Genomic DNA, 506,778 nt, shown 5'->3' with positions numbered 1-506,778 from the left:
GGGTAGAAATTGTCAGTGAGCATTAACCGTTACTGTCAGTTACTGTCAGTCTGCACTATGCAGACACGTATGCAGACACGTATGTGTACATCTTGTTCAGTGTGTCCCTCCAGCTGGTTGTAGAGACAGCGTGCCATAGCCTGGGATGATGACAGAGAATTTGGCTTCACGTGCCAAACAACATGTACTTAGCACATATTTGCAGCAAAAAGGGCAGCCATATAACTCAGTAAAAGAGTACTTGCTTAGCATGTGCCAAGCCCTGGATTTCATCCCCAGAACCAAGCTGAAGTGTGTGTGTGTGTGTGTGTGTGTGTGTGTGTGTGTGTGTGTGTGTTTAGGAATGGAATTGCTCTGGTTTGGATGACACTTGTGAGTTGACAGCGGGCCCGTGCCTGTGGTGTCCCTCACAGTGGAACCTTTAGGAGGTGGTGGGGCCTGCAGGGAGGGTCTTTGGGTTATTGGGAGCACGTGTTTGCAGGGAATGTAGGAGCCTGCCAAGCTCAGATTCGCCTCTCCTGCCAACCAGAGGTAAGGCTTTACTGCCCCTGTGACGCGCTTCAGCACGAGTCCAAAGCACAGGGGCCTCTAGAACCCAGCGCCTGATTCAACTGTAAGCTGGTTCTCTGAGCTTTCTGTCACAGCGCTGAAAAGCTGACTGACTGACAGGAGAAGGAAGGAGAGGCTGTTACCACAGGGCCTGTGGCTATGGGCAGGTCCATGCCTCTTGCACACCCCTGGAGCAGACTCCTCATGTCATCCTGGGTCCCTCTGGCCTAAGGCTCCTGAGTACCCCGCCCTGTGGCCCCTAGAGGCAAACCAGATGCCCTTCTTCCTGGTTCACAGCATTTCTTGGAAGAATAAGTGCAATGCGGGGCTACCTTCTGAGGACCAGGCTGCAGATCTGCAGCCCTGCTTGTGCTGGTTCTCAGGCTCGTCCATCCCCAGGCTGACTGAGCTCTGGGTGGTTTTGTGCGCCTCGCCCTCTCAGTTCCCACTCACCCCATCCCCACCTGCTTCCACAGTCCTGCTTGCTTCTTCTGATCTGCTCTTTCCCAAGCCTTGGGCCACCCAACTAAATGCCGGTGGCTTTCATAACCCTCTGTCCAGCTGCTAGAAAGCCAAGTTCCTGCAGGTTGCTCAGGAGAAGGACTGCCTTCACACCTAGTCTCTGCTGCCTGTACCTTTACTGGACACAAGCCGGCGTCATTTGGGGACAAGGGAGCTTCAGTTGAGATATCTCCAGCAGAATGCCCTATGGGCAAGCCTGCACATTTTCTTCATTTATGATTGATGTGGGAAGGTCCGGCCCACTGTCGGGCAGTGCTACCCCTGGGCTGGTGGTCGTGGGTTGAATAAGAAAGCAGGCTGAGCAAGCCATGGGGAGCAAGCCAGGAAGCTCTGTGGCTTTTGCTTCAGTTCCTGCCTTGAGTTCCTACTCCGGCTTCCCTCAGTGAAGGACTGTAAGCGGTAAGATGAAATACACTCTTTCCTCCCTAGTTGCATTTAGTGGAGGTGTTTACCAGAGCAACAGAAATGCAAACTAAGACAATGATGGTTCTGTGCCTTTGAACTGTGGCCTCATTGCTTTAGGCCCCATCTGTCAAATGGGTTCAGTTACTCTTCACCCCAGGGTAGCCTGAAGATGACAGCCCGTGGTTTGTTTCTGAAAAGGAAGAGGAGAGGGTCTGCAGTGTCCTCCTCTTGCTGATGGTCTTCAATGGCTCTTCTTTCCTACCAGAAAAACAAAACAAACAAAAAACAAAAAAATACTGTTGACCTTGACATCAAGTTCTCTTACCTTCTGATCATTTCACAATTCCTTTCTAAATCAAAGCTAATTTTCTCACATGCCAAAACCAATGTTTCTTCTTCTTCTTCTTCTTCTTCTTCTTCTTCTTCTTCTTCTTCTTCTTCTTCTTCTTCTTCTCCTTCTTCTCCTTCTCCTTCTTCTCCTTCTCCTTCTCCTTCTTCTTTCTAGTGATCACTAGCACTTTGTATAAAAGAACAGTTAAGGAAGGAATTCAACTCAAGAGTCCTTTCATCCAGCAGCACATGGTTACTGGCACTCAATCTGTTCTCTGGACAACAGCATCAAAAGTTAGAGATTTACTGCTGAGACTCCGTGGTGGAAGATGAGCTTGTTAGCCCAGAGCTCCCGGAAAGTGCCTTGGAAACTAAAGGAGTTGAACAGTTGACTTCTGGTGGAGTTCCTGTACTGTGTTCATGTACTGCAGCATCTCATCTGGGGAGTCTTAATGTTGCCCTAACTTAAACCTATGCTCACAGCTGCCTGCCTTGAGGACTGAGAATCCAGAATCCCTGGGAAGTGAGCAGGATTCAAAGCTGTGAAACCAAGAGCTACAGAGCCGGGATCAGAGAGAAGTGGCAGCAAAGACTCTAAAACCAGGGTGGCTTTCCTACACTCACGGACAGGATAGCCTGCATCAGAAGAAGCAGATGTGAACTCTGGGCTGTCATCAATGATGCACAGCTCCCCTGAGGTGACGTCTCAGCCCCAAGAGTCCAGGACAGAATTTCCCAAGCATGCAGTCTGAACTCACAGTTTTCTGCAAAACCCTGCTTCGCTGATACCAAGCATTAACAGCCCCAGTTTCTCTCCCTTTCCTGTAGCCATGGAATTTTCTATATGTCCTTGCAGAGGCCTCACAGCAGAAGGGTTCCATGATGGGCTTGTGTTGGCCCTGGTTCTAAGCGTCAGTGCCTTCAGTTTCTGTTAAAGCTGTGGGAACCTGTTTCCTCAGTCTGGCGTCTCAGGAGGAAAACATGCCCCACCCTAGCTGAGAGGGCCTATCCCACCACCACCCCAAACCTACAAGCAAACCCAGCTCATATTCCCACCAGCAGCATCCCAACCTGTCAGCCTTCAGCCCCATTACTCACAACTCTAGAATGGCCAGTGAGCTGCTCCGAGCCACCAAGTAGTAGCTTAGTCCATGTACTTTTTAGGAAGCCCCCCTTCACCCACAGGATACAAGTCGTCGTTGTAAGTCCAGTTTAACGTGCCCTTCTTCTCCGCATTGTAAAATTCTTGGTGCAGTCTCGGGGCTCAGGGCACCTTTCAGGAGGAAGCCGAACTCTGGAGACTTTATACATCACATTTTGGGAGTAACCTGCCTGGGTAACTAGGGAAGCCCTCGTTCCTTTGATGCTGTCTGTTCTGGCTCAGTGAGCCACCCTTAATACTGGACCAGAATAAATGTGGAAGGATGGGCAGGCTTTCTTGGTGATGCCTCCTTCCTTTGCCCCTTGGTAATCTAATCTGGATTTCATGTGCTTACCTTATGCCCCCTCACGTGGCCTTCTGGAAGGAGAATATGCTAAACATGACCTAGATTTCCAGTGGATAATTAAGTAATTACAATAACTATATGTTCGGGGTGATTCTGGTTTCGTAGTGAGTTAAATTGGTGGACTTCCCTCTTCACCTCTTCCTAACCTTGCTCCCCATCCTTGTTCTTGCTGTGGCCCCATGGTGGCACACTTCTCTGATTCTTTGCTTTAGCCTTGGTCAAAGTGGCCTTAGTGTGGTATCTGATGATGTTATCATGTAAAGAACTTGCCCTGATGCTCCAACCAAGGACCATTCATGGAGATAACCTAGAACCCCTGCACAGATGTAGCCCATGGCAGTTCAGTGTCCAGCTGGGCTCCATAGTAATGGGAACAGGGACTGTCTCTAACATGAACTGATTGGCCTGCTCTTTGATCACCTCCCTCTGAAGGGGGAGCAGCCTTACCAGGCCACAGAGAAAGACAATGCAACCACTCCTGATGAGCCCTGATAGAATAGAATCAGAAGGAAGGAGAGGAAGACTTCCCCTATCAGTGGACTAAGGGAGGGGCATGGGTAGAGAGGGGGGAGGGAGGGTTGGATTAAGAGGGTAGGTGGGAGGGAGCTACAGGGGGGATACAAAGTGAATAAACTGTAATTAATAAAAATAATTAATAAAAACACAAAAAAGCAAAAATAAAATTATAAGCAAACACACACACATACAGAACTTGGCCTTGTATCTGCTGCTCTCCAGCTTGGGTTCCAGGAGGAGGTCACAGAACAGACATACCTGAGCCAAACTTCAAGACCAAAGCCTGAAGACAGGCTGCCCAAGCAACAGAGTCACAAGGTGATGGACCCTGCTCATTATCATACACCAGTGTCACACAGCAAAAAGATGGCTAATACACAAGCTGTATGTGGATTGTCACATATGCCCCTGTGCTGCTGCACACGCCCCACTAAGGGATCATAAGCATGGCCATATTTTCTATGGATGCAGAAACTGCCTCGGAGAGGTTGAACGGCGTACTCAGAATCACACGACTCACCTCTCCAAAGTGTGCTTCCCAGTTTAAAGCCTCAGTCAGGTGCCTAGGCCATGAGGTTAGTCGTGTGAACTTGTTGTTACAGGCGGAAATGGTTGGGTGAGAAAGAGGCTGTTCACCGTCTTCCTCATCTAAGGAGAACAAGCCTGTTTGAGCTGGCTCAGAGCTCAGCCTTTGTGTCCCGGATGAAACCCCCATGTGGACCCTCTTTGTATGGATGCATGGTGTTTAAATTCCAAGCCTGTGTACTCTTGCCTATGAAAGCAAGCTTCCTGGAGCTGGCCAGCATCTGTGTGTATAAGCACACTCGTGTGCGCGCGCACACACACACACACACACAGAGTTCCTTCTTGACCGAGAATTTTCCAGCTGGCACCTGTATTGTTCCATGAGTGACACACTGGGAACATTTGCATTTACCTGAGGTAAGGCTTCTGAGAACACAGCACCCACCACAGAAGATGCACTGTCCTTCTGCAATGGCCCCTGAAGTTACACGACAGGATGACCCTGAGCCCCTTAGCACAGGTCACATCTAACCCCAGGCTTTAGTTCATAAAATGCCATGTTCCCTCTTGTCAAAAGTGTTCAAAATGTGCTTTCTGCTGATGACATCCTGTGGCCCCAGATGCACAGTGCCTTATAGCTGTGCTCTGTCCAGTGTCTGAAGCCACAGACAGGTTTGAAGCCTCCATGTAGTATTTTTCTTCCAAAACTCAAGTAAAGTTTAACTTATAAAGTAGGCCCAGAAAGAGATGGACAATAATAAAATAACAAAAATAAAATAATGAAATCAAAGTTAAAACTGCAAGAAAAAAAATATTTAAAACTTAGAATTTAAAAGCCAGGAGTGGCTGTGCACTGCATTAATCCCAGTACTCCGGTGGCAAAGTAGGTTCAAGGCCAAGCCTGGTCTACAGAGTGAGCCCCTATCTCAATAAATACGTGGATAAAATTTAGAACTTATTTCTGGTTGAATCAGACTGTGATTGACTACAGGTAACTAAAACAGTAGAAGCAATTGGACAATAAAAGGAATCCTGTGTATCCGGGTGCTCAAATATGTCTCTCTCAGAGAGCGATGTAGGTCAAGAATGGAATGACTGTTTAGTGACATGTGGCCTCAAACCATCCTCTGGTTCGCAGTTCAGAGGCAGTAAGTTCAAATGTGAACCCTTTATTGGGCCTGCCTGCACGGCATTACAAGGGAGCCAGGACATAAGTGGGTGGGTGTGCATTTCATCGCTGTAGTCCTTGAGGGGAAGAACGGATGCTTGGGGGCGTAGTGCTGCCTCTAAAAATCTTAGTGGTGTCCCCGAGACTACCTGTATGATCCAGACCTCATTCCTGCCTCTCTCCTGCCCCACCTGTGGCCAGGCTGTTTCCTGTCTCTGCTTCCCCTAAGTCAGCAGTAGGTGATGTTGATTGGTGAACATTAGCTCTCAGCCAGCCCTCAGGTGGGATACTAAAGTACAGCCTGAGGCTCAATCCAAGTCTGGGGGCAGGATCCTCCAAAGTAGTGTAGCAGGTCTCTTTGGGAGCCCTGGTTTTTCAGCCAACTGCCCTGAGGTTGAAAACACTTAACAATTCTCTGCCCTTGCAGCAGCTTATTCCTGGAGGCGAATTCCTCAGAGAGCAAGAAAACGGTAGCACTCCCTGGGGGCTTTTAGACTGGTTGATTGCCAATCTAGTGTTTTACAGATTTGTCCTTTCTAGCTCCTTAAGTATTTTTTAAATATTCATGTACCAACTGTAGTCTAGTCTTTTCCGAGTGTGTTTTATGGAAGCATTGTTACTGATTTTTATTCCACATGCTTTGCAGCCCATCTGTTTAAAGTGGACAATGTAGATGACCAGCCATGAGCATAAGCAGTTCCCAAACACCCCAACTTCTGTTCCCTCCTCATAAAAAAAAAAAAAATGCTGTCCTTTGAGCTGTCACTCCTCAAGCCTCCCTCCAGCCCTAGACTACTCTATCTTCTGTCTTTGTGGTTTCACTTATTCTGAGCATTTGCCTGACTAGAGCTGTAAAAGGTACAGGCTTTCCCACCCAACTCCTTTCCAGGAACAGTCCTTTTGAAATTAATCTACAGCCAATCCATTATCCTTCCCTTGGCTGCATAATACTCCACCAGATTTTATTTATTCATCAGTGGAAAGCTGAGTAGTTTGCAGGATGGGGCCATTTCCTCTCTGAGCATTCCTGTACAAATGGATGTGTGTTCCCACTTCTCTTGGAAGAAAATCACTAAATCATAGGTAATTGTTTGTTTAACTGTTGGGGGTGATGCTAGCCTTTATTTTGTTTTCTGAAGCTGACTCCCAGCTGTGCATGAAGGTTCCAGCTGCAGCACATCCTGGCCAAGGTCTGTTAGCATCTGTGATTAAGAAAAGAAAATGGTAACATTCTTATTGGCACCAAGTAGTTGACTGTGGCTTGGTCTCCTTTCTCCTTCCTCATTTTATAGGATTCAGTTTTGAGGCAGAGCTCTTCTTTGTAGCTCATGTTGACCTAGAATTGCTGTGTAGCCCAGGCTGACCTCAAACTTGGCATTCTCCTGCATCTGCCTTCCAAGCCCTGGGATTACAGATGAGATTTCCTATTTATTTTGAAATAAGACTTTGCCTCGTAACATGAAGCGGCAGCATTATTTGCTGTGATAATGGAAGCACAGGTTAGCCATCTAGGATGTAGAGGTTTAAACCCCACAATATTCCCTAATGCAAAGCTTGTCAGGAGCTGATATGATGCTGCAATAAGAGGCCATGCCCAAGAGAGCTCACTACAGAATCTCAGTGTGAGCATATGTCCACATGGGTATGATAAGTGCACGTGTGTGTGTGTGTGTATGTGTGGGTGTGGGTGTGTGTGTGTTGTGTGTATGCATGTATGTAGACCAAAAGTCAACCTCAGGTGTCATCTTCAGGATCCACCTACCTTGTTTTGCGAGGCAGAGTCTCTCATTGGCCTGGAGCTCACAAACTAGGCCACATAGTCTGTCTCAGCCTCTCCCAGCACTTCCATTACAAGTATGTCTCCTTGCCTGACTTTTTACATGGGTTCTGAGAATCAAATGAAAGTTTTCATGCTTACACATGCAAGTACTTTATTGCCTGAGTCATTTCTCCATACCAATTTTTCACACACACACACACACACACACACACACACACACACGAGAGAGAGAGAGAGAGAGAGAGAGAGAGAGAGAGGGGAAGGGAGAGAGAGAGAGAGAGAGAGATTGTGCTGGATAGTTTTTGTCAACTTGACACAAGCTAAAGTTATCGAAGAGAATGGAATCTCCATCAAGAAAATGCTTCCATAAAATGGGGATGTAGGCAAGCCTGTTAGGCATTTCCTTAATTAGTGATTGATAGGGGAGGGAGTCAGCCCGTTGTGGGTGGGGACAGCCCTGGGCTGGTGGTCCTGGGTTCTATAAGAAAGCAGACTGAGCAAGCCATGTGGAGCAAGCCAGGAAGCAGCACCCCTCCATGGCATCTGCCTCAGATCCTGCCTCCAGGTTCCTGCCCTGCTTGAATTCCTGTCCTGACTTCCTATGATGATCGTCTGTGATATGAAAGAATAAACTGAATAAACCCTTTCTTCCCCAGCTTGCTTTTGGTCATGGTGTTATCACAGCAATAATAGCCCTAACTAGATACACACACACACACACACACACACACACACGCACACACACACACGCTAAAATCCAAAACATCCCCAGCAGCAGGTGCTGCAGACTGTTGAGGTAACACCTGTCTGTGTGCAGCAAGCTCGGATTGATGTTTCCTATATATTGGAAAACAACAATCTAATCGATACAAGGATCTTAACAATGTGTGGCACACAGATGGTGCTTAATAAGTGCCAAGCTGTCATTTTTTATTTGTGACAAAAACATAAAAGCATGAGCTTGTCTTTAATTGGCCTGTCCTTGGAGAAAACCCAGTACAAGAAGAGATCAAGAAAATCCTTATTAAAGAAAGGGGTGCAGCGGGGTATGGTTCAGAGGGAGCAGGAGGTCCTGACTTACATCCCCAGCAGTTAGGGACAGGGAAGAAGGGGGAACCAGCTGGTTGAAAACGGACATCCATCCTGGTTGTTCTTTATCAAGTTGAAGCAAACCGATCTGGGAAGAGGGAATCTTAACTGAGAAAATGCCTCCTAAGGTTGTCCTGTAGGCTTCTATAGGGCATTTTCTTGATTAATGATTGATGTGGGAGGGTCAGCCCACTGTGGCTGGTGTTATCCCCTGGCCATGCAGCCCTGGGTGGTCGAAGAAAGCAGGCTGAGCAAGCCATGATTGTCAAGCCAGTAAGCACCTCTTTGCTATGGCCTCTGTTTCAGGTCTCCGGGTTCCTGCTTGATTGAGTTCCTGCCCTGACTTCCCGGGATTATCAGCTGCAGCTGTAAGCTAAAGTAAACCGTTTCCTCCCCAAGTAATTTACGTCATGGTGTTTGATCCCAGCAGTAGAAACCCCAAGACACCATCTTAGAGAAATGAAAGCTGTCAGTGTGTGCACAACAGAATTCACCAAGTAGGGATTAAACACAAAATTTGAGGTCAGTGTTCTGGTGGCAGATGTTGTGCCTGGCCCTTAAGTCTTTCTTCATTTTCATGTGCAAAGTCCTCAAGCTTATCCGAGGCTGTGATATGCAGGCTGCCCTTTGTTGCTGCCCTTCCCTCCCCTTCCCCAAGGCTCTTGCTGCAGCAGCTCACACACTAAGAGGGCAGCACAGGAAAGGACTCATGACCTTGCAGCTGGCATCAGAGCTGGGAGAGGGACAGAAACCTCTCAGTGATCACCAGCTCCTAGGGGACACATGTCACCTCTTTGCACAGGTGCCCACAAGATCTCCCTCTTGTAGACTGGTTAACTAGTTGAAATGGGGTCCACAGCACCAGGAGCAACAAAGGGCTCATTAGAGATGCAAAATCTGGGGCCCCACTCCAGGCTTACTCAGCTAAGATCAGCATCTCGATAGGCTCAGATATTTCAAGCACATGCTAGCATCTTAGAAAAGCAGAGACTGCCATGGGTTTATTCATCCAAAGTCCCAGCATGAGCAACTCTCTTGCCCAGGTTCTAAGTGCTGAGCATATACAACTGAGAACCAACCTCCCCACATCTGCCATCAAGAAGGTTCTGTGCAGCCAGGGAGACAGATGAGAAACCAAAGATTCCAGACCTTCCACTGACCTTGGGATTTTTTTTTTTTTTCTGATTGAGAAAGTAATAGCTTTATTGATTTTTCTAAAAAATGAGTTGCTTTGGGAGCCATGGTAGGTTGCCATGGGTATCGGGGTCTGACGAGTGTGCCCTCCTTTTCCTGTTTGTTGTCTTCACTTGTTGTCCTTTGGGAAACATCTCTCCCACTCACTTTTAAAGCTTCCTCACTGGGGTATGGCAGACAATCAATATATACTTCTGTATGTATTGATGAGTTTAGAAAAAAAGTATACACCTATGAGTCCTCACCACAAACATGGCACCACCACTTGCCTGATGATGGTAATGGCAGCAATGATGGCAGTGGTGATGAATGATAAAGGTAGTGGTGGTGATAATGATGGTAAGGATAGTGGTAGTGATGATGATGATGACAGCGGTGATTAGAGACATTCAGTGTAACATTCACCATCTTAACAGATTTCTGAGTCTTATGTTCCAATGCACAGTGCATTGGTCTGGCTGCGTGCTCTGTGCTGTGTGTCTTGCAGAACTAAAGCTACATCTTTCACTAACACTTGTCTCACCACTGTGACAAAATACCTGGCAGAAACAGCATGAGAGAGGAAGGATTTATTTTGGTCATGGTTCCAGAAGTTGAGTCCATTGTAGCAGGGAAGGCTTGATGGGACTGGCAAGGAAGGGAAGGCACAGCATGGATATCCAGGTGCGGGTACTGTGGTGGGAAAGGCCCTATAGGACGGACACAGTGGGGATGACACAACAGGGATGGCATGGTGAGGTTGGGCCACTGGGGAAGGCCCAGTGGGGATAGCATGGTAGAAATGTCCTGGTGGGGCAGCTCCATGGTAGCAGAATGTTAGGGTGGGTTCTCACTTGACAGTAAAAGACTGTCGAGTTTGGGGTCAGGCTGTGACCCTGAAGGTTTCCCCCACAGTTTCACCAGTTGATGCTTCCTGCCCCAAAGCCTCCAGTCCCCCTAAGCATTGCTAGCTAGGGACCAGGTATCACCCACGTGAGGTACAGTTCACATTGTAACTTGGTACCTGCTCTTTCTTCCTCCCCAGCCTACTCGATTCTGCTTCTGTTTAGGTTCCTCACGTACATATCATTTCATGTTTGCCCCCATGCGTCTGGTCTATTTCATGTTATATGATATTCCCCAGGTTCATTCATATTGTCACAAATAGCAGGACATCTTTCTTTCTTTCTGTCTTTCTTTCTTTCGTTTTCTTTCTTTCTTTCTTTCTTTCTTTCTTTCTTTCTTTCTTTCTTTCTTTCTTTCAAAGGTGGGGTGATAGTCCATTTCATGAATATACCACATTTTCCTTATCCTTTTGGTCACTGATAGATATTTGCTTTGTTTTTATGTCTCAGCTGTCGTGAGCAATGCTGTGGTAAGAGTGTAGATAAATTGTCAAGTTACTGGTTTCACTTCCTCGGATCTGATCCAAAATAAGGTTGCCAGGTGACATGGTAGGCTGTAGTTTTAGAGACGCTCCTGGATTGTTTTCTAGAGCAGCAGTCCGGTTCCCATCCCCTTACACGGCGCTCACAGCTCTGCTTCCATGTCCTTGCCAACACACATCACTCTCTGCTAACGATTATCTTAATTGGGTTTGCTTTGTATTTCTCCAAAGATTAGTCATGGTGAACTCCTTTGTGTCTGTTGGTTTCTTTAGATAAATGTCTATTCTGTTCCTCTGCTTATTTTTTTTAAGCTAGGTTGGGTTAGTTTGGTTTTAATGGCTAAGTTGTCGGAGACTTTTGAGACAGGAGCTTCTATTTTGAGACAAGCTCTCTCTCTCTCTCAAGCCCTGGCTGGTCTTGAATGTGCTGTGTAGACCAGGCTGGCTTTTGTCTCCCAACTCTTGGAATTCTAGGCCTGTACTACCTTGCCTGGTTGATGCATCTGTGTATCTCGATTAGAAACATTTTATTAAATGTGGGATGCGGGGGGGACTGTAATTTATTTTGTTCCATGCATTGGTTTTCTATTTGCCAATGGTTTTCTTTGCTGTACTGTAGGGCTCTGACGAGATGCAAATTATATTCCACATATAGCCCTTTGCCCTAGAGAGTGGCTTTTGGGTGGGTCTGCTTTCCCCAACAGGCTAAACCCACAATGGGGCCTAAAAGGAACATACCTTTACCTACAATGCACTGGTCTCTTATTACTGTTTATTGTTCACACATAGAAGAAAGTTAGTCTTGACTCTGCCCTTTCACAGACCTTTTGCTATGCACTACCAAGATCTAGAAGGACCAAGATCTCATGGGTCCTTACTGAAGGTGCTAGCTTGGCATGGTGGGCATGGGAAACGAGTGAGGAGCAGACTTCTGCTCAGCAGCTCCACAATGCCAGTTACCACACCCCTGTGATGTGGGTGTGGCTTTATCCTCACATTCCATAAGAGTAACAAGAAGCCCAGAGAATCTAAGCAAGGTGCCCAGGATAACACAGAATAAGCAGATCAGATAAAACTGAAAGCAGCCTGGCTCCAGGGACTAAACTCTCATGCCTTTAACATGGGATGAGGACATGGCCCAGACTGTAAAAGGTTTTCTGTGCAAGTGCAGAGACCTGGGTTCAAGTCCTAGAACTTACATTAAAAAGCCCATTGTGATGGCACCAATGTATAATCCTAGTACTGGGAAGGCAGAGACAGGCGGTTCCCTGGGGCTCACTGGCCGACCGCCTAACTTGCTCATTGTTCTTCTGGCCACCTCTCCTGAGGAAACAGCACTCAAGCTTTTCCTCTGGCCTCCATATGTGTGCATGCAAACACGCACACCTTCACAGACATACTCACATTCACACATACACATATTCACACACAAACACACACACAAATAATGAAAATGTCTCTTAAAACCTTTTATTCCCCAATGTATCACACAAGATTTTTTTTTTGCTGGTCTATAAAAATCTAATTATTTTAAATTATTTTTTAAAATTTGTATGTATCTATATGTGGATACACAACATATGTGTACAGGTACCTGTAAAGGGAGGAAGAAGGCAGCAGATCCCCTGGACCTGGAATTAGATGGTTAGAAGCCTCCTGACGTAGGCACTGGGGTTCAAACCCAGACCCCCTCCAAGATCAGCAAGCACTTTAACTGCTGAGCCATGTCTCCAGCTCCTAGTATTCTTGTATATTAACTTTGTATCCTGTAAACTTTCTAAATTCACTTATTAGTTCCAGGGTGTGTGTGTGTGTTTGTGTGTGTACATAACAGACACATACACACACATTATGTATATATATGTATATATATATTTAGTTGTAACTATTTTAAAATTTTTCTATGTAGACTAATGCTGCCTGCTGATAAAGACAGTTCTTAAATCCTGTGCTCCCTTTCAGGCTATCTGCCTCTTATTTCTTTTCCTGGCTTTATCTTTGGGGGAAAGCAATTTAGCCTTTCTCCCTTGACTGCCACAATGACTGTGGGTTTTTAAAGGTGTGTAGCCAATTTGTCCACAGTTTCTGCCATGAATGGCAATGGATTCTGCAAATGCTTCTTTCAGCGTGAGTGTATGTATTGATGGGGTCATGTGTGTTTACTCTTTTTGATCTACAGACATAGTTAATTTAAAGATTTTTTTTTCTAGATGTAGAACTGATCTTGTGTTTCTGGAACAGGTTCTACCTGATTCCATTTTTTTAATATAAGGTCACTATGAATTACTAAAAATGTTTATTTTTATATCAATGCTTATGTCCTCACTGCTTTTCAAAATACCTTTGATTTTGTGTTTAGGTTAATGCTTGTCTTATAGAATTAGTTGAGAGGTACCTGCTCTTCTTAGGTTTCTGAATTTTGTGTAAAATTGGTATAATCTTTCTTAATTTGTTATTAGATTTTTCCAGTAAAGACATCTGAGCTAAGGGTCCTGTTCATGGGGAAGATTTTGGCTACAAATTCAGTGTAGTTGCTTTATAACTCTTACGGGCACATAGTTATTGTTGCATAATCTTTGATAATTTATGTCTTTCAAAGAATAGTTTTCATTACCCCTGTTTTGAATTTATCATTATATTATTATTGTTTGTTGCCTGTTAACTGCATATAAACTCTGTCTGCCAGCCATTCTCATATTCATATTGATAAACTACATCCTTTTGTTTGTTTTTCCAATTAGTCTGGCTTGAGGTTATTGATTTATTGATCATCTTTAAGGATCCAGCATGAAGTTTTCATCATTTTTACCCCTGTTTTATTCTCTCTTTTTTTTTTTTTTCAATGCAGTTTATTCAGGAACCTTGAACAATCATCTGACCCTGGGGAAAGCCAGCCCACAGCTTAAATAGCCTCTGGGTAGCCAACCCCAGCGTGCCACGTGGGCAATGCAGATAGGTCCACATACATGGAAGCAAGCCAGATCCTCGGCCTTAGCCAAATGTGGAGTTGTTCGTGACAGAGAGCACTCACCATCGGGAAGGTGGAAGGCGGAAACCAGCTCCATCTTTAAGGTGCAGCATTACACAGCTCTCTACAGTTCCCCCTTTTTGTTTTAGACGCATCAGGCAAGAGTAGAGGTCTGATCTCTGATATTAGAAATAAATTGGGACTTTGTACTGATGTTCATTTAGGTGTCATCCACCCAAAGAGCATCAGACCCATCCGATACCTTATTCTCAGAGGCGGGACCTGGGGCATCCAACATGAGAATTTTCCCTGTGCTGCAAATCTGTCTAAACAATTGTCTAGCTATATTTTAGGTAATTGGACTGGAGAATTCGATACTACGATGGAGCAGCTGAGAGTGGCCATTATCACAGTAAATTCTACCAGAGTGGACACAGGACTAGCCACAGGATTATCATCATGGATTGCTGCAGCCATGAATCATCTGAAGGAATGGGCGGACATGGGAGCGTTAGCAGGCCTTCTGGTGTTGGTCTCCTTGGTTTGCCTGTGGTATATATGCAAGATTAGAGTCTCACAACAGCGTAATGCAGCCATGACCATTCAGGCCTTTACAGCCATTGAAGCAGGACAGTCTCCCCAAGCATGGTTGGCTACCATAAAAAGCTAAAATGTTACGCTCAGGATGCGAGGCTAAGCACTGCACTCAGGGTCAGCCGCTTTGGACCCAGAGAAGAGCATGTCTGATTGCATGCGGGTCGTTTTATTCTCTTACTGATTTTTCTGTTTATTATTACTTGTTTAAGTTTTCTGTTCTTTTTCTAGGTTTTGAAGTTTAAAATCCAGGACATAAAACTTTCATTTTTTTAGTATTAGAGAGAGTCAGAGGATACGTGTAACTGGTTGTTTTTGTTTGTTTGTTTGTTTGTTCCTCCTTCCATGTGAATTCTGGGGATCAAACTCAGGTTGTCAGCATTATCATCAAACGCCTTTGCCCAGTGAGTCACATTACTGGCCATTTATTTACTTGTTTTTATTTATGTGTATATGTATGTGCTTGTGTGAGTATATGCCACATGTACGCAGGTATCTGTGGAGCAGAGAGGGGGGTGTCGGATCCTCCAAAGCTGGAGTTACAGGTGGTCTGTTAGCCACCTGATGCGGGCCCCAGGAATGGAGCTCAGGTCCTCTGGAAGAGCAGCACGTGTTCCTAACCCTTGAGCCATCTCACTGGCGCTTTAGTGTTTTCTAATATCAGCTTTTTAAAAAAAAGCCAGTGTTTGCTCTCGTGTAAAAGCTGCTGCTCATAGATTCTGACATGCTGGGTTTTCATTTCCGTCCAGTTCATATTTGCCTCTTACCTTTATAATCTCTCCTTTGATCTGCAAGTTAAATATAGACCCACTCTTTCATTTCCTAATTAATATTTGAGAATTCCCAAACATCTCACTGTGATTAACGTAATTTAAGGACGTACTTCATTTTACTTTAACGTGTTTATATTTGTTGACTTTCTCTTGGTGCTGATCCTGTAATTGAGTGACCTGACTCTCCTGTATTGATTTTCATTGTTTGTTTTGGCTCTTAGGTTGGGAGTGAGGTTGGGAACACTGTATTTCGTCCCCTTGGGGCTAGAGTGTCATATCACATGAACTGTGCTGTTTGCTATGGATTCTTAACTGTCTGCCTAAAGACGTTCCTTATATTATTTTGGGTTTTTTATTTTTTATTAATTACACTTTATTCACTTTGTATCCCCCCATAAGCCCCACCCTCCTCCCCTCCCGATCCCATCCTTCCTCTCCCTTCTTCACGCATGCCCCTCCCCAAGTCCACTGATAGGGGAGGTCCTCTTCTCCTTCCTTCTGATCTTAGTTGGGGAAGTGAGACTAAGACAGAGAGTCTCACTATGTAATCCAAACTGCCCTGGAACTTGCTATATGAACCAGAAGAGGCTTGAACTCACAGTGATCCTCCTGCATCTATCTCCACAGTGCTGGGATCAAAGGTACCTATTGTCATGTTTGACTTTGTGCAGAGCTGGAATGGAACCCAGGGCTTCCTCATGCATGCTAGGCAAGTTCCCACCAACTGAACCACACCCCCAGCCAAACCACACCCCCAGCCCCAAGGAGTTCCTTTTAGTCTCAATGCTGATTTTTAAAATTATGACTAAATAATATTGGTTGTATTGAATTTTTTCTCTATTCATATATTGAGGTTTTTTTTTTTCTTTTCTGTTCCCATAGTCAATTGTATTGGTTGATTTTTTTTTTTTTGGATGTTGAATGGCACATTTTGAAATTAAACCTTACTTAGTTACTCATTTTACAGTCCGCTAACGTTTTGTTTGGTATTTTTGTGTCTGTTTCCATGAGTGTTACTAGTTTTTCATGTTCTTTGCTTGTAACATTTCTGTCAGTTTGCAGTTTCAGGTTCCATTGTTCTCATCACAAACAGGGAGCATCTCTTTCAGATATCTTTAACCAACAAATTATCACCATACCCATTGATGGAGTAATGTGTGGTATTTTGCTAGATTTACACACTGTAGAAGGGTGGGGTCAACCTGGTTAGTGCATGTTAATTTGTATCTTGTGGCTCCCCTGCCATTTTCATCATGCAATAACTGCAAAGTAACTCTCAGTTGCTTTGAAAGGTGTCAACACCTGGGGTTGCTCTAGACTGTCTCTCAGTGGTCCAGCAGATACTCAAATGCAGTCTGTCCGAAACTTCGTATTCGTTGACTGACAATTCTCCACTCCCTCCCTTCTTATGTCCACCCTCTCTCCAACTTCTACTTCACCATTCCTCTAAGCCAGCACTGTTCCCAACCTGTGGACCGGAACCCCATTGGTCAAACAACCCTTTCACAGGGGTCTTAAATCAGCTACCTGCAGATCAGATAGTTACATTATAATTTATAACAGTAGCAAAATTACACTTATGAAGTAGCAACACAAATAATTTTATGGTTGGGGGTCACCACAACATGAGGAACTATATTAAAGGGTCGCAGCATCGAGAGGGTTGAGAACCATAGCTAAGCTCTACTTCTGTGAGAAAACACATTTGTAAGTGAGAGCATTAGCATTTCTCTTTCCATGCCAGGTGGATTTCATTTAGCATAATGTCCTCCAGGCCAGCCATGTTTTTCAGGAATGACATATTTCCTTCTTTGTTAAATACTATTCCGTGTGTGTGTGTGTGTGTGTGTGTGAATGTTTTAAATATTAATTCATCTCTTGGTAGGGGTAAAGTTGAGTCCTTATCTTGGGTGTTGTGAATGGCGGTACAGGAGCTCAGATGTCCTGACATGTTGGTTTTGGTTCCTCTGGATAATTACCTAGAAGTAGTTCATATGGCCTTTTTTTTTTTTTCTTTTTGACACACAGAACTTAATTGCTTTTAAAAACTATAGGACTGTTCAGGTTTTCTATTTCATTTTTACTTCAGCTTTGTCACATTGGGTTTTTATAGGAATGGGGGAACCTAAATTCCTGGTTCAGGATGACAGTACGTGGCAGCCGAAATGCTGAGCTTGTTTCAGCCTACCAGCATCCTCTCTGTGGCCATGACGCCAGGCCAGAAAGTCATCTCGATGCTTTAGGGGGGAAATATTACCAATATCTGTGTCAGCCTTTTACTTGCCATGCATGTATGCTGTTAACACTGGTGGCTATGTGTGAGGTGGGGACTGTGCTAGAGAGCCTGCCTGCCTCATTCTTTGGCTAAAATCCCATCCATCCTTGGGTTAAATCAGGATAGAAATAAAGTTTGTCCAAAAATCTCCCAGCAGCCAGGGGAAGCTGCCATGCATATTGTCACTACTAGATCCAGAGTGCTGGGACTGACCTTCAGTTAAGATATTTCTTTGGAAATAACTGTGATCCTCCCCCCCCAAAAAAAAAAACAAAAAAAACAAACAAACAAAAAAAAAAAACACAGACCAAGAACTTTCTGGAAGCTGAGGTTGGTAAAATTAAAGTATGACTCAGAACTCAGAGGATTTCTCTAGAATCTAGCAAATCAAACGTAAAGAAGGCAAGACCCTGAGTCCCTGAGCTAAAGCCATCTCCTGAGGGAGGAGGCTCTGCGCCCTGAGCAGCACACTCTCTGGCTTTTTCTCTAAGGGGCCAACCAGAGCAGACCTAGCTGGCCAGTAGGTGAGTCACCTCTGGCTGGGGTGGGACAAGCTTGGGTACTAACTCTAGACTTTTGCTGGTCTTGGGCCGCTACCAAAGTCTTGGGTTCCATGCGTGACTCCTAGCCTAAGGGATACAGGCCATGTCCTTTCTACCCACCACTTCTCCACCTCATCTAGCACCTATTTCCTTTTTAATTCCTCTCTATTACAGCTTCCGCTGCCCTTTTTTCCCACCGTCCCCCCTCCCCGGTCTCTCTTCTACCCTTCCTTCCCCTCCCTCCAACTCTCTTCCGTACTCTCCCTCATGCCTATTCTTTTCCCCGGCAGCTCCAGAGCCCCCTCCCCACTCCTCTAGTTTCTTTTCTTGTCAGACAGCAGAACCTTGGAGGAGGTTGCCAGGATACTGGGGTAAAACAGTCACAGAAATGCGAATCCTGAGTTCTGGAAGCAGGGACGGATATGAAACAGATTCAGATCAGTAGATGCCAAACCAGACCCTTCAGCTGTAGGCAGCTCTCTCAGTGTTGGAAGAAATGGCTGTGTCCATGCAACTTAAACACGAATAGTCCTGAAATTGCCTTCTTGCTTAATAAACTTACCAGGTACCTTTGCCAAGGGCAATCTATGCCTGCAGTTACAGAGATGGCCACTGGGGGAGGCAGTGCATTTGGAGTAGCCAAAAACAAAAATGTGTGTGTGTATGTGTGTGTGTGTGTGTGTTATGTATGTATAGGTAGGTAGGTAGGTAGGTAGGTAGGTAGGTAGGTAGGTAGGTAGATGGAAGGATGATAGATATTTTTTTCTTTTAGAAACACTTCACTAAAGCAATAGAAACTATCATTCAGCTATTCCAAAAGCCCTTGCCTCCAGATTCAGAGTAGAAAAATGGAGATCCCTGTCTACCTTACATCTTCCCTCAGATTAAGATTTTGCTAGGCTCTATCCTACACACCAGGCTTGCGTCTCTAGTAATGATAGGAGGAAACCATGGCCTTCACAGCCTCCTGGGCTCTTGGCTCAACTGCTTGCTTCTTTGAGCAGGGACTTCAAACTGGTTACTTTTAGAGCTTTTTCACTCATTGGCTGTTAGCACACAAAATGAAATAACTAAACCCCCCCCTTTCGGACCTCTTAGGTTTAGCGACTTCCCCTGCTAACAACCTCTCTCACCACATTTCTTTCCCGTTCAAATACAAGAACCTGAGCTGTCTCGTGGAGGCACAGTCCTGGATTCCCAGCTCCCCAGAGGGGAAGGATTATGAGCCAGCTGGAGCTACAGACACTGTCTTCCAAACAGTGTGTGTGTGGGTGTGTATGTGTGTGTGTGTGTAGCTGTGTGCATGGGAAGAGGAACAACTCCTAGAGGTTGTCGTCTGACCATCACACCTACACTGTACCACAGCATGTCCACACACACACACACACACACAAATAAATAAAACGTAATTTTTTAAAGTTGTGGAATGACACCCAAGGTTGACTTCTGGCTTCCACACATGCACAAGCTTTTCTGCCTTGCTGGCAAGTGCCTTTACTTTAAAAAACAAAACAAAAAAAAAAAAAACAAAACAAAACAACAACAAAAAAAACTATCATACTGGCACCACTTGAATTTAAAGAAAATACTTTTATTAATTCCTTGAGCCTTTAACACAATGTAATTACATTGTCTATGCAAAAACCATATTTCCAATCTTAAAAGGAATAAGACATAGTCTATTCTGCAGTCATTTTGACCATGAATTGGGAACCCAGACTTAGGTTACTCCTAGTCCCATGGTCCAACTCGGAAGCAGTTTTGTGAAGTTATATAGTTTTATGTAACAAAGAAAGGCACAAATCAAGGCAAGTTTAAAATACATTGGCGGGGGGGCCTGGAGAGATGGCTCAGAGGTTAAGAGCACTGGCTGTTCTTCCTAAGGTCCTGAGTTCAGTTCCCAGCAACCACATGGTGGGTGGCTCACAACCATCTACAACTGTCTGTAGCTCCAATTCCAGGGGATCTGGCACCTTCGTACACATGCAGGCAACATACCAATGCACATAAAATAAAAATAAATAAATCTTAAAAAAAAAAATACATTGGCGGGTACATCACGGAGGCCCTTACAGAAAGATGGCAGAAGCTTCTCTGTAGGCCTAAGATCTTACCTGATGTCGTTTTTAGTTTGGGGGGTGGTAGAAGCTCATGATCAGCTAAGTCAATAGATTTCTAAAGATTTCTATCAGTTAGTCACATAACGTTAGTTTCAGACACAGACACGGGCAGGCAATGGCTATTCCTGAGGGCTGGAACTAGCCCAAGATAAGGGAATTAGCTGTTGAACAAGCAGCATTCCAACCTGTCCACAGTACTGCAGTTTCAATCAGTCTCTTCCCTGGAGTTCTCATTTGTAGTACTCACGCTCCATTTCCCTCCCTAGCTTCTCCCATATAGACTCCCACCTCTCTGGCCTCCCCAGCTTCATGTCATCTTTATTTTTTAATAACCCACTGACTCCCTGGGTGCTTTCCATGTACTTTTAGGTCTGTGGCCATCATGGGAGCATGGTCAGCCTATCAAAAACCAACTCTCCCTCTCCCGGGGTATATTAATTGCCCTGAAGGTCCTCTGTCGGGGGCGGAGCTCATGAACCCCTTCTCACTCTGTGTTGGAATGTTAACTGGCTTGATTTCGCACAGGCAGCCACAGCTACTGTGCATCCTGTCACATCCAGAAGACACAGTTTTGTTCAGATCCTGCTCAGCCTCTGTCTCTCATGGTCTCTCCACCCACTCTCCTGTGATGATCTCTGAGCCTTGGGGATGGGAGATGATATAGATGTGTTATTTTCTTTAATGGTCTCACTCAGTAGCCCTGGTTGGCCTGGAACTCATTATGTAGACCAGGCTGGCCTCAAACTCACAGAGATAATCATACCTCTGCCTCTCCGGTGCTGGGATTAACGGCGTGTGCCACTGTTTCAACTGTTTTGTTTTTATAGCCTTCCTCCAGACATCAGACATCAGAATGCCCCTTTCTTCCTTTACTGGTTTTAAACTCCAGGCTCATGGTTGGTGTTACTCACTGCATAGAGGCAGATTGAATTAGTCATTAATTAAAGCTGTTATCAAAGGGGGATGGAGAGATGCCTCATTGGTTAAAAGCACTTAATTGCTCTTGCAAAGGACCTGGGTCCAGTCTCTGGTACCCACATACTAGCTCACAACTATTTATAACTCCAGTTCCAAGGAATATGATGCCCTCTTGGGACCTACATGGACACCAGGCACACATACAGTACACTTAAATACAGGCAAAACGCTTATGCACATAACAAAAAAAATAAATAAATGTTAAAAGAAAAAAATGGTATTCAAGAGCCAGTGAGCTAGCTCACTAGACAAAGAGGCTTGCCCACAAACGTGGTGACCTCAATCTGATGACTGTAGACCACCATAGAAGGAGACAAGTAAGTTCTGAAAGTTACCCTCTGAGCTCCACACACTTGTACTTACAAATATCATACACATGTACACTAACAAGGAAGAATTTTTCTTAATTCTATTATCAAGATCTTATACCTTAGGCTTAAGATTTTGTGTTTTCCTTCTGAATATTTAAAGTGTCAAGAGCACTTGGCTGGATGAAATTTTAATAAATGAGTCAAAAACAGTGAGTCTTCCCCAGTGACTGCAGATTTCTGGAAACAGGATTGCTGCAAAGCCACTAGGCAGCTCAGACCGGCTCTTCCTCTGAGCCAGCTTGTTTGTTTGCCGGGACACCAAACTGTCTCATCACGGCACACTGGGCTTGCTTTGTGATGCCGAAACTCCTTAAGTGTCCTTGGACACTGTCCAGACTCCCAAATGTTCATCATGCAGCCGATGCTCAGACAGTCCTCCCGAGTCTGCACTCTGAGACACCCCCTTTCCTATTTGCATGGAAATTAGATTTCACAAACCACCAAAATAAAAACAAGTCTCATAGCCCATGTCCACAAATGCCTCTCCACTGGTGAGTGGACTGTAAACTTTGCTTCCAAACATTGTCTTTCAATGCCATCAGTTTAAGATGCCCAAGAAGCCAAAGCAGGAACTGCAAGCTGGTGCCCACCACTGCCACAACTGAGACTTTTCCTTTGGCAGCAGCTGCTCTGTGTGTGGCTTTGCTTAGACCTGAATTGGGGTCTTTTACTTTTATATATATATATATATATATATATATATATATATATATATATATCAACAAAATTAAATTAACTTTGGATTTTTGACTCTGTAAGGTATTGCATGTAATTTGAAACACCAGCAGGTATGAAAACTCACACCATTGTTTGCAAGTGACAGAAAATCCATTGTCACCAACACAAGCATCAGGGATAGTCACAGTTCATAATTCTGTTCTGTCACTTTTTAATTAGCTTTCTAGTTCATGTTTGTCACCAGGTAACAAACATATGCTCCAAATGGGGAGTATTGAAGTCTGATGGTTTGCCTATGGAAAGGAGATGAAAGATGGGGGGGGGGGGTGTCTACAGGAAACTAGAATCAGGCCCAGGAAATGCAGGCCTTGGGAACAGAGTGACTGTTTTTGTCGAGGAGTGAAGGGCAGTTCCTCAGCTGCGGAGTCATTTGAACCAGGTCTTAGAAGAGGAAACAGGATCTTGGCATCCTAGCCAAATGTTGGGAATTGTGCGTGTAGAAAGGGAGTTTAATTCGTAGGAACTTGAAGTGACAGGATACATGAGAATGCTGCCTTCTTCATGTGTGTGTGTGGAAACATTGGTTTGTTGCTTCTTTCAGCTGAGCGGTCACCATGGGGCCATTAATGCACTAATCTGCCTAGGTCTTCCATTGACTCCTCCCTGCCCACCACTCTCCTCTGATTTACTCTGGGTCCAGAACACTAACCCTGTAGACTGGCTGTAGAGCTTCCTGACAGTGGAGGCCCCAGCAAAACTGAAGGCATGGGAGAGTCTGTCCTCATGACTAACAGAGACTGGGTCTCCATGCTCTCTTGGGGTTGAGGATATCACTTCCTCTGTCACACCTACCAAGCCAGGCCGGCTGTGCCTTCCACGCATGCTGGGCCTCTTTGTTGCCCCCTATGCTGCCTTGAGTGAGAATGACTCCCCTAGGCATGTACATATATATATATATATATATATATATATATATATATATATATATATGTAGTGCTCAGTCACCAGTTGGCACAGGGGTGGACTTGGAGGTTTCAAAAGTCTACATTAGGCCCAGTGTCTGGGTGTCTGCTTCCTGAGGATCGGGATATAAAGCTCTCAGCTACTGCTCAGTGCCATGCCTGATTGCTTCCCACCATGGTAACCATGAGCTGACCCTCTGAAACCAAAAGCGAGCCCCCAATTAAGTGCTTTTTAAAAGATAAAAGTTGCTTTGGTCATGGCATCTCTTAAGAGCAATGGAACAGTGACTAAGACAGCCTTGTTGAACTCCATGTGCCCCTCTGTTGCCAGTTCCTCTTACAAGGTCCTCCGTCCCCAAAGTGGCCTGCAAACCATCTGTCTCCTTCTACACTGCAACCCATGAGAACAGTAAGGTGGTTTCAGCTCTCCTGTGACCCACCCAGTCACCTTGAAGTTGAAGAAGCAGGAGAATGACTGAATTCACTTTTTAGAAGGTTTATTTATTTCTCTCTCTCTCTCTCTCTCTCTCTGTCTGTCTGTGTGTGTGAGAGAGAGAGAGAGAGAAAAAGAAAGAGAGAGAGAGAAAGAGAGAGAGAGAGAGAGAGAGAGTTTATGTGCCCCCCCCAGGTATGCAGGTGTCCTGAGAAGCCAGAGAGTTTCAGAAACCCTGGAATTGAATTTACAGGTGGTTATGAGTCTGTAGGTGTTCAGAACAGAACCCAGGTCCTCTGAAATAAAAGTCAGGGTTTTTAAACATTAAGCCATCTCTCTATGCCAAGATTTGGATAGAAGGAAGGGTACTGAGGAAAGGGTCTGCTGTTGTTTGTTGTCCTGGTAACAGGTGCAGGCGCAGTGAGAGGGTAGCTGGAGAACCACGTGAATGGGCAGACATGGTGAGTGGAAAAGAGCCATTCAGGTTGGTGTTCACATCCTGGTCATGATGCCTGAGCTAGGGACCCAGGAGAAAACCGACAATAAGGGGAAATACTGACTTAGATAATGACCACACCGGGTGTGCCCTTTGTGTGCGGCCTCTGGTGGGAGATAGCTAGGTGGTTCTGGGTATCTGGGTCAATGTCAGGGGAAAAAGCATAGGTGGGTCTTACTGGGGCCGACGTGAGCATGAAGCTGATCATGCAGTAGAGATAACTAATGGAAATGGTGCTACACTGAGCACCAAAGAAGTCTCCACTCGGTGAGAGACCACCAGAATAATGGCCCACGTACATGGTCCTGGATTACACTGGGGGGGAGGCTCATCCACTTATGCCCATCGTGAGCTGAAAACATCTAAGTACTTCGATGTGTTTAACATGACTAGCCTACTGGACAGGCCAGCTGAGTCCAGCTACCTTCAGCATTCTTAGGACACCGACTGCCATGCTGCTGGTTGAAGTTGTCTGACCAAGCGTGTTCCAAAGTAAACCCTGGGGAGATGGACAGTTTATGACCTGGTGGTGAAAAGCAGTGACCGTATGAACACACTTTTACCCCAGTGTGAAACTGTAATATCTTAATTTTGGAAGTGGGGTTTGTGTGCACATGGCATGCAGGAGGAGGGCCGAATAGATACTCCACACTCGGTGAGGCGTGCCCTCAGCTCAGCCAAAGGAAGCAGCTGACATTTTTTAAATAAAGATTGTTTTGTATGAATTATTTTATGTGTGTGGATGTATACCCTGCATGTGTCCATTCACCGTGTGTGTGCTTGGTGCCTTCAGAGGCCAGAAGAGGGCATCAGATCTCCAAGAACTGGAGTTACAGGAGGTTGTGAGTCGCCTTGTGGATGCTAGAACCAAACCCGGGTTCTCTGGACCAGCAGCCAGTTCTCTTAACAGCTGAGCCATTTCTCTAAGCCCGGCAGTAGGACTCTTATGCCACTTGCGTAGCCGAGAATCTCACTGAATCTGCCTCGTCATCTGTGTGTGTTCAGGAAGAGAGAGAGCCCACCAGCTATTCATTTCCAGTTAGTCGTTTTGATTCCACAGCTAAGCAGTGTTGCCTGGGAGTCAGTTAAAGGCCATGTAGAACTTGGGACACCAGAGGAGGCTCCAACTAGACCTCCCTCAGGACAGAGTCATCCCTCGCCTGTCATTACTCTGTCCTGTGTTCTCAGCTGTGACTCTCCTGTCCCCCTCTGCTCCCTCTATGTTGATTAGTTCTCCTGGCCTTGGTTCACAGATCACTCTATCACTCTCTCTGGTTCTCACTGAAACTGGTACTTTGAGATGCTAAGAGAAGGAGTGACTTTATGACTCTGTTTAACATCTGTGTTGCCATTTGTGATAGGGTGAGAAATGGATTGGCCCACCACACCTACGTCCTCTGCATCTGCCTTCAGTGACAGAGATTTTTCAGGCATCCCAGGTACCTACTGCAGCAAGACACAGAGCTGAGGGAGGACAGTGAATGTGAGTCTGACCTCACCCCTGACACATCTCCTCACGGTGACTTTAAAACTGCATAGTGTGTTTTGGTGAAGTAGCCAAGGCCACCCATCTGGTGTGTAATGGGGCTTGGAACTCAGTTTCTTTCTGCACTAAGGGAGCAGGGCAGAGCAGCAATTGGAAAGAGAGCCATGGGCAATTCAGAAAGATGTTACTGCTGAGCAAGAACACTGGGGAAGGCTGGCTTTGCACTGTGGACAGTCACAAGTGTCTTGGAAGAAGGTTGGAACTAAGGATACAGGGCCACTGTCTACTTCCTACTTCCTGAATTTCATTTTTACACTAAAAGAAGTAGCCTACAGGTTGAGATACTTACCATTCTCCTGAGCCCCCAATGCCACAGATCATTCATTCATTCATTCATTCATTCATTCATTCAAGAAAAGTGTTCAGTAGCTGGGAATAGAGCTCAGTGGCAGAGCATATGGGGGAAGGAGGCAGTGCTTGTGAATCCAAGGGGTGCTGCGAAGTTCGGTACCTTGCCCCGAGTCACAAACATCAGAGGTAAGGCTGGGACTCAAGCCCAGTCAGGTAGCTCTAGGGTTGCCATTGACCCTCTACCTTCCTCTGGGCTTAGCTCCCCTGCCCCCACCTCACAGCGTAACACAGAAGCTGAGACCTGCCTAGGAAAAGATTACCACATGACAGGCCATGTGACCTGGTTCACTTGTCCTAGGAACGGGTTTGGCTCTTGAAACACCTGCGCGAGCATCTTGTTGTCAAGAGGTCCATGGTGAGCACTGGCCTCTCTGAGCTGCCAGGGCAAAGACAGTCTTGTTTTAGCAAGTCATTACTGGTCTCGGTCACCCTGCATGGGCCCTGCTGGACATTTATGCCCCCCCCCCACAGATCTTGATCTTTATCCTCTCCAATTTTTATAGTTGCAACCTGCCAACCCCTCTCTTCTGCCCTGAGGTCTCCGCTTCTTCCTACTTTACCGCAGTACACCCAAGATGCACTTCTTCACATTTCTGAACCTTCAGGTCCAGTCAGACCCACTCACTGATCGGTCCATAAGACGACGTCAACACACAAGGCCTACAAAAGGCCCTCCGAGGGCAGCAGAACCCCAGGCTGTGATTGCATCCCGCACCCCTGCACTGAGGAGGCTCAAATGAGAGACAAGAATAAAACACGAATAACCCATGTGGCAGAAGCCAGCAGATCATGAAACAGCAGCGCCAGTCTGCGGAAGTTTCTGGTTCTCCCTGCATCTTGCTGGTGGTGGCGGGAGGTGGAGGTACCTGCTGACTTGTTAATTGAATGATGGAATCAGGAAACATCTAAAATAAATAGCTGCTCTTGGAGGAGGCTGAGGGGGCATGGTAGGGGGTGAGGGGCTCAGAACTGCCACAGGGACCCGACAGAGCTCACTCTTCTTAAACTTTGGAGCTTCCAACCTTGACTCTTGCTTCTTGCCTGGTGAAGTACCTTGGGGCCCACCCTCACTCACCTATGAACATTCGGTCACGAATCCTTGCATCAGGGCTGGCCACGTTGCCTTTATGAGAGTAAGACTGTTTAGGTCATGTTCCAAATGGGCAAACTCTCCCTTTAGTGGTCAGTATTGACAGGAGGGGAAACACATGATTGAGTGTACAAAGCGTTGACCCTCACGGGAATATGGAGGTTGCACTTGGCCTGTGTTTTTCCCTCTCCCATATTGGACTCTCGGGGGGAAGGCTCCCATCTCTCCCTATGCCTCCTCTGGTTGTCTAACCTTAAGTACAGAGGCAGCCTATTAACTTAACCTCACCAGCAACTCTTATTGAGGAGGACTTTGGAGACATCTAGGAGGCACACGCTGTGATGGCTGGGCTATGTCAGCCAGAAACAAAGGACTTGAGTGGTAACATTCGAGCCACATGCCCGACAACCCCATCAAGCCATGTTCACTGCCTACTAGAGTCTCAGGTTGACCTTGACCTTGTCCTACTTCTCGCCCACAGAGCTGGCCCTCCCCCGACACGGACCCTTGTCATATCAGGAGGCCGGTGCACCCCGATGGCTGTCCTCTGTTGGCCAGCACCCACCACCGTGTTGTTGACTAGCTTTTCTAGTGTCCACTATACTGTGGTCCCAGCTGCCTCTTGAGCAAATGAGCAAAGTCTCGACAGCATTTGCATGCTGTTGGCACTGTAACCTGAGTGGGTTTTAAAGCATGCCATCTCTTTTCCTTAGTCACTGATTGGCGGCTGTCCACTATGCTTACAGTGCTCTCTGTGGCATCTCCCCTTGTAGTCTTCTGCCCACCTGAGACTCAGGCACCAAGCCATCACTCCTTTCTCTCTTACAGGTGAAGAAACTGAGGCTGGAGGGGCCAGCCCTTTGGCCAATGTCAGACAACTTGTGAGTTGTCTGATGAACCAGGGGTTTGACTTGTCATATCTGGTCAGAGTTCAGTCTCTCGTCAGCATTTCCTGAAAGAAACACAAGCCCTTGTGACATTTTCCTGCAGCTTTCCAAGCTGACCCTCCAACTCAGTGTCCTTTTCCTCTTAGCCACTCTAGGCAGGCTAAGGGTCTTCAATTCTGCCACCCCTGGGTATCAGCCTGTACTTCCTGCCTATAGAACATCCCTTGTAAAAACTTTCTGGGTGTGTTTGTGCCAGGCCTGGGCCCGCTATCCTCTCCCACACCCACTAGCTCTGCAAAACTCTCAAGTCACAAATCTGGGTCCCTGAAAGCTGGCTGGACATACGGCTCTGCTCCCTAGTTATTTCCGGAGGAGAAATTACACTTCATTGCCTTTAAATGTATTTAATTGAGCATTTGTTCTGGCTGAGTCCACCACAGAGGCATGCAAAATAGAGAAGAAATGTCTGAGGGCCCCTGCTTGCCTTGAAAGGAGACAGCCTGGACACCTGACTGCCCTGCTCACCTACCCTGGTGGCTGCTGAGTTGAGGTAGGGGGAAGGCAGTGTGGATGGAGATGAGGGTGTCCCAGAGACTCAGAGGCAGCGTGGGTGAGTGAGTTCTGAAGGCAGGCACTTCAGGAGTGGATGGGCTCTTCAGGCCCCTCCCATCTCAGGACACATTGCCATGTTCCTTCTGCTACTGTAACCCTTAGCTGCTGCACCACCCCCACCCAGGATTACCCAGCCTTGAAGTCCACCCGGGACAGAATACAGAAGCAGCTGGCCACTGGTATCAGCCTTGCCCATATCTCTGAGCCCAGGGTAAGCAGAGGGTGAATGCTGTTAACCCTACTTCCTGGTCTGAACCTCTGCTCATCCTCCATGCTCTGTCCTGGTTTTTCCCAGGGGGAGAGCTACTACTGGCATTTTGGCCGGGGCTTTTTGCTCTCGGAGAGTCTTTGTTTTAGGTAACAGGGAATACCCTCCTAGCAAAGGGGTAAGGCAAGGCCAGACCTCTGGCGGGTGTATCTTTCCTGAGCCCTTCATGCGGTTTATGGCCCAACCCCTGATTACTGATATAGATGCTTCACCCTGATCACCATCCATGCATCCTCTGGTCCCTCCACTGTTGGAACCTGAAGTGAAACTCGCCATCCTGAGATTTCCTGAAGGCAACACATCCCCTTGTGACACTTTCCTGCAGCCTACAGGCCCCTGCTCCCCTTGAAGAGGCCTCCCTGAGGTCCCCCTGGGATGGCTTCTCGGCCCTTGGCTCTAGCCCAGCTTCCCCCGAGGCAATTTCTGGCCAGGCGGGTAATAGATTCTGTCTCCCTTTTGAGGGCCTTTTGTGTGCCCTTAAACTTGGAGCCAAATGCCCCCTACCTTCTGAAAAATAAAAAAAAAAAGCCGTATTTCTGGCCCCTGCGTGAGGAGACTTGGGGAGCTGGAGACCCTGGGGGCACGCTGGCCCAAGCTTGCCTTCTGGTAACTGCCCACCCTCTTCCCTGCGCCGCGCGGCACAAAGCTCACTTGTGGGGCACCAATGAAGCAGCTAATGTGGTGCACATCGGCTCAGGGGCACCCACCCTGCACTTCCTGGCCTGTGATTTATGAGGTAGGCTGGGCCGGCCTGCCTGCACCCAAGCCTTGTTCAGCAGCCACAAGGGACTGGAGTCCTCTCTGGAGGGCCTGGAACTGAGCACTAAGCCTCAGGTTCCAGAGGCTAACTGAAGCCATGATTTCCACTTTAGGTATAAAGAAATGGAAGCTTATTGGAATCGACAGACAAGGGTAACCTTTACGAAGCGTGTGTGGGCAGAAATAGCCTCGGCAGGAGCCCAGGGCTCCTCAGACCTTGACACATCAAAGTCTCCTAGGTGGTGTCTAAAAATACTGTTTGCCACTTGAAACCTCCCAACCCTCCCCCCTCTCTCTCTATGTTGCGTGTATGTATTTGTGTGAGTGTGCATGCACGCGTGCATGTGCAGAGGTCAGCAGTCATGTCTGAGGTCATCCTCCGTCACTCCTTCCCTTGCGTCACGTGACAGGGTCTCTCACTAAACTGGAGCTCGTTGTTTTGGCTGGGCTGATGGCCAGTGAGACCTGGAAACCCTCTTGTCTCTGCCTGCCCAGGACTGGGATTGCAGGCACGTGCTGCCACGCCCAGCTGTTTACAGTGGGTGCTGGTGGGCCCTCGTGCTTCCGAAGCAAGTAGGTTACTGACTGAGCCATCTCCCCTGTTCCCCAGTTACCACTCTGAAGCCTCCTTTCTAGTTGTTGTGAAACGAACACTACCACGGTCACTAAGACATACGAGGACACCCTGGCTTGACAAGAGCAATCTCTCCCAGAACCTCAGAGCACCACACTGTCTCATAGACATGCCCGGTTCTCATGAGCCAGTGAAAAACACTGGAAACCCAGGAGGTGTTCGCAGAGGACCCCGCCGAGACCCTTTTGATTGGAGTCTGTAGGAAGGGTCGGCCTCAGGAATCCCTCTGAGACCCAGAGAAGACATGGCCCCACCCTGCAACAGCCAGAGGGTGCCCCGTAGCTCCCAGTGGAGTCTGGGAAACTTTTGAATGTGAACACCAATGGGACTGTGAAGTTTTTCTAGACCGAACTTTCCATCTTCTGAATGAGACCAATGAGGTTCAGAGGGAAATGGGTTCACACAGAACGGCGGCGCAGTCTTTTAGGGAAAATGGGAGGAAAGAGGAAGTCAGGAGGTCCTAGGCACCTGGAGCCGGTTAGAGCAGGAGAAGGAAGGTCTCCAGTAACTTGAATACAGATGTGAACTGTCTAGAAATGAATGTACGCTGCAGCATATGTTTTGAGTCTGGATTCCGCCCTTTGTTGGGGTTTGTGGCTCTGATTGGCCTTGCCCTGTCCTGTAGTGAGCTTGAATCTCCCTGTCTAGATCTAGTGGTCATGGAGACATTGTCTCTGTGAAACACCCGTTAAGTCTGTCACCGAGGCTCCTATTGGGCTACCTCTCCTTTCACTGGTGTGTAGGTATCCTTGTGTGTAATGGGCACCCTGGGGAAGCTATTTTTGAAGACTCCACACCCCCTCACTCAGGCAGACCACCTTGAGTACTTTGGAAGCCCCGGATTTGATTGGAAACCCTGGACCTGATTGAAGCCCTCCACAGAGGAGCACATGAGAAACTCAATAGAAACTCCCAGGTTCTTAAACATAATAAGAGTGTGTGTGGCTCCTCTGGCATGAAGAACTTTGTCCCTGGCCCTGGCCCCTTTACAACTTCTTGTCACTTTAGACTCCCTCCCCTGTCTGAGTTCTCTTCCTAAGGTCCTTGCTTGCCACTGATTTTATATATATATATAAAATATCACTTTAAGTTACTTATTGAGCATGTGGTTCTGTTCTCTATGGCTTCTGGGATAGAGGGGAGTCTTGGGATAACAAGGTAAAAGTTGGAACCCAAAATGTAGGATTGTCACACATCTGTCATTGTACCAGGAAAGCTGTGGTCCTCCCCAAGGAACCAATACTACACTGATGTTGCTGCAGGTGTCAGTGTCCCCAAGGACACTGTGCACAGCCCTTAGCAGGTCTGTGACTCTCTCAGTCACACCCTCATCTTTGCCTGAGTTCAGAGGAACCCACGCTTGTTGACTTCCAAGGCTCACTTTCATCCCATAATACCACCCTTTACAATCCTCGAGCCTGAGGACAATCTCACATTTCTATTTCCGAGGCAGCAGGCCTCATGGATCTCTCTTTTCACCCTGGGGGAGGTTGTGGCAGAGGGCTCCAGGAGACAAGTCCAGTGGTGGGTTTGCAGGCATGGTGATGGCTGAAAGATGATGTTTTTCCCCAGGGGGTCAAAACAGGAAGTCCAGATGGCTTTCATGAACACGTGGCTGAAGACGGGCTCCGGCCATTGCTGAACACAGCTTCGGAGGCTGGACATACGTGATTCTGCTGCCTAATTGTCCCCAGAGTGGGGTTAAAAGGACCTCGTGGAAGTTATCACTTTGGCATTTTAACTGTGCTGTTTTGCCTCCAGGTAGGTGACCCAGAGCATGTGTGTGTTGGGCACAGACCAAAAATAACATGCACGGATGTTCGAGTCACGTCCCCCAAAGCATTTCCGTTGCTCATCCAAGTCCTGGGAAGATGGTTTAAAGGTTAGGTGTCTCCTCCAGGAAAGGCAGCTGTTTGTCTCGCCTGAGCAAAACTGAATGCGCTTACAGCTTCCGATGGGCCCTGCCAGCCAGAGCGGAAGGGAGAGCTCATGCGCAAAGGTCAAACTTAAAACATGCCTAAACGCTGCTGAAAAGAAAAGTGAAATGCAAGGGGGAAACAAAATCCAAATACAGATGGATAGCTCGAATCCACAACCTGGATGGGCCGCCTAGCAGTCTGTGGCACGGGCTTTACCGCCGGCAGCGTCAGTCAGCTGCTGAGTTGCGCCGAGGTAACAAGCACAGACTCTTCCTCGCCGAGTCTTGTTGTCGCTGTATGTCACTCTCTTCTTGTCATGTCACTCCGGGATCCAGGCCGTTGAGCAGGCTTGCGGATTGTTGTTGTCTCGTGCTAAAAAGAAAGCAGGCTGGTGGGATGGCTCAGCAAGCGAGTCACTTGCTGCCAAGCCTAATGACCGGAGTTTGGTCCTAGGGGTGCAGATGTTAGAAGGAAGGAACCAGCTCTCGGAAGCCATGCTCGGTGTGCCATGGCACACATGTACCCCATCAACATAGACACAAAAATAAATGGGTAGTGATTGAGGAAAACACCCAATGTCTACTTTGAGCTTCCACAAATACCTGTGAACATGTGCCCAATCACCCACACCCGTATGTGCACCTTCACACCAATAAACACGCATACATGAGTACCATGCATGCAAAAGAAGGAGAGGGCTATCTGGACTAGTTTCTTGAGCTTCTGGGTCAGCACTCATAATTTCAGCCAAGTATTAGAGTCATCCAGGAACCATTAAGATAAAATCCTGATTCCCAGGCTAGTAGGCACATAAGTTCTCAAGAACTGGCCCAGGCTTTTCTCTGCAGGGTCCTTGATGGGGTTTGGAAAGAATGGGAGAAGGCTCCTGACTGGATCCCTGGAAGAGGAGAGCCTGGTGGCTGTGTCGCTGGGTACAACAGCCCAGGTCATAGCTGTACCTGTTGTCTCCACTTACCAGAGAGGACAGAGAGATCTATAGCTCCATCTGTCCCCCAAAAGCTGGGTGCTGGTGCTCTGTCATCTCCGTGTCCCTGTGGTCCACTGCTGCAGCAGGCATGTGGCAGGTACTCAATGTCATAGAACAGAGTGTAGCTATGTCCCTGGTCACAGCCGACCTTAGTAGCCTCCAGGCTTCAGCTGCCCGTCCTGTTTGCCAGAGTGTTGCAAGCATTTGGACTCCCTTAACACACAAGATGGGGCTGGGGACACAGCCCTAGGTGTAACAAGTCTCTGCTTTACTCCGGATGCTGAAATAAGAGAAAATTAAAACTTACCTATTGGATTACAAAACAGAATTGGTTTCCTTTATGCCTCATGGCGGGAGAAGCATTTCCATTAACTCAATTTAGAGGATGCCATCTTGAGGCCAAGAAGAGATAAGTGAGTAATTTCAGAAATCCTCAGTTTGGTCAGTTTCTAAAATCTCCTGTGTCTGAAATTGGTGTAAATGACCTTCCCATAACCCTTGCCTTTTCTGGAGCCAGTTCTTCCTCAGAAATGATGGAGAAGCTCGTGGGAGCTATGGCCCAAGGGATGGGGAAAGGACAAAGACAGGGAAAGAAGAACACACAGTGTGGCAGAAACTTGAAAGCCCCTACATAGAGCCTGCTCCCTCTCCAAGGTCCCTGGTTCTAGCCCAAGACCCCTGGCTCTGTGTCAGGTCACTGGAGCTGTTTGCAAACAAGTTATCTGCAATGATCCTCTCCAGCGCTCTGCTGGCTTTTTGCTCAGTAGTTACAAAGCAATGGGGGATGCTGAGGCACAGTCAGGCAGAACTGGCCTGTGCTCCCCAGCGTCCCCATCAGGATGCAGTCAAAATTGCATGTAGGAGCTCCTCACTCAGCATGTTATTTAAGTGTAGATGTCAGCCCAACTGGACTAAGTGAGGATATCCACAGTTGCTAAAGACAACTGGGTGGTCTGTGAGCATGATTCCTAGGGAGACTGACATGTGACTCTATGGATGGGGAGCATCTCTACTCAAGACAGAAAGCACCAATCAATCAGCTGAGGCCCTAAGTGGAAGAGACTACGGAGGAAAGTAGGCTGAACCGTTTCCCTGAGCAGTCTGTTCTGCTCACAGACACCATAGCTCCAGGTTTTCCAGTTTTGAACTTCAGTGCTTACACCTGAACCTTTGGGTGCTGTGTTGCCCTACCTTGTACAGAGATGCTAGGGCTCAGGGCTAACGCTGGGCCATGGGCTATCATCCTAGGCTCTCCAGCATTCAGGCAGCCTCTGTGGTCACAGGAGCTGGTGCCCCCAGGAAACACCCTTTCCTGCGTCTCTCTGTTTTGGTAGCTGCCCACTGTGTCTCTGCATTCCGCTGACGACTATGCTCTAACATGCTTCAGGTGGGTCCAATCTCTTCCTTGGCTTACTGGCTACCTCTCTGAAGCTGTTTGACCTTGAACCTGTGTTTCAGTCTCTGCTTCTGGGAGGACCCAGGTCCAGCAATAGGTGAGTGAGAGCTTTGTGAACTTGGATAGGTATTTTTTGACCCTGAAAATCTGAGTTTTCTCATCTGATGTTGCTTGGGTTATAGACAGGAAGCCTGGGAATGAGGTATTGTCTGTACATAGGCATTACTGTCTTTACTTTTTTTTAATTTTTATTTGTCATCATCATCATCATAATTTGGTTTTTCAAGACAGGGTTCTCTGAGCAGCCCTGGCTGTCCTGGAACTTGCCCTATGGACCAACCTGGTCTCCAAATCACAGAGATCCTCCTGTCTCTGTCACCGGAGTGCAGGGATTAAAGGTGTGCACCGCCACTGCCCATCTTCACACCGTCTTGAAGTAATTTGTTATGGATTTCATTTTGTGCATTCCAGAGAGGAATGTATAATGTCCATGTAACACTTAGGATTATAGAGTAAATATCCACATGACCCTTCCAGCTGCGGCATGGTCACCCTCTATCTCTTACTGTGGACTCTTGTGCTCAGGAATCCTCCGAGGACTGTTCCAACGGGGTGATCCACAGGAGGCCCCTGCCTGGGAGCCTTGCATGTGATCAGGGCCCAGCAACCACTCTTTATTATTGATGCTCATGATATCTGCACCCCCACCCAAGGCTGCGGACTCGGCATCTAGGAGGCTGACAGGAGGCCACCGTGAGGCCAGGCCCTGCTCTGAGCGGCCATAGTCAGGACTGGCCTAGGCGCAGCACTAGGCCAATCCCTGAGCCTCAGCTGCAGGGAGCAGGAACTGCTACCCCAGTGGATCCTCGGTGTCCCTGCTATGTTCCATTCGTGCTGCCATCCAGCCCAGAACCACCTGTTTCCTACACAGCAACCCCCTTTCAGTCAGAGGCAGGGCAGGAACCAGCAAAGGGCAGGTGAGGGAGACCTTCCAGCAGGGGCTTCCGGAGGAGGGGAGAAAGGGATGGCCCAGAGTTCCACCCCCGGGGCAGACCCGTCCTCTCCTCTCCGGGGCGGTGGTGGACCTTGAGCCCATGAATCGTGGCCAGCGGATGAGGCTTTGTTCAACTTGCGCGTCCCCAGCCCAGGGCCCAGCCGAGAGAAGCTCTTTCCTGAGAGGCCGGACTTTCCCACAGGAACAAAGTGTGGCTTGTTTGCCGGGCATGAATCTTGGCGTGGGGCAGCCAGGCCAGGCTTGGCGCTGCCCGGCGGCGGCCCGGCGATATCAGTCAGGCACATTCCGCCTTCCCCACAGCTGGGGCTGACAGCAGGAAGCCGCGGGGAGCCTCAGGACAAAGGCGGAAAAATGGGCCACGTTTATTCATTCACTGACCAGCCTGGGCCTGGTTGGCCCATGGGCCTGTCTCCATGGCAATGGGCGGCCTTGGGGCTCTTGGTTGGCTCTCCTGTGACCACGGCCCCCTGTGACCACACCCCCAACACAGGCAAAGCATCATGGAGGGTAAAGCTGCCTGGAGCCTCTACCTCACGGCTGGGGAGCCTGGAGGAGATGCTTTGCCAACGTCTAGGGCTAGAGTTGAGTTCCAAAATCCAAATATTTGGCCACACCTGACATACTGAGGTGAAGGCAAGTGACTTGGCTTCTTCACATTAGCTGAGCACCTACAACGCGCTGGTTTATGGATGCATGTTATCCATAAACCAGCTTGCTCACACAAATTAAATTCCCATAGCTTTCCAAATGTACTCCTGGGGCGTTCGGTACCCCACGAGCCTTACTGCCAGTTGGAGAGATGATCTGGGCAAGGTGAAGAGTAAAGCTCAAGTTGACACCATCTTTGCAGGCACTGGGCCAAAACTTCCAGAGACTGACCTCATGGTTTACTCTTCTTACACATTTAAGAATAGTGACAATGATCACAACAAAGCTTTTAGGCATAGCTGCATAGAAACTCACTTGCAAAGTAGCAAAGCGCTGGTGACCTTTGCAATAAGAATGAGGGTTTTTTTTTAATTTATTTATTTATTTATTCATTCCAATTGTAGGCCCTTCCCTCCTCTCTTCCAGGTCCCATTCTTCTTCCCTCTTTCCCCATCCCCTTCCCTATTCCTCAGAAAAAGGGAACCCTCCCCCCAGCCCTTCCCCCACCCCAGCTCATCAAGAGGACTGAGTCCTCTTTCCCTGTGGTCTGGTGAGGCAGTCCCAGCAGGGGGAAGTGAATGAGTGTTATTGGCTGATAAACAGAGCTCAGGGCTACGGGCTAGAGGACGGATCTGTGATAAGGATAGATTTGTTGAAGAAGGATGCTAAGTACATGGGACCTCTTTCATAGGAGTGGGTTCTATTCACTGGGAGACAAAGCTCAGGATTAGGGGTGGGGAGGGATTCAGATGGAGGCTGGTTCCTAATAGCAGTGGGATCACCAAGTGATTGAACTTCTTTCACTCTGGCATTTCAGGTGACCAGGTGTCATTCATTTCTTTCCTTTGAAGAAAATAGGCCCCTGTGATTGACAATGCCAGGGTCTCTCCAATGCTTGCTCTGGCTGAGAGGAGGCCTGGCAGATGCAGCACTGAAGTCAAGTGTCCCCAAAAGGCTTGTGGCCAAAGCTGCATGTCTATATGCTGCCTTGATGCCTCAACTCCAGGTTCCTCCCATCCTTCAAGGCTGACTTTTAAATTCTGATTCTGCAATCTGTCCTGAGTCCACCTCACCTGGTTATGGCACCTAGAGAGAGAGAGGGGGAGAAGAGAGAGAAGAAGAAGAAGAAGAAGAAGAAGAAGAAGAAGAAGAAGAAGAAGAAACAAGGAGAAATTGATGGAGTGAGACTCACACTGAAGTCAGAGAGTAAAATGGGGGCAGGGCTCTATAGATGCAGTGACAGCCTGGAAAACAACTCAGAACCATTTGTAACATAAATGGCCAACACACAGTGTTAGGCAATCTTGGGTCCTTCACCCTCATAGCTGCAGCTAGTTAGCACACCAGCTCTTCTGGCGTCAGAGCCCTCAATGGATGAGGCAGACATCAGCCATCAGGGTTAGCGTCCACCTAGGCAGCACCCCGGCCTTGACTTCATGCTCTCTAAAGCCAGCTCTTGCAGGAGCCTCCTGTTCACTCCACTGACCAGGGCAGATGTGACTGTCTCGATTTTAAAAGTGAGAGACCCAGCATCAAATCTCACCACGATCAGCCACTTAATACCAGTAAGAAGGAGGCACCACTGTGAATCAGGTGCTGGCCTATGGGCACATTCCTCCTGTTTTGTTTTTTTTCTGTTTGTTTTCTTCCGCTACTATTTTCTGCTTCCTGGGTGAGAGAGAGCCATGACGTCATCTGCAGGCATCAGGCTTCACCAAATCTGGCCATTCCCTCCGCTCCCAGCCTCCCCTGTGGCTTCCTGAGGCACAAATGAATGCTGCTGTCACAAATGCACCCTGACAGCTGCTGACAAGGAGAGGCCAGTGATGTTCACTCAGCCCTGCTGGGCAGAGGGGCCTGCCGGAGAACCTGGGGGCCACTGTACCAGGAGATCCAGTAGAGCAGCGCAGGAGAGGGGCACCCCCCACCCCCGTGAGTTTGGGTTCCAGGGCACAGCTGACCCAACTCTCTGACCTTGCGTTTTCTTTGGCTGCTAAGGCACATGAAGCCTCGTTATCAGACTCAGACCTCTTCTAGATGCGTTCTCTCTCTCTCTCTCTCTCTCTCTCTCTCTCTCTCTCTCTCTCTCTCTCTGTGTGTGTGTGTGTGTGTGTGTGTGTGTGTGTGTGTGTGTGTGTGTTTTGCTAACCCCAAGCCCGGAATCCCCTGTTATACCTTTACCATCAGTGATTACCAATGGCCCACTACTGAGCTGCCTGGATCATTGCCTGGAGCCTCCTTCCAGACAGATATGTCCCTCATCCCCCTGGGCCTTCCTTGCACCTCACTGGTACCCTAAAAACCATCAGTAGTGGATTGCTGACATGCCACACACCTGTCAAAACCTGTATCAGTGACAGCCAATCCTCCTAGCTGGGCTCTTCCTCCCCATCACCGACAGACAGACAGACACTGCGCTAGAACACCTGGCCAGGAATTCTCTCCTGCCCTTCTCAGATTCCATCTGCTCTCCAGACCAAAAGTCAGTCAAGCATTTATCAGTCCAACTCTGTCCCAGGAAACTCCCTGCTTTGGTAACCAACCCCTACATCAGACACTGCAGAGCAACAAGGACTCAGCATGCACCTTGTGCCTCTTTTTCATCCAGTGTTAGGCTCCAGTGAAAGGCTCTGACCTTATTTCACAGGTTTGGTTCACATTATCCTATGCAGTGAACATGCTAATGTCACATGCTGAGCCAATCATCTGCTGTTGGTCAGACACTGTCTGGAACCTTCCCTGCACAGACTGAAGAAACCTCTGTGCGTCTCCCCTAAGAGACACGGCCTGCCAACCCTTTTCACAGATGAAGAAACTGAGCTCAGAAAAATCTGTTTGGGCCCAGGCTGAGTTATCTAACTAACACAGCCATGAACTCCATGAGAAAAGCTCAACAGTCCATTATTAATGTCTCTGCAGGGCACAGGAATGAGCAACAAAGGAACATGTGACATGAATTTTATCAATCTCTACATAGTAGAAAACATTATAGTAACTTCTTACCTATGTAAAAAGACAAGCCAGGAAGGGGACGGGCATGTTTGTAAGCAGCTGGGGAGGAAGAGGTAGGAGCCTCGTGAGGTTCACCCCACAGCCGGGGTCTGAGGCTTCTCAGGCCAGGGTCAGTTCTTCCAGTGTTCGCTTCATGCTGTGCCTTGTTTCCCTTCTTCAAAATGAACTGTGTCAAATTAAGATCTGGAAGGAAGCCAGGCGTAGTGGTTGGTGCACGCCTGTAATCCCAGCACTCGGGGAGGCAGAGGCAGGTTGATCTCTGTGAGTTCGAGGCCAGCCTGGTCTACAAAGCGAGTCCAGGACAGCCAAGGCTACACAATGAAACCCTGTCTCACAAAACAAACAACAACAGATGGAAGGCCCCACCTGACCTCAGCATTCCTAAATAGTGTCAAGGTGGAAATTCTCACCCTGCAGCCATTTCACAGGCTCCAGATGCAGCCATCTGAAAGATGGGTCCTGAGAGCTCACATGACCCCTTTTTAAAGTTTTCTTCTTGCTTTGTGTCAACCACAGCTAGGCAAGTGTTTCTTCCGCAAGCTGCATCCAACCCATTAAGGCTGCATCTTGTTCAGCACGTGCTCAGTCTTCAGCCTGGCCTGCGGGCCTCTTCTAGTTCCTGTCATTCTCCAATTGAGAAGTATATTCTCACATTTCCAATCCCGGAAATGCCAGGGAAGTTTCCAAAGCTCCTCAAGTGATTGCTGTAGTCAGTGAGGGTTAAGACGGTGGGTTAAAAAAAGAAGAAGAAAATTTACAACTGCATTCAGAAAGGAAACAGGCACAGAGAGACCAAGCAACTACCCAATAGACACACCGTTGGCTTGGGGATCAATTATTAATGTCTGTTTAGGGCAAAGGAGTGGGTAGTGAGAATGTTTCTCAAGGCAGCCCGGCTGTATGACTGTTACATCTGCTGTGCTTCAGGGATCTGCATATTTTATCACATTTCTTTTCCTCAACAGCTTTATCATTAAAAACGAAAAACAAAATGCCTGGGAACAAACCACAAACATTAAATAAATCAGCTTGATGTTCCTGAGCTAATCAGACAGTTAATAATATTTCCTATCTTGATTAATCTGGTAGCATGGTATCTGTTAAAAACTCATTTGGTGGCTCACTTAAGAGCTGTGGCTTTAATGGAAGGTCAGTTTTACCTTTCAAATGAATCTTGACATGGGGCAGAGCCATGGGGATGCCCACAGCTTACCAGGAGGTGTACAGAGAAGCAGGCTGGATGGGGAAGGAGCAGTAACGGAATAGCCTTGCTTAGAGTGGCCTGCAGCTAAAACATGAAATCAAGTGATGTGTGGGTGTGTGCTGCCCTCAGGTGGCCAACACTAGCATTGCACTGTAGGGATGAGCTCACATACCACCCACTGGGCTAGCTAGGTGCAGAGTATCTGTGTCCTGGGACCAGGAGCACCATCTGCATGATGTGTGACGTCCCCTCAGCCCCACAGCTGCCCTGAGATGCAGAAGTGATAGGCATGGATGGTGCCGATGCTTTTTACTCTGCGATTATGGAAGCAAGCATGTCAGGTGGAGGGCGTGATTCTCAGGTGAGAGAGCAGAAGGGTAAGAGTGTCCAGGTTACACAGAAAACCGGGGACCCCAGGTTTGGTGGAAAGGACATGCTCCTCATTCTGAGATGGAGGCTGAAGAAAGTGCTCCCCGAGCCCTCTCATAGTCAACAGGGCACCTTGGGATAGCGATCAGTCACCCTTTTTACATTCTTCCGGGTAGAGCTGTGTGACGCTGGGGAAGGTCACCCCATCTCCGAGCCCTGCCTCTGCCTGGCAAGGGGAATGACAGTCCTGTCGCCTTTGAGGGATGCTTTTTGCAGAGATCACCCCCCGATGACTATGTGTGCCGAGCATTTTCAGAGAAGCCAGCTCCCTCAAGGGAGCAGGGAATTGGGGGGGGGGGGGTGGCAGCATGAAATCTTAAGTCAGATTCCTGAGTCCGAGTCCTGGCCCTGCCTCTTCGGCTTAAGTGACTTTGAACAAGATATGTGACTCAGTTTCCTCACCTGGGAAATAGGCATAGGGACCACCTGCACCTTGGAGGCTGTGCTCATGGCAAACCCAGTAGATACGTAAATTGGTACCAGTAGGAGAACAGCTGCTTCAGGTGGGTGCTGGGCATCAAGTAATTATTGGTGTTCTGAGCACCAGTGACTCCTTTCACAATGGTATTAGACACAGATCTGACTTCCTGTGTTGGGCGGGAGAAGAAAGACAGTCAGAGGTGTGTCCTCTTGGTCCACTGGTGATGGGGGGGGACAAGGTCACACTGTTTTATGTGGTTTCGAACCTCCACTGAAGGGAACCTGACCATAGACCAATTTCCCTAAGGTGACTTTGCAGGCTTGAAGGCCGGGAACCCCAACGGGAAGACCCTTCCTCTTGGGCAGATGTGACTGTACAGGGCCAAATGGGATGTGGGAGGGAAGCGGCCTGCGTATGGTTACTTTAAGCCTGGGTACCGCATGCTCTGGGTGGTGAGCAGGTGGCTGCCTGGGTTCTGAAATGCAGCTTTTAGCTCTACGCTTCCAGGTCAAGCCTGGAGTTTCTGAAGCCCCGCCCCACAATGTCCTGATTTCAAATATGCGGGTATAACAGCAGAGGGTTGTGGTGACCCTACAGGCGTGCTGAAGGTTTGTAACCAAGGACTGGAGGCGGTTTGTCGTGGTCAGAGATGAAACCACACTGTACATACATGCATATTCACATTAGCACACACATAAGTGCATGCATAGGCAAGTATACAAGCATACGTGAAAGCGTGCACACACAAACACGCCCATTGGGGCAGAGGGTGCTGGTTTGTGATCACCGTGTTCCCAGGCAGGCTTTGGCTGGCTCGTGTCAACCCATCAGCCTTCTGTACAGATGATGGTGAGTCTGAGGACCTCCGCCTGAGCCATCCAACACTCTGCCCCAGGAGCTGGCTGTGCACAGAGTTTGCCTGCGTGGACAGCAGGTGTTACAGAACACCACTGTGTTCTCTGCGCTTCTGGGTCCTGCTATCACAAGCGTAGATAGTGATGGGGCTGCTTAGCTCTTGCCCCTGGGGACCTATCATGCTCACCCCCAGCTTCATGCTGTGCATACCTCTGTCTGTTTGCCACAGTAAACAGTGCCCTTCTCTCAGGAAAAGCTTCCTGTGGGCAGAACACTGGTCCGGAGGACAGCCTCTTCGCCACTGGGGCTGCAGCTCCCTACTTGTTACAGCGGCATCAGCTGGGAAGCTGCAGAAACTGCCGAGTCCCAGCTCTCTCTGAGATCCCAGTGAGATTCAGAGGTCTGGGCTTTGGCCTTGGCACTGCAATATGTAGGCCCTCCGCCCCTTTCTAATATGCATCCAAACGGACGGCAGAAACCACCCTGACAGACAATGACTACACGCTGCAACAGCACTAGAAGAAGAGGCTGAGGACAGTTAGAGGAGAGGCTGGGTGTGAGGCCGTGAAAGGAGAGACTTGTACCAACCTCAACCTCAGGAACAGCTGTGACCTACAGAATCTCCAGCTTTGGGAGCCCTAATGAGGACACAGAGAGGACTGCCCAAACCAAAAGCAAGCCTGTCACCAGCGAGGCTGGGGTTTCTGCCTTTACTGTGCTAGGAAGGGGCTGCTTACTGAGCGGAAGCCATGTTTTCATGCCTCTAGAACATCTTTAGGGTAAAACTCAAGCTTCATTCAGTCTAACAGGAAAGGGGCAGTGCTGTCTAGGGAACTCTCCAGGGTGCTGAATCTCTCCTGACTTCTCTCTGTCTCCTGGGAGTTCCATCCTGGTCCCAGCCCTGAATTTCCTGGAGCCAATTTCTGAGCAACATCCCTGGGGGAGGGGGCACTCAGGGAGCACCTAAGGGTCAGGACAGCTTCGAAAATACATTACCCTGGAAAGCACTTACAAATCTATTTTCAGTATATTTTGAAGCTAACTCTCCCCATACACACCCATGTTGTAGATGATTTATTGAACAAATGGCTTCAATCACATTTAGAAAATATCTTTCATTCAGTAACTGTTTTTATCTCTCAGGCCACATGTCCTCCATATTTTCTCATCTTTTTTTCCTCTTCCCCTTCTTTATTTTTTTCTCTCCCTCTTCCTCTGTTTCTTCCTCCAACGGATGATAGTCACTCGTCCTAATTATTATTATTTTTTTTGGAAACAATGATTTTCATTGACATCACTGTATTCACATTCTAAATTTGAGCTAGAGAAATCCCGCTGTTCTCTAGGGTAGAAAACGTTTTTTGTGCACAGTCTCCTACACTGTTGGCCATTTTTCTTGTGTGTTGAAGCAGAAAGTTTGACTTGAAGCCATTTCCTGTGTCAGTCAGCTGTTACTATAATAGACACCTGAGATAATCCACTTAAAAAAAACAGGCTGGGGGAGATGGTTCAGTGGGTAAAGGGGCTTTGCCACCAAGCCTGATGACCTGAGTTCAAACTCTGAAACCCATGTGGTAGAAGAAGAGAACCAACTCCCCAAAATTGTCCTCCCAAAAGTTGTACCCCCACACGTGCACCTTGGTACATAGGTGCACCCACCGACATAAGTACGTGAATTCGAAAAAATAAGCTGGTATTTGGAAAAGATAGAATTAGTTACTTTTCTGTTACTCTGATAAAGCATCAAGCCTGAAAGCAACTTCTAGAAGGCAGGGTTTATTGGGCTTATGGTTTCAGAAGGCGGGCGTCCATATGGCAGGAGAAAGATGGAGCAAGAGGCTGAGAGACCACATCTCCACCATCCACAGGCAGGAAGCAGAAAGAGGCAGGGAGAACTGGAAATGAGGGAAGCTATAAACTCCCTGGTCCCTTTCCCATGCTGTACTTCCTCCCACAAAGCCCCACATCCCAAAGGCCTACAACTTTTCCAAACAAGAACACCTACAGGAGAGCAAGTGTTCAAATACATGAGTCTATGTGGACATTCCAATCAAACTATGAGGAAGAGGGAGGGAAAAGGCAGAGGAAGAGGGAGAGAGAGGGGAAGAGGGAGGGGAAGGGGAGGGAGGAAGAGAGGGAAGGAGAAAAGAAGGGAGGATGGGAGGAAGGGAGGGAGAGCATTTTCACTCATACTGGTAGAGGATCTTGACTACTATGGGTTATCATGGCAGGGAGCAGAGAGAAGCCATGGCTAGCAAGCAAAGCGAGATCATTAAGGGCAACGACCCCACCATCCTCCTTTAAGGGCTCATCACCAGTCACCTATAGACACCCCTTAGGCTCTACATCTATTTAAGTTATGTAATTATATTATGTTTATGAGTGTTTTGCCTACATGTATGTTCGTGGGCTATATCCATGAAGTGCCTGTGGAATTGAAGGGGGCATCAGTTCTCCTAGAACTGGAGTCACAAAGGATTGTGAGCTGCCGTGTAGGTGCTAGGAATCAAAGGTAGGGTCTGTGCCCTTAACCACTGATCCACCTCTCCAGCCCTGGCTCCACCTTGTGTGTGTGTGTGTGTGTGTGTGTGTGTGTGTTCCCATGGGTAAAGTGGTGGGGATTTGTTGAAATGGTCAGTTGTTCAACAAACAAGTTCTGAGCCCTGGTGTACATTGGGCTTACGTTTTATCATTTATCTACTTATTTGCTGGGGGATGGGAGTTTGCACATGCCAGGCCGGCACTCTAACACCAGGCTACATTCCCAGCTCTCTTTTATTTTTATTTCAAGACATGATTTTGCTAAGTGGCCCAGCTTGGGTTCAAATTTTCAGTTCTCTCAAGTAGCCGAGATGCCGGCCATCTGCCGTCACATGCAGCCAGGATGCTGTTCTTGGTTCAAGAAAGGCAACTGTGAACAAGAGGACCAAAGCCATGCTGCAGGGAGCGGACCCACTCACGTTGGAGTTGGTGGTATGATGTCATTAGAGGCAAAGTCCACCAATAAAAATATTTGTGCACACTGGAGCTTCCCAGGGCAGAACTCTAAGCCAGATGCTCAACCCAGAGGGAGATCCTGTTTTCCTCTTCCACTTACACATATGTGTGAAGCCTCTGGCTGCTTAGTGAGACAATAAAGAGTATTGTATTTCCATGCTACCACCGCTTCCGATCTCCAGAGCTGGGTCCCAGGAAGTGTGTGCTCCGCTCTGGGCCCTGCTAACCCTTGTCAGGGGCATCATCCATGGAGGCTCAATATACAACACAGGATCTCAGTTCTATAGCCTGTGAGATCATGTAAAACTAGAAAGGGAGTACCATAGGGTGTGTCAAAGAGACCACAGAACCACCTTTAGTGGGATTGTGTGGGGGTGGATGGTGGGACCCTGGACCCTCTTTCTTATTTTCCATCATGGGATACTGGCTTCGATCCTTCATGAGTCCTCCACTGTGGTGCATGATTTACCATAGGGTCAGTCACAGAGGTAAGCGACCATGCACAGGAAGCTCTAGATGGTGAAAGAAAATAACCCCTTTCCTCTAGGAGTCAATATAGTTGCAGAATGTGTTATAGTTCCTGAAAGTGACTAGCACAGGGCCTTCACAGGGATGGCCCACATGTCATTCAGAAAATACATTTGCATTTGGGGGGCTGTGGTTTGGCGCTCTCAAGGAGCAAGGGGAAGGTGGAGAGGAGCTGGGACAGAGACATTTCACCTGGTGAGTGAAAATTTCATCACACTGCTATAGTTTAGATTTGATTCTGCAGTTATGTCTGGGTCTCAGCTGATCGCACAGATTTGTGACTTCTGATAGAATTGCAGGATTGATGATGGAGAGATGAGAAGTACATACATGATGGATGGATGGATTGATGAACATATGTAACAATGGATCGATATACAGATGATGCATGGAATAACAGACAAATGATGGATGGATTGAAGGATGGATGAATAGATAGATGATGGATGGACGGGTTGATGGATGGGTAGATGGATGAATAGACAGTGGATAGATAGATGGATGGATGGTGGATGGCTCTCTGTTAGAGGAGACACAAACCCAGGCTGCAGTTCTTTCTTTGCCTCAGATTTATTGATGTACAATTGATAACTAAAAGCATGTGTATTTAGGTGAACAACATGATGGCATAACACACGGAGGGTGTGAAAAGGTCACCATAATCGAGCTGTCAGCACAGCCATCACCCTGAGAGGTTCCTGAGTGAGGAATTTCAAATCTTCCTTTTTCACAGGGGATCAAGGACCTGACACATTGTTACCCAGAACACTGTTACTCACTGACTGAGGGGCAGCTACCCAGCTCAGGTGCAGCTGTCGCCCACTGGGAGAGGTGGAGCTGGGAATGTTCTTAGTGTCGGCGAACCTGGGTTTAAGCAAAGCTGTTGCTCTTTGGTTGAATCCAGAAAACTGTGCCAGGGAGAGAAGTTGTCTATACTCAGATTTTGATGATTTGAGACAGGGTCTCCCTGTGTAGCCCAGGCTAGCTTTGAACCCACATTAGTACCCCACTACTGGGATTATAGAGGTGTGCCATCACACCACACCACACTCTGTCTACACTCAGGCCGGTCTTGTAGGGCAGTTATGCTGGGTGGTTATTGCAGAATCAGCCATTTCATTGCCCTCCTTCAGTTCACAGCAACAGAGACTAATCCTGACAAGGGAAGTGTCTCGATCATGGTGGACGATGCCATGGCTGAGTCTGGAAGTGAGAATAGGTGTGAGTGAGTGAAGGAGGGGGAACCCCAGAAGAGGAAACCCAGGTAGGAATGGTGTGAACGAAGGTGCAGAGGTTCTGGGCTCTTCTGTTGGTTCTGGGAGCCCAGGACTGGGCTGAGGCTTGGGGAATGTGGGGGATGGATCAGTGAGTGGCCTTGTGTGCTGGGTAGAGGAATTGAGACGTGATCCTGTAATCTGTGGGAAGCTGGTGAGGAATTCAGAGCATCTGACCTGAACAGTAAAGGAAGAGTGAGTGTGAGAAAACACTCACATAGAAGTCTGAAGTGAGGACTCCAGAGCACACTACGTTTTCAAATCCGGCCTCAGACACGCACTGCTGCATGATCTCAGAAAAGTTCCATTACTCTCTGAGCCTTGTTTCCACCTGTGAACTTGTACCCCCCCGCAAAGGCTATTGCAATGATAGATGCTCCGTGATAGTTGAGACCCTCACTCAGGGAATGTTAAAGGCCATGTGTGGACACCACAGTTGTCATGCCTCGGTGATTAGCTACTGCCAAATGGATCAGGGCTGCATACTACTTTAACCTTTACTTTAAGAAGTTCTCTTTTGGGTGTCTGTATGGTCCACAGTGATGGGTTTCAGAAAGGTGGCTCTGTCGTGTGCAGCATGTACCTCCCAGGTCTACTCCTTCCTCTCTCCTCCTCCCAGTAGGCTCCGTTCTTCCCCAACTCCTCCTTCTGCATGTTTGCATGTGGGTACATGTGCACACACGAATGCATACAAATACATATGCAAGATACACAGACACACATGCAGTCACACGTAAACACACATTCATATACACACAAATATACATACACATGCACACAAATACATATACAGGAATACAAATGCATATTCTAACATGCATTCACACGTATACACAAATGCATAATAGGGTCATACACAGACACATATATCCACACATACACACATACATATACATAGACACATACCCATGGACACACACACACAAATGCATATATACATACAAACGGACACATAGACACACATACATTCACATATATACATATACACACAAATCCACTCATGCATTCATACACATAAACACAGCTACCCGTACACTCACACACATACACACATTCCCATACACACTGATACACATACACACATTCACAACTGTCTGCACATATACATACACAGACACACACATAATTCATACACATGCACACACATGCACACATACATTCATGTGTACATTATACACACATTATACACACATACACACATGAACACACACACATACATACGTACATACACAATGCACATATATACAAGTCCTTACACACATACACATGTGCGCATACATACATGTTTTTATCTATCGGTATACTCTAAGATCTACAAATGAGGGAGAACGTGTTCTCTGTCTGGCTTATTTCACTCAGTGTTATAATTTCCGCTCCATCAGTTTTCCTGAAAAGAATGGCAGAAATCATTCTTGGCTGCTGAATTGGCTGTTGCGTGCCTGCACCACACTGCCTGTTTCTGTGTTGACGGACATTCAGGCTGACGCTGTGACTTGGCTGTTTCCACTGGCGCTGCAGTAGCCATGGGCATTCGAGTGGCTCCTCACGGTGTGGATTTCCCAGTGTTCCGGGGAGAGGTGGTATCATAGTTCCATTTCCTTTGGGGGCGGAGCCTCTCTTCTGACTTCATGCTCTCTGCCATCAGTGAGCGAGGGTCCTTTCCCACACCCTCTTGGTGACAGCCACTCTCACCGGGAGAGGTAGAATCCCACTGTGGTTAGTTAGCACCCCCTAGAGACCTCAATCCCCTTTGTACATTTCTTAGCCCTTTGTTCTTCATCTTTGAGCACTGACTGCTTGATTCGTGAACGCATTTGTTGGACTGACTCATTCTCGGTGTTTGGCCTTCGGAGTTCATTATGGGCGCGCAGCAAGTGGAGTCTGCCTGCATTCTGCAGGTTCTGTCATTGCTGTTTACTGAGCTGGGCTTTTTGTTTATGTTTGGCTTCATGTAATCCTACTGTCAACTCTTGCTTTTATTTCCTGAGCTCTCGGGGTCTCCAGAAGGTCCTTGCCTCTGCCTACATCTTACAGCATCTTTTCCTTGCTTCCCTCTAACATTTCAGAGCTTCGGGTCTCACAGCCAGGCCTTTGATTCTTTGAACTGCTTTCGCACCAGGTGAGAGGTAGGGGTCTAGTTTTGTTCTTTTGCCCATGGATGCCCGGTTTCCCCAGCACAGTGGGCTGAAGAGTCTGCCTTTCCTTTGATGGATGTTTTAGACAGCTTTGTCTAAAATCATGTCTGTGGCTCGCCCCTCGGCTTTCCCAGATTCTCCTAAGAGCAGGTGTTTTCAGGGTGTGTCTGCAAATGGGAGTCCCAGATAGGAGCCAAAGGAGTCTTTTAGGAGGACTGAGGAAGCTGTGGCACCTTGTTTGTATCAAGTTTTGTTTGTGAAGGACCGAACCCCCTCATTTACGTACTGTCTGTCAACCAACAGCAACAGGAAAGAGCAGTTGGAGCAGACTGTTCACTCTTCAAACCTGTGCAGAAAACACTCAGCCAGGTCCAATGACAAGGACACTCTACTCTTGGCAGCGGGGCATGGCTCTTGCAGTCAAAGAAAGGACTACCTTCTCTCTGAAGCTCCAAGGCCTGTCTGACCCTGAATTTTCCCAGGGGACTCCTCTAGAACCCAGGAGTGAGGCCCGCCGCCCCTCCCACTCCAAGCTCTTCTGACTAGTTGCTATAAGGCCTTTATGAGTCTCTTGCAAAATAATTCTTGAATCTTCAAATCTGGTAGGGAAGCATTATCGAGAGCAACCGGTGACCTTTCTGATGGCTCTCGATGTCTCTCCTCTTCGTTTTTAGCTTCTGTTCCCCCTAGGACAGTGAGCGCCTAATTATTTCTTAACTAATCATGTCTCCAGGGTTCTGAGGAAATCTAGCCGCTTGTCCTCCATTACAGCTTCCAAATTAGTTTCTCTTTAGTTGGATGTGCTTTCTTTGTCTTTCTGTCTTAGTTTGGCCAAAAATAGTCTCCCAAACAGAGAGCTAAATTCTCTGAGATTTTGTTCACTTCAATTAACTTTTCTTGGGAGTCTGACTGTGTTAATGAGGTCTTTGCTCCTCAGAATCAGGGTCCTAGATTGCTGGGCTGACTTTTTTTTTTTTTAAATGCCAAGTCACAGCCTCACCTTTTTGTCCCCTCTCAGTATGGGGGAGGGGCAGATATAGAAAGTGACAGAGTCTGGTGAACCCAGACCCTGTAACTTAATAAACCAAGACCTTGGACATGTTCAGCTTCCATGAAAGCTGGTGTGTGTGTAAATATATGTGCACTACATGTATGTACAACATATGTCAATCTTGGGTTGTTTCTCAGGGATGCTGTCCGCCTTATTTTTGAAGTCAGAGCCTCTTACTGGCCTAGAACTTGATTAGGCTGGCTTCACAGCCAGCCGGGCCCAAGGATTGTCTGTCTCCTCTTCCCTATGCCTGGCTTTACATGAGTACTGAGGAATGACCTCAGGGCCTGGCTTTACTGACTGATCCATCTCCCCAGCCTGATAGTTTAATGAGTTGAGTACGGGACAGATGTGGGGGTATATTCCCTCTTCTCTGCTTCTGAGTCTCCAGGAAAGTTAGCTGTGGTTGGTACTGGTTTTGGTTGTCAAGTCCAGTGACAGAATGTTTAGCCTCCCTCACCTTAGGTCATGGTCCAGAGGCTCTTGGTCTGATTGTGTGCACATGCCTCAGGTTATTCCACGGCCTGCTGACGCCTTGCAAGACAGAAGCCTGTTTCACAAATGGGAAAACTGAAAGCCAGACCGATTTAGCCACAGGCCTGAGGTCACACAGCTGATCTGGGGCACACTGACTGCAAACACATCTCACTGTTTAAAAGGAAGTTCTTTGTGATCCCGGTCGATGGCTTTGTCGAGAAGCCAGGCTTGGCCCAGGCTGAGCCAGAAGTCTGGTTCCATGGGCCTCCTTGGACTTGAGTCTGGGGGCTGGGCATGTTCATCTGGCCTCCTCCAGGGACTGAGGGGGCACAGTGGGCTCCACGCAGGAAATCAAGTGTTTGAGCCCCTCCAAATCTTGGCTACGTCACTTTCTAGCTGGTTGGTGCAGGGTGAGTCCCTGTCACCTCATGCTTCAAGTCAGGGAAACTTCTGATTCAGCACAGGTGGTGCTGAGGGCCCCTGGTCAGGTGCTCCATGATTACCAGTTCCCTCCTCTCTCCTCCCACCCATCATTTTCCTCCTCCTCCTCTTCCTCTTCGTCCTGCCTCTTGGCAGGGTCCACCTGCCTGCAATCCTAGCATCGATGCCCAGAGCACCTTTCGATCCACCAACAGGGTCTTTCTATGAGTCACACTGAGGATGAGTGCACTGGGCCGTCACTCACCATGACAGGAGCTGAGATACTGACTTCTGAAGAAAAGCTTGTTCTGCTGGCCCAGGGTTGTGGGGTCTCAGTCAATGCTAGGTACTCCTGCCACGTTCAGGCCTCATTTGAGGATTCCATAGGGTGGCGATGGGAGTGTACAGGAAGTTAAATAGTTCTCGTCATGATTGGGAAGTAAAAGAGGCAGAGGAGTCAGGGCCCCCCCCCCGTCTCCTTCACAGGCACGTGCTCATGATCTGTTCTCCTCCTAGCCCCCACCTGTTAAGGATTCTACCTCCTTCTGGTAGGCCCACACTGGGAACCAGTCTTTAACACACAGGACTCTGGGAGACACTGCAGACCCAAACCAGGGCAATGAGAAGAGGATGCTGTGAGGGGGCAAAAGGATATCAGAGGTTTACAAATGAGAGAGTCAAAGGGGCTTGAGAGATAGTTCAGAGCCAGTCATGGTGGTGCACATTTTTAATCCCAGCACTCAGGAAGGCAGAGGCAGGAGGATCTCTCTGAGTTTGAGGTCAACCTGGTTTATAAAGCGAGTCCAGGACAGACAAGGCAACACAAAGAAACACTTTCTCAGAAAAAGAGAGAGAGAGAGAGAGTGGTTCAGTGGTTAAGAACTTAGAGGACCTGGGTTCAGTCTCCATCTCAGAACATACGTTTGGGGATTCACGCTCAACTATAACTCTGACTCCGGGGGATCTGACATGCTTTTCTGATCTCTGTGAGCACCTGCACACACATGGCACACACTCATCATTAAAAAAAAAAAAAGTTTTAAAGATGGGAGTCACCGATTCCCTGTGAACTGGCTGTGGTGGAGATGAAATCTACTTTCTCTTTTTAAATACAAAGTTCCTTATAAAGTATGACTACAGGGGAAGAACATGGAACTGTCTCCTGGTGACAGTGCTGATCCTCATTTCTCAGGACTCTTTCAGAGGCCTTCTGCAGATCGACAGGGTGCATCCATGACAGAGCAGCTTAGAAGCTCGGCCCAGGGGCTCCTATCTGTCTGGGACCTAAATGCAAATCTCAGCTCTGACTGGTCCAACTCTGACCCAAGACCATGAATGCCACCTCTGTGTGTCTCAGAAATGCCACCGGTGAAGTGGGGTAATGAGGATCCCTTGGCCATGGGCTGTGTGAAGATTTTTGTCTTCATCACAGTCACACGGCTTAGTGATGGTAATGAATACATTTTACGACATGCGTAATGAAAAATATCCTGGGAGATACGTGTGCAAACCAAAATGTGTATGACGTCATTAGGTGACGATACAATGTCATGGAGGTGCTGCCACGTGTGTGGTACCCTATATAGAAACATTCTTACCCAAGACATGGCCGTGCTTATCATATTTTTATGCTTAGGTTTTACTGTAGAATAAATATAAATAACATAAATAATATATTCATATGTATATGAATATGTATGTGTGTGTGCGTGTATATATGAATAAACCAGGCATAACTATAATCCCAAGGTAAAACAGAACTGTGAGTTAAGGCCTGCCTGCAATGTTTACCTGTCTCACCAACAAAAACAAAACAATACAAGAGCCTTAAGCAAAATGTATGTTATACAACATTCTAGAACAAACAGTAACCATAAGAATAACTCCTTAAAGCATGGTCGGGCACACCCCACCCAATGCAAATGCCACCTGCTACCAGGGGCGGAAGGACCAGGTTGACTGCCTTTCTCATTTAGGCTAGCTCTCGGTTGTTGGAGGGATGAACTGCTTTGGTGAGGCGAGGGGACATGCCCTGGGGAGGGGATGGCTGGTACCCCTAGGTCATCGCAGTCTTTATCCGTGCATGACTGCACTTCCGGGCCAGACACGGGGTGGCAACCACGCTGCAAGCTGCTGTGGTGATCCGGGACATCACTGGGTGGCAGGCTTGTCCTGGTTTTAAGGACGAGTCCCCGCAGTGTGGAGGAGGCACCGCTGGCCGTGTGCCTGTATCTTCCCACACCCTTCGCTGTCCCAGAGTGACCTCATGCAGCCTGAAATGAAGAATTACCGCCTATCCTCATCCCAGTCCTTGGGGCCCGCTAGAGTCAGAATGCCTGTGGCTTTCCAGAATGTTCTGCAGAATAGGCAGATGCATTCAGCCTCCTGGGTTTCTGCCGTGGCCACTCTTGCCCTGACCAGACACTAACCATCCAGTGGGCCTGCACTCTAGCCCAGCACATCTCTAGCCATTTCTTACTTTAGCCCTGACCATTCTGTCCCAGCAGCAGGACCAAGGCAGCCACCAGCCCCATAAATCCTGGTGGGGGGCTATTGAAGATGGTCCTTCCTGGACAGCTCTGTCCACAGGCTCTCAGTACCCCAACCCTCACCAACTCTAGAAACTAAGCATTTTCTTCTAGTCCATCCCCAAGGTCAGTCTAGGACCCTAAGACCATTGCTCAGACCCTTTATCTCCCTCTAGGAACACTGAGGTCTCTCTCAATAGACATCCCATATTGCCTGATTCCCAAGTCCAGCCTGCTTAGCATATTCCATTACCATAAATCATTTCTTCCCAGCACCCTGCTCTCTGCAGTGACATGGGTCTCAGTTGTCAGCAGATAACCTTCCCCCATAGGCCTGGATTCACACAGACCCATGGCCCAGACCCACCCACTGTCTGGCCTTGAACAAGATAGTCTCTCCCCTCTCTCTCCCAAGTAATCCTGACATAGAAAAATGGCTAGCGACCTCTGTCCTACAGGGGAACAGAGGATAGGTGCCAAAGTTCCCAGCTAGTTAACACTGTCTCTGCCATAAAGAGGAACACTCATTCATTCCTTCATTCCATATTGAGCATGTTCTATGAGCCCAAACCCTGGAGACACAATGTTGGCAAAGTGCAAGGCTGGACTGGCCTTCCTGGGAGAGCCATTCGAGATAATTCACATGCACAGCAAACATGTCAGGGCATTGGCTGACCCACAGTTTTAAAGTCTTATATGGGTGACCTAGTGTTGGTGTCAGTAATGGCTCTATTTGGCCACCAGAGATGCCTCATCTTGATTTCAGCAGGATACAGGCCTCGGTGTGTGGGAGGAGGGCCTGTATGCATCCGGAATGGGGCCTTTACACTGTGGGAAGGGAAAGCCAGCAGCTGAGAAAAATCCCCAGGAAGTTCATAAATGGAGAGCTTTCCCAGATTTTGACCTCAGGCCCCATCCCCTGCAGCCAAGCAGGACAACACAGATCCCACCATGGATCTGCAGAGAGAGTGGGAATGATGACAATCATGTCAGCAGACCAGAGTAGTAGTTACCAGTGCTGATGTTCCACTGTCACCATGCTTGGACTCCTGGAGCAACCCAGAATTAGCTGGGGAGCCCGGTTAAAGGGCAAGGTAGAATTTAAGTTTTAAATTGTTCACAGTGCTCCTGCTTGGGGGAAACTGTGTCAGAGCCCTTCCGGACCTGTCAGTATTAGCCGCCCACAACTTTTCAGAGTTGGGAACTGAGCGGTTCAGAGAAAAAAAAAAAAATGTCCCAGTTTTGTAATTGCCTCCCATGGCACTGCTCAACAGTTATTAAAATACGGACACAAAACCTCCCAGAGAAATCGCTCTGGGCCTCTATTTATCATGTGCGTCGTAAGACAAGCCGAGGGCATTCCGTGGAGTGTCAGCTACCGGATGCTTCAAGGTCAGATAATTAACTTTATCAGGAAGAGCCGAATTTGCAAAGTAAATGTGAACGAGGGCTCGGGAGGCCCCTCACTTGACGGAGCCCACTGCACCCAGCTGGCCTCAACATGGGCTGCTCTCACTCACATCCCTTCTGAGGTGACTGTCTCTCCCATTCCCAAAGCCTGCCAAGAGGTGGCAGGAGGTCAGCAACCTCCAGAGGCGACAGACCAAGTTCTCTTCGTGCCTGTGCTGTGTATTTTTCTAGGTCAGTGGTTCTTGAGGCGGCGAGGCCAATAGCGGTAGCCTGGCCTAGGAACATTCTAGAAATGCACATTAGGCCCCTTCCTCAGAGACAATTGCCCTGTATGTTTTTGCATGCACTCCATGGCCAAGCCTGATGCCCATGAAAGCCTTGCTCTCCAGAAGACAGAGCGACAGCTGGGGCTCCACTCTGACGAGGCTTCTGTCATGAACCCTTTAGGAGCTATGGAGCTGTAGGTGATGATTGTTGCAGATCTCAGGACCACAGTCACGGCCAACGTGACAGCACTTGGGAGGGTGAGGCAGGGGTGGGAAAGAGACAGGATAAGGTGAGTGGTCAGGGCCGGAGGTGAGCTAACTCACTCTGCAAACATTTGCCAAATTCCTGTTATGTGACCCGAATGTTTGTCCCTAGATTCCCACCTTGGAAGGCCACATACTCATGGTGTTTGGAGGTGAGGCCTCTGAGAGACTAATGGGTCCTGAGGGCTCGGCCCTTATGGAGTAGTAATAGGCTTGTGGGTCACACAGGAATGGCTTTGTCATGTGAGCCCTGTCAGGCATGCTTGCTGTCTCACCATGCAGGGCTCTGTCACCTCTAGACCTTACGTAAGGCCCCTATCACTTCCAGCCCCCTTTCCCTGGCCACCCCAGCCTCCTCCAAAACTACCAGGTTAAGGAGTTTTGATTTGTTTTGTTTTGTTTTTTAATAAATGAGTACACATTCTCAGGTACTCTGCTCTATTCTATTTTTAAATTAAATTAAAATTCTATTTATATGTGTGTATATATATGTATATGAGCGTCTGTGTGTGTGTGTGTGTGTGTGTGTGTGTGTGTGCCCTCTAAAGTCAAAGGATGATGTAAGAGCCTCTCGTTGTGAGCTACCCAGAGTGGACACTGGGAAATTTAGGTCCTCTGCCAGAGCAACATATGCTCTTAACCACTGAGCCATCTCTCCAGCACAGATTCTGTTCTGGACACTGGGAACATGGGCAACAGAGTCCCTGCCCTTAGGAAGGGTGTGTGCTGGCAGGATAAAGGGATAGAGGAGCCTTGCAGTGTTGAAGGCTGTGAAGGCAGTCAGGTGAGAAGGGGCCAGCTCAGAGGAAATGGCAGGGGCAACATGCAAGATGGGAGGAGCTAGCACTCAGCTGGTGTGAGGAAAGTGGGGCCGGAGAGCCAGTGAACTCTACTTCTCCAGGCCAGATTCCCCCCAACCCCCACCCCACTAAGATAAAGCTCACCACTGCCTCCAGGGGCAGCTCAGTGTCCCTTCGTGTAACAGGAAAGTCTTAGGCATACATCAGGACTAAAATAAGTCTGGAGGGCAGCTGGAGACATTATTGGACCAGGTATTGGGAAAGGAGGCGACATACGGCAGTTGAACATGAGCTAAGGATGTGGCCCTTGGGGGTTGGGGGTAATGGGATGAGCCTCATCTTTGGGACACAACAAGGTCTTGTTTGCCAGCTTCGTGGTTTAGGGAAGCCCTGGGTCCCAAACGCAGCCGCTGCCTCTAAAGGGAAGTGGGATGGCTCTGGTATCCCCAAACTCAGTTTGAAAATCAGTCGTCATAGGGGCAGGATCAAGAGGTAGGGTAGTGTCATTAAGAAGTGATGGCCCTGAGGGTTCTGCTCTATGACTAGACTGACACTGACAGCAGGTGTGACTTCCTGATGGCTTCGCTGCTTCACACCCTCACTTGGCTCTTTGCCTTCTCCCATGAGAAGATGCAGGACAGAACTCTCACCAGACTCCCAAACCATGCTCTGCAGGCTTCTCAGCCTCCAAAACGCATGAGCCAGATAAAGCTTTACTTTTATAAATTACCCAGTCTACAGTGTTCCATCACAAAAGTCGAGTGTGACCATGTCCATAGTAGAAGATGTTGATGGGGTCTAGCCTCTGGAACTAGCCTGGTGATAGTGTCCAGAGTTGACCTCCAGTAGAAGCTTAGATGAACAGTGGTGGTAGTGGGGATTTGTAGTGGCTCACAAGTAGCCATAGATGGAGTGATTGGCCACATTCTTTCCATCCTTACTTTACCAAGCCTTGGCTTTCTTCCCTGTACAATGGGTAGAATGGCCGTCCGTGTCTGAAGACAGATGTAAGGGTGAGGTGAGGTTCTTATATGGGTGCATATAATATGTCAATATCAGGTGTCTTCCTCAGTCAATGTCGATTTTATTCTGAGACAGGCTCGGCCACTGAACCAGGAGTTTACTGACGGTCTAGAATTGCTAGCCAGTGATCCTTGGAATGCTTCTCTCTTTTTCCCAGGTCTGAAATTACACACATGTGCCCCTCACCATGGGGCTGAGGATTCAGACTCGGGGTCCTGTGCTTGCTCAGAGAACACTTCACCAACTGAACCACCTCTCCAGCCCCTGCAATGTGTAGCTCTTAGCACAGTGTCTGGAAGAAGCTGAGCCATTGCTAAGTGGTTGCTGTCATGGTTGTCACCATCATCATCAATACTTGTGGGCAGGGAGTGAAGTCTCAGGACTGCCTGGGGGATGCCCTGAGTGGTGATACCTGTGTGGTCAGCTTCAGGGCCCTTTGATGTGACCCTTAGACAGAAGAGAAGCAGGAGGTTACAAGGCATCAGCCATAACCCGAGAGTAGCAAAGCCTTGGAGAATACTGGGTTGGGGCAGAAAGGAGATGAGTCATGGTCACCTCTTCCCGGAAGCCTCCCTAGATTTTTATGCAGGCTACTTGCACTAACTTTAGAGGCCACAAGTCCTGACTGTGGCATGATAGCCTGTCCCTCTGTCAGAGTGAATGCTCCTGGGTGCTGACGCCTGGGAATGATCCATCCTTACACTATCGGGGTCAATCTCAGGGTGCGCAGCAAGTGCTTAAATGAAGAAATGAGTGAAAAAAAAAAGGAATGCCTAAATGAATGACTGTTGATTCATTGGCTGGTCCAAGAAGAAATAAGCTCGGCTTGGAGGTACCCTAGACCCGAAGCCTCTTGGCAGCATCCAAACTGCACCTTCCATTTGGACACAAGGTGGCGCTATGACCACCATAAAGCTCTTATGCAAGGACTGCAGAAAAGGGGACCGGGTTCTTCCAGTGCACAGGCCTGTTTTCCTTGGCTCTAAGTTATCAGAGGAGCTTAGAGCTTGCGGGTGATGACAGTAGCTCACAGCAGCAGTACTGAGCTGAACCTTGCTGGGCTCTGGAACCCACTCGGGCCCTTTCCTGAGTTGCTCATGGTTCACCCTTGGTAGACGGAGCAGCAAAATCCTTTCTGCACAGTGAGAGCAGCCCCAGGGTCACAGCAGCCACCGCCTGGAAAAGGAAAAGCAAGCTCTGCTGTCCTCCTCCCTTCTCGCCCTACAGTAGATACTAGCTGGGAAAGCTGACCCAAACAAGACCCATCTTCCCCATTGGGGGGCCATTCTCCTTTCTTTTGAAGCATTCCAAGTTTGCAGAGCTGAAGCTGCTGTCCCACTTGAGAACTTAACATGCCTCATTGCCTCTTCCTATCTTGTATGTTTTTCATTTTTAAGATTCACTTTTTATTTATTTATTTATTTGTGTGTGTGTGTGTGTGTGTGTTTCTCTCTCTGTGTGTGTATCACACACTTCCTGCAGAAGTCAAAGAGAGCATCAGATTCTTTGGAGCTTTGTCAACCACCAGACACAGGTGCTCGGGCTCACTGGGGGTCTTCTGCAGGGACAACAAGTGTTCTTAACCGCTGAGCCATCGTTTCAGCCCTTGTATGTATCTCTTACAAACCCAGGAAGTCCAGTGCATAGCGTAAGCTCCCATGCTGGGAGGTAGTTACGTAGTTTCCGGAGCCTGGCCCTGTTTCATCAGCTTCCCCAGTGACGACCTCAGGGCCCTGCACCCTGTCCTGTTCCACACACTACCCTTAGCTTTCACGCCTCCTGGGGAGGTGTGTGAGGAGGCAAATGTTTCCAGGACAAAGGCAAATCTCCAGGCCCAAATCTCCTTTCCTTGGGCCAGCCAATTTGTAGAAGCCTTTGTTCAATCTTTATTGCATTCATTCATTCACTCCTTCATTTCTTCACTCGAGGGTCCTTTACTAGGGAACACCTTCATTCTCCAGAGAGCAACTCTTCTTCAGATTACAGGTCACATATGATATAGAATGTTCTTGAACGCTAGCTTGGCTCTTTATGCCTTACTAGATTTAGGTTGCTTGTTTTAGAATGTCACAAAAATGAATCAGGGATGGTAGGGCACACCTGTAGTCCCAACCCTTAGGAGGCTGAGACAAGAGGATTGTGAGTTCAAGGCCAGCCTGGACCCCAAAATGAGACCATACCCTTAAGCACAGCACGGTTTCTTTTTGCACACTTACTGGAAATAGGTGCCTGATTTGATACCTGAGGAAGCAATGGTTGTATGTATGTGTGCATGTGTGTGTGTGTGTGTGCATGCACATGTGTGAGCATGAGAGAGATAGAGAGAGGGAGAGAGAGAGAGAGAGGGCCTTTCCCCTCTGACTGATGTGGCTATCATCCATGCCAAGCTCTGAGGCTGAGGAGCTCTGCCCTCTATCCCTTTCCAGAGGTTCTTCCCTAAGCCTTGAGAAGCTGGCTAACATGCTATGCTCACCAGCAGCTGGCTCAGGATCTGGGTGTGACTATCTGGTCCTCTGGGTTTCTGCCTGCAGGTACTGCTAGCCTCCTTGAGAATTCCCCCTTCTGCCTCCTCATCTCCAGAGACTGAACCACCAATCTGCATTTTCTGTGGCCAAGACAGCTCCACCAGAAAGGAAGCCTGGCCTCAAGGAATGAGCCCTCATTCCCTCAGGATCACTATGCCATGATCCCGCTGTATCAGAGCCAAGAACCATTATTTCCTGTAGTTTTGTCTTTTCTTTTCTGGTCAATGGTGGTAGTACTGATGTTGTTTTGTGTATTGGTGTTGGTTGTCCTGGGGTTGTTGTTTTGGGTGCTGGTGCTGGTGCTGGTGTAGGGATGACAGTGGTGCTGGTGGTATCTGGGTGGAGGAGGTAGTCTTGTTGTTGTTGGCAATGGTGGTGGCGATGTTACCGTGTTTAGTCTAGTTGTTGTCACTAGGAGCAGAAATCTCTGTTATTTGAGTGTATCGGTAGGGAATTGGCTTCTTCTGGCTTTAAATTCTTAGTTTGTCACCTCACTACCAAGGTTAAAGTTTTCTTTTCCCCAAATACGTACAAAGCACCTGTGTCAACCACACTTCCTATCATTGTGACACGTCCCAGAGAAAAACAGCTGGAAGATGGAAGATTTCTTTCCGGGAAGCAGGGAGGAGGTTCAAAGTCACGCCCCAGGCGTTGATCCCCTTCCCGGTGAGGTATGCCCTCTGATGTTGCTACCAACCTGAAAAATGGTGCCACCAGCTCTACCAACCTTGTCTTGGCACTTACAATCATGCAACTGAGTCACTAGAGTCCACGAGAACAAAGGCTTGACAGGTCAGAGCCCTTGTTGTTATTCTACTCACTGATTCTCATACTTCCAATACAGAGACTGCCCTAGAGCAGCTCTTAGTGCTTGGTGAATGCCTGGATGGATGGGTGGGTGGATGGGTGGATGGGTGGGTGGGTGGGTGGGTGGATGGGTGGGTAGGTGGGTGGATGGGTGGATGGATGGGTGGGTGGGTGGGTGGATAGATGGACAGATGAATGGATGGACAGATGAGTGTGTGTGTGTGTGTGTGTGTGTGTGTGTGTGTGTGTCAGGGGTGTGTGTGTGTGTATGTGTGTGTGTGTATGTGCAGGAACATGTCTCAAGGTGCTCATCTTGAGGCAGTGGACAACTTTCAGGAATCTGTTCTCCCATCCACCATGGGATCTAATTCAGGCTGTCAAGCTTGCACAGAAAGGGCTTCTACCCACTGAGCTGACCCGATGGCTGAGTTCTTCACACAGGATCAAAAGTGGTTTCTTTTCTCTGCTCAGAATAAAACTGAAATGTGTGTTCTCCCTGAGAAGCGGTAACCAGGGCTTCCCTCTTTCTGCAGAGGGATTGCTGCCTAGTTTATCATCTGTTTCACTTCGCTGAGCTCTGTCAAAATCCGTGTGATCAATAAGGCAACTTGCAAAATTTTTTTCCAAAATAGAATGTGCACAGGAAAGTGGAGAAATCTGCTTGAAGCGGGGAGCTTCTGCAGAGGTTGCTGGGTAGTCCTCAGCCTCCAAAAGTGAGGCAGCCACGTTGCAGCCATTAGTCTTTATTAAACTTGCTAAGTTGGAACCAAGGACTTGTTTTTATGCATGTTCGTGGGAGGATGTATGCATATGTGTGCAGGTGTGCTCACCCACGCGTGCGTCTGCAGAAGCTGGGCATCTTTGCTGGCATCTTCTCTATCACTCTCCACCTTTTTGAGATAGACTTTCTTTTTGGTTGACCTACAGCCCAGGGATTTGTTTCAGAGGCTAGCCAGCAAGCCTGGGGGGGGGGTCTGCCTGTCCCCACCAACTCTGGGGCCACACTTAGCTTTTACATGAGCTCTGGGGATCTGAACCCTGATGTTGATGCTTACATGGCCAGCCCTTTATCCCTAAACCATCTCTCCATCCCCAAGAGATCTTGGGATTTTCCATTTTATTTTATTTTTATGTGCATGGGTGTTTTGCTCATATGTGTATCTTTGCACCATTTGTGTGCCTGGTGCCCACAGAGGCCAGGAGATGGAATCAAATTCTATGGATCTAGAGTTTAGAGATGGTTGTGTGTTGCCTCTAGGGTTCTGGGAATCGAATTCCAGTCCTCTGGAAGAGCAGCCAGTGCTTAAGAGCGAGCCACCTCTCCAGACTTGAGCCTTTGTTCTGTCTGTTTTAATTTGTTTCTCTCTCTCTCTCTCTCTCTCTCTCTCTCTCTCTCTCTTAAATAAAAATATAAGAGCTGGAGAGATGGCTAGGTAGATAAAGTGGTTGTCACACCTAGCCACGCGAGTGGCCTGAATTCAGATCCTCCACCTGGGCATGGTGGCACATGTTTGTAATCCCAAAGCTAGGAGTGGCAAGGTCAGAAACGGGAAGGTCTCTGGGGCTCACTGACTGGCTAATCATTCCAAACCTGAAAGCACCAGATTCGGAGAGAGAGACCCTCCAAAGGTAAGGTGGAGAGCTAGGGAAGAAGACACATTTACCTTTGGTCTCCCTCTCTATGCATGTGCCTACATGCACAGCCGTGCCCACATGCATGTGTGTTCATGCACATATGTGTGCACACGTACATACGTGGGCATATACATATGGCACACACAAAAACCAAAAAATAAAGCAATACAGTATATTCTTAGCTGTGAATCTATCGCCTGGAAACTCAGCCACTACACAGTGTGTGGCTTGGGGGGGAGCTGTCACTAGCTTTGCCACTATTAAAGACAAAAAATTAATTGCTCTCTAATTTTAGTGGCTTAAAATAGTAATTTTATTCTCTTGTGGTTTCAGTGGGTCAGGGACCTCACAAAAGCCACGGCTATGTGATTCTGTTACAGAGTAAGCCAGGGGCTGAGCAAGATAGGGGGTGGGGCTGGCAGGGCTTCCTGGATCTTCACATGTCCCCAGCCCTCTCCCCTCGGCCTCTCTGCATGGACTTGTTCGGGATTCCTCACAGCCAAGCAGCCTGAACACTGACTTCCATGGTGGCTTAGTGCTCTGAAGGAGAACGCCTAAAGATCCCCCAGGGAGACAAAATTGCCTTCTGTAATCTAGCCAGAAGAAATAAGATAATGTCTCCGCCACTGGTCCCTGTAGGCACACACAGAAGAGCCCACCTATTTCAAGGGGAGAAGGCATGGACATTGCCTCTCAGTGGGAGGAAGATACAGTCATACTAACAGCATGTGTAAGTGGGCTGGGGAGATGGGATGAAACAGCTTGCCCTCAAGCAGGAATGGAGACTGGAGTCTGGGTTCCTGGTACCCTCCTAAGAGCTGGGAAAAGGCTAGTGAGGCAGGTAGCTCAGCAGGAAAAGGCATCTGAGGGGGGAAGGCCAGGGCCCTGAATTCGATCCCCAGAACCCATCAGAGATGGAAGGAGAGAAGTAGCTCCACAAAGCTGCCCTTTGACCCCCACACATGCTCTATGGCATGTGAACTGCCCCCTTCAGTTATGCACATACACAGTAACAATTTTTTTTAATTTAAAGTAAAGCGGATATAGTAGCTTACCTGTAATCTCAGCACTTAGGAGGTGAAGCCAAGTTGGCAAGCCCTGCATTCAGTGAGAGACTCTGCCATTGCAACGAAGTGGAAGGTGATTGAATAAGACACTGGATGTCAGCCTCTGGGTTCCACATGCATGTACAAATGTGTACCCACACACTCAGGCATGCACGAACACACTTGGGCATGCTCCCACATATGTGAACACATGTACACATGACCATACACCATATACACATCAAGCAGAGGAGCGTCTGGGGTGAGGGGCTTTCTTTATCCCTCTTTGCAAACTGGCCTGTCCCTGCAAGCTTGGTGACGTGCTGAGGATGATTTGGGTTGTACCAAGGGGATCTATAGAGTAACGTGATAAACTATAACTGCAGAGGTTGGAAGAGGCAGATTGTCAGGAGCAGTGCCTGTGGACCAGGCCAGGAGGGCTGGGCACAGTGAGGGTTAGTGGCTCAGGGGTAAGGCGGATAAAGTTTGTTAGTGCTCGGGGAAAGGACACAGGGAAAAGGACCGCTTACGAAGGCCAAAGCCATCACACATTTGACATTGCTTGTGAGTGTCAGGGACCCTCAGGCTCTTTTTCTTTTATCTATGAGGTCTTTCCCATGTCTTTATCATCACAGTATTTACTGATACCAGATTTAATTGAAATTAATCAATGTCCCCATCTTGAAGAGTTTTGTGTAGCTTAAAAAACAAACAAGCCAACCGAGATCGTGATTTCCCCCCAGGTAGGAACATCATGATCATTCTCTTCCTTCCTCCCAAGTGCCAGCAGCAATGGCCCCTGATGCAGAAGCACGTGTGACATGTTGCCATTAACTGAAACTGTGAGATGTGTGCACAGATCTCTGTATTTTCCTGTGAGCATATAATTACTTCAAAGTACAAGCTTTCAAAAATCCATGATAATTTTACTTTCTGGAAGTTCTTGTGGCTATTTTTATCTTGTTTTCGATGTTGTTGTTGCTTCATTTCTGTGAAAAGAATTTAACTGACCCTGATGGATCTGATCTCTCAAGGTGTATTTGTGTGTGTGTGTGTGTGTGTGTGTGTGTGTGTGTGTGTGTGTGTGTGGCTGGCCTGTTAGTTTTTCTAGCTCTTGCTTGTGATAGTTGGTTTCTGGTATAGTTTGTGGTTTTTACGCTGAGGTATCTCTTTTCCTTATAACTTTGTCTCTGCTCATTCTTTGAAGTCTACGATAGATCCAGATTCTTCCAGAAAAGAAGTGTTTGCTTCTGCAGTCTGGCAGAACAGTGCCAGACCTGAGCTTTGTTAAGTCTGTTTTGCACTTGTGGTTTGGGGACTGTGCTAGCCTGAGTTCTTAGAGGCTGTGTCCCATCTCATCATCCGGTCCCAGGGTCAGGATGAGCAGATTTGCTTTCTGTCTGCTTCCATGTGGGCTGTGCTTTTGAGGAGCACATTCCAGGTCACTTTGCCTGCACTCTGAGCTGAGGAAGGGGGTGTCGGCTCTGCTCTCAGCAGGCTTGGTCTCATAGTGGGCTCTGAACAACTTCCTACCATTGAAGGCTGCCACGTGACCTGCTCAAATCACCACCTGTGGCTCACTTTCCTAGTGTAATGTAGAATCAGCCCCATTCCCATAGGCTTTGTTGAGGATTTAGCCATGCTAAGCCAAGAAATGGACTCAGGCCAGAAGCAGGTCTCAGATGGCCTCTTGGGGAGCCAGGACTCTGCTGTTACTAAGATCTGAAGAATGCCATCTGGTAAAGGATCAAAGGCCCCATATGGTGATGTAGAAAGAGTGCAGGCTTCTAGGCAGACCACAGCACAAGATCTGGCAGGGCCACTTGTTCTCCATATAGCTAGACAACATACATGCCTTCATGCATTCATCTACCAACCCACCCCTCACCTACCCTTATATCCATCCATCTACCTACTCACCTGTCTCTGCACTCATCCATGTATTACCCCCCACTCATCTGTCTAGCTGCACATCTCCCCATCCACCTATCTACCCATCCATTCATGTGCTACCCACCCACTCATCCATTTGTTAATTCATTTCTCCATCTACTCAACTACTCATCTATCTCTGCATCCATCTGTCCATTCATCCGTGGACCTATCCATCCATTCACGCACACAACTATCTGCCCACTCACTTATTCCATTTATCCATCCTTCCACTCATCCGGCCATTCATGTCCCTACTGACCCACTCTTCCACTAATGCAAGCACACACACACACACACACACACACACACACACACACAACCATCACTTATATCACCATCTGTCCATCCATTCTTCCACCCAGCAGCTGTTTTCTCCAGTGCTTTCTCTACCTAGAAGGTAATCAGTGTTGGGGACTGATTAGTAGATAAGGCAGATCGTTCACATACTGCACCATAAATGTGTAAAAATTGGGCTTGTCAATCGAAACACTTTATATATATGTGCATGTGTGTGTATATATATATATATATAGTGATTATATGTTAAATGTTTATATAATGAAATGTTTATATTAAGTATAATATCTATTACATATAAATATACATTAGGTGTTTTAATATATAGAAATATATATAGGTTTAAAATAGCATTCTGTGGTGGGGAGGGACAGATTATATCAGTAAATTTGGGTGTTGAAAATTGTCTGTGTCCTAGGGAATGTGATTTGGTTGAGCTCGCCTTGGGCTGGGAAAGGGCCCACACAGGCTAGCTCCCCTCCTACTCCCCACCCCTGCCATCCTTTTTTTTTTTTCCTGAGTCACTAATCATAAGAAAGGCCCATGGAGGTAATCTATAAGCTGATGGGTGAAGGCTCTGAACTGTGAACATGAGATCCTTGCTTAGCTCCTAGAATGAGCCCTTTGGGCTGCGTGCGATGCCTCCAGGAATCTATGCTTGGGTCCTAGCAGACAGGCATTGAGCAAGGAGTCCAGGCAGCACTGAGGGCTTTGGGCCAAGTCTGGACAACTGCATGTGATTCCAAGTTTGCCCTGACCCCTCTCTGAACTCAGTCACCTACATGATGACAGGTTTGACCTTTAGTCTATGCTTTAAGGTCAGAAGCTCTGGGGCTGACACAGAGGAGATGCTTAACAAACATGCCATGTTTCTATGCTCTTGCTTGGACTGGGCGTTACACGGTACACAGCTTCTGCATCTCGCTCAATCCCAGGCACCCCTCAGAGCAGCTCTGTTCCAGAACTTTCACTAGCTGCTGCCAATGGCGCTAATGTGACCCTCCATATTCAAAGCCCACCATCAGCCCACTGCTCACCTCTTATTGCCCCTCCTTCCCATCAGTCTTGTTCTGTCTCATTCAGTCCTGCAGGACCAGGAGAGATTTCTCAAGATAGGCTGGTATGTCCATCCCATCCCAAGCCTCACCCCCTACCCAGAGCAAAGGGGCAGGAAAACCTTGGTCTTACCACTGAGCTCGAGGAGAGCTGAGGGGGCACAGGTGCCAGGAAGATCAACCTGAAGGCCACAGCTGCATAAGGAGTCAGAGGCAGGAGCAGCGAGTGGGAGCCAAATGCTTGCCTGCCATTGCTCTGTGGCTGGGCCCCAGCTCTCCGAACCCTCAAGTGAGGCTAACGGGATCTTCACCTCCTAAGGCTGCAGGGTTTTTCTGCCTGCAGACGAGGGGCTTGAAGGAGCAGCACGGCCATCATGCACCCAGGACACGGTAGCCTACTACAGACATCACCATCCTGAGGGCTGTTCCTGGGGCAGAGGCTGCCGTTTCAGAATCTTGCCCTTCCTGCCGCTCTACCTAATGGCCTGCCCCGTGAGACTGGCTGCGTTTCCCATTTTGGCTCTGAGGCGAGCCCCAGTCTGGAGTGTGCTTTTCAAGGATGCATGAGTGGATGCCCAGCCACTCTGCCCACCGGCTCTCCACTCTAAATGATTCATGTGGCAGGTTACAAATAGTACCTTAGGCTCCAGTGTCCTGGGGAGATGTATGGCTTCCTTAGCCCTCTGGACCACAGTGATGGGGCAAGACGGGGTCCTGCGTGCTAAAGTTAGGTCTAACCACTTCGGGGTGGAGCAGGGCAGGGCACTTCCAGGCAGGGCACTTCCGGGCAGGGCAGAGCTCACCTTTCTCTCTCCCTTGGCTCTGAAGCTCTGCTAGCTTCCTGGTAGAGATCAAGCAAGGCTGGGTTGGGAGTGAGATAAGTGTCTGATTCATGGCATTCTCTCACACTGCTGGTGAGACCTTTGTCTTTTCCCTTCCCACTCATAAGACATGGATAGCAATCTCAAAAGCAAGTACCTGGGCAGGCCCAAAGCTCTGGATTTGCCACTGGGCTCTGTTGTGCAAAGAGATGTTACAGGAAGCCTGTAGTCAGTCACTTTAGGACATGCTGTGAGCCAAAATGTCTGTCATCATCAGACATCTTCTCTTTGCCCCTTAGCACCCTGGGGAGGTACCAGAAGCATGCTTGCTGGGGACACGAGGTCACCTCTAGAATAGCAAAGACCAGGTTAGCCCCACAAGGAAGATGAACTGAGGGGAAACAACCCCACATCCTATTTTGCCTGGTGGTAGTCACTTATTGTGGTCCACCAAAGCAGGGACAAGGGTCAGCAGTTTTATCACAGCGGCATGTTTAGACACCAACTTCTAAGTTGTGTCACCCGAGTTGTACCTACACAGAAACCTGTTAAGATCGCCAAGCCTATGATTTTTAACACACCAGTTAAAAGCCCTGGAGCTTTCTCTGCCACTACAAATACATGTGTCAACCAGAAGACTGTGAGCCACCTGAGCCCCAGGCACAGACTTTTCTCTCTGTTCATCTAGGTCCAGACCTGGTTGGATCCAAAGGTAACACCCACCATGCCTTGCTCACTTCTGAAGCACAGAGAGTCTTCAAGGGAAGGTGTGACCGCCTCAACCTGTCTCCCCCTACACCACAGCGCACCAGACTGTGTCACTGCTATGTCACCCAGGACAAAGTTGGGTGACCCTAAGTCACACACCACATCATGACACTCCTGTGATGGTCCTGAAAGATTGTAACAGAGCTGAGAAGTCCCTGTTTCCTAGTGACATCATAGCTGTCAGAGCCTCATGACAACATGTGACTGACATGTCTCCAGTGATGCTAAGCTCATAAATCCGTGCCAGTTGTGTGACAACGGGGCACATACAGTGATGTCAGGCACTGAGAGGGATGGGTGACAGCTGCGGGTTTATGTACATTGTGATTTCAGCATTTCCTCCCGACTACCAGAGTTGACTAAAGCGTGCAGTGCTCTGCTGCCTCTCATATCCCACGTTTGCTGCCTGTCTTAGATGCGTGTGCCACTTTTTCTTGTGCTCTATTTAATCTTGGGCTGTCTGGTCCATCAGTGCTCTAAGAATAGCGATAGAATGTGTTCTTGTGTGCACACACACATGCGTGTGAATGAGGTAAGATGGAGCATTCAGGATTGCGTAAATACATCGTCAGTGATGTTTGCACAGTGGGAGAACTGTCTGATGTGGCAGAAGATGCCCCTGTGTTTAGCGAAGCGTGACTGCACGTGCTGCCGCAGCTCTGTATGTGCTCCTGGCTTGGTTGGCCTGTTGTATTCGCTAATGGGGAAGACTAAGCTTTGACACTTTGACACTTTGTACTTAAAAGGCGTCTTTCTTGTTTTTACAAAGTCTCTTCTGTTTGGTGACTCGAGCACTTTCTGATTCTGCCATCTTCACTCAATGGAGGTGGCATGTTGGTTTTTCTCAGTGTTAGCTTGGAAGCAACACATACACACACCGTTGACCCACAGTCTGCAGGCTGGATCTAGTCAGATGACTAACTTGAGGCTAGATACACAGAGAGCTACATGTAGCTCCCTAAGAACTACCCTACCCATTTGGCTAGGACTTGACTAGGAGACAGCCCTATAGAGTCCATTGAGACCCACTGAGCATCCCCATGAACCAGGCAATGCCTGAGGACTTTGCAAGGTTCCCTCAGCTGTCTTTTCCTCTCAGAGAAGTGGAAATAGTAATTCTGGGACTAGGAAGAAGGTTCAGTTAGTAGAGTGCTTGCCTCACAGTCATGAGAACCTCAGTTTGACTCCCAAAACCCCCAAGAAAATTCCAGGCATGGTGGTGAACACTTAGAACCCCAGCCCTGGGGAGGCAGATAGGAGAATCCATGCTGCTCCTGGCCAGGCAGTCTAATCTGATTGGTGAGCTTCACACCAATGAGAGACCCTGTCTCAAATGAGGTAGAAGTGTTTCTGAGGATGATCCCCAAAGCTATCCTCCCACCACCACAGCAGGCTCACACTTGTGCACTTTCACACACATACAAACATACACATATACATCAATAACAAAATAAATAAAATCTCTAGGGACAAGTAAACCGAGACTCAGTGTGTGTGACCCCTTGTCTAAGTTCACATGGCCGGCAGCAGCAAAGGCAAACCTGAAGAGAAGGCTTGTTGTTTTCCTCTCCAACCCCCAGGCTCCCACAGAGCTCCAGAGAACTGAAGTTGCTTTTGTCAGGGAAGGGGTGAGACCTACACAGTACAGAGAAACTGGGATAGGGACAGAAGGGGAAAAAGGTCACAGGCTGACAGTAGCCAGAGGAAACCCTGTGCCCTGCCATCTTCAAAAGAAGCAATCACTGCGTTGGGAGAAACCATTTCCGAGGTGATCAGAGGTGAAGGGTGGAGATGAATAGGAAATGTGGCCCAGTCATAGCTCAGCAGCAAAAAGTATGCTTAGAACACGCCAGGCAGTGGGTTCACCCCCAGCAGTACAAATACACACATAGAAATATCCACACGTACATACAAACTACAAACATCCATGCACATATTTACAGCATGGCTTGATGTATTGGCTACTCACATGTATAAACATGTATAAACTCATGGACCCTCCATCAAGTCACCTGGGCTTCTTTTCTTCTTGGTGAGATGAGGACTTTTTTCCCTGAGTTCTCAGGTTATTTTTGAAATGAACATTCTCTCCACCCCATGGAGAACTCATTATTCAGAGCTCTTTTTTTTTTTTCTCCCATCATCTTCTTTTTTAGTTGAGTTGAATCCTAGAAAGGAAAATAAATATGTACATACCGTCAGGAGCCAAGCAGAAAGAAAGAGGTAAAAGCAGGCTGTCAACAAACCATCCCGGCTAACGGGTAAGGACTGGACAGTGGCCCTCGGGAGAACAGCTAGCCTTCACAAGGGCTGTAGGAGAGTTTGCCTGGATTGAGGGGGTCAAAGAGAGACATCAGCTCCCAGGATCCTTTGCCCATGAGAACATTCACTTCTGTGCACACTTCATGATTGACTGCCTGGCCCTGGCCCTGGCCCCCCTTTGCCCTAATTCTGCCCCATTTCCCTTCCCTGGGACGATCCACAGGGGCACTTGTTTGATCACATTTCTCACCCAGCACATGAAAAGTAGGTCACAGATTTGCCGCACAGAACCTGGAATGCTGAGTGTCAAAACTGCTGCATCAGGTCGTAGGTGGCAGCCACCTGGGGGAGGGGGGCGGGAGGGCGGGCTTGGGAACCTGAAGGACATGACTTTAGTCCTGCAGGACTGTGAGGCCCTGAGTCTGCCCTGCAGAGGGGTGCAGTATTGCCCAAGTTCTCTCAGAAAGGCGTCTCTGGGAGCACACCCATGGCTTCCCATCGCCTGCACAATGGACCCAGACACAGTGTGCACTCAGGAGCCTGCGGCATTCCGGCCTCTACAGCTCGGCCTGCATGTGCTTCGCATTCCAAAGACAGAGTTGCCTCTGTCCCCCTCGTGGCCCCGCCCTTCCCACCACACTGCACTTGCTCCTCTGTACCTGCTGCCAGGCTCACCTTCTCTCCCACTCCATTCACCAGGAACACATGTATGTACATGCACGTGTGTCCAACACACAGTGCTATAGGATATAGGACACATAGCAATGTCCTCAGATTCTTTACTAAAATCCCCACGCCCAAACTGAAGGCCCTGGGAGGTGAAGCTCTGAGGAGGTGACAAGTCATGAAGGAGGAACCCTCCCAAATGGGATTAGTACCCTTAGGACAGAAGCTGCAGAGGGTCCCCTCGCCTCTTCTGCCTTGTGAGAAAGCAGCCAAAAATTATAATCATGAACCAGGAAGTGGGGCATCCAGCCGAATCTGCAGATGCCTTGACCTTGGCATGCATGTGTGCACAGATTCCTACTCTTACACGCACAATCACAAATAGATGTGTGCATGTACCTGTAGACAGACATACACATGCAAATGCACACAAGCACAAAGGAACATACATGCATACCTACACATGGGCACAAACATCCACCAGCAAACACAAGCATAATAAACACAGAATAGGACATGCATGCACACGTGTACACACACAGATACACAACTGTACAGGCACCTGCACATGTGTAATACAAATTCATGTATGCACTCACATGTATACAAATATACATACATGTGTACACTCACCCCACACACACACACATACACATCACTGAATAGCTGCTCACACATGTGCCCGGTTTCTCAAAGTGATCCTAGATCCTGTTATGCCTGCAATAGAAGCCACCACCAGGGCTCAGAACAGTCCAGTCAATACACATGTAAGCAAAGTAACCTCAGGGAGAGGCAGAGTACTGAAAAAAATAATGTGGGAAAGATCGGAGGCGGCTCTAGAAAAGGCAGATGTGATCAGCCACGTGAGGACCAGGACAGGGCAGTCCATGCAAGTGCAAAGGTCCTGAGGCCAAGGCAAGCTTGGTGAAGTAGGAAGACAGGGGAGGCCGTGGTGGCAGGAGCTGGTAGGGCTGGGGAGCTAAGCGATGAGAATGGAGACTCAGCGTGTCCCCACGAGGACTAAATGCAGACATCCCGAGGGCTTGTCCCCACACACCACGAGCTGCTTTTTAGTTAGCTTCTAGTGGCTTCCGAACCTTGCCCTTGGGACCCCTTCACCCGTGTTTTGTCCAGACTCCAAGCTTTCCAAACTAGAACTGCTGAGTCACCCTGTGCTCTGCCCTCTTCCTCTGCACATCACAGCATCCTCATTCCCTTCCAAAACTGTCTCCAGCTGGTTCTTGGCAGCCCGGTGCCTCTCCTTTAAGTCCGCGCCCCTGTGTGACATTGCTGCTGTCACCTCTCCAGCTGTCTCATCCATCCTCCACAGAGCTCCTTAAACTGAAACCTGGCTGTGTCACTCCCACCTCTGGAACCTTCCGTAGCTCCCGATGGCCAGAGGGTGTTGCGCCAACCAACCAGTGCAGCAGCCCCTACCCACGCTTGGCTACTTAAAGGCAGATTGAGTGGCTGGAGAGGAGTTAAAACACCTTCATAAGCCACATCCAGAGGCCTCAGTAGACACTCGTGGCCTAAGCTACCCTACTGGACAACACAGGTCCAGAATATTCTTTTGCCATAGAAGTTTCTTAGGACTCTTAGGGGCACATCAAAGTTCCTTAGCCAGGTGTGCAAGGCCTCAAATTATCTGGCCTGTCCTGGCTCATTTTCCACCAGTCCTTCCCATGAACACTCAGTTCTGGTCGCTACACACATCTCACAATTCCCTAACATATGTGTCTCACGTTCCCTCATAGCCTCTTACACTGGCAGGTGTACAGATGAATGACTTTCTGCATATATGTCTATGTGAGTGCACAGGTGTTTCCTTGTGGCATTCTGTCCTTTTCTACAACCAAGCTTTCTTCGGGCAGGGTGAGAATATTACAGGATTGGGTGATGGTCACTTCAAATACCCTAAAAACTTTGATTTGTCATCCAGCGTAGGTAAGTATTCTATTCCTGGCGTAAAGTCATGTTTTAGTGAAGTCATTAAAACACAAGGCAGCAGGGATGGGCAAATGGATCAGCCATTAAGTTTTCAGCCCACAAGCATAAGGATTGGAGTTTGGATCACTGATCGTGAAGATCTGTAAATGCCAGGCTGGCATGGCAACCCTCCCACATTTGATGCCAGGGACAGGGCTCCCTAGAGCAAGCTGGCTGGCCATGGGGCAAGATCTGGATTTGACAGAAAGACCCTGCCTCAGTGTATAAGGCGGACAGTGACTGACAGCCACCTCAGGCGTGTGTACCCGCATGTGCAGGAAAGAGGCACAATCACACGTTCGAAACGGGGTGTGGGAAAGCGGGGAAAACGAGGCAGAGGCCCCACGTCTGCACTCAGTGTGGTTTCGTGCTCTGCTCCTCCGTTTCAGTCTAGCCTGTCTCACGATCTAGCCTGCTGCTCTTCTCCAGTCACCACTTCAGAGTCCTCGTCCTTTCTACAGCTCCAGAACATTCCAGTACATGAATCCACCAGCCTGGACCTACTGTGTTCACAGTCAGGGATGGTTTCCAGCCCCTGGCTGCTGCAGACAGTGGTATCTTAGCATAGACCTCTCCAGGAAGACCTTGCTCCGTGGCTGCGCTGGCTTCCATGCTCCCACAGCCGGAGTGGGGGGAGTGCGCTTCCCAGGCCCCACTGGTGTGTTAATGCAGCTTTAACTATGCTTCTCTCAACTGGGCATGGCGGTGCACACTGTGATCCCAAAACTTAAGAAGCTGAGGCAGGAGGATGGCTGCAAGCCTGAGGCTGTCCCAGGATGCACAGCAAGGCCCTTCACTAATTAACTAAAGCAACGACAGAATTTGAACCTGCAGCCATTACCAGTGAGGGGCAGTAGCTGCCATGTGGATCTGTATTTGGGAACCTGCCTGCTAGCGCCCTTTGGTCACTTTCTGTTAGGTGGCTCACATTTTCCATCTCGTCTTCAATCCATATCTCAAGGCTTAATTTATCTTGATTTTGTGTGTATGTGTGTTTTGCATGTATGTATGTATGTATATATTAGCACCAACATGCATGCCTATGTTAGAAGAAGGCATCCTAACCCATGGAACCTCGGGAGTTAGGAACTGAACCCGGACCCTTTAGGAGCAGCAAGTGCTCTTAACACGTCAGCCATCTCTCCAGCTCAGCATGGTTTATTAGCAAGTCCTTTGGGGACTCACTGGGCTGAGGCCTTGCCTTTATCCTATGCCAACTTCGTGTGAATTAGAACCCATATCTGCCTGTCTGCCTCTGTGTGCCCATGTATGTACTTTCTGATACCAACTGCTTTGGTTATTAAGCATCTACAGTGAAATCTTTCCAGTAGTCCCTAGACAGAAGGCCTTCCATCTCTCATCCCTAGGAAGGCGGCCTTCCTCCTCCGTCTGTCTCAGCGACTGATACGGCTCAGACCTGGAGGTGTCCCCCTAGGGAACGTGGGCATTTTGCCAGTGCTGGGGGGTGCTTTTGAGACCCAGTACCCTCGGGAGCCTCCAGGGACCACTGTTCCTGTGTCCCCGGGGTGCCTAAGCCCAGACCCAGGCAGCCCCTTCTGGCTCCACCAGGTTTGCTCTGCGGGAAATGAGGCTGGAGTCTGCTTGCTCTTTCTCCCATCACTGTGACAAGGGTGTCCAGTTCTGCGGAGGATGGCCATGCCTCACTGAAGACGCCACAGCGGAAAGGCTTTTCCACTGACCCCAGAGACGTCTTGGCAGACTGCGGCTTCCATTTCATCTAAACTTCACGGTGCTGCCTAAGGGCTGCACTGCAAGTGCCTGTTCCCTGACTCTGTCCCCTGTAGCACGTGACACCAAGATGTGTCCGATCCGCCCGTGGAGGACACCCTTTCCACTACGGGAAGAAAATGAAAACCCCACACTGTGGCAGTTCACACCATGAGGAATCGTTTCCAGGCCTCGCTAGGCTCCTGTTCTCCTTCTTAGCAGGGAGGGCTGCCCTGTGGCACCCTCCAGCAGGGTGACCTTAGCCTGGTGAGTCAACGCCCCCTGCCCATTTTCCCAGCTGCCACACTGACTCCTTGGAGGTCAAACTACCCCAGGGAGGCCAGCCTCTGTGCTTGGGGACCGGTGCCGGGGCCCCTGCTCTCCCACCAGCACACCTGTTGTCTCCTGCCCCCTCTCACTAATGGCCCATGCACCACCCTTGATGCTGAAGTTGCCAGAGCCCAGAATGGCATCTTCTCTCCCCCAAATAATTTCAGTGTCCCATCTGGTCCTCAGGAAAGCCCACGGGGTCATTTCAACTCTCCGAAGATCCCCGCTGGTCTTTTTCAAAACATTGCAGGCTTTGTTTTTGAAAGAACTCTAGATTAAGCGCTGTGTACACTTCTGACCCTCTTTTCCCCCAGCAGAAGCATTGTGAAGCATGGTTCTCTGTCACTTTCAAGATAAAGACAGAGGATTGTGTTATGGTTCTGACTTGGATCCAGAGATCCATGTTCAAATCCTACGTACAGTTCAAGAATCTTGGCAATTTATATTGCTTTTCAGAGCTCCAGTTTCTCTGAATGTAGAGTGTATACTAAAGGCACTTTCCTTGAAGCTTGTATGAGATAATGCAAAGTTCTCAAAAAAAAAAAAAAAAAAAAAAGAGATGGACATAGGAGTGGCATTCAAAACATAATAATGACTTGTAATGGTCTAACCTTGATCATCAGTGAATAATACTGATCTGGATGGTCTAGCCTTTGCCTGCCCTTCCCTGTCTGCAGACTTTTTTGCTCTCTCTGCACCAGTCACACTGACTTTCTTTCCAATTTTTCCTTGTAGTCCTCCCTTACCACAGGACCTTTGCACCTGATGGTCAGCCCCACCCTTTTCCTGGGAGCTTCTTATCTCCCAACCTTGTTACCTCTATTTACTATTTAGTCTTTAACCCACACATTGCTTTGTCTCCTTTATCAGAGAAGCCTCTGTCAGCTACACATGCACCGTAGGAGCTTCATCTCAGAGCCCTGTGTGTATTTTAGCTTTTCTTCATGGAGAATCATTTCAGGATACAAACGTCTAACATGGCTGTATCTTGGCTCTCCATGGACTGTGAAAAAGTGCACTTGCTTTGCCCACCAAAGTATCCCCAAAACCTGGCAAAGGGCTTGGCCTTGAGAAGAGACTGTTGAGTGCTTGTTAACTAAGTCAGTGAACCAATGGCAGAGAAGATGGTAGAGAGAAAGGGACAGTAATGAATACTGATCAGCAAAAGTTCATTGAGCACTTATTATGTACCTCATGTATATACGATCTCATTTGACTGGCTGACGACCTTCTTTATCCAGCTTTCTCCCAGCTTTTCATCACTGTTATCATGTGCTTCCTTTACGTCTGATTTCCCTATTCATGTAAATGCAGAAACTCAAAGCTTTTATCTTTTCTTCTTCTCTGTCTCTAGGGAGACAATTCCTGGAACATCATTACTGCTCAGTGGTGAGAGGAAGAAATACATAAATGGAAGAATTGTCACACGAAACAGGTGAGGTCGGTATAGCTGCTATGCAACTTCTTAAAATATTTATTTTACTTGAGAATTTCCTATGCGAGTTGTGTATTTACATCATTTCCTCCCTTCCTCTTCCCTTGCAATTCCTCCCACTCTCCTAGGCTCTCTTATACTATTGGTCTCACCTTTCATTATTATGTTGCTTCCGTATGCATGTATGTATGTATTATGTATGTATGTATGTATGTGTGTGTCATAGTTGTATGTAAGTGTCATTGCTGTGATGAAACACCATGACAAAAAGCAAGTTGGGGAAGAAAGGGTTATTTTACTTGTAATTCCCCATCGAAGTTCATCATCAAAAGCAATGAACTCAAACAGGGGAGGAGCCTGGAAGCAGGAGCTGATGCAGAGGGCATGGGGGAGTGCTATTTCCTAGCTTGCTCCCCTTGGTTTGCTCACCCTGCTTTCATATAGAACCCAGGACCACTATTTCAGGGGTGACGCTACCCACAACGGGCTGAGCCCTTCCCTATCGATCACTAATTAAGGAAACGCCCTACAGGCTTGCCCAAACCCTGGTCTTAGAGAGACATATCTCAACTGAGGCTCCTCTACAGTAACTCTAGCTTGTGTCAACCTGACATAAAACTAGCCAGCATAGTATGTATATATAAATGCAGCCTACTGAGTCCGTTTAGTATTGCTCATATGCACATGTTTTTAGGGCTTATTACTTCAGACTGGATAACCTATCAGCGGGATCATCCTTCTCTCAGCCGGCATTAATTGCCTATAGCTATTCATCTGTGGGTGGTGCCTCGTGAAATTTCCAGATCCATACTGGCTTGCTAACTGTTGTCGCCATCGGTCAGGTCTCCTTTAGGTGACCATATTGTTGAAATTCCATGGAGAAGCTTCTGTCATATATTAAAGATACGATCTTGCAGCAGATGTCCTGGACCTCTGGCTCACAGTCTTTCTGCCTACTCTTCCTCGGTGTTCCCTGAATCTTGTGTAGGAGTTGTATTGTAGATGCACCATTTGGGGTGTGGAACCTTATAACCATAGGTTATAACCATGTGTTCTCTACTTTTGAGCAGTTGTAGATTTCAGTGATGGTCTCTGTTTGGCTGCACAATAAAGCTTCTTTGATGAGGGCTGAAAGATGCATTTCTCTGCCATTAGAAGATTACAGGTAGAGATTATGCTGGTTTAGGAAAATGGTCGTAGTAGGTTCTCCTGTAAGATCTATGACCTCACTAGCCACTGAAGTTGTCTGGGTTTACAGTATGATTTTCCCCCCTACTGAATGGGCCTTCTTAAGTCCAATGAGACAGTATTGGTTTGATCCCAACATGTGACTGCCATTATCACACCCTTGGAGCATCTTGCCATGCTGGTCATTGTTGTGGTTTATAGGTTTTGCATCTGGGTAGGACTTTTAATTGCTTTCAACTTTGGCAGCTTGCATGGCTCCTTCAGACACTTGAGAGCCATTCCTCAGGGAAGAGGCTTCCATGTCAGTTCCAGCCTGATTCCTCCAAATCCTTTTTCTGAAGTGCATGCTGTCTTGAGCAATAGGGTCTTACACTTCAAGTCCTGGGGGGACACAGACCAGTTGAGAAGCAGAGAAAGAATAGCTGAGAATTACATGATATTTACAAAATGCTAAAAAGAAAAAGGGACATATGACTGGCACTCAATAAAAAAATAATGTCCTCAGATGGTCTAGCCTTGGCACTCAATAAACAATGACCTGGAATGGTCTATCCCTGCCTACATCTTCCTGTCCATAGTATATACTTGCTTCCTTAATGCCCTAACTTCTTCCTGAGAGGCCCCACCTCTGAAGGGCCCTGCCACCTCCCAGTAGCACCATAGTCTGAGGCCAAGTCTGCAATGCTGGACCTCAGAAGTGCTGCAGATGCAAGCCATAGTCAGTCAGAGGAAACTGAAAGTTGAAGCCACTGAGCCAAGGTTAGGGATGGACCTAGCCAAGGTTAGGAAGGTGGACTTGGACCTTCACCTCTAAGTCCAAGCTCTTAGCTGGGCTGATTTTCTGGATTAGATTTTCCTAGAAACAGACCGGAGATGAGATGCAGAGAGTTTATTTGGTGGATGATTTCCCAGAGATTCCACAGGAGAGGGGGACATGAGGCAGGGGCAGTCTCCAATGGGAACCAATGGATAACACTGTCTCAGTGTTGCTCTGCGGGGAAGAGGCTACAGCATGCAGACACCAGCTCCAGAGGTCACCATGAGGCTTGCTCATGGGGTAGCAACTCCCCAAAGGACTGCCTTGCCCTGCCCTCAGCATTTGGCTTGGGGATGAGCCACACCCAGACAAAAGGCCTCCAGTAAAAAGCTGTTGTACTTTATGCAAAGGGGACAAAGAAGGACCCCGGCAGTGCTGTTTTGGGATGCCACAGAGTCGCACTCCCAAAAGCTGCTGCCTCTTCACCAAGATGACATTTAAAGGCCATATACATGCTAGAGAGAAACCTTTTCCTCTTGGCAGCCCTCCACCTCCATACCCCACCCCTATCCTCACACTTCCTGCGACTTAAGATTCTTCAAGGCTCAACATAAGCCACATGTTAGCTCTGGCCTGGCCCAGGCTTGCCACAGCTCTATTGGGTTTAGTCTTCTCCAAGTGTGAATTTTTTAAACTAGTGGATGACATTTAAACATCAAAGTGTTCACACAGAACTCCAAATGTCCAGCCTCTCCCGACAACATAAAGAGTGACAATCTAGGCTTCTGTCCATGCTTGGCCATCACCACAATGAAAGGCATGGCTATCCTCAGTCAACAGGGCAGGTAGGTGACCCTAACCCCACCCTCCACCCCAACTCTTCTCCCTCATCCTTGTACTTCTCGGCTCAGAGCTTGGTCCCCACCTTCTCAGCCAGCAGAGCCAGTGAGGGTAAAGCCCTGACATAGCCATGCTCTTGGGGATGGGGGGAGCTGCAGGTTGCTCTTAGGTGGCCCTATTCAGCCTCCTCTTGCTCCCCTCCAGTCACAGCTGGCCCCTTAGTGACCGACGAACTGTGCCCAGCATTTTGTGTAGTCCCTGAAGTGACTGTATCTCCTACCATCAGCCTGGCAAACAGAGCCACAGCCTGAATCCCCAGCATTCCTTGACAAGGGTGTGGCTCTTGAGCTCCATGAGATTGCCCCATCTGAACCTGAGGGACTGCATCCTCAGACTTAGTGTGGGGTGGCCTTGTTAATCTTACCTTCATGCGTAGTCTCTCTAAAGAAAAGGTCTCCGAAGCCTGGAATCATTCTTCCACAGCTTGCTGGTCTACAGTCAGTGTACAGGTAATTCTCCCTCGTGGATATCTGTTCTATGCATGGTCCCCATTTCTGTCTTTCTTCCTCTGAATCTGCTTGTGTGGACCCTCTTGCTACAATGGCCTGGGCCTGCTTTCCTAAGTATTTGGCTTTGGTGCAACCCTGAGCCTTGTGGGGCTGTTCCTTTCTTTTCCCTTTCCAAGTCCCAGCTTGAGGGAACCACATTGGCCTACACATCTTTGAGTCCTGTCCACACACAAGGGCCCACTCACCATGGTGGTCATGCGTTCACAGAAAGCAAACAGATGGGTGAATCCTCAGCATGGGTCCCTCAGCTATGTCCACCTAGCCCCCTTCACCCTCACCCTCCATACCTTCTCCTCTATCACAGGTTGCCTCTGGTGGACACACTCTTTGTTCCTGCTACTTTGCCCTCTCAGAAAAACTGTTCTGGGGCAGCCAACATCCAGCTGGCTCGCTGTTTAGTGCAGAGACATTATCTGTAAAACTGTAAAATGGGGATGAATGATGATTAGTCATGTGGCTCTCTGGAAGCAAGGTCTGGTTTAGGAACTGGTTTATTTTCATTATGATAAGGATTGACATATTAATTGTAAAAATTAACAAGTTTCACGGTGGCATTTCCTTATCATGTATAACATGTTTTGATCATGCTTTCCCTACATGCTGTTGGCCTCTCTATCCCCTCCCATACTGAGCTCTTTCTCAGGCCTGACATTTCTTCCCCTATGCTCAGTTCTTTTCTACTTTCCCCTTCCTCCTCTTCCCCTCCACCCCCTCTCCCTCCTCCTCCCTTTCTTTCTCCTTCCCCTACTTTTCATCTTCTCCTTCAGCTTCATTTTTAACTTTTGTTGTTCTGTCTCTGTGTGTGTTTAATAAATGAAACAGGGTCTCACAGTATAGAATTTGACATCATGTTGGCTTTGAGCTCAGCAGGTATCCCAGGCCAGACTGGAGCTCATGGTGATCTTCCTGCCTCTGCATTGCAAGCTCAGAGATCACAAGTATGTGTCAGCCTCTTCATTATTTCATTTTTTTAATTGTCCACCTATGAGAGAAAACACATGGTCCTGTCTTTCTGCATCTGTCTTGTTTTGCTGAACATGATGACTTCCATTGCATGCCCTTTGCTGCAGAAAACAGAATGTCAATATTCTTTATGACTCAATAAACCATTACACACACGCACAGAGAGACAGAACAAAGAGAGAGAGAGAGAAAGATATTTTCCTCATCCATTTGATTTGTAGGTGGACACCTAGGCTGACCCAATATCTAGGCTGTTGTAAATCATACTATAATGAACATGCATGTGCAGATGTCTCCTTTGTAGGCTGACCTCATTTCCTTTAGTTATATTCCCGGGAGTGGCATGGCTATGTCATATGGTGGTTCTATTTTTGGTTTTTTGAGGAAGCTCCCTACTGACTTCCATGGAAGCTATGGCAATCTACATATCCACCAATAATCTGTAAGGGTTCACATTCTCCACAGACTCACAGCATTTGTTACTTGTCTCTTTCATCGTAACTTTTCTCATTGGATGAGGTAAAATTTCAGTGCCGTTTTGATTTGCCTTTCTCTGATGGCTTAAGGATACCATGTTTTCATGTAATTTTTTTTTTTTATCATTTTTACCCCTTTGTTTCAGCTGTAGCTGTTCAGTGTATCTGCCTACTTACTGATTGGATTATTAGAAGAATCTTGTTAAGTCTTTGAGTTCTTTCTTTACTGTGGTTACTAATCCTCTGTTAGATGAATAACTGGCAAAGGCCTTCTCCTGCTTCTCCCTGTCCCCTCTTGTATGTGAATTTTATGGGAGGAGTACTTTCCAGTGAAACCCATGGGGGAAAGGAGTTCTTTTTGGAGAGGGATAGAAGGTTGGAACAGCTACTGAGGTGTGTACAGACTATGGCGTACAGCCTTCAGTTCATTACCACCTACTGATTCCCATCAGCTGAAGCCGAGGAAAGAGTGCAGTCCAGAGATGCCAGTATCCCTGGGGCCGTGTCTGAGGGAGACTGACAAGCAGACAGCGGGCAGGTGAGACCTGCCTTGTGGAATTGCTGGGTGGATGAGATGGATCGATGTGCTTACACATGAAGGACAGGGCTGGGGACATAGTTTGGTGGTGCAGTGCTTGCCTGCCATGTTTGAGGCCCCAGAGTTCTGGGGGTAAAATACTCAGGGTCCTGCAGTGGGATCTGAACACTTGTCTCCAGTTGGTGCTTCTAGAGGGGAGGCTCAGAGGGGCAGCCTTGTTGGAGGAAGTCCATCACTTGGCCTGGGCAAGTCTTTCTTGTACACCTGCCTACTGGTCCACCTGAAGTCCTCCTCAGGGACATGAATTGTTCTTCAGAATTAACTGGCTTCCTCGCCACTTGATGTGTGTATATAGCCTTCCACTTTTTGTGTGCTACATGCACATACATGCACACACACACACACACACACACACACACACACACACACACGGGAACCAAGCAAATATCATGCCCATAAAATATCCTCCCAGTTCTGAAATGTACGGGGTGAAATGTCCCTCTCTCTGTTCCATCTTTGGTGGTGGCATTTGGTGCTGTGAATATGTCATCCTGCCTTATATTTGAGTGGCTTTTTTTCCTGCCCTCAAAAATCCCTTAAAGGGCAAGGCCTGTTTTGTAAATCCCTTTACCCCGACTCAACAAACGCACATTTAGCCCACAAGCCAGATTGTCTGGAGTTCTTCAAGACAGGGCGAGGTGTGGAGAGCACCTTTCCAGCCTCCCTACCCTCACCCCCTGAGTCCCAATCAGAGACCCAGCCACAGGCCTAGAACTTTAGTTACCTGTGTGTCCTGGTAGCAAGTTCTCCAGGTAAGTGAAGTAAAGAGTGTGCTGTGAAAGGTGAGCCCCATCCCCTGAGAACCTGACATCCATTCATTAGGGTACCTTGTGCTTTTTTGCTTAGTATTATTTTCATGTGTGTGTATGCGTGTGTTCATGTTTTGTGTATGTATATTTGTGTGTGTGTTCATGTTTGTGTTTGTATCTCTGTGTGTGCATATGCACAAGTGTGGAAGTCAGACAATCCCAGGTGTCTTTCTTTACCTTCCACATTGTTGAGTCTCTCTCTCTCTCTCTCTCTCTCTCTCTCTCTCTGCTCTTGTTCTCTCAGTTATCTGCATATGCCAGGCTAGCTGGTATCTGAGACACTCCCCCATTACAGATGTGCGCTACTGCACCTGGCTTAAAACGGGCTCTAGGATTTAAACTCAGGTTCTTGTGTTTGCATGGTAAGTGCTTTATCCATCAAGCCTTCTCCTCAGGCCCATAGTAGGGTTATTATTTTGTGCCTCTGCAGTTACTTATCTCATTCGACTAAAACAGTAACACGTGGGCATTGAGGGGAAACTTTAACGGCAGCTTTAATTCCGGCATAACAGAAGCACAAGGGGGAGCTTTCCCTCTTGGGAGCATATTTTTCTCCAGCACACAAGCACTGGGCCCATCTTCCTCTCCTTTTCAGGGAGCCAGGACGCTGGACACTCAGCTCACCCTGAGTGTGTCTACTCCTCTCTCTTCTTCCCGGTCCTGCAGACAGGAGCAGCCATTTCCCTCCTGCCTTCCAGCTCCATCTCCCAAGAACTCTCCAACTTTCAGGAGTCTGTCAGGGCCCTATTTTTAGTGGAGTGAGACTTCTGCGGGGCGTCCAGATTGGCGCACTTCCTCTTTACCAGATGGGCTGCGGCAACCGTGGAGCCTCCTTAGTCCTCAGTTCCCACCATGGTCACCTCAAGTAACCTTTGACAGCTCTGCACCCTCTCCCTGCCCAGTCCCCTCCCAGCTGAGAAAGCTGAGGCTCGGCAAGGACCACTGACTCCTTTCGATCCAGGTCTTCATGCAGTGGAAAAGGACCCAGCCCTGCCCAGGAGTCTCCCCCCAAGACCCTCAGCTGGTTGCCATCTATCAAAGAAGTGAGGTGTTTCCTTCCTGGCACTCACATGATCCCTTTGTGCCTCTGAAATGGGCAAGACCAGAGAGGAGAGAGTATATGTGTCTAGGATGTCAGTACCCAGCACTGATCTGCCTCCTGTCACAAGCTGCCGGCCTGAGGGCCCCACACTCACCACAGCTGTGTTCTTTGGTACCCTTAGAGTTACACATTTTGAAATTTGTTGATGGCATGTAAAGATCAAGAATGCTCATATAAAAAAAAATCAAGTGCCTGGCTTCTCTTGTGAACACGAAGCTCGCTGTCTGGGTTCCTGTCTGTGCTTGGCCATAGCCGAGTGGAGGTCCATGGTATGCAGCTCCAGATGCCACAGTCTTCAGTGAGCCTGATGGCCTTCCTGCAGCCAGCACCTGGTGCTGCTGTTCGCCTCGAAGGCAGCATGGCTTTCCCTCATAGGCAGAGTCCAGAACAGAGAGGAGTCACCCGGGGTCCTCACAGGCATTTGAGGCTGCCCTCCCTGTGTCCGTTGTACCTACCTGATCATCTTGGGAAATTCCAGCACCTTAGTACACACTCGGCACTCAGGAAGAGCTGTGGCCGAATGCTCGTCAAATGAAGCCAAGGAATGTGTCATTCTTTTAACAGACGAAGCCCTGGATTCAGAGGCTGAGATCTTGCCCCAGGCCTCATGGAACTGTAAGCCACCACTCTACCTCTTGCATCCTGACTTTGTTTCCTAAGACAAAGTATCACTACGTAGCCCAGGCTAGTATGAAACTTTGTAGCCCAGGCTGGCCTCCAACTCTTAGCAGTCCTTCTACCTCAGCCTCTCAAGTGCTGGGATCAGAGGCATGAGTTCCCTTTTTTGTCTCTTTCCGACTTGCCTGCTGGTTCCTGGAGATTGTATAAGAGATGGCTGCTAAGCCCATGCTTTGACACTCTGACTCAGGAGAGACTGCTCCAGAGAGGAAAAGATGTTTCAAAGAAGGACCGCATGGCAGAGAGCTGGATATACATGGAAAGGGGCATTGAGACCTAACAGAGAAGTGTGGGAAGGCATTGAGTGGAGTCCTGAGGCTCTGAGGCTTCTGGGCTTGGTTAAGATTACTGTAGCTGTGAATACCATGACCAAAAGCAACTGAGGGAGGAAAGGGTTTATTTGGCTTACACTTTTCATCATGGAAGGAAGTCAAGACAGTAACTCAAGCAGGACAGGAAGCAGGAGGCACAAGCCGATGCAGAAGCATGGAGGAATACTACTCACCGGCTTGCTCTTCATGACATGTGTCTCATGGCTTGCTCAGCCTGCCTTCTTACAGAGCTCAGGACCACCAGTTCAGGGCTGGCCCCACCCACAATGGGCTGGGCCCTCCCCCAGCAATCACTAATAAAGAAAATGCTCTGCAGGCTTGCCTAGAGCCAGATCTTTTCTCAGTTGAGATCCTCTGCTCTCTGATGACTCTAGCCTGTGTGAAGAAGTTGACATACAACTCACCAGCACGTAGGGAGCTACACAAGGCTTTGGAGCAGGATTAGCATGATCAATGTCTGGCTTCAAGTGATAGAACCGGCAAGAGCTAAGAGCAGATTCTGGGGAAGCCCCAGAGGGCTCTGCTAACTGGGGAGTGGGAACACCTGGGTTGCTCAGCCTGCCCACAGCGCCTTCAGCTGGGATGGATGCGTGTGGCATTGGTGAAGGGATGCCCTCCGGGCGTCCAACGATGGTGTAGATGATACAGGTGTCACCTGCCAAGCTGAGGGCGGATCAGTGAGAAGCCAGCCCTGAGCCAAGCTGAGCTTGGGACACACCTGTCACACCTAAGGGATCTCCACCTGGCTCCCAGCCCCCCCCCCTTCCCTCCTAGCTTAAGCCCTGCACACAAGTAACCACAGCTCCACCTCAAGGCAGCAGAGCTGAGGCCTGGCGAATCTGGGCCCACAGATGGTGTCAAGGTCCAGAGCGTCCCCTGGAAACAGGTGTCCAGACATGAGGACTGCAGGGTCTCCTCACAGTTACCCTCCCTCACCCTGGGAGGCGAGCCAGGGGAGGTCAGTTACCCTGCTGGGTCCGCCGAGTGGGGGCCCCTATCTTCTCTTCGCCTGCCTCCTGCGAGGAGCGCATTTGGCTTTTTATAAAGCCAATAAATAAATAAACAAGCGGGCATGATTAATTGATGGTGTGGCGAGGACCCAGGCGCTGGGAGTCAGTGGCCTGGCTTCTGCAGGAGCTCAGCTTTTCTGCGACTTGGGGCCTGCGCCAAGGAGGGGAAGCCTAGCTGGGGAGGTTGTTTCCCTGGTGCCTGGGGTTGTCAACTTGCTTCTAGGGCAGGGGCCCTTGTCCTGTACTCCTCCAGGCCCTAATGGAGCCACAAAGGAGGCTGAGGGCCAACCATTGTCCTTTCTAGGAGTGTCAGAGACCTCAGGACTAAAACCGCCAAGGTCGACCCAGACAATCCCCTCCAAAGCCGGCCTCCCCGCAGACCCTCTCCAGCCTGTGTCCCCCACATCACCCACGGGTTTCCTTGGGAGCTTTCTGACCGGCAAGCAGAGTGGGGGAAAGAGGAGTGTTTGGGGGCTCTCAGTGAGGGGTGTCTGGGTAAAAGGCTGCGGCAGGCAGACAGATAGAGCTGGTACTCCAGGAGAGGGACTCGTCTTCAATGGCCCACCCGCGTGAGTGGCCGGGCGCGAGAGGGCGGGGATGGGGAGGGGGGGCGCTGTCCGAGCCGAGTTCGGGGAGGGCCCGGAGGGAGCGGGAAGGGGGAGGAGGGAGCGGGAGGAGGGAGCGGCGGGCGGAGCGCAGTGCAGCGGCGGCGGCGGCGGCGGCGGGAGCTCGGGCGGGCGGGCGCGGGGCGCAGAGGAGGCGGCGGCGGCAGGGACGCAGGGCCGGGCCGGGCCGGGCGCGCAGCAGGGGCGGCGGCAGCGGCAGCGGCAGCGGCGGCGGCGGCAGCGGCGGCGGCGGTGGCATCGTCGCCCGGGAGCGGGCGCAGGTGAGGGGACCGGGCCAGGGCCTCTCTTCCCCGCTGCCCGCACGGGTCCTGCTTCCTTTCCCGCGGCTTCTTCCCTGTCGCCCGGAGGACCCCGCGGCCTCGGCTGCAGCTCGGCCCGGGGTGTCCGCGGTGTCAGCGGTGACCTTGAGCGGGCACTCGCCAACGGCGGGCGCGGCGCGGGGAGGGGGCGCGCAAACTTTCCGGAGCTGGGGGGCCTTCAGAGCGCGGGGACCCCCAACAGCCTGCTCCCCAGATATCTCCCGACTCCTGCACCTGCCTTACCCTCGGTGTCGTGGGAGTGGAGGGTGGGGGGCTGTGCTCCTGCAGCCGGGTGCCTTCGCGTGGGGATGCTTTCTGAGCTGTGGACAGGGACCGGGGCTGGGAGCTTCACTCCCCGAAAGTGGCTTCTCGGTGTACCAGAGGGCTCTCCGCCCTGTGCTCTCTGCATCTCCGGCCTCACCTTTTCTGGGCGCCCTCCATCTGCCCACTGCCCTTCCCCAAGCTTGCATGGGTCCCCTACCTGGTGAAAGGAGAGCTCCGAAGCTCCAAAGCTCCGAAGCCCCAGCCGTTTGTCGCTAGAGCCGCAGTGTGGGTTTTCAGCCCCAGTGCACACGCTGTTTGTGAAAGCCTTGGGCAGGTTTGCCTCAGGCCCTCAAGGAGGACCACTGTGTTTCCGGACACCTGGGTTCACCCCGGGCCTGGTCACCCCAGAGGGCCTGGTCACTGCAGAGGAAAGGCTATTTTGGCCATAGGGGGGCCGTTGCTCTAGAAACACAGCCTCCTAGATCATTACCCTTGGAAAAGGGACGTGAGGCCCAGAGAGGGTGAGCCAGCTTCAAGGTCACACAGCCAGGAGATGATGGGGAACTGGGCTTTCTTATCGGGATTCCTTTGGTTCCTACGAGAGAAGGTTCTGGATCCAGGATGCCCTGCTTCTTATTAGCCTTGCAACTCTGACAAATCACTGCCTTTCTCTCTGGCTCAGTTTCCTTCGGTGCAAAATGGTAATAGCTACCTCATTCGGGCCTTTTTGACAGTTAACTGAGCCAGTATTCTTCGCTTTTGCCACAAGGCTTAGTGCACGGTCTATGACAAACCAACCAACCAATCCACCCTTCCTATCTTTCCTTTCTGGGTACGGAATTGGGAGAGAAAACGCTGTCAGCCTGGTTCCCTCCTTCCACATCTGGCCTCTAGGTTGAGGTGGTCTCCCCCTGTGTCATTACGGACTGGTAGGAAGAGCGCCTGCTGGACCTGTGTCTCTATGTCTCCTGTTCGGTAGAAATGAAGCCCCAGCACCCTCAGGACCCTGCTGCACCCACTGGCCAGCTTAGCAGGGCTGTGGTTTCCTGCAGCCTCCAAGGGGAAATCAATACTGATTCTCAACTGGGACAGGAAGTTGGGTGCTACTGTGCTGGGGAAAACAGACCCCTGCTCCCCTCTAGGGGGCACAGGCTCAGTCCTTCATCTGACCTACTCTTTCTTACCTCAGTAAGAGAGGCTATCCCTTTCTCCCCAGTGGCAACAAAGGTTGGGGGGTGGGGACTAGGGCTCACTCACTTACTCAGTCATGTACTCCATCTTGATCCCTGCCTAAGACATATCCAAAGTCACTCACAGCTTCCAGCAAGGTAATTCCTGACAGGCACCAAGCATGTCTCAGACCTGGAGACATATTCACACATTTGATTTTATTAACTACCTGCTAAGCACTCCTTAGTGTGCCAGGGACACATTGGTAAGCAACATAGAGTTGGCCCTAGCCATCTGTGCTGGGTGTATAGCTTCTCATCCAAACTGAGACACTTGAGAGTAAGCCCTAACATCACCAGGGCCAGGCATAAACCAGGAAAACCCAGCCACACTGGGATATGGGTTGTCCATCCTACGGTATTCATATGCCAGTGTCCAGAGAGAGCTGTTAGTATTTTCCTCAACACTTGCCTTTTGCTCTGCTCTGTGCTAAAGACTTTGGGTCAGCATCCCATTTATCCCTCTCAAAGCCACAAGGCTGGTATTCCCATACATATGCAGCTAGTTAGAAGTGGAATTGGGACCTTTTCATTCTTTAACTGCTCCACTGTGTTATGCCCAAGAGACGAGGGACACCAGAACCTGGGCTGCTCTCATCCCTCTCCAAGACACTAGCAGGTGGATGCCAGCCAAGGGCACAAAGACTGTAAGAGTAAAAGCAAGCTGACCTGGGGTGGAGGGGAGGAATGAGGGGAGGAACACTACTTCTGCATAGAGAACTCAGAGGCAGCTTCCTGGAGGACAGGACCTTTGACCTGGACCTTGATGGGTGAGTTAGGAGCTTGAGACTTGTGGATGTTGGTGGGGAGTTCTTGGAGGAGGTATTTCAGACTCAGATTGCTAAGCAAAAACCTGGGCTATGCAGACTGTTTGGAGACAGACAGCACTCCTAAAGTAGGTCCAGGACAAGACCCAGATCTGGAAAAGCAGAAGTTGTTGGCGGCTCAATCTCAGCAGGGTGTGCAGTGGCTTGTGGCATGTTCTGAAATCCAGAAGGACCTGCAGTGGTCCTATTATATGCTGTATTTGGGAAACAAAGATGGGAGTGAAGATGATGTTTTCCTGGGGGAACAGAGAGAAAGTCGGTTCAGCAGGGTTTCCACGCAACAGGGCTTTGCTTTCATCTGATCTATACCATGGCCTGTCTGCAAGGTCACACAGTCAGTGGGTGACATAGGATCACTGCAGATGAAAAGGGCCTGTATCTGCAGCAGAGGCTTCCCCCAAGCAGACTGACCGCCAAGAAGAGAAATACTAAACTAGCAGAGGCCCAGGGCTTTTAGCAGTGTACTTTGGAAATGAGAAATATGAGCACTATAAATTAAGCATCGCCCATTTGTTAAATCCCATACAAACCACTTTAGCCCCTTTAGTCCCCTGCTTTCTGTTAACCTCAGTTGCCGTATGAATCTGAGATTAATAAAATGCATTTTAGTAATAACTTGTTTCCTGGAATCTTGGAGAATTCTGGTTTGCCTCTGCCCCCTGCTCTCCAGCTAAGTGAATATGGTCATCAAGAACCAAGCAAAGGGCTGGGGTCCTATGAGACCTTGGGACTAGAAAAGCAGAATAAAAAGGTTTGGGAGGTAGAAGAGAACCTGATGTAAAGGAAAAGAGGGCAGAGGTAGATGTGTGTGTGTGTGTGTGTGTGTGTGTGTGTGTGTGTGTGTGTTACCTGCTGAGCCATCTCACCAGTCCTACAGTTCTTACCAACTGCAGAGGCTCACTGTTTTGTTTTGAATTGGATCCAAAAATTATGTAGTCAATCCTGGGCAGGGGTCGGGGAGAAAGATCCCTGAGAAGCAGAAAGAAGGGGAAAGATAGATATGAGAAAGGAAAAAAAGGAATGTGTTTAAAGCAGTCTTGGAACGGAGGAGGCTGCTCAATGGTAGAACATGTGCTTAGCATGTATGAGTCCCTGGATTCCCACAAACACAACACACACACACACACCAAATATAAAAATAAAGCTCCTGCCAGGTGTCCACAACTGTATAATACATTTTCTCATGTTTATCTGTTATGCCTTCCCAGCAATACTATGGAGCAGGTGACACTTGCCCTGGCTAAATTCTATTTAGGTGTGATAAGTCGATAAGTAAGGAGAAGGCTGTTAGTGAAAGTAGCTAAAGGTCCCAAGAGGTGGGAGCCCTGTGCCAGGCAGAACCACCCAGAGAAGTATCACTGGCCAGGAAATGGAGCATGTCAGTGAGGAAAGAGCCAGCGCTTTGCTGTGGTCTGCTGGGAAGGCAAGGTGGGCTTAAGGATTATCCAGTTAGGGCCATTTCAGTCGGCTTGGGGGTATAAGGGCTGTTCCTAAGTTCCCTGGCACCTGGCCCCAGGCTGACTAGGGCAAGGGAATCCTGGCCCAGAGAGCAGAGTTCTCTGAAGGAGGTGGCTGGACATCCAGGCTGAACTGTTATGCTGTCTCTAGGAATTGGCCACCCCTGGCAGGGACTGCCTCTCCAGGTTCAACAAGGCCTCAAAGAGGTAGAAAGCATAATGTACAGAAATCAAAACCAGCTATGAGAATCCACAGTGACAGATGTGGAAGCTGAGACTCAGAAGAATTCATCAAGCACCCAGATTTCTCCAAAGGTGTGCTGGGTGGAAGGCCTGCTAGGTTCCTGGGTTCTAGGAAGTGGCAGGTATTTCGCCCTCATAAATATCGTTGCTTCGCCACTCTTACAACAATTTGGAGAGCGGCAGAAGACAGAAACAGCGCCTCCTAAGACCCCCTCCCAACCTCTCCCAACCTCTCCCAACACACACTCTAGGTCTACAGGTTAGCATTCATTCCTGGATTAAGCAAGCCTCAGATGAGAAATATTCAAGAAAAAAAATTACATCTGTACTGAACTTATACAGGTTTTTCTCTTTGTCATTATTCCCTAGACAATACAGAGTGACAACTATTTACATATTATTTGCATACCGGGAGCTATTACAGGTGGAGAAGGCTGAAGGGAACAGGAGGGTATGTGGGTAGGGGGTAGAGGGTCTGTGCAAATATGCGCTGTGTTATATAAGGTGGTTGGCATCCACGGCTTTTCCACATGGTGAACTGTCCTGGGTACCCAGGGACAACTGTACAAGTTTTCTTCCTGATGGCATAAAAGTGGAGTTAGAGGCCAGGGCTGGAACAGGCAAAGGGGAGACCAGGATGAGCTTTCTGAGACAGGTGCCTTCCCTCCTGACAGGAGAGACACCAGCCTCCTTCCCAAGGACCAATAAGGGAAATTCTGCCCCCATAGGGTGGACTTAGGGAAGGGGCAGGGAAGGTCAAAGGGAGCTTCAGAGTCTCCTAACAAAGAAGGGTTCCTGGGAGGTGACCAAGGAGCAGGTATGTTCTTGTTCGTCTGTGAACCCCATCTTTAGTTCAAACACGGTATCTTCCAGGCCAGGGATCTTGAGAAGTGTAAGGATAGGATGCCTGTAGCTTCCCTTAGAGTTTCCCAGAACTCTTGTCTCCAGAAACAGGAAGCAAAGGAAAAACAAGATGGCTTGAGGGACACTCTTCCCCCTTGCTCCAGCCCCAGCCCAGGTGTTATAACTATTGTAGCCTATCATTGAGGTGGGCTTCTAGAGACTCACCCTCTTCCTTATTCAGAAATCAAAAGTGGAACCAGAGGGGACTGGGGAGGTGGCTTCGTGCATAAAGTGCTTGTAATACAAGCCCAAGGGCCTGAGTTCAGGTCCCAGCCAGCATCCACATAAAAGTTAGCATGGTGGTGCATACCTGTAACCCCCAGTGCTGGGAAACAGAAACAGGTAGATGCCAACCTCCCTTTCAGTGTCAGCCGGTATAGTAGAGACAGTGAGCTCAGGCTCAGAGAAGAGACTGATTCAAACCCTAAGGTGCAGAGCAGTAGAAGAAAGCAGCAGGTGTTAACTGCTGGCTTCCTATGTGTGCACACATAGGAACACACACGGAAGGAAGGAAGGAAGGAAGGAAGGAAGGAAGGAAGGAAGGAAGGAAGGAAGGAAGGAAGAAAAGCATTTAAGAAATGCCCATCCTTTGTAGTAGGCTCAACTTGATAAAATAACTTTAAAAGTGGCTGGACGTGACCAAGGCAGAGCAGGTCAGGTTAGGTCTTCCACTTTCTTTGGGCTCCATCTGCATAATCTTACAGGCTTCTCACTCCAAGCTCCCTGCTCCAGCCCTCTGTTTAACCTCCAGATATTTGGCCTTTAGTTGCCTCGCTGCTGCTTCGGAGTTTACCAGACTGGAGAGTTGTAGGCAGAGGCAGAGGCAGAGTGGGTGGGGATCCAGGCTGAAAAGAGTACAGTAAACCCCAAATCTTGCCTCACGTGACTAGGGAACCATGCCCAAAGGAGGTGGATCCTGGCTGTGATTCTATATGTATTTTTTCCTCTTTTCAAAATAAAAGTAGTTCCTTCTCCCCCTGGCTATAGAGATGTTATGTAATGATTATGTAAAATTCAAATGGTATCAAAATATATAAAGAAGAAAGTAAAACTCAGATGATATGCGATGAAACAAAGCTTGCTCCTGCTAACATTCTGTCAAATGTCCTTCTAGAAGGTTTTCTGTGGATGATAAGTATGCAGATTGGATATCAATAGGTGCATCTCTATGTCATCTTCTCATCTTTTATGTCTTTCATGACTGGGTCAGCCGCCATTTGCTCACTGCATCTCTTCCTAGTGGGCACTTAGGTTATGTCGAAGATTTGCTATGAGGAGAAACACTCTGATGGGAATCTCATGGACCGTTGGGTGCAGGTCCAGGCATTCTAAGGATGCATTCACAGAGGTGGAGCCAGAAAATCTTCCAGAAGTGTTTAGGGCAAAAGAAGAGAAATAAGCCATGAGATGGCTGGGTAGAGAAAGTAGCTTAGATGCCATTCCTGAAGGTCTGTGGAAAGGGGGATAAAGGGAGATTGTGGCTGCCTATCGACAGTGGAGAGTGAAAAGGGCCAGACTCCCAATGCTGTTTCAGATGAGACATCCCGCAGGCAAAGATGGATGCCATGAGAGTTTTACTCTCTGGGCAACAGGCAATCATGCAAACTTCTTCATATGTGACCTCTTTTTAGCCTTCTGACACTCTGGAAGAAACGCCTCCTCCATTCCTGTTCTACAGAGGAGACAAAGGACAGAGGACATCTCCTCCTTTTGTCAAATCCTTTTATCATATCCTTTTTTTCCCCACACTATCAAGCCAATTCCTTCTTGAGTCTCAGTGACAGATAATGGGTCCCATGGCCATGCCTAAACCAGCCAACCCAAAGAGAATGGATTGGCAAGACATTAACAGAGCAGGCCCAGAGTCTGAGTCAGTAGCCACAGGACCACACTCTAAACACACAAGTGAAGAAACACTGCTGAGGGGGTGGTACCCAGAACTCTTCACTGTCCGCTCACTTGGCTAAGAGTGTGTGGGGACAGGGATTCTTGTGGTCTTCAAAGACTAGTACAGGGCCAGGGCACGTAAGTAAACTATGGATGCTGATCGGTTGCTTTGGTACTTAGTTGGTTGATTGACTGGTTAAAATCAGTACCTATTGCTCTTTCTAACTCTGATGTTCAGGAGTCTCCAGGTACCAGAAGTGCTCATGTCCTGCCAGCTGGGGAGGGTAGCTCAGGGTTTGCAGAGATTGTAGAGATAGTGTTGACCAGAGACACTATGATAACAAAGCCTCTGAAGTGCATGGCACCAGGCTTGACTCTAAAGCAGACAGGGCCTCTTGGGAAGAAGCCACTTCTGTGGGTGCCAGAGGCATGGGAGGTGGCCCACAGGTACCACAGCACAGTAGGGCTGTGCTGTGGATAAGGTCAACCAGAAGGGCTGTGAGGGTGACAGAGCCAGAGGGAGCTCTCTTCTCCTGAGGGCTTCCAGTGTTCAGGGCACCATTGCAGTCCTGCTGCCCCCTCAGCTTTCCCATGTCTGTACAATGGCATCTTGCATTGAGGAAGCTCTCCCTCAGAGAATGAGGTGACTTGGCCATCGACCAGAGCCAGGAAGAGGTGAGTTCTGGTTTAGAATAGGGCTCTGTTCTGGAAAGTTGTGGGAAATGATGAGCATGGTGGGCCCATTCAAGACCAGTGGGTGGTGGACTGTGAGTGGGCAAAGGGGAGCCTGGAAACTGTCAGGAAGGCCTAGAAAAGTTTGATGGGAGAGGAGTCTACAGCAGGATCCAAGGTGGGCCTGAAGAACTGTGGCCATTGGCACTGACCATCACTTCAAATCCCTTCTGTACCCATTAGCTATGTGATCCTGGACTGGATACTTCCTTCTCTGTGCCACAGTTTCATCATCTGTAGAAGCTTGAACATGTGCTCAGGGACCAGCACATTCTACAGATTTAATAAATGAAATAGTTGTCATCATCCAAGGCCGTGGTTTTAAAACTTAGCAATGGGAACTCCATGTGTTAGGGTCCTGGTCTCCCTTTCAGCCTTCGTTATCACCACCTTGGTTCCATTCCTCCCAGGCTGACTTTTCAGTCTCTACCTATGATAGGAGAGTTAGTGTCTGCTCTGGAATCATGCTGTGTCTGCTAGAAAAGGGAGGCTGCCGTGAGTGAGGGGCTCAGAATGGAATGTGTAGGACTGTATGTGGGCCATCTTTGGAGGAGCTAAATGTAAGGGCAGGGATAAGAGTGGATGGAAAAACAGCCAGGAGACAGCAAGCTGAGCTCTGGCCAAGACTAGGCAGTGATGACCTGGGCTGGAAAAGCCAGAGGAGTCCAGAGGTGACCAACAGAAACCAAACATAGTAGCAAGACTCAAGAACAGCAGCACCTGCTGAGAAAGGGAGAGGGAAAGAGAGAAAGAGAATGAAAGTCATGGCCCCTCAGAGGTGTTTGATGTCTGGGACAGGTAGGACTTTGAAGACAGTGTTCAAAGCCTGAAAGTGAATTTCCCAAAAGTTTTTCAGGAATGACGGAGGCTGTGCTGGAGCACATGCCTATGAAATTCCCTCTTGTTCTATATCTGGGGCCAAGGTTTTATAACCAGAGTCAGAAATCGTGTGGAAGTGTGTGGGTGGCTGACCCTGGACAGCTTCCACAGTGGAGAGGAGGAGAGGGTATTTTTATCTGCAAACACGAAGCCACAGAGGGTGAGGCCAGGAGGAGGCTGCTTCCCGCCCTGAGTGTCTCACCCACTGTTGTGTTAAGATGCAAACTGTTTTTGACAGAAGTTGCAGGAGCTCCTTGCGCAGAGTGGGTAGCCACATCCGAGGTGGATCCAGGGAGCACCTCCGGGGGTCTAATATGCTGGAACCCAACTGCAGACCCATACTGATAGCCTCCCTGGGTGTTCCCTCCTGGCTTAGCAACATAGATCAGCCATTAACATGCATCAGACCAGCTTGTATACATGTCCATTTCTTTTGAGTTTGTGGTCTATAGGTCTGAGATGGCTCCCTCACTGTTTTACGGTCCACTGGGGCTGTGAAGACCATTCTGCAGAGCCTGGTGGTTTCCTGTGTGGTAAGAGTGTGCTGACGCCAGGCCGGGCCAGGCCAGGCCATGGTGGCCTCAGCTGAGACCACTCTGCTCCACACAGAGCCACCTCCCTTATCAAGCCCGAGTTCACCTGTGAGGTGGTAGCAGAGTTGGGAGTGAACACTTCAGACTGTCAGGTACCAGACTCAGAATTAGCACCACAGCAAGTCTTAGTTCACCATCAGAAAGCTACACTTACCCGAACATCCAAGATAAAGGAAATAGAAGTCCCAAAGTCCCACTGCACAGGATGTGAATACTGAGGGCTGTGGATGCCTTCAGCCCCACAACTATCAGCATTGACTCTGGCCTCAGGAGAGGTTGGTAGAAGCCACCTCATTAAAGCCTTGGTTGTGCACACAGGTCTCTGGCTGCGCAGTATCATCCAGAAGAATCTAAAGAAAGACAACTGTTCTCTCTAGACTGGCAGATGTTTGGGATTTTGTTTTTGAGTGTGTGTGTGTGTGTGTGTGTGTGTGTGTGTGTGTGTGTGAGAAAGAGGGGGTGGAGAAAGACAGAACGGGCACTGATTGTGCACTTTGATGTGTTTTCATACTACTAATTATTATACAGGGGCAATTAGGCAATATCTACTTGGATTAACCCCAAATGTGAGTTAAACAACAGTGGCATGCCTATTTAATAGAATACTACCCAGTGATGAAAAGGAACAGACCACTGATACATGCACTAACCTACAAATCTCAAAGAGTAAAGGTACCCCAAACTGTTTCCTATTGCAAAATGTCATTTTTTATAGTGCTAGCCAGATGACATGAGAATAGATTTGAAGATTGCCAGGGCGGGCTACTGGCGACTGGGGAGAGGAACATTTGGCTCTAAGGACTGGCAGGAAGGAATCTCAAAAGCTAGTGTGGTTGCCTTGAGGGTTGTTACACACAGGTAGCATGATAACATGGCGTTAGGCTACACATCTGTGTGCTCCAGGGACACAGGGCAAGAGCCTGGGCAACAGTGACATCACCTTGTGGCCACACCCAGATTTTGACTTTGATGTTTCACCCTTAGCAAGGTGATGACTTTGGGAGAGGCCAGGGGAGAATGCATGGTCTTCTCTGTTCATTTCCTTACAGCCCCCATGAGCCTGTAATTATTGCCAAACAAAAGGTTAAAAATAAACGCCCACAGGCTCTGGCCCGCCAGGTGCGCTGGGTAGTGTCTGCGGCAGAGAACCGGGAGTCCTCATGGACTTTGGGCAGCACTGAGAAAAACCTGAACTCATTCATTCACCTAATGAGCACTTGCTGAGGACCTACTGTGTGTCGGCTGCTGTGCCAGGCTCAGGAAGCACAGCCACAGCACATCCCTGCCCTCAGTGTTTGCATCCTAATGACTGTAGCACAAGAGGGAGCTCTTTCTATCCAGTACCCCTCCCCCCCACCTGAGACATTCTTCAGGGCTGAGAAAGATAGGGACCAGTCTGTGTCTCACCACTAGCAGCGTTTCACCTGAAGGTCTTTTCCCCATGGGGAAAGGGAACCTGGCATCCAGCACATGATTCGATTAAAAACAAACAAAGGGTCAGAGTGAACTATAGGAAAGACCAAGCTTTGCCGGGTCCCTGGCCAGCCATTAAGTTGGCTCTCTTCATTAGGATGTTCCTCAGGATGAGAAGCATCATCCATTCTGTCCCTGTGTGCCCCCACAATGGAGCAAGGCAGACACTGGGAGATGGTTAGATGCGTGCTGGAGTAGGCTGCACTAACCCAGTTTATAACTGGCATGGACACTTTGCAGAAACATGGTTTGCCACTGTAAAAGACCACGAAACATGATTTGATTGCTCTTGTCCTTCAGGGTTCCACATACTGTCAGCTTTGCTGCCAGGAGCACACTTCCCATCCCAGATCCAGAAACTTTGTGTCTGGCGCTAGAGAGGTGGCTCAGCATTAAGAATGCTAAGTTACTAAAGAGGACTGCAGGTCAGTTTCCTGCCCAGCCTCTCCTGGAGGTCTGCAGCCACCCACTGATGGATGTCTGGGAGCCGGAGTCTGCTTGGGGTCACAGGGTCACAAATAAGGATCAGATAGAGGTAGCCACTCAGCCACCCTTGAAGAAACTCCCAGATACACAGGGAAGCCTTTGGAGGCTGGTAGGCGACTTCACTTCTCCCCACTTCTGCTGAGCCCATTCTCCCCCACCACGTGTCTTGCCCTTGAGCGAGGGTGGCTTCTGCCACTTTCTGTGGTGTCTAACACCCACACAATCTCACAGCCCAGGGCGGATGCTCAGACCCAGAGCAGCATTAGTGTGAGCAGACAGGGGTTTGCTTTGATTGTGTGTGTGTGGGCAAGCGTTGACTTCTCAGTCCTAAGAACACTCGTACAGCACTTGGCATTTGAGCTAGGAGGAGCAAGTGTGACTATCTCTATTAAACACCATAACTTTATTTTCTTTACAGGGTTGGTAACAAAATTTAACCAGTAAGGACATTAAGGCTGCAACTTGGTAACTCTGCTGTGAAAAACCCACACCTGTGCTCTGGGGGGTGCCTTACTTTCCCCCTCAACACCTCTGTTACTCCTACTCCTCCTGTTTGGGGGCAGGAAGGTACAAGGAAAGAAGGAAAGGTCTTTTAAAAATTTTATTTTGTGCGCATTAGCGTGAGGATGTCAGATCCCTTGGAACTGGCCTTACAGACAGTTGTGAGCTGCCTTGTGGGTGCAGGTCCTTTGGAAGAGTTGACAGTGCTCTTAACCACTGAGCCATCTCTCCAGCCGCAGAAGAGAAGACCTTATAGTTGTTAATAATATCTTTTAATTATCTGATGGTTGTTTAATTATTTGTTTTGTGTGTAGTGTGCACGTAAAGGTCAGAGGATAACTTGGGAAGAGTCAGTTCTCTTCCCACCATGTGGGTTCTAGGAAGAAACTCGAGTCTTCAGATCTTTGTCAGCTGAGCTGCCTTGTTACCCTTTTCTGATAAGCTCTGGGGCTGGAGAGATGGCTCAGCAGTTAAGAACACTCTCGGCTCTTGCAGAGGAACTGGGTTCGATTCCCAGCACCCACATATGATTTACAAGCATCTGTAACTCCAGTTCCATAGGTCAAATACCGTCTTCTGGCCCTCACACCACAGGCACACATGTAGCGCACAGACATACTTGCAGGCAAAACACCCATACATATCAAAGTAAATATGTTTTTAAAAGATTCAACATAGCTTATTCACTCATCTACTCATTCATTCATTCAATAATCATTGTTCTGGCTGATCCTGAGCACTTGATTCTTGTGAGCCTGTAGGTGGGTAAAGAGAGACATTTTCCCCGTGTGGCCTCAGAGGTCTCAGGAACTTGCATCCCAGGAGTCAGCCAAGCCAGCCAAGATGATGACACTGGAAGATGTTCAGGGGTTGTGAAGAGAATCATTGCATCCCTGGATCCCCCAGGGAGAACATGGCCAGTGGTTGACCTTGACATGCTCCCTCATCTATCTGTTTCTCACTGGGTCCTTGTGAACATCTTTTAGCCTGCTACAGAAAAGGCTGCAGGGCCAGACGACTTCTCGGCGGCAAGCGAGCCCAGCTCCCACAGAGCTGAAATTAATGAATGATGCCTGGGAAAGAGTCAGGGAATAAGGCAGCAACTATTTTCAGTGCTCTGCCGAGGTGGTGCCCAGCACCGGCATCTTTGAGGTGGCTCTGCTCACCCTTTGAGCAGGAGGCAGAATCGTGTTGGCCCGGGTTTTGTTTGCTCGCCAACTTGAGGCTTTGTGTCTTATAAAGATGTTCATATTTTGAATTAATAAAGACATAGAGTTCAATGCCCCCCACCTGTCAAAATAGGATATATCTATCTATGTCTTACTTCAGTGACATCAAATGGGGTTGGGAGAATTGGGTTCGAATCTTGGTCTTTCTCTTGGTTGACTATTAACTTCATCTCTTGGCTCCAGCTTTCTCAGCTGTAAAGCAAGGATTGGATGGTCGCAGCTCTAGGTTAAGAAGGGGTCTGTATAGAAAACATCCCACCCCTCTAGTTGATGTTAGGTCCTATCTACAGAGAAAGCCAACACAGACACACATGCACACATGCACACACACACACACACACACACACACACACACACACCAGTCTGAGAGTCTTTCTCATTTTTGAGCAGTGTCCACGCACAGAGATTCTGAGGTGAGTTATTGTGTGATCCTGAGGATTTTGCCTTCCCCAGCTTGCTGGTTTGAGGTGCAAGAGGGTGGAAATCACCATCCTCTAACTCAGTGTCCAAGCCCGGAGCAGAGAAACAAGACATTCTTTAGTTATCGGTTTTTCCTGGAAGCTCCCAACTATACGAATGTGGTGACCCTGGGGACTTCCGAGGGCCCTGGGGACCAAGCCCAAGGGGTGTGAACTTGGCCCATGTTCAATTTTCAGTGTGTCTAGAAAGCAACCATTTGTGAGCAGCCTGACCTTCGCCCATCCTAGGATGCCGTTGGAACAGCGGAGCTTATGTGGGGACAGTAGCAGGCTGAGGGAGACCCTGGGGGTACTACAGTGGAGCTGCTGGGTTCTGAGGACCACAGCTGGAACAGCTGCAGGGCTCAAGTCCTCTCCTAGACACACAGGCCTCCTGTCTTACTCCCCCGCCCCAGCTACTGGGCCACACAGTCAGAAGCCAGCAAAAAGAGAAGCCTACTGTGGTAGTCCTGGGGACCCACTAAGTGGGAATCTTTCTTTTGTGAAATGACCCTCTGTGTAGTTACTATGACCACCACTCTGTAAATAGGGGAGGTAGAACATTCCCTATCACATATTGCAAATGTTCAGGGTTCCAGAATGCTGAAAAACTCCTAGAAGCCACACAACCAGGAAATGGCTGGGTCACAGCTCCCCCAGTTGCCTGTATTGGCATTTGTATTCTAAAAGATGCATTCCCACTGGGTATGGCAGGCATGCCTGTAGAGGCAGAGGGATTGCTGTGGTCCGTAGGACCTGGGGAGATGGCTGAGTGGATAAAGTGTTTGCCACACTCATGCGAGGTCTCGAGTTCATATCCCCAGCACCCCCACAAAAGCTAAATGAACATGGCAGCCCTCCATAATCAGTGATGATCAGCAGAAGTGGGAGGGTCTCTGGGACAAGCTGGCCAGCTAGAGCAGCTGAATCCGCAAGTTCTGGACTTATCAAGAGACCCCGCCTCAGTAATAAAGTGGAGAACCATGAAGGAAGACACGTGACATCAGCTTTGGGTTCCCATGTGCACGTGTGTGCACATGCGTGCACACACACACAGACAGCATCCCACACACACGTGAGCCCTCCTACATGCACCCTTACCACGTGTCCCCACAGTATTCATCCCCCTACATATGTACACACATGCTACACAAGCGCACACATTTTAAGAAGGGAACTCTCTCCTGGCCTGTGCTAATCAGGCCTCACGTGTGGGCAAACAGCTCCATCAAGGCTCAGCGGATACTCGGGGGCCTTCTGCATGCCAGGCTCTCACTTCGGTATTTAGGGAGACAATGGCTGAACAGGAGGTTACGGGTTTGAGTTTTAAACACGTGGTTCAGACACTTTTTTGAAAATGGGTTTGGTGCCTTATACAGCTTGAGCATTCCTTATCCAAAAATGTGTGACAAATGATGTGTGGGCTTCTTTCAAATTTGGAAATCGTTGCAGAGATGTTATTGATTGAGCATCTCTAACCCAAAAGCCCCAAATCTAAAATGCTCTGAAATCCAAACCTTTTGAACATCATGTTGGCACCCAAGGACATTTGGTCATTCAGGCAGGCCCTGTACCTGCTAGAGCCACTTTTTATCTCCAGCAGTAAGTGACACCAACCTCACACCCTTTACTCGCCAAAGTGCAGAGAGTACCAAGCCACCACTGAGCTCCTGGGAGTGAGTGGCTAGGGCAAAGACAAGCTGCAGGAGCCTCAGTTCACCCTTCTGTGAAATGGATAGCTGCTTTTGCAGGGCACGATGGAGATGTGGAGAGCCATGAATGCATCTGCTTTCTCCCTCTGCCTCTCGCTCACTCAGGCCATCCAGCAGGCGCACATGCCGAGGAAGCAACAGCAGTGGGGGTGCTATGGTTGAATACTGTGTTCTTGATCTCGGAGACCACTTTTGAGATCCGGTGTGTCCATCTCAGTTTAGTGCCTCTTTATGGTTGACAGGGGCATAGTATTCTTTGATCTCAATGTTATTGTTGGGGTATCTTCATGTCTGCCCTGCCATTTAGATACAAAATTTTCTGGGGGCTAGGAGGTGGGCAAGACAGGGAGTGGCCTACCTTTTCCCTTCTGTTTTGATCTCTGCAAGACCTTCTTGGCTGCCTTCGCTTCATCTGGAGTGTTCTTCCTCCTCTGCCTTGTTCCCTCATTGAACACCTGCTGTGGGTTCTGCCCACAAAGCCCATGGCTGGGAACGTGTGTGCAGAGGCAAGCGGGGTAACAGATCAAAATCCACAAGCCTCTCCATGTGTCAAAAACAGCATCTTAGCGGTTGCTCAGCAACAAAGCCAGGCCAGTAAGGTGATGGCCCATGGCTGGAGAACTGATCCAAGCAGAGGAAGAGAAGGTGGAAAATGGTGGGGACTGTTCCATGAAGCTCAGATCAGAATCCCTTTCTCTTGTGTCTCCTCATTCCTGTTCTGTCTGTGTTAAAATTTAGTATCCTTCTCTGATACTAAAGCTAGAAGCTCCTTTTATTTAAAAAGTATTCCTATTTGACAGTGTCAGTTTGACTCACCCTGTGTTTTCTTCTGTTTGTTTTGTTTTGATTTTATTGAGCTTGCACATCTCTAAGTGTGAGTAAATGAAGTTATTGTATTGGGGGGGGAAGGGTTGCTTTATTTAATTAGACCAATGGTTCCATGAAGTAAACGTTATCATTCCCACGCCATGGCTGAGATAACTGAGTGCTGAAAGGATGTCAGTGCTCCCCAAAACCCCACAGGAGCAAAGGTGGGTCTCAAAACCTCTTTCCTAACTCTGGCTTAAGTCTTTGTCTGCCTTAGCCTCAGTCTTCTGACAGAGGTTCTGGGTGGCCTGTGGGGTGAACCGTCCAAAATACAACTGGGTTATGTCCCATCAGCTCAAGAATTTGTTTCACAAGAAGACCCAAGACCCTTTAGTTGCATTGAGGAAACCCACACATGTGGGTCACAACCTGCTCTCCCCAGATCCCCAGCCAGCAGCATAATCAACCTGTTGGTCCCCACATCAATATGGTGATGTAAAAGACCACAGCTGCTCTCTTTGCCCTTTGCAACTGCAGGCCACACTGATGCCTATGGGCAGTGCCCCCATCAGGTCTTCCCGGTATGTCCATCCATCCAGGAGTCTGTCCAGAAAGCCTGGTGCCAGGGGAGGTTAACAGCCCAGGATGTTGGTAGTTGGGGCTTTGTGAAGTGATTACTGGACTCAGGTAGCCAAAGGTGACTCACTGAGGGACAGGACACCCGCTGTGAAAGGCTGTTTTATGTTAACATCTCTGAGAGTGGGTTCTCTGTCTCTGATACCTGGATCTTTTGGCACAAACCCACGGAGACAGCCCATAGAACTAATACGGATAAAGCGCTCTCTCTCTTACATAGAGTTTCATGTATTCTAGGCTTGCTTTAAGTTCCTTATGTGGCCAAGAGATGATCTGGAACTCTGATCACCCTGCCTCTACCTCCCAAGTGTTGAGGTGACAGGCATGTGCTGCCATGCCTAGCTTATGTAGTTATGGAGAAATCAGATCCAGAGCTTTATGCATACTGGGCAAAGACTCCACCAGCTGAGCTGCATCCCTAGCTCTTTGAGTGGTAGGACTCTGAGATGAAGGGTTGTAAGGAAGACGTGCCTCTTTTGTTGGGTGTGGCTTGAGAGAGAGTGTGTTGGCAGAATCCATAGGGCCCAGACCTCTCCTAGGAATGGCCATCTCTACCCACTTGCACACTCTGTCTGTGTTTGAGGGGCAAGTCCACGTACATTGTCTTCACACATCATCTTCTGGGTATTCCTGAACCCACTAGGTCAGTAGGTATGGACTGGCCTCACTCACAATTGGAAAAACTGAGGCTAGAGGCAGGAAGGTGATGAACTGAGACAAACCCAATTCCCTTACCCACAAAATGGAAATGGCATTTAATACCTTCTTCTCAGGAGGCACGGTGAGAATTTAATGAATATATATATATGTGAATAAAAATTATGTCTCCATATAACATTAATTATTCAATGAACTATCTTAATTATGTGATGAATTTATTAAATATCAATTAATGTTTAATATATAATGCAATATAGTAATTATTTATTACTACTTAATGATATATATAGATATATATATATTAAAAAAGAAGTATTTGGTTTGTGAGAAGCATTCAGTAAGGGTTAGCTACTGACTGTGGTTATTCCTAACGTCACCCAAGTGATGACCATAGGCCTCTGTAAGCCCCAGTAGTCCTTTTTATTCCTGTTTTTATCACCAAATTCCTCCACCTGCTCTCAGCATCTGTGAAGAGTAACTCACTTAACCTTCAAAGCAACACTTTGAGAAAGGTGTTCCACCTTCCTGTGGGGGGAAAGCTGGGGTGCAGAAAGACTAGGTGGCTCCCCACAGCAGCAAGAGGAGGACTGATTCCAGACCCGTGCCTTTTCAGCCCCGAGATGAAGGGAATAGGGTTCTGTATGCATCTTTGAGCCATGGGCCTACCTCTCTAACATCCCCAGCTCCTCCTCTGGCCTCAGTATCCTCATTTGTGAAATGGGTGTGATAATTGCTGTGCTAAGCAGTTTCTCTCTCCCTCTCTCACACACTAAAAACAAAAAACAAACAAACAAACAAACAGACAAACAAACAAAAAACCCTGGATAGAATCAACTCTTCTAGTTAGCTTTACCTAGTTAACTTGACACAGCCCAATGGTATTGGGAGTCTCAAAGGGAGGGGAGGGGTTGCCTCAGTCAGACTGGCCTGTGAGCAAGTCTGTGAGGCATTTTCTTGATTGCTAATTGATGCAGGAGGACCCAGACTGTTGTGGGTGGTGCCATCCTTAGGCAGGTAGGCCTGGGCTGTGTGAGAAAGGTAGATGAGGAAGTCAGGGGAAGCAAGCCAATAATAAGCTTCCTTCATGAGCTTCCTCTGTTCCTACTTGAGTTCCTGCCCTGACCTCCCTCAAGGATGGACTGTGTAACCTGTAAACTGAAATAAACACTTTCCTCCCTCTTTGGTCATGGTGCTTCTCACAGCCACAAAGAGCAAAATAAAACATCAACCTAATGGAAAAAGATTGATTTTAGCTCCTGGTTTTGGAAGTGTCTGTCATGGTTGGCTGGCTTCACTTCAGTGGGCCTGTGGTGAGTTTCAGTGTCGTGACAGAGGGAGGATGAGAGGGATGAGACTGCCTCTGTCAGGGGCGACCTTGACCCCAACGGTGTGATCAGAATGGAGGGGTGGAAGACAAGGGCCGTGCTGCAGATGAGTTCCTTTAACTGAAGGCAGCTCCTCCACGCGGCATCCTGAAAGCAGCTGGAGTTTAGGAACGGGAAGCTTCTCATTGGGGCTTAAAGAAAAGGATTAGAGAGGGACTTGAAAATTCTGCACAGCGTCATGCGACATTGGGGCATGGGGTGTGCATGCATGCCCAAAGTTACACTACAGGGCACTCTGGGAGCCCACTAAAACAAACCACCACTCTGGACAGAAGTGGCCCCAACGCACTCTGGGAAGTGGAGAGTGGGCTGGCTGTAAGCCCTTTGGCATCCTGGTCCGGCAGGGCTGTGTGCATGCACGCCCCCACCCCCCACTCACACACACACACACATCCTTCTCTCAAGCTGCAAGCAGAGCTCTGAGCTCTGGCTCCTCACAGCCAGGTAGAGCAGCCTCCTGAGTCCTCACAGGATGCCAGCAGCGTTTACTTTCCAAGAGTCCTTTCTGCAAAACCCACAGCTTCACTCTGCTTGTTCAGTGCCATCTTGAAGATAAACTGTTTTGTTCTGGGCCTCTTGACGACCCATCTGCTCCCTGGGAGCTCACTTGTTGCATTGACTCTAGAGAATGATCTTCTTCCAGTCAGATCCCTGCTTGTGCTGGAAAACAAAGTTGACCTCCTCCAAGCAGCCCGACGGGGGGGCCTTAACATGTCCACTGGGCAAGTGGTCCCATCAGCGGTGCAGAGCTCAGGGGAGGAATCTGGCTGTGGGCTCTGTCACCTGTCTGTGGCAGACATGAGCTCTCACGACTCCAGCAGTGGGGAAGGCAGAATGAAGAGGCTCCATTTATGGTGGAGAGAGCATGAAGTGGCCACTTGTTCACGGAGTGTTGACCAGGACACAGAGAGAGCAGAGCAGAAGCAGTGCAGGGTGTTATCCTCAAAGGCGGCCTTTAGTGACCCAGGCCCACCTCCCCAACAGTCCACAAGCTCTCAAAGGCACACCACACACTGGCGACCAAGAGTTCAAAACATTGGCCTTTGGGTGGTGGCCCAAAGACAAACCATAGAACTGGTTCTCACAAGCTGTCTTTCATGACACAACCAAGACCCAAATGTCGCCTTGATTGTATCCTACATCCAACATGTCCTTCAAATATGTTCCCGAAAGCTCTGCCCTCTCTGTTTAGAAATAGTCTTCAGATCCCAGGTCTGTCTCCTTGCCCCAAAGACTACACCAAATGATAATCCTGTCTGATCTTGATGAGGCAGGAGCTTATCTGTGGGACCCATGTCCTCATGTGCACGGCAGGAGAGCAGAGGCAGATGGGACAGTCTGAATGGTGAGATGCCAAATCTCTCCTGGAAAACTCCCATGAGTGGCACAGCATCTCAAGACTGGTCCAAGCCTGCCATGAAGTGCAAGTCGAGGCATTTCAGAGCTGATGGAGGAGCAGATAGAAAAGCTGACCCTGGGAGGCAGATGGCAGCTGTGCCTCTGAGGGTCTCTCCCTCAGCCTGTGACCATTGTGAGGTCTGTGTGGCTTGCTGAGAGGGTGGACATCAGGATACCCATCTACTTAGGCACCTGTTGGCTTGTCTTGCAAACTCCTATTTATCTGTTATAGCCCAGTTCTTGTGTTTAATTCTCAAGGGAGCCATCCCTGTCTGCCTCGGGCATCTCCCATTGCCCATCCTGCCTGGCACATATTCATCTACTAGGCTCCTTGGGTTGCCTCTGTGTGCCTGAGCATCATCAATTCTGTCTGTCAAACTGCAGATTCCCATAGCCACAGCCAAGGTGAACAGAAGAGTTCAGTTTTCAGGCTCTGGAGACAGATGGAGGGGTTGATAAATGGGCCTCACAGTGCCAAATATAGGCTCTGCTGGTCACAGCACGGCAGGCATCCAACGAGCTTGCAGGTAGCTTGTGCTCAGTACACATCCCCAGTGGTTCCAAGCCCTGCTTTTCATGACTGCACCTTCCCCACAGCACCTACATCCGGTAGGTGTCCTGCGAGCGTGTCCCTGTGTAAAACCTCACATATGCAGCGGGCATACACTCGTCTGCCTCCCAGCTTACTGTGAGGATTAATGGGAGGCATGGGACGTGCCGTACCCTAGAAACCCGGAGGTGGCCAGCACACCGTGGAGAGATCACAATCATTTTTTGCCTCTGGTGACAATGGCCTGGGGCCAGGCTTCCAGGACCCCAGCATGGGGCTGTGGAGAATGCGGCCATTCAGGGAGGGCATGGAGGGTTGGTAAGGCGTGGGAATCTGCCAAAGGGATCTACAACCTATGGGAGGCCAGCTCAGGAGCGAGGACTCTGAGAGCAGCCCTGTCCCCACACCCCTGTCTATCTGCCCCCCTCTACTGTGTGCCTGTGAGTGAGGGAAGACTGAGTACCCCTCTCTTGCCCTTGGATGTGGGTGACAGGCAAGGAGACCCCGATGTCACAGGGTCACAGCCCCTGTCTGGTGTGTTAAAGATGGCTGACAGTCCTCATTCTCTGCCTGAGAGCAACAAGGCACCAACAGGTAGGTAACCTGCCCCTGGGTCCTGCCCTGAGCTTCGACCTGGGACACACCACCAGGCTCCCTGCAAAGTCACTCCTGGGAGAAAGTCCAGTAAGACTCAATAAAAATACACCATTTGTGACAGTCTGCAGCTATTCCAGTTCCTAGGGCTTCTAGAATCCTCCAGATCCACAGACTCTCAAGCAGATCAGCTTTGCATCCCTGCCCCCAAAATACTTTCCAGATGAGGAAGTGGAACTACTAAGAAGATGGAGGAGCTTCCCAGGGTCTGGAGCAGGTTGGTGGCTGGGACTGGGATACTATAGTGACAGGCTCTTCATGATTTTCTTTTTAAGAAAAAGAATTTTTTTTCTGAGAAAAAGAAATGAGGATATTCCTATTTTTAAAAATGTTGGTTTTCCAGAATTTTAAATATGCACGCATATAACATACGCTTTGATCGTATTTCCCCCATTATCTTCTTTCATCCTCCTCCCAGCCTCGACAAACCCATTTTTCCCATGAAGTCCTCCTTCTACTTTCATGGTGCTTTTGTTGTTTTGTGGTTCAACCTACCAGTGCCTACACCACTGAAGGATATGGCCCCCTTCCCCCATACACACACACACACATACACACACACACAGCATCCATTAACGGCCTGTCACTCCTCAGAGAGGGCAGGCCCTCGTGATCCCTTCTCGCACCCCTGATGGAATGGTGAGAGTCTTACTTTTGTGCAGTTCATGACCGGAAGGCTGGGTTCCCTGCGCTCCTCTTCCTGTCAGGATTTTGCAAAGGATGGCAGGGTCTATTGAGCAACAACAATTTACCAGGCTTGTAAAAAAAAAAAAAAAAAAAAAAAAAAAAAAAAAAAAAAGCTAGGGTTCCAGAAATAAGCTAAACAAAGCACCCACAGGGACTAATAGGCTGTTAACATTCTCATATTATGGGCTGGGGATATGGCTCCATTGGTTGAATGCTTGTCGGCATGAAGGAAGCCCTGGGTTCTCTGTACAGTACCATCTAAACTGGGTATGATGGTGTATGTCTGTCATCTTAGCACTTAGGAAGTGGAGACAAAAGGATCAAAAGTTCAAGGTCTTCCTCCACTGCATAGAGAGTTTGAGGTGAGCCTGGACGACATGAGACCCTGTCCCAAAAAAACCAAACCAACAAAAGCATTGAAATCACTGAATCTTTTTCTGTTCCATCATTTCCTTCCCCACCTGGACATGTTATTCCCATCCATCAGGCACATGTACAGTTAAACCTGTCCATGCCATGCGCATGCTCTCTTCCTGCACTTGATGTGTGAGGATGCTCTCGCACAGCCCTGGGAGGTTCTGGCTACACTGTGGTGTGGTGCAAACGTAGGAGGGCGTGCTCACTCCTTCCACCGCTCCTCAGCCATGACAGAGCCCGGTGAACATCCCCATTAGCACCTCCATGCACAGCCTCAGCGCTGTCCCCTCTGCGCTCCTTCCCTCAGCCGGAGATTCTTCATGTCACCCCTCTCTCATCTGCCCTTCACTTGGCATCGTGAAGGATTGGTTTTCACAACTTTGTGGAGACCACAACCCACAAATACACAAATCCCTTATCTGAAATAGTGTGGACTTGACCTGGGACCTGAACACATCCTTATCCTTGGGTGACTTATGACACCCCCCCCCCAATGCCTTGTCCACACTGGGTCTTCAATCGGTACACTGCACTGACAAAAAAAAAAAAAAAAAAAAAAAAAAAAAAAAAAAAAAAGGTGACAAAAACATCTATACAGCCTGTGAAGGTGAGAGGTTTTCCCCCCAGATTCTTTCCATCTATACTTGGTAGAATCCACAGATGCAGGATGTATGAATGTGAAGGGTCCATTGTAATTTAAACCATTTAAACTCCCAAGTGCTGTTCCGTGTTCTGGGATCCTGTTGGCACCTCGGAACCTCTGGCTGGCAGCAATGATGGGCAGACATAGGGCTATACACACTTGGCTTAGCTTTTCATTTTGTTTTGTTTCGCTTTTGTCTTTCTGAGATGCTGGTCTGTTTTCTAACCTCTGCGTGCCTCAGTTTCCTCATCTGGATGAATCGTTAGCATCTGCCACGGAGGAATGTGGGAGAAGGAACCTGACTACTGAGTCTTGGGGTAGTGCTGGGCCATCAGTGGCTTTGTTGTAATTCTTGATCATCACCATTTTGATAAAAAGGGGTCAGGTTCAACACATCATGCATATTTTCCCACCAATAGGTATCCGTTGATAACCCTTTAAGTGTTATCGTCTGAAATAATTTTTTTACATTTATTCTCGTAGTGTGTGTATGTGTGTCTGTTTATATGTGTGCCATGGCATGGAAGACAGTGTGGAAGCCAGATGACAATTTGTGCATGTCTGTTTCCTCTTTTCACTATGTGGATTTCCAAGATTCAGATCATCGAGCATGGCAGCAAGCACCTTTACCCACTGAGCCATATTACTGGCTCCTGTCTTATCTTTTTTAGAGCAGTTTTAAGTTCTCTAAAGCTGAGGGGAAGGCACAGACCGTGGCCACACATAGGCTCTGCCTACCACCCATATTCTCTACCATCAGCGTTACCTGCCAGAGTAGCACATTTGTCACCATGGCTGAAGCCACATGACAGGTCACTGTCATCCACATGTGCTAAATCAAGGCTCACACTTGACATTACACAGTCTTTGGTTGGCTGTGTCATGATCTCTGTCACCATGGTAGTAAACAGAACGAACATCACTGCCTTGAAAGTCTCACACTCCGCCCATCATCCCTTCCTCCAAGCCCCTGGCAACCATGGATCTTCTTTCTGTTGCCATAGCTTTACCATTTCCAGAATGTCTTACAGCTGGAATCATGCAGACTACAGCCTCCTTAGGCTTGCTTCTTTCACTTACTAACCAGTATTTAAGGCTCTTCTGTGTCTCCTCATGGCTTGGCTTGATAGCTTATCCTTTTCCAGTATGGAATAATATTCCTTTGTCCTACATACATCACAGTGTCCACTCGTCTGCTGAAAGGGGTCTCAATGGCTTCAGGATTCTGGCCATTAGGGCCAGAGTGTCTAGAAATACTCACAGACTAGGGTTTGTGTGAACATAATCCCTCTGTTCCCTTGTGCATGGATGTTTAATTCTGTAGTAAACCGCCCCACTGTGGTTCTAGGGCAGTGTGTTTCTACCAGCAGTGGATAAGAGTTTCTGTCACCCCACCTCCTCACCAGCCTTTGGTGGGGTCAGAGTTCTGGACTCGGGCCCTCTAATACACGAGTCATGTTGTAGGGTCAAAGGTCAGAGTCACTTTGTATGTAGTTTATTTAACCAGCTTTTATTTTGGACCTAGGTGGGTTTTTATTCTGTTGAGTTTATGAGTGATACCGATGAGAGTGGACTCTGTGCGTGACCTTCATACTTGGTTTTCTTTCCCTATGAATAGCTTTCTAGAAAGAGTTGGGGGGCCCACTCTTCGCTGGAGATGTCTTCGTATGTACCCTCAGCACATCAGTAGTCTCACTGTTCCAACTAGGGCCAGAAGGTGCCCACAGGCTGCCAGTTCCATCCCCACCAGGAGGGTTTAGGGTTCTGTCACTCACCTCGTAATCCACGGCACAGGGGTCATTTTTTTTTAACTTTGCATGTAATGGATGAGTAAGGAAGACAGTTTTTTTTTTGTTTGTTTGTTTGTTTGTGGCTTTGGTTTTTTGTTTGTTTTGTTTGTGAACTAGTATCTCACACCAGCCATTTGTCATGGTGTTGCTCATGGAAGAGTTGAAGCCACCACTGAGGCAACCATGCATCCCTCAGGGCAAGTGGTACCCGAATCCCTCAGTGGGAGTGGTTATGACCCAAACCCAGAAAAGATACAGAAGCAAGACTAGAGAAGCTACATTTGGCAAGTTCCCACCCCACAGGTGGGGTCCTGCTTCCCTCTGCTTTCGCTCCCTTCTCTCTGCTCTCCTCCACCTCTGTCCTTCACTGAACTTAGAACATGGAAGGCCCTCTGCTAAGGGTACCACCTAAACCTCTGCTTTCCTAAAGCAGGTAAGAGACAGGGGCATACAGAAACCACTGAAATTTCAAATATAGTTGCATGTTATGGTTCGATCACAAAGGGCCAGTCTCTGCAGCTGGGTTACAGATGACTTTAGGCTTTGGGGACGGCCTCTTGGAGGAAGTAATGCCTGTGCTAAAGCCTGAATCGTGAACAGAATTCCACTAAGAAGCAGCAAGGGAAGGCTGTGTAGCCGCTAGTTCAGCATGTATAAAAGCATGACCACTGGGTGTGCACCAAGAGAGAAGCAAAGGTAGCAGGAGGCAACAGTCACTAAGGCCTCTTAATGTCAATCAGATCCAGAAGTGGCCTGGTGGCCTGACTCCTGTCAGGGTCAAGGCCAGAGCTGAACTGATCTGAGAGACAGCAGGCCGGGGGCAAGTCTGATCAACCTCATGCGTATTTATGACAGTTCCATCAAGGTTCGCAGCAGCTAAACCTTGTCTTCCACAACTCCAACTGTTTCAGAAGAATGCGCCTATGAGCAAACAGTTAGGAAAACCTAGAGGAAGGGCCTTCCTCAAATAGCAATACTGTGAGAAGCCTGGAGAATCACTCTAGCTGAGTGGATTATGGGTCAGGATATCCTAGCACAGCATGTGATCCTAGGGAGAAAGGAGGTGGTGAAGGCTGAGTTGGTCAGGTGTCAGGGGTGGACTTCCAGGTTGATACAGTGGCTTGTGGCTGGCGGGAGGCTGTGTTGGTTTGTATGTCCATGTAGACCAATGTAAGGGGACTAATGTCTCAGGTGACCCAAGAGGAGGCAGCAAAGGAAAAGAAGGAGAAGGGAGGGGAAGCGAGAAAAGGGGATGGGAAGGGAGAGGAGAGGGAAGAGCAACCAATGACTGCAGCTGACAAATGTGTAGTTTTTGAGCATTCATTGAACCCTTCTTGGAAATCTATAGGACTGAAATTTTCCTGATAAAAATTTAAGAAAAAACTATAATATTTTCTATTTTCAATTTTAAAAAATTACTCATGTATGTGTTTTGTCATATTAGACAATTAATATATATATATATCATATAATCTTATAAGCTAAAGTTTAATAAATAATAAAAATCTAGTCAAATAATGGAAGTAGCAATCTTCTTAACTTGTGAGCCAACATATTGAAACAACCCATAAGCTTCAGGTCAGGCTTGATCTGGGACCAAAATAGGTGACCCATTTTTCTCTGCTGTGTTTTTCAGCCCCACTCTTTCTGGTTCATGCTCTTCTCCTGGGCTTTAGATGATTCTCAAGGCTAAAAAGTCAGAGGGAAGAGTCTCCAAAGGAGGGCAAGCAGATTGTGGAAGGTCACCCTGCACCAGAATGTGACCAAGAGGCCCTTGGCCTTATTATTTCCTTGGTATGGCCTAAACTTGGAGCTGTGTGGCCCATCTAAGGTCTTATGAGGAGGGAAAGATACCTCTGAGGGGATTTAAATCTGGGCTGCTAAGATTGGCTCTTTGTACAGAACCCCTTCTCCTAGAAGAAGAAGAATAAAGAAAGATAACAGGAAAAAAAATGCCTGACCTCTATCAGACACCCTCAGTTTTATATGCTCTTTCTCACCTGCAAAGGTCCGTCTTTTCCCTCTCTTCCTATTTCTTCCCACCCTTCCCCTCTATTCCTTCCTGGAACACTGAGATTAAATGTTCTTACCCCTTAGCCAACCAAGCTGCACTCCATCTGGTAACATTAGAAAGTCCCAGAGATACCTGAGCTCAGGCTAACCCTTTCCCATGTGGCTAACCAGAGCTGTCCCATCACTGACACATCCTTGGAGGAAGAGAAGCCCGGTGACAGAATTGGCAGAGAAGCCCCTTGTGCTCCACATTTTTCTATCCCCACTCACATTTGGACCCTCACAGGGTCATCAGGAAAGCCATCACATACCGGCTTTCAGAGAAGAAAATTGAGGCTATTGAAAGAGGTCATCCAGGAGCAGGTGTCTGAGCCCCGGTGTTCAGACATCTGGGGTCTCAGAGTCCCTGAGAAGCCTGAGGGTCCAGGTGTGGATCCCTGGGTTATAAAAACTATAGTCAAAGGCTGTTCTGTTTATCCAAGGAAGCCTAGGAATTCTGCTTCAGCCCAGGGACTTCTGTCAAGTGGGAGGATTTGAGCTAATAAAAACAAGTGTCATTTTACAGCGCTCCCTGTAAATCTGTTAGTGGCCTTTAATAAAAATGTATGACCCTAATAATCTTGTTCCTCACACCCTGCTCAGATTACCACTCACCAGCCAGTCATCTGCTGGCCTTTGCCGCCTGGGGACAGCAGCCTGGGTCCTTGCCAGGGGTGGCTCCCAGGGATGTCAATGACCTGGTAATGATTAATCCAAACTGCCCGCTGCTGCTGAAGAAGTAGCTGGGGCTGGGACTGGGACGCAGGCTGCCGGCTGGGGATCCTAGCCACGAGCCCAGGGAGCCATCATTACCTTCACACCTCCAGGCACAGCTGGGGCCTGGACCAGGGCCAGGGACTTTCGTGGACCAGCAGGGTGTGCCCACCATTGCCTCTGGGGTGAAAACAGAGACAATGAAGTCAGGTGGGCCAGGGCATTCAGATCATGAGGGGCCCAGGTCCCTTATAGAAAACGGAGGCTTTGATTTTTATTTTATTTATTGTGTGTGAAGAGAAGGGGCTGGTGTAGGGATGTAAGGAGCCCAGAGGCCAACCTTGACTGTCATTCCTCAGGCACCATCCACTTTGTTTTTTTTCTTTTGTTTTGTTTTTTGAGACAGTGTCTCTCACTGGCCTAGAACTCACCAAGTAGTCTAGCCTGGCTGCCCAGAAAGCCCCAGAGATGTCCCTGACACCCCTCCCCGGCACTAGAATTATAGTGTGGGGCATCACTCCTGGCTTTTTCCTGGGTTCTGTGGGTCAGACTCTAGTCTTCATGTTTGAAGATTCTAGTCTTCAAGCACTTTATGGACTGACTGAGTCACCTCCCGAGCCAGAGCCTGTGATTTTTAATCTTCCAAGAAGGCGTGGTATCTCAGATGATGGTCAGACCCACTGCAGGCCACTAACTCCTTCTCAGATACATACTCAACTGCTGGGTCACAGAAATTGGGGGGATGCATCCAATTAAATACTACAGTCTAACGAAGACCCTCCAGCTCTCTCACTACCTTCTGTTACTTGCTATTTTGTGGAAATATCTAGTCACAGACTTCGGGAGTCCTCCAAGATCTTGCTAAGCAGTTGAGTTTGCACGTGCTGCCAGCCTCTTCCTCGGAGGAGGACTCTGCAAGTCACCAAGACATCTATCCCTTGTGGCAGAAGAAGCGGGGATCCTTTACCATAGGTTTTCCTCCTGACAGACCTTCTGACAGCCTGGCCTGTAAGCTCAGGGTGAACCCCAGCCCAGAACTCTCACCGTCAGAAAGGAGTTTCCCATCAGAACAGCATCTCAGCTTCTCTCCCAGGTGACCAGCCAACCTAAGGTTGCTCAGACTGGGGGAGTGGTGCAAGGTTCCAGGAATAGGCGTTTGGGGTTCCTTCAGGAAATGGCATCGAGCCTACGTAAAGGGGGTACCACCAGAAGGGGCTGGGAAGTCTTGTCAGGAAGAGTGAAATAGAGGTCTGTGGCATGCACTGGGGTGCAGGGTAAAGGAGTCCAGTGCAGACCTCAGGCTCTCCAGACAATGACAGCTGCGGTCCTCTGGCTGCCTCCCCCAGAGGCTCTGTATTTAGAACTGGCTGGGGAGGGTACAGTGGGAGAGGGAGCATCGGAACCCCCCACCACTCAGCACCAGCTACAGGCCTCCCCCACTTATGCAGGTTCTGTGCCCACAGATATAACCAAGCTCAGGCAAAATATAATCTGAAGCCAAAAGAGGCCTCTACCAAACATGGACAGGCTTTTTCATTGCTATTCTTATAGCCCAGCAACCCACGGGCCCTTTACATAGTATTAGGCAGACATAACGAACACAGGTGGTCGGCTTGGTTTGTATCCCATGCTATCACTATGTATGAAAACTAAATTTCTTTGGAGATCCCACACCCAAGGATCCAGGGGGGCCTGCCAGCATTGCTGTGTCCAGCAGGAGAGCTGTAAGAAATGGCCAACTGGACTTTTAAGAAGACAGAGCAAATCTTTAAAGTTCTCTGACTTCTGCCTTCTCTCTCCTTGAATGGGATAGAGGGGACCCTTCAAACAGCTCTGGTGGTCCCTTTTATCCCGAGGAACCCACTCTGGGTTTCTCTGACCCAGAGGACTGAAGCCCAGCCCAGTAGCGTGGTCAGGACATTGAGTAGAGTGGGTGGGAACCAGATTTAGGATTTCTTTTTCCACTCTCCACTGTAAAGGGAGGTTTGAGGGGCAGGTGTAGGAGGTGATGGATTTGTGTTGCCGAAAGATTGGCTATCAAGCCCAGAAAAAAGGTGCAAATGGCTGGGGTAGGGAGTGGTCAGCAGGAACAGAGGACAAAGGAGGGACTGAGGGTGAGGGCAGCTTGGGTGCTGGTGATGCAGACTAGACAGGGGGACTGTCCAGACATCTTCAGGGTCCTGGTTCCATCATCTGCATGCATGTGCCTGCTGCCTCCTGAGATGGCGGAGAAAGGATCAGGAGGTGCGTAGAAGAGAGAGACCCACACCTGTTTCCCACACCACTTGAGAGTCCCTGCTGCTTCCTCCTTCCACGGGAAGCTGATGCCATCGTGCACGTGTTTCCTACAGTCTGATTGCCTCTCTGAGAACAAGCTTATTAAAACCCAGCACTGGACCAGGATTAGTGCTTAAGTTCCAGCAAAGCTGCTGGGGCCGGCAGAGTTTAACCTGCCTGCAAGCCAAGTCCCATGATCAAGGAGTCTGGGGATGGAAGTGCTGGGGGTGCCTGGTGTTACCAGGACAGCCAAGCCTGGCCTCCGGGACTAGCTCAGTGGTCCAGACCTAGCCAGGGACAGAGGCCTTGCACTAATGGAAGAGCTACTTTGGGGGGTTCTGTGGGGACCCCAGAGCTGTTATGTTGAAAATAGGCTGTGTCCCCCCCTCCCCCAGGAAAGGCAATGTGATATCCTCATAGGGAAAAGAGGGCAAAACAATGCTGGATTTATATCTAGATGCCCCGCTCCTGGCCTTGTGCTCAACTTCCTGTCTTTGAAGTGGGCAGGAGGGTCTGACCCCCAAGGGCCCCATGCTATGGTTCACAAGATGCTGTGGTGTCCCCAAGTTCATGAGCTTTGGAGATGGCAGCACCCCAAACAAGCAGAAGCTTTCCCTCACTTGACCATGGCCTTTCATGGACAGCATAGAAATACACAAAGATGGAGAATGTTCTCCCACACTGTGCAGAGTGGGCCCTCACCGGGTAAGCAGAGTGTAGGCCCCTGCAGGGATTCCCTCCCCAGGGAGCTCTAGGCTGTGATGGGCAATCCTGAGAAGGGCTTTGTCTCAAGCCCTTACCTTTTCCCTCCCTTTCCCTAACCTTCCCAGGCTAAGCTCCCATAGGGGTCACAGCCTAGCGGACCTGCGGGAATTGTAGAAGATAGTCTCCCATTTCTAGACACTCTCTAGAGCACCCCACTGTAGGACCAACTGACCTGAGCTGAGCCTTGCACCAAGAGTGGCTGGCCTTAAAAGCCCAACTCTGTCCTATACTTCAGAAGCAGCCAGAACCATGTCTTCCATTACTTCCTCTCTTCCTTGGGGGAAAAAAAATCTAAATACTGTTCCATGTCTATCCAACCCAGGGGACCTGGCCCAGCCAGCTTCTACCCTTCTCTGTTCTATTCCTTTCACTTTTTCTTGCCACCTAGTCTCTGGAAAGAAGCTCATCCCAGGACTTCTGCTCTTGCTGTGGCTTCTCCATAGCCACCCACTGCTAGCGTCTTCTCCTTGGGATCTCAGTTGCTATCCTAAAAGTCACACCCAGGACACAATCCTGATAGAATGCTCCTTTCAAATCCTTGTAACAACCCAGTCACACACATTCCTTGTTCTCTTGGCCTCACTTTCTCTGCCATGTGAGTGATCCGAGGTAGGGACCTCGCTCCCCTCCCCTCTCTCCCAGGTCCCTTTAGCAGTGGCTGGTGACAGTACTTGTATAAAATGACTGTCCTTGACTGGTGCAAGTGTGGAGGGATCAGAGACTGGGTAGGAGCTAGGTGGCAAAAGACCTTGGATGCTAAGGTCATGCATTTGGACTTATCCTTTGAGCAAACAGGAAGCTATTGGTTAAGGCCATCACCTCAGTTGGTTGCAAGGAGGGGAGGGAAAGAGAATGAAACATGGCAGGGCCATATAAGTGGACTCTCCATCCTACATGGGTGTCATTCCACCTTTGCTGCTCCTAACCACAAAGAGGATTGATGTGTGTAAATATGGCAAGAAGCCAGCCTTGTATTATTCTGGAACTCCTACCCCTGTGGGTTACAATCCTTTTGTATAAATGGGGACCACACCACAGTCTCTGTGGCCACATTCCTCTGTCTTCATGGCTTTGTCAGGCCCTCTTCCAAGTTGTGAAAATGCAGGTTTCCTTGCGTGGCCTCAGATCTTCAGGGAATGTCAGAGTCTGTTTGTTTGTTTTGTTTTGTTTTTAACCAGCTTCCCTGGGGATTCTAAATATGCCATGGAGACTATGAAACCTTGCAGCAAGATTTCTGCCACCTATTCCCCACTTTCCTTTTAGAAACTTCAGCCCCAGATGGCATAAGATAGATACACATTGCAGGAAGCAGAGTCCAGGGATCTCTTCTGAGCTCCTGTCCTCTTGGGAAATATCTTCCCTGTTCTCATCTTAGTAGCATCCCCCTGGAACCCTTCATTTAGGACCTGCCGCCTGCAAGCAGCCTCCATCTCCTCTGAAGCTTTCTCTTACTCTGCAAGATCTTCAAAAGGCACTATTACTTCTGCTCAAGTCTCTCAGTCATTAAGGAAGCATTTACCAAGAACTTTCTATCAGTTGCTTCTATGTTGCTATTTAAAAATTACTGTAACAAAAGTAACTAGAGAGAAGCAGTTTATGGTTCACAGCTCAAGGTTACATAGAGTTCACAGCTCTTGGGTAGGGACAGCAGCAGGAGCTTGAGGCAGATGTTACTTTGTATCCATAGTCCGGAAGCAGAGAGAAATGAATGCCTGGGCCCAGGACCTCAGCTTGGGATGGTGCCACCAACAGGGGTTGGTGGAGGTTGTCTTCCCTTCTCAATCTAATCAAGATCACCCCCTACCAGCGTACCCAGAGGCCTATTTTGCAGGCAATTCTAGATCTCAAGCTGACAATTAAAATTAATAATCACACCTTTTATAGCTCTGCTTCCAATTGGATACTGAGTTATCAGAAAGCACGCTGTCCCCAGAGACACTCGACACAGTGAGGAAAACAGACTGACAGACACCAACCCTCATCGAAAACTCCAAGCAGGACTTCGGCATCTGGCTGCCAGGATCTAAATCTTAGCCCACCCTCAATGTCTGTGTGACCTCGGGTAGACTGCATCTACCCTCTCTGTGTTTCCAGTACACTCATTCATAAACTGGGGCTGGGACTAAGGCTGGCCCTAAGGGCTGGTGTGAGAGGTGAATAAGGTACCAGGCAGTGTGAATAGTTCATTCCAGGCTCCAACGTGAAGGTATTCAGTGAGGCAGGGCCGATGCTGTGTGGAGAGAAGAGATGTCTGTCTCACCCAGAATTGCCAGGAAGTTCCCCCTGAGGGCAAGGTAGGTATCACAAATGGCCATTCCTGCTAAGAAAATACTTATAGAGAGAAGGGGGACAAAGGATATGATAGGCACCAGGAACAGCCTAGGCACGGGTCTGAAGCAAGCAAGGAAGTAATGCCATTGGGATGTGCTGAGAAGGCAGCGGGTGGATACTATAGGGAGTCTGGATGCCTTCCAAGCCTCAGTTTCCTCCATAGCTGCCTTGTGGGGACAAAGGACCACCACATAGAAAGCACACATCAAAGCTAAGCTAGGGGCATCTGGGGTTATTACTTATTCTGGAAGCCGTTGCTAGGTGCTTACTTAGTTCTGGGATCCTGCCCTTGGTAAAGCATTCTGGAAACTTTCTTGGGAACAGCCTGGAAGGCAGATGAACAGCTACATGGGGGCAAGGAGAGTGTGACTAATCGCATCCTAGCTCTGTCATGTTCCCAACCCCCATGGCCAGGCTGGGACACCCTCCTTTCCCTTCCAGCACCATCTCTATCATCTGCAGCAAAGATACTTAAACTCTTCCACCACAGCTAGCAAAGACGAGGCCTTGTACATTTCAGACAAAATGTCCCCAGCAGTGGTAATAGCTATGTGTCCCCAGCCCTGTGGCAGAAGCTACCTCCTGGCCTTGGCACATGCCACCTAGGCAGAGGTCAGAGGTGACCTTCCTGGCTAGCAAGACATGGACCATGAAATGCCCTGAGAGAGTGCCTGTCACATACACCAACAGCCCTTCCTCAACTGGTCCACATACACTGGAAGAAGTATCAGGATACCCCCGATTCACCCAGATACCAGACGGACCTCTCAAACCATGCTGAGCCGGTAGCCCCCGTATTAATATCCTCACTAGCCAGACTGCTTTCAGCTCTCTCCTTGCAATTTGCATTTGCAGATGCTCCCAAATACATCCCTCCTCCCACCTCCAGGTTTCCATGCACACGTCTTTCGGGATGCATCAGGATGTAAGTCTGAGCATCCTGGAACAGGAGATGCTTGTAAACTTACCGTCTGTCCTTCATCCTAGCACCTGAACAGAAGTTGCCCGCCCTCCCCATGATAGTCAGCTTCCCTTCCCTCCTGCCCTTTTGTTCCCTAGAGTCCTATTTTTTTTTTCACCTGGCCCTCTTCTATTCAACCCCAATGACTTTCTGACATCTCCTCTCAGACTACATGAAAAGATGACTACCCTGGCCCATCATGCCCTCTCTTTGCCTTCCCATCTGGCCACTCCACATGAGACCAGGCCTGCTCTTTGCTCGTCCTCTGAAACTTTAGCTGAGCCTACATCTCTTCTAGGGACAACCTGGTGCCCTCTTCACATCCATCTTCCCTGCTGCCTCATAGTTGCTGATGTGACATGGCAGAGAAGGGGACAATGCCATCCATCCATCCTTTGCCTTCTGGACTCTGAGCCTCAACTTCTGAAAAGAGCAAGTCTTGAATGTAGATGATCAGGGGGAGAGAGAACACACTGAAAGGAATCAGAGCTTCCATTTGCCACCCCCCTGCCAGCCTCTCACCTCTGTGCCCTCTCTGGCACTCACCCGCCAAAGGCCCTGAGCACACCTGAGTCGATTTCCCCAGCTGCAAAGGCCTCTCCCTTGTCTGCCTGGTGAAACCTTTCTACATTCTGCATCCTTGCCCTCGGGAATTTAGGTACCACCCTTCCCTTGGACCAGATACACTCCACATCCCTTTCCTTCCTACATCCTTGCTCTCAGAAGGCTCCTCCCTCACCCTGACCCCTACGCTTTCCTGCACCATGGCATGGAGTCATTCTCCTTTGTAGTTAGCGCTTTCCCTCACCTGGCAATTAACCACATCCTGCCGAGTGCCTCTGATGTTGTGCAGGAGGGTGCTTCGTGCCTGGCGCTATTGTGCAAGGTGCATGTTGTCTCAACAGTTAGTTCAGGAGGGGGGGAGTAGGCAGGGTGCCTCACCAGCCTGGAGCGGGGCTCTGCACACAGAAGCTTGATCCTCGAGTGATGATGGATGAGGTGGGTGCTGCTTTTTTTTCTCCAGCTCATCCTTTTTCAGGCTGTCAGGAAACCTTTCTTCAGATTGTTCTCATTATCCAACTCATCTGCTTCCTTCGATTTAGTCAGCCAGGGCACTGCCGACTCTCCACTGGGTGGGTAGTATTTTGGGAGATGCAGAGGGCCCCCTCCCCACTCCCAGGACCCTGCATTCTCAGGAAGTGATCAGATACATGGCATGCCTGGGTTGAGTGATGAAATCTAAGAGCTGGCAAACCTGACAGGATGCTGTAGAAGTGGGATGGCTTGTAGCTCCAGGCACGGAGGCTGACCTTGGAGGGAGGGTGAAAGGACTTCGAGTACATCTCCAGGATGATGGATTTGAGATGAAATAAGAAGACACAAAGGAGTTTCAGGTAGGTAGCATTTAAGGAGCAAAGCAACTCAGATGCCAGGACCACTGTGACCTCCGTGTCTTCTTGGGTAGCCCCACTACAGTGGGAAAGGTCCAAAGCCACCAGCCATCTTCCGAAGCCTATTGATTTCAGATGGGTTGTCGTTGTCCCTAAGTAGGCAATTTGCCCAGATCCTAAGTGTCAACACTCTCAGACACCAGCCGCTCTACTCTCATCTTGTTCCTAAAGCCAGAGCACCAAAGGGATGCAATTTGGTGTTGTCTGTAGGAAGGGCCAGCTGTTGAGGGTCCTGGTCACCATGAAGAAGGTGTGGGTGGCATCACTCTGAATCTGCTGCTCCAACCAAATCTACTAGGTTGTAATATTTGTAATATTTCTTGTATTTTATTTGTGTGTGTGTGTGTGTGTGTGTCCATGCCACAGCATGTGTGTAAAGGCCAGGGACAACTGGTAGGAATCAGTCTCTTCCTCCACATGGGTCATGGGAATTGAACTCAGTTCTTCAGGCTTGATGAAAAGTTCCTTTACCCACTGACCATCTTCACAGCCCAAGGGAAAAAATATTTGAATGGAAACCATGACTGTTCTCAGCATAAACAGACTCCCCTCTTGTCCCAACTTCCTAAGCATTACCACTATTTATCTGGAATTTGCATAGTATGTGAAAATTATAAGTGACTCTTATAAAAAATTGTAAGAAAAATCAGTGATTATTTAGAAGTACGTGGCAGAGGGCTGAAGGGGGACCGCTCGGCTTGCTGTGCAAAGGGCACCTGAGTTTAGATCTATCTAATAGTCACATGAAAAGCCAGGTGTGGCAGTGTGTGTCTATAATCCTAGCGCTGGGGAGGAAGGCAGTACTTAAGGCTTGCTGTCCAGACCGTCTATCCAAGTCAGTGAGTTCCAGGTTCAGAGAAAAACCCTATCTCCAAAAAGAGTGTGGGAAGCAGTAAGGGAAGATATCCAATGTTGACCTCTGTCCTCCATATTCCTGTGTATTCACTTTCCATATGAAAACATCTATGAGCATGTAGGTGCACATATAATAGTAAAAGTACTGTCTGTAACAGGACTGTGTAGACTGTGTAGACTGTATAGACCGTTGAAGGTCTGTACAATTTTGTATAAGGGGCTTCAGCATCCTCAGGTTTGGGACCATCAGGAGGTCATGGCAACGGTCTCCCCCCCCCACTACTGAGCAACACCTGTGTCTTCTGCCAACCTAGCAGAGTTCTGTGTTTCATAGAGCTGCAGCAGGGTTTCCTGCCAAGAGTCGCAGGTCATCCTGGGAAACACATGAACTACGCTGTGAGTACCATGATGTCACAAACAGCAGAAAGGGGGAGCCACCACACCCATTCCACACTGCATTTCTGTCACACAAGGAGCTAGGATATGTTCAGAAACAAAAGGGCTCTTGCACCTGGCTGCAGCCAACCAAAGAGGAAGAAATAGGAACCATGGCAACAGGACCCCTTTCTTGTAGGTTCCTCGATAAAGCCAGTTGGCCGAAGCTACCAAGTTCTTCTGCTTACTGAGGCTGCATCAGCTTTCTGCTGGTGCCTGTTTCCTTCACTAGTTAATCTTTCCTTTGATTCCTTTCTACAACTTGGAAACTTAGCTGGGTGATGTCTTGCCCTGAACTTGCCACTCCCTTTATCCCATTTAGCATCAGGCTTTTCTTTAAACTTTTTAATCTCCTTGAACACAGGACTTGGCTCCCACAGAACATTTCCTGGTGCTCTTTTTTCCTCAGATTGCACATTTTGCACTTTTTCTTGCTCAGCTTGCTCCTTTCCCTCATAGATCTTCATAAGAGTGATCAATAATAACCATGTGGCACAGTCAATACTAGGTTGTGTTGAAATCTCCTCTGCCAAGGTCATTAATCCAAATGCTTCAACTTAGCCTCCAGTGGATTTTTAGGACAAGGGCAAAAAGCAGCCACGATCTTTGCTAAAATATCACAAGAATGGTCTCCAGGCCACTTATTAATATTTGTTACCCTCTCCTCCCCAGAAACCCCATGAGATGGGCCCACATTGCTCTCAGCACCATTATCAGGACATGAGCCTTTTAGGATATCCAAGCCACAGCATTCCATCCCTGGCCCCAAAGGCTCCTGGCCACCTCCTAATACAAAGTGCATTTTTTCCCCTCCTCCACCAAAGTCTGAACAGTTCCAGCTTTCCCTAGAAGCCTAAGTCCATAAGTCCCCTGAGACTCGTGGCCGACTCTCAGCTGGGAGTCTCTGCAACAGTCAAGCCTAAGTTTTAAGGGGCTGGAAAGATGGCTCAGCAGTTAAGAGCACATACTGCTCTCTTTTTTAATTTTTAATTTTTTTTTTGAGAGAGAGAACCCTCCTATGTAGTCCTGGCTGTCCTATAATTCTTTATGTAGAATAGGCTGGCCTCGGACTCAGATCTGGCTGTCTATGCCTCCCGAGTGTCGGGATTAAAGGTTTGCACTATCATACCCAGCTTGACTGCTCTTACAGAAGAGCAGGGTTTGGTTTCCAGCCCCCCACAACCCACCACCCATAACTCCAGTTGCAGGTGATCCCACAACCCTCTTCGGACTTTACAGGCACTAGGCATGCACATGGTATACCTACACATGGGCAGGAAAAACAATCACACATATAAAATAAAGTAAATAAATATTTAAATATTTTAAATAAATTACATACGTTCCAAGATATAATGCAGAGAGTTGCTTTTTCTATTCTAGAAGGGAGGATTGAGAATCTCACGAAAGGACCAAACAAGAGTAAAACTGAAACCAAACCAGACTAACATTAAATGCTGTGGCTCTGTGTATGGTCTCGGGGATTCATATCGGTATGGTGTAAACTTCGAAGGCTTGAAAAGCCCTACCTCTGTGGCTCCACCAGCTGCAGCCCATACAGCCTCTCTGGGATGGCTGTGGTTGTTTCCTGTGGCTTTCCTCGGCAGAAAACTGTTGCAACTTCCCAGACTTCTCTGCATCCTGGGTCTCCATCCATCTTCAGCATCGCTGTTGCAGCTTCATGAATTGCCCTCTCAGGAGCTCCCTGCTCACACCCCGACCTTGCCACACACTGCTTAGCCTCTTAGACTTCCTGAAACCTTGGTGGAATCCCCCACCACCCTGTAAGTCTTGTACTCTGCATACCCACAGAGTCAGAATTCGTGTAGTGACTCCAGGGCCCACTGCCAGAGTGAACAGTAACCAGGCTTTCTGCAGCAGTCGCTGAGTGCTTAGGCAGCTGAGTACTGAGAAATGAATTCTGGGAAAATAATGGCATGAATTGTAAGAGTGGGGTGCTGTATGCTCTCTTCTCAAAGCAGCCTTTCAAAGGACCTTATCCATTGACATTCCTGAGCCTGTAGTGGGTAGGGTCTTGTTGACTTCTTAAGCAGCCTCATGGTATCTCTCCAGTTTTGTCCTGGTATGCAGGACTTGGCACCTTTTCAATGGTTTTGATCTCTCCAGCAGCCACACTTTCCTTAGACCTAATTTAAACACTCTTCCTTTCTGGCAAAGACCAAGATTTTAAAGCCTCCTTCTCTGCTTTTTGCTCCTGATTCCCACTATAAATCTGGCCAAACTCAGCCAACAGCAATCATTCCCAATCCTTGAAATTTCTTCCACCAGGTTAGTATGTTGCCTTTAAACTCAGCTTCCTACAAAATATCAGGACATGGGCAAAGTGTAACAGGAGCGGGTTCTAGTCAATTGATTCCCATTTTCATCTGAAACCTCTTAAGCTCTTAACTGAATTCCTGCCAGCATTCTGGTTTTCTAAGATCTTAAATCACCCCTTAAGCCTAAGTAACTTTCTAGCCATCTTCTCCATAGCTTTCTAAACTCCTTCTGTAAACCAACCCAAAGGCTTCTGGGCCACACTACTGGGTAATCACAGTTACATCCCTACTCTTGGTACTGATTTCCCTATTTGGCTTTTCTCGACTGACAAAACAGCTAAGGTAATCAGGATGAAGGACTTATTTTGACTCACAGTTTGAGAAGGATCAGTCCATATCCCATTGGACCTACTGCCTTGGGTTCAGAGTGACAGGGTGAATATGACAAAGATTCTCACTTGATAGCACAGTGAGAGGAGGGAACAGGAGAGACATTCTACCTCCAACTAGGGCTCTACAGCCATTTTCTTCCATCCCTCAGCAATGTCATCAGATTATGAGTCCATCGATGGATTAAAGAATTAGTGAGGTTAGATCTCCCACAATCCAATCACTGTTCCAGAGTCCATATATGTGTTCTGCACCGGTGACTAAAAGTCAACACATAAGTGTGAGAGAGACTATTTCTAGCTTTGTTGACTTTAGGGGAACTGGTTTTAGCTGTCAAAACCACCTAGAATTTCCTTGGGAAGAATCTCATTGAGAAATCATCTACTGTAGCTTGACCTAGGAACATGTCTGGGGTGGAGGGATTATCTTGATTGCCCATTATGGGTGGCAGCATTCCCTACATAGAGTATTCTTCACAGAGTAGCAGAGGAGAAAGCTAGAAGAGAAAGCTAGCTGAGTTAAAGAGAGAGAGAGGGAAAGAGAGAGAGAGAGAGAGAGAGATAGGACTGCATGTATTCACATCTCTCTGCCCTTGACTAAGGATGTGACATGTGACTAGCTGCTTCAAGGTCCTCCTCCCACAGTGGACTATGATCTGGAATTGTAAACCAAGTCACCCCTTTCTCCACTAGTTTGCTTTTTGTCAGGACATCTTATCACAACAACGGAAGCGAAGCTAGAACCCTAGCCAAATATAACACTAACAATTAGGTGTTCTAAGTATAGAGACAATTTGAGGCACAGGAGGAGATTACACAGGATCTCTGAAAATATCTCAAATACCTCAGCATTTTATAAAAGGGGTCTGCATACCCTTGACCTCTCACCTCTGCAGAGGTCCAGGAGCCAATCCCTGTGGACACTGACAGGCAGCCACACTTGAGTCAATGTCCCATGAAGCTTGAACTGTTCTAGTCTGGCTGGTGGCAATGAGCAATATTCCCATCTGCATGTCTGTCAAACTCTGTTCTGTCCAACACCATCACTGGTTCTTACCCCAGGCTCTGTTATTTTCTTGCATATAGGCCCTGACAGCTCTGAAGTGACTCACTAAAGGTGTCTAGAGGACTAGGTGGTTCCTTCTACCTCAGCCACTGCCACCTCTAGTATTCTATCTTAGGCACTGGCATTGTCATTTCTGTTTCCAGTGACCATATCTTTTAATGCTCAGGGTGCTGCTGTCTAACTTTCATTTCATGTGTTTTGCCCATCCTTAGTGTTTTTGTTTTGTTTGTTTGTTTGTTTTTTGTGGCATGGAAATTCCTTGAGTTGTTTAAATAAGGAAATCAATGAACTAACTTTGTCTTTTGATGATAGCAGTTTTGTTTTGTTTTTTATTTTTTTTTCAGTATCTTATGGCCTTGAACAGCTGAGCTCCTTAGCTGTAGTGAGCTGAGTCCTCCAGGTTCCACATCTATGAAGTTGGTTGAGGTCTGAAGCCAACCCTTCTCCACCAGTCCTGAGATGAGAAGCTGGATGGCTCCTAGGCACTGCCTGGGCTCCCTTATTGTCATCTCATGTTCCTGTGTGCAGGTCCCTGACTTCCTTAGTCAGGGAGAGCTTGAGTGAGGGCTACCGAGTTTCAGGAGCTAAGTGTGAGGCTGGGAGGCAGGTGTAGGCTGCAAACATGGACTAGTCTCTTCCCTGACCCTTTATTTCCATCTTCAAAATTCAGAGACATATGCTCCCTGGTTACTGAGAGACAGAACGCATGTTTTCGTCTCATTGGTGATGGTCAAGGCTCCCCTGCTCCTTCTCACCCTCCCTGTAAGGCTGCAAAGGAAAGCCTGGGAGCCATGCTTGTGGCTACACCCAATCAAACCTTCAGTGAAAAAAAAAATCACTAAGCTGTGGCCAGGATACCCATGAAAGCTCAGGGCATCTTTTGCAGTGGCTGCCTGCCTGACCATTGTAAAGCTGGCAGGACTGATGAACATGACCAGTGATGCCATGCTGTAAGGACAGGAGTAGGACTGGGAGGAGGGGCATCTGTAGGGATAATGCTACCTGGAAAGCTCACCAAGGCCAGACCAGACTTGGCAGGGTGGGGAGCAGGGCACACAACAGAGCTCTTAGCTTCAGGCAAAATGGAGCATCCCCCTCCTCCTGCAGTGAGCTGTGTGCGAGGCGGTCATATACCCTGGGTGTCCTCAGGCTGTCCTTAGTGGCACGGGTTCAGGCTGGTGTGATTAGGCATGCAATGATTATAGAATCTACTTTGGAGTCCTCAAGCTCATTTTTGTGGATGAATGTTTTCATGAATACAGTGGGGGGTTTCTACCCAAGGCTTAAAACCAGAGCAGATACCATCCTTTGCTGGCAGGAAGACAGCACAGGCCACAGGGTTTCCCACTCTCATGAGAAGTAGAAGCCAGATAGTCTAGGCTGACTAGGTACTTCCCATGCCCTCATGGTCCCCACTGACCACTCCCTACAACCTAGACCACAGGACCCATCATTCCAGCCACCTACTCGACTCCTGCTGCCACCAAAGTCACAAGAGCATCAACTCTGAGACCCTTGCGTGCTGCAAAAAGGCTGTATCCCCCAGACAGGACCAGTCCCTTCTGCAAGGGGACTTCCAATGCAAGGCCCCAAACCACATGATGGAGCACAGAGCTAGCTGTACACAACATTAGCCTTGCTAATGTTAGCCTTAATGTTAGATTCTGACCCTCAGCACATAGAGCCTCCGGTTCATATGGGGTGGGGCTTCTGTACTAATCTGTCCCCTCACTCCCACTTTCCTAACCCCAGAATGTCCTTCGCCGGTTATTGTCAGGATGACTAGAGAGGCTGGCATGCCAGCAGTGGACAGAGGCATAGGCTGAAGACCTGCCAACTGACAATAAGGCATACTATCGGGGTACAGGGAGCCTCTGTATTCTCCTCTTCTTCAGAGGGAACAAGTCACCATATGAAAGCAGTAATGATGGCCTGTATTGGGCTCCCAGCTTGGGGAAAAGGTTTCCTGTCCAGTGCCCCCCACCCCAAGAACTATGTACCCATTAGGCTAGGGAAGATCTGTCCTTGTCTTGGTACCAGGAAGACTGCTCTCCCCAGTGTGTTGTAGATGGTTTGGGATGCCTGTGAGAGGCCTTGAGCGCCATGTTTTGAAGGCAAGAGTTTGTTGGCCACCTCTCAGATGACACCCAGGCTGAGGTGGGTGGGAGCACCTTGAGATGCTATGCTGTGACAGGTAGCATGGGAGTCAATGTCTCCCTGGGCAGCCACCGCCAACCAGTGAAGACTTGGCTGGAAACTGGTCATGTGGCCTCAATGGCTACGTGGGATAGCTTCTTATCACCATGGCAAAATGCCTGAGGGAGCATCTTTTTAAAAAATAAAGATTTATTTTTATAATCTTTATTATGCATCTGTGTGTGGTGTGTACACAAGAGTGCAGGTATCCACGGAGGCCAGAGCCGAGGATCCTCTGGCACTAGAATTACAGGTAGTTTTGTGCCACTAGAAGTGGGTGCTGGGAACCAAACGCAGGTCCTCTACAGAAACAGCACTCCTGACTGCTGAGCCAACACTCCTGCCCTGAGGGAGCTCCTTTGGAAGAAGGAAAGCTTTGTTTCGGTTCCCGTTTCAGAGGTCTCCATTTGGCTCCATTGCGGTGGACCTATGAGATGGTGTCACATAGCAGAGAGGGTGTCATTGAACACAGCTGCTCACCTCGTGGTGGCCAGAAAACAGAGAGAGCATATACAGAAGAGTCCAGGACAGATAAAGTTCCCACAATGCACCCCACTGTCCTATTTCCTCCAACCAAGCCCCTCAACACATTCTGTGTTTCCCAGGAAAGCTATTGGATTATGGCTCTGGCAGTGGCTTAATCTTAATCCACTGATCAGGGTAGAACCCTCTGGATCCCAACATCTGGGGTCTGAGTCTTGAACACATGAGCCAGTGAAGAACATCCCTGCCCAGACCAGGACAGTGGCCTTGAGTGACACTCAGGAACACTGTGTCTGCTGTAACAGAGGTTACACCTGCACATTGTGGGGGAGACAAATTTGCCCGCCACCATCCTTGTGGCAGAAGCCCTTCAGGCTCAGTGGCTCAAGAGGCTAAGGCAGGATTGTAAGGTCAAACGTTTCCTGAGCTACAGAGCAAGTTCAAGGCCTGGAAAACTTAGGGAGACCTTTCAAAATATAATGTAATCATGGGGTAGGGATGTTCGTCAATGAGAGAGTGCCTTTTATGGCACGTGTTAGGCCCTGGATTCATATCCCAGCAATGAATAAGAAGGAAAAAAAAAAAGCAAAAGAACAACAAAACTCTCTTATCCCCACATCTTACCATCAGAGAAGAATGTACCTGATTTTGAACAAATTCCTACCACACTGATAGTGACTCCCTGGCTCGTGTTTGTTTACAAATGAGGGCTCATTGACTTTGGAGAAGGGACTGTTCATAGCGTGATTTCAGCAGGATGAGACCTGGGTAAGAGAAATAGGTCAAGCCGGGGGCCGGGGGCAGGGGTCATCGAGTTCGGAGGGATTCATGGCTGCAGTCATCGGTGGCTGCAGCTTGACCTGGAAGCCTGCTGGCAGTGGGATAACATCAGTGTGTGATCAGTCCCCTGGTGGTCCTGGAAGGCAGCTGTGAGCATTTCTGTTTCAGAGCTGAGGAAACAGAAGCTCAGAGAGGTTAAGCCACTCATCCAAGGTCACACAGTGAGAAAGTAACTGAGCAACAGTTCCACTTGCTTGAGTCATTGGTCCAGACTAGCCCCTTTGGTGACATTTTGCAGTTCTGACCCTTGGATTGTGGTCAAGAGTCACAGGGTGACCCTGCATGCCATGGCCCTCAGATACCCTACCCTATCCCCACCACTCAGCACAGAGGAAGAAGGTACTGGAGGACAGAGAAGGTGAGCAGGGAATCTACCAAGCTGTCACAACACAGGGACCCAGTGACACTGGAGACCGAGCCAGGACCTGCTCAGCGAAGCCCATATAGGGCAGGGTTATTGGATTGCTTGCAGGGCCCCACACAACTGATTAATCCTCTCTCCACACATGAAAGCTGAGGAAGACCTGGGGCAAGAGGGCTAGTTGGTGCCCCACATTCCTCTGTGACAGGCCAGAACCCAAATCCAGACAGCCTGGCCCCTTATCCTGTGCTGATGTCACACACTATATCAGTTGGCTTTGCCTTGGAGCAGCTCTTCAACAGCTTATATAGCCCAGCCCAACAGGAGAGTGCTCAGTGAGCACACAAGAAATAAAAGCAGACAATGGAGGTGAAACGGAGGAGATGAGGGTATTGTGTACCCGCCAGCCCAGTGCTCAAAAACAGAGGCAGGAGAGGCAGGAAGCACAAGGTCAACCCAGCAAGTTCGAGGCCAACCTGGGCTATGCCTCAAAAAAAAAAAAAGGTTTACAAATATGCCACATGCCAGGCCTAGGTACCAGGGTGAACAAGGGTGGGCCTCTGTTCCAGCCGAGCTTCCAAGCAGGGAGAGAGAAAATGTGCAGTGAGCCCTTCAGCACCTCAGAGTATAGAGACCTGCCCCAGGGGCAAATGCAGCCCAGATTGGTGACATATGTGACAAAGGGGAGTAGTGGAGGCTGTAGCCCCTCTAGGAGACCAGCCACTCTTAGTGCCAGTCTGTGTCTGACCCATGAAGATGTGGATGCAAGGGCCAGGCATCCCTGTCTTAAAGAAAATACAGAAATCTGCAGTTTTCTGTGCATTTTTTATACATTCAAAACCCTCCAGCCTAACAAAAACAAAAACGTGTGCACAGGAGATTGTGCTGTGGGGCCCGCCTACTGCCCCTGAGGTACAGAGAATCTTCCAGAAGCTTCTGAGCAGATAGAGGCCATCCAAGGCCTGGCACCTGTCTGTTGCTGGCTCAGCCCAGTCCTCCCCGCTCATTCAGCTCTGGGTTCCCTCTCTTCTTATGAGAGAATCATAGGGCACTCCTCCTGCTGTGAGAGTCCTCCTGACCCATCATCTGTCAGCAAGGAAACTACAAGAAGATAGCAAAATAGCTCAGTGGTTAAGAGCACTGACAGCTCTTCCATAGGACCTGGGTTCGGTTCCCAGCACCCATATGGCTGCTCATAGTGGCCTAGAACTCCAGTTCCAAGGGATACCCTCCTTTGACCTCTATGGACACCAGGCACACACATGGTGCACGATCATACATGTAGGTAAAACACTCATACATATATAGGATATCATTGTTTCAGCACTTTCCAGACACTGAGGGTAAAACTCACTCCTGGCTGTGACCCCTGTGAAGTTTCAGCTCCTTGCTAAACAGGAAGAGGTACTCCTGACACCTTCTGGAGGTGGCAGAGCATGCCATGCATGGTGCCCCCAGCTCAGACTCACCTGTCTGTGGGGCAACCTGAGCCTTAGGTCCTCTCTGTGCCCAAAGCAGCCTTTCTTAGTGTCTACCTTTTCCAAAGCCTGAATCTCCAGGACCTTCCCTAAGTGGGAGGTGCTGAGGTATTGACAATTAGACGGGTTGCAGAGGAGTGAAGAGCTCTTAGCCTTGGGCAGAACAGGATGTGCGTCCTCGCTCTCCTTGCCAGCTGTGTAACCTGGGACAGATCCCTTCAGCTCTTGAGAGTCCTTGAGAGTCCTCATCAGCAAAATGGGCCAATAATGAAAACCTACAGTCTGTGTCTACCTGCTGCTGGATTGTTCATAATAAGTTAATGAAAACAGATCAGAGAGTAGCTCAGCCAGTCAAGGAACAGAAAGAACAGAATAGCATCGGGTTCTACAAATACCTCGCGATGCCTGATCCCCGCTTTAACTCTTAAAAGATTTGAAGGAACACAAAGCAGTGTCCAGCAGGAGCCAGGCCCCCTGCTAAGCAGTTGGCAGATACAGACTGGTTTGATCCCTGCTACCACCCTGAGCTGGAAAGCCATTTGAGGAAGCTGAGGGACGGAGGAGGCGGGGGGTGGGGGTGGGGTTCCTTGCCACCCCCGCCAGACATGCAGCTTGCTGCAAAGCAAGCCGGGACCTGTCTCTGCTCAGAACCACCTTTGCCGTGCTTTTCTGCTCCATTTACTCTGAAGCACCAGTTCCGTTTGGAACTCAGGCGCTCAGAGGAAGAGGAGATGAGGAAGGCATAGATCCAATCGCAGCGGGCTTTCCTTCACCTCTGCAGTGGGCTGACCTCCCACCTGCCAACCGATGGCAGAGACACGAAGTGGGGCAGTGCTTCTCAGTTCTCAACAAACCACACAATCTTCACAGCAGTGATGGACCCTGAGCTGAGGAAACCCGGCCTTGGAAGTTCAATAGGCTTGAGAACCTGTTACCATTAAGGCCCTCAAGTGCTGCCAATGAACATTCAAGAGACTGGCTCAAACCAGTGCACAGCAGAGCCTCTCACATGCAGCTGTGAGGATGCCTGGTCTGTCCCTGGGGTGGAGTCTCGCTGGGCACCTGGTGGCATCCAGTGGCATTCCCTCTGGCCGGGCCTGCATTGGCAAGCTGACTTGGGTATGTTTACAGTGAGGCGCTGAGCTGAGCACCCTCTGCCCGTGCATCCCGCCCCCACCCATGTGGGTTGTAACAAGGATTGCTGCTTGGCAACATTTTGTTTCAATGAATCGGAGCCAGGGATTAATAGAGTTCGGGAGCTGAGCTGCCTGCTTGGCAGGAGGTGGAAAATAAACAGAGCTTGAAGAAAGTTGATGTGCGTGGTAACAGCTTTTAGAAAGAGCTTGTCCAGATAAGGCTGGGGGCAGGGGGGGGGGAGCTCCAGAAGTCCCAGAAGTGTCTTGGGTCCCCACTTCTGAGCTGTAGGGTTCTCAACTTGCAACCAACTCTCTGAAAATAACGTAGGGAAGGGACTGGGAAGGTGACATGATGTAAATGGTGGGATGGGCAGGGTATCCTATAGGCTCTTAAGACACTCACAGAACGTCTGTAACGAACCCATCCCTGAACTGGATTGCCTCATGGAAGCCCACGGGAAGAGGGGCGGTGTCTGCACGTGCCTGCTAGGACAGTCATCCAGGCTTCCCAGAATCTGAAATTTCAAACTGGCCCTCCTGATGTGTGTGGTTTGCCATGCCAGGCAGTGGCATGGTGCTCTCCCGACTACCTGAGGACACAGGCAGAGTGGAAAATGTGTCACCTGACAAGCAGGAATAGGACCCAAGACACTTTTGGGGATTCTGGAGCCATCACCCCATCCTCCAGCCTGAAGCTGAACAGGGTCCCACTCTGCCTTCTGGGGTCAGCTCTCATGCTGTGAACAAGTGTGCTTCTGAGGGTCTATCCAAGGCCCCAGTTTTCTCGTCCTGTGCTTCATGACAGGGGTATGGCTGTTGACGATGGCTCCCACCCAAAGTCCTGAGAGTGCTGGGTTCAGTGGCTCAAGGAAACAGAGTGTTTCCTTGTGGGGTCAGTGGGCTGTGTTTATGCAGATGTTACAAGTGCCTGCTGCTGTGAGTTCAGTTCCAATGAATATGTTCGCTATGCCTGCAATAAAATGTCTGCCACATTTATATTGAACGAAAAGGGTCCCTGATAGGCTTATGTGTTTGAACATTTGGTCCCTGGTTGGTGGTAGGCTTTTGGAGAGGTGACAGAAGTTTTAGGAGGGAAACCACCCTGAGAAGGCTTTGAGTTTATAGCCTTGTCCCACTTCCAGTTTGAGCTCTGGGCTTCCTGTGTGTGGTCGAGATGTGAGTTCTCAGCTTCCTGCTCCTGCCCCCATGTCTTACTCATCATCGTGGACATCTAGACCACTGGAACTGTAAGGCAAAATTAACTCTTCCTTAAGTTGTTTTGGTCATGGCAGTTTATCATGGCAACAGAAATGACACTACCACAATGGGTTTACTTTAAATGGAAGAGACGGCTCAACAGTTAAGAATGCTCACTGCTCTTGCAGAAGACCTGAGTTTGGCCCTCAGCACCTACACTGTGTAGCTCAGAACCTCCTGTAACTCCAGATTCAGGGGGTCTGGCACCCTCTTCTGGCCTCCAGGAGTACTGCACTCGTGTGCACAGTGCCCATCCACACAAATAAAAATTGAGGAGATAAAAAGAGATTCACAAAGTTTTGGCTGAGTGTGGTGGCACACTGTTATATTCCCAGCACTGGGCAGGCAGAGGCAGATAGAGATCTGTGAGTTCAAGGCTAGTCTGGCCCACATAGTGAATTCCAGGCCAGCCAGGGCTACATAAGAAACCCTGTCTCAAAAACCAACAAAACAAAACCAGGTTTGCTTTAGATCATAGCTTCAGAGGCTTCAGTGACTGACTGCTTTATGGCCATGGTAGCTCACCATCATGGTGGGAGAGAAAGGGGGCAAGGGACACAAGAGGGCTGTTTACTTCATAACAGGTAAACCATAAAAAAAGATGGTAAGGATGAGCCAGGGACCCAACACCCCCTTCCAGGTTTTCCTTCACCTGACTCTAGCTTCTAAAGGTTTCACCAACTCTCAAAAGCACCAGGACTTGAGAACCAACGTCACCAGCAAATAACAGGCATTTAAACAGCAAAGGGTGTGAGATAATGTTCTCTTCAGTGGCATTTAAGGGGTCTAACCCTGTGTTTTCCTGAGAACAATGGTCCCAAGCTCTCAACTTTGTTCCCAGTGACTTCAGAGGATAGAGCTTCCTTGAAGCAGAGAACTCAGAGTACCAGGAGAGTTTCTATGGTTACTGTTCTGTTGTTTCGGTTTGGTTGCTTTTTCTTTTGGTTTTGTGATGGGGGCTTCACTCAACTGTAGTGAGAGTTTTGATTTCTTAAAAAAAAAAAAAAAGTAGTTATGTTGTGTGAGTATGTTTTTGTTTTAATCCCAGGTGTGGGATAAGAGGCTGCTTCAATGATTTGCCTCCTGGACTAGCAGGGGTTTGATCTTTGCCAGCTGCAGATAGTCTAATTCTGGGTACTCTGGTGAGGGTATAAACGGGGGGGGACCCCAAGAAGTCCTGTGGCAGCGTCTGCTCCCATGCTGCTACATCCTCTGCTGCTGGTTTGTCCTGCTACTGTTTTCTGTTGTGTTTGCTATTGCTGGATTGCTGTTTTGCCAGTTTGCTGGTTTGCTAGCTTGTTGAACTGCTGGAGAATCTAACTTGCCTCAAGGAACTCTACATTCCTAATCAGGAGAAAGTAGCCTTATAGAGGTCTACACCTTCTTTCCCTTCTAACCTCCTTTCTCTCCTACCTAGTGTTAAGAGTTTGAGAGAGATTAGGGTGGATTAAGAGTTGGAATGGAGGCACGGGTATAAGAATCCAATAAAATAGATTTTTAAAAATATGCCAACACACTGCAGCTCTGGCTGGCCTGAAATGCTCGATTATAGACCAGGCTGCCCTTAAATATGTTTGTGTTTCTAAAAGGAATTAGGCGAGCTATGTATACCTATCATCCCTAGATGATAACCTACATGGAGATAACCTAGAACCCCTAGAACTCCTGCACAGAGGTAGCCCATGGCAGCTCAGTTTTTAAGTGAGTTTCCTAGTAATGGGCGCACTTGGGAGGTGGAGACAGGAGGATCAGGAGTTTAAGGCCAATCTCTATTACATGGTGAGTTTGAAGCCAGCCCTGGCTACATGAGACCCTGGTTGGGGTGTGGAGTATCAGAAAAGAGTGCAGTTGTGATTTTCACATTTTGGCAGTTACTTTCACAAGGGCCATGAAGGGAGGAGGCAGCCTATCAGGTCTTTTCCCAGGACTGTCAATGTCATCATCTTGTTCCATGAATGTGCCCCTCCTCAGCTGCCACAAAAGTTACAGAGAGGTGAGGCCTAGGGTGGGTACTTAGATGACTTCCAGGCCTCACTTCTTCAGAATAGCCACCTGGGTGATAGTCACTCCTAACTGCTGTCCTTCTGTGGCCACCAGTGCATCCTGTTGTCCAGCGGCACGGTCACCTCACATTGTTTTTCTGTGTCCACTCACCCATGCTGCTAAAGCCAGGATCCCCCTTTTCTACCTTCCTCCCTCTCATGGCTCCCCATCTTTTTCAGGATAGAGCCCAAGGCCCACCCTGTGCAGTCCTTTTGGTGCAGGTCCCTGCTCACATCTCTATTCTTGACAGATCCCCCATGATCCCTCAATTTTGGCTCTGCTCAAGTCCTCTAATAAACTCTATGGATACCCCAAGGCTTCCCCAAGCCTCTGCACGTAACAGGACTGACCCTGGCCCCACTCATCTTTTCTCAGCACCTTTTCCTGCTCCACCTATCCATACTTGAGCCATACTTTGTCATTTCCCTACTGTTACCAGCCCCCCCAAAAAAAATGGACCCCAAATGTAGCTCCTACTTTGCCTCTTCCTTATGTAACCTCTATCTGGTGACCTCTGTAAGGTCAGACTCTGGGGCCATGTAATACCACTGTGTCCCCAGAGCATGAGATGGGCTCAGCATATTGGAGGCAGTCAGCAAACACTTCACAGGTCAGAAGACATTTGCCCCTGCTGTACCCTGAGGAGAATCCTAACGAGCCCTCCTGTGCAGTTTTTAGAAAGGTAAGATCTACTGGCCCTGTCATAACCTTAGAAGCTGTCATAAAAGCGGAGCTTTGTCTGTTGGAGGCTACGAGCTTGGAGGAACAGTCAGAACACAGAGCCAGCAACAGTTGGGGCTGAACTAGAACCCTGAATTGACTGACCCAGCACCTGGGCTCTGGGCACCTCCCTGCTGCCTCTGACTTGTATTCTCATTCTGTTTGTCTGTCACCTCCACACTGCTGTTTGCAGTAAGTGGACGGTGTCGCAAGGATCCAAACATCTGGCTTCATCAGTCTCCCTGCCTCTTTCCCTTTATAAGTACTGGGTCCAAAAGAGGAAGCAGAAGCCCAGGCTGGGCCATCTCCAGGGCCTTTGCACACCCCTACAGAAGGGGCTCTCTACATAGAGCTGCCAGTCTACTGGCCCAGCATCACTACAACACTGAGAATGAGATGTATTGGCCCACTGTCCTATGTTAGACATGGGGAAACTGAGATCCATCACTGGGTCACAGAATGGGTATCAAAATGAAAAAACCAAGGCCCTGGGCTCTCTGACTACAATGTCCATCCTGGTCTCATGGCTCCCTAGTGAATGAGGTAGGAGAAGATGCTGTGTCTGCCTGTCTGCCAAGGAATCAGAAATGTCATCAAAAATTATCTGGTCTCAGAGAGCTTTGTTCAAGGGTTCTGTACAGAATGGAAACATACATGGTGAGGTGAAGTGGGGCAAGTGATCCTAAATAACCAGAAATGTTGTCGTTATTCACACGTATATCCACTCATCTGTTTATATCATCTGTCCATCACCTTATCTCTCCATCTGTCTCCATCTACCATCCATTCTTCCAATCTAATCATCCATCTATCACCTGTCAATCCTCCCATCCACTCTCATCCATCATCTGTCCATCCATCCATCCATTCATCCATCCATCCATCCACTCATTCACCCATCTACTTATTCATTTAGTCATCCATCCATTTATCCGTCTATCCATCCTTCCACCTATCTATCCATCCATCATCTGTCCATTATCTATCATCCATCCATCCTTCCAGGCACTCATCCATTCATAATCTGTCCATTCATATATTCACTCATTCACTTATCCAGCCACTCATTCCTCCCTTCTTTCTCCATCCATCTACTCATCTACCCATCTATCTCTTTCCCTGTCTATCTCCCCCCACTCAGCCCTCCATCCATCCATCCATCCATCCATCCACCCACCTGCCCCCTTTCCTCTCTGTCATATATCTGTCTTCAATTCAGGTATTCAGCCATGCCCTTTTGTGGTTGTCGCTGAGTGCTGACTCTGTGACTGGCTTCCTGTGAGATGAACAGGATCATTTGCAGACCCCTCGGAGCTTGCAGGGCCCTGGCAGCACAGGACCAGAAGCTGCATTTCCCCCCTGTTGAGATGGTTGATTAACATAAGGGTCTGCTGTTGGCCTGACAAAGAGACAACCAATCAGAAGAAATGTGCAGTCACCACCCTTGAGAGCTCTGGCCTAGCTTTTGCTGCAAATTGAACACTGGCTACTCTTAAGTCCTGACTCCTGTATGGGCATTTTAGTGTACCTGTGTGATCTGTGGAATCTCTAGATTCCTAGAGCCCAGTCCTTCACAGCCCTCCCTGTACTGCTGCCAATCAGAGTGCCTACACTGAAACTCCTGCCTGGCTTTATTAAGATAAGCTTAGTTTGTTGTTATTGTTACCAAAATAATCTTAGTTTAGAATGAAACCTTATTGCTACCATAAATGGACAAAGCAGTCATCATAAATAGAAAATAGCAATTAAGAAATTTGAAGAAGAGCCTGTAATCCCAGGATTTTGGAGGTGGAGGCAGGAGGATCAGAGTTAAAAGTTACTCAGCTGCAAAGTGAATTAGAGGCCAGCCTAGGCTATATGAGGCTCTGACTCAAAAACAAACAACTTAAGGAGGCTGGCAGCTAGTGGTTCTTTAGTTCTGGTTGGACAGCACTTCCTGTCTGTAGGAGGCTACACTCCCTGCTTCAAAGTGATCCCCAAGGAGCTGGCCAGTGGGTCAACCACCCATACTAAGCTGACCCCTTCTTAAATTCCTGCAGTACACCACCTGCCACTAGGGGACAGTGGAGACGGGTCATCAATGAAGGTCCCTAGTGACACGGGGACACTCCTACCTTAGAGGGAGCCCTGACTACCACCCCAGCCACTGTCTTCTGAGCCCCGTGGATACACTTGATCTGGCCCCACTGAGACCTCCAGGAGGCTATGGTCAGGAAGTGGAATGGATTCTGTAACCCAACCTGGTGGGTGTGCATCAGGCCCTGACCTCCGAGGAAAGCCAATACAGAAAGCGGAACCAAAGCCTTGTGGGGTATCAGGTGTAGCCCTCCTTCCCAAAGACTTTGACCCTGGCCATGATACCCGTAGTCCCCAAAGCCTGTGAAAGTATCAGGCTCCCAGATGTTGCCTTCTGAATGCCTCATGGTACGGGCCAAGTCTAAGCAGAAAGGGATGCCTTGCTTAGCCATGCCTCTGCCCAGTGACCCAGGCAGAACCCTTCCTCCTCTAGGAACACATGTCTGAGAAACCAGAAGCCCCAGGCCTGGGCTGGGCTGCATGTCCCCTCACCCTTCTCTGGAGCAGCAGAGGTAGTATCAATTTTGTCTCTTATCTGAAAAAAAGAAAAAAGAAAAAAGAAAAAAAAAAGCCCCATGATGGACTCAGATTTCAGAAGGGTATTTGGGATCTGAGAGCTGTCACAGCTCTGTTCAGACACAAAGAGGCCCACTTTCTCCTGTGGCCTTGGCTCCTGCTAGGTGCCAGCCAAGAGGAGGGTTGTCCCTGCCCTGTTTCTTACCCAGCTAGGGAAGGTGGGGCAGACAGGCCAGAGCTGGACAGCTGCAGAATGGCACACATCTCAATTCATCCTCCATCCTTCTGTCCAATCAGGGTTGATGTTAGACTCTCAAGGCTGGGAGAGCACTGTGAGCTGTCTAGGCTGTAGCAGCCACCGAGGCCACTGAGGCCCTAGTCACATGTTCTAATCATGTTGAAGTATCATCCCCCCAGTAGTTCCTCCTTAGGAGCACATGGCCTGCTGCTGTAGAGAAAACATACCTGCCAGGGCAATGCAGAGATTTGGGGAGAGTGGAAAGAATGGGAGCCAGGAGGGGGCATTCACACATCTTAGCCAGAAATGAAACAGGGACATTGTGAAGAGGTTACCTAGAGAGGGTGAAATTCCACACCCTGGATTCTTATTGGCAGAGTGGGCAAGGTGCCTGAGACATCAGTGGAGCCGCCTCTCCTTGGAGTGCCCTGTGGAATGCTAGGAGACTCCAGAAGAGATCCTGAGATCAAGTAGGAATGGGAAAGGCTCAGTTGGGCCAACCAAAGTTGGCATCCATCAGACAGGACTTGTCAGAGCTTTGAAGTATTTGTTCTCTTGTGAAATTAACAAAAGGGGCTCAGGTGCCCAGTATGAGACAGTTCATCGCATGCTTCTACTTGTGACATCAGATTTAGAGAGTGCTAAAGACTAGTGTTCCCCAGATCTCATTCTGGAGACATGTATGTAGACCAAACCTCAGATCACAAGCAGGGACACTCAAGCCGGAGACAGGCTGCCATTTTCCCAGCATCCTACCAGAAGCAGAGGGCAGCCCTGAGATGAGGACCCAGGGCTCCTGGAAACTGGTTGTTGCAGGTATATGGGTTGGGTCTTAGGTGCTACTAGCATGTGAAGAAATGGGTCCCACATGGGCTGAAGCAATCCTGGAGGAGGAAAAAGTCCTGCTGGAGATCCAGTGAATAGGGGTCAATGCCCAGAAGAAATCGAGTTGCACGCTGGAACCACATCACCTCCCTGTCTACCCAGAGGGGACCTCAGGGTTCCCCCTAGATTAGTCCCTGTAGACTTGCAAAGGTTGATCATACTTTCCAGTGTATCCTCGGGGCCCCTCTTTCCAAGAAGGCTCCTGATTGGCATCACATTGCCTTCCTCCTTCACGTACCCAGAGTCCAGGTTGCTGCTCTTCAGTGACTTTGGCCTTTACCCCACTCTTCCCTTACCCCCTCTGGGATCCCTTGTAGCTGCTGCAGGGTGGAAAGGGTTAAATCTCATGCACAGGCCATCAGTACCTTCCATGCAGCCTCTGGTCTTCCAATCTCACAGATTTAGCAATGCCACCTCTGCCTCGGTGCACCTGTGTCTGGGAAAAGGAAGCTCCCTCAGAAACAAGGCTCCCAGCCCTGCCCTGTTTTCTCTTTCTGGTGACTTGTGACATTGGTTCCCCTGCATTCTGGCTGATACCACAGGGGCCCTCCTTCTCTGCGGCATCACTGCTGCCCCGAGGCCTGGACCCCACAGGCTAGGGTCAAGGACTGCACCTGTTCTCCAAGGCTGCTCTCCTCCTCTCCCTCCCGCCAGCTGGCTGAGTGTAAGGGGATCGGGTTGATAATAGGGGTTCACCTGCAGTTCAAAGGGGCATAAAGTATAAGCTGATTGACACCTGTGACAAGCTCTGGCTCCATTCCTGCTTCCCCATCCTGGGACTTAACTCCATCCTCGGATCATCCCTTGGGTGATTCCAGAATCTTCCATACTAGAAGGTGGGAGAGTGGGTCCCAACAGAAAGCTCCCCTCCCAGCCTTTGTCATTATTCATAAGGAGAAAAATGTGGCCATGGTCAGCAAGGACAAAACCTTAGCCGAGATGACACCCAAGAACTTCCATCCTGGACTGAGGGACAGGGTCTCCTTTCCTCCATAATGAAAAATTCACCAGCCAAGGCAGATAACTCATCAATCTTTCATCCCAGTCCTTGCTGGGAGCAGGGGATGGGGCACACAGTAAACCAGAGCTGGCTGCCTACAACCTGGGGACAACATTCCTATCCCCATGAGTGCAGGACCTCGGGTGGCAGTAAAGCCTTTGGTAGTAAAGCCAGAAAGGGCAGTGGGTGGGACAAGTGGCCAGTTTGATGCTTTCTGCTTGGAGAGGATCAGAAAAGGAATATGTGGGTAGAATATTACTCAGCCATAAAAAAGTATGAGATTTCCATCACTGATGGTAAAGTGGATGCAACAGGAGAACATTAAGTTGAGTGAAAAATCACACACAGAGAAACAAACGCTGTTCATTCTGAGCTTTGAAAAGTTAATCCAGCAGAATAGAATAGGATATTAGTTACCAGACCCTGAGGGGGATGGGGGAAGGATACAGGATCTTGACGGGCACATCCGTGGGTAAGAGCATCTCCCAATGGCTACTGAAAGCTGACTGGCTGGCAACACATGGTAAATATTTTGATATAAATAGCAGAGGGGATGGTGAGAGTTCGTAACACAGAAATGATGAATACCTAAGCTGATGGGTATGGCAGTGACCCCACCAGACCAGCACACGTTATATTCCAGTACTGAATTACCACAGCGCACCCCATGAATCTCTACAGCCTGTCTGTAGAGAGCCAGCGTCAGGAAGCATCACAATGATCTTGCGGTTAGCAGTTCTGTGGGTGGATCTCAGCTGGGTACCACAGGTGAGGACTCCCCCACCCCACCCGCCCCATTCAGGACAGGCTTGGCGCCACCAGCTGCCTGCTGACTGTGGCTGTGGCTATGTTGTCCCAGGGCTAACCTGCCCTGTCTGCACATGCTCCACGGCTTCACTGGGACTCCCCCCTTTGTATTATGAGATCGACAGCATTTACCTGAGAATCAAGAGAGGCTAGGGCTCAGCCTAGCGGTTGAGCACAGCCTTGCTGGGGCAATGGCTTTGGAACAAAAAAAAAGTCAGTCCACAGTGGGCTGAAGCCAGGAGGGAGAGACAGCCTGCAGGCAAACAAATCCTTGGTTCTGGCACCTTCTGACCACTTCAGTCTTTACCCTTGGGCTCAGTTTCCCCAGCTGTGAAATTCAAGGCTTGGGAAACATTTGGCTTTTCTCTGGTGTTAGGTCCTGGAGGCCTGGCAGGTCATTTCTGGTAGTCTTTTGCTCAGAAGAGATCTAGGGAGGACACATGGACTGCCTGCTCTGGCCCATGATTGCCCTACCCACCAGAGGCCTTACATACCCATGACTCTGAACCTAGTTCTCTGTGAACCCAGGCCAGGTTGCTTTTCCAGGAAAGGGATGGCTGGCTCAGGTCTGAGAGGAACAAGAAGGGGTGCCATGCAAGGAACAGGCAGTGAGATAGCAGGAAAGATTGCAGGGCAGGACTTCGGGGGTGGGGTGGGGATGAAGAACAGAGCCAATGATGCAGGCTGAGGCCACCAAGCAGAGATAAGAGGGCCACCGTGGCCAGTGCTGATCCATAGTCATAGGGTAGAACCCAGCTTCAGGGACCATAGGATTTGGATACCCCTGACTTGCCGTCTGAAGGGTGTGGAGAGAGTGGGCTCTGTGGAAAGCAGGAAATAAAGATGCAGGAATACAGGTGCACAAGACCAGATGTCTGGTATTTGCCCATCAGGATCTGTTCCTTGCCCTCTCTTAGCCCTGCCATATGCCTGAAAGTGTCCTGGGTAAGCTATTTCACAGACTCCGTCCCTGTTGTCTTCCTATGAGGTCTGGCCAATAGAAAGCTCTAGAAAGACTAGAGTAAGGGTATGGGTGGAAAGACTCTAAAGTCTACAGTCTGCTCCTTCTCTTGGGATCACCTGGGACCTGACCCTGGTGTGACAGCAGATGTATGTTCTCACCATGTACCCTGGACCTCAGTATGGAACCCTCCTCCCACCCCTTCCGATCCAGGGCCACCAGGAAGGGAATCCCCAACCTGTGTTGCGTGCCAAGCTGACCCCTGGCTACACCTGTGCCAGCAGCTCCTCTACTCAGCCCTCTCTGGATGACATGATGACCCCAGGACCCCGATTGGCTCAGTTCCTCAGCCCCCAGAGTAGCCTATCTGCATCATGTCACCACCGATCCTTCTCACACTTCACCTCCCAAACTGAAACCTGAGTTGCCAGATCTAGCTAGATCTATGCCCCGGAAAAGGAGGGAACCACCTCCCTCGAACCTCCAAATGTGCACGGTGGCACGTGCTAGCCTACACACAGGCATCATGACCCTGGTTCATTATTTTCTCAACTCCACACAAGCTACAGTCACCTGGGAAAAGGAACCTCAGTGGAGAAAATGCCTCTGTCAGATTTGTGTTTTATCAATTAATATTGATTGATGTGGGTGGGCCCAGCCCACTGGGGGTGGTGCCACCCCAGCCAGGCGGGCCAGGACTGCATACAGGCTAACCAAGCCGTGAGGAACAAGCCAGTCATCGGCACCTCTCCATGGCCTCTGCCTCACTTCCTGCCTCCAGATTTGTACCTCGAGTTTCTGCCCTGACTTCCATCAGTGATAACGCTGTGAGAGAAATAAAGTTGGTGAGAGTTGTGAGCTGAAATAAACCCTCTCCTGCCCAACGTGCTTTTGGTCATGATGTTTTATGTTTTATACAATAACAGAAACTCTAGCTAAGACAAAATAGATAATGTTAACTTTTTTCTATTTAAATTTAAAAATTAAGACCTGAACGAACCCCTGGCTGCCAGGCTCCCTGATGCGCCTTTCCGGTTTGTCTTCCTGCAGGGTTCACCAGCCTCGGAGTGTGGACTAGCAGCAGGCGAGGAGACAGGTGAGTGTGAGTGGCTTGCACCTGTGTGCGTATGCCAGCGCTGATGACGGCATCGATGGTGAACTGCAAACCCCTGTGTGTGTAGCCTGGGACCCAGATACCCCGATCCTTTCCCAGACCCTGTGTAGAGAGAAGTAATCTGAGAAGGGAATGTGAACTCTCCAGTTTGGGCTGGTTTTCTGATTCTCCGCTTTGCCTGGAGTTCTAGGGGCCCTGGGAAGTGCCTCTCAAAGAACAGCATGCTTGCGTGGACATGTGGCCATCTGGTCAGTCATTCACAGCGTTAGTATCTTTTGACTATATCAGACCCATCTCATTATTATCACACTGAGGTCAGCACATCGATGGGGTGTTATAAGGCAAGGATGGGGGGAACGGGGTTCGGGAACTTGAGAAAGCAAAGCACTGTGCATGGAGCATGCTCATCAAGGACTTAGGAGCCTGTTGAGGAAAGTCCCTGAAAGCCCCGGCTGCTCTGGGCTAGCCCCCCCCTTTTTTTTTGGCCTCTGTCCTATGCAAGATGAGAGCTCTGTGGGCTAGCCTGGGCCATTCATCCTCTCGAAAGGCGTCTGAAGCTCCAAGGCACTTGTTTACGAAGGTTTAGAGACACAGTGCCTGTGCCTGGGGGCCGCCTTGGGAATGCAGCTGCTTCTCCCTGGCCTGGTAGGTGTGTGTGTGGAGCTGGCTCTCCTACCAAAGGGAAGGGATGGTAGCTGGAGGGTATTCGATTAGGAGGACAGCTTTCTCCTGCTGCCTGGCTGACTAGTGGGCCCTAAATCAGTCCTCTGGGGGCACAGGCTGTGGGGAATGGGGAAGAAGCCTAGAAAGTTCCATCTAATCATCCTTGGCTCTTAGACATGGCAGAATGGGCAAGAATGGCCTCTGTGGGCCACAATCCATGTAAACGACATATGCAAGGCTTGTGTTTCTTTTCAAATGCTGTCTGCACTGGTCCATGAAGCGGACCATTTGCTGTAAAAATGGTCTGACTAAATCAGCACCAGAAGGGGCTAGGGTCCTGCTAGCTGGGCTCTGTAGCCCTGGCAGGTGAGAGTGGAGCTGGACTCTGTAGCTCTGGCAGGTGAGATTTGGTGGTCACCTGAACAGGTCATGTTTGCTCCCTGGACACTGACAGAACCTGGTTTGGTGCTCAGGCTTAGGCTTAGGATAAGGCATGCATCTAAGTAAGGGGCCCCTGACTTGGTGGCTTCTTCTTGTGAGGGGGTGAAATCTAAGGACAAGGTGGGAGGAGACAGATGAACAGCCCCAAGGCCAGGCCACAGCCAGGAAGAATGACTGGACCCCAGGCCCACACATCATCATCCTGGGATGTGTAGGAGATAGAAAGTGCCTCCTAACTTCACCCCCTTCTCTCCAGGAGTATGCTGGGGGGTTGTTTCCCTCCCACCTTGTCCATGTGACATGTCCAATCAGTGCATGTGACTCTAGATGTCACTCAGTTGTCCTCATGGTAGGGAGGTCCTGAGTGTTTGTAACCCCGGAGAGAAAATAGCAAGTGGGCATGTGGTCCATCCCAAGTCCTCACCAGGGGCCTTAACCTCCACAGATATTGGCAGCCCCCATCCTCCAGCCTAGCATACCAGAGCCTTGTCATGCTTGTGAGTAAGAAGAAAGAGCTGGCTCCATGATGGTCTGAGAGCCTTCTATGGATTCTGCCCCCATAGAAGGCTCTGCTGTGAGTCTTTCCAGCCATGCAGAGCCAAATAACAGACACTCAGGCTTCTCCCTTTCTATCTACAAAAAGGCTCCCCACTCCTCGGTATCAGAAAAACACACCCAGGCCACCCCTTTCCTTCTGTCCTATTACCTCTTGTCCTTTCCTGTCCCCTTCCGGGGTTCTTATTTAAAAGTCACCTTCATTTCAGACAGTTATTGGGAGCCATTTTCTTGTGCTGACAATGGGTGTGGATGACCCAGGTTTCTCTTCCTTTCCCCTTTTATCTTTGGAAAATGTTTAAAACCGACCCCAGGAAACAGTTACACCCTCGCCCTGCAAAACACCATAATGACTAGAAAGCGTTAGCACTTCCTCTTTCATAATGTCAGCAATCCCTAACTAGTAATCCCACTTCCAGGAAGCCCGCCCTGAGGAAGCTGCCTGAGACGTGTACAAAGATGCATTCAGGAGGATGTTTATCAGGGCGTGTTTATATTAGTTAAAAATAGAAACAAGTGCATGCCCAAGTGGGGCAGATTGCAGCCTTGACAGAGCACCTGCAGATGCAGAAGGTTCTGGAAGGCAGCCATTGAAAACTGCTTGAGAAGAACCTTTAATAATGTGGGGAACACCTTCATATTTCAGAGTTAAGGGAAAAGGCAGTTTGCCAAAATGATGTTTCTGTACATATATGGGAAAGAACACAAGAGGTTAGGCAGAAGAGCCAAAGAGGAGGGAGAGAGGGGAAGGCAGGGAGAGGAAGGGAGGGAGGGTGGAAAGGGAACTGAAGAAACCAATGTACAGATTTGCAAGGGGAATAGGGGGTTCGTTATTTTTTGTTTTTGTTGTTCTTTCTGGGTAATTCCTCAGTTTCACATGGTGATTTGTCCAGAATGTGCATATTCACAGAACAGTTAGAGTTTAGCCAGGTGTCTGTCCCGCCTATATGAGCCAGTGGAAATTTTACAATTTGTTGTATGAAGTAAATGGTTAGTCTGATACTTTGCCTTCTGAAGTGTTTGTTTTCTCAAAACCTCTTTTTTAAAAATGCATTTATTTTATTTCATGTATATGAGTGTTTTGCCTGCATATATATGTACCATGTGTGTGGAATTCCTGCAAAACCAGAAGAGGACATCAGGTACCCTGAAATGGGAGCTACAGACAGTTGTAAGCTGCTTTATGGGTGCTGGGAAAAGAGCTAGGGTCTTCTGGAAGAGCTGCCAGAGCTCCTAACCACTCATCTATCATCCCTCAAGCCACTCACACCAAAGCCAGTACATTCCTGTGGTCTCCATTCCACTACTGGAGCTGTGACTCTGAGGGCACTGGCTTGGGGAGTGTGAGTATGTTGGGCTATGCCAGGGAAGGAGCAGCTTAAGCAGAAGGACTTTATTTTCCTGTAATTCCAGAGGCCGGGAGTGTAAGTCCAAGGCGTGGCAAGTTTAGCTCCCTCTGTGGACCCTGGACTGCTGCCCTTCCCAGGGTCTTTCTTGGTGAGGTTGGTGTCTGGCTTTCTTCTTGTAAGGACCTCTTGGATGGGATGAGGGTCCACACTCACCACCTTGTTTTAATTCATATCCCTCTGTCTCTAAATGGGATGATTTACAAAAGGTTCCTCCGTCCTGAATGACTCGCCTGATGGAAACACCAATACTGAGAAATCACAAGTGCACCTCACTCACTGAGCATCATAGTTTGCAGCACAGCATACATGCTCCAGAGGGTCACGGTTCCCCCACTGATCATGTGACTGAGTGCCCTGCCCAGCATGACCAGAGACTTGCCATCCTGGGATAGCTGAGGAACAGAGCAAAGTTTCAAAGCCAGAAGCACAGTAAAGAGAAAAACTAATTTAATTTCATCTTAGGTGAGAGATCTCCCGCACGTAGGTGGGTTCTGGGGAGAAGAGACTTGGGTTTGCTTCAGCAAGTAAATCAAGGGAAGCATTCAGTCTGCAGCAGAGGTGCCCTGTCGTGGTGATTGTGTCCACTTATTTTGGCAAAGCCACCCTGAGTTTGGAGCAAGGGCAAGAGGGAGATGAGTATGGATGGAGAGGCCGTTCATTGTCCTGTTCATTGTCCACTCTGAGAAACTCTTGTGAGATATGACGTGGACCCCCAGCTAATCTAGCACCTGGCTGACCTCGACCTACCTAGCAAGACCAGAGGCAGCAACATGACCAACTATCCCCAACTAGGCCTGTCACCAGAGACAGGTATCTGAGAGCGGCAGTGAATCCATTCACTGTGTACAAATCATTCTCTTCCGAAATTCCGAAGCACTCTGAGGTAAGAAACACTGATCTGAAAGACATTAAACACTTCCAGCGGCATCTGAGTGTTAAAAACCAGACCTTAAAAGTATTTTTTTCCCTCCGTGCCAACTCAAAAGTGATTATAAAACCAATGGTAGAAAGAAAGAATGGATCAGTTGTATTAGTCATTCTCTGTTGCTCTAAGAAAACATCTAAGGCCGTATACTTTATGAAGGAAACATGCTCAACCCTCCTGTTAATAGCGACCTTTCGATCCTGCACTTGGGGTGGCGTAGTGGACTGATTCCACCTTGAACCCCTCGGTGGCTTTTCCAGCATGGCCTGTGTGGGGCAATGCCACAGCCTCAGTGTGTCACCTACTCACAAGGCATTCTCTGCTTTAGCACAGACTGCTAGAAACCGCCTTCCGGGGTTCCTTCCGTGTCTCTGTGAATAAATCTTTATTAGAAAGTGGTTAGAAAATAAAGTGTTATTCTTACTGTGTTTGTGAGCAACAGGTTATGAGTCACCTTTGCTAGCTGCATCGAGGAAAGGCATTGATCTAACCTTGACACTCAGGGCTGTGTGGAAGGCACAGGCTCTCGGGGAGGTCCCTTACCTCAGGGAGCAGGCTTTTTGTTGTTGTTACATGATTGTGTTTTATTGCTTATAGAACAAAAATGTCATAAATCAAAGAGTTTACAAAGTACTTTGGTGGGGGCCAGAGGTATGTCACAGCAAATCAGGGCAAGGTCTGCTACAGGTTTCTGGTGTTATCTGATCATAGTTTTTTTATATTGGTAGAAGTTAATGGTCAGCTAAGAATACGTTATAAGATTTTGGTAGCCACTAGGTTGTTAGGTCAGACAGAGGTGTGGCCAACGAAAGGCTTTCAAGGGAAACTAAAAGTAGCCCGAGATAATTTGGCTCTGGTATGAAACATTCTTAAAATTATTTACTTACTTTACAGTCAACTGCAGTGTGTCCTACACACACACACACACACACACACTTCCCCTCCATCCACTTTTCCTCCCTTTCTCTTCAGAAAGTAGGAGGCTTTCCATGGTTACCAACTAGCCTTTGGCATATCAAATTACAGTAAGACAAGGTACATCTTCCCTTATTGAGGATAGAAGATCATCCCAGCTAGGGAAAAGGGTCCCAAAGGCAGGCAACAGAGTCAGAGACAGCCCCCTGCTCCCACTGTTATGAGTCCAACATGAAGACCAAGCTACACAACTCTTACATATGTGCAGAGGGCCTAGGTCAGCCTCATTCATGCTCTCTGTTTGGTGGTTCATTCTCTGTGAGCCTGTGGGTCTAGGCTAGTTGATTCTGTAGGGTTTTTTGTGTTGTGTCTTTGACCCCTCTGGCTCCTATAACCCTTCCTCCCCCATTTCCACAGGATTTCCCAAGCTCCACCTATTGACTGTGGGTCTCTGCACCTGTTTCCATCAGTTGCAGGGTGAAGCCTCTCTGATGACAAGTTTGCTAGGCTCCTGTCTGCAAGCGTAGCAGAGTATCAGCAGCATGTCAGGGGTGGGCTTCCTCCTATGGCAGGGGTCTCAAGTTGCACCAGCCATTGGTTGGCCGTACCCTCATGGAGCAGGCTCTCTCCTGCAGGGAGACAGGCCATGAGCAAATGAACTCATGTGTGTCAAATGCCAGAGACCATCCTGAAGAATGCAGGCAGTGAGAACACGTGGTGGGGGCAGGATGGGGGGAGGGATTGTTTTATATAGAGTGTGCAGGTGGGCTTCCTTGCCTTTGGGACCAAAATGAAGCATGATGAGGACCCAGGATGGGCTACAAGGGGCTCTAGGGAAGACATCCACCCCAGGGCTGTGTATAGTGTATATTGTAGGCTCAGGGTGGACGTAGGAGACCAGAAAACAGGTTGTTTCTGACAAGCCCATGAAGAATGGTGGCAGGACCAGGGTAGGGAAGGTGGAAGTAGCCATGTTTCATGCTTCCTATAAGGTCTCGCTGATAAAGCATGCTGTGATATATGGTATAAGAGATGAGAGAACCAGGGTGACAAGTGTATCTTGGGGTACTCTGATACCAACTGATATCCTGTGCTTCCATTCTAGGACTGTCCCCCAAGAGCCAATGTAGATTCCCCGAGTTCAAGGTTTATTAAGCTCCCAGTGAGACTTGGTAGAATCCCGAGGCTACTTCACTTGGGATTAATTCAGGGTCCCCTACCCTTTTGGCAAGATAATTTGGTGGAATGTCTCACAGGACACAGGGGAGGGTTCTCATACAGTATTGTAGTTATCTGAGAGAAGTCAGGCCACTCAGGTACTGACCCACACACAGGGTGAGTTCTAGATGTCTGCTGAAGGCATGGCCCAGGCCCTTGCCCATAAAGTCCAACCCCTACCCATCCTGGGACATGGATGTACTCTGGAGCTGGGACCGTACAGAGTCCTCCTGTCCTGAGTTTGCATTAAGATGTTACAAAGCACAAGCCCTGAGATGGAACTCCATGACCATCCCTCCCTGCCCACTCTAAACTTACATCTGCCCACATGTGTCTTTCTATATTCAGTTCCTATCATAAGTCTCACATCACTCAGCATAAACCCACCTGTTACCTATGAGGCTTGTGAGAGCAAGGACATTCTTATCACTTGCAAAAATTCAGGACCTTAAGGGACAGAGACAAGTTTGTCTCCTTTCTGGGTGGCAGGGTGAATGCCTGGGGCATTGTCTAAGAGCCACAGAGGCCTTAAATGGAGGGTCTGAGTTTGGCAGGGGGTGGTAGAGGGACAGGTGGGGATATGGGAGCTTCTGCACTTCAGTGAGACATTACATATCGGGGTTGGGGAGCAGGTACAGGGAAGAGTTAGAGCCCAGGGACAAACCAAGAGCAGAAACATGCCCTGGGTGCTACTTCTCTGGGAGTGAATACATCTGAGTAGAGAAAGGAGCTGATGGCCATGCTTGGGGTGCCCAAAAGCAAGTGGTTGGGAGAAAATGGGCAGCTGGGGAGATTTTCAACCAAGCACTGTATGGAAGGGCCAAGCATGGCTCCTGGACATAGCTAGATGGGGCCACAGTAACTTTGAGCAGAGTAGCTTTAGAAGAGGAGAAGGGACCAAGGTGAGAATGGTTGATGAAGCAGACAGAGAATAGGAACCTGATGGGACTGTGTCCTCAGCAGGATTCAGGTGGGTGCTGTTGTGGCCAGGCTGGTGGTTGCAAAGAGTGGTCCTACTAGTAATGGGTTCCAAGTCCTGAGATATTGGTTAGGGTGTCTTCTGGAAGGAGACACAGTCAGCTAGGCCAAACACAAATATGACATGGACAGGGTACCAGGCTCCCATGCCACCCAGAGGAAAAGCTAAGGCCTGGAGAGGGACAGGGAGAGCAGCCCAAGGTTCCTCCTAGCAGCCCTTATTTCTTTTTCAAATCTTTTCCTACATCATGAAAGCATAGAAAGAGCAGTGAAGGGAATGAGTGTTCTAGTAGCTGTGACAGACACAACAGTATGACCAAAAGCAACTTAGGGAAGAAAGGTTTATTTGGCTTACACTTCTAGACCATAGGAAGTCAGAGCAGGAACTCAAGCAGGAGCATGAAGTTGAAACCATGGAGGAATAATGCTTACTGGCTTGCTTGCTGGCTCATGCTCAGCTAGCTTTCTAGCTCAGAACCACCTGCCTAGAGCATGGTCCCACCCACAGTGGGCTGGGCCCTCTCACATCAATTAACAATTAAGACACTCCCCCATGACATGCCCATCAGCCAGTCCAGGCAATTTCCCAGTTGAGGTTCTCTTTTTACAGTTGACAATTAAAGCTAGCCAGGACAGACAGTTAAGAGAAGAAGAAAAAAATATATTAGAATGAGGTCCCAGGCAATGGGGATTTGGGAGTACTGAAGCTAGGCCTTTCTTTAGGAAACCTGCTAAGAATTCTAGCCCCATGGAATGTTCAGAGTGAGCAAGACCTGGGGCATTCTCAGTGGGGGAACATGTCAAGCCAGTTGCCGTACCCGGAAGTTCATGACCAACCTTTTTCCTCTCCTCACACAGTGAACATATAGTGCTTTTGTCACAGATCAGGAGTCAAGCAGTGGGTAAGGAGAAGAATCTAGAAGGACCAGGGCACAATAGTCGGTCACCTCTGTGTGCACATGCTTTGAGGGGTTCAAATTTTGTGCTGAGTCTGGCAATGCCGTGGGCTGCAAGTGGGGAGCTCAGCAATCTGGAGACACGATCCCCTCTTGCCACCATCACCTGAGAGCTATAGGGGCAGTTCTTCAAATGCCAAGGCCATGCAGAAAGAAGAAATTAGGTCCGGGTGTTCAGAGCAACATGTTTGCCTCACTTTGGGAATCCCTTGACATCAAACACAGGAAAGACCCCAAAGGTCCTGGAAATGCCCCCAAATGAGCCAAGTGAATGGAGGTTTTGGAAGTGCTAGTGCCAGATCTGAAGGCTCAGGGAGCATGATTGACAAATAGTGTCTAATGTTGGAGTGGAACCACATACACACGCACATGTACACACACGGTATATAGTGTGTGTGTGTGCATGTATGTATATACACACATGCAAACACACCTTTTTTTCATTACTGTGTATGTATAAGAGTCCTAGAAAGAAAAGGTAGATATTGAAAGATTGAGTCAGAGTAGCTGACTGAGTTCTCAGTTTGTCAAGAACCATGGCGAGCCCAATAATCAATGTTCAGACCATGAGGTGGTCCAGTGATGGGAGCTGAGACATCACACAGGATGCGATCCTTTCCTGTCAGGCTAAACATCCAGTCACCTGCAAATTAGTGAAAGCTGCTACAGAGTCTTCTGGCCTCTTAGGGTCCCGAGCCACCCACCAGAAGACACCAAGGTCATGGCGAGGTGTGTGCCACCCCATAAAAAAACAAACAAAACCCATGACCTGTTTGGAGGAGGGGCTGCCTTTGGGGTCTGCCAGCAAATCCCACCTCCTCCAGCCGCACTTTGGCTAGTGGTGATGTGGGGTCTCTTTGAGGGTCTTTATTAGCTTCTCCTCCTCGAGCTCTTGGAAAGCTCCACGGCAGTCTGGCCACCACAGAGACTGCAGGAGGCAGATGGAGCCTGACTGATGGATGTAGGGCGGCAGGCAAGGCTCCTGGCTGCTGCCACAGCCGCAGTCCCAGGTGGGGGCGGCTGCAGGATCTGCAGCAGCTCTGAGTGCCTCTGCCACCAGCAGCCAGAGCTCACAGCTCTAGGCCCTGTGGACCCCTGGGCTGGGGCTGTAGGCAGGGTTTGTTGACTGGCCTGGCAGTGCTCACCTGGGGCACACTGTGGAGGGTAAGTGAGTGGTTCGGAGGTCAGGCTCTAAGACTTCCTGAGAAATTGCTGATAAGGCTTAGGGGTGAGGGCTCCTGCTGTTGGGACTGAAGGGGGAAATTGTCTGTTCCTGACGATTCTGCGAAGCAGCCCAGGACTTGGCTCTACCCAAACACAAGGTGCCCGAGTTCTGGGGAAGGAAGGTTGTTCTTGGCTTGTGCCCAAGGTGAGGCCATAATAGGGCTTCCCTGAAAGCCCTGCGTTCCTTCCCTCATTCTTTGCCAGGTGTGTACTAAGGTGCTAAGAAATACCAGGCTTTCTGCAATATATCATGGGATTCAAGAAAGATCGGCACACAGCCTGTGCCCAGAGTAGCCCCCTGGTCTTGTCAGGAGAATGGCTACTTAAGACAACTGTAGTGCCATGTGGGAAGTGTGATAGAAGAGGGTCTGCCCAGAGGCCAGGTAGGTTTCAGAGCGCTGGAGATTTACAGAGAAGGGGCCATTTCAGTTTAGTCGTGAAGGATGTGTAGGAGTTTGTTAGTGGGGAACAGTAGAAAGCCAAGATATTGTGGATGTAACATGAAAATACTTGGACATAGAGAATGTGGCAGTGTTTGGAGACAGGCCAGGTAGACAGACCTAAGCGGGCTTCAGGATGACCAACAAGGCCTCACTAAGGGTCTCTGACGACAGATGTTTGGGCTTGATCCTCGTGGACACTCAGGCAGATTTTACGGCAATTAACTTGTGTGCTTAGCCTGTGGGTCACAGAAACTGCTATGGAAGGGGATAAAGACAGAGGGGGTGGACCCCTCCCTAGAGGGAAACCTGCAACTCCACCTTCATGAGGGGCTGGAGCAGCAGGGTCAAGAGGTGAAGGGACAGGCAAGTGAGGATGACAAGGTGGTCAGTGGTGAGTGGAATGAAAGAGTCTGCGTGGTCTCAGTGGACAGTGGGGCTCTGATTAGTTAGGGGCTCCTCCAGAATAGTGGTGACCTTGGAGGAGAAACAGGTTGGGGTGTGCAGTTGGGGAGGCTTGGTACAGCCTCTAAAAGGCAATTATCTTGGAATAAGCCCCCATGCTGCCTTATTCTCATGGACTTCATGGCGTACCCCTAGGCTTGCTAAGTCAATGTAAGGTTGTCACCTGCCTGTATCCAGGTCTCTAGCCTATCCACATGTACTTGCCAGGGTACGCTGGCATCAGCCACCGGCCACAGTACGATGGCATCCCACATCACTGCCAGGGCATGAAGAGTAAAGGAGTGGTTGTGGCCATGGCCACCATGTCCAGTGGCAGGCATCTCCAGGTGGTAACCAGGCAGTCTGGCAGCATAGGGCCTGTGTCAGGCATCACTCAGTGAGAGTGGCCTCGGGTCCCAACAGGTGCCAGAGCTCCTGGCAAGCTAACAGGTGGGCAGGAGACTCGCCTAAGACTGGCTGGCCTAGCATGTCTCAGGCACCTCTGTCCCTTTTCCCAGAGTGGCAGGGCTTCCATTTGGCTTTGGGAAAGACCTAGGGTTGGGGTTACAGTATGAGGGCCTGAGATGCTAGATTTGTGGGGATCCCCAGTGATATAAAGCAAACAAATGTCCCCATCCCACTGTGGAATTCTGTTGGCTTCTCCGCTACCAGCCTATTCAGCACTCACACAGGCGATCAGAGAGGTAAAACCCCTTGTCACAGTCACACAACTAGGCTGTGGCTACACCAGCCTCTGCCCAGGAGTCTGGTCTTCCTCTCTCTTCCACATGCAAGACCAGGGTCACATGTGAGGTGGGAGGAGTTGAAGAGAAGATACTGAAAATAGTGTGTGCAAGTATGTACTCCGGGCTCCACAAGACACATGTTAAACATGGGCCAGGAAGTTTCATCATATCTCTTTCATACAACATTCGCTATAGAAGCAGGTCCATCAACCTCAGTTTCATGGAAGAAGAAACTGAGGCTTGGAAAGCTGAAGAGCGGCAGAGACTGGATTTGAACCCAGGATTTCTCCCTTAGAAAGAGCAGCCTGTGCTAATGTTGCCCAAGGTGCCCCTGACATCTGGCTTTTAGAGGCATGCCACCTTGCACTATCTATAAAGTGCCAAGGATCGACCCCAGGGCTTCGTGCATGCTAAGCAATCATTCTACAGATTGATCTATATCCCAGCCCCCTGTCACTTCATTACTGAAGAACGATATGGGTCCAGAGAAGGGGAGCTACTGTGGAGAGTGACTCAACAAGAGGGCAGAGACCCTGATGGCTGACCAGTGCAGCTCTTTGCATCGTATCTTACGGTGGGCCTCACTGAGGCGGATCTCTACACCTTGAGCTTGAAACAGAGCATAAGTAGCTGAAGGGAGGTGGGGACAGTGGAGATGAGTTCAGGAAGAAGGCCAGCCCTACAGTCTACAGAGCATGGGAGGAAAGCAGCATAGTGCCTCCCAGCTCTGCCACCAGCACATAGGTGACATCCTTGCCAGTCACTCACAGAAGGTACCAGTTCCCCCAAGTGCTGCCGAATCTGCAGACCTCCCACACTGGTTCCCAGTTAGTTATTCGTGTTTTCATTTCTGCAGTCCAGAGGGTGAAGCCCGGCCCCACACACTGTGCTCAGTGCGTTGCCGCTGAGCTGCACTGCCAGCACAGCCTGGTGTTTTGTTTTCATCGGTTTTTCCATGTTACTCGATTCTATTAGTTGTTGTTGTTGTTTTTTGATCTGTTGTTTGCTCTTGTTTGCTGGTCTTTTGAGGCAAGATCCAGGCTGGTCTCAAACTCACTCATGGTGATCCTCCTACCTTGGCCTCCCAAGTGCTGGCATCCACTTCCAAGCCTACCATCTCTTTAGCTCTTCATGATGCTTCTTAGTAGAGTGTAATATTGTGAATCACAAAGAGAAGCAAAAACCAAGGCTAAAGAGGAAAAGAGAATGCTGGGAGTCAGCTCCACCCACCGCCTGCTCTACCTCTGGCTTCTAGAGGAAGACCAGTCAGTGCCAGAGGTACCTGTCCCCAGAGCCCCTTTTTCTCCTAGAATCAGGTCCCACACTATGGGTCAGTATCTCAGTGAGGCCTGTATGTGCCAAGGAGCAAGAAGCTGGTTGGAGGGGGGTTGTAAAGGCAGTTGCAGAAATATGAGAGTACCCCCAAGTCACCTCTCAGCACCCTTGGTGCAGAATTAGGCTCTAATTCTGAAAGCATGGCCAGCAGCAGCCTTATAATTCCTCCAGAGAACTGAAGGAAGACAGCAGTGAGCTTGATTCTGAAACAGGTCCCCTTCGGTACCCAAGAATTGAGAATGCCTCTGATTCTTCCCTTGCTGGGAGCAGGAGACAGACCCAGACCCTTAGAGGTGGTGGGAAAGAAGGGGTGTTAGAGGATTCCTTCACCCCAGTGCCTCTCTGCCTGCCTGTAAGACTTGACCTCAGGTTAGCCCTGGGTACTTTAAGGAGCAGCACCTGAGCCTGGAATCCCTTTAATCCCATATTAATGAGTTACATGCCCATGAGCAGGCTTAGCCGGGGAGAAATTCTGCAGTTCCCTGCTCTAGGAGAGGAGAATGTAGCTGGAGGCAGCTGGGTGGCTCCGCCCACCTGCCCCTGCCCCACCCCCAATCTCCAGGCTCAGAGACCCAGATGACTGTGGGCTTCTAGATTGTCCTGCTGTGAGCTGTGTGGGCAGCTGCCACTTGCAAATGTCCCTCCTCACCTGTGAGGGGACCTTCCCACTGGGCTTCGATCGGCCGTGGCCCTAAAGGAAAGCTAGATAAGTGGCCAGATTTGTTCTGAAGGACAAAGTAGACATTTTATTGAGAGGATTTTGAAGGCCTCGGGTTCAATGTCATTGTTAGCCAGGGCTGCAGTGACCTCCAGGTGACAGGGTGAGGGGAAGGTCTCACAGTAGGTGGGGGGCAGGCAGAGCTCTCAGGCTCCATCTTCCTCCGTTAGGCCTCCTCTCAGAGTCCTTGTTCTTTGTGCAACCTTAGCATCAGAGCATGGGCTAGAGATCAGTCTGGCCGAGGGGTTTCTCAGTGCCATGCCTGGTGCACAGTGGGTGCACAGTACCCACGAAGGGACTTGCATTGACGGGTTCGCTGTGGGATTGGTACCAACTCCTTCAGGGCGTCTCTGAGCCTCTGCAGGCCTGGAGTCTGGAGGAACTGCTTGAGTGCAGGGTGGAGGTCTGGGGTCCTCAGATTCACGACTGTCCCACCTCTCTCCTGGGACTTCTCAGCCAGGTACACGGCATCTTACCTAACTCTGCACCCCATGGTCACCCCAGATCATTATCTCAGCTCCCACCCTAACCCTGTGTCTTCACACAGAGGGGAAGAAGATGGGGTTTCCTATATCCAGAGCTCGTGAGGCCAGGGCAGGAGGAAGGGGACAGCAACAGACCTGTCTGATGGGGAATCCAATCTGCCCTGAACCAACCTGGGAGTTTGAAACCACAGAGGCTTGGGAATAAATCCGCTGCAAGGCTGGAAAGGGAGCCAGTCCCCACTGTGAAAGGGCCTTTTGTTTCACCCTTGATCCGGAGTGCCTGCTTTGATTCCATTTTAATTGACTCTGCAGTGCTGGGGCTGAGCATGCTATCCTGGCCCTCTGATTTGAAGAGAGTGAGCGACTATGTCCTGCAGAGCATGAGGGAACCCAGAGCCCAGGAAGTTACACCTGGGGGCCAGGAGGGAGATGTTTCTCCTGACACTTCACTAACCCTCAAGTGGCAGCCATACTGGGGATGGCTTCTCTACTCCCAAGCCAGGCATCTGTGGAGCCCCATGGCCTTGTCCCCTCTGCTCTCTGGGACCATCTTCTTTGCCATCCACTCCCTGCTTCCCTGTACCAAACCCAAACACCACTTAGCCAAGCAGAGCAGACAGGTCTCAGAACCCAGAGGCCCTCTTTACCAGTCTCACCTTGCCCTGGAGTCTGTGACTTTGAGATACCTGTACCTCCCCTCTGTGAGAAGCCCTTTGAAATCCACAATGTTCCCTCCCACCCAAAGCTGTATTGTGCACATGACTCTAAAATAATCTTCTGTAACTACCTGGACTCTAACAGACCTCCAGTCTCCCGTGTGTGACATACATCACTTGAGGACACAGACTCCATCTTCCTTATTCACCTTTGCTTGTCAAAGATCATGTCCCCAGACAAGGTGGGATAAATACTCTTCTAGTATTTGTGACAGAGACTCCAGCTAAAGTGTGACCTGACTGGAGGCATGGCTCAGTGGCACAATGCATGCCTAGCTTATGACAAAAACCTGAGTTCCACTCTCAACACCAGGGAAGAACAAACAAACTTCATGCTAATTCTGATTTGAGAGCTTGCCCAGTGCTCAGAGCCTCCCTGAGTGATGATGTTTGGCTACGGAGGACCCCAGAATGGATAGTGCCGAGGGCACAGGGGTGACACCAGCATGCCAGATCCCTGATCCCCAGGAGGATAGACATGAAACCACAGCCCAGTGAGACCCAGCTGTCATGGGAGGGCTGAGGGGGTTTCAGGCATGGAGCAGAGCTCCTTAGCATGGGGACATCACGAGGAGGGTAAGCCAGAATTTCCCTGGGGGAAATAGATAGGAGGAGAGGGAGGAAGGGTGAGGGCAGCACTGAGGAGTGGCAGGAGCCTTGAGGAAGGCCTAGAGACCAGGATGGTGGAGGCAGAGCTGGAGGGGACAATAAGCCCACTCTAAGGAGCTTAAAGAACAAACCCAGCTGCCAGACTTTGTCCTGAGATTGGTGCTGAAAAGGGACAGCAGAGGGGGCTAAGACAGAGTCTAGACCAGGGCCCATCTACAAGGAGCCTCGCCAGCTCTAGGAAGACATGGGCTCTTATTTTGCTAAGCAGACTGTTGTCCTGGAGACCAACAACTGACGTAGGGATACATGATACATTATGGTTGTGTTGAGTGCTTTTTCTCCCAAAGGAAAATTCCCTCACACCAGGTAGACAGTTTTACTAAGTATGGGGTCCCTACAGAAAGTGACAGTGTCTCTTCAAATGCACTTTAGAGACTTGACGTGATGATAACCTGGGTTGGAGTTTTAGCTCTGAGATGCTTTACCTATGTGACCTTGGATGGACCATCTATTCCTTTTGAGCCCTTTCTTTGTCTGTACTCAAAGTCTTTCGAGGTTGGAGCAAGACACGGGAAGGCATTGTGTATTCAGACAAACCGTGTCAGCCATGAGCCCAGGTGACTCTGGTGAGAGCTCTCTACCAAGGCTAATAAGAACCTTCATCAAACCCAGGGAATAGAGGCCCAGAGATAATGATTAGAAAGAAGGGGGGAGGAAGAGAGGGAAGGAGGAAATGAGGGAGGGAGACAGGCAGGCCCGATGGGGAGATGACTAAGTTGATAAAGTGCTCATCACACAAGCAGGAGGACCTGAGTTTGGTCTACAGGAGCCATGGAGCAACCCAGGTGTGGACACATGTTTGTAATCCCAACACGGGGGCGGGGGGAGAGACAAGTGGATTCCTCAGGCTCACCGGCAAACCAGCCCAGCCTACTTGGCGGGTTTCAGATCCCAGTAAGAGACTTTGTCTCAGAAAACAAGGTGGATATCTCCTGAAGAATGACACCTCTTTAGGTGGCCTCTACATACACCACACACACACACACACATACATACACCCACCATGTGCACCCACATGAACATACATCCACATGCACACACATACATAAAGCAAATAAATAAACAAGTAAAATGGAATCATTCTTTTTTTTTTTTTTTTCAAAAAATTATTTAATGCGTATGGGTTTTTTGCCTACCCATGCATGCCAGGTGCAGGCAGTACCTGCAGAGGGCAGAAGAGGGCATTGGAGCCCCTGCAGCTAGAGTTACAGTTGACAGCCACCATGTGGGTGCTGGGAATTGAACCAGGGTCCTCTGTAAAAGCTGCCAAATCTCTTAGCCTCTGACCGTCCTTCCAGCCCCAGAAAGTCACTCTTAAGTGCCTCAGCTTCTGCGTTAGTATCCAACACTCTGCCTCCCAGCTTGAGGGTCTCCAGCTCGCCCCTTTTCCAAGAAGCTCCCCAGCTACTTAGCAATGCCAGGCAGCTAAAGGCCCAGGATAGCAGAAGATTCCAGCTCTTCTGCTGAAGAAAGAGAACCCTGCTCAGAGAGTGCTGAGGTCAGCGTCCCTGAGTCAATCAGTATTCGGCCGCTCTCCAGGGTCCTGATCGGTCCTGATTCTTGGAGGAGACAGAGTACAGGAGCCTTGTGGCTTCAGGGCCATGGCTGAAGAACTGACTGTGGCCACCAGAGCTGGGAGGGAGCATGAGTATATAAGAGAATGGCATTGGAAATAACTCAGACCCGAGTTTAAGATCTGGCCCCCAAAGCCTCTATCTACTTACCTAAATATGGGGATGGCGATCTCATTTTCCACCTGCGTGGATTAATAAGCACAGGAGGATATAATGCAGCGGCAGGCACATATACATGCTCTTTATGAGGATGACGCTCACGGGCCTCAGTGTCCATGGCCATGGTCGAGAGTCCAGCCAGACAGCTGTTCTCAGAGGTCTGAGGCCCCAGGTGTGGCAGGAGAAACACCAGAAGCATCTGTTCCTCAAATTCCTATACTCAGAAGGGAAAGGAATGGAGCCATGGGCTCTGGATACCTAGAACAGAAGAACACAGAATGAGTGAGGCAAGCCTTTGTGTATGCTAAGGTGAGTATCTCAGGCCAGCCAGCCACACCCAAACCAGTATCTCTGCACGTCAAATAGCTTGTGGTCCCCTTTTTCTCATGAGCCTCCAATTTGTGTGTTTTACCTCAGGGAGCATCTTGTTCCTGAGTCTGGTGCTCAGCACCAATGTCTTGGGCAGTACAGTCTCAACACTGGTGTGTGTGTGTGTGTGTGTGTGTGTGTACATATATGTGAGGAAGCCAAAGGAAACCTCAGTTGCCATTTTTCAATTGAGGTGTATTCTGGTTTTTTTAGAGACAAGCTCTCTCACTGGCCTGGACCACACAAAGTTAACTAGGCTAGCTGGCCAATGAGCCCCAAGGATGCACCTGCCCCCAACACCCCTGGTAATGGGGTTACAAGCATGTGCCACCATGCTTGACTCTTTTCACATGGATTCTATAGGTCAACCTCAGAGCCTCAGGCTTGCATAGCTGGTGTTCAATAAGTCATCCCCTGAACCTGTCAGCATTGACTCCTAAGTGTTTTCAGGCACAGTGAGGGACCAAGAAATCTACTCCATCCTAGTGTCTCAGTAAGAACCTGTGCTAAGCATGGTGGCTGGAAGACAGTGAGTGCATGGCCAGTGATAGTCCAATGAATGATTGACAGATACATTTGTGAGGTCTGGAGGGGTTGGGCCTGGGTGCCATCTTGACACAGTAGTGGTTGATGCGGCTCCTAGTCTTCTCTGATTATGCCAATAGCGCTGTTTTAAATGCTCTGTACTGGGGCTGGAAAGATGGCTCCATGGTTAAGAGCATTGGCTGCTCTTCCTGAGGACCAGGGTTTGAGTCTCAGCACCCACATGGCAACTTACAGTGGTCTGTAACTCCAGTTCCAGGGGCCCCAACATCCCCTTTTGGCGTATGCACCACATAGTACATATAAATTCAGGCAAGCACCCATATACCACGAAATAAAATAAAACAAATCTTGTAGACATCCTGCTATTATATAACAAAGCCTTAAACTATGGGAAGCAAATCATAACAATGTCAGGAAGATATCAAAATGCACATGGAAAATATCTCCATGCTCATACACAATATGGTACTCACTCACTTCACCAGGGTTGACTGGTTGCTCGCCAGTGCACCAAGTACAGAACTAGGCAGTTGGAGACATTTAACAGTAAGAGACCCAGAGGCAGCAGAGGAGAGAAGGATGGAAGAGGGTTGGGGAGATGGCTGAGAGAGTTAGAAAGGGGTTTGTGCAAGCATGAATACCAGAGCTCTGATCCCAGCACCCACATAAAAAACCAGATATGGTAGAGCACTGTGAGGGTCAGAGACTGGAAGGTGGGTGGGGGACAATGGCATCAGGTGGGGTGGGAAGAGGGCCGGCCAAGCTCTGACGCACAAGAGGAAGAGATACATGGGGCTTGTTCTGGGTGAGGGAGCAGCAGGCATAAAAACCCTACAGCAGGAGCGAGGCTGCCCATTCAAGACACAGAAAGAAGGCAGGTCACTCAGTTAAAGGGGGCAGAAAAGACACCGAAGAGGATGCTGAAGGCAGGCCATTAGCATGCCTGGCCAGAGAGCGGCTCCACTGGGGGCCAGGCCAGAGCCAGACAAGTGTGCAAGCCCAGGGGAATGGGAGACATTGGCAAACTAGGCCTCCTAGAGTTTGGATTAAAAAATCTGCTTGGGGACAACACCAACAAGACTCATTGGCAGCTTGGAAGCAGAGGCTGAGGGAGTAGAGAATGAGAGACTTCCTGAGTAGTGGTGCAAATGGCGGCTATTTGCAAAAGTGGAGAGGGGGAAATCCTGTCACTTTGGGGAAGTCACAGCATGGAGTGGGTACAGAGAGATAAGGCCATTAAAAGGCTCACCAGAGATGTGGAAGTGCCAAGCATGTGACTCTCGGCTTCCGGCAAATGCCATGTGTCTAGAGACAGTAGCCCCCGCTGAGAGCTCAGTGACTGGCTGGGTCCTTTGGCTTCCTAGCCACTACCTGCTCACATTACCCCTTGCAGAGGACAGTAGCTGCATCTGTCTGTCTTGCCACAGTGTTCCCAGGGCCTAGCAGGCAGCAGGCATACAGCCAGCAGTGGCAGATTTGAGCTTCCTGTGGGGTTGTCTTTGGGCAAGGTGGCACTGTGGTCTCCAGCCTGTGTCTGGCAAGGCCTTACTGGTGATCTGAGTCCCTGCCCTGTGCAGTGTCCTCTAGTCCCATATAACTCTATGCTTTTTTCCTTCAGGTGGTCCCCTCCCTAGAGTGCCCTAGGCCTCACTTTCCTTGTCTATTAATCAGGCCTCATTTCTTTTCCCATCGTGTGGGTGTTAAGAAGCACCTTGAGCGAACTAAAGCACAGGCTTAAATTGCTACTGTCAAGAAGATACACCACTTAGAGTCAGCCACTTGGGATGACAAATGCCAGAGTGAAATTTGGGGTATAGAGAGGGCACCTCCAATGCCAGTATTCTCACCATGAACAACTAAACTGGGCCTGGGAAAGTAGGGCTTGGGGTGGTGGGGACAGGCGCTGGATTTTCTATAGATTCATTTAGATCTATTGCTAGGAAGGTCAAGGGCTCACCAGGCTCCTGGCTGAATGTCGTGGAAAGTTCCGAGAGAAACCCTTCATTAGAGGGCGGGGTATTTTTGTTTGTTTGTTTTGTTTTGTTTTGCTTTTTTATCTCTTCTTTAATGCTCAGCCATCAGCCACTGCTACTTGAAGCATGACCCCAAATGCAACCCTCCCCCCAGTTATGTTGGGGCAAGGAGTAAGACTCCTTGCAAGGGCCTTGAGTGTCTTTGTCACACTGTGTTCTCTTCAGCTCAAGGTTCAGCCAACTGGGTTTTGAGAGTAAATGAAAGAGAGCCACGGGGAGGAAGGAAGGTGCTTTAGGAAGAAGTGAGCTTGCTTGGAGGCAGTGCTTGGAATGAGGACCCTGACTCCACCCACCCTTATAGTGCCAGCTGTAGTAGCCAGGGTCCCCAGAGACTGCTAAGAAGGTGCAGCTGCTGGGCATTGTGTACATAATCATTAAATACTTGCTAAGTACCTGCCGCAAGCTGAGCACTGCTCCAGGGCTGGACACCAGCTCCAGCAGCCTGGGGAGCACCATTCCCGTGAAATGGTGCGCGGATAGTGCCATCACATCCAGGGTGCCGTCCCTGAGTCTTTCTCTTACTGCATCTTAGCCTCGTCTTTGTCTATCACACTGCACCGCAGGCCCTTCCCTAAGTCAGCAGGCTCCACCCCTTCCAAAATTTTGCAGTTCCTATTCCTCCCATCCCCAACATGCTCCCCGAATCTGTATGGCTGTCTCACGTACCCCATTCCTCCGTCAAGTCAAGGGTTGCTCCTCCCCTGTCCACCTCAAAGGCACAGCCCTCTGTCCCACTTGTATTCTTTTCTGCAGAGTACATAAAAACTGAGCAGTGATCTCAGAATATGCAGCTAGCTCAATCATCTCCATGTTCCTTGTCTCCCTGCTGGGACATGTACCCTGGGAAAAATGGCCCTACTTCCAGCACCCTTCCCCTTTGTTTACAGCACGGGCCAGAAACAGGTGCCCTTGTGTGGCGGCTGACAGAGGTGCCCAATCCGTCCCCGAGACCCCTCTTTGAAAAGGACCAGACGGAGTGCTGGCTGTCAGTCCTGGCTCTGGGTCCACACCTGCAGTCTGCCTGCTTCCTGGCTCTGGCAGCTCACAGTAGCTTCTGCAACAGCTCTGGTCAACACACTCCCAAGTCCAGGTTCCAGGGAAAACAGTGACCTCAAACTGAGGATTCCTCCCCCTGGACGGCACACTGCTGCCTCAGAACGGAGAAGGTATTTTTAAATGTTCTTGCAAAGTGCCAAAGTATGTCTTGTTAAAAATAAGGTCTGTGCGCATTGAGATGCCGTTCAGGTTCGCCTGCCGCCGCAGTGTTTAAATTAACCACATCGTGCACCCAGAGAATTCCAAGCAACGCGTGAATCATTCGAGGTGAAAAAGTTGGTAGCTGATATTTGCTGAGGTCGTTTGTATTTACCCAGCGGAACCCCTCCCCAGAATTGCTCCTTGCCTGTTCTGCAAATACCAAAGCCCTTCCAGCACACAGCCCTGCGCACTTTCCCCATTTCAGAGTTCAGGAAATCCAGGGCCAAGAGTTCAATGGCTTGGCCAAACTCTGAGGCCTGGAGCCCTTAGACGGAAGTTTTAGTGGCATTTTGGTCACCGCTGAGACCCTGTTCAATCAACCCTGCCCACATTTCCCCCACCTAATATGTAGCATTGGTCCTTTGTGGAAATTTTTTGATTCCAAAGAATCTCCCATGCGCATCCTCATTGGCAGCCTTTTGTGACACACAAACGCCATTTTCAGAGCATCCGCCCGCAGTTTCCGGGTCCCCAGTTGTGGGCAGCCATCACAGATGGCTCTCACTCCTGCCCCGCCCCCATGCCCAGGCACCATCATCCCAACTCCCCAGTCCCCGCCCACCCAGCTGGCTATCTCCCTGTTTCTCAGGGGCTCACCTCAGATTCCACCTGGCCAGGGAGCCCCATTTACCCCACTCACAAGATGTCCCCTGTGTCATAGCTGCTGCCAGCTGCACTGCTGTGCTCACCTTCCGCCGGCTGCTGGTAACCTGGCATTGGGCAACCCTAGCACCTCAGAGCCTCCTCGTCCACACCCACGACATGGGTGCAACTGCACTTACAGAACTCCTGTGAGGTTCTCCACAGGAGGGTGGGGAGGGGTCTCAATTCACATTCAGTGTGAAACAGAAGCCAGGAAGCTTTTCCTGTGGAAGGTCAGGATGGTGAGTGTTTTAGATAAACGCTGGAAGCACGAATACAAAAGCACATGTGAAGAACATACATATTGAGACCATGCAAACTTTGTCTGGAAAGGCTGTGGGCAGCTGGCTCTCTAGGCCTTGTGTGTGACCCATGGAGTGGCCTAGGGTTTTAGTGTCTTTGAAATGTTAAGAGAGATTAGAAAAGAGAAAGTTCTCAGCCTGGTCTTTCTGGCCTACAACATGGAGCAGAGGATGAGAAGAGGGGAGAGAGGGGGACATGGACAGAGAGAGCAGAGGGACAGGGAACAAGGAGATGAGAGTGGGAAGTGGGAACAGGGAGAAAGAATGTGGACCAAGGACAGGGAGAGAGACAGAGAGGCTGAGGAGGTGTAGCCATGGGGGGCAGGGCTCAGGATGAGAAGATGGGGGCCAGGGGAGGGTAGCCAGAATGTTATAGGAAAGGACCCGAGAAGAAGCATCCTTCAGATCATCCTTTCCTTAATGACCCTGAATTCTGCACAGAATCAGCGACTCCCTCCTGTGACACACATTTCCCAAGCAATGCAGTGTGCCACGTCCTGTGTTGTGTGTGCTGGGGTCACAGGAAGCAAGCAGAGACCCTATCATCTAGGGGAGCCTGATCAAAAGTGGAGGGGTTGGCAATACCCCAGGCGCCCGCCTGTCAGGGAAGCACTCTGTGGTTTTTTTTCCAACGCCTTCCTGTGTGCAAGTCTTGGTGTGGACCTATTTTTCCTTGTTCTTTCTTGCGGCAGGATTCCTGGGCCATTTGTAGCTCCATCTCCTCCTAAGGCTTGTCTCAATGGGTCAGTTTCAGCTTAGCCACGCTGACAGGTGTGTGATAGCATTTGTTCATTTCGCAGGCTCAGAGAGGCTATGCCTTTCACCCTAGATCACACAGCTTCTCGTGACAGCATAGGCTCAGACCTAGGAATTCTGGATCCCGGAACTGTCATAACAATGGAGGAAACAGAGATCAGAATGCAAGGAACCCCCATGAGTGTCATCTGAGAATGAAGCTCTCAGTTCAGAATACCATCCCCTATGGCTCAGTAATCCCAGCGGAGGCCCAGACTCACAGGCCTGCCCTGCCCTTCCCTCAGCACATGTCCTTGGGCCTGCCAGGACAGGCTATTATTCTTTTGTGGGCTGTCAGCACAGACACTGAACAACCACAGCCCTCCCAGAGAGCCCAAGCCTGCGAAAGCTCCACAGGGAAACAGCCTGTTCTGAGGTCAGGGGAGTAAAGAGACACCAGCATTCTAGGGACACAGGCCTGGCTATGGCCCAGCCTCAGGCTTTTCTAGCCCTGGACCCTTTAGCTGTGCCTAGGGGATTTAGGCTGAGACAAGGGACACCAGAAATTAATATCTGTGATCTGCTCTCCACCCTGCCCCGTTGTTACACTAGGAGCTCCCTCCTGTCCCCCTCCCCCAGAGTCTTGTCTCTACTTACGACCCAGAGAAAAGAAGCAGGCTATTGTCCAGGGCCCCTGGGCTTTCTGTGTCAGGACAGTGGGATTGTTACTTCACCTACCCACCCTCTGCCATCCTGAGCACCTCAGCCACTGTTCTATGCATCTGATTCTCATATGGGTCTGTTCTATAAACACCAGCCTTGTGAGCAGTGTCTGGAGTCCCAGATTCCAGTAAGGCTCCCAGCAGACATGGCTGCTGCTGACCTGTGGTCATACAGGACGCCCAGTTCCCAGGGCTCCCTCCCAATATGAGCAGTGCCCGTGTTTGTGTCATCCTGACCAGTGCCTGCAAGAAACTGAGGGAGAGAAGGTACCAGCTCACTCAGTATGGTGGCACACACACGTGTAATCCCAGCACTCAGGAAGAAGAGAACTCAACGTCATCCTAGGCTGCAGGGTGATTTTGAGGCCAACCTGGGCTACATCCTGTCGCAAGAATAAACAAATGAAAAAAAAAAGACTCGGCAAAGTAGGGGGCAGAACTAGGGAGACAGCTCGCCTGTGCACACTGAACACACATCCACATGTAAAGTGAAAAAGGTATTTTGGGGCTCACAGGCTTAGGGGCTATCAAGTCCAAGGGGCTGCCAGTGGAGGCCATAACTCCAATGGCAGGAGCAAGAGGCAAAGCTGGGTCGCGTGGCTGCGGGGAAAGAAGCAGAGGAAACACGAGTGGGGCCAGGAGTGGGTGTAACTACAAAGATGCCCCCTCGGGGACCCACTTCCACCAGCCTGGCCCCATCTAAAGGCTTCTCAGCCTAGCGCCACCCTCGGCCCAGCAGCTGGGAAGGCGGAACCTGGGGGAGGAATCTAGACTGAGTATTTCCCTGCCCTGCCATTCCTCCTTTGTCTGACACTAAGAGAGTAGTGCAAGGCCTTGGGTCCCACTAGAGGCCTAGACACGATCTGCAGACCTGGGCTTAAGGCCTGGCTATAGCCACCAGGCTTAAGCTGGGGGCACAGACAACCCACAGGCCCCATCTGAGGCTTGGGCCTGCCAGCGGTGTGGGAGAAGTAAGGCTGCGTGAAGCTTCCACTTCGGCCGTGAGATGAAAACACAATGTGCAGAAAACACACCCTCCTGCTTGTTAGGGATAATGCACCCCCCAGGGTAGGGTGACATCACATTCTCAGACTTGTCTAGAATTCAGTACATGTGATTCCAAAACCCAGACTCTAGACTGGGAAGCTTGTGGCGGAGAGGACTGAATATGGTCTAATCCTGAGCTGGCTCTCCCCACCCTACAGTCCCAGAGCCAGAGGAGCCTGAGAATCCCACCTGAGCCCCTTTCCTCCTCAGACCACCCCCTAGGCCTATCCTCTCTCATCCCTGGTGATCTACTTTTCCTGCTCATTCATGTTTACTTTTAAATGAACCATAAGCTTTGCACTATTCAAAGTAGGTAGATTGAGGTGGAGAGAGTTCAGGAGAAGTCATCATGAGGAAAGCTGACTCAGTGCGCTCTGGGCAGGGGGAAGGATGGAATCAAGAAGATCCCTAAAAAGGCCCAAAGAAACACCCATGGTCACTTCCAGGGCCACCCATGGCAGAGCTGCAAACCATTCAGTGGAAGCCTAGCAGCCAATGGTGCCAAGATCCTGCAAAGCTCCAAGCCAGGTGTCATGCAGGCTGAGGAGACGGCTGTGCCCTTGTCTGAGGGACACGGGGACCAAAGCAGACGAAAAAAGAAGCTGGGAGAAAACAGAGCCCATGCAAGGTGCAAACTATAAGTTCTAAATGCCAGAGTAATTAGCTAATATCTCAGAGCGCTGCTACATCCAGGAAACGGCAGAGCAGTAAGAGGCCCCTTGTGAGAACGCAAAAAGCTCTTGGAAAGAAACATTTGAAAGTCACAGAAAGAACCCTCAGTAGGGTTCAGAAGTAGAGCCAGCAAATGTGGCTCTTGGTGGCTGTTTGGGGAGGAGTCACTTCGAGCAAAGGGCCAGGCAAAGGCTACCTTTGCTAGCTTCACAATGTGAACGGAGGGAATCATGGATTCGTTTAGGTGACCTGTGCTCTAGAACAGTTCAGAGGAACAGTCTGCCTAGGATGGGAACCCATCCCAGCCGTTTCACAATGAACTGAAACCCACGAAGTAGCAAGTGTTCATCTTGGGAGTGTAGAGCCAGGCACCCAGACCTGCCAGGCCAGAGTATGGGTAAAAGAAGAGAGCATGTATTCCAGTAAGCTCCTGGAGAGTTTAACAGAACACCCTGAGAGACCCTGGCCAAAGGGGGGTCTCTGGCCAAGGAAGCCAGCTGTCAGGGGTATAGACGAGGAGCAGAGGTGGCTTCTGAACCCCCCCATGGGACGTTATTCTTTCAGTGGCAAGCCAGGCTGGGCCATGCAGGTGCAAGGAAATCACTACTAATTTCAAAATCGCTCTTCGATATTCAGCAGCAAAATCACGAATTCAGGAAGCAATTAACATAGATGTTCAATCAATTATTCATGGCCTCACTGATGTGCAGCAGTAATCAAATTGGCCTTTTAATATGTATTTTTTTTCTTTTAATTAACCCTACCCCAAACTAAAGATTCCGCGCAGCAATGTATTTGACTTAATTTTTAAAAAGGAGAAGGAAGTAGGGTGGGAGTTGATTTCATTGTGTCAAAGAAACCCACAGGCAGGACCTGCCGTGTGTGTGTGTGTGTGTGTGTGTGTGTGTGTGTGTGTGTGTGTGAATGCTGGTTGCATGGCTTGAAATGTGTTCAGAGTGCCCAAAGCCATCTTTATATGCCTGCTGGGGTCTAGCCTCCACCAACCATGATTGAAATATGCGTGTCTGCCTGTGGTAGAATAGAAAGTGCTTGCAGTCAGGAGCCAGGATCCACATTCTACCTTTTAAATCAACTGCCAGATTACAAGGTGATCTTGTATTGCCTCTTTGAGGCCTCAGTTTCCCACAGGGAGAGAGGGGATTGACACTTCCCAAAGACCTCTAACTCAGACATAATTCTCTTACCCTTCTGCCCACCAGTATGAACAAGCATCCCTCCCTCTAAGAAGTGGGCGGAGCAGGCAGCACAGTCCACCCCTTTACCCATAAACAGGAACTTCTTGTAGCAAAGCATATGGGGAGCCCCACACTGCTAGCCTCCTAGTCACTGCTAACATTTACCAAGCTCTTCATGTGGAGTGGCCTTTTTATAAAAAATTATGGTTAAAGACACGTAACTTGAAATTTCATACTTAGGCCATTGCTAAGTACGGAAGTCAGTACTTGAGCCTGAAGTTCAAGGAGGACACTGAGGCAGATTGTCCTTTGGGCTAAGAGGTTTACTACTAGAAGGGTTATTCATAATGCGAACCCCCAAGTGCTAGGATGACTGGCGTGAGCCACCACACCCAGCTTCTTCTGCAGTCCTCTGCTGACAAGGCTGCAGGTACCTGGGACTGACCCACCCAGGCTGGCCTCCTTCATCTCCAAGCCTCTGCCTAGGGTAGCAGGCTCACTGTGGAAGTTCTCATGGTGAGCCTGAAGCATGGACTTTGCCCCTGCCTGACCAGCTGAGATCTAGATTCAAGCTGGTACCCTCATTCCATCAGGAAAGGCATGTCACAAAGCAAGAGACAGCAGCTCTGAAGAGAAGAGCTGCAGTCACCTAGTAGACTCTGGGAAAATACCAGAACATGTGTCAGTTTTACAGTCCTCTAGAACCTCATGGTTGGGGGACAGTAATTCCAGCCCCCAAAGACCGCTTGAAAGTGTTATCTGAGACGCTACAAGAAGTCACAAGGTGCTACCACGTGCTGAGGAGCGCAGCCATGCTGGCTTCCTTTGTGAGGAAGTGCATCCTATCTGGGGTGCATAATTAAGACAGAGCAAAATTTCCCAGAGCCCCTTCCCACTGCAGTGGTATCTACCATTCTTACACGATAGAACTCCCCAGAACTTCAGCTTGGCATTCTGTGATGCTGAGGTCCTGAGCCTCTCTGGTGCTTTCCCTGACAGGGTTGGGCTCTTGCCAACCTGTCTGCCCTATGCCTGCCTTGTCCCTGCCTTGTTCCCACCACCCCTCAGGCATCTGCCCTCAGGGCAGAAGACCCGATTCCAAGACATCTGCCACTGCAGACTTGGCAAGGCACAGTACCCCAGGGCTCCACACACTGTGCCCTCACCGGCCCCAGCATCCCTGCCGAAGGACCCATCCTGGACATCACAAGGGCAATCTCCAATGTCTGCCCACCTGGAGGAGCTGGAGACCCAAGCAGTGTCACTGGCCCACAGATAGCCCATCCTTACAAAAACAGATATGCTGAAATGACCATAGCACAAGGAAACTTCTAGAACCCCTTCCTCTCCCCAGCACCCAAGTCCAGTGTGGGCTCTTAGTATAACAAAAATGTGGAGAGGCCTCCTTCTTTTTATCTCGACCTTGGGGGTAGGGGTGGGACATGTGGAGACCAAGAAGGCCAACTCATTGGTACAGAAGGTAGAGTTAAGCCAAGCTCTCTGCACAAGCTCTAGTTATGGCGAGAGTTCTCTTGGTGATAGGCTGGGAATCAGGGCTTGGGGACAAAGTGTGTCTCTCTCCATGGTGGCAGCAAGGCCACTCAAGCTTGGGTCACAATGACAATGGAGGGGCTGAGGTCATGTTTAAGGCAGAAGCCAGAAGCTCCTGCCTCCAGGCTCTAGCAGGGGCCAGTCCATTCCAACTCACTGCTCAGCACTCCATGTCACTCGGCTAAGAAGCGAGTCATGCATCTGGCTCATTTAGCCAAAGAAAGTGAGGAGCCTTTGTTCTAAACGCACCCTTAATTGTGGAAAACCAGTAAAGGCAATCGTAATGACTTCATTGTGTCAGGAGCAACAACTCAGCCCTGTGGTGGCCCAGCACAGCATGCTGTGAGTATGTTTTGTTTTGTTTTGTTTTGTTTTGTTTTGTTTTGTTTTGTTTTTTAAACCAGTGGGCCAGGCATTCATCATGGCCATGGGAATGATGTGACTTGAGAGTGCCACCTTTGTCTCCTGGGGATTTTCTTACAAATGCTCACTTAGCTCCTGAGTCCAGGCATGGCCTGAAACCCTATGTGTGATGGTTTGAATGAGAATGTCCCTCTCATAGTCTCAGGCATTTGAACACTTGGTTCCTAGTTGGTGGTACTGTTTGGCTAGATGGAGGAGGTGTGGCCATACTGGAGGAAATACATGGCTGAAGCTGGCCCTTGAGGTTTCAAAGCTTCCCGACATCCCCAGTGTGCACTCTGCACTTCCTGCTTGAGGTTCAAGATGTTAGCTCTGAGCTTCCTGCCTCTGCCACGGTGCTGTCACTCCACCATCGTGGGCTCTAACACTCTGGAACCATAAGCCCGAATAAACTATTCTATGAATTTTCTTGGTCATGCTGTTTTAACACGGGAATGGAAAAGTGAGTGAATATGTGTTTGTGATAAGCACCCCAAGTTAGTCCTCACTCCAAGACTTGGAGGGACCTGGCTGTCCCCATTTCACAGAAGAGAAAACAGGAGCAGAGGAAACAACGTGGAGGATGTAGACCAACAGCTTCCAAAGTCAGCACTCTACTGCTGGGAACCCATGAACCCAGGTGACAAGGGGGATTTCACAGTATGATGAAGGATGAGGAAGCTGATGTGGGGGGGGGGGGGAGGAGCCACCTCTTCAGTGAGAAGCTTCTCCTACTGTGCGCCCAGGAGCTGGGACCTTAAACAAGGAGTTCAGGAAGGTGTTGCCTCTCGAGCTCTGCAGACAGAGGGGAGGGGACATAAGCCAGGAGGGCAGACAGTGTGGGAAAGGCCAGCTAGTAGGTTACCCAAGAGTTGCACGAAGCTGTGATCCCTCTGTTATGCAACTCTGGCTCAGTGAGGCCTACCCTGAGCTTCCAGAGCTGTGAGCCTCTAAGTCTGTGGTGCACAGTTGACCCAGCTGCAGACACAATTGGAGTGGCAGCCAGGGGAGGTGGGGCTACAAGCAGCCCTCCTGCCGTATCTTCCAGTCTATCCCTGACAAGTGGACTTTCTCTGCGTGAAAGCTAAACTCTGACTGACCCCCTCAGGAGGGCATTCTTAGAGTAACTGTAAACAGCCCCCAGGCCTTACACTGGGAGTCAAGCTCGGGGCTGCTTACCCATACTGAAGGTCTCAGCCTTCATGGTAGAAGGATCCTGGCGGAAACTCATTGTTCAAAATCACTACCTGGAACCTACCAGCTCCTGTGCCATGTCTGAGGGAGGGAAATATAGACATTTCCGTCTCTTGACTCTATGCCATCAGAGAGACAGAAAAGGTTTTGACTCCCAACGTCTGGGGTATGTGCCAAGGCGGGAGACCACATTTAAGCATTCATCTTCTGTTCACAGATACCATTAAAGTCACCCAACTTAGCACCCCATTTCACTACCTTCCTTCCTGCTCCTAGAAACTCTCCCCAGTCCTCTGGCTGTGCAGCTATCCAGGGCTGTGAATGGGAAGTAGCACCCACTCATGCAGGCATGTGTAACTATCTTCCGTGGCCCTGGGTTGGTCAGCCTTAGAGACCTCGCTGCCCTGGCAGGTCACTGCAATTCTGGAGACCCAGGCCCTCTACCAGCACCCTTTCTGTATTGAACTCAGGCCCTTCTGGGGCTCCAGCACTCTGAATGGCTCCAGTTAACACTTTGTGTTCCCAGCTGGGCATAATGGAGCACACCCTTAGCAATCCCAGCAGTCAAGGAGGCAAAGGCAGGCAAATATCTGTGGGTTGGAGGCCAGCCTGTTCTACAAAGTGAGTCCAGGGCAGGAAGGGCTACACAGAGAAATCCAGTCTCGAAAAGTAAAAAATAAAGACTTTGTGTTCCTCCTTGATCTCCCCTGCCTGAACCCCATCTGCAACTCTGTCCTAGGGACACCCTCTGTGAGCTCAAGTTTACATTCCAGTTGTGTGTGTGCGTGCGTGTGTGTGTGTGTGTGTGTGTGTGTGTGTGTGATGCTTTTGTTTTTGTTTTCCAGTTGATAGCAGTGGGAAGGTTTGAATTTTTCTACCTCTTGTTCAAACAAAAGCCAGGTGGGGAAAGTGGAAAATTGAGGCTTTGTAATAACCAGCTAGCTAAGGAGGGGACACACAGGAATGGCAAACAACAAGTCAGAGGAACCGTTGTTTGCACAGTGACAGAGGAGATGACAGATCTTCTCAGGGAAGTCCCCCATGATTGCCAATCCAAACAAGGCCACAACGCCAGCAACTTACTTTTCAAAGGAGCCCCAAACATCTAGGAGTTAGAGCTGAGGTATGGGATGTGAGGTCCCTCTTCAGCTTCTACCCCTGAGGCCCAGTCCCTTTCCATGTTAGAGACATGAGGTTTTCTGTGGAGTCTCCTGAAAAGAGCCGCTTCTGTCCTTGAAGGTCAGGTGTGGGGATATTCATACCTCGGTCACCCCTCCTCTCATTCCTGCCAGGTGCTGAGGCCTAGGAAATCCTCATAGGTACACAGTCATTGCAGGGTGGGCAAAAAAAGGGTGGCTACCTGGTGCTGGGAAGTGGGTCACTGGGCTCCTGAGTCAGGACATGGGGAAGCCCCAGTCTGCCCGAATTGCCCCCACTTCCTGAGGCATAGAGACCACTCTGGCCCTGGCCCACAGAGCATGCCTGCCACTCCTTCACCCTGCCCAGGCTTTATCATCAGCCCTACAAAGCAATTGTTCCTTTCCTGATGCTCAGCAGGAACCAAACAGCCACCCACTCCTGTCCTGTGTACCTCCACAGTGCTGGCATCAGACTAGGTCTTTTATATTTCAGCCCCTGAGAGGTTGTGTCTCCCATGGCTTGCTTTCTTCACACCCAGGTCCTCAAGCCCAGCACCACACCTCTTGTTCCCTAATTGTTAATTAACAGACCCAAAAGCCAACTGAACAGCCGGCACTTTATCAGGGTCCCCTCCGCTGTGGCTTCTCCGTGAAGCACTTGTTCGCCAGCCTCAACACTGTCCTGGGTGGCAACCCTGCATTCATCGGCAGCTGACAGGTGAGCAGACTCGCCTGGGAAGGCTGTGTGCCTGCCCAAAGTCACACAGCTGATGAGCGGGACCTCCAGGTTCCTGAGACTGAGGCAGGGTCCTGTATCCTCTCCTGCTTCTAAGCCTCTCCTCTCAGCATGAACCAAAGTCAAAGTTAGCAATGCCAGTTTGCTCGACCACCTCTGACTCAGAAGACATTCTTCCTGCTTGGTAGTGTCAGCAATGGAGCTCAAAGAGGCCAGGAGATTTCTTGCGGTCACACACGGGAGGCTGTGCTTTTAGGATTCGTGGCCACAGACCTACCATCCATTACTGTCTCTGAACTCCAAAATGCCTTTGGTTATTTGAAAGGCTTTGACTGGCCATGACTGTAATAAGGTCCTTGATTTTTTTTTCAGGTTGTATGGGGACAGACTAGCTGGTACCAGGAGGGACATCTGCATGGAGAGGGTTGATATGAGCATTGGCAGGCCATCTGGATTGTCACAGTAGCTAGAGGTTTTTTAGGACTGCCTGGCATGTCTCAGAGAGGCCACACAGTAACCATATGGAACACTTCCTGGACTGTGGTCATCAGCAAGAATCCTGTTTGCATGAAGCTGAGCCCAGAGCCTGGGCATCCTAACCCACCGATAAATCCTGAGGTTTCCAGGAGTGTGGGGGTCAGGGAGGTCAGTGGAGAGCTATGTTCAGTGCTGCTGAGAGTTTCACTAACTGGAACCGTTTCCAAAACTACAGCAACAGCATTGCCCATGGTACCCGAGATGTCACCACATCAGCCCTGCCCATGCTGATAGCTGCCCCACACTCCAGGAGACATGATTTCGGCAAACATATTCATTCAGCTCTCATGATAAAAACCATAGGCTGGCAGTCCTCGGGCTCCTAGGAGGAGCCACCACGAGCAGGCTTTCTCTCTCCATGTGGCAGCCATGCTCATGTCTGTCAATGGGGATGCTTGCATGTGAGTGCATGTGTGTGAGCATTCATGCATGCACACGTACATGCGCCCCACCTCACCACATCTCCCATGTCCAGGGAGCACAAAAAGACCAGTCGATATCCGACATCAGTAGGCCAGTCTGGTCTATGTTGGGTTACCTTGCTGGAGGAATGATGGTTGGAACTGGGCCCCACAGGTAGATGTTAAAGCAGGATCCAACTTGCTTCTAAACCTAGAAGAGCTGTGTGTCATCGGACAAGTGGCTTAGCCTCTCTAAGGTCCACTTTCCTCTTTTGCAAAAGGAGGATGCCCGTGGAGAGTTGTTTGCAGAAGTTCAATGTCATTATCTAAGCAGGATGGTTGACACAGTGGCCTGGTTTACTTCATGTCCTTTTAGGGAAGCTCGGGCTGTGTGATACTGAGTGCTCAAGAGAAGTGGCCCGAGTTCCTCCCTATCTAACTCTGTAGCTGATGGAGGGAGTGAGCAGAGCCTAGGTTTTCAAAGCTTCTGGGTGGCCAGATGCAAGGAGGCCCTGGTTTCTAGACTGTACAAGGCTGACCCCAAACTGCCAGCACTTGGCCATGCCACTGATGGAAGCCTGGCATGAAAGACTCTTTACAGTTGATATGAAGATACCAAGAGCAATGACGCATGAGATCAGAGTGAGGAAGCTGAATCACAGCATGGCTGCTTTAAGTTTGGTTCTAAGTTTCCTAGCTGCCAAAGCAAAGAAGGAAACCAAGGTGATCAAACACAGGCACAGTTGCAAGGGACCGTCAACATCGTTTTTATTACGGAATACTTGAATGGAGACTATGTAACTTAGTTCCCAATTGTAGACATTCAGGCTTGTTTACAACTTAGCAGTTGCTCTAATGTAGCAATTTAGCCCTGGACTGGGCTTAAAGCATAGCTCTGCTACTCCAAGCAGTGAGGCCTTGAGTAAACCAGTTCAACTTTGAGACTGTTTCTCCACCTGCAAAGTGAGAATGAAACCCACGTGTCAGGACTGGCAGATGAATGGTGGGGTACCAGGGAATCACAGGCTGTGCTAACACAAAATCCTTAGAACACGGCTACCCCCTGCCCCCTCTGATTAGGCATTCCTAGATCCCTCCTTTCTCCTTGTCACTCATTGAGTCTATCGAGGGCTTCCTAAATGTGAAGTGGTATAGCATTAGGACAGGAAGATGTAGCCGCGCGCGCGCACACACACACACACACACACACACACACACACACAACTCTTTTCCTAGGAGCCCTGGGGCTAGTGTAGAGATGAGAATTAAGCTACCATACAGATATGTGTCTGTTACCAGTGAAGTCAGGCACAGAGCACTGTGCAAACATCATGGAACAGTTCCCTGGGAGGTTGGGGAAGGTCTTCTTGCAACAATGACATGTTGATCAGAGGGATCACAAGCACTGCAAGCAGAAAGAACTGTGTTTGTAAAGGCCCTGGGGTAGGAAAGAATCGTGTGTCTGGCAGAGTCCCATACACCACACAGGAGGTAGTACTGTGAGGGCTTTGGAGATGGCAGGAGACACATGAATTTGGAATGGCATCATCCCTGTTAAAGAGGCACAGTGGGACAAAGTTTCAATGAAGGGTCAAGGGTCAAAGGTGCCATCTCCTTCAAGCCAGAGATAGTAGTGATGGTGGAGGAGAAGAGACAGGGTTAATGTCAAGTGACTCATCCACAGGACCTGCTAATGAGCAATGGGTAGCAGTGTGTGCTGAAGAGCCTGGGTGTGGGATGATGAGCTGGGGCATGGGACAATGGACCACAAAATATGCCCTCAGAGACTACAGCATGGGGCCAAGCGAGGCACCCAGCAGGCTCCCGGAACCACGTTCATAATGAGAAAAACAAAGAGGTCCTGACTAGGTAGGGGGTCCATAGCTGGGACCAAGGAAACCCTTGGAATGTTCTTTGACAGAACCCGACCCACACTGAGCTGACCCAGGTGGCATGTGTGCCTTTTCTCAACCACCTGCCCCGCTCTGTCCCTCCCACCCCTGAGTCCAGTCCTGTGAATCTCTTCCCAGCCATCCTGACATATCTAGGGACATATATTGCTTTTGCAGAGCACTGGCTCCCAAGGGCTCCATCGTGATTGGCAGTGACACCTCATTATTGATGGTGTCCACTGTCCTGTGGTTCTCTGGTTTTCACTGGTCTCTCTGCAGCCCAGCAGCTGCCTTTGAGCCGCTCCCATCTCATTATCCCAGGAGCGCCTACTTCTTTTTGTGAAAATTTAATTGCCTTCTGTATTTGAAAGGGTCTCAGCCAGCTACTCGGGTTTGGGGAGTTGGAGTTAAACGCACCCTCATCAAAGACTGCGTGAGGCCAGCGTGGTTCTCCTGAACACTGGAGCCACTTGACTCCTCCCAAAAAGGAAACCAAATTGCTCAGTGCGGAAACTTGAAAGGAACCTTGTTGAGCAGCTCAAGAGTGTGCGCTGCCTGCCACAGGCCTAAACAGAACTCTCTGGGAAGTGAACACCCAGGATGCAAGCCTTGTTCCCTGCGAAGATGTGGGTACCCATCCCCCGACTCCTTCAGGGACTTCAGGTTCCCTTGAACGTTCCTTTATTCCTTTTATTTTAAAAGCCCACAAACAAGAGTCTCTAGCCTAAGCTGGCGTCGAATGCTCTGTGACCTTCAATCTCTGATCCCCCTGCCTCTGACCCTCTAAGTGCTACGATCACAAACATGTTGCCATCACAACTGGTGTGTGTGGTCCTGGGATTGAACCTAGGGCTTTGTGAATGCTAGGCAAGCATCCTACAAATGAACCACATCCCCAGCCCTAGACACCTTAACTGTCAAGATTCGAACCCAGCACCACAGCCTTTGTAACCTTGAGTGTCTCTCTCTATGCTGAAGCTACCTATGCAGACTGATGCTGGAGGTCCTCCCCTGTCTCCTGCCACTACCCCTTGCTGGGTTCTCTGGTAAGGTACAAGTTGTCATCTGTTTCTGCTGCATCTAAGAGAACATCACACAGACCCAAGTGAATGTCATTCACCCTGGGACTCTGCACTACGAAACTAAAGAAGCCAGGGGAGCGGGCAGCGCTTCCCAGTGAGGAAGATCATCTTATCTGGAACATGTTGTAAAACAAATCTGTGTCTAAAGGGCAGAGATTAACAGGTGTGACGTGGGGCTGAGGGCCCCTGGGTTATAAATAGCAGAGGAGGTGACAGGAGCAGCTGTCCTCACTCCTGCAATGTGCGGGGCCACCTTCTGCTACTCTCCTTAGGTACCCATTCTATGCTCTTCTCTTCCCCCTCTCCCCCCTGCCTTCTTCTACCTTCCTTTCCTGTTTGTCTATCCTCTCCCCTTAACAACCATTCTCCCCCGACCCTGAGTTCTATTCCCATTTCTGTTGTTGACCCAAGAAGACTCTGAGTTCCTCAAGCCAGGCTCTCTATCTGTCCAAGTAACTCTGTCTGGCTTAAATGCAAAAGGGAATTGAATGGCCTGAATGACTAGACCTTGCTGGGGTGGACTTCAAGCATGGCTGGATCCAGGGATGAAGCAATGTCATCAACATCTACTTTTCCCTCTCCCTCCTGTGCAGGCAGACTAAGGTGCCTCCCACAGCCTCAGAATTTCTCCTCCCTAGTGCAACCACAACAACCATAAGAGAGGCAAGCTATCAGCTCTCTGCGGTTCCAGCAGAGCTTCCAGCTGCTGTGACTCACAGGCCATGTGCCCATCCACAAACTGGCCACTGGCTGGGGACTGTTGAGTTTTGTTTGGTCATAGCGAGGGGCTCAGTTTTATCCTAGGAGCCACAATTGGGATCAGCACATGAGAGCTGTGCAGGCAGAGTGCCCTGCCCTGAAGGAGGAGCCAAAAACTGGCTCGGGCCCGCAGGCACCCACAAGAGCCCACGGTACCCCATCTCTTCGACAACTCACTGGGATCCTATCCTGTCCTTCCTAACACTGTCTCGTCTTTAACCAGTATCTCTCAGTCACTCCCGTCTGCCGTCAAGATGGGGCTCAGCTCCAGCAATCCCATCTGCCTGGTCTTTCCTCCACACCTTCTACCTCCCCCCAGAATGGCCCACTCACCATACCAGAACAACAGAGATAGCAGACTCACTCTGCTCGGGGTTCTAGTCCTGATATGCCTCTCCCCAAGATGAAAAAGGCCAACAGATGTAACACTCTAGAATAGTCCTCTGTGACATATGCCCTTCCCACAAGGGCAAGACCTGCCAGAGTCACACTCGCCATGCCTGGGCCTGTTAGAGCCCTTCATGGAACCCACAGTGGCCACACTAAGCCTTAGTCCCACGCTCACTCCGCTCCTCAGAACACAGACCTAGGCAAAGAGGCTGCTAGGAATAGCCAGGGCTGGAGTGAACCCATCATTGCTGAAAACTGCCCGTGATTCATGAGGGGACAGCAGGAGTCAAATTGGACACACGAGCAACTCCGCAGCCTAGAGCCCTGGCAAAAAAGAGCACGGCCTAAAATGTTACCCAGTTCTTCATTCAGACCTTGCCTCCTCCAGCTGCGTGACCCCAGGCAAAGCACTGCAACCTCTTTGGGCCTCAGTTTTGTTCCTCTGCAATGGGGATAGGGCAATCGTACTCTCTCTGGAAGGGTCACAGAGCCTCCTCTGTGGGGGAGGGTCAGTGAATGAGAAATGCTTGTTAGTAAAAAAGGAAAGAAAAAAATCAGTAGGGGCGCCAATACATATTTTATGAAGTGACACAGTACAATGTTTCAGCTCATCATATTTGTCTGAGCAACTACTATATGCTCCCTGTGGTCTCTCGATCATGCCTGGGTACAGTGAAGCCTGAAGGGTTTTGCACTTACTGCTTCTTCCCCTGGAACCTTCTTCCTTGATCATGTGATGTACCCCGGTCTGCCCTGAAAAGCCACACTCAGAGATTATGTCCTATTCCCTCCTCTAACACAGAGACTGCGCTGGCTGCTCCCACACAGCTCTGTCATCCTGTGCCTGTATTGGTTTCTTTGTCTTGTTGCTATAGTAAAATACCCAATGTAAGAAACCTAGAAAAGGGTTTCTTAGGGCTCACAGTTCCAGGATGCAGTCCACCATGGCGGGAAGGCGCGGCAGCAGGCAGGTGGCTAGTCTCATTGCATCCACAGCCAGGAAGCAGGGAGAATGAGTGAGTGCTGGCGTGCAGCTCACTTTCTCCTCAGCCCAGGCAATGGTGCTACCCATGCTCTGGGTGGGTCTTCCCTCCTCTGATGAGCCTCTCTGGAAACACCTCACAGGCTTTCCCAGAAGTGGTATGTCTCTTAGATCATTCTAGATCCTACCGAGTTGATAGATATTAACATCACACATCCCCTCCTGAGGGTGTTGTCTGATACATAAGTCATTCAACGTCTGTCCCCAAACCTTGCACGGTCAGCTGCAGGCTGCCTAAAGGAGATAGAACTAGGTCTGAGCCTTCAAGGAGCCACCCTGTTCAGGAGGAATGAGGCACAGTAGATGGGTGTCCTTCGGCCCCCTCAGCAGGCACTCACCATGCATCTTCCTTATGGCAAGGCCTCCTAGGCACAAAGCCCTTGGGAGCAGAGGAAACTGAGGCAGAAGACAGGCTCTGGACTGGCTTAGGGAAATGGGAGACAAGGTTGGAGTACCTTGTGCTCCCATGCTGTTGTCCTCACCACTTGGCAAGGAAAGCAAGTCCAAGGCCATGGCCCAGGGCTGCTTGGAAGTAGAGCACAGACCTTCCTGCTTGCCGTGCAATGGGCCTCTTCCTGCATTGCCCTTGAGAGAAGCCAGGTCAGGGCCTGGGACTGATGAGGCTGGGTGAAGAAGGATGGACGGAGAAGTGACCTTGAAGCCCTCCCCCACCTCTTTTGCAGGCAGGAAGGTCATCTTAGCAGTCTGGTACAATGGCCACCTCCCTGCAACCCCAACCCCAAAGGTCTTTTCCAGTCTGTGTCCCTTGCTTTAAGGCTTTGAGACACTGGCTTTGTCTCCCAGACTCCTGTTCCTTTAGTTCTAGGATCTGAAAGGTGGTAGTTTACACACTTCTGACCATTGCACATCCATTTCCCGTAGTAGCCGAAGGAAGTGACCACAAGCCAAGTGGCTCAGCCTCAGTGGGTCCAGGTCACAAGTTATTGCAAGCCACCATCAGGACGGAGCTGCTTCTTGTAGAAACTGGAGAGAAGCCATTTTCAGCTCCCAGGGCCCCTGTACACCTCAGAGCATGCTCACCAGAATCCACTAGCCAAACACCTGGGAGAGAAATGGGTTACTTTGGCTCACATTCTCAGATGGTCTAGCATAACCGAGGTGTCTCATTTCCTTGGGACCCAGGGGTGGAGGTGGGGAAGTTCAAGGGTACAATGTTGGCAGGGAAAAGCAGCTCAACTCCCAGCCAGAAGCAAAAAGGGAAAGATGAGGGTCTCATGACCCCCTCAAAAGTTCACTCCCATTCACCTAAAGCATCCCAGTCAGCCCCAACCTCTTAAAGTTCTCACTATCCAATAGTGCCCCCGGGAACCAAGCCTCTACACACGGGCTTGGACTACTCAAGACCTACCTAAGCATCCCTCTCCCCATTTCCACCTGTGCAGGCTCCATGACCACGGAGGTCAGCTCTGATTGGGTGTAGTAGGTGCCTGATCGTGGGATTTGCCTATGAGCATCTCGGAATGGCTTCACTTCTGCACGCCACACCCAGAAATCAAGAATGACTTCAGGCCTTGAGCAGGCTGGTCCCTGTGGACATCAACATCCCTCAATGTGAAGTGAAAAGGTCATTATCACCATCACCTCTCCTGACCACTTTGAAAGTGGTGAGGTGACTTGTATCCAAGGGGCTTACGAAAGGCCAGGTGCTGGGCTTTGGGTAAATTCTTTATTCCCAGGGCACTCAGTGGCCATAGCATTCACCCTCTGGCTGGTACTCAAATCTTGATGTACTTTGCTCTGAAAAGCTATGCCCCACCCCCACAGTACCCCAGGAATGGAGGAACAGGGTTCCATCAACCACTCTGCTAAATTATAATCTCTTGCCTCTTTTCACAGAACCCCAGGGGCCCCTGGGATCTGGGAACTGGGGAATGTCACTCAAGGCTGCTTATTGAGCACCAAACAATGGCCCTTCATGAGGTCAGCCTGCAGCCTAGCAACTGCTCAAGCCCTTAGTAACAGTCCCAGAAGTGTTGATATTTGCCCAGCGGAAAGTTTTCCTTATCTTGATAAATGCCCAATTTCTTCTCCAGGGTACTTGCAAGAAGCCACACCCAAGCTGGAGTAGCAGTTCCCCTTTCCTGAGCAAGCCTACACAGGACAAGGAGCCCAAGGCTCATCCCAGCTCTAAACATCTCTCACAGCCTCAGTTCCACCTACTCAATAGGTGTCAGGCATAAGGAGCACTAGTGTGACTATATGCCCCCATTTATCAGTACCCTTAAAAATGGCCTTGCCTTTCTCAGGTTTCTCCAGTGAGAAAAATCACCCACCCATTAGGCCACTGGCAGCCCCTGGTCCCATTATTTTTCCCTTTATACTTTTTTTTTTTTTGGTCCTAAATTAATCTAAAATAATTCAGCTAAATATTGGAGGAGGGGCTTAGGTCATTCGTGGAGCTAGGCACAGGGGAAACTGAGGCAGACAAAACCTGGCCCTGGCTTTCTGAAGGTTCAGGTTCTGGGGAGACAGTGCCTAAGCACTCTGCAGACATCTAGGATGGAATCCAGAGCCTCCCCTGCTCGTCCCCACCAAGCTATTTTAGTCCGTAATAACACTCCTCAGTACGCTGGTGGCATTTTGCAGCCTCTAAAATACTTCCCTTGTGTTCCCTCATTTAACCCTGACGTCATCTGAGGGTGAGATCCGAATATGTCCCCATTGCACAGACAGGAGCTGAAGGTCACAGGGTCAGATGAGCTCGGCCTCCACCCTCTCCTCCCTCTCCTGTGGGCTGGGATGTTGATGCCTGCTTCACGGGACCACCCGCAAAGGAGACGGGCCACACTCAGAACTTCCGTCAACGATGGCAGTTGTTCCTCGCGAGCTCCTCAGCCCCGAGCTGTGAGCAACGCCAGCAACCGCCTGAGTGTACATGTTCAGATGTGTCCCCAGGCCCCACGGAAGGTCTTCCCGACCCATTTTAGAATGGGCTGAGATCCCAGTTCTGCTGTGTAACCTTAGCAACCTCTGCCTCAGCTTATTCATCTATAAAGTGGGGCTAAGTCTGGATTGTTCTAAGGATGGGATGAAACGAAATAAAACAAAACAAAACAAACAACAACAACAAAAACAGTGTGCTGGACTGGACTGGGCTGAGCTGAGCCGAGCTGGGCTGGGCTGGGCTGGGCTGGAGTGTGATTTAGTTGGTAGAGTATTTGTCTAGCTTTCTGAAAAGCCCTGGGATTGATTTCCAGCACTATGTAAATTAGTATGCTGTTCCATGCCTCTCACTTCAGGATTATTTGGATGGAAGCAGGGTGGCTCAGAGGTGCAAGGGCATCCTTGACTGTATGTGAAAAGCACACACGGGGCCCTGTTTCATTGGCTGCACAGCGACAGCCTGCCTGGCTGGGATGGATGCCCTGTAGGCTATTGGTGTTGGGACCTGGCTGCAGGAAGGAACGGACAGGAGCCCCCTCAGAATGAGCAGAGCACACTTTAGTGAAAAGACCAACAAGGCTATTGCGCCGCTTAGTTCTTTTTTTTTTTTTTCTACTTGACACAACTAGAGTCATCTAGGAGGAGGGAACCTGAATTTAAGAAAGTATTATATTGGCCTAGAGGCAAGTTTGTGCATAATTTTCCATTTTTTAATTATTTCTTTTTATTTGATGTGCATTGGTGTTTTTGCCTGCATGTATGTCTGTGTGAGGGTGTCCGATCCAGGAGTTAAATGGTCGTGAGTTGCCATGGGAGTGTTGGGAATTGAACTTGGGTCCTCTGGAAGAGCAGTCTGTGCTCTTAACTGCTGAACCATCACTCCAGCCCAAGCATTCTCTTGATTAATGATTGATGGGGTAGCGGCCATCCCATCCTGGGTGGTACCACCCCTGGACAGGTAGTCCTGGTGGCATTAGAAAAAAGCTGAGCCAAAGGGAACAAGCTTGTAAGAAGCATTCCGTATGGTCTCTGCTTCAATTCCTGCCTCAAGACCCTGCCTTGACTTCCCTCCTTGATGAACCGACTTTAAGTCATCGAATGAAATGAACCCTCTCCTCCCAACATTGCTTTTGGTCGTGATGTTTATTACAGTAATAGAAAGCAAACTAGGACAGCCACCTTCCCCAAGCTTGGCATCTAGCCGCTTTCCCTTCGAGGAGTTCAGCTGATGAAACAGTCTTCCCAAGCCTGGCTCACCAAACAGTGGGGAGCAGGACCCCACCCACCCACCCTTTCTTTACCAAACTCTACGGGAGCAAAGCTGTCACGTTCCCTGGTGCCACCTAAGTGGTTTCCCACCCACACCCCTGCCATGAGCTGAGTCACTCAGCCCTGGCACCAAGGCGGCCTGTGGGAAGGGTGTTCCTTCCTCTGCTGCAGAGCCGCTGCTGCAGGCAAGCTCTCGAAAGCCAGAACCCAGCCCGTGGCAGGTGCCGGGAGGGGCCTTATGCAACTTCTGACATTGTTCAAAATCACTTCTACAGAAAAGCTGGGACCCGGACTGCAAGAGGCACAGCTATATTTTCTTATGTAACCTTTACCATTGTTAAAAAGCAATGCGTGCTCACAATTCCCATTTGCCCTGGGCTGCAGACATCTGGCCCGGCCAGACCTCCTCCTGTTCCGGCCTCAGCAGCTCCAGCAGAGGCTAGAGCCAGCTTTGAACAGGTGAGGAAAATAAGGCATCTTTGGGGTGACATGGCCCAGACACCCCAGGGGCAGCCCGGCGTCCTCACTCTCCACTAGCCAGCCCAGGCACTGTTGGGAACGGAAAAGAAACAGAACAGGTAAATTTCTTATACTTGCTTCTTCTCTTGAATAAAACAGCCATGAGTAGCTCTTAGCTAATGACCTGTGGAGGTTCGAGTCCTGATTTCTGAAACAGAAAAGCAGGCTAAGGAGATGGCTGTGTGGGTAAAGGTATGTGCCACCAAGCGTGATGACCTGAGCATGACCTCCAGAACCTAACACACAGTGGCAGGGAGAACCGTCTTCTGCAGGTTGTCCTCTGACCTCCATGTGTGCACCATGGCACATGCGCACTAATAGTAGTGGTAGCAATAATAATAATAATAATAATAATAATAATAATAACTTTTAAAGAAAGGAAGGTTTGTTTCTAAGTCTATTAGCGTAGAACAGGAAAGTGACTTCATTGCAAAATCTTTTATTTGATTGACTTGTTCATTCATTTTATTCATTTAGTGTGTATGTGTGTGTGCAGACGCATGTGTGTCCATGCGTGGGTGTGCATACCTGTGTGTGTGTGTGTGTGTGTGTGTGTGTGTGTGTGTGTGTGCATTGGGGTGGGGTGTTCATATGACAGTGTGTGCATTTGGAGGACAACTTGCAGGAGCCAGTTCTGTCTTTCCACCATGTGCATTCTAGGGCTTTGGGCTTGGCAGCAAGTGCCTTTAGCAGCTGAGCTAGCTCGCTGCCCTGGGAAAATGTCTTCACATGAAACTGAATTGCTCTCCGGAAGCTGTGTGACAGGAAGGCCTGGCACTCAGACTCGGGGAGAAAGGAGCTGCAGCTGAGGGCAGTCTTCAGCTGGGCCTAACGCCTCTTCCTTTCCCCTGCTAACCGGGGAAGGGTGCCAAAGCTGCCTCGGGTGTGCGCAGTGACTAGCCACCCTGGAAACTACACCGTCTGTGTTGCTGAGGGGTCTTTTTCCAGTTGCTCACTGCTCCTCAGTATGTGTTCTCACCCAATCCCTGGCTCAAGGATCGGGGTCCAGAGTGGCTGCAGGCAGGGAATGGTAAAAACTCCACAGTCGTCTGGGTGCAGCGTGTGGTCCATGGTGATTAGCAAAGGAGAGTGGAAAGAGACAGCCCGCACACACTGTCCTTCTGAACAGGCTGCACCTGTCAGCCACAGGGGCGGTGGGCCTGCCATGTCCGGTCAACAAGGCAGCCTAACTGGAGTGTCGCTAGGCCTTGCTGACTGAGCTTTGCAGTGTCTGTGCTTCCTAAAGAGCTGTCACTGTTCCCCTGAGATGGTGCAGACCTCACTAGCATGGCTTCCTACCATGGAAGCCTCTTCTACAGCTGACTCGGTAGATCTAGGGGTGACGTGCCTCTTGCTGTGGCCAGAGGAGCATGGATGCTAGGGGCCAGGCATCCAAGCAGCCAGGAAGGGACATGTCTGGACGTGTTCTGTGAAGTTGGACTTTCTCAGAACCACGCTCTTGTTACATCCCACGGGAACGGAAAATGTGTTCCGGAAGGGACGAGTGTTTATCATTGGAAGATAAGAGGCCTGCACGACTCAGATCACACTGGGTTCTTTCTCCATAAAGTATTGTGTGGGGAAAAATTGTACTTTCTGAAAGGGAAAATGGTCTATAAATTTAGGGTCATGTTTATTTCCGAGTTAAACAGAAGAAAATAGTTAATTTTACCTCAGGGAGCACTGAAAACATACACTCTGAGGCAAAGTGCAGTATTTTATATTCCAGCATGGTCTCGACGCCCCAGCAATGCGTGCACCCACAAGTCTGCCGTGGGGCTTAGGGCATGCTTCAGATGTGTGTCTCGTGGCCTCCTATTGTAGCTGACATCTTTTGCCTTTTGTTAATCTCTGCTCTCGGGTCTCTCTGTCCACAGTCTCCAGAGCCTCTGTTCCCTGTGACTAGCCAGGGACTAGTCTCCCTAAGGCCGACTTCCTAAGACCTCTCTTATGGTGTAAGTCATTGTCATCAAGGTCTGGACGCTTTTAACACTGTGGCATCAAAGCACAATATTAGAAACACACGTGGAATTCGCAGCCAGACCGTTTCCTCGCTGGGCTGCAGGCTTACTTGACTCAAGTTGGGAAAAGCCAGGCTGTGCCTTGAGCTGGTGACCTCCCTTTGTTGGAGTCACATGTCTCCCTCTCTGAGTTCCAGATCACTGAGCAGGATCAGCTGCTGCTGCTGCTGCTGTGGGCCCTGACCACTGAGCTGGAATTGGTTCCCCACACTGTTTTGTGCTCTTCACTTAGAATCCGTCATTCCCAGCGTTCAAGAAAAGACTATGTCACCTGTTTATGCTAAGAGCCTTGCATAGGACCTTGCATAGCAAGAAGGGGAGGCGGCTAGGAAAGAAAGAGGAAGGAAAACAGAGCATAATTTTTTTTTGCTGTTGTTCTTTTTTTATTTTATTTTTTTCTTATCAGTTATATTTTATTAACTCTGTATCCCAGCCGTGTCCCGCTCCCTCATTCCCTCCCAATCCCACCCTCCCTCCCTCATCTCCACCATGCCCCTTTCCAAGTCCACTGATGGGGGGACCTCCTCCCCATTCATCTGATCCTGTTTTATCAGGTATCTTCAGGACTGGCTGCTAAGCCCTCCTCTGTGGCCTAACAGGACTGCTCCTCCCTTGGGGGGTGGGGAGGTCAAAGAGCCAGTCATTGAGTTCCTGTTAGAAATAGTCCTTGTTCCCCTCACTATGGGAAACCATTTGGTTACTGAGCTACCACAGGCTACAGCTGAGCAGAGGTTCTAGGTTATATCCATACATGGTCCTTGGTTGAATGTCAGTCTCAGAAAAGACCCTGTGCTCAGATATATTTGGTCCTTGTGGAGCTCCTATCCTTTCCCCATCAGACTAACTCCCCTTCTTTCATATGATTCCCTGTACTCTGCCGAAGCTTTGGTCATGAGTCTTTGTATCTGCTTTGAAAACACTGCTGGTTAGAGTCTTTCAGATACGCAGAGCATAAATTTTAATTGCTCTCCGCCCTGTAAGTATTTACCTCTGGCCTAAGTAATAAGATGACAGCGCTACCCTGCATCGCGTTCTCACATCCAGCCCTGCGCTGGACATGGTGTAGGTCACACGGGCTAGGCACCATGTGCCCTTGAGAGTCTGCTTACTGTCCCCAAAGGCTCCTCAGAAGGCATGATCTGATCCTCCCCTTAGGTGACAGATCATCGTCCACAGGAGAAGTCTAGACACACTATCCTGGCCCCTGTGGGTACCTGGAATCAAATGCACACTCCCCCGTGCAGGTAATTTAAAATAAAAATGGAACTTAAAAAAATCTTTTTTGAATGAATGAATGAATGAATGAATGAATAAAGAGTGAGTACATGACAGTATGGATGAGTGGAGTGACTGATATTCCTCCATGATAATTTGCTCCCGAGCCCTGCCATTGGCTCTTAGTTCTTACTTCCTGTTGTGTGTAAGGATTGGAACATATCCTCTGCAGTGAAGTGGGACTGGATTCCAATGCAGCCTTCACATAGTTAGCCACTTCTGATTTGCTAAGAGGACAATCTGAAGGCCTCCTTGTCTCAGGCCACACTCTGAAACCAGCCTTGGTCTTGTCTTCAGCCTTTTTTTTTTTTTTTTTTTATGAAAACCAATCTTGACATTAGGACTTATGGGCAAGGCCAAGGAAGGCTGGAAGGGGAGAGGAAGTGAGGCCAGACAGGGACGGGGGTGTTGCCAACAATTCCTTACCACTGTGGCAAGTTGGGGCTTGGCACACTGGGGACAGTGGGAGCCCATTTAAGCTCACATGTTCCCACTCAAGGCAAGGAAGCTGAGCCACTTATGCACCAGCTCCCAATGCCACCCATCATTGGTGGGGGGCTGGGCTGGGGAATGAGACTTCCCAGGAGAGATGGATCCTGCTTGCCCTCTATGGCCTCATACACCTCTGGTTTCTGTCACCACTCTATGCTGCTATGAGGATTAAGTGTGTGCAGGTGTGTGCACACATGTGCATGTGGACATGTATGTGCACAGATGTACATACATAGAGCAAGGTGTTGCTATTGGGTGCCTTTCTCAACCACTCTGCATCTTTACATTCGAGGCAGGGTCTCTTGCTGAGCCTGGGACTTGCTGATTCAGGTAGACTAACCAGCCAGTAAGACCCAGGGATCTCTTCTCCCTGCAACCTCAGCACTGCCATCACGGCCACATGCTTCCATGCCGGGCTTTTTTAAAATATGAATGATGGGGAGCAAACCCTGGTCTTCATGCTTGCACGGCCAGCGATTTATAGACTGGACCATCTCCCCAAGCTTCACAGTCTTGGAGAACTCTCTTTGATGGACATTAAGACCTTGACATTCAGTTCCCAGCACCCCATACGTGATACAGAACGAGTACCCATGGAACCAGCCCCTTAGAAGCCCCTCACCATCTGCGGGATAACATGGTCCTAAAGAGTGCCTAGAGCTGGGATACAGCAGGGAGCAGCTCTGAACATCCAACCTGTATGGTCCCTGCAGGCACATGGGACAAGGCTGGAGCACTGAGGGTACTGGGGGCTGCCTTGTTCAGCCCCGTTACTTTATGAAAAAGAGAGGTTGGTCTCGGGACACATGACTGCCCAGTAGCTCCGAGACTAGCCTCCCTTCCAAGCAGAAGTCAGACACTAGCTTTCCCAGCCTTCCTTCTGGGGTGCTCAGGGTGTCACTTCACAGTGCCGGGCACATGCTCTGCCAATGCCTCACCTGAATGTGTTTCCTTGGTTGATGCTTTTCCAGCTTTGGCACAAGACTGTTTTGCACTTAGCTTCCCTGGGAGGTGGGTGCAAAGTCCATGTCTGTAGCTTCCTTGAGAGCAAGCATTCAGAAGTCCCGTGGATTGACAGCACAGGCCTGGACCAGCTGTGTGGCCTCAAGCCACATCTATTCCCTCTCTGAGGCAATTCCTTATCTGTAGAATGGGGGCTGCTGGGAAATAGCAGGCACAAAAATGCTTAGGAAGGTGTGACTCTCCAGGTCTCACTGATAATGAGATGATGTTCTCCTTCCTGCTGTTGGTGGTGATGGGAGTGGGGTGGCCCCACACCAGCCAGTCCCTGGGTTTATGACTTCTTTCTTCCTACAATTTGTTGTCAAACCCTGAAATCCCTAGGAATGTCCAGGCAGCTCCTCTACCCTCACGATGCACAGCCATGCAGTGTGACCTCAGCAGATCAGAAAGGACTCAGGGGGCAGCTATATCTCATAGTGGGAAAAGTGAAGTCTTGCCCAAGGCCAAGAAGCTTAGAAGCAGTCAGTTCTGGGACCCAAAGTTCCCAACATCTGCTGTTTCCTAACATCTGCTACAGGAACTGTGCCCAGGGTTCTCAGCCCCCACTGCTGAGCCTGGCCTTTCTCTTCTCCCCACATCTAGATCAGCCATCCCCAGCCAAGCAGAGTGCTGGGGTGTTCAATCCCCACAGCAGGCGTCATTTCCGCTTCTGAGTTGGTGTGCAGCAGATGGCCCAGCGGCTATTTTCAACTCAGGAGAGGACATTTCACAAGAGGATAGTGCTCACGGATGAAAGCAGTGAGTCTGGAACTCGGGCCAGCATTCATTGCCTGGTGGAGGAGCTCCATAGCCTCAGCTCCTGTCCTGGTTTGGGTCTCTGCCCTGTGCAGTGTGGGATATGTGACTTTCTGGAGAGCCCCAGTCTCCCTACTCATACACTTAGGGCAGGGAGGCCATTAGAAGAGCTTTGACGGCATCAGCCTGGACAAATGGACCCCAGGGGGAAGGGGCAGGTTCGGTGGAGGCTTTGAGAGAGTCTCTCTGAAATGGAAAGATCCTCAGGCCTGTGGAATGGAGCTGTCCAAGGTACACAGTTCCTGTGCCCAAGGGAACCCAATGAGTGGTGAGGTTAGCTGCTGAGAGCCATTAGCCTGAGACCCAGCCAGCTCCTTGCTTCTACCTGAGGTCTCAGCCTAAGACTGAGAGGAGCAGATCCCATAGAAACATGATCTAGGGTAGGATGGAGGAGGGGGCACCACGCCGCTACCCACACTGGACCCTGAACCTCAGCTCCCATGCACTCTATAGTGACTAGGACATGGACATGGAGAAGAGCCCCATTCACAGGGCAAGGACTGCATATCAGGTCTCCCAGCACAAAGGTACTATGTGCAAGTGAGTTTTCCTACATGTCATGTTTACTACAAACTATAGAGATTTAGAGGCATATTGTAGAAGAACCAAAACCTCTGCCTTGCCAGTGTTGGCACCTGGAGGAACGCCATGTTTTTTAGCATCATGTCTTCTTTCCAGACACTGAACACAGTAAGAGTCTAGATGGAGTCATATAAACTGAAATCCTATTTAGTTTCATTTTCTGCAGTTTTTACTTGAGTTTCAGATATTTGCCTGGGTCGTTAAATTTATTTGAAAACACTGTATTTTGAAAGATGTGTAATGATTTACTCCTAGAGCTGCTGAATGATTTATTTACCTAACTCTCCTCTCATAAGGACACCAGTTAGCTTGCCTCTCGTCTTGTCTCCTTAAGAGCATTGCTGCATCCACTGCACGCACATGCCTGTAATTGCAGCAAGTTGAAGTAGAAAGATGATGGGTCCAAAGACAGCCTTAGCTACATAGTGAGACCCTGGCTCAGATATCAAACTGCACGACGGAGAACTAGCTTAGCAGGGGTGCCACTCACACATGACTATCTGAAGTCAATGCCAAGAGTGTAAGAAACACTGATGTGTACCTGTGGCCAATCCCTGGAGTGTAAGAATCACTGGTATGTACCTGAGTTCAATACCCATGTGTAAGAATCACTGGTGTGTACCTGAGGCCACACTTTCCTATGATGAGGTGGGAGGTGAAGACAGGAGAATAGGCTAGATGCTCAGGTATACAGCACAACGACAGAAACAAAAGAGACTCTGGCAAAGACCTTGTGGAAAGCGAAAGCCTACTCCCCAAAAGTTGTTCTCTGAACCTCACATGTTTGCTGTGTTTCTTAGAGGCTCACATTCACTCATCAGACACCCAAACACAAATAAAAATAAGTAAATGTTTTTAAAAACCATTTTCCAAATACAACCACACTCTGAGGTCTTGGTGTTTGTGCTCAGCATCTGTGATTGTGGGGGGAGGTGATTCACCCCCACACCACCCCAAGAGACAACATCATCAAAGAGAGCTGTAGTGAAAGAGCTGAAGCCACCACAAACACTAAGAACCTTTTCTCCAAAGGCTTCCAGACATACTCTGAGGTCGGAGTTTTCCTTGCTTGGAAATGCAAAAATGCAACAACCCAGGCTTTACTGGCTGAGCACTGCTGTGTGCCCATCAAAACCTCAAAATCTAAAAGTTTTAGGGCGAACTTAATAGTTGTCTCCATTTTGAGAGCATTTGGGGTATCAGGTTTTCAGGAGGACACTGGCTTTAAGGATTTCTTCTTTGCTTTTATTTGTGTGTATTTGTGTGTATCTGTGTGTAGGTTTATACACATGAATGCAGTACCCACAGAGGCCAGAAGAGGGTGCCAGATCTCCCTAGTGCTGGAGTTTCAGGTGACCCTGAGCCACCCATTTGTCTTACCTCTTGATGAATGCTTTGTTTTTTTTTTTAGGCTGTGCTAATGAGTGCACACCCTACGTGAGTGTGGTGTGTGGGCATGTGAGTCACATGCACACATGCGGGAATTAAAGGAAAAGTCTGTGAAATTGATTTTCTCCTTCCACCTTTACATAGCTTCCGGGGATCAATCCCAGGTAACCAGACTCAGAGCTGAGCATCTTTACCCACTGAGCCTCCTCACTCATTGTTACCTGATGACTCTTTTCCCATGCTCACCTTTGTAACGTCACATCCTGTTCATTGAGTGGTACAACCCAGGTGTTTTCTCGTGTAGTTTCAATTTAAAAAAAAAAATCATGCTTGTTGTCCAACCATTAACCTCCCAGGAAAAAACATCTTAAGGACTGGAGAGCCATCCAGCTTACAGTGGCGGGTACAAGTTTTCCATTTTGGAAGTTCAGATTCGTATGTTTGGCGACAAGTGCTGTCCGTTGCTTTCCTTGGATAGATGGGCACACTGGGTACATTTTGGAGAAACTGCCTGCCTCACACCCAGGTTAAATAGCTCTTGCTTGCCAATCATTTGCGTTCAAATGGTCTTCCATGAAGACAGCTGCTACATCAGCCAGCAATGTGAGGGAGTGGACATAAGCTTCTCCTCTATATGCTCCCTCTGTGTGGAAAGCTCATAAAACCAACCATTCTTCCACTGTGTCTAGGATGCTCATGTGTGTGACTGGTACAGCCACAAATATGTGATGGTGAGGAATGCAGGGACCCTGATGCACACTGTCCACTCTGGCCTTGTGCTGAACCTCTAGGGTCCACATTTCAGCATTCGGTGAAAGCAGCACGTGGTGCGTTTGTGCCGCTCTGGGGACTGTTTTGTCCGAGACTTCCAAAAGGCTTTGGAAGCTTTGAAAGTCAGTAACCATACCAGTTGCTGTGACAAAAACTCCTGACAAAGGCAGCTAAAGAAGGAAGGTTCTATTTTGGCTCACGCCTTTGGGGACAGTCCACCATGGTGAGGAGGTCACAGCGGCAGGCGTGTGAGGCAGCTGGTCATACTGCACCCGCAGTCAGGTAGCAGAGGTGGCCGCTGGTGCTCAGCTCACTTTCTTGTATTCAGTCTGGAATCCCAGCCCATGTGATAGGACCATCCACGTTCAGAGTGGGTCTTGCTGCTTCCTTCTTCTTCTTCTTCTTCTTCTTCTTCTTCTTCTTCTTCTTCTTCTTCTTCTTCTGTTAAACTGTCACAGGAAGACCCTACAGACACCTCCAGAGCTGTGTCCCTAGGTGATTCTAAGTCTATTCACATAGACAATGAATGTTTGGCATCACATAGACATAGGAAAACACACAGAGGAAACATGGAGCAGATCTTGTTTACAAAACCCTAGAAATGTGCAGGGCTGAAGTCACGTGGTCTGCACATGGTCAGCAGGGAACGGCATGGCCTGGGCATGGGGTCAGCTTTCTGTTGGAGTTGGAAGGATGTAAAGAAGGGTTTGTCTTGCTCACAGTTCTGAGGCTCAGCACTGGCTGGGCTCCTGGGAGGGCTTTCCGAATGAGTGACCTCACTGTACTAGGTGTGGGGATGGGACGCCTTACACATGGACAGGAAGACAGACACAAGAGACCGTCTTGCTCCATTAGTCCCTCACTGTGACTGGAACAACTAAGTTCCCACAAGATCTCTCTTTGTTACTTTGAAGTCAGCATCCCCAGTGACCTACCCACCTCTTAAAGGTCCTTCCCCCACCCCCACCCCCAGCAACACTACTTTGAGGACCCAGATGCTAGCATGGGAACTGTTGGTGATGTAATAAAAAAAGATGGTGGGCACTTCTGCTGCCCAGAGCAGTGGTGGGGAGGGAAGTGGGCACAAGGAGCCATGCTGAAGAGGCACGCTCAGCTGAGGCAGCAGCTGCAGGGGCAGGAGAGCACTGGAGCATTCACATCTTGAGACACTCCATTTGTAAGGTCGACACTGCCCAGACCCCCATGTTTCCTACAGAGACCTAGCAGGGCTTCGCCTTGAGACCCTGAACACAATTCCAGTCTGGGTTTCTAATAATCACCAAGCCTGCAGTTTCGTGGGTTTTCTCCAAGCCACCAAGCATCATGTCAACAGCTGTGAATGAAAATGCCTCAGAGCCTCCTAGTTTCCCTTATCTCCTGACTGAAAAGAAGGTCTCTCCTGAGCCAGGTGAAAAGCTAGGAGCCCTTGAAGGTAGTAGGCATTTCTGAAAGCAAGATTTGGTTAATAATAGAGTTAAGGTGAGCTGACATACGGTGGCACATGCCTGTAATCTCAGCACTGGGGAGGCTGAGGCAGATGGACTGCCATGAGTTCAAGGCTAGCATCTGTGACATAGTTTTTTAGGCCATCCCAGGCTAGAGGGAAGCACCACACACACACACACACACACACACACACACACACACACACATATTTAGAGTGGTATCAGATAAGGCAGGGATGAGGACTTTGAGCTTCATGGGGTATGTGAGGGAGGGGGATGACACAAGATCCGTCTTCCATTCCCATGACACCTGAAGAAAGCTCATGGGAGGCTGTAAGTTCTTCAGACCCTAGGACTAGAGGGATCCCTACTCCCACGCAGCAACAGCAAGGAGCACCCCACCAGTGGAGGCTGACTGAAAAGGTGAATGTGGGTCCCTGTAGGAAATTAACAAGTAGGCATTCTCCTGCACCCACTGGAGGAGGGGAGAGGAAATGGAAGGTATGAATGAGTCTCGTGATGTGATAGGTTTCCAAGGAGATTCATTCATATCGGAAGCACCAGGAAGAAGTCTGGCTCAGTGGAAAAGGGCCATTGATAAATGCCAACCCAGATGGCAGAGATACAGAACCAGCTAACACGGATTTCACAGTAACCAGTGTAAACATACTTCAGAGAACTGCTCTGACCAAGCTGGAATCAGACTTTGAAAAAAAAAAATCAGGAAAGAATAGAAATCAAATGAAAATTTTAGAACTGAAAATTAAAAAAAAAAAAAAAAAAGACATACCCTCAGTGGATGTGCTTGATAGCAAAAGACAAAGGGTTGAAGAAAGAATCACTAAATTGGAACATAGAATGATGGAAATTGCCTTGATCTAAATAACAAAGATAAAATTGCAGGGGAAAAAATATGTCAATAGAGCCTTAGGGTGTGGACTTTAAACAAGGCTCTTGTCACTAGACTCCTGGAGGAAGACAAAGAGAAGGGGGCTGAAAAGTATTATGTTTGAATAAATAATAGTTGAAAATGGCCCCAAATTGGTACACACACACAGACACACACACACACACACAGACACACACACAAACCTCTGAAAAGCCAAGATACTCAACAATTCCTGAGTAATATGAACCCTAAGTACTCTAAGCAGAAAAAAATATTACTGAAAACTGAAACTGAAATTTAGAAAACATTGGAAGAAGTGGGAGAGAAATGGTATCCACTAAAAGGAAGATAAAGTATTAATACCTATCATATACACAGAAACTTAGTTTAAAAAAAAAAAATCAGGATCAATGAGATGTCTCAGCAGGGAAAGGTGCCAAGCCTGAGGAACCTGACTTTGGTCTCTAGGATTCAACTGCCTCTTTCAAGTTGTCCTATGACCTCCATGTGGAACTCAGTATGCAAAATAAATGCAATATTTTTTAAATAGATCAAGCCGATTAGATACTGAGCAAAAGGCATGGAGACGCTTCTCTGCAGATGACATACAGTCAGAAAGATGCACCTGAGAAGGTGCCCAGCAGATGAAAATCACAGCTAGTGGCAGCAAATGCCATCAGAATGGCTGATGTGGAAAATGATGACACCAGCAGGCCCTGTTGAGAATGCCAAAAGACCGGGTCACTCGGATGTCTACTCAGAACATAGCACAGGACAGCCACTCTGTAGGATGGTGTAGGGATTGCATTCAAAACTGTGCCTCTACCATCTGCTCTACCATACTTTGGGGCATTCATCATAAATAAGTGGAGACTGGTGCTGAACCCCCCCCCCCACAAAACAACACCTTCACAAGTGATCACAGTGCTGTGTTACCCAAAATGACTTCTCCAATGTGGAACAACAACGCAGACAATCTTAATCAGTAAATGGTTATGTTCATAGTTGACCGTGGAACCATGTAAAGCCTAGACCTTAGGGCAAGTGCGGAGTGCTGACTCAGTGTTTATTGCACAAGCATGAGGACTTAAGTTCAAATCCCCAGTACCTGCATTTTAAAAAATGAGCATGGTCATATGCACACCTGTAGCCTCAGTCCTGGGACTGGATGATTGCTGGGCTGCCAGCCTAGCTCTGGTTCAGTGAGAAACTCTGTCTCAAGAAAATAAGATAGGAAATGATAGAGATTGACATCCTCCTCTGACCTCTGTAGATACACACACACACACACACACAACACACACATACACAACACACCCAGTCACAAATGAAATAAAGTCTAGACCAGTCTCCACAAAATTATCTCAAGGAAAACAAAAAAAGCCAGCTGGAGAAAGTTCACCTGGCACCTGGTTTTATGTCTCTCGTGTCACTGATGAACAGTATTCTGCAGCCAGAGATCAGGATGAGGTGGGGGATGGAATGGGGTGACTGTAAAGGCAGAGCTGAAGGAGGCCTTGTGGTATGGGACAGTTTGTGTCTTGACTGTGGTGAGGAGATGGATTCACTCACAAGAGCATGCACACGTGTATCATTGCTGCCGTGAGAATGGGCTTTAGGGAGTGTCTAAGTTCACTTGCCTGGTTTTGATGATAAGCTGTGGTTACACAGAATGTGAACCTCCCACGTGGCTAGGGGAAGGGGCACAAGGCCTCTCTGTGTTTCTTTGCAACCCACTCTGAAGTGATGACTACCTCAGAATAAAAGCTGGCAAATAGGTGGAGAGATGGATGATGGTTGTGTAGGTGGATGAGTGGGTGGGTGGGTGGAGAAACAGGAACTAGTAAAAAGGTTGGGCTCCTTGTGCAGGGAAAATCTCTCGCTCGCTCTCTCTCTCCCCTCTCTCTCCAGAGCACACACTGCGACCATTCCACCACATCCCCCTCACAGCCTATGTCAGCCAAAGATGGGAGACGCTCCTTAATCCCTGCCAACTGGGCACTTGCTTCCCTGAGATGAGCTTGGAACCTGGGAGGGGGAAAGCCCACAAGGCAGCCTTAGGAGTGGATGACCTGAGTCCTGTGTCCCTGGGCCAGTCAACTGGGGGAGAAGCAACCTGCTTCTCAAGAATTCACCTCCATCCCCACTCAACACTGGTCACTCCGTTGTAACCACGACTATTTCTCCCCCTGTCCAGAGCCAGCAAGACATGGGTCCTACTGTAACACTCCTGATCCCTCTGATGTGACCAGATGTGGAGGGGTGAGTTGAAGGCCGGGGTCTTTTCGGGGGCAGGGGGGAGAAGGGGAATGAAGTGTGAGAAGAAAGATGTTGCGTGTGTGGACCTGTGTACGTAGAGGGTGCTGGTGGAGGGTCCGTTGAACAGGAATGAAATATGTTTGAAAGCAACCACCTTCCTCTGCTGCCCTGCTGGGGACACATGTGTCAGTTATTAAGCACTTGGCGGGTTTGGGAAATTCCCAGAATCCCTTTGGCGTTAAATCAGAGTGTGGTGGAGAGCACAGATCAGCTTTGTGTCCATCACCTGGCTGACCTGGTCTCAATCCTGGGTCTGCTCTTGCCCTTTCTGATGTTGGTGGTCCATGCAGATCCAACACCACCTCCACCTTGGGAGGACAGGCAGCTGCCCCTGACTCCTTTTCCACCATTCGGACTGACATGGAGCCTCAGAGGTGGGGCTCAGGCTGGCTTGCTGTGACATGGGCTGAGAGTTGAGAAGGGACAGTGCCATCCAGCCAGTTGGTTATGGCATATATGGGGCCTGGGCTGAGCTCTGGGCTTTGAACATTGGTTCGGCAACTGAGACTGCTTCTCCCAGTCTTGGTTCCTTCATTTGTAACGTGGGGACAATGGAGGCATCTTGTGACAGGGAGGCAAAGGTGTTCCTGTAAAGTGCTAGGTGGAGTGAGTGGAGCTGTGAGGTCTGGGACCTGGTGGTAGCTGAGGATCATCATGGTAGCTGGGACATGGGGAGCAGGGGGTGCCTGGAAGAAACCATGTCAGCTCTAGAGCCAGGATCCCAGGGCTAGTCATGAATCCAAGAGGGCATGGAAGGGGCTATGGGGCCCTTTCACAGCCTTCCAGCCTCAGAAAAACACTGAGCCAAGGTGATCCCACACCTTAGGGGCCATTCTATATGACCTTAATTTTTTTTTCCCGGCCACTGTGGCAAGCTGGGTCTGATAGCCAGTAGGAATCATGGTCACACCAATGCCATTAAAAGCACCTTGCTATCACTAAACATGGCTAGCTACCATTATGTCAACTTGACCCAGGCTAGAGTTGTTTTGGAAGAGGGAACTTTAACTAACAATATGCCCACACTAGACTGGCCCATGGCAAGCCTGTGGTGCATCTTCTTGATTATTGATGTGGGAGAACCCAAACTCACTGTGGATGGTATCAACCAGGCATGGTCTGCGTTTGCAAATGGTTGACCATTCAGTATTTACAGTGATCCTGGGAAGTAGGTGGGACTGTGACCCTCATTTTACAAAAGACAAAGTTGAAACACAGTGTTAAATCACATACCCTAGGTCAGATTCAAACCCTGGCCGTCGGAGGGAGTCTAGGTTTGGAGTGGAGTTGGGAACTAGCAGGCTGCCTAGCACCATCTAAGTCTGGATCAAAACCATCACCAGTCTAGCCAGTGTTCTCACAGTGCCCTGGGCCAGGCATGGCCGGAACCCTCAGAGTTGTGTTCCAGGAGGCTCCAGAGCTCCCCACCTCAGGATCTCTGGGAGCTGGGGAACAGAGGAGGGCTGATCCATCCTCCCATGAGCCTCCTCACTGCTCAGGACCTGAACAGAGAGTCCTCCCAAAGGCAGGCCCTCCATCAGTCCTGGATTAGAGCCACCTGAGGAGAGCAATGTCCCCTCTTCCCATAAGGGAGCCACAAGCTCCACCCCTGCCAAGAGAAAGAGAGAGAGAGACAGAGAGACAGAGGCAGAGCTGACCCATCCATGCCTGTGTAGGAACATCATCTGAACCCCTACAGGTCACAGGAGTCTCCTTCCACATAAAACATTTAATTGACAGGTCTTTCACAGCCAAACAGCATATTAAACAGATCAAATGGAATTACTCTTAAAATGCAATACACCCAAAATTAGCAGAAAAGCAGGGGCAGAAACCAAGGTTGCATGCGGTAACTCAAAAATAACACGATAACCATGAGGAGTCCAAGCCAGATTTGAGCATATATTAGCCAGCTGTGGAGGCCGATGGCTCTAACCCTGATATTCAGGAGGCCCGCCTGGGCTTCCTTATGTTGAAAATCAAACAGAAACAACTCAGTTCTCCTTAAAATATCAACAGTACATTGTCCCTCAGTATCCATGAGGGACCAGCGGATGCTCCAGTCCCTAATATAACATGATGCGGCATTGGCTCGTAGCCCGACTGCATCTTCCCACACACTGAAGTCATTTCCCTCTGACTTTCAAAGCCTAATGCAGCATTGACACCATGTGATAGACCTTGTGTAGTTCAAGGAATAACAAGGGGAAACCCTGTACCTGTACAGCAGAGGTGCAATTAAAAAAAAAAAATGCTGGGGCCATTGAGATGAATCAGCAGGTTAAATGCTTGCAATGCAATCCTGATGGCCTTAGTTCAATCCCCAGAATCCATGTGGTAGAAAGAACTGACTCTACAGAGTTGTCCTCTGACCTCCACACACTCAGGCTAGGGCACATTTGCAAGCACATACACCGTAATAAGAATGATGGTAATAATAAATAAATACATTACTTACTGACTGAATTTTTGAGACAGGATCTCAGTATGTAGCCCTCGCTCACCTGAAAGACCAGGGTGGCCTCGAACTCACAAAAGTCTACCTACCTCTTCCTCTTGAGTGCTGGGATTAAAGGCATGCAGCACCATGACCATCTTATAAAACAATATAATGCTTTCAAGCCTTGGTTAATTCTGTGGGCGTGGAATCCTGAGGGGTGGGCACTGGCTATCATGCCAGGTGAATCTGGTGCTGAGCCGGGGCCTGTAAGGAGCTTTGCAAGCAGAGTAGGCTTGCCTGAGAACATGCTGGAAAGATTCTAACAGTGTGTCTGCAGAGGCAGCTTGAGTATCTCCCACAGTCCGGGTTTCCTCAGGAGCCTCTCCGTGGCCACACAGCTTAAATGTCCAAATAAATCGCAGGGGACAGACAGAGCTCAAAGGTTGTACCAACACTCCCCACCCCGAGTCTGGGATCAATGTGTGGAAGCCAAGAGCCATGGCCATGATAGCTTGGTGAGATGTCTCTGTGCCACCAACACATACCTCCCTGCCATCCAAGTATAGGTCCTGCCGGAACTGCCAGGGACAAGTTATTACCTCTCCTCTGCCTTGGCTGCATTTTCTTGAGAATGGGAGTAAAAAGCCTACGGTCTGACGATGCTAGGGAGTAAGCAGGAGAAAAAGTATGAGGTCCCCAGCTTGGCACCTGCTTGGTAGCTCTGGTTCCCTAGTGGTCTTGAGTTAGCAAGACCCTTCGCTATGGGGGCCATGTCTGTCTCTTGTCTGTGCAGTTTTGTCTGTGATAAGATTTCTAGGATTTCTGTGACACAGAACGACAAACTGAGTGGCGTAAAGCCACCCAAACCCATTGCTCCACTTTGAGGAGACCAGAAGCATGAGAAAAGGCATCCATGCCTCCCTTTCTCCAAAGGCCATGGTGCTCCTTCCTTCTGAACCTCCCCCCCAGATCCCCCTAGCTGCCGCTGGCCTTCCTTGGGCATGTGTCTCTCACCCCCTGCCATCACCTCTCTTCCATCTGTGCACCTGTCTCTGTGTCCAAAGATCCCATCTTATGAGAATGCTAAGTCACATCAGGTCACGGCCACCTTATGGCCTCATTTTAACTCCACTAACTCTGTTAGGACCATATTTCCAAATGAGGCCACATCCATAGATTCCAAGGATAAGGACACCAACATAGATGTTAAGGAAGACCCAATCTAATCCCTAATTGCATTGTAACTATGTGTAGTTGATCTCTGGTAGCCATGAATTCACTTAGGACTTTGGGAATCTCTTCAAAGAACATTTACACCATTTTTCTAAGATGACAATGTTCTTCTCAAAATGGCTTCCCCTTTGAATCCCAGGGTTTGTCTTGCTGGCTCCTGGCCTCATAGAGTGGATCTGGGTCCCCTAGTCAAATTCTCCTGTGAAGAACAGGAGGCTTTGAAACTCTTTTTTCCCAGCACAACTGGCCTCTGGACACCAGGATGGCATGATAAGCCAGGACCTCCATCTGTGGGGCAATCACAGGTGGAATGTAGGGGGAAAGCTATGCCACCAGGATCCTTCCCAGCAGTGGTCTTCATGGAGTGAGGGAGTCACTTCCTGTCTTGATCTTCCAAAGGGGATAGTCCTCTCTGGGTGCTCTGAGAGCCCTGAGGACTCACCCTACCCCTGGCATCCGTGTGCACTGAGGGTGCCCACAGGAAGCTGGAATTACACAGAGGCCCGAAGCCATTGCCCAGTTGAGCTGGAGTGGGTGCTCTTTTTAATCCCTTACTCTTTGCCCTCTCCTGGCCTCTCAGTGGTCTGGAGAGGTGAAATGCATTATCTCAATCTCAGTACTAGTGGTCCCCCTGAGCTCCGGCTGAATGTTGTCAATATCCCCATCTGATGCCACTCCTGGGACTCACTGACCCTGAGAACTGGTCAGGGTGCGTCAGGCCAAGATAGAAGCAGTCCGGGGTTCTGAGTTTGAATCCAATACCAAAAGTCCTGGTGAATCTTGGCACTTCACCAGCCCCACTTTCTCAGTGGCCAAGTAGGCCTGGTTCCTATCTCCCAAATGAGGGGTGTCAATGAAGAGCCTTGAGCAGGGTTCCAGATCCTGTAGGCCCTCTCCTCTCTCTAGTCCTTAGTTTTCTCCCTGCTAACAAGGAAGATGATATAGCTGGGTCCAGCCAGCTATGCCTGTCTCCTGGGGGCAGCCTCCAGGGTCTCTATTCACCATGCAAAGAGGCTCAGCCCCTTTCCTCTTTTCATTCAGTGCAGGGCCTGAACCCATGCAATGTTGCCACCTCATGCTTATAGTAGGTCTTCCCACCCCAAGTAACCCAGTGTCAAAGCTCCCTCACAGACATACCTGCAGTGCTGTCTTAGGTGATCCTAGGGCCCAGCAAGTTGATAGTATTGATGTCACAGCTGCATATTGCCATCCTGGGGTTTCTGGCTCCCCCATACACACACACCCTACACTTCCATACCCTACACCCTCACACCCCGCACTCTCCACTGCTCGTCAGCAGTAGTAGAACCAAAAGCAGGCTTGGCATTCCTCTGCTAGCTGAGAGTCATGGAAATGGCTGATCTATGTGAGAGAGAAAACCAGTGCTCCTCCACAGGTCCAGCCAGTGCTAGACCCTTCCCAGGTCACTGGCCACTTCTCCATGTCCTCAAGGTCAACTACCACGGCAAAGACTTCTTTCCAAGGGCTGTAGTTCACAGTTCAGACACTTCCTGGCTAAGTCACCCCATGGAGCCTCTCTCTGGCCATCATGAATTCTCCTCTCTGCACTGTGGGGCCACTAGAAGATGGACAGCCTTGCTTGGGTTCCACGTGCCCTCTTTTCCAGGAACATGCCCCAGATCACTTGCACCCTGACAAAAAGCTGTCACTCCACCCCACAGCTCTCCAGACATCCCTCTGTTAGAGAGGGACTAAATGACATTTCATGCAGGGACTTGTCTACAAGTCAATCTAATGGCATTTTCTCAACTGGGAGTCTTTCTTCCCAGATGCGCCAACTGTGTCAAGTTGACAAAACCTAACCAGTACACAGGGATTGAACTTAGATCCTCAGGCTTGGCAGCAAACACCCTTCCAGTGGGCTGTGAACTCCCCCAAGGAGCCATGGAACGGCTGAGGGGTCTGGGTCAGCCTCAAAGAGGTCTGACTTGGAATGTCTCATCTACTTCCTCCTAGCGGTGTGACCCAAGAAGAATGAGTCTAACCCCTCTGAGCACACGCCCAGCTCTCGCTCATCCCTGTAACCACGGTTCCTGAGTCACACAGCAGGTGCTTGCTGAGGAAAGGGACCACAAAGAGGCTGTTGGGGGGGTGGGGGAGAGGGAGGCCGGTAAAATGGCTCAGCAGGTAAAGGTGCTTGCTGCCCAGCCTGAGGATCTAGTTCAGTCTCTGTGTGCTGGTTAGTTTTGTCGAGTTGACTTGACATAGCTGGGGTATCTGGGAAGAAGGAATCTCAAAGGACAGAATGCCCCCATCAGATTGACCTGCAGGCAAGTATTTTTCTTGATTAGTTGTTGGTGTTGGAGGGCCCGTCCCATTGTCTGTGGTGCCACCCTTTGGCCGGGTGGATTTGCATTGTATAAGAAAGCAAGCTGAGCAAGCCACAAATAACAAGCCAGTAAGCAGCACTCCTCCATGGCCTCTGGTTCAGTTCCTCCCTCTGAGTTGCCTCTTTGAGCTTTTGCCCTGACTTCCCCTTCATGATGGACTATTGTAAGGTGTAAGCTGGAATAAACCCTTTCTTTCCCAGTTGCTTTTGATCATGGTGTGTATCATAGCCTCAGAAAACAAACTAGAACACCCTGGAACACGTGCGGTGGAAGGAGAGAAAGGACTTCTTCAAGTTGCCCTCTGACCACCCTGCTCACACCATAGTGTGCATACTCTCAAGACACACACACACACACACACACACATTCTCAAGTAAATAAATGTAATTTTACAAAATTAAGAGGCTGTTGGGTGCATTAAATTATGCGATAGTTGCATAAGGTGTTTCTAGGGCAAAGGGTGAAATGTACCCCGCCCACACCCTGTACTAAAAGCACTCTATTGGGGAGCAAGTCACACCTGCCCCCAAGCACTGCAGAGACTCGAATTGCCACTGGGGATGCCATTGCTCACAGTTCCCAGATGGGCAGCCTTCATCCAGAAAGGGTTCATACAGTCAACCGTAATTTTAACTAAGGGCCAGGAAGTAGAGGGGAAAAAATGAGAAATTAAAAAAAAAATCATCAAGGGTGAGTTCCTGATAATCAAAACGCTTAAAATGACATCCATAAAGAGCAGGAGGTGCTACCTGGGAACTCACTCAGGTAGAAAGGGGCTACTTCCTTGGGATGCTGGAAAGTTGGATGAAGTTGCTCCCTGGGGAACAATGGATGTTTTCTTTTTGTTCTTGATAAACCAGAGTGGCCAGGTGTGTTCTCATGGAACAAGCAAGGAGCGTCTGGGGCCAAGAGATGGATGGCTGCCATGCTCTGTTACTTTATTTTCCCCTAAGCCCAGAGAGGCTTCCTGGAGGAGGCACATTCTGGCTCTTTTGACCCAGGCCTGCTCATAGCCTTTCATAGCCACATGACTACCAACCAGAAGCCTCCCTGGGCAGGGGAGCTGTAGTCCTCCTGGCCAGCCTCCCTCCGGTTCCAGCACTGCTCTTCACCAGCTGTACAGGCTGTCCTCAGAAGAGAGGAACTTCCAGGTAGCTGGCCTTCAGCCAGGCTGTTGCTGATAGGATCAGGGGACCATGGAGGAAGCCCAGCCATGTCTGACACCCACAGTGCTTTTGGCAGTCCCCTGTTTTGTCAAGCAGTGGAAGAATCCAATCCCTAACCTCTGGTGCCCAGCCATGCTTCCGGCCCCTTGCCAGCCTGGCTTCCCCCTCCTTGCCAGTCCCTAGACCAGAAAGAGAAGAGCTAGGTACCAGGGGCACTGCCCGCTTCACCTGCTGGGGGCTTCCCCACAGAGTATAGCCACAGGCTACAGACAACTGGATTGCCAGCACTGATAACCAAGGGGTCAGAGTGGGAGTTTGTGTTGGGAGGCCTGGAGATCGGAAGGAACCCCAAGCAAGATTCCTCATCATCTTCAGATCAGGTATGAGAGGCTGGGTTCATGGGCTGCCCAGTACGCCAGAGAGCCTAGGTCTCTGGGGAACAAAGTTGGCCAGGTGGAAATGCTGTGTTTGGGGAGACAACTGGGAAGTTGGAGCCTTGAACCAGAGTGGGGCTGGAGGGATGGGTAAGCTCAATAGATAGATGCTAAGAAGGGACCCGGGGACAGTCCCCAACTTCCCACAGCTGGCCCTCCAGAAGGCTGCTAAAGTATGTGAGAATTGGCAGAGAGCCAGGCTGCCTCCCATGCTGACACTCTTGAGTCCCTTACGACACTTGTTTCAGGCCTCTGTGTCTCTGTTTCCAGCCCTGTAAACTGGAGAGAGGGAAGCATGACAGTGGGTAAAGAAATGGCCTGACATGTGAGACTCAAATAATACAACAGGTGTGTCCCCTCAGCACAGGTGTTTTCCAGCAGGTGTGCTTTCACCGCACAGGTGGCCTCAGCCACAGGGACAGTGCGGACACAGTGGAAGCTGTTCCGACACGTGTAAGGCTTCCTGGACCTTCCTGGACCTTCCTGGGGGGCTGTAGATGAGGCCTAGGGCGTGGTCCGACTCCCCCAATCAGGCACGGTGGAGTTTCAATCTTCTAGCTAGCATCTCTTGGATTAGTTCCCAGCCTCCAAAACTATCTGTCTCGCTTGTGGAATGGTCACTGGGATGGGACTGTCTCGGAGGTGCTTAGAAGCATGAGGTGGCATGCGCACAAAGGGTTGCTTCTGCTGCTTTTGCCACCACTGCCTTCACTCTTGTCACTGCCGGCCCCTGTGGTTGTTCCTGGGAAAGGGAGACTAAGAGAGAGAGGCAGGGGCTTACCTGGGGTCATATAACCAGAGAGCAGACAGGACACAGCCCTGCTCCAGGTCCTGTTCCTCTTTTAGCACTTGATGGTCTTGTACCCCCTCTGCTTGCCTGCTTCAGGCGGCTTTTCATCCTGCTAAAACACTTGGTATAATCGTTGCAAGGGGCTTAGTAAATCCTTGGAAACATATCCCTCGTGACCTCCTTGTTTCTGGGTCCCAGTCTAGGGATGCCATGCAGAGGAAGATGGCATTCCCCCAAGAGGCTAAAACTGCAGAGCCTAGGTTTGGGGGGGGGTGCTGCCTTGTCCCCATGGTATCCACGGCACCCAAGAACTCTGCAGCCCTCTCCCCCAAGGACTCCCAGCCAAGCAAGGTCCCTGAGAAATTGTTATAGCTCTCTGAGTACCACAGGGCATCTTGAATCTCAAAGAACAGCTTGAGCCCCAAATTCTACCAACATATCCCTGGGTTTGACAGCAGATCTGGTGCCTTCCTTGAGGATCTGTGGTTCTGCTTTATAGATAGGTAGGACCTACCTTAGCACGCCTGTCTGTGTCGCTCCCACACTGGTCTTACCTGGCAGACAGGGACGAGGGACAGAGCAGGCAGAGGAGGCAAGGAAGGAGAACTGGGTTTGCTTTAAGGAGAGGGGGCTTAGCACACCTGCTGATAACTCCAGCAACAAGAGAATGGTTCCTGGGCTTGAATGCCCCTGGCACCCTCTTAAGAACCTACTGTGAATATTTCAGTTCGCTTCAACCTCGGCCGATCTGGTAGAAGGTACCATGATGTCCGTTTCACAGATGAATAACTAGAGAAAGCCTGTCTGTCCACAGTAGGGAGACTACAGGTGCCAGGCTAGTGATACAGGATGATGCAGGAGACTGGGAGGAGGCAGTAGGGAGTTCTGGGCATGGCAGCAAACTGGAGATGGCCCAGTCACTAAGCTTTTCAGAGGCCTCACAGGAATGTATGTTTTCAGCGAGTAAACATGCCAACCTCTGACCAGTATTTGGTTACTGTCTGTGAAACCAGCACGGGAGCCAGCCTGTTTCTGGTAGCTGGCACTTCCCCTCTGAAATATCTTAATTTAATTTTTAAATTTCCTATGCAACTGTCACATCTCTGAGGAGCTTAAGAAGCTGAGGAGACTAAATATAGTGCGGTGGAGAGCCCAGGAGCAGAGCTGGGCATTAGCGAAAGAGAGCAATTTAGATGGAGTGTGGAGTCTCGTGGATATTAGCTTACAGACTCTGGTTCCCTGTGAGATGTTTGCCTTGCTACTGAGAGACAGCGAGGGGAAGTGGGGGTGGGGTGTAGCACCTCCATATCATCTTCACGGCGTGTGGGCAAACGCAACACTGTTCTACGATAACAACAAAGGTGTGTGTAGAGAGATGCCCTGCAGGGGCTGGTGAGGTGGCTCAGTGGTGAAGAGCGCTTGCTGCTCTTCCAGAGGACCCGGGTTCGGTTCCCAGAACCCACCTGACAGCCCCCATGGCTTGCCCAGCTCCAGGCAATCTAACACCCTCTCCTGGCCTCTACAAGCACAACTCCATGCACATCCCACACATAGACACCATATAAACACATACACATAATTTAAACAGAAATATATTCTCCCAATAAATAAATATGCCCAAGTCTGAATGAGGCATGGGGGCTGCCAGTTTGCATCTTCTTCTGATATAGTGCCCCTCTTTTTTTTTTTTTTTTTTTTTTTTTACAGAGAGGGAAACTAAGGCATGGGCAGAGGGAGCCCTTGCTCAGGACTTCGGGCCAAAAGGCTGGTCCTTGCTGTGGTTGTGGAGAGAAGAATGGGGCAGGGGGTCTCCTGAGCCACACGTGCCTGAAGCAAATGTTGAGGCAGTCCAGCTTCCCTCAGCCCCCTGGGCCCCCAGAGCAGTGGTTTGGAAACCAACTCTCTCACTGGCCCCAGACCCACAAAGTGTGTTCTAGAGGACTGTGTCATCTTTCACTCCAGCCAGGAGCCACTAGAGGTGTCTCTATGTCACCATGTCCAGTGCAGGGCGGCCAGTCAGAGACAAACTTGAATGTTGGATGGGTGGGTAGATGAGAGAGGATGCCAGCTGGCTGGCTGAAGGCACACAGGTGCTCCAGGATGCCAAGAGCACAGTCTCCAGAGCTGGACATCCAGGGTCACCCAGGTCACCTCAAACCTCTCTGTGCCTCAGTTTCCTCACCTTCAGGTGTATGTGGCATAGTACCTGCACCTTCCTTGGTTGCTAAGAAGTCAGCAGAGTTGGTGGGTGTGTGAGGGAGGGAAGTAACACAGCTGAGGAAGGAAGGAGAGAAGGGGAAGGGTGATGATGGCATGCTACAGAGAGGTAAAAACTTGGGCAGAGCCATGGGAGTGCCCACCCCAGAAAAGAGGACTGCTGTTCTTTGGTGTGACACATATTTGAGGGAGGCAGGTTACCGGCGTCTACTTCTCGATCTTCCCTCTTATTGAGCATGTGACCTCGGGAAGGGAGTTAGCCTGTCTGTGCCTCAGGGTTCCCATCCATAAACCCCATGTGATACCCAGGAGGCTCACTTCACAAAGGTCCAGGAATACCATGGTGGGTTCGTAGGTGCACAGTGCCTGGTGTGCCATTGTTGGGGTGAGTGTTGTGCACATAGGAAGGGGTGCCCACGATCAGGAGAGACAGGTCCAGGAAGTATCATCTCCCCACATCTCATGGCCAGGTAGCTGCCCTGCCAGAAGCAAGGCTGGAGGAGGCCGGGAGACCAGATGCCCATCCCTGTGGCCTCCTCCTGCCTCCAGACAGCTTCCAGGGTGGACAGCATCGACAGCCTGGGAGAAGCCAGCATTCTGAATTCCTAGGCACGGTCCTCCAATTTTTCAACATTGGCATTTAATTCAATTTTATTTTAAGCTCCAAGCAAAACAAACAAATGTATTTTAAGCCGCTCTTGCAAATGGGCCATTTGTGGTTTCTACTCCAGCCTGGCCCTGCCAATTCGCTTTCTTTCATCTTTTTGCTGTGGCAGAGAGAAAAAGGAAACTGAGGCTCGGAGAGAAAGGACTGCACCTCACCATGTGTGTTAGCTCAGTGGAGCCAGCCGGAAGGGTCCTCACCCCCTCCTGCCCATCCTAGGTCACACAAGCCTCCCTATAAACAAACCACCCAGTCAAGAAAGAGAAGGTACAGTGGAATTTTCCCCTTGGCCCAGAATTTTAAAGTATGATGTCCCTTCCCTCAGTGACAGGTGCAACAGGTACAGGGTGCTGGATGGAGAGGAAGGGCAGCCACCATTTCTAGGATCCCATCAGAGATGGCAGAGCCCCAGCCCTGGTGTGGCAGATTGGTAACCAGAATTCCAAGGGTCCCTGGACCTCACCATATGCTACAGTCAATGCTGGCCAAGGTAGCCTGCCAGAGAGGAACTGTTAAGTTTGGCTAAGGAGACAGGAAGGAGAGGCAGAAGTTAGGGAGCTAGTTAATTGACAGGTGGGTCCTAAGCACCCCACCAATTGATTTTTTTTCTTTCAACTTGGTTGCCATTTAACCTGTTGGTACTTCCATTTTCTCAACTGTGAAGTGGGCACTGAAAAAAAAGTCCTTGACTTGGGATGAGGATACTATAACACAGCATAGGCAGGGAACAAGGTGATGGAACTCACCCTGTGTGATCACCAGCAGCTGCCATTGTACCAGCCCTTTTGAAGATTTCCATGCTTCCCTTTCTACCCTTCCCTTCATGCATGCTTGTAATCTTCCCTTTGAAAACTTGGGTTCATCCTCTATCTGGGAAACACCTCTCATTGTTTCAGGTCCTAGTTTAGACCTTTCTACATTGTCCTCATACTCAGAGCAAAGCCAGTAGCAACATCTTTGCGGACGAAGAGACAGAAGGTCTAGAAGGGATCGGGTGAATACATTTGAGGGTACCCCAGATATGATTCGGACATTGATCTCTCTGTGGAAGGAAGCCCACCCAGCTGCTATATACATGGTGCTGTTGGGCTGTGACTTGACCCAGTGGGCCCACTTCTCAGGCTCACTGTTTGGGGTTCACTGTGTTTTGCAAGCAAGAGCTGCAGAACTAAAGTCTTCCACATCTTTTTCTTGGACAGTCTCCAGCATGATCTCCTCCCCAAAGCCAGAAGTGCAGTGCTCGCTTCAGCAGGGGCCACCATAAAGCCGGGGCCTTGCAGCACGATGACCACGAAACAAAAGGGACATTTGTAGACACGGCAGTCAAGAGTGGCAGGACCTCAGAGAGAAACTCAGGCTGGAGATTTAAAAGATGCAGGATAAATTCTGGGTCTTTTATGTCTCAGCTGTGTGACCTCAAGCCAACCAAATAACCCCTGTGAGCCTCTCAGAGATGGTTATTATGATGAGAGGGATATGAAGTTAGGAAATGAAGCCTGGGTGTACATAGCGTGAGAACAAGACCGGGTTCAACACTGGGCCTGTAGCTCTGGAGTCAGGCAGGTGCAAGGCAGAAGCCTAGTTAGGGACCCTGGGGAGCAGCTCAGCTGAAGAACCAGGAAGAGAAAACCAGTTGGGGAGGCCCACAGAAGGTCCATGCCTGGAACATACATGGCTGGGGGCAGGCAAGCAAGGCCTCTGCATCTAGGGGGCCCCAGGCTCACGGTGGCCACACAGCCTACATCCACCAAGATGAATTAAGCCTCCACATTCCCTGTTCTGTCTGCACCCTAGTCCTCTTCATCTTTTGCCCCCAGAGAAGTGTGGAAAAATAGGAAGTCTGCTACCACAGCATCTGAGTTCAAATCCAGCCAGCCTGCCCTAGCTGGTGTCTTGGGCATGACTCCTCCCCTCTGACCTTCAGTTTTGTTGTTGTTGTTTTGGTTTGGTTTAATTTTTTTCTTCTATGAATGGGCAGAACAACACTGCTTCCCATGAGGCTGCTGAGAGAGACAGAGTGACAAATAGTCTCTTTTCGGACAATCCTGGCACTAAAGTTTACTCTGGGACCCCACTCCTGTGACCAATGTGGAACCATTAGGGTCTCACTTGCCACATTGTGTGAACCAGCCCTCCCCAGGAACAGGAACAAGCCATCTTCAAGCTGCAGCTCTACCCACCTGGCCTCTGCCTTGCTTGGTGGCTCACACAGGCTAGGGTCTTGGGCAAACCCTCAGCCAGTATCTAGCTAATGTCTACTAATCCAACATGCTCTGAGAACTTGCTCTGAGAGATTCCTCCTACAAACTGGAAATTGAGTCCCCTTTTTTATTGGCTTGGTGTCATGAGAATGTTCTCAGGCATCTACAAGGACCTCCAAAGGTTTATCAGCCATGGCATAGCCTAAATGCCATCCTCCAGGCCCCCATGCTGTGTGACCTGGGGAGGCCACAGACCTTTGTGACTTGATACAATGCTAACCAAAACCAAACAACAATAAAAACAAAACCACAAAGGCCAGCCAAGAGCCCACAGCTTCCCTAGCCAGGCACCTGCAGGGGCCTCATTTCCCCAGAGAAGCCAGGTTCTTTGGCTTGCATTACCTGAAAAAACAGGGGCCTGATCTTGAATCCAGCTCACACCCTTCTTTGCCACCTGCTCCTCCTTGGCTCCACCACCCAGGCCTCTCCCTCTGGGCCCCCAAGCTAATTACAGCCTTCTCCGAATCATTGCAAGGAAAAGCTAATTAAATCAGGGTCGCCCATCAATTTCCTGGTTAAGGACACACAGCCTGCAGCCTGACACCTCTCTGCTTCATTCCGGGATGCCAAAAGTGGCTGCCCTGTAGCTTCCTCTGAGATTGAGGTTAGGGTTTAGCTCCCAGGGTTTAGTTAAAAAGAACAGGAAGACAAGACAGTGTTCAAACTGCTCTTGTAACACCGTGTCAGGGCGCCAGTGGGTATGTGAGTCCCAAACACGGGGCTAGGGCTGGATCTGTGTAGACAAGGGATATATACAGAAAGAAGTGAGTGACAAATGCTAGGTAGGATGCCCCGACCTTCTGCTGGCATAGGCTGTGCATAGATCCCCGCATTCAGTACCAGCTGTTTTATGCTCAAGCACAATGCTCCAGGCCAGGGACCCAATTTACAAAGAGGCTCTGAAGGCTGGCATAGGCAGGTGAGGAGCCAGCCTACAGTTGCTGAAGGAACAAACAACCATACCATTCCTGGTACAGACTTCCACAGAAAAAAAAAACGCAGGCAATAGTAGGACGGTATCCCTCTTGCCGTCCTTTGGAACTAGAAGTCATCATGGGACAGGTGGCTTAAAGTCCTCAAACCATTGCTTGAAAAGTTATGTGGGAATGAGTGTGGAGAGATGGATCAGTGGCTAAGAGCACTTGCTGCTCTTCCAGAGGACCCAGGTTCAATTCTTAGCCCTCACACTAGCAGCACCCACAATTTGTAACTAGATTTTTTTCAGGGGATCTGACGCCCTCTTCTGGCCTCCACAGACACTGCATGCAAACGCTTACACACACTAAATAAATCTAAAAGAAGTTTTTGTTTTTTTTTTTTTTAAAAAGAATTATGTAGTATGAGAGTTTGGCAGTGCTTAGGTGGAGCATAGGACTAAGTCCCTCCTACCACTGTGGCCCCACCCACTGTCACTTACCTATACACACTTAATAATGCCCTTTCCTGGGCCTCTATGTCCCCTTTGTAAAGAAGGTACCTGCGCTATGTGTCCTGGCTTTGACTCACACCCTGTCCCTGCTCTGCCCCCATATCAGCCACATGATTGGAAACTAGGTATTAAGAGGTGTAGGCATCAGGAGTTAGACCCTCTTCTTTGAGGATAGGATGCCAGCTCCTTTCAGAAGCTCATCTGAAAATGAGAGCTCATATGTCAACCATGCTAGGACTATGAGTAGCCACCATCATCTATTCCCATCCCATCCCATCCCTGATAAGAGTTCCTAAAGGCAGGAAATGAATACGAGAAAGTCCACTACGCTGAGGAACTAGTCTATGTGCCAATTTCAGCCCAGAACCCAGAAAATTAGGTACTGTGTGATCTCAGGCAAGCTGTTTAACCTCTCTGTGCTTTAATTTCCTCCTTTGCCTAATGGGTCATTACAAGAAACAGATGAGCTTACATGGGCCAAGTTCTTAGAACCAGGCCCTGTGCACACTTAGTGGTCTCCAACCTCGACCATTGTGATTTGAGGATGAGGGTGCCGCTAATCCAGGACACGCAGTGACATCCCTGCTCCACTTCTGTCCCCAAAGAGGAGGGTCTAACAACATCTTCAGGAATGAGTGGCTCAGGGAAGGGAGGCACAATTGGCAAGAGGTCCTCGGCTGGGCGTGACGGCACACACCCATGATCCCTGCATTTGGAAGGAGGTAGCAGGAGGGGCATGAATTCAATGTTAGCCTGAGCTACACAGCAAGACCCTGCCTGAGAGGTTCCTAAGCAGGGCTAGGCCTCCCTCTGAGGCGCAAGTGGTATGGGGAGGTGCTATAAATATGAGAGGCGAGGGGCTTTCTAACTAGGCCAAGAATGTGTGTTAGTCATTGAGGTCAGGACGCCGTGTTGGTACTCGGTTAGAAAAGGCTTATAAGGGAGCTTCTCTCACTGGGTGCTGAGGTAGCCAAGACCTGAGGCTGCAGAGGAGGACTGTGCCAGGATGACCCCACAAGGCCCTTATGCTCAGAGTCATCCCCCCTATACAGGTTGCCCCTAGGAGAGCCTCCTGTCCCTTTTGGCCTCTGAAAAAATCTCTCCACAGCCTAGATCAGCTCCAGGAATCCCACCTTCCAACGTCTCAGCCGAGGTTCCCAAGGGATAGACCGGATGCCACCCCATCCACAAGCAGTGCGCCTGTCCTGTTTTAATAACAGCACGTTTACTGTACCAAAGTGGGTGAGCAAAATTTACAATAAGACAGTCATCCCCCAAGGATCTGAGAGGGGTGAGCTCACCCCCAAGGCTTCTGAAGCCGCAGTGAAAAGTGTGACAGTGGTAGCAGCCTCATGGAACCTACCCACACCTTCCCCACATGCTTCAGGGGATTCTATTATGACTTATAGCACCCAAGACATCCATCTGGCATGTAAGTAATTCCCAGCACAGGTTCATTTCTGAAGCTATTTCCAGTCACATTTGGTTGAATCTGAGGTGTGGGGATCCAAGGGTACAGAAGGCCAGCAACACTTAGTTTTGATAAGGGAATTGTTTCAAAGACAAATGTCAAATCGCACACTTTGTTAGTCAGATTTCTGTCACTATAGCAGAAATGCTTCATACAATCAATCACTTTATGCCGCAACAAAACTGTGAGGGCTCATGGCTTTTGGAGGTTTCAGCCCATAATGGAGGGGCCATTTGCTTTGGCCTGTGGTGAGATGATGGCACATCTCTCAGAGTGAGAGCTTGTGATAGCTAAGCAAAACCTTCACTTAACTGCCAGCCAAGCAAAGGAAGTAGGGAAGGGCACACCCCCTCCAAGGGCACGCCCTAAAGGACCTCCCACAGGCTTCTGCCCTTTCACAGGGGTCGTGTATCCTGCATATCAGATATTTGCCTTGTGATTCACAACAGTAGCAAAATGACAGTTAGGAAGCAGCAATGGAAATCATCTTATGGCTGGGAGCCACCACAACATGAGGAACTGTGTTAAAGGGGCTCGGCATTAGGAAGGTCGAGAACCGCTGCTCTAAGTGGCCTGCCATCATCCAGTGATGGCACCCTGCTAACCAAACAGTTGTGCGCATGAACTGCAGCAAGATTAATAACCTGTAGGTTTCTAGATTCACTGCTGGTGTTTTGGGGTTCTACTCTGAAATGGTACCTTCTCTAGGCTCAGCACCCCTGTCTATCAGATGAGCAGCAAGCTTTTTGTTTTTTCCCCCTGCCAGGCTTGAGGACTGCATGAGCTCACTCTGCCCTCTGTGAGTGCCACTCCAGGCCCACATACCTTTCTTCTTTGCTTGCTGCTGGTCATGCCTTCCCCTCTTTCAGCAAGCATAGCACCATGACATCATCATCTACTGCGGGGCTTTGTTTAGTTAGTGGGTTTGGTCTTGATTTTTGATGCTGCCAATCGCAGAAGAAAGCTGGAGACGGAGCCTGGAGCCCTGGGCATTTTACCAGCACTCTGTCGCTGAGCCATAGCCCAGCCGTGATAGTGACCTGCCTCCTCTGTCTCCACCCAACTGTCACATCACAAAGCAAGACCTGAAGGCGTTCTGTGTCCTGTCCAGTGAGCTCTACTTGGAGCCAAAAATAGGCTAGGAGGGGACACCCTGTCTATACAGGTGGCTCAGCATCCCTGTCTATCAGATAAGCAGCAAGCTCTTTTTCCCTGCCAGTCTTGAGGGCTCCATGAGCTCACTCCACCTGATGCATTCTGAGCTGTCACCAGCACTCCAAAGATAGTAGCTGAGTGTCAGCTTCATCAGCACCACTGTCATTACCAGGTCCCAAGGGACATTCATAGTGTAAGCCCCAGGATGGAGGTCAGGCTTCTTCCTGGCCTTCCTCAACTCCTCCATGGCTATGGCCACAGCCAAGGCTATGGGCCATGTGAAGCAGGTAAGTAGGAGTTCTGGCTTCATGGAAAGGGATGCAATCCTGTCCCCTGTAGCTGCCTCAGGTAGGTGGAGTAGCCATGCCCTTTGTCAATTGCTATTTTTAGCAGAGCAGGCAAGGAGTGACAGAACCCTGCATGGGAGCTGACTACAAATGACAAATTCCTGTGGCTGGTTGTGGTTCTCCCCCTCCCCCCCCCAAACACATCTTGAATTGTCGGTAGAATCCAGCCTTGCCCTTCAAAGTAGCCCAGCGGCTCTCCATAGTACTCCCAGCTACAAGATCATGCAAGGGAATCTGTGCAGTTCCACAAAAATGAGATTCACCCCCAGGAGTCCATTCCTTCCTTCCACCATGTGGTTCCCAGGGATTGAACTTAATTCATCATTTTTAGCCACAAATTCCCTTAGCACTCAGCCATCTCGCCAGCCCCTCACCTCCATTTTGCAGATGATAAAACAGGGAAAGACAGTGGTCAGTTAGCTGAGGTCAGTGCCCAGAACTCACAAGAGCTCGTGGATAGCTCTATCTCCCTGTTATGTCCTTGCTCTAAGAGGCAGCCCTCGGCCAGTGCCAGATGGGAAAGCTCTGGATGAAGCCAGCAGGCTTCTCGATCATAGGAAATGAACAAAGATATGGAGAGACCAAGATAGTGACTGGGGAATTTAAAGAAGCGACCCTCAGTGCTCCAGAAGCAAAAGGAGAGGGCTGGAGCAGAGGCTTTGGCTCCAGGGACAAAGCAAGAAAAGGAGAGAGAGGAGGGAGAGAAGCCTTCACTGGCCAACTTAGGGTTGTCCCTCACCAGTGTCGCCTGGGCCTTTTGGATAGAGTGACAACCATCAGGCAATGTGGGAGGTCCTCCAACTGCCATCAGAGCCCAAAGCCATAGCAGAAGGGACTAATCACGAATATGGAGGCCAACCCCAGCTGCTGTTGGGAAAGTAGCTTGCTGCCACCTGAGCAGAGCCTAAGCTGCCAGTGAAGTCACAGGCAGACACTGATGGCTCCTGGGAGCTGTACAAGCAATGCCAGGTCCCCAATGGGCAAGACTACCTCCAAGTCACACCACACAAGGTGCAGGCGCTTGTGTCCAAGAAAAGGGGGTGGTGGCTAATGTCTCAAAGAAGGTTGTATGTGCCACAACTAACAGGGACAATATTCTAGGCCTTGCCTCAGTTCATTCCCAGGATACACTCTAAGATAGATAGAGTCCACCTTCCTCTCTCACAACTGATAAAGAAACGGGGCTCAGGAAGGTAGAGTGACTTGCCCAGGGCCACATAGCCAATGCACGGCAGATTTCAGATTTGAGCTGAGCTTTGCACATGCTGATGCTGGTTGTCTAGTTCCTATTGGCCTCCAGCCAGCACTGTTCTGGGAATTGGGTTGGAGCTAGATGCTCCTTGGGGGCTGACATGTGGGTTCTTCTATGGGGAGGCAGCTGAGTGCTTTTGCCAAGCCATGGAAGAGATGCTTTCCAGCTATGTGGTAGTCTCTAGGGTGCTTGAGGCACCCCAGGAGAGGGAAGAGAGAAATTCTACCTACTCCAGGACAGAAGCACTCCTCAGCACCTCCTCCAGAACCCCAGACTCCCTCCCTCCTTTCCTTCTTTGTAACCAAGTCACCTATAAGCCCTACTTCATCAGCACCACAGAAGACAATCTTCATACCATTGGGCATATAGTAGGTGCTTAGTGCTGAGGCACAATGCCAACTTCAGATTTTATCTCATGTGGTTTGAAATCAAAGACCAGCTGCCGTACGAATTGAAGACGTTGCTTTCGCAGAGTAGAGATGAAGACACAGCTGGATTTTTCTGAGCAGTTATTATGTACCCCATGTATACACATGACACACTCATGCCTCGTGGTGCTTCCATAACCTCAGGCATTTTTTTTCCTACTTGGCTGATGTAAGAACTGAGGTTCAAACCAGCTCAGCAACCAGCTCGCCCAGACCTAAGCAGCAGAGGTGGGGTTCAGCCCCAATCCCATTGATCCAGAGTGCTGCTCTGCTTGTCTGTGTCCCCTCAAGTACCTTGAGGCAACTGATCCCATTGGAAAGAGCCTCCATGTCCTCCTTGCATTGGAAAGACCCTTCTGTGTCCTCCCTGCATTGTGTCTTTGTCACAAGGATGCCAGGCCAGGGGAACTGTGGGATGAAATCAGAATGTCCTAGATGTCCCTGAGTCTGCCTCATCCTGCTGACTGCTGGCCCAGTGTTCTTTCCTGCCTCTTGGGTGGCCTGAGGTAGGCTGGTGGCCTGATGGTGGCCTGAGCTCAGACAGACTGTCCTGACCTCACTGATGCATCTCTCCTTGGACAGCCATGGCTTGTAAAGATCGGCTCCAAGAAAGGTGGCCTCACGGGGTGACTGGGTTTCCTCATGGAGTAGACCCTACATCCCGTCCTTGGCTTTGTGGTACATGTCTCAGGGGAAGCAGCCTCTTCTTGGACTCAGACTTCCAGGCTGTAAGAGGGAAAGACTGGGCCAAGCGAGGGACAGAACTGTCTGTCTATGTGAACCAGCTCGAGACAGCTCTCACAAGGAATTCCCAGCATCCTCTGGGGAGGGTATAGAAGGCCTGGTAGGGACAGCTTAAAGAAACGAGTGAGGCTCCATCATTATCACCCAGCTCACCTCTGATGGACAGCTAGTTCATGAGGTTCAGCTCTAGTCTCCCCATCCCCTGACTCTCTGTTCCTCCCTGGTCCCCAAGGCCACTTGCAGAAGTCCCCAGTGAGAGCCAAACCTTCCCCAGACCTATAGCAGGGAAACGAGTGAGGGACTCCTCACTCACTCAGCTCACATCCCAACTATGCCTGCCAGCTGGGCACACTTGGGTTAGCGCCCACCATCTCTGAGCCTCTGTCTGGTCATCTGTAAAGTGGGGTGGCACCTCACACTTCTTTAAAGGGTCGAGGGAAGCTTTCAATGCATTCTCCTATGAGGAAATCCTAGAGGAACCTGAGTGACGTTGCCAACCAGGTCACCTCTCAGTAACTAAGCAGTTGTGCTGGCTTCCCGGAGGCTGTTGTCAGCAGGGCCACCATAGGGGTCAGTCCAGACCCTGTTGAGAGATATTGTGTCCTGAGTGGAGAGTCCTACTCACAACTCAGTTCCCACTACCTGTTCAGGTCCCTCACAGTGCCCCCTCCTCCACACACTGGGCATGGCCACTGATGTTTCCAATGTTCTCCACAGGCCCCTTTTGCTCACTAGCAGGGTTGGCTAGGACATGGGGTGAGGGAAATGGCAGGTTGCCCACAGCAGGACAAAACCCAGCCTCATTTTCCTTTGGGGGCCTTTCTTTAATGTCCCTTCCCAGGATAAGGGTGGGCATCTGTGGAGTGGGTCACAAGGCTGCCCCATGCCATTGCTCCACCCTCCAGTCTTTGAGCCTGCTTTCCCATTCCTCATAGTTGCACAGTGCTTTCCAGCTTCAGGGTCTTTGCACAAGCTGCTCCTGTTGCCTGGAACAGCTAGCCCCCTGCTCAGCCTCCAGATCCTGCTTAGTCATAGCCCTGCAGGGAAGCCACCGAGTCCTGCCCTCACCAAGAGGTCAGATGCTGTGTCAACAATCTATGCCCTATATCAGTCTCCTTGCGAGTGCGGCCTGGTGCTCTCTACACCTGACAAATTCCCAGCAGCTGGGAAAGAGATGTGGTGATACTGAGTCGGTGAACTGATGAGAAGTGGGTGCCGTGTGGAACTGTACTTGTCGTTTAGAAAGAAATCTGAGACCAGAAATGTGGAGAACTTGTCCACAGACGCACAGTCCTCTGGGAGCTCGGGGCCATGTCAGCTCCAGCCCTGTTCTCTTAGTGCCTACTTGAGCACCCCAATCCTCTGAGGGTGCTATGTAGGTGTGAGAGACAAGGGAGCCCCTGAAAGTCCCCCAGAAGGTCTGAATAGCAGAGAAGGGCTGCAGTAGCTGGAGACAGCTCCAAAAATCTGGGCAAGGGATGTGTGTGTGTGTGTGTGTGTGTGTGTGTGTGTGTGTGTGTAGAAGCAAGTGTGTTGGCACTCAGGAAAGCACCAGAGATAGGTCAACATGCAACTACCAGTTGACACGGAAACCCCTTCACCCTAATTTCTAACCGGAGGGTCCCTGACACTCGGCAGTTGGTTCCACCCATCTCACCTGTTACCCATCTGCCTCCCCAGTCCCTCCCAGGTCCCGTGGCCTCCACAGTGAGGGAGAGCAGAGAGATCCCAGACAAGGAAGGCTGTGTTCCAATCTGCCACACGGCTGTGTACCCCTGGGTAAGCCACACAACCTCTCTGGGCTTGTTTCCTCGACTCTAGGTTTGAGACTGATAACTCCTGGAACAGGGATGAGCAATACAGGACAACTCATGTGTGGCAAGCAAACAGGAAGGGGCCTGGCCAAGCACCAGTTCCCTTCTTCCTTCTCCTGTCATCCCAGGACTCACCACCTCCATCCTGTCTGCTCCCACCTTCCCACTCTTCTTCCTTCAGGAAGTCAGCCACACACACTTGAGTAACCAGAGACCCTGGCATAGAGCCTCCCATTCAGGAAGAACTGAAGGCTTCATTGGCTGAAGCACTGAAAGAAATGACTTTGTGATCTGTGGCTGATGGAACTTTCAGGCACAAGAGCTCTAGCTTCCTGTCCCAGTTAAGACGTCTCTAGACAGGGGCACTTGAGTGCCCTTGAGGGTTTCCCTTTGTCGCTTCCAAACTTGGCATGTAGATGAACCCCACCCATCGGCAAGTTTCCTACACTAGAAGCCCCAGTCCAAAGAACATTTCCAGAGCCACCAAGAAAGGCAAACATCAGGCAGGCCTGTTCCAGGGATTGCACTAGATAATTCCGTCAACATATGCTGAGGCTTTGTGTCCAGTCCCAGGAATGCCACAGGCAAATGGGACCTGGGTTCCTATCCCCAGGAGTCCATTAGCATGATGAAAACATGTGCATAGGAAGACCAGCTGATAGAAAGGGGAAATCCAGGAAGTTGTCCTGAAGGAGGGACTGTTGGGCTGGAGAGGACTCTTGAAGGATGAGTAGGAGTTCTTCCGGCAGGGGGTGGAAGGATGTGTTCGGGGAGCAGAGAGGCTGGGTATGGAGTCAGAAGGTAAAGGGAGTGTCAGAACAGGCCTGTAGCAGGCAGAGTTGTCGGGAGAACAGGCAGAGACCAAGAACATCAATGTCATAAGGTGGACTGGGTGTCTGGGAGGTGGCTGTCTGTGCACAGTGACAAAGTTTTGCCAGCCTGAAGGGGAAGTACAAAGGAGATGGTTTCTGGTCTGAGATGCTTCATTCGTGCAGTCCTCAGGGGCCACCATCCCCAGCTCTGCAGTGCTCGCTCCTGAGACCTCCTTGGTTCCGTTGCTTTCTGCGCTCAAAGCCCAGTAGGTCTGGGCTTCCCCTTTTAGGGGTCTGGCAGGTCAAAGGCATACAGCTGCCCACTGGCTTGGGAGGCAGAGCTGACAACTTCTGCCCTCTGAGCAGAGGGAAAACCCAGCTTTCTTCCCGAACCCACCTTGGTAAGCCAGGCTCGCCTGGGCTCTGTGGCTTTGACTCAGTGTTCCAGCTTACCCTGCCTCAGTTTCCTTGTCTGTAAAATAGGGCTGCAGCGAGGGCCCACCTCTCAGGGTTTCACAGTGAAGGTGTGGTGCTAAAGGCCTGATGGTGAATAGGTTGCCAGTGTGTGGCAGTCACTGAGAAGTCATACAGAAGTATCTAAAAATGTTCACTGCCAGGGAAAGGGGATGGAAGAGAGCCGCATCTCATATTCCCATGGGTGTATCTCACGGGCCTTCCAGTCCTGTGCTCAGACTAACACCTGTCACTCTCCCTTGACTGACACCACAGTCCAGTAACTAGCACTATCCCCTACCGTGGCAAAGAGCCAACTGAGACCCAGAGAGGTTGAGTCCTTTGCCCAAGGTCACCTCGAAGGTAAAGGAGTGAGACAGTTTGGAAACTCAGGTCTGAAGAACATGAAGCCAAGCTTCAGAGCCAGCTGGATGTAAGAGTTTGCAGCAAGTGGTGGGAGTACTGGGTAGGTGTGAGCCCTGGTGCAGATGAGATCTTGGAAGAAACAGGCCACGTGAACTCTGGAATACATACTCTGATCCACTCAGCGGCCATCAGCCTCAGGGTCCCTGGCTGTTGCCTCAGACTTAAAAGGCTTCTAGAAGGCTAGAAGGGCAAGGCCTAGGACCCTAGTGGGACACATGTGGGTCCTGGCTTGGCTCCCCTTCTGCCTCCACTTCTTACCAGGTCCCTTGTTTCCCAGAGAACCAGGGCTCCATTTTCTCTCCTGTAAAATGGGAAGGGGCCCACGCACAACTGTAGAGGTCAGAGACAGGCACAGAAGGAGCTTCGGGAAGGAATGTCTCCCCCTAGGATACAGATGCTCTTGCTGGCAGTGGCCATGTTACCAGAGCTGCCCTGGGGTCCCTGCTCAGGGGCCGCAAGGGCACCTCCTATCTCTCCATGGAAAGCCAGTGACCCAGGGAGGAGTCCACTGGCTTCTGACTCAAGAAGGCTGATCTTGGTGAAGTGGCTCTCCCCCATTCTTGTCCTGGCCCTAGATCACTCCCCAGCGCACGCAGCTCACCAAACCCAGGAGTCATCAGCTGCTCTCCTGTCCTCTCTGCTTCTCACCCCTGCCCTGTTCCTGACCTTCAGATAAGGTCCACCGCTAGCCAACTCAGGTTGGATGAAAAGTTGTTGGTGACACACACAGCTGGCTACCTGTCTGTGTGCCCTATCTCCTGTGGCGGCCCTGATATGTCACGTCCAACCTCCCCAGGGTTGCAACATAAAAATGCCTTGTTTGTCTGATTGCCCAATGGCCCAGTTTGCCCAGACCCCGGCGCCTAACACATCATGGAAGGGCAACCCAGTGACCTAGAAGTAGCCACGGCCACAGGAGAGATGGCCCAAGGTCCAGGGCAGGATCAGACAGGTGTCTATGGCTACCTCCCGCCCTCAAGGACATCATTAGGCAAAGTATTTATAGCTTTTCCCTTCAAGCCTCTGCCCCTGCCGCTGTACTGTAAAAGGCCCAGTTCTCAAGGGTCTTGCTGGGTCTGGTGCTTGGTGGGTCAAAAAAATCACACAGAAGTGATGCATTCAGGCCTTTTTTGCATCTATAACATGTTGGCACCTAGCATACGGGGCTCTAGGGACCCAGCTAGTGTGGACACAGCCCAATGAGAGGCACAGAGCTCTAGAGCATCCCAACATGGCATGGTCAGGGAGGAGATGAAGACGTGAGCTGAGTATGTGGAATTAAGTAGGACTGTCTGGCCAAGAGGTAGTCAAGTGTAGCTTCACAGGATGAGCAGAAGCTCGTGGGCCTAGAAGCTACTGGGATATAGCCTCAGAGACGGAAGGACACAGAGCCTGGCTTGCCATTTCTCGTAGATGCTGGTCTTAGACTCAAAGAAGCAACATCTGTGACTGATAGGGAATTGGAATTCCTGATGTCTGTGAGTCAAAGCCAGCATGCCTCCATGGAGGTCCCTGGGCAGGCTGAACTCAGGACTTCAAAGTAGATGAGTGCTGGGGCCCCTGCCAGGCACCCCCACTACCTACTACCTGTAGGCAGCCTGAGCTTGGGATTAACCCCCTCAGTCACAGGGGCAGTTTATCCAGAGGGCTGTATAGCTTTGATAGCCCTGATAGCTGTCCCTACCCAGCTTTCTCCTCCAAGTGTTCACAGTTAGCCCCCAGGGTGCAAGGGCCTGTGGCTTCCTGATCTGCAGGTGGCTCTACACCTGACATAGGAAAGGACATAACTGTGAAAATGGTGGCTCCCGACCAGCATCTCCCACCCCAGGTTCTCTGTCCACCAGGGAAAGCAGCCTGCTCCAGAGGCAGGGAGGCAGACTCCTGCACACACAGTGAGCTGCAGAGACCTCTCATCTGCTCATCCTCTGGGCCCACCTCCTCCCCAAGCCAAGGCCCAATGTCTTCTCTAGGTCGTGGTGGGGTCCAGGTGGCCCCTAGCCTCCCAGCTTGGTTCTTGGTCCTAGGGCGGGGCTGCATAGAGACAGTGCTGACTTGGAAGTTTACCTAAGGTGTGGCCAGTAGAATGCCCCAGGAAGGGTAGCATTCCACCTACAGCTGCAAGAGGAAGCAGAGACCAGGCTGTTTGGAGGGGCCCCAGCCTTGGCAAGAGTCTCTCTGATGGGGTCCAGGCAACCCCACGAAGGGATCATCCCTGAATCACATTCTTGTTCCATGGACTACTACCAGGCCTGGGCATTCTTAGTCTTGGCAAACCACCCCATACACACACACACACACACACACACACACACACACACACACACCTCACAGAGAGAGGAAGAAAGAGGGAGAGAAAGACTACTCTGCTTAGCTAGGTGGGACCCTCTGAGCAGTGTGGCGGGGGGCCAGGCGGGGTCGTGGAAAGTAGTGTTGGTACTGGTGATGGTGGTGTGGTCCTTCTCAAGGGCCCTGCCTGGAGCTCTGCTCTGGCTTTCTCCCTCCTCTGCCCCTCCGCGTGGCGGGTTCAGATTTTGGTGCAGTGCAGACTTTCAGCTAACGAGACAAATTGATATTCCGTGCCAGCCGGGGATGGAGCAGCAACAGGACGCTCAGGAAGGCAGGCGGCTCCTTTCTGAGGTGGGCAGAGGCGGGGTGGGAGAGGAGGCAGCTTTTGTCTGGAACTGGCCACTTTGCCCTGCCCTTCCTGCACCCACCCAGGCTGACAGGTGTTCCAACACACTGGCCTTGAAGGTCCTTCTATAGGCCATGCCCCCTTCCAAGCAATAGACCACTCCTGAAATGTGGGGAGGCATGTCCACGCGGTTAGGAGGGGGGCACCTCAGCCAGTGGGGGAAGTGAAAAGATGCCTCATCCACTGAGACCACCCCCACCCCTTCACCTGGCTGTTAGGGCTCTGGTCCCACCTGTCCGGAATTAAAGAGTCCACAGGTCTGCCCTGTGAGGAGATGAGGGAGGAGGAAGTAAGCACGGTAGAGGGCAGGGAGAGTCTATTCCTGCAGACTCCAAGATGGAATCACTCTGGAATCCCCAGACGTGGTTAGCCTCCGGTGGGGTTACCCCCAACTCATCACAGATACCCAGGCAAATAGTGGGAATGCGCTAACACTCCAGCAGAGAAACGGCCTGATCAAGGGTTCTCCTGACTAAGCACATCCCCACCCTGGGGCAGGTGGGCACACCCAGGCAGCCTGTGGGGCTGCAGAGGAGTGTAGGTAGTAACAGCGGGCAGCTGGCTGGGCGGTTGCTCCACAGACCCTGTCACCCTGGGCGCATTTAGATGCGCTCCCTTGTGCAGTCTTTGCTCCCAGGTATAGATCGCCCTGTCCCTATCCAGGGAGGCTGGAAACCCACACACACACACACACACACACACACACACACACACACACACACACACACACCATCCTAACAAAGTAGGAAGTGACTTAGGGAAGGCATGCGAAAGCAATGCCTCCTTCTGTGCTCTCGCCGCCCCCTGCTCATCCGGGGCTGGGCCCTGACCCTCCCCTTCACGTGCCCTTGACACGGCCTCCTGTGCGAGGGTAGCGGGCCTCTCCCTGGGGCTCTGCGGGCCGCCGCCGATGCGTCCCGTGGGAGCGATGCCCAGCGCCGAGCTCCCGGGCGCGGGGTGGTTCAGTCCGCGCTCGCGCCCCTCCCCCGGCGGCCGCGCCCCCCCTCAGCCCCAGGCGCGATGGTACAGTCTGCGCAGGGACCAGGCGCGCGGGCTGGGCTCCGCGCGGCGCCAGCTGCCGCACCGCGATTACGGGCTGCCCGCCTGGAACCTGAGCCGATCGCTGGCGATTGCCTTAGCCAAGTAAGTAACCGGCATCCCTCCCCTCATCCAAGCATGAGAAAATAAAAAATAAAAAGCGCCCGGTCCCGCTCTCCTCTCCCCTTCCTCCCTCACCTATTTGATTTGATTTGGTTGCATTTGCCGTTTTCTTTTTTCCCCCCAGTGCTGATGGTGGCGGCGGGAGGAGGGGGGTGGTAGGAGCTTGGCTTGTTTATCTGGAGGCAGCCGGGGATGCTTGGGAGCCTGGGCTGAGGGACACTCAAGAGTGAGAGGCTGGGCTGGGGGCTGGGGACAGGATCAGGGAGCCCCGCAGGAGGGGCTGCGGGGTCTCAGGTAGATGCTGGTGGCCTCCCAGGATGTTATGCAAGGGCTAGTGGTGGCCGCCGGTCAGCAGGGACACCAGTCTCCTCTTGAGCCTGGTCCCTGGGAGACACAGAGTACTGGAAGGTGTCCCAAGAAAGAGGCAAGGGGGAGGCCCTTACGGAGGGTCTCTTTGATGGTGGGCTGCTGTGTGCAGGGATCCGCTGATGAAGAGAGCCAGGCAGGTGGTGGCAGGGATGAGTCCCAAGTCCCCTCCATGGCAGGAAGGGGCAGGAGTGGGTGGCCAGGCCATTTTGCAGCAGTCATGCTAGATAGATGGTGGAGTTGGCGCTTTGAGCCCGAGCCCGGAAGCCCACTAGCGGCTCCTCACTAGCGGCTAGCCTAAATGGCCCCCTCTAAGCAGTGAGACACCTGGGGCTCCTCCCTCCCTCTCTGCAGGGTCTGGACCTCCTGTGGTGGTCAGTTGCTCACAGCCACCCCCTGTAAGCCCAGTGGCTGACCTCTGCTCCACATACTGAGTGGGGAGGGGACCCCACAGCTGGCGGACCCCCATCAGGGGAGGGCCCCCTCAGAGGCTGAGCCTGGCTCGACCTTCAGAAGGGTGAGTAGGCCAGCCACCAGCAGGGCTGAGAGGAGAGGGTCTCATTGTGATGCTGAGCCCCAGCAGTGTGGAAGGGGCTCCCCTCCACTGGCCATGGCTCTCCACATCGCTAGGAGGAGGCAGAGCTGACGTTTGGGGCATTTCCCAGAGCGGCAGTTGCCATCCGGAGAAATTCTCTTTTGACGTGTGCAGTAGGAGGGGGCTCGGAGCACAGGCCTCTGAGCTTGGGGCTTCCGCCTGATAACTTCCTTGAAGGAGCAGTGGCAAGGAGGGGCTGCGGTTTGGGGAGTCCAGAGCGGGAGGAGGACGAGGGGAAGATGCTGATGGCCTCCCATTTATCCACCTTCACAACCCAGTCCATTGGCATGAGGGTGCACTCACGTGCACAGGTTCGCTCCAGCTTACACGGGCCAACGCAGAACCCACAAGTAGATCATACCTGTAAATGCACAATGCCTGTACCAAGAGTCCCTCCCTGCACACACAGCACCTATCCCTGGCTTCTTAGGAACCCCGGGCTGAATGCAGTGTGCACAGCCCAGTGAGTGAAACCTGCACCCTGCAGGCGTGCAGCCTTTACACACACAGGGACCTGCAGCGGCTGCGATAGTATGCTACGCACCCATGTGAGGGCCGCCCCAGGAATGCAGGTGACAGGTGTACAGCACCCAGATGCCTGCCAGCACAGCACCTTGGGATGCACCCACAGGTGAATGCCACACACACGACAGCAGCGGGGAGGCATAGCTGCTGCAGCTCTGCAGACGCTGTGATGCCCTCCCAGCTTCCAGAAGCAAAGGGGTCCCTGTGGGCACCAGGGGAGAGGACCCTGGGGATCTGACTGTGAGGCCAGAAGGACACTGGATCCTGAGTGGCCACCTCAGCTTCCTGAAGGCCCGAGGGGCGGGTCAGCCCACGTCCCCGGAGAGCTGTGATTGGACTGAACAAGGCCATCTGTGGTGATTGATGGTCTGCAGAGAAGGCCGCCTGGAGTAGGAAAGGAGACAGAGGAGGGGGTAGGCGCAGCTGCCGCCCATTGGTCAGACCACCAGCAGCCCAGAAAACCCACTAGCCCTTTCTGGATCCAGGAAGGCAGCCCGTTCGTATGTGGCATCTGGGAGCCAGGTCCCCAGGATTCCTTCAGTAGCCTCCAAGTCCTCTCCAGTTGAGAGCAGAAAAGCTGCCTATGATTTAGCGTGCAGAGCCTGAGACACCCACCATCCACAGCCTGTTCTCCCTTCCCCTTGCCAGCCTTAGCGGGAACCCTAGCAAATGTCAAACCATCTAGCGTCCGCAGAGCTCTTTGCCCTGGACGCATTGCTTTTGTGCAATGATCCTAGTGAGCCCCTGTCTCAAGTGAGAAACAAGAAGCCACCACCCAAGGTCACACAACTGGAACTACTAGCACCTCCTTGTGAGCCTTCTAGCCCCTCTGGTATGAGGTCAGACCCAAGACAGAAACCTGAGAGGTAACAGGCATGCTGTCCCCAACAGGAGTGGCTTTCTCTCTCTGGGCTCTGTGACAAGAGCACGGGAGGCCCTGCTGGGCTCTCTCAGATCCCACAAAAGAAGCAACAGTGGCCCGTGTGGTTCCTGAGTGTCCCAATGTGTTGCCTCCAAATTGAAAGGAATCGCACCCCAGACTGCTCCTGGCTACCTGTGTGACCTTGGCTGCACACTGCAGCTCTCCTCCGAGTCTCCTCACCTGTGGCCAGGTTTCCTGGCCCCACCTCATCTGCAGCTGCCTGAGAACTGGGAGACAGTCATGGGCTGCGTGCAAAGAAACAGCATCAGGATCTGCAGGTAGAATGAGGGCCAAGACCAAGGTCAGACGAAGAAAGAGAGAGAAAGGAAGAGTAGGGGCCAAAGGGCCTCTCACCTTCATGGCCAGAGGTCACGGGGGTTTCAGGGAGTCCCCTGTCTGGCCCCTTTCTTCATGCTCCAGGAGGTCTGGGTTGTTGTGTCAGGTGCTTCAGAGTGTGACCCCTTCGCCTGTACCCCAGGAGCTCAAGGGAGCTGAGAGGGGGCTTGGGGAAGCAAGGTGGGCCTGGATGTCATGCTAGAAACAGGTCTTAGGAAAATGGCGCCTCTGTCTTAAATCGTGTTTCTGTATAATTGGGGTGCTTAAAGTGAATTTTAGGGAAAATTTTTAACTATTATGTGACCAGCCTATAGGATATATAGGGTCAAGGTTGGAAACCCAAAAATACAGCACGAGACTCCTCCTATTGTCATCTGCTCCCAGCATTGCCAGTACCCAGCTGAGAGTCACATACACACGGGGGGGGGGGGGGGGTTCAGATTCTCCCATCTTTCTCTGGAGCACCCAGATCAGTGTGGGAGGCAGGGTGCCTCCCCAGCTTAGAATCTAGGTACCTAGCCCACCCTGCTCTTCCCAAAGACCAGAACCTTGAACATGCAGAGAGCCATTTCTTCTTCCTGGTGGGAGCCTCAGATGAAGAAGTAATTAGAGAGACAGTCCCCTGGGCCGGGACAGCTAAGTGTCTGCTGTGACCCTCATGGAGAGCTGATAGCATGCAGAGGAGTCAGCAAGGCACTGCCAGGTTGCAAGGAAGAGGACGGATCCTTGGGTCCCTAGCTAACAACAGAAGAATGACGGTACCCACTTATTAGGCAAATGTAAAGGAGGCTAAAGGGTCACAAGAGCTGAGTGGGAGTGTGGTTCTGCCAGGCACCACGAGAATGGGTGAAGGTGGGTGTGGGTGTGGCTAGAAGGACCTACCACTGCTGACGCCATCACTCAGGAGTGGCCCTGGGCTAGCGGGTTTATGCCAGTGGGAGTTGTGCAAACCTGTACACTGCCCAGCTCAGGACCTGCCCTTGCAAGAGTGCTGAGGCCGCCCTTGCTGTACAGTAAGGAGCCCTGTGATGGAGGCTTGCAGAGTTTTAAGGCCTCAAGAGTATGACACGTGAGCTCGGAACCTCCACGGGGCTAGAGAACTGCAGACATGGCCAGGGATCATGGTGGTGGGAGCGGGAAGGCAAACTGACAAGGCATGGATAGATCAGAGTTCCCCTGAGATGAATAGAAAGTCCTGGCCTGTGAGATAGAGGAGCTGGGATCCCCTAGCCCCTAAGCCCTGCCCCGTGTGTGACAGTGAGCTTACAGTGGGTGCTTTTCACTGGGCTGGCGTCTAGTGCTCTCAAACTTATCTCTCATGAGAGGCCACCCGGATGCAGGGCCAAGGTGTTGCAAGTGGTCTGAAGGACTGACATGGAGGCCACAATAGCTGTCACAAGCTATGGCTCTTTCTCAGCTGCCATCACAATTTCCTACAAGCTGCATGGCTTAAACAACAGACAAGTTTTCCTTATGGCCTGGAAGCCTGAAGTCTGATGTGGGGTTTGTCCAGCTGGTGCCTCCTGGAGAGGGCTGGGAGAATCTGTCCCCACTTATCCCCTAGCTTCTGGCAGTAGTTCTATTCCATAGTGTCCCTTGGCTTTGAGTATGTGGCTGGTCCCAGCTTCAGTCTTAGGGGCCCTTTCTTCTCTATGCCCAATGTCTCCTGTGAGGATGCTTGGGCTGGGTTTAGGGCCCAAGAGTTGTAACAAATACTATGTTGAGACCCTGTTATGTTCTGAGAGTACTGGACCTGGGTATTTATTTGACGTTTACAGCTACTAAGAACTGGCTTCCCTATCATTCACACCCATTTTGCAGCTAAAGGACACAAGGTACAGAGAGGTTAAGATGGTCCCCGAATCACACAGCAAGTAAGAGAACTGGCATGTGACCCGCATCATCTCTATATTTTCAGAGCTCTGCTGGGGGCCATAGCCAGGATTCCAAAGGGTAGGGGCTCCCGGGCCCCAGAGAGGGGTGCTGCGCACAGAGGGAAGAAGAGCCTGCCTTAGCTATGGGATGCCAGCATGCGGTAGTTGGCTGAGAACCACAGTCCCTTCCTAAGAAACCCTACCTGCCCCCGTGTCCTCATCCTTGTGGAATCATGGTCACGTAGCAAACACACGACTGGTTCTCTTGTGAGTAGCTATGCTGTGTCCTCAGTGTTTGGTAAATGTTTCTTCCATTTGCTGCGTGGGAGGGGATTGCTTCTTGCAAGTCGCATCTTAGGAGCTGGCTCCGATTGCTTGGCCTCGGTTTGCACCTCCATAAAGTGGGCAGAACACTAGTGTTCGTCTTCCCTGCGGTGGGGGTGACTGTGAGAGACAAGGGGACTCAAGTCAGGTCTAGGTGAAGCCTTAGCATATTGCTCAGCTTTCAAACAGCCTGTCATGGTTTCCTTGTCGTAGCTGGCCCTCTAGGAATGTGGGTTTCCTCCTCTGTGGATTCATAACGGCAGCCTAAGAAATACTCAGTGGGCTTGGGAAACTGCATGGTCAGTAAAATGCCTGCCATGCAAGCATGAGGACCTGAGTTCATATCTCCAACGTCCCCATAAAACTGGGCATGGTGGTGCACAGCTTTTCTCTTAGCGGCAGGAAAACAGAGACAGGCAGATCTTAGGGGCTTGATACATCCAGCTTCCAATGCATGTGCACATGTGCGCACACACACACACACCTACACACACATGACACACACATGCATACACACCCACACGTCACATGCACACATAAAAACATTCCAGGAGAATTTTGCAAACCTGTGCTGAACAGCCCAGACATTGTTCTCATTTTCCCCCACACCCCCAAATAATACAGTATAAGACCTGTTTGTGTGGGGCTGGATATTATCAGCCACCTGGAGAGGGTTTCAAGTTTGTGGGAGGGTAAAAACCAGATACGGTGACACTACCTGTAATCCCAGCACTGAGGAGGTGGAGGCAAGATGACTGGAAGTCTAAGGTTATCCTTGACTGTATAGCCTGGGGTACATGTGACCTTACCTCAATCACAAAAAAAAAAAAAAAAAAAAAAAAAAAAAAAAAATCTTAGAGAAGATGCTTGTAAATTGTGTGTGAATATGGCGGTGCTGTGGGAAGACCAGAGCATCTGGGGATTGTGGGTTTGCGGGGGGGGGGGGGTCTGTGGCCCAGCTCCTGAACTTTTCAAGACTGTATAGTTCCTCCTCCGTTGTGTGAGGGTGTGGTAGGATGCTTCATAGGAAGCCCTCTGCTGAGTTTCCATGGCGTCAGAGAGCCTTGAATATAAACCCCAACCCAACAGTGACTGCTGTGTGGCCTTGGGCCCAGCAGCTTGGCTTCTCTGAGCTCAGCATTCTGATCTCTGGAAATGGGATTGACTTCAGATATCATCGAGGATTGTGTCCTGCCCATACCTGGGTATGCTGAAGGTGTCTCCAGAAGGACAACCCCTAGCCCAAGGGGAGAAGTCCTAGGTTTAGAAAGATCCTGCCTCCCTGCCTTCTGTCTGATTGGTGCTGAGGCAGAACCTAGAGAAGTAGCCACAAGTGAATGACCCCATTTTGGGTCTAAGCAGCACAAATCTCTGGAGGAGGAAGCAGGTGTCTCCTGTGCCACATTAGAATGCAGGGTTAATGGGAGGGCTTTCCCCCATGTTGGGGCCACTCTAAGGGCTGTCTGGATGCCCCAGCTGGCTCTCAAGGACACCTACCTCCATTGGCCAGAACTCAAGGGGGGCCTGGTGAGCTGAGCCATCGAGCTGTGCAGGGCTGAAGTGCCTGCCGGAAAACTTGGTGGGGGCATCAGCCTTCCTGGGCCTTCTTAAGCTTTCATCGGGCACGGTACAATCCTCATGGCCTGGTAGGTGGCACAGTGGTTAGAGACAAATGCTAGGCCCAGGCTGTTTGGGGTCAAATCTGGGCTTGGCCATATCAACTGTGCGGCCTCCATTTCTGTATCTGAGTTCTCACAACTGTGACCTGGGCAGTAAGTGTCCACTGTACCAAGGCATATCTATATAGACAGATAGACTCTAAGATGTCACTCTGACATTTGGTACAACACCACCCCACCCCACCCCTCCCCAACCCCGACTCAGGAGGAGGTACATTTACTTAGCCACAGCCACTTTAGCTTTCTTAAGCATCTGTGCACCTTAACTGATGTAGCTTAGAGTGAACAAAATCCAGGGACCAAACAAGATGAAAGGCTTAGCAGGGGGTCACCAGGTGGGGGGGCAAAGGAGCCTCTATCTTCCACACCCCCAGGAGCCTCTGTCTCCCCCTAAAGCTTGAGAGTGTTCAGTCCGTCAGAGCTGCTGTTGGAGTGTCTGCGTGCAGTTGGTGCTTAATACATGCCAGCTCAAAACAATAAACACCGCAGTGCAGGGAGGGCCAGAAAGCATGCGCTCTGAGATTCCAGCACCTGCCCCTCTGTTTCTCCGCTGTGTGATCTGCTGCAAGTTCCTTAACTCCTCTGTACCTCAACCCTCCTACTTCTTAAATAGGGATAACAGAAGTCTCCAACCAAAAAAAAACAGAAAGAAAGAAAGAAAGAAAGAAAGAAAGAAAGAAAGAAAGAAAGAAAGAAAGAAAGAAAGAAAGAAAAGATTAATCAAATAAAATGGAAGTACTTAAGTAAAAGTGCCAGCAACTGCTCCAAACATGAGCTTCTAGGGAGTCCCTTCGAATCCCATAAATAATAATAAAATAATGCTAACAAAATAACATTCCATCAGGAATCCCTAAGGCCTAAGATGTTGGTTTGCCGTGGTTGTGTAAAAGCCTCTTCCTGTCCAGGCTCTGGCCGGTGCGGATTCTTTGTGATTTGGGTCTGGGGTTGTGTGATCCTTATAGAGGAAGGACTTCGGTGTGAGGCGGGGAGGGAGGCATTGTTGGTGCAGATTCCACTGGACAAGGAGGGCCCTCCCCAGGCGGGCTTCCCCTGCCTGTCCTCCACACCAGAGGAAGCAGCAGATCTGGGCTGCACCCCAGCAGAGCCTGCTGACCACCCTGTCCTTCCCCAGCCGGCTCCTGGCCTCATGGAGGCTGCCAGCAGCTGCTGCAGAATGACAGGCGGGGCTCTCTCCTAGAGAGATCAGAAGCCCTGGGGCAGCCTATCTAGCTGCCAGGCAGAGGTGAGCCACCAAGTGGCTGGGGGAGGACAGGTGCTGGAGAGAGCTGGGACTAAAATGGGCTGGCACGGACAGACACTCCGGACAATGCCGGGCAAGCCCTTACCTAGGCAGGAACAAAGACGAGCCCAGGTGACTTCAAAATTCTCACGTTCAAAGTCAGTCGCTCAGAGTTTCTGAGAGTCAAGGTCATGGGGAGGGGCAGGTGTGATGAAAGCAGCTGGTACCTGTGCAGGGAAGGCATGTCCACCACTATGTCCCCCTCATGGGACTTGGCTGGAAACATCACTCAGGAGAAAGGGGCCGAAGGGAGGAGGTGGAGCAGGGCATGGCAGGAGCTGTGACTGCAGCAGTATATGCCTCCAGCTTGAGCCTCAGCCTTGGGGGGGGGCATAATGTGCACCCCAGGATGTCTCCTGACCTGTGGCAGGTACAGTGGTGCCCTAGTACTCTGTCTGGGAATAGTTGAGGGCTGGGTCTACCCTCTGAGCATCAAGATGTGAAGTGTGAGCACCCACTGGAGTGGCTGCCCTTTCCTGCTTCAGGCATCTGTGTCACAGGGAAGGCCACTGGGATTCCTGTGGGTCGGAGACTGTGGCAGAGAAGCTCGGGCTGCTGAAGGGGCCTGCTGGGACCCCACTCTGTCTGCTCTCCAACATGTAGCTGGAGCCCAGGCCGCCGTGTCGCAGTCTCCTCGCGAGTGTCTGAAGGCAGGATATTAAGAGCTCTTTAGGCCACTTCTAAATTTATCAACTTCAGTGACTCACTTCAGATGGAAATGAGTGCCTTCTCATGCCGCCCCAGCCCTGGCTTCTGAGCTTACAGCATCTTGGAGAAGGCGGGGGGGAACTACAGAGCTAGAAACAAACATGGGCTGAGCTCTTGGGTGTGCCAGCACACTTGCTGGGGACTGGCTGCATCCAGGTGGTCCCTATAGCAGGTGTCCAGATGGGACACACTGGCCCTGAACAACCCATGGGACTCAGATTTAGCCTGGCTGATTTGTTGGGGCCTCCATAGGCCTCCATTTCTCCATCTGTACAATGGACCAGGTTAGTGCCGACTCCACAGCCTAGACTGCTTCTGTGTTTCAGCACAGCAATGGTGTGGATGGTGGCTAGGCACTGGGGTCCACAGCTGTATGTGGGTCTTTCTTTGTTTCCTGGAAGATCTGGGTCTCTGATAGCTTCTGAGGAAGGGTATTCTAAGCTGAATGAAAATGCCTGCATCCTTGTCCCTTGGACTCCTCTATTCTCTGAAGGAGGGACTGCAGGCATGGTCACTTCCCCAAATTCTCTAAAGCCTCAGAGGAACATCATGAGAATGTCTTCCAAGAGAGGCCTCGGTGACTGGACCACATAAGCATGCATGGTCTGTCAGAGGGAGATATCTAGAGTTGGGGACCCAGGCATCCCCTGGGCCAGACCCCAGTTCTCCTCGCCCTCCTACAACAGAAGCAGAGAAATTCAAGCCCAGCGCAGAGGCCTAGAAGGATGGCGCTGTCCATGGTACCAGTCCCTGAATACAGGGCACTGACACAGGCGGACCAAAGAGAGGCAGGGATAGATGACTCCTCCAGGACACAGGCAAGGTCCTTGAGGTGTCCTTGAAGCTGAGTACACTCAAAAACTAAGGGAAGCCCTGACCTTTGCTCTTTGCCCACCAAAGATCAGAGTCCAGCTTTAGGGAAGGGTGCTTGCTGCCTAGGGAATCCCAGTCTCACCATGGACAAGTAATGTCTCCTGCCTGGGTGACTGCTGTGGCCGCTGTGAGTGTCTGAGGGTGAGGAGATGGCTGTGCCCAACCCTGCCCAGTGCCTTAAGCTGCTAGACTGTCCCCACAGCTAACAGCATGAGTCCCAGCGAGCTTTCAGGACTTGTCTCCACCATGAGTCAGGGAGGTAGAACACAGGTGGGTACTGGCCAGCTACTGTGTTCTGCAGGCAGCGCTGTACTGTTTATGGAGCTTCCGAGGGCAGCAGCTTGGCACCATCAGAGAAAGCTTTCTCCGCTGCTCTAGATGGAGAAGCCAGCACAGGACAAGGCTGGATTCTCCAATACCTCCTTGCTGTGTGACCTTGAGCAGGTGACTTAGTCTCTCTGTGCCTCAACCTCCTCACCTTGGGAAGAATGGAGGCAATTAAAAGTACTGATTGCCTCAAACAGGAAACAGCCTAGAGCAGTGCCTGGCAGATTGTGTCCTCCACAAAGTCATATCTATTGCTGTGCTTATTAGTGAGGGGTCAGAATGCTAGGGGGAGTGAGACCTCAAGCCCCTCCCTGAATCTTTCTCCAGCCTCTTTGACAGCACTCCCATGCCATTACGATAACTATCATTCAGTGTCCACATCTGGCCTATCACTTTTGTTTGGTCTCCTCTACCAAGCAGACAAGGAAAGAGCAGGATTCTTTCTTACATCCAAGCATCTGAGATGCCACAGCCCCTGCCCAGCCCTCTCCTCCACACCGTAACTTCACACTCCATTTTTCGACTGCTCAGTCAGTCAAGAGTTCAGTCATCAGAGTGAGGGCGGAGGACAGTGGTCATTCACACCAACCTTTCCCCCTGCCCCCAGCCTCTGCTGTCATTATGTCCCTCACTGGAATCCCCTCACCCATCTTCAACCCCTTGCTGAGTGCCGCCTTCCTCAGTCAGCCTCCTGATGGGGGTGGGGGTGGGAACAGACAGCCCCAGGGCCTCTAGAACCAGCCCTTAGCCTCCATACTCTGGTTGCTTTCTGTTGGTTTTTAGAGAATTTATCAGAACACTCTTGAATGAGCACACGCTGGGCAGGGACATTCTTTCTTTATGCTCTCTTCTTTTTCTCTTCCTTTCATCATCCAGATACCCCATCAGCAAAAGAAATCAGGTTGTCATGCCTCTGTCACATATCCTGTAGTCTTCCCCACAATCCTCTCTACAATCCTGATGCACAGACTCTAACCCAGACTCCTCTTCACAGCCTAGAGTCTCTTCCGGCTTTGGTCCTCACCCCACCCACTCATCACTCCTTACTGTCATCATTTCCTTTCCTCAAACTCACTTGACTCTTTGCCGCCTCAAGCCCTTCGAGTATGCTGCTTCCCTATGGAGGACACGGCTTTCCCTTTGATGTATACGAGAGAGCTTTGTTCTCGAGAAGCTAAGTGGTATCGCCTACTCAAAACCAAAACTTTGGTCTGTATAAAAGAGTGTCCTCCAGCCTTGCCGGTATTCTCTGCCACTTCACTTTTCACTAAATTCATCACAATGGATATTTGTTTCTGTGTGTATTCCCTTGTTTGTCATCTGATAAGCAAGCATTTGAGGGCAGGAGGGTGTTTTTATTCACTCTTGCGTTTGAGGGAGGAGGTCTGTGTGAGCATTTGTGGAATGACTGAAGGATTGAATGAGTGAATAAATGAATGAATGAACAAATGAATGAGAATTCACCAGGACATGGCTGAATGAACAGCAGAGTTGGCACCAAATGGCTCCAGGACACTGATGTCTCTTTTTCTGGAAAATTCTGGACCATTCTGGAAAATGTCCTCCAAGAACCGTCCTGAGCTGTAGTCTCTGTCCAGCTTAAGTTCTGCCTGGTGACTCCTGTGCGGCTGTGAAAGGAGCAAATTTTCTCAGTGTCACAGTCCAGTACACCTGAAAGTGACAGTAGAAGCCACGTGTCTCCTGTGAAACCCCTGAAAGGGACAGGAGGGCAGGGAAGGGAAGATGGCATGAAGGCTGCAGCTGCTGTGTGTGTAGGTGGGGGGTGACCCAGGGAGGGTGCTGCAGAGGTAAGCATGGTGGGGCTGAGTGTAGGGGTGCTGTTGTGCCTGGGGCCAGGACAGATTTCCCCAAGGAAGAAGAGCTCTCTGCATCCATGGGGGGGGGGGCAGTTTGTGTTTTTTTTTTTCCATTGTCTGTGGCACCACAGTGGACTTTTGAACTCAAAGGCGCCCTTAATGGTGGCTGCAGGGAACAAGCTTTCATTAAGTGACATTTTTGGTGATGAAACCCACACAGAAAGAGCCTAGTGTCGGCCTCCAGACACCGACCTACCTCCCCCATCCCAGCCTTCTCTCCCTGCAGTGGACACCCCAAAGCTGTCAGTCACTGTCCCCAACCCATGAGGTGGCCAGCAAAGAGCCTGCAGAACCATCTGAAAATCCCACTTTCCCTTTTAAAACCACAGCCATTTGAATTCCAGAGAGAAAGTGTGTGAAGAGTCGGGGAGGATTGACAGCACTCTGCAGCTCCCCAGGTCTGTGGGAAGTCCTTCCTCTCTGTGGGTTATGGCACTGTGGCTCTTCTTAAAATCCAGCCTCCAAGTGGCTATGCAGCCACAGGGTACATCCCCATCCATTGTCCTCTCACACCCCAGCAGACATGGGCTCTGAGGGCTTTTGTTTCTTCTATTTGTTGCCATTCTATTTTATCATGAAGATGTGGGCATTTACAAGTATGTGTTCATGTCTGTGTGTGTGTGTGTGTGCAGGCACATAGGTGTGCTCAGAAGGCACACATACATCTATGACATCAGTCTCGGGAGGCATCTACATTGCTTTTGGGGTCCCTCAATTAGGCCAGACTGGCTGGTCACCATGCCTCAGGGATCTGCCAGTCTTCAGCTCCCCAGAACTGGGGTTATGAAGTGTCCCACAACACCTGTCTTCATTTGTGAGTGCTGGGGATGGACCCAGGTCCTCATGTTGTACTGTGAGCCCCTTGCAGGCTTCGATATCTCTCCTTTGTAACTGGGCTTACTTTGTATGTAGGCTGTGGCTGTCAGTCACTTTGTTGTGCATTGCGTTATCCATCCTGGAGCTTGGCAGGCTTTGAACCCGTAGCTGTAGAGATGAGCACAAAGGCAGGAGGCTGAAGCCCCCATGCTATTATGTGTTGACCAGTGAGCCCACTCTGCACTCAGTGACCAGTTTAGCAGTGAGGACACATGGAGCCATGATGCCCAGGTTCGGTGCTTACCATCATGGAACATGTCACTATTTTTACCACAACCGGTTCTCTGTGACACCCGGAGCCATAGCAGGGAGTCTGGGCTCATGCCAAAAGTCAGCTGAAAGCACAAACAGGAGCAGGAGGCAACATCAGAGCACAGCTCAAAGGTCAAAGAAGAAAGCTGAATGGCAGAAAGCATGGGTGCAAAGACTGTCCCCTCACCCCAGAGCAAATAATCTGTGTTTTTAAAATACCAACATAAAAAAAAGAGAGAGAGAGGAAGAGTCCTCTTAATAAGGAGGAAATCACAAAAAGGAAAAGGTGGTGTACCATGCCTGACCCCCGTGGCCCCTGATGAGTGTGAAAGGCCTGGCACCTGTGACCTGAAGCCTGTGTGCAATATTGGCTGCTGTGTCCCGGCCCCCCTCTGCATGCTCTGCACGTCTCACCAGAGGAAACTGAGGCTTGGCAATCTTACTCTACTGTTGCCAGCCCAGGTTCCGAGCTACCCACAGTCCCATTCCCAGCTGGAAATGATGTCACCAGATCCCATTTCAGCCTTTTAGGATGATCCCATGCCCTCCCCCCCCCAGTGAATTAATAGGCAAGAGGGAACTGGAGACCATCTGTACCAATGGGTAGCTAGAGGCTGAGTGCTGGCAGGTCCCTCAAATGGGAGAAGAGAGATGGACCGGCTGGGCCTTGGGACCACAAAGGCCACTGTGGACCTTAGCTATGGGCCTTCTTTTCGTTTAGAAGACTTGGGACTGTGGGCAGGGAAACAGAATGGGGAACCATGTATTCCATCCTGAGGAAGCCTTCAGGCTTACAGCCCAGGATGCAAGCCTACCTAGGAACAGTAGAGATGTGAAGAATAAAGCTGAGGAAAGAATCAGGGAATGCTTCCCTAAGAAGGCAGCATTTTTGCCAGGAACTTAAAGTTGCTATGTGGCCATCTGGGGATAAGTTTTGGCCAGTATTAAGTAAGGCCTTACCCAGTGGGTAAGGAACAGCGAGGGGGCTGAACTGTGGAGCAGAGGAAGCAAGACAGGGCCAAATAAATTCAGAGGGGTTCAGAGTGGTCAAGATCACACAGTGGCCTACAGGCCACCATAGGGACTTTGTCTTTTACGGAGAGGGTAGCAGGAACCACAGAGTAGCCGTAGTGGAAGAGGGACTTGATGTGGCTCTGAGGTGTATAGAGAATGACCTAGGGGAGAACAGAGATCAGGGATCCTCTGCAACTGGTTAGGTGTGGCAAGGACATGGATCAGACTAAACAAGAAGGTTGTAATATGTACTCACATTCCAAAACGTGCGCCTGAGAACAATGCAGGCATGTATGGGTGACATTTGTTGAGACTGTGCTTATAGTACCAAACTGAGGGCATTCTTTAGAAGATGGGAAGTGCTTAATAACAGTGGGAGAAAAGATGGATGGGGGAGTGCAGAGGTGGGGGATGGATAGATGGATGGATGATAGGTGGTGGATAGGCGGTCAGACAGATGGACAAACGAATGGGTGGATTTGTCTTGGTGGGCAGTGGATGTATGCATGAGTGGGTGGACGGGTGGGTGAGTGGATGAATGAATTTGTAGGAGGTGGATAGATGAGTGGGTGAATGAATGGATAGTAACTGGGCAGATGCATGTATGGGTGGGTTGGTAGATAAGCAAATGAATTGATGGATGGATGGACAGGTTGGAAAATAGGTGGATGACTGAATAAATTGAAAGGCAGGTGAGTAGATAGGTGGGTGGATGGATGGATGGATGGATGGATGGATGGATGGATGGATGAGCAGGCGTATGGGTGAATGGGAAGGTAAGTATATAGAGACGTGGATAGAGGGAAATAGCTAGAAAGCAGGGAGAGAATAAAGCAGGCGTACTATGGCTACCAGACTAAGAAGTCTAAAGTTTTTCCAGAAGCTGTGGGAGGCCCACATGTTCTTGAGCAGTGGTGTGACAGGAAGGACTCTGTAAGAGCTGCAGAAGCACTGGAAGGCTCCTGGCAGTTGTCCCCAGCTGTGGTCTCCTGTGAATTCTGGCCACCGGACCTCTCTCTTTTCTTTCACCTGACCATCATCTCATTTATTGATGAATAGGTTTGGGGGTAGTATTTAGCCTGAGCTGAGGTGTGTGGGTGCTGGAGATATGTGTGAATAAACTAGGCACAGTTCCTGACCACAGGGCACATTCTCCAGCCACTGGAAGAGCCACAGAACCAGAGACTTAAGCCCGCCAGGTTTGCACCAAGAAGTGACAGGGCACTCTGGACTTTCTAGGGCACTTGGTTTCCTGCAGCCTCCTAACAGTTGGCCTTGACCTTAAAAGACTCCAGCATTGCCTTGAATGCAGTGTTTGCTTGTGCAGGTGGTAAAGGGGACGCTTGCTTTACCTGGAGATTTGGGATACGTTCATTCTCGTGAGTGTGTGTGCATGTGTGAGTGTTCCCATCTGCAGAGGGGGTGGGAAGGTGGCTCTGCCGATGTGCTCTTGCCATCCCCCGTGTTATGCGCTCTGTATATTTATCTGTTCATTTAACTAAGACTCTTGAGCTCCTGCTATGGGCTGTCATTTTTGTGGCAGTGGGGACACAGTGTTGACAAACATGGGCAGCAGCATCAGTGAAAATAGATCATTTCAGTCACTGCTGTAGAGACAACTAGCAGGGTCCTCCCAGGATAGTGGAAGTAGGATAGTCAGGAAGATCCTCACTGAGGAGGTGACACTGAGGAAAAGGAGGAAACCCTGGCCTTGCCATCATCTGGGGAACATCCGTCCCAACAAAGAAGCCTGTGCAAAGGCTCTCAGGTGGGAACAAGCTAGGCACATGCAAATATCCCAAGCTGCGGGAAGGGCAAAGGGCAGAGAAATGGGTGGAAAAAGAGGCCCAGACTGTGTACAATTTTGTAGGCGATAGTACAGAGCTTAACTTTTATCTTGATGTTGGGTGTACACAACCCATGCAGCTGCCATGTAGGAAACCTTGTCCCCTTACTTGCTCCTCATGCTAGTGCAGCGTATGGCGACACCCCCCATTCTACAGACAGAGAAACTGACTTCTGAATAGCATAACAAAGTCTGTGTAGCCAAGTCCCGATTTGACCAATGGCACCTCAGCTCGGCTCTCAGCTAGCAGGTGACATGAGAGTGCACATGGTGGATGCTGCTCCTGCCACTGACCACCTCTGTGCATGGCCCGTGGCCTCCTACCCCTCAGCTTCTGGTTGGGTTCCTAGTGTCTTGACACAGCATCGGCTCAGGGCCATTGAGAGGTTAGTGCAGAGAGTATGGATCTCCCCAGACTGTCGCAGAAACTTCTGCAGGACGCTCCCTTGCCGTTGGCACCTGGCATCCTCTCAGGGCGGTGTCTCCCAGGTAGCCTGTTCTCAGCTCCAGGTTGTAGGGTATGATTCATGCACAAGTGAGCAGGCAGCCTGGCAAGGCCCTGTACCTCAAGATGGATAGCATAGGTTGGGTTCCACTACTGAGGTCCCCATGGCCTGCTGTGGAGCTGCAGGAGGGATGACCCAAAGCAGAGAAAATAGATGTAGGAGGGCAGGCTGCCTAGTGTGCCTGGCTAAAACAGGTCATGCCAGGGTGTGCCCTTACCTTCCTTTGACCCCCACCAGGTGGGACCAGCCTCTCTCTCCCTCTCTCTCTCTCTCTCTCTCAAGCTACCCACCTGTCCCCTCCTGTATTCTCATCCAGCCCAGAGTTCAGGGACAAAGGCCCTTGCCCTGTGATAGCCAACTGAGTAACTTCACCTCCCTGAGTCTAGTCTCCATGGCTGTGAAATTAAGAGGCCAGGCTTTGAGGGAGGGAGCCTCTGGAAGCTTGCTGTCCTGGTTAGCCTTAACTGTCAACTTGATGCAGCCTAGAGTCATCTGAGAGGAAAACCTCAGTTGAGAACTTGCCTAGATCAGATGGCCTGTGGGTATGTCTGTGGGGGTGGGCGTGGGGAAGGGTGTCTTATGATTTGATGCAGGAGGGCACAGCCCACTACAGGCAGGTGGTCCTGAATGTAGAAGAAATCTAGTTAAGCAGGAGCCTGTGAGTGAGCGAGCCAGAAAGCAGTCTTCCTCCACGTTTCTGCTTCAAGCTTCTGCTTGAGCTCCTCACCTGACATCCCTCAGTCATGGACTGTGATCTGAAAGTGTAAGCCAAATAAACACTTTCCTCCCCAAGGCGCTTCTTGTCAGAGTGTTTTGAGAGAGCAATGGAGATGAAACTAGAACGCCTTCCCTCCGCACCTTGTATACTGTATACAGTCATGTTAGAAGGCAGATGGCAGACAGGTGGTTCACGCCTGTAATTCCAGCTATTTGAAAGGCCGAGGCAGGAGGATTGCAAGGTCGACGTGTACCTGGGCAACTTAGTAAGCTCATATCTCTATAAATAATTTTTTTAAAGGTTTGGGAATAGCTCAGTAATAAATGCTCGCCTACCATGGGCAAGGCCCTGGGTTCCATGCTGGCCTTGCATGCACAAGGCCCTGGGATCCAAACACAGAAATCAAGAGCAAATGCATTTTGTGACAGTGATAAAGGTGCTGACCAGCCAGCCTTCAGAAAACTCCCTCTCTCAGCCTGTCCCTGGGGTGACCTGGATGAGTCCCTCACCTTCCCAAGTCACAATGAGGGACCACCTGCTCCCCAAGTTAAGACCATCCGAGTCCTGCTGCAGGATGTGTTCAGCCCCCTCCTCTCAGGGGCCTCTGACCTACAGGTGCCTTCAAAGCTCCAGTGGCTTGGTTTCCCCACAGCCCTCTTGGCTTCAGACTCAAGGACTCAGGAGACTTAAGGTCAGACAGCACCGCCCACCACATCAGATCCGAGGCAGGAGCTGTGCCCAGAGAAGCCCAGGGGCCTTAAAGGGCACAGAGCAGGTCAGAGCAGCAGCAGACTCTCCAAGCTGATATTCCCTGGGCAGTATCTTCCTTCATTCTTTCTCACTTTCCTTAAGAGAGAAAGAAGTCCCCATGTTTGACCCATGACCCTTAGCTGTCAACCTCGGTGTGGTATTGGAGTTCAGGGAGGAAGGGCTAATGTCTTTATTCAAGCCCTGGCCCTCCTATGGGCGTCTCCGGTGACCAGGCTGCAGTGGGCCCATCAGGCACTTCAGTTCCCTTTTGGAAGGTTTTCTTCAGGAAGACGGCTGGAGGCTGGCCAGCAGGCCTTTTCCACCACCATGGAAATTCCCAACAATGGAACCCTGACAAGCTCACAGGGCCCTTTTTCCGCCCACGTTGTTATGAAAAATACCTCCTTGGTGGCCTGGCAGGGGACAGAGCAGCTGAGATCCCATAGTTAAACCTACAGAGAGTTCCCTGTGAGCTGCTCCAGGGTAGAAGGCTAATCAGGCCCAGGGGTGTAGGGGGAGCCTAGCTTGCAAGCTGATGCCTGGCAGGAAGGGAACCAGGGCAGCTGCGGGGTCTCTCCTGCTAAGGGTGCAGGGGCAGAGTGGGTACAGCCCAGCTGAACACATCACTGATGTCATTGGCACTGGAAAATATTTTGGTTAGTTGATAAGGAAGTAGGTATATTGCAAGAGGCACTGGGGAGGGCAGGGCATTCTGGGAAGAGCACCCAGAATGGGGCGAGGGGCATGCCATGCAGCTTCTCTGCCATCCAACCTTCTCATCTGAAAGATGGAGATAGCTACACCCACCTCACCAGGAGCTCTAGCATGATGAGCGTGCCTCAGTTGGTAGGGTGTGCCTGGCTTGCATGAAGGCTGGGGTTCTATCGATGAGAGCCCATAAAGTAGGTGTGGTGGTGCACATGTGTGCTCCCAGGAGTAGAGGCAGGGGGATAAGAAGGTCAATGTGATCCTCAGCTACATAGCTAGCCTGAGGCTAGCCTGAGCTATATAAGACCCGGGGAGGGGGAGGGGAGAGGAAGAAAGAAAGGGGTGAGGCATGTGGGTGGCCACACATTCTGTCATCCCAACATCACCTTCCCAAGGACACATGGTGGGACAAAAGTCAGACAAGCTCAAAAGACAAACCTGAACCTCTTGAAAACCCTAGCTTTGCCCTACATGAGCTGTATTACCTTAGGGGAGGGACTTTACCACTCTGGGCCCGTTTCCTCATCCACAAAATAGAGAGAAGAAATGTTACTTCTTTCTTCTTATGAATCTTTTCATCTGACCCAGAGGGATGGGGCTAGAGGGTCAAGTATGTATAGCAGGCCCAAGGGCAGTGATAGGACTAGGGCGGCTAAGAGGCCTTTGGGGAGCTGACAGAAGCCGGAGGTACCTGTAGGACGTGGATAAAGGTGTGGCCATACACTCAGGGCCCCAGCCCTGCATGCCCTCTGCCGCTGTCTCCCAAATATTCCACCTGGCGTCCGACTAACTGCCTTACATCTGTTCCCATGTGCCTTGCAGGATGTGGTTAGCTGTAGGTTGCTCTTGGCCCACGGGTGTCTGTGGGTAACAGGACGAGGGCTAGCGGTGTGAACAGAGCTGGCAAAGAAGGAAAGGCTGGATGTGTTGATGATGATGATGTAGCTCAGGCTGGACTGCCTGGCCAGAGCCTATCCTTAGTCACTTACTGTGTACCAGGTAACTGATGTGGCAGGAAGCAGTTCACAGAACAGCATGCAAGGACCCACATGCCATTTGCCCAGGGCATTCCCACTTTTAACTCAGAAATCCCCACTTGCCAAGAAGCAACTAGTTCCAAACAAACCTGGGCAGTGGGCACCCTGGCATACTCTCTTCCCTCTTGGTGGGAGACAGACAAGCAAATGTCACAAATGCATAAGCTACAGTTTTGCTAAAAATAAAAAATAAAATAAAATAAAATAAAATAAAAACAAAAAAACCCCACGCCAGTCAGCAAGTAGGGAAGAGGCCTACTGTTTACTGTTCTCCATGTCAGAGAACAGTCAGGACAAACCTCTGCAAGGAGGTGACAGATGAACAGGGTCGCCATGAAGTGAGGGGAGGAGAAGCACGGACATCTAGGCAGAGAAAACAACACCCACAAAACCAGACGTGGAAAGATGCTGGTGGAAGCCAGGGAGGCTGTGTTGAGCATAGCTAGCTGATTGAGTTCTTTGGGACTCCCCTGAGCGTCAAGTGATCTGTATACCAGTTCGGGATAACTGAAGGGGAACAAATGTTGCAGGGGGTTAGCTTAGGGGGAAATTCAGAGGGGCATGGCTTCAGGCACAGCTGTGTCCTGGTGTTCAAACAAGTTTTTCTGTCTCTCTGCTCTGCTGTATATGGGTTGTCTTTGTTCTCAGGAACATCCATTCTTACCAGGCACAGCTCACACCTGTCTATAAGCAAGCACAGAGTCTGTCCCCAGGTCCAAGTATGGCAGGTGTGACAAAGTAGAGGCTAGTGTGGTTGAGCAATAAGATAAAGTGGTAGGAAGCCAGTTAGGGCCGGGGACCCCCAAAGCCTTGCAGACCAGTGGAGATGCTGAGCAGAGCTCTGCACGTACTGGGAACTGCTGGAGGTTGGGGATATTTTGTTTAGTTGGTTGGACTGGTTTTGGTTTGTTTGTTTTGTTTTGTTTTGTTTTGTTTTGTTTCAGTACTGGTTGAACCCAAGTCTCATGCATGAACTCTACCATTTAGCAACACCCCCAGGCCTGCTGGGAGGGTTTCAGCAGGAAGGTGACACCGTTGGTTCATGTCCTCTGGCTGCTGGGGTGAAGGGCATCAGGGTTGAAAGGACAGAAGAGGCATTGGTGAGAAACTGGTTCAGTTGTCTAGCAAGCATGCATGGAGAAAAAAAGAGATGGAATAAAGGGACTGGGTGTGTGAGGAACCTAAGGGAAATGCTGGCTGAACTTGGATCCAAGGGGGTGCTGATGAGAACTCAGTAAGGTCTCGGTTGGGAAAAGATGGATAGGAGGGAGCTGGATGTCATGGGCAAGCTGGAAGCCCTGAAGGCCTGCGGGCCCTTCACTGACTCCTGGTTAGTGGAAGGTTTGGTCCTGAGCCTGGAGCCCTACCGTTGGGGAGCAGAGGTGGACAGCAGAGTAGGTGATGTCTCTTGCTTCGTTTCTTCCTCCAGTCCTAGGGTCCAAGGCAGGCCCTAATCCCTAAAAGCAGAATCCTGACTGGTCCCAGTGATTCCCAGCATCCAGCCTAGCCTTCAACTGGGTATCAATTACTGGCGACAGCCAAAGGAGCTTCCTGTCCCCTGGAGAGCCTTCTGTGACTTATACCAGAGCCACTTGCAAGAGAAAAATTTGCCAGGGTCAAAGTATGCTCTAGACAGCAGCCCCACTGCAGAACAGCCTGTCCGTGAACCACCAAGCTGGAATAGACAGCTCTGCCCATCACTGGAATCCATGGGGTTGTGGATGGGCAAACAGATGAGATGTTTCAGTTTCCCACAGTCCTGCTCCAGGTGGGAACCAGGATTCAGGCATGGCTGGGTCTGCGTGCAGTGACACGGTTCTGAGGTAGACATCCAGAGTATCTCAAACCTTGCTTTAGAAAAGGCTTGGGTCTCCTTTTTCTGTTCTGGGGTGTTCCTGGGCCCCAGTGTGGCAGCTAAGAAAAGGAGGCTGAGACAAAGAGGTCAAGGGAGAGTCTGGCATTGAACTGGTACTTTCACACACTTTTTTTTTTTTCTAATACCATGCAGGGTAGTAGTGTTATGCCTACCTAATAGAGAAGAAAACCTTACAGAGAAGTCTGAGAAAGGTCCTGGGTGTCACATGGTTCCCGAATTCATAGAAAGTCAATTATCACCCCTCCTGCTCCGTCATCCCTGAGGCCATGTATACCTTCAGGGGACCTGAGCATGCCTGTGGCAGAGAGGGAGTCTGTCTGGCTCCACATGAATGTGCCCCCTCCCCCAACCCCATCCTTGTGCATGCTTCTCTCTACTCCTTCTCTCTTAACTCAGTCACTGAGGACCCTCTGTATGCTGTGTTGAGGCCCCAGGAGTGAAGATCAAACAAGACACAGGCCTCTCTCTCAGTGGTCTAGAGTCAAACATTAGCCCAGTAGTCACATGAATATGCAGAAAACTGTGGTACGTGTGGCAAGGGGATAATGGCATAGTTACATCAGCAGAGGCCTTCTGGAGAAGGCGAGAGCAGAAGCGTGAGTAGGTGACGATGAGGAAGGAAAGCATTCCAGTCAGAGGGAACCAAACAAAGGTCATACAGAGGGCAGAAGCAAGTGTGGCTGGAACTGAGGGGTGAGGAGAAAGGGGTGCTGGGCTCACCAAGGAGCAGTGGGCCCATGGCACTTGGAATCACACGAAGGCATTGCCGTTAGCAGCCGAGGCTGTCATGTGACCAGAGATGTGGAGCGACCACTAAAGAATCGCCATGGTCTTCTGAGAAAAGACAAGAACTCAGATGACACTGGAGGCTGGGAGATGTGACTTGGAGGAAATGAAGCAGGCAGGTAGAACCCCTGGAATCCGATGATGGAAGAGAGAGTGGCTCCTGCTGTCTGAGAGGTGACATGGAAAGGAGATGAAGCCTGTGGTGGTCCCAGGAGCATGAGCTCAGAAGGCAGGGCTGGAGGTTATGTTTCAGATGAGCAGATTCAGAATCCTACCTCGCACTACACAGAGAACTAAATCAAGATGGAAGAAAGCATAGGGCTGATCCATGACACTGGGTTTGACAACAGTTTCTTCACTATGACACCAAAGGCACAGATAATAAAGGAAAACAAAAATAGTTAAGTTGGACTTCATCAGAATTGAAAGGTTTTGTACATCAAAAGATGTTCCCAAAGCCAGGCAGTGGTGGTGCATGCCTTTAGCCTCAGCACTTGGGAGGCAGAGGCAGGAGATCTCTGAGTTCAAGGCCAGCCTGGTGTACAGAGTGGAAGATTCTCCCACCAAGTATGGAAGTGAAGCCACAGGACAGGAGAAAATACGTGCAAGCCAGAAACCCAAGAAGGAATTAGTATCCACAATATATAGAGTCATCACTGTGCAATAACAAAAAAGGACTGGGACAGATATTTCTGTAAAGAAGACATTGTCACAGAGGAAGAGACTCTCAACACACTAGTCCTCAGAGAAGCAAAGTGAAGCCAAGCCTCACTGAGACACCACTGCACATCCTGTGTCAGATACTATGGAAGAAATATTGACAGAGAGTTTGGGGAAATTCAGACCCTGTGCATTGCTGGTGAGAGAGTGAAAAGGGGCTTCAGAGAAGACTGTGACAGGTCCTCAAAACAGCAGGCACACAATTACCACAGGATCTGACACTCCATCATAGGGCACACACAAAAACTGAAAGCAGGGACTCAGACAGATATTTGTGTGCTTATTTACATCATAGAAGTTATTCACAGTAGCAACAAGATGGCAACAGCCTGAATGTCTGTCTGTGGATGAGTGGATAAACCAAATGTTTGGAATGGAATATTAACCTTAAAACAGATTCTGGTGCCTGCTACCACATAGTAAAACCACTGGATAGCCTGATTAAAATAAAGTGGTCATAAAAGGAAAAGGACCACATGACTTCACTCACATGAGGTTCCTAGAGTGGCCAGGTTCATAGCAACGTGAAGCCGAACAGTTGGTGTTGGGAGGAGGGCTAATATGGGGTTATTTTGATGGAAACAAGGATTCAAGGTTCAGAGTATCTGGGGATGGAGCCCTGGATTCAGTCCCCACTACCACATGAACCAGGCACAGTTAACGCACACCCATGATCCCAGTACTGCAGAGGTAGAGGCAGGAGGATTAGAAGTTTGTGTTCATAGGGAGTTCAAGGCCTGCCTGCACTACATGTCTCAAAAAAAAATTAAAAAGGCAATAACAGCTGTATGTCACCAGGAATGCATTTACCACCCCTGAGCAGACCATTAAAACTGGTTAAAATGGTGGATTTGTTCCATGCAAATTTAACCACAGTAAAAAGAAAATTAGATGAAGAGGAATACATCAAAGGGCTCATAAACCTAACTAGAAAAGTATAACTATGAACCTTCAGGAAGAAAATAGCAGATTGTCTACACCAGCTAGGAAGAAGAGATAATGCCTCAGAAAGACAGAAGACATCACAAAAGGAGGAAATGGGTACAGTGGGCTTGAGAGCTGTTGGGTGTGTGTGGCAGAGACATCAAGGTAGAGGGGCCAGCAGGATGCTGGTGTTAGCCACTCGTGGGGAGACCTGGGCTGAGGGAAGTCTGTGGCCAAGGGATGTTTTGAGTTACAAGGCTATGCTTTGAATCTTGTGGTCTGGTTTGTTGTTGTTGTTTTGTTTTGTTTTTGTTTTGTTGTTGTTGCTATAACAAAAATGCCCGAGAAAATCGACCTAAGGAACAAAGTTGTATTTGGGCCCAGGTTCTCAGGGGCTTCTGTCCTCAGTGCCCTATTGTATCTGGGCCTTGGTGAGGGAGGGTGTTCATCTCAGGTAGTCAGGAGGTAGAGAGGAGCAGGAAGAACACGGGGAGGAGGCACATCCCAGTCCACACCCCCAAGAACCTACTCTATCACCTAGATCCACCTCCTGGACCTCTGTCACTTACTGCCTATTGTTCTGTGAAATGAGGATCAGTCAGTGGATGGACCCATTGACATGAGCAGGGAGGCCAATGGAGACCACAGACTGTGCTTGAGAAACCATTCCTGGCTGGCCCCAGCTGCCGTGTGGTCACAGGCAGTCACAGATGATCACTGCAGGTCTAAAGAAACTGTAGAGGTTCCATTCTCCCCAACATCCTCAGTACGGTGCTGGACTCTCTGGGTTAGCCCCATCTTGAACCATGCTCTTTCCCTGCCCTCCATCCCTGACCCCTGCTTCTCTGTGCCCTCCATGACTTTGGGACTCATCAGAAAGGTGCCTGGGACTCAGAAAGCAGGAAGCAGCTGTGTCCCACTGGAGATTTCCTCAGAGCTCACACACTGACATAGAGGTCCCCTAGTCTCTCCCCAGACCCCTCTTGAGAAGCCTCTTCCAGGGCCCCTGTGATGGTCCGTGGCAGGTGAGTGTAAATAACCCCATCTTAGAAATAGATGGAGCGTGACAGTTGCAGTCCTGGGAGTCAAGATCAGGGCCCAGGTCAGTCAGCCCATCTATGTGCTGCCCTGAGTTGTGACACGGCAAGTATTTATTAAGTGCACTACCTGCCCTCCTCCCTCTCTCCCGGGCCCTCTTTGGCTACACAGCTTCTGCCAGACCCTGCACCATTTCATACGTAATAAAGTCTCTTGTCTTGAGCTCAGGGCAGTAATGAAGGTGGATGAACTTGATCGCTGGGGTTTGGTTGTTTTGTTTTGTTTCTCTTCCCCACATTTCCACTGAGGCAGGTGGGAGGCTCAGCACCCACTTTGTGTGCTCATCACACCTGGTCCTCTTTGCCACTTCCTCCTCTCAGCCTTCCTGCCTGTAGCCTAGGCTCAAAGCAGAAGGGTATCAGCCCATATAGACAGAGCAGGACCAATCTGTTTACCTAAGGATTTTGAACCTCGTTCTGAGGACAGTAGGGAGCCACGGAAGTCTTCCGAGTGGGAGTCACCCCTGAGGGCTGTTGGTGTGGTGTGTAGCTCTGTCCTCTTCTCAACCTTCAAGGCCAGGCCTCAGCCCTGAGCCTGCTCCCAGCTGTCCGAGCTCTCTCCTGTGATGAGCTCACTGTGTCCCAGCCTGTAAGCCCTGGCCACGAGCTGCTGATGCCCACATTTCTGTCTGCAGTCAGGGCTCTCTTCTGAGCTGCCCGACATTTCCCTGGATGCCTCACAAACCTCTCGGTGTCACCAAGTCCCAAACCAGACCCTTGGCTGTGTTCATCAGAGCCTCCCCACAGCCCACTCTTTCAGTTTCAGTTTCCTCTTCTCCAGCCCCATTCTGTAGACTCCACTTTCTAATGCTCGGTTCTCCCCTCCCCTCCCCCCCCCCCTCCCCGCTGCCACCACCTTGTCCCCACTCGCCTCTGACGCAGGAGCCTCCTCAGTGCCTCTGCTCTTGATCACACTCCTGATAGAGGTGGCAGATCTTAAAAATGCAATTTACTCTCCCACCAAGGAGTCTTCAGAGCTGTCCCTCTAGCTCTGGTTGGAACCCGGGCTCCAGGCATAGGTCTGATGCTACTGGTGACCTTTATGGCTTCTACGGGTTATTAAAGCTAACACTGCCCCTTCCCAGTCGTGGCTGGCCCCTCCACCTGGCATGCTGCCTGGCTCTTTAACGTCCACTCTGCATCTTCCCTCATAGCGGTTTTTCAATCTGCCTGCCTCAAGAGAATCGTACACAGTAGGTGCTCATTTAATCCTTTGGGCATACAAATCACCAAGTAGAAGGGGCTAGAAGCAAGTCAAAGGGAGAGAGAATGAGACCTGAAAGGGTAAGATAAATAGAGGAAAGGATCCAGTGCCAGAAAGAATGTTTGGTTTTGATCTTAGGAGACCCCAGGGGAGCCAAAAGAACTCTCTTGAGCAGACACATGGATGTGTTTATGAAAGAAGAGGGGGTTACGTCTGATGACTGAGTGGGCTCTGACATCACGTTGCCGTGGGTGGGATCATGGCTCAATGATTTTCATCCTACCACATCACCAGAACACAAGGGGTACCCATGAAGCTCACACGCCTGGCCCCTGAGGCCCTCAGTGAGGTAGCATGTTGGGCTGCCCTCAGTGCCTGGCCAACAATACCACACTTGGTGTGAAGGATGCTCAGAGGCCTGACCACCACCCCCGCCATTGGAAAACTCAGTTGATGAAGGTGAGATGGCAGATTGGCCTCTGGAGGGCGGGGGGCTCCCTGTACCAAATACCCACAGTGCAGAAGGCATGGCCCAGACAGAACTTTCTCTGAGACTGTTGGGGGAAGTTCCCAGAAGCAGAGACATCAGGGAGACGATTCCTTGAGAGAATGTCATCGTCAGCAACTGCTGGCCCCTGAGCAGGGAGTGGGGGGGGGGGTTGTTCTGGCTGTGCAGTTCCCAAAATAACCCAGATCTGAGGGCGGACAGCCCAGCCAGCCACGGGAGCTGAGAGCTTCCCAGTGGCTTCTGGTGACCTTGGAGCAATCCTTGCCCTGTTTCCCAGGAAGGTGGGGATAGAGGAGTGGTGCCAAGGAGGGTCCTGGCCCATGTTCAGTGCAGGAGGCAGGGTGCAAACCCTCTCTCCTACTGACCCCTGTGGTGTTTCCCCCTCTATCTGGCCAGCCAGTCAGCCTTCCTCTGGAGCACCCCCTCCAGCTTGGCCTCGGAGTCTCTAAAGCTTGCCTATTTCTTGCCTCTTTTCTTCCTCGTTCCACCCAACCTCTCAACGTCCATCTCACCTTTCTCTTTCCCTCCCTTCCCTCTACTCCTTTCCTCTGTCTAGCAAAAAGTTTCCTAGAAAACTCACACACATGTGCACACACTCATAATCATATGGTCTAGCTGAACCCCCTTTTAAGACTTAAGCCTAGAGCCCTGGGTCCCAGAACTCAAGGATGTGGCCAGATGGGTGAAGAGGTGGGTGGAGAAGGTGCTGCGTTGGGTGGAAGGTGTGTCTGAGCCCCTTCCTCCATGACGGCAGTAGCTGGGCACCTGGGAAAGGTGGGCCTGCACAGCGGGTCACTGGGCATTCAGCAGACTCATGAACAGCAGCTTCTACGGAGCCTGGTCCAGAGAGCTAGCAGGCTACTCTGAGGCTTGAGACCTCTGTTCTCTACCACTCCAGCCATCCCTCTGGGGTAAAGCCTGCCCTCCTCTGCACACCAGTGGGTCCCCAGGTCAGTATCCAATGTGCTGTTGCCATGGCAGCAGGTGTGTCCTTGTCTAGCCCAGGCTGAGGTTTCAGGAGGCGAGGGTCACCCATTAGGGAGTGCTCGCTCTACTCAGGCCTGGAGTTTGGGGTCTCTTTCCATGGAGTCCTCTCTGGGCCTGGGGAGAATGAGACTGGTATCCCTGAAGCTAGGAGGCCCTAGGGCCTGGCACGAGGCTCTACTGGTGGGCTGGGCACAGTGAGTGAGGCTCAAGCCTTCAAGCCAGAAACATGAGTTCAGACCTTTCATCCTTTTTTCAGCCAGCTAGCAAGTAGGCTCCTGGGCCTTTGGGAACCTCAGTAATGCCCTCAAGCTTCAGTCACCTTGTCCTGGGTTTGGATCTGTCAGGCCTTTATTGTTTACCAACCTGGTGTTCTTAGAAAGTTTTTCAAGCCTCAGTTTCTCCATCTGTGAGACGGGCATGAGAACATTGCCTGTCTCCTCTTACGTTGCTTTGTAGGTGAGATGGGCCGCCATACAGAAGGCATATAGTCAGTTCCCAAATGAGGTGGTAGTTGTCGCTTTGTAGGCTGTTATTTCTGCCTCAGCCTCTAGGTTGGAGACAGCCTCGTGGTCCTCACTACCTTTCTGCGTCACTCCAGGTCACTCACTTTTGCTCCTGGGTCTAGGCTTCCTCATCCTCACAGGGGCCACAGGACCATTGCTCAGCTCCGAGATGTTAGGACCCCCTCCCCCAGCAGGCTGGGAAGTCGCTATTATGTCACACCCAGGCGCCTGCCTCTGGAAATCCAAGCTTGCTAAAGGAGAGGGATGGCCTACCTGGTTACCTAGCAACTGAGGTGTGAGCCGGGGAGGCTTGGGTGTCAGGGCGACCAGTGGTAGCAGCACCCTTCCAGGAGGCACAAGGAAGACACTCGGTCAATGGGACCCTTGCCTGAGCCAGCCTCAAAGGGGTATCATTCCTTGCATCTCCTGGCTGCCCAGGTCTGCCTGTAGGGGAGTCCTTGGCTCTGGGTAGTTTTATAGGTGGACCACATGGCTGGGCTCAGAGAAACTTCTGAGGCACCAGTTGACGTAGTGGCTGTCACCACCACCCTCTTCCTGGAAGCTCCCAACCAAGTTCGTCCCCAAATGTAAGGGACTTTCCCACCCCCTTTTGAAAGCCTGGTGCCAACTCCCAGGGTGCCAAACATAACCAACCACAGGACCCTCATAGCATTGGCCTCTCCTCAGGGTCTCTCTTGTTCTTGTCCCTTGCTCCAGGTCTCACTGCTCTGGGCTTCACCCACGTGTCCTTTGCCAGTCACCAATTTTTTCTTTTTCTTTTTTTTTTTTTTTTTTTTTTTTTGCCTTGGTGTTCTTATCTGTGATGTTGGGCAGTGAGGGGGCTCATAACTATGGGGTGAATCGAAGGACCTGACTCTTACGGCACGGTGAGCAAGGGGCTTAGCATATAGAACTGCGCTCCCTGGCAATTCTCTCCAGTTACTTTTACTGAACTGCTACAGTACGTGTGAGTGCCCTGGGCTGAGCAGGAAGGGAACCGCACCCAACTGTTTCAGAACAGTGAAACACTGCCTTAGGGCACAGGCTGCCTATGGGAGGGCCCCTGCAAGAGTTCATCAGACAAGTGAAAATGAGCATTGCCCCTGACATCAGCCGCTTCTGCAGGAACTGAGCACCAAAAGAAAGCTCCCATTAAGCATCATTTATGACTCCAGGACTGCCCGACCCTCCTGAAGCTGTGTCACTCACAAAGAGACCCGAAGAGCACTTACAGTCTCCATGTAGGCTTTGCTCTCTGCCCTGGGCTGGGTGGGGCTGGAGCGGGCCCCTGGGTGCTTCAGGCAGACGGAAATAGCCTGGCAGACAGATGGTAGTGGAGCGGGAGCTGGCACCACAGAGAACCCAAGCACCAGCAGCATCTCCTTGCATGTCCCGCCCTCGGCCCCTCCAGGGCCTCCAGGCCCTGCTCTCTGGTTCCAGCACAGCACCTGAGTGACCTTGTCAAGCACATCACTGTCCCTTCTGGACCCTCAGTCTCCGCATCTGTACAGTGGCCACTTTCCTCCATGCTCCATGGTCACAGACCCAGGAGGTTAGACTGTGGTGTCCCTTCAAGTGACAGCCCTTATTTATAATGAGGTAACAGAGCAGCCATGGAACTGGGCCAGGCTGGTGGCCGAGCCTCCCCAGGGCCTGCCGTTCATCAGCAAATCCGGACTGGGTGGCTGCCAGCCCTCCGACCCAGGGCTGGTTCTGACAGCAGGTGATACGGCCAGGCTGGCAGCTCCCACGTTCCCCACTTGACTTCCACAAGCCCAGTAAGGGGCTGCCATCTGTTTACCGCCCCCTCCTCCCCCAAAGCAGGTCAGCCAAAGACCTTCACCTGCTCCTACTCTAGGCCTGGCCTCACACCTGTCCACAGAGTCGGGCAAGAGAATCCCCCCAGGGGTTCCTTACAGCACTGGAGCAAGAGGCTTCGGTCCCTGCATGCCTCCCCTCTGATTGGGAGGAGGGAGAGGGAGGCTGTGGCCTTTCCTCCTCAGAAATCCATTTTGCACTCCATAAGGCCACTGCATATGCCTCAAGTCCAAGACGATTGTCAACAAGGTCAGGGTACAGGCTTGATGCTCAGGCTGCGCCCAGCTGTGTGACCTTGGCCAGTCACTCCATCTTAGCGAACCTCAGTTTCTTCATCTCTAAAAGTGAAGAAAATCAGGGAATCTGTCTGAGCACATCCTCAAGACAGGCACAGAGAAAGGGGGTTTCAGGGAGCAATCCTGGGGTGACATCACATGATGGCTCCTGGCAACTTTTACTGCTCACTCAGATGGCACTATCCATCTGGCCAGCTCCTTGCCAGAAAGGTGACCCTCCTGACCTGTGTCTACCTCGGTGGTAACCCTCCCCGATCAGGGATCAGGGCTAGGTATACAGCAGGCTCTCAGCTCTCACTCAGCCTTTGTGTTTTAATACAAGTGTTAGAAAGGGGACAGGCCCAAGACTTATGGTTTCTTGAACTCCTGCAGGTGCTTTTTTGTATACCCACTTGCTGTGCGCCAGCTGTGTCTGCCAGGTATGTGGGGGACACCTGGAGATGTGTGAGCCCTTAGGGGACTGTGCCTGGAGAGTGGAGTCAGCATATGGTTTACTGGGGAAGGGTCTGTTGAGTTGGGCTCTGGAGGGTGAATAGGAGTGTGCCAGCCTAAAAAGCACAAGCAGCATATACTGAGACATTGTGGATGATCCACAGAGCAGTTCAGAGTTGACTTTTATGGTTTTATTTGATGGGAAATGCTCCACACATGGATGGTTGAGCAGCCAGCATTTATAAGAACGATTATTTGGGGGCACTCACACAGCTACTGGGGCAGAGGGTAGGATGTGTGAGCCAGGGAGCCCACTCATCGGTGTCAAAGGCCCTAGTGGAATCAGTGTGCAACTATTAGAGCCAACTAGCCTGACTTTCCTGTGGGAAAAGTGGGGAAACTGAAACCCAAAGAGGGGAAGTGGGGGAGCAGGAGTAGCTGTGCATCTCCCTGACGTGGTTGGCAGCGATGGCCACGGAGGCGTGTACATGGCCATGAGCCTTGAGGTCACACCTGCAGGTGTTGCTGCCTGTGGCATCCACCACAGACTCCTGAGTCCCAGCCTCAATTTCCTCACCTGTGAAATGGAACCAACAAGAGGATCCTCTGAAACTTCAAACTAAAAGCCACCGGTGGGTGCTCATGTGAATGGCAGCTTTCCCTGGAAAACAGTCACCTACTGGCAGGATTTGGGAGCCCCAGGGTTGAAGGGTTCAGGACCACCTGTGGCAGTGTCAGGAACAGTGGCAGAGTGTCAGCTATAGGATAGCCTTACGTTCTTGCCCAGAGCCCTTCAAAATGGCCCTGATCCCTATTCACTGGCTTCCCAACATGGAGGGATCAAAACCCTGTTCTGGACCACAGGGGCTCTGTCATCTTTCCTGGATTTATCATACCCCCTAACACTCTCACTCATGTATGCGCATGCATACATGCCTACACATACATGTCTACACATATGTATACACACAAACACATGGACACATGTGTATACACATACACAGGCACTCTTATGTGCATGTATGCAAATGCACATACACACATAGACATATAGAGCCTTATGCACTGTCTTCCCACCTCAGGACACACCCTGCTCACACAAACTCTTCCCCTTGATGCCCCTGTGTCGTAGAGGGAAGGTGGTGCCCTGTCCGGTGTTAAGAAGACACGAGACCTAGATAGCAATACAGATGGTTGGGAAGGGAAACCCCACTTGTCCCAGGAGACTCTGGAACAGTGCATGGGCACAGGCTGCCACGGGTATGGAATGTGCCCCCTGTCAAGGGAGGCATGTGGACCCAAGCAGTAACCAGGTGCTGTGAGGGACCCAGGCACCGTAGGGGGTCCCCCCTCCAAGGTCTGCCCCCAACTCTAGGTTCAAATGAACTCGGAGACTTGGGGTCACTTCTGAGCTTTGTGAGTGTGTGAACTCTTAGGGGCCACTGTTCTCGGGATGTCCTTCCTAGATGCCCCCCCAAGCAGGAAATGGGGGTCCAACACTAGAGACACTCACAGCTGAGCCTATGGACCTAGTTCCCACTTTGTGGCAGTCTGAGCCCTGGAGAGAGAACAAAGGTGGTACCTTGCCTGTTCCTTGTAATGTGGAGTTCACACTCAGAGAGACCCCAGCTTGGGGACTGCATCTGAGCCCCAGCCCTGAACTAGGAGACACTACCCGGAGGCAGCATGATCTGAGCCTGGCATCAGAAGGGACTGTGAAATACAACATGGCAGAGCTTGGGGAACTGGGACCAGGTGAGAGCCCTCCTCAGACACAGAACTACGGAGAAGGGAAGTTGCAGGCAGGGAGAACAGAGCTGAGCGGTGGAGGGAGGTACCCTCAGGGTTTGAGGTTTGAATCCGTAAGGGAGCTTTAGGCTGGTTCTTGGCAAGAAGTGAGCATAGTTCATCAGGCCCCTTCAAGCCTGCCAGGCCTGGCTGGGAGGGGAGGGGCTGGCTCTCAAAGAGACCCATGGCCAGGACGAAGGTGGGAGCATCCTTGGTGCACTGGAAAAGTTGAAGGTTGGTGGCTCAGGAGGGTGACACCTCTGACAGGCCTTGGGCCTGTGTCCAGCTCCACCAGCAGCTGCTCTGTGGCTCTGGGCCAGCACCTTCCACTTCTCTTCTAGAAAACTGTTAATCCAGGTCAGTGTGGACTATCAACGGCCTCTCAACCCCATGTGGAAAGGAGGGGTAGGTGACCCAACCTTACCGTGGCTCCTCAGCAAAGACAGAGAGAAGGGTCTGAGACCTGTCCAGCCGCAGGTCCTGGCAAAGGAACTCCGGCAGCCCTAGTAGCTTGCAAGGGAAATGACCCATGCTTAAAGGACCCACAGGGTGAGATGCCCTCCTGACTAGGGAAGTTGTCTAGAAGAGCCATTACTGGAAACCGTGGTCCTTGGAGACCAGCGATGAGGTGGAAGGTGACAGGCAGCGGTGGGGGTGGGGGTGGACCCACACTTCGAGTGTGATCTCAGAGATCCATGTGGGCCGCCGGGGTGATGTTGTCTGAGGGTCACAGAATGAGGAGTCCAGAGGAGTGAGCCTTGGCGTGAGCGTCTTGGAGTCTGGGCATGGAGCCCATGGCTGCGCGTAGCTTTAACAAGGGTAGGGTCCTCTGGGCCCTTGTTCCCCAGGAGGCTGCATTCGCATCTGTCCCCTCACAGATGGCTGGTGAGAGCATCTAGCAAGCCCCCACCCCTACCCGGACCCCCTTCTGTTGCAGGCCTCGGCTGTGCCGGGAGTGTGGTACAGCACAGTTATTTTTAGAGGTGGCACCATCTGTTCAACGTACCAAGTGGATTCTGTGTGTCTCCGAAATGGCCGGGGACAGCCGTGCCAAATCAGGGGAGGGCTGCAGAGGGAGTGAGGCCCCTCTCCCCCTTCTGTTGTTTCTAGCTGGGACAGTCACTGACCAGCCTACCAGCCTGAGGCCTGCAGGGCATGCGATTCCAGGAGCCAGAGACCAACAGATAACACACAGGACACGCCTAGGGAGACACCCTAGGCCCCACACTCCCTACATGGCCTGGGCATCTCCTCATAGACTCAGTGTCTTAGCTCTGACCCCCAGGATTGAGGTGGCCAAGGGAGAGACTAAGGAAGAAGACTGGGTTGTATGTGTCCCTACAGGCCCTAACACTGGGCATGGTGACCATGTGGGCCTGACCTCCATTGGACCAGAAGGGCTGGGACACTTTCCCACTTGACTCCCAGCTGTGTGTCCCCCCACCAGGGCAGCCATTATGTCACACTGGTAATTTGGAACAGGGGCCTGGGCAGCGGACTTCTGGAGTTCAGATCCCAACAGCAGGGGACCCCAGACAACTCCTCAGCTTTCCAGGAATCTGTCTCCTCATACAGGAAGTCAGGTCCTGATAGCTGCTGCGCCACAGGGTTTGAGCTGGGCTTGCAGAGGCCATACCTGCATGCAAGGCATAGGGAATGCCCTTGGTGAGAGAGCGCCGGGAGGAGCTGGTCCTGCCACAAAGAGCATGGGACTCACAGGATGCTGAGGACATCTCAGGAAGGCCACCAACTTCAGCTGTGAGGTACAGACCTCACCCTGAGGCCTCTGTCCTGGGCGCCCTCCATCAGTGAAGGGCGCAGCCAGCAGTGGTGGAGTCCAGCCTGGCTGAGGACTGTGTTCTCAGAGTGCCAACACTTTCAAGGGTATGAGCTGGCAAACGGGGGTTGTGGCATTGAGGAGTGAGCCTGCCGAGGGGCTGGCAGCAGGGAGGGCGGGACCCTGGAGTGGGGCAGGGCACAGAGAAATTTACAGAGAAGTTGGCATTAGGGCTTGGCTTGGAAGTAAAGTTGTGGTTAACGGAGACTTGGTGCCTGGACACTCTGGAAGAGGGGACATGCACAGGGGTGGGGGGCAGGAGCATGAATTAGATCAGAAATGGCAGATGGCGCCATTAGACCAGAGGCCCAGGAGCTGGCGTGGAGCCAGCTGGTCAGGATCCTGAAGGCCAGGCCCTGACTAGGTTTCTTAAAAACAGCCACCAGGGAGCTATTGAAGGCTTTTAGTGTGGGAGGGTAGCAGGCGATGTGAGTGTGTGTGTGTGTGTGTGTGTGTGTGTGTGTGTGTGTAATGGTATGTGTGGCATATTGTGTGGCGTGTGTGTATGTGTATGGCGTGTGTGGAGTGGTATGTGGTTGTGTGTATGGTATGTGTGTGGCATGGGTTTGTATGTATGTATACAGTGCGGTATGTGTGTGGTGTGTGGGTGTGGTATGTGGCTCTGGTGTGTAAGTGTGTATGTGTGTATGATACATGTTATATGTGTGTTGTGTATATGGTGTGGTGTATAGATGTGCTTCAGGTGTGTAGTGTATGTGCATATATGTGTGTGTGACTTGTGTGTGTCGTGTGTATATTTGTTTGGTGTGGTGTGTGGATAAGGATACAGGGTTTGAGTGTGGTGTGGTGTGGTGTGTATAGGTATGCTATAAGTCTGTGGTGTGGTATGTGTGTGTCATATTGTATTGAGAAGGTCTGGGGGTTGTGGTGAGGTGTGTGTGTGGTGTGTGCACATGTGTAGACGCTTACTTCCCTAAAGGGTATGTAGAAGCCAGAGTGGGGAGTCCAATTTCCTCCTGCTTCTTTCCTCGTTGCCTTGAGGCAAGGCCTCTAACGGAATGGAAAGCTCACCGTTGTTACTGGAAGGCTGGCCAGGGAGCCCCCATGATCCACCTGTCTCTGACCCGAGGTTCCATGACTATGGGTACCGGCAGCCATTTCCAGGTTTTCACATGGGGTTTGGGGATCTGAGTACAGGCCTTCATGTTTGTGTGGACAGCACTTCACTGTGAGTCATCTCCCCAGACAAAGGTGGTCCATCACAGCACCAGGTCTCAGTGAGGAGGTTTACAGATGCCAGCAGCCGGCACAGAATTACTCTGACCAGTGCCACCCATAAGCTGTATGTTCCTGGGGAAGCTGTTATTTTACATGCCTGAGCCTCAACTTCTCATCTGAAAAAAAAAAAATGGCATCAGATGTCCTTATCCTGGACTATTGTGGGATAAGGTTATACAGACTACAATGTCACTTCTGCCTCATAGGGGCCTCTTGTGTGTGGCTGTTGGCACTGCCCTTGCTGCAGCAGGATGAAAGGAGGGTGTGGGGCAGGCAGGGCCTAGGAGCCTCAGGATGTGAGTGAGTTGGGTGTATCAAAGTACAGAGCCCAAGGAGGGGAGAAGGGAGCTGTTGAGGTCCAGGCAACTGACTGGCTGTGAAGGAAGCGTGTGTCATCAGGAAGTACTTTAGGTTCCACAAAGATCACAGGTCCTACAGCATACGTCAATCTGAGAAAGTCTGAAGGCCCAGGGCATCGCTGCAGGGGACACTTGGCAGCCACAGGAAGGTCAGTTGTAGATAACAGAAGACAGGGTAGAAACACCTATGTTGGGATGCAAGCTGGTGCCAGGTAGGCAGCATTGCCCAGGGGAGGGGAGATTTTACAAATTCCAATGACAGAACAATGGAAAGCCCCAGAGAGTCCAGGGCATGCATTGTCAGGAAAACCCCTAAGAAGCAGGAAGAAGGAGCATGGAAGGGGACATCACAGGCAAAGACCTGGAGACTGGAAGTCCCTGAAGTTAGTTGTTTTCAACCACCTTCAGATGGGTGTCAACACAAGCAGCCCTCAGTGAACTCTCTCTAAGCAGCTCTGTTCTAGGGACCTCGAGCCCCACTAAAGATGCCATTATAGAATAAAAGAAATGACACTTTTACCATGGGGGAGGAAGCTCAACCACACCCACTGTGGCTTCCTGGCCTTTGATGCCCTTCCTCTAAGTCTTAGACCAAGTTAAAGGTATCACAGAGATGGCTGGCCTTCCTCCAAGGAGCCTCTGTATAGAGATAACTTGGGCTCAGGCATGGCAACTATATATATATATAGTCACTGAGCCAGGGACCCCTCATTTGAAGCATAAAGAGAAATGCCAGCGGCTGGCCTATGCTAAAAGGTACCACATTCCACAGGATCATTCTGACTCCTCCACTCCTGTGACCCAAGAATCTTACTTTGTCTTTTCTGTACCCCATGTCCCACTTCTGAAAACTCAGGCTACATAGGAGCACTTTCTCTCTGCCTCTCTAGTCTAGGTCCCAAGGGACTCATTGAGCTATTTTAAACAATCTCCCAACTTAGGCACTTCTGGGTATGGGTTTCCCTCCCTTCCCCATGGAGATAAGAACTTGATAAGTTTAGTGAGAGGCTTCCCAAAAACCTAAGTTCTGCCCTCAGTTCTGGTAAGAGCCAGGACCCAAGAACCAGGCACAGAAACAAAGAGTAAATCACTGGTGGCTAGCCCTTCTGGAGTTGGGGACAAGTGGCAATGCTGTACTGATGGCTTCTCTGCCCATGTAATTAAGTGGCACTGAGTGGTCTTTTGCAGGGTGTCATCGTTCTGCCTAGGTGTGTCCACTACAACAGCCCCCGTTTCATGAGAGACACCCTTTGAGTATCTGTTGGATGTGAGGGGTAACCTACATGTACCTGTTCAAGAACTCATGAAAAGCCAGTGCTCCCTCTTCCCAGAGCCCATATATTGTATCTCAGCTCCACAGACTCTAACTCTGACTTTCTCAGTCCCTCAGCCTGACAGCTATCCTTGTTGTCCTGCACAGTTTAGGAGCAGTTATAACACTTTGTCTTATCAGAACTAGAGCCCATGGACAGCTCCCTGTCAGGCCCTCCTTCTGTTCCACCCTCCCTCCAGATCAGCACCCCAGCCATGGGGACAGCTCCAATTGGGGCCTGTTGCCCTGTTGTTTTCCTGTGGGTGCTGGATTAGAGGGAGGCAAGAGTCAGGACCTTGTGGACAGCTCATATGCCAACATCTGCGGTCAGCTTGCAGGGGGTAGCAGAGACCCGATGTTATCAGGTTCCCTGATACCCTGTGGCTCTCGGCACTTTCCCCGGTCATCTATCATCACCAGAGGCTATTCACTGGGCCCCAGCCTTCTGCATCAGCTAGAGGTCTATCTCTCATAGTATTCTGTCCACAAGAGCTTTGCTTTACTGGAAACCAAAGAGAATGGCAAGGATCCTGAGCTGCTGGAGAGAATGTGCCAGCATTGTTGAGATGACATGTCCTCAGCATGTAGCGGTTTCAACCCCAATGTGGTTATTCTTCCTTCCGTCAAGGCTCTCCTTGTAGCCTGTGAGAGCAGAGTGGGAAACTGGGGAGAGCAGAGGGAGCAATGCCAGAAAAGGACAGAGTCCTCGGACTCTGATCTGGGGGATCTTGGAGCTGTGAGCTTTCAGGACTGCAGAGAGAATCTAACAAAGTTCCGTGCTGTGGTGGGGCAGGGAATGAATCTGAGGGCTGACTGAGACATATGGGATAATATCCAACTCATCCATCCCCAGCGTGGTCAGGAGACGCATAGATTTCTTCAATGGGAAGGTCACTGAGCCTGAAGCACCCAAAGCAAGCACGCTGTAAGGCAGACACTGCTGTGCAGAGGCCGCAGCGGGAAGCCGTGAACATCACAGGCAGATGGCGAATTACGACTGGCACATACATCCGATTCTGGGGTGTTTCCCTTCCTTCTGCCTGTAGCCAACCAGACTGGGCCTGAATTCCTTCCTTCTGGAGACCAGTAGCAAAAAGAAAGCCCAGGAAGTTGTGTTCCTAAGAAACAAGCATCAAGGGGCAGGAGGATCCTTAAAGGTGTCACTAAAATGACCCTTCAAGTTGAGTGTCTGTCCAACACAAAGCCTCACTTTACAGAAGAGGAAACTGAGGCAGGAAGGCGGAGGCACCGTCCAAGGATATGCTTGGCAAAGGGTTACGAGCCACAGATAAACAAAGGCTTGGGGCCATAGCAGATCTTTTTCAGGTGTTTCAAATTCTACCCTATGACTTTGACCATTGTTATGTCTTGGCCTAGAAATTAGAAACAACCATGGAAGGCTCTTTTCATACAGTTGCTGTTGGCAATAGTGGTCAAGCCACAGCCAAGACCCAGAGGATGTGATGCCCGAGCAAGAAATATTTTGTTCATATTCTTAAAAGCACTAAACCAAAAATTGTGTGTGAATTTCCCAATTCAACCTCCAGATCCTGACCTGCAGGTCACTTGCAAATCCTGTACAGGATGAGCAAATCCTGTAGAGAGGAAGAAAGATCTGAGTACTTGACTTCCCTCCCTATCAGCCCGGTATTCTGGATAGGACCCGAGATGTACCTTGTTGGGTGTGTGCTTCGGTGGGTGGATGGTTGGTTAGGTCATGGTGGGCAGATGGATGGATGGCTAGGTGGTGGCTGATGGGAAGATGGATTGCTAGATAGTAGTGGGTAGGTGGTGACCAGATGAATAGTCAGGTGGTGGTTGGTAGATGGATGAATGGTTAGGCAGATGGGTGGACAGGTAGATTTATGGGTGGCCAGGTAGTGAGTGATGAATGGGTGGTTGAATAAATGGCTAGATGGGAGGTTGGTGGGTAGATGACAGATGTATGGATATTGGGGGGGTGCATGATTAGGTGGGTGGGTAGGCATATTGATGAACATTTAGGTGGGTGGGCGGTGGATGGATAGACAGGCGATTGGTTAGGTGGGTGGGTATATAAATGGGTGGATGTTTTGGTGGGTGGGTGAGTAGATGGCTGGTTGCATAGTAGGTGAGCATACGGGTGGATGGATAGGTGGGCAGGGAGATGGACTGATAGGTGGTAGGTGGGTATATAGATGGATAATTAGGTGGATGGGTGGAGACATGAGAAGATGCTTACACATGGGTGGGTGGGTATATGGCTATGTGGGTGGTGGATAGATGTTAGGTGGTAGGTGGGTGTGTAGATGGATGAGTAGATGGGTAGGTGGGTACACTGACAGATGGTTAAGCAGGTGGGTGGATGGTTAGGTGGATGAATAATGAGCAGGCAGGTAGTTGAATTGATACACAGATATGTGTATGAAGAACCTGAAAAACCAGAGATGAATGCTTGTCCCCACCCACCATTGGCAGCAACTCTGGAGACCAGGGACAGGGGAGGAAGTTGACACTAGGGGAGACACTGTGAAGAAGCCCCAGGTCCCTAACTGCCCACCCTGCTTCTGCCACTTGTATCTGCAAGGCTTCCAAGGCGCTCTCTCTCTCTCTCTCTCTCTCTCTCTGGGAATTTTTTTTCTTTTTCTTTTTTTTTTTTTTTTTTTTCTTTTCCTTCTTTTTTAGAGTTTCCTTTTCTGGTTAACAGAATAGCAGTTGCCTAAAAATAGCAGTAACTTTGCTTCTGAGGTATTCATTTTCAGCTCCTCTTCCCCTGTTCTCATTCCTCAGCTGTGAGGATACAGAGCTGAGGTTGTCAGCTTTGATGAGCCCTCATGCACACATGCACTGCAGGGCTCAAACATTCCAATGGAGGTAACACAGATTTCTCTGGCTCAATCATGTTCCCACACTCCCATGTACCTATCCAGTGGCCTGTGTGGTTCCTCTTATTCTTTGGGATCCTTCTGGGGACCTCCCCATCCTTCACATCCCTGACTTGGGTCTGCCCATAGACACTAACACACCCAACATAACACATACCTGCTAAGCCAAGCCCCATACTCGCCTGCACTCCTCCACCATGCTCACTCAAGACCATCAGTCTCTTTCCTTTTTAGCACACATGTGCAGAAAAACTACCTCCTCCTGAAAGAGATGTACAAGAACCCTGTCTCTGTCTCTGCCTGTTGGGATGAGCTTTCTGCTCCTCTGGCCTCCTACCCAGCTCTCCTGCACTACCAGAATAGGTAGCTAGGAGAGAAAAGAAAATGCCCCATCCCGAGGGAGAGATAATTAGTTCATTTAGACCAGAGCAAAGGAGACAACACCTATTTGCCGAGCTGACTGGATGGTACCCAAGCAGGGATGAGGACTCTTCAACGGGCAGCAAAGCCCACTTTGGGTTGTTTTAAAGGCAGCACTCAGTTTAGTCCAGTTTCACAAGTTAGAAGCAGAAGGTGAATAAAATGACCATTCACCGAGTAACCAACACTTTCTTGTTACCAGGGGCTCTGCCAAGCTCCGTCTCTGTTAACCCTTACAAAATCTTGCAAGCCTGACTGGATGGTCTCTGTCTCGTGGTGGGGGGTAGTGGCTGGGGAGGGTGGGGACAAGACTAAGGCACGGAGATAATGAGTTCTGCCAGAGCCATATAAGCAGTAAGGCCAGACCTGGGTGGCCTGGGACCTCCACATTGTGTCCTCATATCAGCTCTTTCTGCCAGAGATGATTCAAAGAAAGGGGTGACTTTAAAAATACATATTCAGGTGGCATTTAAATTCAGCACCTCTTAAAACAGAAGGATTTGGCATCCAGGAGTTATTTTTAGCCAGACAGTTCATTTGCAACCGTCCCAGCTACCAAGGCATGCTTGAGCTCAGATCAGAAAAGCTGTTGGTTTGAGCTAGAGGTTGCTTTTTTTAAATCTTCCCTTTGAAATATAGATTCCCTCTTTGTTAAATTAGCTCACATCTATATAATTTATAGGTTTATATATAATATCAAAATTAACCCATATGTGCATATGTACAAAATCTCCTTCCTCTGCCACTGTCTCTCCTGGTAAAGACTTCTTCTGAAGAACCCTAACCTACTTCTCACTCACTGAGCTCTAACAGTGTGGACTCATTCAGAGGCTAACATGAAACCAAAATTCAGAAATCCAATATTGTCACAATGTCCTGGTTTCTGAATGGCTTGGAGCTTCAGAACTTGAAGGGCCCTGGAGAAGGCTAGTATACTCTCTTCACTTGTCCCATGGGAAACTGAGGCCCAGAGAAGAAAGAGGCTTGATCAAGGTCACACCACAGAAGCTAGGCATGCATGGAGGAGGGCTCACTGTGTGACCTGCTGTTAGTCAACCTACCTCCTTCCCTCCATTCCATCTACACACCTATCCATCCATCCATGCACGCATCCATTTTCCTTTCTTCCTTCCTCTCTCCATTCATCTACCTACCCACTCATCCATCCACCTACCATATATATACATGTATGTATGTATATATATATATGTATATATATGTATCTATGTGTGTATATCTATGTACATACCTACATGTATATATATATAATAGATTATATATGAAAGATTATATTCAGCATTCTTCTACCCACCTATCAGCATATCCATCCATCTCATATACGGCAGCCCGAGGTCTGACCTAGCGCTTCATTCCTTCACTAAACATTTATGGAATACATGTAGGTGCCAATACTATGCTGTCTCCACAGGAGGCATGGCTCTTGTCCATCCGTGGCTCTCCAGCTCTCATAAAAGAGGATAGTTCACCAGGCCTGAGTAATAGAGTATGATTTATGAACCAAGCCAGGAGCACATATTTAGGCTGGATGGTCAGAGACACTTGAGAAAAGGACACTCAAGCCAGGAAGGACAGCAGCTGCTGGGAAGGCTAAGGCCTGGGTATGCTGCAAACATAGCTGCCAGGCTGTTGGGACAGGTTGGCTGATAGAGTTAGCACATGCTTTCGAGTTGTTGGCTCCTCTTGTCTGCCTGAGATCACTAGGGTTCTACCAAGTGCTTCTGTGGCTATGAACCCCATGATTTAGAACTGGTCATCTCTCCCAGGCAAGTCACATCCCGAAGGAAGCTGTGCAATTTAAAAATACGAAAATAGGGAGCCCAGAATGGGGAAGGCTGTGTACAGGTGCCTGTGAGATGCGGAGATGGGGACCATGAGCAGCATTGGAAGAAAAGTCATTCTAAGTTGTAGCTGACTTGGTTACCCCAGACTTCCGTCCCTCTCTATCTCCTCACACAGTCCCTCCCATCTTTCCTGACAGACAGTTATATATTTCTTTTTTTTTTTTTTTTTTTTTTTTTGTTCTAGAACAGCTTCCTATTTCTGTGCAAGAAAAGGTGTCACCTACTCAAGGTGCAGCACCCAGGACTCTCCATGATAGCAAGCACATCAAGTCATGGAAGTCATGCATGATTTTCATTGTCACCCTGTTGGTTAGTTCTCAGATGAAAGGGACCATGTCTTGATTATTCATTGCCTGGCACTAAATGGGTTCCCCCAAAACTGTCATTAAAGAGATGGGTGGATGAGAGGAAGGTAGATGTATAATGAATAGACTGATATTTGGATAGAAGGAAGATGAGAGAGGGGATCGGGGAGCAAAAGAAGAAAGGGAGGAAGGAAGGAAAAAAGGAAGGAAGGGTGAATAGGGCACAGATGGATGGACAGACTGATAAGTGGCAGAAAGGTGACAGATAAATGGATATATGGGTGGATGGGATTGTTCATGAGTGGATGGGTAGATGGATATATGGAAGGATGGGTTGACTAATAGGTGGGTAGAAAGATTATGGGTAGAGGGATGTGTGGGTAGGTGGATGGGTGAGTAGATGGGTAGATGAATTAAGTGGAGGGAAGCAAAGAAAGAGAGATGATGTGTGGGTGGGAAAATGGGGGGATGGATAGATGGAGGGCTAGGTGGGCAGAGGGAAGAAAGTAAGATAGATGGCAAGTGGGCAGATGGGTGAGGCATTGGATGGATAGGGTTCAAAATCAGTTTGTCTTAACCCATAGTCCTTAGTATCAATAGAAGCCCGTTAACTTGTGCCTGCTATTGTGATCACAGAGATAATTGCTGCTAACCATTCTCTTGGCTCGTGCTGTCACAGAAGTAATTATCAGTGCCTGTAAGCCATGCCACGGGTATCAAGGGATGGAGAGAAAACAGCACCTCAGGTTTAAAAGCCCCTTGTGGTTTGCAAGCCACTTTGTTTCCCATATGGTGCTTGGTTTAGGCCTCGGGAGAAGTCCTTGAAGGAGCATCACAAGGCAAGGTCCTGGAGCTCCCAGAATAAGCGAGTCTCTGCACCTGTGCTGCCCAGGTTCAAATTCCAGGTCCACTGCTGCCAACCCACATGAGCCTGGGTAGTTTAGTCACTTCCTGGGCCTCAGTTCCACATATGTTCTGTGATGCCATCCAGCTCTCAAGTGGTTGTACTAATTAATAATCACTTCCTCATGCTTCCTGTGCACTGGGATTGGTCCTCAGTATGTCACATGCAATAACTCACCAAGGCAGAGGAGTGCCTGTGAGAGAGATGCTCTCACACCCTTACCTCATTTGTAAGATGATGAAATTAAAATTAGTTTGCTTCCATTCTGCTGGGAAGTGAAAAAGACACCATTTAAACCAATGCATGGAAGTTTCCAGAGCCACTGCTCTTTAGACTTTATCTCTGAGATGATAGATTTTATCCCTGTAACATATTAAGGTACCTAGCACTCAGTGAGTACCCAATAAATGCCTTTCCATATGCAAACAGTGTGATAGTACATGCAAATCACAGAAGAGCTTGGGCCTACAATGCTCTTTCCGCCACTAAGCATCAGGCTAAGAAATTGCAAAGATGCACCTGCCTCTGCCTCTGCCTTTTCCTACCCACACTGTTGCTGGGCCCTGAGGACCAAGAGACCTTCCTGGTTGTAAACAAAAGTGACCTCTTATCATTGAGAAAGCAAAACCCGCTCTAGAAGTTTTCTAGTCAGCCCCTCTCTCTAGCAAGAGGTCCACCTACCCTGAGCTCAGACCCACCTTACATCTCCAGATCAACAGGGGCCCAAGGTGCTCCACCTCATTTGATCTTCATCTTGCCTATACATCACTCTGTGTTATTCAGCCATCGTCTTCTCCAGCTGTTTGGGTTTTTTCCCCCTCTATCTTTCTCTCTTATTTTCTTGGACTTCCGCAAGATGCAGTCTGCAGTAGGAAGTGTGCTGCTCAGTACACCCAGCCCTGTGTCCCCTCTCTGTGGGGCCCAGGCCTCCTCCAACCTTGTGCTCTGAGAGAGCTCCCCATACCTCTTACAGCTGCTGTATGCTGGGCGCAGGATCCTGCTGAGGACCTGCAGTCTCTTGTAGCCATGGGAAGAATGGTGAGGCCGAGTCAGGTGCAAGCACTTCCCAAAAAGGCCTTGTTCCCTAGAACAGATCCACCTAGGCCCTTCCTATGGGGCGGTGGCCCACAGTCCAAAGCTTAAAAATTCCCTAACATCTCCCCTGCTTTGTGACCATGGATAAATTTCTTCACTCCCATGGGGCTCATTCTTTTTGTCAGTAAAATGGGCTTAATTATAATAACCACCTAACAGGGTTGTAAAGACCCAATGGGAAGCAGGGCATGGTAGGGCATGCCTGTGCTGCCTGTCTCTGGGTAATAAAGACCAGAGGATCAGGAGTTCAAGGTCATTGGATGACAGCCTGCAAGAGATACTGCCTCAGAGAAAAAAAAAACTCATTGAGACATTACTTGTTCTTTATTTCATTCATTTACCCTTGGTTATTTACAGGATGAATACTGAGATACCGTTTTAGTCAGAGCAACGCATTAAGTACATTGCCCGCATCCTTGGAACTTAGCTCCTAGCAGATGATACTGTATGAAGTGTGTGTGTGTGTGTGTGTTACTAGGGATGGATCCCAGAGTGTGAGGTAAGCTGCTGACCTGCATGTATGACACTCATACTTACTACTACATGTTCAGAGACCTCTTAGCATGTTATCTGATGTATGTATGGTGTGTGTTTAAGAAATAGAGGAGAAAGGCCTGGTGTGGTGGTGCCTACATGTAACCCCAGCACTTGGGAGGTAGAGGCAGGAGGCTCCTGAGTTCAAGGTCATCCTCTGCTACATAGCAAGTCTGAGTCTATTCTGTCTCAAAGAAAAATGAGGGAGAAGGGGTTAGTATAGTTGGCCTCCACCTCACCTACTGCTCCTGAGGTGAGTCAGACCTCCTGAGCTCTAGGGATGTGGGCCACCTCCGCACATTGGAGGGAAGTCCAGGCACACACTATTTCTGGTGCCCAGGTCTCCTCTTGGGGCATCATCTCTCCACCACGCTCTGCTGCATGGGATACCTGTTGGTCCCAATGTATAGAAGCCATGGTGTGCTTCCAATCCCTGCATTCAGAAGTGTCTCCTAGGGCATGGCATAGGATACCTCAGCCAGCACACAGGAGAACCCCCCTATGAACTCTGACGGGGTTTTCCTGCCAGTGTTTGCCTGCACAGTCTATCCCGCCCAGCACATCTGAGAGAATTTCCCCCCCGGGGAGGGGGGGGAGGACATCATCCCCACTGGGCTCCTCCACCCTCTTGCTTCCTTTGGCTCTGCTCAAGCTCCCTTCCCTCTCTGAGGTTCCCCACTGAGAAAATGAAGCACACCAACCTGATACCGACCAGTGCCTCTAAAATGTGGGGAAGAGGCCTGTGAAGAGAACGATCAGAGAGGGGGAGGATAGAGTGCTGCCCCGGCCTTCCTTCCTCCTTTTATCCCCTGCTCCTCACTGCCCACTCACCGCTTGGCTGTGGCTAATGGGAGGGGCTGGATCCCGGTGCCAGGCTCAACTGAGCTCAGTAGGGGCCCTTTGTCACCCAACGCTTGCCGGGGCCTCGGCTGTTGGTGTTGGGTGTCCTGGCAGATTGGATTCTCTCCCTGGCAGCCCACAGCCACTGCACTCCTGCCCGGGTGGCCTGGACAAACAGGGAGAAGTTGACTCCCTCCTCCTTGCTTCCAGAGGGACCCCGTGGACCGCTGTCTGCTGTCCTTGGTGCTGACCGGTAGGGGCTCCAGGTGAGGGCTCCTTGGAACCCCGCTCTTTCCTGAAACCAAAGCTCTGGGCTCAAGGACAACCTCATGAAGACCTGTGGTGGCTCCTCCATCGCCAGTCTAAGTGCACGGAGGATTGGGGGGGGGGGACTGTGGGTAGAGATGGGGCCAGAGAGAGAGTGTTGTAGGGAAGGGTCAGGGTTGTGTGGGGAGAGGAGTTGCGTCCCAGACTGCCTGGACAAAGAGCATATGTAAATACAGAGGGCCAGTCAGAGAAAGGGAAATGAGGTCTTCTGTGTGTTTATCAGGGGACATTCAGTTATGCCTAGAGATGTGACAGTGTGTGACAGCATGCACGGAAGCTATCTCCATCAGGGTGGCGTGAAATGGATCCCTGTGCTGGGACATATGTGACAGTGGGATGGACACAAAGAGAGCAGTTGGTGTGTTTCATTGCATCTGGGCTGTGTTTGGCAAGAGGGCATTTGTACCCCAGGGTGTGTGGGGGAGGTCAGTGTGTCACATGGGGTTAAGCTATGTCCTGAAGCATTCCCAGGTTATAGCTTAGGACTGGAGTAACATGTTAGCCAATGGATTGGCAGTATGCCAGTGTGTTGAGGGGATGTTGACCCAGACATGCGTGGTAGACTACACGAGTGAGTGGTCAATGATTCCTGAGGGTGGCGTGTTGACACCCATTCCTTGATCCTCCTAAGCACCTGTCCCATGGGACCTCGATGTCTGACTCTCATTGATCACTCTGTGATTGTCTCCACAGGAGCTGTCCCGACCATGTAGATGCCAGCCCCAGGGATCAACATGGACCCCACTGAATGGAGACTCCTGGGTCAAGAGCCCTGAGGCTTTCTGGCCCCTGGACTTCACCCCACTCCTGGGGACACTCCTCAGAGCTCTCCAGTGCTGTTGCCAGCCCACCTCAGCCATCACCTCCTCCTGGGACTCAGAGTTGGCTGCCTCAAGCTACTACCCTCTGGTGAGGGTATACTGAGGACAGCCGCACGCAGCCATCACCCAGAAGGCCCTTTTCCAGTGCTGACCCTCAGGCCCAGCCTGAGCAGAGACTTCAGCAAACATGGGTGATATGACCAACAGCGACTTTTATTCTAAAAACCAAAGAAACGAGTCGAGCCATGGGGGCGAGTTCGGGTGTACCATGGAGGAGCTACGCTCCCTCATGGAGCTTCGGGGCACAGAGGCTGTGGTCAAGATCAAGGAGACATATGGGGACACTGAAGCCATCTGCCGGCGCCTCAAAACCTCGCCTGTTGAAGGTAGGTATGGGAGGCTTAGGCCTGGGCTGCTGCGGAGCTGGCTCCAGGGCCTGTGTCCACGAAGCCTAACAGTGGGGATGAAACACTGATGCCTTAGCAAGGAGGTTGAACCTCATCACCGGTCATGTCTGACCCATGCCACTTGTGGAGAAAATGTCAGTAAGACTGTTGGGTGAGGGCTGTACTCTGGAAAGAGTATGACAAGTCAGCCTGAAGGAGTGGTCACTATCACCTCTGTGAGAACCAAGAGGCATCTGGCTTTGAGGCAGGACAGTTGATTGACCGGAAGGGACTCAAAGAGAAGCTATGTCCGGCTCTCCTGTGTCCAAACATAGGATGGGTCCCACACTCTGATTGTAGCTCAGAATCCAACCTCCTACCCACATTTGTCTACCATGAGCAAACCTCAAAAGTGCCCTCCTGATGGCTGGCTTGGGTATGGACCCACAACACTGAAGACAGGAAGCTAATTCCAGTTGTCACAGCATGGTCCATCTCCGGGTTGCCGTGGCAGTGTCACAAAGCCAGGCTCTGGATAAAGACTGCTGGGACTCTGGAGGGGAATGGGCTGGGGAGCCAATTACAGGCTATGATGGACAAGATGGTGGGTGTCCTCTGCCCTGGAGAGTAGAATGAGGATGTCTTACAACTTCACAAGGTAAACAGGCCTGGGGCTTCCAGTGAGCAGCACTCTCCTGCTGCCTTTCCAGAGGCAGAGATGGGCATTCTCCAAGAGGCAGAGTAAAGAGAACCCAGCCTTGCTGGGGTTCTATTTCTACTCTGTCCGCTGCTAGCTACTCACTGTGGCCATTTGGGAAGCCTTCCCTATACAAAGCCAGGGGCACAGGCAGGTGAGCTCTACCCTGACTCTCCCAGGCCTGTGACATACATAGAACAATGGCTACCCTGAGCCTGGGCCTCTTTCCTCTGGAATATGAAGCCAGCGCTTCCTGTGCAAGAGCTTGCTGCACACTCGGGCATGCAGTAGGCACTCAGTGATTGGCAACTATGGTTTTTGTAAGCGGATAGCAGTTACTCCCTCAAGTAAAGATTGCAGTCTGGGATATGGGTGGCAGCTAGGTTTGGAGAAAGATGTCCTTCCCGCAACGCCCTGTGTTCATAGCTGGGCACTGCTAGACACCAGCTCTGGCCCATTGGTGCTGGGGCTGCTTTGTGGAGCTTATGAGGCCCTTGGGACCCAGCCACGTAGGCTGATGGTCGTGTGTTAGTACCCGCTGTTTCCCAGTGTCTGTTGAGCGTCTGTGCTCTTTCCTCTTGGGTGAAGCTGAGAAAGCCTGTCCCTCCCCGTCCTGCCTGCCCTCCCTGATACCTTGCCCATAGGCTGAGCTAGAACTCTGAGAGCATGATTCGGTGGGGAGAGGAGGCATAAAGGAGGTATCTGTTCGGACTCTGGACCTGAAAACAGCCATGTGGGGCCCTAAGAAGATTGGGAACTCTGCTTGGGGATCCTGCACCACACCCCCATGTTTCTACCAGTCAATTTCTGGCACAAGGGACCGTGTTCGCCTGCCACCTGGCTGGTACCCGGCCTGCCAGGAGACAAAGGTGCCTGAGTGGCCTTTGCCTTTGAATAGAAGACCATTCAATGTCTTTGGGTCCTAGTTCTAGGGAGAAGCTAGTGGAGGCGGTGACCATCTCCACAGGCAAAGAACAGACTGTTGAAAACAGATGTGGCTCACTGCTTTGGGGTCTCTAACAGCTGTGGGTCCCAGATTAACGACCCCACCTCCACTAGCCAAGCTCTCTGGACTCCAGCATGTGGGGCCATGCATTACCTAACTCTAGCACTAAACAGAACCATTTTCATACAGTCGTCTGCTCTGCACTGCTGGAGGGGATGGGGGAGCAAGTGTGAACCTGAGGATAAGAACTCTGCCTCCTTCCTATGTAAACCCAGCCCCCAGCCTGGTTGCCTGCCACCAAAGAAGGCTGACTAGCTGTCTAGTGACACTCGGAGAGCCCTCCAGCAGCTGGGCATCCACACAACAGGTACTGGGAGTGAGCACAGGGATAGCTGATGTTCCCAGGAGTGGTGAGGCAGGTGGACAGGGAGGATCTGGAAGGCTTCCTGAAAGAAATGTTTGGACTTTGGCTATGAAGGAGATAGGAACGTGTGTGATCATGACACAGAATGCTGCTTCTTGCAAAAGTCCATACACATGCGACATGGTGAGAAGTTAGAAGCTAGGTATAAATGACAGAATGGATTTTCCTCTGTCTGTTGCTCAGCCAGCCCCATGCTTCTGGGCTTTTGTCCTCTCTGAGCTTTGCTTCCCTGGACCTGAGGTTTCTAAGAAAGATATCTATGGAGGGAAAGCCATCACTGGATTAACCAATCCTGTTATATTGGTTTCTAGAAAGTTCTTTCAGGGTGGCAGGAGAGATGGAAACATAGGGGAGAGCAAAAGGGCAAACTGCTGCAGATCTCCAGATGTGGAGGACCTGGGTTCAAATCCCAGCTCTGCCACCCTCCAGCTAAGGGACTCTGGGTATGTTACTCAGCTTCTATGTGCCTCCATGGTCTCTATGGAGCTAATGATTGCAGTGACCTTCTAGGCTTGTGAGGACAATGTGAAGCAGCTCAGAGGACCTGACAGTCCAGTCCCAAGACAGAACGTTGCCACTTCCCATTGAATATAGTTGTCATGCATACTGAGTGACTCAAACCAAGTACCCAGAATCTAGGTACCCAGCAGCGATGGCTTTTGTTGTTATTGGCATTATGGAAGAAGCAGTGGTGTTCTCCTAACAGAGTTATGTATGATTATCCGGATCCGTAGCTGGTGTTCTGCAGACGTGTGGAGGCCACCACTATCGTTAAATGAGTACAGTATCACACCTAGGGACACTCCTCGGTAGGCCAAGCCTAAGTATGGCTGAGCTCCCGTAACACTTTTCCCCCTGCTGCCTCAGGTTCAGCATCTACCCTGCTGTATTTGACCTTCTGGTTTTCAAACAGTGCTTAAATCTGAGCCCCCAACTCTCATTCAGAAGTCACATGGTCTGGGCTGTGCCTGCTCCAGATGGAGAACCATACTGGCCGTTCTGGCACCCTGTGCCATTCAGATCAGAGAGCTGGAGCAGGAAACTGACCCATCCCTGTTTATGGCAGCCTCCACCTCAGCCAGCTGAATTTAGGGCAAAAGCTCTCTGAGTAAGAGATGGAACCTGAGGCTTCCAGCAGTGTGACTCTGCCCGCAGCACTTTGTGGGCCCGGCTCCTGTTTGTCAGCGGTTCTGGCTTGTCTGCACAGAGGTTTGACTTTAGAGACACCCCATGAGGCCAGTGCATCTGTGCCCCTCTGCACTTAGTTCCATGTCCACTGCTGGACAATGCCCTTCCCCACTCACTGCTGATAGTTCTCCTTACATGCTCTTCCAGCCTGGGATGGCAGGGTTTCATCTGTGGCTTTCTCTTCAAGAAAGCATGGTTTTCTCTTAAAGCAAGGAGAGCTCTGTGAAACTTCCGGGGCCTCTGATACCTTATCTGTGCATAGGGAAAACAGCAGCACCTGGTGGCCACTTGATTCCATAATCCATTGATGCAGCCCAGGTAACACAGGTCACCTTTGCTGCCACCATACTGAGTGCTTTTAAAAGCGGTCCACATGCCCCTGGCCCTGTGAAGGAGTTAGGGGAGCAGATAAGATGGTCCCCAGTGAGGATTGTATGTGCTCTTTAAGGAGGTGGAAAGTGCGGGGGAGGGGGACCAGTGTTGGAGGTCCAGGCCTAGAGCAGAAGCTTGCATTGTTTTCTGGGGTAACCCTGTGGAAGGACTTAAGCAGTTATCTAGAGTGAGAAGCAGGGGTGAGGAAGAGGCAAGCATGCCTGGTACCCCTCCCTGCGGGGGATGGAGCTGGGGCCCCAGGGGTAAGGACATGGAACATTTTGTGTCACCCATGAGACAGGTAGCTCTGGTTCCCCATGCCCAGCATGGCCCTGAGCCACATGAGGCTCTGTGGCCTTACCCTTCCCTCCCTGACCCCACAGGAAGGGTGCCTGGGACAGGTCCCTGTCAGGTGTTTATCACTGAGTGTCTCACAGTGGGGGAAACAAGGTTGACGAAAGGGCCAGGACAGCGCTGGGAACCTGACACCATGCCGGCTGTGTTGTAAAGGGGAGCCTGTGGTTAATTTTAGATGACTCCCAAGCCAGCCTACACCACGGGGCAAGAGGCAGAGGATGGGGAACAGTTCGTGGGAGATGAGGTACACCTTGTGCATAGGAACCGTGATGGAAAACAGCTCTTGTGTTCTCCAGGGATCTGCCATAGCCTGGGGACCCAGAAGGTGTAGGGTAGTGAGTGAAGCCTTCTATCTTTCTGTCTTCGTGTGCTGTGTCTTCCCGTGGGACACTGGGCCCCTGAAGGGTCACCTGGGAAACTAAGGCATCAGAGAGGTAGCAGTGTCCCAGGCAAGGTGAGACGGGGCTACTGGAATGCAGATTCCACATGGGGACACCTCCACGGACTGGAGCCAAGTGAATAGGCTTGCCTGTTCCCCAGAGTCTTTCTAGAAGGATTTATAGTCCTTTGCAGGGCTCTTAACCCTGTACGGTGTAAGTCTCAGAAGAGCAGGACTCAGACAGCTATTCCCAAGCTGAGCAATTCAGCCACCTTCTCAGATAAATGAGGAGCAAAGAGAAAAAACTGAAAGGATGCCAGTCCCCACCTGACCCGCCTGCTTAGGGGGCTTGAGAGCTTTGAAATTTTGGTTTTCCTCTGTGAAATGCTGTTTCCTCTGCCTCAGGGAGACCATGACTCAAAACAGCTTTAAAAATCTTCGTTTGGGGCTGGAGGTGTGGGTCAGTGGGTAGAGTGCTCACCTGACCAGCACAAGGCCTGAGTTCCATTCCTGGCACCACATAAACCAGGCATGGGGGTACAGACTCAGTAGGTGGAGAGTCATCCTTAGCTACACAGGGAGTCCAAGGCCAGCCTGGGCTACATGAAACAATGTCTCAATGAAAAAGAATCTCCTTGTAGGATTTGCCGAGTTGCTCCGCACTGACCATCATCTCACATAGGCTTCTGCCATTTAGAACGGATTTTCTGTCTGTACGTGGAGACGTCAGCCATAGGCATAGCTGGCTCCAGTGCTGTGTAGACGACTACCCACCCCTCCTGCTCTGCCTGACTTCCGCTGTCCCTGTGTTGGGGACTCCGGGAGACTCAAGCCGAGGCTCTCCCATACCAGTCTCCCCAGAAGCAAAAGGCATCACTTTCCTCATAAGTCACGGCTTTAAATCCCAGAAGAGAGTCTCACTGGGCTCTCTGTGGTCACATGACCGCTCTCGAACCAATCAAATCCGTCTCTCCAAGACCAATAGAGGTTAAAGAGGAGACTATATACAGAACCACGAGGGCTTCTAGGCCCACTGCACGTGTGACCAGGAGGAGGCAAAGCAGATACTATGCTCCCAAGGAAGAAGAGGTTGAGGAGACAGCTAAGGGACATGGAAAGTCCCAGAACACCAGTTACACCCCAACTCCAGCAAGCAGCCCAACTCCGCCCCTTAATAATGACTCCCAGAGAACCAGGGCAGTGCCGAGGTAGCTGGCATATTCCATCCCGTGACAAGTGTTGCAGCAATGAAGAGACAGCGGAGGTCATGGCCAAGTCTTGGTTCCTTTTCCTGTCTATCTTCGGGTCATTTGGGCCTCAGTTTCCTCATCTGTAAGGTGGCCTGAGACTGTATACCTTTCGTAGCATTGCTGTGAAAAGTAAAGAAATTCACACAATGTGCCGTGAGCCTGACACATGGTGGCTGTGGCCTCAGCCTTAGCTATCGTCATTCTTCTCTGGTGATCTCCGTGTGACTTTAGGGGGACACGTTGGGCTTAAATTAGTGATGAGGGACCAACACCCAATCTTAGCAGATGAGTGAACTTGCACAACACGTAGGAGACTGTAAGTTGTTGTTGTTTTTATAAGCCTGCCATTTGCTTTGGAGTGCATACACACCCTCCATGAGACACCCCCACCATGAAGAAAAGTCCTTTAAAAGCAGATTGATCTGGACGCCTGTGAGTCAGTGGAGCAGCTCTCCAGAGTGGCGCCCACACAGCATCTGAATCATCAATAGAATAGATCCAGGAGCCCATCAGCGCATGCTGGGGATTGTCCCGGGTGCTCGGCTCTACGTGGAGTACAGGGGAGAGCAGAGAGCAGTTCAAGAAAGGGCCACCCTGCAGCTGACCTTTAAAAGGCTTCTGGGGGATCTCAGCAAGATGTGGGGGCCCTGATGGCCAGTCAGCAATGCTCTGCACAGCCAGGCACACAGCAAGGTCACAGTGTTGGCAGGAGGGGCCTTGCTTTAGGAAGACTCACAGAGTGGCAATGCTAAAGCCAAAAGCTGCTGGCTGTGTCACTGACTGTGGGCCCAAGAGTCCTATCAGAGGCTTTCAGCACAGTCTCCCAGGAACCTCAACAGAAAACGGAAGTGTAGAGAGGGAAGGTTGCCTGATTCTCAAAACAAAGCCATCTTTGGTTTACAGAACAGATAAGCACTAAACCATAACCCCACTGTGTGCTCAAAAAAGAATGAGAAGAGCATTGGCTTTGAGCTCCGACTCTCTCGTGGAGGCCCCTGAGCCAGTCGCTCCTGCCTTGAGCCTTATTATATGTTCCATATCTACGATGTGCAGGTTTGGACCGCACCTCCTTCCCTGTAAAGAGACGAGATAGCTTCCAGGTTTCCTAGAGAACAATGTTTGTGCCACATGACTGCATCTGGGATGCTGAGCAGCAGGCAGCCTTCACAGACACCCACTTCTGGTCCAAGGTCAGGGTAATCAGGCCAGAAACTAGTGTAAGAGTTTGTAAGCAATTGGGAAGCCACAGGCAGCCAGGGCTCCAGTCCAGCCAGTGGGGAGGATGAAGGGGAAACAGAATCTTTCCTAGACATACTCTCTCCCAACTTCCTAAAGGTCCCAGAGGGAGTCACACGTGGGCCACCAAGCTCTGCTTGCTCTATCACTCTCTGGTCTAGGCGTATATTTACAGCAGGAACCAACCATAGCAGTGACACCACAGGCTAGTCAGAGCACGCTTACCTGTAGGTATCACCCTTGGTGGCTTTGTGTCCCAGTGTCTTCCCATCATCCTTGAGAGCCAGGAACTGTTTCCATCCCAGATGACATAGGAGGACACCGAGGCTCAGAGCCTCTCCCTTAGCATGTACCACCAATGATCCTTGGCTGTGAGTGTGACAGACAGGAGTCACTGCAATGAAAGGGAGAGTGCTAAAGGTAAGGGGAGCACTGACCCTCCCTAGGGAGAGTCAAAACTGGAAGAGGCTTTCTCTAAGCTAAGCTCAAAGGACAGGGAGGCACTGAATGCCCAGCCATAGGAAGAAAGTATTATTTCAGTTGGAAACAGCAAGTGTGAAGACTCTTGAGTGAGGACCAAAGTAAGTGTAAGTAAGACCCGAGCATTTTCTAGAGCAGCCTTCCAAGAGCAGGGGTCTCTGGCCACAGGTTATAAATGGTTTTGTACAGTCTGGGTTTAACAGATGTGATGGTGAATCTAATACAGTTCAGAAGCACCTAGGTAACAGATGCCTATGGGAGGGTTATCTCGTTCATTAAGGAATACTTGCCCACCGTGGGAGGCACCATTCCCTGAGCTGGGCTCCTAGACTCTGTAAATAGGAGAAAGTGAGCTGAGCGCTGGTCTTCACTGTTCTTTGCTTCTCAACTGTGGATTCATGTGACCAATTTCTCCTTCTGTGACTCCCCGTTCCCCTCCGTGATGATCTGCATCCTCCTCAGACTGTAAGCCAGAAAAAAAAAAAAAAAAAACCCTTCTCCCTTAACTTGCTCATGCCAGTGCTTTATCACAGCAAAGAAAAAAGGACTAATGCTGTCAGTTTGCTTGTGCTGTATGTTTAGACCATTACCTCAGGTAGTACTGCTTACGCCTGTCTGTGTGAGTATGAGGAGGACCTTCAGGCTCCCTAAGGGTAGAGTCCTCGACAAGCCCATCGCAGGGGCTGGATGAGCCAAAGAAGTACGAATTCAGGGAAGCGGTTCTCATAGCTGGTTCCCTGGTACTCCAGGGTTCCATGGAAGTACCAGAGAATAGGAGGGTGGGTACCAAGCGGCTGGAACTCTGGGCACCCCACTTCACTGTAGACCTAAGCCCCCTGCATCCTTATCTGTCTCCTGTAGTGATATCTGTTGAGCTACACCTTATGAAATACATTTCCAATAGTTCTGGAGGTAAAAGTCAGGGTCAGGGAGCCACTTCTGGTGAGGCCCGCTGTTCCAGAGAAGATGGCAGAAGGGCTGATAGCTGGAAGAGGGGACAGGGTAGGGAGGAAAGCAACTTGGCCTGTCTTTTCCTCAGAACGTTCTCCTCCACTGACAAGTCACCCCCACAGTTACTAACCCTGTCCCACCACAACTCTCTTCATGAAGGCAGAGTGTACATGATCTTGTCACCTTTCAAAGATCACTGCCATGTGGGGTGATGGTTCTCTAACATGGCACATATTGAGAATTCAAGCCAGAATATGGCCCTACCCTGGCCATCTGGGCTTCACAGTGAACCCACACATGGGTGTCCCCTGGCAAGAATCCATTGGTTTCTGAAAGTTCAAGGGCCTGATTTTCAATTGCTCCCCCTCCCTGAGTCTCAGTTTCCCTATCTGTCAAATGGGCTAAGGGAGGAGACATATTTCTTAGTGTTTGGATCAGCTGTAACATTCACAGGGCTTCAGCTCTAAGACCAGCCTGGGTCCCATGGGGCCAGGTGTGGCTCAGGACAGCCGAAACTGCCTCTCTTTACAGGTACCTGTCACCTGAGAAGCCTAGGCAGGGTGGATGAGTCAGCCACACAGGCTCCTCGCCTCAAAGTGGTTACCTTACTCCACCTAGTACAGTCCTGGCTCCTGCCATGGTTTCAGACAGTTATTTATAGCCCATGGAAATAAGCACCCCAGGCCTGTGGCTCCCTGGTACCCAGATGACAACACTGGCTTCCATCTCAAAGAAAGTTCCCCACAAACCTCTGTGGTCTGCCCAGGTAGCCCCATAAGGTTAGAAGACCTGTCCCCTCTGTAAGATAGCTTTGGACAATTCCTTATAGGGTTAATAGGCAAGAGCTGGCATTTCTGGCTGTAGGATCCAGGAGGGCTGCATGGAAGAGGCACTATCTGAACACGACCGTCTGAAATGTAAACAGTTGGAATAGGGAAAGGTGCTCCAGCATGAAGAGAGTTGCAGAGGTGAGGAAGAAAGGAATATGGAATGGGTGTGGCTGGGACTTGGGGCAGGAGTTAGAAAGAGAACTTGCGCTAATTCAAATAAGCAAGCAAGCCATCAGGGTGTTTTAAGCGACCTTCTGAGAGCCTGAAAAATCTCTGTCCCACTGAATCGACACAGTAACTCATACAAATGAGTGCAAACAGGAGAACTGGGGCGCAAGGAAATTAAATCACCTGCCCAAGGCCACAGAGATATGTAGAGAGAGGGATGGAGATTCGAGATAAACTGGAAACTCCAGAGCCCCAGCTGAACACCAGTCTAAAGAGGGGCAAGATGGTGCTTGCTGTCAGGCTGATGACCTGAATCCAATCCCCAGGACCCAAATGGTGCAAGAGAGAAGTGACTCCCACTAGGTGTCCTCCAGTCTCCTTACACCTGCTGTGGCACACAGGTACTAACACACATGCATAAGTGCACACACACACACACACACTCAAAAAGCAAAACACACTTTAAATGTTCTAATAAGAATTCAAAGAAATATAGATATTTAAACAAGGAGATTGGACTGAGCTGGGTGGTGTTGGCACACACGTTTGATCCCAGTGTTCGGGAGACAGAGGCAGGCAGATCTCTGTGAGTTCCAGGATATCCTGGTCTACAAAGTGAGTTTCAGGACAGCCAGGGCTACACAGAGAAACCCTATCTCGAAAACAAACAGACAAATAAAAACAACTTAGGTTGAAAAGAGATAGAGGATACACCAAGCTTGCTGGGCATCTGGCAGCAATCCAAATTAGAGCCAGGGCACCCCTGATGGCTCCGTTCTTTTTGTGTGAGGTGAGGAGCAGGGGGTGACAGCTGATTCTTAAATGCCAACATGAGGGCAGCAGCAAAGTCCCTTTCTGCTTCTGTGTGTAGCACTTTTGGAACATTTTGGAAAGTGATAGTTATATAGAGAAGATAAAACAGTGAAGATGAGCCCTGCAAAACAGCTTTTTGAAGGAAGGAGAGAGGACAGGGGCTGGAGAGACAGCTTGGCTGGTAAATGCTTTGCACACAAACACGAGGACAGCAAAAACACATGAAGCTGGGGATGGGCAGGACAATTCTAACTGCAGCATCAGAGAAGTGGAGGCAGGGTGTCCCTGGAGCTTGCTGGCTAGCCAGTCCAGCTGAATCAGTCAAGGACCCTGCCTCAGCTGTAAGATGGAGAGGGAGACACACATCAACCTCTTGCCTGCACACACACACACACACACACACACACACACACTTATGAACAAATACAGAGAAAGAGGCGGGGTTTGTCTTGTGCGTTCCAACAAAGGTGACGACTCCACGCAAGCAGGTGCAAGAAGAAAGGGCTAGAAGGAGCAGTGAGCGCATGCCTGTATAATGATAGCAGGAATACGCTCTCTTCTCTCAGTCATGTCGTTTCAAGAGCATTGTCAGCTATGGTTGTAGGTTGTGAGCCCCAGAAAGGACCTAGTGGCATAAAATGGCAGGAGTAGAGTGGCTGTGGGCTCCTGGAAAAGGAAACCCAGGACCCCTAGCTAAGTGCTCCGGAGGTTTGACCCTGAGATGTGTAGTGCTCAGCGGGAGGTCTGGCAGAGCAACTGTCTTTTGGAGAGCTGGGGATGGGAGTAAGGATTAGGAACAATCAGCTCCTCAAGTCACTGAGGATTCTGAACTGAACTGTTGTGGGAAGTGGGTAGCACCCAGCTCTCCATAGCAGGATTCTCCTCTGCAGTGTGTGTCCCTTCCCAGGGTATAAATACTGCCACTGCTTTAGGGACAACAGAAAACAAGGGGTTGGGAAGAGATGGGCAGCATTGTGCCCACACCACACAGACTCCCCCAGGAGAGAGACCTAGGGAGACATGCTCAAAGAAGTATGAAGTGATGGCTTTCCCTGCATGCATGTCTGTGCATCATGTATGTGCAGAGGCCAGAAGAGGGTGCCAGATTCCCTGGGACTAGTTTCAAACAGTTGTTAAGTCAGCCTGTAGATGCTGGGAATCAAACAGATGTTCTCCGGAAGGGCACCCTATGCCCTTCACCACTGAACCATCTCTTCAGCATCTCAGCAGCCTTTTAAGCGGCAGTGTATACTCTTATTATAAGTTTAGGCCACAGAATTCTAATGACAGTTTAACAAGCAGGTATGAGCCACCCCAGCCAGAAGAGAGTGTCTGGGAGTCATTGGCTGAATTTGTTCACATGCTTACCCCCCCCCAGGCCAGAAAGGTGGCATATCTTGATGGACAGCTCTCAAAACTCTCCCCTGTGGGAGAATCCTTTATGAGCTATACGAAAGAGCTTTATCTGAGCCAAACCCAGCGTGTGTTTTGTCTGCTTCCTCACCATTTCTTTAAGATGTATTTTCTAATTATATTTTTCTACTTCCTTCTGTTTTATTGCCTTTCACCTTTACATCCATTTCCTTCCCTTCTCACTCTCCCCTTTAGTCCTTTTTCGTCTCTCCTCTCCTTCCTTCTTTTCCCCCTTCCCTTTCTGTCCCTCCTCTTTCTCTTCACTTTCTAACTCACAATTGCACATGCTCCCAGGGAATTTTTAAAGGATTCAGGTGTAATTCTGAGAAAAGAAAATAGAAAGACCAGAGAGGTACAGAGACTCTGAGTAGCCATGCTGAGCCTCACCTGACCCTCATGGCCTCCAGGGGCAAAAATAACTGAGTATAATATCCCCCCTCACCAACTCTCCCTGTCTGGATGTCTTTTCTTGGAGACCCCCTAGAGAATAGACACCCAAAGGGACAAGCATCCTGGAGCAGACCCCATGAGGATAGGAGAGGTGAAGGAGACACCGGAGACTCTTTGGTGGCTAGAAGCTGGAATACTTGTTCTCCAGACTTTAGCCCTTTCTCAACGCGCATGGCCTGGTTCATCATGACATACCAAGAGCTCACTGATACTCCAGAGTAAGGAGTCCACCTCCAAGCCTGTACCGTCCCTTACTTGGGGCCATGTAGTAGACAGAAGGCCATCAGGGGACCTGACTAGGAAGGGAGCCTGCAGGGAGAGGGCACTGCCCATCCTCCAGAAACAAACAAGTAGATAACCAACCTTTTTACCAGTGTCTCACACCTGTAGAAGGAAGAACCCCCCCCAAACACTCACCCCATTCGGTGATGTGGCCCAGAGAGATTGGCGGACTTGCCCGAGTCACATGGCTATGGGAAGAAAACCTATGGCTGAATAAGTGAGAACCCATGGTCTTGACCATCCATCCTGGGAGATGAGGGGCGTCCACAGGCCTCTGCCCACCTTGGAGGCATGGTAATCCAACTCAGTGACCTGACACCTTTCACTTTCTCCTAAACGTGCCGGTGCTCAGGGCCAGACATGATTGGGTAGGGCGAGCTGGCAGTGAGACTGAGGCATCGTTTACCTGCATTGCTCCTGATGTGCTAAATGCCTAAAAGAGCCATCTGTGCATCCTGAAGGCGCATACAGCTGTATCTCCTTCACTTGGGTCTGCTAGTCCCTCTATGAGCCCAGTGATCTTCATGGTCTTTGAACATCACAGAAGCTCAGGAGAATAAACTCTTCAGCCTTCTATTTTGTTAAAAAGAAATGGATTCTCTGGGAGAACCCGGCCCAGGGCCAGTGGGTAATCCTGGGCTTTTCTTTGGGGGGGGGGGGGTCCTGCCCTTGCTGATCTTCTGTTTTTTCCTTACCACCCTTCCTGTTGGGGGCAACTGGAGACTGCATGGTGGCTAAAAGAGGGGCCTCTCAGTGCTAAAACCAAGTGGTGCCCAGTACTATGGCCTGTGCCCAGGGAAGAAACCTAGAGGAGTGTGCTGGATATGGCTTGGGGCAGAAAAGAAATGTCCCTGCAAAGTTGTGCTGCTGAGGACCACACATGGCTTTGATGTTCCCAAACTTCCTCTCACGTTCCAAAGGCCTGAGTGTCTGTCTCCCTTTCCCTCAGAGAAGGTCAGCTGAAGGCATCTCTTGAGCAGAGACACAGTCTTGGGTATGGGGATTCCCACCTCTTGAAGGCAAGGGCGATTTCATTCTCTCTGAAATGCAACACCTAGAAGTTGTGTGTGCCTGAGCATGTGCGCATGCACACCTGCTGAAAGCTCCCTTCTACCCGGCCCTGCCCACAACCGCAGCCCAGTCCCGCTCCAGCCATCTCCACCGCACAGCCTCCTCACTCACTTCCCCAAGGGGTCTCCCTCTTCCTGGTGAGGAAATCTCTGCCCCTTTGGCCCCACTGATCCTCGAGTATTAGAGGAGATCCCCAAGCCCAGAGGCCCTCTGAGCAGGTCTAAGCTGGCAGAGGTCCACCCCGGCTGCCCCTTGTTAGCCTTGGGTCACAGAGGGAGGCTGGGCGAGATCTGGGTTTGGCTCTGGTAGGCGGTGGAAGGCTTCCTCTTGAACAGGGAGGCAAAAACTGCAATTACCCAGACAGAGGATGGCACAAGGGAGTGTAGTGTGCTTGGATGCTTCCGGACCAGGCTGAAAGTCTGTTTCTCTCACGTTCCTACCCTGGGTCTGATGGCTGTTTGATCCGAACTCTGAGCTTCTCTACAGTTCCACACCTACCCAGGCTTGTCCAAAGTGTACTAACAAGCACCATGGGAGCAGCCATGTTTCAGGGCACTAATGGAGAACAGGCAGCTGCATGGGGCCTGATAGAGACCTCACCTGGGTAAGGCAGGCCAGCTTGGATGACAGCAGCTGCCTGTGTTGTCAGCATCTTTCAGATGAGGGGACCAAGGTGCTGTGTGCCAGCTCACACCTTAACAAGTGGCAGAAGTCAGACAGGAGCTTAAGCCTGCTGGCACCAACTCTGTTCACTCAGCTCTCAGGTTGGTCCCAGCTCTCCAGTTCATACAGCTCTTCAAGGCCTGTGGGAAAACATGCCACCTCAGTCCAGAACTTCAGCTTTGTCCCCCAACTTGCCGGGCATGATGACCTTCTGTGAACATGCTTTCCAGTCACTGATGGTTTAACAATACAATGAGTGCCTGAAAAAGAATTGCCTCTAGGAGACGTTGAACCAATCAGCATAAGGTTTAAGGGCACTGGCCTGGCTCCTTTGTGGAAAGAAACAAACTCAAGATGTAACCAAGGGAGCTGAGGCCCGTGGTATTTGGAAACTGGCTTTGGTACCCTGGTTAAGTGTGTGCATAGCTACCAATGACAATTAGTTCTCATGAATCCTCTTAGAAATCACCCACACATTTCCTGAGCACCTATTCTGTACCGAGCACAGCTTCAGGCCCAGAGACATAAACAGCACTTAATAAGTCGTGTGTTCATGGGACTTGCATTGGAGCATGGGTGGCAAGAAAAAGCCAAGGAACAGAGCAGTGTGGGAGCTTACCCAGGCTTCTGGAGGCTCTAGGGGCTGAGAACAAGAAACTACACTGGGATACAGCACAGCGGGATGTCTGAGCACCAGGGTAGGGAGGCAGTGGTAGCTGGAGGGTAGACGGGAGCGGGTGGGCAAAGGCTGAGAGGAAAGGTCGAGGGGATGGGACAGGGAGGGGGGCAGTGGACATGGAACGGAGGCCATAGAAGGACTAGGGGCCGTCCTCTAAATTGTGAGATACTGCAGGAGACAGAAGGGCTCCATACTCTTGTTAAATTCTGGCCAAAAGCCTGCAAAGCAGCTTCTAAACCAACAGTATCCCAGGGAAGGAACAGTGAGGCCTAAGGGGAGAAATGGCTTGCCCAGTGAGATGCAACAAGACGCTACCATTTTAGCACAGACCCGTCCACCCACTGTTGACTGCTCAACTTGAGGCTTTCCCTGGCTCTAGGCTCCTAGCGTCGTGCTCTATACTTGAGTGTCTCGGTGTGCTGTTCTGTCATTCTGTCTTCCTGGCTGGGCCTCGGGCTGAACATGCCTTGGTGGAATGTGATTTGAGGGTTCGTTCAGAACATCATGTCTCCCATATAATTGCAAAGAGCTACATTCGTGGTTACTAGGTAGCCAGGTGCCATCCAGTGCAGGGAGCTGGGGATGGGGTATGACTCACTCTAGGCTCCTACCCTTCTTTTCCTCTGTGCCTCAAGATATAACCCCTCCCAGATAGGCAGGGGAAACCCCAGGGCAAAATGGATGCAAGCAAAAAAGGTAAATACTTAAAATCAATGGCTTCTGCCCCAAAGGAAAACTGAGCCAAGGGTCTCCTTTTAAAATATTAAAAAAAAAAAAAAAAGCTCATCATGACCATCATGGTGGTCCATGTTTTTGAACAGGCATCAAACAGTGTTCCCAGCATGTTCACATATGTGATGGATGCATCTTTGCCCCATAATAGCCCTGTGGGAGTGGTACTGTTCAAACCCCACTTTCTAGATATGAAGAACAAGGCATCATGGAGTTTAGCATGCCCAGCCTTTATGTACAGCAGGGTGAGAAATTGCAGCCCTAAGGCTGGCATCAAGACCAACAAATGCGTAGCAGGTCTGGGGGATGGGCTGAGGACCGGTGAGGAGAAATAAAGGCCCCTGGGGATTCTCCATCTTATTACCAAAGAGCTGAGGTTGGTGGAAAGGGTCCAGGGGACAGTAGATCTGATATGGACTGTGGTAGGTACCATGAAAGAAAGAGGAGGCTGAAAAGGGTGGGTGGAAGTGGAGTGTCAAGGGGAGGGAACAGACCCAGGCTTGGAAAAGTGGAAAAGGGGAAGGTGCTCCCAGAGAGCTCAAGAACCACTCATCATTTGAGACTTAGCACCTCCAGGCAGTTGAGCATGACAGTTCTCTGTGCCCTTTGGAGACAAGGACATACCTAACACTCGGGACGAAGCAGCTGTGAAGGGTTCGCTTGGATATGTGAACAAAGAAAGATGGAAAGAAGGAGTGGGAGGAAGGATGTAGAAAAGTGGAAGCCGGTCATGGTCCCTTGGGGAGGCGAACCCTGGCTACACAATGAGTCAGAAGTGGGGCGAGAGGAAGGCTCCTCAGGGAGGGGCTGTTGTAGAAAGAGACAAGGGAGAAAGGTTTAGAGTCTGAATTTAAGTGTGACCTCAAGCAGATATGCAAGAAACAGTGAGTTTGGTTGGCAGGCATGTCCAAAACCACAACAAAAGGCTCTCGCTTCTGTGCACGATAAGATTCTGCCCCGGGTACTGAAAACAAAATCAAGACAAAAAGATGGATATTCCAAATCCTTTCTTTCTTGGCCCACTTCAGTGACAGATGTTACTAATCAGGCCCAGTGCCTAGATCCCATCACAGTTCAACACTAATGGTAGGTCCTGTATGGATCCGGTGCTTCTCCTGCCCCAGGATCTAGACCCAGCCAGTCTCTTGTCAGAGCTTATGATCTAGGTCTCCCTGCAGCCAGAACCCCATGTCCTGTCTTCTAAGCCAACAGGACAGGGACATAGCTAACCCAGGCACTGTCCCTTCTCTGCCAAAAGAGGCCACTCACCTCCAGCAGGCATATCATCAAGATATAACCAGAGGCCTGTGGCTCCTTGGCCGTCCAGGGCCCCGGTGTTCTGAATCCAGTGCCGTACTTCAAGGCAGCCAAGCAGTGGAACTGAATGCAGGCGGAGGCACCTGTCGCATCTGCTGCTAAGTCACACGGAGAGAGACTGTTGCTGGTTCCCCACAAAGGCCTCGAGTTTCACCACTCACGAGGAGTCAGACTTGGTGATGGTGGGCCCAGCTCCACCCACATGCTGTTTCCCCCTCAGCCACGATGGCTGTTGTATTTGCTCATCCCTTTACCAAACCCCTGTACTGCATCTCAGCCAGCCCCACAAAGGGAAGCTATTTGATTCCTGGCACCCTGGACCACAGACCCTGACACCCAATGTGAAGAGGGAAGCCCTGGGCTGTGGTGAGGGCAACAGAAGGACCTTGGAGGGTCCACTGGGGAAATGTACTGGGCATTTTGGTTACTGACAGAATCCCCGTGGAACCTGGTGAGGCATCGCTGAGAACAACATGCCTTGTAAACGGCGACCCATGCCCACGAGATTCCAGCGCACAGCAATGCAGAGTTGTGAGAGCGCAGAGAACTGAGCCTGAACGGCTCCCCTTCTGTGGCATGTGTCCCTGTGCAGTTGAATCAGGGACTCTATCCTTTAGAGGCATGAGTTACTACTGTTTACCAAATGTCACGCTATGTCACGCACCGGGTGCTCTGCACTGCCTCACACAGCCCCCTGGAGCCCGCAGAACCCCCTCACTTTATAGCCTGAGGGGCCCAGAGAAAGTAAATGGCTGTCCCTCAAACCACGCAGCTGGGAAGTACAAAGGCCAGTCATTGGGTGCTGTGACACGCCACTCAAAGGCCTGGGGGGAGAGGGGATGTTGTGTTTTATCTGCACCTGACCCAGCCATTCCCATAAGATTTTCACCCAGCCTGTGGTCACAGAAGTGCCTCACCCGGCTTCCTAGTGAGTGTAGAAAACCAAAGGAGATGGCCCCCAGTGCTTCTGCTCACTGGCATGTGACCTCTGACGACAAAGAGCAGACCCCTGACGATAAAGGCATCACCCTGTAAGGACATTCTACACACTCTGTCGGTGCCCTGGACTCAGCTTAGGACATCAGCACTTTACACACCAGGAAACGCCCACACTATTGTAGCTTGTTGGAGGTCAGACAACTAGAAGATGGCAGAGCCTGGGTTCCAACTCAGGGCCCCAGAGCCTGTAGCAGTGGTGAAAAGGGGTTTGCAGGATTCGAAGAAGTTGCCTCTTAAAGCAGCAGCATTAGAGGTCTAGGATGTGGCTCAGTTGGTAGAGTACTTGCCTACCATGCACAAAGCCCTGAGTTCAATCCCCAGTACCCGATAAACAGGCTGTGGACACGCACGATTATAATCCCAGCACTTGGGAGGTGTAGGCAGAAGTTCAAGGGCATCCTCAGCTACTTATCAAGTTCAAGGCTAGCCTGGGATACATGTGACCCTGTCTCCAGGAAAAAAAACAAAATGAAACAACAAAGGGCTGTAGTATGCTGCTTTGAACAATTCAGGCTGTCCATCCAGGCACATCAGTGATTTTCCTTCATGCTTATCTACCTATCTCTGTCTCTCTTACTTTGCTGCTTTAGTTCATGCTGTCCTTGAACTCACTGTGTAGCCAAGGCTGGCCTAAAACTCATTTGACAGCCCTCCTGCCTTAGCCTGCCAAGTGCTGAGATTTACAGGTGTGAGCCACCATGCCCATCTGCTTTCCCCTTTCCTCTGTGCCTCAGTTTCTTGACTCAAAATGTGGAATAACCCCCATTCTTCTGCAGCCTTCCTCATGACGTTTTAGCCAGCCGTAAGGGCCTAAATTCATGTGCAGGGGTGGGAAGTACAATGCCAGGGATTACAGCCTAGATCGGGGCAGACCAAGCGGAAACCCAAAGGAGAGTGTCTCTACAGCTCCGTACCTCAGTTTCTCCACCTGCAAAACAGTTCACAAAATGAGGTCTCGGGGAAGCCATGAACAGTAGATGGTGCCATAGCCACGCCGAGTGAAGGCCGGGGACACTGTGACCATTGCCACAGCGTGGGCCAGATGTGGGCCAGAGCTGATTCTTCTACCTGCCTGACCCTCAGCATCCCCGTGAATACTGTGGACCTTCGAGGCCCCTCAGGAGACTAGGGACAGAAGCACAGGGACTCACTATGCACTCACCCCTGCACAGGCCGCATTGAGTTACCTTCACACCCTGCTCCCCGAGTCTCCCACTCGTCCCCTTAATGCCCTCAGAATTCTTGCATTGTGGGAGAGCACCCATCTCTACCGTATGCCTCCTGGCCTGGTCCTTAAGTCAGCATTTGTAAGAACAAGAAGGAGCCAGGGCCCCAGAGTTTTCCGGGAAGTCACATCAGGATGGTGGCGAGGCACCTGGGTTAAGGCTCAGGCATCCAATGGGCATCTGAGAAGCAGGCCTGCTTCTGGTCCCCACGGCCCTGGGGGAGTGCCTGGGGCCTCTCCTACCCCGCTTGTCAGCAAGAGCACAAAGCCACTGAGAGTGAGCTCAAGCACAGAGGAGCCCCTGAGTGTCCCCCCAAACTTCAGTCCCTTTCACAAAGACACCTTGTCTCGGAGAAGATGGCACTCCCCCGTCAAGTACTGCCCCCTCACCTCTCTCTGGTTTTCCTAGGCAGGTGTGTCTAGGAAAGGCCATTTGCTTACATCTCCTGCAGTTCAGAACAAAACAGGCCACACTGCTCCTACCCTCATGGAGCTGAGCGTTGGCAAGGGAGCCAAGTATAGGAAAAACACTCGTGTTATTAATGATCTGAAGGGGAGGGATTCCTGGGGGCGAGAAGAGCATTAGAAATGGAGCCCACCATCACCAGGAGAATCTCAGCCAAAGATGAGGGCATTCCCAGCAGAGGAGACAGCACGTGCAAGGCCCTGGGGCAGGAGTGCACAGTGTTGACAGCTCAGGAAGGGGGCTGGTGTCGCTGGAACATAATGGTGGCGACATAGCCGTGAGACAGCAGAGGATGTCAGGGACCAGGGATTGGGTCTTGGTAAGGATTGTGACTTTTTGCTGTAGATAGTAAGAGCCACTAGGGCGTAGTAGATAACAGTTTAACACAGTGCACTATCCACTCTGAAAACCCAGGGTGGGAGCCGAGACAGCATTTACTGCAGCTATCTAGGGGAGCAGTACCGCTGGCCTAGCTGACTGTGGGAGTCAGGCAGGAATGACTGCCTGAGGTGGGTTTTTCTTTGGATAGAGTTTTGCTAGGTTTGTGCATCAGGGTTAAGAAGAGAGCCTGGCACACCTTTAATCCCAACACTCAGGAGGCAGAAGCAAGTGGATCTTTGAGAGTTCAAAGTCAGCCAGGTCTGCAGAGTGAGGCCCTGTCCCTCTGCCCCTAAAAAGAGGTTGGAATTGTAGAGTTGTAGACAAGATATAAAGCAAAAGGGAAGGAGAGATAATAGGGCACTGAGCACCTACTCTGTGTCTGGCTTGTCCACTGAGCACCTACTGTGTGTGTGTATCTGGCTTGCCATGCCTTGTTTTCATCTTCATGATCAGGCTATGAACTAGGCACCATCCTACCCATGACATGGCAGAGCTGAACTGATCCAGACAGGAGGAACACACAGATCACAGATAAGGCTAAAATATGAACCCAGGAATATTACCTTCATGTCCATTTTATCTAAAAGTGATATGGGGGGGGGACCCTTCATTTTCTTCACTGTTGATTTAAAAACTAAATTAAACCTCGAATTATTCAGATCAAACGCATTCTCGTGTTTCACGGGTTCATTCACCTAGTCCGTACTCACCTAGCCAGGGCTGACCACCACAACCAATCCCATGGCCTCTTTGGAGAGTCAGTGCCAGGTCCTTGAACACCTCTTGCCATGTACTTACATGTGCGCAGCCAGTGAAATGTGGCATGTTCTGTTTCACACAAATGCACCTGAGCCGTCCGTATTGTTCCAATGCTCGTTTTCACTCGCCAGTTCTCTTTGGAGACTTCTATGCTAGCGAGCATAAACTGAGCACATTTTTTTTTTTTTAAGAACTGCCTATAGTATATTGTGGGCAAGATGCACTGCAGTTTATTTAGCCCACTCGGTTTCCAAAGACAGAAACGCTTTTTTCTATAAATGTCACTTTTAAAGGGCTTGTTTTTTCCCCCTCAAAATATAAGGCTTTTATTTACGCTAATGGAAGAACCCACGTCACACTGACAGCACAAATATTTAGCAACACCCGGCTTGGTGACTACGCTTTCCAAATCCCCTTCAGGTGCCTAGCTCTCACCCACAGCCGAGACTCTGTAGAGCACGAGCCTGCCTCTGGGGGAGCGTGAGAGAGGCAGAGCTCTTGCCTTTGACCCGGGCACTGGGTTCTGATATGAGCAGCTAGCACACATGGAAAGAGCAGTCCGGGAGCCTACAGGCTCTGGGCTTTAGCTATTTGTCGTGGCCAGCAGAAGGCGGGCTGCCCTGCTGTCGATTCAGTGTGGTTAATTAGCATCAGAGCTCAAAGAGAGGTCCTGTCCAGGTTTTAGACACCCACCCAAAAACCTAGCCCCACTTGTAGAGAATGGAGGCCCAGAGACAGGCACCCACTTGCCTACTGTCCATTGTGCAGGGCGCCCCCTTCTGGAGAGGTGGGGAAGTGCTGCTTGCAGTATTTTGAAGCCTCCTACCTGCGGAGGAAGGTCAAACGGGCAGTGAATCCAGCTTCAGAGGCTCCACTTTTCCAAGGAGGCGTGGGCGAGCCATCAGGAGACAGGCTGAATAAAGTGTCCTCTAGGAGGCTGACAGAGTACGGAATGGCCACAGTTAGTGTACGGTCAGCAAGGCTTAGTTTGAGGTGGATGGGCAGCCCGGTTGTTCACACGCCCTTACATCTCCACAGCATGGAGACGGCCAGGGTGGAAGAGGGGGCCCAGACCTCTTCTGTAGCCAAATCGCTTTGCTTAAAGGCTAAGTCACTTCCATGTTTCAGTGCCTCAGTTGCCCCACCGAGTGACCTCAGAGCCATGCTGTTCCTGCAAGGTAGATCCAAGGGAGACCTGAAGGAACTCTAGGAGCACGCTGCACAGATCAGTGACTTGTGTTTTAGGCAATCGGCAAGTAATTAATTTACTGCTCATATGTCCCGAATGGCATACAGGACGTCACTCACACTAAAGAACTTTGCTATTTATCGTAAAGGCCAGTAGCTGGCTCTCTGTTTCATCTGGGAACTCATACTCTTTCCTGGTACAAATAATTGATATTTCCACAGCATTCAGAGATTCCCACCAGCCAGCCCCACCTACCCCCTACCCGGAAGCCCCCTTCCCTGCTCACATAGAACTCTCTGGGGCCATGAGCTGAGATGTCCACCATAGACATCCTGCCATGGAAGAGGGGCAGTAACTCAGCTGGACTCCGATCGAGGACAGTAGAGGTTTTGAACCAGTGAACCCCACGTCTGGGCTGAGGTCAGGTCAGTGTATCCCACCATGTCCCCATGTGTACAATAGACTAGAGGGCTCTTCTTGCAGAGAAAGCATACAGTGTCATGTCTGCTGTGAACAATGAGTCCACAGCTATGTGGGTGGGTGGGTGTGTGTGTGTGGGTGTGCGTGTGGGTGCCAGGTCTGCACACCCAGCACATATACCCCACCTAAGACTGCCAGATATCAAGAGATGCCTTCATGCCCCACCCCCATCAAAACGGGATGTGATCACGGCGGAACACATACCTGTTTTGCATACTGGGTAGCGGCTAACCCTGCCAGCCACAGCCCTGACAGACCCAGGCTGTAGAGGAGGCCCACAAGTATGCAGTTTTCCCACAGAGGCCAAGCTCACGTGGCTTCCAGGAAGTACAGGCTTTCTGCTGTGTTGAAGGGTCTCTGACCAACCTAGGCGCTCACATCCCCCATCCCTACTCCCTAAAGAAATGGGAGAGGATGGATGGCTCCTCAGGGCCCCCTCAGGATGCTGAGCATCAGTGTCCAGAAAGTGGTAGCAGGAAAGTCAGGTCTCAGGTGTAACCCCCAAAGCCAGAGTCTGGCCTAGAGGCTAGCCTGACCAACCTGGGTGACTGAAGGTAGGAGCTGGTGATAAGGGGTGTCAGGAAACAGTGAGAAGCCTAGGTTGTTCCTGCTGTGTAAATCAAGAAAGGCTCTCAGGAGGAGGTGATAAACTCCCACCAGGGTCTCTGGAGACTAAACATGACAGTCAACAGAGGGGAAAAGGACAGGGGAAGGGCTCTGGGTAAGAGCCTATGAGCCAAAACTGAGAGAGCATCATGCCAGGTATGTGCAGGGCCTGTGGCCTGGTGGAAAGGGTGGTAAATGTGATGCCTGGAGGTAGAAGGAGACCATGGAACAACCTCAGAGGGGCCCCGGCAGCCCAGGAACAGGATGGTTGTAGAGGGCTTAGGAACACGTTCAGAATGGAATGTGAGGGTGAGCTCCTGATGGCTCCTGCCCTCACCCTCCCACTCCCCGGCCCCTTTCTCTCCCTGCCAGAGATTTTAGATTCCTCCTCCAGGCTTCCTCAGCTCCATGTCTGGGTCAATCAAGTTCTCAGCCAGGTACAGTTTCTGCATAGACCGTGGCCTCCTGGAGGCCGTGAACCGGGTAGCTGCTTGGAAACGCCAAGTTAGGAGTCCAATGAAAGCTGGAAACCCCTGCAGAAGTGAGCAAAGATCTGCCTCCTTGGGCCCGCACTCTGTCACCCACACCATGTGATCTGGACCAGTTGCTGTTCTGCCTGGTGACCCAAGACCTATAGGTGTCATGGCTCCCAGGGACCCTAAGCCCACGGTCACCTTAGCAGCCATTTTCCTTTTGTCCTGCCCCTGCAGGCCAACTGCTCTACATAGAGCCTGCACTCCCCTGTCCTGAGGACACTGGTAACCACGCAGGTGGCAGGCCTACCCAGTGACCTGGGCAGCAGCTCTGGGTGACAGCTGAGAACATGCATTTCCCCCAGCACCTTGAAGAGGCATCTGGTCTGAGGATGATCCTACCCCAGCAGGGTCCCCAGGGAGTTCTCGGATCTGCCTGGTTTGGTCAGAAACTGGCACCGAGGCCCAGGCATGAATACACTTTAAATGTCCCCATGACTCAGTGTGAGGCCAGGTTGGGTCCCGCACCTGTAAGTGGTTATTACGTTGGTGGCTCATAGTGACAGCACTAGCAGCTGACAGCCATTGGGTCCTTTGCACAGGGAAGGCAGGCATTATCGCCATTCAAATGTCTGGCATAAGGAAAATGAGGCCCGGAGAGGACAGGCCACCTGCTCGAGGGCACAGAGCTAGGAGCAGTACAGGTGTCTTACCCTAGTGCATCATTTCAGCCTGTTGCTGCAAGTCCATAGCAGTAGGCTCCTGGGCTATCCTCCGGCAAGTGATAGAGCCCATGGGCTCCTACACACAGCCGCGCCACAAGTCTGTAAAGGCCGGCCCTGCACACCAGCACAGCTGCTAGAGCTGATGTCATCACCGAACCACTGGCAAAGTATAACAGGCTCCTGACCCGGCCACACGCTTGGGCACACGTGTAGGCACCCCCTGCTCACGCTAGGTCCCACGGTGATCATCTGAAGCTTCTTGGCCACTGTCTAGTTTGAGCCACTGTTGTTTTGTTGAATGTAAGCAGCAGGACCCTGAAGTTGCCTACACGGTTTCAATTCCTAGACAGCCGGGGGCTGGAGGTCCAGGCTGCTGAGGATGCAGGCACTGTGGGCTAGTAGAGGCTGGCTCGGTCTGCCCCCGACCACATCAGGCTAGGGAGGGCCTGGTGGCTGCTGATTTTGTCTTGCGGGCCTTCCCCACAGCGGAACGTTACGTCTCAGTGTGCAGGTCTGGACTACATGGCCAGGGAACTTGACTGTGTACAAAGCTCTTGGTTCCCAGGGATCCGCAAGCACAGTCCTCCAAGGACTGTGTATAAACCAGAGAGTGTATAAACCTACTCAGGGTCATATAGCAAGGAAAAGCTAGGTCTCAGCCGTGTCTCCCGACTCAGGTGAGAGTGTGGTTGTCGGTGGTAGTCAGTGATGGCCATGGTAGCATATGGCAGTCTGTAGCCCCCAGTTGCTAGTGTCACGTGGGCTTACACAGCTCACATTGGCAACTGGGGGATGAACTCAGCCCATAGGTGTGTTGGATTTGGCCCCAAAATATCTCCAACGGGGAGACCTTATATCAAATTCCAACCTTCTGCTTTATAAATACTTGGAAGATCTCTCCGCTGGGACCCACATGCCCCCCTCAGAGGGCCAATGTGCTTTTTGTATTAGTCTTCAGCACTCCTGATTGCCTCCCTCCTTTCTCCTTCACTCACCACGACGCTTGTCAGCCCACAGTTGTGGCGTTTGCATTCCCTGATCTGAGCCCCTGTCTTCCATCTAGACTCGGAGGTCTTCACTAAGAAGGCGTTCCCAAAGGGTCCTGGGGGCTCCTGAGCAGCTGCATTGCATTGGGGGTCCGTTTTCACATGTGTATCTTCTGTAACTTGGCATATGAGCAAAAGAAATTGGACATATATCATGAGGGTTGAGCCAGGGCCTAGAAGTTCATCTGTACTTGCTGTGCACAAATAAGGAGTGTACCTCCCTCCAGGCAGTTGGAAAGCAGGAGATTTTGATTAAAAGAATAAAGCCCAGGGATGCTGGAGTGCAAGGCAGAGAGGAAGCCCCATGGCCTCTGAAGCTCCCAGGAACACCCTAGGCTGGGTTTGTTGTCTCTGCCTGTGGACAGTGGGAAGCCCGGACCAGGACAATGGGAGGACAGTGGGGACAGTGCTTCCATATGCTGATCACAGAGCCTCGGGGAAACCCCCAACCTCCATTCTTACTATGCAGATGAGAGTTGGGCTGCCCAGGGCGTCCCTTGCCTCCCAGAGAGGCCACTGCCAGGACCCCTGGATATCAAGTAAAGATGTTCCCCCTCCGTCCAGGTCTTGAGGATGGTCTCATTATGACCCTTCTCCCTGCCTCCCCTGAAGCCCAGGCCTGGATTGCAAGCCTGTAAGTGCTGACGGCCATGAGCCACGGACCTGCGGCCCATACACCACTTTCTCCAGGTTCCTTAGAGGCTCAAAACTACAGACTGAAAGGATGAATGAGTGGTTGGTCCTTCAAAAGAGTAAAACATAACCCCAAAGCCAGGTGATGTTACCCTTAGAGACCAGCCAGTTAACCCTGTGGGTAAAGGCTCTTGCCACCAAGCCTGGTGACATGAGTTCAGTCCTCAGAGAATACAGTAGCCGAATCCTCAGTCCCCATCCCAGCATGCCTCAGGCTTCTGCCTCCCCAGGAAAGAACTAAAGGGCTGCGGTTTTTTTGAAAGGTGCACCCCATCTCTAACTCCACCCACCTTAACTGTCCTGTTAAGACAAGTGAGCCAGGTGGGGGCTAGGCCCTCATGCTTGGACCTCACTACACTCAGACATGCGATATGTGAGTCTAAGGCCTCCTCTGCCATCCTGAGGGGCAAGCCTGATACCGACCTTTGCCCCAGAGCATGAAGCCGGGTGAGAGAGGACTCACCCAACAAACCCATAATCCATCGTGGCCAGGGCTGGCATGCAGCAAGGTGGCTGCATCCTGCCTCTTTGAGAGGGAGGGCATGCTGTGGATGGTTCAGCATGGGCAGTCAAAGGCCAGCCGGGAATGGCCCAGGTGGGCTGGGACAGGGCAGAGAGAGAAAGAGGAGACCTCGGATGTAACCTAGAAGTCAGATGAGGAGCAAATCAGCAAGATGAAACCTGTGACTTCAATCTGGAAATCATGAGGCGCTTTGCAAGGTCAGAGGTCAGGTAAATGAATGAAGCTAGGGAATGATTTAGGCACAGAGAGCTCGTGGGTTGTCACCTATTCCAACAGGTGCATGGCAAGAGCCGCCCTGACTGTCCTGCTGCCCTGCTCCAGGAGCCACGGCCGGAGCCACCTGAGCACCTGCTGCCCTCCGCATGGATCTCACAGTACTGTCCATGTGTGCCCAAAGGGAGGTTGGCTGTGCTGTCTCATAGCTCAGGATGTGCAGCTAAGAAGCTCTTGCTGAGCTGAGCAACATACAACTCTGTGACTTAGGTGCCATCATCATCATCCCCGTAGCAGAAAGGGAAACTGAGGGTCAAGCTGGATTAAAAACCCAGAGGAGGTTCATTATGAAAAATGAAATGATACTCCAAGCTCCACCCTATTTAAGAGGTGTGTGGAAACTCAGAGTCAGGGAAGGAGCGGGCCACATGGTGACCTCCGTGCTTCCTGGAGCAGACTGTCCCACACTGGGTGGCCTCAGGCCAGGGCTGGCTTCTCTCACGGCTCTGGAGCCCAAGCTCCAAAGCCGGAGTATTGGCCAGACTCTGCCCTATGCTCATAGGAGAGGCCATTCCCAGCTTCCTTCGGCTCCTGGGGGCTCTGCAGGGGTCTGTAGCTGTTTCCCTCCAATCTCTGCTCATCCTCTGACACAGCTTCTACCTACCTGGGTCAGCATGAGGAAACTTATCTTTGGACAGAGGGACACCTGGATAATCCAAGATGCTCTGGCCTTAGTCACATTTCCAGAGAGTGTCTTCCCAGGGTCACTGGCCAGGTCCTGGGAGTTAGGCTTGGATAGTCACAGATTGCTTAGCATACAAAGGTCTGGCTAAGAATTTTTCAACCATGTGACTGGGTGACCCGCCACCCGGGTGGTCACCTTCAGTCCATACTCAGTGAATTATAGCAGATGTTCAACACCTGAGCATAAAAGGGGCCTTGTGCGGCATGACTGTGCTGAGCTGTAGCAGGCTGGGCTGGGCTGGGATATCCGGAGTCGGGTATGTGACGTGTTCTTTGGCATGCGTGTTTATGGGGATGCTTGCCACCGTGAGTCTGGAAACATCCATGTTTCCAGGTTCCTCTATTCATTTAGCAGCACAATCCCCACCCACCCACTGCCACCCCCAGGACGTGAATCTCTTGGACTGCTGGGCTCCTAGGCCAATGCGTGGAAGGCTCCTTCAGTGCTCGCCCACCCGCTCCGCAGCTCCCAGCCTCAGGCATGTACATCTCCTGGCCCCAGCCCAACTCACCTTCCCTCTGTCCACAGGTTTGCCAGGCACCGCACCGGACCTTGAAAAGAGGAAACAGATTTTTGGGCAAAACTTCATACCTCCAAAGAAACCAAAAACCTTCCTGCAGCTGGTGTGGGAGGCACTGCAGGACGTGACCCTCATCATCCTGGAGATCGCGGCCATCATCTCCCTGGGACTGTCCTTCTACCACCCACCCGGAGAGAACAACGAAGGTAGGGTACCCCAGGTGCTCCTGACGGCACCCAGCATGCGGGGGCTGTGCCTGTGTGGGCAGCGCCCATAGCACTGAGCAGAGAGCAAGCTTGCTGGGGCTCAGGCCACAGAGACAAATACATGCCCAAGGCCCCAGTCAGCCCACCTGTGAGGGCAGGGCTAGACCGGCAGCAGTGATAGCCATGGTGAGCGTTTATTGTCAGGCACCTTCAATATGCCCAGCTCTGGGTTTGTGCCTGCTTTAAAGAAGAGAAAACTGGGGATAAGTTGTTCTGGGTCTCTCAGTATCTAAGATCATTTTCTTTTACTCTCACAAACTATTACAGACCACGTGACTTATACAGTGACATGTCTCCTGTTATGGAGACTCCCCAAGTCCAACAGCAAGGCTGGGGCTTGAGCGGCTCTACTGCATGGGCGGGGGTTGAGGGCCCTTACCTGGTAAAGCCGGGCATTTATGCTGGCTCAGTGATTTCCTTGACCCAGGTTGGGCTCATCTAATCCGTGTTACCTCCCCAAAGCCCCATCCCCAAAGACCAGCTCTATGGGAGCCTTGCGATTAAATGTCCAGCACGGGACCACAGTGCCCACCCAGGAGAGAGGCCTCGGGCTTGACCATGGATCACATTCCAGCACGCTGTCAGGCTCCTTCCGAGCCATTTCTTTCTGTCACCTGACCACAGGAGCAGGAGTCAGTTCTCTCTTTCCACCATGTGGGTTCTTGGGATTGAATTCAGGTCATCAGGCTCAGCAGCCTTAACCACTGAGCCATCTATCTGGCCCTATCCTTTTTTTTTTCCACATGATCTCTCCATAGAGGATAGGAGTGAAGGCAAATAAGAAGTTGGGCAGAAAACAGTGGAAGCAAATAAACCAATTATCTTGCTACTATGACTCAGATTTAAGTTTGACTTGAGCTTCCTAGCAGCTAGGGCAGAAAAGGAAGATAGATGATTTTCAGAGGTCAAGTTAACAACGAGAAGGAAGGTGAAATTTTCAGACAGTAGTTCCTAGGTTGGACATTTCCATATCCTAGTAAGAGGGATACGCTGGGGTTGGGGAGTTGGCTCAGTGGTTAAGAGCACTGACTGCTCTTGCAGAGGACCTGGGTTCAATTCCCAGCACCCACATGGCAGATCACAACAGTCTGTAACTCCAATCCCAGGCGATCCAACACCCTCACATGGGCATACTTGCAGGCAAAATACCAATGTACGTAAATTAAGTCATATTTAAAGAAGAGGGATGCATTGTGGACACTATGGTTTCGGCAGATGCAGAAGACTGCAGATGGTAAGACTGATATAGGTCCTACAGTCTCCATAGCTACCCCAAATTGGGGACTATTGTGGCAAAAGTCCACTGCCTCCTCACTTAATCCACAGAGTAACTCTGTAGACAGGTACTATGTGTGTGTGTGTGTGTGTGTGTGTGTGTGTGTGCTTTTGTTTATTTGTTTTTGAGGCTGTCATTTAATTACACTTCTCCCTTCCTTTTCCTCCCTCCAAATCCTCTCACACACCCTTCCCAGCTTTTCTTCAAATTCATGGTCTCTTTTTTTCATCAATTGTTACTGCTTGCATATATGTATTTGCATATGCATATTTACTCCTAAATACAACCTGTTGAATCCATACAATGTTAACTGCATACGTATTTTCAGGACTGACCATTTGGCACTGAACAACCGTTTGGTGTGCTCTTTCCTGGAGAGGACCACCTCCCCTGCTCCCGGCTTTTCTCAGCCGTCTCTACTTCTCTGTATGAGGTCGAGGGATGTCATGGGCTTTTCCCCTGTGTGGTTTGGCATGCTCGTTAGTGCCCTTGTTCAGCTCACCTTTGGGCAGTCATGTTGATGAGCCTTTGTGGGTGTAGCCTCTGGTGTTACACAATCTCGCAGCAAAATCCCTGGTCCTCTGGCTCTTACAGTCCTTCTGCCCCTTCTTCCTAAATGTTCCCTGACCCTTAGGCATGGGGATGTTGTGTAGTCGACCCACTGGAACTGGGCTCCAACTCTGTATTTTGATTGGTTGCGTTTTTTTCTGTAATGGCCTCCGTCTGTTGCAAAGGGAGGTCGTCATTGATGAGGGGTGAAAACTAGCTCCACTTATCAGGCTAGACCATGGAGAGGCTAGATGCTACTCATAGGAGCCCCTGAGCCACGGAGGATGTGCCAAGGTCACCCACCAAGAGGCTGAAACTCTGTGGCTCTGGCCAAAACAATCAGCTCCACAGACGGGGCTGCAGCTGAGTCACCTGCATCATTAGCCTCCCATGGCCCTAGTGAACAGGGTGAGATGAGGGCAGCTAGCGGAGGCCAAGGTAGGACATCACAGAGCTACTGGATGTATCCAGAGAGACCCCATGGCTCCAGACTGCTGCTATGAACATCTCTGGGGCACACAAACCCAGAGCCCAGAGATCATGGCTTGGTGGCTGGAATGTGGCCCCAGTTGGCCCAACTCTGCCCCTGCCTCATCTCACTTCTCCTGCTCCGGCCACACTTTGGGTAGAAGGCGGCTGCCTACACTGTGTCCCACTAGTAAGGTGGTGGAGGGAGGGAGGCGGGACAGGTTCCTCACAGCCTCGTCCCCTAGGAGAGCTGGGACACTTTCCACCAGCTTCCTAAGCAGCCTGTGTGCGGTCCCCGTGGTGATCCACCTGCTGTGTTACTCACCAAGATCCATTGTCTCAGCTGGGAGATCCTTATGCTGGCTGGTACGTGGTCTGCATTCCACTAGACAAGGGAAGGTGCTGGGCTGGGAGGGGAAGGTAGTTGCATAGGATTGACCTCAGATGCATGGGCTACAGCCCTAAAGCAGGCCTTAGGCCTCTCTCAGTGTGGACAGCAAGCCACTATGAGAGGCTCACACCTGGGCCCATATTACAGTCAGGTGTCACACAAGTAGCGGACCCTTGGGGACATTCGCTCAAGTCCAGGTGTGCCAAATCCTGGCAAGGGACGGGCTCCTGCATCCTTGCCTTCTAGGCTACAGGAAAGACATGGGAGTAACAGCATCCTAAGAAGGGTCCGTGGAGCACTCAGGAAAAGGGGAAGAGTTCCAACACCTACCAGGACCCAGTATGTACTAGTGTTTGTTGGAAGCTCAGAGAGGCTGAGTCACGCCCTGAGGGTTTCACAGCTAGTCCTGGACTTTGAATCCAGGCCTTTCCAGAATATCAGCGTGATGCACTGACTTGACTCTAAGTGGCCCAGTCTTCCAGTAACAACTCCATGGAGACTCCCAAGGAGGCACACGAGGGGAGACAGGCATCTCCTTTACAGAGCATGTGGCAAGAAGTAGGGACAAGCTACATTCTACAAAATGAAGTATCGGGCTCTGGATTCGAGTCCTCCCTTCCCCACTCTCATGTCTCAGAGTGTATATGGAAATCCCCTGGTTCCTCTGGAACCTTCTGTGGATACTGTGGGCATTATTTGCAGTCTTCTGTGTCCTTGAAATCCTCTTTGGGTTTCTGATGACACCCAGTGTGACAGCTGTGTGAACAGCTGTTCGGCCATGTTACTTAGGGGATCATGACAAGAGAGGCCTGGGCCTGCTCGATGCAGATGGAGTATCTCCCACTGATCATTTCCCACCTGTAGTTAGCTGGTCAGAGGCCAGGAAGCTGAATTCTCTGATGCTGAAGGCTGACAACACCAGGAGTCCATCTCTAAGGTCCCCCTGTTTTACCCATCCTTGGGGTAAAGGGATTGTGTCCCTGTGTGTGTCATTCATAGTAACACAGGCCCAAAGTCCCTTAGCTCCCTCATCTCAGGTGATTGAATTCCAGGTGCTTCCTGCTCTGTGCCATGGGCTCAAGGCTTGAGCACTTCAAAAGGAGAGCTCCCTTGCCCCTGGGGCCACCTGAGGAGGGGGCCACCTGTGACCACCCCATTCTGATGGTGAGAAAATGGAGCCACCCTGGAAAATGGACTGCACCATAGCACTCAGCAGTGAGATCTGAATCAGTTCTGCCTCAGTGGCACTGTTGTAACGGCCGTTACCACTCAACAGTGATCTGATTGAACAGTTTTACATTACTGAGATAATTCAAATTCTCCAAGGGGACAAACAGCCTTCAAAGTCCTCCAGGCATTTACTGGCCTTTGGGGAGTACTCACTTCGTCTGGAGACCCGAAATCTTCCAGCAACCCGCACTGCTTGGCCACATTGATCCCTTGCCTTCCCACACGTTCCTTGACCTTCCTGTCTTGTTGCTTCTGACCCCTGGGTTTCCAGAAGCTTCCGCCGGGGTCTCTTGAAACTGCTGTTCTCTACTCCTTGAAATCACGTTGGATGCCCAGATGGTCAGGTGAAGATTTGCCACCTGCCATGGGCGCAGAGGCACAGGACAGAACCAGTCTGGGCTCAGATTCCAGGCCTGGGTTTAAACTTTAGATCTGCTCTGTGACTCCAGCTGAGCTTATTTTCTTTCTTTGGCCAGCTGGGGACAAGGATGGATGCTTGATGCTCGCCCAGCACCTCTGCGGGCCTAGCCCCTGTGGAAAGCACCCTTCCAAGTTGACCAAGGCAGGCAGTCAGACACCACTCCTGGGAGATAAACCATGAGGGGAGCACTCACCTCTCACCCAGGCTGTGTCCCCCGGCCACTCAGAGCCTCAGGTTCTGTATTTAGAAAATTTTAGATGGCTCTTGCTCTTGGGACCCCTGTGGGGAGCCGGGAGAGGTTGTGAGCCACACGCTCTGCACACCCTGGCTCTGTAGAGCTTTGGTCTGAGGCTCCATGTTGGGACATTGGTGTATTTCTTTTTCTCACCATCCTGTAGGCCTGGCCAACCTTGAGAATTGTAGACCCATACTGGGGACTCAGTAGTGCCACGTGTAGGGTACAGAGTCCCTGTGGGTCAGGTAGTAGCCCATTTCTTGAGTCTTGTTGCCCCTGCTGTGGCCTGAGTTGGGGAGAACCTGCCATCCTGTCCCTAAGCCCCAGGAGGTATTGTCAGCGCTGCCCCTCCCCCACTTCCACGGTATCACATAAAGGCAGGCATGGTGTAATCTCAGCACTCAGAAGTGGAGGCAGGAGGATCATCTCAGCTGCCTCTCAGCCTGAGGCCAGCCTAGCCTACATGAAATCCCATCTCATGAGAAAACTGAAGGTCAGAGAAAAAGTCATTCACTTGAGATCACAGCTAAAACAGAGACAGAACAGGTATGGTTCAGATGGTGGCTTTGAAGTCATGCCTCCTGGGGTGGCATTCTCACTTTCCACCTGCCCTTCCTAGTTATTAGACCTCTCGGAGAAGCCTTAACTCCCCATGTGTGGGAGACATACAGCCAGTGCCCTACAAAGCAACCAGGAGAAGCCCTGTGCCCGGAGCATGGCACACAGAGGCTCCTGATCAAATGTGTCCCTATCATCTAATCATCAGTGCTTACTCAGCATAGCTAAGCTATATGGCAGCTCCTGTCTGGTGGCCTGGGAACCCACTGCTTCCCTGTCTCTCTACAGGCTGTGCCACGGCCCAGGGTGGGGCAGAGGATGAAGGTGAAGCAGAAGCAGGCTGGATTGAGGGGGCTGCCATCCTGCTGTCCGTCATCTGTGTGGTCCTGGTCACAGCCTTCAATGACTGGAGTAAGGAGAAACAGTTCCGGGGACTGCAGAGCCGCATTGAGCAGGAGCAGAAGTTCACCGTAGTCCGGGCTGGCCAGGTGGTCCAGATCCCTGTGGCCGAGATCGTGGTTGGGGACATCGCCCAGATCAAATATGGCAAGTGTCCCGTCCATCATTCTAGAGCTGGAGCCTGGGTGGAGGTGGGATGGGATAGGCAGATACAAAGAGCCTAACCCAGCTGATGTCATGGCGAGATGTATTCTGAGGCCCCGAGATTCCCAGACGAGACAGGCTTGCCATATGCACTTAAATCAGAAATGTCAGATTCGTAGCACAAATGCCACTGCAGTCCAGCTTCCACCTGTAGCAGACATGACTAATCGATCATTGCTCATAGTCTGAAAACAAGGCTCAGAAGGCTTCCCAGCTCAGCATCCCTAAGACTCAGGGTGGGTTCACGAGACAAGCTCCATCTCCCATCACCAAATTGACTTCAGATAGATCCGTGCAGCCTGGTGGAAGTTAGTAGGAATAGAAGAAGGTGGGTGAGAATCCCAGGCCACTCATATTGCTATTGAAGAAGTAGGTAGGCTAGCTCCAAAGAGTGTTTGGATATCCTAGGGCAGTAGACACAGATTGGGAAGGTTGGCATGGACCTCCTCATTCAGCCCTAGTGGCTCACTTGATTGCGGTGTCCCCAGTCTACCCCAAATAGTCTACTGTGTCATGAAAGACCTTCTCTAAGGCATAAAAAGACTATAGAAAAATGAACCACAGAGCACACTGGGCCCATAGACACATACAGGTCAAAGGTTATACAATATGAAGGACATGGCCTGCCTGGGCCTGGGTAGCTCCGTGCCAGGCCCCATGGATGTCACTTTAGCCTGGCACTCATCTGCAGGCACCATCTTGGTTCTACATGCTGGAGGCCTAGTAGGTACCTTCCCCATGGATGCCCCAGCTTCTCTGGCCACCTGACTCTGTGAACCTTGTCTTCCTCCAACCAGGTGACCTCCTTCCTGCCGATGGCCTCTTCATCCAGGGCAATGACCTCAAGATTGATGAAAGCTCGCTCACAGGGGAGTCTGACCAGGTGCGCAAGTCTGTGGATAAGGACCCCATGCTGCTGTCAGGTAAGCTGCAGCACACAGCGCCCCTGAGAGCGTTTCCCATCCACCACGGGGAGGCTGGTGTGGTCCCTGGCTCTGGGGTCACTGGCGGGACCAGCTCCCTTGGAGCACACTACCCCTTTCCCAAGTAAGCTCACATGTGTGGAGCCATATTCAGGCCTGACACTACTAGAACAGACATCATGGGGTGTCCTACCCCTGCCACACAGCTTCTAGTGGCTTGGTTTCCTGAAAAGCAACAGTCTTTCTGGACACTCGCCCTGCGTCAGACCCTGTGACAGGGAGGTTATGGGAGGGAGCCAGCCTTGCTACTCCTGGGGAAGAGCTCACAGGGCAGGAAGGGAAGCAAATGCAAAGGGCCAGAGGCAGGACCACACTGGAACAAGGGGTAAAGGGAGATAGGTGCATGGATTCTGGACTGTAGTCAGGAATCAGGATGGTATTCTGAGTAGAATGGAATTCCCCAGATGGGCTTGCCTAATGATATTGGCAATTTTTTTTTTAAGTTTTCTAGATGTCACAGGGGCAAGAGCTGGGCTGGGGAAGCTGTGGGTGGAGGAAACAGCTCTGTGAAACCCTTCCCTGCAGAGACACCATGAGGCCTCACTGCCTGACCATGCCCTTGGCATCTCCAGCCCAGACTAGTTTGGGAATAACCCCCCTCAAAGAGTTAACCCCACAGGAGAGATACAAAACAGTATGTAAAAACCAAGAAGGGAGCAAAGAGGCCAGATGAGGTCATACTGAGCTGGGGTTTACAGGATGAACAGGAGCTCACTTGGTCAATTTCCCTCTAGGAAAGTGGGTTTCCCTGCCAATATAAAAGAAAGATCCATAAGTCTTTCAGATAATGGGAAGACTGAAGTATTTATTTATCTAGAATTTATTCACTGCCTTAGTCGGGATTACTATTGCTATGATGTAACACCATAGCCAAAAGCAACTTGGGGACAAAGGGTATATTCCACTCACAGCTCCATATAACAATTCATCAGCAAAAGCAGTTAGGAACTCAAACAGGGCAGGATCCTGGAGGCAGGAGCTGATGCAGAGGCCACGGAAGTGTGCTGCTTACTGGCTTGCTCCCCATGTTTTGCCTAACCTGCTTTCCCACAGAACCCAGGACCACCTGCCCAGGGCTGGCACCACCCACAATGGGCTGGGCCCTCCCTCATCAATCACTAAGTAAGAGATGCCCTACAGGCTTGCCCTCAGCCCAGGCTTAGGATTTCATTTTCTCAACTGGGGTTCCCTCCTCTCCGATGGCTCTAGTCTGCGTCAGGTTGACATGAAACTAGCCAGCATGCCCCTATATCTATTAAGCATCTACTGTATTCCAGGGGCTAACAGGACAGACAAGGTCTGTGCCGTGCTGGAGTTTAGAACCTAGCGAGGGTGACAGTCAAGGAAGGAACACACAAGCAAATAGTGAGGTGATGTCCAAGGTAGTAAATCCATCAAAAAGACACAAGATTGCAGTGAGAAGGGGCCCTGAGGCCGGGCAGAATCTCAGCAGGTCAGGAAACACCTGACTTAGAAGCTTACATTAGATCAGTAAGGTTTTCGACCTTCCAAATGGTGCGACCTTTATTACAGCTCCTCATGTTGTGGTGACCCCCACCCATAAAATTATTTTCATTGCTACTTCAGAACTGTAAATTTGCTATTGTTATGAATCGTAATGAAAATAGTTTTGGAGACAGGGGTTTGCCAGGGGCTTGCAAACCACAAGTTGAGAACTGCTGCATTAGAGCTAAAATCAGAACTTTGAGAAGTGGGTTCTGGGCAGAGAAATGGCAAGTGCAAAGGCCCTGGGGTCTTTGAAAGGGATCATGGAAGGTCTCAAGTGCCCTCTGGAGCCCCTGACCAGAAGATGGTCCCAGCCCCACTGGCCCTGGTTCTAGCCTCTGAGCTGCAGGAATTGACAGGCAGGCATCCATCTTGGGAGAAGAGTGCAAGGGTTTCTATCAGAGCCCAGGGCCTGAGTAGATGGCAACAGGTCTCCAGACAGTATGGAGAAAAAGTAAGAGGGTTGCCGGCAGGAGCCTGGTGGAGACGGCATTCGGGGTCACTAATTAACAGTGTCATAAGCCAACCAGAGAGGACTCCTGGACGCAGCGAGATCACTAAGCAACTGAGATGCTTGGGAAGTTGACTGTCACTGGTTTAGGATGAATCACAGGGTCTCAGGTCCCTCACAGATGCAGGAGGCCCAGAGGAAAATGAGGTGCTGGAAATGAAACCAAGCTGAAAATGGAAGGCAAAGCCAGGAGGTTGTTCCAAGGAAGAGGCAGGAGGGGAGCCATGAGGAGGAGTTTGGGGAGCACAGCTAAGGCTTCTATGGCTCTTGTTCCTTCCTTCACTTAAGGAAGATGGTAAAGGTGGGGACATCTAGGGGCCAGACATGCTAGAAACCAGAAGACAACGGAGGCCTGAAGTCTTAGGAGATGGAATAGGGAACACATCCCAGATGGGCTAAGATGGAGCCAGGGACAGAGTGGACACTCTGGGTCTCATTAAGAATCAAGTGGGTCCTTGAAGCATGGGCTAGTGTTCAGGTCAGGAGCAGGTGGCATGTGAGGACCAAGACAAGCAGGGGAGATCCACAGAAGCCACCACAGGTCCCCAAGGCTATGTGGAGTCTGTAAAGTGGCTTGGCTTTGCTGTCCAGATACCAAGGTCCAAGGAACATCCTTGAGGGCAAGATGTAGAAGAATGGCTGGGCCAGGGATTCCCATAGGTTGTGCTGACCTTGCAGGGCTAGCGGGAAGCTCTGGAAAACATGCCTCTCAGCTTGAAAGGGTCTGCTCCTAGGGAGGGTAGGAAAGGGAAAGTTGGAGTGGAGATCCCCAAAGATAGCCCCCCCAGGCCCATGATAAACTAACTAGATGGACGAGGAAGAAACCAACCATACACGGAAGCCCAGCCGGGTGGCAAGGGGCAGGGTAGCCGAGCATGGACGGGTGAGGCCAGCAGCAGGAAACTGAACAAATACAAAGAGAATAAGCAGAGTGTGTTTCCGTTGCTGGCTGTATAAACAGAGCCTAGACGGATCGGAGTGGCCTGCTGGGAGACCCTACATCTGATGACGTGTTTTAACCACCACCTGCCAGACCTCACTTACAGACCCACGGGATTTGTTCCCTCCGGCCACTCGGGACAGACAGACCCTCCTTCCAAGACCCATCCTGCCTCCTCTTTGTCTGTTTGACTGCTGCCATCTGCTCAGGACCTATCCCATTAGGAAGGTCCCCGTGGCCATCAGTGCCCTCCACAGCAACCCCTATTAGCACACTGGGTACTGCTTTGCAGCGTTGGTGAGTTTTGCACTGTGCAAACTATCTAAGGTAAAGAACAGGACTGATGATGTTCCTGCCAGCCCTAATCTAACTGGTCTCTCACCGAGGGCCCCTGCCCACAGCAGGCAGGCAGACAGACTTCTGGACCAATTCTCTAGCAAATCAAGTCCAGGTAAGGAGCCCTGAGCCTGAGGCCACTGCCATCAGGAGGCTGTGCCCAGCTTTAGCCCTGAGCCCTGCAGAGTGAGGAAATGAGAAGCTGTGCGGAATGTAGGAAGAGCAGGCAGTGGGGATAAATGGGACCTGGGCTCTGGGACCTAACGGCTGTGTGTTGCTGCCTTCTCTGAGCAGCCGTTAACTTGTGAGGCTTGCAGAGTGTCAGTGGTGTCACAAAAGAGGAGCTACTGCCATGGGTCAGTAGGACACACTGAGGACCCCTGTGGATGTCTTTCCTTATGGCTGGTGGAGACAAGGCTGTGTTCTGATACTCTTAGGCTGGGGGCCCCAGACAATCTCTTCGTCCTCCCTGATCCTCTATTTGCCTGTGTGTAAAATGGGTTAGTTGTCCCAGTTCATAGGAGTATTGTGGAAGGGAGGAGCTTTCCTTCATCTCCGTGTCCTGCCCTGTCCCTTCTGCCTCTCAGGGCTGCCCCTCCCCCACCCCAGCTCCTCTAGGTAGATCTTCAGCATTGCTGCCGTGATTAGATGTCTTGAGCTCTCTACCTCTGCCAGGAGATCTTACCAGCCTTCCTGTCTGCTGATCCTTCAGGGATGCATAGAGACTAATTTTGGGGTATCCAAGGACCTCTCCCAAATCCCAATTTCAGAACTCTCTGCTGGTGTCTGCTGGTGCATGGCACGTCTGATGTCAAAGAAGGCAAAGAAAAGTCAAGAAGAGGCGAGATGGGTCCCAGCTGGGTTCAGCCATGGTCCTAGACGGACCCTGAGCCCCCAGGAGCTAGTGTCCACATCTTGTGTGAGGGGTATTCCTAGTCTGTTGTGGGGACCACAGGCTTGCACTCACTTTCAAGCATAGCGAAAGTGAGGAGAGATAAGAGAAAATGAGTTCTGGCTTAGCATCCACCAAACCCAGAATCGGGGGGAAGAATCTAGAAAGATCTCAGATGCAGACCAAGTTGTAGGCATCCACACAGCTGACCCCAGGATGGATAGGTAAACAAACACCAAACCATAACACATCAGAATGGGCAAAGAGAAGGGCTAAGAAATCCCAGAAACCCAAGTCTGTGGCCCCAGGGGTCCTCGACACCAGAGCAAGGCTGCAGTTGCTCTCTTAGTGCCTGGAAAGGCATGACCCACAGCACTTACCCAGCAATCCCACTGAAGCAGCTGGAAATCTAAACTTTTAGAGACCAAACCATCTTCCAGTGCTTATATATTGGCCAGAAGTTCCAGTATTTTGTAAGTCCCTGAGAAGTGGGTGGCATTCGATAGACTCCAGAATATTGAACGCTGGCTCAGTTTGCTTAAGACCATCTCAAGCTTCGGAAAAGGCTTCAGATGCCCTAGGATTAGCAGTCAAGTGCCAGAAGTCAGAGGACGAGGAGTCCAGAAGGCTGGTATCTGATCCTGGGTTCTAATTGCATCACTTGGGCCTCAGAGAGCCAGCCAAGCCCTGGGACAGTGGTTCTCAACCTCTGGGTCATGACCCCTCAGGAGTCATGACTCCTTCACAGGTGTCCCGAATCAGATATTTTCATTCCGATTCATAACGGTAGAAAAATTACAGTCAAGAAGTAGCAAGGAAATAATGTTATGGTTGAGGTCACTGCAACATGAGGAACTATATTAAAGGGTTGCATTTAGGAAGCATTAGGAAGGTTGAGAGTCATTGCCTTGGGAGGGATCTGGGCTGCAGGACATTGCCAGAGGGGTATTTGGAAGACAGGGGCTGTGTCCCCCCCCCCTTCAAAGCCCCTGTTTCTACCCAGCAGTAGAAGCTCCCGGAGGCTTCCCAGATCTGATGAGCTTTGTCTTGTCCCCTTCTCTCTCCTCTATCTACCTGCACAGGTGACAGGAGCTGCCAGGCCCTGGGTGGTGATGGGAGTGATTAGATTAGAAGGTGATTTGAGGCGTGCTTATCTTGGGTGGAAATTGGCCTCACATCTTTTTCCATCCCTTCTCTGGTAGGCAGGTGGAAAACAGCCTTCCTTTGGCCTCCAGACTCAGGACCAGCACAGCCACCTCCTGGCCAGTGTCCTCTCACTTGGGCTAGCTGTTTGGGCCTTTTCCCTGGAAAGAAGTGGGCTGGGTCCAATATCCTAGGCTGTAAAGATAGAGAGTTTAAAGTGTTGCACTGTCCTTCATTGGAGTGGGGCCTGGGGCAGCCTACCTCACCCTTTCAGCCTCAGTTTCCCCTGGAGTGAGAGCTGAGATTACTGCTTCTAGGGTCGGGGTGAGGCATGGCACCAGCACACAGTAGGTGTTACAAATATTTCCTTTGTGTACACAGTAGGTGTTCCAAAGCTTTCCTGGGGCTTCCATTTCATGAGACAGTCAATCCCCTCCCCCCAGCATAGGAGCAGAGCTGGTGCCTAGAGCACTGTGAGTGGTGGGTCAGCTTAACACTGCTAGGCAATCTCATAGAGCAGCCACGGCTACTGAATGTGCCAGAGTTGGCTGAGGAGCGGAGGGCAGAGGCCACCCTGCACTTCCCAGTGGATAGAATAGTCTGCTTCCCGGCATCCACTATCATATACATAGACATATACATATTCATATACATATACATATGATTTGAGGCTTTCTCATCTCAGTTCATAGACACCCGAATTCTCCATTAGGTAGGAAGGTGGGCCAGTTCTCAGCAGTACTCTCTGGGTCTTAGTTCTCATTTCTTCCTCGTGGCAGAATGAGGTCTGATTCTAAATACTGTATTCTCTGCTTGGCCTATAATGGTGAAGAAGTGGAAGATAGAGACAAGCAGGAGGTGACTGTCCAGGCTAGTATAGGAGGCAACAGCAATCTTCTAATATCGTCACAAGCCCATCTCAGCCTCCCCTGAGGCAGTATCCTCTACAAAGGCCACACCATGCTCATGATGTAGCTCTTAGCTGAAGGTGCCGCCCAATGATCTCAGTGGGAAAGGCACTGGAAGCTGATGGATGCCTGATCCTTCTGTTCATTTGGGGAGGCGGCTTTGGCCATGTAATAGTAATAGGGCTTATACCTTCTGCAGGGACCCATGTGATGGAGGGCTCAGGACGGATGGTGGTGACTGCTGTGGGTGTGAACTCTCAGACTGGCATCATATTTACCCTGCTGGGGGCTGGTGGTGAAGAGGAAGAGAAGAAAGACAAAAAAGGTAAGCCTCCTACATGCACACACTAAAAAATAAAAATAAAAAATAACAGGAAAGGAGCTTTTAAGGCCACATTTTCCATTTATCTGTTCACTCCACATTATAGAGTGCCTGCTACATCATGCCCTGTGCCAACAGCCTCCACCTTTGTCCCATGGGCCTGCTGGAGTTGGGTGGGTTCTGTATGTTTCATCAGCCCTAGTCTTTGTCTTGTCCAGTCATGTCACAGAGGCCCCTCCTTTCCCTTAAAGCCTGGCTCGGGATGCTGAGTACATCATTCAGTTGCCAGGCTCCAGCAGTAAAAGCAACCAGCAGGAGCTGGCTCCCCCTCACCTCAGTATTGAGTATAAATCCTCACACAGAAATGTTCCTTCTGACATTGTCAATTCTACCAGCAAAACTGTCACTCCTTCCAGCAAGATGAATGCCAGGAATGGGCAGAGAAGACTCTGATTCCTCAGGAGCTGACACATTGCCCATGTCCTGGTCTACTTCCCCTTTCAAAGTAAGAGTCTTCTCACAGGGTACCCCTCAGTGCAGTGAGTATCAGTCTGTTACAAATACCTTTTAGAACAGAGGAAAGATGCTCACACAAAAAGCTCTGAGCCCAAAGCCCAGAACAGCCAGCCCCTTACCTGGAATCCACACTCAGTCTCAGGCACAGTCCCCTTTCAGACTCTGTCTTTAGTCTCCTTTCCAGAGCTCTAGGGTAGCTCCCCCAACATTCTGACCTTTTGGAGTTGTTAATAAGAGAGCAGATGGCCCTCCTCAAGTTCAGGCAAGTATGCTACCCATGCCCAGAGGCCACTGGAACACAAAACCTGCATCAGGAACGAAGGCTGCTAGTACCTGAGGGAAGAACTCCTTTCTGGTGTGTCCCCTAGGGTCACAACTATCCCTTCAACATCCAGCATGAGGAGCGAAGCTGATCTGTTATCTGGGAAATAAAGAGGCTGGAGAGAGCAAAGTAGGACTGAGTTCTAACTGGGGCACAGTCCTGGCTGGGAGTCCCCGCAGGTATTGGGACAGGAACCCATGTAGGAGTGAGGACCTGTAGTCAGGGCGAATAGACTGGGTGTGTGCAGCAGGGCAGTCTAGGAAGCTGCTGGAGTGCAGTACTCTGTACGCATGTTCCAGTCGCTGTGGGGCTTGGCTGGGCACAGATACCCAGAAGCTGCTGCAGGCCAGTCCCACATCTGACAGTGCCATGAGGAAGATAGACCTCAGTGGCGCTTGGGTGCCGCTCAGAGTTCTTTGTTGAATCTGAACCAGCATTCAGAGAGGCACAAGATTCAGTTCCGGGTAGGGAGTCAAGGTGGAGTATGAAAGGCTTATGGCAGGAGAGCCAGAACTGGACCGCTTGGTCTTCCCATCCCATCATGTCAGCCTGAGTCACAGCTCCAGAGTCCAGGATGGTCTTGTGTGCAGGTGTGTGTGTGTGCATGTGTGTGCGTGTGTGTACGAGTGTGTCTGTGTGTGTGATGTGTACATGTGTGTATGTGTGCATGTGGTGTATGCATGTGTGTGTGCATGCATATGCGTGTGTGGTGTGTGCGTGTGTATGTGTGTGTGGTGTGTGCGTGTGTGTGTGGTGTGTATATATGTGCATGTGTGTATGTGTGTATGTGTGTGGTGTGTGTGCATGTGTGCATGGGTGTGGTGTAGGCATGCATGTGTGTGTGGGTGGGTGGTCTGGTGTGTTGTACATGAGACTGTATGTGCTTCTTCATTAACATGTCTCAAAAATCATCACACAGGTGTGAAGAAGGGGGATGGCCTTCAGCTACCAGGTACAGTAAGACCACCCTCAGGGAAGATGGGCTTTTAGAAATAGCTACAGCTGTGGACCCCCAGGCCTGGCCCCTAGATCAGCAGCACCTAGCTGGGGGAGACCCCGTGCCTACTAGAGATTATCTTCTATAGACATTCCTTTATTCCACCCAAGCAGGACAAGAAAAAAAAAAAAAACTCACTCTGCCCTCTTGTCCTTATGTCCCAGGCCAAGGGCACCTCCATTGAAGCCCCCCACACTAGCATGCAGGACCTCGCTTGTCATAGCACTCCCACCACCACCCCCAAAAACACACAATGGACTAGCATCCCCACCGAGCTGTCTCAGCTCCCGTTTCCAAGCATACCGTATCCCCACCCCAAGACAGAACTCCATGGGGTGAACTGGGTGGTACCATCCCATTGTTAACTTCTAAGATCTCCCTAATATACATGGAGATGGCTAGAAGCCCCTCTTCGGGTGAGATATCTCACAGGGGACTACTCCTGTGATCTTCAGTGAGCTGGTCAGGGAAGGAGAAGGTAGTGGCGGGCAGTGCCCTGATACTAAGTCACCACCATTGACGGCAGTTCTTCAGGGACACAACAATGGCGGTCACGGGGTAGGCCCCTGAGAAGTGTCTAGGCCATACAGCACCACTCACCGAGCATTTATAACTGACTCCTGGACTGGACTTTCTCATTCCATGGGGTTCCCACCTGACCAGCTGAGCCAACACAGTCCAGATGTCACCATAGAACTGCCATCCCAGCCGGGTGTGTGGTGCCCACCTTTAATCCCAGCAGAGGCAGAGGCAGAGGCAGGTGGATCTCTGTGAGTTCAAGGGCAGCCTGCTCCACAAAGTGAACTCCAGGCTAGCCAGGGCTACACAGTGAGACCCTGTCCCCAAAATAAATAAATAATAAACAAAGTGCCATCCCACCTGAGCATCTGACCACACCCCATGCTGTCCTTCACAGACCCTCTGTGCCTGAGTCTCCATCCCTCCCCACCCCTGTGACATCCGTTAGGGGCATTTCATCCACATCTCCAATTTGAATTCCTCACTTTCCAGCAGAGCTTTTTTTTTTTTTTTTAAGAATAAGCCATGTGATTATCCCCCAGTAGGTTCATGTCTCTGTCGTCGCCTTCTCCATTGTGACATTGCATTTTCCATCCCTCCCACCCCCACAGCGGCCGACGGCGCAGCGCCTGCAAATGCTGCAGGTGGCGCAAATGCCAGCCTAGTCAATGGTACGTCTCCACGGCGAGCTCTCGGGCTGGGTTGCTGGGTGCCTTCTTCTCTACCCCCTGACTCAAGGCTTTTCCCCATCCTGGGTCCCACAGATCTCTGACATGCATGGCCACCCCAGATCACTCTCCCTCCCAGATAGGACAGGTACTTAAAAGCATACGACCCAAGAAGTCAATTCCATATGACCTTGCTTTCAGATCTGGATCCATGAGAACCAGCGTGCCATTCTGGCTCTGGTTTTTAGAAAGGTAGCCTGGGGTCAGGAACTAAACAGAAGTCAGCATCTGGGTCCCTAGTGAAAGCTCCAAGCCTCCTCTATAATTCCCCAGAGGTGGTGACTCAGGCTGGAGTTCCACCCCCTAACCCCACCAAGCATGGCTGAGCCACAGGTAGACATTTTTTTCCCCTCAGTCACTTTCTCTTCTCTCTTGACAAGCCAGCAAGTACGGAGGCTTGTGGGACTTGGGTCTAGTCTGTCTCTCTGGTGTGAACTGGTGTGTCTCACTGGTACCTGAGCTGGAGTATCTATGGGTCTCTATATTCTTACTTTTCCATGGGTGGCTGGTAGGTGTGGCTGCCTCCATCCCTGGGTCTTCATCATCTTGTCCTCACACACAAGCATGGAGGATTGTAACCACTTGCTCCAGAGATCTCTTAATCTCATAATCTTCAGATAACACCCTTTTCCCAGTCAGGTCCTTGTGGTAGCCACCGAGGCTGTACCTGGATGCTTGATGGGGTATTAGGGTTTGGCCGTGAAAACACTGCCAGAGAAGCCAAGGCAAGGGACAGAAACACCACTGAGTGCCAGACATGTTTCTTATCCATTCTGTAGTTCACTTCCAAGCCCTTATGCAGGATGTGGAAACCCTACCCTCCCACCCTATACCACTAGCCAACCTACTGCCTTCAAAGCGACCAGCAGACCCACCCGGAAGATGTCAGGGGCTTCACAAGGCACCTCTGCAAGCAGTTGCTAATTCTGATGTGGGTCTATTTCAAGCCCAGGAGGAGGAAGGAAGGCAGCTGGGGCTGTGGGTGGTGTCAAGCAACGGGGGAGGGGGTGTTTGAGAGGTGACAGAAAGAGCCAGCATGGGCAAACCCACAGCTGTGGAAGAAGAAACCAGGAACCCACTTTCCCTAGGAGACAAGCCTATAGGCATCGTCCACAACAGCCAGTTCCAGAAGAAAAGGGGAGTTTCACCTATAGGCTGCAGCCAGAACCCACAGGAAGGGAGGATAAGGAGCTTTAGTTTCTGGACTGACACTACTACTGGCGTTTCAGGCTTTGCATCTCTTTCTTCCTTGTGAAGTCCCTGTGACCCAGGTTTCATTGTCCAAGTATGAAATATGAAGAAACTGAGACTCAAGGAAATCAAGACACTAGCCCAATCCCAGTGCAATGACACACTCCTTTAATCCCAGCACTCAGGAAGCAGGGGCAGGAGAATCTCTGTGAACCCAAGGCCTGGTCTACAAAATGTGTTCCAGGACAGACAGGGCTATATAGAAAGACTCCATCTCAAAACAACAACAAAATAACACTAGCTAGCACCCTTTGAATGCTCATAACTGCCTATAGCTCCAGTTACAGAGGATCCAACACCCTCTTCTGACCTCCATAGACAACAGACACACTGGCAGTACACAGACATTCATACAGGCAAAACACTCACACATGTAAAATAAAAATTTTTAAAATAAAAAGAAAGTAGCAGAATGGGACTATAAATCCAGAACACAGATATGCTTGGCTCTGAGCTGTGTTTTTCTCTAGTCAATCCAGGATTCCACAGTAGAGTGTGGCTTAAAGGTTTTCCAAGGAAATGAAGAGGTTTCTTCCCCCTAGGAAAATGACCCCCTAATCAAAGACGTTTGAGGACCAAAAGCAGTGCCATGTGCCTATAATAGAAAGAAAGAAAGAAAGAAAGAAAGAAAGAAAGAAAGAAAGGAAGGAAGGAAGGAAGGAAGGAAGGAAGGAAGGAAGGAAGGAAGGAAGGAAGGAAGGAAGGAAGAAGGAAAGAAAGAGAAAAAGGAAAGGAAAAGAAAAAAAGAAAAAAAGAAAAGAAAGCAGGCATCAGACCCCAGACCAGGCCAACACATGAGAACCTGAAATGTAGTACTGTTCAGACTCTAGAAATGAGCACAGAGAGCTAGTGGCTGAACCTGGGACAATGAGAGGGAACGCGCTGTAATCACAACTTCTTTTTCTGAGCCAAACCTTGGTGATGGGGGTGGGGGGAGAGGAACAGCCATAAAAATTGTGGTTCCCTAACTCAATTCTGAAACTGAAAGGTGGAATGTCCGCTCATCCTGGGGGCATCACAATTACTGTTTTTATTTCTACTCTCATGCACATCTCACTGTCAATCAAGACAGAAGATGCAGCCCCATGACTTCCTGACCTCCTCACAGAACTTGGCAGGTGCTATGGTCCCATTTCACAGAGAAGGGAAGAGAAGTGGCCTTTCTAAGGTCTCCTGGCCTTTCCCTACCCAAGCTTGTTTATCATCACCCGTCCAGGGTTCTTCCAGGTTCCAGATGGCTCCGTCAAGAATATATGCAGAGCAGAGCATCTGAGACCCCACTCACCTCCTATCCTGGGTCCCCTCTCTAATCCTCGGGCCCGTCTTCCATGTCCCGTGTGGCAACAGGGCTAGCTGCCACAGTACAATGCAGGGCCAGGTGGACACCAGTTTAATAAGAGCCTCAAATAAGTCCCTTGCTTCTGACAAAACAGGCCATCTGCAGCAAAACGCTCCCAGATATGGCTCCCTTTCTCCAGCGTGTGCACTGGTGATTATTTCTCTGGCAGTGTAATCGCTATGGCAATAAAAGAGAGAATTGCTGGGTTTAATGGGTGCATGCAGCAGCTAGGACATCTGATAATATTGAGGCAAAACAAGGCTTTCCAGCATTCCAGAAAGTGCTTCTGGGAGCCCAGTCCTTTGGCACTCCTTAGCCTAGTTAGTGAAATGATTATAAGAAAACAGAAATAATTATTTCCTGTTACTCTTTTCTTTTTGGAAAAAAAATCATATTGTTTTTAATATAAAAGAAAGCATTTCACAGTAGGAAGAGAAGATGGGACACTGGCCCTCTGCTGGGAGTTTTGGGGTGATGATTAGAGAGCTGGGCTCTGTCGAAGTCACCCATCCCCAGTGACAGTAGCAAGCTAATCATACAGCCCCAGGGTTATTTTGGAGGTGTTCTGTGAAGACAAGCTTCCTCTGGACATCCGTCGGCCTCAGTTTTCTCATCTATAAAATGATGAGGTTGATGGTCCCTCCCACCTGACCTTGCAGGACCGAACAAGAGATGACCCTCGCAGAAACGTCTTCAGTCCACTGAAGGCTGGACTCTGGAAGTGACTGTTCTGAGTGCAAACTCCCAGGTGCTCCCAGAGTTTACATACATCACCCCACCGGTGGTGCCAAGGTGAACAGGCTAAGAGAGGCATGGCCACACAGCTGGTTGTTGTCGAGACAAGATTCTCAGGAGCCCTTCGCAGTGCCACCATGGGCCCCCTGCCCCGGGCTCAGGCACACCTCTGCCTAGGAGCTACCTCCCTCTCAGTTTCTTCACTATAGGTGGGAGTCCAACACAAGCATCCTTCTCAGAAGAGATAGTGACAGGCACTAGAGCAATGGTTCTCAACCAGTGGCTCTCAGGTTGACCCCGTATCAGATATCCTGCATATCAGATATTTACATCACGACTCAAAATTGCAGTTACAGGTAGCAACAAAAGAAAAGGTTGCAGCATTAGAAAGGTTGAGAACCACTGCACTAGATGAAAAGCATAGAGACCATGTGAGCCCAGAGCTGGTGGCATTGTCAGTAGATACCATGGATAGACGTCTTTCCCTCATCCCTCCTCAGGGACCAAAGCTATGGGGACAGTTGAATGAGTGGCACAGGCCTAGCGGACAGGAAGGCACAGCTGAGAGCAGGTGTCTCAGGCAAGAAGCAGCCATCTCCACATCTGTCCACAGGGGCCCAGGCTGGGGTAGAGGTTCCCAGGCAGCACTGATGCCCAGCAGAAAGCCTCACACCCAGCCTTTCCCCCACACCTGGCAGCATCAGGCCCTGGCACGGTTGGTAACACCCAGTGTAGCCACGGATTCTTAGCTTCTCTGTGAGTCTGGAGCTACTGCTTAAGACCTCTTGTTCAGGGACCAGTGGCTTCCTCCCAGGGCCAGGACCTTCTCTCAGACCTTCAGTGGCCCCTTGCTCATCCTCTGCCCTGTACAGTCTACAGACTTCAGGCAGGGGTGTCCTTGGTGTCTTAGCATCACATCCTTCAGAGAGATAAGGAGAAAGCCCAAAACAAGGGACGAAGGGACATGTTGACCTCCAATTCTCTCCATTCTAGAAGACTGGTCATTGATTATTCTCTATCTATCTATCTATCTATCTATCTATCTATCTATCTATCTATCTCTCCATATATATATATGGAAAATAAGAATTATGTAGCTAAAGGGTAACCTGGGAGGGCTGGGGAGGTGGCACAGTGGCAGAGTACCTGCATAGTACGCACAAAGCCTTAGGTTCAAATCCTCATTACTACAAAGGGAAAGGAGAGAGAAAAGAAGGGATGGAGAGAGGGAGGAAGGAAAGATGTGAAAGTTTCTCTTTTCCTCCTTTCAGCCATAAGCCTTGTGTGTGAGGCTCAGTTCTGGGATCTGGGATCCTCCCTCTGCTTCCGGTGCAGATTCTGGCCCCTTTCACTTTCCAATTCGTTCTTTTTCATCTGTTAAAAACTCAAGGCCAATGCTATTCCAACAGAAACACCACCCACATCCAGCCCCAAAGAGAATCCAGAGCCTTCCGGCCCCACAGCCCCTGTGGCTAAGGTGACTGCCGGACTGGCCTTGATTCCAGATCTCGATATCCCCTGACAGCTTAGGCTTTCCTGTCTGTGACATGAGTGTCTGTGGCCTGTTGCGTCCTCGTGATGACCTGTGCTGCCTGTTGTTTGTTGAAATTCTCTGTTGTGTAGGTAAAATGCAGGATGGCAGTGCCGACAGCAGCCAGAGCAAAGGTAACTGCAGCCATGGGGCTCGAGTCATACAGAGATAGGGACTCACTGGGGCCAGAGGCAGACACACCCACGGCTTTGGGGTGCTCTGGCATCTTTGGGGGTACAGTCATGATTCTCATAATAGTGGGTAAGACAAAGAGGTTTCATAGTGAGATGAGGGATACACCATGGCCAGGATCCCCCAAGCCCACCCATCAGCTGGGGTCTGGAAGTGGGCTCTTAGAGACCATTACAAGGAGAGGGTTGGCTGGCCTCTGCTCTCAAGAGTGGCAGGTCTTTCTCTCCATCCCACACTGACGAGGATCCCTTGACTGGAGATGGGGGCTTAAAACTTGTGCCTAGGACACCTTACTTTCTTTTTAAGCTGTGTCCTCCCTAATGCTAGCTGCCTAGCAACCCAACTACTTGGCTTCAAGAACACCTAGGAGAGCCCTTCTCTTTCTATCTGATTGTGAGAGGGCCAAGGGTGGGATTTTGGTTTAGCCCTGTCCTGCCGGGAATCCAGGGTAGAGCCCTGTCCTGTAAAATCCCACATGTGTCTCTGATCCCAGGACCCAGGTACTTCTGGGCCCAGAGACTGCAGCTGGAAGGGGCAGGTACCATCGAGGCTTCTTTGCCAGCCATGCAGGGCCCAGATGGGGCAATTTCTACTGGGCAGGCAGGGTGGGTGCTAAGCCTCCCAGCCTGTAGGCTGACCTGCATGTGTGTGTCTGTGTGCACATGCATGCTCTGCCCCTACAGCCAAGCAGCAGGATGGGGCAGCTGCTATGGAGATGCAACCCCTGAAGAGCGCTGAGGGCGGCGATGCAGATGACAAGAAGAAAGCCAACATGCATAAGAAAGAGAAGTCGGTGCTTCAGGGCAAGCTCACCAAGCTGGCTGTGCAGATTGGCAAGGCAGGTGAGTTCACAGCAGGGACCTCCCTGCAGAGCCCTGCCCTGCTCTGCCCTCTATCTCCTCACCTGTAAAAGAAGAACCTTGATTCCATTGGTCCTTAGGGCCTTCCCTGCTCCAGGTAAATGAAGCCAGCTCTGCTGACAGACCACCACAGCCACAGCTCTGGGAATTTGGGCTGGCAGCTTCCCCCAGCTCTGAGTTCCTGCATACTCCTCTGTAATTGGTGATAATTCTTGTCACTGTGTGGCAGATTGCTTTGGGAATTAAAGGTGACTGGGTGGACAGGGGACTTAACCTACGGTAGACAGAGGACTTAGCCTATGGTGGACAGACTTTGTAGGGCTTAGAGTTTCAAACAACAAAGACTTTTAGCCTGAGGACAGTGGAAAATATGGAAGAGGTTAACAGCAAGAGAGAGCCAGAACGGATTTGGACTAAGTAAAGACCACCCTAGCTATGGTGTAGAAGGATTGTCTGATCCCCAGCGAGCAATCCAGGGCCCCTCCACTGAGATGACAGCTGCAGGTGATAGCCGTGGGAAGCCAATCCCAGCTGTAAGGTGAGCCCCAGCCCTCCAGCACAGCCTTGACCTCCCCTTGCACTGAGGGTGTCTGAGAAAGGCAAGACCTCCCACCTGGCTACGGAGGCCTCTGTGGCTGCCTCCGTTTCTAATTATAGACGGCGCAGCAGGGGACAGCTGCAAATTATAGGCTCAGCAGTCTATATTTAAACCTGGTGACAGCTCTCTCGGCAGCCGGGAGCTTGGCTTCCCGCCCCTGCGGCTGTCAGGCAGGGGTAGAGCCAGGCTCTGATGCCCTGCAGCTGGAGCTGGAGTCGGGAGATACGGGCTCAGGGATTTCCTCCTTGGCTGCCATGGCTGTCACAGCAGGTGACTCCACAGTGTAGCATGTGGCACTAAGGAACCAAGAAACAACTAAGTGATGACAACCTCTTGGCCTCCGAAGACCTCAGTCCTGGCTCCCACTCCACCCTGCCAAGTTCCCGGTCAAGTTTTCTGGGCTCCCAGTCCCCCAACCCCTCCCTCTGGGGCTGAACCGATGGCAGCCAGGAATTCAGGGATGGGCACTCCAAGCTGAGTCTGCTAAGCAAGAAATGCACATCAAAGCCATAGTTTTGAGATTTGTGGAGAATTCCTAGTCTTTGCTCCATCTCATGGGACTCCCTAGACCACAAGCCACATGTCAGGGCACACCCACCACACAGAGTTGCCAGGGGATGGTGGACATCTTGTGGGGTGGCTGTGCCCACAGGCCCATCACCCCTCCCCCATCAGAGAAAGCACGTAGGCACAGTCCTCACAGCACCTAGGTGGGGACCAGAGGCAGGTCAGGGTTAGGCATACTGATCTGGCAGCATTACCTTAGCCTGCGTCCATCTGCTGATCATTTCCTCTATTTGAGCCTCTGTTCCCTTGTCCAAACAATCTGTTCCCTCCACCTGGGGCATTCTCCCCGAGAACAACACATATCCCTGATGTCTCTTCGAAAGCCAACTCCTCCAAGACCCCGTCCCTGGTCATCACTGCAGCAGCCACTTCATAGCGCCCACATCTTCAGCCACATCTTCGTGGCATTTTTCCTCACAGCAGCAGTCCCGTGACTATAATGAACTTACTAAAGCCCTGCCTGGTGGCACACACACACACACACACACACACACACACACACACACACACACGCACCTATAATCCAACACTCTTGCTATGTATTTATCTACTGGTTGCTTACCTACCTCTGCTTGAGCAGGGTGTCTGTCTTTGTTATGTCCAGATCCCTGTGTGGAAGATGGGGAAGTACCGCACACCGCCGTGTTGCAGGTGCTCAAAAGTGTTTGTTGGGTGAATGAGCAAAAGACCCCAACCTTGACTCTTTACTGCATGACTGGTGGCTCTTGTGTCTACATGTTCCCTAGCCACGTGTCTTAAGTGTGGCTGGGTGTTGTGTAGGCAGGCACCAGCCTAGGCACTTTACCTGCACTTCCACATGAGCATTCCAAAGCCCCCAGGAAGGAAATAGGCCCCCTGTGCCTCACTATACAAAACAGGCAACTGAGGATCCCTGAGGATCAAAGCGAGGCTCCCGGCCACAAAGTGAGGAAGTACAGCTGGGAGATGAGCTGAGGTCTTCCCGACAGGCCCCCAGAAGGGGTTTAGTGAACATCTCCCCCGGAGCCCTCTGAACAGGTGTCCCCATGTCACAGGCCTGGTGATGTCAGCCATCACGGTAATCATCCTGGTGCTCTACTTCACCGTGGACACCTTCGTGGTCAACAAGAAGCCGTGGCTGACGGAGTGCACGCCCGTCTACGTCCAATACTTTGTCAAGTTCTTCATCATTGGTGTGACGGTGCTGGTGGTCGCCGTGCCTGAGGGCCTCCCTCTGGCCGTCACCATCTCACTGGCCTATTCTGTGAAGGTAAGAGGGGAGAAGGGCAGTGTTGGGTGGCTGAGGCAGTCCCAGCTGGAGTTCTCTCGGGGAACCAGGGCGGATGCAGTGCTAGAACTTGAAACTGGCATAAGAACAGTGTGCCTGCAGCAAGGACTTGGAGGGAGTGGGGGAAAGTCCTCCAAACTCAGACAGCTTCAGAAGCAAACCAAGAGCTTGGCCCTGGCCACAGAGGCCCCCATTATTCAGCCCAGCCAAGTATGGTTTTATGGGGGTGCAACCTGGGCTTTCCAAACCTTCAGAATTTTTCTCAAGAAGGAGCCAAAAAAAAAAAAAAACTATACTTAATATAAACTGTCCAGATCCATATTGGCAATTGACTCGGACTTACCCAATAAAATGGAGCTGGGTGATAGATGGCTCAGTGATAGATTGCTTAATTGGCAAACCCAAGGCTGTGGCAGTGCAAACTGTCAAACGCAGACACCACCGTGCAAGCACATACCCCATCCCACCAAACCCACAGGTCCTGTCCTAAGGTGTGGAAGAGATGAGCAAAACCACACAGGAAGCCCTTACCCCTCAGGTAGGGGTTGCTGCAAACACAGGAAGGTTGGCAAATGGTTAAATGATGCACCACCTGGATGTTTGCTGGCCAAGTGGGGATCTAGGGCCTTCCCTAAGCACCCACATAGCTGCTGAAGCAGTGGCCATCAGAGAGCCCACACGCCCCACATCTGGCCCACAGTACCACTGCCACACTGTCCTGCCTGCTCATGTTCTCATGTTCTTCCTTTTCCCTTGGATTGCCTATCCTTTGGGGCAAGGATGGGCAATCCAAGGGAAAAGGACATGTTTCCCATGGTCCCAACACCAAGATGTCACTGAGAAGGCTTTCACTCTGAGGCATTGGCAGCTCAGCCAGAGGGGTGAAGCGAGCGTCAGTTTCCAAGCCAGAATTTGGACAGAGCTCTGAGATGTAATTTCATATGGAGAGTGATCTCCCTGCAAGTGCCAGCGAGTGGCAGTTCTGTGTAAAGGATACAACCCTTATCAACTCCCTCTCCTACGGTTCTCAGAGAAACCCTCTCCCACAGACAAAAGCCCAGATAGGTCAAAACAAGCACAATGCTAGGCCCTTTCCCTGCGTTTCCACATGAGCTCCTCAAGGGCTCAGAGCATGGCAATGCGCAGGTCCCCATGGCCACACCACTGAGCTCAGGGTTCCTGTGAAGTTTGGCAGAGCTGGTTTGGGGACATTATGAGCAGACAGCTTTAGGCCTGAGTGTCTTCTGCAGTTCTGATCTCTGGCACCTTTGGTCATCCCGAGTCATGTGACTGGCAAAAGCATGTGATAAACAGTGAAGCCAACACGTCCTCTTTGAGCTTGCCCTGAGGGCCGCCACCAGGAACGCAGCAGTGAGCACTTAGGTACATGGGTTCTTCGCAACAGGAACATCATACAATCCAGGGTTAGGCTTGTCGTTGTTTTCAACATCCCAGTAACTGCCTTTTTAAAAATAGGGCTGGGCAGCTGTCTCCACGTGTAAAGTGCTTGGGTGCAAGTGTGGAAGCCAGAGGTCAGGTCCCAGCACCCACAGAAAGGTCAGGCCTGGCAGCATGAACCTGTGACCCCAGCAGAAGGGACCCACACAGGCAGATCCTGAAGGGGACATGCTGGTCAACCAGTCTAGCTGACGTGACAAGCTCCAGGTTCAAAGAGGGACCCTATCTCAAAAGAACAAGGCAGAAAAGACACCCAAATGTCAATCTCTAGCCTCCACCTGCCTCTGAATGGGCAAGTATTTCCATGCCTATGAGGGGGTGCAAAATGTGACCTGAAGTATAGCTCAATGGTAGAACACTTGCCTGGCATGCGGGAGGCTCTGGGTTTGATCCCCAGCATCACATAAACCAGGCAGGGAAAGGCACAGCTGCGTTCCCAAGATGTGTGAAATGGGACAGGAAGATTAGAAGTTCAAAGTCATCTTCTTCTACATAGCAAGTTTAAGGTTAACCTAAAATACATGGAACCTTGTAGCAAACAAACAACAACAACAACAAAAAAAAAAACAAGGTAACCTTAACCTTAATAATGCAAATTCACTCAAAGTTATGTCCAAATTATCAACAACCCAAAAGAGATATTTCACTGAAGATAACTGCTTTCATAATGTCTTTAAAATCCAGCATCCTTTACACATTTCAAGTGTCCGTCATTCCCGAGCAGTATACCATGCTGGATAGTCCTGATGAGAGATTTTTATACATTTTGTTTCAGATTTTGTTTTGTTTGTCATAGAGTTTCGCTGTATAGACCAGGCTGGCCTTGAACTTACAGCTGTCCTCTTGCCTGTATCTCCCAAGTGCCGGAATGTGCCGCTAAATCTGGCTTCCAAAGAGAGATTCTTTAAGAAAAGAGCCATGGCTCCTTCAGTGAGAGCAGGTGCACTGGTACGCAATGGAACGAGCCAGACTGCCAGGTTAGGCAGAGCTGTGTTAGGCTAGGCAGAGCGGGTAGGTTAGTCAGAGCTGAGCAGTCAGGCAGAGCTGGCCTCAAACTCCGGGCTTCATGCTCACCACACGTCATTTGGCTCAGCTCACTTTGTCTGGAATTTGTCAGTTGCAAAGTGGATTTCTAGGCTCCTCCCAGGTCTCACGGGATCCTTACAGAACAACACCAGAAAATATACTGTAAAGCACGTCGCAAACTCAAATTGCCATTGATCAGACACTCACTGTACACTTACTGGAGTCATAAGAAAGAAAACACATCAGCTTTTTACCCTACCAATGTTCATTTTTAGTAACATAGATATCTATTTAAATAGTCCTTTTGTACTCTTTTTAACCTTGCAATAAAGAATTACTGTGGGGAACAAGAATGAAGGAGATCAAATCCCTAGGCACAGACTCCATTAGATTTTGCCTCTAGGGACTTTTCACAAAGTCTTCTTGCCAAGTGGGGCCAGCATGTCAGCAGGGCCTGCCTGAGAACTACATCATGTTTATTACTTGCAGGAGAATCTAGGAGAAGTTAGGAGTAAAGAAGTGGGTCAGAAAAAAAGTACACAGAGGGAAATAAACACAAATAGGTCCAGTAGGCTAGTGCTATAAATGTAAAGAGGAAAGATGTTGGTAAATGAGACATGTGTTATAGGTAGTAACATACATACACTTTCTTTTGTATTACTGTGTGTGTGTGTGTGTGTGTGTGTGTGTGTGTGTGTGTGTGTGTGTGTGTTAGCATGGAGAGTCAGTTATCTCCTCCCATCTGGGTCCTACCAAGTGACTCACTAGCCTTTATTTTCCTTTTTCTGTGATTTTTGTTTTGTTGTTGGTTGGTTGGTTGGTTGGTTGGTTGGTTGGTTGGTTGGTTAGTTTTGGGGGTGGGGCTGAGGAGGTGGCTCAGTGGGTAAGAGTGTTTGCTGGGTGAGCCAGAGGACCTGGGTTCAGGCTCTCATGTAAAAGGCTGTGTGTGGCTGTGTGTAGCTGTGTGTGCCTGTACCCTCCGGCACTTTCAGCAGGCAGAGACAGGAAAAGGAATGGGGCTCACTGGCCGGTCAGTCTAGGCCAAGAGCATAGAGCTCCAGGTCCAGAGAGAGCCTCTGCCTCAAGTGGATAAAGCAGAGAGCTGGAAAGAAGGACACTAAACATGTTCCTGTGACTGTCTCACACATAAACATGTATGCACACACACAAACACACATGCATATGCACACATACACAAACAGTACTTATAATGTGTGCTATAATATATGTTCATTATAGAAAAGGTGATTTACATACCTGAAGAAGTCAATAAGATTCTCAGTTCTATCACATAGTGATAACGACATTATTGTTTTTGTATTTCTACAGATATTTTCCCGCATCTGTAAGCACATACGTATCCTAAATGTGTCTACTTAGAGTGAAATTGTTGGGTCTCTCGAACCAAGTACCAGGAAAACATTTGAAAAACTCAGAACCAAACGAGGAGCAGTTACTTACGTTAAGCTAGGAGTAATTAGGAGTGATCCAGCCTTAATTTTTTTTTAATCTTTTCTGTTTTTTTTTTTCTATAAAGAATGTAGATGAAGAGGATGGAGAGATAACTCAGAGGTTAAGAGCACTTGTTGCTCTTCCAGAGGACCCGGGTTCAATTTCAGCACTTACATGGTAGTTTACAATTATTCATATCTCCAGTCCCAGAGGTTCTGATATATATAAAGAGAGAGATACATGTAAATATGTAAATATATATTCATATTTATTTATTTTTTTAAAAAAGAATGTAGATGAAGCCAGGTATGGTTGAGCACACCTGTAATCCCAGCACTTGGGAGGTAGAGATGAGGATCATGAATTCAAGGTCATTCTTGGATAGATTGCTAGTTTCGGGCCAGCCTGTGGTACATGGGACCTTGCTCCCAAAACAGGAAGTGAGGGACTCTGTGGTGAAAATTAGTAAATTCAGTTACCAAAACTTAAATGGTCCAAATGATTGATAAAAAAGGGAGACCTTCTTTTGCAGGGCTAAAGAAGCCCAGAAGTGGTTTGTACATGCAGGTCAAGGGAAGGCTGAGGCACAGGAAGCCCCTCCCCCCACTCTCTCTCCTCACGGTTCCCCTCTCACCCATTCTCTAGAAAATGATGAAAGACAACAACCTGGTACGCCACCTGGATGCCTGTGAGACCATGGGCAATGCCACAGCCATCTGCTCGGACAAGACAGGCACGCTGACCACCAACCGCATGACCGTGGTCCAGGCCTACGTCGGCGATGTCCACTATAAGGAAATCCCGGATCCCAGCTCCATCAATGCCAAGACCATGGAGCTGCTGGTCAACGCCATTGCCATCAACAGCGCCTACACCACCAAGATCCTGGTAAGCGGGCGTGGGAGCATCGTCCATAGGGGAGCGCCTGATCCCGCTGCTGACTCGGAGAGGCTCGCTAAATAGGCAGCTCAGCCTTCTACCGACATGGCTGCAGGGTCTGTGAAACCAAAGGAAACTGTCATTGTTAGTTATTATCGGTGATTGCTGTGATCTAGATGTTTATTTTTGAATCTTGCCGCTGAGCGCCCCATCACACACACACACACACACACACACACACACACACACACACACTTTACAAAATAAACACTTTTTTTTTTTTTTGAGAAAGAATGTAACTATGTAGTCCTGGCCTGGGAGTCAGAGATCAGCCTGCCTCTGCCTTGGGAGCACTTAGGATCAAAGGCGTGCGCCACCACATCTAGCCACATTTGGTTAGCTTTTGCCATATATCAAGCCACTCCAGATCAAAGCTCAGAGTAGTATTCCGTGAGCATTCTGTGTGAATGGACTCCGCACCACCCCACCCCCACTGAGTCAGTTAACACTGGCTCAGAAATGTGCAGGAAAGGACTGGGGAGATGTCGCAGGCGGAGCAAACGCCTCGCAAACACGAGGACCTGAGTTCGATACTCGAATGCACCTTTAAAAAGCCAGATACATAGGCCAGCGAGGTGGCTCACTGGGTTCAAGCGGCTTGCTGCCGAGCCCAACCAGCGTGCTCACTCTCCAGTACCCAACTCCAACTCCCCAAGTTACCCTCTGACCTCTACATGGCATAGACGGGCTCAGTGTGGGCAAGCACAATTACAATCCCCGCACTAGAGAGGTGGAGATAGGTGGATCTCACACCTGACATCCTCTGGCTGCCACCAGATGTGTGCATATCTGCACATCTGTCTGCCCACGCGCACTCACCCCCCCACACACAACAGCCAGCATGTAAACACATAAATACATGTATCATCGCCTGGGCCCCGACACCCTCCCTACAAGCCAAATTTAGCTCCTCAGTAGTCCAGCTGAAGACAAATAGAGAAAAGCAGAAAGGAGGGAGGGGAAGCTTATTCAGTGTGGCCTCGTGAGGAAGAACAGAGGTCTAGAAACTTCACCTCAAGCTCACCTTCAGGGTCCTGACATGAGGTTTATGTTTAGAAGGCAGAGGGCACGCATGACCAAACAGCCCCGAGCTGAGCTGCATGAGCACTGAAGACCCACAGGCTTTCTTTCTTGTCCTTCCACCCTAACAACACAGAGAAACAGCGGTTTCTTAGCATTTACCTTGCGCTGGGTCTAAGTCATCAAGAGATGAGCTGCAGGAGGTTATGCGTGGGGTTCTGCTGCGCCATTTTATCAGAGGGGCTTGAGCATCTGTGGACTCCAGTGGAAGACGGTGACCAGTACCCAGTGGGTGGACACTGGGCATTCAATCTGAGCCTCATCCCACCTCTCCATCCAGATGTTCCCTGTTGCCCAGCTGTAGGGGTTTCTCCATCCTGGGCAGCTGAGCCACCTTTCAAATGTGCTGGAGCCCTGACCTCCCCTCCTGTCCCTGAGCCTGCCATAACCTCCGCATCTGTCCACACCCATCCATAGGAGCCACCAGAAGTGCTGTGTTGTTGAAGAGCCTCTGAGTCAGCAGCAGTGGTCCAGGGCTGGTGAGGGAAGGAGGAGGCAACTTCTGCGTCCTCCACCCTCTGAGCAACCATGCCTGCCACCCTGGGGCCTCAGGCTCAGGGAAGCAAAGTGACACAGGGGGAAAGTAGGTTGGAGAATGTATGATGGAGCACTGGGTTGGGAGGGGGAGGGGTTACGCCAGAAATGACAACATTCTCATCTTCTCCCCCCCCCCCCCGCCCCAATTCGGAAGCAAGAGAGATCAGTGAGGCTTTATTCCGTTCCCTGAGCTTTCCGAAAATAACCGAGACACTGTTCATGGTTTTGTCCTGCACGTTTGTCAGAGAGAAGTAGGCAGTTCCCGGAGCGGGGTGGTGAGGGTGGCCACATGGGCACAGCCACATGGGGTGGGGTTGGAATGAGACACCTGTGAGTCAGTTAAAGTCAGAGGGAGCTCTTGGAATTTGTCTAGAGGGCTGCAGGGACACTTCTGGCTGCACAGTGGCGAGTCTCCATGGAGTTTTGATTCGGGGGCTGGTAGGAAACTCTGGTGGTGTCTTCACACTGTGCCTAGGTGACATCAAGGTCAGAGGTCAACAGTCTGCCCAGGGAGAAAGTGCAGCTGCTGAGGCGGGGGCGGTATCATGTTAACTAGACTTAGGGTCAGAGCCTTTGCACTGACAGCCCAGCCTCCTTACAAGCCAGGTTTAGCCATTTATCCTCAATCATCCAATTGAAAACAAAATTAATAGTAGAAAGCAGGAAATGGAAGGTTTTTTTTCAATATGCCCACCTTGGGAAGAGGAACAGAGGGCTCTTGAGACCCACTCCTACCCCAAATCCTGAAGTGAAGTTTATTTAAATAAAAGACAAGGGGTATACATAGGTAAACAGCCTTGGTCAGGATGTCAATACCACCCATCGCTGACTCATCAATGTCTAGGCTCCAGCCTCTCCTACAAGATTGTCTGTCAGAGTCAGAACTGTGTGAGATCTCTCTCAGGAGGCTAGCCCCGCCTCTGGCTAGCACTAGACTCCAGCCTTTTTCCTTCTCGCCGTCTAAGACTTCTAGGGAAATTTCTAGTTTCTTGGCATCTGTTGTTTCAGCAGTCCGATAGTCCAAAGGGAGGGACACATGCGCCCCTTCAGAACCACAGTTCTCAACCTTTTGGGTCTTGACCCCTTTGGGAACTGAAGGGCTTTTTTTTTTTTTTTTTACAAGGGTCGGATATCAGATATCCTGCACATCAGATATTTATATTACAATTCCTAACAGTAGCCAAATTCCAGTTATGAGGTAGCAATGAAAATAATTCTATGGTTGGGGGTCACTATAATATGAGGAGCTGTACTAAAGAGTTGCGGCATTAGCAAGGCTGAGAACAACCGCTTTAGAATATCTTCATTCTTGCCAAGACCCAGGACCTGGGGTACACTAGATTTATAACACAAGTCAGGAGGTTACTCACCTCCCAGGCAACAGGTTCCCTTGCTGTGTTGCAAATCTTGGCACCCTAAAACCCCTGTGCCTGTCTTTCTGGGTCTTTCCGAAAATCCTCTGCCAATACAGTTCTCTTTGCTGTAGACTAACATCCATTGGCATAGGAGTTAGTGGCGTAAGCAGGTAGTGATTAAAATGCCTACTCGGGCCTGGTTTCAAACCCCTCCCTAACTGTGTGAATGAAAAAGGTTACTCAACTTCTCTTTTCCTCAGTTTCTCAGGAGAAACTATTGTTGATTGTGGTGAGGACGCAGTGAGTTTCTAAGTGACAAGTGTCTGCTCAAGGCCTGGTATTTGTTTGCCAGGTGGTAGAACTGCTTGCCTTGACTCATCAGTGAGTTACCCTGCTAAGAGACTCCACTGGTAATGAGGCAGAGGCTGGGAAACAGTCAGACAACGGGGCATTCCTCTGGGAAGGAAAGGGTTCTTTCCCAAAGCCTGACAGGCAGCTGGAGGCAAAGCCAGACCCTAAAGATACCTGCTCCAACAGAAAGCCCAAATCGGGTGCAGGCTTTCAGAACCAATCAACGCATCCCCTGTGCTGGGCTTGGAAAAGGCCTTAAATCCAGAGGGTCAGCTTCACACACAGGCCCTTCCATCAGTGTAAGGCTAAGGGTATCTTGAGGGTTCCTTTCCTAGTCCAGATGAACTCTGAGAAGAGATAGAAGTCCACTGTCTTCCTTGGCTTCTATTGCTGTGATAAAATACTATGGCCAGAAGCAACTTGGGAAGAAGAGGATTTATTCAGCTTACACTTCCAGGTAACTGTCCATCACTTAGGGAAGTCAGGGCAGGAACCTGGAGGCAGGAGCTGATGCAGAGGCCATGGAGGAATGCTGTTTACTGGTTTGCTCACTCACAGATTGCTCATCTTGCTTAATTATAGAACCCAGGACCACCAGCCCAAGGGTGACATCACCTGCCATGTGCTGGGCCTTCCCACAGCAATCATTAAGAAAATGAACTACATACATGCCTATGGGCAAATCTTATGAAGGCATTTTTTTTTTCCAATTGAAAGTATCTCTTCCAGGCCAGGTGTGGTGACACATACCTCTAAAGCTTGCCTTCAGGAGGCAGAGGCAGACAGATCTCTGAGTTCAAAGCCAGCCTGATCTACAGAGTGAGTTCCAGGACAGCCAGGGCTCTGTTACATAGAGAAACTGTATATCAGAAAAGATAAAAATAAATTTAAAAATAAAGACAAGAAAAGTTTCTCTTCCCATATGATACCTGTGCCTGTCAAGGTAAAACTAGCCAGCACATCCATCTATCCTACAAGCCAAGGGTTGGAGCTCTAAACTGAAGGACGGACTGAAACATGCAAGAGGAGATGGTTGTAAAGATAGTGTCTTTTCCTGGGGCGGGGACAAAAGCTTGGCCAAAGACTCAGGGCTCTGGCCAGGGTATAACTCCTATAGGCTGTTTAACCCAAGATATGAAAGGCTGTTTTTCTGTGCTCTTGGTATCTCCTGGAGGCTGTATGTATTTTGACAGTGAGCAGAAATTGAGTCATGTCTGCTCCAGTTGAATAGACTCCTGAGAAATACTAGGTGGAGGTGGAATAAGTGACTTGATAGGTAAATAAATGTATTATCATTATCAATGGGGTAGAGGAGAGGGAAGAGTAAGAAGGAGTGATGCTGTGGATAAGTGGATGGAGAGAAGCTGTGAATGGAAAGAGAAGGGATGGGTGAATTTTGATGGATGTGGGTGGGCTGATGAACATGAGTGAGGGATGAATGGATGAATACTGGTGAGTGGATGGATGGACTGTTGGATAGAGGGGTGGGTGGATGAGTAGATATGGGTCATTCTAAGTGCATAGATGGTTGAATGGATGTGGGTGGCGAGGTGGGTAGATAGATAGAAGTGGATAAACTAATGGATGGATAAGGGTGGATAGATATATGCATGTGGGTGGTTGGTGGAAGAATGGATGGTTGGATGGATGGATCGATGAGGATGGGTGAATGTTAAAAAATGGGTGGATGGATGAACACGGGTGAGTAAATGGATCGAGGTAGGTAGGTAGAATGGGTAGGTAGATGTGGGTAGGTGGATGGCTACACCATCCACCACCAGTGAGTGAGTGAGAATTAGTTGGTAGGAGTCTCGGGACGATCCACACACCTCTTCCCATGACAGCAGGAGGTAGGCCTTGACCCCAGATCCAGACTATAGCTGCACCAGTGCTCAATTGCTACCTCCAAAATGCTGAACTTGACTCTTCCAAAACGGCCTTTGATTACAAAGTCTGCATTCAGTGATCCAGAGACCTCTTGGTTTTCTTGTACCTTTTATTCTTTAGAAACCAAACAAGCAGATCTGGGGTATAACTCAGTTGGTAGAGTGCTCGCCCACCATTCACGAAATCCCGTATGCAATCTTCAGCATTGCATAAACCAGATGTGATGCTCACACCTGTAGTCCCAGGACTCCAGAAGGTGGTAAGACAAGGAACAAAAGTTTAAGGTGAGGGGCTGGAGAGATGGCTAAGATGATAAAGAACACTGTCTGCTCTTCCAGAGGTCCTGAGTTCAATTCCCAGCAACCACATGGTGGCTCACAAGCATCTATACTGGGATCTGATGCCCTCTTCTGACATGCAGGTATGCATGCAGATAGAGCACTCATACACATGAAATGAATAAAATCAGAAGGAGGAGGAGGAGGAGGAGGATAAGGAGAAGAAGAAGAAGAAGAAGAAGAAGAAGAAGAAGAAGAAGAAGAAGAAGAAGAAGAAGAAGAAGAAGAAAAAGAAGTTGTTGTTGTTGTTTAAGGTGTCTTTTCCTGGTTACCATATAGCAGAGGGACCCAGAGAATTCCAGAGGAACTCTCCAAGGGGTAGAGGGGCAATGGTATTCCAGGCAGGTACAGCCCCACACAGACCCTCAAACCTAGAGATACTCAACTCATTCTGGAATCATGAGGATGAATGGTAAAGCTCGGAAGCTAAGAGGTTCTAGGCCACAGATGATCCTCTGGTAGCCTCTCCCTTAGCCCCTAGTCTTCAGGAGACCTGCTGAAGCCCAGATGGAAGGTGTGTGAGGGCTGAGGCAGCAGGCAGGGAGGGGCCTTGAAGGCCAGCTTCAAGCTCAAGTACCCTTCAGCGAACAGGAGTGTTTTCTTTCCACTCTTAGTGTGTGCATGGTTACAAACTAGACTTGACCTCCAAGGAAGGCTGTGTGAGTCATCGTTTTGTCACAAATTGCTTCCCTGCCTCAGAAATCCTACCGAAAGCTCTTTACCCACACGCCTTTGCCTTTGTAGTCTGCAGCTCTTTGAACCTCAAGATTCCTGACTCCTTGTCACCTTGCCCGCCTCAGAGACAAAAGCCAAGTGTTCCAGTGGAAATGGCCTTCCTCCTGAGTCAAACAGCTCTCTGCTGTCTTGGAAGGACATGCTCTTCTGCCCACATTCACTCTTGTCTAGCGGATGCCCCTGAGCAGACATGGGCTCTTCAAAGCAGGCAGGCCTTGGTACTCCACATTTGAATGTTAGACAGAGGATGGCTGTGTGAGAGCTGAAGCCATGAGAGAGCCCACAGAGGACTGTGAAAAAGAACCTCCCCAGAGGTGGTTTCTGAACAGATGAGCCAAATTGCCTTGTTAGAAGCTCCGGGTTCCAGGGTACCTGTTCCTAAGGTGGCCACAGAGCCACCTACCTGACCACGGGGCCTGAGGAATGCCCAGATGGTAGAAAATATCTGCCGACCGTATCACCATGAGTCATGGAGCCGGGCTGATAGCAGGGAGGCAGAGTTAGAATGAAGTGGCCATGGGAAGGAGCGATGCCCTTGAACCAGGTCCTGGCTCCAAACCCAGGGGCCAGTCTCACTCCCAGTGAGTCTCAACGGCTCTTAGTCAGACTACGCTCTGCAGCTGGACCCTGGCCAAGACAGGAGCACCAGAGAGTGTGGGAAAACCAAAGGGGGGGGGGCTTTGCAGGTGTGAAGGAGGTGGTGGCTTAGGGTGCATGAGATGACAGGAACCAGCATGTTAAACTCCTGGTTTTTGTCTCTTACAAACAGGATCCCTGGGGAAAGATGTCAAGAGTTAGGGAATCCAGATGGGGATAATAGATCCGATTAATGGTTCTGATAGAGCTATTCATCCCAGTATCCCACCCCTCAACCTATGCCCTGCACTCCACTTGCATACCGATACCTCACACCAGTCCACACACCTCACGCCAACACACTCTCACACCAGTCCACAACTCACACCAGTCCACACACACCTCACACCAGTCCACACACACCTCACACCAGTCTATACCCTCTCCCCAGCACACACTCCCATTCCAAAACACGCACTACATGTTGCTACATACTACATGTAACATAGGATACCACGTGTAATACACGGCACGTGTGTACCGCACAGCACAGCACACACAGCAAATGCTGCGCAACACACAGCGCCCTTTTCCACCCAGCCTCATATAACACATCGAGATGAGCAGCATGCATAGAACATACTCCTTCTACCCCACACCCTCCTGCAGCTCACGCTACACATCACGGCTCACGGTGCAACACACCATGTCTACATACGTTACACACCATCACATACAACATACAACATACAACACACACTCTCCACGGGATGCACATGCAGATACTACAATACATGCGTGACACCCACTTGTAACACATAACACACCTCTCCCAGCTACTACATGCACCATACACCATTGGAATACACCATACACCATTCATACGGCAGACCACAGTCCATATGAGCAGTGAGAATACAGCATAGGGAACTTGGGAAGGTCCTCGAGGATTTTTGCCTCCCGTATCACAGGGATACTCCCCCGTCCTGGACACCCACCCATCCTCCTGTTCCCCAGCCTCTCCGAAAGATAGCATGGCTCACAACGATGGCTCACGTGATAGCTCAGTCACCTTTCTCTCTTCAGGAAACCTAGTACCTGAGAAGCTCTTGGGGAGGCAAGCCCTCACTCAGGTGACAAATCTGGAGGACAAATTCTGCCCAAATTCACCCCAGCTGGTCTCCTGTTGGCGGCAGTCCACACAGGCAGCAAATGTATCAATCAACTGTACAGTCAGTCTCTGGCTGGTCCCCAGTGCTGGAGGCAGGCAATGATGAGCCCACTGCGAAATCTCCCCCACCCCCGACTGTGCCGCTCAGTGGACTCTAAAGAAAGCGTCTGCGGGTATTCCAGAGGGAGACAGAAGCCACCCACAGCTGCCGTGAGTGCAGACCCAGGGACAGGTCCTGGCTCAGCTGCACCTGAGCAATGCCACCTCTCCTCCTGGGCCCTCAGGGCACACAGCTATAGAGTGGGAACAGCAGCCCCACCTCCCGGGAGCCATGAGGATGCAGCCTGGAAGGGCTGTGGACAACTGGTTCAGCAGGAAGCAGTCAGCTTGGGGAGAAATGGCCGTGTCTGGTGGCTGCTCCAGGCATGTTGGGGGCTTTCATTGCCTACATCTGTCCTTAAGGATGTGTTTAGTCCCAGAAAGCCAGTCATGTGGACAATTGCCAAACTGCACTTTATCAACTGGTGTCTGTGTAACAGATACCCAAGAGAAACCAGCTTCACTTTGGTTGTTTTCTGCCTGTGATCAGCAGGGGCCTTTGCTCTGGGCCTATGGTGAGGCCACATATCAGAGTGGATACATGTGTCAGAAAAAGCCAGGCACCATGGTGCCAGGAAGCCAAAGAAAGCAAGAAGAGGAGACTGGAATCCCAGAATGTCCCCCTTTGGGAGACTCTCAGACTCCCACACTGCTCTTCTTAAAGATCCTGCCACCCCCTAATGATTTCAGTTTCTATGATCACTGGAAGTTTTGATCCTTAGAGAATACTTAACACTGAAATCAGCAGTTACCATGGCATTTTGTTGGGTGTTTTTGTGCACGGTATGAAATCTGACCATTTCAACCATCTTTAAACACATGGTTTAGTAAGATTCCATGCATTCCCATGGCCCATCCGTATACTTGTCAACTGGCAAAAACTGGACCTCTGGCTACATTAACACTGACTTCCGACAGCCTCCCTTGAGCTCTGGGCATCAGCTGCTCAGCCCTCCATCTCAGTGAGTTGACACCTCTCAAGATCAGATCATTTGTGTCTGGCTTATTTCCCTTAGCATAATGTCCTCAACTTCATGTCATAGCAAATGTCAGAATTTCCCCCCTCTTTAAGACTCGTAACATTCCTTAGTGTGTGTAAACCAGAGCCATCAGTTGGCTCCATGGCTTTGTTGCCACCAATGTGAGTGCACTAAGGTCTCTGAGTGCCCTGTTAACCATTGTTTTAAGAAGATGCCCAAAAGTGTACTTTACTGTGCAACATAGTTTCTCTACATCAAGGGTTTCGGGGGCTTCCAGCTTTCTGTAGTGTCCACATCATCTCGCCTTCCTACCTACAGCATAAAAGGGTTCCTGGGTGCTCCACATGCTTGCCAACCTGTGTTATTTCTTGAAGCTTTTATTATTTGATAGTATCATCAAAAAGAGCATGAAGTGATGCATGCTGGGTATTTGGTTTTAATTCTATATATTTGGCAATATGTGGGTGTGATGTGTGTGAGCATAGGTTCACACATGCCGTGGCATTCTAGTGGAGGTCAGAGGGCAGCTTTGTGAAGTCAGCTTTCTCCTTCAACCATGCGACGACCAGGACTTGAACTCGGGTCTTCAGGCTTGGCAGCAGGAGCCCTTCCCTTTTGAGCCAGCTCACCAGCCCTTAATCTCATTTTTTTTTCCTAACAGTACTTATTGTCTGTAGTTCTTCAAGTCATCCTGTATTGACCTTCACTGCATTCATTTCTCAGCACCAAAAGATAGAAGCATTGATTGGCTCAGCTACGATAGCCTCCTGGCTATACCCCACACTGCTCAGGGGCTTAATACCCAAACAGAGGTCGGGGGCTCTGGAATGGATTCAGGATACTTGCAGCAGCCCCAGGCCTGGCTTCAGCAGGGACATAGCAAGAGCACCTTGTTTCTTCCCCTCCTCTGGGGTAGGGAAGCTGAGGCCCCTCCCTCCAAGCAGGCACAGTCCCAGCCCCAGAAGCGGAGGCCCATACGAGCAGACACCTCCTGCAGCTGGAACACAGCAGCAAAACCTCAGAGTTTCTCAGGATGAAAAAAGTCAAGAGCGAAGAGGGGAGGGCAGGCGCTTCTTAATAATGCACGTAGGCGATTTCAGAGCTCAAGTTCAGAGAAACAAATTGAATTACGGAGGAGGCAGCTCTGCCATTTGCAACACGGGATTGTTTGAAATCCTTTTAGAGGAAAATTAAAATATTTCACAGAGGGTAATAAAATGCCGGGTGCTTGGCAAGCATGACTGCTCAGCTCTCTTGGGCAAATAAGTAATTAGGTATTTTTATTTAAGGGCTCTGTGTCGTCATTTTGTTTCATTAGCAGAGGGGTAGAACGCTGTTGTGGAAAACAGAAAACTCTGAAATCATCAGAAAGTTAGTTATAAAATTAGTTTTTAAAGTCCAAAACAACTGCATTTTAGTGAGCCAAATTTGTATTATCTCAAATTTATCTTCGATGGGAAGTTGTCTCAAAGGTGCCTCTGCCTCCCCACGACCTGGGCATGGTACATCCTCCAAAGGCACTGAGTCTCTGGTTAGCCGTGCTAGATCACCTGCCGCTCGGCCCCACTCTGCCATCGCTCACCATGTTCTGCTGATGTGGAAATGGCTAGCCTTTTCCCACCTCCTGCAGTCCCTCTGCTCCACAGACGGGGAAGCTGTGCCAATGTGTGAAATGTTCTTTCCTTCTCAGCATCCATGGGTCTTTGGGCCAGCGCCTGTCAATGTCTACATCTCCACATAACTCTAGTCTTCTCCCCAGGCCTGAGCCAGGGTTTCAAGAGTGGAGGGTAAGCTAGAAACATGCCCACTGATGATGGAAAGGTCACCTGGCGTCTTTTTTAAAAATTAAATTTCACTATGTTTTGCTTCTGTACATCTATGGTGCATGTATATGTGTCTGCAGAGGTGCATATGTGTGTGTGTACATAGGTGCCTCTACAGGCCAGAAGAGGGCATCAGATCCCTTGGTGTTATAGACATTTGTGAGCTGCCCAGGATGGGCTCTCATGTCCAGACTCTGGCCTCACGATTGAACAGCAAGCACTTGTAACTGCTGAGCTCGTCTCTCCAGCCCCCAAGCTGGCATCTTGAATGCACCTTTTTCTTGCCCCAAATGCTCTCTTGGGCAAAATCGAGGAGAATGAGGATGAGGATTTCAGAAAGCCCTTTTGGCAGGACTGGTCTAAGACCTAGGCAAAGCTACTTCTGAGATGGAGGGAGCACAGATATGACCACGGCTATTTGTTCTTCTTCAAAATCTCTCCAGACAAAGGGTTATCTCCAGCAGCCATTACTGTTCCAGAAGGCATGCCGCCCAAGTAGCTACACAGTCATTTCTAGTGAGATGAGTGGGTATATGGCTGGGGTTGGAGAGTGCAAGAGGAAGTGTGTGCATTTGCAGAGCTGCACTCCCAACAGCCACTTTTTAACCCCTTTCCTAGTGCCCATGTGCAAGCATCTTACAGTGGCCTACTGTCCTACATCTCCCCAGCCAACTGGTCCACCTTGAACCATCAGCAAATAGTAGGTAGGCACCTACTATGCACTGGGCTCCATGCTTACCCTGGGAACTCGAATACAAGACATGGACCCACACAGGCTGTTTTCAAATCTGAGGAGATATTTGAGTGTGTCCTTAAGGTATTAAGATTACTGAGCTATTGACTTTGCCCACCAGGGCAGGGAAGGGGATTCTTCAGCCCATGTTTTTCTAAGACTCCAGGACAGGAAACGCTACCAGAGGACCAGCAGATGCTGAAGGGTGTGTTAAAGGGACAAGCAGAGGGAAGGGAAAGAGAGAGGAACCAGGATAAAGGATGAGTCGATTGTGTTGCTCTGTGGAGTAGGAAAAGAACACTGGAGTGCCGAACACAAACCAGCATGGCAAAGGGACTGCTGAGTGGCTGAGTGGCTGAGTGACAGCAGGCGTCCAGCCTCCCCATAGGAAGCTTTCGTCAAACAAGACGGAGCTACATGGCCACTCAGACACTGGACTAGACCTCCTAAAGGGGCCACTGTTGGGATGTGTGTGTGTATGTATGTATGTGTATGTGACACGCACACACATGAGCATGCACAAGAGAGCACACGCAATTGTGCGTATTTGGGGAAACAGAGGTCAACATTAGATATCTTCCTCAATCACTGTTTGTTTGTTTGTTTGTTTGTTTGTTTGTTTGTTTGTTTGTTGAGACAGGGTCTCACTCTCTAGCCCTGGCTGGCCTGGAACTTACAGAGATCAACCTGCCTCTGCCCCCTGGGTACTGGGAGTAAAGTTGTACACCACCATGCCTGGCTCCACCTTACTTTTTGAGACAGAGCCTTTCACAAAAGCCGGGCTCAACAAGTTTGCTTAGCTGTCAGGCCAGCGAGCTCCAGAGATTCTCTTGTCTCCACCTCCCCAGCACTTGGATTACAAGTACACGCTCCCTTGTTTACATGTGGGTGCTGGGAGTCCAGACTCAGGTCCTCATTCTTGGGTAGCAGGCACTACACAGCTAAGCCATCTTGCCAGCCCCGTTTGGCCTCTTTTTTTTTTTTTTTTTTTTTTTTGTTCTTGTGGTCTAACCTAAATCAAAACCAGAGAATGATCCACCCACCATGGACTGCTGCTGAGAGGCATGAGATACATGGGACCACCTGGTCTCAAGGGGCTATACTGGGTGCAAAAAAAAAAAAAGCCAATCTCCATCAATGACATACTGTATAATTTCATGTATGTGTCACACTTGATTTGACTGACACGGACTGGGGATATAGCTTAATAGTAAAACTCTTGCTTAGCATGTACAAGGATCTGGATTTGATCTCCAGCACTGCACCAGAAGAAAAGGGGAAATGAGGAAAGCAGAGAGGTGGGAACTAGTGGCTAGAGGCAGAGAGAGGGCACACTGTGGCTATCAAAGAATGAAACAAGGACACACGTTAAACTCTTCTGTTTGGACATCGTGATGCTTCCAGGAGTTGATGCCATGCCTTGAGAAAGAACCAAAGAAACATGTATGCATATGGGTCTGAGTGGGGTTGCTTTGATTGTGTCTGTGCCCCTGCCTTGTTGTGATGTTGTTGCTATGGTGATGTGAGAGGTTAACTCTGGAAGAAGCTGTGAGGAGAGTATCAGTAGTTTTCATCGACAGTTACCTTAAAATCAAATGTCACAATACACATCCAACAGCTTGACAATTGAGACCAGTTCTAGATCAAATGGAAAGTTCTGCAGATGGAAAATATTCAGAGAGATTTTACTTTAAAAAAAGAGAGAAAGAAAGAGAGAGACAGAGAGAGAGAAAGAAAGAAGGAAAGAAAGAAAATCTGGTCGGACATAGTGGCACACGCTTGTAATCCCAGCCCTTGGGAGCCAGAAGCAAGAGGATCAAAAGTTTAAGAACATTTTTTGGCTGTGTGGAAAGTTCAAATTCAGCCTGAGCTACATGAGACAGACCCAGTCTCAAAACAGGCAAACATGAAGAGTCTGAAGCGTTTATGTAGTTGTCTGACTATTTTTATATCACTGTCCTTTTTATTCTGCTGGCTACTGTGCTGGTTGGATTTTGTGAATGTGGCACAAACTAGTTATCTAGGAACTGCAACTGAGAAAGTGCCTCCATCAGATGGGCCTGTAGACAAGCTTTGGGGCATTTTCTTGATTGGTGACTAATGTGGGAGAGCCCATGTGGGAGGCACCATCCCTGGACGGTCCTGAGTTGTGTAAGAAAGCAGGCTACCCAAGCCATGAGGAGCAAGTCAGTAAGAAGCATCCTCCATGGTTTCTGCTGTAGTCCCTGCCTCCAGGTTCCTGCCTCGAGTTTCTGCCCTGGGTTCTCTTGATGATGGACTATTATCAGGACATGTAAGCTGAAATGCACCATTTCCTCCCCAAGTTGCTTTTTTTCTTTTGAGATAGGTTTTCTCTGTGTAACTGTGGCTGACCTGGACTTGCTTTCTAGACCAGGCAGGCCTTGAAATCACAGAGATCCTCCTGCCTCTGCCTCTGCCTCCCCCGAGGGCTGGGATTACAGACGTGCACCACCACGCCAGGCTTCCAAGTTGCTTTCAGTCATGTTTTTTTTATCAAAATAGAAAGCAAACTAGAACAGAAATCATTCATAATTTTAAAAAATAAAATAAATTCTTAATGGCCAGCCCCAGAACCAGGACTAGCCTGAAAACAGAATGTCTCAAAGGCCCACACCTCCGGGTGCCCTGGACTCCTAGAGCTTCAGCCATGCTGCAGCCTCAGGGTCAAAATGATAGCCAGGGAAGGCACTCCTCTGTGGTGAGTCCTGCCCTGCACAAGCCATCCCACCTCTCTCCACAGCCTCCAGAAAAGGAGGGCGCCCTGCCCCGGCAGGTGGGCAACAAGACAGAGTGCGGCCTGCTGGGCTTTGTGCTGGACCTGAGGCAGGACTACGAGCCGGTGCGCAGCCAGATGCCAGAGGAGAAGCTGTATAAGGTGTACACGTTCAACTCCGTGCGCAAGTCCATGAGCACGGTCATCAAGATGCCGGACGAGAGCTTCCGCATGTACAGCAAGGGCGCCTCGGAGATCGTGCTCAAAAAGTAAGCTGATCAGCACAGCCGTGCGCGTCTGGGTCACACGTCACCATCCCCACACACGCTGGACCTAATCAGGTCACTCTCCCCCTGCACCTCAGTCTCCCCATTTGTGCATTAGTCAAGCCCAGAGACTTTCAACCCTGGCTTGTAGTACGTTAGAGTCACCTCCGTGAAAAGAAAAGGAAAGAAGTTGGGCATGGTGGCTCACGCCTTGCATCCCAGCGCTGAGGAGGCAGAGACAGGAGGATCTCTGAGTTAGAAGACAGCCTGGTCTGCCTTGAGCCCCTCTCTCAAAGAGAAAGCAAGAAGGACAGAAGAAAGGAAAGACAGGCAGACCATTGATCCCTGTCTTATCCCAGACAACTCAGATTGGAACTGCGAAGGCTGGCCTACACCTTCGCTTTATTAGATGCTCCCCAGGCAAGCCTGAAAGCCAGGCAGAAAAGCACCAGCCTGGGTTTAGGGGCTTCCAAAGCATCTCATCTGTGGTAATGATTTTCTCCCTAAGTGGAACCTCCTAAACCCTGCATGCAGCAGGCAGCTGAGGGTTCTGAGGCAAATATTGCAAAAAGGCCACCTGGTTGCACCCCTGCTTGTCACCCCTCCCCCCAGGCCTGCTGCCTGCACTGAGGCATCATGGGAGGCGGGTCAGATGGGCATTCAGTAGCCAAGGTAGGTGGGCCTCATTCATCTCCTTCCCTTCCCTCCGCCAGGTGCTGCAAGATCCTCAGTGGGACTGGGGAACCCCGGGTCTTCCGGCCCCGTGACAGGGATGAGATGGTTAAGAAGGTGATCGAACCCATGGCCTGTGACGGGCTCCGTACCATCTGTGTGGCCTACCGTGACTTCCCCAGCAGCCCCGAGCCTGACTGGGACAACGAGAATGACATTCTCAATGAACTCACGTGCATCTGCGTGGTGGGCATCGAGGACCCAGTGCGACCTGAGGTAGGCCCCGATGCCAATGATCTCAGAACGGGGGCAGGGCTAGAGCCAGGCCGGTGAGTAACTTGAACTGTGAGCTTCAGGTCCCCAGGCAACAACAGGATCAGGATCCATCTGCCCTCAAACATTTCCGCACTAAAACGGGCGTAGCCATATTTAGTAACCATCTACTCAGAAGGCCCTGGGAAGATGGAAAGACCACCACCCCTCCTCCACCATCCAGGGTGCTGCTTTGAGTGAGAACAACACTCATACCGCTCCAGTCTGCCTGGGGATTGGTATGTGGCTTGCCTAGCTCCAGAAGCCCCTCCCCCACGGGAGGTAGCTATTGTCCTGATCTGGATCCCAGGCCTCTATTACAGTGGGTTCACAGGGCATCCTCCCAGGGGAACCCAGATCACGGCATTCTGTCGATGTCATGGTCTCTGTCTGCCCAGGAGTGACTGGGCAGTGAGATCCCCTGACCATCCTCCTAAGCCTTCAGCAGGCCTCTGGGAGACAGGACTCCTCGTTAATGGCAGGTCACATTCCCAGCAGAAGGGGCGGGTGATGTCATCCATGCTATGAAGATAAAAGTGAAGTGCCAGGGGGACAGTCCAGCTCCAGGCCTGTCACAGTCACAGAAGAAAGGCTGTGTGGTCCATATCTGCCAATGCAGGATTAGGCTTCATGGAAAGATGTTAGTGCCATGGGCCAGCCGAGCATTCACCTTACCCAGGGTGCCAAGAGAGCACAGGGCTTGAGGCATGGGCAGGAGCTGGCTCCTTTTCCCCTCAGGCTCCAGTGGATCTGTGTAGGCCGTGGCTGTGAGATCTGGTGTTCATACCCAGTCAGGAACACCTTCCTCCAACAATGGTGGATCCAGTATCCTGCCCTGCCCCCATAGTGTTCTCTTCGGGCCCACTCCCTGCTCTCTCAGAGCCCCAGTGGTCCCTTTTTAAAGGTGGAGATAGGTGAAGAGCTGTCTTCCAGGCTCCTGCTTAGTGCTGTAGGACTGTCTTCCAAAGAACAAGTGGAACCAGGTCACAGACCTGGATTTTTACATCCAGGCTGTGATGAGAGGCATCAGAGTGTGAGCTCGGGCATCAGACAGACCTGGATCCCCATGTGCTAGAACTGCTGGACTGTGTGACACTGAGCTTATTATACAACCTCTCTGAGCCATATTGGTAGCTCAGGCATAACAATATCCTCCTCCACGCCCACACACACCTATGAGGTACTGTAAGGGAGCAGACTCTGAGCACCAACACCAGCATATAGGTCAGCAGCCCCCAAAATGAGGCTACCTGATGGACTTCCTAGCTGAGTCATTTCTCAGAGTCCTATATAGGCAACAGTCTTGTCGTCAGAATATGCAGGGGCTTGTGGAATGGATAAATGGATAGATGGATGGATGAATGAATGAATGAATGAGAATGAATTTGATCCCAACTCTTCGGCACTGTTCTTGCTACTCATCTCTATGTTGTCTCTGTCTCTGTCTCTGTCTCTGTCTCTCTCTCTCTCTCTCTCTCTCTCTCTCTCTCTCTCACAGAGACACAGAGAGAGAAAGCAGAAATTTGCCCCTTTATTATGCATTCACAGCCCCTCTTCCTATCTGCCTGCCTGTTGGGGATCTATCTAACCCTCATCCCTGAAGATGATTTTCAGTCTCCTAGGACAGCCGCCTATCACCAGCAGTTGGTGGGCTCATGCCTCCCAGATATGGGTTACCTATTTACACCTTAGCAGAAATCACTAGGCAAAGGTTTATCCTGGCGTGTGTCTGACCCCCACCAGCCTTGGAAGCATCTTTACAGAGGACGACAAGCCAGCATGAAGTGCTAAGGGTTTTGTCTGTGACCCACCCTTGAGAGTCAGTAGCATACTTAACCAACTAAGCATTCCATGAGGTCAAAAACACCAGAAGTGTCTTCTGCCCTCTTCTGTTTTGAATGCTGGTCATTGGCTTCATAACTACTGCAGTGAGTGGAGGTTTGAACCTTGGTCCCACTCGGGCCCTTTTTCCCACTCATCAGTTTATAGATGAGCACACTAGGCTAGACAGATCCAGAGTAGACCTGGTGTTCTGGGCCTTGACCATAGGCAGGAGCAGGGAGAAGCCTACAGAGAACTCCATGCCCAGGACTTTGGAGCAGGGCAGGGCTTAGCCCCTGGCACTTTTTGATGACAACATTGTCATCTGGAGTTCTTGCTTCTGGCAAGGAGCAGCTGGACACGAGTCCAAGCTTTGTCCCCAACAAGCCACCTGCTCGCCTGGGACCTTTATCTTCTATCTTTAGAATGGGTGTCGACTCGAGGAGGGGAGGGGGTCTTTCCTTCCAAGCTCTGACATCTTCAGACAGATCCGGAGGTAGCTTCTACACACCCACAGCCACCAGGCCTTCCACCCGTCCATCAATCCTGCTCCCCACCCTTCAGTCACCCAGCCTGCTTCCCCATCTCACCCACCGCCCACTGGGATGTGTATTCAGAAACGCAAGCCAGCAAGACAGCTTGATTCGGTGGGTAAAAGTGTTTCCTGTGCAAGCCGTCAACCTAAGTTTACTCTCTAGAACTCGGGTAGAGGTAGAAAGAGAGAGCCAACTCTGCAAAGCTGCCCTCTGACTGCCACATCTCCACCGTGGCATGTGACAATCAGATGCACACACAATAACGATTCATCTTAATTTCTAAAGAATCAAAAGCTCCGATGGGAGCTGTGGCCTCCCCGGGTGACAGCCTAGGGTTGGTACACCAGCTTTAACACGGCCTTCTGATAGTCGATCGGGGCTGATGTGTTAGTTCCTTTTCTCAGCAGTGAAACAAAACACCTCATCAAAGCAGCTTTAAAGGAGGAAGGGTTCGTTTGAGCTCCTGTCCTGGAAGAGGAGGCATGGCGGCAGCAGCGTGAGGCGCTGGTTCACATCCGGTGTGTACTCAGGAAGCTGATTCCACATGCTGGTGCCCAGCTCACTTTCTCCTTGTCCACATGGCCCACCTTTAGGGTCACCCTTCCCACCTTGATTAACCTAATCTGGAAAATCCCTCACAGACATGGCCAGAGAGTTGACCCCAAGGTGATTGCAGATAGTGTCAATGCAGTCAATATAAAGCATCACAGGTGGCCTCTGTCAGCTCCAGGGCTTCCGTTTACCTGTCTGGGATTGAGAAGGTGGGACTGTGTGAATCTCAAAGTCTAACCAGCAGAGCTGTGGGGTGGGGTGGGATGGGGTGGGGTTCTTTCTCCGACAAGAACCTCATTCCGACAAGGCTCCAGTTCCCATATTACAGTGAAGCTCCCCACCACACCCAGGCCCCGGTTCTGACCTCACAGTGAGCCCCCACCTCACTGTGGGGTGAGGTCCCAGGTCCCAGTTCCCACCTCCGAGGCAGCGGCAGCCCGTCACCAATTTTGTGGGTGACTTTTCCCGCAGTGTCCCCACCTGTGTCAGGTGTCTTACCCAGCTTTCTCAGCCCTGTCCTTTGTCCCTTTGCCCAGCATATGGTTCCAGGAGTCACGTAATTAGCACCCTGTGCTAGGCTCCAGCGTGGAGAGGCCCAGGCAGAGGGGCTCTGCTGTGGGTCCCTATACTTTCCAAGGTTCATTCTTCAGCTGTAGGTGAATACTCTTCACCCGCCTCAGTTTCCCCATTGCCACATTGCCTTCCTCCCTCAGGCCCGCTCCAGTCCAAAGCAGCATCAAACCACCATAGTCCCTCCTCCAGGCAATCCCAAAGCTGAGAGAAGCTAGTGTGGAGGAAGCTGTCAGGAGAGCATCGTTCTGGGACACACTGGGGGCTTACCCCGGGGGTGTTCGGAGTCCTTGGAGTCAACAGACACCGGCTGTCACCAGAAACAGCAGATGTTTAAAAACCCTTTATGTAATGGCAACAGGAAGCACCCGTTTCCTGCTTTTCCTCCGTGAGAATATCTAGGATAATTTTAGCAGAGGAAGCCGCTTTTTAAAATAGTTAACACCGGTTTTATTTATATGGAAAGCATATTTCAACCAGGCCCATCCTCCTGAGATTTGAGTCTTAATCATCTCGGTGCCCAGCGCTCAGAACAATTGAATATACCATTGCTGGCTGTTGAGTGCCTGAGTGAATGATCAAAGAAAATACTCAAAAAAGTTTAATGAGGTATCCCTCTGGGTTGGAGGTGTCTTAGGTGCTTCATGAGTAGAGAGCATTGAATGTAGGCAAGTAGGAGCTGGCATATAAGGACTGAGGGAAAGGGTGCCCCAGGCAGCAGGGGCAGAGAGGGCAAAGAAAGAAAAGGAAGCAGAAAAACATAGCTTTTCGTTTCGGTAACAAAATACTTTTCATTACTGTAACAAGCAGAGATAATCTGCTTATGCGAAGGGAAGGTCCGGCTGGGCCTTCCAGTGTCAGAGGTGTCAGTTCATGGTCAATGGGCCCCACTACTTTGGGGCCTGTGGCAAGGCAGCACTTGCTGATAGGAGCACACAGCAGAGCCATATAGTCCGTGTCAGAGCTGAGAGGCAAGAGACAGAAGAAACTGGGGACCCAGAGTCCCCCCCCCCTAAGACACATCACATACAACCCACCTCTTAAAGGTCCCAGCAGCTCCCGACAGTGCCACCCTGGGGACCTAACTTCAATATACAAGTCCTAGGGAAAGCTCCTGATCTGAACTGTCACAGAAATGCTGCATATCTGGCCCTTGTGAGAACTCCTATTGCATTTAGGAGAGGAAAGCCTAGACAGCCTAGACAGGGGCTTGGAGCCTTGTTCTCCCAGAACTATTGTTGTTCTCTCTCTCTCTCTCTCTCTCTCTCTCTCTCTCTCTCTCTCTCTCTGCCTAGAAGATGGTCAGCTTTGTCCTGTGAGGCAGTCTGAACTGTTGAGCGAGGCCTTGGGCCTGACTTGGTGGCACACACCTTTAATCCCAGCACTCAAGAGGCAGAGGCAGGAGAATCTCTGTGAGTTCAGGGCTAGCCTGGTCTACATAGAAAGTTCCAGGCCAGCCAGGGCTACACAGTGAAACTTTGTCTAAAGCAACACAAACAAGGCATGAGTCCTGAGCTACACTATAAACCACTTCGTCTCCAGTGCAGGGCCTTTCCACAGGAGCAAGCCCCGCACATGCACACGCACACCACTACTCATGCGCTCACTATGTGTGACTTCAGTGTGACTTCAGGTACCTCAGAAGCTTCACAGCCACCAACCCTCATCCCACACCTTCTCCCAGCTTCAGCCCCTCCTGATGGCCTACAGCACAACCCCAGTGCTCTCACATCTAGAGCTTTCCCTGTCCACATCTAGATCAGCAATGTGGATAGATCGGTTCTCTGTGCTATCTGCATGGCTTGAGCCCCTGCACGCTCCCTCACACCAGAGCCTTAGTTGCTTTTGACAGAATAGAACTGGCTCAAATACCCCTTCTTCCAAGAAGCTCTCCATGGTTTCTCCTCCGCACACTGTCCCCTGTGCTTTCCAGAGCCCCTAGTCTCAGCCCACATGAAAGACTATGTCTCCTAAAGACCCCATCTCTGTAGGAGGGTTCAAGTACAACAGAGTAGCACTCCATCTGGGAAAAATAAAGGTTCTTTGAAAGAACAAGCTAGACTAGTGTCACTGTGGAGCAGTAGGCCTGGGGGGCAAGGGAACACCCCATCACTAGGGGTGTGTAAGCAAAGACAGGGCTACCCGCCTGCTGGGGATGTCTGGGGCAGATCTAGGAAGTGAGCAGGGGAATGGACTCAGATGATGCAAAGCCCCTTCCCACTCTGAACCTTCTAAGCACTTTAATCCCTTTTTAGGGACCAAAGCCAGACAAGGTGCAGGTTTCTAGAACAGCAGCTCTGGGGCTGAAGGCAACTGTGTTGCCTACACACACACACACACACACTCTCTCTCTCTCTCTCTCTCTCTTTCACATCATTCACATGCATACACACATGCACACATATCACATACACATACACACATGCATATAGTCACATACATACGGTCACACAGCGTCACACACATATATCATATACAGACATACATACACATACGCAGTCACACACACATGCATACATAAATACACACATGTGCATATACCCATGTGCATACACACATACATATGGGCACACACACAAAGTCACATACACACACCCTAAGCTCTGAGGGTGTACAAATTATATAACCCGGATCTTGTGACTGGGAATGGAGAGTTCAGTGGGGCAGATCCAGAAAGGGCACTTCAAGGCCACACTTTCTTCCTTAGAGTTCCTGAGCTGAGAAGGGACGGAGGGCGATAACTGACCAGGTAGGACTTCTTTGTCAGCCTGCTAGCCCTGCCCAAGCAAAACGCTCACATTCCCTGACTTAGGACGAGTGCATTTCAGATCTTCCGACTTCATGAAGGCACAAAGAGCAAAACACGCCCTTGAAAGCCATGCCTGGAGACTGACTTTGAGTCTAATATGGGCTAGAGATATCAGACACGGCACACTGTTGACACAGAGCAGGGCAGCACCCCGCTTGACCCCAAAACCATGAGGGGAAGGGAGAGTCTCCTCCAGGCCTGCCTCATAGCCTGTAGGGAGTTGCTAGCTGCAGAAGGTTCTTTCCTCGCCACTATGACAAAGCATCTGACAGAAGCAACTTAAGAGAGAAGGGTTTGTCGGGGCTGGCTGTTTCAGAGAGGTCATAGTTAGACACGGTGGGGAGAGCCTGGCAGCAAGAGCATGTGACAGGGGGCAGAGAATGGGTCTAAACTCAGGGCCAGGCCAGAACCCTCAACAACCTTCCCCTAGCAACCAGCTCTACCTCCTGAAGGTTCACAACCTCCCAGCACAGCCCCACCAGCCAAAGACCAGGCGCCCAAGCATAAGAACTTGGGGGCAGTTTGCATTCAGACCAGGACCTTGGTGTTCGGTGCCGTCCCCTGGTTGGAGGCGCTTACCCAGCATCCCCTGACTTCACCATCATGAGGAGCTCCCTTTCATGTGTACTCATCTCCTCCTCCATGAGGATGCCAGCTATGACCTTATCTCACCTTGACTACCCCAAAGGTACTTTCTGCCAGTAAGGTCTTGTCACAGATAGAACAGCTTGGAGGATCCTGGAGTCTTTCCAGTGGCGCAGCAGGACAGGGAGGGGAGTGAGTGCTCAGGTCCACTGTGTGCAAGGGGAGCTGGGTATTGGGCTTGCCTGTTAGGCCCAAGAACCTAGCATGCTCTGGGTCTTACAAAGACACTTTGCAGCAGGTGTCCCTAACTGTGCCTCTGTCTGTCACTGCTTTGGGTCACATCTTGTTGTGTATGAATTCTGGCATTGGCTCTCAGCCATGTCCTGCATCCTAACCACTCTGAGACAGAGGGTGGGAGAGATGGGGGGTGGGGGCAGTGGGACTGCTGAGAGGGGTAGGTCTTACCACCTTCTGATTGGCTGACCAGATTGTCCCAGACGTCAGCGTGTCATTTCAGTCAGCAAAAGCCCAGTGTTTTGTCCCACTCTGTCCCGTTCAACATAAAGAAGCACCGTTCTAAATCAGTGTAAATAAAGTAACCTCAGACGCACATGACTCTTCCCCCTAATTCTCCCTGCAACTCTTGCCTGAGGCCAGACATGGGGGTTGTATTTTTAGGGTCTTTCCAGTGCCTTTTGTCCAGGTCAGAAACCATAGGCGTCATCTCAGGAAAAACCACCATGGTCAGTAGGTAGTGGCTGCTGGGGACTCTGAGGACTGAGAATTCGGAGACCCTATCAGATTTAACCAGAGGATGTTGTGAACAATTGGTAACGCCTGATACGGGCATAAAAGGAAGGCCACAGACACCATCATTCTCTTCTGGTTAGTCCCCTAAGGAGGTTTCCCTGGGAGAAGGATTAGCCCAGGACTTCTTGAAGACAAGGGCTCTTACCCTCTCCCACAGGTCCCAGAAGCCATCCGCAAGTGCCAGCGGGCGGGCATCACAGTCCGCATGGTCACCGGTGACAATATCAACACAGCCCGGGCCATTGCCATCAAGTGTGGCATTATCCATCCTGGAGAGGACTTCCTGTGCCTGGAGGGCAAAGAGTTCAACCGGAGGATCCGTAACGAGAAGGGGGAGGTACGCGCAGCCAACGCAAAGGCCCGCTTCGGTGGGCCAAGCTCGACAGGGGGCCGGGAGGCGTGGGCTCTGCATGCTTGAACAGGAGCCAGGTGGCGCGCCCTGAAGAGCCCAGTGACTCTGCATGGGGCTCCGGTTCTCTCTGTGACCCCACCAACATGCCACACCCCCTCCTCCAGATTGAGCAGGAGCGGATTGACAAGATCTGGCCAAAGCTGAGGGTGCTGGCTCGCTCCTCGCCCACGGATAAGCACACGCTGGTCAAAGGTAAGACTGGGGTGACCGTGGCAATTCTGAGCCCAGAACCGTCCCAGCGTGAGCCACGCCCAATTTGCATGGCGTTGCAGCTTCCCCAAAGAGGGAGAAAGGGTACCCCAGGGATTCTCCACACGTGGGGACCTTCTGACTTGTTCCTTTTCAGCCTTGGGAGGCCTGCAGGGGCCTTCTGGAGGAAGGGGACATGGGGACACTGAGATTCTCTTCTGATTCTCCAACTTTCTTGAGGTAGAAGTGGGCCTGGGCCTAGACCCTCAGACCACCTGGCAGAAGGGCCAGCTGGGATAGAGGTGTTATAGTCCAGGTGCATAAAGCCTTTGTTATGCACACCTTCAGGAACCTTCCAACAGGCCCAGCACTTTCATGGCTTGGCAGTTTTGTTATCTGAAAGGCAGATCCATTTTCTTTCTCAGTTGAGCCAAGAGCTCATAAGGTTGAGACCCTTACCACACTTCCAGTCAACCCCTGTGAACAGACCCAGATGATGAGAAGTCCTGGGAAGAGCAGAAGGCTAGAACCTTCTTCCCTCATCGTGCCACAAGAGGGTCACACTCAGAAAGCCTCAGCCCCTGCAGTCACAGCCCTGGCTCATATCCTGGTACTCCTACTACGCTCTCTGAGGCCTTGGCAAGTCCGTTCACTCTGGGTCTCAGTTTCCCCATCTGTAAAATGTCTAGAAGGTGGAGTTCTTACTTCTGTCTGGGATCACTCCTAGGCACCTTAGAGTCATGTGACAAAGTCGGAGACAGATGGGGCCTGTGGATAAAAGCATGGAACCCCAGGGGTGCAGACACTACATCAGAGAGCCCTCACTCACCCTCATTCCTCACTTACTCTCAGTCACTCCCTGACTCTGTCGCTGAGCAGTTATGGAGGACCTACTTTGTGCTCGAGCTGGTCCTTTCCTGTGGACAGCACAGGCTCCACAGCACAGGCACCAGGTCATATCCCTGCACAGGGCAAGAAGCTGTTCTGCTCCAGCCACTGGACTCTTGCTGAGGCTGAGGAGGATGTGAGACTCAGAGGTGGGGGTGGGGGCAAGCTCTGTGTTCCAGACAGCACAGGGGACTTCAAATGTGCAGAGCCCCTGGCATCGTTAGAGAGAGGACAAGAGGAGAATGAGGGAGGCTGACCTTGGTCATGGTGAGCCAGTGGTGCTGTCACCGAATAGGGCAGGGGGATACAGTGGAGGGCCAGGAGAGGAAGAATGTTATTTAGGAATCTCCCTGTGCTTTGGGAGTGTGGCCTGAAGGCAGAGGGGTCTCTAGGATCTGACACTGACAACTGCAGTGTGGATGGGCAGTGCACTGTGTGTAGATAGATGAATCCAGGTAGGTTGTGTGTGGATGCAATGAGGAGAGAAATAGCAGGGAACCTCATAGGATGCTCCTGTACAGACCCTGCTACAGGTCCAGCCCCCTCCCTCGGTGTTAGGAGTGACAGATCTGATAAGATGCTGATCGCTTAATGTGGTTCTTCCAAGACCCCTGAGTCCTAAATGCCATCTGCCACAGATAGCCATTGTCAAGAAAATGGGAGCCTCAGCTAGAACCCCATGGGGTGATGGGCATAAAAGCCCGTCAGGAAAGCCCCAGAACCCAGAGCACACAGAGACTGGGGAGACAGGAAGAAGAGATGGATACCCAGGGATGAGAGGTACACAGAAAGACAGGAGGGAAGCCCACAGAGAAGAGTGTGGTCCACTGTGGGTCCAGCTGCTGAGAGGCCAGGAGAAACAGGATGGCAGTGTGGCCACAGGGAGGCCCCAACTGCAGCCATGCTGTGTCAGGCCTGGTGAGTTCCTTGCCTTGGAGGAGCCCAGTGCTGGTCAAGGAACCAGGAGAGTCAAAGATTTTCCTGCCAGCTCTAGGGACAGGAGTCCTAACAGGCCAAGCCTAGGACAGTGGGATTTGGACTGGCTGCCAGCCAGTGAGACCAGCCAGATAACTCCTGAGGAACCAGGCATGGAAGCTGGGCTCTGTATGGGGGCAGTTAGAAGAAGAAATGATGCCCCAAATCTGGGAACCTGTCCCCCTGCCTCCACAAGCTGCTGCTGGTTGTGTTCAATCTGGTTTTCACCAGTTATTTCAGTGAAGATGTGTGTACAGAAAGAGGTTAAGTCCAATGGGGCAGGATCACTAGGAAAATGATCACACACAGGCCATAGCCTCCCTACATGTGACTGGAGTTCTGAGGTGGAAGGTGCTGGGAAAGCAGATGTTAAAGCCCCCGAAGATACAGCGAACTCCTGGGTCTGGGAAGAAGAGTTACGGGACCGTGTTTCTAGGAAGTATGGCAAAGGACTGGGAGAGCAAAGACAGTGCTGGAGACTGAGCCACCCGAGCCAACCTGGGCTAATTAGGAGCCTAGTGGCTCTGAAGAGCAGCGATGGAAAGGGCTGGCTAGGGAGACAGGACAGGAAGCCATGCTGAGGCTCAGGGCTGGTTCCAGGACACTGATACACCCTCTTACCCGCTAGGCATCATCGACAGCACACACACTGAGCAGCGGCAGGTGGTGGCCGTGACAGGGGACGGGACCAACGACGGGCCTGCTCTCAAGAAGGCAGATGTGGGCTTCGCAATGGTAAGAGGAGCTCAAAGAGGGCGTCAGGTGGTGTCTGACCGGGTCTCAAAGGCAGGGATGGCAGGGCTTGTGCTACCCAGCTGCCAACTGGCTTTCAGGAGTTCCTGTGTACACTTAACACTCATGCCTCCCCCTCTACCATGATTGCAACCAGTCCCAGCCTAACCACAGAGGTCTTTCTGGAGGAGGCAGGCACTGCCCTCCCTGCTGGGGTCATCTCTGTCCTGCTTACAGGTCAAGGAGGAATGGGGAAAGGGCAGGCTTCCCAGGGAAGAAAGTTGGCCTCCGAGGGGTGGCTGTGTGCACATACAGATGTGTGTGTGTGTGTGTGTGTGGTCTGACCTCCCTGGTTGCTTTGGGTCAGGGGTGAGGTGTACAAGACTAAAAGCTGTGTAGAGGAAAGAATGGCCAGATGGAGCCACTCACCTCTCCGGCTGCCCCACCAGGCTCCTGTCCCTGTCCCCACAGGGCATCGCAGGCACAGACGTGGCCAAGGAGGCCTCGGACATCATCCTGACAGATGACAACTTCAGCAGCATTGTCAAGGCGGTGATGTGGGGCCGTAACGTCTATGACAGCATCTCCAAGTTCCTGCAGTTCCAGCTGACTGTCAACGTGGTGGCTGTGATCGTGGCCTTCACGGGCGCCTGCATCACGCAGGTGGGTCCTGGGAGAATCGTACCGAAGGCTGGGAAAGGGCAGCCTTCGGAACATCCTAGGTTGTTGGGATCACAATGCTGGGGGTGGGTACACGGTCATGGCATGCCTCCCCTGAGCAGGGCTCCATCATAATCCTCGTGCATCCACTAGCCCTGTGCAGTCGAGAAACGAGGCGTGGAGAGGTAGTCTGACTCAGGTGACCCAGAAATGACAGTTATCAGGCTTCATGACCATCTCTCAACCCATACCAGCCTGATCCTTGCCCCAGGGGCTGGCAGAAGCTGGGGCAGAGGCAGTGCAGGCCCGAGGGAGATCATTGGAGAGCTGAGGACCCAGAGCTAGCCAGGCTCAGGGGGCCTTTTCTCTGGAGTGGAGAGGATTAGGAGGGGTGGGGTAGAATATAGAAGGCAGCGGAGTTCCTTCTGTCTGTCCAGATCACTGAAGTCCTCGGCATGCTGCTCCCTGAGGCAGGTGGAGCTAGGTGGAGTGAGTACCACTTCACAGAGGCAGAGGCAGGCTCAGAGGAAAGAATGGCCAGGTATCCACTCTGGCTCCTGACCCTGTGACCAGACTGAATCTCCCAGGAGCTGGCTTTCTGGTCTGGGGAAGGAGAGCGATTTCCGTTCCAAGGGAGTCTCAGAGGGCTGACGGCTCCCAGTCACCACCCAGGTATACAAGCCCCTACAGGGGAACCCAGAGCCCAATATGCAGCTGTCCCCAGGGACCACATGGTCCATAGGATGCTGTTCCCCTCTGCAGTGACCGCTGTCACGGTCATGCTCACAGAGGCTGCAGTATTGACCGTGCACCACCCAATCCCCGAGAGTTGGAGAGTTGGAATCGGGCTTCCCTATCTGTTTAGGGAGCCTCTCCTCCTGGTCCGTGGGTGAAAAGCTCCCTCTAGTGCTACCTTGGAGACATTGCCATGACAGCTTCCTGGAGACTGGATGGATGCCAGAAAGAAAACAGGTTCCGAGACAAGGATCAGTTGGCCCAGCATCCCTGACTGAGCAGGGCCATGAAGACTTCGGTGGGAAAATTGCACACCTGACCCTGAGATTCTTGTAATCAGATAAATCAAAAAGGCAGGAGAAAGCTCAGAGCCTCAGCCCTACCAGGCAGGGGGAGAGAGCAGGAGCAGCCCAGGGAAGCACAGGGAAGGCAGACAGACGGGAGGCTGTTAGGCTTTCAGAGCAGGTGGGCTTCCCAGAGGGGTGTTTCATGGGCCACAAGATGATCCAGGGTAGAACCAATGGCAAGGGACTGGCTTCTGGGTAAGGTCAGCTCTGGCTGCTGTGGGCAGGGCCTGCCGTTGTGAGGCGTGAAAGATAAGTGGCTCAGCTCCTTTGGTCAGTCAGAGCATGCTCTGTCCAGCCTGGACCCAGCAGAGCAAATCTGACAGCATCCAAAATGGCATGCTTGTGGCGATAGCCTTTGTTTTGGCTACCTGTTCTGCTTACTTGAAGGGCTTCCTGTCGTGCATGATAGGGCGCTTCTTTTGGTGCTGTAGTCATAAAATCCTTTAAGATGTAAGATGATGAGGAGTAACATGGAAGTGGGTGCAGAGGTCAACAACATTGTCTCCAAGACAGGAGAGCCTTGAGCCCCTGAGACTGAGGGGCAGAGGCAGCAAGTTAAGAGTTTGGGTGTTGGCTTCAGACGGCAGGCAAGGATGTGGCTGAGTCAACCAGAAGTCAGGTGGGAGCCTGTGGGCCCAGGACTGAGGTGGGCTGTTCATACTGTTGTCCTCCATAGAAGCTTCAAGAACCTGCCACACGCATACTCAGAGAACCGAAGCCTGAGCAGCCTGCAGCCTGTAGGGAGAACCTGCAGGGGCCCCATCCTATACCCTGCGGCTCTGGTGGCTCTCTGTGACAGTCCTCTCCCTGCCACTGTCGTAGGACTCCCCTCTCAAGGCTGTGCAGATGCTCTGGGTGAACCTCATCATGGACACCTTTGCCTCTCTGGCCCTGGCCACAGAGCCACCCACCGAGACTCTGCTCCTGAGGAAACCTTATGGCCGTAACAAGCCACTCATCTCACGGACCATGATGAAGAACATCCTGGGTCACGCCGTCTACCAGCTCACCCTCATCTTCACCCTGCTCTTTGTAGGTGAGTGCCCCAGTACTCACCCCTCTGTGGCCAGGCCACCCTCTTCCTGGGTGGGCACCCCAGTACCCACTCCTCTATGGCCAAGTCGCCAGCTTCTGGACACACCGTGGCCCATATCCAACAGCTGGCTTTACACATGCCATCCAGACCTGATGAAAGCCTCTCAGAGCCTATGTTAGCCTCTCAGAGCCAAGGCCTGGGGCCAAGCCAGCTGCCCCTTCCCTGATCCCTTATAGCAACTTCTTGCCCCAAGATGATGTCTTCATGGAGGACCGAGACTTCGTTGGGGAGGGACACACAGCCTTTTGGGACTGTCAGCTTCTCACTGGGGGTTAGCTCTCTGGCCAGTCAGAGCCAGGAGCCTGCGCCTGTGCCTTAGTCAGTGTTTCTTCACTAGAGTAAAGTCTCTGAGATAACTTAGAAGAGAGGTTCATTCGGACTCTCAGTCTAGGAGGTCATATTCAGATGACTACACTGTTTTGGGCCAGTGACAAGGCAGGGGCACACGATGAAGAAAAACTGCTCACCTCACAGCCAGGATGCAGAGAAAGGTGTGGACGTAGGCACCACAGTTCCCTTTGAGGGAATATCCCTAATGACCTGAGACCTCCCAGCAGGCTCTACCCCTCACAGGTCCCATCAACCCCGCTCCCCCTTAGGGCTAGGAATATGGTGGAATCTTTGTTTGGTATGCCTCAAGTCCTTGCTCCTGTCCTAAGTACCGTGTAAACCGGGCATGATGGTGCTTGCCTCCAATCCCAGCGCTCAGGAAGCAAAGGCAGGAGGTTAAGGTCATCCTTGGCCACATAGTGAGTTCAAGGGCAGCTTGGACTACATTAGACCCTGGTCCCACAACCTTTCCATAGCACCACAGTCCGGGCACCCAGCCTCAGACACATGGATCTCTAGGCCACATTTGCTTGAGCTATAGTGGCTTATCTCAAGGAGTTGTGTTCTCCCAATACAGTCACCTCTTATAAGGAACGTCACTTTGCAATGCAGCTGGCATGCCACCTTTCTCAGAGATCCACAGAAAAGATGACAGGTCCCAAGCCATTTATGCTCTAGATCAGTGCTCCTTAACCTCCCTAATGCTGTGACCCCTTAATACCTTTGTGGTGACTCCCCCCCAACCATAAAATTATTCTGTTGCTACTTCATAACTGTAATTTTGCTACTATTATGAATCACAATGTAAATATCTGATAATGCAGGATATCTGATTTGTAACCCCCGTGAAAAGGTCATTCTACAACCTTCCCCCCCCAGGGTCTCGGCCCACAGGTTGAGAAACACTCCTCTCTAACCAAAGGCTTGGTTCACTGAGCGGGAACCACAGGCCGCACTGCCCCATTCCCCGCCTCAGCCCGATCCCGCCCTCCGGTTTGGTAGGTGAGAAGATGTTCCAGATTGACAGCGGGAGGAACGCGCCGCTGCACTCACCGCCCTCAGAGCACTACACCATCATCTTCAACACCTTCGTCATGATGCAGCTTTTCAACGAGATCAACGCCCGCAAGATCCACGGCGAGCGCAATGTCTTTGACGGAATCTTCCGGAACCCCATCTTCTGCACCATCGTTCTTGGCACTTTTGCCATCCAGGTACCCAGCCCCCACCTAACCTGGGCTGGGCAAGGCGGTGGCTCCCCAGCCCTCGTGCCATCTCCGTGTCTGTCCCTCCGATCTCTGACCTGCAGATAGTCATCGTGCAGTTTGGCGGGAAGCCCTTCAGCTGCTCCCCACTCCAGCTGGACCAGTGGATGTGGTGTATCTTCATCGGCCTGGGAGAGCTGGTCTGGGGCCAGGTGTGTGGCAGGGAAGGGGGCAGGAGGGGGTGTTGAAGCAATGGGAGAGGGGGAACAACAGGATTGGTCCTGCTGTGACATGTACCTGCTGTCCATACGAGGGAGGGCCATACCCAACACTGGGCGTCAGAGCAACGGAGTCAGTCCAAGGCTCCAAATGCAGGCCACGTGGGCACCGGCACTGATTTTGACCTTTTATCTGTGTTTTGCTGCTGCTGGTGTTTTCTTTTTTAAATCGCAGCAGTTTGTTTTAACTTAAATTAATGTCTAAAGGCAGTGCTGTTATTATTATAAGCGTGAGTTGCCAAAAGTAGAAGCTGATGAAAAAAATAATAATAATAACGTAAGGAGCATGATGCTCTTCAGAGACTTTCTAGGTGCTCGGGCCTGCCGCAGCTCAGAGCCTGAAGCCAATATGCTAAAAGGGCATCATCTAATGGTATCCTGAGGGTAGTGACCTGCTGGCTCCAGGCCAGGACACATCCTGCCGCATTATAGTGCGACCTGAGGCGGGCCTGTAGCTATCTAAGGCTCTCCTAACTTGAAGATGCTCTCTGATGGCCACTCCATCTCTGACCCTAGACCATTCTTCCACCTGCTTCATTCTCTCTACCCAAGTCCTAGGCATATATGCACATGTGCATGCACATACAAGTATACACACATACACACACACACACACACACACACACCATGACACACACTGTCACACATGGACACACACCATAACACTGCTGACAGCTTGAAATCTGTCTTCTGACTCAGGACACTACATGGGAGACATGCCTTTGTCCATAAACCGAGCTAAAGGACTATTCCCCCAAGGTGCCCAGGCATCTAGGCAGCGCTGACTCATCATAGGCCTGAGATGATTCTCTTCTTCAGCTTATTCCTAGGCTAGAGTAAGAAACCACAGGGGTAAGCCAGGTATGGTGGCACATGTTTGTAATCCCAGCACTCAGGAGGTTGAGGAGAGAGGACTGCATATTTGAAGGCAGTGTGGGCTACATATCCAGACCTTGTCACAAAGAACAAAAGGAAGAGGAGGGGGTGGTACAAAGGCAACTGGGTACCTTGATTCATGCCTGTAATCCCAGAACTTCCAAGGCTTAAGCAGGAGGCTCACCACTAGTTTGAGGCCAGCCTGGATCATATAGTAAGATGCTGTTTCAAAACTCCAGAGAGAGACAGAGATTACATGGGAATCACCTCCCAGCCCTTGGCTAAGATTAAGTGCAGAAAGTAGGTTGGGAAATGTTAACTCAGAGATAAAGTTCAGATCCATCCAAATGGCCTTCGGCACCTCTTTGGACATTAAGAACTAAGTTTGAATTAGCACTCTGGGGCCCACATCCTGAGGGGTCCCTCAGCATCCAGAGGAACAAACTCATGAGCATCAAGGTTGATAGTATAACCAGCACTGACCCTGAACTCCCAGAGCGCCTGAGCGCCTGACCCAGCCCTTGCCTGTCCTCACAGACGTAAGGGGCCTCTGATGCCTAACTGTCAGGCCTTGGCCTAGAAAACAAGCCCTTCGAGGAAGAACAAGAATGAGTGCATCCACATACATCCCGCCTTCGGGTCCAGGACTGGCCTCCCCAGTACACTTGGCACCTAGTGCTCGCTGGCAGCCATCCACAGAAGGCTCAGTACAGCATGTTCGCAGTACCTGCCCAGGTCCTCACCACTCTAAGATACCCTAGCCTTGTCGATGGAAGCCCAGAGCTCAGTGGGGGCACATGACTTGTCCTAGATCACACGACCAATAAGGCCTGGAGTATTCCAAGTCACATTGGCCAATTCCTCAAGGCCAAGTTGTTCCACTTTGTCCTTTGTGTCCAATAAGTGGGTGTAGTAAAAAGGCCATCAATAAGAAACAACCATCAGTTGAGTTGGGGCAGAGGGAAGGTTAAAGCGGGAACCTTTCATGTGACTAAGGAAAGAGGGCAGAAGAGGAGGGAGAGGGTCTCGGGCGGGGACTAGGAGAGTCCTCAGTCCTGACCTTTGCCTGGTACATCATTGCAGGTCATCGCCACCATCCCTACCAGCAGGCTCAAGTTCCTGAAGGAGGCGGGGCGGCTCACACAGAAGGAGGAGATCCCTGAGGAGGAGTTGAATGAGGACGTAGAGGAGATCGACCACGCGGAGCGGGAGCTTCGCCGAGGCCAGATCCTGTGGTTCCGGGGCCTGAATCGGATCCAGACACAGGTACGGGTTGCTCCTAGGGCTGGGCCAGACTTGGGGGTTTGGCCTCACTCTCTAATGTGAGGGCAGGTGGCCATAGCAGCCTGGAGCGGGTCTCAGTGAATGCCCCCATGCCCATCATATGGTCTAAGGAGAGCACTTACTGTTCCTCCAGCCACATGCTCACACACACTCGCGTGCACGTCCACACACTCACTTGTGCTACAAAACACAGTGTGGCCTTAGGAAGACCGTTGCCTTCTCATCCCAGCTGGGGGGGGGGGGTGGCAAGAGTCTCACCCACCCTGGTTTTACAGAGGAATCCCCGAAGAGGATGGGGGTGGCTATGAGGGCTGAGGTGAGTGGGGGTTCTACTGTGGCTAGGGTGGCTCTCAGGAGGAGCAGACAAAACTAGAGGGAAAACTGTCAGCCAAGGAGCTCCAGCCACCTTTACACATAATGCACACACCCTCTGCCTCTGTGGGGGGTCTCCAAGCACTGCCCTTGATGTAGGTTCGGGACAAAGGTTAAAATCCCCATATGCCGAGGTACGAGGTGCGAGCCGCGAGCCAAGCTTACTTGGACATGTGCGCACAGCGCCTGCCCAGCCAGAAGCAGGCTTCTTCCCCGGAACAGAAGTCATATGGCCACTGTGTGGTATACGATGGAGCAGGAAGGCCACACCCGGGCACGTCCCACGCTTTCCCAAAGACCCCATGCCTGTGTTTGAGTGTACTGTAGGAAACAGAGAAAGAGATCTCTTGCCCAGAAAGATACCTACAGAGCATTACCTCAGATACCTCACCCAAGCAATCTGGGCAAGTGATGCGTGGACCTTCATTTCCATGGACCGCAGCAGACGGCTCCATTGGTGCTCCTCACGCCGCCCAGGAACTCATTTGACTCATGTGGCCCCTGGGAGAAGGGTGTGACTCACCTGTTCTGCCCACTTGGCACTTAGGGGAGTGGGTTTTAGACTCACAGCTGCCTCACACAGGCCTGGGCTCTCCTGCTGTGGCCAGGACCCTGGCAGCCCCTGTTGCCCATGAGGGCTGGGGTAGGTGGCACTGCCCCCACAGGTCTCACATCTCAGGAGGAAGAGGGAGGTGGTCCCCTGATGATTATAATCCTGGGTAGGTGGGGGTGACTCTGAGCCAGCCTTCTCTGAACAACTGTGGGGGATACTGCCACTCACATCGCCGCTAGATGGACAGCGTTGCCCTGCCTTAGGAAACAGAAACAGGACTTCCCCTGGGTTACCTAGCTAGTAAGTAAAGAAAGCCAGACCTTGACCCAAGATCTATCCTCCCCAAGGTCTCACTCACCACATCACTCTGGCTCTATGCCTGAGGCCACTCTCCCATTCTGATGTCACCTCCACCCCAGCCCCTGAGCCACTCTTGAGGAAAGAGGTCACACCCGCTCTCCCTACCTCCCACCCCCCCCACCCCCCCGCTTGGGATCCCAAGATGGGCCCAGAGCTGAGCAGATACCTTTCCAAACCTTGGAGTGCGTCTAGTATTTTTTTTTTTTTTTTGGTTTTGTTTTAAGTGGTGTTGTCCTCGTCGCCGTGGCTGCGGCTGTTATGTGATGTTGCGCCTGTCAGTTGTGTAGCTGTGGTGTTCGTTTCTTCTCGCAACTTGTCTCGTTCTCTCCTCCGTTGCAGATTGAAGTAGTCAATACTTTCAAGAGCGGGGCCTCCTTCCAGGGGGCCCTGCGGAGACAGTCCTCCGTCACCAGCCAGACCCAGGATGTAGCCAGTCTCTCTAGCCCTAGTCGCGTGTCGTTATCCAATGCTCTTTCCTCTCCGACCAGCCTTCCTCCTGCTGCAGCTGGGCGTGAGTGTGACTCCTTCCCGCCTCCGCTGGCACCACCAACGCCAGCTCCTGGGCGGGCAGGCGGGCAGGGGCCGGGGTTCCAGAGAACATGGGGGGACAGGGGTCACTGTGAGGCCCAGGGGCTGAAGGGCCACAGCCACTGAAGACAGCATCATTGATCAAGGGTCCTCAGGCAGTCTTGGGGTTAGCTGGGGGTCAGGGATTGTAAACAGCAGGGGGTCGTTGGAATTATAAGCATTCCACAAGTCTGACTCCAGCAAAGAGTCATACCATAGTCGAAAAGGTTCTAGAATCCAAGGAGTCCCAGTCCGCCTCAGCACCTGAGGCCAGAGTGAAGCCATCACCAAGAGAGGCACAAAGTCGCCCACATTCTAGTCTCTTGCCTTGTCAGGAAGAGCTTGGCCCACAAGGGAAAGGGTCAGAGTTTGATGACTAAGGCCTTGCAGTTAGTCAAAGGGTTAATTAATGTGGGTCAAAGTGTAGAAGCCTCTCAGGGGTCACAGTCACAATGGGGGCTCAACACAAGAGGGACCATATGAGCCAGGCAGTCACTGCAGATCAGATGTCACAGCCAGGAATGGAAGAGCACCAAGGAAACCACAGCACTTCATGATCGGCCGCGCCCCTCCCTTGGACACTGAGCAGCTGCCTTGTAAGCCCTTTTCCCACAGAGGGTGGAGCATGCTGAAGTCCCGATCCCTTTCCTACAAGAGACAAGGCTCCAGTTCCAAGCTGATTTAAAGTAGAAAATAGTGGGGCATACACATCTTGCCTGTGTGCCAGCTAGTCCCAAAAAAGCTGCTCTAACCTTGATGTCCTTCTCTTACTCTTCTCTTACTCTGACCTCCTCTTCAGCTTCCTTCTGTCAGTTACTTTGGGTTTTGTGGGGTTTTTTTTCTTTTTGGTCTTTTTGGTATTTTGTCTCCCCTCTCTTTCCCCTCCGCCTCGCAAGAGCTGAGGACCAAAACTAGGACCTTGCACTTGCTAGGCAAGCACTCTACCACTGAGCTAAATCCCCAACCCCTTATCTTCCTTCTTTCAAGCATATCTGCCCATATCATTGCCTCTAACCTAGGGCTTCTGGTCTCTGGTCTGTCTAGCTCTTTGCTGGACCTCTCATGGCCTCGGGAGCCAAAAGATTCCATCTCTACTTCCTATCTGCCTCATTCAAACCTTCCCAAAGTACATGGAGCCTCGGTCCTAGCCTTTTAACACAGAGACCTATGTGTGGTACCCCAGCCAGCCTTCAAGTTCTTTGATGAGAAACAGACTCCATCTCTTGATGCAGTGTAACGTGGCCCCTACCCGCTTCCCAAAGCAGGACACCCAGCATCACACCTCCATGCCCCTGAGCAGGAGGATCTGCATACAGGTTTGGGGTTCTTCCATTGGGGCTCTCCAGCAGGATACACAGATAGTTAGGAGCCCATTGATAGCCTGTGCTGCTTTCCCATGACCATACCATGGGTGCTGCCCTCCCTGGCATACAGAATGACAAGGAGGCCCAATGGTGTTCTACCATTGGCACAAAATGAGCCCAGATGAGGCAGAAGCACATCTGAGCAGATATTGTCTGAGTCTCTGAGAAACCATGGCCAGGTTTTCCCTTCAGAGCAGATGCCCCACCCCTCTGGCCTTTGTGAGTGACCCATGCTCAGCTGGCTTTTCCTTCTGCCCTGTCCCATCCATCCAACTCTGACCTTGCCTGGCACCTTCTGTCTTGAAGCGCAGTCACCAGTGGTTGCCATGGAGATAGCCTTGGTGATGCGTGTGTCAGCCTGAGTTCTGACCTCTAGGAGTCTGGGTCCAGGGCACAAGCTCAATTCTTTATTCAGGCTGGCTCAGCTCTTTCATGTGGCATTCCCAAGCACCCACGTATCCTCTAACATCATCCTCAAGTCAGCCCCTCAGCTTTGCACTCACATTCTAGAACAGAAAGCTGTCCTCTCCTCTCTCAGCAGCTTCTTTCTTGCTCTTCTGTCTGCATCACCATGGAGCCACCAAGGAGGTGGTCCCTAACACACTTCTACAGACAAGCCCGTGTGCCCACTCTCCTGTCTCCAGGCAGACCAATCCCTCCTTCATTCCATGTAACCCTAACTTTGGAGCAGTCACAGGAAGAAAGCCTAGCTGGGGTGGTACCAAAACTCATCTACCATCTTGGCCCATGATCCTTCATTCCCTCTCCAGGCTGAGAGAGGTTGGGCAAGCTTAACACTCTCATCCATCCTCCACTGAGCCACCTCCCCTGCCTCCTTAACAATCTCCCACTTGAACCCCCTGCTCTAAACTCCAGCTTGTAATTCTTGGTCTCTTTGGGCCCTCTGCTGGGTATGAGGTTTCAAAAAGAACCTGACCATTCCTCTGCCAAGCCCACTGCCTCCTAGGAAGACTGCCAGGAGGTGTGTGGCTTAAAGAGGTATTTAATCACCAAGTCACAATTCAGATATCAAATAGACATCCTCTCATCACCTGCATATGTAGTTTCTGTCTTCTACTCTCTGGGACCCTGAGGACCCTTTAAATATCAGGCAAGGTCCCTTTAGAGGTCAAAGTACTTTCTTCTACATGCACCTTTAATCCAGCGCCTGGGAAGCAGAAGCAGGCATATCTCTGTGAGTTTGAAGCCAGCCTCAAGTTCCAGGTCTACACAGAGAAACCCTGTCTTGGAAAAGAAGAAAAAAAAAAAGCTTTCTTTCCATAGGAAGGTCTGATAGGCAGGCAGAAACCAGAAGGGTGGGTGGAACTGGGACACCAGACTCTGCAGGATCTCCCCAGCAGAGGACTGGTCGCATACCTGCCGAGGCAAATGCCTGGAGTCTGTGTTCCCCCAGAAGAAATAATCTCTTTCCTTCGTGTCATTAGGAGTTGATCACAAAGGGCCAAGATAGGGAAGTTTCTGTCGAGGAACCCATTGTGCACCCCTCCACAGCACAGCTGTTAGATGGCCCTAGGCAGACAGTTATGTGTGGAGAGACATGGTCAGTTGGGATGGGACCAGAGCACTCAGGAGAGAGCCCAGGGCAGCTGCAAGCTTTTCTCATCTTATCTCAAAACCGAATTTGGTTTTCTACCCAGAGGTTCAAGGACACACCACTAATGCCTTGTACTTGAGCCATCAAGTACAACAGTTCTACTTCCTTTACTTCACACACATCTCACCATGAGGAGGGGAGGGTTGCCCAGGGTAGCCAGAGACACCACTTGGCCAAGACCACACAGCAAGAGAAACAATAGTACTGTGGCCTGGAGCCCCCCATGCTCCGCTCCACCCCACTCTCTAGGCAGGCTTGACCTGATAGCACAGAGGACGGCATTAGCTCTAGGAGCCAATGCTGGTACCCACGGACTTCCAGAGGAGAAGGAGCACCCCTTCCATCATCCTAGGGGTGGAGAGTAGGGAGGGTGCACCCACTAGTGTTCCTCTAGCCCACAGAGGAATAGAGGCAACCTCCACCAGTCAACCAGGACAATACCAGGCTATTCATCTGGGCCAGCCTCCTCTTCTCATCCTCCCTGCGTTCCTCACTTGTCTGAGGAGGCTCCACGATGAACATTGCTTCAACCCCACTCTTCCAAGAGCAAGGCTCTACACAGACAGACACACACACACACACACACACACACACAGCCCCAAGAACCCACGTGTCTCCTTTAGACTTGGGTTTCAAGAACTGCCAGTGTGTGCGGCATTTGTGGTGAGGAGCAATGCAGGCAGTGGCAAAAAGGAAAGCTGGGTATTTCCTTAGCATTCTGGTAACTGATTTGGTGCAAGCTTGGGTTGGAAGGAAGTGGCTTGCTACTGGGGGGACCCTGGAGCTCTCCGACTGTCTGAATATTCCATGTCTTTGTTTCCTAGAGGGCTAGAGAACCCTGGACACAGAGTTCAGCAAGAGAGAGTGAAATTAAAAGAGGTTGTGAGTCTTTACCCTTGAGCCTGAAATGAATGTGACTCAATCCCAGACTCTTGGCTTCCTTGAAGCCGGGTAAACATTCGAGTATGTGGAGCCCACCTCAGAGCAAGGCTTCGGCCTCCCCAGACACCCCAGTGGCCCAGAGCTCTAGGTCCCTCAGGCTGTTGAAAGCAAATATCCATGGTCCTACCCATTGGCCCTGCCTTGTTCCCTGCCCCATGCTCCCAAGAGTCTTCTGTCCTGAAACCTATCTTTAGAGCAGGCAGGCAGAGGAGATGGAAGAGATTTTTGCTTTTGCTTTTGTTTTTTTGTTTTTTTTTTTTTTTGTTTTTTTTTCTTCCCCTATTTTTTTTTTCCATTTCAGCTGCAGAGAGAATCGAAGTGGAGTCTTGAGATGGCCATGGCGGGGTGTCCCGAAAAGTCTTGTCCCCATAGTCCTGTCCAGAGCAGTTCATTCTTTCTGTTGTCTCCATGCCAGGGGGAGGGTGGAGGGGCTTCATCTCATTTGTGTGTCATCCCCTCTGCGTTGTCAGTCATATGACAAGGGCCCACCACCGTCCCCTAACTTCCTTCATATGCTAGGCATTCCAGCCAGCCAGTGTCTTATGGCAAGCGAGCCTCAGAAGCCTGGGCGCCAGCTGTGCAGATAGAGGGATGGGACATATGCACTCCCATTTTGCAGATGAGGAGGCCAGCAGCTAGGTCTTGCCTAGTGTTTGCTGAGTGTTTGCCTAGCAATGCAGAAGGCCCTGGGTTAGATCCCTAGTCCCAGCCTGAGTTATATGAGACCTTCCCTTAACGCAAGCAAACAACAAATACAGAAAAGAGGAGCAAACTAAGGCAAAACCTTTTCTAATTATTATTATTTCCAGGGGTTCGATAGCCCATTTACAAGATCAGAAAATGAACAGTCTTACAGAAGCTACAAAGGGAATCCCTAGACAAAGACAGTTGAGAGGGCCACAGAACAGCCTGGCTCCACTTGACAGCTTGCCTGGGTTCCAGCAAGCAGAGTTCTCTGGGGTCACTAGTTATAGGGAGGAGGAGGAACAGAGCGCTTTTCAGAAGGCAAGCAGAAGTTGTAGCTAAGAGAAGGCTGGTGGCAAAGGAGGAGAGTTGACTGGAGTGGGGGGAGGAGAAGAGCCAGACAGCACAGTCCAAGCCGAGCAACTATCAGTGCCAAGCTGAGTTCTCAATTCTGCAGTCCGACTTAGCTCAGGAACAGAAAGCCATCTCTCAGCTGTGACACAGACTCAGCAGTCAGAGCCATCTAGAAGTTTCTCCTGGAAACAGGGATCTCCCTAACCATGGTCCACAAAGAAGCTCCCTGGTTTAGCAAAACTTTAATCTGGGAGTCCAAGGACCTCCCCACAACCGTCTCTGTCAGGCTTCCTGCTCCCAAGGCCAAGGCCATGTGACCCTCAGCTGTTGGTGGCATCTGGCCATCCTGTGTTTTCTCTTTTGCCCTACTCTGAGCCAGCACTGGGGAGAGAGCAAGAGACATCTTTATTCCAAGTCCCATCGGTCCCTTAAGACCCAAGGCACGTTCCTGTCCCCCTGCACCCTGTAAGGCAGTTTAGAACACGACCAGTTAGATGGTATAGCTCTCTACAGCCAAGACATGATGAATGTCTCAGCCAAGACTTCAACCTGGCCCTTTTCCAAATCCAGAGCTCTTTGCACCCATCTTGGAGACCAGAGGCCAGGCTCCTCCCATTCTTCAGAGGAGAGAATAAAAGGCCTGGGAACCGAATTCCCTGGCTTACTACGATGCAGTGCCAAACCCTGGATACCCTACCCCACATCCCAAAACCCACAGGGGATCTGGGGGCTGGCTATCCACTTCTGGCCTCTTTTTCTTTTTCTTTTTTTTTTTTTTTCTTTTTGGTCCTTTCTTCTTTTGAGTTTGTGTTTTCAGAACACAAACAGCCATAAACCCCTATCTGCAGGAAACAAGGGTGCTCCTTAGCAAGCTGCAATGGCTGGCCAGGGCTTTGAGCCCATACTCGAGTGTTTACCTCCCAAATGCATGAAGGAAAGAGGCGCTGGGCACAGACAACTTTGTTCACATTGTGCAGGCTTCCAAGTGTAGCTGTGTGTCAGTGTGTGTGCGCGTGGCCCCTGACCCCTGTGGCATGCCCCCTGTCCCCAACGTCCTGTGTGCTGCTCCTCTGTGCTTCCCGGCTGCTGCAGCCCTGCACCTCAGAAAGCCTTCCCTGGCTTTGCTTTGCTCTGCTGCCTCGGCTTGATGTCCCCCTTCTCTGTTTGGCCCTCGTGTGTCCTCTCATCCCACCTCATCCAACTGTCTCTCCTTCCTGTTCCTTCTCTGTGTGACCTGTAACCTGTTCCATGTGGTTTGGTTTCTTAACTGTGTGTGGTTTTTTAAAGATTCACTTTTTTTTTTTTTTTAACGAATAGACTCTTTCCTACTTCCCCCTAAGCCCCAACCCCTTTGCATGGTCAAACTCTGCTGTGACGTTAACAAGGCTCTGTCTCTCACTAGGTCGGGTGCCCTTCGGAGTGGACCATGCTCCGGTTTCCAACTGCCCAAGCATCTCTGTGTTGGTGCTTTACTGACCCCACTAATACCATAGTTCTGACCCAAACCAAAGCCACTTAAAAACCAACTCATGGATGCATTCCCCCAAGCCCTCTGCCATCCGTCCCCATCGATGCTCATAAATACCAGCGACTGTGGATCCCAGCAGCCTGCGTGCCCTCCCCTCCCCCAGCCCTCCTCCCAAGTCCCCGGGAGGAGCCAGCCCACTCCTGACCACTGTGTTTCCCTTTCAGATCCGCGTCGTGAAGGCGTTCCGTAGCTCTCTCTATGAAGGGTTAGAAAAACCCGAGTCTCGAACCTCCATCCATAACTTCATGGCTCATCCTGAATTCCGGATCGAAGATTCCCAGCCCCACATCCCCCTCATCGACGACACCGACCTGGAAGAAGATGCCGCACTCAAGCAGAACTCGAGCCCGCCGTCCTCGCTCAACAAGAACAATAGCGCCATCGACAGCGGGATCAACCTGACGACCGACACGAGCAAATCAGCTACCTCTTCAAGTCCAGGGAGCCCCATCCACAGCCTGGAGACGTCGCTTTAGCTGAGGCCCCTGTCGCCTGGCCATCCTCATGGACCCGCCGCCACCCGCCTCCGGGCGCACATTCTTCCAGGCACCAACTCCCCGACGCAGCAAGGAGCACTGGGCGGAGCCCACACAGCAGAGAGAGAACCCATTTCCACACACAGACCCTTTCTCTGGCTGCCATGCTGTTTGAACTCTTTTTCACTCCTAGGCCATGGGCGGGGTTGCCCTGGGGTCATCTGGAGCAGAGAGTGGCGTGGATTTTTTTTTCCAATAAATAATAAATTAATTTAAAAAAAAAAAAAAAGAGCCCTTCCAGGCTCCAGGCCAGACACGGACCAGCCATGCACCCGCCGGCCACTGCGTCCCCAGCATGAATGTACCTGGACACTTTTAATCCCCTCCTTCATTTGGTTCTTGGAGGGTTGGGGAGGGGAGATTTTTGTTTTCTTAGGCGGGAACCGCAAACAGGAACTGCGAACAGACTGCTGCTGTTCATTCAGTCCACTGGTCTATGAGGTTTCAAATGCTTGTCCAGCATGGTCTCAGATGTCTAGATTAATTTAATAACTTTTTGAAATCACAGAGTAGATTTGCACCAATGGAACCCAAGAACTCCACAGACACTCATGAGGTTATATCCGTTTCTTTGTATCTATATCAACGTATACTTCTTGGAGACTGTATACGTGCATATAGATAGGTAGATATTATATATATATATATAACATATATATACATGGATATATAAAGTTCCTTTGCCGGCATGTTGCCTTGTTTCTGCTTAAATTGCTCTATTTTAACTTATGTCCTAAAAAGAAGAATGTAATTTGTTTACAAACCTGTAGATAATGTCTTTGGCTTTTTGTGTGGTTTAAGGACACTGGTGGCCAAGATGCTTATGAACAGCTCGGCCCAACAGACACATCCCCTGGATTGCATCCTTGAAGTTTTACGATAGCCATGCTCTGATTTTTGCCTGCTATTTCCGTTCAATAACGTCACTACTGTGGGAAGCTCAGGCAGAAAGCCAACGGCTCCCAAGGATCCATCCTGAGGAGCTAAGCAACACGCTCCACCGTAGACAAGGGAGAAGAGGAGAGAAGGCTTCCCGGGTTTGCAACAAGAGCGACTGTCCAGGTCCCATGACATTGTAGTGCACCGGTAGAGGGCTTTTCTCTCAATGAAACTCACTTGAGTTTACAGAGAGCATTTCAGAACTGAGTTGTCTTTGGCACTGTCTGTGAGTCAAGGTAGTGTTCAGATATTACAAATGCTATTGTGTTGATTTTTTTTTTTTTTTTTTTTTTTTTTTAGTTAGTAATTTAGAAGTTTCTTTCCTTATAAACGGCAGCATAGGCACTGCCGTCATGCTGGATGAGGGTCGGTATGGCTTGCTGCTTTCGTTTTTCTTTTTAAAGAAGAATAGCCTTTTTTCTCTGCACTATTTAGATCCGAATGAACCTTATGATGTGTACATTGAGATGTATTCAGTGTGATTTCTAAACCAAATTGTCTTCCTGTAGTCACAATATATACTGTAGCCTTTTGACACTAAGCCCTGCTTTCCCAGACAGAAAGCCATTCTGATATCTTCCCATATCACAGGTGAGAAAAGGTGGCTATCCCCTCCCCCAACAATAACAGCACTAGTAATCCCACTTAATAAGAGCTTGTCTGTCAGCCTCTGAACTGCTAAGCACTTTGTGGGTCTCAGCTTTTTTTCATAAGAGAACTTTTGTATTTAATACAAAGTTTGCTTTGAGACTTTTCAGCATACAATCTTTTTCCATAAACTTGTACAGTGCAAAAGACATTTTGAATACCATGATCGATGATGTCCCATGCTTCGAGGAAAACCAAACACTTTCCGCCTCACTTGTGAACTCCATCCTTCACTCCCACCCTTTCCACAATCGCTCCTCGCTCCTCAGCCTGGCCCCCAGCCCTCCTCCAAGCCCAGAGACCTTTTCACTAAACAAGATGACAGCCACTTGGGAAAAGAGCCATAGTCAGCTGGGAGGGCCCACATCTGGATGGCTGTGGAAAAACTTGAGTTTTGGTTTGGGGTTCAAAGTCTGCCCATCCCACCTGGCCACAATCTTTCTGTAAGGAAGAATATCTCGAAGGACTCTGAATGTATCCAGGAGAGAGAGCTGCCTCTCCAGCAGTGGTGGACCAGCCCTAGATGTGCTCACTGGATTCCAGTACAGACACCACCAGAGCCAGCCCACAGCACCCCTCCAAGAAAGGAAAGGAAATCTGGGGCAGCCTTGGAACAGGATAGGTTTTTGGTTTGGGGATTTTTGTTGTTGGTTAGTTTGGGGGGTTTTTATGGGGGGGTTCATTTGTCACATTTTTCATCCTGCCCGTCTTCATTCAGTCATGCATCTATGGCCTCATTCCATGCCACCAGGGTTGCTGTACTTACAAACCAGGGTCCTTGGGCTTTGGAACCAGGCCTCAGGGGCAAGCAGAAAGGGCTTCTCTGAGCAGAGCCAGCTTCTCAGACAAGGAGCAGAAGAAACTAGAAAGGAGGCCTGCCATTAGCATTGGTTTCCCAGTGTCAGGAATGAGAGCTAGCCTGTGCTCCACCCCCTCATCCTCACACACCCACACTCCTCCATACATGCACATACCTACACAGGAGATAGTTGGTTTGTCAAAACTCACTGTAGTACACAAAGCTTGCACTTCCGCGTCCTATATCTAGCAGCATGGGGTACGTTTGGCAGTTTACCCCATTAGGGGGTCAATAATTTATGACCATTCATCTGTTTTTATGAATTTTTTTATCTAGACAATAATTGTAAATAAAAGATTCACCGTCTCTGCTCATTTAATACTATGCAATGGTTATGCTTTCCATGGCTGACTCTTCTCACACAGGTGTTTCTGGTGTGTCTATGGAATTTAAAAAAAAAAAAAAATCAAGCCAAACATAGGCAGACTCTTTTCTAACATGGGACCTGCCCCCTTTGTTCCTGTCCTCTGCACTCTGTAAATGCATCAACTCCCCAACTCCTCAGATAGGTGAGGAACGACAGGTGAGCACCCAGCAAGGAGTCTGCACTTTGGCTCTAGGTGCTTCAGTCACCTAACTGTGCAGAAGGGGAGGAAGGCTCAACTTGCTGCTCACAGCTTTCCTGGATTCAGGAGCAGCCTCCATTTCTCCACCCACCCTTCACTCCTATCCTCATCCCAACCACAGCCCAGAGCTGACTGGAAGCAGATGTTCCTACTTCTGAGAGTAGATGCAACTGGCTGCGCCCAAGCCAGAGCCCAACCTATCCTGGGTCCTCTGGTTAATAAAAAAAAATTAAAATTAAAATTAAAAAAAACAAGCCACTGTATCCCCACGCCTGTTGAAAAGGCACCTTTGCCTCCTGATTTCTCACATAGACTTAAGTCCAAATCTAGAATTTCTCTTTTGTTCCCTTATCTGGCGCCAGCCACGTGTTTTCATTATTGTCCCTCTCAAGTATGTTAATATGCAGCAGGAGGGTGAATGCCCCTCCCTGTTCACAATATTTGCCCTCGCATCTGTTCTTCTGAAGAAATGTTAACATTTTTCCAGATCTTCTGCTGTCCTCTCACCCTAGACTCTAGGCCCTGTCACTGTAACAGGCCACCCCACATCCACTATTATCACTGTATATTCAGAACTCTATGTGCAGAATTTCCTGTCAGGATAGACAAAAAAAACAAAACATACTGAATTCTGGGAAGCTAGCAACTTATTTGTCCCCTAAGCCCTGGAATTTCAGGAAAGGCCACTAAGTCCTACCCAACAAGTCATCTCTTGTGGTTGTGCCAGAGCAGGTCCCCATGTGCCCATTGTCTAGATGGGTAAGAAAGACCTCTTCCAGACCCCGTACTTGGAGGGAACATTCAGCCTCATCAGAACTATATTGCAGAGGGACACTTCCTGTCTGCCTTTTCTAAACTGGATTTTGGTTATTTGGGGTGGGTTATTGGATGTTATCTCTTATTCAGCGTCTTAGCACCTTTGGAATACAAAAAAAAAAAAAAATGCCTTGCCTGGATGTCTTGGCACCCTTGCTATAGCTTTAGGAGGCTGCCAACTGAACCACACACTGACAAGCCTGCCACCCAACTCTCTCCTACTCTAGTATCTGAAGCCCCACCCTTGGAGAACCCAGAAGTGAGGACACTTCTTGAAACACCAAGGCCCCAATCAGACCCTAAGAGTCCCCAAGTATTTTCCAAGGTTCAAATGGAGCCCTTTGGTTTAATATAGAGATCCGACCCACCCAAGGCATTGGACCCCAGGCCCTGGGTAGCTGCCATCATACCCTCCTCCCAAAACAAAAGGTTTGAGGCTACTTGGGCCCTTACAGGCCCTTGGTCTGTTTTGTAATGTCTGTGGTGCTCTCCCTCCAGGGCCCTTCCTCTCGGGGGTCACCACACTTTGCTAACTCTTGTGTGCACATCTTTTATAACAGAGTAGCGAGGGAATGGTGCCGCCTCCAGCTTCCATAAGCTGCCTGGGCTCTGGGGGGCTCTGGGACAATCGGGGCTGGGAAGTGACTGTGCTCTTATTGTACACTCTTTATTTCTCTGTATCTCTGGCTTGTGCTCTTTGTAACTAATGGGATTTGTCAGCCTTTTCAACACTATACTAAGCAATAACAATAAATGCACACGTGGAAATGCAGGCATGATAACCATCCCAAGGCCTTTTTCCGAAGGACAGCTGGGTCCCCACTCTCTATGGATCTGAACTCGGGAAAGTTGAGTCTCTGGTTGGGAAAGACACTTTGCTCTAGATCATACTTTTGAGCTCCCACCACCTGAGGGACCTTCCATGAGTCATTAACCCATCTCAGAGAGAAGGCTTGGGAGGAAGGGTCTCAGGAATAAAAGAGTTACTCACATGCAAAGTGGTAGGAGGGAGAGAGGGAGCAACTGGAGGAAACCATGAGCGACCTGACTTTGGTCTGAAATAAACTGTAAAAGGTGGAAAAATGTAGATACAGATTATAGGTGGCATCCTTTACAGAAGAGGAGGAAAGCAAAAAGGAACCTGGTACCCTAGTGTTTTAGTTTTCATTCTATTGCTGTGAGAAAACACAATGGCCAAAAGAAACTTGAGGATAAAAGGATGTATTTGGCTTGTATATCCTAATCATAGTCCATCACTGAAGGAAGTCAAGGCAGGAACTCAAGCAGGGAAGAAACTGGAGACAGGAACTAAAGCAGAGGATATGGCTTGTTCCTCATCCTGATTTTTTTTTTTTTATACTGCCCACAACCACCTACCTAGGGCTGTAACCAGTCACAGTGATCTGGACCTTTCCACATCCGTCATTAATCAAGAAAATATCCCAACAGATTTGTCTATGGCTCAATTGCACTGATGCAACTACTCAGTGAAATTCCTTTTTCTCAGATAACCCTGGCTTGTGTCAAGTCAGAAAAACAAAACAAAACAAAACAAAACAAAAAAAAAAAAAAACACTAAACTAACCAGAACATCTAATAATTTGAATCTGGCAAACCTCTCACGAAAAAGGAAATAAGCTAGACTGAGAGAAAAAAAAAAACACTTCAAGTTATAGACACAAAATCCCAGCTCTTCACAAGTTGAATGGTGAGATCAAGTGTCACTGGCTCCAACTAACTTCCAAACATGGTTTCAGTTCCTAGGTTCACTTAAACCAAATATTAATTTTTCAGGCTGTGTATTACAGGTGAGCATCCTGAATCATAGTGTCGATGTGATACCACACCACCAAACTTTGCTTGGGGCACAAAATTATTAAGAATATATAAATTCCAATCATGTGTGTATATAGAACATGTGAACCTTGTAATCAGACTTGGATCCTATCCCAGAATATCTCACGAATATGCAAATGTTCACTAAACTAAAATTAAACACTGCTGGTCTCAAGTATTTCAGGTAAGAGATTCTTCACCTGTGCTGTGCTTCTCACTTAACAGAGAAGGAGCCACTCAAAGAGGCAGAGAATGAGCTCTCAGAAGTAGGTTCTAATAATTTTCCGTCTTCAGCCAGAGTCCGCACTCTAAAGCTTCAGGGCACCGTGCCTTTCGGTCGATCTGCAAATAAGTCGTTGCTTATCCACATCCTCAATGTCTTCAGCTTCGGGATTTACACCAGGAAATTCCCCTGAATAACAATGACACCTCACACAATATATTTACATGTAAGATGCCTGTTGTCACCATTTTTCACGGGAGAAAAGTAAAGCTCAGAGAAAAGGAACTTGGCCCTAACAGTTGAAGGATTCGTGGTGCATCTACAGAAGGGCCTGTGCCTTGAAGAATAAAAGGCCAAGGAGCCTCTTCAAGTTTGTTTTCTGTTTTACCCTAAGTAACACCTCTTCACATCCCTGCAATACTTCTCCATTGGAGGAAACATAATTTCTAAAAGGTGCTGCGGTGAAATGGAGGGGGGAGGGGTGTTTGATATAAGGCTGCCACTCTCCTGGCACTTCTCCCAAACTCCTTCAACACGGAGTTTTGGTAGCTATCTCCAGCCAAGATTTTTAATCCCAGTTTCAACATGGGACCAGAAAGAATTTTCACTTAGCTGGTGATGGAGTGCAGGTTCCGTTCTGGGCCACTTGGCTTCTCAGTGTCTGAAGTGGATGGGAGGATGGGACCATGTGAATCTGAGGAGCTTCTGCAGCTTGGCATTCCCAATTATAGTGCTTTGTGCGGAAAACCAAAGGCCAGGGGAAAGGGGTCGGGGTCTCCAGTTGCCCTCCCTGGGAACAGTCAAATCCCATGTATTAGAGACTCTGGCTTCCCCTTAAAAAAGTTGGTACACTATCAATTGGAGACACTGGTCTCTCGACAGGACTTCCAGGATCCCAGGGGATCCCGCTGGAAGTCTGGGCTCTCTGAAGACATCGGCCCTATATAGCAGGGCCGTCCTGCTGAAGACCTAACAAAGCACTACCCCAGTGCACTAACGAAATTAACCTCTACAACGTTCATGATATACCAGCGGGACCCAGAACCCGCCGAAAAGAAGGGCGAAGCTGTTATCAGTAGTCATTTTACGTATGCACCTCACGAACGAGAAAAGATTGATCTAGATAGAAAACCCGCTAGTGACGGGTTCAGGTCATTAAAAGCTACAGCAACCAGAGCCCCACCGTTCGCCAAGTTAAGGGCGAAAACGCCAGAGGGCGGGGCAAGGGTCCCAGAAGACGCGGAACCTTTGTGTGAGTCGAGTGTGTTGCTGACCGGAAGCTACTGGGTGAAGGTCTGCCGGCTGCGGGCCGGCGCCGGAAGTGAAGCGTTCTGGGCTGCCACGTCCGAGGCCGAGAGTCGCTACTGCTGCAGCAATGGTGAGTGTTGCGTTCCCGGTGATAGTCGTGGCCTTCGGCCATCCACCTCCACCTCCTCAAGGTTTGCGTGTCCTGCCTTTGTGGGTCTCGGAGCGGGAGATTATGGCAAGGCCGCTGGGCCTTCCGGAATTCAGAGGCCCGGACTGCTGTGCCACCTCCTGCCCTTGTGTCTTGTCCTCCGTAATTGGAAAAAAACAAAACAAAACAAAAAACCCACAAACAAACAAAAAACCTAAAGCTATCATAGGAGCTGCTGCCAAATTAGAACTTAATACGTTCCCATTATCACTTGCATCCCCTGCCCGCGCATAGTCTGCTGTCATCAACACTGCGCGGGGCAGTGGCAAGCTAAGATCCAAATCGTAATCATCCTAATCACCTACTACCTCAGCAAAAGTGGTGGGGGCGGGGGGAATCAGTTGTTTGGTCACAGGGTTCCCAGGTGTGATAGGCCCTTCAGGAAACTGATGGGACACCCAGCTGAATGGCTCCAGGGCATCGTCTCGGCTTTTATTATTACTATTATTGAACACCATGGTATCTGTGGTGTATCTTCACTGGCGCCTGAGTCACTGAGTGAATGAATGAGAACCAGCTTCTGGAAGTCTTAGACCCTAGTTGGCACAGCAGTGCAAGGAGCTGCCTCCCTCTTCTGTTGGCCGTTGGTTCTGTTGCTGAGTTAAAGACTCACACTGGTTCATTGTAAATTTGTAACCGGTGTGATTCTAGTGAGCTGAATTGTTTTGAGTATTGTTCCTTACTGTGTTCCAGTAACCACATAAGTGTCAAGAGACTTGTTCCAAGAGCTTTAAAACACATAGCATCCTAAAGTGTGGGTCACAATCCATGGCTGCTGGTTGAGAATGGTCAGAAAGAAATGTCAGCTCTCAAAGGTCCTTCAGATCACCAATATCAAATTACTTTTCCCTCAGCCAGCCTGGATTGTGGGGACTCTTGAGCACCACCAAGCTTATATTGGTGTGTGTTGGGGGTAGGGTAATCTGCTATCATGGACTGTGGGCTAAATATTAGAGGGTTAGTAACTAGGTTTATTGCCAGCAGTATGGTTTTGGTTTTCTCTCTGCTGGCTCCTTAAGTTGCCAGCTCCTTTCTGTTGGCTATAATTAATTGGACTTGGTACCTCTCAATGCTCATGGGAAAATGCCAATGTCTGTAGACAGTTCAATTCCCCTTCCTCTAATCTTTGCAGACCCTCAAGCTTACTCTTTAGAACACTTAGAATTCTCATGAAAACCTTTACTTAACTCAGTGTGTGCCTTCTGAATGCCTTGCTGCCATACTCTCCTAGGGCCTACCTTTCTGAAAAGTAGCCCAGGCTAGCCTAGAATTCTTGATCCACCCTCCCAAGCTTCAGAGTGTTAAGGACATGCACCACCACAGTCCTAATCTTGAATTATAACCTGTTCCACATACACTTTCTGGGCCATCAGAACCTCTGTGATGCAAAAAGGGAATGAACTCTGCTCCTGCATGCTTCCACCTCGTCTTTGAGAGCTGCCTGGCCTACCTCCAGGCTCGCTGACCTCAAGTTCTCACACTGTCTTTGCCTGTGGAATCCTTTTCTGCTTGGATTATGTATTCTCCCTCAACAACAAAGTGGTTATCACGTAAGGCAGCTGTGTATCCCCCTCATCTTGGGCTCCTCCTGCCCAAACAAACCACAGTATGGCTGAGCTGGCTACTGGCAGGTTGTTTAAACATGAGCTTCTCTGAGGCAAGAACTGCCATTCTACTTCACACTGTGCAGTCCTTCACACAGTGCTCTGAGAGGTTCTTAGCTGGAAGTAAAAATGCACATATATCCTGGCATGTGGGAGGCTTAGGCAGGAGGATACTGAGTTCAAGGCCAGCCTGAACTACATAATGAGAGCCAATTTTGTGAAAAATGAAAGAGTTCATAGAATGAGCATGTCAGTGAATGAATGAGAGAAGGAATGCCCCTAAGAACTTAAGAAACAATCGGTGCTATAAGGAATTAACTTACACAGTAGTTGTGTTGATTTACACAACAGTAGTTGTGGCTACTGTCTGTGAATTCACAGGATGTCTTTGTTCTAGGTGTCAGTAATTAATACCGTGGACACCTCTCATGAGGACATGATTGTAAGTATCCATTCAGCCCTTCTCCTAAACCTTGACATGAGTATTCTGTTCTGTGGGAGTTTGGACTGTGTCTTAGTTCCCAGCAGGCCATAGCCTCCAGAGTTTAATCTTTTCTCCTGTGTGACCTCTGAGTTGGCAGGGTTTTGACAGTGGCTTGTCTTTGCCATGAGAACCTGGTTCTTCTGTACAGCTCAGACCCTTCAGTCTTCAGCCAGCACCAAACCCTACTCTGAGAGTAAGGCTGTAAAGGTTTGACAGTCATCTTCCCACCCGTCTTAGCTTCACTGAGAGTTATTGAGCGTGATTAGGAAGTCTGGCAGACATAATGAAAGCCTAGGGCAGAGGTTGATAAACTTCCACCCAAGAGACTAGGCCATACCAAGCCTTTGGGCCTCAAGTCATTCCTTGGGGCGTTTCTTGAGAGGCCAACACAGGGCACAGTGTAGAGCTGCTGGGGAAGGTGCAGAGGTTGAAGTCTCCAACTGGAACACTCCACTCCCTGGAGCCAAACAGTGTAGGCAGCCTTTGACCAGGGCCCCGGCCCAGTGGTTTCAGTCTTTTCAGTGAGGTGTCTGACCTCCCAGCCTGACCACAGGCACTTGCTCTGGGGTTCTGATGCAAACCTGTGCGTGTTGCTGGTTGCTGGTTTTGGTGGTAAGCAGTGTGAGACCACCTGGCTGGAGCTGGCATGGGCCCAAGGGCAATAAGATCCAATCTAAACACTCTTGCCAGTGTCCCAACTTGGTTTCCTCCTGGGGACCAGATAAGGCAATACAGAAGTTAGAAACATTTGAACACTCATTAAATCTGCCATTATACCCTAGGCGCTTTCCATTTAGTACCCTGTTAAGCCTTCAAGGACCACTGCAGCCAGTGTCCTCATTAGCCCCTTCTAAAGATAGGGAAACTGAAGGTTAAAGAAATAAGCTAATTTTTTAAAGGTTGTACAACAGAAAGCTAAGGAGATAGAATCTCCATCCTAGATACTACTGTACCTCTCTTCCCAGTATGATAGTACTCTGCTGAAAAGGGCTTTGAAATGGACCTACAGCCTACCTACCAGGAGAGCAAGGCCTGACCGAGCAGAAAGATAACCTTCCAGAAGAATCATTTTCATCGAGAAGAGAGGTCACAAGGGACTGTTATGTTAAGTTCCATATAGCACCTTCTTTGAAAGGTTGAAACTGCTCCAGGTGACAGCTGACTATTTCTGAAACCTGCAGGGTAGAACAGATAGGAAAGCAGCAAGCTCTTGGCTAGGTGAGCCAGCCAGCAGGGGACTAGTGTTGAAGGAGACCATACAACATGCTGCAAAAATAGTCCCAAAACTGAGGCAGCAGCCAGCCCTTGCCTGGGTATCCAGTCAGTGTCAGAGTGGGTTCCATGGGAGCAATGATACTTAAGTATTGCTTTCCAGGGGTGTGGAATCTGGAGTAATAGGCACACTGATAGGAAGAAGGTCCCCAGACTATTCAGGACTTTGGTGCAGTGAGAGGACCACATATCTGTATAGAATCCTGTGTCCAGGCCCACAGTGCCTTAGAGAAGAGCTGCATGGAGTCTGATGTAGTCTCAGGCCTACTCTCAATTATTAGCCTTGGGATCTGGGGCTACACTGAGTTTCAGGGTGTCTTCCCGAGTAGCCCATGGAGCCTGCAGTCAGAACAGGGTCTGAAAAGAAACAGAGGCCAGAAGTCAGTTTTTCCCCCTGTACCACTCACAGAACAGGATTGGAAGAAGTGCATGAAGGGTCTGGAACAACCAACTCAGTATGGCTTGTTTGCTCCCTTCCAGAAGGACATTGCCTGGCAGGGAAGTGAGAATACCAACAATCTAGCTTCTTGTCTAGGAGTAATGATTCTTTGAGACTGAGTTTGGGGAGGTTCTGGTCTATTCTAGTCTCTGGCTGGGGGTTTACCCACCCATTGTGCAGGCTTCCCCAGTTGTCCTCCTCTTTCAGCATGATGCACAGATGGACTATTATGGCACCCGCCTAGCAACCTGCTCCTCAGACAGGTCTGTCAAAATCTTTGATGTGCGAAATGGAGGGCAGATCCTCATTGCAGACCTCAGAGGGTAAGTGTGAACACGCCTGGAGAAGGTCTCAGAAATAGCTGGATTTTCAGGCCTGGGAGGAAGGGTGAAAGCACAAATTCAGAGCAATCTCAGAGTGCATTCAGCAATAAGGATGCTTATCTGCCCTTAGCAGAGGTGCAGATAAGGGTGCATTTGGGGTATGGTAGCTCTACCACCAAAAGACCGGGGAAAGTGAGGCACTTTGTCTCTTGAAGCCCTCCTCTGCTTAACCCCAGATGGGATAATCCTGACTCTATCCCAGGCCCATGTCAGTACATCTTGATGTGGGCAGCTAGTGCCATGTTGAGAAGCAATGAACACTACACTGCTACCATCCTGCACATGGCTAGCCATTTGACCCAAAGTGTCATTTAGGACGTCTGATCATGAGATGAACTTACTTGGGACACATATGCAGGCTCATATGTGGCAGTCAGAAGACAACTTTGTGGAGTTCTGTCCTTCCACCTTCCTATGGGTTCTGGGGATTTGAACTCAGGTCTTCAGGCTTACACAGCAAATGCTTTGCCCACTGAGCCATCTCACTGGTCCCATGAGACAAACTGTATACATCCTGTTGTTCTGCCTGTTTGCCAATGGCAGATAAGCCAGGGAGTATTTGATAAATGTTTTCTTTTTCCTCCTCCACTAACCCTTGAGGTCTTGGCTCATTTTTGTGGTCACGGCTATGCTTTCCATCAGTGCCTTTCACATAGTGAGGGTTCCTAACCTGGGTGTCTGGGCCTATAAACACTGTGAAGAGTCTCCAACGTTGGGCAAACTGGGATGGGAAAAACAATCACATTTCTTTTGCATGATTCTGAATTTACTGTTTCCTTCTATTTTGGATATTGGCTGGAAACTCCAGTAATAACTGTAGACTTGTCACTTTGTCACCAAGAAAAGTCAGATGTGTTTTCAACTTACATATAGCTATCTGAGAATATTATTTGTGCTCTATGACTTTAAAATTATAGATTGTTAGACCTGCCACTTGGTTTTGGTGACGAGGCAATTTGATGTTTTAGTAACTCACTTCAAGATACGAAGTTTTAATTCTAAACCTAGTGGAACACAGACCAAATTTAGGTGTGATGGCACATACCTTTTTATCTTAGCATTTGGAGGTATCACAAGCCCAAGGCTAACCTGAGCTGCATAGTATGAGATCCTGCCTCAAAAAGCTAAGACAGTGGGGACATTCTGTTGTCTCTCCAGAGGGAAGTGGCACTGTGGGTCCCCTGACCCTCAGAGCAGCCTCTGACCCCCTCCCTTGCAGACATGAGGGGCCAGTATGGCAAGTGGCCTGGGCCCACCCCATGTATGGCAATATCCTGGCGTCCTGTTCCTATGACCGGAAAGTCATTATCTGGAAAGAGGAAAATGGCACTTGGGAGAAGACCCATGAGCACTCAGGACATGACTCCTCAGGTATGTAGAGTTGGCAAATGAGTATGAGGGTCCTGTGGGTGGGAAGGGCCCCTGTTCTGGTCACATCTCAGGCTCCTTTCCCTTGCTGTTGTCCATCTTTTGGACATTTGTTGGCTTTTCAACTAGTGTGTCCACAGCTAAAGTCTGTCCCCAAGACCTAAAGCCAGTCCAGAGAGAGGTTTAGCAAGAACAGTGAGGCTTCCCAAGACTCATCCTTGAATCTCAGGTGGCCCCTCCTCCTCACTTTGTGAAGTCAGACAGGAAATGCTGTTAAGTGTTAATTTGTCCTTATTTGGCCAAATGTCAGCTGGCCACTGGCAATCCCTGTGGTTTTTCTAAGAATTTAGCAAAATAGTAGCTATTGGGTGAAAGCTGCTCACTGTGCCTCCCTTCCACAGTGAACTCTGTGTGCTGGGCCCCTCATGACTACGGCCTGATCCTAGCCTGTGGAAGCTCAGATGGGGCCATCTCCTTGCTGACCTATACAGGGGAAGGCCAGTGGGAAGTGAAGAAGATTAACAATGCTCACACGGTGAGTCCAGCCCCTGCCTCTTGCATGGAGGAGAGAGCATAGTTGTTGTGCTAACGTCTTCTGTACTCCCAGGAGCCTAGGTGTTCCTGCCAAGTGGTGGCTGGGAGGAGTCACAGGTCAGACATGCTGGAGCCTCTTTGTTCTGAAGAGCAGCAGCTGCACCAGCCTTCTCAGCCCAAGGCAGAGGTGGCACTGGCTTCTCCTAGTAAACCCCCAGGTTGTGGTTAGAAGTGTGAGGCTACAATCACCTTCCACCTAGTTACAGAAGCCTCAGGCTAACAAGCATTGGGGGTCCCCAGAATTCATGATGTTTCAAAGATCCAGAGATCTAGTTCCATGTGCTTTCTGGTCCTTTGAATTTAAGATTCAAATTGGCCAGAAAGCATTGTGGGAAGTGGAAACTCACATTTCTTGTGCCTCTAACTAGGTGTAATTCTCAAAAACACTTGTACATGAAAGAACAAATGACTGGGCATGGTGGCACATGCCTTTAATCGCAGCACTTGGGAGGCATAGGCAGGCAGATCTCTGATTTTTAGTCTACAGAATGAGTTCAAGGGCAGCCAGGGCTATACAGAGGAGAACCCTGTCTCAAAAAAAAAAAAAAAAAAAAAACACAAGGAAAAGAAAAGCAAATTTTTATTTCCTACTTAATTTAATGACTTATTGTTCAAAAGTATAGTTTTTATATTAGTAATTTTCTCCTTGCTGTGGCAAAATCCATGGCAAAAGCAACTCAAGAAAGGAAAGGCTTATTTAGTTTGATGGTAGCCTGTCATGACAGGGGAAGGCATGGCAACAGGAGGCAACTGGTGAGGCAATTTGTCACACTGCATCCCCAGTCAGGAAGCAGCACACTTTCTCTTTTTAATTCAGTCCACGGTCCTAAGCCCTGCTTACATTCAGTTGAATGTTCTGGAAATGTCCTCATGGACATGCCCAGTTGTTTGCTTCCTAGGTGAGTCTAATTCAGGTCTTCAGATGGTGAAGATTAATCACTGTAGCTGGTCTTTTGCTACTTTGTAGGCTCTTCTTTCTCCCTATCCTTTATCCCTGCCACTCTGGTTTCACTCCTAACAGAGAGAAAAATCCCTGAATCTAATTTCTTTCCTTTTGTTTCTTCTTTGACCACAGCTACTAACAAGCCACAACCAACCTACCTAAATGACCAACAACCACCTACCCACTTCTTGGGACTTTCCCTTTTATATACCCGGTATTCCAAATGTCACACAATTGCAGAAATTATCTGCAGCTGGCAAAGCCATGTAGAGCACAAGGCAAATTGTAGTCACCTAGAATTAAAACAAAAACATATATTTGTGGTGTTTTGGTTTTTGTTTTTTTTTTAAACCAAAATTCTAGAATTCTCACTACAAATCATCATAGTCTCCATGTGTCTGTATAATTTCTGCAGTTTCTTTTGGTGTTGACGTCTAGTTTTGTTCCATTTTAATGAGAAATATGCATCCTATTTCAGGCTTCTGAATTTAACTGCAGCTCTCTCTCTCTTGAATAGTAAATATCTTATAACTGTATAATCTTAAAATACAGTGCATATATATCACAGTCATTATCCTCAGTTGATCATGTGACCTGAGTATCTTACTGTTTTATCTGCAAAACAATGTCCTTACAAAGTCTGTTCTGTCAGGTACGATTCCTGCCTGGTTTTGATTGTTTGCTTGATTTCTCAGCCTTTCATTTTTAATGTTTGTCTCTGCTGCTGAGGTGAGTTACATCCAGTATATTGTTGGTTCTTGTTTTAAATTAGTCCATCTCTTTGTGTTTGTGTAATGTATGCATGTGTACATGTTCATATTTGTGCAGAGGCAGATCAATGCCTGGTGTCTTCTATCACTGTCCACCTTATTTGTTGAGACAGCCTCTCACTGAAACGGATGCTCACTAATTTGGCCAGTGAGCTTCAGGGATCCTCCTGTCTCTGCCCTGCTAATGCTAAAATTATGCAAGTACACATCACCATGCCTGTTTGTGCTGGGTTTGTTGTATTGTTTTTCAAGACAGGGTTTCTCTGCGTTGCCATGGCTGTCCTGGAACTCACTTTGTAGATCAGGCCGGCCTCAGACTCTCAAGAGATCCACTTGCCTCTACCTCCCGAGTGCTGGGATTAAAGGCATGTGCTACCATGTTTGGCCAATACCTGTTTTTTAATGTGTTCTCGGGGTCCACATTCACTACTTATAGAACCATCTTCCCAGCCCTACTCTGTCTTTTAATTAGTGAATTAAGATAATTTACATTTTGAAACTGAGGTAGGAAGGAGGGAAGCTCAAGGTCAACCTACGCTACATAGCTAGACCGTGCCACAAAAAAGAAAAAAAATAAGTAAACCACAGAGTTGCCAAGAAAAGTTATCTAGTTTGAGCCATCTTTGATGGTGCCGTCTCTAGCTCATCTTTGATGTTTAATGATTCACTGCATTAATGTTTCTTTGCTGTTTCTCACTTGCATGTCTGCTTTTCTAGTGATGTTTATTCTTCCATGTCCTCTGAGAGTAATCTTTCTTCCCGCTCTGGTACAGGAGTCTGCAGGGTTCACAAGGTTAGTCTTGTGGCCAAGTTCCCTTGAACTGTGCTTTTATCAGAAGCTCATTTTTCTTTTGATTTCTTTTGTTATTTTCTTTTAGGAATGGAAACACACCACTCTATGACCTTCTGGTCTTAGGGTTTTTATTGAGAAATCTGTTGATCTAATAATTTCTCTCTATGGCTAACCCCTACTTTTTGTGCATGTGTTTTAAGTATGTACACACATACATGTGCTACTTGCATACTTGTTAGTAGTAGTAGTAGTAGTATGGGTATGTTCACTTGTATGTATAGTCCCAAGGTTGGCATCAGGAATCTTTCCTTGTTGCTCTTCACATTTTATTTTTTGAGACAGGATCTCTTACTAAGTCCATGGATTTGGCTAGGCTGGTTGGCCAGTTGCCTTAAGGAATCTGCCTGTTTCATATACCTTATCCTGCCTCCCATGCTGGTATTATAAGAACATGTCAGTGCCTAGTTTTTGTTCCTCACATCATCTGTGTGCTGTAACCCAAGTCCTGACAACTAGAGGAAAAGCACCAGGAGTCTATGGAGTAACTTCCCATACTGTGTGAGAGCGCAGCCTCACTACATTGTTCCTCTGCAGATCGGGTGTAATGCTGTCAGTTGGGCCCCTGCTGTTGTTCCTGGAAGCCTTATAGACCAACCATCAGGGCAGAAACCCAATTACATCAAGAAGTTTGCATCAGGGGGCTGTGACAATCTCATCAAGCTGTGGAGGTCAGTGAATTGTGTGGACACAATCTCTTCAATGGAGCACTTCTACTCTGCCCGTCACTGCTCAGCCAGAGTGTACAAGAAGCGAGGTCACCTTTCCCTGGATCACAGCATACTGTTTTCAGTCTGTTACAAATTCCATTTTAAAACAAACTTGCTCTTTTTCTAAACACTTTTAATATTCCCCAAACTTTGGAGCTGGGGAGGAAAGGGCATTTCCTGGGAACTTTATGAACAGCTTAGTAAGCTTAGTAAAGTCTACTCATTTTTCCCATTGAAGAGAACATAAAAGGTGGACTCCTCACCCTGGGTGGGGATGCCTGCCTGCCTACCACTGCATTCCCTGCTCTGATGTCCTCTGCAGGGAGGAAGAGGATGGCCAGTGGAAGGAGGAGCAGAAGCTAGAGGCACACAGCGACTGGGTTCGAGATGTTGCCTGGGCCCCCTCCATTGGCCTGCCCACCAGCACCATTGCCAGCTGCTCTCAGGTCAGCCCCACACCATGAAAGCATCCCATATCTCATTGAGGTCCTTCCAATCTGGCCAAAGGGAAAGGCCTTCAAAAGGGGGAGGGAGGGCAGCAGTATCTTTATAGACCTGGGCAGAGACCAAGAGGAACCTGTAGGGCCAGTGTTTAGTGAAATTGTAGCTTTAGAACTAGTAGTGCCAAGCTTGGAGCCAAGTTCAGATCCCTCCTGACCCTCGTGTAAGACAGATGGAGGTGCCCAGACTTAGTGCCTTGGGTTCATGTACCTAGTCACCCTTCCTAAACACAACCATCTCTTATTTCCTGTCATCAATGGGATGAGAGATAAAAAGCCAGGCCTTCTGGTGGGTCTGTTGGTGTTTTATTGTAAGTTTCTTTTTGTTCATGTTTTCAGCTTGGTTTAAGAGATAGCTGTCCATATTCCCATGAGAAAGCAGCCAGGTAGGAAGAAAAACAGATTATCCTTACAATTTCCTGTTTATCCCCACAGAATCCAGAGCCCCTGTCGTATTGTGAGAAATGTTCAGGATAAAAGGATCAGAAGCAGGCCACTGGAACAGACTCTTTAGTGCAGCTGCCCTGTCTCTGTATGTGCAGATGACTGTCCCTGAGGAGAATGCTTGTACTGGCATCTTCTGATGTTTGTCTTTCCCTAGGACGGTCGAGTGTTTATTTGGTCCTGTGATGATGCTTCAGGCAATATGTGGTCACCCAAACTCCTACACAAGTTCAATGATGTTGTGTGGCACGTGAGCTGGTCCATCACAGCAAACATCCTGGCCGTGTCAGGTGGAGACAACAAGGTATATACCCCATTACCAGGGGGCAAGCATATAGGCTCTAATTTTTTTTTATTTGCTGGCATGTATAGTAAATGATCCCATCTAATCACAGAGGTGGGTCTAAATTCTATCTCAGTCTCAGCCCTTTGAGGTACTGTGTCCCCTGTTACACAGAAAAGGAGGTGACTTGTATAGCGATTATAGGATTGCAGTGTAGGGATTTCATATCTGCAGGGACTTGTACCACCTCCTATGTCTCCACCTCCTGCTTCTGCTATGACCCAAGTAGCCACTGGAAAGACCAACATAGGGCAAAATAAGGAAAGTAAAGAAAACCTCCATATTTCCTAGAAATGGTAAAATACCTTTTTTTTAAAACCACAGTAATGACTTTAAGTGTTGTGTGTTGACCTATGTAACTGATCTCCAGAACTCTTAAGCTTATAAAGCAAATTCAGTATCTATTAACTAGCCCCCTTCCCTACCCACCATATTTTCTGTCCTTTTTGTGGCAGGCTTATTTCATTTAGCGGAGTGGCTTGGGTGAACAAACATCTCTTCACACCCTATGTAGATAGCCTTCTCTGTTCTTCAGTAGTTCCAGAACAGGCTTGCAGGCCCCATCTCAAAAGATCGTCATCCTCCTTTCATTTCTTTGTACCAGAGTCAGGACCTGGTGTTTAAATTAGCATTCCTGAGGCATTTTACAGCCTTCCTTCTCAAGCCATTTCTCACCCTGTGTGTGAAGTGAGGATGCTGCTTCTGTGACAGGTGCAGGTGAGCTGCACGAGGTGACAGCATAGGAGCCATAGGACAATGTTATCAGAGAGCACCCACTCAGCTTCTCTCCAGGGACAGACCTTTTCAGCTATTTAGTCTTCAGTGATCCCACTTATAGTAGCTGTAGCCTGTCTAACTTGTGCTGTTATACTTGGTGACACTGACAGCCCAACCCTGACCTGTTCTCAGCCACATACATCCCCTCGTAGTTACACTAGTTTTAAAAGTTTGTATTGTAGCCTATCCCTGTTGTGCTCTGTAACATGGGTTATTCCTTCCCCTGCATTTTGAGCAGGTGTAATGGGAGGTAAATAGTTTTTCCCATGGCCTCTGTGTTTGCACTTAGGATGAGACTGAAGAGCAGCAGATAAACAGGCACAAACCTTTGACTTTGTGCACTAACTTGCAGGTGACCCTGTGGAAAGAGTCGGTGGATGGACAGTGGGTGTGCATCAGTGATGTCAACAAGGGCCAGGGTTCCGTGTCAGCCTCCATCACAGAGGGCCAACAGAACGAGCAGTGATAACACAGGCAGCCTGAACTTCCTGTTTCCATGACTGCATATTCTGGAACAACATCCAAACAACCAGGAAGAAGGGTTCAAATGTTACCAAGATTCCACACCCGAAAGTGCCCACAGAGGCAACACTGGGTGCTCACCTGCCTTACTGGGATTCCATGTGTTTAATAATTTAGTATCCAGCTGAAAGTATTCATGTTAGGAACAAATAACTGTTATTTTTAAATATTTTTGGCCATTTTTAACTATCTTTTGGTTCGGGCTATTTCCAAGCTAATAAAATCATATTGCATAGAAACTTTACTGTGTCATCCCACACAGTGCATCTGCCCGAATTGGGCTGCTGCAAGCACCTGTGCAAGGCATGCTCCAGGCCCCACCTGCAAATGGGATTGATGAATTCTGAAGAATGGGTCTGAGATGCTAACACATGCATACAGGTGAGCAACCAGATGCCAGGCAAGGAATGTTAACCCAGCCCTGGGTATTCTAACACAAATGCTATGACGGGAAACCAAAGTTCTGGTCCTAACTGACCTTGAGCCAGGTGCCACCTCCCAGCAAAGGTCTTGGAACCTTCACCTGAACCAGCAGTCACCACCTACTGAAGCCTGTTTTATTTAGTAGACCATAACACCGTATTTCAGGTAAGCAATATGCAGAAAGAAATAGAGGACTTACCCACTTGCTAAGGAGAAAGCCAAGATTAGAGTTCTAGCTCACCTCACCTCACCTAAACTTGGTCTTACTTGCTCTCTGTAGAACCAAAGAGGGATATTGTTATTCCTCAGCCACAATGTATGTGTCTATACTCACACTAGACCTTCACATACATACCAAGGCAGTTAATTCAGGAGAACTGAATTATGCTCACCCGTTATGCTCACTCCATCTATTTTACTTTTCATTAGCCAAACTTGTTTTGCTAACAAGTTAGGGAGTGGAACTGAAATGAGACCCCAGGATCTGCCCACACAGTCTCCCAAGTCACTCCACAGAACCCAAACCCTCCAGAAACTGCATGAAAACCACAGCTTCATTTCTTCTATGATGTGTATGAGAAAAGGCTGGGAAAGACCTTTCTTATGCTGCTTAGTTCAAAGAGAATGCATAGTAGTCTGTTAGCCTAAGGACAAGTCTGGCTCTCTATGCTTGCCTTGCTGTTCTCAGTGGTTAACACAATGCCTCACATAGCAACCAGGGATTCCTTATAGCATATGCCTCTCAGGATCAGTTAAGATGGTATGGGACTGAGTAAAATTATGACCCTAAAAGCTTAGGGTTTGGAGAGTAGCTCTATGGGGCCAGAAAGTAATAGTTCGGACAATCTCTGGAATCCACACAGGAGGGTAGTCAATGGAACAACTTCATAATACTATACTTGGGAAAGTTCCAAGAAAGATGATAGGCAGGCATGGTGAGCATACTTGTAATGCCAGCACTTGGGATGCAGAGGCAGTTAAAAGAGTGCCACAAATTCAAGGCCAGCTTTGTTTGCAATAGCAAATTCCAGGGCAGGCAAAGCTACATATTGCGGTCCTATCTCAAACACCTTAACAGTACACCTTCAGTTAACTTTAAGGTTTGTTTTGTTTTACTTTGAGGCAAGGTCTCTTCACGTAGTCCTGACTGTCCTGGAGCTGGACAGATAATGTAGACAAGGATGGCCTTAAACTCAGTTGAGTACTGGGATTAAAAGCATGTACCACCCACCACACCCAGCTTCAGGTTTGTTCTTGAAAGCCAAGCAGCCTTGACAAAGATTAAAGTAATCTATACTAGTTTGTGTGAGAAAGCCCAACACTCTTGATCAGTGGGTCTCGACCTTCCTGTGCTGCAACCCTTTAATACAGTTCCTCATGTTATAGAACCATAAAATTATTTTCGTTCCTACTTCATCACTGTAATTTTGCTACTGTTATGAATCAGAATGTAAATATCTGATATGCACAATTACCTGATATTGACTGGCCCAAGATGTCATTACCCACAGGTTGAGAATTACTGCTTTTAAAAAACCATTAACAAAATGTAGCACTTGACATCTCAAACACCAGAATGTCCTGCTTCCAGGTCAAAACTAGCAGGTATGTAAAAAGATTAACATGGCTCAAGCAAAAGTGGAAAATATACATGCCTGGGGTCTTGGCTCAGTAGTAAAATTTGTCAAGACTTGAATTCCATTCTCAGATACAGGGTTAAAAAAAAGGGGTGGGGTGGAGAGTGTATCTAAGGCAGGACTGGAGGTCCAGGCTAGCCTAGAATACACAGCAATACTATTAAAAAATAGAGAGACACTTTGAAGTTAGCAGCCAAGGATTTTAAAAATAGCTATTATATTTTCAAGAATATAAAGAAAAATGAACATGACAAAAATACCTAAAAACTCAGCAGTAGAATTTGCAGTTAGAAATATAGGTGACCTTTAACACTTACCAGAAAAGAACCAAACAAGTACAGGAAAAGGAGGTTGAGAGAACGAAACAGTTAATATGACCTTTTGTGAAATCCCTTATGGACTAGCCTGTGAATAGTTGGAGTCCCACTGGGGAGGAAGACAAAGAAAGAAAAAGAACCGGGGGGGGATGAAATTTGAAAGAGACAGCCAAAATTCTTCCACACCTAAAACTCTTTTATGTTCCACAACAAATGGAAACATTCAGAGTGTTAAGCAGCAGAGTTAGAGATAAAGTACATTCATAAGAACACATAAAACAGCAGCTAACTGTTCATCAGAAACCACAAAAAGCAAAAAACATCTCTGATGAAAGAAAACTCCTAGAATTCCATACCTGCTAAAATAAAAATATCTTTAAAATAAAGTTGTTAGCTTTCTATTATTGTAACAAAATGCCTTAAATAAAAAGATGATAACCTTAGTTCACTGTGTCAGAGTCTTTAATCCATGTTTGATTGGGTCTGTTCCTTTGGCCTGTGGTTTATTTCATCTGCAACAATGGTGGGCACTTGTAGCCAAGTTCAAGCCTGTTCGCCTCATGGCAGGGATAAGCAAGAGTAGAAAGACCAGGACCCCCAATATTCTCAAGGGTATATTCCCTCACTAGCTTAATGTTCTTCCACTATACACACCTCTCACTAGGATTACAGGCTGGCAAGCAGCCTTTAGCAAATATTCAAGATCTGAACAAGATAATGTTCTAGCTTGGTATGGTGGCACTTACCTATAATCCCAGCACTCAGGAGACAGAGGCAGGAGAATCAAGGGTCAAGGCCAATCTCAGCTCCATAGCAAGTTCAAGACCAGTGAGATACTGTCTTAAGCAGAGGCTAAAGCGACCTACACAAAAAGCTGGTAAGGTAGAAGAGACAGGAATATCCTGAGGACATGTTAGGCAGCCACTCTAGCCAAACTGGCAAGCTAAAAATGAGTGTCTAAAAATGAGATGGAGGGCTAGAAAGAGGTCGGTGGTTAAGAGCACACACTGTTCTTGCAGAGGACCAGAGTTCTCTTCCAAAGTACCCACATCAGACAGCTCAACTCCTGTAACTCCAGCACCAGGGGATTCAACACCCTCTTCTGGCCCCCACAGGTACCTGCACACATGTGCACAAACCTACATGTAGACATAAATGCATACACAAAAGATAAAATTGGGGAGGGGGTAAGAGCAAATGAGGGAAACACTTGATGTCAGTCTCTGGTCTGTATACATACCTACACATACACACAAAATATCAAACCACATATCTAGGTATCATACATCAATAATCATAGCTACTCAGAAGACTGATGTCTCAGAAGGATCAAAAGAACCCAGAAGTTCAAGCCAGCCTCAAGAAAACAGCAAGAAGTTGTCCCTGTCTTTCCACTCACTCCCACCCCCAAAACAAGAAAGGAAGAGGAGAAAAAGAAAGAAGAAGAAACAGCCCAACAGCAGCACATGCCAGAATCCCAACTGAGGCAGGAAGATTGCCAGGCTATATAATGAAACTGAAGGACCATGCATGGAGATAATCTAGAACCTCTGCACAGATATAGCCCATGGCAACTCAGTCTCCGAGTGGGTTCCCTAGTAAGGGGTTACCAGGACATAGAGGAAGACAGTGCAGCCAGTCCTGATGAGACCTGACAGGCTAGGGTCAGAGGGAATGGGAGGAGGACCTCCCCTATCAGTAGACTTGGGCAAGGACGTGGGAAGAGGTGAGGGAGGGTGGGTGGGTGGGATTGGGAGGGATTAGTGGAGGGGGCTACAGCTGGAATACAAAGTGAATAAACTGTAATTTATAAAAAAAAAAAAAATACGTATTTTTTTAAAGCTGCCCCCACCCACAGCAATAGCCAGAGAGCTGAGCTGGCCCTTCACCATGACAGATGGACCATAGCAGTAGAAAAGACTTGATTTTTCACCATGAGAGATGGACCACAGCAGTAGAAAAGACTTGATTTTTCCTTGTGGCCTCAGCAGAGAGACCATCATCTTGACAGACTGGTGCCTCCCTGCCTCAGGGCAGTCACCTCTCCTTCCTGCCCTGGAGCTGTGAAGACAGGAGACAAAATGGCCACTCCTGTCAACACCTCGGGTTTAAGGTTTAGTTCCACACAGGGAGAACACAAAGGGGGAAAATAATAAAAATGCTGAAAACTGGCATTACATAGGCATCAAAAGGAATCAAGTATCTGCCTCTGTCAAATAAAACAGGCTTTAGAAGGAAAAAAATGCCACCAGAGATACCAGAACATTATAAAAGACTTAACAATCTAAATTTTGTCTGCACTGAACAGGAGCTTCCACACACTTAGAGCAGGAACAGTGCAAAGAAACCATCTTTTTAGTCTGGCATCTCCAACCTCATTTAATAACAGAACAAAGAGATCTCAGAACATTTACAGAACACATGAACCATCTACTTGAACTGACATATACAACATTCTACCCAGCAATGCTTCAGCACACTCATTTGATTCTACAATACTTATCAAACAAAACAACTCATAGACCTTAAACCCCAATACATATAAAAATTAAACTCAGGATTGGTGTTGGATCTGCCATGTTTGTGTCTGTGTTTGAATATGTGTTCATGAGTGCAAGTGCTGGCAGAGGCCAGAAAAGGTCACTGGATTTCCTGGAGCTGGAACTACATGTAGCTGCGAGCTACATGCAACATGGATGCTGGGAACTAAATTTAGGACCTCTGCAAGAACATTGTACACTCTTAACCATGAGCCATCTCAGCCCAATAGTTTTCCTTTTAAAAGTAGGCATTTGGAGAGGGAGGGTGGCAAGATAGATGAGCAAGTTAAGGCACTTGCTGCCAAATCTTAAAGCCTGAATTTGATCCGTGGGTCTCACATCAGTGGAAGGAGAGAACTGATTCTCATAAGCTGTCCTCCAACCTCCATATGCTATGGCATGTGTATGCCTATACACATAACACATACACAAATGTATTTTTAAATTCGGCATTTCTAATCTTAGTGCTAAGGGAAGGAAGCCCCAAAACAATATACCTGATACAGTCTCAAAACTGGTTCCAAGACTGCAGATTGCTTAGTGGATACAGCTCTTGCCACAAACTGAGAACCTGAGTGTGCATCCCCAATGTTCCATAGAAAGCTGGGCAGGCATGGCAGACCGCCTGACATCATAATGCCCAGAATATAGGGCCAGGGGACTCCTGACAAGCTGGCCAGCTAGACAAATTCAGTTTGCAAGTTCTCAATTCAGGGAGAGACTGCCTCAGTAAATAGAGAGCAACTGAGGAAGACACTTAATGTTAACCTTTGACCTCTACCATCATGTGTACATAAGTGTATGTAAAGGTGTGTGTGTACATATGCACACTCAGGCACATGCACAGATCCCACTGATGGAAACCAAAGCTTCTTAGGCATGTGTTTGATTTTGGGTCTGAGGAGGAAATGTACTTGAGGGATCCCAGTGGAACAGAAAGTTATTTAAAACTGGGGTCATTTCAAAAGTACCCAGGATCGGCTGGTCAGCTGAAAACACATTGGACAAAATGAGTAAATTAGCTGAAAAGCTACAATGTAAAATAATTTCTGAGTTCATGTTAGAAAAAGCATGAATCCACCCTTACTTTGAAAATGAGTGAAGAAATAGAAACCTAAGTAATATTCTTGCCTTCTCTGTGCAAACAGCATAGCCATTTAATAAAATAATTGCAAATGCACTCAAAAGGCAGTAACTACTTGTAAGTATGGGCTGGGCAGTTATCTGGTAGTTAACTGGTTAAGTAACACAGGATGGTAGTTACAACCATTCAATGCAAGATTTTGGGGAACTTGAATAATGTTCAGTGACACCTCTGAAGCCCATAGGTAAATCTTGCTCTTAAAATACCACAAAAAGAGGGCTGGAGAGGCAGCTTACTGGTTAAGAGCATATACTGCTCTTGCAAAGGACAAGAGTTCAGTTCCCAGTGCCCACATCAGCTGGTTCACAACTGCCTGCAATTCCAGCTCCAAGGGGATTCAACACCTCTAGCCTCCACAGGCATCTGTACCCTCGTGTGCACACACCCACACTCATACCTACATAATTAAAATAATAAACATTTTAACCAAAATGTTTAATAAACATTTTGGTTTTTTTTTTTAATAACCAGAAAATAATTTCTGAGGATACTTATTAAATGAATTTCTAGGGCTGCAATTATGAGCATTTTCCCAAACTCCAGCATGCTGTAGGGGCACTAGCAGTTGAGGCCAGGGCCCTGCAGGCCTAACCTAGCACTGAGACCTTAGTAGACTACCAGCAACTGAAAATGTTTAAAAATAATGGCAGAGGGGCAAGTGGCCATGCCTAGTACCATCTACCCAGAGAGGACTAGGATCTCAGGAAAGAGAAAGGACCAGATTTGTGGGCATGGCAAGGTAGGAGCTGAGCCCCATAGACTTGTACAGTACTAGGTCTGGGCAAGCATTAGGCTGAGGGCAACACTGCTGAATAAACACTGAAGACAGAAAAAGCTACTGGCTGGGGCTGCAGTTTCAAGATGGTAGAAGGGCAGGAAAGTCAGTGGGACATGCTGGGCTTTGAGAGGAGACAGAAGAGTGCCCATAGGATCATTCAACAGCACTGCAGACACAGAAGCCTGGACACTACAGAGCACCTGGAGCAGGCACAGAACAAAATACCCACTGGATTCAATGACTAAAAAGTCAAGAGTTCAGTAACAACTTGTCATTAATCACACACTAAAACATTATTTTGGACATAACGGTAAATACAGTCATATATGTGTGATGAATAATCTTGGATGTCAACTTGACTATATCTGGAGTCAACTAAAAGAAGCTAGGCACACCTGTGAGTGGGAATTTTCTGGATTAAATCATTTAAGGTGGAAGACCCACCCTAAATCTGGGCCTTCTGGTGGCAGCCCCTATAAAAGGACACAGAAAAAAGAAGCTTCTGCTTTTTGCCTGCTTGCCCCCTCACTCTCACTGGCAAGTTCATCTATCCTTTGACTAAACCATTCCTCACTGGTATAAAAGCCTACTTCTAGATTTGAATGTAAACTAAAACCCAGTTGGCACATCCCACATTGAGACTGAACAACTAATGGACTCTTGGCCTATCAGGAGACACCCATTGTTGGACTAGCCAGACCAGAGCCCATAAACCACTCTAATAAATCCCCTTTAATATACCGGAATTCATTCTGTCAGTTGTTTCTCTAGAGAACCCTAACATAACATACATTAAAATTTAGTCTACCTGTTTTGGTCTTGCCTTTGTTTACTGAAACAGGATCTCACATTGTTGCTCAGGTTACCCTCAAACTTGTGTCAGTTATCCTGTCTCAGACCCTAGATTATAGCTATGACGCACTGTGCCATCATGTCTGACTTTTCCCTCCCTGTCCCCATTCAGCCTAAGACCAAGATTTAGCCAAAGTGTATTACAGAACACACTTGTTGAACCAACTACTAATCAAAATGAAGGAAGTTAGTGACAAGCCAACAGACATTTGCTCCCCAGCCCCCTTCCCACAGTCTGTGGTCCTCATTATCAAGGCCATCAGTACAGTGGGCATGCAGGGAACACCGGGCACCTGCTTCCAGGAGAGAACAGCCTAGCTCCCTTCTTTGGAACTGTCACATCGGTTTGAGTAACAATCAAAGAGTGGAGAAAGGGCTAGACTCTGATGGCTCAGCAGTTGAGTGCTGTTCTTCCAAGTCTTGAGTTCAAATCCCAGCACTCACAAGTCATCTCAAAACTGTAGCCCCATGTGATTCAATGCCCTGCATACATGCAGACAAAATACCCATATACATCAATAAATCTGTTAAAAAAAAAAAGTGGGGGGGATGGGTTGGGGGAGGAGCACCTGTCCTTTCCTACAGTCATAATCTTCCCCAAGCTCCTACTGCTAGGATGGAGGTGCATATCCCAGCCCTGCCCTCTTCCACAGCTCTGGGTGGGTGGCTATTTTCTGGTGCCTTCTCCCTCCATTCTTCCATCACCAGACCTTCCTCCCTACTAAGCTACACTCTGGATGGCAAGGTATGTGACTAGAGGGTACCAGCTCTTTCCCTAGATAGTTAGCAATTTGTGTATTTGCTCGCTTGTGGCCTTATCTAAGATCAACACAGCACATCCTGCCTCCAGAAGTATCAACACAGCACCTCCTGCCTCCAGAGGCTTCCAAGGGGTGAGTGGACAAGCCTCATAGCTCAGCCATCGCCTGGTCACCATGCATGGGCTTGCTGTACTCACAGACTGGAGGGCTGCAGGTGTTATTGTTACCATACCACTTTCATCTTCAGGCCCTCTGAGACCCAGGGCCAAATGGTTTCTATGTTCAGGTGGGTGACAGGCCTATGATGAGGACTAAACATAGGATTTCAGCCACCCCTGCCAGATGGTCTTTTTCTCACAGGAGTTACAACTCAGCCCATGCCTCACCTGTACCTAGTACTCCCACGTAAGGGCCCAATCTCCTCCAAGACTACTTAGTAGGTTAGAATGTTGTGGCCCTGAATCATTTGTTCTGCTATCAATGGCCTCCTAACTAGACATCCATAGTCTAACATACTTGCCTCCTGCAGGCCATATCATTAGTTATACAGGGCTCCCACACCTGTGCTGTCACTCAGTACTCAAAAGAACCAGCTGCCAAGGACAGGGGATCTTTGTGAAAAAAGCTTCCAAAGACTGTCCTCTTTCAAAGCTATACTGCAGGACTTCTACACCAGGTCCATCTTGTCTGCTCCTCCACAATGGGCATTCCTTGTGCGAGGGCCTTAGTAACTGTCAGTGGACATAAGAGGCAAGCTGCCAGGTTAGCAAACACCAGAATGGGCTGGAATATGGTTCAGTGGGGAATGTCTACCACGTACAAGACCCTGGAAACTATGGCCAACAGTGCAAAACAAAACAAAATCAACCAGTAAAACCAAGCAAGACACAGAAGAGCACCAGGTGAGCATTCCCCAACACTTGCTTCTTAGGTAGGGTAGTTCAGGCCCTCTTGAAAATATCCCAGAATAAGAGCTCTATGTGATCAGTGTGTGAAAGATACAATAGCCTCAGTGGCAGGGAAAAGCTGGTCAAAATCTTCGGAGTTCTCCCGGTGGCAACACCATCTCACATGGAAAGAGGCAAGACAAGGTCATACCATAACTAAGGCAGACCTCAGAGCTTCTCACCTACCTACCCTCCACCAGGAGCAAGCCCACACAGGCACCACAAAGACATCAGGAGCTGCTGTGCTACTGGAAGTCAACTGGATACCTCTCAGGACACCTGACCTCTACAGTTGTTCTTCAACAGTGGGAGGACGGAGAGAAGAGTATTTAGTTCCCTAGGAATGCAAAACTGCCCACGCAAACTACACAGCCTCAGAGACGAGACTGCCAGATCTGAACAAACAGAAGGCTCCCTATATAAGTAGCAGCCAGCCAGCAGGCATCACATCCCCAGGCATTCCAGGTAGGCTCTCTCTGCTGTGTGTCTGTATATGTGTGTATGTGTATGCAAGAACATGCGTGCTCAAAAGGGTTTAGATTGCTCACTACTCTGGCCACTCATTTACTTTCAATGGAAAACCTAGGTCAGCCTAATTAGCTTCATCAGCAAGCTCATGAGGCCTTAGGGCAAGCAACACTGCATTGGACAGCCCTCTAGCACATCATATTCTGCCTCAACAGTTTAGAAAAGGCAGAGTTCAAGCCTTCAGCTCTTCCACCCTTCTAAGGTGGGGACAAGGAGCCTTGCTTCACTTAGCAAATTACTTCTAGAATCTTGCTGGGATCCAACCTGAACAAAAAACTAAGTCATATCATGGAGATGAGGTATGATACCATAAGACCCTCTCTCCCCAGGGCCGTCTGTCACCACCACCAAGGCCATGATGTCTTCAGGGACCATCTGCAGTCTGCTACTCCTTGGCGTGCTCTGGATGGACGTGGCCATGGCAGGCTCCAGCTTCCTGAGCCCAGAGCACCAGAAAACCCAGGTAAGCCATCTCCCCAAGCTGCACATCCATCCTGACTCAGGGTCTGTTCTAGTCCTATGACCAGCAGTAGTGGCTGCTCCATCTCTCTGGGCTTCCTGCCTTTTCACAACATTTCAGCCTCTGGATGTGATTCAATTCTGCTTATAAAAGGATATACAGATTTAAGACCCTAAAGAGAAAACCTCACCAAGCATGGTAAGTGCACACCTATAATCCCAGCACTGGGAGACAAAGACCAGTGTGCCTCAAGTTCAAGGCTAGCCTGGGCCACATAGTAAGCCTCTATCTCGAAAAGGCTAAAACTAATTTTAAATTAAGAAAAATAAAGAGAAACTCTCTTTCTTTCCAGCAGAGAAAGGAATCCAAGAAGCCACCAGCCAAACTGCAGCCACGAGCTCTGGAAGGCTGGCTCCACCCAGATGGCAGAGGACAGGCAGAAGGGGCAGAGGATGAGCTGGAGATCAGGGTTGGTACCCAGACACCAGTATGCTCTTGTAGCAGTAAAGGGTTTGGGGGTGGAGGTAAACTACACACGTGGCTTTTCAAGCTACTTAACACCAGCACCAACAGCTCCACAAGGGGCTCAGGGTCTCTATCCCAAGAGTAAAATGTCCACAGGTAACTATGTTTCAAGGGTTACCAGGGACAGCCATGAGCAAAGACACAACATCAACAGATCCCAGGGATCACAAAGAGCCAGGAAGCACGGATAAAGAAACAGAGACAGAAGAAAGCCTTCTGTTTGTCCCAGTGGCCTCTCTGGCCTGCCCTGGTGACAGACAGGTGAGAAGGCTACTAATACAGGCTGGCCAGCCTACACCTGAGACCTAATGAAGTCAGTTTTATTCTGAAAAATCTTGCACGGGGTAAGGAAAAACCACAAACATTTTTATATTGGGAGAAGGACTAGAAGGGAATAAAGGGACCATAGGTGTCTTTCAGCAGCTCACCTAGGATTCCCCTGGGAACAGGAAATAGCACCTGACAATACCAGTCCCTGTACTGGGTGTCAGCATGAAGTAATTTTATCTTCAAACACAGCAACCATGACTAACTGGGCAGCAGAGGCACAACCTAGAGCTTTACAATTGCTAGGCATGTGCTCTGCCAGGGGCCATCCCCAGGCCTCATCTACCATTATCATGACTCATTTACTCTTAAAACTAAGCAAGGCTGGCATTATTTGCTAAACTTTACAGATAAGGAACCAAAGGTGAAAGGTAAATTCATTTGCCCATGGCAAATGAATGAATGAAAGGTAAATTCATTTGCTCAAGGTCAAGGTTTACTACACTCCTTCCCGCATCTTCCTTTCTGGTCAAGAACAAATGCCAATGCCAAGATCACCAAACTCCTGTTCTCTGATCCTCTCTGGAGAATAGCTATCTTCTCAAACCCTTGCTCCACAAGAAGTGTGACCCTTAAAATTAACTCATCCTACTCCCTAAGGTTCTCAGTCTTATGAAACAACCAGGACCACACTGGGGCAGGTGGACACCCCGGAATCAAGAACCCTGTACTTAGTTCTCATAGGGAAGGGGTCTTAGCAAACACGGCTCGTTTCTATGATACTCAACAGGAGACAGATATCTGTATTAGACACAAGTATTAGGCACAAGCAGATGGGAAGGCCTGCAGCACAAAGAGCACACAATATGACCACTGCCTAACCTCCCATCTGGGCCCCATCATTCCTCAAAGGCCCCCCCCCAAACCAGGTCAATAGACAGAACACCAACTACCTGAACCGCACTAAGCAGATGGACCCTGAACCAAGGAAGAAGGGACTTTTCCAGGTTGTATGAAAACCTGGAATGCTGCCACTTCTCACAAGCACCTACTATTCTGTCCCAGGGTGTCAGCCTTACCATCTCTCCTAATGGGTGTGTGGGTTTCTCCCATAACTAGGTGATCTGAGGAGCCTGCACTTACAATGCTATGTGAGAAGAATTAGCATTTGCAGAAGAGGCGGCTACAAGGGCCCCAGGTCCCTAAAAACATCACAGCACTCCCCATCCATGCTCTCTACTTTTATCTCCTGCAGGCCAAAACAAACTACAGAGGTACAGGCTTCTTTGTGCTGCAGAAGCCTAGTTTACCTGGTGCCTAGCAGCCTGATAAGGCCTGAGCCTACACTAAGCAAGGACTTGGGGCTGGGCAGATTTCAGAGTTCTGCTTTCTAAATCATTGGCTTTCACCTCTGTGACACAGGGGGACCATCTAGCCTCTCTGGGCTATTGCCATGAGGACAGGGAGAGTACTAGAACAGTTGGCACTCCCTTCTTGCTCTAAGTTTACATTCACAGACCACTCAGATACCCAGATGGCCAACATGGCCAAGCCTCCCTGGGGTGGGGGTGGGGCTGGAACAGGGCAGGCAGGATGAGGCCTCAGGCACTCCATTCCCAACCCTACCTTCTAGTTCAATGCTCCCTTCGACGTTGGCATCAAGCTGTCAGGAGCTCAGTACCAGCAGCATGGCCGGGCCCTGGGAAAGTTTCTCCAGGACATCCTTTGGGAAGAGGTCAAAGGTGAGTCAATCCAAAATGGAGCTTAACCTATTTTATGAGTGACAAAATTTCCTCCCCAAACCCCACTCTAAAGGTTCTAATCTTCCTCACTACCTGTGGGAAAGGATGCTGAGCCGGTGTGTGTGTGGCAGCCCAGGAGGGCTGCAATATCAGGTCAATCTTCCAACAGCCCTGTTTCCAAGGACTAGTGTATCAGGCTAGCCATTTGGCCTCATCTGAGCCTTAGTTCTTTTAACTATGAGGTGGTGCTTACATCTATTTCACAGCATTTCAAATTATTTGGCTTAGAAGCGTCTTTACAGTGTAACTTCATAAAGGGATCTGTGCCACCGTAGCACAGTGAAAATCCCATAGCATTGACAAGCACACTACCACTGAGCTAGAATCCGGGTTTACAGTATACTCTTACTTTGTGAAGAATATACCTAGCTTTTCCATGACTGAGGAAGCAAAAATCTCAACAAGTTACATTCTTTCCCTAAGCACTTCCTCACAAATATGGCAACCACACATAGTACACCATACAGATGAGGAAAACAAGATTTGGCAATATGAGGACACTTACACTCAAATACCTTCTTTCAAGTCCAAGGCCAGTGATCCCCACCCGTTACCACACGCTTCCAGCATACCATTTCTGATGACACAGGCAGATGGTACTATTGAAGACTGACTTGATCTCTTGCTTTTCAGAGGAGGCAACTGACAAGTGACCACTGACATGACTGGTCTACTGTGCTTTCCTCCGGTCTTAGCCTCCTGTGTAACTCCCAGACTCTCCTATTACCTTAAGAATAAATGTTCAAGCTGTGTGCCAAATGTTCAAAATAAGAATTTATTTCATCTACATGGTAAAGTTTACATTGTACTTTAAAAACTGGAACAATGAAATGAAACAATGATTTGAGTTTATGACCCATAAGGAAAAAAAAAAAAAAAAAAAGGCACAGCAAGGCAGGTTAGCATGCTTGGAAACCTTCTTCATTCCAGCAGCAGAATGGCAGGAGGCCTGTATGTCAGAAGGTTCTAAAGGTGGGGGTTGGAGGCCACAAACACAGTTCGTACATCCTAGAGCTTCCTGAGGATTTAGAGCTACACTAGGAGCTTCCCAAGAGCCACCCCTATCTGGGGTGATGAGAATGGGTATCTGGCAATGGTTCTTGACAACCCACAGGGCTGGGTAACCACATGCTCCACTCATCAACTCCAGAAGTCTGGCAAAGCAGTGCTCAATGGCTGGCCACTGCCTGACACCAGGCAGATGTCCACAACTACTTCCCAAACTCCAGCTCACAGCTCCTAAGCCTCAAGTCCCACGTCCTACAGCTGAAATTCCAGTTGAAACAATAATTACTCACAACTTAGTGCAAATCTTTACACAATGTCCAAAGGCCTGTGATATGAGATAGGATCCAAAACTGAAGCAAGATCCCAGAGAGCTAAATAAATAGGACACCCAGTGTTGCCCAGTTACGGCAACACTACTCAGGAGAAACCATGTACCACCTCAAGGGAAGCCTTGGCGCAGAACCCAAGGGATGAGATGAGCAGGGCACACTCATCAGGCACTCTGAAATCTAAACAAATCTCTGCCAAGGAGCTATGATGCTCCCTGCCACTACCAGCTAGAAATTCCTCACACATGAAGGCTTGGCCCTACCCCAGCCCTCCTCCAAAGAACCTTTTAACAAATTCCCCAAGGTATGACTTGTTAGAAGTCCCAGGATCCTGTTCAAACAACACAGCACGTGGAGCCAGGTGGATGTAGGATCCTTGGCAAACCTGGAAACAAGGAGACACACAAATGTCCACTATGCTTAGTTTTTTTGTCAACTTGACATAAGCTATCATCATCTGGGAAGGACTTCAACTGAGAAGATGCCTCCATCAGATTTCTTGTTAAGCAAGTCTGTGGGGTATTTTCTTGGTTAATGATTGATATTTTAAGGTCCAGCCCACTGTGAGCAGTGCCACTCCTAGGAAGGTGGTCCTGGGTATTAAGAAAGCATGCTAAGCAAATGGGAGGAAACAAGCCAGAAAGCAGTATTCCTCCAGAGTCTCTAAGTTCCTGCCTCAAGGTTCAGGTTCCTGAGTTCCTACCCTGGCTTCTCTCAATGGTAGACTGTAACCCGTGAGCTGAAATAAACCCTTCTCCTCCCTCAAGTTGCTTTTGGTCAACGTCTTTTATCATAGCAATACAAAAACTAATGCATCCAGCTTCTCTTTTTCCCTCCTCTGCCTCTGCAACACTCCCTGTTATCAACTAAGTCATCCCTAAGATACAAAACAACACCAATGCTCTGCTCCCCTTTCACCTACAGCACCTGTCTCTGGACCTCAGAATAGCACAGGCAGCAAGATTTTGTCACAAGGAACCACTTTAACATACTGGAGAGTAGAAATGAAGAAAAGGAGACTTAGCAAATGAAGAACTTCAATGGAACAGTTGGTCACATATTGTTTCCCTCACCAAAAATGAATTTCTTTCTCTTGCCTGTGCCCTATAGTCATTCCTTCAAGAAGCACATGCTGAGCATACTCTGGCCAGAATCTATGTATCAGGTGGTTCAATATGAGCATGGGATAAATAGGAATACCAGCTACACAATCCACACCAAGACCCTGCACTTCCCTAACTCCTCCCTGCTAACATGACTGCCAAAACTGAACCCAGCATCTGGCACAAGGGTGCCTGGAATATAGGAACACAACTATCCAAATAGGCACCATTCAGTGATCCTACTGTGTACATTCAAGATGAGTTTAATTTCTGTTCATTTTTACAATATTTCTACTTATGGGAGAATTCAGAAAAATGAAGTAACTCCCAGAGTCACACAACAAATACCTGAAGACTCACAGTCAGAGCCTCAGACTTGAGGCATGTGGCTTTTCCATCTTAACACTGATTCCCTGGCACAACTGCCAAGGATCCAGGCTTTCACAGGGGTTTTCAGTGCTGGGGGTAGAACCCAGGACCTGTGTATGCTAGACAAGCACTCTACCAGGGAGCTGTGCTCCTACTTTTATTTTTCACTTTTCTTGACAACTCATCAAGTGAACATGATGGGGAGAGGACAATTTCAATTTAACAACTAGAAGAAATAAAATGTACGCAAGCACATATTTAGGGGACACAGTGCCTAGAAAATATATCATTCTGAACATGTTCCCACATTAGTTTCCTTCCTTTTCTTTGTTTATGGTTTTGTTTCCTTGCTAAGTCATCCATGGCTTGTGGCTTTGAACTGTCAAGCCTCCTGTCTCTGCTTCCCAAATGCTGGGACTATAGCCATGTACCATGGCACCCAGGTCCCTAGGTCAGTTTTCTTAAGCCCACTCCTTCATGCATTAATTAACAATTCCACTAACTTAAAGCTCCCTGGAGTAGGGAGTCTGTATCTCTATAGAGAAAACAAAGCACTTTCAAGAGGAAAAAAAAAAAATCTTTAAGAGAAAACTTGTATAATTAGCATTAACAGCACATGTATATTACTTATTATACACTTAGAGCTGCATGCTTAAAAATTCTAACAAGCACAAAAACAGGCCAACATACAATAGCCTCCCGCCCCTAAATCGGAACACTCAAACATCAGTGAAAAAGAGCCAACAGGACCAAGTTTAGCAAGCCAGTGTTGATTTATCATCCCTGACACTTTGTCTGATACATGCCAGTGACCAGTTGCCCTTACAAAACAAAAGGAAAGTGCTGAGAGTAAACAGTTAAGTATCAAGTCCCTAAGTCAATGCAAAATGAGGAAAACACCAGAAGAGCTGCAAACAGAGGAAGGAGACAACCACCAGAACCAGACAGGAAGACGAAGCAGAGAACCTGCTAAAAATTTGTGATCTATGATCCATGACAATCACCTGACCATGTGTGCACACATCATAGGGGAAAGGGAGCCTGTTTATCTCACGTAACATCTTAATTTCTACCTTAAGGTCAAAGACACCTCAGCACAAGGCTGGGGTGCTGCTCCATGGTAGAGAACTTATTATTAGCACAAGCATGGAAGGCCCTGGGTCAATCCCCAGGCACCACAAATACAGAAAATCACCATTTAAAAAAATACCTTATAGAGACCAAAGATATAATTCAGTATTTAAGTGCACTGGCTGCACTTCCAGAAGACCTGGTAAATTCACAACACCAACACCTTGGCTGCAAGGCCTCTTTACTCTAGCTCCAGGCATCCAATGCCCTCTTCTGGCCTTCATGGGCACCAGGCACACAAATGGTACACAGGGATACACCCAAAACAGATAAAAATTTTTGAATACCATAATTCAAAGTAAGCTGACTATCCGCAAATGATGAAATAATTTCCCCCAGTTTATCTGGAGACATGTCAGAGTCCAAAACTCATACTGCAACTGACTCAACAACATCCCTGTGTACAACACTGCTTTTTCTTCTGCTGAACTATGTACTCCCCAAAGGCAAAGCAGCTGCAGCACACCCAAACTGCAGGAAAGTAACATGGACATCTCATTCCAAGGCAGCAGACTTTTTCAGACAGGACTGTGCTCTCACAGACACTCACAGTAACTGGACAGTAGCTCCAGACATTCCCGAATGTGTTGATTAGTTTGTCAACTTGACACATGCTCAAGTCACCTGGGATGCAGGCAAGCCTCTGGAATAGCATCCTGATTCATGATTGATGTGGGAGGGTCCCGCACAGAGAGGGCAGTGCCACACCTGAGCAGAGGGTGTATACGGAGACATACTAAGAAAGCCATAGGAAGCAACTACGCAGTATTCCTCCATGGACTCTGCTTCAGTTCCTCTGAGTTTCTGAGTTTCTGCCCTGACTCCCTTCATCAATGGATTATAATCTGCCAGCTAAAATAAATCCTGTCCTTCCCAGGTAATGTTTGGTTGGGTGTTACATCACAGCACTAGAAAGCAGCACAGAAGACCATGTGACCAAGCTTACTAGTCTAGCCTGTGCATCACTTTGACCATCTAGATACAAAGAATGAACATGAGATGGATGGGGAGGTGGATTAAGGACCCATTCTTTTATTTTTAGAAAGAAGGCCAAAATCTGGGAGAGGTGAGGAGCAGTGGCCTCCAATTCGGTGTAGTGGTCAATAGTAATGCCCTATAGGGAGGCTAGCAGTGCCTCAAAGATAATAAGGAACTGCTGTGAGACTGTGGCAGACTGAGAGACCCCCAAGTCTTTCAAAAAGGAGGCATGTCCCCTGTTCTTCCCGTATGACACAAGTGAGGAATAGACAAAAAGTAGCTGACCCAGGCACCACAGAGTTAGTTAGATGGAAAATTCAGACAGGCAATAATCAGTTCATCTATTTTACCACATGAGGTTCAAGCACACCTTCCAAAGACAAAGTCACCTATAAGAAGCCACCGTTAAGGGCTGGACTACACAACCTAATCCTTCTGGACCAAGAACACGGTTCTCATAGTAAACCCTAGGCTAGCACTACTTCCATAGCCTAACGTGACTCCACCTTTACAAGGTACCAGAAACCAGAACAATTTAGATCACACACTGCTCTAACAAATGAAGGCTCCTAAAATACAAATAGGACACAAAAAGCAGCTGAGAGAGAGAGGTCATCTCATCTAGACTCTAGGCTGCTTTCTCAGCATTAGCAATCCAACATGATCAAAGCCCCCAGAGAGCCTTGGGAAATGTCAGCATGGGTAGGAGACACAGGGAGACTGTGAAGGGATAAAGGACAGAAATATTTCTAGTCGTGTTTTATGAAAAAAGACACAAAAATGGCCCCAGATGCTCAGCTACCTGCCATAGGGACTTTACTGAGGGTAGACTTCCTACTCCTCTGGGGTTCATCTACCCTAGGAAGTCCTACTTCTTTAGACCTCACAGGTCACACCACCACACAGCAGTGGGATCACAAAGACAGGCACCTCAGAGACACAAAACCAGTGGCAACCACAGAAGAGACATGTAAAGTGGCACCTGAGGCAAGGCTGCAGAGAATGCCCAGGAGACCTCCCTCAGGAAACTCCTTTCATGACAGAGAAGCAGGGACCAGATTATATATCCACATGTGCTTGGACAAAAAGGTGACTTTATTCAGACTGCAGGGAAACCCAGGCCAAAGGGCAGGGATCCAGACTGGCCATCTTACTGTACTCTGCTGATTTCCCTGGGGCCTTGTAGCCAGCAGGCAAAACAACTACCCCTCACCCCAAATCCATTCCACAGCACCCACCCACCCAGCAACCAGGAGGTGAAGTCTTGTGATGAAGTTTCAAGGTAATATCTCATCCTGGTTTGCTGAGTTTTGACAAGATCTCCAGCACATCCTTGGCGGATGGAGCCTGTCCTATCCTATCAGGCTACTGGTCATCCTAGAGGGTTTAAAAGAGAAAATAAGGTTACAAGTTGAAGCACAACAAACTAGGTTTAATACCAACCCTAAACTTGTATTCTTAAAAATAAATAAAATATATAAAAATAAATAAATTGTTGTGGCTGTGCATGTTTGAGGAGATACGTATGCTACAGAAGGCATACAATAACTCTGTGAAATTGGTTCTTTCCACCTTTTATTCAGGTGCTAGAGATCAAATTCAGTTCAACAGGTTTGCATAGTAAGTGCCTTTATCCACTGAGCCATCTCACTGGCCTTTGAGTCCAACATTTAACACTACAGTACAGCATGGTCATGTTCACATGTAGGCAACAGGCAATCTAATTACAAAACACATAGATCTCAAAGTTTAAGTAAGTTTAAGATCTTCTATCCAACTGTATTCCTAACTTTCGTTGGCAACATGCAGCCCACAGGCTGCAAACTAGACATGCCAGTTAGTTTACGTCAGAGAAACAGCCAAAGACTCCCATGGCTGACTGCTAAGAAACATGTGGCTCTTACAACCTTTGCAATTAAGATTCCTGCTCATGCTCCCTGCTCAAAGACTGTACAGGCGACTGGTGTTCGCTCGAAGGACCGACAGAGTGCGAGACAGTGATTCTTCTTTGACCCTGGCAATCTCTCGAACCGTGTGCAAGGCCAAGCCTGGATGGGCATACTGGCAAACACTTCTCGGCACCTGGAAGACAGCAAGCATTCACATCATCATTTTGCCTTCTAAACATACCTGTCACATACACTGTCCCCCATCCCATACCCAGCAAGGACCTCTTTGGGGCTGCCCTGTAGAGACCCCTTTACCTGCAGGTGCAGGGAGAGTCCTAGTCATGGGGGGCTCTGGGTGAGCAGGGTCCCACGCTTCCATGGACTACCCTCTACAGGGTAGGGCTTTGCACTGCCTGGAAGAGAGTGGTTACCCTTCAGCTTCTCAGACCCCAGGACTTTTGGTTCTACAGAGTAACAACAGGGAGACACCTATATCACAGAGGGTGGACCAGGAGGTCACTGGGGCTCAGGCCCAGCCATCCTCCCATCCACACGACTCAGTGCCTCAGGTTGGTCTGAAGACAGTCCTACCTGGCGAGGAAGGAAGTAGGGTGCGTCTGTTTCCACAATAATTCTCTCCAATGGGATCTGTCTAAGAGCATCCCGGGCCTCCCAGGCAGAGGAGTAGGTCAGCACTGCTGTGAAGCCCACCGACATGTTAGGGAAGTACTTCAACAAGGGCTCAATGACTGAGTAGCTGCCAGTGAAGCAGTGCCTGTGGGAGAGTATGGTTCAGGGCTTGCTCCCAGGCCTCAGCAGCAACCCCTAGCTGCCTACAGGCCTGAAGCCCCCATTAGTGGACCCTAGAAAAGAAAAGCTTATACCCAAGCCGACTCCAAAGCAAGCTGAGAAAGGAGACAGTCCAAACACACCAAGACCAAGCTGGCATGAGGATCAAATACTGAACATCACCAGACCCACATTCACCCCACAATCTGGGCAGCCATCTGACATGACTATAGCCATGGTACAAGCTGGAGAAATATGGGAGAGGAGATAGCAGAAATAAAGACCAGCCCTCCTCAGGTTACAACTACAATATAAAAGTAACATGCCTGTTGTTGGGTTTCATAGCCGGAACCCCTACCCCTAACCCTGCTAGTATACAGGCAATTCCACTGGCCTTTCTCTGGGACCTAGCAACTGCTTATGTCATCACCTGCTACCACCAGGTGCATGCTATGCATGAAAGGGCTCTCCAACCACCCCAGATCTCTCTCTCCCTGCATTCCTCTCCTCTGCTCATGCACTCTTTTCTCTCTCTCCTCCCCGTCTCCCTGTCTGCATGGCAACTTCCCTGGTCTTATGACTTAACTCTAGTTTACAATATATGGTGATGAAAATGTAAAGTTATAAAGATCTATTCAAATTAACAAAAGCTAATTTAAGATGTCTAACTACTTATGGCTCTGCTATTTGCTCAACACCAAGCTGCTAGAAATGTAGGTAAGTAACAACATGTTTAATGAATAAGTTACATTTAATAATCAAGATCTATAAACTCCTAAGGTGTGATGAGTTTCACAGTAACGTTTATTTAACTTCTCTGTCTTTTCACCCTTAGCTGTTTGGATAAACTTACCCATATTAAAAAAAAAAAAAACAAAAACAAAAACAAAAAAAACCTGAAATATTCTAATAGTGTGTCTGGTCCTTTTCCCAGGGTTGGACATTTAGACAAAATCTCAGGGGTAATACTTGCTAAAATGGGAGTCATTCTCTTCTGGCAGGAGGACCTTGTGGCCCTTCCATTAACATATGACTGTGGTGCCTATTAATCTGTCAAGGTCAATGTTGGCCACTAGGCTCTCTCAGTCCCTATTCACAAGCCCCACCCCAGCTCACAAGCCTCCTTTCTCCTGGACAGCCCAGGCACTTTAAAATAACTTTTTTCCCTTTTCAACCAAGGAATGGCTATGGTTTCTTTACTGTGCCCATTTTCAGGAACAGTAAAGTTGCCAGTCTCTACGGACTGTATCTATGATTAAAAGCTTTATTTTGATACTAAAAGAGCTTCAATTCAAAGACTTATTTTTAAGGCTCAAACTAAACAGGAATAAAGCTGTAAAATCCTAACCTTTTATATAAGGTTATTTAAGGATAATTTAAAAATGCAAGTAAATTAAGATTCTTGTAAGCTTCAGAGAATCAACTTGAATCTACCTCTCATGGGACAAATGAACAACATCCTAAGTTTCCCACCTATTGCCTATTCCAGAGTGTGGGACCCCATTCCCTTTCCCTGGTTTTGGGACTCCCTTCCTGTACTTACCAGGAAAAATGAGCCTAAAAGTTTCAAACATACAAAGAAAAATTTAGGGACAGAAGGTAAACTCAACTTTACCTTCTGTCCCTAATATATATCTGTTACAGCAGACTTCCAACCAATTAAAAACAGCAAACTGCTCCAACTGCTGTCTTCACATCCCTAGCCCAAGATGGTCTTGCAAAGCCTGGACATGGAGTGACACAGCCTACTCTTCCTGGACTTGGACAATAATCCAGCTTCTTGAATTCTCAATGACATCCCAATATCAGCAGGAAGTAGTCACAGACAATTACATCACCCCTTATTCATTTATTATCAACAAAAAGCTGGGATATTGGGTTTCAAACATGGGAACCCTAACCCTGCCCTGTGGTATAAAGACAATTCCATTGGCCTGTTCTCAGGGTCCTAGCAACTGCTTATGTCATCACCTGCCACTGCCAGGTGCATCAGACATGTGTGGATAAAAGTACCCACCAGCCACCCCAGATCTATCTCTCTCTGTCTCCCTGCATTCCTCATCTCTGCGCATGCTTTCACTTTCTTTCTCTCTCTGGTCCCTCTCTGTCTCCTTAGATGCCCCCAATAAACCTGCTTTTATATTTTTAATTCAGCTTGAATTAGCTTATTTTGTTGACGAAGAAAGCCAATAACCTGTGTTGTCAGATGCACAAAAAAGAAATGACCAAATGAAAATAAGGAGTGAGTCATAGGTAAATAAAGTATTTTTTCATTTTTTTTTAGACAGGGTCTCTCTACATAGCCCTGGCTGTTCTAGAACTCACTCTGTAGACCAGCCCAGCCTCGAAATTACAGAAATCCACCCGCCTTTGCTTCTGAAGTGCTGGGATTAAGAATTTTCTTCTTAAATGTAATTGCAGTTTATGTCCTTAGGCCACAAATACTGTCTAAGTATCTACAACTCAGGGCTTCCTGCAGCCACAACTCCCTATCAAGCTGTCTTTGCTTTGGTCCAGCTCTCTAAAGACAGCTATTGTTAAAGCCCTGAAAACCCAACCAACCACTTCTCCAACTGTACCTCAGCCACTGCATCAGTGGGTGGCAGCATAGTGGCTGAAAGCCCACTCCCTCCTGCTATCTGACAAGACCTAGATTTGGTTCTAGCCTCCCTAAATTCTGTTTAATCCCTTCTGGCGAGCTAAAGCACTCGCTCACTCACGCATCAACTCCTAACCACTTCAAGTCAGGCTAAAGGGCCCCTACCTGGGTTCCCTCAATGTCCACCTCTGTCCTGCACTCTGCATACTGAGGCAGCCAGTGGCCGTTGTCCATCTGACACCTCCCCAATGGCATCCCAAGAGGGGGGCCACAACTGGTACATGCAGTGCAGGAATGCAAGGGAGCTTCCTATACTAAGATTGTGGTTACCACTAAGTAAAACACAACCTGGACCTTTAATGATAACTAGAATAAACAGTTTTCTGTCCATTGTGGTGGCGCATACCTGTAATCCCAGCAGAGGGGAGACAGAGGCAAGAGGATCAGGAATTCAAGGTAATCCTTGGCTATGTATCTGAAGTCTGGACTGGGCTAACATGAGACCTGATCACAAAACAATCATAAAAGCTTTCAAATTCAAGTAAGAAAAAGAAGCTAAGAGTTATCTTTTCAGAAACCTTGGAAGGTTCTCTGTATGCTAAGCAACTGAACCAGACAGCAGCCTCTCCCACATCTGAGACCAGGAAGCCCTTTCTAGCTCATTCATGATTAAAGGATTACTTATTTAAACTGTTAAAAAGTCACTGCTGAGACGGGTAGTGGTGGTGCATGCCTTTAATCCCAGCACTTGGAAGGCAGAGGCAGGTGAGTTCAAAGCCAGCCTGGTCTACAAAATGAGCTCCAGGACAGGGCAGCCAAAGCTACATAGAGAAACCTTGTCTCAAAAACAAAACAAAACAAACAAAAAGTCATTGCTATCTAAGCAAAGTCAACTACCAGAAGTTTCATGTGGTTCTATTTAATGTTTAATTCTTTTAAAAATATACTTTGTACATAATAGGAAGCTAGGTGTAGTAACACACCTTGTAATCCCAACACTTCTGAGGTAGAAGGAAGGGATGATATCTACTGAGTACCAGCCGAACTTAGGCTTTCAAAACCCTATCTCAAAACCACCAAACTTTTCTTAAATGTAATATGGGTGAAGAGGTAGAAATGATATAAATAAAGTACTCTTGTATGAAAATCTACAAAAGTCAAGTTACTTAAAAAATGCAATAAGGGTTCAGATCGCAAAAGTCCTCAAAAACCACCCAAACAGCATGATTGCTTTTCTTGAATTTCATCTGCAGCTAGTGCAGGAATGCCATGTGCCTGCCCACTGAGACTGTAGCTCCTAACCTATGGATCTTGTAGTCAGAGGGCACAAATTTTTTCATGATGTCCAACAGATCTTCATCAGCTTCACGGCAGTGAATAACCAAGGGTTTCTTCAGAGACACAGCCAGCTGCAGCTGCCTCCCAAACACCTGAGAGAAAACAAAGTGACAGCAGCTGATGAGTGGCCCTTCCATCTGTTACCTCTGGGTACTGTCTCATATTCTTTGCTTCTAAACTAAACAGAACTGTGAACATAGCTACCATCGACTGGTCCTTCCTACACTGCAAGGTCCTCTAAGCCCTTGAGCTGCTCAACAACGTGCCATCTTCACTGGTTCCCTGAGGAGACACTGTGGCCAGTTCAGAAGGCAGTAACCCAGAGCTAGAGAACCCTGCCTCACCCTAGTTTGCCTCCCTGAGCAGCTGGCAATGAACACTGTGCAGGGGCAGAGATCTAGAATGTATAATACCAACTTGCTGTCCTTCAGATCGATCCCTCACCTCTACTTTCCAGAGGTAAACCTCTAGACCTTTCCCTATGCAAGAGTTGTACACTCACACACCCCCTCCAACAAAATGTCTAGGTCTTAGGGTTCACAGTTCCTCAATATCCTTCTAAGTAACTACCCATGGATCTTCTTCATCCTGCAAAACTGGTGAAATCCACAGTTAATAATGTAAGCAAACAAGTAAAATTAAATCTCTCTTTTCTCCACCAAGGCCAGGTTTAGAATAAATAGCACCAGAATTTTTTTCAGCAAGTTGTCTCACGTGATACATTCTATAAGCAGTTTTTTTTTGTTTGTTTGTTTTTTTTTAGCTGTGGAACATAGCTCATGTTTGTATCTTCAGCATCAATAACAACACATTTTTTTATAATATCCACTTAGGAATGACATTTACAAGTCTAAAGCATGTGCCAAATTGTCTCAAAAATGGAGGCACAAGCCACTATCAATTCTGATGTAACTTTTAACTTTTTTTTAAATGATTTGTTTATTTTTGTTTCATATGCACTGGTGTATTGCCTGCAAGTATATATGTATAAGGGTGTCAGATAACGCTGGAACTGGAGCTTCAGACAACTGTAATAAGCTGTTATGTGGATGCTGGGAATTTAACTCGGGTCCTCTGGAAGAGCAGCCAGTGCTGTCAACTACTGAGCCATCTCTCCAGTCCAATTTTAACTTTTTAAAAAATTATTACATCTTAGCCAGGTATGGTCATGCATGCCTTTAATCCTAGCACTAAGGAGGCAGAGGCAGTCAGATCTCTGTGGGTTCAAGGTCAGCCTGGCCTACAAAGTGAGGCCAGGACAGCCAGGGTTCTGTTACACAGAGAACCCCTGACTCTTTGTTATTTATCTGGGTGGGGAGGTGAGGGGAAATTAGAAGACAACTCTCAGGAGTTAGTTCTCTCCTTCCACCAAATAGGTCCAAAGGATAAAATTCAAGGCAGCAGGCTTTGTGACGCTTGCCTTTACTCACCGAGCCATCTAACTGGCTCCCTTCAGTGGTAAGCAAAAGACAATGAGACAATGACCAAATATCAAATGATTTTTAGGTGGCTCTGGAATCTCAGTTCAGGTCCTCAGGCTTGCATGTCGAATCATCTTACTCACTGAACTATCTATCTCCATCACCCTTCTATTTTCTTAAAGTTGTTACAGACCATCTGCCCAAGGACCTAGATTCTAGACCCTCATGAGGAGGGTGGGACCACCTACACACAGCACATTTTCTTAAAATCTTTAACAGATAATTTTAAGACAAGCCACCAACTGTCCCTTGCAAGTTAACAAGAGGCCTAACATTAAATATATAATAGCTGGACACACATCCAAATTATAAAAACAAAAACAAGAAGAGTAAAAAGTCTCCAGCATGCAGGGCTGAACAGAACAGCAGTAAGGCTGTACACCTGTTATTTACTCTAGCATTCTCCCCCCACTACCAATGCTCTGGTCCTCAGCTGACACAGCATTTCAGAGACTGCAGACTTAACCTGACTCTCCTAAGGAAACCTGGCCTTTCTTGCATTCTTCTTAACTCAATAATTAACTCCAGTCAAACACAAAAAGAGGCACAGATACCCAGGGTTCAATGAGATGGCTGGAGACACTCTCCACTCTTTCTGGCTTTTTCTTCAAAGGATTCTGACCCTCTTAATGGTTGATCTGTGCAATGTACTCAGGAATACCTAGGGCCTAATCCTTGTAAGTTAAATAGTTAAATCTGTAAGCACACAAATAAAAACAAGGAAAGACTTAATGAGAACTACTCTACTCATTTTTCCTCATTTTTTTCTCCTCTATTTTCTCAGTCCTTCAGGAAGTATCAGACAAAACTAAGACTCATTTCCCCTCCCTAAGGATACTCACCCCTCATGTGGATCAGATGCAGAACCCAAGCGTGGCCCACACTCATGCTCTCTCAGGTCTGACTACTCCCAATACGGTCAGACACAATCTTTCCCCAGACCCTTCGTCCCCTCAAAGTAAGACTTCCAGCTAGTGCAAACAGGTTGTTTGTTGGTCACTATTCACTTTACCAGGTGTCCAATTTAAGATTTACATCAAAAACACAGCAGTCACGTCCTTTCTCCAGCTTATCGTCCTCCATGTTGACAGAAACCTCTAACCCTGTGTGTGCTTTACATGCAGGTATGTGTTCTGCTCTCCAGCCAGCAATCTATTTCCTAACTCATTTTTTCATCTTGAGTCTCATCTCATTAAACTAAATGAGAGCTGGAAGACCACTGGTCAAGTTCAGCTCAAGCAGGGCAACTCTGGGACTCGAGATGTGATCTGAGCCCCTCATACTCTTAACAAAGGACTTAGGTATTGTTATCAAGTCCTCTTAGCAGGGTCCCTGTAACAGGCAGGTATCAGTAAACATCAGCTGTACAACTCTGACACTCCAGTGAGGAGCTTCCTGAACTGCTCCTCTTCCCTTGGCACACCTAACCTGTGCCACAGGGACTATCCTTCTTAGGATTTTGTCAATTTGACACAACCTAGAGTCGTATGGAAAAAGTGAACCTTAATTGAAAAAAATGTCCCTGCCAGTATGCTTGACTGATGGATGATGCGAAGAGGCCTAGACCCCTGTGGGTTGCACCAATCCTAGATTGGTAGTCCTAGGGTATATAAGAAAACAGGCTGAGCATCACTCCTCCGTGGCTTGTGCTTCAATTCCTGCTACTAGGCTCCTACTCTTTTTGACTTTTTTTGGTCATTGTGCTTATAACTGCACCGTAAGACAGGGCCCAAATGGAAAAGTGGTGTTATGTTTCACTATCCTAAGACTCTTTTCCCCATGTGTTCAGATGTAGTTACTTTATACATGTGTCACAGGGTTAACACATTACCACCGTAAGCCAGAAAACCAGCAAGCCAAACTCTGAAGAGTCAAGACTCCAACACTCCAGCCCTAAGGCCTGTAGCCTGTGGGATGCACAGCCTAAGACCTCACAGGCCTCCTAACTGTTCTAGGAGCTCAGCATACATGTTCCACCACAACTACTACCTGGGAACCAGGGAAGGATGAATGGGAGGGCCACTGCCTCCTATTCTCCATCAGAGAAGTCTGCTGAAAGGCTACAAAGGACTCTTCCCCTGCCTAACTGTCAAGTTCAAAAAATACTCAGGAAAAAAAAAAATGTTATAATGGTTAACAGTCATTATCTCAGACTGAATTACCTTCTTTGTACATTTTTGTAGTTTGTAAAATATTTTGTAATAGCATATTTCATTTTATAAAACCAAAACAAACCAGTGTATTGGTGCTATTACTGGAAAGATAGATGCAAGAAGATCAAGAGTTAAAGGTCATCCTCAGATAGATCACCAGTTCAAGGCCAGCCTGGGCTACATGAGACCTAATCTCAAATGATAGATAGACAGATAAGATAGTATAGATAGATAGATAGATAGATAGATAGAGTGCTTGCTGCTTTCAGATAGAACTCAAATGCTGGGTGATGGGGATGCACACCCTTGAACCTACTAGCATTTGGGAGGCAGAGGAAAGAAGATATCTGAATTCCAAGGCCAGCCTGGTCTACACAGTGAGTTCCAGGACAACCAAGGCTACACAGAGAAACCCTGTCTCAAAAAAAAAAAAAAAAAAAGTAGTAGTTTCAAAATAGGCAGAAGAGATGGCTCAGCAGTTAGGTGTATATACTGTTCTTCCTAAGGACCTGAGTTCATTTCCCAGAAATCATGTCAAGCAGCTCGCAAATACCTGGGACCCCACCTGGGGCTCTAACACCCTCTTCAGGCCTTCACATACCCTTCACATGCACATCACTAAAATTAAAATGGATCTTTAAAAACAGTTGTTAAGCTCTTGCCCTCTCTCTGTGTCGGGGAGCCCCCTTCCCTTCCCCTATCATGTTTCTCTCCATCTCCATCCAATAAGCCCCTTCCATATTAACAAAAAAATACAAAAAACAAAAAAACAAAAAACAAAACTAAACTCGTTTCAGTAAGGGCCAGGAATGAATAAAGGCCCTTGCAACCAAACCTGACAAGTGAGTTCAATCCCCAGGACTCATACAGTGGAAGGAGATAACCAACTCCTCTAGCCTTCACTCACCAAGGCACATGTGCATGCACATGAACACATATATATAACTAAGTAGATTAATATAATTCTTCAGAAGTCTCAAAATGAGACAGGCAGTGATGATGCACATCTTTAATCCCAGCGCTTGGATGCAAAGGCAGGTGAATCTTTGAATTCAAGGCTGGCCTGGTCTACAGAGCTAGTTCCAGGACAGCCAGCACTACACAAAGAAACCCTATCCTGAAAAAAAAAACTCTCAAAACGTTTCTTCTCCATCTTATTTTTGTAAAACTATGAATGGTGCCAGATGTGATGGCACATGCCTTTAATCCTATCACTTGGGAAGCAGAGGCAAGAGATCTCTGAGTTCCAGGCCAGCTAGGATTACAAAGGGTGGGAAACAAAAACAAAAAGCAGTCTGGGTGCCTGTAATCCCAGCACTCAGAAGGCAAAGGCAGGTAGATCTCTGTGAGTTCGAGGCCAGCCTGGCCTACAGAGTGATTCCAGGACAGACAGGGCTACACACACAGAGAAATCAATCAATCAATAACATAAAGCAGGGGCTGTGGTGGCACATGCCTTTAATCCCAGCACCTGGAAGACAGAGGCAGACAGATCTCTAAACTCAAGGCCAGCCTAGTCTACAAAGCAAGGACAGCCAGGGCTACACCAAGAACCCGTCTCGAAAAAAAGAACAAACTAAAAAACAAAAAAAAACAAAACACCAAAGTTTTGAAAAACAGTTGAATAATGGCATTCAAGGAGTTTCAAAATGCAGAACAGCTCTTACTGGGAAGTTTAAGCACTAAAAGAGATGTCTGAAGGAAAGCAGACTAGAGGCGGTACCTGGTGCTGCTCAGGAACTGGTGTGGTGCACTTGTGAGAGTAGTCCAGGCCCATCTCCCCAAATGCTACAGCCTTGGGGTGCCGTAAAGCATGCAAAAGCTTTCTTTCTTGACTCTCATTATAGTAGCGTGCAAAATGAGGATGACAGCCAAAGGCCCCCCAAACCAGATCTTCTTTCAGGAGTTCCTCCCATAGGCCATCAGTCAGTGTCCTTGGATCACAGAAGTCAGAGATGCACCCCTGAAACTCCTTAGGAAAGGAGCTGCTATAAATCTTTCTGAACTTTGTAAAGGTCCCCTTGAAAGACAGCTTGGAGTACAGCATGTCCAGGTGACAGTGGGTATCGATGAAGCCCTCTTCCAGGCTCTGCTCCCGGTGGCTCCTAGGCAAAGAGCCAGATGTGTGTTCTCTGGTGTGGCGAGGTGGTGTCTCCTCTCGGAATGTCCTTTTCCCCTTCACCTCCTCTGCCTCCTCACTTCTAGAGAACTGAGGAGAGTGAGAATTCTGGGACCTACCTTCCTGGGCAATGTCTAGGCCTTTGGAGATGCTCTGGGTGCTCACTACAGACTTGGAGGAGTGAACACTCAGAAGATCCTGGCTGCTCTTCCCGGCCTCTGCTGAGTCATGGCTGCTGGATTCCACCAACGGATAACCAGGGATCTTATGGCTGCTAGTCCAGTAGCTGGCATAGTCACACCATGGGCTACTATACAAATGAGGAGGGTACATAACATAGTCAGTGGGGAAAGAAGAAGTTGTTTCTGGAACTGCTGGATATTTCAGTGAGACAGGTTCTTCTTGGGAGAACCTCACAGTGGCCAGCTCATCCACATCCGACCAGTCACTCCCTGAAGAGGGATGCTCAATAACCACCTCTCTATCTATGTGCTGCAGAGAGAGAAAAAGAGAAAAAAAAAGTTAGCTCTCCTATGAAAAACCCCTCCCTCATCCAGTACTATGGTTCCACAATGGTCTCTCCCCTCCAGAGTCCTTAATCTCACTCTGAGGTTACACCAAAGGATGTAAATTCAACCTATGTAATTTAGAGGCAAGGCCTTTGCAATGCAATCAGATTCAGATAAAAGCATCAATGTGGAACCTGATGATTGAACACTGGGGGCTCAAAGCAGGATTTCTCAGACTCCCTTGAAGTTAGATGTTAACTGGGTTTCCAGATGCTTCTAAATAGGTATGAGATGATTCAACACATACAATTTTTGAACCAGTTCTCAAGAGAAAAGGTGTACATTTCCTTTTCTCTCAACTGCTTTCTACAAGCCAATGTCTGTGTAACAAACTCAATTCTATCAGTGTCCCCACCTCAGGCTACAAGATGAATACTATATTTAGCAGGGTGGAGCATCAAGACAGAAGGCAGCAAGAACTCTGAAGCTGGACCCATCATTCTTAGGACAAAGTTCTATTTTATTTAAGACACTACCATGTTGGTCTTTTTCAATACAGACAAACCTACATCCTACCACATTTAATAGAATTTTTAAAATATTTGTTAAAAAGCTGACCTGAAGTTTATTAATAACTGAAAGGAACGGCAGAAGAGAGGGCCTAATTTCCTGGAGTTCATGTTAAATAAATTATTGCTCTTTTAATTACTATTCTCCGAGTGCCTAGGATTTAGGGTTAGAGGTAGAGCTCCTGCCTAGGACTCCTAGAGCCCCAAGTGTGCTCTTCATCATGGTGGTAAAACAGAGGTCAGGAGGGAGGCAGGACACCAAGAACAGTATCACCTGTACCCCTTAGGATCAAACTAGAAAGACCAAATGCCAAAAACATGCAATTAAGAGATTTAAAATCCAAAAACCAAAACAAAAAAATCTGGTGTGTGCTCAATTACCTTTTGATCATCTGCATGCGAGTCAGAGTTATCAAAAAATTCTAGGGCTGGAGAGGGTTTGTCAATGACTATCCTTCGGTCACCAAGCAGCTCCTCGTTAGTTTTTGTCACAGAATCTATAACCACTCTTCTGTCACAGAAGCTACTCCTGTCTATTGCAGACTCTTTTTTCTCCACCCTGACCTTTATATGAGACTCCTCCTTCTGAGGTACAGTGACTGTAACTTTTCCAGCTGGTCCTTCAACACTCTTAACCAGTTGTTCCCGGCTCCTGGATGATCCTTCCACATTTTTGGCCGGTCCTTCCACACTCTTGGCTGGTCCTTCCACACTCTTGGTCAACCCTTCCCCACTCCTGACTGAGATTCCTTCCCTGCTCTTGGCTGGTCCTTCCACCTTTCTGATTGGTCCTTCCCGGATGGGATACTCTTCCAAGTTTGTCTTCCTCTGAGTGGCAGCAGCTTCTCCCTTCCTCTTGGGCATCGACTTCCCCAGGATGCTCTGGATGGCCTTCAGGTAAATCACTGTTGAGCCCTGGTCTCGAAGCCTGTCTTTCTTCCTTTTCTGAAACTTGTTGGGTTCCTCCATAGCATCACTCTTACCCTCAGCTTCAGTTGCAAATTCAGAGTTCATAGAGTGACAAGAACTATCTTTAGAATCAACCTGCAATTTAAAAAATAACTTTCAAAGGTTTGTTCTAATAGCAATTTCATTATCTACAGCACTTAGTCAACTACAAATCATGAGTGGTTCCATCAGCCCGAGAGAAAGTGAATGTGGTAAGACTCTCTTAAGACAGTAAAGGTAATACAAAGGTAATACTCTCTTAGATAACAGTTTCTCCCACTCCACAGTGGAAAGCTAACATAAGGTTCAGTCACTGTCTTAAAATTCACTTCTCAAGTGCACCATGGCATCCTCTTACCACAGAGGGCAGGGAGCTCAAAGATGAACATGAACAGTACAGTTGTATAGTTGCATTACACTGCAAGGTGGGAAGCAATGACACACTTCAAAATAAACAAAGTAACAGTTCTATGTTTTCTCACTGGAATCAGCCCAGTCCCGCTACAAAAAAATCAGAAACCTAAAACCCTGACAAGGGGTAAGCCTGCCCAAAGGAACCCCAAGTACCCCAGTCCTCAGTGAGTTCTGCCCCTATGGCCTAAACTTCTTTCAAGTCTTCTACTAATTTTTTCCCCAACTGTAATCTTGCTGTTAGGATACTCTCCCAAAGACGACATAAGGGTACACCAAATCATTCTCACTACCCATTCCCCACCTCCAGAAACACAGGCAACAAACACTTTGGCCCCATTCTCCCCTCTGTAACCACTCACTCCAAGTATCCACAGGGGATAAACTAAACTATAATTAGTTTATGTTAACACTCTGGTCCACTCTTAGCCTAGCATGGTAGAAAAAATGGAGCACTCCCAAAGGCAATGAGACGTCAAACCTCCCCAGTTGTAAAACATACATGATCCCAGGGCATTCTACACCCAGTGCAACTTGAATGTTTATATTAAGTTCCTCTCAAAGTAAATACACTCAGGCCAGAGATAGTGTTACTCATCTATAATCATAGCACTGGGATAAGGGAGGAACATCACTGTGAATCTTCAATCAGCCTGAGCTACATATTAAGTTCCATGTAAGTCAGGGTTATATATCAAAAAATAAAATCCAGTGCTAGAAACACCACATGCTCTGGTTGTATGACAGAGAAATGAAGCTGCAACTCTCCTCCCTGCTGGCTAGCTTTCTGAATGCCAATGGGGCTATTCATGCAGGTGGGAGAGAATTGTCATCACTGGTCTTAGCATGCCGTTGACCCTGAATGCTACATACTCTTGATCTGTCAAGCAAGATATGGCCACTTGAGTAACAGAGGTATTACTACTAACCATTTTTTGTTTGTAAAGGTCAATTCAACTAAAGATAATTCACATCCAGCTCTGCAAAACTGGCCAAAAGCCAACAGCTGTGGAAGTGACAAGACCTGATGTGGACGCCATAATTGTTGTTTTGCCAAATAATTTTTTTTTTTAGAAAACAAGTTTACTGAGCAGGCACGATAAATCAACAGGTAAAAACACTTGCTGCTACACCTGACAATCTGAATTCAATCCCCACAATGAACACAGTGTGAGAACCAACTCCTAAAACTTGTCTTCTGACTCCCATCCAAACACTGTAGCATGGACATGCACAAATTAAAAATAAAAATGGGTTTATTGAGCAAACTAAACTGTGAGGGGCAACAAGCTGGGCAATAAAGGAATACTTTCCAATAGTTCTAAGAATCTAAGGAGAAGAGCAGATGTTAGCTAGCAGTAGAGCACTTGTGTGAAATCCTATGTTCCAGTCCTAACAAAGTTAAAAAAAAAAAAAGCTTAATAAATATTTAAAATAAATTTCCTGGGGTGGGAAGATGGTTTAATGTTAAAAGGAGAATGGAGACAAGTGGATTCCTAGTTTGTTGGCTAGCTAGCCTAGTGTGGAACCAGCAAGTTGGATTAAGTACTGCCAAGCCCAACAATTTGAGTCTGATTGCCCAGAACCTACATGGTAGGGAGAGAACCAACTTATCCTCTGATCACCACATGAATGCCCATAGACATAGATAAACATTTTAATGACCTTTGTTTAGATTTATTTAATGTGCATAAGTGTTTTGCCTGCATGGATGACCATGCAACACTTCCATGGAGACAAGAAGAGTCAGATTCCCCAGAACTGAAGTTTCAGACATATGTTAACTGCCATGTGGGTACTGGCAATTGAATGTGTTTCCTCTTGAAGAGCAGTCAGTGCTATTAACCATTAAGCCATCTCTTCGAGCCCAATAAAAATTATTTTGCTATTTATTAAGAGGAACAACTTGAAGAAGGAAGAGGAAGGAAGAAAGAAGAGAAAGAAGGTATGATGGGCACACCTCTCTAATTCCAGCACTCAAGAAGTATAGACAGGAGGATTAGGAGTTCAAGGCTAAATTCACCTGTAAGACCTTCTCAAATAATAATAATAATAAATTTTAAAAAGAGTCAACTTCAGACTTAACAACAAGAACAAAGTGAGATAGACATTAGGACTGTCTATTAACCAAGAGCTGGGAATGTAACTCAGTGACTGTGCACTTGCCTAGCATATCGAGGTCCTGAGCCAATCCCAGCAGGGAGTAAATAAAATAAAATGTTCAAGCATCTTCCTCTTGAACATTCTGTGTCCTGCCTCTAAGAGCTCTGAGCCAAAAATTTAGGGTACACAAAGTCAAGTGTACACCTGTCAAAGTCAAAGTAAGCAGAGCTGGAGAACAGGGTGATTAAGCAACCTGAGATGGCCCTGGGAAAATGTTTTCATCAATGCTTCTCAGCTGTGCCAGCCCAGAACACCTGAGACTCAAGACAAACAAGGTCACACTTATCTGCTAAGCAAGGAAAAAGAGGCCAACACTTCCTGAGGTCATAGATGGGACCATGTCCCCAGTCCTCAGATCACACAGTGCCTTAGAAACTGGCTCTATGACCCAAAAGATTGCTGGGCATTATAATAACATTCAAGTACTGATTGTAACTACCAAAGGAGATGTCAATGGCCCTCATGAAAGATAGAGCCAGGCTAGGATTAGACTCAAATAAAGGCCATACTCTCAATTAAGTGGCTATTAGCAGCATAGCCTGAGACTGAAAATTCCTGTCCCTGACACTGTGGTTCCCTGTGTCAGTGATGCTAAATGCAATCATCTAACGTTGATGCTGTCTAAAACCTACCTGGATATCCCAACACAATTAAGTTGTATGAGCAAAGGCTCATATTTACCTGACTGAGCCATATTCAGTACTGTTCTGCCAAAGACAATTTTCCACTTTAACGTTATTTGTTAACTTAGAAAAATCCTCCTTGCCCTCCAGAGGTCAGGCTATAGAGTCTATATTGAGAAAACATGGGACATGGGCTGAAGATAAACTCAGCTGTAGAGCATTGGATTAGAAAACAAACACTTGGGCTGGGGAGATGGCTCAGCAGTTACAAGCACTGGTGGCTCTTTCAGAGGACCCAGGTTCAATTCTTAGTACCCACATGGCAGCTCACAACAGTCTGTAACTCCAGTTCTAGGGGATCTGACACCCTCATACATGCTGGCAAAAGACCGAAACACATGAAATAAAAATTTACAAACACTTATCCAAAGAGCCCTCCAAGTTAAACAGCCAAGACTCAGCTTCACTTATGAAACCAAGAAAGTCAAATGTAATGACACAAGGCTGTACCTCCAATACTCAGCAGGTAGAGACAGGAGGACTAAGAGTTCAAGGTCATCCTTGGCTATATATGGAGTTCAACCTAGACCTATCTCAAAAAGAAATGCACAACTGGGTATGGGGGCACACACCTATAATCCCAGCACACTGGGAGGCAGAGGCAGGCAGACTGCTGAGAGTTTATGGATGGCCTGGTCTACAAACAAGTCCAGGACACCCAAGGAAACGCAGAGAAACCCTGTCTCAAAAATAATAATAAAATAAACGAGAAAGAAAAAGAAACCAACAGGAAAGGTTTTTAAAACTCCATTTCCTTACAATCTATTCCTTTCCCTAGGGGCAACCCACCTTCCCCCCAAAATGTGACTTTCTCTACTCACTCTTCTACATACACAATGAATGCCCATTTTTAAAAGTCTACCAGAGCTCCAAAATCTACACTGTAATATCAGTAGGAGAGCAGAGATCTTTGTTACAGTTACTGAAGAAGTTACTCCTAGAACACTGCCTGGCACAAAGCAGGTCCTCAGTAAATCCACTCAAAGCCTGAAATGAATCTGCTCTTAGAAGCAGTTCTCATTCCACTCCAAGAAGTTACAAACCCCACTTACATGTTTCTACTGGGGAACCAGACTTGAGTTGGTCTCCAAAGATACCTACTAATAAACTAAGGTATAGTGGCATATGCCTTTAAACCTGACAGAGGCAGGCAGGTATCTGTGGATTCCAAGACACCTTGGTCTACACAGACAGACCCTGACTCAAAAATCCAAAACCCAGCTGGGGATGGCGGTGCATGCCTACAGCACTCAGGGAGGCAGAGGCAGGCAGATCTCTGTGAGTTCAAGGCCAGCCTGGTCTACAAAGTGAGACCAGGACAGCCAAGGCTACACTGAAAAACCCTGTCTCGAATAAAAAAATAAATAATCCAAAACCTTGTAAACAAACCATCCAAAGAGAATGGCAAGTATAAAGACATTTTTTTAAATTTTACTTTTAATTAATAGTGTATGTATGTGGGTAAATGCACAAGTAGATGCCTATGGAGGAATCCATGAGAGCTGGAATTACAGGTTGTTGTGAGCCTAGTGACCTGGGCTCAGAACTTGGGTCCTCCTGCAACAGTAGCAGTATGTGCCATCTCTCCAGTCCCAAGGACAAATTCTTTAAAATGACCAAAACCTACATTCTCTCTCCTGGGCATTATTCCACCTTCCACTGTGGCAATTCTCCAGTCCCACTGCTCATTTATAATCACCTGAAGCTTGCAGAGATCCCTCCAAGTCCTCTTTACTCACTCTCTGGGATAGCTGGCCAGAAGCATAGTCAAGCTTTCCAATCAGTTCCGGATGCCCCCAATTTTGAAAACTCCCTCTACACTGAGCTCCACCCCCGGCCCTCCCCCTCCCATACACACCCAGGCCCTACACAACAAAAGGACCTAATATGTATTCTCCTCCCATTGAATTTCTCCCCTCCACCTCTCGAGCCACGTGAAAGGGACCTCACCGTTTGCCGCACGTCGGCACCACCTACCTTTACGCTGCAAGCTTCCTTCCGCAGAGAAGCCATTTCTCCTAGGGAGGAGTGGGCGGGGTCCAGAGGGATCCCCTTGGACGTAAGGAACTGGCGAGGGCTCGGAATCAGGAAGCCAGGGGAGGCGGCCCCGCTCGCACCCGAGCCCGAGGAGAGAGAGGACGACGAGGAGGAAGAGGAGGTACGGCGGCGGGCTGAGCTCCGAGACGTGCGGGCCACATCGTCCCCCCGCCGGGCTTTCAGACGCTGGGGGCTGCTGGCCCCTCGAGGGCGCGACACACACCTGCGAACCGGTCGGCCGGAGGGGGCCACATTGCCGGGCTCCCGGGGGCGGCTGCGCTTGCTGGGACACCCTTCCGACGTGCTGCCCCAGTGGTACTTGACCTTGCGCCGCTCCGACGCCATGGGCACCTGCCACGGACAGAGGGACAAGGATTGCAGCGGCAGCCTTCGGGGCTGCTCACCGCACGCCACCGGGAAGCCTCCAGGGCAAGGGCGGGGACCGGCCCCACTGACCTTTCCCGTTCCTGTCGTCTGCCCATGCCACTGCCGCGGGCTTCAGGGACGCCACAGCGCTCCGAGATGAGCCTACGGGCCGAGGGCCGAGCCCCACGACGCGCTGCCGAGCTCCGCGAGCGCTACTGTCAACACCCCGCCGCTCCGGAGACGCCGAGGCACTTCCGGCGCAGCGGCCGACCTTCCGAGGCCCCTCGCGGGGGGCCCGAGCGCGTGGGGAGCCGCCCTCCGGGCTGCGCGCGCCCGCAGGCCCCGGACGCCAAGGGCGGGCCGCGGGCGGGGTGGCCGCTCGGCTCCCCGCCGCCCCGTCCCGCCCCGGGCCTAAAGGAACCTCTGGCCTCCGGAGCCGCGCGCCGGAAGTTGCCTCGGCTCGCTCGCCCAGCAGACCCGGCCCACAGCGCCGCGCCCTCGCCCAAGGCCTCCGCCCAGCCGTCCGCTCCGCAGCCGCGGCTTCAGCTCCGCTGAACCTGCCCCGCGGCCGACGGCCGGCGTGCGGCAGGGGCGGAGCCTGCGCCAGGGACAGCGCCCATTGCCCCAACGGCAGAAGGGCGTGGCTCAGTGCAAGACCGAGCGTGCCTGTTGGCCAGACTTCTGGGGCGTGACCCTGCGCCCTAGGAAGCGTTCTGGTTGGCTGGGAGCGACGTGGGGCGGAGCTTCTCACGTGGCTCCGGAGCAGCACAGGGAGCCAGCTGGGGACGCTCAGGAGCGGAATGCTGGAGGGCGGCTGCGCGGTCGCCTTGGTCGCGGACGCGCGTTGCCAGGCGTTGTCACCCTTCTTTTGCAATTTAGGAAACTGTGGTTCGGTGAAACCAGTGACACACCCAGAAAGTGACAGAATTGTGGTTAGAAGGCACAGGCCACACACAATAGAGCCAGGCCTGCTGGACAGACCCGTATAATCCCGATTGTTCAGGAAGAACAGACAGGATTGCCAAACTCAAGAGCAGCCTAGACAATTTTGACCCTACCTACAAAAAATTTTTAAAAAATTTAAACAGGGTCCAGGGAAGGGCATGAATCAGCCACGGCGGCTCACCATCCGTAATTCCATTTGGGTCACTGAGGCTGGGGAACTGCTCTGAGCTGGAAGCCAGTTTGGGATATCTAATGAGTTCCCAGTCAGCCTAGGCAACCGAGTGAGACCACCTCTAGAAATAAAAGGTAGTGCCAACCTGTGATCCCACGTCCAGAGAGACAGGCCAGAGGATCCAGAGTTCAAGGTCACCTCCAATTACTCTTAAGACCCAGTCTCAACCCTCCACTCCCTACCCTCCTACTCCCCACCCAGGCATACCACCCTCAGAAAAGGTCAATGGTTTAGCTGAATAGCTGAGCACTCACAGGAGGCCCAGGATTTTGACCTGAATAACCCAGGTGTCACGCAAGCCTGTAATCCCAGGAATTCCAGGCCAGCCTGGGATACAAGACACTCCACCCCCAACAAAAAAAAAAAAGTTAAGGAGAGAAGACTTTGATTTACTATTTAAGGTTTCAGTCCAGCATGCAGGGACAGCTAGCTCACCACTGTTGTAGGAGAAACGTGGCACACTCAGCTGGCTTTCACTTGGTTTTTGTTTTGTTTTTAGATGTTCAATGCAGGACCCTAGCCTATGGAATGATGCCTCCCATATTCAGAAAGAGTCCTCTGTAAACATCCTCATAGTCACAGCCAGAGCGTATCTAGCTCCTGGGTGGTTGTTAACCCAAGTTGACAGTGACGGTTAGCCATCCTAGAAGCCATCACTGTTGGCTTTTTGGTTGTTTGGGAGTTGCTTTTTGTTTTTTGGTTGTTTTTTTTTTTTTGGGGGGGGGGGGTTGGTTGGTTGGTTTGGTTTGGTTTGGTTCTTTTTTTTCCAGGTAGGGTTTTCCTGTGTAGCCTCGGCTGTCCTGGAACTCTCTCTGGAGATCAGGCTGACCTCAAACTCATAGAGATACACCTGCCTCTGCCTCCCAATTGCTGGGATTAGAGGTGTGTGCCGCCACCACCTGGTAGCTATTACTATTAGTAACAGTAAACATAAAAGCAACTTTAAAATCCACGAAGGGTTATACAAATGCCCCACTCCCACTACAGTGATGGCACAGCTGATGAAACCCTCCCTAAAGTGACAATGTCCTAAGTCATCTGCCACAACCATGAGGTCTTGAGTTCAAATTCCAGGACCCACATAAAAACTGGGTGTGTAGAAAGGCTATAAATAATCTAAGCACTCCTCCACAGACAGGTGGGCCAGCTGGCCTTGTGGAAGGATTGAAAACTGAAGTCGTCCTCTTGATCACCGCAAGTGCACTGTGGGACACACAGCACATTCACACACGAATGTGCACATTACACTGTGCAAACGAAAAGCACAGACATAAATAAAAGCAGAGTCCTTGACACATGCTGTATACATTCACCCAGACACGAAAGTAATTAAATCTACTGGATGACAACACATTTTTATTTTACAAGAAGGTGGAATTAGAAAGAGCTTTGTTTCACGAAAAAAGGTTTGCAACGTGCCTTTTCAAAAATATATTCGCTGCAGAAACATTTTCTACATGGCAGAAAAAAAAATGAGCTAAATGCTTTTTATTTATTTCATAAAAAAACATGACAGATGCATTTTCAAAGTGCATATATTCAAAGTCTATAGCCACTGCACCTTTCCTCCCAGGAGCTGTGGCCGGGAGAACAGAGCAGGGGTTGTTACCTTACAAGGATACTGAGTTACCACCCATTGAGTGACTGACTTAACTAGCAGCACAATCAAACACGAGACTAGCTCTCGTGACTCTTCACCTAGCTATAAATAATACATAGTCTCCGAGTCTCCATTAAAAAAAAAAAAAAAAAAAAAAGAACATTGGTGTGATGAGAGGACGAAGAGGAGAAGCAGGCAGCTCATAAGTACCAGTGGCTTGCAGGATTACCAGCTGAAGAAGGAGAAAGCCTACTGAGTCCTTGACCAAGTGTCTTGCTTTCTTAATCTTGAACTTGAGAGATGAGTCAGGATTTGCAATGAGACACCAGCTGGAGGTCTTGTAAGCAGTGGAAGTTTGCAGAAAGCTGCCACAGACGTAGCTGACAGATGAGAACTTTGGGAAACACCACGTGTGCTTGCTGCAGGCTGGCTCTGTCAGTTGTGGAGTTAGGAGCTTCTAGATTAACAGCATCTCTTGGGGTAGTAGTCAACATGGGCTCCTTGGAATCACAAAACCACCCAAATCTTCATACCAGGCATTTTACTTCCTAGGCCTCTGACTAAGTTTCAAAGAGGAAGAGTTCTTCCTGGAGTTTGGTGTCTATATAAATTGAGGTCCCCCTGTCCCCTCTCCCTGCAACTCAACTCTAATAAAACCAAGTTTCCTTCTGTTCAGGCTGGTATTTGGGTCATATGGGTCTCAACAGACCTTGGGCAGCCAAAGACCTCTTCCTTGATTGGACACTGTCTATCCAGTTGAGGACAAGGGTCCGCAGATGTGATCTGGTCGTCAGGGTCCAAAAAGCTCAACACTGTCCAGTTTCTCCTCTTTATAGAGTAGGATGTTCTCCATCAGCTTCCTTTTGGCCTCGTTGATCTCAATTTTCCATGAAGTCTCTGTAGCTGATGTTCAACAGAAAGTAGAAAAAGAGTAGCTTCAACAAGTGTTACTATTAAAATCCTTTAAGTCAGACTTGATCAGAGTCTCAGGCCAGGTTTGTGAATCTGGCCCCAAACCCAGGCAGCACATCACAGCCTCTGCCATTGCAGGAAAGTCAGCACTCTCCCCAACAAACACCACACACCCCAACTTCCCAACCCCCCCACACATAGAGGTTCACGTGTGCCTCCACAGATAGGGGAACAGTGTGACATCAGCAACACTGAAAGCAGTTTCTAATTTCTCCTTCCTCCCCAAGGAAGTGGTCAGAGCCTAGACTACCACATTTACAAGGCATGGTGACACTTCATTGAAAAGGCCTCAATTTTTATTTCACTAGGAAGCCTGGCATATGTGGACCTAAGTGCCAGTGACGGAACGTGTCTTTAGAAGTGACTGACAAGGAAGATGATGCAACCAAGAGGGATCATACAAGGTGCTACTGGGCTCAGGGAAGGGTTTTTAAGTACCACAGGTTCAAGTCATACAATGTGATTTTTAAATCACTCTAGCAGGGCATGATGGCACATACCTGCAATCCCTAAATAAATTAAGACAAGGTTTCACTAATAACCCAGGTGAAACTGTCTCAAATCATTTAATGTTTGTTTTTTTTTTTCCTCTTTGTGTGTGTCATCTATATGCATGGAAAGATGTGTGGAGGTCAGAGGACAACTTTGCAGGTGTCCGTTTTTTCCTTCTACCATGTGATGAACTGGGATCATACTCAGATTGTACACTTTGAAGCAAGCACCTTTACCTGCTGGCCTTCTCACCAGCCCTGTAATCCTAGCACTTGAGAGGTGAAGGCAGGAAGATCAGGAGTTCAAGGTCATCCTCAGCTACACAGGAAGGTCCATATTATTCTGGGCTACATGAGACACTGTCTCAAAATTTAAAAATATATATATAAACAAAAACTCTATAGGATATTTATTTGCCTACCAACCATGAGGCCCTACATCAAGTCCCCAGCACCACAAAAAAATGCATGTATAAGTACATTAAAAATTAAAATCTGGGACTGGAGAGATGACTTAGCAGTTAAGAGCACTTGCTGCTTGCTCTTCCAAAGGCCTCAGGTTCAATTCCCAATACCCACATGGTAGCTCACAACCATCTGCAACTCCAGTTCCAGGATACCTGGCCTCCTCAGGTACTGTACACGTTTTGCACAGATATATGTACATAATAATACAAACATAGAGCTAGAACATCCATGTACATATACATGAAATAAGATTTTAAACTTTAAAAGTAAGTAAATATCACTTTCTCTGGATCCTGGAGAAAGAACTTAAGAGTCCGAAGCAACGGATCAAGGCTGATGGAAGCTACACAGTTGTCCTAGCAAATGGGCAGTAGCTGTGACTAGGACTCCATACAGAGACGGAGGTTTGAAGGGCTTAAAAGATAAGTGAGTAGACAGAAATAAATGGTCACTGGTGAACTGAGATTCCTCTTTGTGTAACCACTAAGCAGTGAACAACTGAACAAAGCCATGAATTAGGAAAAGAGGGAGATATGGCCTAAGTTAGGGTCACAGAAGAGATCCTGCATGGACATCTGCCCTTCCGAGCTTACCATCCTGGGGTGGCTGTGCACAGGCGCAGGCCTCTGAGGAGTCAGCCTCCTGACTCCCACTGCTAGATAGCTGCGCTGTTCCATTTCCCATGGAGAGTGGAGGGGAGGCAACCCCTGCACATGACACCACCATAACAGAAGAGGGGACACTGAGGCTGGAATTGTCAACATCATCCGTCTCTTCTGGAGTATTGGAAGACGAGCCTGTGCCTTCAGAAACCCTGCTCCAAGGAAGGGACAGCTGACCTCGGAACCACTCCTCCACTGGAGCCATGGAGACTCGTACCTTGGGGGAGAAGACAGACAAGACCCAGATCAGGCGCTTGAATTAAAGCTAAAGGGGCTCTAACAGGCCAAATATGGCAAACATAGCACACACACCCAGCATAGCAAACATTGCAGACAGGTTTTGCCCTTTTGCCTCTTTTCCTCTCCCTCGCTAAAAAACTGTTACATTCCTAAAGCTAGCCCCCAAGGTCTATTTCCTTATTTGGCCATTGACTCATTCCTGAAACCAAACACCAAAGTCCAACAATCAAAATTCATATTTTGGTTAACCTGTCCAATCAGGATTTCCCAGCTCACCCTAGCACAGACTCCCCTCTCTCCCCCTTAAAAACCCACTCCTGCACAAACACCCTCACTTGATTTTCTTGTTTGCTGCTGCTGCTGCTGCTGCTGCTGCTTTTGCAGCCTCCCTTGGGGCCCCTATTTGTCCTTCTTTGTGGGGAAAAAAAAGCATCTTTGTGCTGAGAACTCAGTCTTGGGGTGTCTTGTGTGGATACTGGTCTTTTCAAAAGCCAAAAGCCAGCACCTGGTCGTTTGGGATTTATAATCAAATGCCTGCTGCAGTCTTAAGAATAGCACCCTATCTTAAAGAGATACGAACTTGACCCCAGCACCCAGAGCCACAGGTGATTGTGTAAGCCCAGGTGGTCCAATCACAGCACCCCATTCTTCTGATCACAACGACCAGGTCAGGTATGGTCGGGTGCCAGTTTGTGTGTGTCTCTAAGATCTTGAGTTGAATGTAAAGCATTGGGTGTGCATGCTAGGCAAACATACTACATGGAGTTACATCCTGGGCCTTCTTTTTTGTCTTCTTATGTTTGAGCTGAGAGCTCATTAAATTGCCTCCACACCCTGAACTCACTTTGTAGCCCAAGCTGGCCTTAAGCTTGTGGTTCTGCTGCTTCAGCATCCGAAGCAGCTGGCCTACACTACAGCTCACTGGACATACCCTTAATAAGAAACTTTCAGCTGGGTAGTGGCGGCCCACATCTTTAATCCCAGCACTTGAGAGAAAGAGGCAGGTAATCTCTGAGTTTAAAGCCAGCCTGGTCCACAGAATAAGTTCCAGGACAACCAGAGCTGCACAGAGAAACTCTATCTTAAAAAAACAAAACAACCACAAAAAAATAATAATAATTCCCTCAGTGCCCTGCAAAAAATTCTGTGTATAAAATGTAACTAATAATAATTTTTTTTAAATTACTCTTAAAAAAATAATAAAAAATAAAAATTCCGTGTATAGGCTGGTGAGATGGCTCAGTGGGCAAATGTGTTTGCTGCCAAGACTGACAATCTGAGTTTAATCCCCAGGATCCATATGGTAGGAGGAGGAAAATAACTCCCGGAAGCTGTTCTCTGACCTTGTTCTTTGGCACATCTGGGTCATGGCATGTGCACACATACACACAACAACAACAAAAAACTTCTAAACTGAATTTTTAAATTCCATGTGAGTTCACTTATTTTGCACACGATCGCCATGACCACCCCTTGCTTGCTTTATTTGTTTATTTATTCGTTTGTTTACTTATTTATTTTGAGATAATGTCTTCCGACAGAAACCTGGCTGTTCGGAAATTCACTATGTAGACCAAGCTGGCCTAGAATCCGCAGAAATCTTCCTGCCTCAGCTTCCCAAGTGCCGATAGATAAAAGGAGTGAGCCAACACACCCAGATGCCATAAGTCTTTACAAATAAAAATATCAGGATGGAAGAAGCCTGCAATCCCAGCACTTGAGAAGCAGATACAGTGTTAGGAATTCACGGCCACTTTGCTCAGCAGGATGTTGAATGCCAGCCTGAGCTACGAAGAGACAGCATCTGATAATAAACAAGCAGATAATAAAGCTAAGAGTGCTGGCTCATCATAATCCCAGAATCTTGGAGCCTGAGGCAGAGAATTGCCTCAAGTTCAAGTCCAGCCCCCAGGATTTAGTGTGAAACGCTGTTCCCAAAAAGATAAAAGTTAAGGCAAGATGAATCTACCCTAAATAGGCATACGCTCCCGAGCCGGGGAGCTGGGTTCCATCCACAGCATTAACTGCAGGAAGGAAAGAACTGACTTCCCACAGAACGGCCATGGACAAGTACAATCACAATACATAATAAATAGATAAGTTGGTGCACGGCAGAGCTAGCTGCCCAGTGAACGAGACCCTGTTGGATTTCCAGGCCATGGATCTTTCCAGCACTACGGTAAGCGCCACCTCTTTTCCTTTCTTTTTCACTTCTCCCTTTCTTTTCTTCTTTTCCTTTCTTTTTTTTTTCTTTTTGTATAGCTAAAATGTCCTTATCCCCTTTAGTGTACATGGAAAATGTCTCATCCTTCAAGATCTGGTTCAAATAGCAACTCTCCATGTAAATGTTCCCATTAGATGCCCATGAAACATACATTTGCCATGCTAAAGATTGCAGTCCTCTGTAGCTATGTGTAACCCACAGAGTATGCTAAAAATTAATTAATTAATTAATTAATTAAAAAATAAATGATGAGTACATTTCTCAGTCAGGTCTTTAAAAAGGAAAGAAGATGGGGCTGGAGGGCTGGCTCAAAGGTTGTGAATATTTACTGTTCTTGCACAAGACCTGAGTTCGGATCTCACAACCCAGAGCGGGTGAGAGCAGGTGGCTCACAATACCCATGACTTCAATACAATACCAAGTATGTAGACATGGTCTTTGCTTTGATCCCAAGTGTGGGGTTTGAAAATGTTTTTTATATATCCCCCTCAGGAAACAGCCCCGGAGGAAAGGCACGTGATGTTTGTGAGCTGGAAGCTGTTTTGTGAGGGGTGTGGTGTTTGCCACCTGAAAAGCATCCTTTGAGACAGTATAAATAGCCCCCAAACAAAGAGAGATAGCTTGGTATCTCTTGGCTTCTTCATTTTGCATGGCTTGGAGAGACTCCTAGAGAGAACCAGTCCAGAGAACACTTCGAGGTTGCTGCTGAGTTTGCCGTTGTATTTGCTGGATTGCTGGTTTGCTGTTTAGCTAGACTTCTGGATGGATGAGATTGGTATCCCCCCCCCAAGCCCAATGCCCCTAACCAGAAGGAAGTAGTTAGAGAGGTCTGTGTCTCTTGTCCCTACTAACCTGCATTTTCTCCTAACTTGTGTATGTGTGGGAGGGGGGCACTGGAAGGGAAGCAGAAGGATTTAAGAACCCTAAATAAAATAGATTTTTGAAAAAGCTAAGCCTACAGACTTCCGTTCTGGGAAATCCAACACATTATCTGGCTTCCTTTGACACCCAAATACACAGGATACACAGGATGTGGACAAGCACGCACGCGCACACACACATACACACAATCTTTAGGGGGAAAAAGGAAGAGGAACTATACAGATGTCTCATGGGTTAAAAGCACTGGCTATTCTTCCAGTGGAGCAAGGTTCAATTCCCAGCACCCACATGGCAGCTCACAACTGTCTTATAAGTCCAGTTCCAAGGGATCTGACTTTTTCTTCTGGCCTCCACAGCACCAGGCACAAAAATGTTGCACAGACGTACATGTAGGCAAGAGACCCATACGTAAATAAAATATATAAAAGGAAGAAAGAATCTAAGAGTGTGTCCTCTTCTTTTAACCCTCTTTTTCTAGATGGAAAACAGATGGAACTGTTTAAGTAACAAATCAACAGATACCCTTGAACCCTGAAATGGAAGCTTTATAGCTAGCCAATTGCCAGTACTATGGCACTGCCACTGCAGTCCTAGCTACCTGATCCAAACCATTAACCCAAAGGCAGCAAACTTTTCTCTTGCTTAAGCCAGTGTATTTTGCCATCTCTCCCTTATAGTCACTTTACCCAAACCCTAACTGACACACTGAACCGCCGGTGGAATGAATAACTGAAGGTCTGATTGACAGTGAGTTGTTGAAGAGGAGGCCTGCTTAGAATACACCTGATTGTGTGCTGCTCCTACTGAAATCCTTAGTGACCTCAAAAAGCCCAATGTGCCTCCAGAGCTCTCTAACTCTGTGCTCAGCCCTCACCCCAACCTCACGATAAGCCAGTCTGCCCACTTGGACCTCCTCCCAGGCCTGTAGTTGTGACCGCCTCTCCCTCCAGTCAGGCCTTCTGTTTGGGCTGACCATTGTGTGCTTAACTATCAGTTCCCAGCCAGGCTTGAACCAGCGAGTCCTGTCCTCCACCATCCTGGTGCTCATCACACAGACAACTCGGGCACACCAGGACAGCAGAGCAGGAATGGCTTGCTCAGATGGACAGATCCTCTGTAGTTAGCATAGTTATTACAGCTCAGCTTAGGACCACAACTTGGACCTCTCCAAGAAGGTGGAGGAAAAGCCACAGGAACAGACCAGTAGAGACAGCAAGCCAAGGAAAGGCAGGAAGAGACTGGCTCCCACGAGAGGCCCCAGCCAGACACCCACCCTCAGGGTCCCCCATGACCCACATAGCAACCCTGATTGCTGACATGGCTCCAGCATGTTCTGCTGTGGACAACCAAGGCTAAGCGAGGCTTATTGCATCACCAGCACGTGAGTCTTCCTAGGTAAGGCAGCAGGCAGCAGAGAACTCACCTCCTCCAAGCTGGCATTGCGCCTCCGAAGGCAGACACACACAGCAGTGGCCCACGCCTCCACACAGGCCTCTGGAAGAAGCCCTGCCCTCCTCTCCAAGTGCTTCTGGAAGATCTCTTTTGCCATCACCTTCCCCATGCCTGTCTTCCTGGAGGAGAGTGAGGCAGTAGTGCTGGCCATCTCACCAAGAAGCAAATCCTTCTGTTGGAGAAGAATGAGGAAGTCCAGGTGAGAGGCTGGGTGTGGCAAGATGTCTTGAAAAGAAAAGCAGGTGTCCCAGAAACACGTTCAGCACCCAAGTACTTGAGAATCTTGGGATTTGCCCTGCACTTAGGGCGTTCCCTTAGCATGATCACAATTCATCTGCAGTGCTTAACCTGTCCCACTGCAGTGACTCATAAGAAAATGGGAACATGAAATGCCTATTCCTGGGTGTAACACAAGTGCAAATCCAATAATGGGCCTTAAGCACAAAGTGTGACACCAGACAGAAAAAATATTCAATAGCCCATTTCCCTTAAATATGTCTTCCATTGCAAAATATATGCACAGTGAATACTAATGACCATCATTTGCATAGCACTTACCATATGCCCAGTACTTATAATTTAATATTTTTCAGAGATTTTGTTTTTTATTTATTTATAGGTATGTTTGCCTGTGTGGAGGTATGTATGTGTGAGTAGAGATGCCTTCTGAGGCCAGAAGAGGCTGTCAGATCCTCTACAGGCTACACGTTGAACCCACTGGATGTGGGTTCTGGGAGCCAACTCTTTCTCTGCAAGAGCAGTGTATGCATGATTAACCCCTAAGCCATCTCTCCAGCCCCAATTTAATCTTACTTCTTTAAGGTTTATTTTTATTTATGTGTGTGTGTGTGTGTGTGTGTGTGTGTGTGTGTGTGTGCCTGCAGAGGCCAAAAGGCAGCATCAGATTCCCAGCAGCTGGAGTTATGTAAGGTTGGGAGCCACCTGACATGGGCTCTGAACTCAGGTCCTCTGGAAGAACAGCAAGCGCCCTTAACTTACAGCCTCATAAATTAATCTTATTAACATGTACACAGGCCCTATTGGCTCCGGCTGGGACAGGCAGTGCCTGTGATAACTCTTACGGTGAAAGGGGGCAAGAAGCAGTGGGCCCTGAAGGTCACCCTTGACTGCACCCACCCTATGGAAATTGGAGTCACAGGCACTGCCAATTGCAAGCAGCTTCCCCAAGAGAATCAAAGTGAAGGAGGAGGGGACCGGGACTCAGGCGGAAGAGCTGTGAGCATCATCAGGAGCAAAGCAGGATTATAAGAAACCCAGAGGCGCCTTTTTCTTCTCTTATATTTTTCCCCCAGAGGCACCTTTTTCAAAAAGATGTTTGAAACATCTTACTGAGAAATATGTGAAAAAACAAAATAAAAAAAAAATGTGAGAAAAAAGCAAACTATTGTTGCTTAGGACTAATAGCAAAGAGTGCCAGGAATTACATCACCTCCAAAGAAGCAAGAGGAAGAATCTGGAGGCAGAAGGCAAGTTCATTTCTGGGGCAAAGGCTACAGCTCAGTTGGTACACTGCATACCTAGCATGCACAAAGCCAGATAAAGAGGGAAGGATGATTTGTCCCTTTAATTCTAACACTTAGGAAGGAGGCAGGAGAATAGGGGTTCAAAATCAGGGGCTCAAATATTACATGTGTTGTATCAAATTATTGTATGCTTAGTTATTTTTAGTATATATATGTGTATATATATTTATATATACCTGCTACATACATGCATATTTATAACTACATACTATAAGACAAATGGCATTTTAAAGCAGGGTGTGATGACACACACCTGTAACCCAGCACTCTATAGAGATTAAGAATGAGGTCTGTAAATTCAAGGCTAGCCTAAGCTACATGGTGAGGCTTGTTTTCATTGCCTAAAATGCACTCCTACCTAGTCTCTGTCCCTTAGTCCATTCTAGTCCCTTACTCAGCCATCCCTTCCTCCACAAGGCCTTCTCCAGCCTCCAAACAATGGCTGGCAAAAAAAAAAAGTCAATGAAATGATGATTCCTAATGCTTTTTTGCTATACTCATAGATCGGTGCCTAGCCCAACTGTCATCAGACAGGCATCTCCAACAATTGATGAAGGCAAATGCAGAGGCCCACAGCCAAACACTAGGCAGAACCAGGAGAACCCCAAAAAGAGGGGAAGGAAAGACAGTAAGAGCCAGAGGGATCAAGGACACCACGAGAACACAGCCCACAGAGTCAACTAAGCAGGGTGCATTGGGGCTCACAGGGACTGAAGCAGCAATTACAAACCGGTAATGGGTTTGAGCTAGGTTCAATGCATATGCCCTATGACTGTGTAGCTTTGGTGTTCTTGTGGGTCCAACAGTGAGAGTGGAACCTGTCTCTGACTCTTTTGCCTGTGCTTGGGACCCTTTCCCTCCTACTAGGTTGCCTCATCCAACCTTGATCTGAGGGTTTGTGCCTAGCCTCATTGTAATCTGTTACGTCATGATAGGTTGATATCCCTGGGAAGAGTGCTGGGGTTTTTTGTTTTGTTTTGTTTTGTTTTGTTTTTGTTTGTTTGCTTGCTTTTTGCTTGTTTGTTTGTTTTGAAGGGAAATTGAGGAGTCATGGATCTGGGGTAAAAGGGAGGGGGCACTTGGAGGAATGGAGGTTGGGATGTTATGAGAGAAGAATAAAAATAGATAAAAATAAGATAAAAAAAACTAGGTCGGGTGTGGTTTTAATCCCATCACTTGGGAGGCAGAGGTAGTCAGATTCCAGTAAGTTTGAGGCCAGACTGGTCTACAAAGAGAGTTCCAGGACCACCAGAGAAACCCTGTCTTGAAAAAGCCAAAAATATCATTTTTAAATAATAATAAATAAAAACAGAAAAAGTAGGCAGGTATGGTGTCATAGGCTTGTAGTTCCTGCCGAGAGCACTGCTTGAACCCAGGAGTTCAAGGCTAGCTGCGCAATATGTCAATATTTTCTCTCAGAGGGAGGAAAAATAAGAGAACAACCTAAGCTCCACTGTGCCTCCATTGGCCTAGCCAGAAAGTAGGTGGTTTCAGGATCTGAGAGCACAGCATGTCTGACACCGTCAGGGAACCCGGAAGTAAAGACCACTAGTGCCAGCGTGGCACTTCCTGTACTCACACGGTCCTGTGAAAGCATGACCTTTTAACTATTTATCTTTGGGAAAACGCAATGGTATTCAAGGAAGGGGAAATTAGCGTTGTAACAGCTGAAGCATGTGAGTGGTTTGCAGAGAGAGAGAGAGAGAAAGAGAGAGAGAGAGAGTTACCACCAAAGAGAAGGGGCAGTTCATGGAGCCCCACCTCATGACCCTACAGGGAAGAGAGATTTTATCTGGCAGCCAGTAGGAGGGAAGCTAAGACTAACATGGTCTTCATGGTGTGCGGAGCAGCGACTCCATTGTCCTCACTGCACACAGGCTAGGACAAGAGCAACCCGAACCGAGGCACATCTCAAGAGCCAACTCCCAGGACCCAGGGAATGCCAAGGAAAACTAAAGAAACTAGAGAGTGAAACCACAGGACGAAATCAGTCCAACCAAAAGGACAAACAGTCTGCATGGGACAAACGACCCACTTTATAGAGCCCTCAGGGACTCACCAAGGAAAAGCAAGGCAGGCTAAGACAGACTAAACACTCCCTGGAGGGCTGCCGCTGAACATGTGGCTCACGCTTGTAATCCCAGCACTCGGGAAAAGACTGAAGCAGGAGGATTGCCAAGAAGTCAAAGACAGGCTAGACTACAATGTAAGACCCCCACCACCACCACCACCGCTGAAGAAAAGAAAAGAAAGAACAAAAGAACAAAAGTAAGGATGGCTCAGTTGTGTACACAGCCAGCTGCTGTACTTTCAAAGCTGCCCTGTGGGGAGGTGTGGCCAACCCATAGCTCTGGACTGAGGCCTGAGAACTTTGCATGTGATGGACGAGGCTCTCCCTGCCCACATGGACATGTGCCCAAGGATACCAGCCAACCGAGCAGAACTGAGTAAATCCTAACACTCTTACCAGGTAAACTGGACTGCGGTCCTTGTCCATCGCAGGGATTCCAGTGAGGACCTCCGCTAACACCTGGATAAGACAGAACACAGAGTTCGCTGGGTCTAGAATTGTCCACAGTCAGCTGAAGATTCAGGCAGTGACAGAGGCTTCATCTTTTCTCTTTGATTATTGTCATTATTATTACATTTATTTATTAATGTATTTATTTGTGTGTGAGTATGTGTATGTACGAGTTGGTATCCATGCGTCACGATACCTGCGTAGAGGTGAGGAAGTGACTTGTGGATCTCTTCTTCCACTATTTGGGTCCAGGGCTGGAACTCATGTTGTCAGGCTCATCAGCAAGCATCCTAATCCACTGAGCCATCTTGACAGCCCCATATTTTGTTTTTGAGACAGGGTCTTTTGTAGTCCAGGTTGGACTACATGAACTTCTCAGTAGCTGAGGGTGGCCTCGAGTTCCTGATTCTCCTTCCATACCACCATGATTTTTTTCCCTACTTCATTCACTCACAAAAAAGCACAACCCTGAGCAGCCAACACCCAGGTGGAAAACTGTGGTGTGTGTGTGAAGAGCAAGCCTGCCTTTTCATGGGATTCTCAGCAGAAAACCACAGTGAATTCACAGGAGTGAGCCGGGGATGATGGTGCAGATGGATCTCTGTGAGTTCAAGGCCAACCTGGTCTACAGATCGAGCTCTAGGACACCCAACGCTACACAGAAACACCCTGTCTAAAAAAAAAAAAAAAAAAAAAAAGCCACAGAAGTGGGAGGATCCAGAGAGGCCTGAACTCCCAGTCCTACCCTGCACCAGCAGTGAGCCCAGGGCTGGGAACTGAAACCTGGGCCAGAGTCTGCATCTGTCACGTGGGGTGGAGCGGCTGTGCTGCCTGATGGGCACCTACCCTTCCTGTCAAGTCTCTCCCACACCCTCCTGCCACAGGTCAGAGCCATTAGCAGCAGGTCAGGCACCGAGGTCACCCTGCTCTGAGGTAATGAGGAGCGCGCTGGCAGTGGCCAGGAGGGGGCAGCACAGGGAGCCACAACAGAAAGGGGCTGCTGCCAGTTGAAAAGACACCCGCCAAGCAGGAAGGGACAAACAGGGGACACAAACCCATAGGCAGAGGTCTCCTCTGTCTCAGCCATGTGGTTCTGGAATGAACAAGTCCCTGACAAGGGTTCCTCAGTGGACAAAAAAAAAAAAAAAAAACAAAAAAACCTGAGATGGGGGGTGGGGAGGTGCCAGGGCTAGAGTACTTGAGTTCAATCTCACAAGGTGGCAGGAGAAAAGCAACAACTACAAAGAGATGTTCTCTGGCCTCCACACCATGCAGTATGGCGTGCGCACATCTGCCACACACACACACACACACACACACACACACACACACACACTACTATAATACCCATTTACATATAGCATCCCATTACTCTATTGTAAAACTTATATTTATTTGTTTGTTTGTGAAAAAGTCTCTTTACATAGTCCTGGCTGCCCTGGAACTCACTCTGTGGACCAAGCTGGCCTTGAACTCACAGAGATCACCCCCTGCCCTGGGATGCTTCCATTAAAGATGTATGCCACCACTCCCAGCACCATTATTCTCTAGAAGCACCATGAACCCCATTTTACAGAAGGCAAACTGAGGTCCAGACATGGGGTGGGCAGGTGTTACACGGGTGAAGTAATTGGACTGGGCTAGGCCATATTGCCTAGTGGCTAGGGGGTCTGCCCTATTGGTTTGTTTTGACTTTTTCTTTTGTTTTCCTTTGTTTTATTCTATTTTGATCGTTTTGAGATACAGTCTTCCTAAATTACCTCGGTTCTCCTGGAACTCCCTCTGTCTCCCCTATTAGAGAGCCACCGGTTCTCAAGTAGGGCTGCTTGGCCTCAGTGAAGTACTCACAGGAACTTTGAGGGGGGAGGGACAGGCATGGGAACCAGCAGAGTAGTCAGCCAGGGGCAGAAGGAAACCGAACCCGGTACACAGAGATCCAGCTGAGAGCAGAGGGTGGCCCAGTGAGGGTGTCAGAAGCAGATATGAACAGACAGGAGACTGTGGTCACAGAGAGGAAGCACAGAGTTCAAGGCTGGGAGGAGGACAGAGGCAGAGGCCTGAGTGTGGCAGTCTGAGTCTGGCTGCAGGCAACAGACAGCATTTCCCAAGCAGGTTCTGTGAAACACTGAGGCAGAAAGACACACCAAGAAAGCAAGCTTCCACCCTCAAGTGAAGTTGGGAAAGCCTGCAAAGCATTCTCTGGTGAGCTCAGGTCAAGGAGTCAGGATCTTGTTAACTCTATAATGGAAAATCTGCTTGGCTTTGCTCAACAGTGTCTTCCAAATTTATCTGTCCTCTAAGCCCTGTTAACTCCCCAGCCCCGTAGACTTCAAAAGTAGTCGGTGTGTTGCAAAGATAAACTGAGCGGACTATCAGGCTTGGACCACACCGTATGCCCTGGGCACCTGGCACCCGTCATGGGCAGGGAGCGTGTCAGAGAGGTGGATGGACAGACTAGATGAGTGACTATGATGGAATGGTAAATGGGTGTTGAAAAGACAAGTAGAGAGCGATGAACAAGCATGACGGAGACATGGGTGAGTAGGCCAACGGTGTGATGGGAATTAGAAGCTGAGAGATAACGTTCACAGCCCACAGACTCAACAACCATATACAGTCTCTGTATATACCTGTATACCTTTTTTTGACACCTGAGCCAGGAATGGTATACGCCTATGATCCCAGCACTCTGGGAGGCAGAGGCAGGCAGATGGCTGTGAGTTCAAGGCCAGCCTGGCCTACAAAGTGAGTCCAGAACAGTCAAGGCTACACAGAGAAACCCTGTCTCAAAGAAAAAAAAATGACACCTGACCTACACACCCACCCCCCTTCCCACACAAACCACACACCCACAAACTAAAAGCAAATAAAGCAAAGATTCTAAAAGATTCCCCAGTAGGCTTTGTTTCCGATCTGGCCTGCAGGCCACAGTCTGGCAGCCTTGGCTGTACCTCCACGAAAGCCCCATGCTTAAAGACAGCCTGGGGGCAGAGAAGGAAACGCTTACAATTCCACAGCTGAAGATGTCCACTTGCTTGGTCAGCTGTCCCACTCTTATGAAGTTTTCAGGCAGGTATGCAGCCGAGGCCTGGAACACGTGGGTCTTCATTACAGTGTATTTGGTCTTTTTAGTGACAGGACATGGATGAGCCACTGGATGAGCCAGCCTGGGGTTCAAATGCTGGTCCAGCAAAACATTAGCACTGTGGGAAAGCAAGTGAAGAGGACCTTTGAATTCTGGGAAGAAGACATTGCCATGGAGACACTTTGGCCAAACAATTTAGCAGTGGGCAATGTCAGCCCTGTGAGTGTGTATGTGTGTGTATGTTGGGGGTGGGGGGAGCTGATCACTGAAGATCCGCAACATAAAATAGCCAGCCCTTTTAAATGGGAAGGGCCTTGGGAGCACACTCACCCCACTAAATGGAAATAGAGTTAAAAATTAGCCGAGAGTCCCCAAGAAAGTAGACCAGAGATGCAGACTCCCACTTCCGCAGAGGTCAGCCCTGGCCAGCAGAACAGGCCAAGCACAGCTCATTCTGGCCTAGACTCTTCCAAAGTGTTCCCACTACAGGCGCTGGCCTCACCTGCAAATCCAAACTTAGGCACCCTTTATAGCTCAGTTTGCTCAGGTTTCAGGGAAAGGGAGCATTTTTTTTTTTTTAACTTTTTATTATTTATTTATTTTTGGTTTTTCAGAGATAGGATTTCTCTGTGTAGCCTTGGCTTTCCTGGACTCAATTTATAGACCAGGCTAGCCTTAAACCCACAGAGATCTGCCTGCCTCTGCCTCCCTAGTGCTAGGATTACAGGCGTGTACCACTGTACCCAGCTTGGGAGCATTTTTTAAAGTTCAAAGAGAAAAATGAAAATATCATTTGATCCAGTCATAGTTGGAGAGAGTTAATTTCTTTCAGAAAGAATTCCTGAGGTGGTGGGGACAAAAACCTAAACTTCATGTACATAACTAACCTTAGCAATATTTTGTTACATTTATTTGTTGGGGGGGGGCATGCATGCCATATCCTTCGAGGGGAGCTCAGTGGGACAATTTGCAGAAGCTGGCTCTCTCCTTCCATCATTTTGGCTCAAGGGATCAAATTAGGGCCATCGGGCTTGGCAGCAAGCGTCTTTACCCACTGAGCCATCTCACTGGCCCACCAAACAGTATTTGAAAAAGAAGGTACCAGGCCAGACACAGTGGTAGCTCACATCCTAATCCCAGAACTCAGGAAATGGAGATAGGAGGACTGTTGTGAGATTAAGGCCAACTCAGGCTATAGTGAGCTGCAGGTCAGCCTGGACTACACTGTAAGTTACAAGCCAGTTCTGCTCTGCCGAAAGACTTTGTCTCAATAAACACAAACAAAAACAAAAGCCTAAAATTTCTTTTTCTAATATCCAGCTACTCCAATATCTACCATTAAGAGTATATAAGCCACTTCAATGCAAGACTGAAAACTCACAACAAATCACGATGACCTGCAACATGGGGAGATAGTTCCATGATCAAATAATGTGGGGAAGCAGAAGAGGAATGGGGAACCAGGAAACCGTGCAATCCTGGGGATGAGGATTAGTGTGGGAGGAAAGAAAGAAACTGCAAATGAATGAGAATGCAGCTTGGTGGCGGAGCATGCCTGGCATGTTCAATCCTGAGGTTCAAGCCCCAGACCACATACACAGACAGAAAGAAAAAATCAGAAATCAACAGACCCGCTAAGCTGGGCAGTGGGTCAATGGCCAGCTTTCTCCCTCTGTTCCTTTCTCAGCACAGGTGCCAGTGCCATCAAATATGATTCAGGAGAAGAAAGAGCGTTTGAGCTGGCATGTGCCATACGGAAGGGAACCTTGAGGAACCTCAGGACCTATGGTTGTGGAGCTGTTTCTGCTAAATGTTTTATGCTCTTTTGGAATCTCTCCCATGCTACCAGTTCTCTTGCTCTTGGACATCTGACACTAAGCTGCTGGGGACAGAAAGACCTCCCTGTCAAAACCCATCACCAACAGACACAGGCAAGGCGGGTACTGAAAAATATTTTAAAACGGGGAGCTCAACAGCTGAGGTTGGGCACAGCTCCCAGACGGAATGCAGGCTGGCTCATGAGTAGAGGGCCAAATGTGTAGGGTGATGTGTCCTGTGGGAAAACTAACTTAGAAAGGCCACACACATGGTGACTGACAGCGTGGCCTGGTGGGCGTGAGCAGATAACACACCTTAGAATTACTGGATTTTGAGGGCCTAAGGAGAGAGCTAAGGTCCCCAAGGGAGGAAGGTAGAAGAAGGAGGGATGAGAAAGAAAGAGAGAGAAAGCAAGAGCAGGGGTTGGCCTTGTTCTCGTTCTCGTTCTGGAAAGTAGGCCCAGCTCATCTGGCCCTCTCACCTCTTGACATTGCTGTGGATGATGTCTAGGCTATGCAGGTGTTCCAAGGCTAGAAGAAGCCCTGAGCAGATACTGGCACGCTGGGGCCAGGGCAGCGGGTCTGAGTCGCCCTAAGAAAAAGAGAAGGAACAGAAAGGGTCACTCCTGCACCATTCCAAAGCTTCCTAGCCTTTCTATTCCTTTGAATCCATCCTTGGTCACAAGTCTCAGCCAAGTGTGATGCACTGGCTAGAAATGATAGTATTTGTATCAGACAGACCTACTTGGATATTCAACCTCAGACACACATGAGCTGTGTGACTTTGGGAAAGATACTTGAAGGCCTCTGAGCCTCAGTTTCCTCAAGTATGAACCGGAAATGTAGGGCTGGGGATACAGCTCAGTTCCGGAGCACTGGCCTTGTTTGTACAAAGTCTTAGATTTGATCTTGGCAGCAAAAGGAGGAGGACGAAGAGGAGGGATGCTGGGGATGTAGTTCAGTTATAAACTGTCCGCTACCATCCACAAAGTCCTGGGTTCAAGTCACCAACACTGCATAAATCAGGCACAGTAGCTCATGCTTGGACCCCTAGCACTTGGGAAGCAAAGGCAGGAGGATCAAAAGTTCAGTGATCCTGTCTTGAAAAAAAAATCATAAATAAAAATGAAATGAAATTAAAGGTATATATCCATGTCTGTATTGAGGGTTTTCTGAGTTTTCAAGAAAGTTCACACACTTCTGAGACCTTAACTTGACCCCTGGGCAGGAGCTATCTGCTCCACTCTCTGACCACAACCCACGACCCAGTGGTTGAGTTTACCTGAGCCTGGAGCCTGTCCTGCAGAGAGCCATTTGCCATGTAGGGGTAGATGAGCCCATGGAACCGATTTCCAGTGCAGAAGCCCAGCAGTGGTAGGATGCTGGGGTGGCGGCATCTGAACCCAGCACCGGTGGACAGTCAGCCATCAAACAGCAAGAGCCAGACCCTCCCTTCCCAGCTCAGGCCACCAGCCACCTCCCAGGTGCCACAGGCTCTGGACCCTGATGGCCTCGTCCTACTTCCCTGCTGTGCAGTCCAGCACCGTCCCCACCCCACTTCTGGGAACAGGCTGAAGGATGTTTAAATTGCTCGAGGCCGCCACACCCGCCTCAGGTTGGTTTAACTTGGGGACTCCCGCTGTCTGAGTCACCTTCCTCCTCTCGGCTTTCCTCGTAGCTCTGGCCCCATCTCATGTTCCACATGTGAGCCATCCACGTGCCTCTCTGGGCAAAGGACACTTCTCTTCTACCACCCAGAATCACCATGCACTGTGGTACACAGCTTTCTACACCCTTCTTGAGGTCACAGCCCAGCCTACCTCCCTGGCTCAAATGGCCTCATGCCAGATCTTGCTGCCTTCCTGTGCTCTACGTCACTTCACACCTGTCTCATTCACTAGTCATCTGCGTGCCTGTCTGTACTGCACCATGAGGCAGGGGGCTGCCTGGCTTCAAGTGAGCACTCCCTGTAATATGGCAAAGCCTGTGCTACTAATGAAGGTAGGAGAGACCACCGAGCCCAGGAGAGCACAGAGTTGAAGCGAGGGCAAAACTACATGTCTGGTTTCCATAAAACGAGTGTATACATGGTTACACACACGTGTGCGTTCTTTCACATGTGTGACTAGAGAAAGCATTAAGAAAAAACAAGCTAGCCGGATGTGGTGGGGCACCACTTTAATCCTAGCACTCAGGAGGCAGAGGCAGATAGATCTGTGAGTTGGCACCAGCCTGGTCTCCATGGTGAGTCCCAGGACAACCAGAGCTACAAAATGAAAGAAAAAAAGAATGAAAGAAAAGAGAAAATTTTTTCTCTTTTTTTTTTTTGAGAAAAAATTAAAAAAAAAAAAAAAGGAGAGGAAAGAAAAAAAAAAAACAAACTAGGGCTGGAGGACCCAGGAAGCTGAGGCACAGGAATTACAAGTTCTAAAAAGACTAAGAAACTAGTGAAAACCTGAAGCAATATAAAAAGAGGGCCAAGGCTTTAGCTCAGGGATCAAGCTACCAAGCATATGGAAAGTCCTAGCCAGGCTTAGTCTTCAGTACCAAGAGGAACAAATGCCACCAAACTCCAAAATAAAAATTAGAAAATCACTACATCTGACAGCTCACAGAGATCCACCTGCCTCTGCCTCCAACAAAGAGAACCTTTGAAGGCTTTAATACTTTACACCTGTAATCTTTGCAGGGCATTGAGGCAGGGAGCTGCTAGGACTAGAACTCGGGGCCCTACTCATGCCTGGCTACATCTCCAGCCCTGCAAGCAGCTTATGAAGAATGAGTTAGTAAACATGTATTCTCCGCAGACTGTATACTAAAGCAACCGTCCTACTGTGTGCTCTGTCCAGAAGGAACCATAGACACTAGCGGACACTAGTGGATGGAGCCGTGTTCCAATAAAACTTTATGTCATCTCGTGTCCATGGACCCTGAGATATTCTTCTTCTAGTTTGTTTCAGCCACCTTAAAATATAAAAACTGGGCCATCCAATTGTACTGGCACACACCTTTAATAACAGCACTTGGAAGGCAGAGGCAGGTGGATCTCTGAGTTTGAGGCCAGCCTGGTCTACAGAGAGAGTTCCAGGCCAACCAGGCTACATAGCAAAACCTAGTCTCAAAAAAACAGAGTAAAATTTAAAAATAAAAGCCATTCTTTTCTCTCAGGCTATACAACACACACAGAGGCAGATTAGTTCTAGAAAGCTAGTGTTAAGATGGGTCTGCCATCAGACGACCAGCCCGTTTGCCTGTTTCAAAATGGGATAGGAAGGGTCTCTTTCTCCATACATGAAAGAAGCTAGAACAAGCCAAGGTTTCTTGAGCATTCTAACCCAAGCATATATTTGCTGCATAAAAAGAACATGGACTCTGGACACAGCCCATAAAGACACACACTCTGACCCTGCCACTTACTAGCTGTGTGGTCTTGGGTCTAACACTGACACTCTCTGGGCCCCAACTTATATACCTAGTACAACTGTGGCCTGGGATCTGTGTTGTAGCCTTCTGGTGAAGATGGAATGAGCTTGTCTCTGCTATGACTTTCAACATGTGCCCCAAAGTTTGTGTGTTGGAAACTTAACCCCCAAATTTATAGTCAGAGGTATCTGGAGGCAGGGTGCTTAGGAGTAATTAGGGTTAGGTGAGGCCATGAGTACTTCTTGTATAGACTGAGGTGCAGTTTATACAAGACTCACTGTGTATTGCCCACTGCTGTGGTACCCACACTGAGGGAGGCCTCACTAGGTGCCTTCTGACTTCCCACCTCTAGAACCATGAAATAAGCAAACTTGTGCTCTAGAATCTACCCTCTCTGTGACAACTCAGTGACAGCCATAGAAAACAGCCTAAAACAATAATGGCTGCGCTAACCGCCTGCCTGGCACACAGGAGGTACTGCGCTGCCTGCTGTCATCATCGGGCCAGGGGCTCTGTACAGGAGACTTACCTGTGGCATTGCTGCATCTCCGCCTGCAGGAACCTGTCCAGAGACCCTGGACTCGAGCTGGCCATCTGTGGGAAAACATACAGCCCCTGAAGATCCATCCAGCCTCAGCCCCAGGCCCTACTCTCCCTGTCGATACCCTCAGCTCACCTCCCTGAGCTTCTTGAAGGCGAAGGCCACACCATGCCTTTCCCCCCGGTAGATATCAGCAAAGGTCCCCTCACTGATTCGGTGGCTTTGGTCAAAGTCTTCAGTTGCTTGGATGACATCTGCCTCACTCCAGAAAAGCCTGTCTGCAGGCAAACTCAAAAGCTTCTCCTGCTTGTGGATGGACGTGGAAGTGCTGAGATTCTGGAAGTTGAGAGAGAAGAATGGGTGATGACCAGGGGAGCTGGCCTTCCCTGCTCCCCAGGGAAACCCTGTATTACAAAGGGGCATTCACATCTCGCTATACATGTTAACAAAAATACCACAGGCCTGCCCTTATACCTTCACCCTCTAGGCCTCCAGAGTTCTGTCAAGTGATATGTACGTTCAAATAACCACACAATTCCCTAAGCAGGGCTTTGGAGATTGGCATATATGGAACCATGAAGAGAAGCCCCCTTTTCAAATACAGGTGCACAGAAATTTTTATTTTTGAAGTTACATAAGTCTTTATTAATAGTTCTAGAAAACAGTTCTAGAGACAAATGGGCAGTTAAAGATGAACCTGTCTCCTGCCAATTAGATACACTGGGGTTTATCAAAAAACGAGAATGGGGTCAGCAAGATGGCTCACTAGGTAAAGGCTCTTGAGAAGCCTTGTGACCTGAGTTCAATCCCAGGACATAAATAATAAACTCCTGAAAGTTGTCCTCTAACTCCACATGTGTGCTATAGCATACACACGCCCTCACATGTACCCATAAATACGTATATACAGACAGACTAAATAAATAAATAAATAAATAAATAAATGTAGAATTAAATTTTAAAGATGATGTGCAAAAAAAAACAAAAAGATGAAAAAAATCAAATGTTAATAGAAACTTTTTATTTTTATTTTTTTTTAGTCAGAGTTTTCCTATGTAGCCCTGGCTACCCTGAACACTCTATGTAGACCAGGATGGCCTCAAATGTTCAGAGACCTGCCTGCCTTTCCTCCACTGGCTGGGACTAAGGTTCTCAATGACTCAACCATCTCTGAAATGATTAACTAAGGTTCAGAAGACATTTTTTAACCAGCCCCATGAACTGCTGCTTTCTCTCCCAGGTACCAAGCCCAAACCCATAACTTCTCAAGAACATAGAGACCTTTCACATCTCAAACAAAAAACAAAAACATGGTTTCATTGATCCAGGCATGGTGGCTCACACCTTTAACACCAGCACTCAGGAGGCAGGTGGATTTCTGAGTTTGGGGCCAGCCTGATCTACAAAGCAAGTTCCAGGACAGCCAGGACTACACAGAGAAACTTTGTCTCCAAATAACAAAACTAAAACCAAACATACAAACAAACAAACAAACAAACAAAAAAAAACAGTTTCACTATGTTGATCTGGTTGGCCTGGAACTCACTATGTATACGATGGTAGCCTCTAAGTCACAGAGAATTGCCTGCCTCTACCTTCCAAGTGCTGGGGTTAAGGGCTTGTGCCACTACTCCAAGCTTTATCTTTTCAACTCACAAGAAAGATCTGGGCATGGTTGCACATGCTTATGATCACGGCATTTGGGACACAAAGGTGGGAGGATTCACAAATCCAGACTGAGCTTATTTATTTGTCTCGAAAGTAAATAAGGAGCAGCTCAGTTCATGGAATGCTTGCCTGACATGCACGGGCCTTGAGTTCCATCCTTATCGAATACAAATTCTGGGTATGGTGGCACGTGCCTGTTAGCCAATAACCTGGGAGGCAGAGGCAGGAGAATCCAAAGTCCAAGGTTATCCTCAGCTATACAGCAAGTCTGAAGCCAGTCTGGGCTACATGGAACCCTGTCTCAAAAAGAGCAAAGAACTATTTCCCTTTTTCCCCCCCGGGGGTTGTACCACAGAGCTTCACCCCAGCCTGATGCTTTCATTTCTAACCCAGTGTGGAATGACAGTCATCTTACTACTAATACAGTTACAACACTATCCGGGAGCATTAACAAATAAGGGTTGAAAGTATCCAGAGGAGTAAAACGTCATCATATCTTAGAACCCAAGTCTCAGAAGCGTGGAGAGATGTTCATGGGTTTCCTCCTCCTCCTCCCTACCCCCACACTAGTCTTAAGGAATAAAGAAACTGTGTTTCTAAGAGGACCACAAGCCAGGACAACTGGGATAGAAGCAAAGAGTGGGTTTACCTTAGATTGGGAGGAGTCAGGCAGGTCAGTTTGTAGGGAACAAGGGGCATCCTCCTTGCATGGAAGCTGGTGAGAGGCTTGCAGCCGGACCCCAGCCGCGGTGGTACCTGGAAAGGATGACAGGGTCAGCACTCTTGCCTGGGACTCATCCCAAAGCAACCTTCTCTCTCAATCAGTGCTGTCACCTCCCGACACCATGTGCCAACCGACAAGCTCCTTGGGTGTCCGTACATTTGAGCCTGGTGACATCTTAAGACAGATACAACTCATCATCTCTAATGACAGGAGGGGAGCAGGAAGTGAGAGGTGTACAGAGCAGCCCAGGGGAAACCCCTCTGCTGTCCCACTGCCGGGCAGAGAACAGAGAAGCTCCCACAGTGGTCCCACAGCAGATGCCATTCACCGAGCACTCCTCAGGGGAGAGTAAGATCAGGAGCAGAAGGAGTCACACAGACTGGGCAACAGGGAGCATGCCACCTGAAGGACTGGGGAACTTAGGGGTACTGGGGAACTCATTCAGGAAATACCGAGGCACAGTTGGTTAGTAAACACCTCCATCCTGTGAGCACCAGTAACCAAGGGGCGCTCGTGCATGTACCATGCTACTTTGCAGCAGGGGCTTGAGTATCCACAGACTCTGGTACCCTGAGGAGTCCTGGAACCAGCCCCTCAGTGGCCACTGGGTCATCAGAAGTCTAATCATCACTGGAGCTGTCTGATGACAGCATGAACACTCTACTCTTGTGGGGTTTGTTTGTTGTTTTTGTTTGGTCAGTTGTTATATTTGGTTTGTTGGTTTGTTTGTTTTAGGTTTTTGGCTTTGGTTTTTCGTGACAGGGTTTGTCTGTGTAGCCCTGGCTGTCCTGGAATGTTCTATAGACCAGGCTGGCTCTGTCCCCCAAGAGCTACGATTAAAGGCTTGTGCCACCACCATCCAGCCAGGATTTCCCATTTTTAAATGTTTTAAAAGACTTGTCTAAGGCAGATGGTGGGCCAAGTCAGAGTAACACAGCAGGCAAAGTATCCATGGACCATGGATGGTGCCTGGACAACAGTACAGTCTTCAGTGCACTGCTTTGTTTGTATAGACTCCACAGAATCATGATAAGAAACTAGACATACTACACCACGTACCATGCCACAACATACACCACACAGACACACCATGCCACACACACAACATACACTCGCAACCACACATACACAGCATACCTATAAACCACACCAAACTCCACAGCGAATACACTACACATATACACACACCCCACACCAAACCACATACATAACATGCACCCCCCCACATACACATACCACACACATACTCCATATCCACATAAACCATAAACCACATCACACAACACCACACCCATAAACCACACCAAACTCCACACACCTCACACACGCACAGCTCCCCCCTCCCCACTGCACCAAGAACATTACACACACCACACACACACACAGTCACCACAGCTGGCTCCCAGGGGCCTAGTGTGTGGCTTTCAGTCTGCTGAGTGATACACACGTTTATAGGACAGGGACACACTGCAAGGCCCATTCATCTCCACATAAAAGTCTCCAAAACAAAACCCTCTGTGCCCCAACTTTTCCTCTACGATAAAAAAAACTTCCTCAAACAAACACCAGCTTCCCCCGGACAGGACAGGAGCCTGGAATCTGGGGATTTCCCAGGGCTGGCAGGCCTCAGTAAAAGGGAAAAGATGGCTCCTCCTGTCTCAACTACAAAAATAAGAGTAACTTCCGCTTCTGTGGAAGGGACTGCAGGGACAGGCCAAGTGGCCCAGGCACACCTGCTCCCCAGGGCCACTCAAAGTGAGCCACAAAATGGCTGATGGTGAAAGTACGGAGAGGGGCACCTGTGACTTCTCCATTCTCCCCACCCCCATCTCCTCTCACTGTCTTTCTCCCTTTGGCAAAGGAACAGCACTATGGCATGGGTCATTCACAGGTCAGCACATTTTTCCCCTTTCTTCAGTATCTTCAGTTACAGGAAATAGCCCTTGGCCTAGCACTAACTGCCTCTACAGCACCCCTCCTCTCTGTCTCTCCCTTTTTGAGATAGGGTCTCACCATGCAATCCTGGCCTGGAACTGGTTATAGAAACTGTAGAGGGTCCTATCGCTCACAACCCGACGCCAGGTGTGACTAGACCACACTAGATCCTTCCCTAGCATTCTTTTTTCTTTCTTGCTTGCTTGCTTGCTTGCTTGCTTTCTTGCTTGCTTGCTGCTTTCTTTCTTGCTTGCTTTTTTTCTCTCTCTCTCTTTCTTTTGGGGGTGGTGGTGACAGAGTTTCTCTGTGTAGCCCTGGCTATACTGGAACTCACTCAGTTGACCAGGCTAGCCTCAAACTCAGAGACCCGTCTGCCTCTGCCTCCCTGGGATTAAAGCCGTGCGCTACCACAGAGCAGCTAGAATCTTCAAGGTCCTTACAGCCAGCCCTAACCTGATGGCACTGTGTTTATCTCTGCCCAGAACAAAATGCTCCATTCTAGTAGCTGGAGTGCTCAGACCTAATTGACAATTTACACAGGTCCCCTGTGATGACTAAGGACACTTAATATGAAAGTACACACCCCTTAAGGGCCATTGACCTGCGGCTCTGGAATGCCTGGGAGATCCGAGTGGCCTGCAGGCGAGATAAGAAGAGGATGATGCTCTGTGAGGTAGTGACAGCTGCCTTTGCTTCTGTACAGCCTGCTTAGCGATGTAGGAGAGGGATGAAATGGCCTTTTTATTACTATATAGCTCAAACGTAGGAAACAACTGAAGGAAGCAAAACAGTTTTCCCGCCCAGCTGTGGATTCCATGCGCAGCTGTAATGCACACCTGTCTGACATCCGCCTTAAAACCCCACCTTAACCTCCCTTCCACACAGCCTTCTGTTTGGCTCTAAGGCTGCTGTCCTTCTGCTAGTTGTAAGAATAGACTCATTTAATCTAAATGTGAATTGAGCCTAAGTCTCTGGTTCCTCCCTGGTGGATTCCAATGCCACAACAAATCCATCCTTGTGAAAGAGGTCACATGTACTTTGAAAAAGAGTTTCAATATATTCACTCCTTAAGCTTAATTGTGATAACTGTCATCAGGAAACTTTTTTTCCCCAAAGTTGTACTGTATTTAAACATGTCTCAAACAAAACTGCCCAGGCTCAGACTCTAGAGTTTGAACAGCACTGGTTCCTGAACTATTTTGAACTAGATTTCCTTTGCACCTCATGAAAGTCGCTACTCACCAGCTCTGACCCCCATAAGAAACCCGGCTGGCCTAGAATATGCATTCCTCCTCCTACCTCTACCTCCTTCCAGCTGAGGCGCCTGATTCTCTGCAGCAGGATGCCACGGCCTCTGTTCTTACCCTGTTTACAGATGGAGGAACTGAGGGATGAGGAAGCTGAGTGGGAATTTAAGCACAAGTGGGTCAGCCTCTGGCCCAAGCCCCTAAGGGTAGCTTCTCCATGCCGGGCTGGCTAGCTTCAGGCCCCTCAGGGAGTTACATCTCATGGGTTTGGGATCTTGAGCTTGCAGGCCACGGGCCACAGGGAAGGAGACATGAGCACTGGAGAAGTCTTGGATGGCATGTGCTGTATGAGGGGCAGGAGTGCTCAAGTCCCACGATTTGAGTCACCTGGAGCAAATCCTTAGTGTTTCTTTTGATGAAAATAATAGGGAGGGGTGGCTCACTGGTAGCGCACTTGCCTTCCAAGCCTAAAGCCCAGGGTTGCATCCTCAGTTCTCCCTCCCCTTCCAAAAATGACATTTATAAAGTTACCTCATTTAGGGACTGGGAGGTTTTGGTGCTGGGGATCGAAACCAGGCCCTGAGCGTGCCAAGCAGATGCTCTGCCACAGGCCACAGGGATCCCCGGCCCTCAGCCTTCTGAGCAAAGCCCAATTACAGCCACCCAGTTCTATAGCCCAGAATACAGTTGAAATCAACATCCTCCTGCCTCAGATCCACAAATAGCTAGGATTACAGCCAGACACCACCATGTCTAGATATTTCCTCTTTTCTAATTCACTGTACAATGTGTTTTCATGCACACACACACACACACACACACACACACACAAAATAACTTAAGAATACCTATGGGGCTGAAAAGATGGCTCAGCAATTAAGAGCACTGATTGCTCTTGCAGAAGACCTGGGTTTGATTCTCAGAACCCATAGTGGCGTACCACCATCCCTAGGGGATTCTAGCAAATCTGGTGCCCTCTTCTGCCTCCAGAGGCACTGTATACAAACAGTCCTTATGCATGCCTTCAGTCAAAACACCCACACACATAAAATAAAAATAAATAAAACTCAGAAGTGGCAGAGGAAGGGAAGGGAGAGCACCTGTGTCCAGAAAGGAGCCGGGTTCCGCAGGCTGACTCCTTTCCTGTTCCTCCTTGAGGTTTCTTGCAGAAGCAGCCACAGGCCCTGGTCTCATAGCCTCTGGTAAGGCTGGGAGGGGAGAAGTGCTCTCAGGAAGTGGCTTCCCTGGAATGAGGTATGAAAGACACTGTTATTTTCCATGACCAGGGGAACCATGGAGAGGCAGATCCGGAAGTCAGGGGCTTGGGGTTCAACCCTGCCTCAGTACAAATTCTCACTGCACCTCCTGAGTTTTTCCTGTCTGAGCCATGGCCTGCCCATCTGTCCACTGGGGCGATGGGCTGTGACGATCAAACGGTTTGGCTCTGACATTCTGAAACACACACACACACACACACACACACATACACGCACACACACACACACATACACACACAGCTTCTGACTTGGTGAGTTGTGCAGCTTCAGAAAAGTCACTTTCCATCTGATCTGTGAACCTCCTACAAGATGGAGACCATTCCGGCTAGAGAGATGGCTCAGCAGTTAAGAGCAATTACTGTTCTTACAGAGAATCTGGGTTCTGCTCCCAGCACCAGCCCATGGCAGCGCACAACTGTCTGTAACTCCAATTCCAGGGGATCCAATGTCCTCACAAGCACCAGGCATGCCCATGGTGCAGACATGTATGTAAACACTCATGCACATAAAATAAGCAGGGGCTGAAGAGATGGCTCAGTGGTTAGGAGCCACAGCTGATCTTCCGGAGGACCCAGGTTTGATTCCCAGCACCCATATGGTGGTTCACAACTATCTGTAACTGTATTTCCTGGGGATCCAACACCCTTTTCTGGCCTGTGCAGCACCATGCATGCAGGTGGTACACGCACATATATGTAGGCAAAATACTCATACACATAAAATACAAATAAATACATCTTTAAAAATAAGTAAATTTAAAACAAATGGAAGCCAGGTGTGGTGGTGCACACTTGTAATCCCAGCACCCAGGGAAGCAGAGGCAGGCGGATTTCTGTGAGTTCGAGGCCAGCCTGGTCTACAGAGTGAGTTCCAGGACAGGAGAAACCCTGCATCAAAAAACAAAGCAAATAAACAAAACAAATAAATGAAGACCATGAAGGTAATGCCTGCTTGCCTCCTTCCCGGGGCTGCTGTGAGCGAAGAAGTGAGAGCCCAGGTGTCGCAAACACAGTGCGTATGCAAGGGCCAAAAAACACGGCCACAGCCCTTTGCTCAAGGTCCTTGGCTCTAGGGGTGGATCCATATGTGAAACAACAAAAATAAAAGCCCACAGGGGATAGGACATCCTCTTTTATCTTTCACCCGCACTGTATGCAGGTGGTGCATATACATGGCCACAGGCAAAACACTAAAATAAGCTAGCCATTGTCGCACTCACCTTTAGTGCCAGCACTGGGGAAGCAGAGGATCTCTATAAGTTCTAGGCCATCCAGGGTTACACAATGATACCTTGTCCCAAAAAAAAAAAAAAAAAAAAAAAAAAAAAAAAACAAATCTCGAGCACCGGAAAGATGTCTCATTGTAGGAGAGTGTACTGCTCATGCAGAGGACCCAGATTAGGGCCATCAGATGGCTCATAATCAATAATCATGTGTAACTAGATACAGCGGATCTAACCTCTCCGGCCTCTGAGGTCACCTGCACTCTCTCTCTCTCTCTCTCTCTCTCTCTCTCTCTCACACACACTATCCATACACATATCAGCAGCTCAGTTAGTCAGTCTCTCAGCAGCACCAGGCTGAGCTGGAGTGAAAGAATCCCAGCATCATTTGTTCCAAGTGATAAATGGAGTTTCTCAAAACAAAGCATTGCTGCAGAAGTCGGTTGGCAAACCCAAGCTCGGGTACTACAACAGATCCTATTCATCTGGCGCTGCGCTTTCACGAAAGCTGGCACATATGCCTAATTTCCATAGCAACTTCCCTGGCAGTTAACAGAGTTACTTGAATGCATGCATTTACTTTTTAAATTATCAATAGGGCTGAGGTTGGAAGTCAAGCCCTCAAGATAGGCTGGGCAAGCAATCTGTCCACAGAGCTATACCCCAGCACTCTCCCATTACACTCTAATCATCTCTATAAGCCAAGTCTGTTGGCTCCTCTTTGTACTCCTGGCACTCAGGAGGCTGGATTCGGAAATTCAGCCTGAGCAATTTAGTGAGCTTGTATTAAAATAAAGGGAGGGGAATGATCTAGGAAGATAACTCTCTGGGAGAGTGTTTGTCTAGAAAGTGTGAGGCCCTGGGCTGGAGGGATGGCTCAGTGGTTAGGAGCACTGGCTGCTCTTCCAGAGGTCCTGAGTTCAATTCCCAGCAACCACATGTGACTCACAACCATCTGTAATGGAATCTGATTCCCTCTTCTGGTGTGCATGCAAACAGAGCACTCATATATGTAAAATAAATAAATCTTTAATATTAAGAAGGAAAGAAAGAAAAAAGTGTGGGGCCCCAAACTCAGTCCCTAACAGCAAAATCCCCCACTGTCTGTGACCCCACACCAGTCCAAGTTCCCATGGGAGAAAGTGCAGTCCCTGCACAATTAGGAACGAGGTACAGTGAGGTCACTGGGAGGTTCTGGGAATTTAGGACAACAAAAGGCTAAATGGGAGGCAGAAGCAGGCAGATCTCTGTAAGTTCAAGGCTGTGAGTTCGAGGCCAGCCTGGTCTACAAAGTGAGTTCCAGGAGAGTCAAAGCTAAAGGTACACACAGTCTAAGCTAAAGCCCTGTCTTGGAAAAAAAATAATAATCTGATGGAAATTACAGTGACTTCCCCCTGAGTACTGTAGTTGTGTTTTTTTTTTTTTTTAATTACATTTACTTATTTGGCCATGTGTGTAGGTCAGAGAACAACTTTTGGGAATTGATTCTCTCCTTACACTATATGGGTTCCAGAGACCAGAGTTAGGTCTTTAGGTTGGCAGCAAGCACCCTCACCCACTGTGCCAGTTCACTGGCCCACATTCCCTCTTTTAAATAAGCCTGTCTTAGGCCTGGCATGATGGCACATGCCTTTAATCCTGGTACCTAGAAGACAGAGACAGGAGGATCCCTGTGAGGTCAGTCTGCTGGTCAGAGCAAGTTCCATGACTACCTAGCAAAGAATGGAAAAATGAAAAGCCTGTCTTATGAAAGCAGAAGCAAGCACCAGCTCCATCCCTTCCCAGCTGAGATCACTCTGGACCACTTCCCAGAGGATGAAGGCAGCTAGCCAGAGTGGCTCAGCAGGCCTGTAATCCTAGCATCAAGAGGCAGGGGATAACCAGAAGTCTGAAGCTAGCCTGAGTTACACAGTTAGATCCTGCCTCAAGAGAGAGAGGGGAGAGAGTTGGGGATACAGTGCAACAGGGTAGTGTTTGTCTAATATATATGATGCCCTGGGTTTAATGCAAAGCACAGAGGGGGGGTGGGGTTGATGAGAGAGAGAGAGAGAGAGAGAAAGAATGAGAATATGAATAAGAGGCGGAGGGACAGTATAAACAAACTATTTCACTCAAATAAGAAAAATGCCAGACATAGTGGTACACACATTTAATGCCAGCACTCAGGGGACAAAGGCAGGTGGACCTCTGTGAGTTCAAAGCCAGCTTTGTCTACATAGGAGTTCCAGGACAGCCAGGGCTACATAGTGAGACCCTGTCTTGAACAACAACAAAATCCTGTGGATTGCTCAGCTTCCAAATGAGCTGGGTAGAGCAGGCTAGAAGCCCTAAGCTTTCACGAACTCTTAAAACTTTTAAGCATTCTAACATCTTCATGGCAGCCAGTAGATAAACAACCTGCAGCCAGCAAAATGGCTCAGTGGGTAAAGACACCTACAGCCAAATCAAACCTGAGTTTGATCCCTGGGCCCACATGGTAAAAGATGACACAGACTACTGCAAGTTGTACCCTATCTTTCCCATGCACCTCATGAAACATGCATGCATGTGTGCACATGCATGCATACACACATCCAATAAGTAAATAATAAGTACATGTAAAAACAACTTTTACATATGACTTAACTTGACATGGTGGCACACGCCTTTGATCCCAGCACTTGGGAGGCAGAGGCAGGTGGATCTCTGCGAGCTCAAGGCCAGCCTGGTCTACAGAACAGGTTCCAGAACAGCCAGGACTACATATCAAGAACCTGTCTCAAAATAAAAACAAAAATTAACAAAATCAGAGACAGAGATGGACAGAAAGCGTTTTCAAACACTCAAGCTGGGTGAGGAGCCTAGGAACAAGAGCATCAATCCGGGGAGCAAGCACAGTGAGGGGTCCATTTGCTGGCTCTGCCCATGACAGCGCAGAGAACTACCCAGTCTCACGGCCACTACCTCAGCCTTAGTCCAGTTCCCTCCACGGCCCTATAAGAACTCTAGAGAAGCAAGTTTGACACCATTTTCCTCTCTTGGAAAGCCACTCCCTCGCAGGAGTTTCTCTTACTTTTCCTCAGTTTCCCATGATTCTATACTTCTTTCTTTTCTCTAGGTTTCTTTTTATCTATGTGTGTGTGTGTGTGTGTGTGTGTATGGCACATGTGTGCATTGCCCTCAGGGGGGATAAGATGGCGTCAGGTCCGCTGGAGCTGGGATTACAGGCAGCTGTGAGCCACCTAATTGTGAGTGCTGGGAACTGAACTCAGGTCCTCCAAGAAGCGCTCTTAACCCCTGGGCCATCTCTTCAGCACTGTTCCATCCTGGTCATTTAGGAAATGTGCGTTGTTTTGGTTTTTAAATAATTTATTTATTTGTATTTTATGTACATTGGTGTTTTGACTGCATGTATGTCTGTGTGAGGGTGTCGGATCCGAGGGGTTATAGACAGTTGTGAGCTGCCATGTAGGGGCTGGGAATTAACCCCGGTCTTCTGAAAGAGTAGTCAGTGCTCTTAACCATTGAGCCATCTCTCCAGCCCCTGTGTTTTGTTTTGGTTATTATGTTGTTATTTGGGTTAGAGTTTTTGTTTTTTGTTCTGTTTGTTTGTTGAGAGAGGGTCTCCTGTAGTCCAGGTTGTCCTCAAACCAACCACGAACTGAGAGCAAACTCCCGATCCCTATGCTTCCACCCACAAGTAAGGGGCTCAGGGAATGGCGTTTGTGGGTCATGTCACCTGGAATGCAGTCGCTAAGGCAGCCACTTCCCCATGGCAGCCGGCTTTGAAGCCCAGGAGGGGAACAGACAGTCTTTGTAAGAAAATGTCAACAAAACCCATTTGCTGAAATAACTTCCAATTTACGAGCACGCCTGCCACCAAGCTGCCCAAATGGGGTGACCAAAAGCAGACAGTACACCCCCAAGAAGCAGGCCCTCTTACACGTCTCTTACCTAGACTCTGTTCTCTGCCAGGGACACTGTCTTTCTTGTGTAGTTCCTCTCTCATGAAACAGCCGAGAGTGGAGGTCTCGGGGTCCTCAGAGGGCATAACAGCAGCACCTCGAGATAGGTGTGTAAAGCAGAAGGGCAGAAAGAACCCTCAACCGTGACTCTGTACCGAAGCCATGCCTACAACAGTAGGAAATGACACCCTGCCTGCCCCCGCAGTGCTCATGGGCCCAGAATATGATGCACCTTTTCTCTTATATTTTGTATTCATCCATGTGTATACACAATATGCACATACCAGCATTCCTGTGTGCACGTGTGTGAATATGGACATGAACACGTATCATAGAGCTTGTATAGCATTTGAGACAGTCTCAAAAGTCTGTTGTTTTTCTACTGTGTATACCAGGCTAGCTGGCCTGAGAGCGTCCAAGAATTCTCCCTTCTCCATCTCCCTTAGGAACACTGGAAATACAGACACTGGTGTCCATGTCCGGCTTTTACATAGGCTCGGGTCCTCAGGTTTTCAAAGAAGTGCTTTTCTACCCTGAAACATCTCCTCAGCTAGAAGCATTTTCTTGACTGCAGCCTGAATGAGCCTCAGTTTCTTCATCAGTAACATGAAGGCCTTACTTAACCTCCAGGTTCGATTCCTGGAGACTTTGTTCTTTCCCCTGCTGCTGGGAATGGAACCAGTGCCTGGCACTGAGCCACGGAGTCATAGCCCAGCCCCTGTGACTTCTTTTGTTTAATACAACTCTGTGTCTCTCTATGCAGGTGTGGCGAGGACATCAAGGCTCCCGCACTCATGGCTGACCTTTACAAGCTCCATAAGGTACACAAAAGTTTCATTTACTGTTTTCATTCTAGGGAGAGTCTATCTTTTCTGCCTCTTTCCTGTTCTTTCCACAATGATGCGCCATAGCCTGCACCTGGCCACGTGTCACATGGACGTGCTCAGGGTTGGGGTGGGAGGGAGGATACACACTGAGAGGGGCAGCAAGAGAAGGCCTGGGGGGAACCTGTCAGCCCATTGGGGGTGAACACTCCCTCAACCACATAGGGACGCCCAGCCACAGATGTCAGCTGACAGGCCGAGGTCAGGCTCCACTGCGTCAGGCCCCATCAGCTTCCTGAGAAATCCCCGGCCGGGTGAGCCGTGGGTTAGATCGAGCGGTCTACATGCAAATGACAAATAGCCTGTGTAAGGTTCAAACGTCTGGGCTGGGGATACATCCCAGAGGTTCAGCGCTTGCCAAGCATGACTGAGTCCCCGGGGCCCCACATCCCCAACACCAAAATAAGTAAACAAAGAAAAGGAAGGAAGGAAAACATTGAACGCCCCGATGTGTCCTTCCCTATGGTTGGCGTGCTGCTTGGCTCAGAAGGAGCTGGTGTGAGCCAGCCTTCCTACTGTGAGAACCAAATGGGAGACAATGTGGTCTCTCTGTTTCTGTTCCCAGGGACTTGGCTCGGTCTGCAAACCACCCCACCAAGCCCCCCCCCCCACTCTTTCAGTCACCCGGAAGACAGGCCATGCCACAGAGAAGAAAATAGAACACCACAAGCCCAGACGTCAAGAGCAAGAAGATGAGTGTTGTACCTCACCCAGAGCAAGCTGGTGACAGAATCCCCTGGACAGCCTCCCCGTGGTGGGGCCATTGCTCGTTTTCTCCTTGGGGATTAAATTCGCAAAGGGCACTAGGCACATGTACTGATTCAGAGTACACAAAACTCAAAGGCAGGGAGCGGACAGAGGTGTAGACCTGGGATGAAACAGACACAGCTTCACCGGTCAGCTGGTGCCCAAGGCAGGGTCTCCACCCTCTAGGCCTCCTGCACCCTCCGTGGAGTAATAGTAATCCTAACCGCAGAGCTCCAGAAGCATGCCAGGGCTTGGTGAGATGAGATGAGAAACGAGACACAGCTGGCCAGGACCCATGTACCAGGCAACGCGCACCTACAATCCCAGCAATCAGACTGGATTTGATTGCTCTTCTAAGCGACCCTCTGCTACACAGTGAGCCTAAGTCAGCCTGGGCCACATGAGACCCTGCATGGCAGACCGAAGGAGAAATATCCCCAATAACCTTGGACATCTGAACACTTGGTACCCAGTTGGTGATACATTTGGGGAAGGATTACTGGGTGAGCCCTTATTAGAGGAGGCATATCGCTGAAGGTTGGCTTTGAGAGTTTAAAGACCCGTGCCCCTTTCAGTTTGTTCTATTTGCTGCATGTTACTAGGTTCAATAGGTAAGCTCTCAGCTTCCTGCTCCACGTCTGCCTGATGCCAGGCCTTCCCACCATGACAGATTCATTCATCCCTCTGCAGAAACTCTTCATCTCCTCCTCCTGCTTCTGTTTCTGCTTTCATTTTGTTTTTGTTGTTGTTATTTTTCCAAGACATTGTTTCTCTGTGTAGCCCTGGCTGTCCTGGAAACTCTCTTTGTAGACCAGGCTGGCCTTGAACTCACAGAGATCCACCCGCCTCTGGGGTAAAAGGTGTGTGCCACCACACCCGCCCAGCTGACTCTCACAGTAACAAAAGAGTAACTAACAGACACAGTCTCAACAAACCTGTGAGCCACACAGGAAGACAAACATCACGTGTTTTCTCTCATAAGCAGAATCTAGAGCTAAATATAAACAGACAGAAAAATAGAAAGGGGACTATGAAGGGGAAGGAGTCTATGGGGATGGGAGCAAAACAGGAAATTGGGGGAGACAAAATAGCTTTTTTTTTCTCATATGCAGAATCCATATTTAAATACATATATTTTCATACATGTGTATAAACATATACACACACATACATATATGTATGTATATACGAGAAAGAAAAAAAGGGGGACAATTTGGGGGAGAGGGAAGAATGATATGCAAATATATGCTAAGTATACTGATGCATATATGTACAAATGTCAAACTGAGACTCATTATTTTTTAAAAAGGACCTCTGGGCCAGGCATAGCTCACCTATCATCAAGCTACTTCAGAGGCCGAGGCAGGACAATCATTAGACCTAGAAGTTCTAGGCCAGCCTAAGCAAAGACTCTATTTCAAAACAAAAAATTACCCGACTAAATAAAAATCAGAAGAACCTCTGGCTTCCAGTGACAGTCTATGAGGAAGCCATTAGAATACAAAGCTATTCTCAATTTTGTTTTGCGTTTTTGAGACAGGGTCTCATATAGTCTGGACTGGCCCGAGACTCACTATGTAGCCAAGGGTGACCATAAAAATCCTGATCCCGGGCACAGCAGCACCCACTTTTAATCCCAGCATTAGGGAGGCAGAGGCAGGTGGATTTCAGTGAGCTTGAGGCCAGCCTCATCTACAAAGTGAGTTCCAGGACAGCCAGGACTAGATAGAGAGACCTTGTCTCAAAAACACAAAACAAGGCAAAACCAAACAAACAAAACCCTCCTGATTCTCCTGCCTCTGCCTCCTGAGAGCTGGAACTGCAGTTGTGCATGGCCGCACCCGGCTCATGTGGTGGAGGACCAAACCAAAGGCTTCCTGAATTCTAGGCAAGCATCCCCAAGGGAGCCACTGCAGACAGCCTCTCTATGCATATCTTAAGCACTCGCAGAAAGTAAATGTGGGTAGGGAGCAAGTTGGTGGGCACGGAAACAAACAGCACAGGAAGCGGATGGTGGGAGAGATGTGGACCCACTCTCATCTATCCCCAGAGGCTTCACTGCCTTATCATTTGAAGGATGAGCAGCTTGGAGTTCACTCGCCTGGCAATCCCCTCCACTCAGGATGGTAAAGGAAGGCTATCTCTGAGACCAGCTTGGAATACACAATGAGCTCTAGACCAGCCTGGGCTACATAGAGAGACCCTTTCTTGAAAAGTAAAGGAGCTAAGGAGATGGCTCTATTGCTGAAGTGTCTGCTGTGCAACCAACCATTAGGACCTGAGTTCAGATCCCCAGAGCCCATGCGAAAGGCCAAGGGAGGGGACAAGTGTTCCTATAACAAGAACACTGGAGAGATTGGAAAAGGCAGATCCCTGAAGCTCACTGGCCAGCCAGTAGAGCTGAAATGTTGAGCTCCAGGTTAAGTGAGGGTCGCAGGTTCAAAACATACAAGTGGAGAGTAACCGGAAGTCACCTAACATTGACCTCGGGCCACCACACAAACACATACTCACACCAGCAAAATATAGCCATCCCCCCCCACCCCCCCACACAGGTCCAACTGCAGCCCTGCCATCCACTTGAAGAAAATGAAACCTGAAATACTTGTTTTCTCTGGAGTCGTTTATTTCTGCTCCACTTCCTTCAGTGGAAAGGATAAAAGACAGTTTACTGTGCCGAAGCCTTGGCTAACCCCAGGGAGGCCCGGGCCTCCTCACCTGGCTGCCTGGGGCCATGTAACACAATGGCAAATCCCAGCACTGCAAATTGGGACAGAGCTGCCAGCAAGGTCCTCATTCTATGAACACATTCTGGAAATCCCACCCTTTGCCCACTGAGGGCAAACAATAATGCAATACGTAGGTATTTGTTTTAATTCTTAAGTTGATTTGTAGCTGGAATGGATCCATCCCTTCTAAACAATCAAAAAGAGGTTAACCGCAAACTGAGGGACCCAGGAGCCAGGCACTCACCTCAGGAACAAACAGTTCACTAGACCCTGGCTTTTACTTTTCCAACTAATTCTCAGGCCCAGTCTGTGCACTGGTGGTTTAACACCACACGTGTGCAAACACACAGACTACATACACACACATACAGAGAGAGAGAGAGAGAGAGCATATATAACATGGACAAAACTCCCAATTCAAAAGAGACATAGGCTGGAGAGACAAGCAAGCTATCATGAGCACTCACTGTTCTTCCAGAGGACCTGGGTTTAATTCCCAGCACCACACAATGGCTCACAGCTGTCTGTAACCCCAGTGAATTTGACCCTCTCTTCTGGCCTCTGTGGGTACTGCACTGCACACACATGTCATACATACTTACATGCAGGCAAAACACTCATCCACATAAAATAGAATAAAAATAAATAATTTTGTTGTCTTTTGAGACAGGATTTTTCTTTATGTAGTCCTGGCTGTCCTGGAACTATCTCTGCAGACCAGGCTAGCATCAAACTCAGAGATCTGCCTGCCAAATAATACAGTGGCAAATCCCAGCACTCTTCACTGGGGCTCTGCTGAGCACTGCTCAGCTGCCAGCAAGGTCCTCATACTGTAGACACATTCTAGAAACCCTGTCCTCCCAAGTCCTGGGATTAAAGGTGTGCACCATCATGGCTTATTCTAATTAAAAATTTAAAAGAGAGAGACAGGCATGACCCATCTCCTAACTGCTTCATATCTAGATGCCTAGAGAGCCCATACCTACCTACCTGCGGTTTCAAAGATTCACTGTGACTAATTCATTTACAATGTCAGAGACATGGTCTTTGCTTGAGACAAAACTCAACCATGACTGAGTCAATTCCCAGAACTGGGGAAGTGGGGCTGGGGGGGGGGGGGGAATCAACCAATTTACAAAGTTGGAACACTCATATGCAAACAAGAAACTTGAAGGAAGGACCCCATAAGCTTCTGTGAGGAGATTCCCTTGAAGCAGAGGCCCAAAAGATGACTGACGACGAGGACTTGCCTCTGGAAGAATACAGGAAAGTCTAGGAGAGACCAGGGCTCCAGGGAACAGCATGTGCAAAGGTCCCAAGGCAGAAAACATTTTGATAAGTTTCATCAAATAAATAAAGACCTAGTGACTAGACTGAAAGAAGAGGCAGGTAGTAGTGGGAAAGGTCAGAAAACTAGACAGAAGTGAGACTGTGTAGGGTTTTGAAGGGTTAGGCAGACAGAGCCTTGTCAAAATCCCCTTGAACTAATGTCACTTATGTGACCCACTTGCCCCTTCTCATATCCCAGAAGCCCTTGCAATTAGATTGAAGCCATGTCACAGGTCCTGGCTAATCAGGATCAAAAAGCCAGGGTATGTCTTCCATTGCCTCCCCCATCACAAAGACCTCAGAGGTCACATATTCTAAACCCAGCTTCAAGAACACAGGAGCTATCCTTTCCCACATTACAGCTCATCTCAGGGTTTATGTCACAACGTGTGACGCAGCTAACACTGACTCAGGACGGCTGAACCTAACACTCGCAACAGCGGCCTGGCGACCACAGCAAGGTTCACGGTCAGAGGCTGGCAGATGAACTTCTTTGTGCCCCAGTTTAACTGCGCTGCCCACGGCCTCATTTCATTCTTCCATCACTCTCAAAACCCACAGTGACAGAAGAAGAATCAGTTCCGGCAAGGAAATTGGGTAACCTTCTCCACACTAGGCATCAATACCTTAAAAAAAAAAAAAAAAATGTGGCCATCTCTTGACGCTTCCTGCTGTAAAAGCAGAGTAAACTGGGGCATGACTATACCTTGTTCATTTGATCGTTGGCGACAGGGTCTCTTCAGGGTGACTTCAATGTAGCCAGGACTAGCCTCGAGCTTCTAATCCTCCTGTCTCCACCTCTCAGGTGCCACCACACCTGAAGATGCCCCTTTCTCTGTGGGGGAAACTGAGGCTTGGCCTAACAACCTTACCCATATACAGATTAAGGTCAAGCTGACCTCCGGTTTGCATCCTGGCCACTTACAAATTAAGTGACTTTGGGCAAGTTTCTAAGCCTTAGCTTCCACATCTATAAAATGAGAGTAACTAATAGTCATGAGGGAAGTGCTGGCTAGGACATGCTAGGTACTGTAATTCACACACAGCTCCAAGGACAGGTCCCTTGTGTCCCAGGGAATGAACCTAACTCACTTTTTGTTGTTCCCTGAGGCTGCGAAAACCTTAGAGAGGGCAAACACAGAAACTCTCAGAGCATGTAGGTCATCTGCATGCATGTATCCTGTCCTCTATGGAGAGGAAGGGAACATACTTCTCTACTTTGCTCAACAGCTGCCCAATGTCCCCTGTCCACAGGGCCCGGATCCAGGAAGGAAGTAACTCTGGCCTACACGTCAAAGCCAAAGTCTGAACAGTTGGGGTTGCACAAGCACAACTTCCAACAACAAAACTCAACAAGAAAATTCCAGCTGGGGTTAGAACTCGGCCGCACAACTCTTACCTTGTGGGTAAGGGTCCCATGCCCAGCACCCACACAAAAAGCAAAAGAGAAACTCGCAGGAAGACAGCAGTGGCCAGTGGGAGAGGAAGGTTTAGTCATCTCCCACATCCCTTCAGACCCCCAAGGGTCTCCCCCCAGCTCAGTTGACAGGCAGAACCGAACAGCTACATGGGAGCAATAAGTTTTCATAAGATACAGTTGGTAAACTGACCTTGTCAAGCTGATGGTATTTAGAGTCACCATGGAGGCATCTTTTCCTGGGTGCATCTGTGAGGGGTTTTCTGACTTAAGTTAACTGAGATGCAAAGATCCAGCCAGCATGTGGGCAGCACCGTCCCATGGATTAGGATCCCAGACCACATACAAAGGAGATGTCACCAGCTCTCCTGGCTATGGACGAAGTGTGGCCAGTGTCCAGGGTCCCAGTGCCACACCTTCCCACCGTAAAGAACCATGTCCTCAAACTCTGCCAAATAAGCCATTCTTTCCTATAGCTGCTTTTGTTGGGATTTTGTTACAGCACTGAGAAAAACTACTAAGATAACAGTAAACACACACATATACTTTAATCCCAGCATTTAGGAGGCAGGAGCAGGGGGATCTCTGTGAGTTCCAGGCCAATCAGGGTTCTGTTACACAGAAAAATCCTGTCATGAAAAACCAATAATAGCCGGGCACGCTGGTGCATGCCTGAAACAGAAAGACAGGGAGACAGAGGCAGGAGGATCATTGTGAATTCGAGGCTATCCTGGTCTACAAAGTGAGTCCAGGACAGCCAAGGCTACATAGAGAAACCCTGTCTCGAAAAACCAAAAACCCAAACCAATAACGATAATAATAAAAAATAATAGATATAAAATAAAAACAAACAGCAGGATGTGTACCAAGGCCTGAGTGACTTAGGTTTGTTCTATCAACAGAGAAAGTCTTAAAGAAGCCAGGAACACACACAAGACCAAACAGCGGGTTTGTCTTTTCAAATCAGAAGTGGGGAGCATGCTTACTCAGCATGCTATAGGCCCTAAGTTTGATCCCCAGCATTCCATCATCTGGGTGTGGTGGTACACACCTGTAATCCCAGAATTTAAAAGGTTGAGGCAGGAGGATCAGGAATTCAAAGGCCTCTCTGGGTCTTCAAAAGTGCCTCCTGTCCACCACAGGTTCTGTGAACTTGCTGTGCCCTCGGCCTAGAAATGACCAATCAGACCCTCCTTTCAGCTGCCCACCAGCCCTTCCCATCTTCCTCTCACAGCTGTCCTCCCCAACCAGTGTCTGTTCCTTCGAGTACATGTGTTGCTATTGGCCACATGTGTGTGTGTGTGTTCATATCATTACTATCTATCTACATGTATGTGTATTTGTATCATTACTATCTATCTACCCCACTAGACCAAAGCACTGTCCATGTCTTACGCCTGCAGTCAAACCCTCTACCACTAAGCCACATCCAAGCCTCTCTGTCAAGGTGAAACAGATGCCCCCAAGAAGCTTGAAAATCAAAGACCCACTAAGAGCCAGGGATTGCCGGATAGGCTGGCCAGGACCTCGATCCCAGCAGGTAATGGAGAGGTCTTGTTGGAATCAATGACTGCTAGAGGCAAGTGGCTACATGGACCGTGACTTCCTGTTCCATCCCAGCAATGAATTTTGAGAGCACTGGCCGGAAGAGGGGTGCAGATAACCTCCTTCTGGTGGAGGTACCCAAGGTCATCAGAAGCTGATAGGGGAGAGCCACAGATTGCATCAGATGCTGAATGAAAGTGACTGATGGTGATCAGGCCTCACTCCCTTGGGAAGAGGACACGTGTGGGAAGCTAGTTGTATATAGACATCCAGGTGACCAAATGAGAGAGGTGTAGGTGTGTATGGGTGTGTGTGTGTCAGGTGTTAACTAGGCCTGGGCCAGGAACTCCTCCCCCAGAGAAACAAGATGCTTTAGGTATGTACACTCTTCCTCCCGAATTTCCCAGTCTTCCAGCAACCAGATCAGCTATGGGACCCAGCTCTGGACAATGCTTTTGAGTGGAGGTTAGAAATGCAGCTTCCTGGTCCAGCCCTCAGGAGGACAAAAGCACAGCCATCGTTCCTTCTTGTCACCTTAAGCCAGAAGCCGTGTATCCCTGCCAGCCCCTGACATCAGCACACCAGGGAACCATTTTATCTGCCCTGGAGAGCCTAGGATGTCACTTGTGGAGAAACGTTCATGGCTCTTTGTGTGTGTATGTGTATTCGAGAAAGAGAGAGAGAGAGAGAGACTTTCTATCTTATTCTCTTAAAGCAGTGGTTCTCAATCTTCCTAATGCTGCAACCCTTTAACACAGTTCCTCATGCTATTACAGTTATGTTATCATAACTGTAATTTTGCTATTGTTATAAATCATAATGCAAATATATGTGTTTTCCCAATGGTCTTAGGTGACCCCTGTGAAAGGGTCATTCAATTTCCCCAAAGGGGTTTTGACCTACAGGTTGAGAACCACGGCCTTAAAGTCTTTCACTGAACCTGAAGTTGATAGTTTTGGGGGCTAGGCCAGCAAGCCCAGCGGATCAGCTTGCATCCAGCCAGCCAGCTCTGCTCTGCTTACAGGCACCTGTGGCCACACCCAGATTTTACTCTCTGGACATCAGAACTTCTGTCTCCATGTTTATTCAGTAAGGGAGCTCACCCACTAAGCCGCCCCCCAGTTGAGTTGGTTGGTTGGTTTGAGACAAGGTCTCATTAGGTAGCCCAGGCTAGCCTAGAACTCACGATCCTTCTGCCTCATGCCAGGCCCAGCTTGGCTCTTTAAGCCTCTGTAGCCCAGACTGTGTGAACAGACGGGAAGAGGGAAAAAGCTGTGCTGGCGGAAGCTGCTTCCTATTGTCTGCCCTCTGTACTCGTTCTACTTCTAGTTATAGTTCATCTAGCAGGTTAAAGAGTGACCTTGGCAATTAAAGCTGAGAAAAAGTGAAGGAACAGAAACCCACAGGCCCATCCTCCCCACAGACTTTGATTTCAAGACACAGAAGTCTAGCTACTACGAGACTGAACTTGGCCTTTGGCTCATACATAAAGGTCACAGGTCATTATTCACCACAGTGTGTATTTACTGAGACACTACTCAACTCCATGGAAGCCGCTGGACAGCTGGGACTTTTGGTGGGGGCGCTAGGAGCCCAGGTCCTTGCCTAGACAGACGTCCTACAGCCATGCAGGACATCTGTTGAACGCAGCTACCTTCAGATCGATCTTTAAGATGTGTTTAGGAGGGGCTCAGAGGTTAAGAGCACTGGCTGCTCTTCCAGAGGTCCTGAGTTCAATTCCCAGCAACCACATGGTGGTTCACAACCAGCTATAATAAGATCTGGTGCCCTCTTCTGGCCTGCAGGCAGAACACTGTATACATGATAGATAGATAGATAGATAGATAGATAGATAGATAGATAGATAGATAGATAGATAGATAGATATCTAGATAGATAGATAGATAATGGAAGAGGTGTTTAGGGGGCTCGGGATAGCTCAGCAGTTAAAAGCACTGGCTGCTCTTGAAGAGGACCAAGGTTTGATTCTCATCATCCACACAGTGGCTCACAACTATCCCCAACTCCAGTTCCAGGGGATCTGATGGCCTCTTCTGAACTGCTTGGGAACTACATACATATAGTACACACATATAAATGCAGGCTGAACACTCGTACACATAAATAAAAATAAATAAATATTTTTTTGAAAAGCAAGAGAAAGAAATGTTTGAGAGCCAAGCATAGTAAACATACGTCTTCAATCCTGGCCCTTGGGAGGCAGGGGCAGACCAACCTGGTCTACAGAATGAGTTCCATGACAGGCAGGCAACACAGTAAGACCCTGTATCACAACACACAGACACACACACACACACACACACACACACACACACACACACATATTTGGGCAGCTAAAGTGTGTAGTTTAGTGTAGAACTGTTGTCTGACATGTATGAGATCCAAGGTTCCATTCCCAGGACCCAAACAAACGAAAACCAACAATGGTGGGCAGAAATCAAATTTTCAAGTTAACAGCAGCTGGGCAAATTAATAATAAGCATATAAATGCAAAATAAGATTAAATAGCTTAATCAGAAAAGGGGGCTCTGGGCATTCTTAACACAGGAACTTCAGCGCCTGCACACATGCCCTGGGTATACACCTCTAAAATGGGCAGGCAACTTTTTTTTTTCTCTATTGAAAAAAAAAAATCGAGAGTCAGAAAAGGGAACTGTGTGTTGTCTGAAAACTTGATGCAGGGTTGAGCACACAGCCAGAATCCCACGAGGACAGCCGAGAGGCAAGGTAGTGGAGACTGTGGGGTGGCTTCGGCCAGCAGGACTGAGCAAAACAGACATGTGTTTGGGGAACTGGACGTGCATAAAAAGCAGAACTGGAGGGACAGGTCTGAGAAGGGCTCTAAGCCACCAAAAGCCAGGAGGCGATACTTCCTGCTGGCCCAGAGAGCCCACAGTTGTTGGGAGAGTGGAGCAGATGAGATCCAGATGAGACCTGGCGGACCTTGGACCTTGGGACCTCAAGCCATGTAGCTGTTCTTCTGTTGTTAGTTTTTGAGACAGGGTCTCTCTATGTAGCTCTGGCTGACCCAGAACTCACAGAGATCAGCCTGCCTCTGTCTCCCAAGTGCTGGGATTAAAAGTGTGTACCACTGGACCTGCCATGAATGTGCTTCTTTAAATCTGGAGCTATATAGTCTTTGTTGACCTCCCACGGTAGAGAATTTTCCTAGATAAACCAATGATCTCGGCTGTCAGTGGCCAGGGTGTGTGTGGTCAGGCTGTAAGGCTCTTCTTCTGCTATCACACATCCTGATGAGACACCATTGCCTTTGCCTAGCCTGGCCATCTGCCTCCCCAAAGAGGACCAACTGTAACCACACTGTGACCACATATGAGCTGCCAGTTCTTCCCCATCATCTAGGGACCCTCCCTTGCCTCCTTTGGAGTCATCAAGAGTTTATAATTACAGCCAGGCACAGTGGGAGACAGAGACAGGCAGATCTCTGTGAGTTTGAGGACAGCCTGGGCTACAAAGTGAGTTCAGGACAGCTGAGTCCACACCAAGAAACGCTGTCTCATAAAACAAAAACCAAACCGAACAAAAAAGATTTTATAATTAATGCTTTCAAAATACAAAAACGGGGTTTTATTTTGAGGCAGGGTCTCATGTAGCCCAAGCTAGCCCTGAACTCATTAGGTGGCCAAAGCTCACTTTGAATTCCTGATCCTCCTCACTCTACTCCCAGACCGCAGCAAGCTGCCACCACTTAAATATTAAGTATTATCACTTCTCAGCATCTGCCACATTTCAGGTTTCTAAGACACAGAAATCAAAATTGAGGTCACCATCCTCAGGGGCTGGTCACAACGATCAAATGAAATGCTCATGGTTCCACTGATCATGGGGACCCAGGCTCAAAGGCTCCCAGAGAGGGCTCTATTTGGCATCCAGGCTGGTCCTTTTTACAGGACAATGGTGGAGTCCAAGCCCTCAAAAGGAGATTCTCCCAGGACTGCACCCTCGGTCAGACCTGGACTCACTCGGCCGTATCTTGCCCAAAGCCTCTCTGGCTGACCCCTGTGGAAGGGAGAGCAATAGCGGGCTGGCATATCTCAGAACAGGACAGGATGGGTTCCAGCCGGTTCTACTGAGCTGTGAGCCAAGCAGGGTACCCTGTCCAGTCTGGAAGGAGACTGGGTGTGGAGCTTCAAACAGCACAGACACCAGGGGGACGCCAAGCCCAGCAGGCAGGGGCTTAGTGTGGGGGACAATTTCTGGGACTGCAGAAGCACACTGGGCTGCGTTCACTCCTACCAGAACAGGCGCCTCCTGCTGAAGTCACGGGGAAGGTCATGGTGTGTGAAAACCCTGGGTTCCTACACACATTACAGTCCAGGGAGGTAGCCAGTGGCTAAAGAATGAAGACACAGACCTAGGGTGGCCCCGAAAGGCCACGTGTGCTGCCGCTCCAAGGCTGGAGCTCTCTAACCCCTTGCTCTAAAAGAAGGCTTTAAGGTCACCCAGGCAAAGGCTGTGCCCTGGGTTTGATGACGCAACAGGCAACCACTCTCACCCCCATACAGGTCAACTTCAAAGCCCACACGGGGTCTTTCCCAGGCCTCGGGCGACTCATCTGTTTTGCAGTGCTGGAGCTGGGAGGGGCTGCAGGGCCTGCCGCACCCCCAACCCCAACACCACCTTTGCCCTGCAGACTCCTCCTTTGGGCTCTCTGACCCCTGGCAATTTTCTTTCCACTCTTCCGGCGTTCTCTCTTTGGACTGGGCATCCTTGACCACAGTCCTAAGAAAATTGGTCTGTTTATTCTCCCTTCTTTCCTGAGGCTTACCGTCTCTCCCAACTGGCCCCCCGATATTTTTCAGTTTTTAAATTTTATTTGTGTGTGTTTTCAGGGAGAGGCACAGAAGCCGAGGCATGTGTAGAGGTCAGAGGTCAACTTGTGGGCATCTCTCCTTCCACCATGTGTGTCTCAGAGATCAAACTCAGGTCATGGGGCTTGGCAACAAGTGCCCTTACTCATGGGGCCATCTCCCTGGCCTCCAATATATGTATTTTTTTTTTAATTACAAAAATAAAATGGCTTAGATCTCTGGCTAGCTGGCCTTTCTCCTGATAAACCCAGTGTCAAGTGCAGTACACAGCAGGCCTGCGGGTAATACCTGATAAATCGGTGACTTGGTGTGTGAATTTTAACCTGGGAAAAAAGAAGGGTCCTAGGGCTGGGATGCAGCTCACTGACAGAGAGCTCATCTGGCCCCAGTCAGTTCTGCTCCCTGCACTGGCAAAAGACTGACAGGGTCTTCAGATCCACAGCCCTTGCTGAGACTCCCCTGGGGACAGGTGGTTACTCACAGCTCAGGACAATCTGGGCAGCTCGGTAGAGTTCCAGGTGACACAGGAGATCCACCAGCTGCTGGACAGTGGCCTGCCGCATGGACCACCACCACAGCAGCTCCCGGGTGATGCTCACCCCCTGCACCCTCTCCATAGACTTGATCTTCCTCAGCTGCGTCAGGTCTGTGATCACATAGGAGGCTGGAAGGCAAGAGAAGGCTGAGCTTAGAGCTGGAGGTACTGCCTCCCGGGGAGAGTCTCTGCCTGGCCCCTGCTCTTCCCACGTGTCAACATGGCTACTGTCCCCGGCAGGATGAAGGTCATAGGTCAGAGCTTGGGAGTCTTTGAGCATCAGCAAGTTCCTTGCTTGGGATGTTCTCTTCCCCAGCACACAGCTCCCAAATGTGCCCACTCCCATCTAGAATGGAAGCCCTGCAGGCAGAGACTCCATCACCGCCACATCCCCATATGGAGAAACTGTCTGGCTCTGGGCAGCAAGCCAGGATGCAGATGAGTGAGGGGAAGCAATGTAAGGAGGCCCTCTGCCTTAAGGATGCTCTGTTCTTGCAGGACCCCAACAAGGCTCCCCTGATGCTATTCCCTGAGCACCCGGCTCACTACGCCTCAATGCCGGTGGGAGAGATGAGAATGTTTGTGATTGGTGAATGAACAAATGAATTGATGGCCACCCTCCTTGTAGAACTGTCATAGGAACCGAGAGAGCCCATGGGGTTGGCACTTTGCTAACTCTGAAGTACTGGAAAGAGCTGCAAGGGATTGTGCTGGCAATCACACAAAATTATGCAACCCCTTCCTTTTCTTTTAAATAAACCCAAGACCAAAGCCAAGGTCTTACTGTATAGACCAGACTAGCCTCCAGTGAAGCAATCCTCCTGCCCCTGCCTCCCATATGCTAGCATTACTAGGGTGAACCAACACACCTGGTTTCCCTTTGCATATATATAATCTATATTATAATATATATATATATAATATATATAAATACATATATATGTATATATGTATATATATATATAGATAATAGCTGATTGTTCTTCTGGAAAAAACACTCCTGAGCCAAGGAAAATCACACGAGTACTAGCTTTAGACAGATTTTGACAGACAATAGGTAAGACCTGTTCCTATTTATCAATGCTGTAGTTCAAGCCTTCTTCCAGTTGATCCGGGCTCATTATAAATGGCTACATTTCAGTTGTATTACTACTTGCCAAGCTTGATGGTACCCGCCTTTAATCCCAGCACTCTGGAGACAGAGACTGGGGGACTTCTGTGAGTTTGAGGCCAGCCTGGTCTACATAGTGAGTTTCAGGAAAACTAGGACTACATAGTAAGACCCTGCCTTACATTTCTTTCTATCAAAAACATTACTTTTATTATTGTTCTTATTGGCATGATACTAGGTACTGAACCCAGAGCCAAGTCATACCTAACTCCACTGTGAGGTTTTTTTTGCCAGCCCATAAAGAGCTAATTAGTTAAGTCAAATGGGTTTTTGTGTTTTGTAGAACTAGGGCACGCTGAACCACTGAGCCACACTCCCAGCCCTTAAATGGCATTTTCAACTGTGACATACTATCCCACTGATTTCTTTTTTTTGAGAGAGAGAGGGTCTCACTATGTAGACCAGGCTGGCCTTTAACTCACAGAGATCTGCCTTCCTCTGTCTCTCAAGCGCTAGGATTAAAAGTGTGCCCGACCTCGTCCAGCCCTACCACTGAATTTATTGACCTAATAAAGGAAGCATTAAAAAAAAACAACAATGATACAGACTGGGGAATGTGGCATGATGAAAGAACACCCACTAGGCACTTGCCAGAGACCCCAGGCCCCATCCCCAGTACTGTAAAACAAAACAGAACAAAAATGAGAAATTAAAAACTCAAGCTTTGGTGTCAAGAGTTCAAAGATCACAGAGCAGCAATTTATTGGAACACAGACACAGAGTCAAGTGGTTGAGTGTACTTGGTTGGTGTAGGGTTTGCCCCAGCACCACCAACAGAAAATGTCGTTAAGCCCTGAACACGAGACCAGGATGAGCCCTAGAGAGAACGAGTGAAACCAAAAACTCCATGGAACTTTTCCGTTTGGAATATGAGCTTGGGAGGACCAAGTGGGGTACAGGGAGGCCAGAGTTAAAGCACAGGATTTGGTAGGACTATGGAAGACGTCAGAGCCAGGACAGGCACCACGGACGTTACACTGTCAGTCCTCTCTGGACAAATGAGGGAAGGCGGCAACATTCTCCCACAGAGAAAGCCTCCAGGAGAAGTGCCCTATGGGAATGGAAAGTTCCAGAGTTGCAGTTTTAGTCACTGGAAACTCCAAAACGGATTCCTAGCCATCAGGAAGTGATTTAAGCAGGCCCAGAGTCCCTTCCAACTGCTCACAAGGGGCTAAGAGGAAGGTGTGACGTCATGCCAAAGCTAGCCTAGCAAGGACACCAGTGGAAGTGGGCCTCCGCTAGCCAGAGCGTTGACCCTCTGTGACTTTCAATTTCTTCCCAGGAGAAACAGGAAGTGAACTCCAGGGTGCCTCTGCAAAGGGACAGTTTAGTTCTGTGAAACGTGAAGCTGATGTTTCTTAAGGTATCAGTCCCAGAGCGAGATGGGCAGAGACGGGGTGGGGGCGACTCAGTTACTGCCAACGGCCCCTGCTGGGCCGTGGCTCATATAAATCTGGTCATTATGAAAGGAAGAAAATCCAAGTCCTACCTGAGAGACCCAAGGGAACCACTGGCTACATTCAGGCAGCTTTATTTCCCAGACTCCCACCTGTGTGAACGCTGCCATTCAGACCTGGTGTTCCACAAAGGGCCCTATGCTAAAGGCTTGGTCCCAGCTTGGTACCTGGGAAGGTAGGAACTTTAAGAGATGAGATCCTGGGGGAGTCTCGGAGGACTCAGAGGTGTGCTCTCAGGAGGGCCTATGGGAGTCCAGCGTCTTCCATGAGGTGGCTTTGCCTGGTGCCATGAGACACTGCCACAGGCACAAAGCAGAATCAAGCGACTGAAATCTCTCAAACTGTGAGCCAACCTTTCCTCTTGCTAAGGTGATCGATTCCCTGAGAGCTGACAGACACATCCTGTGAGCACCCTCCCCCCAGCTTCAGTTCAAATCCTCCTTGCAGTACATTTAAAGAAGGCCTGTCAACCCCTCCCAGAGCCTTAGTTTCCCCATTGACGTCAGAAGTGGCTATGCGGACTAGATGAACTCAGTCCACTGGTACACTCGGGGTAGCACTTGGCAATGTGTTATATCCGCAGGGAAACCACTGTTCTAGGCCAGACAATCCCGGGGAAAGCCTACCCGCCCTTATAGTCATCCAGAAACAGGGGTAGCCTCCTGAAATGACCCTCCCCAAGGTCATACGCCCCTCTCCTACTAGCCAAACCCCCTCCATTACGGAAAGGGAAGCCATTGTGGTCCCTCAGCCTCTCACAGATGAATGGCTCAGAGACACACAGTCACTTGCCTGAAGTCACACAGCTAGGCAGTGCACAAAGGCTGGAATGCCCTGGTGAGCAAGGAGAGCGGTTCAGAAGAGGGGCACCTGCAGGGGTCCTCTGCACACTCCCATTTTACACAGGCTCAGACAGGTAGCACAATTCTTTATCTCAGGAGCAAATGACTGCAGCTATGACTACAGAGAAATGACCACAGGTGTGCAGTCTATAGCAAATGATCCAGAAGAGCGTGCACATTTGTGGCTGTGGGTTTTCTAAATCACTTTAGATCTTCCACACCTTCTCTCCCAGGACCACAGCACAAGACCACCTTTTTCTAGAATAACTCAGCAACCGAGACATAGGAGTAGGGGGGACACTCATCCAACCTCTCTCTCTTTTCCTGGCATGGAAAACCAGGGTCCTGAGACCAGCTGGCAGCTACACAGCCAGCTCTCCACCCAGGGACCCTGAACCTCAGGGGAGGGCCATCCTTGGGCTCAGAGCAGCCTCTGGGTGAGAAAACACCCACCGATGCACCATTCTCTGGGGCAGATGCTGAGCACCTGCCTGCTTGCCCTGTACTGTCCTTGACTCCAGAGTCACAGTGCTAGAGGCAGATCAGCCCCCACCCACGTGACATAGGTCCTACAGCCAAAGCAGGAACAAGGGAACAGCGAACATGTTAAGGGGAACCAAAAAGGTGAAACCTGTGACGGGCTGAGAAGCTGGGGCTGGTCCCTCTAAGAAGCAGAATCATGGCAGACAGAATACCCACCCAAGGGCATCTGCGCCCTGAGTCCCAAGACCCTTGAACACAGTGTCTTAGAAGGTTAAAGAGACTACACAGAGGGAACTAGGTAAGGATGTAGAGAAAATTCGACCTTTCCAGACTGCCCAAGTCAGCCCTGTCAATTTAGGGTCCTTCTAAGAGGAGGGCAAAGAGCTGGCTATGGTGACTTTTGAGACCCTGTAGGGGCAGGGAGAGAATAAATAAAGGAAGGCAGAGAAAAACAAGTCAGAGAGGTCTGAAGATTGAAGATGGAGGGAGAAAGCAGAGGCCAAGGGAATGGCCTCCCACTGTGGGAGGTCAGAAGTCTGTGCTGCCTGAGGCTGACACTCAGTGGGTAGTTATTTGTTACAGCAACAAAAGGAAAGTAGTTCAGACTGCAAAGCCAGGCAGGAGGAAGAGCATCTCAGGCAGAGGGAACGGCAGATGCAAAGACCCGGAGTCCAAAGGAGACCGGTGAGGCTGAGGCAGGGAGAGTGAGTGAGGTGGGGTACAGGAGCAAAGGAGGTAAGAGGGCCAGAGCTGGCGGGCCAGCCAAGGAATGTCCTTCAGATCCTCAATCACAGCGAAGCCTCAGAGGACTGTGGGTGACTCTGCCATCTCCAGGACTCGCAAACTCAGAGCAGTTCCCAGAAAACGGTGTGCAAATGGCCAATAAGTAAGAGCCAAAAAAGAGGGACAAGGCCAGGCTTTGACAAGACAGAGAAATAGCGGCCCTCCTGTATGGATGGTGGACGTGTGAGGCAGGGCACCCTCTCTGGAAAACAAACTGGCAGTGTGGCCCTATAATGGTGCAGTGCAGAGCGTGCTCCGAACCCTCCGCCATGCCTAGGTGCACACGCAAGGGACAGGAACACACGTGTCCACACTGACACCGGAACACAAATGGCCTGCAGTGTTGTCATGACCTCCCAAGAATGGGAAGAGCCCAAATGTCTATCAATGGGAAAATGGAAAAGCACAATGGGGACAAACATACACTGGAGTATTAGGAAACTGGGACAGCTGGGTGATGACGCAGGCTGTTGGTGCCAGCACTCAGGAGCAGAGGCAGGGACATCAGCCTGGTCTACAGAGTGAGTTCCAGGTCATCAGGATCACACTGAGAAACCCTGTCTAAAAAAACCAGCTGGAGAGAAGGCTCAGCAGTTAAGAATATCTGCTCTTCTGAGGCCCAGGTTCAATTCCCAGCACCCACATGGCAACTCACAACCGTCAACTCACAACTCAAATTCCAGTGGATCCGACATCCTCACACAGACATATATGTAGGTCAAACATCAAATATACATGAAAAATAAATTAATAAAAAGGAAAAGGACTTGCTAAATAATGAAGTCACTTGTAAAGAGTGACGCATACTGGATGGTCTCACTCACATAAAATGCTACAACAGGAAATTCCTAGAGGCTAGGGCAGAGGGGTGAGGAGAGTGCAGGGTTCCATTCAGAAGTAATAAAAATGGAACCATAGCTCTGTGGATGTACTAAAATCACTGAGGCGCTCTCTAAATGTGTGCATGGTTAATAATGGATTGGTTTGTTTATCATTTGCTTGCTCAGCAGATTGCTTGGTTCTTGGCTTTTTGAGACAGAAGCAGCCCAGGCTAGACTGGAACTCAGTTCTGATCTTTCTACCTCTACTTCTTAAGCGCTTGGATTACACATCTGTGCCACTATAATAGGCTTTTTCTTACACCCCATAACCCATCCCTGCCTTTTCCCTCCTACTTCCCTTCATCTTCCTTCCCCACCTCCCTTCCTCCTCCTTTTTGTTATTTTATTCCATAGCTGAACCCAGAGGTACGGTAAGCACACACTCTACCACTGAGACACACTTCAACATCATAAATTGTATCTCCCCCCCCCCTTTTTTTCTGGAACCCTCTCTGTAGTTTAGGCTGGCCTGGAACTCACAAAATTCAGCCTGCCTCTGCCTCCGGAGTGCTGGATTAAAGGTGTGTGCCACCAACACCTGGCCCAGGCTTCTTTTATTTTCTTTTTTTTTTTTTTTTTTTTTTTTCAAAAAGTCATAAGTGTGCCTCCATCACTAATATTCTAGGAACAGAAGGTATCCAGCTATTCAGGGCAGTTCAGGGCTGAGCTGAAATGGAAAAAAAAAATTAAAGAGCATCCTCCTCCCCACCCTATACACCCACACAGCTGGTCACAGCCCAGGAAAGATTCCAAGTCAGTGTAGGTCATCCAGTGTAACCTACACTGCCACAGGCACCCCCCAGGGCACAGCCTGCAAAGAGGGGACAGGAAGTCGGAGGGCACAAAAGACAGCCACTCCCCTCCAGCTCAGATGCAACCAACACCAGCCCCCAAGTTCTCTAGTAGTGACGCAGAATGAAAATGCACTCAAGACTCAAGAAAATATCCTAGCCAGGTGCAGCAGCACTCATCTGTAATCCCAGCAGAGACAGACAGAGGCACGTGAGTTCAAGGCCAGCCTGGTCTACAAAGTGAGCCCAGGACAGCCAAGGCTACGAAGAAAAGCCCTATCTCAAAAAATAAACAAAAGCACAAACAAACAAAATATATCCTAAGAGTTCATTGCCAGATATGTGTAATCCCAGCTTCAGAAATGCTGAGGCAGGAGGAGGCCAGTGTGAGCTACACAATAGACAGCTAAGGAAAAAAAAATGCCTATCAAGGTTAAATGCCTAGGATATGTTTTAAGAGGAAGGAAGGAAGGCTGTCCGTCATTTATAACTGGTGGTCAAGAATGACAAGATGGTGGAAATATGTTCTGGCACTAAAATGCATTTAGGAAAGAGGCCAGAAGGCACAGTCCTGAGCACTGTAGAGGTCACAAGCTAGCAAACAGGAGCAGCCACAGGTATTAAGGTCCAGACTGGCTCCCAGGAGCTACAAATGCTCATCCCTGTGGAGAACTCATCCCTGGGCTCATCTCTCCCCTCTTGACCTCTATGGTATTTTTCTTCACACACCAACTTGCTTTCTTCCTGGGTTAAAAGACCCCTGAACGCCAACACTGCTGACTCATAGGAGCAGCTGTGCTCTGTGCTGAGGCTCTGTTCTGCAGTAGTCCTGGTTGGTGTTCACTCACCGCATCTACCAAGGTCTATCAACTAGAAACGTCTCTGGACGTTGGCAACTGCCACTTACAGAAAAACAAAAACCAAAAACCAAAATCCCCGGTTGAGGACCACTACCTTAAAATACTTACGATTTTTTTTTTCTTGTTTCCTTTTTTCTTTGCAAGGCTAGGAGTGGAACCCAGGTTCTACCACTGAGGTATACCCTGACCCTAACATGCATAGTGTATGTTCAAACTGGAGGGGCAACACACACGTCCACCCTATTACTGTCAAGCATACCTATATATTATATGCTCTTTTTAATAAGCGCTATATGTAAAAAATTGGAGAGTGCTGGTTTTGTTCTGTTGTTGCTTGTGTTTTACTTTATGACAAGGCCGCACATAGCCCAGCTGCCTTCAAACTCCCTGCTCATCTGCACCTGACCTTGAACCCCTGATCCTCCTGCCTCTACTTCTCCAGAGTGGCATTGTAGGTGTGTGTCACACCACAACTGACAAAAAGTTAAAACAAAGTTTTACTGTGTATTTATGCATGATCTGTGCGGTGCACATGCCATTGGTTCATGTGTAGGATCACTGGACAACTTGTGGAGTTAGTTCTCTCCTTCCACCTTTACATGGGTACCAGGGATTGAACTTACATCTACAGGCTTGATATCAAGTGCTTTTACCCACTGAGCAATCTTGCCAGCCTCCAGTAATGTAAACATTGAATTAAAAAATATATTACTGAAGTCAGACGTGGTGGATGACACATGCCCATAATCCCAACACTCGAGAGGTATTGGTAGGAAGACCAGGAATTCAAAATCATTCTTAGCTAGGCAATGAGTTCTAGGCCAGCCTGGGCTACATGAGACCCTGCCTTAAAAAAAAGGAAAGAAAATAAAAGAAAATAATAACAACAACAGAACATATACATACATAAATACTTCATTTAAGAAATTATATAGCTCAGTGGAAGAATGCTTGCCTGCCACGTGCAAGGCCTTGGGTTCAGTTCCTAGCACCACAAAAATATAATAAAATAAAATTTACACACACACAAATTATTGCCAGGTGGTGGTGGTGCACCTCTCTGACCCCAGACCTTGGGAGGCAGAGGCAGGTGAATTCTGATTTTGAGGCCAGCCTGGTCAAAGAGTGAGTCTGAGGACAGCCAGGGCTGCACAGAGAAACACAGACTTGGGGAAAAAAAAAAGGAAAGAAAGAAATTAAATGACAGCAGTTAAACCACGAATGACAACTGTTAGCATGTTACCTACAAGAATGGGGGCGTGGCAGCTGCTGGCTTGCTGTAGAGCTTTCCTGGGTTCCATCCCAGCACTTCAAAGTAGAAGTGGGAGGATCAGTTCGAGGGTATCATTGACTACAAAACAAGCTCCAGGCACTATGGTTCAAATCTATCATCTTACACCTAGCAGGCAGAGACAGGAGGATGACAAGTTCCCAGACAACCTGGGCTACATGAGGAAACTATGTCCCAAAAGACCAAAACACCTCACCTGAGATATGACTCAGTGGTACTGCGATTGATTGCTTGGCAAGCACACGGCCCTAGGATCAGTTCCCTCGATGCAACAAACAAACAAATAAAAGTGACCCACGCCTTTAATCCCAGCATTTGGGAGGCAGAGGCAAGTGAATTTCTGTAAGTTTCAGGCCAACCTGGTCTACATAGTAAGTTCCAGGACAGCCAGGGCTACACAGTATGACCCTGTCTCAAAATAATAAGAAAGAGTGGAAACTAAGCCACAGAATGGTGACACTAAGGTAGGGAAGGGACACTACTTTCATTCTCATAACTGTGTAAAGAATCTATAATTGTAACCTACAGTTTACAAATTAAGCCAAGTTTCAGGGAAGTTCGTATCGTCCCCAGATACCACAGTCTGCAAAGTGATGAGAGAGACTGGAACAGAGCTTGGGCAGGCAGTCTGTCCTTAGACACTTCAGCTCCACAATCAAGACACAAAACAGGCCAAAAGAACACTCCAAGCGGCCACAGTGAGAGTCAACCAGGAGCCTGGGTTCGAATCGCACCCACCCTCCCACTTAGCCAGGCTACGAGCAAGTTCACAAGCAGCCTCAGGTCGGTCTGGAAAATAAGGCAAAGCAGTAGCGGTCCCCCAGCTTCGGGTAACGAGGGTGGGCGCGGATCTGATCGCGGTTGGCGGTGGCACACTCACCGAACTGCATCCAGTCCCATTCGCTGAGCGTGTCGATGTTGCGGCACAGGTCGTCCAGCACCCAGGACGGCAGCTGGTAGATGTAGCAAGCCATGGCTTGACGGCGCCGGTGGCAAAGCGCCGGTGAGACTGAGTCGGTGGCAAAGGGCAGTGGCTTTCCTAGCGAGGGGCGGTGCTGCCCGGGGCCGCATTGGGCAAGCGAGCGAGCGCCCCCGAGCGGGCAAGCGCGGCAGCACGCCCCACACAGCCCATGGCGGAGAGAGGGCAAGCCAGCGCCACCCCGTGGTTGCAATTCAGTAGCGCACGCCACCGGCCCAGAGCCAGGAGTGAACCAAGCAAGGGAGAGGCCCACTACCTTAACCCAGAGTTCCAAGGCACTCCCTGAGCCTGGCTGACTCGAATTCCATGGCCATCTGGATTTCATTCACCTAACAGGTATTGGCGAAACTTAAGCGGAGGAAACCCAGAAATTTTGCCTTCTGTGTGGGAAGAAGGAATGAATGACCCAATGTGCTAACCAATTTAGAAGTGTCCTAGGGGTATGGTCATACACCAGTAACCTCAGTTCTCAGGTGGCTGAGGCTGGAGGATTGTCAAAAGTTCGATGCCAGTGTGGTTACACACAGTGAGTTCCAGGGCAGGCCAACTAGACTGCAAAGTGAGACCCTTTGGCTTTTTTATTTTCAATTTTTTAATCGAAAAATAAAGCAGACAGTGGTGAGGAACACCTTTAATCCCAGCACTGACTCAAGGAGGAAGAGGCAGGGGGATCTCTGAGTTCAAGGCCAGCCTGGTCTACAGAGTGAGGTCCAGGACAGCCAGGGCTACACAGAGAACCCCTGTCTTGAAAAACCAAATATAAAATAAAAGTAATAATGAATAGTTTTCATGCCAATAAAAAGTTCATGTTTAGAGAGGTGGGGCTGGAGAAGAGGCTCAGTGGTTAAGGGCCCTGTCTGCTCTTCTAGAGGTCCTGAATTCAATTCCCAGCAACCGGTTCACAACCATCTGTAATGAGATCTGGTGTCCTCTTCTGGTGTGAAGGTGTACACATAGATAGAGCACTGAAAAGGCCATTTCTAGCACCTACACTGAAGCTCACAATTAACCCTATCTCCATTTGCAAGGGATCTGATGCCCTCTTCTGACATCCTTGGCGACCAGGCTTTTGCACATGGTGCACAGACATATATGTAGTCGAAACTCTCGTACACACAAAATAAATAAAAACACTTAAAGATGTTCATCTTAGCTGGGTGGCGGTGGCTGTCTTGAAAACAAACAAAAAGCACATTTTAAATTCATTTAATTCGCTTTTCGAGATAGGGTGTCTCTGTGTAGCTCTGGCTGTCATGGTACTCAGTCTGTCAACCAGGCTGGCCTCGAACTCACAGAGCTCCGCTTGCCTCTGCCTCCTGAATGCTGTGATGAAAGTCATGTGCCACCACTCCAATCTTTAGTTCATAGTTTTGAATTTTATTTCTCTGCCTTGCTGGGGATCAAGCCCAGCAAGGCTCACTAAGCAAGCATTCTATTGCTCTGCTTGTCTTCCTAAGCTCCGGAAACTAGATTTTGTGGAGTAACAGTGAGCCCATCTAACATGTGATGGATCTTACCCACTACCCTCCAGGAAGATAATGCCACTGGGGACTCTCCAGTCTGTCAAGCATGGTGCCCTTGGATCCTATTCACTGATTGCTCAGCACGAAACTTGTTTACTTTCCCAAATAAGTAAACGTTTATGGCCAGGCGGTGGTGGCACACACCTTTAATCCCAACATTTGGGAAGCAGAGGCAGGTGGATCTCTATGAGGGCAGCCTGGTCTACAGGATGAGTTTCAGGACAGCCAGAGCTATACAGAGCAACCCTGTCTTGAAAAACAAAACAAAAACAAAAGTTTATGGACCAGTATGCTTGTGGCTTTTGATCACAGATTCACAGTTCACCAGTCTTTAAAAAGGCAAAACAAACCGGGCATGGTGGCACATGTCTGTAATCCCAGCACTCAGGGAAGTGGAGGCAGGCAGATCTCTGTGAGTTAGAGCCTAGCCTGGTCTATAAAACTAGTCCAGGACAGCCAAGGCTACACAGAAAAAAAAACAAAAAAACAAAAAAACAAAAAAACAATGCCTTTAATCCCAGAACTCATGAAGCAGGGGCAGGTGTATCTCTGAGTTCAAGACACAGCCTAGTCTACAGAGGGAGTTCCAGGACAGCCAGGGCACACAGAGAAACCCTGTCTTGAAAAACCAAAAACAACAAATGGAACAAAAATGAAACCCTGGTATTTTTAAAGGTTAACCCAAAACTCAAAACACTGGGCATTGTCTGTTCAAAGCTGAAAAGAATAAAAATTGGGCTTGACAGACATGCACTCCAGGCCTAGCATGATGGAACACACCTGTAGTCCCAGGTACCTAGAAGGCTGAGACAGGAGGATTGAAAGTTTCAAGCCACCTAGGAAACTCAGTAAGATCCTGTCTCAGAACGAGGTAAAATAGGGATAAGGCTGCAGCCCATAGCCAAGTTAGCACTTGCCTAGCATGAGCAAGACCTTGGGCTCAAACCTTAGGAACCACCCACCAATACTCACACAAGAGAATCCTGCGTGACTTCTCTTTTAACAGTGGTGGCCCATGTAGTTTGGCAGAGAAAACTGCCTGACAATCTGAGCTCAATCCTTGTCAAGAAAGAGCGAGTTAACTCCCAAAAGTTGTCTGACTCTACATGTCCCCCCCCTCACTTTCACACACACACACACACACACACACACACACACACAAATGTAACAAAAACCACTCTTAAAACCACCTTCAAGAACCAGGGATATAGCCCAGCAGGTGAAGGTGACTGCTGATAACTGCAGTTCCATACCCAGAACCAACATGGTGGAAGAAAAGCACCTCCCAAAAGTTGTCCTCTGACCTCACGCACACCATGGCACAGGCATGCATGTTCCTCCCCGTCCCCAGATGCATACACACACAAATAAATAAATATAACATTTCTTATTTATTTAGACACAGTTTCCAGGCTGCCCTGAAATTGATTATATATCCTGTAATCAATTAATTATATATTAATTAAATAGACCAAGCTGGTCTTGAAGACACAGAGATTAAAGGCATGTGCCATCATGCTCAACTAAATGAATGTAATTTTTTAAAGTTTTAATTTATGTTGTGCATACAAATGTTTTGCCTGTATATATGTCTATGCACTCCTCCAATGCCTGGTGCCCATGGAGAGCTGAAGAGAGCATTAGATTCCCTGGAGCTGAAGTTACAGGCAGTTATGGACGGCTGTGAGCTGCTGTGTGGGTGCTGGGACTCAAACATGGGTCATCTGCAAGCTCATCAAGGGCTCTAAACCACAGAGCCCTCTGATGTCAGCCATTTCTAGCTGGGCATCCACCATCAGCTACTGACTCCACAGCCAAGGCCAAAGAACCTGAGCCCAGGAGTCCAAGGCCAACAGATCTGCAAACAGCTCCTTTGAGTCATTCATGGATCTAATGGAGCACACGTGTAACTCCAATACTCAAGCGGCTGAGACAGGAAAATTACAAGGTCCAGGCCAGCCTGGGCTCCAAAGCAAGTTCAGAGTTAAACAGTTGAAAGCCAGCACCGTGTTACAACTAAAGAAGGCCAATCCCTTCCGGGTAAGCTACTGCTGAGATGTATTCCTTTATCCAGACACCCACAGTTACCATACTGCGCCCCCACGGCTTTCCTGGGCCTGAGTAACCTAAGCTGCTATTAGTAACATCTGTGGCGTCAGCTCCCAGGCCTGTTCACTTTCCATACTTGGGAGTTACCTGCCCTCCACTTAATAAGGGCAGGCACCTGGAAGTTGCTGAGGCTCTGTTTCTAATTTAGAAACTGGCTTCAGGGTTTTTTTGTTTTGTTTTGTTTTGTTTTGTTTTGTTTTGTTTTTAATGTGCATTAGTGTGAAGGTGTCAGATCCCTTGGAATTGGGCTTGCGGACAATTGTGAGCTCCATGTGGGTGCTGAACATTGAACATGGGTCCTTTGGAAGAGCAGACAGTGCTCTTAACCACTGAGCCATCCCTCCAGCCTCCCAGGCCTTCCTTATCACTCGGGTGCTATTGGTCAGTCTTTTCTGATCACCACCTTAAACCTTATCTAATTTTTCTCTGCTGTGTAACCCAGGGAGGAAAAGGTTTATTTCCACTTACAGTTCCACATCAAAATCCACCCCTAAAGGGAAGTCAGGGCAGGAACTCAAACAGAACAGGAACCTGAAGGCAGGAACTGAAACAGAAGCTCTGGAGGGGCAGCTGCTCACCGGTTGTGCTCAGCCTGCTTTATTACAGTACCAAGGACGAGCAGCCCAGGGCTGGCACTGTCCACAGTGGGCCTGGTCCTCTCACATCAATCGTCAACCAAAAAAACAAAACAAAATAAAAGTCCTGAAAACTAATCCTATGCAGGCATTTTCTCAATTAAGATTTTTTTCCCCAGATGACCTTACCTTTGCGTCAAGTTGACTTACAAACTAGTCAGCATATCTCCCAGTGAACTATTCACTGTGTGTGGTAAGGTCAGGGCAGAGGCAGGCAAGTGATCGAGGCCAGGAGTTCAGGGGCAATACTGGAGTTTTAGACAGGCCAGGGACCAGCCTGTCTAAAACTAGTCTAAACTAGACTGAGGTGCTAAAAGGGTGTGTGTGTGTGTTGAGAGGGGCAGTGTTGCTGAGGATCAAACCCAGGCCCTCTGATATAACAAGTGCTCTCCCACTGAGACACACTATTTCATGTCTCTCTAGTGTCCTGATCCCAAGCTCAGTGCTCTCTGCCTGTTTTGTCAGTCAGTGTTAACTACCTTACTTTTTTGTTTCACAGGTTAAAAATCTGTTCTCAATGTGAACCCTTTTGTTTTTTTTTGTTGTTGTTGTTAAGTTTTTTTTGTTTTGTTGTTGAGTAGCCCTGGTTGGCTGACCTAGAACTTGCTCTGTAGACCAGGCAGAAGGGTTTGAGAACTATGAAAGGAGGTGGAACTGGAGACTCGAGGGTGGAGAGGCACAGCCTGATGTAAATAACCTGTCATGCCACCTGAGGCCATGGTGAAGACCCCGCCCATGCTGTCGCTGAGGGCCAATGTCTGGGTCTGTGACCATGCAGCAGCAGGTGTCTGTGTGGAGGTCAGTAGCTCATATTACCATCAAAGGCCATGCAATGTCCCTGGTCCTGGCACCACGGTGATGTCCAAGGGCTGGGCAGAGCTACCCCACACCTCACAGGCTGCGGCACTCAGCATCCTATACCACACCTGGGCAGCACAATAGAGCTGCCCCTGGTGGCATGGGTCAAATGAGCTGGCCCCAAGGGCTAGAGCACGTAACTGAACTCACGACTCATCTGCCGTGGTGTGGTGTGGGTGAGGGAGAGAGGTGCACTCCCCACTCAGGAGAGCCGGTCCAGCCCCTGCTGCAGTGCCAGCTGCAGCACTCAGAGCCAGCCCTGAACCTTGCCTGGGCAGCACAGTAGAGCTGGCTCTGGTGGCATGGCCGCAGGTTAGCTGTCCCTGAGGGCACAAGGGCGGGAGAGCTGATCCTGCCCCTTGCTGGCTGTGGCACTGAGTGAGGAAGCCAGGCCATGCTGGAGAGCTCAACCTGGAGGTGGAGGAGAACTGGCAGGCTGACCAGCTCAGCTACACACAGGCCCAGACCCAGGGTTCTAAGTTGGCCTGCCCCAACATCAGCCCCATCTATGACCTAACTGCTAGAGCAGGTGAAGGGGCCAGTCCTGCAGATCCAAAGCTGCAGACAGTGCAACGACAGGATATCTGAGAGGAGTCCTGGGGAGGATACAGTTTTGATAGTGGAGCAGAAGCCAGAGGCCTTAAACCAGACCAATGACTCATTGCAATGAATATTTGCAAGTAGAGAAGTGTGGACAAAAGCGTGTGCTGTGGGACACACTGTGACACCCTGCAGCTTCCACCAGGAGATGGCTTTCTTGTTTTGTAAAAGGGGAAAAGGTTGAAAGGTCAAAGGGAGGATACGAAGAGATGAGTGGAATTGCGGTGCATGATGTGAAATTAGCAAAGAATCAATAAAAAAATTAAAACAAAAAAGATGATGTGTGCGTGTGCATGCAGGGTGTGCAGAATACTGCAGACGGTGCAGATGGCCGTGGAGGCCAGAGGCATCAGACGCCCCGAAGCTAGTTACAAAGAGCTGTGACCCATCTCACTTGTAAGTGCTCTTACCTGTTGAGCCATCTCCACAGCCCAGCTGCTTCTCTCACACAGGGTCTCTATAGCCCAGAATTTGCTGTGGAATGGAGGATGACCCCCACCTTCTGATCCAAATGCCTCCAACTTCCAGAGGTCTGGGGGCACAAGAGTACGCTCCGCAGCTACCCGAATACGTCACCATTTTCTTCAGTGTTTAAATGCTTTTATAGATAATTAATTTTTATAAGAAAAAAAAGCTAGAAGAAACAATTTTAAACTTAAAAAAAATCTAAGGCTGGAAAGAGAGACTGGAAAATGAAACTGAGGCCTTGTTTCTTGCCCCACCCCCACACCACTGAGCAAAACATTTCAACTCCCAGAGGAAAAGCCCTGTTAAAAGTAACACGACACACATGCTTCCTTCACTTAGCACCTTTTATTGTACTAAAGGGAAGCCTTTTCAGAAAACTCAAAGTAGAAAACAAAGTCGGCAGAACATTTCCAGGATAGCCAGGTGACACGTGACTCCCGTCACAGTCACTTTTTAGACGTCGCAGAGAACAGTATTCAAATTTCCAGTTTAAAGATAAACATAAGATCTTTCTGAGACAGAGTCAGGTTTAAAAAGAGAAAACCAATGTTCAATACTTCAGCACCTCAGACCTCCCTCACTCACACAGGCACCCTATGAGCTGCCACGTGGCCACTCACTCCTGGAATGTTGCAGACTAAGGAATGACACTGGCAGGGCACTGGGAAGCGGCAGTGTTTCGCTCCCTCATTTTACCCATCTTGGAGCAGAGTGCACTCAAGGAGCCCAGGATGTCGACAAATGCCTCCAACGGTCAAAGAGGAGGGCAGCACACTGGTGTTCACACAGCGCCCGCAGTAACGCGGGAAGTTAGGTTAGGAAGTTAGATGAAGACCAGGCATGCTGGAGCACACCTTTCATCCTAGCCCTTGCGAGGCAGAGGCAGGCAGATCTCTGAGTTTGAGGCCAGCCTGGTCTACAAAGACATTCCAGGACAATCAAAAGAAACCCTGTCTCAAAAAAAGAGAGAGAGAGAGAGAGAATGAAGTTTGAAGTTCAATGAAATAATCAGGATACAAAATTGTACATACCCTACTGTGAACTTCTTCAACCAATCACAATACACCCCACAAAGAAAACACCCAGTCACAGTGCTTGCATGAATAACCTTTCCTTTTCCTTTTAGTTGACTGTCTTTTCTGGTGTGCTTATTCTAATATTTTTCTAATAGGGGAATTAAAGCAAACAAACAACTATGTTTTACAAAATGTCTGACAGAAGTAATAAATATGAATATTTGAATATGTAAGACAGGCTGTGACCATCTAGAAAACTACTACATGTTCTGGACTGCTCTGTGACGCACTGTTTGTAGTGTGTGGCTGAGTGGCGTCAACACCTCACCCCCAGTCAAAGAGTAACCAGGGCCTGCCAAAAGGAAATGCAGAGCCCACTGGAATGCCAGGGACTGACAGAAAGGAACAGAAATTCCCACTCCTGTCAACAGCTTCCTCGAAGACAGAAGCTCTTTAAAACCAGAACTGAACACAAGGATGACTCTTTTCTACTGCCTGTGTAGATGTCAAATTACAAAAACACTGGGGAGAGTGAGTATGCAAACCCCTCTCAGCTAAAAAGAGTCCTGCCAGAACGGATCAGGAGGCAGGACTGACTCCAGTTTGAGGCCAGGCAGGGCTACAGTATGAGATCTTGTCTCAAAATGAGAAAAGAGCAGGGCAGGCTGTGCTACACATCTGTGCTCCCAACACTGGGGCTGGGGACACAAAAGGATCAGGCTAGCATCATCTACTGAGTGACCGAGGCTGGCCCGGGCTACAGGAAACAGTCTCAACATTAAAATAAAATGAAAAACAAACAAAAAAGTGAAAAGAAAGTGCCGAGATGTGGACAATCAGAAAAACTTCTTTCTAAACACAGGCTGCTAAGCTGTCCCTTTACTTGTACACTTAAGGCTTTCCTCAAAGAGGCAGACTCTCCAAGCTCTTCCACCAACACCGGATGGTTTGTCCATCCAACGTTAGAGACTGAAGCCTCCTGACACATTAGGCACTGGGCTCTACAAGATGTCCGTCCCAGCCTTGGGCCTTCTCAGCTTTCCCAAAGCAGGAGGTGGGTGCTCCCTGTTCAAATGCTGCTGCATTCTCCAAATTAAAGGACCCACTGTAACCCCCACTGAAGAGCTTACACAAACATCCTTACAGTGACCTTCCAGCCTTACCAGGAAGCAAAAATGAAAACCTTCATCTGATGAATGCTTCTAGAAAGGGCAGATTCGGTGTTTACCCTTAGGCACCACGAAGCCCAGTGACATTAGTTAGACTTTCTTTTACACATGGAGTGTATTTTACTCTGAGAGTGAAACATTTTAAAACTGAAAGAAAGTGACCTGCCCTATGTGCAGGTCAAGACTCAGAACCATCAAGGCTGAAACTCAGGACCACCAAACTCAATGGACTCCTTCAGGCTCCTCTCCCAGGTGCTGATTTTCAAGGTGCTCTTGGGTCAGCCGCTGTATGTCCTTCCGCACATTTGGGTGGTCTTCCAAATCTTCATAGAGCGATCTGACAATGTCCAGCCTCCTGTAGTTCTCAGGCTTGACCAGGCTTCGCACAACCTGAAGGCACCGCTCTTTCAGAGTATACACTGCAAGGGTAAAAAACCAAGTCCTCAGCGGCAGACTCATGATGAGGTCACATGATGAGCCAGACACCACCACCACCACCAATAACTACATTTACCTTGTGACTCTCACTTTAGGGAAAACTAAAATGGGGAGCACACATCAGAACGTCACTTCAATAGGCCTCACTGTGCTCACAACTGGCTCATGACAGTGGTCTGGGCTTTTTAAAACTGATCAAATGTGAAGGGACCCTGGTAAGTCAGGGGCTAAGTCTTAAGGAAGCTCAGCAATGTCTGTTTGGGAGAGAGTATCACATGGCAGCAGATAGCCAAAACATCATGCGCCTGGATAGTGGGTAACACTGCTATTTGAACTCACGGGGAGCTGGGCACTCCGGAGGCTGAGGCCCTACATAAGGAAGTTCCAGGCAAACCAGGGCAACAAAGTAAGACCTTGTCCCAAATAAAATAAAATAATCCAAGCAAAAAAATAAAATAAACCAAACAGTAAAATATAATAAAGTATAAAAGGCACAATGGTATAAGCCTTTAATCCTAGTACTTAGGAGACAGAGACAGGAAAAATGTTGGAAGTTTGGTCTACACATAGAGTTCCCGTTCTGCCAAGGCTACAGAGAAAGTCTTTCTCAATAAACCAAAACAGACCAAGCACAAACATTTAATCCTAGCACTCAGGGGGCAGACCTTTGTAAGTAAGTACCAGGACAGCTGTGGCTACATAGTGAGATGTTATCTCAGGAGAAAAAAAAAAAAAGAAAGAAAAGAGGTGGGGGAAGACTGGGAAGATGGCTCAGTTGGTAAAGTGCTTACTCTGCAGACATGAGAACCTGAGTTGGATCCAAAACTCATGTTAAAAGCCAGGAATAGTGACTCATTCTTAGAATCCCAGTGCTGAGGAGGCAAGGAGGAGGATTCCTAGGGTTCACTGGCCAGGGCCCCCAGTCTAATCAGTGAGCCACTGAAAGTACCTGTCTCATTAACATGTGAGGTTGACCTCTGCCCTTTAAACCCAAATGTAAGATGCACCTGCACAAGCACACTCACACTGAATCAAGATCTAGCTCAGCTAGAAGGCGGCACAGATCTCTACGTGTGATCCCCAGCACTACACAGCACCATGATGGTATATGCCTGTCATTCCAGAAGAAAGATTAGAGCATCAGGGTCATCCTCAGCTACATAATGAGTCTGAGGTCAGCCTGGGAAACATAAGATCCTCTCTCTCAAAAACAAAACAAAACGCCCAAACGATGAGGTCACCAGGGAACTCAATGCCATATAAGACAAAATTTAACTCAATGCTCTTTTCTGATTACACACATCTTTATTTTTGTTTGGTTTTTGCCCTGAGACAGGTCTCAGAAAGTTGCTCAAATTGGCTTTAATTTTTTTTTGTAGTCTATAGTCTTTCACTTGTGACCCTCCTGCCCCAGCCTCCTGAGTCCCTGGGATCACAGGACTGAGCCACCAGGCTCAGCTTCATGCTGTCTTACTAGCCTTTGCTCTGGGATTCCAGGGCACCAGGCTGTTACAAGACCAAGGAACCAAAGGGTAGCCACAGTCCTATAGGAGATGCCTTGATTTTGCCAACTTCTTTGGAGCCAAAAGTGCTTTTGAGACACAACATCTTTATTCAACACAGGACAGAGAAATGGATACTTCCATTTCATCTATAATAGAGGCTAACACTCATTACAATGTTCACCCCTATCAAGACTGGGCCAGTGTGGTGACTCAGGCCTTAATCCCAGAGAAAAGAAAAAGAAAAATGTAAAGATTGACTATCAACCTGGCAATGTGATGTTGGCAAAAATAGGCTGTCCATCAACATTGAGGGAGGGCACAAACAGTTCTGTCTGGTTAACCAGAAGTCCGTCATGGGTCCCCGCATCCCTGAAGAGCCAAAGGTGACCTGTCAATGCAAGCAGAAAATGTTAAGAAGCCACGTAGGTATGGGTAAGGCACCTGTTTATTACCCCAAGCCACATGAAATGCTTGCCTCTTACTCTGCGTAGTGTTATAACAGAGCCTTCCAAGAGGGGAGCATAATGACAGCGCTCCTCACAAAGGACCCCTTGCTCATGAGAAAGCAGGGCTGAAGGAAAATGGCATGCTGAAAGCAAGACAGAAAGCAGAACATGCCAAAGGCTCTGCAACTATGGAGGGAAGGCACATCTAGGTCAAGTAAGTGCTGGCAATCTCACCATATTGCAAGCTGTAAAAGGCCACTGGGTCCCCAGCCCAGGAGGTGCACAAACCAGCATGTTGACATTAAGAGGTCATAGAAGGACTCATGGATGAGAACAGGCAAACTAATATACAGTGTAAAAGGTGAACGAGAGCTTGACTCTCAGAGGGAAGGGATTGAGTGAGAAGGGGCAAAAAGGATCCTTGTGGGGTGACAGAAAAGTTCTCATCTCCAACGTCACTTAGAAAAATTCTCATGGCCCGGAGACCTCTGTGCCTGAAAGATTATACCTTCATTTTTAAAGATTTATTTATTTATACATATGAGCACTCTATTTGTGCGTATGCCTTCATGACAGGAGAGGACATCAGATCCCATTATAGATGGTTGTGAGCCACCATGTGGTTGCTGGGAATTGAACTCAGGACCTCTGGAAGAGCAGATAGTGCTCTTAACCACTGAGCCATCTCTCCAGCCCCATAGCTTCATTTTTAAAAAGAGGGGACAGCTTTAACCAAGGAAAGGAGACAAGCCTCCGGGGTAAGTCTGTTTCAGAGGAAAACTACCTCAACTACTGCAATCCTCATGGCACACAAACTTACCTTAAGACTAGTGGCGTTCTGTGACGCTGGGGACTGCACCCCTCCCACCTGCCAACAAGTACCACAGTTCTAACTAGAAGCCCAGCTCAAAACTGATAAAACTTCTTTAGGACAGGGTCTCCCTATGTAGTTCAGGCTGGGCTCAAACACATGGTAATCTCAAACACATGGTAATCCTACTGCCTCAACCTCATACACACTGGCATTATAGGCATGTATCATCATGCCTATTTTAATTCTCTTTACATAAAAGTAGGCACAGGACTAGAAATATTACACAGTGGTAGTATGTTTGCCTAGCCTGAGTGAAGTCCTCAGTTCAATTTCTAGCAGTCACCAACACTTCTACCAAAAAAATTAAAAATCAGACACAGATAAATCTTGCAGAATATAAAATTAAAACAAGTTTCTATGTAAAATAGAAGACAAAAATTTTTTTATTCCTGTTGTGTTCTTCCCAGCACTTAGGAGGAAGAGGTAGGCGGATCTCTGAGTTTGAGGACAACCTGGCTTACAGAGTGAGTTACAGGACAGGCAGGGCTGCACAGAGAAACTGTCTCTAACAAAACAAAACAAGAACAATAAAAACCCACACAAATAAACAAAAACCCAGACTGCTACATGATGAGGCCCTGCCACAAACAAACAAACAAAAATATAAGCAGGGCTAGAGAAATGATGACTCAGCAGTTAAGAACACTTGTCCTTATAGAGCACCCAGGTTTGAGTCCCAGCACCCACATGGTACCTAACAACCGTTTATAACAATAGGGATTACAGCCCCTTGTCTGGCCTCCATAGGTTCTTCTTTTTTTTTTTTTTTTCCTTTTAGTTTTTCAAGACAGGGTTTCCCTGAAGAGCCTTGGCTGTCCTGGAACTCACTCTGTAGATCAGGCTGGCCTCGAACTTCCATAGTGCTGGGATTATAGGAGTGTGCCACTGCTCATAGGTTCTTCATACATGTGGTACAGATATACCCTCAAGCAAAACACCATACAATAGGGGAAAAAAGACTGAGACAGGGCTTGACAGAATGCTTGCCTAGCGTGTGCAAAGCCCTGGATTCCATCACCAGCACTGAAAAAGAAATGCTACATCTCCAAACATCTCCTTTCTATGTCAAAAGAAAAAAAAAAACAATAATATTTTGCAAAGCATTAGTGTATTTCGTCTTATTGTTTTACTAAGTCAGAGTATCATGTAGCCCGGACTGGCTTGAACTTCTGATCATTCTGCCTCTATCCTTTTCTCCAAGTTACTGCAAATTTGTAGCACCATGCCTGTCAAATGAGCCCATTAAATGTACCACGTCAGGAGAAAAGTTTCATTAAGATCCTCAGTGGATGGTTATGAGAAGTAAATGAACCAATTCACATGTCTAACCCTGGGACTCAGGAGGCTGAGGCAGGAGGACTGCCCCAGTCTTTTTGTTTGTTTGTGCCTTAGTCAATGTTCTACTGCTGTGAAGAGACACAATTCTTCAAGGCAACTCTTATAAAAGGAAGCATTTAATTGGGGCTGGCTTACAGTTTAAGAGATTTAGTCCATTATCAGCATGATGGGCAGCAAGGCGGCACCCAGGCAGGACTGGAGAAGTGACCGAGTGTTCTCTATGTCCAGATCCACAGGAAGCAGGCAAGAGAGATTCTGGACCTGGTTTGGGCTTCTGAAACCTCAAAGCCCACTCCAACAAGGCCACACCTACTAATCCTTCCAAGTAGTGAATTCAAATATGTGAGCCTCTGTGAGCTATTCCTATGCAAGCTGCCACCTTGCTTAAACAAAACTATGTCTTCTTTTTCCAAGTGAGTGCGGGCATTTAGGACCTAGGATCCCTGGAGCTAGAGTTCCAAGGAACTTGTGAGCTGCCTGACAAGGGTGCTGGGAACCAAAGAGCAGTATGAGCTGGGCTTGGTGACAAAGGCCTTGAGGCAGGGGAAGTCGGATCTCTAGGAGAGGCCAGCCCAATCTACAAATTCCACTCAGCTGTCTTTTTGTTTGTTTCAGACACAGTATTGCTGCATACCCCAGCTGGCCTAGAGCTCACTGAAATCCTCCTGTTTTGGCTCCCGAGTCTGTATGTTTTTCAATTACATAAATACGGCACTGTCAAATAGCCCCAACGGTCTAGGGCTAAAATCACATCCTGAACTTTTTCTCCCACTATTTGGCAAGCAAACAAAAAAAGCCTGGAGCAGTCCTCTCGCTTCAGTCTCCTCAGTCCTGGGATTTTACCCAAGAGAACAGCTTCGACTGCTTTTCACAGCCATCTAAGCTGGACCTCGATAGAACCTTTCTCCACTGATAGTTCTACAGTTAATAAACTCACATAGTCAGGTTCGGTACAAAGCTGAAATCCCCGCACTCAGTGGTGTAGGCAGGAGGATCACAAGTTCAACCAGTTATCACATACTCATTTGATTTTGGCCAAGGCTTCAATCGGGACAGCCGGTCCCCCAAGCTACACCTGTCAGCTTCCTCGGCTGACTCTTACTCTACACCCTTTCTTCTGGGAGGCGTGCTCCTTAACTGGACGCATCCCGACTCTGCCAAAGCTTTCACAACCCTCTGAGCCTGGTGCCTATCGCAGCAATTATGACAGCGCCCGGTATCTGTGCATGCATTTGTCTGCACCCCTCCGGGTTGTCACCGCGAGGTCAGGCTTCGGATGCTGAACCTGCTCGGGAACCGGGTACACTGCATCCGAAAGCATCGGTGCATAGGGACGAAGTGCCGGGGGTTGGCGAGAACGCGCCGGGCCTGTTAAGGCAGCCGAGGCCTAGCGCGCGGCTCGTACCTCGGTAGCTGTGGATGCGGCGGCCGGTGCCCGGTAGCAGCGTCGGGTAGGGCTGAGGCTCGCCGTCGAAGTTGAGCCACAAGGGCAGCACGACGCGCGGGCTGCGGTTGCAGAAGATGACCTGAGAGGGCTCGCGCGAGTTCACCGAGCGCAACACAGGCCGGGGCCGCCCAGCCTCCATCTCCTCAGGGCCCGGCTCCCCAGCAGCCTCCTCTAGACTAGCTGCCTTCCGGGGCATTAGTGGAACCGCTGGCGTCCGGATTCACAAGCTGGACGTGGGCGGCGCGTGCGTGCGGGCTTACACGCTCCGAGACAGGGGCTTGGCCTCCAGACGCGCTCCGTCCCGCTTGAAACCCGGAAATGGCCGCCCGGAGCCCTCAAGCCGGGGGCGGGGCTGCACGGAGCGGGGACCGGTAGTGCTGGGCGGGGCTAAGGAGGGGGTGGGGTCACGGCAGAGGCCGTGGTTGTCACTATAAATTCCACTTCCTAAAGTGGGTTTTGGGACTTTGTACTTTTTCGGTTTGCTTCTTTTTCTTAAAGGTAGGTTTTTCACTGTGTGGCTCTGGAACTCACTATGATCCAGCTTGTTTTGGGCTCAAAGATTTCCCTGCCTCTTAGAACAGTGACTAAAAGTATTCGGTTTTTTCGTGTGTGACAGGGTTTCCCTTTATAGCCTTGGCTGGTCTGGAATTCGGTGTACAGACCAAACCGGCTTCGAACTTAGAGTGATCCTCCTGCCTTTGCCTCCAGAGTGCCGGGATTACAAACATGAGCCACCAAACATGGACTTTTTTTTTTAGTTTTTCGAGACAGGGTTTCACTGGTTTAGCCCTGGCTGTCCTGGAACTCAAGGTTTGCCTGGTCTACAAAGTGAGTCCAGGACAGCCAAGGCTACACAGAGAAACCCTGTCTCAAATAAAAAATCACCATTTCCCTTCCATCTGTGCTTTCGTTTGCTTGTTTGTGTGTTTGTTTGTTTTCGAGACAGGGTTTCTCTGTGTAACCCTGGCATTCTTGAAACTCACTCACTCTGTAGACCAGTCTGACCTCAAATTAAGACTTGCCTACCTCTACCTCCCAAGTGCTGGGATTAAAGGCAAGCACCACCTGGCACCATGAGGCACTGCCTGGCCTATGCTATTATTTAACATTTTTCTCATTGATGAGTTTGTCTCTATTTTTGACTGCAAATCTTAAAATGTCTAGCAGAGTACAAAAGTAAAACTTTCTCTCATTTCCTATCTATATTCCCAGAAAACAGTATTACCAGTTTTTGTTTCCTTTCAAAAGTGAATAAAATTTTAAAACATTTTTCTCTTTATAGACATAGACTAACTGCATAGCTCCCATTGCCTTGAAGCTCAATATATAACCCAGGCTGGCCTCAAATTAGTGACATTCCTCCTGCCTTGGCCTCCCAAGAGC

The 506,778-nt window shown here is 49.3% G+C and overlaps 7 protein-coding genes across 23 annotated transcripts; 4 read left to right on the top strand and 3 right to left on the bottom strand.

Moving 5' to 3' along the window:
• Positions 1–86,526: 86,526 nt before the first annotated feature.
• Positions 86,527–274,904, top strand: LOC132654159 (alanine and glycine-rich protein-like). Its single transcript, XM_060383411.1, has 4 exons — positions 86,527–86,856; positions 145,018–145,063; positions 199,869–199,933; positions 274,674–274,904. The coding sequence occupies exons 1-4, from the start codon at positions 86,527–86,529 to the stop codon at positions 274,902–274,904; spliced, it is 672 nt and encodes a 223-aa protein (XP_060239394.1).
• Positions 274,905–274,988: 84 nt separating this feature from the next.
• On the top strand, positions 274,989–379,577 carry Atp2b2 (ATPase plasma membrane Ca2+ transporting 2). 11 transcript variants are annotated; one of them, XR_009591912.1, is made up of 24 exons: positions 274,989–275,187; positions 302,937–303,134; positions 308,611–308,868; positions 309,723–309,848; positions 316,344–316,469; positions 318,224–318,256; positions 319,432–319,491; positions 324,497–324,538; positions 325,280–325,438; positions 327,656–327,870; positions 332,470–332,712; positions 347,190–347,431; positions 348,142–348,376; positions 356,253–356,432; positions 356,612–356,699; positions 359,188–359,294; positions 359,763–359,954; positions 361,856–362,069; positions 363,462–363,673; positions 363,769–363,876; positions 365,902–366,084; positions 367,727–367,898; positions 371,758–371,815; positions 374,606–374,822. XR_009591912.1 is itself a non-coding variant. In XM_060383949.1 (24 exons), the coding sequence occupies exons 1-23, from the start codon at positions 274,989–274,991 to the stop codon at positions 371,763–371,765; spliced, it is 3,600 nt and encodes a 1,199-aa protein (XP_060239932.1). In that variant the 3' UTR covers positions 371,766–371,812; positions 374,606–374,822. The 11 variants fall into 11 exon arrangements, 10 of the variants coding, with proteins under 10 accessions (XP_060239932.1, XP_060239937.1, XP_060239931.1 ...); XM_060383949.1 differs by having other exon boundaries at positions 371,758–371,812; XM_060383954.1 differs by lacking the exon at positions 371,758–371,815 and having other exon boundaries at positions 367,727–367,813; positions 374,606–379,577.
• A 2,535-nt stretch (positions 379,578–382,112) lies between these two features.
• Sec13 (SEC13 homolog, nuclear pore and COPII coat complex component) lies at positions 382,113–394,562 on the top strand. The gene is made up of 9 exons (XM_021637633.2): positions 382,113–382,242; positions 384,322–384,366; positions 386,327–386,442; positions 387,722–387,873; positions 388,272–388,405; positions 391,565–391,698; positions 392,060–392,183; positions 392,839–392,985; positions 394,154–394,562. Exons 1-9 carry the CDS (start codon positions 382,240–382,242, stop codon positions 394,265–394,267), a joined length of 969 nt encoding a protein of 322 aa, XP_021493308.1. The 5' UTR covers positions 382,113–382,239; the 3' UTR covers positions 394,268–394,562.
• Positions 394,563–404,393: 9,831 nt separating this feature from the next.
• Ghrl (ghrelin and obestatin prepropeptide) lies at positions 404,394–408,063 on the top strand. 2 transcript variants are annotated; one of them, XM_021637676.2, is made up of 5 exons: positions 404,394–404,452; positions 404,580–404,713; positions 405,063–405,179; positions 407,136–407,244; positions 407,938–408,063. In XM_021637676.2, the coding sequence occupies exons 2-5, from the start codon at positions 404,606–404,608 to the stop codon at positions 407,955–407,957; spliced, it is 354 nt and encodes a 117-aa protein (XP_021493351.1). In that variant the 5' UTR covers positions 404,394–404,452; positions 404,580–404,605; the 3' UTR covers positions 407,958–408,063. The 2 variants fall into 2 exon arrangements, with proteins under 2 accessions (XP_021493351.1, XP_060239928.1); XM_060383945.1 differs by lacking the exon at positions 404,394–404,452 and having other exon boundaries at positions 404,573–404,713.
• A 5,233-nt stretch (positions 408,064–413,296) lies between these two features.
• Positions 413,297–432,504, bottom strand: Tatdn2 (TatD DNase domain containing 2). Of its 4 annotated transcripts, none has more exons than XM_021637612.2 (8): positions 432,367–432,504; positions 431,851–432,261; positions 426,050–426,712; positions 424,195–425,082; positions 418,802–418,929; positions 414,703–414,886; positions 414,130–414,304; positions 413,297–413,599 (listed from the first exon to the last, which is right to left on the bottom strand). In XM_021637612.2, exons 2-7 carry the CDS (start codon positions 432,253–432,255, stop codon positions 414,164–414,166), a joined length of 2,409 nt encoding a protein of 802 aa, XP_021493287.1. In that variant the 5' UTR covers positions 432,256–432,261; positions 432,367–432,504; the 3' UTR covers positions 413,297–413,599; positions 414,130–414,163. The 4 variants fall into 4 exon arrangements, 3 of the variants coding, with proteins under 3 accessions (XP_021493287.1, XP_060239924.1, XP_060239925.1); XM_060383941.1 differs by having other exon boundaries at positions 426,233–426,712; XR_002476421.2 differs by lacking the exon at positions 413,297–413,599 and adding an exon at positions 414,427–414,524 and having other exon boundaries at positions 414,168–414,304.
• A 2,288-nt stretch (positions 432,505–434,792) lies between these two features.
• Positions 434,793–491,029, bottom strand: Irak2 (interleukin 1 receptor associated kinase 2). Of its 3 annotated transcripts, XM_021637648.2 has the most exons (13): positions 490,871–491,029; positions 481,378–481,560; positions 462,050–462,193; positions 457,693–457,799; positions 455,511–455,711; positions 455,364–455,428; positions 452,694–452,808; positions 451,894–452,003; positions 449,517–449,712; positions 446,456–446,518; positions 442,416–442,616; positions 437,578–437,863; positions 434,793–435,956 (listed from the first exon to the last, which is right to left on the bottom strand). In XM_021637648.2, the coding sequence occupies exons 1-13, from the start codon at positions 490,962–490,964 to the stop codon at positions 435,844–435,846; spliced, it is 1,878 nt and encodes a 625-aa protein (XP_021493323.1). In that variant the 5' UTR covers positions 490,965–491,029; the 3' UTR covers positions 434,793–435,843. The 3 variants fall into 3 exon arrangements, with proteins under 3 accessions (XP_021493323.1, XP_021493324.1, XP_060239926.1); XM_021637649.2 differs by lacking the exon at positions 462,050–462,193; XM_060383943.1 differs by lacking the exon at positions 481,378–481,560 and having other exon boundaries at positions 490,871–491,018.
• Positions 491,030–497,488: 6,459 nt separating this feature from the next.
• Vhl (von Hippel-Lindau tumor suppressor) lies at positions 497,489–505,740 on the bottom strand. The gene is made up of 3 exons (XM_021637655.2): positions 505,354–505,740; positions 501,556–501,678; positions 497,489–499,766 (listed from the first exon to the last, which is right to left on the bottom strand). The coding sequence occupies exons 1-3, from the start codon at positions 505,589–505,591 to the stop codon at positions 499,570–499,572; spliced, it is 558 nt and encodes a 185-aa protein (XP_021493330.1). The 5' UTR covers positions 505,592–505,740; the 3' UTR covers positions 497,489–499,569.
• Positions 505,741–506,778: the final 1,038 nt, after the last annotated feature.

Source organism: Meriones unguiculatus, chromosome 5 (genome assembly GCF_030254825.1).
Source record: "Meriones unguiculatus strain TT.TT164.6M chromosome 5, Bangor_MerUng_6.1, whole genome shotgun sequence".
Taxonomy (NCBI): Eukaryota; Metazoa; Chordata; class Mammalia; order Rodentia; family Muridae; genus Meriones; species Meriones unguiculatus.
This window is presented reverse-complemented; position numbering and strand designations above follow the sequence as displayed.

What these genes read in the sequence shown, in the direction of transcription:
- Vhl (XM_021637655.2), bottom strand. Translation starts at nt 505,591, where the DNA reads ATGCCCCGGAAGGCAGCTAGTCTAGAGGAGGCTGCTGGGGAGCCGGGC. An exon ending in CCGCATCCACAGCTACCGAG is followed by an intron (nt 501,679 to 505,353) that starts GTACGAGCCGCG and finishes TTGCATTGACAG; the next exon opens with GTCACCTTTGGCTCTTCAGG. An exon ending in TGCCAACATCACATTGCCAG is followed by an intron (nt 499,767 to 501,555) that starts GTTGATAGTCAA and finishes TTACCCTTGCAG; the next exon opens with TGTATACTCTGAAAGAGCGG.
- Sec13 (XM_021637633.2), top strand. An exon ending in AATCTCATCAAGCTGTGGAG is followed by an intron (nt 391,699 to 392,059) that starts GTCAGTGAATTG and finishes TGTCCTCTGCAG; the next exon opens with GGAGGAAGAGGATGGCCAGT. An exon ending in CCATTGCCAGCTGCTCTCAG is followed by an intron (nt 392,184 to 392,838) that starts GTCAGCCCCACA and finishes GTCTTTCCCTAG; the next exon opens with GACGGTCGAGTGTTTATTTG.
- Tatdn2 (XM_021637612.2), bottom strand. Translation starts at nt 432,255, where the DNA reads ATGGCGTCGGAGCGGCGCAAGGTCAAGTACCACTGGGGCAGCACGTCG. An exon ending in AGGAAGCTTGCAGCGTAAAG is followed by an intron (nt 426,713 to 431,850) that starts GTAGGTGGTGCC and finishes TTTAAATTGCAG; the next exon opens with GTTGATTCTAAAGATAGTTC. An exon ending in CCTACTTCCTTCCTCGCCAG is followed by an intron (nt 414,305 to 414,702) that starts GTAGGACTGTCT and finishes GCTGTCTTCCAG; the next exon opens with GTGCCGAGAAGTGTTTGCCA.
- Atp2b2 (XM_060383954.1), top strand. Translation starts at nt 274,989, where the DNA reads ATGGGTGATATGACCAACAGCGACTTTTATTCTAAAAACCAAAGAAAC. An exon ending in GGACCCCATGCTGCTGTCAG is followed by an intron (nt 309,849 to 316,343) that starts GTAAGCTGCAGC and finishes TACCTTCTGCAG; the next exon opens with GGACCCATGTGATGGAGGGC. An exon ending in TGTGCAGATTGGCAAGGCAG is followed by an intron (nt 325,439 to 327,655) that starts GTGAGTTCACAG and finishes CCCATGTCACAG; the next exon opens with GCCTGGTGATGTCAGCCATC.
- Irak2 (XM_021637648.2), bottom strand. Translation starts at nt 490,964, where the DNA reads ATGGCTTGCTACATCTACCAGCTGCCGTCCTGGGTGCTGGACGACCTG. An exon ending in ACCGCAGTCCAGTTTACCTG is followed by an intron (nt 442,617 to 446,455) that starts GTAAGAGTGTTA and finishes CTTCTCCAACAG; the next exon opens with AAGGATTTGCTTCTTGGTGA. An exon ending in GCAATGCCAGCTTGGAGGAG is followed by an intron (nt 437,864 to 442,415) that starts GTGAGTTCTCTG and finishes TTCTCCCCCAAG; the next exon opens with GTACGAGTCTCCATGGCTCC.
- Ghrl (XM_021637676.2), top strand. Translation starts at nt 404,606, where the DNA reads ATGATGTCTTCAGGGACCATCTGCAGTCTGCTACTCCTTGGCGTGCTC. An exon ending in AGGATGAGCTGGAGATCAGG is followed by an intron (nt 405,180 to 407,135) that starts GTTGGTACCCAG and finishes CCTACCTTCTAG; the next exon opens with TTCAATGCTCCCTTCGACGT. An exon ending in CCTTTGGGAAGAGGTCAAAG is followed by an intron (nt 407,245 to 407,937) that starts GTGAGTCAATCC and finishes CTTGCTTTTCAG; the next exon opens with AGGAGGCAACTGACAAGTGA.
- LOC132654159 (XM_060383411.1), top strand. Translation starts at nt 86,527, where the DNA reads ATGGCCCACCCGCGTGAGTGGCCGGGCGCGAGAGGGCGGGGATGGGGA. An exon ending in TCGCCCGGGAGCGGGCGCAG is followed by an intron (nt 86,857 to 145,017) that starts GTGAGGGGACCG and finishes GTCTTCCTGCAG; the next exon opens with GGTTCACCAGCCTCGGAGTG. An exon ending in AGCAGCAGGCGAGGAGACAG is followed by an intron (nt 145,064 to 199,868) that starts GTGAGTGTGAGT and finishes CCCCCTGTCCAG; the next exon opens with AGCCAGCAAGACATGGGTCC.